The following is a 418,459-nucleotide window of genomic DNA, read 5'->3' as shown; positions in this document are numbered from 1 at the left end:
TCTATTCATATCCTTTGATCATTTATCAATAGGGGAATAACTTGTAACCTTATAAATTTGATGCAGTTCTCTATATATTTTAAAAATGAGACCTTTATTAGAATTCCTAGTTGTGAAGATTGTTTCCCAGCTTTCTGCTTTTCTTTTTGGAAGCATTGATTTTTATTACTGCAAAACCTTTTTAATTTAAATATAATCAAAATCATTCATTTTGCCATTTATAATGGACTCTAATTCTTGTTTGGTCATAAATTTCTCCCCTTTCCATAAATCTGAGTATTTCTTGGTCTACTAATTTATCGATGGTATCACCTTTTATGTCTAAATTCTATACCCATTGTGACCTTATTTTGGTATAGGGTGTGAGATGTGGGTCTTTGACTAGTTTTGCTATACTATTTTCCAGTTTTTCGCAGCAATTTTTGTCAAATAGTGAGTTCTTATCCCAAAAGCTGATGTCTTTGATTTTGACAAATAGTAGATTGCTGTAGGCATTTATTCTGGTTTCTTTTGAATCTATCCTAATGCACTGATCTATTACTCTATTTTTTAACTAGCATCTGGCAGCTTTGATGACTATTACTTTATGACACCAACATGGTGCTGAAACCTAAACCAGGAAGAACCAAAACAGCCAAAGAAAACTATAGACCAATCTCTGTAATAAATATTGATGCAAAAATCTTAAATAAAATTTTAGCAATGAGACTACAGCAAGTTATTATTAGGATAATACACCATGATCAGGTAGGATTGAAAGTTCAGGAATAAATGTTTTCCTTAAAGTAATAAATAGTGTTTATCTAAAACATCATCAAATATTATATGTAATGGGAACAAACTTGGAGTATTTCCAATAAAATCAGGGGTGAAACAAGTATCCATTATACCATCACTATTCTATATAGTATTAGAAATGCTATACAACATGGGGGTGATGATCAACCTTGATGGACTTGCTTATTCCATCAGTGCAATAATCAGGGACAATTTGGGGCTGTCTGCCATGTGGAGAATACCATCTGTATCCAGAGAAAGAACTATGGAGTCTGAACAAAGACCAAGGACTATTACCTTTAATTTAGGAAAAAAAACAACTGATATCTTATTGTCTGATCTTGCTATCTCTTTTACTTTATGTTTCTTCCTTAAGGATATGATTTCTCTCTCATCACATTCAATTTGGATCAATGCATAACATGGAAACAATGTAAAGATTGACAAATTACCTTCTGCGGGGGGGGGGGGGGGGGAGTAAGATTAGGGGAAAAATTGTAAAACCCAAAATAAATAAAATCTCTTAAAAAAGAAAATGCTAGTTGTAGCAATAAGAGAAGAAAAAAGAAATTGAAGGAAACAGAATTGGCAATGAGGAAGCAAACCTTTCACTCTTTGCAGATATGATGGTATACTTAGAGAAACTGAGAAAAATCATCTTAAAAACTCTTTGAAAGAACAAATTAAGCAAAGTAGCAGGATATAAAATAAATCATCAGCATTTTCATATGTGAACAAAGCCCAAGAACAAGAGATAGAAAGAGAAATTCCATTTAAAGTAACTATAAACAACATTAAATACTTGGGAATCTATCTCCCAAGACAAACCCAGAAACTGTATGAACACAGTTATAAAGCACTTCTTACCCAAATAAAATCAGATCTAAATAATTGGGAAAATGTCAATTGCTCATGGTTAGGTTGAACTAACATAATCAAAATGACAATTCTACTCAAATTTAAATTACCCATTTAGTGCCATTCAAATCAAACTACCAAATAGCAACTTTACCAAATAACTACCTTTACATCTGGAGCAACAAAAGGTCAAGAATAGCAAGGAAACTGATGGAAAAAATATGTAAAGGAAGGTGGCCTAGCTCTACTGTTCTAAAACCATAATATAAAGAAGTTGATTTTTTTTTAGAACTTTGCAAGGCAATGGAGATAAATGACTTGCCCGAGGCCACACGGCTAGGTAATTATTAAGTGTCTGAGGTCGAATTTGAACTCAGGTCCTCCTGACTCCAGGACCAGTGCTCTATTCACTGTGCCACTTAGCTGCCCCAAGAAGTTGATTTTTTTAAAGCAAAAAACAGACAATAGAGGAAATTATCAACCTGCTTTGTGACCTAACCATGAAAATTGCACATTATCTCTATCCAAACAGTTCTTCAAAGACTATCATTCTTGAACAATTTTTTCCTTTTTTTAAATTTTTGCAAGACAATAGGGTTAAGTGACTTGCTCAAGTTCACACAGCTAAATGTGTACTAAGTGTCTGAGGCTGGATTTTAACTCAGGGGTCCTGACTCTAGTGCTTTATCCACTCTGCCACCCAACTGTTCCCATCCTTCTACAATACTATCAGATCTCTTGTGGTCACTTCTGAGCAGGACAGTCTCTCAATGTCTTGATCATTGTCCTCCTAAGTTTGGTAATAAGCAATAGGTTAAAATACCTAGGAGTCTTTAACTTCTTACTAGTCTGGCAAGGTGAAATATGAAGACTGAGTACTCTCTAAAGAAATCAGTCTTGGGGCGGCTAGGTGGCGCAGTGGATAGAGCACCAGCCTTGGAGTCAGGAGTACCTGGGTTCAAATCCGACCTCAGACACTTAATAATTACCTAGCCGTGTGGCCTTGGGCAAGCCACTTAACCCCATTGCCTTGCAAAATCTAAAAAAGTAAGAAAAAGAAAGAAATCAGTCTTTCCAGGATTATAGCTTTGAGAAATGTGCAGAGATAGGAGGAAGGGAGGGGAGGGGAAGAAATCAGTAGGCCTTTGCTAGGAATTAAGGTCCCTTCAGATCACAAGGTATTGAATTCCTCCTCATCAAACTCTTGGAAATCCTATTGAAACGATTGGTCACTTAACCAAGTTGCCTGGAGAGTCAAGTCCTCACACGGAAATTAAGTTATGGTTTTACCCTAGTCTTTTCAGGTTTATCAATGAACGAGTTAGTCAAGTTTCAGGTAATGGCACTTAAAAGCGGGAGGCTCAGCTTTCAAAGGGAGGGAACTGGCTGGGGGAGGGGAGGGTAACACATTTCTCTCCCTCCTTCATCAGGCAAACCAGACTTTCCTGCATTTGAGTTTAGCCTTAAGTCCAGCAATGACTTCCTTTATGCCCTTGAGCTGGGTTTTAGTTCTGAAAGCTACTTCCCCAATTTTCGACATAAAATAACTCCAAATCGTTCAAACTTTGCACTGGTCTGGTATGTTTCTGTGTCTGTCTAGAAAAATTCTAGATTCTGATCGGGTGAAGGAAGGAAATAAGGAAAAAAGCAGAAATTTGCAGCAAAAGTCCAGGATGTCTCTGGAACACTGCAGAATCAATTCCAAACTGTCTATCTTCCCTTTGAAGTGCTTGGGGTTCTGTGGACATTAATAACTTCATACTTTCTGTCCAGGGCAACAGTTGCTCAATCCTCCTGATCACCCCTGTCTCTGAAACGAGGTCTTTTTCTCTTTGCCTCGTTTTACCCCCCTGGTCCTCAAACCTAAGAACAGGGCCCTTCTAGGGACTAGAATCTGGTCTTTTGGCCCCGGCTTCTGTTTCTTCAGCTAGGTAGGAGGTCTGGATTCTGGGAGAATTCTCTTCCTGAGTTCAAATGCTATCCCACCCTCACTAGGACTGGGCGAGCACACAGACCAGAGCCGCTGGCCTCAGTTCCACCCCTGTAAAGGAACCGGAGAGAGAGAAATGCGCGCTTCGGTGTTTTTGCCAAGAAAACCCCAAACGGGGTCACTGAGGCTTCGACAGAACTGAAGACTGAACAAGCACTGGTGCCCCTCTCTGCCCTCCCCACCACGTGCGTAGACAGGCAGAAAGGCACCTCACCTTCCCGGCTCCGGCCGGGGCCGCGACCCCGGACCCCCGACAAGTCCCGGGGCCTCCCTGGGCCTGCGGCCTCGGCTCCGCCGGCCCAGACCCGTCGCCCAGACTCCTTCCCCCTCCTCCCCCCGCACTTCTTGGCATTTGAGACAGGAAGCTCGGGCTTCGAGGAGTTTGAGGAAGGTAGCGACTGTTGGGGTGGTCAGAGGGAGTCCTGGGGGTGGCGGCGGGAAAGGGGGAGAGCGGGAAGAGTCCCCCAAGGAGGCGGCTGGAAAGGGAAGGAGGAGATAGCTGCTGAGGAGGCGGGAGGAGAGGAGCCTGGCCAAGCTGAGGAGGGAGCAAGAGGAACAGGTGAGCTGAGGAACTGGGGGGGGGGGGGGTGGCAGGGAAAGACCCTTCCTCGCCCTCTGGGAGTAAGGGGCGGGACGGACCCGAAGAGATCCCTGGAGCGCGGGAGGGGACCTGAGGGGCCCCGGGGCTCCCGGCGAGCGGGAAGGAATCTGGGAGGAGGACTGGGCTCTGCAGGGCCGACTGTGGGGCTGGGAGAACATGAGAAGTTCTGAGGGCCCTTTGGCTGGCGCCCGGGCAGAAAAGAGGGCTGGGGGGAGACGATCTCTGGAGGTGAGCGGCGCGGGCAGAGCTCCTGGGCCTGGGAACACTCACACGTATCCGAGGCTCTTTTGCACACACACACACACACACACACACACACGTGTAATTTCTTGCCCATAAGAGGAAGCTGAGGAGGCCTCTGTAGTTGGGAGACTCCGGAGAGCATGGGGACTGTAGACTATTCAGAAACCGCGGGGGGGCGGGGACAGACTGACACAGATGAAGACCGTGCCCCCAGGGCCCGAAGTCCTGTTGTTACTATTTAGCAGTGCATAGAGCACTTAACTTTCCCCCTAACACTTTCACCTGGAGCCTTTGTCCTAATTCTTGTCCTCCTAAGGAGCCCACTCCTGGGGGTTTGGAACCTGCCCTTGCTCCCTTCCTGGTTCCCTGCTATCCCAACTCAGCTGCACCCCAAGTTTTGCCAAGAGAACTAGGTGTGCAGCCGAAAGTGGTGCAAAGCAGCCAAGAGAGGAGAAAGGGCCCCTAGGTGACTGTATGAGCTACAAAAGCTGTTTTCACTACAACCCAGTGAGGAAGGAGTAATAAGTATTAGTCAAAAGTCAATGAACACTTATTAAGCCCCTACTATATACTAAACACTGTATTAATGGGGGCAAAGAGTCCTTGCTTTCAAGGAGCTCATAATCTAATACAAACAATTGTGTACAAGCAAGATATATAAAGGAACAATTGAGATAATCATTAGAAGGAGGGCGCTAGAATTAAGGAAGGTTAAGAAAGGGATCTCCTAGAAGGGAGAATTTTAGCTAGAACTTGAAGGAAACCAGGGATGTCAGGAGGCAGAGATACAGAAGAGCAATGGAGGCATGGGAGACTACCAGGAAAATGATGAATCTGGAAATGAAATATGGGGAATAGCTAGGAAATCTATATCACTAGAACCCAGAGCATGTGGGAGGTTTGTATAATTGTGTGTGTGTGTGTGCGTGCACACGTGTGTATGCATACGTGTGTATGCATGTGCATGTATAAGTATAAGATGTAAGAAGATTGGAAAGATAGGGTGGTGCTAAGCGCTAGGAAGGTCTTTGAAAGCCAAGTAGAAGGTTTTATATCTGGAGTTGATAGGGAGCCATTGGAGTTAATGATAGGAGGTCACCATGGTCACAGCTAAATGGAGAATAGTCTGGAATTGAAAGAGACTTGTGGAATGGAGATCTGGACTATTTAAATAGTCCAAGAGAGATATGATGCAGACCCGAACAGGGTGGTGGTGACAGAGTAGAGAGGGGAATATGTGAGAGATGTTACAAAGATAAAATTGACAGACATTGGCATCAGATTGAATGATATGGGTTGGGATAAGAGAATTAGGAGCCAAGCATGACATCTGTTATTATTTCTATACTGATCCTCCCATTGGCTAACTGGGGTAGTTAGGTGGGTGGCACAGTGTATAGATAGCCAGGCCTGGAATCAGGAACACCTGAGTGCAAATTTGGCCTCAAATACTTATTAGCTGTGTGACCTGGACAGGTCATTTGCCCCTGTTTGCCTCAGTTTCTTGAAAACCTTAAATGGAGTCATGAAAAGTCAGACATGTCCAAACAACTCCTATTCCCTTTTATTAGCTATTTCTCATTCTATGAGGAAGTTAAATTTTTGGAAAAAGACTGAATCCCTACTTTAATGATAAAGTAATTGATATTCAGGGAATGTAAATGATTTCCCCAAGTCCATACAGCTGGCATCATAAAGCAGTGTAGTGTAGTTAAAAATGCCAAATTTCATATTACAGGGCTTGGGTTTGAATTTCAGTCCTGCTCCTTACCTTGTATGACCATGGGGAGATATTTCGCCTCTCTGAAAAAAGAGTGCTCTATCTGGAATCATAACCTGGATTTGAAGCCCATTTTCATATTAAGCATTGTCATCGTGCTTCTTACAGTTTTGTGATGATGGGCAAGTTCCTTCCCCTCTGGGTATCTCTAAAATTGTAGTTAATCTGTTCCTGTCCTTTTAAGATTTAGATTTTATTATCTTGAACCTTGTTCCAAATGTAAACTCGGTGTAATATTTAACTTAATTCTTTAGTAAATTGTAGTGATTCCGAAGGTTCACGATATTGATTCCAATTTAAGTAGGAAAGATGGAAAACTCAAGGATTCAAGTATCTTGAGTGAATTTTTTGTCAGTACCTATGGTGGTCATGGATTTCTACATCAGAAATTATCAGGTTCTCCTAAATGCTCCTAAATTTGGGGATGGGGAGTCAGGCCATAAGCATTTCTTAAGTGTCTTGTGCAGGCACTGGTACTACAAAGAAAGGCCAAAGACATCCCTACTCTCAAGGAGCTCAACTTCTAATGAGGGTAGCTGCTCTTGTTCTAAGAGCATCTATTAAGGCTACTGTGATGTCTCATTTGATACAGAACCCGATTGAATCAGGTATACATTTCCCCAATAGTCTGATCTATAGACACTTAGATTGGATGTCACTTCCCAGAACACTGATTCTAACCTTGGTGAGTAGCTATAGAATGTTTGCTCACCAGCATGCACTACTAATCATGGCAGTCATTTGGTGTGAATGAGGTTGCAATTAGTAAGATAAATGTCACTCTTTGGGTCCTTGGGTACATTAAAATGTTTTCTCTTGTTCTCTAGGTGGAAAGCGGTGTTAATGATTACAAGTTAATGCTGAGCATAGTCATTAAGCAACAGGAGACTGCCCTGGCTAACTAGCCAGACTTCATCTGTTTTTCTCCATTCTGTCATCTGCTTATTGGAAGAGGATATTGTTGTAAGGTGTCTGTTCAAGACTTCTTTAGAATCTCTCTCTTTCCTTTATCACCTTTGTAGTGGGTGCCCATGTGCTGATGACAATGAGCCATAAGTATATATACAGTGTTAATTACTTTAAGGTTTGGAAACTGTTTAAATAAAAGCAGTTGCCCAGTTGCAAAACATCTGAGGAGAATAAGCCTCTCTAAGATGGAGATACCCAAGCTTAGAGCTGAAAGAAGCAGATAATTCTATGATGTAGAGGTGAGACACAGAAGGGTATGTCAAATTCAGGAAATAGCAAATGCTTAATTTGGCTATGACCGAGTTAGTATACATGAAGGAGAAGAACAATCTGGAAAAAAAATAGACTGGAATCAGACTTTGACCATCTTTAAATTCCAGTCTAGGGAGTTTGTATTTTTTCCTAAATACAGTAGGGAGCCATTGAAACTTCTTGAGCAGAGGCATGAAATGGTCAGTCCTGTGCTTTAGGTAGTCAATTTGAGCGGTTAAGTCAAAGGTAGATTATTCTATCCTACTCCATCTCCTGTTCCCCTTCTTGTATAAATATATTTTTTGGTGTTTTCTCATGTTGGTTCCCTTGCAGTTCCCTTGCAGTTGTTTGACTCATTTCACTGTTGGTTAGTTCAGGATAAAAAAAAATGGTAGTTCTGTTTGCCCTTTGACATAGATTTCTATGTCCAACTTGCTACAAGATTGACTCGGTTGCATTCCTTCCATTACTGACAATTTCATAAACCTAAGGGGAATTTAATTCATTGCCTGATCAACTGGGCCCAATCATATTGGTCCAGGCCAGAAATAGTTCTAATCAACTCCAATGACAATTAGTGATGCTTTACAATAAAATGGAAACATGGGAATAAGTGTTCTGTCCTCTGAGGATAAAACTGTCACATAAGGAAAGTATTTTAAATCTTTAGAGAAGAAAGGTGCCCTTTAAATAAAATAATGTAATTGATAGCAAAGAGCTCTGTTTCTTGCTATGCATTTTTGTAATACTCAGTAATCATAGGCATCAGTCCATATTCCATGACTGCATTCTTCATCAAGGATAGATTTTCTGGAGAAAGGGAGAGGAGGAGAGAAGGGTTGAGAACTGGATGTTCTACTTAACATAAACCCTGTCTGATTTTCTGTAAAGCCCCTCCCAATACAAAGATTCTGCAGTTGTAATTGCTGTAAGCTCCTGGGAAAGTTAGTCCTAGCACTATAAGCATTAGAGCTGAAAGGAGAAATACTTTGATCTTACTGATGAGAAAACTGAGGTTCACAAACATCTTAGAGTATTGGAAAGAGCCCCAGATTTGGAATCAAAGGATCCAGGTTCTTCTGCAAGCTACCTATGTGACCTTGAGAAAGTTAAGTCAACTCTCTGAAATTCAATTTCCTCATCCATAAAAATAAGAAATTGGATATGTTGTTATTTAAGCCTCTTTTGAGCCTGAAATCTTTGAGTCTGTGAGCCCAGGGTCACGTAGCTGGTTAGTGGATTTAAGGCAATGATTTTTATCTTGAACTCTTATACCTTGGCAGTTGTCCCATGGGGAAGAAGATGGAGCCAATTCTTTTGCCTCCTCACCACACCTCTACCCATAGATATGTAAATAGGTTCACAAAATAGTGGTATTTGCTATTCCTTCTGCAGGGACTCAGGACAGTGAGCTATATATTTCCAAGGGTTCTTATTCGGGGAGGCTTTAACTTCTTCATCTTTTTTTTCCCCTTTTTTTCCCCCCTCCACAGTCACTTGGGCCTGATCACCATTAATGAAATCACTTTTCAATTTTCATCTGCTCCAGCTAAGTTCATTACAGTTAAATCCCTTTCTGAAATCCTATCACTCAGTCATCAAGCAGCTCCAGTTCCCCCTCCCCTGAGCCTCTGTCAGTCTCACACTCACTCCTCAAGCAGGCAGGGTAATCCTAATCAGCCACAGATTAGTTATGGTTTTGTTGTCTGAGGTTCCTGTTGATAGCTCTTTTCTGTCCAACCCTTTTATAAATCCCTCCCAAGATAGTTTGCAAGTATTTTCTAATCTTTTCACATTTTCATTCTCTGAACCTTACTCCTCACAACTTAATAGATTTCCTTCGCAACTCTCCTACTCCCCCCCATCGCCCCAATTTTTTTCTCATTTATATCACAATCCAAATGAGCTGCCCTTAGCTGATGGTGTCATTACTTACAAGGGATGTGGTATGGTATCTTTCATGTGTCATCATCTCTCTCAGCCTTGCAGCATCCAATCTTCCCTAGCAATTTACTTTCCCCATCAACAGGCCAGATTTAGCTGAAGTGTATTGGGAAGGCCATTAAAGCTTTTTTGACCTCAAAGAGAACAAATGTTAATATTCTAATCTAGAATATTGACACTCTCTGACCTTTGAGCTGAGAATTCCAGACAGAGCTGTCACTCAGCAGCGATTGACTTCTCAGTGAGTCACCTTTTTTTCCCCCAAGAGCCTAAAATATAATCAATATAGCTAATTGTTAACTATTGCTAATAATGCAACTTGAGCTGTTCACTTATAATTAGATACTTAAGAACTCCTTCTATGCTACACAGTATTTATAGTTACTATACCAGTGGGAAGATCTCTGAGATAAATACATTTTATTTTTCCACCTTTTTTCCCCCTCTACAAAAAGACAATGACTCATAGATATTTTTTTTTGAATTCTGGAAACCAGGCTTAAGGAAAGAAAATAGAGTGACAAAAATCTAAAGTGGTTAACTAGGTTCACTTTCTTCTTGAAAAGGAAAAACCCATGTTATTCAGGGTTATTTTGTATTGAAGGACCAAGTCCACTGCTTTGCTACCTGACTGCTTTCTATGCATTTTCAATGGTAAAATCTAATTGCATTCCTGAGTATCTTTGGATATTCTGATAGTCAATCTTACTATGAGAACAACTGATTTCTGTGACAGCCCCTGTGGAGGAACCTCTTTGAATCCAGCAGGTGGTACTTGAGATGAATGATGATGAGAGTCTCATTTATGGAGAATACTTTTAAGATGTGTGAAACTTTTCTTTTTTGTTTAACCGCATTTTCTTGTGTCTGACTCTTCAGTTGTGTCTGACTCCATTTGGTGTTTTCTTGGCAGATACTGGAATGGTTTGCCATTTTCTTTTCCAGTTCATTTTGATGCAGAGAATTATGAATGTAGAAAATTTATAATTAGAAACAAATTCTGTAATCTTTAATGCTGTTAAATTTTGTTAATTGTGTCAGGTTGTTTGCTCCTCAGATGTAAACTGAGCCCTGTTGATTGTATCTGTCTCCCCTTGACCCCTGTTGTTTGTATCCTGTCTCCCCATTCCTTCTTCACCTAGCTTCCAGTTTCCAGTTACTTGATCTTGCCCATTGATGTTAGCATGAAAGGAAGTGACTTGTTGAACTTAGAAATCTTGCACCTTGGGACAGGAAGGACCAGCACATCGCTTCCCATTGGAGAATACCTTGGGCCAGGTGCTACACCACTCCCCAAGCTCCACCCCTTGTCCAACCTGCTACAGAAGTGTATTTAAAAGGAAGCACGGCCCCTTCTTACTTCTTGACTGTCTGCTAGGGCCCTGGTGGTTCACCATGGGTCCCCATGCCACATGGCCCAGACATACTCTCTCTTTCACTCTCACTCAAATTTCACCTAGCCTATCCTCAAAGTGCTTACTGCTTTTCTAGGAGTTTTAACCTGTTTACTTTATAACAATTTGCAATAGAATCCTGAGTAGTTTTTTTTGTTTTGTTTTGTTTTGTTTTGTTTTGTTTTTTGAGGTTTTTGCAAGGCAAATGGGGTTAAGTGGCTTGCCCAAGGACACACAGCTAGGTAATTATTAAGTGTCTGAGGTCGAATTTGAACTCAGGTACTCCTGACTCCTGGGCCAATGCTCTATCCACTGCGCCACCTAGCTACCCCCTGAGCAGTTTTAAAATCCCAGGGAGCGCACAAATTCCTTCGTCTTTCAGTAACCCTCTATTTCTATCTTTAATTGGCAACCCCAAATCCCATTGGTGACAAGTTTACAGATGAGAAAACTGAGGTTAAGTGACTTACCCAGGGTCAAACAACTAGTAAATGTCTGAACCTGGATCTGAACTTCAGAAAGAGGAATCTTCTTGACTCCAGACCCAGTGCTTTATCCATTGTACTACCCACAGCTATCTTATTTGCTTTTTACAATAACCCTTTTATGTAACTCCTATTGTTTACCCATTTTTCAGTTAAGTAAACTAAGGTGGGGGAAGGAATTTACACAGCCGCTAAAAGTCTGAGGTGAGATTTGAAATGAAGTTTTCCTCACTTCAGATCTTCCACTTTATTTATTAAGAAAACGGGGGGGGGGGGGGAATATAGTCACTTATCCCAGAGGTTTTAGGCATAGGCTCTGAAAGTGGTCCAGTGCCTAAGTCTTTGGGGATCACATGTGTGGGTAATAGGGTCACTATACATAGGTAAGGTGTACCAGGTCTAGCATTAGAAAGGCATATACCACCATCAGCTTATATGCCCCCTTCACCTTCCAGAGGTAACCTTGGGACAGAGACCTTATCTAAACTGTTCCAGCACCATGCTGAATGAATGAATTTTGTACCATGCATTTTGTGCAGAACATAACATTTGAAGTTGGGTTGCTCTAATTGTTGGGGGCCTAATAAATGGCAAAATGTTAGTTAATGCTACTGATCTAAACCATGATCACCTGTACTGAGACAACAAATGAAACACATATGCATCAAATAAAGGCTTTGTATACACACACACAAAATAAGGGGCATATAAAGCTCCCTCCCCTTTCCTACCTGCTGCTCAACCCCCAACCCTTTGGTTTTACTATGGCTACCTCTTCCTACAGTCCCTCCAAGGAAGGACCTCCTTTATCTTCAGTTTCTTTTGCATTCCCTCTTTTGTTTGGCAAGTCCATCCTCATGATGCTCCACATCTGGATGGTAAATAAAGACTGATAGAGGGTTGTGTTTACAACTTAGTTTGTCTTGAAGAGAACTGGGTTATTGTTTTTAGAGAATTAAAATAATAGAACTGAAATATCCTATTTAGAGATCATCAACCATTTTATAAATGAGGTACTCAAAGAAGTGAAATTTGGGTTGTAGGACAAGAAAACCATGAAAACCATAGTTGCAATTCTCACTCCACAACATATCTCCTATACCTCCCTTCTCCTAAACAACCCTAATTTAGATTTTCCTCACCCCTTGTCTAGACTATTGTATCAGCTTTCTATTTTAATATTTATTCTCATTTTGTACAAATAATGTTTTTTATATACATTAATAAAATATTCTTGTTTAAGAGTAAACGAAATACCCCCTCCCCCCCAGTAAATATAGACTCGTTTGAGCAATAAAGGGGAGAGAAAAAAAATTAAAATTAAAAAAATAATAGTAATAATTGTAGGTATGGCCAGGTGGCGCACCTGGATGGAGCACCAGCCCTGGAGCCATGAGCACCCAAGCCCAAATCCAGCCCTGTACACCTGAACCCCACTGCCCTGCAAAAACCAAAAAAAAAAAAAAAGAAAAGAAAAAAAAGACCCAAAATAAAATAAAATAGTAATAATAGTAGAGGTGGTTGGGTGGCAGACAGAGCATTGGCCCTTGAGCCAGGAGCACCCAGGTCCAAATCCGGCCTCAGACACCCAATGATCACCCTGCTATGCAGCCCCAGGCAGGCCACCCAGCCCCATTTGCCCTGTACCCCCCCCCAAAAAAAATAATACTACTAATAATAAATGTGCTTGAGTCTTTGTTCCAACACCAACAACTCTGTTGTGGGTGGATCACATTCTTTATGATAAGTCCATCACAAAAGTTACTTCCATATTTTTCTACCGTTGCCATTGCTGATCGCAACTCCCTCCTTTCATATTTCTCCACTACCATGTACTATATTTTCTCTCTCCTTTCACTCTTACTCTGCTGTAGGGTAGCTGAGTGGTGCAGCAGACAGATCCCTGGCCCTGGGGCCATAAGGCCCCAAACCCCCCACCCACCCCTTAGGCCCAGCATCCACCTGGCCCTATGGTCCCCAGACAGGCCTTCCAATCCCAGGCCCTTGCAAAAAGTAAAAAAGGAAATGTGTTATATCTGACCACTCTCCCACCATGGCCCATCCTCTCCTCCATCACTCACATTCCCCCCTCTTCCCTCTGTCCCCCCTCTCCTTCTTACTCCAGATGTCTATACCCCATTGAGTATATATGCTGTTTCCTCTCCTAGCCACCTCTGATGAGAGTAAAGATTCCCTCATTCCCCCTTGCCTTCCCCCTTCCATATCATTGCAATAGCTCATTGTAATAAAGAAAAATCTTATTATATGAAATATCTTGGCCTATTCCCCCTCTCCTTTTTCTTCCATCACATTCCCCTTTTTTCTATTTGCACCATTTTTACACCATATTTTATCTTCAAATTCAGCTTTCTCCTGTGCTTCATCTATAAAAGCTCCTTCTACCCACTCTGATAATTTAGAAGGTTCATATGAGTATTATCAGTGTCATTTTTCTATGCAGAAATACAAGCAGTTCATCATCAAGTCCCTCATATTTTCCCCCTCTCCTTCAATCTGCATGCTTCACCTGAGTCCTGTATCTGAAGATCAAACCTTCTGTTCAGCTCTGGCCATTCCAACGGGAACATTTGAAATTCCCCTGGTTCATTGAAAGTCCATCTTTTTCCCTGGAAGAGGACATTCAGCTTTGTCGGGTAGTTGATTCTCCATTGCATTCTAAGCTCTTTTGCCTTCCGGTATATTGTATTCCAAGCCCTACAAGCTTCCAATGTAGTTGCTGCTAAGTCCTGTGTGATCCTGACTGCAGCTCCACGATATTTGAACTGTGTCCTTCTGCCTGCTTGTAATATTTTCTCTTTGACTTTGGAGTTCTGGAATTTGGCTATAATATTCCTAGGGGTTGGTTTTTTGGGATCTCTTTCTCTAGGGGATTGGTGGATTCTCTCCATTTCTATTTTGCCCTCTGCTTCTAGGATATCAGGGCAATTTTCCTGTAGTAATTCTTTGAAAATCATGTCAAGGCTCTTTTCCTGATCATGACTTTCAGGTATTCCAATAATTTTTAAAGTATCTTTCCTAAGTCTGTTTTCCATATCAGTTGTTTTTTCAATGAGATGTTTCACATTTTCTTCTAATTTTTCATTTTTTTGGTTTTGAAGTATTGAGTCCTGGTTTCTCGTAAATTCATCAATCTCCTTGAGTTCTATTCTTTGTCTGAAGGATTTGTCTCCTCAGAGAGTTTTCTTATCTCTTTTTCCATCTGGCCAAGTTTGCTTTTTAAAGCATTCTTCTCCTCAATAACTTTTTGAACTATTTTATCCATTTGACCTAAGCTGATTTTTAGCATGCTATTTTCCTCAGCATTTTTTTTGGATTTCCTTGACTAGGCTGCTGACTTCATTTTCATGTTTTTCCTGCATCTCTCTCATTCTTTTCCCAGTTTTTCTTCTAACTCCTTCATTCAATTTTCAAAGTCTTTTTTGAGCTCTGTTATAGCCTGATCCCAGTTTCTGTTTTTCTTGGAGTCTTTAGATGCAGGAGCTTGTGCTTCCTCATCTTCAGACTGAGTATTTTGATCCTTCTTGGGCTCATATGCAAAATATTCTCAATGGTGTTCCTCTTGTTTCTCTGCTTGCCCATTTTCCCAGCCTGAGCCTGGTTTTGGGGTGCTTCCTGAGCTTTTGGGACACTCCCACAAGGGTCTCAGTGTGTAAGGATCTGTCCTCCCTCCTGGTCTGTGGATGACCATATGTGCCCCCCTCTGCCACGGGGCTGAGGTAGGGGCCCCTGCTGTTCTATGGGGGGGCCTAGACTGCGATCAGGCTCTGAATGTGGTCAGAACTCCAGAATCCTGTTCCGGGGCAGAGGACAGAGCTCGGCAGTCTCTCTCTCTTCACTCCCCTCCCTAGGTTCAATGGACTCATGCCCTGGGGGCTCCTGCTTACTGGCTCTGCCCTGAGGGCTGGACTTCACGTGCTTGCTCTGGCAGAGATCCCCCACTGTTCCCCCAATTTGTGCCCAGTGCTCCCTGGGGCATAGCTCAGGAAACTCCTCCGCTGCTGTGAGCCAAGGCTCCCAGCGCCCTGGGGCTGCCTCCAGGAGGCTGAAGTTCTTTCGCTCTGGCAGGCCACCCCTCTGGCAGGCTGCCCTTCCAACCCCGGGGAGCAGAGCCTTTCTGCTCTTTTCCAGGTTACCTTGAGTAGGAGAACTGCCTCACTGGGTCCCTCTGTGGGTTCTGTCTCTTGAAAATTTAGTTAAAGTCCTTAGTTTATAAGTTTTATGAGAGAGCGCCTAAGACAGGATCCATTCTTGTTGTCATCTTGGCTCTGCCCTCTGTAGCAGCTTTCTAATTGAGCTCCCTGCCTCAAGGATATCCCCACTCCAGTCTGTCCTAGAGGATTTTTCTATTTTATTTATTTGTTTGTTTTTGCAAAGTCACCTATTTAGTAAGTGTCTGAGATCAGATTCAACCCAGGTCCTCCTGACTCCAGGGCTGGGCTTGTTCTAAAGAATAGGTTTGACCATGTCACTCCTCTACTCAGTGACCACCAGTAGTTGCCTGTTACCTACAGGTTAGAATATAAAATCCTCTGTTTGGTTTTGAAAACTTTTCATAGCTTGGTCCTGTCCTACCCTCCCAGTCTTCTTACAAGCTTACTCCTCTGTCTGTCCATATAATCCACAATTCAGCTACACTGGTCTATTTGCCATTCAAACACCAACTTGAACCCAATTTCTTACTTTCATACCTTTGCATTCATTGCCTGTCCCACATTTCTGAAATGATTCTCTTCTGCCTCCTAGAATTCCCCAATTTCCTTCAAAGCTCAATACAAATCAAATCTCCTGCAGTCATGTTTTTTTTTCCAGGCCTCCCTTAGTGCCTTCCTCTTTTAGATTATCTTCTATTGTCTCTGTATTTAGCTTACTTGTACTTGGTTATTGCATGTTGTCTCTCCCACTAGAATGCCCACTCCTTGACTTTTAATTAGAATTTTATTTTGTTTTGATTAGGGGTATTGGTCTTTCTTTGTATCTCCAGAGCCTAGCACATTAGCAAGTGCTTTGGGTAAGTTAGGGTGGCACAGTGGATAGAGTTCTGGGTCTGGAATCTTTCTAAGTTCAAACCAGAGAAGAAAATGGCAAACCACTCCACTCTCTCTGCCAAGAAAACTCCAAATGAGATCACAAAGTGTCAGACATATTTAAAAAAGACTTAAAAACAACAAAAAACAAAAAAAAAAGGTTTTTTGAAAGACTGATTTCTCCCAGAAATATACCACTTCATTTTCAGTAAGCCATTGTCTTTTCCTCCTTTTATCCTCATATGCTCACAGGTTCCTCTCCTAATGCCATCCAGTGTTCCGGGATGTTTCCCCCCACTATTGGTTTGCCTTCTTATACTATTGACATAGTCCTGCATGCTAGTTCAAGCAGACTCCTGGATTGTCCTGATAATGATATTCCTGCTTTCCTAAAGCCTTACCTGACTCTGAAAATTAGGCATTCCTGTGATATTTTCAGGATCTCCTGTTGTTCTTTTTTGGTAATTCCTGTTGTTTTGGTTCATCCATCATCTCTCTGTATTTTTTAAGATGGAATACTTGGTAAAGAAAAAAATATTTAAGTTTTATATTCCTAAATAGCACTGAAACTAGCAGGGTTATTTCCTTTTTTAAAAAAAAAACTTTCCCAAATACATGTAAAGATAATTTTTAACAATCATTTTTTGTAAGATTTTGAGTTCCAAATTTTTCTCCCTCCCTCCCTTTTTCTCTCCTCCCTTTGACAGAGAGTAATCTAATATAAGATTATACATGTATAGTTATGCTAAACATATTTTCATATTCAGTATGTTGTGAAAGAAGATTCAGAACAAATAGAAAAAAAATGAGAAAAAAAGCTTAAAAGAAAATAAATTTGAAAATAGTAAGTTTTGGTCTGCATTCAGACTCTATTGTTCCATCTCTGGATGTGGATGATATTTTCCATCACAAGTCCTTTAGAATTATATTTGATTGGGGGAGGCTAGCTGGCACAGTGGATAGAGCACTGGCCCTGGAGTCAAGAGTGTCTGACTTCAAATCCAACCTCAGACACTTAATAATTACCTAGCTGTGTGGCCTTGGGCAAGCCACTTAACCCCATTGCCTTGCAAAAACTTAAAAAAAATTGTTTTTGATTATATAATACTGCTGAGAGGAACTGTGTCCATCATAACTGATCATCACACAATGTTTGCTGTTAATGTAGGCAATGTTCCTCTGGTTCTGCTCACTTCACTCAGCATCAGTTCATATAAGTCTTTCTAGGCTTTTCTGAAGTTCAACTGTTCATGATTCCCTATGGAACAATAGCACTTCATCACATTCATATATCACAATTTGTTCCGTCATGCCCCAGTTGATGGGTATCCCCTCAATTTCTAATCCTTTGCCTCTATAAAAAAGGGCTTCTATAAATATTTTTGAACAAATGAGGTTTTTTTTTATCTTTTCTTATGATATCTTTCGAAAAAAAGACCTAGAAATGATATTGCTGGATCAAAGGGTATTTTTATTGCCCTTTGGGAATAGTTCCAAATTGCTCTCTGGAATGATTGGATCAGTTCACAACTCCACCAATAATGCATTAATGTCTCAGTTTTTCCACATCTTCTCCAACGTTGATCATTTTCCTTTTTTGTCATATTGGCCAATCTGATAAGTGTGAGGTGGTATCTCAGTTTTCTATATATTTTATAAATGTGTCCTTTTTCAGAAACACAAGCTAAAAAATTGCTTCTCAACTCCTTTTCATCTTGATTGCATTGGTTTTATTTGTGCAAAAAATTTTAATTTAAAGAAATAAAAACTATCCCTGTTGCATTTTATAATATTCTTTATCTCTTATTTGATCATAAACTCTTCCCTTTTCCACAGATCTGACAAACTATGCCTTGTTTGCCTAACTTACTTTTGATATCATCTTTTATGTCTAAATCTCTTATCCATTTTAACCTTATCTTGGTATAGGGTGTGAGATGTTTGTCTATGCTTAATTTCTGCCATATAACTTTCCAGTTTTCCCAGGAATTTTTGTCAAATAGTGAGTCTTATCCCGGAATCTGGAATCTTGGAGTTTATCAAACACTAGATTACTATAGTAGTTTCTTTTGTACATAATTTATTCCACTGATCCACCACTCTATTTCTTAGCTTGTATCAAATGGTCTTGATGACTGATACTTTATAATATAATTTTAGATCTGGTGTAGCTAGGCCATACCCTTGCATTTTTTTCATTACTTCCCTTGATGTTCTTGGCTTTTTTGTTCCTCCAGATGAATTTTGTTACTATTTTTTTCCAACTCAATAAAATAATTTTTTGTGGTTTAATTGGTATGGAACTGAATAAGTAATTTTAATTAAGGTAGAATTGGCATTTTTATTATATTAAGTCAGACTTACCCATAAGCAGTTAACATTTGTCTAATTACTTAGATCTGATTTTATTTATGTAAAAAGTGTTTTGTAATTGTTTTCATATAGTTTCTGAATTTGTCTTGGAAGATAGACTCCTAAGTATTTTATGTTTTCTACAATTACTCTTTCTATCTCTGGCTAGCAGGATTATTTCTAAAACAATAATTCAATCTTCACCTGGGTCAGCCAATGGCTAATCATCCCTGTTCTCCTCCTTCCCTTACACTCCACATGCTTTTTTCCTTCTTATAAATTTTAACCTTTAGCTATTAAAACTGAAAGGATAGCAGATGACCCAGGTCTTGGAATAAGGAGCATATATTTTTTTCCTCTCATTTTATGTTTTTTCAATCACATGGAGGGAAGGAGGGACAAAGGAAGAACAATGGGAGAAAGGAAGGAAGCATTTATTAAGTGCCTGCTCTGGGCCAGGAACTGTACTGAGGGCTTTACAAATATTGTCTCATTTAATCGTCACAACAGCCCTAGGAGATGGGAGCTATCAATATACTCATTTTACAGTTGAGGACATTGAGGCAGACAGAAGTTAAGTGATTTTTGTCCAGGGTTACTGAGATAGGAAGTAAAACAAAGGACTTCCTTAAAGACTTTGTTACAACAAAATTTTCCCCCAAATACTACACAGAATCATCGATTTAGAGATAGGAAGGAACCTTAGAAGTCATCTAATCCAAATCCCTCATTCAACCAATGAGGAAACTAAGGCCTTGCCCACAATCATCTGGCAAAACTAGGATTCAAACTCAGGACTCGTGATTTCATGTTGGCCCTCCAGCTTCAGCATTCTCTTTACTGAAGGCTTCTCTTCAGAATCATTGACCTAACAGATATAAAACCAGAAATTATCCTGTTTAGAAAAAAATGCTCTGATCACAAACATCCTGCAAAGCATAAAATCTAGTTGTATGCTTGTCAGAAATATTTGCCATTGTGATAGAAAAGACCTATTGCAGAATCTAAATTGAAGGATCTTCACTCATGGTGAAATTCTTCAAATGCTTCCATTTGTGAATGATATTGTTACATCCAACCTCAGAGCAGTGCAGTACCATGCCTCCTGGAGATTTCGACAACCATTCCAAAAGAGTTTGGTCTAACCATCCACATGGGAAAGATCAAGTGGATAAAGAATGTTTATTGCTCAGCTATAATATACACCAGTATGTATAAGTGATCACTGAGTACAGCCCAGAAGGGCTGGACCACCACCCAGAAGGGATAGATTACTTTTGGGAAACTGTTAAACTCCTTTAATGACATAATAAAGAATGGGATAAGTGCAAAAGTAGTATATGAAATTTGAGGACTGCTAAGAAATCATTTAAACCTTGGTATCTAGTGGGGGGTGGGGGTGGTGCAGGGAGGATTGAGTTGAACATAGATGATGCCAAGTAAATTGGAGATTGATTGTGAAAGGCCTTGACCATCATTCAAGAGTTCACAAATATTTTAATTGAACCAAAGAGTTTAATTGTCTTTAAACAACCACCCATCAGTTTGACTGGGAAATAAAAAGAAAAGGAAGCTATTTCAGTACCAAATTTAACAAATATCATTTGAATAGGACCATTCACAGTGAGACAATGAGCTCTCTTGACTCATGGTCTTCATGGCTAAAAAAATCTTCTTATATGATCACCCACCTTTTCTTCTCTCCCTACAACCTTAAAATATGGTGACCTTTCCTCTTGCCAAAACTAATTTAATTACAGGGCTTATTGATAGCAAACAAATAACTGGTAGAATACTCACTCTTACAAAAAGAAATATGCATCTGTCTGCCTGCCAACCTGGGTTTCAGCTTTTGTCTGGCTCAGGAAAATGAAGCCTTATAGCCAGGAAATTGGCTCTATCCATTTAGTAGGCCAATTCCAGATGGTCTGTGGTTCGGACCTATGAGGTTTTCTATTGAGGAAATGAGATAACTTGCCCAATCTAGGGCAAACAAACTCCAGTACCTTTGAATAAATCAGTTATGAGCAGGTCAGATAAGGTTCAACACCGGAGTTATTAGAATTCCTTTGATGTTAAGTGGTTGCACTCATGGATATTCATCAGTCATTATAGCTGTCTCTATTTCCAGATCTCCCTTCTCCTTTGGGGGAAGGAGCCCAATCTAACCAGCTACATCAATTTCTCTCTACTGGCTCCTTTCCTTCTGCCTATAAAAATTCTCAACACTCACCCAAACATAGGAAAAAAAAATAACAGAAAAGAAGTGAAGTGGAAAAGAAATAAAAAAGAAAAAAATTCCCTTGACCACGCCCCTCCTTCAAATTATCATCCTATATGACTCTTCCTGTTTAATAAATTAGAAGATATTGTCAGTGTGTTAACTATTCGTTACTTCTCAAACCCTGGCAATGTAACCTCCATCCCTTCTACTCTCCTAAAACTACTCTTTAAGGTTAGGTGTAACTTCCTAACTATAACATTAAGTGACTTTTCTTAGCCCTCATCTTTGTCAACTATGCAACAGATATGGTGTTCTCCTCCAACTCTGTATGCTCTCTTCCCTCCTCTTTGTGATACTACTTTCTGTTGGTTCTCCTCCTTCTTTGACTAGCCAACCTCTCTATCTCCTCTGCTGTTCATCTTCTCTCTTATTAACTAAATTAGAGAGTATTTGAGCTCTTCTTTTCTTTTCTTCTTTCCTCCCCTCCCCTCTTCTCTCTCTCTCTCTTCCTCTTTACCTTCTTCTTCTCTCTTCTTTTCTGTCCATGTAACTCCCCAAACCAAAATATTTCCCCCGGCTAGTATTCTCATATATACATATATATATATATATATATATATATATATATATATATATATATATATATATATATATATTTCCCTGTTATAAGATAAGCTCATTTGAGTGCAGGTACTATGTCACTGTTGTATTTATATTTGGCACATAAACCTGAATAAATGCTTTTTTCTTTTATTCATTTATTCAAGGTTTTGCCTCAAGTCCTATCTTCTACATGATGACTTTCCCAAACCCCTTAAATGAAATAATTTTACTTGTATTTTTTGTTTACTCACATTTATATATAAGCAGTAATATAAGCAGAATGTAAGCAGTCTTGTGGCAGGGATTGTTTCACTTTTGTTCCTGTTTTTCCCAGTACCTGATACTTAGTAAGTATTTAATCAATGTTTATTGATTACCTTCCACATTATATGGAATGAGAAAAAGTCTGTAGATTTGAGTTTAATATGCCCATGAATCCTAATGAGAGCATCAGATAGTAAGGAAGAAAATGAACTTTGGGTTAGAAATTAAATAGAAGAATAGAGAACAACTCGGATCCATTTGTGCTTTATAGCACATTAGCTAGTTATTTATATGCAAAGATAATGCTAATGATGTGTGTGACTGTAAAGGCTGGGTAGGTGTTATGTACATTTTTTCTTTTGCTTTCATGAAAAGCATGCCCTTTGGTCCGTAGTTGGGGCTGTTATTTGTAGGACCTATTATCCTTGCTGCCACAGGCGTTTGATTTACCTAGACTCTTTGATGCTTTTCCACAAAATGAGCTTCCCTTCCCCGCTTCTCCACCCCCCCAACTTTGAATCTTGCCCACTAGAGTCTCTCTCTCTCTCTCTCTCTCTCTCTCTCTCTCTCTCTCTCTCTCTCTCTCTCTCTCTCTCTCTGCTATCAGCATTCTCTCACTATGCTCTGGTTAGCACTGGAGCATAGAACAAGTGAGGTCATTGCCATTGACCTCTACTGTCCAGCCTCCACACCTACCCCATTCAGTGGAAGAGAGCATCCAGCTTCAACATCTCAAATCTGATTGGGCTGTTGCTGGTATGCTAGAACTCAACACATCGCAGATGCCACCTTGTCATGGATCCCAATCAGATCATCATCATAAGACTTAGCATATGTGACCCAAGTTCTTGATGTATTGAATGTGAATTCATGAATGTTATTGAAACCAAGGCTGGACTTCCTTGACAATCAAGTTGGGGAAGTGTTCTAGTCAAGCCAGGCTTTTTTCCCTGTTTTGTTTTGTTTTGTTTTGTTTTTAATCTCAGGCTCCTGGACAAGAAGAGATGGAAACTTTGCTATAGAAAAGTCTGGTGCAAATCATATGTTACTCAACTCTGATACCTATTTCTACCCTCCAGCTTCCCTCTCTCTTGGAAAACCCTTCCCCAGCAGCAGCCATGTCCTGAGAAACCCCAGTGCCCATCTTTTGGTCTCCCACATTTGTCCTGACCTCCCAATACCAAATACTTCCTCCTCAAATCCCTGCTCATGACCTAAAAATCACTAGCATTTATATATAGTGCCTGCTATGGGCTAGGGACTGTGCCACACACTCTTCAAACTTCATATTTAATGGAGGACAGTGCTATTTTTATCTTCATTTTACAGATGAAATTAAAGCAAGCAGAGGTTAAGTTGCCCAAAGTCATTCAGATGGTGTCTTAGACTGGATTTGAACTCAGGTCTTCTGACTTCAGGATCAATGCTCTACCCATAATAGCCAGCAGCTATTAATCCAGTCCATTTGTTGTGAGGGACAGTTAGGGGAAGAAGTTTGGATGCAGTGGACAAAACAAGGGCTCTGAGGTCAAAGAACATTATTCTAGAACTGGGTTTATCACCTATTTTGTGTCTTGGGCTCCTTTGGCAGTCTAATGAAATCTATTCTGCCTTCTCAGAATAATGTTTTTAAATAAAGGCATCAAATAAAATTCATAGAATTACAAAAGAAGTTAGAGTTTTCAGAAAATAAGCACATAATTTGTTTTCCATCCAGGTTCTTGCTCTCCTGGAATTTCTCCCTTGCTCTAGAATCTAGATAATCTGAGAACATGGATTCAAATCATCCTCTTGGTATCACATGGGTTACTTGGACTTTTGTTTTCTCATCTGAAAAATAACATGAAGAGGTTGACCTCTGAAATTTCTTCCAACTAGGTCTCTGATCCTATGTTCTATCATCCAGTAGACTTCCCTGGCTTTTTGTGAAATTAGGTGTCAGATCTATTCACTATCTCACTTTGATAGAGAGAAAGAAAAGGATGATGATGATGAAGAGGAGGAGAGAAAAGGAGGAGGGGAGAGGGGAGAGGAGAGAGGGGAGAGAGAGAGAGAGAGAGAGAGAGAGAGAGAGAGAGAGAGAGGAAGAGACAGAAAGAAACTGAGAAATGGAGCATAATTTTTTAAACTAAACCTTGATATAAATGATGTAGGAACACCCTGAGGAAGAAACTCTCCCTACCAATGCAGATTTGCAATCATTGCAGTTTCTTTAAGTCAGGGATTCTTAAATCTTTTTGTGTGTCTTGGATCCCATTGGCAGCCTTAGGAAGCATATGGATGGCTTCTCAGAATGATGTTTTTAATTAAAGTAAAGTACATGGGATTATAAAGAAAATAAATTATATTAAAATATAGTTTTTTGTTTAAAAAAAGTTCTCAGACTACACATTAAGATCTCAGATTTAGAAACTTGCCTAGAGGCATTAATAAGTTAAGTAACTTGCCTAGTAACTTGCCCAATGTTAGCATGTGGGGAACAGCACATTTTACTGCAGCTAATCTAATGAAGTCTGATTCCTAAATGTAGGGTCTGTCTCCTTGTCACATGAGTCCTATTTTAGGTCTTTTTTTTTTTGGTCCTCTTCTTGCTGATGAAAGATGGGCTCACATAGATCAATAGAGGGCAGCAGCAGCTCACTCCAGCTTATAAAGTTGCTTCTTACCTTGGAGCACTTTGAGGGATAAGAGGATAGTCATAGTTCAAATAAATCAAACTAGAAATTTAATAGCATCTTCCTCCACTAAAATTTACCAAGCCTAACAAGAAATGACAATACTTGACATTTGGCCCAGCTTAGAAAACCTTCCTAGAATCCCATTACCCACAGGATAGACTGCTTAGTCTACTTCCTATGCTCTCCAGGCTAATCCAATATAATTTTTGAATTCTTTCCCTCCCACTGTGTCTTGACAAAAAATTATGTTTTGTTTGAGTCAAGCTAATCCAGACTATATAAACTCCTTTGAGATTTCCCTTTTTCTCACCTAGGCTCACTCTCCATATCTGGAATGTTCTCCACCTTCTTCTACACATGAAAATTCTATCTAATTTTCACCCTTTAGCTAAAGTCCTTCTTTCTCTAGGAATTTCTCCATCTTCTGCACATATAAAAATTCTACTTAAATTTTCACTGTTCAGTTAAAGTCTTTCTTTCTCTAGGAAGCTTTCAATGGAAAGATGGAATGAATGTCTCCCTTTTCTGAATGGCCAGAATGTTTATTTGTACTCTTTGTTTAGGACTTAAATATAATTCAATGGGTATTTAACAAGGTCAACCAAGTACACTGGACTTAAAAAGAAGAAAGAAAGAAGCAACCCCTGCCCTCTTGACACATTCTTCTTAGATTCTTGATTGGTTGACTCTTGTCCTTCCTTATTGAAGAAGACCAAAAGGACATCACTATGTATGAGACAAATTACAGTGTGTCTGACTGTGGCTCATCAGACCAATATGAGCTTGGAGTGCTCAACCACAGGTTGGGCACAAATAGTCCATGTGAACACCTGGGGTGAATACTCCAAACTTACATGTGTCATGTTTCCTTTGAACTGTTTCAATTCTGCCTTCCTCATAGAGTGCAGCACCCTCACTGATGAGGGCACACCATGCTGGGTTGTCTTGTGCCAGTGTCTCCCATGCTGTACAATCTATTCTAAAGTTCTTCATTGAGGCCTTCAGGGTGTCTTAGTATCACTTCTTCTGACCCCCTTGTGAGCATTTGCCCTGTGTGAGTTCCCCATAAAATAGTCTTTTGGGCATCCTACCTATGTCCAATCCATTGTAGTTGCGCTCTCTCTGTAGTAACATTTGAATGCTTGGCAGTTTAGCTTGAGAAAGGACCTCAGGGTTTGGTATCTTCTCCTGCCAGGTGATCTTCAAATTTTTCCCAAGACATTCTATTTATTTATTTATTTTTAGATATTTTTTTTTTGCAAGGCAAATGTTGTTAAGTGGCTTGCCCAAGGTCACACAGCTAGGTAATTGTTAAGTGTCTGAGGCCAGATTTGAACTCTGGTACTCCTGACTCCAGGGCTGGTGCTCTATCCACTGTACCACCTAGCTGTCCCCCTAAGACAATTTAAATGGAAGCGATTCACCCTCCTGAACAAGGCGCTGGTAGACTGTCCAGGTTTCATAAGAACAGTGGCTCTATAGACCTTCAGTTTGGTAGTCAATCTAATATTTCTTCTCTCCCACACTTTCTTTAGAAGCCTCTCAAATACTGAGCTAGCTCTAGCAATGTGTGTGTCAGCCCCATTGTCAATGTGAACCTCCCTGGAAAGGACAATGCCCGAATAAGTGAATTTGTCCATAGTATTCCAAACTTGTCCATTTGCTGTAATCGATGGTTCCACATATGGATGGTGTGGTGCTGGCTGATGGAGCATCTGTGTTTTCTTGATGTCAATTGTTGGACCAAAATCAGCACAAGCAGCAGAGAATTGATCCATACTTTGTGGCATCTCAGCTTCGGAGATTGCATTGATAGTCATTTGCAAACAGAAGATCCACAGAAGATCCTTCAGCTGGCTTCATGGTCATTGGAACAAATTGTTCTCCTCCACCCATTCCTCCAGTAGAAGACTTCACATGCTTGGGGTAGACACCCTCCCACTACTCACCAATGAGTCTGAGTCACCCTCAACCTGGTTTAGCCTTCCTGCCCAAGCAGCTTACTGGGGTGTGGCCAGTGTGTGTTGTGTGAATGCTACAGTTTCTTGGAGCCCCAAGTGAGAGGTAGGTGGCTCAGGTGGACATCAAAAGTGGCCACCCTCACACCAAGGTACTAGTCTTCCTTGAATACACCCTATACCCCTAGACTCTTGACATGTGAGAGTTCATTATATGGAGCTATTCCCAGGCCCACTGTGCTGCATCCCAGCATCTCTCTGCCATCCCACACCTTCCTCCAATGATTTTCTACTTTCCTGATTGCTACAGTTTCACCAAATGTAGGTACTCCCCAAATCTACCAGACATTTTCCTGCCATCCTGATAGGTATGTACTCCCCTTCCCATTTCCCACTTCTTCTATGGGAATATTAATCAAATCAGTGCCTCTTTAGAAAGGAACTGTCAGTGCTATGAACTCTGTGATTCCACTAACCCTAAGGGACCAAAACTCCCCTCCTTGGCTGTCAACTCTCTTATATTTTGTTGTTTTTCCCTATTAGAATGTAATCTTCTCTGCTGGTCAAGCATCTTCCTTTTCTTGGATTTATTTTCATAGAGCTTAGCACAATGGTTAGAAAATAATAATCTCTTAAATGCTTTTTTTTATTCATTCATTCTTATTTTGTTGTTGTTCAGTCATGCCTGACTCTTTGTGACCCCATTTGGCGTTTTCTTGGTAAAGATACTGAAATGGTTTTTTCATTTACTCCTCCAGCTCATCTTTTAGATGAAGAAACTGAGGGAAACAATTAAATGGCTTATCTATTGTCACACAGCTAGTAAGTATCTGAGAACAAATTTGAACTCAGATCTTCTTGACTGACCAAAGGACCACCTGCTGCCCTCATTCTTGTTTATATATACTGGTGCTATCATTAGCACTTTCTGTGATTGTATTTGTATATTATCTTTTCAATCTGACTCCAAGTTTCTGGATGTCTGAGATAATTTAAAAACACTTTTCTTTGTACTCCTCTCAATGAAGGGGCTGACCGATTGAGTCATTCATCTGTGGTTATCCTGATCTCTAAAAATGGAGAGAACAGCCTTTTGTCTCCTCTCCTATATTCTTTTTCCTGGCCCATTTTATCTCTCCTTGTAATTAATACTAATCATCTTATTTAACATGTCTGAAATGGTTTTTAAGAAGGAAGCACAGAGACAGATTTAAAATGCAGATGATATGGAACTGAAGAGCTGAATATCCAGCTCTTGAGGGAAATTGTTAGGAGATCTTTTAAGACTCTCTAGGAGAACAGGATTCATTTTAGATAATTACTGAGTAATACATTTAGGGGAAAATACTTTAAAATATGCTAAGGTACCCCCTAATTCACAAGTTGTACCCCCAAAGGATGACAACCACCACAAGTTTAGGTTGATCCATATTCCTGAAACTTTAGCTCATGAACTTCTACCAGGTATGCTTAACTTTAATTATCAGTCAAGAAGCACAGTTAACTCAAAAGAAAAAGCATTTACTAAAGATAGTATTATAAGAGGAGTGGCTGCAGAATATTTTCCTCATAAACTTGGATCACACTATGCTCCTGGTACCCACAATAGCAAGAAGAGTAGGTCCATAGATAGAAGACATTGGTAGTAAGGTATGTTGCTCTTCATAAAGCATTTGAGATTTTCTTGGCAAAGATACCAAGGTGATTTTCCATTTCCTTCTCCAGCTCATTCAGGATGTGTATAGATGTATTGGAGAAGGGGACAATTGAGTAGATTATGAAATTAGTTGTTGTTTAGTCATTTCCAACTCTTCCTGACCCCATTTGGCATTTTCTTGGCAAAGATATTGGAGTCATTTTGCCATTTCCATCTCTAGTTCATTTTACACATAAGGAAACTGAGGCAACAAGATTAAGTGACTTGCCCAGGGTCTCCCAGCTACTATGTATCTGAGTTCAAATTTGGACTCAGGACAATGAGTCTTCTTCATTCCAGGTCCTGTACTCTATTACCTTCACACCCAGTGGCCTAATGAAGTATAGATATTGGGAACACATGTGGCCAAAGCAGCTTTATACCACATTTCCCCATGTATAAGATGCACCCTTTTCTGATAAATTTGGGGTCTAAAAACTGTGAGCTCCTTATACGGTGATTGTAGATTTTTTACTTGCATTTCCTGCTTTTTTTGCTCTTGTCTTGCACTTATTGTTTCACATTTGTTACCGATATATTAGGCTATGTTTTGCCACGTTCTGCCCAGAAATGGCTCAGAAAAGATTTTCCTACAGTGCTGAATTCAAGTGCAAAGTGATCTGTTTTGCAAAAGTGAGTGGAAATCATGCTGCTGAACATAAGTTTGGTCCTCTTACAACTGAGAAAACAATTCGAGACTGGCTATAGGAAGAAGAAACCCAACTGAAAAACACTACGGCAGAGGGTCATGAGAGGCAGGTCAGTCAAATGACCTGAGTTAGAAAGGAAATTGAAGAGCTGGATTAAAGAGCAGAGGGCCATTGGGATTCTTGTGTCCACAAAGATGATTCAGCAGTAGGCAGGAAGAACTGCTAATGGAAAAGAAGTGACTGATTTCAAAGGAGGACACAGGTTCATGTTCATGAAATGGAAGACTAAACTTGTGGTGCACGCCCCAGATTTGCCCAAAGGATGCCTGAAAGCTATGAGCAGAAAGTCCTTGAATTTCATGATGAATAAAACTTGAATTCAATAACTATATATATATATATATATATATAATATATATACATATTTCAAATTTTGGGCCCCAAAATTAAGATGCACCTCATACATAGGCAAATATGGTAACTCTAGCTCTTAGGTGCTTTCTCTTCTCAGAGACACTTTATTACTGTTCTGCCCTCCACACACTCTCTGCCAGTATCTCTGCTGAGCAGGTCACTTGGGTGGGCTTCCCACATCTATTATTCTTTGTAGCCTGATTTCTGACTGCCTGAACTAATGCTCTCTTGATTCTATTACTTTCTTCTGTATTGCAAATTATTATTCTCATTGGAATTGTATTTTTCTCTCACTATCTTTAAGAAATAAGTCATTTTTATTTTTAAAGGTCACCAGGACTGTGAACCTTATCTTATCAGTCTTATAGCTAGCTGCTCTTAATTCTATCAGGTTCAATTTCTTGACACCTCATAAAGGGGTAACCATAAAGGTAAAATAACACCCCCCCTTTTTTCCTTCCACTTTAAGACACTAAGATCTTGTTTCTGTTCCTGCCTCTTCTGTGATTTCATCATTTGGAAGATGGGAGGAATAAAGGAATCAATTGATCAGAGGTAGACTGACTAACTCTCCCTTTCCAACATCCTCCCCCCTTCTCCATGCATGTAGATTTAAATGATGGGCTCTAAGATTTATGCAATGGTCCAGAAAATGGAACTGAGATTCATAGGAATCAGGGTTTTTGAGTTGGAAAATATATCATCGTCTGATATAAACTACTCATTTCATTTTGTTTTTTCCAGTATATTCTAAATAGTATCCATCAACAAAAATTACACTTAGATACATAAAAAAGAATAAATAATGTTAGTGCATACAACCATCAATTCTGCTATTTATAGATTTTTAAACAGTATATATTAACTTTGACAAGACACTAATAATCATGACATTTTTGGTCCTGATCACCTTCCTTCCAACATTTTCTGAGTATTTTTCTGGAATTTGTTAATTTTTTTTTGGTTTAATTCAGATATAAGCAATGTAAATATAATTCTGATTCTACTTTTTTTTTTGCATAGCTTCACATAACCTTCCCATATTGCTTTATATCCTTTATATTTGTCACTTCTTAAAGTCTAATAATGTGGGATTACATTCATTTCTCACATTTGTTTAGCCATTCCTAATTACTTAACATGGGTGATTGCCAGTTTTTTAGTGATGAAAAATATCTCTATGAATATTTCTGGTATGGATAAGTCTTTCCCCCCATTAATATTATCCTTGGGATATAAGTTATTGTTATAAGTTCTCTGAATCAAAAAATATTAACAGTTTTATAGTTCCTATAGCATAATACCATATTGTTTTCCAAAAAGATTATAGAAATTCCCAGTGGCAGTATAAATGTGTGCCTATTTCTTCACAGTTCCACCAGTATTGATTTTTTTTTGGTCTGTTTGCAAATGTAACACAACCTTCTTTCTTCCCTTCATTGGAGAGGTTAGGGACTGTTTGTGTATAATATTGCTTGTGTTATGGAGTTTTGACTGAAGGGTTGGTTGGTTCTGCTATTATTTTTCTTTCTTTTTTAATTTTTTTACTCTAAAAGAGGTAAAAGGAATGACAAAAGGGAGGACAAATGATCAGAAGCAAAGCAAACTTTTGAGGAGGGACAAGTAAAAAAAGAATAGATAAACAAAAGAAATTAGAATGGAGGGAAATAATACAGTTAAAAAGTATACCTGAATGCAAATGGGATGAGCTTACCCATAAAATAGAAGCAGATAGCAGAATGGATCAGAAGTCAGACTTCAACATTATGTTGCTTACAAGAGATATGCTTAAAACAGAAAGATATACACAGAATGTTAAAATAAGGGAATAACACTTCAGTTAAAGTAAAAAAAAGCCAGGGTAGGAATCATGATCTTAGACAAAGCAAGAGCTAATAGAGACTTAAAAGAGATAATCAGGAAAATTACATTCTGATAAAAGGCAATATATACAAAGTAATATCAAAATTTTTTCCAGCATATTTCTCTGATAAAGGCCTCTTTTGTCAAATATATAGAGAAAAAAAGTCTAATTTATATAAATATCCTCACTTGATAAATTGTCAAAGGATAGAAACAGGCAGTTCTCAGAAAAAAATAAAAGCTATCCATAATCATATAAAAATGCTCTAAATCACTATGGATTGGAGAAATGCACATTAAAATAGCTCTGAAGTACCATCTCTTGCCTATATATGCAAGCTAGAAGGGATGAGAGAAAATAGCTACCTGATAAACTCTTGTTAGAGTTGTGAACCATTCTGGAGAACAATTTGAAACTATACTTAAAGGGCTATAATACTGTGACGCTTTGACCCAGCAATAGCACTACTAGGTCTACATCCCAAAGAGATAAAAGGAAAAGGACCTATAAGAACAAAAATATTTCTTTTTTTTTTAAGGTTTTTGCAAGACAAATGGGGTTAAGTGGCTTGCCCAAGGCCACATGGCTAGGTAATTATTAAGTGTCTGAGGTCGGATTTGAACTCAGGTACTCCTGACTCCAGGGCTGGTGCTCTATCCACTGCGCCACCTAGCTGCCCCAACAAAAATATTTCTTGCAGCACTTTTTGTGGAGGCAAAGAATTGCAAATTGAGGGGATGCCCATCAATTAGTGGTATATAGTTGTGATGGAATACTATTGTGCTACAAGAAGTGGCAAGGGGTGTGGTTTGAGAAAAATATGGAAAGGCATATATGAACTGATGCAAAGTGAAATGAGCTGAACCAGGAGATCATTATACATTATTGTAGTGATGATTAATGGTGAAAGACATCTATTCTGATCAATCCAATGATCCAAGATAGTTCAAAAGAACTCAGAATAAAAAAAAGTATCCACTTTTAGAGAAGACCTGATATACTTTGAGAATAATGTAAAATGTAATTTTCTCACTTTATTTTTCTTGCTTTTTGTTTTTCAATATGACTAATAGATAAATGTTTTATATGATTTCACATGTATAATTGATATCACTTGCCTTTTTAGTGAGTTGGGTAAGAGACTGGAGTGAGGGAAAGAATTTGTAACTCAAAAAAAATTTTAATGCTGAAAATAAATAATAATTTTAAAAAATTTCTTTGTTCCAAAGATTGGCTCTCTGACTATGGGAGGAGCAGGATAGATCTTAAAATAAGTGATATAAAAACGAAATATATCAACAAAAATTTAGTGCAACTTTCACCCAAGGTAACAGTAATAGAAAATGGGAGAGTGAAAATTCAAACCTTAGTTATTAATCTCTAGTCTTGTGTTCTTTTCACTACAATTTGTTATAATTCTTCCATATAGATATCAGATATTCATCTGTGAGTAAAAAGGTCAACAAAATACAGGAAGATGAATAGAAACAAAATAAAAACCCATTATTCTATCCTTATTTAAACCTATAGAAAGGATGCACCTAGAAGATTAAATTTGTTTATAGAATATGAAACTCAAGAAGAACAAAATGGAATAGTAATTGTCGTTCAGTCATTTCAGTTTGACTCTTTGTGACCCCATTTGGGGTTTTCTTGGTAAACACAATACAGTGGTTTGCCATTTCCTTCTTCAGTGGATTAAGGCAAACAGAGGTTAAAGGACTTGCCCAGGGTCATATAACTAGTAGTCAATTTTTGAACTTCTGACTCCAGACCCAGTGCTCTATCCAGTCTCTCCAACTGCCTCTAATGGTGAAGACAACTTGCGTATATGAACTGTATACAGAAAAAAATAGGAAATAATTAAGAGATAAAAGGCAACACAGTTGAGAGATGTTGAGAAAGCCTTCTTGTAGATGGAATTTTAGTTAGAACTTAAAAAAAGTCAGGGAAATTAGGAGGAGAGATGTGGGACAGGCATGTGGGTCAGACAGAGAAAATGCCCAAAGAAATAAATTGTCTTGTTCATGGAATAGTTATGAAGCCAGTGCCACTAAATTGAAACATGAAGGTGGGGAGTAAAATAGAAGATATGGGGGAGGGCAGCTAGGTGGCACAGTGGACAGAGCACCAGCCCTGGAGTCAGGAGGACCTGAGTTCAAATTTGGCCTCAGACATTTAATAGTTGCCTAGCTGTGTGACCTTGGGTAAGTCACTTAAAACTATTGCCTTAAATAATTTTTTTTAAAAAGAAGAGGATATGGAAGATAAGATAGGGCTGGGTTATGAAGAATTTTGAATGCCAGAATTTTTTTGTATTTGATTCTGGAGGCAATAGGGAGCTGCTAGAATTTATCAACTAAGATGTTAACACGGTGCTTTAGGAAAATAGCTTTTGTTGGCCAAATGGAAGATGGGTTGGGGTGGGAAGAGACATGAGGTAGGCAGACCCACCCCTAGAGCTATTGCAATAGTCCAACCATGAGATGATGAGGGTCTTCACTAGAGGGGTGGCAGTATAAGAGAAGAGAATGAGGCATATTTGAAGAGATGTTACAAGATCTTGGCAATAGCTTGGATATGGGAGTGAGAAATAATGAGTTCAAGATCACTCCTAGATTGTGAGCCAAAGGGACTGGGAAGATGGCCTTGTCCTCTATGGTAACGGAGGGTAGGAGGGGGAAAAATTTTGGACATGTTTAATCAACATCCTATTCTATATAACTCATTCATTCTATTCTATAATAAGTTCCTTGAAATGACTCAGGGACAGAATAATGGGGCAGATACAGTTTGTTAAAAGTTAAGAAAAAAAACTACAGGATTGTCTCATTTACTGTCTTTTAGTATTGCTCTGTGTTATGCAGTTAGATAACCCATTTACAATGCACGGAGATCTCCCTTGCTGCCCTCTAGCTCTTGCTGAAGGCATATATATCGCTGTCATTATTTTTCACTCTCTTGAGTTTTAATCATTCTAGCAGTCTTATTTTTAGGTGAACCTCAAGTAAAATTATCCAGTGACACCATTTTTCTAATGAACTAAATTTCTGTTTCAACTAGAATTTTCATTCCTCAGTTCCAGCTAATTATCAGCTCAAAAGGCAATCATCAATAAACATCATCTGTTTAACTACAAGGCCTGACCATTGGCAACCAGGATAGAGCTCAAGATCCTTGGGCTGTGCCCAGAAGTCCATTATTATTATTATTTGATGAAGAGCAAACATTAAATTAACATAGTATAAGCCCCTGGTTCAGCCTAAGGGATTCATAGATTCATAGGCTAAACACAGGGCTTTCAGACTGAAGGGGGGAGGTAGAAATCGAGGGAGGGAATGAGGAAGAGAGGAGTGGGGGTGTTCAAAAAAACTCAGGATAAAAAAAGTATCCACTTTTAGAGAAGAACTGATTTACTCTGAGCATAATGTAAAATGTAATTTTCTCACTTTATTTTTCTTGCTTTTTGTTTTGTTTCTCAATATGACCAATATATAAATGTTTGACATGATTTCACATGTATAATTGATATCACTTGCCTTTTCAGTGAGTGGGTAAGGGACTGGAGAGAGGGAGGGAGGACTACCACATCCCATAACTCACCCCAGAGCTTCAGGCAGCAACTCGACTATCCAACCAATTAAGTCAGGAAAGGGAACCTTCTCAATTAATGGCAGGGAATAAAGCTAAATGAATTCTAACCCAGATGACAGAGATAGTGACCCTTTCCCCTCTAGTATCATTAACTTAATTAACAGTAGTTGGCAGAAGTATTGAAGTCTGCACTGATTGCACTTTTCTCCTATTTTTTTTTTTAGCATTCAATGCCCCAGATTGGAGTTAAACCAGTCTAACTAATCAGTATTAGAAATTCATCACATTGAATTTTCTTACCAGTCCTTCCTCCCCTAGGCAACATATATTTTTTATTTTTTAAATTTATTTTTATTAAAGATATTATTTGAGTTTTACAATTTTCCCCCCAATCTTGCTTCCCTCCCCCCCCCCCACAGAAAGTACTCTGTCAGTCTTTACTTTGTTTCCATGTTGTACCTTGATCCAAATTGGGTGTGATGAGAGAGAAAGCATATCCTTAAAGAAGAGAAGTCTAAGAGGTAACAAGATCAGACAATAAGATATCTGTTTTTTTCTAAATTAAAGGGAATAGTCCTTGCACTTTGTTCAGACTCCACAGCTCCTTATCTGGATACAGCTGGCACTCTCCTTTGCAAACAGCCCAAAACTGTTCCCAATTGTTGCACTGATGGAATGAGAGAGTCCTTCAAGGTTGAACATCACTCCCATGTTGCTGTTAGGGTGTACAGTGTTTTTCTGGCTCTGCCCATTTCACTCAGCATCAGTTCATGCAAATCCCTCCAGGCTTCCCTGAAATCCCGTTCCTCCTGGTTTCTAATAGAACAATAGTGTTCCATGACAATACATATACCACAGTTTGCTAAGCCATTCCCCAATTGAAGGACATTTACTTGATTTCCAATTCTTTGCCACTACAAACAGGGCTGCTATAAATATTTTTGTACAAGTGATGTTTTTACCCTTTTTCATCCTCTCTTCAGGGCATAGACCCAGTAGTGGTATTGCTGGGTCAAAGGGTATGCACATTTTTGTTGCCCTTTGGGCATAGTTCCAAATAGCTCTCCAGAAGGGTTGGATGAGTTCACAGCTCCACCAACAGTGTAATAGTGTCCCAGATTTCCCACAACCCTTCCAACAATGATCATTATCCTTCCTGGTCATACTGGACAATCTGAGAGGTGTGAGGTGGTACTTCAAACAAGCTTTAATTTGCATTTCTCTAATAATTAATGATTTAGAGCATTTTTTTCATATGGCTATGGATTACTTTGATCTCCTCATGTGTAAATTGCCTTTGCATATCCTTTGACCATTTGCCAATTGGGGAATGGCTTTTTGTTTTAAAAATATGACTCAGTTTTCTGTATATTTTAGAAATAAATCCTTTGTCAGAATCATTACTTGTAAAGATTGTTTCCCAATTTACTACATTTCTTTTGATCTTGGTTACAGTGGTTTTATCTGTGCAAAAGCTTTTTAATTTAATGTAATCGAAATCATCTAATTGGTTTTTGGTGATGTTCTCCAACTCTTCCTTAGTCATAAACTGCTCCCCTTTCCATAGATCTGACAGGTAAACTAGTCCTTGATCTTCTAATTTGCTTATAGTATTGTTTTTTATGTCTATGTCCTGTAACCATTTGGATCTTATCTTGGTAAAGGGTGTGAGGTGTTGGTCTAATCTAAGTTTCTTCCATACTAACTTCCAATTATCCCAGCAATTTTTATCAAAGAGGGAGTTTTTATCCCAATGGCCAGACTCTTTGGGTTTATCAACAGCAGATTACTATAATCATCTCCTGATTTTACACCTAGTCTATTCCACTGCTCCACCACTCTATTTCTTAGCCAATACCAAACAGTTTTGATGACTGATGCTAAGCCACCTTCGTTTGCACTTTTTTTCATTAAGCTCCTGGCAATTCTTGACTTTTTATTTCTCCATAGGAATTTACTTACAATTTTTTCTAACTCGTTAAAGTAATTTTTTGGAATTTTGATTGGTAGGGCCCTAAACAGATAGTTTAGTTTTGGTAGAATTGTCATTTTTATTATATTAGCTCTCCCTATCCATGAGCAGTTGATATTTGCCCAGTTATTTAAATCTGATTTAATTTGTGTGAGAAGTGTTTTATAATTGTTTTCAAAAAGATTCTGAGCCTGTCTTGGCAAATAGACTCCCAAATATTTATATTGTCTGAGGTTACTTTGAATGGGATTTCTCTTTCTAGCTCTTCCTGCTGTTTCTTGCTAGACATATATAGAAAAGTTGAGGATTTATGAGGGTTTATTTTATAACCTGCAACTTTGCTAAAATTGCTAATTGTAACATATATTCTTTCTATACCAGCAAGAATGATTACCCAGGAAACAATCAGATAATCATACCTGCATGTTAACTTGCATTTTTTTGGTGCTCATTTATGTACATGATGTCTCCTTTGGTAGAAGGTAAGCTCCTTGAGGGCAGGGCTTATTAATTTTTCTTTGTATTCCCAGTAACTTGTTTAGTGGTCAGTACATGGCAGGAATTTAATAAATGTTTGTTGGTTGACTGGATTGAGGTTGCTTTGCATCATCATTTAAGAATATGTTTATTGATGAATTCTTGCCCTTTTCCTCATTTTTCTGAAAGTACATTGACAATTGTCAAACATATAACACCGATTAGCATCTCCAATCTTCCTTTTCCCTTATCCTAAAAAGATAGGATTTTCTTTTTGATTTCTTCTTCTAACTCAGCATTCTTTGGTATGGTTCTTCCCTGACTCCCAAATTTCTATTTTGACAATGAGTACTTTGAGGACAGAACCTTTTCTTTCTCCCTTTTTGAAAAGTAAGTGTGTGTGTGTGTTTGGGGGCGGGGGCGGGGAATCCAAAACTTCACAAGGGTTTTTTTTTTATTTTTCTAATAAATTAAACTTTTCTTTCTTCAATTTATCTTCTGATTGGCCTCCCTCCCTTATGCATCTCTTCTTTCCAATTTGTTATTTACTCAACTGTAAAACTGGTTGTCTTAAATTAGTGGTCTGGCCATGTTACCATTCAGTCAACTCCAGTAGTCCTCCATCATCTCCAGGATCAAATGCAAAATCTTTTCTTTGGCATTCAAAACCCTTCATGACATGGCACTCCTGCCTTTCCAGTCTTCTCACATCTTACACTGCTCCAGCATACCAGCTTCCTTGTTATACATCATGTTAGTCATTTCTCTTCCAACTTTAGGCATTTTCAGTGGCAGTCTCCATGACTGGAATGTTGTTCCTTCTCTTCCCTGCTTCCTTGCTTCCCTGGGCTCCTTCAAATCCCAGCTAGAACTCCATCTTTTACAAGATGATGCTAATGCCTTCCTTCTGTTGATTGTCTTCGGTTTACTACGTTTGCATCTTGTTTGTGGTTCTTTTCCTGTTGTTTCCCCCTTTACACTGTGAACTCCTTGGAAACAGGTTGTATTTTTTTCCCCTTTCTTAGTATCCTTGGAACTTGCCACAGAGTAGTCACTTAATAAATGCTTTTTGATTAACAAATATCAAAAGATCTGTGAATTCATCATTTCCATCAAAATTTATCATCAGGAACCAAACTTGGAATAAAAAAAAAACTTTGGGAGGCAACTGTTCTCTTGCCATAGTCTCCATGATGAGTCAGAGCAGGAGTGGGATCAGGGTGGGACTGGAACATTATTTCATGTATTTATTTCTCAGAATATTAGTCTGTACTTTATCTTTTGAAGAAAATTTATGCTCAAATAATGCCATTTTAAAAATTGATTTGTCTCTCTCACTTTGTTTTCTAATTAATCAATTAATTACTTTTCCTTTCCATTGAGACAATTGGAGTTGATTCCCCATTTTTTACCTGTTTGTTAAGCCAGTTAGAAATTCAAATCAATTCCACAAATTAAGTATTTAGGGAGAGAAAAATTAAGAACATGTTAGTTCCTGCCCTCAAGGAGCTTGCAAATCCTTAATAGGATAAGAACTGTTTTACAAATAACTACAATAGATAGAGAGTAGAGTATGATTAGGACAAAAGAAGGATCTGAGCAAAGTACTTCAAAACCTAAGGAAGAAAATCTTAGTCCCAAAAAGCAATAATAGTTCCACTATAATCTTTGGGATTATGTTCAGTTCTTAGAACTCTTCATGAAGAACATCATCAAAAACAAGAATAAGTCCATAACAGAAGCATCTGGGCTTGGAGTCAGGAACTTTAGTTCAAATTTGACCTCAGAAACTTACTGAGTGACCATGGGCATCTTAGTTTCTACCTCTACTTACCTTAGTTTCCTTAGCTCTAAAACAGAGATAATATTTCTCATGGGTAGCATGGTGGCATTACAGAAAGGGTGTTGGATCTGGAGTCAGGAAGACCTGAGTTCAAATTCATCTTCAGACACTTACTGCCTGTGTGACCTTGGGTAAGTCATTTAAACCCTGTTTGCCTCAATTTACTTATCTACAAAATGAGCTAGAGAAGGAAACAGCAGACTACTTCAGTACCTTTGCCAAGAACCCCCAGAAGGGGTTTTACTTGTGGAATAGCACAGGACTGAAAACCAATTCATGAAAACCAACTCAATAATAGCTCTGAGGGTTGTTAGGATGATCTAATGAAGTAAAAATCTCAGCCTTGCTTAGGACAGATCCTGGTATGTAGTAGGTGCTTAATAATTGCTTGTTCCCTTCCCCTTCCAGAAGAAAGAACTAAGAGCAGTGAAGTTAAGGTACAAAAAGGCAGATTTCAGTTCAACATAAAGAAAACTTCTAAATCAGGTGGTTGTTCCTAATCAGACAAAGTGTGGGACCTTTAGATAAGGTGATGAAATTTCACAAGAATAAATGAAGATGATGGCAGAGCCAGCTGGTGCAGACTTGGGAGAGTCAAATGCTAAATTTTCAGTGTGAACATTTACGTCTCAGAAATCAGCAATTCAGGGCTTGATATATGGTTTTATTGATTGTCTTGACTTAAAGGGATAGACAAAATGTGAATAATGTGTATTAAATTTTTATAGAGTTGATTGGTAAACCCTTACCAGCAAACTCCTAAATATATGTAAACTCTCACAATTAAGTCCCAAAAAAAAGAATTTCACAGGTATAAAATGGGGAGACAAGGAAAGATAGAAATAGGTCTAAAAAAGGATCTGAGCATTTTAGCAGACCAGATTTGTGAAGTACTTTATCCAGTGTCTGACCCATTGTTAAACTCTATATAAATTCTTACTTCCTTTCTCTTTTCCTATTAGCTCCATATGAATCACTCGTATATGGTGACAGCCCCCAAAAGTTAATTCAATATCAGATTACTTTGGGAGAGATAGAGTTTCCAGGAATAGGAAGATGATAGTCCCATTGTTCTCTGCCCTTGTCAGACCTCACGTGAATCATTTTGTTCAGTTCTGAACGCTGTGATTTGATAAGCCAGAGAGTGGCCAAAGGAGGACTACCAGGATGACAAATCTATGACATATAAGGATTACTTGAAAGATTGGGCATGTTTAACCTGGAGAAAAGAAAACTCTTGGAGGACAGTGGAGCTGTCTTCAAATATTTGAAGAGCTCTTACATAGAACAGAAATTATTCTTGCTCTTTTTTTTTGGCCCCAGAAGGCAGAACCAGAAGAAATGGATAATTTCAGTGAAGTAGTGAAGATTAAGGACAGCTAGGCGGAACAGTGGATAAAGCATTGAACTCAGAGTCAGGAAGACCTGAGTTTAAATCTAGCTTCAGACACTTACTGTTGTAACCCTGAGCATGTCACTTAACTCTGCCTCAGTTTTCTCATCTGTAAAATGAGCTGGGGAAGGAAATGGCAAACCACTCCAGGATCTTTGCCAGGAAAACTCCAAATGGGGTCACAAAGAGTTGGATGCAACTAAACAAAAGGAGGAATGAAATGGTGAGGAAATTAGAATATAAAAACTTAAGGGGGAAATACATGGCAAGAAAGTTGGGCAAAATAGTAACTAGCATTTTATATATAGCATTTTGTTTTACGTTTTTGCAAGGCAAACAGGGTTAAGTGGCTTGCCCAAGGCCACACAGCCAGGTAATTATTAAGTGTCTGAGACCAGATTTGAACCCAGGTACTCCTGACTCCAGGGCTAGTGCTTTATCCACTATGTCACCTAGCCGCCCCTATATATAGCATTTTTACAGATTGCAATGTACTTTATAACCATCTCATTTGATAAAGTTGGCATCAGAACTAATTGAATTCAGTTCAACAAATACCCATTCTTTGTCTTCATTGTGCAAAATACTATGCTAGACACTGGGAATAAAAAGATGAAAATGAAATCATTTTTGTCCTCAAAGAACTTTCATTCAACCAAGGGTTTATGAGGGGAGGGAAGGGAGTCTCTTATTTATTCTGTCAATGGACCACCAGGCAGTACTAGAGACTCACCAGCTGCCCCCAGACAGAGTATTCTTTTTCACCTCCCTACCTCTTGCTCAAGAATTGATAATCAGATTAACCTTACCCTTGCTGTTTTGGAGGATATGATATTCATTATGAACTGTTAACACTTCAAGTTCTGTAATATCTATCCTTGTCCCTTGTCCCAGTCTGCCTTGCCCTGCTGTACCCTCTGTGATCATTATTCCTTTATTCACAAACTGTCCTTTATATTTGATGAGTCCCCCAGAAATTAAAATATTTTTATATCTAATTTTCTACGTCCATGTTATTTCCTCCTAGGAGGATACAAGTTTCTATGGGACAGAGGCTGTTGCATCTATGTTTGTATATTTCACACCAAGTACAGTGCCTGTAAATATTAGACCCTTAATATACACTAATAGAATTAAATTGAAATGTGATAATGAATGTCAAACACCTTGAAATATAGAAGTGCAATATAAAAATCAGCCATAATAATAATTATTATTATTAATAATAGTTATTAATTTCTAAAAAGCCATGGAAATACTCAGAACCTCAAAAAGAGATTGCAACCCATCCGTTTCTGCCTATCTTGTACAAATCTTATCCATACTTCCTTAAATCTTCCATGAATGGTTCATCCAACAAGCCAAGAACTTTCCACCAGTTCTCTTGATATTGTATGAGTTCTAATGGCATGCATAGCATAGCATTTGTTCCTCATTTTTGCTAATTGACTTTGTCCATTTTTTTTTCAGCTAGATGGCACAGTTTACTTGGCTGAGCTCAGAGACTGAAGGACATGAGTTCAAATTTGAACTTAGAATCTTTTTGTGTGACCCTAGACAAATCATATAACCTTTGTCAGTCCCCTATTGTAAAATAAAGATAATAATAGGGCCTATCTCTCAGGGTTACTGTGAAGATCAAATGAAAAAATATTCCTAAGGCTCTTAGTTTTCTTTTTATTGCTTATTCTTTCTCTCTCATAGATTTCTCTTTATTACTTTATTATTCTTTCTTTATGTCTGATTCAAACTTCATAATGTATTTTAGCCTGCCAATGACCATCTTGTATCTCTCCATTGCCTTTTGGGAATCCTTAACATCAATTCTTCAGATATTAACTGTCTGTGGTTCACAGCCATATAACATCACCAGAATAAGAAAAATGTTAAAAAATGGGACCTTATTTTAGGGAGAAGGTTAGAGTTATTAAAAGAACTATATGTTTTCCTCAAAGGCAATCTAGCCTGCTCTTATTTTTGATTCTGAGTCTAGCTCATTGACCATTGCTCTGTCTGTCCAAGATATACATAGCAATTGGCAAGCTTAATAGAAGAACTCTGTCTAGGGAGACCGGCAGTAATACAGCTCATAGTTGTAATTATTTATACCCCAAAATACAGAGTATGAACAATAAACAAAATGAACCAGAGATCTCAATTACAGGAGATAAATACAACCTTTAAGGCATTGCTGAGACTTGGGAGGATAGGACTCATGATCAGGCCATTTCAAAGGAAGGTGAGATCTTAGTATAACAGAGGAGTGGTGGTCTGAAAAGGAGATAGCCTTATATGAGGAAACCTGCAAAATAGAGGATGAAAATATAATGTAAAGCATTTAGGGTAAGGATCAATGGCAAGAAAAAAACAGAATCATATTGTAGCTATTTCTAACCAAATGAAACATATTACAAAGTTAGTTCTAGAAACTGGCACAAAAGTAGATTGTGGCTGTGATGGAGGAACTTAAAAACTATTTGGATGTTTATTAGAGGCTTGGAGATTAAAAGTAGTCCTGTTATTAATTTTTCCACTTGTTTTAATAACAACTTTGAGCTTATAGAAGTTGAAGGAAACTATCAGTGTACCTTGCTATTCTGAATTTGATTCTGATCAATATGGAGGACATGAATAATTTAATCAAAATGACAGGGATGCCTATCAATTAAGAATGGCTGAACAAGTTGTGATGGAATACTACTATGCTATAAGAAATGATGACCTCAATGATCTTAGAAAATCATGGGAAGACTTGCATGAAATAATGAAGAATAAAATGATTAGAACCAAGAAAGCATTCTATATAGTAATAGCAATGGGGTTTTTTTTTTTAGATTTTTCAAGGCATGGGGTTAAGTGGCTTGCCCAAGGCCACATAGCTAGGTAATTATTAAGTGTCTGACATCAGATTTGAACCCAGGTACTCCTGACTCCAGAGCCGGTGCTCTATCCACTGCGCCACCTAGCCGCCCCTAGAATGTATTATTAAAGGAAGATTTATTTGCCTTTAGAAAGAGAATCTATGATTACTAAGCACAGTATAGGTTCCTAGAGAAATGGGCATGGCATGCCAGATTAACTTCATTAACTTCTGTGATATTGGTATTTTGGCTAGTAGAAAATGGGAGTGTCATAGACATAGATTTCAGCAAAGCAAAGTCGCTCATACTACTTTTTTTTTTTTTTTAGAAAAGGTGAATGTTAGACAATAATTGAACAGCTAGGTGGGTAGCTTGGTGGCACCATAGTGGATAGAGTGCCAGACTTCGAGTTAAGAAGACTCATCTTCCTGAGTTCATATCTGACCTCAGACACAAACTGTGTGACCCTGGGCAAGTTAAGCCAGCACTACTTACCTCAGTTTCCTCATCTGTAAAATGAATTGGAGGAGGAAATGGTAAACCACTCCAATATCTTTGACAGGAAAACTCCAAATGGGATCACAGAGAGTCAGACACAAGTAAAACAACTTCACAAGAAGATGATAGTATAGTCAGATAGATCAGAAAGGGTTGAATGGCCAGACCCCAAAAGTAACCATAAATGGTTTCATCTTGGAGGGAGGTCTCTAGCCAAGTTCCACAGGGCATATCATGTTATCAATTTACCTTGTCCCTGGTATGTTTTTTTGTATTTATCAGCAATTCAAATAAACTAACATTTAGTAAGTACCTACTATGTGCCAGATTCTATGCTACCTCCTGGAAATACAAATCACTATGAAAACATAAGCCCCTGCCCCTAGTCCCTCTAATAGGGGAAGCACTATTTAAATAATTATGTACATACAGAATAGATGGGAATTAATTTTGGAAGGAAGGTCCTAGAAGCAATGTGACCAATAAATGAATTCTGCAAAAAAGCAGAACCTGAGCTGAATCATGAATGAAGCTAGGAAAGGTAAACAAAGGAAGTGAGGAGGGAGAGAATTCCAGGAATGGAAGAGAGGTCCAGAGCACAAGATGTGTTCTAAGAAAGATGGGAAGAAGCCAGACTAAAATTCTAATTAGTATATTTATTATATTATAGAAGCCACAAAACTAGGACAGATAACTAATCTCAGATGATAAAATCAGAATCCCCAAATAAAAAATACTCGGCTAGCTCTAGTAAGCTTAAATTTAATAGTGATAAATATGAAGCCCTCAGCTTGAGTTTTTTGTTTTGTTTTGCAAGGCAATGGGGTTAAGTGATTTGCCCAAGGTGAAGCTGGATTTGAACTTAGGTCCTCCTGACTCCAGGACCAGGGCTCTAAATACTACACCACCTAGTCGTCCCTCAGCTTGATTTAAAAAAAAAATCAAATTCCTAAATACAAAGTTTAGGCATAGCTGAATCACTCAATGTGAGTTAATGATGGCACAGGCAGACAAAAACTGCAGGGAATTTTGGGCATCATGAAAAAAACATGTTACTCAGAGCACAGGAAGTAACAATCTCAATGTACTTTGTTCTGGTCAGACCATATATTGAATATGATGCTCACATCTACAAAGGACATTAATAGGTTAAATGGTTATTGGCCTGGCATGAGTCTTAGAGATGATGTTCTAGGGGAATGGATTGAAGGAACTGGGAATGTTTAATGAAGATTTATTTAAAGATTTTTGTGTCAATAGGCACTAACTAAAGCTTAGTCACTCTCCATATGTTTGTACTTCCCGTAGCAGTCTCTTCCAATGTGAAAGGCTAATTGATTAGTCTTGTTCTTCATTATCAAAGAAGACCAAAATGAAATCACCATGTTTGTGACAAATTACAGGTGTCTGACTGGCTGATCAGACCAATACAAACCCAGAATGCTCTAACACAGGTCAGCACAAATAGTCCATGAGACCACCTGGGAAGTTTACTCTAAACTCATGTATCTCACGTTTCCTTTGAGTTGTTTCCATTCTGCCTTCCTCGTAGAGTACAGCACTCTCACTGATGAGGGCACACCTCACTGGGCGGTACTGTGCCAGTGTCTTCCATGTTGTACAATCTATTCTAAAGTTTTAAGAGAGACTTTCAGGGTGTCCTGGTATAATTTCTTGTGACCCCCTTGTGAGGGTCAAATACCTTCAGCTATCTTTCAAGGTACCACATCACCTTTGCCTCTTGATTTTCCCAGCTTCCTTAAGACTCAACTCCAGCTCCACCTTCTGTAGGAGACTATTCTGGGTCTTTGGGTAAGAGTGCTTTCCCTGCAAGATGACCTCCCATCAGATAATTTCATAAACAGGATACCCAAACCTGAAAATATTCTGCCAGGACCTCCTGACTCCAGTGCCAGTACTCTATCCATTGCACCACCTGGCTACCCCCGACCACACTCCTTAAAACAAAGTTCATCCTAATAGTCAACTCCAAATTTCTGAGAAGACATACTCAGAGATGCCCACAGTACTGTGTATGGATCTCTTCCTGACCTTGCCCTTGCACATTCCAGGGATCCACATCTAAACTCAACTCTAGTCACTCACAACTCTCTGTATTCTCTCACTCTCTTAGACCACTAGTCTTAATAACAACAGATCCCTCAAACCACAACATGAACATTCAGACCATAGTCCATTCTCCACACATTCCATTCCTGACACTCTCCTCCTATGCCACTGATTGCCATTGTCCAGAGAACCTCCTAATTGACCCTTTATAGGGAAGAAAGGAGAGTATTCAATAACTGTGAACAGCTGCAAATCCGCCTGGACCTCAGAACACAGCTGTTCCCCTTCCGCTCCCCCCCTCCAGAGTGTATCATTAGGGGGAATATGATACCTATCTTCAAGTATTTGAAGGGGGAGTGGGGATTTAGAAGAGATTAAATTTAGTCTGTTTGGCTCCAGAGGGCAGACTTCTTAACAATAGGTGGAAGATTCAGAGGGACAAATTTTGTCTTGATGAGAGGAAATTTCCTAATAACTAAGGCTATCTAAAAAGGGATTTGAACTGTCTTTGGGGTTAATGTCTTTCACCCCCACCTCCAAACTCCAACTAGAAGTCTTCAAATCAAGCTTGGATAATCACTTATTGGGAATGTCGAAGAAAAGTTTCCTTTTCAGGTATGCTGCATTGGTTTTTGAAGTGTCTCCTGTTTCTGAATCACAGTCCAAAGAGTGTAGATCAGTAGCCCAGATTTAAACAGATAAAATTTAATAGGAATAAAGGAGAAGGGAAGGGAATAAGCATTTATTAAATGCCTCCTATCATTGAGCTAAGTGCTTTACAAATATTTGGTCCTTACAATGTTGTGAGATGGGAGTGGATCATTATCCACATTATATAGTAAAGAAAACTGAGGCAGAGATTTAATGACTTACCCAGGGACAAACAGTTAATATCTGGGACCCAATTTGCATTCAAGTCTTCTTGATTGCAGTCCATAGCTATGCTCTATTTACTACACCACCTATTCTGCCTCTATCAAATTGTATATTCAGATTTTGAAAAATCAACAATTTCACAGTTTTAGTGTAAAGGAGATATAGATAGATAATAGTGGAAGAAAATTTGATTAGCACTGTGAGGGAAGCATGGTTGTGAATCAACGGTTTGACACTGCAGATGACTGGTATAATTAATCTTAGGCTACGTTTTTAATATCCATCACAAGGGAAGTTCTAATCTTTTGTGTTCTATAACTGTGATTACTCTGGCCCCCACTGCCTGGAGGCCCCTGCCTCAGGGTTTATGGGCAGCCTTAAGGGGATTCAGGGAGAGTCTGATATTGGCTCAAACTCATGTATGGAGATGCTTTGGAAGACAGTGGAGATCTAAGAGGTAGGAATTAGGACTGGAGTATATTGGAGAAATGAGAAATCAGTTGTGCCCAGAGTAAGAGGAAATAATAGAGGAAAGGTAGATGAACGAATGAATGGAAAAACATTCATTAATCATTTACTTAGATTTATATGAAGGACAGCTAAGTTGTGCAGCAGATAGAGTGGCAGACCTGGAGTCAGGAAGACCTAAGTTCAAATCCAGCCTCAGACACCTACTAGCTTTGTGTTTTTAGGCAAGTTATTTTTTTTGCAAGGCAAATGGGGTTAAGTGGCTTGCCCAAGGCCACACAGCTAGGTAATTATTAACTGTCTGAGATTGGATTTGAACTCAGGTACTCCTGACTCCAGGGCCGGTGCTCTATCCACTGAGCCACCTAGCCACCCCAAAGTTATTTAACCCTGTTTGCCTCAGTTGCCTTATCTATAAAATGAAGTGTGGAGGGAAATGGCAAATTAATCTAGTATTTTTGCTAAGTAAACTCCTCAAAAGGGATAACAAAGAGTTTGACAAAACTGAAATGACTGAACAGCAATAACAATGAACAAGAACCAGTCACCTTACTTCATTTTACCCAGTCATCTGAGTAAAGTGAACCTCTTTTATTATTCTTTCAATCAGGAGGAACTTACTAGGAGGTTGATATCCTGAAAAGAACACTAGGTTTTAATACCTGCTCTTCCACTCTCTATGTAACCCTGGGCAGGATATTTATTGTCTCTGGGACTTCAATTGCCTAATCTGCAAAATTAGGGCAATAAACCATATTATGTCTAAGAACTCTTTCCATTCCTGATTCTGTAATTCCAGGTTACACCATCCTCATCTTCAAGCCTTAATTATTACTATATACCAGACACCATGCTAATCAGTAGGAATACTAAGAAAGACAAAAACATAATTTTTGCCTTTAAGCTCATATTCTAATGAGAGACACAGCATGCAAACAACTATGTATGTACAAAATATATGCAGGTTAAATTGAAAGAATATTTAGTAGCTAATAGCAATAATCCATTTTTTTTTTGCAAGGCACATGGGGTTAAGTGGCTTGCCCAAGGCCACACAGCTAAGTAATTATTAAGTGTCTGAGAATGGATTTGAACCCAGGTACTCATGACTCCAAGGCCGGTGCTTTATCCACTATGCCACCTAGCCGCCCCAATAATCCATAATTTTTAATGTGTTCTCTTATGGTGATAGTACAGACAATTTCTGAGATTCTCAAATTCAGTGCTGCTGTATTCTGCTTTGCCTTCTTTGAGCACAAAGGGATCTTAGATATTTTTTGGTTAAAATTCATGAAACATATTTCTTGAAGGATGTTAGCTATTCCTGAATTGTTACTGACTTTGACAAATGACTCACTTTTTCTGGGCCTCAGTTTCTTTTTCTTAAAAAGAAATGGATATTGAATTAAAGTTTTGGTCCTTAAACATGGATCTGTGATCTTGCTTTTTTCCCTCCTTTTTTGATAACTGTATTTCAATTTGATTTCCCTTTTTACCCTACATTTTTACTTTATGCACTTAAAATATTCTGAAAAGGAGGCTGCACAGGCTTCACTAGACAGTCAACTGGGTCCATGACACAAAAAAGAGGTTAATGACCCCTGGAATACATGATTTCAAAGTGCTTTACTTAGGAACTAAAACTATCCATAGACAGAATGTCTTCCTTTTAAGATTAGGGGCTGCCCTTCACTGAAGGTCACAAACAGTGCTGGATCGCCTCTTAATTAGCTTGCTGTAAAAGGATTTTGTTTTTTTTTTCTCCAAGATTTGAGGTGAACTGGATGGTCAGTGACTGAGGCCTTTCTAATTCTAAAATTCTGTGACTCTCTAAGTGAATTTCAGACATAGGGATAGCCTGTGGGAAGGTGTGGAGGGCTGAGTTCTGGCCATGGCTAATAAGCCATTTCAGCTGTAACATAGAACAAAAGAGGAAGAATAATGTCAAATAAGACTCAAAAGGCAGGCAACCACATTGTGGAGTACAGTTTAGGCAACAAGAGAATTAATAAAGATTGCTGAGCCAAGAGTAACCTGATCTGATCTGCAATTTTGCAGTCTTAATTTCAATAGCCAAGTGGACAATGGATTAAGAAAAAAGGGAGTGACCAGAAGAAGGCAGACCAGGTGGCCACGTGAGAGGTAATAAGCCCTTGCCTTACAATGTTTTGTAAACAATAAAGAATTCTACAAATTGAGGTATTATGTTGTTTAGTCCTTCAGAGTCTAGAAAACAAATACCATTTGCTAAGATAGTGTGGATTGCAGGATTTCATTCTCTTTGTTAGACTCTTCCTGTAGGAGGCTCAGCTGGGAAATAAATATAATGAATCTTGAATGGGATTTGTGAATTCATATTTAATGTTGTGGGGTCTACAGGTGTTTGAGGAATGCTAGTACCTGGTGTGAGAGCTGAAGAGCCTTTTCAAGGCTGCTTTCCACCCATGCTATCTGTCTGATTCACCCAACTGGCACCTGTGACTCCAAGAAGTGCAGAAGATGCACAGTGGCCACACCCTGGTAAACATTTTAGGAAGACTGTCTAAACCAGGCTGAGGGTAGCTGAGGAATATCAAACCTATGGGTGAGTTAGTCTACCCTAAGCATGGAAAGACCTTGTTGAGTCCTCTTTCTGGACTCCCTTATCCTTTCCCCAGGCCAGCACTGGAGGGGTGGGAGACAAGGAAGACAACTTCTCCCGTTACTCTAAGGGCCCCATTTATTTATCAAAATACCATTGTTTAAATACCTCTCCAATCCCCAATCCACTCCCAATCCCGTGGCACTTAGTAAAATAAGGCTCTGGTGCTCAAGGACGCTAGGTGAAGATAATTTACTGTGCTCCCACAACAGTCCCTAATGGGACCTGCTCTGGTAAATGGGCAGATAAGAACAGTCTGTTCCAACAATTTTGAAGGTAACTGAAGCAGACACAATGGAAGGCTTAGAGCTTGGACTTTGAAGACACCAAGGTCATCTTCTGTATCCCAAGCCATCTGAAAGACAGAGTGAAGCCAATGACTTTGCAAAATTTTTTCCTCACTTAAATCCAATTTATGCACAAAACAAAGGGCACCATTCATACCATTTTATAACTTTCACCTTCCTCAAAGTCCTATGAGGACTAGGAAGTAAGGAAGCAACCAGGTACAGATATAGTAGGAACTGTGGCCACTCCCCTGCACACTGGAGTCCCAGGCCATAGGGTCTTCTCACTGGATTGAAGCAGCAGTGAGAGGATCCTCCTCCCCCAAGCTTGAGCAGGATCATACTGTTCACCTCCTGTCATAAAGAAGGGGCTAGACAAGGTGCCCTAAAAATTGTCTTTTTAACTTCACCTTGGTCTATTTACCATGGTGGATGGGGATGCCACTATGCAATTGAAATGCAAAAAACTGTCCACACTTATGGACGACACAAAATTCAGTAAATCTGAGATGAACAGCTCTTGTGAGAAAACTCAGCAGCTATCATAGAAGTCCTGAGTGAAACAAGGCTGGCAAATGAAGGCCGACTTACCAAAGTCAGAGCCAAATACACATTTTTTCAACACTAACTGCAATTAAGGGGAGTGTTGTGAAGTTGGTATTGGTTTTGTGATCAAAACTAATTCTTGTCAACAAGCTTGTATGCCTACCAAAAAGAGTGAACGTCAGCCTTATGACAATGTAATTGCCACCACCATCATCAGTGTCCATGCTCCCACCATGATGAATCTAGAGATCAAAGAAATATTTTACAAAGATCTAGAGAGTCTCACCATCAAAATGCTAAAAGAGGACAAGCTTATAATTCTGGGTGACTTTAATGTCAGAGTAAACTTGGACTGCCAGATATGGTAGGGAGTCCTTGGGAGGAAAGGAGTTAGAAACAGAGATTGTAAACATTACCTACTACTGAAGACTTGCACATCTCAAGAGCTTCTCATCACAAACACGGTCTTCCATTTATCTAAATCAATGAAACTTCATGGATACACCTTACAGCAAACAGATATTTACTAGTCTGTGTCATTGTAAGAAGAGACAGGCAGGATATGAGAGTAATGAAGGCAATCTGTAGCTGCAGAGGTTTGGATTGATCCTCTGCAAGTTAAATATTCAACAAAAACACAGACCCAAGCAAGATGGCTATCAGAAGACTTAAAGTCAAGGAATTAGACTAGCACTTCTCTATCTTGGTGGCAAAGCTGAGTCAACATACAGCTGGTGACAGTGGAATAGAAAAGGAGTGGGCAGTTTTCAGAGATTTGGCGTAAAGCACTGCATTTGCTCATCTGGGTCAGAACATTAAGACTGGTTTGACAAAAACCAACTCTCTGCTGCTTATGTTAATTTTGGCCTAATAACTAACACCAACCAGCACAATTTCATCCATCTGTGGAACCATCAGTTATAGCAAATAGAGAAAGTTTGAATGATGTGGAAAAGATCATTTACCTTGGCAGTATACTTTCTAGGAATGGCCATATAAATGATGTGGTTGATGGCAGGCATTGCCAGTTTGGAGGCTCCAAGAAAAGTTGAGAGAGTGAAAAGATATTAGACTGCCTAGCAAGTTGAAAGTCTATAGATCTATGGTGCTGTTGTAGACCTGTGAAATTTTACATAGTATACCTGTACCATGCCAGGAAACTGATTTGCTTCCATTTGAATTATCTTAGAAAAATTTTATAGATCATCTGGCAAGATAAGGCACAAGCCACTGAGTATTTTTCTCATGCTAACTGAGAAGCATTCCAAATTTTACTGTAGAGGGGTAGCCACATTGTTCAAATACCAAACACATTTGCCTAAAAGACTTAATTTACCAAGAATTCATAGAAGGCAGGTAATCTCATGGAGGTCAGAAGTGATATAAAGATATTGTCAATATCTCTCTGAAGAACTTTAGAATTGATTGAGATTTGGGATTTGCACAGGATTGTCCATACCAGTCAAGAAGGTGCAGTGCTTTCTGAGTAAAGAAGAATTGCAATGAGCCCAAAGGAAATATGAGCTGTACAAATTTAGACATATCTCCACTCCAAGTGTTCATATGGACTATTTGTACCTGATCGGTGGTCGAGCATTTGAACTTGTATTGATTTGATCAGCCACAGTTAGACATACTGTACCTCAAACACAAACATAGTAGCCCTCATTTTAGTCCTCCTTGAGAATGAAGAACTGCAGCCACTTATTGCATTACAGTTAAATCTCATGTTTGAAGATTATATTTGCCTTTTCTTCTTTTTCCAAGGCATTTAAACTTCTTTTTACTTAACAGAGATACTTAATCTTTTTTTTATGTGTCATTGAACCCTTCAGCAGTCTGATGATACCTATGAACCTCTTCTCAGACAATATTTTTTAATTTTTAAACATATTTTTATTTATTTTGTTGGGCAGCTAAGTGGCACAATGGATAGAGTGACAAGACCTGGAGTTAGGAAGACTCATCTTCTGGAGTTCAAATTTGGCCTCAGATATTTTTTAGTTGTGTAACCCTTATTTGTCTCAGTTCCTCTTCTGTAACATGAACTAGAAAAGGAAAAGGCAAACCACTCCAGCATTTTTACCAAGAAAATCCCAAATGGGTTCATGATTGAAATGACTGAACAACAATTTGTTTTGCTTAATATTTCTCAGTTACATTATTAAAAATTTTAAACATTCATTTTTTATTTTTGAGTTCCAAATTCTCTCTTTCTCTCCTGGTCCTCCCTTAGCCCTTGAAATGGCAAACAGTATAGCAGTTATATGTAAAGTCATGTAAAGAGTATTTCCATTTTGGTCATGTTGCAAAAAACACTCCAAAAATAGAAAGAAAAAGAAAGAAGTAAAAAAGCATGCTTCCTTATGCACTCAGAATGTTTCATTTTGTCTCTGGAAGTTGATAGTATTTCTGGAATTGTCTTGGATCTTTTTCCTTTTCAAAATAGTTGTCTTTCAGAGTTGATCATTGATACAATATTGCTATTACTGTGTACAGTGTTATCTGTTTCTGCTCACTTCACTTTGCATCATTTCAGATAAGACTTCCAGGGTTTTTCAGTTGTTTTTAAATGCATAAAATAGAATATATGGGATTGGAAAGGAAATCAATTATGGTGAAGTAAATATAAAAATAAACCAAGTTCAGTAGCCCCAAGCTGAGAATCACTGAAGAGAGTCAGAATTCCTCATCAAGTCTTAATTTCCAAAGTTTTCTGAGCCCCATTTTCCTTATCTGAAAAATGAAGGGATTGAACTAGATTCATAGTGGTATATATCTCAAATATGGCTTATTTCTTAATGTGGCATATCTCCTAAGAAAGCCCTAAGTTAACATTATCCATGTGGCATGTTTTATTTATTATTTATATGACCCAGATGTAAAGAGAGCTATTACATGAAAATTTGAAGAACATGGAACATTATTTATCAGAATTATGGCTAGGCAAGCAAGTTATGAAAAAACAGAAGAGAGGTGTAAAATGAGTAATTTCAATTACATTACATTAAAAAGTTTTTTGAATTAATAAAACAAATGTAGCCAAGATAAGAAGGAAAGCAGAAAATTGTGAGGGTGGGGTGGAATTTTATAGACAGTTGCTCAGATAAAGGTCTCTTATCTCAAATATATAACTCTGTAAAATCTTTAAGATGATTCATGCCCCCAGTTGATAAATGGTCAAAATATATAAATAAGTAGTTTTCTGATGAAAGCAAAACAATTTCTAGTCTATTAAAAATGCTCAAGGGGCAACTAGGTGGCACAGTAGATAGAGCACCAACCCTGGAGTTAGGAGGACCTGAGTTCAGATTCAGTCTCAGATACTTAATAATTACCCAGCTGTGTGACCTTGGGAACCTCACTTAATCCTATTGCCTTGCAAAAACAAAAACAAAAATAAAAAATGCTCTAAAAATAATCTAAATCATTACTGATTAGAGAAATATCATCTATCAAACTGGCTAAAATTATTGAAGAAAAAGTAACAAATGTTAGAGGGGATGTGGAAAAATTGGGACACTAATTCATTATTGGTGGAATTGCGAACTGATCCAACCATTTTGGAGAACAATCTGGAATTATGACAAAAGAGTTATTAAACTGCTTATAGCCTTTGATACAGCTATACCACTAGTGGGTCTACTTCCAAGGGTAAATTTGTTAGACATTTCCTAATTGCTTTTTAACCTGGCACCCTGGACATTCCTACAGGTTGGTTGTTTGGGCTATGAGTTTGATGTCTCTGGACCAGCTCTCTAAAGCCCTTCCACTCTGAACTTTGTTTTCTGAATCCTCTCTGAATTTAGAATATATATATCTCTGTTAAGACTATAGACATTCAGAACTTTGGGGACACTTTTTTTTAAAGGAGGAAAGGAAACTGAAACTCAGGGCATAACTCTGTGAAGCAGACATTCCTATCATTGATTCATCTACTTCCAAATTGAAAGGACCTTAATGACTTTCTAGTCAAATGCCCTAATTTTATATGAGGAAATTGAGACCAAGGATGTTCACTGACTTGGTCAAAGTCAAAGATAGCAAGTAGCAAGACTAGGACTTGAGCCAAGATTCACTGATTCCAAATCCATATCTATTCCATAGCACCACGTTAGATAGAGACATTATCCCATTTTATAGGATGGAAAATAAATTATATAGAAGTGAAGGAGTTTGTTCAGAGTTCCAAAGCTAATAGGTGTTGGAGACATCTATTAAGGTGAATTGTTTTCTCATAGCTGGGCATTATAGAAGGATGAGTTCAGGGTTCCTATTTATCTACTTCTTCTTGAATCTGTGTTAGGCTTGCTTTAAGGAGAAAAAGAAGATTTGTAGTAATGATTCATGATTCAATCTTGGTTCACAGTAATTCTTTAAATCTTAAAATTAAGTCTTACTTTACTTGCAGAGAGTCAATTATTATACAATCAGACTTTCCTTCCAGCTGTGATATGTCCTGTGCTTATTTTCCACTGATTTTCATTCTGTTTATTCCTCACAATTCTCTAGTCTACCAAAGTAATTTTGAATTTTGATTATATTAGGAGGAAACAATATATGGTGATTTTTAAATTTACATTATTTACTATACTATATTGTGTGTATGTATCTATATCTATATACAGATATATACAATTACTATATCTGAATAATATAGGCATCACAGTTTCCATAACATAGTATTTTTTTAATTTTTTTGGCAAGGAAATAGGGTTAAGTGACTTGTCCAAGTTCTCACAGCTAGGTAATAAGTGTCTGAGGCTGGATTTGAACTCAGTTCCTCCTGACTCCAGGGCTGGTGCTCTTTCTGCTTCACCACCTAGCTGCCCCCCCCCCCCAACCAGAGTATTTTTAAAAAAATTAATTTAAATTTACCTTACTGACCCTGCCAAACTGTTTACTATCCTTTTTCCTGAGTGTCAATCACAAACCAAAGGTCTCCAACACTGGAGGCATTATACCCTAGCTATACAAGTCCCAGCTGGTACACTTTATAGCTATGGTACATACTATATAGCTTTAGAAAAGTGACTGAACAAGTCACTTTACTGTCCCAATTCCTCAGTTTCCTCCTTTGAAAAAAGGAAGATAATAATTCTTGCCAACAGCATAAGTAGGAATTCTTGTGTCCAAGACTAATTCTCTGAAGGTGTGAGGAGAGTTCAGTGTGAAAGAGTCTGTCTTGGGTGTAGTTATGCCAGGAGCTTGAACAGCCCATCTTCCAGTGTGTCAAGTTTTGCCCCCATAGCCAGGGTTGACATCCCTCAATTACTAAGAAAAGGTAGAGTGTTAAGAAAGTCACAGGCAAAAGAGGGCACAGCTCTGGGAAAAGTTGGATCTGAGAGAGAAAGAGAGCTACAAAAAAAGGGCAGTAAGAGCTTGGGGATTGGGGTGGGGGGAGGTAAGGATGGAGGACTAAAGTTAAAGGCTTCAGTGAACAGAGAGGAAGAGAGGTGCATCCTGTTTCAGTGATCAAAACTCCAGGCACTTCTATGTTAGTTACTCTGACTACTTGTATTATTTTCCTCATAGGACTCTTGTGAGGAAAATTTTTTTGTAAACTTAAAATGTCATCTGCAGATAGAAGGTATTGTCACTGTCACCTAGTAGTGGCAAAGAGAGGACTAAAATTCAGACAGGCTGTCAATTCAATTTTTTTTAATTATGTGAATGTTGATTAGTATGTCTGTTATGATTTACTCTTTGCTACAACAATGGAACAATAAGGACTTGTAAAAATAAGTGGTAAGAGTAAGTTTTATTAAGAAAAACCTTGCTTGTTGAGGTATCCAGATGGCTGGGAAAAGTAATTTTTGTGTGGAAAGTTTTCCAAGATGAATGCAATTTTGCTATTTAAAACCAAAAGGTCCAGCTGCCTGGACCTTTGGGTTTTGGGATTTGAAAATATTTTTCCTTCTTTTGTAGCATGTTGGATTGTGGTTTATAATCAGGTGATCCTGAATATACCTGACCTTTGTCCTTTTTCTAGAGAATAATTTCAGAGTCTGGAGAGGTGATATGTCTTCCTTGTTCATTCCCTAACATTTAGCAGCAAATGGTCTCTAACTGGATGATTATGTGGCATATAACCACATATGAAAGTGTCTAATACATAACTTATGCACATAATTGGAGTTCATTGAAGGATATAGCAGAATCACTTGGTTTACAAAACAATGGAGAAAAGTTCTAAAATGAAACTACCTCCCAGACCTATGATGATTCATCGACACCTATGATGATTCACCCACCTCTGGCGGGGGGGCAGGTAACAGTAGATCCTCACCAACATGGGTCTTTAGTCACAGGGCAGCTTCAACAGAATGTAAATTAAGGTAAAATTGCTCTTGTTTATAAAAAAGAAAAGGCTTTTGTTATGGTATAGTTTATCAGGAGACAACTGGTGGTACAGTGGGTAGAGCACTGACCTTGGAGTCAGAAGGATAGGAGTTCGAATCCAATCTCAAACACTTGACACTTACTAACTGTGTGACCATGGGCAAGTCACTTAACTCTGCCCTGCATCCAGAGCCATCCCAGTCATTCTGATTCATATCTAGCCACTGGACCCAGATAGCTGTAGAAGAGAAAGTGAGACTGGTGACTTAGCACAGCTCCCCCTCATTCAAATCCAGTTCATGTGCTTGTCATGGCATCACCTCCCTGATGTCAAGGTCTTTTTTGAGAAAGGATGACAAAAACATCATCTTCTGAAAAGTTATTTCTCAGATAGCCTTAAAAGGTTTGGAGAGTTTATTTGGTCAGGGTACGTGCAAATGAATGAACTATAGACAAGTCTTTTCAGAACTCATAACTCCTTGTTAGGTTACTTTGAACTTTATACACCTTCAACACCATTAGCAGAAGCTACTATGACAGGGTGACCTATACAGGACAGTTTCTCACAATTAGTCAAAGGATGGTCCAAATTCAATAACCTTGGGAGGTGAGGCAGCATAGTTCAGGTACAGATAATTGTCCTGAGAATGACTAAAGAAGGAACCAACATACAGTAAGGGGTGTGCGTGTGTGTGTGTGTGTGTGTGTGTGTGTGTGTGTGTGTGAGTGAAAGCTGAAAAGAAGAAAACTATTAAGATTTTATTAGACCAGTTAAGAAGTTATAATCAGTCTTGGTTCACTTCAGAGGAATCTGTTAACTCATATACAAGCAGGAAGCTCTATTACTACATAACAAAGTGTTTCCCCCTACTAAGAAAGGGAATCTTACCAAAATGGTTTGGGGGAGTCAGTGGGGAGAATAAGAGTCAGTTCAACTCTACAATAAATAACACAAAGGTTTGGTCCCTCACTTATTCTTCTGCAAATAGAAATCTTTGGGATCTATGTGAGGTAGATCATGTAAAATCCTAGCCATTAAAGATGGCTTAGATGCTCTAGAATCTCACATCAGAAATCTCTTCTTAGAAACTAAACAGGGTTGTTCCTGGTTAGTCTTTGAAGGTATAACTTCCTAGAAATATTGGATATAACATTTTTAAAAGGTGGTAGGACAATGAAAAGAGCACTGGTTTTTGAATTAAGGGAACCTGGGTTCAAATCTTAACCTTGCATTTACAACCTATGAGACTTTATCCTTTCTAGTCATCAGTTTTATCATCTATCACATGAGAAGTTGTTCTGGGTGATGCTATCAAAATCCCTTTTTACTCTTAATTCCCATGATTCCAAAAGTGCCCTTTTTTGGTTGTTGTTATTAGAATGGCTTGGATAGAAAGAAAGAAGTTGGCAAGAAAGAAACTAATTCTTGGTTTTCAGTCTCAGCTATTATGCACGGCAAAAACACTTGCTCCAATCTTTCATGGATTCAAACAGTTGTTCAAAACATTCTTGAAAATTACCAGGTCATGCAAAGGATCTTTTGTCCTTCATTTTCCCCCATTAAAATAGTACTGAATTCATGTTTTTGCCATGATGCTCCTGGCATCTTATTTTATGTTGCAGAGGCAGCTCGATGTAGCATGAAAAAGGACCAAATAGAGACCTAGAAGACTTGAATTCTAATGTCTATTCTGCAACTGACTAGCTGAGTGACGTTGGGCAATTTATTCTACTTGTCTGACCCTATTTCCTCATTTCTAAAGTGAGAATAATAATATCTGTTTTGTTTTTGGAAATATAAAATATTATATACAGATTAAAAAGACAAAATCATGAAGAGATATCATCCTGTTGTCATTCCCAAACATATTGTTTATTGGACATCTGGAGAGTTGACCTTTGAGCTGAATAATGTTCATTCCTTCATTGACTTTTAAACAAGGTCATTATACTAGACCCCATAAGGATATCACTGCCACAATTTCATTTCTAGAAAGTTAGAATTTTATATATTCTGAGTTCTTCTTCTGTCCCAGATGTGGCATTTTGACTGATAACAAATCTCTGCTGAAGCTTCTGGCCTTGGGAAGTCACTGTTCCCATAAACTGAGAATTATATGTTGCTCTTTATTTGGAATATGCATATTAAATAGATGCTATCAGGAGAGAATTTCCAAGCTCTGTAGGAGAACATCACAAGAAATGTAATAGGTATCTGAATCATGCCCAGACTACCTGAGATGTCATGTTTCTCAAGTGAAGAGGCTGGGTCCCTTCTTCCAGGGTTGTAGAATCTCATGGTTATCCTAAAACTGACCCTGGTTGGCTAACCACCTGTTAAGTCAAAATGTTGACTTCAGCTATTTCGTCCTTGCTGTTCCTTTTTTCATTATCTTATGATGTACCCTGATGATTTATGATATGTCTTTTGAGAGACTATAATATAAAAGGAAAGACTCCAAGAAAGAAGCCTGGATTCTTGGATTTTAAATATCTGGTACAAGGAGTAGAGTCCAAAGAGCCTAGGCTATCTGTTGTAGCCAGGCCAGCATCAATGTCCCAAGGACCAAGGAATGATCTTTAGGAATGACCTTCAGGACTCAAATCAGTGGAAAGTTTCACCTGGCAGTGATGCCACATCTGGACATGAACTTGGTGGGAGCAATACTATACAGGAATTGATGGAAGTTTTTATCCTATTCTTCCCAACCAGAGGAATGTGATGGTATAAGAAGGACAAGGATTATGCCCCTGAGGCCTTAAGGGAAATATTTATATGTTTGTTTTTACTATATTTTTGAAATAATCATCCATTTGAGAAAGCTACCAATATTAAGTGGTTAAATAAATGTAGGGTATTTGTCACTGTCCCTCCCACAAATGGGGGAAACACAACCAGTGGGAATTTAAGCCAATGACAGAGAAAAATTAGCTCCAAACTCTTTGGAGTATTGAGAACTCTTAGAGGAATTTGTAGCCTTCTCAACCCTAGAAAGTAAGGACAGAGCATATGTATAATGCTAAAAAAAATTGCTGATACACACACACACACACACATACACACACACATATGTATGAAAGATTTCCTTTCACCAAAGATTAGCCATCTTTTTTACTGAAGTCCAAATATGAACTCACTTGAAAGATAATACTTCATATATTTGCCCAAAGAGATTTAGAAGTATCCTGAAATTATTCTCTTTTCCCCCCTCTCTCTCAATTTCTCCTTCTCTCCTCCCTCCTCCCCATCAAAAAAACAAAACAAACTATTAGAACAGAAACTACTTCCTGGCTATTATCTGTATGTCCCCCCTAAACTTACAATTCAAAATATTTGCATTTTAATTCAAGATTAGTAATGGAGGGGTATTTTTTTCCCCTCTGGCCATGGAAGCTTATTTGTAAGAAATCCAATTCTCCACTACCTTTCATAATATCTGAACAAGGGCAAGTAAAATAATTCAGGAGACCTTTTTCCTTGAATTTACTATATGATTGTTTCATTCCTGCAAAGGGGATTCCCTCTGACAGGATCTAAGCTTCTAGGAAAGGCATCAGTAAGAGAAGCTGGGGAAAATAGTAAAAGAAATGTTTTTGTTAATAGTCACATTCTCAGGAGCTCTATTTCTGGTCTGAAGAAGGTTCATTTCTCTTTCCAATGCTACCCTGATTTTCTTTCCTCATTCTTTAACATGACCAGTTTCCATTAGAGTCCACAACAATCATCCTGAGAAACAATGCCTGTGGCAAGTACAACTCACTGCTCCTATAAATGCTATAGCTCCTGAAGGTTCAGAAAAGTAAATTCTTGCCACCAAGTCCTTGGCTTCATCAAATGACTCAATATCAGAAACTGATATAATTATTACAGTGGCAATAACATTTAAGTAACATTAAGTAACATGCTTTGCCACTGCAACAGAAGGACCATTGGACCTTGACATCTGACTTGCTATTAAAACTTTCCATATGTGTTGTCTCCCCCCAGGAGAGCAGGGGCTAGCTTACATATTTCTTTGTAACCCCAGAATATAATAAGCACTTCAAGTCACTCATTGGTCTGCCTTTTCCCATTTAAATCACAGACTCATCATTATTCCTTTAGATTCACATATAATTTGCTCATCCATCCACTAATTAATGAGATCTGTGATTCTTTGAAACATCAACATCTCCTCCAAGTGTTGCATTGTACAGATGCTTCAGGTGTGCAGTGTTATTGCTAGCTCCAGACTGAATCTTTCAGTGCTCACAGCCATGAAGTTAAAGAGGCAAAAGCTTATTAGGAGTTGAGCACAGTACTTCCCACAAAAAGGCCTGGTCAGGTATGAGACTGTCCATCTATTTAAAGATAGTGGGGGCGGGGAGGGCAGTTAGGTGGTGTTGTGGATAGAGTACTGGCCCTGGAGTCAGGAGGACCTGAGTTCAAATGCAACCTCAAATACTTAATAATTTCCTAACTGTGTGACCTTGGGCAAGTCACTTAACCCCACTGCTTTGTAAAAGCTAAAAAATAAAATAAAATAAAAAAGATTGTGTAGGAAAAAGGCAACATGACTTGGTTGATAAGGATCAGGTTCAGAGTTTAAAAAAAACACTGAGTTCAAGTCATACCTGTCACATACTTGTGAACAAGTCCTTTAACCTCTTATTATAATAGTAAAACACTCTAAGACTATAAGCAAGAGGGCAGCTAGGTGGGGTAGTGGATAAAGCACCAGCCCTGGAGTCAGGAGTACCTGGGTTCAAATTTGGTCTCGGACACTTAATAATTACCTAGCCGTGTGGCCTTGGGCAAGCCACTTAACCCTATTTGCCTTGCCAAAAACAACAACAACAACAACGAAACCTAAAAAAAAATAAATAAAGTCCTCTGGAATCCTAGTTGGTCATTGTGCAAATCAGAGTTTTTCAGATTTAATTGTTTTTATAATATGGTTGTCATTGTATATTTTTTCCCTAATTCTACTCACCTCACTCTGCATCATTACATAAAAATATTTATTTCTTAACTTCTTATAGCATAAAACATTTTATTTTATTTTATTCTATTAATAATATTCTATTATATTAATATTTCATAACTTGTTCAGCCATTCACCAATTAATAGACGACTACTTAGGTTCTAATTTTTTCCAACTTTGAAAAGAACTGTTATAAATATTTTTATATGTATGAGTTATTTTCTTCATTCTTTGATCACTTTGGGAGACTTAGTCATAGTATCAGGAATTAAAGAGTATGGCCAGTTCAATATCTTTGGGGGCAGCAAAGGTTTTAATAAAGCCTTTCATACTACTGTTCTTGTGAAAAATATGGAAAGATATGGTTTAGAATAATTGATAATATAATCAAATCAATCAAGTCTGATGGCAAAACTGTACTCAAAGAGTAGTTGTTAAAGGTTCAATGTCAATGTGTCTAGAGGCCTTCAGTGGAGCCATTCCAGGAATTTGTGCTCAGTCTTATGTTGTTTAACATTATTATCAATTATTTGACAAAGGTTATAGATGACATCAAATTTTCCAATGCAGAGTAGGAAAGAATAGTTAATGTACTAAATTACAGATTAATATTCAAAATTATCTTCACAGGCTAAAGAAGATAAATCATGTCTCATGAGCCTATCTAGCCTACTGTCTGTTTTTGAATGGTGAGCTAAAAGTGATTTTTAAATTTTTAAATAGAATAAAGTTTTATTTACAAATGTGAAAACCATTCTTAACTTACATGCCATACAAAAACAGGCAGTTTTTTAGTCCCATATGCATAATTTGTAAATCTAATAAGATGAAATTCTTTAGGGACAAATGTAAAGTTTTATACTTGTATACAAATTAAAATAGGTGAATCATGGCAAGACAAAATATCTATGGGTAAGGGAAGAGCTTATAACCAAATAAAAGAGAGTATTATGGTAAGTATAGTGAATAATTTTGATTACATGAAATTAAAAAGGTTCTGGATAAACAAAACCAATGCAGCTAAACTTAGTGGGAAAGCAGAAAATTAGGGGAAAATATTTACTGCAAGTTTCTCTGGTAAAGTCCTAATTCTCAATATAAAGGGAACTGAGTCAAATTTATGAAAAAATAAGAACCATTTCTATATCAAATATATGAATAAGTAGTTTTCAGAAGAAGAAATCAAAGCTTGCAATAGTTAAATGGAAAAAATGCTATGTCATTAATTACAGAAATGAAAATTAAAATAATTCTGAGGTACTACCTCATATCTATCAGATCAGCTAATGTGACAGAAAAGAAAAATTACAAATGCTAGAGGAGATGAGGAAAAATTGGGAAACTTGTACCATTGGTGGACTGCTGAATTGATTATTCTGAAGAATAATTTGGAACTATGCTCAAAGGGCTATAAAACTATGCATACTCTTTGACCAAGCAAAAACCACTACTACTCTGTACCACAAAGAGATCAAAGAAGAAGGAAAAGAACCCATATGTACCAAGATATTTATAATGATTCTTTCCATAAGGTAGCAAGGAATCGGAAATTAAAGGAATTCTTACCAATTGGGGAATGGATGAGCAAGTTGTGGAATATGATTGTGATAGAATACTATGGTGCTAGAAGAAATGATGAGGGGGTGGTTGCAGACAATCAGGGAAAATCAATATGAATTAATTCGGAGTGAAGTAAACAGAATGAGATCATTGTATATAATAACAACAATGTGATGTTGATTAACTGTGAAAGACTTGGCTACTCTGATCAATACTTTCATCTAAGACAATTCCAAAGGACTCTTGATGAAAAAATGCTTTTCACTACCAGAGAGAGAACTATTGAACTCTGGGTACAAATTGAAGTAGTATTTTTTAATTTTAATTTCTTACTTTTTTGCCACATGGCTAATATGGAAATATTTTTCATAATTTCACATGCATATTTAATATCATATTCTTACCTTCTAAGTGGCTGAGAGAGGGATGGGGGAATAATTGGTAATTCAACATTTTTTAAAATGTTAAATAACATTTAAAAATGTTAAATAATATTTTTAAAATACAAAAACATATACTTAGGAGACCAAATAAACAAAATTTTGAAGGGCACATGGAAACAGAGGTTGTTTTTTTTTTATTAACTTGTGACTTCTTAATTCTTTCTTTGATCTCAGGACTTTTCTTTTTAAGTATTATTGATTATTTTAATGTTTACATCACAGAAATGTCTGAATATAATTTTCCCTGAAGAAGCCTCCCCTTCCACTAACACATGATGGATAAACACTTAAAAATTTCTATTCTTAACTCACCTTAATTTTTTTAGACTCCATATAGACCACCACCCTTCTGTTGGGGAAACATTTCCTCATGGTGAATATGTTACAATGAGTCAAATTATACTTTGTTTTATACTTCTTTTTCAATAGCTATTATTAAATTTTCAGAAGACTTACACAATCCCATAATATTTTGCAAACTACTTATATCTCATCAACAGATGATCTCTTAGATTAATGTTCTTTTTCCCGTGTATAGGTAGCAGTGCCGGTATGTCAATCTACTCTCGGCAGAACACATCACAGAGATAGCATCTCAATACCCAAAGGGCTGGACACAAGAGGTATGTCATTTAAAGGCTGTGGGTTCAGTTTTCAAGAATGAATTACCAAGCAAATATAACACAAAGACAAATGGGGTGTCTAAGGTTAGGAAAAACAAGTCCATAATGTGAAGGTAACAGGACTCAAAAAACAAACAAGAAATATGATCTAAAATCCAGAAACCCTTTGTCCAATTAGTCATGAGTGTGTATCAAGATTTGATGTGCACCCTGTGGCAAGAATGCCTGTATCTTTGTGAAGAGAGCCGCTCTAGAATGATGTACCATTCTAATAAAGCTTGAGGGGTGGGTGGAGAGCTCCTGGTTTCAGCTAGCATTTCTTATGTTGAAAATCATATTGGTTTGCTTCTTTTCATTAATTTTATTCTTATTTTATTAACTTACATTTTAGAAAGTGACTTTGTCCTCAAATTCTGGGGTGCTCTCTAAGTCTAATGTAAATCTTCTAGAGTGATCATATCATCTTTGTATTCTCTACCCTTCCTGTGATCTTAATACATAGTCAAGTATTTTTCCTCTATTTTCTTCTCTAGGATCACAATGGGCCAACTCCTTGCATTTCTTTGGGGACTGGTATTTGAAACCACTTTTGTGTTTGGAATTCCTTCTTGCTCAGCTGATGGACAACTTGCCCTCTATTATTTCTGCAACCTTACACAAATTCCCCAAGTGCCAAACACCACTATTAATCTGTTGCTAAGTTATAACTACGTCAGTGTGATTAATGCCACTTCATTCCCTCTATTGGAGAACCTTCAATTGCTAGAGCTAGGAAGTCAGAAGACTCCTCTGATCATTGGGAAAGAAGCTTTCAGAAATCTGCCCAATCTTAGAGTTTTGGATATGGGTTATAATCAAATTAAATTTTTACATACTGATGCTTTTCAAGGCTTGACCAACTTGACTGAATTACAACTATTTCATTGTGGTCTTTCAGATTTCATTCTAAAAGATGGTTATTTCAGAAATTTAAGTTCTTTAGCTGTATTGAACCTATCTAAAAATCAGATCCAAAGTCTCCACCTTCATCCTTCTTTTGGAGATCTGAAATCTTTGGAATCCATTGACTTGTCTCAAAACCTAATATCCCTTGTATGTGAAAGAGATCTTGAGATCTTCCAAGGGAAAAGATTCTCTTTGTTTAGCCTTGCTTATAATATCCTCTATAGCAGGGTCTCAGTCAACTGGGAAGAGTGCATGAATCCTTTCAAAAGTATGTTCCTTGAGATTCTGGATGTCTCGGGCAATGGTTGGACAGTAGATATCACGCGAGACTTTTGTCATGCTATTAATGGAACCAAAATTTCTTCCTTGCTTCTTGGCCACCATATAATGGGTGCTGGATTTGGTTTCCATAACATGAAAGAACCTGACCAAGACACATTTGCTGCCTTGGGCATGAGTTCAGTGCTAAATATGGATATTTCTTTTGGTTTTATCTTCTTCCTGGATTTTCATCTGTTCAAGATGCTCAAAAAGTTGAAAGTTCTAAACCTTTCCTATAACAAGATAAATAAGATTGCTAAAGAAGCATTTTATGGACTTGCCAATCTTCAGATTCTCAATCTGTCTTATAATCTGCTGGGAGAACTCTATGAATCTGATTTTTATGGAATGTCTAATGTTGCTTATATTGATCTGCAAAGAAATCATATTGGGGTGATTCAGAAGGACACATTTAATCATTTGAACAATTTAAAAACTTTGGATCTTCGTGATAATGCTATGAATACAGTTTCCTTTCTTCCAAATTTAGATAATGCCTACCTAAGTGGTAATAAATTGGTAAGTTTTCAAAACCTCCACATAAGGGCAGAATTCCTTGATTTAGCAGTAAACAGGTTGGAAAATCTGGGTGATCTCTATATTCTTCTCCAGATCTCAGGTCTGAAGTTACTCATTTTAAATCAAAATCGATTTTCCTATTGTCACCAAACCTATGTGTCTTCAAAGAACCATAGCTTAGAGCAGCTTTATCTTTCAGAAAATATGCTTCAGCTTGTTTGGCAAGCAGGATCATGTTTGGATGTGTTTAAGGGACTTTCCAATCTTAAACTCCTCTTCCTGAATAATAATTATCTTAATTTCCTTCCACCTGGTGTTTTCAGTGATTTGACTGCATTACAAATCCTCAGCCTGGATGGCAATAAACTGACATCTCTTTCTCCTGGTGATCTACCTGCCAATTTAAGAGTCTTGCTTTTGTCCCAGAACCACCTACTCTCCCCTGATCCTACCATATTTGCATCACTGAGCTACCTAGATATAACTCATAACAAATATATCTGTGAGTGTGAAACCAAAAATTTTATCATTTGGTTGAACCAAACCAATGTCACCATGCTTGGGTCATCTGAGGATGTCTACTGCACATACCCTGACTCATTCTTTGGGGTCTCACTCTTTTCAATTTCCACAGAGAGCTGTGATGAAGAGAAAACCATACAATTTATTAATTTTTCACTTTTCATCTTCTTTACCACCATCTTGACTCTGTTCCTCACAGCAGTTGTGATGTTCACAAAGTTCCGTGGGTTCTGCTTTTTCCTCTGGCATAAGATGGTCCAGAGACTGGTATTCAAAAACCATTCCCAGGGAGTCAAAGAGGATCAGTACAAATATGATGCATATTTGTGTTTCAGTAACAAAGACTTTAAATGGATCCAGAATGCATTCCTCAATCACTTGGATTCCAGGTACAATTCTGAAAATAGATTTAACCTGTGTTTTGAGGACAGGGACTTCCTCCCAGGAGAAGACCACATCAACAACATCCATGATGCCATTTGGAGAAGTAAAAAAACGATTTGCATCGTGACTAGGCATTTCCTCAAAGATGGCTGGTGCATCGAAGCCTTCAATTTGGCCCAGAGCAGATATTTCTCTGATCTTAAGGATGTCCTCATCATGGTGGTAGCTGGATCCCTCTCCCAGTATCAGTTGATGAAATACCCACCTATACGAATCTTTGTCCAGAGGCAACCATACCTGAGGTGGCCTGAGGACCTTCAGGATGTTGGCTGGTTCCTAAGTAAACTCTCTCAATGCATACTCACCAAAAAAGAAGAAAAGAAGAAATCCAACAACATCTCCTTGCAAACTGTAGCAACCATATCCTAGACAAAAAAGACATTCTCAACCTCAACTCCTGTTAGAAGTTCTTCTTCCCATCACATTTGCATTATATGTATGTCTGATTGTTTCCTTGTAAGAAGTCAATTACTAGAATGCTAGATTGAGAGTTAGAAAGATCTGAGTTCAGATCCAATCTCTGACTGATGGCTATGAGACTTTGGGCAAATTGTTTTACCTCTTCTGGATTCAGTTTCATCATCTGTCAAATGAATATGACATATGAAGCCTAACTCATAGGATTATTGTGAGAGTCAAATAAGGTAATTTCTATAAAACAATTTTCAAATCTTAAAGTTCTATATCAATGTTAATTCTCATTAGTATTCATTGAATTTTTCTAAGGAAAAGGAGAAAGCTTCTGTTCTTCATATTCATACAATAATTTACTTTGCTGACTTAAAAATGAAAATTAGTGATTTAAAAAATTGGAATTGACCCTAAGAACCAAATCAAGACTTCGAGTGCCCCTCACTCTCCAATTCTATCCTCTAGGACATTTTTATTAATGGCTTTGCATGAATTGTTGTTGGTATCACATAAGCTATGAAGAATATGCTAAGTATCAGGACCTCAGAAAAAGGAACAAATGAGTGATGCTCATTCATCAATATTCAGTTTTGTGGAATAAATGGCATTCATTCTTGTTGGGCTCCTAAGACAGCTTCACATCACATTGTGGGAAGGAAAGGGAAAAAAAAGAAGAGGAGAGAAGAGAGGGAAAGAGAAACAAGGGAAAGGAAAGAAAAGAAAGGGGAAGGGGAAGAAAAGAAAGGGAAAGGAAGAAAAGGAAAAAGGAGGAATGGAGGGGAGGGAAAGAAAGAAGGGAAGAGAGGGGAAGGAAAAGAAAAGGGGAAAGAGGAAGGAGGAGAGGAAGCAAAGTGAAAGAGATGGAGGAGCTAGAGAAGGAGAAGGGAGGTCAATGAGGAGGGAGAGGAGAAGGCAGGAGAAGAGAGGAAAGGATCTTCTTTCTTTACTTTCTGATTCTTTTTTTTGTTTCAGCAGAATGGTGCCATTGTTTGACATAGGTGTCGAGTATAGCATTGACTGAGATATCTCAGGCAAGATTGTAGATCTAAAAGGAGATGGGATGGAATAGTTAGGTGTTTAGATGGCCATATTTTATTCCTTACTACAATGGTACACTACAGATTTTTCTGGCACATTTCCTTCAAAGAAAAGATTGATTGTAAGACTCACTTGGGAAATCTGTCATGCATAGTCATTATTACCATCAACAGCAAGCCTTTTCAGAATACCATCTATATAGATTAGACACAGTTAATATAAAGAGATAGAAAAATACATGGTTGCTTTGGATATAGATGGGGGAAAACTATATGTACACACATACATATATATATATATATTTATGTATATAAATACATATAGACATATATACTTTTATATGTGGGTATATATAGATGCATGCACACATGTATACACACACACAAACAGACACACACACATATACACAAACATATATGAAGCCAATGCCAAGGAGTCAGAGATTGCCAAAGTGTTCAGAATAATAAAGAATCACTGAGGATTGTGGTGGTTTAAGAGAGGATTTTTTGAGGTGTTGGAACTGAAGCTAGATCTTGAAAAAAGGTTGGGAACTTAGACTGGTAGACATGACCAGAGAGGGAAAACAGTGTGAGTGAAGGTGGGAAGGTGGAAAAGGATGACTGTAATTCATTACAAAGGAGTCAGAGGATCAAGTCAAAATTTGCCTTTGACATTTATACCTGTATGAATTTGGGTGAGTCATTTAGCCTCTGAACCTGACTTTCCTTGTATAAAATCAGCCTGAGAGATTCCTTCCAGGTCTAAATCTATGCTCTTATAGAATCATGTTTTCCAAAAATTAATTTTCACCACACCTACAATCATTGCCCTCCATTGACAATTGGAACAACTGAATCAGGGAGATCTAGAACAATATGAATTAATTTTCAGAACTGTGCCTATGGTTGTATTTCCCAATCATATGTGGGCTTCACCTCTTATTTGCTCTCAGGTCAAGTTCTTTCCAAGAGCAATATAAAGTACGGTACTGGAAAGGTGCAATCGTGCTTATATCAATAAAATTAAAGGTCAAATATTGGACACTGCTTACAGAAGAACTTCCAAGGAAGATTTGAGAGAAATTAATCTAGAAAAAGAAAGATTTCATTTTCCTTTGAAATTACAAATTTTTATTCTGAGCTGAAATGTTAATTCACTGATAAGAATTGTATCTTTTGTGCTTCTTTCAGAAATCAGACTTGTGCCTATACTGAAGGTGTTAACTGATTGTATAATACTACAAAAAACAATTTTAGGGGCAGCTAGATGGTGCAGTGGATAGAGCACTGTCCTTGCAATCAGGAGGTCAGGGAGTTCCAATCCTCTCTCAGACACTTGACTCTTACTAACTGTGTGACCTTGGGCAAGTCACTTAACCCTGATTGCCTCACATCCAGGGCCATCTGCAGTCATCTTGATTCATAGTTGACCACTGAACCCAGACGGCTCTGGAGGAGAAAGTGAGACTGATGACTTAGCACAGTCTCCCCTCACTCAAAGTCAATTAATCTGCACGTCATGGCATCATCTCCCTGATGTTGTCGTCTTCTTTGAAAATGAAGGACAAACATTATTCTAAAAAACAATTTAAATTGTCAATAGTTCCTTGCATAATCATCCATTGCACAGTGTCAGATAAAACCTAAGTTCAAAACCTTTCTCAGCCACCTCCTAGCTCAGTATCCCTTGGCAAGTAATTGTACCTTCCTCTGTCTCCCTTTCCTAAAGGAGTGGATTGAACTCAGTCTCCTCTAAGATCACTTATAGTTTTAAATCTATTGTCTTAGGATGTGGATTATTTCTCAGGCCAGGCAATTATTCCAACTTTTCCCTTCCAAGTCAGAACCTCAACTGGAAGGGGGCCTCAGTCGACACCCAGCTCTCAAGAACAAGAATCCCCATCCTTCTGCATGAGGCTTTCCTTGATTTCCCCTGTATATCTATATTTTTTTATATTCTTCTATATATTTATAATCTACCTCTACATGAATTTTATATTTTTTTTGTTGTTCAGCCATTTTTTTTTTTTAGTTTTTGCAAGGCAAATTGGGTTAAGTGGCTTGCCCAAGTCCACACAGCTAGGTAATTATTAAGTGTCTGAGGCCGGATTTGAACTCAGGTACTCCTGACTCCAGGGCCAGTGCTCTATCCACTGCACCACCTAGCCACCCCTGTTCAGCCATTTTCAGTCAGTTGGTGTTCAATCATTTTCAGACTAAACAAGAGCATTCTTCATGACCTCACTTGAGAGATACTGGAATAATTGTCATTTCCTTCTCCAGCTCATGAGGAAACTGAGGCCAACCAGGTTAAGTGACTGGCCCAGGGTCACACAGTTGGAAGTGCCTGAGGCCAGATTTGAACTGGGGGAGATAAGTCTTCCTTACTCCAGGTCTGGTACTCTAACCACTTTACCCCCTAGATGCTGTATTTTTTGCATACCTATATTTATCCATGTAGTCTCTCCTATTATAATGTAATATATGCTTGAAGGCAAGGACAGTTTTACTCTTGTCTTTGTGTTTCCAGGCCTAGCACAATGCCTGGCTCAAGATAAGTAATTAAGCATCAGACCTGGTAAGACCTGAGTCCAAGTCATAAGGTAGATCTTCAGATACATAAACACTATGTGACCTCGGGCAAGACACATAACTTCTGTCTCAGTTTCCTCATCTATAATATGAAGCTAATAATAGCATGTACCTCTCAGGGCTAGTGTGAGGAGAAAGTGAGATAATATTTGTAAAGCTCTTTGCAAACCTTAAAATGAAATATAAATGCTAGCTGCTATTAATAGCAACAGTCAATGATTGATTGTTTGATTGATGGGTGGCCATCCAATTTTTGCTCAAAGCAAAACAATTCTGCTTTCCTCATATCCTGCACCTAGGGTCCTTGACAATCAGACTCCAGGCTACTTTTCTTATTTTATTATACTCCTCTTCACAAGCACCATACCGGCCAAACTGTATCACTAGCAGTTCTCCTACTCAATAGTTGATCCCCCATCCCTGTGTGATGGTTCAAGTCACCCCTCCTCCCCACTTATATTAGCACTTCTGTTCAAAAGACTGAAAGATCAAATGATCAGGGTTCAGTAACTCTATAGTAAAACTTAGGGCTCACCAAGTTCTTTGAAGTGTATCCTTTACTTTGCCCTTTAAGGCAACCCTGGTTTTGACTATATGGAGACAGGTCTTTGGTTAGAAGTCACAAGTGGCCCCTTTCCCTGACATAGTACCTTACATCTGCACTATGTCTCACGTTTCTCTGCACTGACATCATAGGTTACATCTGCAAATCATCTTAAACTCCCCAATCTAGCCTGCAGATTAATTGGAGATGTGGTCAACTGATTAACCCTAAAGAGTCATTAGAATTTCAACTGCTCCTTTGGTCCCCAACAGGGAAAAAGCCCTGGTTTGTACTATGGACCTTGAAGAATACTATTTCATTTTATTATCTGTCTCCCAGTTTTTCCTCAAGAAACCAGCTGCCCTTTCTTCCTTGGCATCTCCTCATATTCAGTGTGCATAGTTACAATAGATTTTCCATCTCTTTTACTCCCTTTCGCATCCCCAAGCAGTCATCAATTCCAAGTAGAAGGTGTTCAGGGGAAAACAGAGATGAATTAAATTCTGACTTTGGAATTACAAGTATTTTAGTTTCAAGGAATGACTTGGTAAAAAGAATACTCCTACCTCTTTCACAGAAATGTTGTGAAAAAAGAATGAGACAATAACCATCAAAGCCTTTGGGAAAATTTTTTTTAAAAAATTTACAGAGTAAAAAAGATAATTATTTCTAGTGCCATTATCTAAAGAAGAAAACTGACCTAGGAAAAATATGTCCTATGGGATGCTCTTTGCCATATCATTTCATTCATTCCATCACCTTTATAGAGCATTATTGCATTTAAAAGATGGGGAAAAAATAGAAAGGAATTGGCTGTGCTGGGAAGAAAACATATCACATGCTACAGCATCATAGGATCACAATTCTAGATTTAAAACTGGATTAGACCATGGAGTTCAATTACATTTTACAAAAGAAACTGAGGCCTGGAGAGATGAAGGGATTCAGAAAGGAGCAAAGTCAGTATTTGAAACTAGTTCCTTGGACTCCAAATCTAGTGCTGTGTTGTCCTCCTTGACTTCTGGACCTGCCATAACCATTCAATTTGATTTCTTAAGTAGTTCAGTTAACTTTGCCTCCAAACTAGTTCTCAGGGTTTATCAAGTGGATCCTCTGTACTGATGCCCAGGGCAACCCTGTGATGTTAGTAATTAATAGACAGAGGCAACTAAGTAGTGCCTAGATGGATAGAGAATCAACCTTATAGTCAAAATTCAACCTTAGACACTTGATATTTACTAGTTGTGTGATCTTAGGCAAGTCACTTAACCCCACAACCCCCCCCCAAAAAAAGAATAGTGGTTAAGCAATCTAATGGAAAGACAACACACTATTAAATGATTTCTGTAACTTGCTATATTCAAAACATGTCATTATCCTCCATCCAACCTGGTGGTGAGGGTTTTTCTCATAATGACTAGACAGATCCTCCAATTAAGCAGCATCTTCATTCATTGAACTGTGTAATAGAAGTGAGTTTGGAATTGGAAGTACAATATTTGCTTCTACTTCTGTACTGCTGAAAAAAAACTGAAGCAAACTGTCCATACTGACTGGGCACCTCAAAAAACTTTTGAGACAATTGGAGTTAAGTGCTTGCCCAGGGTCATATAGCCAATAAGTGTCTGAGACCAGATTTGAACTCAGGCCCTCAACTCCAGGAACAATGCACTGTTCACTTTGCCACTTAGCTGCCCTTTATGTTACATAATCTCAACAGGGTACTCACCATGACAAGGCAATCCATTTATACTTATCTCTATCCCATTCACCACAGTGGCTTTTCCAAAGTTTTTATCCTCAAACATCCCATGACTTTCTCTTTCCCTTCCTTCTCAACTGAGCACATATATCACCAAAACAAACAAGTAAAAAAAATTGAGGCCATTTGCTAAGAGCTCCCTCTTTCCCCTTCCACTTCACTAAGATCTCCTCTTTCACCTTGTCTCACATGAAGAGACAGTCCTTGTCAAGGTAAACTCTTCTTCATGTACAAAGTGATGCCATTCATTCCATCCCATCTTCTCCAACAGTTTGCCCCCTATTTCATCATATTCTCACTTATCTTCAATTTTCCTGTCTCCTGTCTTCTCTGCCTACAAACATGACCATATCTCTCTCCTTCAAAAGTCCTTTACTGGACCTACCCATCCCTCTAGCCATTATCATATATTTCTCTTCCCTGTCATGGTTAAATTCCTTGAAAAGTACTGTTTACAATTGGTGCCTCCATTTCCTTTCCTCCCACTCTTTTCTTAGCTCTCTGCCAATCTTACTTCACCATTCAACTGAAACTGCTCGTTCCAAAATTACCAGTGACTTTTTAAATGATCAAATCTAATGATCTTTCCTTAATTTCTGTGTTTCCTGACCTCTCTACAGCCTTTGACACCATTGTTCACTCTCTTCTCTCTAGATTTTCATGCACTATTCCCTCTGGGTTCTCATCCTATATCTCTAACTATTCTGTCTCCCTTGTTAGATCTTCATCCAGGTTTTTACCTGCTAACCATGGATGACCCAAGGCTCTGCCTGAGCTCTCTCCTTTTCTCCCTCTATACTATTTTGCAATAGTGATTACATCAATTCCCGTGGATTATATGAGGTGATTCTAAAATATATTTGTTCAATCTCTCTGCTGACCTCCAGTCTTGCATCTTACATATTTCATAGATGTCTTAAAATCAACATATCCAAAACTGAACTCATTTTCTCCTCCTCAAAAGCACCCCTTTTTCCTGAGAGGAAAGTTTGCAACATAACTGTCACCTTCAATTCCTCACCCTCCTACATCTCATACCCAATCAGTAGCCAAGTCCTATCTTGTCTCCCTTTATAACATCTCTCTCTTTCCTGGTGTAAACCTCAATTAGCTCATATCTGAACTAATTGCCTTCTGATTAGTCTGTCTACATCGTCTCTCCTCATTACAATTCATTCTCCACTCAACTGTAAAACTGATCTTCCAAAAGCATAGATCTGACCATGTCACTCTCCTACCATTCAAAAAGTTCCAGGGACCCCCTTTTACTTCAGTATCAAAAATATAGTCCTCTCTTTAGCTTTTGGGGCCCCCATAAGCTCTCTTGCCTCCTACTTTTTCAGTATTCTTGTATACACAGCCTTCCACACACTGCACAGCCAGTGACACTACCATCTTACTGTGTCTTGTACACCATCCTCCATCTCCAGGGATTTTCACTGACCATCTTCCTTCCTGAAATACTCTTCCTCCTCATCTCCACTTCTTGACTTCCCTGGATTCCTTCAAATCTCAGTTAAAACCCTAGCTTTTACAAGTATACATTCCAAGACTATCTTAATGAATTGATCTTCCTTCTGAGATTGTTTTCAATTTCTCCTGTATATATCTTGTTTGCATATAGTGGCACATAGTTGGTTATATATTGTCTCTTCTGTTGAGGGAAAGAAACGTGTTTTGATTTTCTTTTTATCTTCACCTTTTAGAAGAGTGTCTCGCACATAGTAGGCATTTTCTTTAATTAAAATAGGTAGTAAGTAGCAGTGCTGAGATTTGTTGGTACAATGGCTAGAGCACTGGACCTGGCCTGAGTTTAAATATGACCTCAGACACTATGTGTTCTTGGGCATGTCACTTAATTTCTGTCTCAATTTCCTCAACTATAAAATGGTTTAATAAAAGTACTTTCCTCCCAGGGATATTGTGAGGATAAAATGAGATGAAATTTATAAAGAACTGAACACACATAGTGGGCACTATATAAATGTTCACTATTACTAGTTTCTAAATCCCCTGCCATTTCTAAGTCTTTTCAACTTCAAATCATACTTAACATTCAATGCCAAATTTAATGATCTTTTCTAAATCTTCATTCTTATTGACCTCTCTATAGCCTTTGATACTGTTGATCATTCTTGTAAAATCAATGGTAACCTTATTCTGGAATGAAGACTATCTGTCAGAATTGAATTAATGGTTTCTGCAATAACCTGGGACTTTAAAGGTGCTAGTAATAGTTCATTCCCCGGCAGGCTGGAAGCCACCATGCTCTCATCTCCACCACTTATTGTATGATCATGAAAAAAATCACTTATAACTCTGAGCCTCAGTTTCCTTATCTGTAAAACAGTGCAAGAAATATTCATACTACTCACCTCATGGGTTATTGAAAGGAAGATAATTTATAAATTTTAAAATGCTAAATAAGCATCAGTTATTATCTAAGCAACTTCTGGATGATGAGCTTAAATGAGGCAACCACAGTCAGGGCAAAAGAAAAAAAATTGGAGACATTGAATCATAGTGGAAACCAAAGTGGTAAAAACCAAATTCAACCTATAGAAAATGGAGACAGTAGCAGGAATTTATGTTCATGAAAGCATAGATTTACAACTGGATTTATAGCTCAGAAGTTATCTAGTCTAACGTTACAGATGAGGAAACTGAGACCCAGGGACTTCTTCATGCTAATAAGTATCAGAGGCAAGATTTGAACCCAGATCTACAGACTACAAACCCAGCACTCTTTCCACTGTATCTTGATGCTAAAGCATCTTATTTCAGGAGCAGTATCATAACAGGAAGCCCAAGTGCTCTATTGTAAGCAACAGTTATAGTCATAAATCAAAAACTATTGTGTGGACACCCGGGAAAAGCAGGTTTGGTTATGGATCAGTATGCTTTCTCCTCCCCACTGCCCAGCAATCCCAGTCAGCAACAATGACTTCTACCTGTGACAACAATGCATCTATGAGAGTGACAGCTGATGTCTGTTAATAAAGTCTTGCAGTCACAGGATCCTTTGACAAATACATTTACTTAGGTGAGCAACTTCTGGGTTCTTTCCAGAGGCAGGAGCTCTGCCCATGCGCAATCCTTCTTGTCTGAGGTTGACCGTATACACCCAAGCTGATTAATCAGTAGTCTGTAACAGATTTGTGAATCAAACAAGCTGACAGTTAGCTACTGGTTCCTGTTGCTCACAATTAATTTTGAAAATAATTTTTAAAGAACTGGGCTACCCTGACTCCAAAGTAAGTTTCTTTGTGGTTTGAAGGATTTGCAATCCCTTCCCTAAGTACGGTGATCCAGGAAACAGATTCCCAAACATTGTTTTGAATGGAAATTTCTCCACCTGTGACTTTGAACTAGTTCCTTAATCCCTCTGAGCCTCAGTTTCCACATCTGTAAAGTAAGGAACAGTTAAACAAATTGGCCTCCATGGTCCCTTCTGAGAGAATGGATTATATATTTCCCCAGCATATCCATCTCCTTCCTATGCATCTCAATTCTTCCACTTATTAAAAGGGAATGATTCTTTATTGAGATGTGATTTAAAAAAATAAGTGAAATACAATTACAAAGATCCCAAGAGGCTTTCAGAAACCAGGTGTGTTAAAATTTGTCTAGAAGACTTTTCTTTCCTGGTTGACATGAATTATATGGTGGGGGGGGCACTCAAATAGCCCTCAGGGACAAGCATTTGAAGCCGGTTACCTATTTTTTTCCAATGACCTTACTTATTAATGACTCACTGCTCCCCTGCCCAGCTGCAGCTGTGCTAACTAAGCCACTTCAGCCTCTATGATGTGCCAGGCCTGGCTAAACTTAAAAAAAATTATTTATGGAGGATCACCAATAGAATTCTGTGCCTTACTATGTTTTTTTTACAGGACATCTGCATGGTAGAGAGACAGAGAAACTGCCAGCTAGTACCAATGTCCCTATTTGGGTGGTTTTGACACCTCAAACTGAGAATGGTGGCAGGGGAAATGAAAAAGCTCTCTCTTTGGAGCACCTATTGAAGGGAGTCCTCAAGTCTGTACCCATGTTCCACCAGCCCAATAAATACATTGTCCCTAGTGGGTGAGCTAGCTATTTTCTGGCTGGATATAGGACTTCAGTTTTGTGTCTTGTGGTCTTGTGAGCCACCATTCACTAAGAAAGCTATTCCTAGATGAATATTTTTTCTAGAAGATCTAAGTTGTCCCTTGGCCCCATGGGATTCTTGGCTTGATTATTCTGCCTCTATCATGAGGTATTGTCAAGGGAGATAATGAGGGTTCCCACTGGATTCAGAGGTATTCCTGTGGCTGGCACTACATGAAGCCTTTCTCCCTCAACTTTTGTTAGATAGACTCCTATAAGCTCTCTCTCTCTCTCTCTCTCTCTCTCTCTCTCTCTCTCTCTCTCTCTCTCTCTCTCTCTCTCTCTGTTATGCTCTCCCTCTGCCTCTTAGATTTCCTAGCTTCCTTTAAGACCCAGTTCAAATGCTACCTTCTCTGATTTTCCCAGATTCCCCCCCCCCCATGATAATGTCTTCCTTCCTACTCAAAGGTACCAAAATCTTCTGTGTTCATAGGTTGTTGCCTGGTGTCTCACACATTAGACTATGTGTTTCTTGAGACAGGGTCTCCTTGCCTCCCAGAACTTTGCAGTACCCGGCTCATTATAAGTGCTTTTAAAAATGGTCATTGATTGATTGATGATTGATTAATGATTTGATTTGATTGATTTGAGTTGATTGATCAATGATTTGAGGGGTTCCCATTTTCCTGATGGGAATTCAGTCTTTTTCTTGGACTTCTCAAGCATCTCAGCTCCCAGGGCTTGCAAGAACACATGGAATTGTGAGTGAAGGAGAGGCTGTGTCTTATGACCAAGAGTATTGGCTTTTCTTAGCAGGAAGACATTAAGTGTGGTCTTGTATTATCCTAGCAGCCCAGGATTCACAGCTAGAACAAAACTTAGAGGTCATCTGTTCCAACCCCCAGCATTTTTTAACTGACATATGTGAGACCTAGAAAGGGATAAGTGACTTTTCAAAAATCACCCTGTAACTTAAGTCAAGATTTACATCCAGTTCACTAACAATTGAAGTTAGGGAGAGACTTGATATCATCAAGGACCCAAACTGACTCCAAAAAGTCTTGAAATGGAAGGATTTGGATTTTAAGAAGAAGTAGTCTCTGAGATGTCCTTTCACTCAGCACTCATTGTTGGGTTAATAATAATAGCTAGCATGTAAATAAATTTATAAATATTATCTCATTTTATTCTTGGAATAACAACGTGAAAAGCCATTACCTTAAAGATGAGGAAATTTATGGGGCAGCTAGGTGGCACAGTGGATAGAGTGGCCCTGGAATCAGGAGCTCTTGAGTTCAAATCTGGCCTCATACACTTAATAATTGCCTAGCTGTGTGACCTTGGATAAGTCACTTAACCTCATTGCCTTAAATAAATAAAAAAAGATGAGGAAATTGAAGCAAAAAGAGTTAAGAGACTTGTCCAGGGTCACAGAGCTGGTAAGTATCTAAGTCAGGATTTGAACTCAGAGCTTCCTGACTCCATCCAGAGCTCTATCTACTGTGCCATCTAATTGCCTCAGACTCTTCTGCTAAGGTAGAAAGCACCCAGGGACTCAAAAGTTTCAGGGTTCCAGGGAAGAAAGCATGGGGGGTAGGGGCACAGAGACATCTTGAGAGGAGATACTGATGGAACCTAGAAATGGGCACCCTGAGGTCTGAGCATAATATCACCATAAATCAGAATAACTGGATCCAGTTTTGAGGAAGAAGCCTGGAATGGTTTTCTCCATCCATCTGACTTAATGCCTCTGCAGCATTTGTTGCTGTTGACCACTCTATCTCTGGATACACATGCTTTTCTTTCAGGGTTTTTGTAATAATGCTTTCTTTCTTGGTTCTCTTAACTGTCTTCTTGCTCCTTAGTTGCCTTTTGTGGATCACTCTCCCTCTCCTGCCCACTTCTTTCTTCTTCCTTCTCCTCCTTCTTTTTGTTTTTCTCTCTCTTCTCTCTCTTTGTCTCTCTCAGTTGAGAGATGAAAAGCCTTGTTCAAGTAGCAATGAAGAGATTATGTAGAAATGGAGTCAAATGTGATATTAATTGATTGCCTCACTACCACCCCACCACCCCTTCCTTATTCCCTTCTTGCTCTTAACTGGATGGAGAGGAGTTGTTTGGCAGCCTTTATCTGAGACATCATTACCTTCCATTCAAATCATAGAGTTGTCTATGAGTGAAAAGTCACTTAGATTACTGAATTTCTTCATACCTTCTCTTTGTCTGAGCCTCTTCATGAGATAAGCTTCTGAGCACAGGGCAAAGTCATTCCCTCTAGCTCTTGAAGTCAAACTGATGAACCAGATGCCCATTAGAAAATTTCACTTCTCAGATCTCAAGATGTTAAAACAGATTATCCTTACATTAGGGAAACTACAGCCCTGTACCCCAGGCTATTACATTTATTTTTTTTTCTTTTCAGGACCTTTCTCCTTTTTATGCTTGACCCCTGACCAGTGGTGTTGCATTTGCTAAAAAGTGCCTCTCAAACCTCCTAGTATCAACTCTGCCACTTAACTCTCCAATTACAACCACGCTATAGGACCACTGAAGAGGTCAATGTTTAAGATTAGATTTATCTGCCTAATTACATGCTTCCAGTCCTAAAGAATATGTTATTAACCTGAACTGAAATTTCTTTCCATTCTCCTTCATCCATATCAATTGATTTGACTATATGGATTTGGGACCTAGGCTTTCTTTTGTGTGACTGAATATCCAACTGAATTTACTCTAATATGAAGCCAATAGAAAACAAAAATGAATTCCCATTTTACATAGGATTTCTGTAAATATTTCTCTGTATGCTAAATAACAGCAAGAGTGACATTTCTAACATCTTATTATTAATAACAAAATAATAGTAGCAATGCAGTTTACAATACTCCTTATATGGGGTATCTTTTTTGATCATAAGAATAATTCAATGAGGTAGGTGTCCCATATTTTTTGGATGAGGAACCTGAGGCTGAAAGAAATTAAAAGATTTGATAAGATCACATAGGTTTCACTAGTTTATTCATTTAAGGTAGAACTCAACTTAGTTTTACCTGACTTCATGTGTAGCATACTATCCATTATCTTCACCAATCTAATAACAAAAGTTTGTATTGTATATATGCTCATTGTTATTTTTCTGATAAAACATTCCCAGTGGCTCTTTACCATTTATACAGTTCAAAGGAGTGTAGCTTTAGAACTTGGAAGAGTCCATTTTCCTCATTTTACATTAGGGGACATTGAGGCTCAGTAAAGTTAATTGCCTTAGGAAGGATCACACTCTGATTATCCAAGTTGGGATTTGAACTTATGCCTTCCTGACTCCAAGTTCAGGTCTATCCTCTATATCACACTTTCCTGCTATCTGAAAATCCAATTCCTCCATAGTCTGGTAAATCTAGTACCACACTGTTTTTTCAATCTCCTCTCATATTTTCCCTTTCCATGCACTATAAATTCCATTCAAAATGGATTTTTCCCTATCTACCCCCCCCAAATCATCATATTATATACTCTCAGAGTCCTTGATTTTGCTTATACTCAAATGTCCTTCTCCTTTCTTTTGTTGAGTCCATCATTCAAAGTCCACACCCCAGTCATTGGCATGAATTTGTTCCAGAATCCATTGAAATGCCTGGGTCTTTATTAATTTGAGAAGGGAAGAGGGTCCCTAACATTGATAACATTCTTATAGACAATACCCATCAGTAATTATCTCTTGAAGATACCCAAGAGGTATTTGATTTGACAAACACATTAAATACATACATGCATATTTTGATATTAAGGTACACTGGTATGTTTGTCTATAGAAGAATGTTGATGTCTAATGTATTTTCCATTTTCTTTGGAGAAAAGAATCTCCCTGACTACCTAGGCAGTAAATTATAACACCCTGTCCTTCTCCCCCTTCTCCCCCTTCCCCCCCCATTAAATCTTACTTTTCCCAAATATTGAAAGAAGAGATTTATTATTATAAATATATATATATATAGTTATGTCACTTGCAGTGGTAAAAAACTGGAAACAAATGATGTGGCAGTAATAAGGAACAGTTGAATAAATTGTGGCATATGAACATGATTTCATATTTATTCTGCATATACCTATATATGTAGATGCTCTACCACCATCCCTCCCCTCACCCAGAATATAAGGTAGAAAGGACTTTTTCATTTATTATATTTATTATATATTATATTATATTTCATTATTATATTCATACCCCTAGCACTTAGTACAATGCCTGATTCATAGAAAGTGCTTAAAAGTGCTTTTTTTGGTTGCAAGAGAATATCAACAATGACCAATTGATATGCCTATTCTCCCATCTGCCAAAAATATTTATGAAGGATATTTATATGCAAAATGAAAATTTTTTTCACCTTTTACAATAAAACTTAAGAGATGAAATGGATAAAACTGAGATGCCATTGTGTTTGCTGTTTATTGATTATTTTTAAAAGTATATATTGATTCCTTATAAATCTGGTGAAGCTATTGACATTCTCCTGTTGCAGATGACATTGTACTGATTGCATCAAGTCCCAAGACACTGCAGAACCTGTCAGAAAAGATCTGTAGAAACTCCAAGTAGTTTGGGCACAAAAAAGATCAAATGGATGAATAAAGACTATTGACCACATTTCAATAGGCATTTGAATGGACTTGTCAAGTAATATGTACATCCGGGAAAGGCAGTAGGTCCCAGACTTGAAGAGGAGGAAAGATGACTGAATTGCTTTCAGGAAATTGCAGTTATTTTGCTTCCCCCAAGCTTCCCATGAAAGCTGAAGTCTATCCTTTCAATATTAACATTTTACCAGTATTGCTATATGGAATACCATTGCCTCTGAAATACTAAAGATGAGTATCACATTGACAGAGTATAAAAAAGTATATGGTAGATATAAGCAGATTTTAATATAGAACCATCAAAGAACTTTGAAGAAAGGGGTCCTATGAAGAAATTAAATGAATGGAAGAGAAGAGGGACTGACCATGGGGTATGTGTGAGGGATGATAGATGGACAGCCAGAATACCTCATTGGGAGCCTCATGATGTCAGGAGGAAACGAGGAATTGATTGGGTGTTGGAACCCATTTGGCAAACTTTGGGGAGAATACAGATGAGAATCCCATAGGATGCACAGGCATGAATGGATTGTGTTCTGCATCCAGGAAGGGAAGTCCAATATCTATGCGATCACAAATACATTTGAGTATTTGAATAAACATACATACATATGCACATATGTATATAAATATATACATATGTAAGACATCAGTAAAATACTTTTTTAAAATAAGCTGACTTGCTGTTGACAAACAGTAAATTATAAAACTGTTTGGATGCATGAACAATAGGGCAATCACTCTTTTCTGTTGTTTTGCTTAACTGTTTTCAGGAAGTAGACTTTAGTTTTGTGTGTTTTATATTTGTTTTGTTCAAACAAAATTTATCCATGTAAAAAATAAATAAATCAGCAAGATGAATTAGCTAAAAATACCAAACACAGATGTGTAAGTATATAAACACATAAATCTAGACACAACTATACATGGCTCATGGCTTATGTATATTAGATTGAGATTTAATTAACATGAAGCCAAGACTGAAAAATTCTTTCTCCCGTAAGCTTTCTCCTTCTAATTGCATTTAACATTCATGGAAAAAATTACCTCAAAGAGTGTTCTGTGTCATGAGTCACTGCCATCATACTGAATCTTTTGAGGAAAGAATGAGCTAAAATTGCTTCAACTTTTTTTGAGCAATAAGATGTTGGAAAACACACACACACACACACACACACACACACACACACACACACACACACCACTCTTTCCTTCTTTAAAAAGAGAAGAAAAGAAAAAAAATACCTGACCTATTTTATGCTTGTATAACAGGGGAGCTATAAAGTCTAAACTTGGCAAGGTTGTGTCTGACATCTTTGAGGAGAAATAACCAGACAGCCCCAAAGAAAAAGGCTGCAAATGGGATGAAAGTTTAAAATACAGCATCTGAATCTATGAAGGGGAATGTTTTCTTCTCGGTGCTTGTTTCCACTATCTTCATTATATGAGCTTCACCAAAAAGCTCCAGAGATATTGTCAACTACAGCTGCTCTTCATTAACAAGAAGCCAGCTCAATGGAAAGTTGAATTCCTTCATCTTGTAGCCTCATGGCAGGAAATTTAGCTAATTTAGAAGCCTAGGATGTCAAACATAGAGGCTCCTACAGAAACATTAACTTACTCATGAGATGGAGGCACAAGATTTTTAGGTCCTTAAATAAATTTGAGAGTTTAGCTAGTGAAATGAGGTTCAGTAAATAGAAAATGGAATATTTGAAGAAGCTTCTTGATGTTCTTGTTGGTCTTCATTCTGGAAGATGCCAATGTACTGATTCCAATTCAAAATACAGCTGAGTCCCATTAAAATGTGACTTATTTTTTATGAATCTATATAATTAGTAAAGGAAACTCTTTTACTGAGAAAGACCCATTCTAATTTAGTAGATCGGCTTAGAGGACTTTTACTGAGTGTGTAGAGTGACTTTCCAGTGGTATAACAGTAAGTTCAGAGGTGAGATTTGAACCCAGGTCTTTCTGTCTGAAAATTTAGCACTTGATATAACACATCATTTAAATATATAACAGAATCAATAGCATTCCCCCCAGTTAAACATAGAATCATAAATGTAGATCTAGAAGGAACCCTTTGAGACCACTGAATCAAACTTTATATAAGGGGAAAATGAGGCACTAGGGAGATTAAGTGATTTGCCCAGGGTCAGAATCAGGATTCAAAAATATTCTTTAAAAAATCCTGAAAAAACTTGGCTACTCGAAAAGGTTGCCTTTGTTATTCTTTTTTTTAAGGTTTTTGCAAGGCAAATGGGGTTAAGTGGCTTGCCCAAGGCCACACTGCTGGGTAACTATTAAGTGTCTGAGGTTGGATTTGAACTCAGGCCCTCCTGACTCCAGAGCCTGTGCTCTATCCACTGCGCCACCTAGCCACCCCCGAAAAGGTTGCTTTTGAGCTGAGTCTTGAAAGATGACAATTTCAACACATAAAACATGGAGATGTAAGTGGTAAGCATTCTGAAAAGGGCAATGTCATTTCACAAACACAAAAAAGATAGGAAACTGGGCAGCTAGGTGGTGCAGTGGATAGAGCACTGGCCCTGGAGTCAGGAGGACCTGAGTTCAAATCCAACCTCAGACACTTAATTGTTACCTAGCTGTGTGGCCTTGGGCAAGCCATGTAACCCCATTGCCTTGCAAAAAAAAAAGATAGGAAACTCTGGAAAATATTTAGTATAATCCAGAGGAAAATAAGGATCTTTTCTACCAAAAGCTAAATAGATGACAAAGCCTGCATTAACATGAATGATATTTTTTTTAAGTGAAAGAAATGACTTGTTATTCTGGGCCTGGTTCTGACTAATTGATAAGGAGCAACTATTTGTTAAAATAGAAATGATGGATTGAAGTGACCACCACATCTTAGAAATCAAGAGATGCAATAACAGCTAGCATTTCTATAACACTTTGAGTTTGGCAAGAAATTTACAGATATTATTTCATTTTATCCTCACAACAATCCTAGGAGGTAGGTATTATTATCCTTATTTTATAGATGAAAAAACTGAAGTAGACAGAAATTAAGTAACTTCCTCAAGATCACACAGGTACTAAGTGTCTAAGATGGAGTGGCCAGATGGAAGGAGTACATTTCATAGACTTCCAAGAAAGGACACATGGAATCTAGTAGCCTAAAACTCTTAAGGGAAGTCAACCCAAGAGAGATGGGAAGCTCTCAAAATGAAATTCTGGCATAAATACAACTCAAGGCAGAAAACGGGAACAATAAGATGACTTCAAGGTAGAAGAACAATTAATCAAATCAATAAGGCCATTTAAACAACTGAGGATGAATATGAAAGTGTCATAGATATATAAAAATAGAATGACTTTTTGTGTCTGGTGATAAATTTTAAAGATAAAAAAAAATAAAATTCTTAACTAAGAAAGGGGTTAAGACAAAGATGAAAGGCCAGATTTGCTGCTGCTCAGGTTAGATAGGATGAGGATAAGGACTGCAGAGGGATGGCAGAACTACTCATTTCTTTTTTTAAAAAAATTATTTAAGGCAATGGGGTTAAGTGACTTGCCCAATGTCACACAGCTAGGAAATTATTAAGTGTCTGAAGTTGCATTTGAACTCAGGTCCTCCTGACTGCAGGGCTGGTGCCCTATCTACCACATTATCTAACTGCCCCCAGAACTACTCAATTCTAAAGTTAGCTCTATTTTCTCAACTGAGGAGAATGATTTTAAGACTAAGGATAGAATATGGTCAATAGATTGTTAAAAACCCAAATGTGTAAGATAGAGAGGAAACACTTGCTGTCATCAATTAATCCAAATTACCAGCAAGGAAAGATCTATCTCAGGAAATGGGGGGGGGATGATTGCTTGAGCTGCTGATTGGTAAATTTTGAAAAAAAAAATCACAGGAGAACCAGAGATTCTAGAAGACTATAGAAAGGTAGATAAAAATCTGTCTTGGCCTTGGCAACAGATTAAATATAGAGAATGAGAGAAAGAGAGGAGATGAGAATGACATCTACTTTGACTGATACAGGCCTGAAATCTCACAAAACTGGTTATCTCTCTGGTATCAAATTCTTCATCTGTGAAGTAAGGAGTACTGGATTATATAACTTCAAAGGTCCATTACAGTTTTAGATCTATGAGATTATGAACCTATGACCCATCTCCTGTAATGTGCAGGATCAAGTGGGAGTTCCAGGTCATTGCTAGCATCACCTCCCCTTGGGGGGGGGGGGCTGTCCTTTAGGGGCATGGCAAAAGACTGCCCCTCTGGGACTTTTGGTCCATTTGGCCCCAAGTCCCACTTAGCTAAATGTAGCTTAATCTCTCTGGATATCAATTTCCTTATCTATAAGAAGAAGGAGTTAGACCAAATGGACCATGAGGTTCATCCTCCCTCTAGTATTATTCTATGAACCAAGCTGAGGACTGTGTGTTTCCTGAATCTTCTCCAACCTTTCGGGTGGCATTAGAATAGATGACCTTTAAGGTCCCTTCCAAGTCCTGTGACTTTAGGATGGCTTTTAAGGCACAACTTCATTTCCTTCAGGCCTTAAGTGAGTAGACTATGTTTAATGGTCTAGGTGTTCTGCTACCATAGCACCACCTGGTGATCACTTCTTTCTTCAGTACCTGCCTTATGCAGGCTGGATTCAACAAATGCCATTATCTTAGGATCATAGGTTTCTAGAGCTAGAAGAGAACTCAGAAGTCCCGTAGTGTAAGTCCTTCATTTTACAGCTAAGGAAACTGAGACCTGGGGAGTTCAGTGACATATCCAAAACTTTATAGGTGATAAATGTCAGATAAATGTTCACCTAACCTCAGAGGGGATATTCTTTCCACCTTACAAAAAGGCATGCATCAATGAATTCAAGGGCCAAAGGAAAGTGTGTGAGAGAGAGAAAGAGATATTAGTCTGTCTACCAAACTGAAGATCTACAGAGTTGATGTGCTGATCTCATTGCTGTATGCCTGTGAAAACTGGATAGTTTACCAGCAACATGCCAGGATCACTTCTACTTAAATTGTCTTGGGAAAATTCTGAAGATCACCTTGGCAAGATAAGGTACTGGATACTGAGGTCCCTTCTTGAATTGAACTGATGAGCATTCAAACTCTCCTGCAGAGAGCACAACTCCAATGGACTAGACATGTTGTTTGAATGCCAAACATATATTTGCCTGAAATAATATATTTTACCAAAAACTCACACAAGGCAAGTGCTCATGACAGAAAAAGTGATACAAGGACACAATCAAGGTCTCTCTGAACAACTTTGAAATTGATTGTGAGACCATGGGAGACACTAGCACAGAGTGAAAGAAAGCTCCAGACTCTTATGAGCAACACAGAACTGTAGTAGTTCTAAAGAAACATGAGATGAGCTTATTTGGAAATTTCTCCATTCCAAATGTTTATATGGACTATTTGTACTGATCTGCATTAGAGCTTTCCGAGCTCAGGTTGCTCTGATAAGCCGCAATAAGACACACTGTACCTTGACCCCAAAATAGTGATGTCATTTGGGTGCTCTTTAAGCACAAAGGACAGCAACCAACTTTTCCCCTTTTCCAACATGGGCCCTCAACTCCAACCAGAAGAATTTCCTTATTATTATCTGATAGAAGCACATTCTCCCATTTCAATTAAGTTTAACTAATAGTTTTGAAGTTCTCTATTCAACCAACATTTATTAGGTTGTACTTGTTCTTTCAATTACCTGATTTTGTTTCATATAGCAATGAGTGCTCTTTTTTGACTAGTAAAGTATATTGAAAACAGAAAATACATTTAAAAAACATATATTCTGTGTTCATATCCTGCTATTGTCTTAACCCGAGTGACATTGAACAAGTCACCTAATCTTTTGGACCTATTTTCTTCTTTATCTACAAATGCCATCTACAACATTCCCAAATGTGCCCCAGAGCAGAATAAAATGTAATTGGGAAATATTTAATAAAAATGAATAAAAATACAATAAAACATAGGTGACATTGAAGTTTAAAACTAAGTCAATATGTGATCAGCAGGGATCCTAATGATATGTGCCCCCCATTTTTATTTGTTTCACATCCCTCAACTAGATGACCTGTAGTGGTCATTCCATCTCTAAAATTGTGTTCCCCTACATGCCCAGGGATGTTATATGGCTCAGTAATAATGTATATAAAGCAATTTTCAAACAGACAGAGACAAGGAGAGAGACAGAGAAAGAGAGAGACATATTGGTTTTGAGTGCATAAAAGGGAAAAGTAAAAGGGTAAAAGGAGGAATACATAAGTGAAGAATGGAGGAAGAAAGGGGTAGAACTTGCCATTTCTCATAACTGGTATGCATAAGAATATGCAAACAAAAAAGTGATGGAAGAGGTGGGATTCAGAAGAAATTCATTCTTATCTGAAACTAACAAAAGAGATTTGGGCATGTGCACATGCATGCACACACACACACACACAAAATGTCCATGCCCACACAAACATACATCCAAAATTGGTGCAGAAATGCATCAGACTTAAAAGGGAAACTAATGAGAAAAGGAGCAGAGGAGTTAAAAAGAGGATAATACTAGGAAGGAAATAATCACAAGCAGAACAAATTACCTGATCCTGAAGGGAAAATTAAAGAGTTTAAGGGGGAAAAAACTAGATATGAGGGGGTGCTTTAGATTGCCTCTTCAGAAAAAGGCTAAACAAATTGTGGCATCTGATGGAATGGAATTAATTGCACCATAAGAAATGAGATGATTTCAGAGAATCCTCAATAGGAAGAAGTGATATAGAATAAATTATCAGAATCAGAAAAATAATTTATACAAAAATAGTACTATTGTAAAGGAAAAAACAGGGCAGCTAGGTGGCACAATAGATAGAAGATGAGACCTGGAGTCAGGTTGACCTTAGTTCAAGTGCATCCTCACATGCTTACCAACTGTGTGATTCTGGGCAAATTACTTGACCCTGTTTGCCTCAGTTTTCTCATAAAAAAAATGAACTGGAAAAAGAAATGCAAATCAGTCCAGTATTTTTGTCAAGAAAAACCCCAACTAAGTCTTAAATATTAGGCATGACTGAAAAACCACTGAACAAAGAAAAAAAACGCTTCTAAAAGATGTAAAAAACAATAACCAAGATAGTATCCACAGGACTTTTTTAATGCATTCTACTCACCTCCTGACTGAGAGGTGATGGACATAAGATGGAGAAACAATGTTATTTTATGGAAATTATTTTGCTTGGTTCTGCATATTTATTACAAAAATCTTTTTCCTCTTTTCTTTTTCTTGTTAATCATGGGGAGGGTGGGGGTAATCAGATGGGGAAGAAAGTTAACCGTAATGATGAAAAGAAGAGGACCATTGTCACAGTTTTAAAACACAGGAAAAAAACAGGAAACATGTTCAGAAGGAAGAACAAACAGGACAGTTTTAAAAGTAAGATCTAGAATTTATTTAAAAATTTATTTTAAAAAAATCAAGAAATGTGATGTAGAGATTAATGGTTTTCATAAATAATCCTCTTTTTTGTATTCTGCTTTGTGTGTAGAAAAGCTCTTTTTTGGTGTTTAAGTACAAAATAATTTTTTAAAGTTAAATTATTTAAAAAGATGACAATTTAACTCAGGAGGAAAAGATGCAATAATAGAGAGGAAGATAGGAAATGCTTCTTCATCTTATTATTCCTGTCTCTACTTCACACAAGTCAACAAGTATTTATTATGCTTTTACTATTTATTAGTCACTATGTTAAATGCTGGATAGACAAATATATACAAGAAAAGGAAAGACAGCAGCTTCCCTCAAAGTGCTTACATTCTAATGACAACCCTTCTGTCTTTAGCGATATGTCCCATCTCTTCTTGATGTTCCTCAGCCTTAGATCAGAAGCCCAGGGTCATGACTCTTTTGTCCTGAGCAAGCTCCCCTTGGAGATTCTCACCTGAGAGGCTGCCAGTCAGGGTGGGGGATTTGCAGGCCTCCTTTTGTCCCTTTGGTCCCATGTCCAACACAGCTGAAAAATTTCCCCTGATATTCTCTGCATTAGCCCCCAGGTGGCACTAGAGGACTGACCACAGCCTCAGACACGCTCCTGTAGTCAATTATGCCCAAACCAGGGGCCCCTTTGAACAGAAACTATTTGTTTTCTGAATATAGTCTGAAAAACCTGGACAAAAGGCTACACTTTTAAACTTAGGTTTGACTTTCTGCCAGCACAAAGCCTTCCAAATGAAGGCACCCTTAATCTGGCCTTGCAACCTTTGGACACAAGAGATGGCATTGTCCACTTAGCTGGCCCTGCCTCACCCTGCACTCCCCCCAGTTCTCAGCTCTCTGATGATGATGTGGGGCTTTAAAGGCAGACAGTGTTCTGGATTGTGTCTCTTGGCATCTCCAACCTACTTTCCTCCCTTCCCTCTTCTCAGATACATATACAGAGTCCTTGGGGAGCTAACCCCAAGACAGGATGAGTGTCTCACCTTTATTCAAAGAAAAACTTCCCTAGCTTTTTCACAGCTTGATTCATATGGCAGACTTAGGCTCCACCCACATTCCACCTATGAACCCAAATTTGGGGTTACTCAGGGTTGCTCAAGGGGGTCAGCCTCTGAACACATTGTAGAGGCTTCAAAATGGTCTTGAGGCTTTATATTTGCACCAGTAATGCCAAACAGGGCTGAAACTTGCTTATTTCAACTTGGGAATGATGATTTTTCCTCATTGAAAGAATAAGAGACAAGGATTGCTAGTCCCATTGACCAGATGTGAAATGTGAGCCAAAAGAACTGGCAACAGAAAAGAACCTTGGACCAAGGGGTAAAAGGAGAGATATGAAGCTAGACAATCTAGGAAATCAGCCTTTCCAGAATTGTAGTAACTACATCTGGGGTGGCAGGAGTCTCTTCCAGTCATCACACCACAAAAAGACCTTCAATTTGTCTTTAGACCCCAGGATCCTTACCCTAGATAACATAATCCTATTGTAACAGAATTCTTCTAGAATTTATGTCTTTGCCTAAGGAAAATTTTAACAGTGGGAATTTCAGACACATAAAAGATGATTAGGAAAGATTTGGGGGGTTGGGTGGTACTTTAATCATATCATTCCATTCTCCCCATGTTGTCTGCACAAGGCCAACCTGACTTCTAAGATTCAGACCCTTTACAAGATTTTATGCTACCTATGTACAAGAACAATTTTTCAATAGATTTCAGAAAGAACATTAATTAGGGTCAGAGGATCTAAGTAACATTCAGTTTTGCCACTTATTAACACTTTGGTCTCTAATTCCATCTCTTAATCTTAGGATCTTTAACTGTAAAATTAAGGGGTTGGATTCCTAAGGGCCTGCCATCCTGGATTCCAAATTATCCAGATTATTGAATTGCTCCAATCTATGCCCATAGCTGTATCCAAACCTCTTTGCCTCTCCAAGTAAAGCTAAACAACCATTTTTCAGCAATGTTGTAATAGAAGATTCTGGCACTGCATGGGAGTTCAGATGAGATGACCTCTAGGGTCTCTTCCAACACTCTTAAGATTTTTATGGATCTAAATTTAGACAATCTGCCTTTGTTTTCTTTTGGAGAGTTAAAATATGTTCCCACCCACACATCCACCCTCAGCAATGAAATGCTTAACAAGAGAACCAGAAGGACTGACTGCCATGCTTTCTCTCTGATGCTCAGTTGTAGACCACTGTGGCTTGCTGCCAACTTTTCTGGAGTGGGAAGAACTAGAATCTTAAGCCTCCGGTCTGACTTTCTGACCTTCTCAAACCAAAAAGAAGGGAAATCTTATAAGGTGGACTGGTCCTGTGGTTACTCATAAACAAACCACAGGTGATGTTCTTTTGGCCATTGGTTCTAAGAAAGAAAGTCTCAGTTGGAACACCTACTTACAGATTCTAAAGCTGAAGTCGGACTAAGTCCCTGCTAAGATTTTTGGCTCCCCTTCATCTTTTCCTGAATACTAAGTAACTCCATGCTTGGGGCTACTGTTTTGTAGAGCATTAGGTACACTGGTTTCAACCCCCCAAATGTGGGAAGCTAGCAGTATTGGAAAGAGAGGACTTTACCCATTCTGATTCTAGCAGAGGTACTTGACAGAAAGAACCCTTCAGGTTTAAACAGAAATGAGAATAGCTTAAATTATTGGTCCCCAATTCATTCACTATCTGAATCTCTCCATCTTTGTTTCTGTCTAATTCTGTCTCACTGCTTTTCTCTGTCTCTGTTTCTGTCTTTATCTGACACACACACACACACACACACACACACACACACACACACACACACACACTTTCCCCCACTGCAGAAATGACCTTGGCAGCCAACATTCAATCTGGTGATTGTCTTTGATGAATTAAACCCATAGACTTCACCCAGCTCCCATAAATAAAAGGCAACTATCGATCCAATTCTCTCTTCTTCCCTCAGTCCATTTCAGCATAATTAGCATTTTATCTGGGCATTGCAATGTGGATGGAGGGGAGCAGGAGGGAAGAAGGTTGGCTTTCCAGCTGTCAGTAAGCTCTCCAGAACAGCTTGCAGCAGGTGACTTTGGCTTCTCATGGGGATGACCTAGGCTAGAAGCTGCAGAATCCTTAAGAACCCTAAGCCAGCCAGGGGAAGCTGATCACGGTGTCACTTTGCATTATCCCAGGTTCCCTCCTAGGAGACAGCACAGACATTACCTCATCTGCCCAAGTCATGGCTTTTTCCAAGATGGAAAGGGAAAACAACTTTTTTTTTCCTGGGGTCTTTCCCTGTCTCTCCCTGCCTCAAGATTAGAGAGAGCTTAAAAATCAAAAGACAGATTCTATTGACCCAAGGACGCAACAATGCCCAATCTTTGACTAAAACTCTTGAATCTAGGGCTTCTGATTCAGCTTAGATATATCAAGTCAAGTCACCATATATCCCCATTGAACCAATCAGCAAGCATTTATTAAGTTTCTACTATTTGTCAAGCACAATGTTAGAGACTCAAAGCACAAAAAACAAAAAACAGTCCCTATCCTACAATATTATATACAATTATATATATATACAATTATATACAATATTAAGATAGGGCAGTTAGGTGCTGCTTCAGCAGATAAGAGTGTCAGGCCTGGAGTCAGGAAGATCTAAGTTCAAATTCAGTCTCAGATATATTAGTTGTGTGACCCTGGGCAAGTCACTAACCCTGTTTGCCTCACTTTCCTTGTCTGTAAAATGAACTGGAGAAAAACATGGCAAACCATTCCAGAATCTTTGCCAAGTAAACTCCAAATAAGGTCATGAAAAGTCAGATAGGACTAAAGCCACTGAACAGCAATCATAGTCAAATCTACTACTCTGAAATTTCCACTTGTTATTTCTGTCCTCTGGGACCAGAAAGAATAAATCTAATCCCCTTTTCCAAGATGATAGACCTTCAAAAACTAAAATTCTTTTATCTTTGTTTTCTCCAGGTCTCCAAACCCTCAGTTTCTTCAACTGATTCTTACATAATTTCAAGACTCTACTCTGCCCTAGTCTCCCTCCTCTAGATAAGCTCCAGTCTATCAGCATCCTCCTAGAAACACAAGGCCAGAACTGAACACAAAATTCCAATCCAGAGGTGCTCTGACCAGATCAGTATTCGGCAGGATTATCACTTCTTACTCTTAGACACTGGGACAGCTAGCTGGCACAGTGAATAGAATGCTTTACCTAGAGTCAGGAAGACTGTAGTCAAATCCAACCCCAGCTGGGCGATCCTGGACAAGTTACTTAACCTTACTTTCCTCAGTTTCTTCACTTGTAAAATGAACTGGGGTAAAATTGACAAACCCCTCCAAAATCTTTGCCAAGAAAACCCTAAATGAGTCACAGAGTCGTATACAACTGAACAACAAAAAGTCCTGGACATCAAGAACCCTCATATTCTTATGCTCATCCCAGCTGAGGTCATCAGGAGGCCATGATTTCTCATTGCTAATGAAGTATGGTCTTAACTTCCCTCCCTCCCCACCCCCTCTTGCTAAGGACAAAAGAGAATTCTTGGAACTGAGCCTGACTATCTGGTCCCAGCAATGTCTGTTTGCTTTGGTATGTTGTGATTTCCCTTCCTTTCACAGGGACTATTGTTGGTCTTTGCCCTCATCTTCAAAAAAAAAAAGTTTTAAAAAAATGGTAAACCATAAGAAATGAAGAAGTTAAAAAAAACCTCTCTATAAACTAGACCCCTTCTGAAAGTGGCTTATCTCCAGACAGGAAAGTTGGGACTTTCCTGTTTAGACATCATGTCTGGTGAGAGGAAATCAAGATTTGAAATAACAATAATAATGACATAAACCTATGATATGTTCATATCATCAGCATCAGAATATGATTCTGTTTATGTGGGGTTTTCCAAACCAGACAAAGCTCTTTGAAAGATTTTTAAAAGGGGAGTAGAAGGCAAGCATTCTGTGACAATCTTTGGAAGTCGAGGATTAATCTCTGGGCTTGTCCAGTGATCCTCCAACTACCACATCACTAAAATTGGGCAAAAATAGGGTTATGGTGTTGCCAAATGTCCTATATTAGAACTGATTGGAGAGAAATATCTCTAACCCTGTTAGTTTCTGGAAAACTAAATTTTCAGTTTGCCTATGAGCTAAACTTCAGAATCACAAACTATCAAAGTTGGTAGGGACCTCAGGGTCATTAACAGGAATATTAATCAGGAAGACTCATCTTCCTGACTTCAAACCTGACCTCAGATGCTTACTAGCTGTGTGACCCTGGACAAGTCACTTAACCCTACTTGCCTCAGTTTTCTTAACTGTAAAATGGCCATCCATTCCAGTCCCTTTGTCAAGAAAACTCCAGATCACAGAGAGTTGGATACAAATGAAAAATGATTAACAAAATAACACAGTAGACAGTGCCATACTTGGCACTGAGTTCAAATCTAGCCTTAGAAACTTATTTACTGTGTAATCCACAAGTCATTTAACCTTTCTCAGCCTCAGATTTTTGTTTCATTTTTGTTGTTTCAACATTTTATCAATATGGTTCAGATTATGGATTCATTTGCCCTGTTATTGGGCTATAAACCTCACACTTGAATAATATATTATCCTTTCACATGTATGTATTCTTATGAACAGAGATTTTTAAGAAAAGGTGATATAGATCCTTACAACCCTATATTGGGAATAATTATTGTCCTCTTCTCATTCCCTACTCCATTTGATCAATTAAAAAAAAATCCTGAAGATAAAGTGATTTACCTCAAGCCCCCCCCCCCCCCCCCCGCAGGTAAAGAGTCAGACCTAGATTCAGATTTTTTAATCCAGGTCCAATCATTTTAGCCACTGCACCAAACTTGTCTTTTTTGGTGTCACCAGCTCTCTTCAAGTAAATTTTCCTTTGGGATTTTCCAAGCAATAATGTCTCTCTTGGATTATAAATCAACAGAGGACAGGTAATCGGATTTTTGTGGGTTTGTTAGCTCCCTTGATGTCACCCTTAACCTTTATGCAAGCAACTCCCAAATCAATCAAACCAGTCCTGATCTCTCTTCTGAACTACAGTCCCACATTACCAACAAGCTCACCATGTCCAAAATGGAACTCATCATCTTTCTCCCAAACCTAGTCCTCCTCTAAACGTCATTATTTGATTTGAGACTTCAGAAACATCTTTGACTCTTCCCATATCTCTCCCTTACTTTCCACATCTATTCAACTGCCAAGTTTTTTACATTCTAACCATCTCTCCCATCCATCCCATTCTTTCTATTTGTATGGAACAATGTCTAGTTTAGGCACTCATCCTCTCTTTTCTGGATTATTGCAACAGCCTTCTAAATGACCTTTTCTTTTAGTCTACTCCTCAGTCCTTCTTCCATAAGACTACTTCCTAAAGCAGAGATATAACCATATCACAATCTTTTTGCCTCAAGAAGACTTGACATTTAAAGACCTTTCTGGATTATTGTTCCAGACCTATCTCTTGTTTCTCCCCTTTATGTTCTCTCCATTGCAGTCAAACTGATCCACTCTGTCTTTCCTGAATATTACCATTGCACTCCTGTCTCTAGACCTTTGACAGGCTACCCTCCAATGGTGACCTCGGGTCTAATTGCACTCCCTTCTCACCTCCCTCTTTAAAAAAAAACTTCTTCCACTGATCCACTCAGGTGCTGCCTCCTTTGGGCTCCTGAGGAAAAAGTGAGGCTAGTGCCTTTGCACAGTCTTCCCTCACCTAAATCTAAGTAACTTGTGTGGCATCTCCCTGCTGTCATGGTCCTCTTTGATAACAAATAGCAACAATAGCAGAAGATGCTGCCTCCCCTGGGTAATGTTTCCTGATGCCTGTAGCTGTTAGCACTCTTCACCACCTCAAATTATTTTCTGTTTACTTATTAATATCCATGTTTATGTCCTCCAGAAGACTGTAAGCCCCTATGGGGCAAGTCTGTTAGTCATTTTGGCTTTTGCACAGCACCTGCACTTTAAGAGGCACTTTATAAATACTTGCTGAGCGATTCATTGATCAATCTTCTTCATTTGAATGTTTGCTGAATTCCATTGACCTGATTGCCATCTGACATCTTCCCAAACTCATGAAAAAGAGTTAAATCCTTGGTGCCAACAGCCATGCCCAGGCTAGAAGCTAGGGTGAAGAAGGGTGGGGTGTTTCTTGTGATGTGTGAGTCCGCCTGCAGAGTATGTTTACTCCGTGGCCATGGTCACCATCCCTAATGTAGTCCCTTTCCCCAGGGCCTTGGTGCTGAAGGGACTCATTCATTCCCAGTCACTCAGCCACAGCCCTCACACCCCCTCCTTCCCTCCTTCCCCCAATACACCCGTCTGTCTGTCTCCTTGGACCTCACAAGCCAACAGCTTCATTGCACACATCAGAGGGCCCTCCAGTCAGGAAGTTTGCGCTCCAGCAGCTTCTATTTTGGGAGCTTGGACTCAGCTCTGGAATTTTACAAGACTGAGAGGAATTGGCAGCACCGTGACACTTTCCTTTTGAAAGCCCCCAACTCCTTTCCCTCTTGGTCCCCAGGATGCAAGGGTGACCAGGACAAAGGAGACAGGGCACCTTAGAGCAACAGAGAAAAGAGAATGCTCTGCAGAAGACTGGCCAATGACGGAAGGTACTGGAGAGACTTCTAGCCAAAACAACCTTGAGCAGAGAGAAGACTCCACAGTATAGGAAAGAGCTAGAGAATTTTGTATCCATTGCAGTCAGAAGTTAAATTTCCCAGGTTCCAGATCTAGAACCTCCTTCTAATAGTATGTTAGCTATGAAATAAAGAAGCTTCCCCTTGAAGTGGGGTTAGGGACATTGTTCCATATCCACCATCTAATCCATGTATGTCCTTCCTTTCAAGGAGAAACTAGGTGGAGAGCAAGGACCTAAGGTTTTGGTCCAACCAACAACTAAACAAGTCAAAACCTAGGATCCCACTCTCCAGGATTACAGTCAAACGAAGCTTCTGGAGTACAAAGCTAGAGTTTTGATTTCATATTGAAGACATTCGTGTGTGTGTGTGTGTACATAGACATACATACTTATATTCATTTCCTGAAACTAAATAACTGCAGCAGGAAGGTTTCAGGTTAGACACTAGGTCAAACTTGTGATTTCTCTCTACTACAGCCGCTAACTTCAGGGAATGCTTCAAAGGGGAGATAGGATTTGAGTGAAGTTTTAGAGAATGAGTAGAATTTGGATCAGCAATGGAAGAGGGCCCAGCATTCCAGGAAGGATATAAAGGTTGGGGAGAGGGGAAGGAAGAAGGATTTGAGTGAGATGAGGTGTGCGGATACAAAAGATTGTGTGGAGCACCCACTGGCTAGAATAGAGAATCCATCTCCCTCCTGTGCTTTGTCTATATATGCTCTCCGGGGAGAGAGGGGGGATTGTGTTTACTTTTACAAGAAGATTATTGTAGTAATGGGAAAAATAAATAAATAGAAAGAGAATTCATATTGGACAACAGTGAAAAATAAAGTGAAAGCAGAAGTCTGGGGCTTGGGTGGGTCTGAAAACCCATTAGATACTCCCAAATGGAATCACTCTAAGAGGAGCACACTGTGATTGAACTCTGGAAGGCAAGTTTCCCCAAAGATAGCCAAGGGTGAAAGCAATATCCAAGGGTGAAAGCTCAAGGTGGTGTTACCTTTATGAGCCACAGATATTCTAAGTTATCTTAGAGTTGATTTCCTCTAGGGTTATGTAGGTAGCATTGAGCTAGATAAGAATAATTGAAAGAGCACCTGTGTTTTAATTCTGCCTCAAGGATTTGGACTAGCAGTGGGACCCTACCAAGTCACTTAACCTTGCTTAGCCTCAGTTTCTTCTTCTGTGAAATAAAGAGGTTTAGTCTCAATGTCTTCTAAATATATGATTCTCTGAATCATTTTTATTGAAGAAATATTTGCTGTTAGGAGGAAGAACTGTTTCAGTGACCCTATGAGGGTCATTTATAGGCAAATCTACAATTTTGGTTTTCCCAGGATCAGAATTTTTTGTCAAACCTTTGGTCACCAAAGATACCAGATATTCTAGGAGGAAGAGAGGGAGAGAGAGGGTTCTGAAGGGGCTCAAAGAGACTTTCTTTGATTCCTTTCAAGAGAAAACTCAAAATTCAAAAATCCATGTTTCTGAATCCCTAGGCCATTTCCTAGTTTGGGAACCCTCCTGTGTGGTTGTAGAAACTTCTCTCAAAATTTAGAAGCATCAGACAGACCCATAAATGCTCCAGGGAAACTGTGGTTGATCTGCATGTCTCTTCACTAAAAATCTCAGAGGCCTTGCCTTGGTACAGGCCAAACACTGGAAAGCCTGGCTAGCAGCCCATTATTTCTTACAGGAAGGGTTCCCTTTTCCCTCACTTACTTGGAGACACTTATGTATTTGTTCTCTCTCCTCTTCTACCACCCTGCAGTAAGAGTTTCCAGGGCAGTAGGAAAAATACACCTCATATTAGGGTACCTCTGTTCTCAAAAGACCTTGGGGTGGGGGGGAACAGCAACCAATCTATCCAAAGAGAGTAAAATCCCTGGAACTAAGCAAGGAGACAAGAAGCTCTCTTTCATGTCTCTCCAAGGCCATACTCTCCAACCCATCCTTTAGTCAAGGAAGAGAAGAGTACCACTAATATTGGCTATTGATTCTTCCATATTCCAGGTAAGCTCCTTCCTCTGATTCTTCTTGGATATGACTGGGGAAATCCCTTATTCCAGAGTCCAGTCACAGTGTGCTCTTATTCTCTACACGGAAGAAGAAAATGGGCTTTCTGGACTACTCCCAATATAGCCCAAATCTAGCTGCTTCTACTTTATCTCCTAATACAAAAACTCTCTTCTCCAGCCAATGTGGCCCTCTTGGGGGCCCCCACAGTCCTGGCATTTTTACACCTCTTCTTAATCAAGTTGTTCTTCCCTCCTTTCTCTTTTAAACTTTATACTCTTGCCTGAAATGCACTACCCTCCCCCACAGCTTGTCCAAATTCTATTCATTCTTCAAAGTTCACCCCAAACCCCACCTCCTCTTCAAAGCATTCTTTGAATACCCCAGTCAACATTTCTCTCTTTCCACTCCAGACTCTTAATAGTATTTCCTGTCTATTCCACTCAATTGACTCTTAGGACCAAGTGCCTTATATATGGTTTGAATTTTCCTGTGTTTAGGTCCCATCTCTCCAGTGAGATTGTAAGTTCCTTGAGAACAAATACTAGGATTCATATTTCTTTGTATTGATCTCTTCCCATCACAAACTGAAAAACATAGATCTTGTGTGTCACAGTCCTCACAGTGCCTTGCTCTTAGCAAACTTTCAAAAAAATGGTTGATTGATTCAGTCTCACCATCTCCTAGGAAATAACAATACCATCAAAGGTTCCGATGCTGGTTCATAATTAGAAGGAAATTTAGAGCCACAATCTCCACTCCCATTTTATAAATGAATAAACTGAGGTCCAGATAAGTGAAGTTATACATAAATGGCAGAACCAGGATTCAAAGCCTTTCTTCCAAGTACAAATCCAGTGCTCTTTCATGAGCATAAATGGATTACATTCGAGTCTGTATTGATGCACTTGGGCACTACATAAAAGTGAATTAATGGATGTTAGTGAATATAAATTGTAACAGTGGGGTTAACTAAAGAAAATGAATGCTTTTATTGAGCTAAAAACAGCAAGTTCAAAAATAATTAAATTTATTGTCTCACTTCTATTTGAACCGAATGAAAATGGTGCTGACTTATCTTAATTGTTTTAAACTCACCAGTGTTAACTTAATAAGATGGTTTGTTTTACAACATTACTGTAATTAAGTGGCTAATTTTATGGCTAAATTTCAAGACAGGTCTAGCTAATGTTAATTCTTATGAGAAGCAAATAGAGGGCATACTCATTAACTGGACTTTGAGCAATGTGGGCTCTGCCCCTATGTTCAATATGACAAGTACCAATATGGGATGGTGCTAATTTCACAATGATAATATTGAAATTTTTATTTGTTTTCTCATATTTAACCATGGCTGGTCTATGTTGATATTACCCAGAGTTTTCATAGAACTGTGTTTTGACATATGCCCATTTATCTGGTTAGACTTTAAGTTACTGGACTCATGAAAATTCTGTATAGTAATATTGTCCTTCTCTTCTTTTAACATTTATCAGTCGTTTCATTCTTTTTTGACACACACCCCACCAGCTCTTCCCCTTACTCTCTACTCAGCCTCAAGTCACTGCTTCCCTTAGGCACCTTCCCACATTTACCTGATAACTCCCTTGAATCCTAGACAATGATGTCTCAAAGGAGAAGCCAAGTTATATCCATAGCCTGTTTTCCCGAAGGCCACTAGAAGCATACTCCTGGTCTCAAGAGACCACCCAAGATTTGCTCCTTCACCTCAAAGCACCAAGTTTAGTGTGTTCCCCCCAGAAGAGGCTAGGAGGTAGCCTCAGCATTCTGTGGGTCTACCTAGGGCAGATCAGAAGCTATTGAATATCCTTTTTCACTTAAATAGCCTCTAAGGTCCCTTCATTCTCCCAGTCTATATAAACCCCTCAATAGAGAACAGGCAGTTATCCTTTTGTCCCCTACTGTGAGAGTTAACTGGAATGACATATTAATGATTCACTTAGCAATAATGAAGCATCCATTTATCCTAATCAGGAGAACACTAATTACCCAGGAAAGTGCTGAAGGACTTGGGATGTCACAGCCACAGTCACATGCACACAGACCCACAGATTCTTTTCAACAAGTTCCAAGTAGCCCAAGCTAAGCATGAGAAGTGCTCATCATTTCCTCTTGAACTCTTGAGACTTCAAGAAAAGTCATAAGGGCCATCTCCAACCATCTCAACAGTGGATACTGGAGACAAAACCATACAGAGTGAGGATTAGTCAAAGTATAAATATCATACTGGCTTGGCACAGAAAAAGTGAACCAGAAAGACCAAAGGTGACTGAGATAAGACTAGAAAAAAGGGGGTTCTCCAGAGGAAGCATGACTGGACAGAAAGAACATGGACTTAGAGTCAGGAAGACCTACGTTCTCACTTGCTAGCACATCCTGATCAGTATATGTGATTTGACTTCTCCATGTACTTAAAGGTGGCATGGCATAGAAAGGCAAAAATGTTGAGTTTGAAGTCAGGGCCCCGATTCCCACTTAAGACACTTACTTGCTATGTGACCATTTGATGGGGGGAGGGTTATTTGAGAGGGAGCTCAAATCATTTGTTTAGACATCATCAATTGTTTTGGACACTATGTAGACACAGACTGAGAGCACCAGCTTTTCTCCCTAGGGGAAAATAAACCACCCTAACCCTGGAACTCAGACACCCTGACTGAGCACCTCATATCCCAATGTACACCAGCCCCTCCTCCACCACATTTAATAACTAGTTTGTATATTAAGAACTGGAAACACATGGGCTTTTGTAAGTGGAGCAAGATGCCAGAGCTTAAAAATGTTTACCCTGCAGTCTTGGTCAGAGAACCAAATGGTGTGCAGAATGGGATGCTCATACACAGAAAATGTGAAGTCCCAGAAATAGGTCCGGATATCAAGAAAACCAACCCACTGCCTGCCATATAAGCAGAGAGGAGAAATCGAACCTGAAAGGGGGATTTATGGGGTCTTGGGGTGTTCTGGTTTTGTTTTTTAATGTCTGGTTATAAAAATCACCCTCCATTTGAAAATCCTCAAAAAGGAAAAACCAAGAGAAATATTTCATTTAAATTTTAATGAACTAAACTCATAACTTCCAAAACCTTCAATGAACTCCTTGATATCTTTTTTAAAGAAAGATTTTATTTATTTGAATTTTACAATTTCTCCCCTAATCTTGCTTCCCTCTCCCCACCCCCTACAGAAGACAGTCTGTTAGTCTTTACATTGTTTCCATGGTATACATTGATCTAAGTTGAATGTGATGAGAGAGACATCATATCCTTAAGGAAGAAACATAAAGTATAAGAGATAGCAAAATTACATAATAAGATAATGTTTTTTTTAAATTAAACTCTTTGGTCTTTGTTTAAACTCCACAATTCTTTCTCTGGATACAGATGGTGTTCTTCATCACAGATACCCCAAAATTGTGTCTTATTATTGCCATGATGGAATGAGCAAGTCCATTAAGGTTGACCATTACCCCCATATTGCTGTTAGGGTGTACAATGTTCTTCTGGTTCTGCTCATCTCACTCAGCATCAGTCCTTGCAAGTCCTTCCAGGCTTCCCTGAATTCCCATCCCCCCCTTGTTTCTAATAGAACAATAGTGTTCTATGACATACATATGCCACAGTTTGCTAAGCCATTCCCCAATTGAAGGACATTTACTTTATTTCCAATTCTTTGCCACCACAAACAGGGCTGCTATGAATATTTTTGTACGAGTGATGCTTTTACCCTTTTTCATCATCTCTTCAGGGTATAGACTCAATAGTGGTACTGCCAGATCAAAGGGTATGAACATTTTTGTTGCCCTTTAGCTCCTAAGATTTAGCAATCTCAAATTGCATCCCACCCATTCTGTCTATTCTGATGAGATGCACAGAAGTTCTGAGATAAAACCCACTCATTTGGAGGTGGGAGGGTGGCAGGAGGAGGAGGAGGGAGAAATAGGAGGGAAGGGCTTAAAGTTAAGGAACAGGAAGAGAAATGAAAAACCAAAGATTATTAGCAGAAAGGTGGCAGATAGAATTCTTGTTTGATTTGGCAGTAATTACCTGGCCATTGGCCCTGCCCAGAGCCTTTAAAAATAAAACTCTTAGCCCTTCGACTCTAGGAAAAGGACAAATGAGTGAAACTACATGCAAATAATTTAGAAAGGAAGATGTACCTACTGAAGAAGGCCTAGCCCAGGAGACAAACTGTCCCCAAACAGGAAACAGCCTCTGTCTTCTGGTCGACTCCTAGTCACCTCAGCACTTCTGCCGAGGCCCAAACACCAATAAGGGCAGTGAGACCTTCTTGGGTTTCTTGGTAAAAATAAAATGAGGTATCATTTCTCTTTTTCCAGTTACAGCAACATGATCCAATCCCCTCTCCTCAATCACCATAATTCAGAGATGTAAGTCTGAATTTTTAATGCCATATTGAACAGCTAGCTCTTCAGGGTATCTAGGGTATCCCACTGATTCCTAAGCTGCCAGGGGATTGCATCTTATGATTTTGGAGCTAGGAGGGACCTTAAAGAGTCCAACTGCCTCATTTCACAGAGGTGAGATATAAGAGGTGAAATGAAAAAGGTAAAGAGGTTAAAGTACATAATGGTAAATGTCTTTCCCAAGATCAAATACAAGGACTAAAGGATCAAATCCAGAGTGTGAACCTAAGTCCTCGGACTTCATAATAAGTATAGAATAGAAGTATCCTAGGAACTGGAAGGAATTTCATAGGTCATCAAGTTCAACCCACTCATTTTACAGATAAGGAAACTAAGGTACAGAGTGGTTAAGTGACTTGTCCAAAGTCACAAAGGTCAGCATTTAAATCTAAGTGCTCTTACACAGCAGGGCAGATAGGTAGCATAGTGGATTGAGTCCCAGGTCTGGATCAAAGAAAACCCTTCATGGGTTCAAATTCAATCTCAGACACTTACTGTGTGACTCTGGGTGAGTCATGTAACCCTATTTGCCTCAAGTTCCTCATCAAATGAGCTGGAGAAGAAAATGGCAAACCATTACAGTATCTTTGCCAAGAAAACCCCAAACAAGATCACAAAGAGTAGACACAATTGAAATGACTTAACAACAACATGCAACTGCAGACCAGTGTTCTTTCCACAAGGGGAAACTTGATGGTGGAAAAAAAGCAATGATTTTCTTGTGGTTCAAAAGTCAGTGATCCTAAACCCACCCTTGGATGAGACCCAGAGTGGATAAAGATAGAGCTTTGGTACGGAACTAGAAGGGAAACTGTCACAGCATGGGAAATATACACCCTCTGGAAGAGGTTGTCTTATCACAGGTGGAAACACATTTGAACCCATGTTCAGTTCTGTCAAACTGACATCCTACAAGATGACACGAGAGTGGAATTATCTTGTAAGAACAAGGTCAGGAACATTAAAAAGCTGAGACTGGCAAGGAATGGTAAGAATAACAAAAAGAGGGGTTTTTTGGTTTTTGTATTTTGTTTTTTAAGCAATTGGATAGATGGGGCAGAAAGGAGAATCAGATGGGGCAGAAAGGAGAATCAAGACTGATGCTCAGAGCAGATGGGACCATGATATATGATGATGGAGCTGAGGTTTTGCTTTTGTGATCTTCATTTTATTTGTTTATCTCTATGAAAACTATACAATAAATGCTTACTGATATCAGTCACTATACTAAGCACTAAGGATACAAATAAGAAAAAGAAAAACAGTTCTTGCCTTGAAGATGAGGAGTTTGCAATTTAGTGGAGATTAACAACACACAAAAGGAAACTGAAAGGAGGGGGGATGAACTAGAGAATGCCATAGCATAGGGGCATTCTAGAGGTGGTGGAACTGAACAAGCAGAGCCATTAAAGAGCTAGCTAGAATTCTGAGCCATAAAGGGAGGAGATGGGAGAAGGTTTTTGCTGTACCTTCTAGACCTCCATGGAGAAGGGCAGAAGCAACCAAGGGTATTGATGAAGTGTGAGTATTAAAGTGGAAGCAGTCTCCATGATGCTGTTTCCTGAGGATGAGCTTATCCTGGGCAGGACATGATGAAGACGATAGTGGAGCAGAAACCAAGTAGAGCAGCTGATATAGATTGTAGATGTACGATTGTGTTTAACATATTTCCATATTAGTCATATTGTGAAAGAAGAATTAGAACAAAGGGGGAAACCCTGAGAAAAAAATTAAAAGTAAAAGTTCTAAAAAGTGAACATAGTATGCTTTACTCTGCATTCAGACTCCATAGTTTTTTCTCTAAATGTGGATGTCATTTTCCATAACAAGTCTTCCAGAATTGTGCTTGATCACTGAAATGCTGAGAGGAGCTAAGTCCATCGTGGCTGATCAGAGGGGATGTAATTGTTGAATCATTCTCTAGAATGATTCTAGAGAACAAAGAGGTGCTGCAGAACTAGAAAAGCCCTTAATTGTCAAATCTGATGAGCTGTTCTTGGTACTTATCTTTCTTTTTCTCTTTGTAGAATCTCATACCCTTTCCTCTTAGATACTCTTTGCTCTCTGTTTTTTTATAACACTGGTCTCTCTTGCTCCTCCTACTTGTCTGATATATTGGTCATTTTCCTTTCCTGGTTCCTCATCTATATCACACTCCCTAACTGTGGATGTTCTCCAAAGTTCTATCTTGGGACCTCTTCTCTTCTTTTTCCTCCTGATCACCTCAGCTCTCATAGTTTAATGATCACCTCTATGTTGATGACTAGCTAGCTCTTTTTTCTCTTCATGAATTTTGGGCTACCTGATGGATATTTCAAAGTTGATATTTTGTAGGTACCTCAAATTCAACGTAATCACAATAAAATTCATCATCGTACTCCCTAAATGTGTCTCTTTTCCAAATTTCCATATTTCTGTCAAAGGCATTGTTACTTTCTCTAGTCTCTGAAGTGTACAACTTCATGGCCCCATATATTCAATCAGTTACCAGACCCTGTTATTTCTTCCTCCATAGCATCTCTCTTTCTTCTGACTCTCCCTGTTCACACAGTTCCTGAACTACTGAAAAAAGCTATCTAATTTGTCATCCTGTCTTGAAAATATGTCTATTCCATTTTATCCTTCACATAACCATCTGGGTTATCTTCTTAAAGTGAATGTCTGACCATGCCATTCCCTTTCTCAGAAAACTTTCTTTTCTCCCTATTTTCCCCTATTTAGTATTAAAAGCCCTCTACAAACTGGCCTCTTTCTACTATCCAGCCTTATCTACATTATTTTCCTTCCTGCATTCTATAGTGTATTCAAAATGGCCAGAACTTTAGACATGTTAAGACATCTTTCATCTCCCTGTCCTTGGACTGACAATGTCCCCCATGCCTGGACTGCACTCCTTTATCTCATTCATGCCTTAGAAGCCCAAGTTACTTCTAGGTTTAGCTCAATCAACAGTCTTCTAAAGAAGCCCTTCCTCATGACTAAATCTAACTACTCTCTCCTTGCTTGTCCACAAAGAGATTTTTAGAGAAGTAACATCATAAAAGTGCAAAGCATTGAATTTGGAGGGGTTCAAACTCCAATTCTGCTAGAACCTGAAAGGCAGACACCAAAGGTGTAGGTGAAATATTGGACACAGAGTGATGATGATGATGATGATGTTTTTTCTTTGTTCTTGAAGAAAATCATGACATTAGGGAGATAACGGCATGAATTGTCTTTGAGTGAGGGCATGCTGTGCTAAGTCAACAACCTCACTTTCTCCTCCAAAGCCATCTAGTTCAATGATATATATGAACCAGGATGACTGGAGATGAAATGTGACTTGTGTGATAGCTAGTATTAAGTATCTGAGATCATATTTGAACTCAGGTCCTCTGGACTCCAGCGCTAGTTATCTATCCACTGTACCACTGAGGATAAAGGATAGTGAAGTGATTGGAAACAACACAAAATAAGGAATTTCTGAAGGAGTTAAGGATGCTCATGTTGGCAAAGAGAAGACGTGGAGGTGGGACAAGATGGCTTTCTTTAAGTCTTAGAAAGGCTTAGAAAGTCATATGGAAAGAGGATTGACTTTGATTTTCTTGGTTTTAGAAGGCAGACCCAAAAGCAATGAATAAAAGCTGAAGAGGTAAATTTTCTAGTAATAACAATTGTCCAAAAGTGGGTTGTTGGGAAGTAGTAGGTTTTCCTTCCTCAGAGGTTTTCAAATGGAGACGTATGATCACCTGTTGAAGATGTTGCAGGAAGAGATTTTTCTTCAGCTATGGATTATGTTAGGGATGCTTTGAGTTTGAGTTTGCCTCTTGCTTTGAAATTCTGTGACCCTCTATCTACCTGTAAAGGTAGGAAGGATTCAGAGTCAAAATCTTACCAGGTCAAGGAAAACTAATAGCTACAGTTTCAACTGATAACTTTTGTACTAGTTGCTATTTATCATATTTCAGTATGTGGTATAAACTCAAAGGCCAGAGATCCAAGTTCCAAATCTGACTAGTTATAACTATAGTCAATCAACAGGGATATATATTAAGTATATGTTTTGTCTCAAGCACTGCATTAAGTGCTGAGGATACAAAACAAGACAAAAAGCCAATCACTGATCTCAAGAAGCTCCCAGTCTAATGGAGGAGATAACACATAAACAAGGAGGGCCATGTAAGATATACAGAGGAGATGGAAGGTAATCTCAGAGGGTAAGGCACTAGTAGCTGGAGGACCAAGAAAGACTTCCTGGAGAAATGCAGAATCTGGTACAATTTGTTGTTCAGTCATTTCAGTCATGTTCAACTTTTCATGAGTCTAATTCTATTGCTGTGGCTTGCTATTTCCTTCTCCAGCTTATTTGACAGATGAGAAAACTGAGGCAAATAGGATTAAGCGACTCATCACTTAGCTAGGTAAGTGTCTGAGATCAGATGTGAACTCAGGAAGAGGAGTCTTTCTGACTCTAAATCCACTGAGCCACCTAGCCTGTCTGGCACATAGTAGGCCCTTAATAAATGTTTATTGATTGATTGAAAATGAAATTTAAGATGAATCTTCAATGAAGCCAGGGAAATGTGGATGGAGGAGAATGAAGAATAATACCAGAAAAGAAGAAAGGGACCAAGATATCAAGAACTTTAAATTTTTAAGCAAAGGAATTCATATTTGATGTTGGAAGTAATAGGAAGCCCATGGAGTTCATTGGGTCAAACTTATACTTTAGAAAAATAACTTGGGCAACCATGAGGAGGAAAGATTGAAGCAGGAAATTATTTTGTTTTTTAAGGATAGAGGAAGCATGAGTGAGTTAGTAGGCAGCAATGAATGAGCCAATAGATAGGGAGATACTGAAAATAGAGAGAAAATGGGGATGATGTTTGGGCATGGGGATTTGGGAGAGTAAAAGGGAGGTATCTGTTAGAAAAGACAATGGCTATAGTTGTAAGTATGATAATATCTCTATCTTCTTTTTCCTTATCTTTAAAATGGGGATAATAATATCTCTTGAAAGGTAATATAGGAATGGCCTTAGAATCAGGAACATGTGGGTTCAAAAATATTCCTCTGACACAAATGATCATGACCAGGAAAATCACTTAACCTCATAGTAACCTAGACAATTCTAGAAGACTAGAAATTGTAGATTGGGTGACGATTTGCATAAACAGAGGGAGTTTTCTCATTGGGAGTTCATTACATTGGGGAAATCAGATCAAAACAATAGCAGCAAAGCCAATATACACTTGCTGGAATAATGGAGCATTCTTCTTACTGCTGTTGTTCAGTTGTTCAGTCATGTCCCATGGACCATACTGTACATGAGGTTTTCTTGGCAAAGATACTAGAATTACTTGCCATTTCGTTCTCCATGAATTAAGACAAACAGAGGTTCAATGACTTGTCCAAAGTCACACAACTGAGACCAAATTTGAACTTATCTTCCTTCAAATATGTCATTTAATATTCTATTTTTTCCATCAAAGAGGATCAATAAAGAGACAGAGAACATAAAAATGTACCATAGCACCAAATGTAATGCAGGGGACATGCTAGTTATTAATATTAATTGATTGACTAAAAAACTTACTGACTAAATGAATAAATAACTAGATAAATGAACAGTCTAGATTTGATTTCTGGTACCTAGAACCTGTGTGTGTAGAAAACACTTGTTCTATTACACAGGAAAGAAACTTGACATCCCACAATATTTTTGCAGTCTTTCACACAAAGACATAGTTTACAAGATTGAGCTGAGCTTCCCAAATGAACTAGACAGTCCTCAAGGGATTCATAATGAAGTTGACCAGATGTCATGTTCTGAGGAAAATGCTTCTAAATTCCAATTTCCTGTCTCCTTTGGCAGCAAGAATTCCCAAAATATCTTACTGGTGTCTTTTGTTCTTTCTTTCTTTCTTTCTTTCTTTCTTTCTTTCTTTCTTTCTTTCTTTCTTTCTTTCTTTCTTTCTTTCTTTCCCTCTTCTCTCTGACTTTCCTTCCTCCTTGTCAGTGAGTTATGTTTCCTTGCTAAATGACATTCCTTATATTTGTTATATCCTGGAGCCTCACTATTGTTGTTCACTTTAGATTAGAACAGCACATATCATATCTTGAGCTCCATTTAAAGTGACTTGGTTACTTAAGAACTGAATAAATCTCCTCATTCTATTCAATTCATAAAGCACTTATTAAATGCCTACCCTGATCTCCCTGACTCCCCAATTATCAGTTTTCCCCTGAAATTATATCTATGTGTACTGGGAGTCTGGTACATGCCCAGACTACCTAAGATGGCATCACTCAAATGGAAGACACTAGAGATACTAACAGGACACTGGAGTAGAGAAGCATGGATGGACAGTCTATACTGTCTATCAATTCTTTCCATTGACTGCATAGTGGGAACTGTCAACTGAGACAGCATCTGTCATGCTTTTGACTGGATTTGCATCTGAGTACCAGAGGTGACTCCTTCAGTGACAGTTAGTGAAATCGTGCAATAAAGAAGAGGGTCTTAGGGCTTCTTCTTCTCCCTTCCCCAAGATTATGTGGTTCTTGAGAAATGAGCCAAGATCTTAATAAAATTTTTCATTCTATTCAGAGAATGGAATCTCCCATATGTTCAGGAACCATGAGCCCCAGAGGCTGGGTGTTGCAGTCAAGCCAGCAGCGAGTGACTTACATGGCTTGGACACCATCCTAGCAGAAACTGGGGAAAATATCACCTTTGCATTTGAACTTGGTAGGATCAATACTGTGTAGTAACTGAATTCAACTGTGACCGTAATCCCACTCCTCCCACTCCCTGAAAAACCAAGGTGGTATGGAGGGAATTATATCTCCAAAGTGATCTGAAAAACGTTTCTATCTTTGTGCTAGCTATAGCAATGAAGTCAATATAACTTTATAGAAGCTTGTTGATACATATTTGTTTGAATATTGTCTTCTCAGTGGATTGAGAGCAGGGACCATGTTTTAGCCTTTTCCAGGGTTTAGACACACCTTAGGCTTTTAATAATGCTTCTTGACTGTTGATTGATTAAGTGGTTAAATGGAGCTGGGGCACTAGTTCCTAGGTCTTGAAAAATGAGAAGCTAGCTAGCAAGGGCTCAAATTTATGGAAGAGAAGTGATCCCACATTTCAAAGTCTGAGCTCCTTAGAGAGAGAAGGGCATTTTACCAGAAGGTACTATTTTGCTTATGTTTAGATTCTTTTCCTTCAATAGAATGTAAACTCCTTGAAGGCAGGGGTTGTTTCATATTGGTCTTTGTAACCCCAACTCTAAAAACAGTTCCTGTCACCTAGTAGGTGCTTAATAAATATTTGTTCAGTTGAATATGATATAGCAGACCTAGAGGGCAGAATAAGAGTGAGGTCCCAGTATATTTGTACAAAGTCCCAATACCTCTAATCTAGCTCATAATCAATCACTTCGGAATACCTCCTTTCATTTCCCTTCTGGTCACAGAAACAAGATGTGCCGGGTATGCCTGCCCCCTCTGTACTTCCCCCCCCCCCCATTGTTGTGCTTGATGTCTGGCCTCTGGATGTATACTTAAAACTGAAGAAAGGGCTTCCAACAATAGACTTATTTTGAAATGAAATGGCTCAAGAGCCATGGGTGCTGAGTGAATAGTTAAAGTAACTGATAATAATGACTTCCAAACCCTTCTTGCTCCACCCCACCCCTGGCTACTAAAGGTAGCTCATTATCATATGGAATAATATTTGTAAAGTGCTTAGGACAGTAGCACATAGTAGGCACTTCATAAAAGCTTGTTCCTCCACCTTCCCCAAACCATTTATATTTAATCTCTTTATATTGTAGATGTTCCTGCTGTTTCACTGATAAATCATATAATCTTGAGTCAATGACTATTAGCTTTCTGTCTTTGTAGTTCCAGTGCTTATCAAATAAGGTGCTTCATTAATTCTTCTTAATTGAGTGAATACTTGAATGATAGAAGAATACTTATTTCCACCAAAAAACAATGCCACATTTCTCTTTTAGAGTCAAAGATGCAAGACTGCTCCAGCGCTGGCCTGGAGCAGAAGAGTCTCAGCAGCTTCAACATTGCCTTTCATAGACTTTCAGGGGAGCAGTGACCCCCCAGGGAGCTCTTGTTACCTGTGCTAGAGATCTCACAACTCACAAGACAAAGGACCCTTAAAGTCCATTGAAGCACAGATAATAGCTGTCATTTAGACCTATCAAACTCACTTGAGCTTCAAAGAAATAAGAGAAACAGTCAAGTTATGTGAAGGGGGAGGCCAGGGCGCAATCCCCAGATACCCTGGAACATCAACCACCCCCCTCCCTCAATAGGCTGCTCATAGAGGCATGACATGACCAAGTGATTAGGGAGGACAATTGCAAGCAGCAAGAAAAGATTATAACAACCCTTGGATAAAATGCTGGCAATGAAAACTAGGGTGACAACCACTTTTATCAATAACTTCCCACCTCAGCATTGACCATCACCCCACAGCCCTGCCCCCAACAACCAAATATAAGACTTCTCAGCACACACACACACACACACACACACACACACACACACACACACACAAAGACACATGGCAATTCTCAACCAGATATCCAATAACTTGCTATTTCTTCCTTAGTAAACAGGAGGGTATGGTAGGAAAAGCCTTGCATGAGAAAGTTGGCTTCAAGTTCACTTCTCTGATCTGTAAAATGGGATAACAATATTTGCCTTACCCATCTAATAGAAGTTTGTCTCTCTTAGTCTCTACTGTGTCTGTCTTTCTGTCTCTCTCCAGCACCTCCCTTCCCCCAACTGCCCTGGTACTTCTATACTTCTCTCTCTCTCTCTCTCTCTCTCTCTCTCTCTCTCTCTCTCTCTCTCTCTCTCTCTCTCTCTCTCTCTCTCTCCACACTTGCTACCCCAGGTAGCATTTCCCAGACCCTCTGAGGGTCTAAGATCTTATCCTACTCTCTTTCATCAGAGGCCTTATGGCGCTGTGCCACTTCCTACAGTGTGTATTTGGCGGGGTTGGGGGGAAGGAGGGAGGGATGGGATACAAAATTTTTCCAAGACTTTATGACCTATATAGCAAGCACTCAAATTCTCATGGAGATCTAGATTCTATTCCAGGAAGTTTCAGGATCCAAGGATCATAGAGTTAGAGCCACATTTGCAACTCATCTAATTGAACCCCCTCATTTTACAGATGAGGGGATCACATCCCAAGGCAGGTAAGTGACCTCAGTTAGTTGCACAGATAGTGAGGGTCAGAGTCAAGATTTGAGTTAAGATCAAGAATTAAATCTAACTCCAAAGGACACATTCTTTATCCTTGGTAACTGTGGCCTCCTTTGCATTTTGGGATTTAGCCATCTCTTGAAGCATTTTGCCCCTGTGACAGAGGCCTCTTGAGGTTTACTGTGCCTCTGGGGACACGGAAAGTCACTATGTCTGTCGAAGCAATACCTTTCAAGGCCATTTCTGCCAGAACAGGATCACAGTGAGCATTGGTGGTGTTCCAAATCCATGCACAGATGCAGGCATGATACCTGCCTTCAAGGCAAAATTAACTCTGTGACCTTCTCGTGATTGATTGGCTGCCAGCTAAACAGCTTTAGAGATTCAGTTCCAAGCTGGCAGAGAAAGAACAGTGGCAAAATGTGGCCCCGGGGCAAGGTGCCTGCACCTTCTGCCTTTACTCACTAGTGACTTGTCTTTACTCATCAAAATGAAGGACAAGAGCAGGGGAGGAAATAATCACAGGCTTCTCTCTTTTACCCCTCCATCCCCCTTCTCCACTGAGGAAATGTTTGATTTATTTCTCTTTTTATCTTGAGGAGGAGTAAAAATATCAGCTAGATGGTGAAGTGCATAGAGTTTCAGGCCTGGAGTCAGGAAGACTTATCTTGTTGAGTTCAAATCCAGCCCCAGACACTTCCTAGTGTATGATCCTGGGCGAGTCACTTAATCCTGATGCCTCAGTTTCCTCATCTGTCAAACGAACTGGAGAAGGAAATGGCAAACCACTCCATTATCTTTGCCAAGAAAAACCAAATGGCATCACAAAGAGTTGAGCAAAATTGAAATGCTTAATTAACAGCAATTCTATCAGTACCCAAATAGTCCTGATTAATCCTATTTATGTGAAAAATTGGTTTGACTTGACTTTTAATCTGATCATGTGCCACAGGGCAAATCAATATCTCACCCCAGAAAATTGTACATTATTGATGTTGCATAAATGTTTCATGATTGCAAGAATATTCCAAAATAGACTTGGCCATTTAGAAATGGCCTAGTCAAAAGGAGCATCCTCAAATAAAGGAAAAAACAAGAAAAGAAAAACACAATCCTATGGATAGTGATGAAGAGGTCTTTCTAATCACTGAGTCTTTCCTTCTATGTCTTGAAGAAAGAATGGAAGGGAGTCCAAAGAGACACAGGGTATCTTAACAAATCATCATTCCTATTACTTTGGACTGCATCTGTATTAAGGCAAATATCAAATGAGATCACTCAGAAGAAATACAATGAGAATACAAAATTCTAAATAAATATAAGACATTACTACATTATCATCATATTTTATTCACTATTAGAAACAAAAATCTATATTTACTTGATATCTGCATTAGCAAAATGTCCCCATGTAGAAATATGCTAATTACTAGCATTCTCACATGAGCTTTGATGACAGTTTCCATAATAGTGAACCAGGTTCAAATAAAGTGTTATTGGAATAGACTTTCAGACCAAAAATGGATTCATAATATTACTCACCATAAAGTCCAACTGTTAAGAAGCAGATTTGTGGCAAACCTTAGTGCAAAACAATGAGAGTAAACCATGTAGTTGCTCTTGAATTTACTTAATTCTGCCATTTCAATGTGAAACTAGCCATGAACTAATAAGTATGGCTATGTTTCAATAAAACCTAATTTATGAATATTGAAATTTGAATTTCACAAAATTTTCACATCACAAAATATTATTCTTTTGATTTTTTTCAACCAAAAAAAGTGAAAAGCATTCTTAGGTCCTAAGCTGTTCAAAAACCAGGCAACAGGTCAAATTTGGCCTATAAGCCAAATCAACCACTGCTCTAACCAATCAAGATCCTCTGGGATACTGACTTTGTCTTCCAGTATATTTGTGATCCCTCTCAGCTTTGTGTCATCTGCAACTTTGATATCATCTATGCTTTTATCCAAGTCTTTGATTTAAAAAAATGTTAGAAAGCACAGGGCTAACTACAGTTCTATGGGGCTTTCTACTGGATACTTCCAACTAAGTTGACATTGAACTATTTTTTTTAATTTTAAGAAAGATTTTATTTATTTTGAATTTCACAATTTTCCCCCTAATTTTGCTTCCCTCCCCCAGACCCCATAGAGGGCAGTCTGTAAGTCTCTACATTGTTTCCATGATCTAAGTTGAATATGATGAGAGAGAAATCATATTAATAAATCCTCTTTCAATCATTAAACCCATTTTTATTCCATCTTAACGTTCTATCGTCTAGTCCATATCTCTGTATCTTTTCTAAAAGAACACTATGAAATATTTGAATACTTCCTTACTAGTTAAGTAATCTTAACCAAAAAAGGAAATAGATTCAGTCCTAGCTAACTTTTCCCTTGATGAACTCATGCTTTGCAAAACTGCTTCTTTTTTAGATGTAGACTAATCTTCTCTTTAAATGATCCTTTTGAATATTTTCCCAAGAATCAAAAATCAAGCTCCCAGGTATGTAGTTTACTGACTCTGATCTCTTCCATTAAAAAAAACAAACTTATCTAACCCCCGGGTTGTTTTTCAGCCATGTCTAATTCTTCATGACCCTATTTGGAGTTTTCTGGGCAAAGATACTGGACTGATTTGCCATTTTTCTTTTCCAGTTCATTTTACAGATGAAGAAACTGAGGTATAAAGAGTTAAATGAGTAGCCTAGGGTCACACAGTAATTGTCTGAGTCAGGATTTGAACTCAGGTCTCCCTGATTTCAGACTCACTGGGAAGTGAACAGTTTTGACTATGGGAAGAGAGAAGAGAGGAGCTTCATTTGGACCATCTCCTAGAGATGATGGAACTTGAAAAATAACCTTTGTAATATTTAATCAGCCCTATCCTCTGAATCATCTAGTTGCCATTAGATATCATTATACTATTCTACAAATAAGCTCCACAGCTTCTCCCACCTGGGGATTATACCAGTCTAGTTCAGTGCTCAAGTTCAGCAGGTCCCCCTTACATGTATACAGATATTTGAAGACAATTATTAATATTATTGCTGTTATTATTTATTTCATTAATCACAACAATATCCCCAAATAGCTCACAATTATATAGCTCTTTAAGGTTTGCGCAGCACTTTACTTATCTGATCTCTTTATTTTACTGGTAGCTTGGGTTTTAATGCTTGCAGTAAGCTACCTTGTATGCCAAACTACCTTAGTCTTCCCTGCCTCCTTGCCCTAGTCCCTCATGATCTGACCCAGTGTGATTCATCCCACTGCTGACCACTATTCAGCAGAGAAAACACACTGATTAAATATTTAAAAGGTCATTTTTCAAAGTTCCATCATCTGTAGGAGATGCTAGAATCCAAATGAAGCTCCTGCCTCTTCCCTCTTCCCATAGTCAAAACTGTTCACTTCCCAGATATGACATTTTTAAAAGCTCCTGCCTTCGTAAGAAAGTTGCAGCAAAGATACTTCTGCTCATAAAATATTTCTAGTTTCTCACCCAGAACTTCATAGTTCCTAGTTCTGATTCCTATGTTCATTCTGGCAGCATCTTTTGTGACCAGGGAAATTACCAGAAGTGGGCAGTGATCTTTTGATTTGACAAATGTAAGATAGTCACTCCCTGGATATTTGCTCCAGGAAGAAAATAGAACTCTTTTGATCATATAAAGCTGACAAAAGAGACAGAGCAGGTGGAATCATGGATAGAAAGCAAAGATATGAGTTCAAATACTATCTTTAACATACACACACATACACACACACACACACACACACACACACACACATATATATATATATATATATATATATATATATATATATATATATATATATACATACACACACATATAAAATGACTCTGTAATCCTGGTCATTCAGCTTCTCATACTCTAGTTGTAGAGAGAGGTTCAATTTGCATTGGTAGAGGTTGTTTCATTACCAGGAATTACCAATTCTCATTGACTCAACTTGTGCTCAGTCCCTGATGAGGTCAAATGATTAAATCCACCTTTCTTTTAGTTATATAACCAATAGCAGCCCATAGAATCTGTACAGTTGATTTACCAAGTTTTAAATATCAACCTTTAGAAACAGTCACATGCAAAATGAGTTGAGGTACTATGATTGCTTTGTATTCTCAGTCAGTACTCTTACTCAAACAAGTTCTCTCACTTTTATATCTTCCTTATAGCTTGTATGTCTCTTTTATTTTAACAGAAAAACATAACAAGCACATGGAATTTTATTAGTTTTTCAAGCACAAGAGTTCTTTTATCTTTTTTCTTTTTAGGTTTTTGCAAGGCAAACAGGATTAAGTGGCTTGCCCAAGGCCACACAGCTAGCTAATTATTAAGTGTCTGAGACCAGATTTGAACCCAGGTACTCCTGACTACAGGGCCAGTGCTTTATCCACTACGTCACCTAGCCGCCCTTGTTTCTTTTTTTCTTTTTCTTTTTTTTTTTTTTGCTGCCTTTCACAAACTGTCCAAGTATGAAATTTTTGGCTATTAAAAGTCATGAAACAAACAAACCAAAGTCTAATATGATCCTTAATCTTGGGTAATTCATTTTTAGTGACAATAGAAAAGTGGCAAAAAAAATGAGGTGGAGGGTGTTGAGTCACAGAATGAGCATTAGCTTAGTTATTGGCACTCTAAAAGAAAAATCTTTCTCCAGTTGACATCCTATTGGAGGTCATGAATTGTGCTTGATACTGTCACTATAACTGAAACATAAAAGGTATTGGATTGAAGCTGAATGGTAGGATGGCTCAGAAGTTGTCCTTGGAAAAGCAGATTAAGGAGTTGAGAGAGTTGATTTTAGCCTGTGACCACACTGGAGGCAATTCTAATATGATATATTTAAACAAATTATTGACATTAAAAATGGGAAATGGATAAAAGAACAAACCTCGACAAAGGCTACTACTATTTTTTAAGAAAGCTTAACTGCTGTAAATCAATCACCACTATAAGATCAAAAAAGTCTAGAAACTGCCCTAGCCAACAAACACTTGATCTTCCTGCCAAGAGAAGAGATTTGGCAGCCAAAGGCTATGTTAGTTTATAATAAACTCATTTATAAAATCTTATAGAGGATTATGGAAGGAGATTACAAGTAGTGTTACCTCATAAAACAGCTAGAAGCAGGGAAGGAGAAAACAAGTTTACCAAAAGTTTAGCAAGAAACTCAATTAAGCAAAATCATCCTACAGCCATTTAAAGATAAAATTGGAAGGAAAGAAAACATACAAAAAAAGAGGGTGGGTAGAACAATGTTAAGATATTTATAAAAACTTATTTTCTCCATCAGAGATAGTAGAACTATAAATATAGTTGAATTCTAACATCAGAGTCTTTGGTATGCTTCATGAAGAAATATAAATGGCACTAAAAGAAACAAAAAATTGGAAAAGCAGCATTACTAGACCAATTATAAACAAAGGAGGTCTGTGCTAGAAGTTGGATAGTTTTGAGTGTATTAAATGACAGATTCTTAAAGCAAAGTATCTGAAAATGAGAAGGTACTAAAAGTTCAGGGGAGAGGGAAGAATTTCAGTTTGTATTATTTCCCCTTTACCAAAAAAGTGATCAATAACTACTCAACCATGTGCCTACTTTCTTATGTCTTCAAAATTTTTATTTAGTAATCTATTCTCAGAGCTATTCTTACTGAAGTTTTGAGAAGGCAAAGGCAGGCTTTTGCTAATTATTTTCTATAACAAACCTTGTATTTATAATTGTACAAAAGATTGAAAGGTATAGCAAATGCAAGGTCACACCATGGTTAATGTTTGTTGACTATAAAAGGATTAAGTAAAGTAAAACACATTTAAAGTTCTTCTCCAAAATGGTATCTCCTATGCATGGATATGTCAAAAGTCTAAAAGATTCCTTGAAAGATGTAACTATAAAACAATTAGCAATTTTAGCAAAGTTGCAGGTTATAAAATAAACCCTCATAAATCCTCAACTTTTCTATATATGTCTAGCAAGATACAGCAGGAAGAGCTAGAAAGAGAAATCCCATTCCAAGTAACCTCAGACAATTTTATATACCTGGGAGTCTATTTGCCAAGACAGACTCAGAATCTTTTTGAAAACAATTATAAAACACTTCTCACACAAATTAAATCAGATTTAAATAACTGGGCAAATATCAACTGTTCATGGATAGGTAGAGCTAATATAATAAAAATGACAATTCTACCAAAACTAAACTATCTGTTTAGTGCCCTACTAATCAAAATTCCAAAAAAATTACTTTAACGAGTTAGAAAAAATTGTAAGTAAATTCCTATGGAGAAATAAAAAGTCAAGAATTGCCAGGAGCTTAATGAAAAAAAGTGCAAAAGAAGGTGGCTTAGCCCTACCTGATCTAAAATTATATTATAAAGCATTAGTCATCAAAACTGTTTGGTATTGGCTAAGAAATAGAGTGGTGGACCAGTGGAATAGACTAGGTGTAAAAGCAGGAGATGATTATAGTAATCTGCTGTTTGATAAACCCAAAGAGTCCAGCTATTGGGATAAAAACTCCCTCTTTGATAAAAACTGCTGGGATAATTGGAAGTTAGTATAGAAGAAACTTAGATTAGACCAACACCTAACACCCTTTACCAAGATAAGATCCAAATGGTTACAGGACTTAAACATAAAAAAACAATACTATAAGCAAATTAGAAGATCAAGGACTAGTTTACCTGTCAGATCTATGGAAAGGGGAGCAGTTTATGACTAAGGAAGAGTTGGAGAACATCACCAAAAACCAATTAGATGATTTCAATTACATTAAATTAAAAAGCTTTTGCACAGATAAAACCACTGTAACCAAGATCAAAAGAAATGTAGTAAATTGGGAAACAATCTTTACAAGTAATGATTCTGACAAAGGACTTATTTCTAAAATATACAGAAAACTGAGTCATATTTTTAAAACAAAAAGCCATTCCCCAATTGACAAATGGTCAAAGGATATGCAAAGGCAATCTACAGATGAGGAGATCAAAGCAATCCATAGTCATATGAAAAAATGCTCTAAATTATTAATTATTAGAGAAATGCAAATTAAAGCTTCTCTGAGGTACCACCTCACACCTCTCAGATTGGCTAATATGACCAGAAAGGATAATGATCATTGTTGGAAGGGTTGTGGGAAATCTGGGACACTATTACACTGTTGGTGGAGCTGTGAACTCATCCAACACTTCTGGAGAGATAATTGGAACTGTGCCCAAAGGGCAACAAAAATGTGCATACCCTTTGACCCAGAAATACCACTACTGGGTCTATATCCTGAAGAGATGATGAAAAAGGGTAAAAACATCACTTGTACAAAAATATTTATAGCAGCCCTGTTTGTGGTGGCAAAGAATTGGCAAGTAAATATCGTTCAGTTGGGGAATGGCTTAGCAAACTGTGGTATATGTATGTCATGGAACACTATTATTCTGTTAGAAATTAGGATGGATGGGATTTCAGGGAAGCCTGGAGGGATCTGCATGAGCTGATGCTGAATGATATGAGCAGAACCAGAAAAACAGTGTATACCCTAACAGCAACATGGAGGCAATGATCAACCTTGATGGACTCGCTCATTCCATCAGTGCAACAATTGGGAACAATTTTGGGCTGTCTGCAAGGGAGAGTGCCATCTGTATCCAGATAAAACCGTGGAGTTTGAACAAAGTTCAAGGACTATTCCCTTTAATTCAGAAAAAAACAGATATCTTATTGTCTGATCTTGTTACCTCTTAGACTTCTTGTCTCTTCTTTGGGGATATGATTTCTCTCTCATCACACTCAATTTGGATCAAGGTACAACATGGAAACAAAGTAAAGACTGACAGATTGCTTTCCGTGGGGGCGGGGTGGGGGAAGGAAGTAAGATTGGGGGAAAAATTGTAAAACTCAAATAATATCTTTAATAAAAATAAATTTAGAAAAAAGAGAAAGATGTAACTATAAAAGAAACTTTGTTTGAAGTTCCTTGATTATTAATATCAAACAAAGCATAATACAGGGAGATATGTGCTTCCTAAAAGTATATATTAATAAGATGGAAGATGGCAAAAAAGAGGGATTCCCTATAGATGGTGAAATTTTCATGTTATTATTTTAATAAGACATGCTGCTAATTGCCATGAGTCTCAGAACCATATGAAATTTCCTAAATGTGGTTCATAATTACTTAAAAGAATTTTGTTCCACTGTCCACAACAAGAGGATAAAGAAAACCTAGATCAGGTTATGCAGTTAAAGAAATCCAAAGATCTTGGCTAGACACAGAAAATGGGTCCTCTAATACTTTTAATAACTCCATGTTTTCCTAAAATAAAGACCAATCTTTTATTTTTATCAGAGTTTATTGATGTTTTTACCTCCCCCTGAACTTATTTCTTGTTCAGTTATTTTCCCATAACAAAAAATAAATAAAAATAAAAATCTGTTAGCAAAACTGAACAAAATTGTGTATAGCATATTGAAATATTCAATTTTAATAGTATAATGAAATATCCAGAACCCGTAGTTCTTATCTCTTAATTGTGAGAAACAAAGGTGCTTCATAGCTGTTCCCTTGGATCATAATTGATCACTGCAATTAATCTATTTGTGACTTTCTTTAGTGTTCTTTTTATTTATGGTAATCAATGTATGTTTTCTTGGTTTTGTTTTCTTTGTTCTTCCCAAATCTTCCATGGTTCTCTGAGTTCTTCTTATTTATTGTTTCTTACTGCATAATATTGTTCCATCACATTCATTTTCACAATTTGTTCAGCCCTTTCCCAATTGATGGACATCCATTTATTTCTATTTTTTGCTACAATATAAAGGGCTGGTATGAATACATTGGTATATATAAGACTTATCTTAGCCCTCCTTGAGGTATATGTCAGATAATGATATCAATGGTCAAAAGATATGAACAATTTAATGAATCTTCTCACATAATTCCAAACTGTTTTCCAAAATATTTGTATCAAATTACAGTTTTAGCTGCTGTATGGAAGTGAGGTCCATTATGTATTATAATGCCATATGCAACAATATTTTTATTGTATTGTCATATTAAGATCTGTATGAAACACCACAGCTGTCAATGATTAAAGGATAATGGAGTGTAGTATGGTGGATATGAGTAAACTGTCTCTCCCATGCCTGGAATGTTCTCCCTTCTTATCTCCACCTCTTGATTTCTTTGGCTTCCTTCAAGATCTAACTAAAATCCAACCTTCTACAAGAAGTTTTTCCCCAGTACCCTTAATTCTAGTGTTCTCCTTCTATTGACCATTTCAAATTTATCCTAATATGTTGTATCTGTACGTTGCGGCTTAAATTTCTCTTCCTCTCATTAGACTGAGAGATCCTTGATAGAAGGTTGGCTTTGTCCTTTCCTCTATTGGTTAGTTTCTTTTTGTTTTGCATTCAGCTTAATTCTTAGTTGTTCTCATGTCGTCTCCTCCATTAGATTGTAAGCTTCTTGAGGACAAGGAATGTGTCTTTTCTTTCTCTGTATCCCTGTATCTGTAGTGCTTAACAGAATGTCTGGAACATAGTAGATACAATTTTTTTTTACTAATTTGTTGAGATTGTCTGCAAAGACAGTCTCGAAAAAGACTATGTCATCAGGGAGATGATGCCATAACAAACAAGTGAATTGGATTTGAGTGAGTGGGTGCTGGGCTAAGTCACCAGCCTCACTTTCTCTTTCAGAGTCATCTGGGCCCAGAGGATCCAGGATAGATGTGGATCAGGAAAACTGGAGATGTCCCTGGATGAGCTAATCAGGGTTGATTGACTTAGCCAAGGTCACACAGCTAGTAAATGTCAAGTGTCTGAGGCCAGATTTAAACTAAGGTCCTCCAGGTTCCAGGGCTAGACTCTATCCACTGCACCATTCAGTATAGAGATGGAAAGAGGCAGTTTAAAAGAGATGTCATTGGAAAGCTAAGTAGAAAAGAAGATTTGGATGACTGATAACCAGTCTATTCCACTGATATCACTTTAATGATTAGAGATCTAGAGAAAGATCCCTACTAAGTTAAGTAAACCCTCATAGGAGGTTTACAAGAAGACATGAATGAGAATCACATAAAATGGGAATGTACGGATGGTATGAGATCTTCACTGTTGAAGGGCATGTTGACATCAATGAGATGGATCTATTGAAGAATCCAGAGAAGTGAGAAGATCAGATTCTATATTATATAGGCTGTAGGGGGTGCTGGGCTAATTTCTGAGTTCCCTATGGTTTCTGTATGGGAAAATAATGCTGAGTGATGGTAGTAGAAGGGGTCACCACAAGAGAAACTGCTGCAAAAGGTAAAAGTGAGTATAGTAGCCTAGCTAGGATGAAGCCATAAACTCCCAAAGAAGGGAAATGATTTGGGACAGTTGCTATTGGGTCAACTAAAGATAAATTAGATCACTGAGCACCATGATTTAATCTAAAAAATGGAACCAACTGGCATAATTTGTGGTTGATGATGCTATCAGCACTGTATAACTAGGGGAGAAGATAAATGATTGAGGTTATATGGTTGAAGGTCAATAACTTAGGTCTAAGGAGTAAAGAATTCTAGGATACTCAGAAAAATATAGTTGAAATGAATGATCACGAGATAAAGGCAGAATGAGCAAGTAAGTGAAAGAGGAAGAGGAGAAGGTGGGGGGTGGGGATTGAGGCACTTTAAACCTATAGAGGGAAGATCATAATAAGGGCAGAAAGTAACTTCAAAGAGTGAGGGAATACTTCTGAGTTTCGGATTCCTCATCTATAAAATTAAGGGACTACATATACAGTGAATCCAACAACATGAATAAGGAGAAAATCACAATATACTAGGGAATCAATGCTGAATAATTAAAATAAAACAATTAGGTGTTTTAACTTATGTGGTTAAAATTAAACATCACCAATAAAAGAAAAATTATAAGGAACATCTCCCTTATCATGCCAGAGAGAGAGAGAGAGAGAGAGAGAGAGAGAGAGAGAGAGAGAGAGAGAGAGAGAGAGAGAGAGAGAGAAAGCCTTCAGGCAGAGTGTTATATGGATTTTTAGAAGAAATTCTATTGGGTGTTTCCTGCTTCATATTTTCTTTGTCATAAGGGAGGGTTCAATTTATTTATTTTTTAAAATTTTTTATTCATTTAAGGCAATGGGGTTAAGTGACAAGGTCACACAGTTAGGCAGTTATTAAGTGTCTGAGGCCAGATTTGAACTTACTGACTCCAGGACCAGTGCTCCTAGTTGCCCTGGGAGGGTTCATTTAAATGGGGAAGACAAAGGGGAAGTATTTGCAGAAATGAATGTGATATGAAAACACAAAAACATAAAGCATCAATAATTTTTTTCAAATTAGGACAAAGGAGGTGCTCTCCAAAGTCCTTTTCATTTCCAAATTCTGATAAGTAAACTCATCTTATAATTTCATATTTCAATTTAAATCCATATTGTTTTATTTTTAAGGGAAAACTAGATAGGGCAGTGGATAGAGAACTGAACCTGCAGTCAAGAGGATCTGAGTTCAAATTTGACCTCAGACATTTATTAGTTTTATGACCCTGGGCAACTCACTTATGTTTGCTTTAGTTTTCCCATTTGCAAAATAAACTGGAGGAGATGACAAATCATACCAGTTTTCTGTCAAGAAAACCTAAACTAGGGTCATGAAGAGTCAAAAATGACTGAAACAACTGAACAAGAACACATTTTATCTTTTTTTTTATTTTATTCTTTCCTTCTCTTCTCATCCTCCACCATAAAATAAACTCTTTGGCATTTTATTTGTTTTCCAATTATATACAATAGTAATATGTACCTTTAATTTTTGTAAGGTTTTGAATTTTACAATCCCCCCCCACCACAGAAGACTGTCTGATAGTCTCTACATTGTAAAATAAATTCTTTAAAAACAAAGATCATGTTCTTTTTTACTTTTGTATCTCTTCACAGAGCCTAGACTAGGAATTCCTAATCATTTTTGTATCATTGATCCCTTTGGCAATCTTAGTTAGCTCCTACCTGGGGATATAATTAATCACCTAATAGCTGATAAAGTATGAAAAATAGACAAGAGCAAAACAAAGTGCCCTTCAGGTTCATATGCTTTTTCCCCTTTTTTCCAAGAAAAGGCCAGAGAACACAATTACTTGAATTCAAGTAATTTCCTCTCTCTGGGCCTCAGGTTCCTCATCTATAATATGGAATTTTTGAAAAGATGATCTGAACAGATGAGTTACTCTGTCTAAGATTCTGTCATGCAAGAATGACATTGGGCAAGATATTTGGAAGAAAGGGGCATCTTTCTGGTCCTTTTCAAATCATAGTACATGGACAACCATTTAATCTACCCGGGCACACACCTTTCTAGAGAGGGGAAATGAGAAGAGACAGATATTTCAAGTTTCCCGGGGAGCATCAAGGCCCAAACTCCCACTGTAATTCCTTCCTGACTATGGTTCTCATAGAATATGGCCAACAAATCTCAGACCCCTAGCACATGCAGATGTTGGTCATGGTCCCAAACATAGAAATTTCTTCAACAGGACATAGTTGGAAGGCTGAATAATTGTATACAGAGATAAAAGAAAAGAATCACTGAATAATTGAGCCTTTCTGAAAAGGAGAGAACTGCCAGACTTTTTTGACCTAAATTTAAAAGCCAATATTATAAGAAAAAAAGCAATCTAAAGGAGGAATCTATATATAGGAAGAGAAATTTTAACCAAATAAAGGATAGAGGTTATCAAAATTACCAAATGGATTACTTTTATTTCATAAAATTAAATGTCCTTTGCATGAAAAATTAATGCAACTAGAAAAAGAAGAAAAAATATTAAATGGGAATTTGTTGTCCCAAATATGACTGATAATTGACTGATGTCCAAGATAAATGAAGTGTTAACATAAATACATAATACCAAGAACCATTTTTCAATAGGTAAATGGCCCAAGTTGTAGCAAAGAACTGGAAACCATGTGGTGTTCATCAATTGGGCTGAACAAATTGTGGCATATGAATGTAATCTCATATTATTATGTCATAAGAAATGATGAATGTGAATATGAATGATTCTGAGTAATCAAGAAAACAATTTGAACAATGACTGCGATATAAAGGAAGACAACTTTGAAAGATTACAGAACTCTGATCAAATAAACCAATACTGATAAATTCAAAAACTTTGTGGTAAAGCAAGCTTCTTGACAAAGAGGGGATGGACTAGAAGAGCTATCTAGAAGACTAGTCTAGTCTGCAAAATTAGCGCAAAACTGAGACTCAAACTTTTCTGACAGCCAACAGACATGATCTACTTTGCTTATTTATTATTTCTGAAGGTTTCTAGTAATGGGATAAGTAAGGAGGTAGGGATGGAGATGCAAAAAGAAGCAAAAACTGGAACTGCAAAGTGTTTGAAAAAATCAGAAGAAAATAAATTCATAAATTCAAAGAAAAAGGACAGTTTTACTAATTTGTTACATTTAATAAACACAAAACAAATTGCACATAACAGAGGTTCTTAATTTCCTAGGTCATCTTCTTTTTTGTCCTTTCAATGTTGAAATGCTTACATTTGTTGATGATTAGACTCATAATAAATAAAACTTTTAAAAATAAGAGACCTCAAAATATGAACATTCTCTAAAGAAGACTTCAGCACCATATGGGGGGAAATGCTTCAAATCACTAACAATAAAAGTTCAACTTAAAACAACGCTGAGGTTTTACCTCATACCCAGAATATTGGCAAATATAACAAAAGATGGAAATAGTCAAACTAGGAGGGACTGCAGAAAGACACGCACACACTAATAATACTCTATTAGTAAAGCTGCGGTTTGTTCCCAACCATACTGGAAAATAATTTGGGATTATGTAAGAAAAATGACTAAGATGTTTATACTTTTTGACCTAGCAAAACCACTATTGGGTTGTAGGAGAGCCAAAGATGGAAAGAATCCTTATATACAAATGCAGCCTACTAGTATGTATTCATTTTTTCTCTGTAGAAATCTATTTCAATCAATATATAGCATGGAAAAATGTAAAGATTATCAGACTGCCTTCTGTGGTGGGTTGGGGAAAAACTGTAAAATTCTATGGAAATCTAAGGGGCTACAAAATTATTCCTCAGGGGAAACATGTTCTGTTCAGTTGATGTTTCAAGTCATGAAATCAGAGGCTTCCTGCTCTGTAAGGACCAGTGCCCCTATGCCACCAAAATCCTGCCTTAAAAAAACCCTTGAATATTTGTTTTCAACCTCAGCTGACTTTTTTGACCCTGCATACCATAGTATACAACTACTGTCTACAAAGATACTGGGGTTGTTTGCTATCTCTTTCTCTAGTGGATTATGACAAAATTTAAGTGATTTGCCACCACAGATCCCATTTCCAAATCCAGCATCAAGGGATACTTGAGAAGAATCTCCATTACCAACACTAGGACATCCCTTCATGTATTGATGATTTTCACAAGACAGATGAAGAGGCAGGTCAGTCTAACTGTCAAGAGAGACTCCCAGGCAACCCTTCCCCAATACCCCTTTACCAAACATGGATCATGAAGAGGCAATTGGAAATAGTTTTCAAGACCCAAAAAGTCACTGATCCCACATGCTGAATCAGTGACAGATTCAATCCAGAATAAGGGGAACCTGAAAACACCACACATGATCATACTCCACAGGAGAGCTATACCCCATCATACTATACCCAGAATCAAGGGAACTTTGAATGTCCACCCTCCATGTCCAAATATAATGTATCCATCCCTATCTCACTATCCATATAGACCCCTAAAATTTTTCCCCTTCTCCCTGTGTTTTTTTTGCCTAGCATCAATGTAAACTTACTTTAGGAACCTTCAAGAAAGACATCAATTCTTTTGACAACAGAATAAATAAACATTTTTGAATGTGAATAAAACTTCCCTGGTATAGAAAAAAACTGGAAGCATTTAATAGCATTTTTAAAAAGTGGATAAATATAAATTTAAAATAAATTTAAATTAAAACTAAAATAACCTTTTAAAAAGCACATAAATGTCAAAGTTCTCTGGTTTATTATTCCAAGTTTATTGACAATCTGTCAACCTCCTCCTTTAGCCAAAGCCTTACCTCTTCTTCCCAAAGACATCATACCACATCCTACCTGGGTGGGACTAACCAAAGCTGGGTTGGATACAGTTTAAAAGCAGGCAAAATTTAAAATCAAAAACAAAACAAACCATCAAAAAGATACCTAGCAACAATCCCATAAGAATGGGAGGTCAGTTAGGGCTTAGAGGATATCTAAAATCAGAAAGGCACATCCCCAGGGTTGAAACAGAGACCCTTTGTGGCTTCCTCAAAAGTCTGAATTTCCTAAGGAAGGGTGGACCCAGTTCCAGAGAGGAGAATGTACAGGAGAAAAAGGTTAAGCAGAGGCTAAGGGGTGGGAGAGTTGCAAGGGGGGGAGGGGGGGAATGGTAGAACTTGAGAAAGGAAGGGTAATACCGGGGGGAGAAAATCCTCTAATGGCCACAACATCTGATCAGAATATGTCTTGCTAATCCTAAATCACAACAATGTGAAACCCGAGCAAGTGTGAGAGCCTGAAGATCCAGCTGCTTTTCTCATCAAGCCCCAGTCCTGTCCTAAGTCTGAGGATGAAAAGCAGGTCCCAGATTCTGAGGGATGTAAAGGAGAAAGGATGATGTGATCATTTTCTAATTACTGTAAAATGAAAGTGGACCTTAGGAAGCTTAGAATCACACAGCCATTGTGGAGTCCACATGTGAGAAAGCTCATCTTTCCTTCCTCTCTTTCAGCTGTTGATGGAACTCTACTACCCACCCCATCCCTCTTCCTCTCACCTTTCATAGCAACCCTCATCTTCAATGTTTCCCCAGAGCCCTCTCTTAAAAAAACCAGACACCTGCCCAACTCTAGGAGAGTGGGAGCACAGAGCCATAGCTGACCAGGATGGCAGATTGGACCATGGCTGAGTCTCAGGAAGTACAAATCAGGAAAGAGTGTAACAAAATGGACAGGAGCAGCTGCCTCTGCCAGGAGAAGGGAGATGGTATGGGAGAAAAGAAATCATTGAAGAGCAACTGCAGGAAGTAAGACAAACCCCAGGATTGAGGCCAGGATTTAGCCACCGGGGATTCGTTTGGGACCAGCTCAGTTGCAAGAACTTGAATTAAGGGATGAAACTGAACAAAGGGAGATTCAAGGGGATTATCAAGCACAGAACTTTGAGTAGCCCGGAAATATCTCAGGAAAGAAATTACATGGCTCAAGTTTTCTGGGGAACTGGTTGTTGGCATCAGTGTTAGAGGGATGACTGGAGAAAATGGAGGTTGCTGTTGCATTTAGAAATGGGATGTGATGGGATACCATGTGAGTCCTCTCAGGGGGACCTGGATTTATCTGACCCACGATTTAGTGTTTTTTTTACCTAAAACAGAAGTTCTTTACCACCTTTACAAGGAGTCTTTGTCGTGGATAGGGGGGGGAAAAGTTAGATTTATTTCAAAATAATTGGTTTCCTTTTTTTATGGCATGCATTTTACTTTACTCTTTTCTGAGAAGGGATCCATAGAGCTTTCTTAAACTGTCAAAACCCATGCCCTGCCTAGGTGAGTCAATCAATTAATTAATAGTCATTTATTAAAGCATCTCCTATATACCAGTCTCCCACTGCATCCAGGGTCATCTCCAGTTGTCCTGATCTATATCTTGCCGCTGGACCCAGATGGCTCTAGGATAGAAAGTGAGACTGGTGACTTTGCCCAGCACCTCCTCACTTAAATCCAATTCACTTGCAAGTCAAGACATCTCCTTCCTGACATCAGTGATCTCTTCCAGAACAAAGGACAAACAATAATTTTATACAAGTCACTACTCTAAGCATAGGAATACAAATATGAAAAAAATCCCTGCCTCAATGAAGACAACACAAAAGGAAGCTGAAAAACATTAGGGAAAGGGAAAATACTCAGCCAAGGGCTTGATGGACAAATCTAGAGGCAGCTAAGTGGGATATGAAGACACAGTTGCCCTGTGTGTCTTCCTCAAATGGATGATCTGGTATGCTTGACCCTCATTTGGGGTTGCTTCTTGTGTATTTTGTTTTCCTGAATATCAGTGATTGAAAGTGTGCAGACATGGAGACCATCTTTGAGGTCAAGAAATTTAGAGACCAGGCTCCTCAGTCAATAATGGCTGTTCTTTAGAAATCCCCAGCCATTTTTCTAGAACTCTTGAAGAAAATGACCAGGCCAGGGTGGGTAGATAACAAGCCAAAGGTTATAAGAAAAAGGGAGCCTCACCCTTTTCCTAAGAACAAGCTTCCTTTGAGATTGAGCCAGGTCCAGACCTTGTATGTGAATCCAGAGCAGATGGACCCCTTAGGGGAAAGGGAATAAGTGCAAGACTCCAGCCCCACAGGCTCAGTTACACTTCTTTATGTAAGACTAATACAGTCACATGCTTTAGGGATTTAAATCTATCAAGGGGATCTATAAATACAAGAACAAAACCAAGGGAAATTTTGGAGTATCTTAAATTTTAAATTAAAAAATAGAGGAAATTAAATCTACTTCTAATAATGAAAAAAGTCATTAAAATAATTTTGATATGTACATAATTTCACATTTAATATTTTAACAAGAAAAATATCACTAGCATTAACTCTTTCTTACAGAAACCTGTTTCATAACACAGAACCCATGTATCCTTTGGCACACTCTTTGGTAAGTTCCTGGATCAGGGAACTGCCACAGCCTGGAGTTCTCTTTCAGCTTGAGGATTCTATGGCTTTCTGTGGCCCTGGTGACTCCAAGGCAATGAAAGCATCATTGCTAGCACTCAGAGGAATGCTTTCAAGATGATAAAACATGCCCCCACCCTTCTAACATTCAACAAGTCTTTCAGAACAGCAGGGAATAATCTAGCTTTGGCCCAGGGGGACAGGGCAATTGATCTGATTTAAATAGGGCTTTTTCCAGCTCCAATTTCCAAGGAAGATGGACTACATTATTTAAATCTGGAATGTGAGGGGTATCATAAGGTCAGACTGAGAAAAATGAGCAGTTGATAATTTACTGAAACTAGAAAGAGGGATTCAGCAGACAGGGCCACTACCTCTTGGCAGCAGACTCATATATTATATATGTTAAATAATCTTGGGTGGGGGGAGTCCCTTCCTGAAATTAGTTGTAACTTCTCCCCCTGCTCTCCACTCCATTCCCCAACTCATCCAATATGAATGGACAATCTGTTGAAATATGTTCCATCAGAACACGTATCTTAGATAGACAAATGGGCAATGAGCTAAACCCAGAATTGAATAGGAGGAAGACAAGCTGTATCAATTCTCCTTGAGAAATTACATAAAACTTCAAGATTCCAAGTTTCTGAAAACTTGACATTTAAGCAACATTTTCAAGCTACAAGGGATACTACAAGTCATATAATACCACATTTTTTGAAGATTTAAAATTAAGAATCATCCAAAAAGAAATGGAGAAGGGCAGGAAGGAGCAGGCTGTGCTACATCAAATGAAGAATTGTGTACTCATATAGGACATTAGGAAAAGAATGTATGACCAGAAGGGGGAAAAATGCCAGTCTCACAACAAGAGTAAGAGACAACTAATGGGTAGCTTTTTTATGTTCCATTGGTATTCATGCAATATGAAGAAACCTTGAGCATGAATTCCTAACTTGGGATCCACAGATTCCAAAAAATTGCATGGAAAGATTTTAGGAGGTCTATGTACTTGGATGGAGATGAGAGAGCTCCATCTTTATTTTCAATAATCTCTAATTGAAATGAACATTTCTTTTAATTACCTAAAAATAGGATTTTGAGAAAGGTTCCATAATCTTCACCAGGATGCCAAAGCCCCCAACCCCCACAACACAAAAATGACTGGATCTAGAACAAGATCCCCAGTACATTGGTGACACCTCTTCATGGAAAATTTATGAGAATCTCAATGAAAGTTGTATGGATAGATTGCACTCTATACGCTAGACTAAGGAAGCACATTAATGAGATCAGAGATGCCCAGAAATATTGATGTAGGGAAAAAATACAGAATGAGGATTATTCTAAAATAAATAAAAAGTTAAACAATAAATTAATAAAATTAATAATAAACTTAATACTGTTGTTTTTTTATTTTTAAAGAGAGACTGAGGCTGTAACAACATTTATCTGCTTTCTTCCTCTATATTCTTATTCTCTTTCCTCTGAGAGTAACCCAATTTATCCTCTCTATATTTTATTTGTATGCAATTGTTTGCATGCATATATAAATTTGATGACAGGGGCTATGTTTTGACTTTTTTTTTATCCTTAGTTCTTAGCACAGGATCTGACCCAGGATAGGTTCTTAATAAGTGCTTATTAACTTTCATATATATATATATATATATATATATATATATATATATATATACATATATATATATATGTGTGTGTGTGTATACATATACAGTTATATGTGTATATTATAATCTTTATGAGAACAGTATGTGCATGTTTGATAGATATCTTTGATTAAAAAAACATGAAAAGAAAATAGAGAAGCCTTCATAGGTGATTTCTATAGCAGATCACAACTTTCTAGCCACACAAGCTGACTAAAAGATGTAAAAATTATAAGATCCTATTCTATCTATTTTTATTGATTTTTTATAAAATCATTTAGTACCCAGGTCAAGCCAAACTGTTTACCCCCCCCCCCCCCCCATCAGCAGCTGCAACTCTTCAACTCTTCCTCTTCCTATTCCTCCTCATTTTCCTACCACTCCTCATTAGCCACTTGTCCTGGTCTTACCGTGCTACTTCTTCCATCAGCCACGTTTCCCTTCTTGCTAATGTAAAATGGGGGAAAGAGAAGTTTGTTGGGATAGAGTTGAATATTGATGAACCTTTCAAGAGATTTAGGGATCAGGTTTTTTTTGTACTGACTGGCGTCTAGCCTTCCCAACAGGAAATTATGGTGAAAGCAGATACTCTGAAAGATGATATATGGGGAAACAAGAAGATAGAGTGGAATTGCTCAGTTAATGATGGATCAGCAGATGCCCTTCCTAAGGAACCCATAGCTAGAACGGTTTTCATAGAGACACGGCAGAAGAACAGCAAACATCTGCTAAAGAATTACCATGTGGCTTGTTACATGGATGCTATAGTTGTTACATTTGTCTCATGAGGATAGCCACTCTATACCAAAAGTCAGAGATGCCATTCAAGTGTATGCTGACATTTTGCAAGCTCCACAGGAAATGGCTTCCACCAGGTACATTATTGTAGCCCTTAGAAATTTGTTTAATTCCGGAGTCAAAACGTCTTCCAGGATCCCCCCCTATTATTTTATTGCAGTTTTTGCACATGGATTTTCCAATAGTTTGCAGAGAAAGTTGATCAAGGATCTTATCTCCATCAGGATGCCAATGAATGTTGGCTGCTGTAACAAAAATTGTATACTTTGGAATAGGAATGTCCTGTATGGCAAAGAAACATTTTGTACATAAAATCTTCCAAGATTTGCTGGCTATCTACTTGCCCTGCTAGTTAGATTGGGTTTTTTAACTTTGTTTTATTTTCTTTTTATGAATAGAAGGAATATGTGAATGCTCAGGTACTTAAGGATGTTAAATTTCCTCTTATGTTGGATATATTGGAATTATACCTTCCAAAACTTCAATCAAAAAAAATCTCTTTTGTTGAAAATTCAAGGCTCTAGAAGACAAAAAAAATAAATTAATTAAGTCAAAGCAATTTAGCCAAAGCAATGGTTCACAGAAGGAAGATAAATAGAAACCATTTTCTTTCCCTGATGATAGAGCCTCTAATAAATATGGTTATTATGACTTAGAAGCATATATATCAGAACATCTAGTTCCTTAAGCCATAATGTATTATGGTTAAAAAAAAAAGAAACAAGGATGGCTAGGTTGCACAGTGGATAAAGCACCAGCCCTGGAGTCAGGAGTGCCTGGGTTCAAATCCAGTCTCAGACACTTACTAATTACCTAGCTGTGTGGCTTTGGGCAAGCCACTTAACCCCATCTGCCTTGCAAAAACCTAAAAAAAATAAATAAAACAAGAAGAATGGATTAAGCTTGATGATGATAAGGTCAGCATTGTTACACCAGAACATATGTATGGTGTATGCTGGAGACTGCCACAAAAGTTCTATTGTAGAGGCCTTGAAGAGTTGAAATAATTAGAAAAGTTTATAATAGCATTCATTTTAGCTATTTCTTGTCAGGTGTGGAATAAATGTTGTTTGATGATCATTTCTAAACTCCAGAGCTTTAGAAAATATTTGAAATGGTTCTCCACTATTTTCCCTTCATATGTGGTCAAAAGAGTGAAATAAGACTCGAAAAAAGAAGATTTATCTTTGAACTCTGCTGACGCTTTGTGAAAGAATTTGTGAAAGAATTCTTTGTGAAAGAATCAAGCATGGAGACTTTTTTAAAAGGCCTATTTCTCAAATGCCTTTCAATTACTACCTTCTGTCTTGCTATTTAATTTTTCTTTCTGTTTTTCCCAGACCAAGAGTCAGCAATCAAATATTTATTGAACACCTGCTATTCAATCATTTGTTGTTAGTCTTACATAGTTCAAACCACCATTCAAAATTGCCTTTCTTTTTGCTTTATATAATAAAGTTTTGGCAGCTAGGAGGTATTGTGTGTAGAGAACTGAGCCTGGAGTCACGAGTTCCTGAAGTCAAATATGACATCAGATTTGCATGACCCTGGGCAAGTCACCTAACCATTTGCCTCAATTTCATCATCTGTAAAATGAGCTGAAGAAAAACATGGCGAACCACTGCAGTATTACCGCCAAGAAAACTGCAAATTCAGTTACAAAGAGTCAGATATGACACTGTCACCACAACAAGAGTAACAACAAAGTTCTGTCAGAAGGTGGAAGGAAAAGTATTGCCCTTGTCATGTCATTACCGCCCATAGACTATGGAAACATGACTACAATCAAGTATTTGTCTGGCCTGCCTTACTGACTCAGTCTGTTCTTTTGCTGGCATTTTATGACTGCAAAATAAATTGTGATAAATAACTGTGAAAATTTTTGAAAATTTAATTTAAAAAATAATAAAAAGCATTTGGTAGCCAGATGTTGGGGTATGAGAATACGATCCCTGATCTGCTTACTTGGGAAGCTTAGACTGGTGGATTGTTTGAGCTCATGAGTATGCAACTACAATGAGCTAAAGCTGATCAATTGTCCTTAGTAGGTATAACACCATTGAACCTCCAAAAGGGGGGTTGGAAGGTGGGGACCATCAAGTTGCTTAAGGAAGGATGAGCTGTTGAGGTAGGAAGTAAAGCTGGTCAAAGCTCCTGTGTAGACCAATGATAGGATCAGGCCTGTGAGATAGGAGACACAGATAAAAATAAATAAAATAATAATTTTAAAGCATCTGACTCAATAGAATTAAATCAAATCTTGAACATGGTATCTCTTCTACATGAATTAAAATTATACGAGATGTGACAGATAGAGATAATTTCATTTAAAAATCCCCTGAATGATGACATGAAATGAGGTATAAAATAGAGGTAAATTCACTTAACATGATCACCAGTGATGGAAGACATCTGGTACAAAAGTAAAATAAAGGGATTCTTTCTTGGAGAAGAGGTTCTCTAAATGATACTGTTTGCAAGTAATATAGTATTAATGATTTAGAGCCCTGGCATTCTACAAAACTTCCTAGCTGGAAGGCAGTATGATTCAGTGGAGAGAGTGTTGAATTGGAGTCTGAAGACTAGAGGAAAATTTCTGTGTAGTGACTTGAGTAATTTACTTAACCTCTTTGAGTCTTAGCTTTCTCATTTGCAAGATGAAAGTTGAACAAAGGTTTTTTTGCAACTTTTTCTCTATAAATCTTTGAAATGTGAAAAAATGTTCTAATCACTCAGAATAGAAACACAAACAGGAAAAAAAAATTCATGTTGCCCAGATATTGCCATTCAATTCAATGGGCAGAATGCCAAATTAGTTCAAGAGATATAATATGTAAATGTGTTTGGGGGGCATTGGGGGGTGTATGTGATTATTGTAGTAGTAGTAGTAATAGTAATAGTAGTAGTAGTAGTAGTAGTAGTAGTAGTAGTAGTAGTGGTGGTGGTAGAAGTGGTAGTGGTAATGGTGGTAATGGTAGTAGTAATATTGAAGTAGAAGGCAGCAAGTTACTTAGATTAAGGCTTAGTTTTCTTATTTCTAAAATTCTTTAAGTGATAAATTTTATACCAACTTGAAGAGTTTTGCAGAAAATACTTTGTAATTTTCAAATATATATGATTGTTATTTCAGATTTGGAATTCCTGGTATGAAATTCCCTCCACTGACATAGATTGCAAAGCATTTAAGATTTAGTAGCTCCTAGAATCACAGAGGTAGAACTGGATGGATCTTCAGAGGCTACACCTCTCATTTTACAAACAAGTATCGGAGGCAAGATTTGAACCCAAGTCCATAATGTCTTTATATTGTACAAACCAATTTGCCTGGGTTCACAAATCAAGTATTCACACACAAGTCAAGACATCACCCCTGTAATGTCATTGCTCCTTCCCAAGAATGAAAAATGAGCAACAATAAGAAGTTTGAGAGACACCTTTGAACCTAGACTTCCCTGACTCCAAGCCTAGCATTTATCCCAGTGCCTTTGTTGCCTTAGTGTTTGGACACAAGTAGTGAATACTCCTCGCCTGTCAGACAAAGAAAAACACTTCTCTAGTTGAGGGCTTAAATAATTAATCTAATGATGCCATCTTTGAAGGAGGGAAGGGAAATAATTATAATCAAAAAGCTTCAAAAACTCCATGATTGTCTCAATTATAGGTGATCTCTAGACTATCAAGTCATGTATAAGCATTAGTGTTGTTTCTCATTCTTTTCCTTTTCATATTCATGGAGTTCAGATAAAATAATCCCAGAACAAAATCATTTTCCTATTATTGTTCTATGTTTAGTATTTGGCAAACTATTATGCAGGTGGATGATTGGGATAAGTTCTTTTCTGTAATTGAATGAAAATTCTGTACATTTTCTATAGATTCACTGGATGCATTTTTTGGTACAACTTCAATAATAGGATGGATGATATGTACTATTTCCTTTCCCACATGGTTTTGATTTCTCCTACTAGGTTGCTTTTATTTTGAGAGCTCTACATTCCACTAAGTTTGGAATTTATGAGTGTTCAGAATAGTAGCATCTGTTTAAAATGTTGTTAAAAGTCTGACTGAGTCTGTGGGCAGTAATTATGTCTGCAAGATACAACCATGCCAATACGGTTTATTTACTGAATTCCCAAGGATATTTGAGTGGTACATTTGTATCATGAGGATTTTTCATCTATTATTTTTATTAATTATTGATAATGGTGATCATTATCATTCCTACACTTAGTACTTTTGGCATCTTCAAGATAACCCTGAATTCTCAAAGGCTATTCAAGTACAGCACAAATTCTCAGCAGGTCTTATCAATATGGAAAGGTCTCCAATATGGAATCTGGTTACAAATGATGTGCCCACAATCCAAGACCCAGTCTAACTAACTTTGGAATAACTCATCATCAAAGAGGGTTTTGATCACCAACTAATGAAGTTTTTGAGCCAGAGCAACTCATAAAGTCTTCCTCTTAAAGCAGAATGTAAGCACCTTCAAGACAGGAACTGTCTTCATATCTGATAAAGTGCATTGTACATTGGGGGGTCAGGGGAGGGGTACAGATCTGTGATTTCATTGATATAGGGAGCTCTCGGTGTGGAAATTCCTTTCACCAGTGTAGATTGGCAATGGGACTGAAAATTGCAATCTTAGAGAGTTACCTGGGAAAGGAGGGACTTAGGGCTTGAATAATAATGCTAAGCTGGAGAGCATCCAGAAAAGGGCAACCTATATAATGAAGGAATGAAGAGACACATATTGAAGGAACCACAATGAACAGTGACACCACCAATACAGTTATTCCTTCCACATCTTGAGTTAGGAAAGTGATGCCCCTCCCTCCTTTTCCCCACCACCACCATCTCCACCCCCCCAGCAATCTGAAAAAAATCTGAATAAAATTTTTTGGGTTTCCCTTTGTACCAGAGAAAGTTTGAATTATTATGGTATTAAAAACATTTTATGCATTTCTGAGTTTCTAAACATTTTCTATGTATCTACTGGTCTTCATTCTGTAAAACTCCAAAAATATTTCCATTTAATTCCTTATGCTGGCCTGTAGTATATTGTAAGTGGAGAAAGTTGCAATGTGGAATGGATAATATTATATGTCAGAAAATATTATATGTCAGAAATAGGATTTGACCCCAATTGTTCTGACTGACTCCTGGTCCTCAGTCACTCTGCCAGGCTGCCTCATCATGCCATATACATAATAGTTTCTTAATTTTTTAAATGTTTATTAAATTAAATTGAACTGTAGGGATCATGATCTGTACAATTGAAAAGACACCAATACCAATAAAGCAATTGATCTCTTAAGGTAATGAAATTAATTATATTATTCCCACCACTGCTAATTCTGCTTTTTTAATTTTATTTATTAATTTATTATTTTATTCTTATTTTTGTACAAATGATGTTTTTTATACATTACTAAAATATTCTTGTTTAAGAGTAAACATAATACCCCCTCCCCCAAAAAAATACAGACCCACATGAGCAATAAAGTAAAGGAAAGAGAAAAAAAATTTTAAAAAATAATAATAATAATAGGGCCAGGTGGTGCAGTGGACAGAGCAACAACCCTGGAGCCAGGAGCATCCAAGCCCAAATCCAGCCCCAGACACCCAACAAGCACCCAGCTGTGTGACCCTGGGTAAGCCACCCCAACCCCATTGCCCTGCAAAAACAGAAAAAAGACCAAAAATAAAATAAAATAAAATGATAATAGTGATAATAATAATAGTAGTAGGGGCAGCCAGGTAGCACAGCAGACAGAGCACCAGCACTGGAGCCAGGCGCACCAGGGTCCAAATCCGGTCTCAGACACCCAACAATCACCCAGCTGTGCCGCCCCAGGCAGGCCACCCAGCTCCATTTGCCCTGCAACCCCCCAAATAACAATAATAATAATAATAAATATGTTTCAGTCTGTGTTCCAACACCTCCAGCTCTGTCACAGGTGGATCAGATTCTTTATGATAAGTCGATCACAAAAGCTGCTTCCATATTTTTCCACTGTTGCCATTGCTGAACGCAATTCCCTCCATTTGTACTTCCCCACTAATATATACTATATTTTCTCTCTTCTTTCACTCTGTCCCTCTTCTTAAATGTGCTGTAGGGCAGCTGAGTGGCACAGCAGACAGATCTCCAGCCCTGGGGCCAAGAGGCCCTGAGCTCACATACCACCCCTTAGGCCCAGCATCCACCCGGTCCTATGGTCCTGAACAAGCCATCCAATCCCAGCCCCTTGCAAGAAGTAAAAAATAAAATGTGTTATATCTGACCACTCTCTCCACAGTCCATCCTCTCCTCCATTACTTACATCTCCCCCTTCCCCTGTCCCCCTTCTCTCCTTCTTACTCCAGATGTCTATACCCCATTGATATACTATTTCCTCTCCTAGCCACCTCTGATGAGAGCAAAGGTTTCCTCATTCCCTCTTGCCTACCCCCTTCCATATCATTGCAATAGCTCATTATAATAAAAAAATCTTATTATATGAAATATTTTAGCCTATTCCATCTCTCCTTTCTCTTTCTCCCATTACATTTCCCTTTTAGCCATTGACTCAATTTTTACACTATATTATATCTTCAAATTCAGCTCTCTCCTGTGCTTCATCCATAAAAGCTCCTTCTACCTGCTCTATTAAATGAGAAGTTTCATAGGAGTATTGTCAATATCATTTTTCTATGCAGGAATACATGTAGTTCATCATCATTGAGTCCCTCATATTTTACCCTTCTCCTCTGCTCTCTATGCTTCACCTGAGTCCTATACCTGAAGATCAAACTTTCTGTTCAGCTCTGACTATTCCAACAGGAACATTTGAAATTCCCTCAGTTCATTGAAAGCCCATCTTTTTCCCTGGAAGAGGATGTTCAGTTTTACTGGGTAGTTGATTCTTGGTTGCATTCTGAGCTCTTTTCCCTTCTGGAATATTATATTCCAAGACCTACGAGCTTCCAATGTAGTTGCTGCTAAGTCCTGTGTGATCCTTACTGCAGCTTCATGATATTTGAATTGTGTCCTTCTGGCTGCTTGTAATATTTTCTCTTTGACTTGGGAGTTCTGGAACTTGGCTATAATATTCCTGGGGGTTGTATTTTTTGGATCTCTTTCCAGGGGAGATAGGTGGATTCTCTCAATTTCTATTTTGTCTCCTTCTTCTAGGTTATCTGGGCAATTTTCCTGTAGGAATTCTTTGAAAATGATGTCAAGGCTCTTTTCCTGATCATGACTTTCAGGTATTCCAATAATTTTTAAATTATCTTTCCTGAATCTGTTTTCCATATCAGCTGTTTTTTCAATGAGATGTTTCACGTTTTCTTCTAATTTTTCATTCTTTTGGTTTTGAAGTATTGTGTCTTGATTTCTCATAAAATCAACAGCTTCCCTCAGTTCCATTCTAGATCTGAAGGATTTGTTTTCTTCAGAGAGCTTTCTTACTTCTTTTTCCATCTGGCCAATTCTGTTTTTTAAAGCATTCTTCTCCTCAATAACTTTTTAAACTGTTTTATCCATTTGACCTATGCTGGTTTTTAACATGTTATTTTCTTCAGCATTTTTTTGGATCTCCTTGACCAAGCTGCTGACTTCTTTTTTGTGTTTTTCTTGCATCTCTCTCTCATTTCTTTTTCCAATTTTTCTTCTATCTCCCTCATTTGATTTTCAAAGTCTTTTTTGAGCTCTGTCATAGCCTGAGCCCAATTTCTGTTTTTATAAGATAAGCTATTTTAGCCCTGGACTAGAGGATTTGAGTTTGTCTGACAGGCATCACGAATATACAATACATAGGTATGCCAGCCTATCACCAGATCCAGAATAGACTTGGAGCAGTCAATGAAGGCCTCACAGATTAATGCCAGGATATCCCATCACTCCCACAATCAATTAAAAAAGAAAGAGTCTCATTCTGGAATCTCCCACTTGCATAATTGTTTATCTATCTCCACTAACCCCAAAGAGGATGGATGAGGAAATACAAGTTGTAATTTTTTCCCCTTCAATCTGACACATATTTCCTGTCAGAATTCTAGGTGATCCATTTCCAACTTATCTTGGGAGGTCTTGAAGGGTCCAAAGAGGAAGAGATGAAGCTCTTCCAGGATACAATTTATTTTTAGAGACAGCCTTGGACTGCCATTCTATCAGGCTGCTTCTTGCCTTATACTTAATAGTTTCTTAACTAACTATGGAAAGAAAGGCTGGGAAAGTAGCAAGGTGAATATAGACAAGGATGAGTTGGAGCCAGCCTATCACCCGAGCCATTTGAAATTTTCAGTGTTATTCACACTCAGAAATCTGCAAATGCTACAGACCAAGTTTATTATTTATTTAATACATAACTTTATTCATTTTATTAATATTGATAATAATATTATTGCTATTTATTTATTGTTCTGTTGACTGTCTAGACATAAGAAAGTGATGGAAAAAGATTTAATTGTATAGATTAAATGTAAAAGTATTTCACAATTACATTTTTTTAGAGACTTATTGGAATATCATTGATTCAAAAGGTCTTATGGTAGCACCTGATTTTAATATGACTTAGTTCACTTTGATCTTAGCACCTACCTCACCACCCTTACTATTCATTTCTCCCCTCCTTCCCTTTTTTGAGTCAACCAAATTGGCCTCTTGTGCCATTCCTCATAATGGCATTTCATTCCTCATCTCCATATCTTTGGATAGACTATCACCGCAACTGGAACACATTATGATATAGTGGATAGAGTTCTAGAGTTAGAACCAGAAAGACCTCAATTTGATTTCTACCTTAACTGTGGGACATGGATAAGTCCCCTCAATTCCCATGTCAGTACCTACCCCCCAAATTACTATGTATTTTTTCTGAATGTAGTTCTGGCAGAGATACAGTGAGGAAGGCAAGAAGATCTGGGTTCAAGTCCCATCTTGGACATATACTATCTTGTATGATGCTGGGAAAGTCACTTAGCTCTCAGTACTTCTGGGTAACTCTCTAAATTAAAAATTGAAGAGAAGATGGCATTGGCAAAATGAGTGTCCTCATCCTGGAGTTCCAGGGACCAATGAAATCCTATGTCTAATCTCTATCCTTCTTCATATTTTGTGTTTATTATCAAATTATTATTAAGTGAGCACATGTAGATTGTGTCATTCCCCCCCTCCCTCCAGTGCCTAAGTTGTTGGCACTCAGTAAGATTTTTGGGGTGGTGTAATTTTTTGAGGAGAAGGTCACACAGCTAGTAAGGGGCTTTGGGGCTTTGCTCTGTCCACTGCACCACCTAACTGTCCCATTTGGTAGATTTTCTATAAATAATTATTGGTTGGTTCATTGATTGGTATGAAAATGTAAAAGTCTGAAGCTTCCCTGGTGTAGTTAGTGGAAAGTCAGGGGATTTGGATTTGTGTTCCAGCTCTGTGCTGACAAAACCTCAATCACTATTTCCCTCTCTGGACCTCAGTTTCCTCTTCTCTAAAATAAGAGAGGGTTTGATTAGATAGCCTTTAAAGCTATTTCTACCTTGAATGTTTTATGGTTTCATGACACCTCACATCTGAGACTGTGTGATTATGGCTTTCTCCAGAAAGTCCAAACTTGAACACACTTTTATATGTTCACACACACACTTTTGTCTGACTTTCCATGACCCCATTTGGAGTGTTCTTAGAAAAGTTACTGGAGTGGTTTGCCATTTCCTTCTCCAGCTCATTTTATAGAAGAAACTGAGGCAGATAGGGTTAAGGGACTTTTCCAGGAATACCCAGCCATTAAGTATCTCAACTCAGATTTTAATTAAGGTCCTCCTGACTCCAGGTCTGGCACTCTATCCACTGTACCACCTAGCATCTCTAAATGAGCTTAAACCCCTTCATTTTATGGATGTGAAAACAGAGAACCCAAGAACATCACATATCTAGAAAATAAAGAGCAGGACAAGATCCCTGGTCATCTAACTACTTCTCCAGTACTTTTCTTCATAATGTCATAGCATCTTCTGATCCAGGAAGGAGTGGGAATGAATATCTTAGCAAACTAGACAAGATTTATGTATACCTATGCACACTTGATCCCAACCCAGAATTGGCAAAAATCCCACCCTCCCTCCAAGTCATAGAATCATGGATTTAGATCTGGAAGAGTATTTAGAAGTCACCTTGTTCAATTTCAGAGGAGAAAACTAAGATCCAGTTTCAAAAGATTACCTTCTAAGATACACAGGTGATAAATAGCAATGGTAGGATTTGAATCCTGGTTCTTGGAGAGGTAACACTTTACCATCCAACTTTTTAAGAAGGCACTTAGATTCTCATTTGTTCTCCACTAATTGAAGTATCTTAAAGGACAGGACAAAGAGCTATTGAAGTCAGCACACCATCTCCTCCAATTGGTCCCTGAGGGCACCAGCATTTTCCTTTCAGTCTTGATGTGGCAGTTCAGTTTGCCATCCCTTGCACCCCTTCCCCCTCACTCCCTGAGGGAACAGGCACCCAGGCTGCTCCTTTGATGAAAGGTACTTGTTCTGGTCCCGTCTCATCTTTCCTGCTCTGCTCTGACTTATTTTGTTTTTCCAGTTTTCCCTCGAAATCGATACCCTTAGAAAGATGCCAGAAGACTACTTACTGAATTCCCTTTCTGTAATAGGAAGACAACCTGCATTTTAACTGAGACATATGAGCCTTGCTGACTGTTTAAGAAGTCTGCTCAGCCCCTCAAGTCCCTAGCTCCCCTCTGCCTGCTGACAGACAGATGCCTTCTTGAGGCCTAGGAAGTGTTTGCTGCCCAAGGGACAGGCAGAGCTGAGTCCTCTGCTCCCAACTAGGAAGGAACCCAAATGCCCACCATTTCTAGATCTCCTTAAGAACACTTCTCAGTGAGCCCAGGTTGCCCTCCCCTTTAATCCCAATGGCAACTTGTTTGGAATTCCTGCTCTTCCAAGAACTTTAAATGGTTGTCCTAGGCTTACTGTGCCAGGCAGACTGGCCACATTGCACTTCAGAGAAAGTTGGCTGGTGGTCAGGGGAAGGGTTAAGAGGAGGACAATTCCTGGGTGGCTCTCAGGTTTTTTAAGATGACCCAATGTCCCAAAGCAGGAAGTAACTCTGTTTACATAGTAGCTAAGGGCTCTCTCTCCCATGGGAAGTAACTGCCTTCTGCCTGCTACAAAATACCAGCCTTGACATAGGGAGATCTGTCTCTGAAGATAAGTGATGATAGAGATAAAGCAAAAAAAAAAAGCAGAGAAATCTAACCCTCAGTCTTTTGATTCCAATTTTTTGAAATCAATTCCAGAGCTCTATTTCTGTCAGGAGCATCATTTGCAAATATAGAGAACTCAAAAATAAATGTATTTGGAAAAGGAACCTCCTTTTCCCTCCCCCTCCACCTAATTACCCAAAACAAAGAATTCATAAGACAAGTATAGCAGTCATTCCCTGATAAAGCCAGCAGACAGACTAAACCAAGTTGAGGATAACTGATAGGCCTCAAACTCATAGTTCATTTGGGGATGGTAGGGTGTCTACCCCAAGTATATGATGACTTCTGGGGGAATGGGGCAGATGAGAACAATTTTTTCCAAAAGTCATTAAGGAGGCTGAAGCAGACAATGTCAGGTGACTGGACCCATCAAGGACATGTACTGCAAGTCCAGGCCATCACCAGTCATCTTGATGTTTGATTTGCCACTGTACTTTGAAAACTGTGGAAGAAAAAGTGAGGGTGACCACTTTGTGCAGATTTGCCTCTCGTAAATTCAATTCATGCATGAGTCAAGACATCACCCCATGACATCACTGGTCTTCTTTAAAAATGAAAGCCAGGGCAGCTAGGTGGCGCAGTGGATAAAGCACCAGCCCTGGAGTCAGGAGTACCTGGGTTCAAATCTGAACTCAGACACTTAATAATTACCTAGCTGTGTGGCCTTGGGCAAGCCACTTAACCCCATTTGCCTTGCAAAAAAAAAAAAAAAAAATGAAAGCCAAACAACAAAGAACAAGATTATACAGCTAAATGGGTCCACAAAAGGTCCTAAAAACTTTGCTTTTAAAAGTGGAAGGCTTAGAAATTTAAAGTGGCAGATAAATAGAAAAGCTTCAGGTAACTGATTAACTTTTTTCAATAATATCTTAATAATCTAGTGCTTTAGAATTTACCATATTTGATTCTCTGTCCCTGAATATTTCCCCATTCTTCACTTTCCTATTATAAGTTTTGGTTTTTTTGGTTTGTTTTTAGGGGTTTTTTTGCAAGGCAAACAGGGTTAAGTGGCTTGCCCAAGGCCACACAGCTAGGTAATTATTAAGTGTCTGAGACCGGATTTGAACCCAGGTACTCCTGACTCCAAGGCCGGTGCTTTATCCACTATGCCACCTAGCCACCCCAATATTTGATTCTCACAACATTATTATTATCTGAAATTGACAACTCATAGAATCATTGATCTCAGCTAGAAGGGACCTCAGAGAGCATCTAGTCCAAATGCTTTATTTTACAGATGAAGAACCTGAAGTTCGAGGGGTTAAATGACTTTCTCAATCAGATAAATAATAAACATCAAAGATGGTATTTGAACCAAAATTCTCTGATTCTAGTTAGTGCTCTTTCCCATTGAAGATTTCTACTCCAAAAGGAGTTGTGTAATCCCTCTCCCTCCCTCTCCCTCTCTTTCTCTCCCTTGCCCCCTTCTCTCTCTCTCTTTATCTCTCTCTCTTTCTCACACACACACACACACACACACACACACACACACACACACACACACACACACTCTCCTACAGCCCCCAAGTCCCTATTTTCCCTTCTCATCACTTAATTCAAATTGAACAGTGAGGACCAGCTCTGTTGATAGTGTTCCTATCATATGGTGCCAGGTGTCAGTTTGGCAAGAGAGGTCAGAAGCTAGGAGAGAAAGTGGAGATATATAGAATCATGAAAGGAATAGTGTACCCTGTAATTTATTACTGCACTTTCACAGTTATGAAAAATCATGTACAGGAGCAGCTAGGTAGAGCAGTGGATAGAGCACCAGCCCTGGAGTCAGGAGTACATGAGTTCAAATCCGGTCTCAGACACTTAATAATTACCTAGCTGTGTGGCCTTGGGTAAGCCACTTAACCCCATCGCCTTGCATTTGCCTTGCAAAAAAACTAAAAAAAAAATAAACAATCATGTACACTGAATAGGTGTTGCAGAATCCCTGGAAAAAGAGGGTTTCAAAGCTCCTCTGTTTGCAGCCCAGTTATTTTCCTTCTAAGTATATGAAACCTGTCTTATACTCATGAGTGCTTACAGGAGAGTGAAGGACCTTTTAGGGAAGAGTAGACCTGAGTCAAATTCTAATGCTCCCAGAAAAATTCTGAGGTGGGGAAGAATTAGTCTGCCAATCAAGAGACCACTGACTTTTATCAAGTACTTACTAAATACTAGGCATCGTGCTAAATTCTGAAGACACAAAGAAAGGCAAAACTGTGGTTCCTGCCCCGCAAAAGTTCTTATATACATATATGGGAGACAACATGCAAACAGCTTTATACGAGTAAGGTAGAGTAGAAGGAACAGTAGAAGGAAGATAATCTTGGAGGGAAGGACCAGCAAAGGCTTTTTGTAAGAGGATGGGATTTGAACTGTCTTGAAAGAGATTAGGACATTGAGGTGATGAATACAGTGGATAGAGTGCTGGGCCTGAAGTCAGAAAGATGAGTTCAAATATGGCCTCAGATACTTGGTAGATATATGATCTTACACAAGTCACTTAACTCTATTTGCCTCAGTTTCCTCATCTATATAAAATGAGCTGGAGAAGGAAGTGGCAAACCACTCCAAGATCTTTGCCAAGAAAACTTTAAATGGGGTCAAAAAGAGTCAGTCAAAAACAGTTTGAAGGAGATCAGCTAAGCCAGGAGATGGAGGTAAGGAGGAAGAACATTCCAGAAATGGGGAATAAGTGAAAAGAAAGATGAAGTTCTTCTGTGCAAGGAACATCAAGAACACTAGGGTCTCTGTATTGTGGTATATGTAAAGAAGAATTTAGTGGCAGAAGCTGGAAAGACTTAAGGGGTCCAGGTAATGAAGGATTTTTAAAAGCCTGGAAGCTATGAAGATTATGGAGTAAATGATCTTTAAGAAAAGCTCTTTAGAGGGGCGGCTAGGATGATCTTTAAGAAAAACTCTTTAGAGGGGCGGCTAGGTGGTGCAGTGGATAAAGCACCGGCCCTGGAGTCAGGAGTACCTGGGTTCAAATCTGGTCTCAGACACTTAACAATTACCTAGCCCTGTGGCCTTGGGCAAGCCACTTAACCCCATTTGCCTTGCAAAAAAAGAAAAAAAAGGAAGAGCTCTTTAGGAAAATACATGGCAGCTGAATGGCATAGATTGAAATGAAGGGAAACTGAGGCAGCACAGCCAACCAGCCTTTTGTGGGGTTTTTTACTTAAAGATTTTATTTATTTTGAGTTTTACAATTTTTCCCCACTCTTATTTCCCTCCCCCCACCCCCACAAAAGGCAATTTGCCAGTCTTTACATTGTTTCCATGGTATACATGGATCCAAATTGAGAGTGATGAGATGGAAATCATATCCTTAAGGAAGAAACATAAAGTATAAGAGATGACAGGATCAGATAATAAGATATCAGTTTTTTCTAAATTAAAGGTAATAGTCCTTGGTCTTTGTTCAAACTTCACAGTCCTTTCTCTGGATACAGATGGTATTCTCCATCCCAGAGAGCCCAGAATTGTCCCTGATTGTTGCATCGATGGAATGTGCAAGTCCATTAGGAATGATCATCGCCCCCATGTTGCTGTTAGGGTGTTCAATGTTTTTCTGGTTCTGCTCATCTCACTCAGCATCAGTTCATGCAGATCCCTCCAGGTTTCCCTGAATTCCCATCCCTCATGGTTTCTAATAGAACAATAGTGTTCCATGACATACATATACCACAGTTTGCTAAGCCATTCCCCAATTGAAGGACATTCACTTATTTCCAATTCTTTGCCACCACAAGCAGGGCTGCTATGAATATCTTTGTACAAGTGATGTTTTAACCTTTTCTGCCCTCTCTTCAGGGTATAGACCCAGTAGGAGTATTACTGGATCAAAGGGTATGCACTTTTTTGTTGCCCTTTGGGTGTAGTTCCAAATTGCTCTCCAGAAAGTTAACCAGCCTTTTGTAATAGGAAGAGGGTTCCTGGCTCTAGCTTAATCTCTTGTTTCTCCTTACAGAAGATTTCAAAGCTTCTTGACTACTCTCATAACTCATATCAAAAGTGCTTGATAATCAGGGACTCATCTTTATTTGGTAAAATTCAAGAAATTCATCTTTCTGTCAGATATGAACCCAACAGTCCTTAGATAATCTTCCCTAAGTCCCTAACCATTATATGATTTTTAATTTAGTCAGCTAAAATTTCAAAATTCAATAAAAATAGTTATGTACAAATGAGTTTATGGACCACATACCCTACAGCCATTGTTAAATTCATCACTCTGCTTTCAAAGTGATCCTCTCAGGACATTCATCTAAAGGAAAATTCTCTAACTGGTCCTCAGAACAGTCTATGCCTCTCTCCTTGCCATTTTGTCACATTGTTGGTAAAATGCTACAGACAATTTATGATAACTGTTACTACTGTTGGCGCTGTTACATTATGATGATGATGATGATGATGATGATGATGATGATGATGATGATGATGATGATGATGAATTATGCTAAAGACAGTTCGGAATAAAAACATTTCCACTGACCCCTTTTCTTCTTTTGGGTCAGACTTATTAGTACTACTAGTTGGGTTATTGGGTGGTTCAGGGGATAGAATGCTGGCCCTAGAGTCAGGAAGACTCATTTTCCTGAGTTCAAATTGCATGACCTGAGGGAGTCACTTATCCCTATTTGCCTCAGTTTCCTCATCTATAAAATGAGCTGGAGAAAGAAATGGCAAAATCACTCCAGTATCATTGCCAAGAAAACCCAAAATGGTATTACAAAGTCATTGACCTGAACAACATCTCCTAGGTGAAAACTCCCTCTTTTTTTTTTTTAGGTTTTTGCAAAGCAAACAGGGTTAAGTGGCTTGTCCAAGGCCACACAGCTAGGTAATTATTAAGTGTCTGAGACCAGATTTGAACCCAGGTACTCCTGATTCCAGGTCCAGTGCTCTATCCACTGCACCACCTAGCCTCCCCCAAAACTCCCCCCTTTCAATAAAAAATGGGTCATTATTCTGCAATGTATGGTCTTTGAAAGTTTCCTGGGGGTCCTATGAAGCTTAGGGACTTGTCCAGGGTCAAACAGGTGATATGTATCATATGTATGCATTTTGAGTCACCTGCTATTGTAGTTCTTGAGATACCATAGTAATTCATGATTTTCTGTTATATAAGGAAGAGAATGGGCATTTATTAAGTGTCAACCATATGCTAGACACTTTTTACAAATATTATCTCATTTGATCCTCACAATAACCCTGCGGAGTAAAATACTATTATCCCATTTTACAACTGAGGTAACTTTGATTAAATGGCTTGCCCAAGGTCAAACAATTAGTCTAACTCAGATCTTCCTTACTCTGAGCCCAGTGCTTTATCCACTGCACCATCACTTGCCTCTGATATGTATCATCTATAAAGAAGAGACTAAATACAGATAAATAAAATAATAAAAAAACTTTAATCATGGTTCAGCAAGCAGAGATATTTTGTTCTTTTCTTTCTTAGGTATAATAATAATGACTATAATTACTGTTTTTCTTTGTGTCCTCTTTTTGATCTTTCTCCCAGTCCATCCTCCCAACCTTCTCCAAAAGCTTGTAACTACCTTTTATCTGAATAACTATATGTTTTCTGGAATTTCCCTCCATGTTCTCCTTCTCCATCATCTTTCAGTCTCAGTTGGCATCAGCCCAGGCCTAACGTAGGACATTAGGTATCTTCTAAGCACGACAGAATTAATGTATACCTCCAAGGGTCTTCCAGACTGGTAGTTTCCTATGGAAACTACACAGCCTCTGGGGAGAAATCCTTCTGAGACCAGTTTTTTGGCAGTTATCAGGGATATAAATTTGATAAGTACTTTACGAACTTTAATGTTCTACATAAATGCTAGCTATTACCATTATTATTGCTGTTATTATTTATTATTATCATGCCTGAGATGGTTCAAAATAAAAATGGTTCTTATTAGTGGAATGGAATCAGATTAAATTAAGCTTGCTTCCTTCTCACCTCTGCTTCTTGGAAACCTGGTCTACTTTTGGATTGTTTCTGAAAAAACTTTTCTCTGCTCCCCACTCCCCCAATTGTAAGTGCTTCTTTCCCACTAAGCCCCAACTTTGTAGTATCTGTTCGGTATATATCTACATAACTACATGTTATCTCCCCGATAGAGCATAAATCTAGTATTTAATACATGTTTGTTGGTTGATTGATGAGTAGAGCATGTAAAATCTGCCTAATTTCTGATTTATTGATAGGTACTTCACTGGAGTGTATTTCTAGTTTTACCGACTCTTACCCACCCTTTCCATCCATATTCTAACAAGACATACATAGTTTAGAATTCTATTTCAGAGGAGGAAAATGAGACTCAGTAAATTTTAACTGTTCTAGGTTCTATAGAGAGTCAATGATGAAACAAAAGTAAAACATTTCATTTAGAGCTTTCTATGAGCCTGACACAGAGTTAGCTTGTCAATACAAAAAAAAAAAAGTCAACAATCCCTTCCCTCAAAGAACACACACTATAATGAGGGAGATAAAATATACATGAGAATTGAATTGCTGAACAGATTAAAGACCTCATGTATCTTACAGTGCTTCAGTGAAGACCATGGCAGTACTCAGGGGTCCTTAGGTTGCACTGTTGGGAAGGGGAGATCATGGTAGGATCTATGCAGACCAAAGTTGAGATGAGACTGTTGAAGGATAAAGGTGTTACTTCAATAGGCAGGATATATATAAACCAATTTTCTTGCACTTAGAAGTTGGAAAGAATTAATTGTGGCATTGAGTTTGAGAGCGTGTGGTGTCTTGTCACTTTTGTCAGGGTATAAATATAATTCCATAAAGTCCCATCATGTCTGGGTAGTAGATGGAGTCAAAGTGAAAGGCCATTTTCTTTGGAAAACTCAAAGAACCATTAGTTCTAACTCATTCTAATAAGCTATCAAGAAAACAATTTTCTCTGACCCTGAAGTTAGTGTTAATAGTTGATAACAAGTTAAAAGAAAAGTTTACAGGAAGCTAGCTGGCACAGTGGATAGAGCACTGGCCCTGGAGTAAGGAGGGCCTGAGTTCAAATCCGACCTTAGACACTTAATGATTGCCTAGCTATGTGACCCTGGGCAAGTCACTTAACCCCATTGCCCCTTAAAAATAATAAAAAAAAATTCTAAGAAAAGTTTACCTCTTTTGTAGTACAGAATTCCTTCTTTTCCTCACAAATTTGAAGCTAATTCTTTTGCACTAAAATGTATAATTGAAACCTGTCTCCTCTCAATTCAATTAAAATACCATCTATTAGATGCCTCTTCTGTGAAGGCATTATTGATTCAAAGGCAAAAATAAAAGAGTCCCTGACTCCAATGTCCCAAAGACTCCAAAATGTTCAATTTAAACACAAATATTTAAATATAATGTAATTTGTCATTTGAAGGGGGAGGGGAAGAAGGAAGCCAAGTAGGAGAATGGAGAGACAAAGAAACAGAGAAAGAAAGAAACTGAGAGAGGAAAAGAAAGGATAAGGTGGGAGGGAGAAAAGAGAGAGTGATAGTGAGAGATCAAGACAGTGGGGGGGGAAGAGGGAGGGAGGGAGAGGGAGAGGGAGAGGGAGAGGGAGAGGGAGAGGGAGAGGGAGAGGGAGAGGGAGAGGGAGAGGGAGAGGGAGAGGGAGGGAAGGGGAGGGAGAGGGAGAGGGAAGGGAGAGGGAGAGGGAGAGGGAGAGGGAGAGGGAGAGGGAGAGGGAGAGGGAGAGGGAGAGGGAGAGGGAGAGGGAGAGGGAGAGGGAGAGGGAGAGGGAGAGGGAGAGGGAGAGGGAGAGGGAGAGGGAGGGAGGGAGGAAGGGGAGGGAGAGGGAGAGGGAGAGGGAGAGGGAGAGGGAGGAAGGGGAGGGAGAGGGAGGGAGGGAGGCAGGGAGAGAGAGAGAGAGAATCAGCAATAGTAAATCAGAGGCTCAAGGAAGGCTTCTGTAAACCAGAAAACCTAGGAAGACTCAATAGAAGACAAGGGCCTATTCTCAGCAACATTTAAAATCTTTTCTGAGTTACAGAAGAGAGTTCTTCCTATATCACCAATGCTTCAGAAGATGGGGAAGTCAAAGAATCTAAACCATATGAAAAATTAAGGTTGGTGAATGCCACTATTCAGTTGAAAGGATGGCCTTAGCTTTTGTTTTGCCTACTTTCCTAATCAAAAAGTCTGGAAAGGGTTTGAGGCTAAAGACAATATTATTTTGGAACTATGTATACGAAATTATTTCTAGCAGCTTATTTTTTGTGGTATAAAGGATTATAAATTGAGGCTATGGATACCTATAAATTAGAAAATGGCTGAACAAGTTGTGGTATATGATTGTAATCATATATATGATTGTGATGAAAGGAATAGTTTCAGAAAAACCTGGAAACTTGAGCTAGAAAAATAATAACAATATCACCTGAAACAACTAAAATTCAAGACTATCTAGGGAATCAATGGGAAAAAAATGTGAAGGAAGGTTTCCTTGAAGTACTAATCTCAAACAGTCTGACAAAGCAGCAATCATCAAAACAATCCAGAACTGGCTAAGAAGCAGAGAGAGAGGTCAGTGGAATAGAAGAGGTACAGAAGACACAGTAAATGATCATAGTATTTGTTAAACCAAAAGATCCAAGATTTGGGGACGTTATTTGACAAAAACTGCTGGGAAAACTGGATGGTAGTTTGACAGAAGCTACATAGAGGCTAATATCTCACATTATGACAAGATGGAGGTCAAAATGGGTACATGATTTAGACATTAAGAGTGATGTTAAGGGCATAGTGGATAAAGCACTGGCCCTGGAGTCAGGAGTACCTGGGTTCAAATCTGGTCTCAGACACTTAATAATTACCTAGCTGTGTAGCCTTGGGCAAGCCACTTAAGCCAGTTGCCTTGCAAAAAAAAAAAAATCTAAAAAAAAAGAGTGATGTCATAAGCAAATTAGAGAATAATGGAATATTTTACTCGTTGGATTTAAGTATAGGGAAAGATTTTATAATCAAACAAGAGATAAAGAGCATTATAGAATAAAAATGGGTAATTTTTATTATTTTAAATTAAAAGGGTTTTGCACAGACAAAACCAATGCAATTCAGATTAGAAGGAAAGCTGAAAACTGGGGAGGGGGGACAGGGGAGCATCGAATATACAGCAAATTAGTTCTAAACTGCTCCAACTGTTGTGGAGAACAATTTGAAACTATACCCAAAGAATTATATAACTGTGCATACATTTTGACCCAGAAATACTACTAGTGGATCTGTATCCAAAAAAAATTTTTTTTAAAAGGAAAAGGCTTTATATGTACAAAAAATATTTATAGCAGCTCTTTTTTTGTGGTGTCAAAGATTGATTGGGGAATGACTGAACAAATTGTGGTTGAAATGATTATAATTGAATATCATTGTGCTATCAGAAATAATGAGCAGGATGCTTTTGGAATAACCTGAAAAGACATAAAATTAAGCAAAGTGAAGTGAAACTAATGTACAATCACTATAATATTGTATGATGATCAACTGTGAATGTCTTAGCTATTCTCAGCAAAACAATGAGGACTTAAGGACTTTTGATGAAAAACACTATCCACCTCCAGACAAGTACTGATGGAATCTGAATGAAGATCAAAGAATATTTTTCTAACTTTTTTCTTGTTTTGGGGGGGATAAGGTGTCCTGTGTTTTCTTTCACAGTATGACTAATATGGAAATGTTTTTCATGACTGAACATGTATAATCTATATTAAATTGCTTGCCTTCTCAAGGAGGTGGTAGGGGAAGAAGGAAAGGAGAGAATTTGTAAATCAAATTTTTTTAAAAAACAAATGTTAAAAATTGTTTTTATGTGTAATTAGAATAAAATAAAATATATAAAAAAATTTAAAACCTGGGAAGAACTGTGTTAACTTATGTAAAGTGAAGTCAGTAGAACTAGGAGATCACTGTACACAGTTAAAACAATATGACAAAGGGTAGCTAGGTGGTGTAGTGGATAAAGCACCAACCCTGGAGTCAGGAGTACCTGGGTTCAAATCCAGTCTCAGACACTTAATAATTACCTAGCTGTGTGGCCTTGGCCAAGCCACTTAACCCCATTTGCCTTACAAAAAACCTAAAAAAAAATATGACAAAGGTTAATTATGAAAGCCTTTTATGGTCTGATCCATACAATGATTCAAGACAATTCTGAAGGGCTCATGTTGAAAAATGCTATCTACCTCCAGAGAAAGAAGTGATGAATGCTGGGTATAATTGAAGTATAATTTTCTCATTTTATTTTACTTTTTTTGTGATTTGGCTAATATGTTTTGCAAGATTTCACATCTATAATTGAAATCATATTGCTTGTCTTCTCAGTAGGTATGGGGATGGGAAGGAAGGAGAGAATTTGCAACATAAATTTTTTTAAATTTAAAAATGAATAAACTATTATTTCTTGATATTTTTAATTAAACTAAAAAGGAAGTCTTACTAGGCTTCCACTCTGGTTTAAAAGAGAGGTGAGGAGTGATTAAGGTATTCATCCTCTTGTCATCAACCTACTTCAGTGAAAGTCAATTGGTCATTGATTGACCTTACTTAGTGTGAAGAACACACAGTGATTTAGTTCCACCCATTTATTTAACTATGAAGAAACTGAATCCCCATGGAGGGGGAATGATTTGCTCAAGATGAATATTAGTAAGATTTAAATCCAAGTCTTTTAAATTCAATTTCAGTGACCTTTCAACTGTTTCATGCTGACATTTCTGTACCTTATTTTGCTTCTTGCATCTTCCATTCTTTTCTTCTAATTATGCCTCCTTAGTCTGATTAGATCTCAATTAATCCTTTCTCTATATGATAACCCTTTAAATACTTGTACCCTCTAAATTTTCTCTTCTCCAAGCTACCTTCACCCAGAGTATCACATGATAATAATTTGAAATCCTTCTCCATCCTAGTTACATACTCCTCAACTTACCAATTTCCTGGTTCCCAGTGTGAAACACAATGCTCCAGATGTGATTTATCATAGATAGAAAACACAGGGCTGTCATGTTACTATACATCTTGCCTTTCAATTTCATCAACTTTTTTGGCTTTCATTTATATCGGTCATTCATATTGACCTTTAAGTCCACCAAAATTCATAGATCTTTTTCCTATCCGATCATACTCCTCTCTTCTTGGTACTTGTTAGATTGAACTTTTGATACAAACTTTAAGACTGCCATTTATAATCTGCTGTTGTTTGGATATTTCAGTCATGTCCAACTCTTGGTGAGTTCATTTGGGGTTTTCTTGGCAAAGATACTAAATGTTCGCAGTTGCCTCCCCCCAACTTAGTTTAGAGATGAGGAAACAGACAAATAGGGTTAAAGTGTCTTGGCCAAGATCAAACAACTAGTAATTAACTAGGATCAGATTTGAACTCAAGAAGATCAGTCTGGCACTCTATCCATTATGCCACCCAGCTGCTCCTTTATTCAAAGAGAATCTTTCCAGACTTACCTCACATTGTTTTGTTTTATGAATTCTACATTCTAGCAAAATTAGCCTTCTTGCTAATCCCTAGATTTGATATTCCATCTCCCACTTCTACACCTTTGTGGAAGTTTTCACTCATGCATGGAAGGTATTCTCTTCTCCCCTTTCCCTCCTCTTTAGCATTCTTAATAAGGCTACTTGAGGCTTAACTCAGGGAAGACTTATTTCCCTAGCTATTTTTGCTCTCCTACCAGTCAAATGATCAAATTTACTTACCTGTATATAAATACCTAAAACTTCAGGAGACTATAATCCCTTTTGAAGGCTAGCCTTATTTTATATTTGACTTCTATTTCTCCAGTGTCTAGCACATACTGTACATAACAAATGCTTAATTTACAATTGCAGAATTGAACTGCGGTGAAGTGATTTTTGTCTCTACTATATTACATCTTACTAGATTCCGATCAATGTTCTAGCCTACCCAGATCTATTTGTGTGATGACTCTGTCATCCAGCATATTAACTATCCTTTTTGGCTTTACATCATTTGCAAATCTGGTAAGTGTGCCATCCCTTCCTTTATTCAAGTCATTGATAAGTGTTAAACTACATAAGATCAACCACAATCACCAAGATATTTTACATTTTGAAAGTGAACTGGTATACACTATTCTTTGTGTCTTGCCATTAAACCAGATCCCAATTCGTCTAATTCTACTAAATCTATCCCATATCACTCTATTTTACCCTTAAAATAACATGGCAGATTTTATCAAATGTTTTGATAAAATGTGGATAAAATCTAATGAAAATTTCCCCCCTGATTTACCAGTTGAATCATCCTATTAGAAAAGAAAACAAAGTTATTCCGATAAGTATTACAGATGAAGCCAATTCTATGATTACTACTTTCTTTTCCAGATGGTTACTAACTGTACTTTTAATAGTCATCTTTCTAGTATTTTTCCAGGGATTAATGATAAGTTCATTGTTCAATAGTTTGTGGACTTTTTTTCTCTAACGTTCTTTTAATCGATTGGGTCTGTTATTAAAATTTGTTTTAAAATTTTTTATTGATACTTTCTGTTATTATATCACACTCATTACAAAATATATTACTTCCTCTCAAAAAGCTGTCCTTTTAATCAAGAATAATGAAAAAGAGGGGGAAAATGTTCAGCAAAAGCAACCAACACATCCACCGTGTCTGTATATGCAATAATCTATACCCATTATCCCATTTCTAAAAAACAATGAAGAAATTGCATTTTCTTGTCTCCCTCCCAGCCATTATAATAACACATTATTAGTATTGGTTTTATATTCTTTTTTGTTTATTTTTAAAATCATTGAGTATGTGCTTTTCTTGTCCTTTTTTTTTATTTACCTCTACCTCAGATCATATTATTTTTCTGATGCTTCTCTTATATTCATGTACCATGATTTGTTTGTCTATACTTCAATCAATGGATACCTACTTCATTTCTTGGGTCAACAATGCATATTTTGGTATATTTGAGATCCTTTTTTTTTCTATCTTTGACCTCATTGACATATTTTCCTAATAGAGAGGTCTCTGAATACACACATCTTAGTCACTTTTCAAATTACTTTCTTCCATGAGCTTCTGTACCTCTTGTAGCATTTGTCCAATTCTGATTTTTTTAAGAAGTTGTTTTCTTCAGTATTTTTATATCACTTTTACTAAGATACTAATTCTCCCTTCATAATTTTCTTACATAGTACTTATTTCTTTTCCTAACTTTTCCTCCATCACATTTCCTGTAGATAGTGACTTCCATTTCAGCAGATGCTTTTGTTTATGAATGACATTGTACTGATTATATCAACTCCAAGAACATGGCGGATAAAATTCACCAAGTCTCAAAACAGATGGCCTAACTATCCATGAAGAATAACTATTGTCCAGGCAACTTATCAATTTATAGCTAGGTGGTGCAGTGAGTAGAGTACTGGTCCTGGAATCAGAAGGTCTTGAGTTCATATCATCCTCAGACACTTAATAGTTGTGTGACTCTGGACAAGTCACTCAGCCCTGATTGAAATATTGAATAAATGTTACAAATGGGCAATGGGTTGGACCTATAATTGAACAGAAGACAGAAAATGTGTCAGTTGCAGCAAGGTAGCATGATGAATAAAATGTTGGATTTGGAGCCAGTTCAATTTGAACTTGAGTTCAAATCCTGCTTCTAATGCTTATGAATTATGTAATCCTGGACAAGTGTCTCTCAGCCTTGGTTTCCTCTTTTGTAATATGGGGATAATGCCAGTAACTACCTGATAAAGTTATTGTGAGGATCAAATGAGATAACATGTAAAGCACTATTTACTCATCATTATTACTATAATTATTGCCTTTGGGAAACTGCAAAGTTCTTTGAATGAACTTTAGCTTCTCCTTGAAATAAATATTTATCTTTTTTAATAATACTGTTCTTGTGGCCCTGTTATATGTAAGAGTCTACTATTAAATATTAAACAATCAGCTCTAGGAGGTGGGGGGAAGAGAAGATGTACTTATGACACACTTTGGTTTTTAATCTACATTGCTAACATATTCTCCATCATTTTATTTAGTGCAGACAACCAAAAAAACAAAAAATCAAGCCTTGATTTGTTTCTGAGGTGCACATGTTCACACTGAAATTTTTTTTTGAAGAAATTTAGGTTAAGTGATTTGCCCAGGGTCACACAGCTAGTATCTGAGATCAGATTTGAACTTAGGTCCTCCTGACTTTAGGATTGCTACTCTATCTACTATGTTACCTTACTGACCCTCACATTGAAAATTTAACCCTTGGCTCTTGAGAGCCAATTTGAATTGGCTGCTGCACATCCCAGCTATGAGATATGGAACACTGTAGCCTCTGAAGTTGAGGATCACCCAAAGGGCAATGGAACAGCATTCCATATCATGGATATGAACAGGTTATGATATTTTACAAAAAAAAAGAGAAGCTCAAAAAAAGAAGAAAAACAAAAAATGTCATCAAAGAAATGTATGAGCAAAAAAAGCAAATGGTCTGGTCACAAATGCCAAAAGGAAGGTTATTGGAAAAGCTGTGTGCTCATCTGGTATCCTCATTTGTGATTCTCCACTTGTTGTATACAACCTCTGGATGAACTTTAGGTATATAAGACCCATCATACAGGATGGATATATACATACAGATATATATATATATATATATATATATATATATATATAGGTTGCTGTCTTCATCATTGGAAGGAAGAGCTACATTGATGAAATCAACCAAATAATCAATAAATATTTATTAAATGACTTTTATTGTGCTAGCACTGAGGAAAATATAAAAAAATGAGATAATCATGACTTTTAAGGAGTATATATATTCTATCACTCAGTTTAGAGAACCTTTTGAGTATTTTCTGGTAATCTTTCCCTCCTTCCCTCCAAATCCCATCATAATAAAACAGTAATCTTTTTAAAAATCACACTACTTTTACTAGAACATATTTTCTTATCTTAGGAGATGGATTTTTGTTACCAAGGGAGTCCATAAAATTTTATTTTCTACACATTGCAAGAAAAGGGTAAAGTACCTTCTTTCTGGAATGACTTAAGTACACTGCTGAGGGATCGGCAGTGAGTTGTATTAGATGACTTTTAGGGAATCCCTTCAAGGTTTAAGATTTTGAATTTATGATTTAGTTCAAACATATGTCCATGTCTTAAATTCTTACTGCAATGAAATGTATACCATCAGGAAATGAAATTTTTTATTTCAATGTTTCTGTTTCAAGGAACCATAGTAATGATTTTTTTTAAAAAATTGAGCACAACTAATTTAAAGTCAACTTCATACCAAGTCATTTTCTTTGATCTGAAAATCAAATGCAATTGTCCTATGAAAATAATAAAACCCTATAACTGAGATCAATTAAGGGAAGATCAATCTGCTTCAGTGAATCATAGAATTTTATGGACAGGAATGAATTTTTTACAAATATTACTGGCAAACATTTATTAGGTATTTCTTTTGTCTTTAGAGCATTTATCTCTGGTCTAATTCCTTATGGTAATAGCACTATTACTTTGCTTTTACTTTGACCTTTCATGATACTTTCCATCCTCCAGGCCTTTCCCTATACTATTCCTTATGCTTAGAACTTATACCTTTCTTTACCTGTTGAATTCCTACCTATCCTTTAAAGTTCCATTCAGATTCCAGATTTGCCAGGAAATTTTCTCTGATTGCAACTATTGCTTGTATAAGCATATCCAGGTAATGCACTCAGAAGTCCACCTTAGACTTTTGCATAGCATTCTCTCTATATAGTTCTCCATTTCAGAATGTGTCCCTTTCTCTCCACTCACAGAGCCATCATCCTACTTCAGGCTCTCATCACCTATAGCCCAGGACTAATATAATAGTCTCTTAATTGGTCTTCTTTTCTTAATCTCTACCCTCTCCTATCCATCTTCCACACAGCTGCCAAAGCTTCTATTAAAGATGTAACCTTAGGGTGCATGTAAATGTATATACCTCCTCCCTCACAACATAATTATCATAAATTCTGAATTAATGAGATTTTCTTGTGGTTTCTTTTCAGGTTAGAATAGAAGCTTCCATTTGGATCCAGAATCATCTTTTCCCCAATACCAGTGCTACTACAGTGAGACCACCCAGGAAATCAAAGGGAACATGTCATCTAAAAGGGTCCGGGCTACAAGTACTGGCACACTAAAATTCTAAACAGAATTACAGAACTTTCCACTAACCAGTCTTTGTTTGGTATTTCCCTACTCATGTAACAAAAATACCCCTCCAGCTCATTTCTCATCTTCCTCTTCATCTAATGTCTTCCATCTGGGTATGAACAGGTTACAAAGCTTTACAAAAAAGGGAAATTCAAAAGAGAAGTAAAGCAAAAAAATGTTATCAAAGAAATGTATGAGCAAAAAAGCAAATGATCTGGTCACAAATGCCAAGAGGGAGACTATTGGAAGATCTGTGTGCTCACCTGGTATCCTCATGTGAAGATACCCTAGGCACAATCCCCATGACACTCCTCCTGCTGTGCCCATCCTTATTCTAATTTCTAATTACTTCATCTCTGTCTTCCCTCCCCTGCCCAACCCCAGTCCATCTTCTGCTTATTCCACTACATTGTGCCCTTTAGAAATTTTACAATAAATTCTGAGTTTACTCGAAATCTTTCTCTTCACACTTCTCCCATTTCCTCAAAGATCCAGAAAAGAACGTTCTTGACATCAAATTCCTTGGTACTTTCAAATGGTTCAACTTCAGAAATACATGTATTTTTTTTAAATGGAAATGATACTAAATAAAATAGAACTCTCTTTCCCTTAAGAACTCCCAGATCTTTTCTTCTGCCCTGTAGCTGAATCACTCCATATGTGTTTGTCTTTCCTTAAATGTTTTTTCATCCATTCACTGAAGCTCTCTCACTGTCTTCCTATCTGTTGGTCTGTCTGCATCAGGACTCAGCAGTCCTAGCAGCTCCTTCAAATTTTGGCTTTTCTTCCCTGAATCCTTTCCCCACTCCCAACTATCTCCTGAGTCAGCATGTTCTTGCTCTGTTACTGCTGCAATCCCTCAACACCCTTTCCTCCTACCCTAGTTTTTTATCTTCCATCTGTCCTTTTCAGCCAGCAACCAAGTTCAGGCACTAATCTCTTCTTGTTTAGACTACTGCTACAGCCTCCTAATTGGTTTGTAATCTCTTCCCTCTGGCAAGATTGGGATTGGCTCCAGTTGCACCATCCTCTGCTGATCTTTGTCATTGAGTAATATGTTCACTTTCCTACCTTATCATCAACTTTGTAGGGCATTCATCATCTTTGTCTCAGCCCTTAGCCCTGCCTTTAGCCTAATAGACATTACTACTTAGATTGATGACTTTACTATTATTCTATTTTCATAATTTCTTCAATTAAGTCAATCTATAAACATTTGCCAAATAATTATGCACAAAGACATATCTGTACTAATATGGGTTCTAGGAATGCAAAAACACATTTGTATTGGAATTTCCCTTGCCTAACATAGGACCAAGCATGTCATCAGGTACTTGAGAAAGTCAGGTACTTGAAATGAAAATAAGATGAGTCTCATTCTTCCTTTGTAGTTCTGAAGGATCAAACCTAACCAGGCTATGGTACCAAATTGAATGGAAGAGGGAAGAATTATCTTTTCCTCTACTCTTGAAGTGTGTAGAAATGAAGAGTACTACCCTCATGTGGTTTGGAACAAGTAACCCACAGATTGCAGCCAACCCCAATCTTTGTACCCAGATTGGTTTTCTGAAACACCAGGACTAAGTGGGTTATTTACAGAAGAGTTCATATGAAGTCGAAGTTCATAATCTAACCATTCCTTTCATATATTGTGCAAAACCACTGTGTAATTTCCCACAATTGGCAAGTCCTACACTTCAGGGAATTTTAATCAACATATATCTGCCCAAAATGATGGGAAAGAATAGTTTTAGAGCAAGACAAAGAGATCCAAGTAGGGGAGGTCTATGGTATAGTCACATATTTGTAGAAAATTGGTGAATGAAGATGACTATACTATGCAAAGACACTAAAACTTAATTTTTTTAAAGAAGCACATGCCATAAAGAACAAATGGGCATTTAAGTTGTAGGCCCTACTGTACAAAAAAAACCAACAAAACAACAAACTTGTTTAGGCTTTACTTTGGGGAGGAGAAGGGGGAAGGGAGAAAGGAAGGTAGCTCTGTCAAAAGACTCATCTGCTTTGGAAACTTTTCCCCCAAAGTCTGTATACACAAAAATTTGGCCCAAAGGTAGCTGGGTGAGTTATGGTTTTATGCACCATCTCTGCTGTGGCAAAGGGATTAATGCCAGCTACTAATTGAATCTGAAACTTTTATTGTGGCCAGAGACCTTGCCAAAACTAACAGAGGGTTATCTATGTACCACAAAACCTCATTTATTTATAATAATTGGTAGGGGAGGGAGAAGGAGAGAAGGAAACCAGGATTTAGTAGAAGTCTGAATTTGTGAGAAGTCTGAATTGAAGAATATTTTAAAATAAATACCATCAAGGAGGTCACATTCAAGAACATTTGTTATGTTAAGCAAAAATTTGTGCCATCTTGAAGTCCTATTGGTCTTGTTTTAATGCATAAATTAGTTGTAATTTATACTGTATTATAGTAGAAAGAATACTGACCCTGAACTCAGAAGAAATGGATATGAATTCCATTTCTGACACTGTCTAGCAGTAGGACAAACTGGCAAGCTTTCTCTTAACTTCAGATTCTTCATCTAAGAAGATATCTTGATCCAGTTCAGGTTGACGTTAGATGTTCTATGAGTTATCTGCCAACCCTGTGAATCTGTGATTTAGATATATTAAACTGAGATGATATTCCTACATTGTTATGAGGAAGGTGATGTCCAGCCTAAAAAGGGTCTTACGATTAACTATTTGTTATTACAATTTTATTGAGAAACAACACTATTAACATTTTTAAAGTACTGAAAAAACATTTTCTTAGGGAAGGCTAGATATTTATATGAATTTGTGTGTGTGTGTGTGTGTGTGTGTGTGTGTGTGTGTGATATTTTTCCAACTTCATGCAATGGTGGTTTTTACCAATTTTTTTTGCAAGGTTTTGAGTTTTATAATTTTTTCCCTTCCTCTTTTCCCTCCCCTCTCCCACTGATAGAAAGCAATCTGATTATAGGTTCTACTTTTATAACCATGTTAAACAATAGAGTTGGATATTCTTTTTGAAAATTTATAATCTCTTGTTTTGCTATCCTTTGTCCCCTCTGATATAAAGATAAAATTCTACCTCTAATTTTTCCCAAATTCCTCATTAGCAGGGGCTAAGGCAGCCAGGTGAAATAGTGGATAGAGGGCTGGTTTGGGAAGCAGGAAGGTCTGACTTTGAAATTTGTCTTAAGTATTTATTAGCTGTGTGAATTGGGCATGTCACTTAAACTATTGCAGACAATCTTCTCATCTATAAAATGAGAATCTACTTCACTGAGTTGTTGTGAGGCTCAATTTAGATAATATATGTAAATTGTTTTGCAAATTTAAAAATGCCACATAATTATGAATTATTATTATTTTTAATGATTATACTTATCAACCCCTCCCCCAACTTTTTGATCAACTTCTACACACAAGAAAATGTCCTTACTTATGAGACCTTTCCAGAAGAGAGGACACATGTCTGTGGGTGTATAAACATGTCCAGGTAATGCACTCAGAAGTCCACCCACCACTGTTCTCCTGAGTTGTACTCGCAAACTATTATATTTGCCACCATCTGAGACACACCAGTTCAATAGAACTTGTTCATTTCTGCAAGCAGCTAGAGGTATCATACTATGCACTTTCTTTTCCCCACAAATCCCTAGTTTCCTTTTACATTTTGGCTTATACCATAGCCTCATCCATTCTTCCCATAACAAATGTTACCTATCCTCCAGGACCCTGATCAAATCATACCTTCTCTAGGGATCCTCCTCTGCTTCCCACCAGCCAGGTAGCCTCTCTCTCTCCTCTGAACATTGTTCACAGTTCTTTTTTTTTTTTTAGTTTTTTTTTGCAAGGCAAATGGGGTTAAGTGGCTTGCCCAAGGCCACACAGCTAAGTAATTATTAAGTGTCTGAGACCGGATTTGAACCCAGGTACTCCTGACTCCAGGGCCGATGCTTTATCCACTGCACCACCCAGCCGCCCCTGTTCACAGTTCTTTTATGGAATTTTCCACAGCCTGCCTGGTAGGGAGAAGGTAGAAGGACTAGATCTGAAATTTTGCTGCTATTGGGAACTCACTGGTGAGGAAATCCCAGTTGCCTAGGGACCCTGAGAAATTAAATCATTTTCTAATATATATATACACATACACACACACACAATCTGGATGTAGGGGAGGCAGGTCTAACACCTAGATCTTTCTGGCTCTGAGGCCAGTCCTCTATCTGTAACATCAAAGGTTATTCAACAGGCTAAATTTTTATCCATGACACTCTTGAGTATGGTCTCAACCAAATAAAATTCCTATCTGATTCTAATATGTGGATGTATTAATTTTAGAAAGATACATATATAAATATGTGTGACTTTCTAAGTCAATATTTGCCCTTTAGGGTCCTTATGTACAATTTAGTGACCATCCCCCTATTCCTATTTGATTTTGATAATACTGTATAATGCTACAGATTAGTTATTTGTGTACATGTCAACTTTCCTACCCTTTCCCTACTATTTCTCACCAGAGTGTAAGATTCTTGAAGGCAGGAATTGTATACTCATTTTTGAATTTGCCTCCTTGTTTCCCTTTTCATTCATCATCAAACAACATCTTTCAGACACACTGTATTGATAGATCCTTTATCTCATCCCATTTGATGTTACAGATCATTTAATTAATCATAGATTGAAAGCAAGAAGTACTCTTAAAGATCAGTGAGCTCAACTCCCTCGTTTTAAAATTTATAATTCATTCAGTATCATCTATTGGAAATATTGTTGGATTTGGAATCAGGTACCCAAATTTAAACCCTAGCTTTATTACTTAGAAGCTGTGTGACCATAGTCAAGTGCTTTGATTCAATAGTTTGCTCATTTGGAAAATTTTTTCATTTTGTTTTATTCTCCCCCCTCCCGTTACATGCAAAAAACAAGTTTCAACATTCACTTCCAAAACCTTGAGTTCCAAAATTCTCTCCCTACCTCCCACCCCATCCTCCCTCATTGAGAAAGCAAGTCACTTGATATAGGTTAAAAAATGTGTAGTTATGAAAAACATTACCACAATAGTCATCAAGCTATGATCTTTTGAGCCTAAATTCCTTTAACTCTCTGTGCCTCATTTTTCCGATGTATCAAATGAGGGATTTGTTCTAGATGATCTTTAAGTTCCATCCCATAAGTTTCAAATCTATAATCCAACAAACCTTACAAAAGTAATATTTCCTTAGAGACATTCATTGTGGTATTCAAATCAAGATAATAAATGACTATGGGATTAAATGGGATTAGAACCTACCTACTCTGACTCCAGAACCCTCTCAAATGCCTTAGGTTACCTTTGACTTGAAGTATAATACTTGTTCCTCTCAACTACATTGCTAACTAGGACTTTGCGAGTTGGAAAATATCCATAAGATGGCAACAACAATGGTGAAAGATTTCCAGAACATGCCATATGAGTGCAGTGGAACTAGCAATTGAGGGAAGAGGGAGATCAGCCCTTACAGCATATAAAGGGGGGTTTGCTGGCTGTCAAAACATGTTAGGAATTCAGTGAACCTGTTTCTGGAAGAACATGATGATATATAATGAAAGAGATCTGGTTTTGATTCAGAACAAGCATAGGAACTCCATGAATGTTGCCTATCTACTTACTATGTGATGAAGAAAAGTCTTAGTTGGTTTCTGAGCTAGAACCAAGAAAGTTTACAAAAAGCTCCAGTGGAGAAACTTGACCCCTTTCCTTCCTTTGGCTACAAGGTAGAAAGGGACAACTTTCTGAATTCTGGAAGGATCCATGGTGGGTTGCTCTTTCCTTTACTAGAGTAAGCAGTGAGGAGTACATGGACTTCTAGGTGAACTTGGTTGTAGGATGGATCTGCCTCTTCCTTGTGTTTTCTTTCCTTTGATATAGGATCTAATGAAATCTTAAAAGATTAGAAGAGCCATAAGAGATCTATCAGCAAGTCCCAGAAAGAAGCCAACTTTAAGAAGTAGCCTACTTTACCCATACAAACAGTGGATTGACCCAGAAACTGAGATTACCATCCCCTGTAAACAAGGATAACTTCAACTAATTGTAACATTTGGAAGTAAATTCATGAGATGAATTATTTGTAGCAACTACTTTAAATTGGGCCTAAGGTAATAGAGGGGAGAATATACTTCTGGTTTGCAGAATGTATCTATACTTCTGTTCTTGCTATATTTTTTTCAGTAAATATTCCTTATAAAAGATACTTGATGTTAATTACTAATTGATACCAAGTATCTATCAACTGATTCAATTGATATTGAAGTGTTATTATTGATAGTAATAGGAAGATAAGTGACTTCTGATTAGTTAAAGCAACATCTATTCCATGTGTAATATTTATTCTCCAAAAGAGTCAAAATGAAATAATTATGTTGTGGTTAAAGTACAATGTATCTGACTGGGGTTGATCAAACCAATATGAGCACAGCAGGCTCTACCACAGACCGGGTACAAATAGCCCATAAATGTTATATTTACAAGATTAGGGGGTTATCATTTAATTGTTAAACACTAAGGGTTAAGAGTCAGTCAAGATCATACACCCAATTTTGGCACAAGGAGAAAATAGAAGAGACTCAATTTAACAAATATTTATAAAGGGTTTATTTGAAATAGCTGACCAGATTGAAGAGTTGGTAAAAGAAAGAAGACATAAAAAGTTTAAAAGTCTAGTTTAAAATCCAAATTTGTGCTGATGGAAATGACTATTCAGTTCAACAAACTTTTATTAAGTATTTTTATTTGTGAGATGCTGTGCTAAGCTTGAATGATAGGCAAACAAAGGAAAACATTCTTCTGGAGGTAGAGTAAGGGAAGGGGCTGCAGAGATTAGACATGAATGCCTTATAACCATAATATAAGGTAGGGAGCTTGGGAATAATTCAGGCGATAGAGAATATTAACATCTAGGGATGAGGCTGGAATCAAGGAACTATCATATAAAATTGTATAATTTCTGAATAAGATTGGACCCCAGAAGTCATTGATATCAATATATATCTGAACAGAAAATTATCATTGAGTCTCCACTTGAGGATTTTTAATTATGGGGGACCAAAATCCTCTTGGGGTGGCCCATTCTATTGTTTTGATAACTCTGAATGCTATCAGGTTTTTCTTATCTGAAACAGAAATCTGCCTCTCTGCAGATTCTATGTTCTGTCCTCTGGGGTCAAAATGAACATGCCTAAACCTTCTTCTAAGAGGACCCTTCAAAAACAATTTTGTTCTTCCTAAGACTTGCTCAGGCTAAACATGTCCTTTTACATCAGTCAATTTTTGGATGACAAGTAGTCTTTTCATTGTTCTGACTGTCTCTCTCTCTCTCTGGATGTCCTTCAGTCCTTCAATGCCTTTCCTAAAATGTGGCATTCTGAATTAAAAGCAACAATATGGTTAGGATCTCTCCAGGGCAGTGAAAATACATAATAATGCATAATAAAAATACATAATAATAATGCATGAGAAGTATAGCAGAGAACTATGTGAGATGGGTCGAGTGGGAAGAAGGAAGAAGGACATTACAAATTATAGAGGAAATAAAATTAGGGAAGGTTTCAATGGAGAAAGATTTGACTTTTAATATATTTCTAATATAACCTTTGGCTGCTTCTCTTCCCCCCCCCACCCCAGTTATTTCTTCCTGGAGTTATAGTAGGAAAACTAGAGTGTGCTTGGGAGATGGGAAATTGCCCAGTTTTCCAGAACAATAAACTAAGTGGAAAGGAGTCATAAAACATAATACCAAATGGGTCAAAGTTGTAGAGGGGCTTGAATGCCAGGTTGAGGAGATTGAACTAGATATAGTAGAAAACAGGGAAGTACCACAGGGGTCTAAAAAGTCATGACAAAGCCACATCTATTCTATTTGTAAGAAGTTTAATCTAGCAATTGTAAGAATGAATTGGAGGTAGAGAAGAATTTATATATACTATCACAGTAGACCAAGTAGTCATTAATGAGGGATTAAAGAGGAAGGATAGAGGGGATAGAGTCTGCCTGGGTAAAATGACAAGCCTTAGTGATAAATCCAGAACTTAGAATAGACATTAGTAAATGTTTATTGAATGATTGCTTGACAGATATTGATTGGATATGAGAGGGAAGAGTCAAAGAAAAATCAGGCAAGGCTTCACACATGGGAAATGGGGTGAATGGTGGTGCTTCTTATAGAAAACAGTGACTTGAGGCTATTCTGGGGAGAAATATAATGCTCTAGAGAAAATGAGTGTGAGGTAGAAATGACATATAGGCACCTAGAGAAACTTGCCATTCTGATGTTTTAAAGATACATATCTCATGGGAGGGAGATAATAGAAAGAATGTTAAGATTTGGAGTCAAATCTAACAAATTGGGTGCATGACTTAAGTAGATCACATAACTTCTCTGGACCTCAGTTTCCTCACCTATAAAATGAGGAGCTTGGACTAGATGACTTCTAAGTTTCCTCCAGCTTTAGATCTATGCTTCCTTAAACCTCTGGTCTATTTTACAGTCCCTTTTGACAGTTAGGTTACTTACATCTGCTATGGTAAGGATGTTGATAGAACCAGTGTTTGCAATGCTAATGAGAATGCCAGTTAATTATGGTTTCTTTTTTTAATATTTATTTTTAATGAACAAAAATTCTATTTTTCTCCCTCCATGGGGAAAAGAAAAAAGAAAAACATGCATAATTATGCAAAACAAAGAAAAAAATCTTATTCTGCAATCTGAGTCCAACACTTTTTTGTTGGGAGGTAGGTGCTTTGGTCTTTTGGAATGGTGGTTGCTCAGTGAGTTGATGCAAGGTTTTAAGTCTTTCAGAATTGTTTGTCTTTACAGTTGTTCTTGGTTCTGAGTGGCAACTCCTTGACCTTGAGTGGGATAAAGTCTGAGATTTCTTCAGTAGAATATTATAGATTAAAAAATAGTTGAACTATGTGCCCCTCCTCCACTGACAAGCAATTTCTGGGTCATTGGTGAAGAGTTAACTGACCCATTTTATCTGTTGAAGTCTGGATTTCCATTCAATTCCTGGGGCTGAAGGGATAATCCTTTCTGTTTGAATTATATACTTTTTTCCCTTAGATTAATTTATGCATTTAGATTGTGAAGACCACATTCCTCATTAATGAGGATGGGTCTGTGTTTGTGTGTGTGTGTGTGTGGTGCAATCGCGTTAAGATATTTGTGACCCTTGGAGTCTTTCCCTTTGCCTCAGTCTCTGTAATTGATTGGGGCCTATTTCTTGAGAAATGAATAAAACTTTCTCTTCATTCTTTGAAAGATCTCTGAAATTTTTTTAACTAGCATTCATCCCACACAACCTCACAAAACTGAATGTAAAGTAGCATGGGGTTTCCTTTTATCCGTTGACAATTATTTATAACAAACATGTCACATGACAAGCCTCAAAAGCATGGACCCTACTCTCAAGGTGCTTCCATTCTCAAGGTAGAAACAGCATGAATGAAGTTAGAAGTGTACCAAGTAGAGAAAGTAAAAAATGGAAGGCAATCTTAAAGGAAAGAGACTTGGAATGTCTCTTGCAGCAGATATTATCTGAGCTGAGTCTTGAAGCCAGGGAAGCCAAGTCAGAGATGAGGAGAAAGAGTCTTCCAGGCATGGGAGACAGCCAGTACAAATACATGGACAAAGAAAATGTAGCATGTATGTATGTATGTATGCAGATGGACTGTAGAGTACATGGAGAGGAATGAATTGTAAGAAGATGGAAAAAGTTAGGAAAAGATCAAGTTCGGAAAAACTTTAAATGCCAACCAGAAAATTTTGTATTTGATCCTCAAAGAAACAGGGATTCACTGGAGTTTATTGAGGAGAAAATGATGTAGACAGATCTATTTTAGGAAAACTAGCTTGGCAGCTGAATGGGAAACAAATTAAAAAAGGCAGAGAATTGTGATGGGGAGACCAATTAAAAGCTATTACTGAAATCTGAGAGGAAAGTGAATGGTGGCTCTCCTGGTGGCTCTCCATAGCACTCATGTACTTTTACACTACATTATATACTGTAGCTATTTGTGTACAAGTCTTATTTTACTTGTATTAGAATGCAAGATCTTTGAAGGTAGAAAGCCCTGTTGTAGTTAATTTTGCATTCTGTACTCAAGGGAAGAGCACTGGAACCTTATGAATAGTTTTATAAATATCTATTGAACTGAATTCCTATCTCTTCTCTTTGTACTTTTTTAAATAGGATAACTAAACTGGGCTCAGAGATCCTAGAGCTCTTTATATTATTATTTTTCAATGGAAGATTCCTTACAGGTCATCCCACTTCCCCCACACTCCTGATCAAAAGGAAAAATACAAGGTCAGAATTCTATCTAAAAGTAGCATCTCAAGGCCCTGAGAAAACCAGACACGGCTCACCCTTGGGCATTGTCTTCTTGTTAAAGATTTCATTCTGTTTGACCAGATTTACTTAAGGAAAGATGGTCATAATTCTGACAAACTTTAAAAAGGACACCTATATAATATTCATCAATAATCAGTAAACTAGTAGAATACCATCTTTATTTTTAGTAACTATACACTTGGTAACAGTATGGTTTATTTGGACCTGCAGAAGTGATTATTATAATGCTAATGCTTGTTTTTAGTTTCATTACCCAGGATTTTTTTAAATCACTCTTTTGAGGGGCTGAGGCCATTAAAAAAGCATAAACATGAGACAGATAACAGAAATATTAACGGAGCCTAGCAGTCTTCTGCTACTGATGTTTTATTAATTGCAACTCCTGTATATGTTTTATCCCCTTACAAAACTGTAAACTCTATAGAAGAGACTCTATGCTTTGCATTTTTTTTCACTATCTAGCAGTTTTATGCATATGGTAGGTTCTTAATCATTGTTGAGTTAAATATGTGTAGCAAAGTGTATATGCTGAGCATATAAATGCAAATCCCAAAGATTTTTATATTCCCTGAGTTCTTACTTGGAATTCCTTTCACTGAAATGTTTCTATTCCTTTAAGCCCTATCTAGGCCCAGTCTCACAAAACAATCTTTTTTCTCTCTCCTCACATCCTATTTACTATATACCTTTTTGCCACATTTGATTTCTCCCCTATGCATTGATCATAGTATAAATAATATTATGGTTAATTGAATACAGGCTTCATTTCTCTAATAGAATGATTCTAAGCTCTCTATTGTTAGCAATTACATTATTTCAATTTTTGCATTCTTAGGGTCTAGCAGTATCTTATACTTAGCAGGCATCAATAGATACTTCGTTGTTGAATGACAATGAATAGCAGTGGCCAACCTTTGGAGCAGGCAGATATATCTGGGTCCTACTTATTTCTGGGAACATGTACTCTGACTTGAAAGATTTGGAATTTTGGAATGGGCAGTGAGTGGGACCATGGGAAACCCTTCTGCACCTCTTCCCCCAGCAGTGATTCCAAAGCTGTACTACCCTAAATACCAAGTCCTCTAGAACAAGAAGTGGCCAGGACAAGCAATATTCTGGCTTGACTCAAAAATCACTGATAATAAAGTTTGAATGCCAACTAAAAACATTTTACAAAAAGGTGAAGAAGTCTTAAGCAGATAATCTGAATGAGTAATAGTACTGCCATACATTTTGAATACAATTGAAATAAGTCCCTGTGGACTTACCAAATTTCCATATATATGATTATTTGTGAAAGCATTTAAAATTGAGCCTTTAGATTCAATTCTGGGCATAAACTCAAGTTCATGTTTCCATTTCAAACTAATTGCCTTTGTTAAATTCAACTAATTTAGCTAAATTAACAGCCTGAGTTTTCCCATTTCCCTTGAAAAAAAACAGAAAATTTAGGTATTTAATGCAGACAGAACATAAGAGCTGGTTTACATTTGGAACAATGTCCACTAGGAATGTTTCCTATCTTCTTTTCATACCACTTATATTTATAGAACTGCTATTCAGATTATTCATTTAAAAAAAGTTGTAATGACTGAGGCCTAGGCATGACAGATTATTGGAAATAATATTTAATAGCAGCTTAGCATAGTCTTAATGGCTCTGTCTTTAAGTATGTGTTTTTACAGTAATTACATACAGGAAATGAACAGACACATATGAAGACGTGTAGCTTACCTTTAAACAATACAGCTATTCTTCCCATCATCTTTGGGGAAGAAAGCTCATTGCTTTCAGAATAATCCATTTGTTCAACCAAGTAGAAATTAAGTTAAGTGGCTTGGCAGAAAATAATAGAGAACTAGTTTGGTAACATGGTCATACTCACCAAAGGAAAAGCCAGTTTAGGTAAATATGACATGCTATTTAGCAGAGATCTGAAAGGGTTTAAATGAGCGATGCATGCAAGACTTCTGGCTTGTCTTCTACAGAGAGACTTCCCATCTCTCTGCTTTTAGGAAGACAAACAGTATTTAAATATTTTCCCAAATCAGATACCTCCCAAGTGACAAGCATAGTTTTATCAGGAAGAAAAAGGGCACTCCTTCCAAAATGCAATGTAACCATTCATCTGCTGGTCAAGTCACTCCTAGAAGACAAATCTTAATTCCTTAGGGCCACTGAACTGGAAATAATGATGCCTTATCTCTGTGTGGCCCCACACACAAATTGAGTTCAAAAAAGCTTTCTAGGCATCAACCAACATAGGCTTATAAAAGAGTCCTGGAGGGAAAGAGAAAATAGTTCATATGGCCATTGTATGAGGGGGAAAAAATGACCAAAAGATTAAATGACATATTCAAGGTCACACCACAGATAAGTGGTAAGATGAAAATTATACTTGACTATTTAAATAATTTTTCTTCCACTGGTTCAGTCTCTCAAATCCTCTGAAAGACTAAAGAGAGAGGTATGATATGTGGACAATGAAAACCAAATTTTTTAAGTTGTACTTGGGGTCCAAACACCATAGCCTACCTTAACATCCACATATGGATGCCTCCCACATTCTTTTCAATTTAGGAAGTTAGGAAAAATAAAATCAAGTAATAATTAATATGCTGACTATGTAGTATAATAGAAGAACCATTGATTTTTTAACTTTGTTTTAAAAATATCCAGGTCAATAGAAACAAAAGAGCAATAGAAATGCTGAGTGTCCATGAAGTTTTATTCATTAGAATAAGATGTGTCAGAGAGAAAAATCTACCATCAGAACTGTGTTGCCTACTCTCTATTCTTATTAGTTTTGACTCACCATAAGTTGGTTTCAGGGATAGGTATGATGGGCACGACTAATTTGTATGCATTCTAGTGGAATTATTGATATTATGCTTGTTAAAAAATAAACTCTTTGTGGGAAGTATTCCAAAGATCAGAGAATTCAACTTGATACCCAAGTCTTTCATTTAAAAAGCAAAAAAAACAAAACAAAACAAAATACATACAAGAAAATAGAAGGCGGCTAAGATCTGTCTCCCTGTATGAGGTTATAATGCACTAAGTATCAGATGACATCCTGTTCTATGATGTGTTGTTTGAACTATTACCCAGGAGGCAGGCTCCAACAGCTCAATTCCTATACACTGATCCAACATTAGATATGCTAGTGTCAATTAAAATGCTGCCTGAAACCTCGCTTCACATTTCTTGGCAAGAAAGAGAACAATTCTAGATGCTTGCAGTATAATAGAACAATGTTCACAATGTCATCAAACACTGTATCAAATAACAAAAGAAACAAGTCACTGGAAAAATCTTCTCAGGCACAGAAGATAAAAATGGACCTTTCAAGAGAATGAAATACCCACACAAGGATACTTCAGAGACTCAATATACATTTTAAAATGATGAAAATAAGTGCCAGTGGACCTGCATCAATCTTTTATTCCTCTTGTGTAGTTTAATACTGGTTTGGATGAGTAAACCTTCCAACACAAAATTTTTCACTAATGTTCTTTGACTGATTAGACATACTATCTTTCTGGTGTTGAAATGATGGATCAATTTAATATTATTTGTGGTTTCTTTGCCAATCAATTTAATAACCAAATGAGAAAGTCAAATATGGATGCCAGCTAACACTGAGAAGATATCAATTTGAACTCAAACTTGTATTGAATATGGTAATATTCTCTGGATCTTCCTTTTCTTGCCTCCCTTGAGTAGCTGAGATTATCTATTAATCTTTGACTATGGCTTCAACAATAATATAGTGTTTTCCCATTGATCAGTTCCAAAAGGAATTGTGGAATTACTTTTGGGAACATCTCTAAATTGACTATTAAAACCAAAGTCACTCATACCTTTGTGCAAAGATAGGAGAAAACTTCCTTTGCTCAACTGATGTTGATTTTAAACAAAAGTTCAGGATCTGAACTGGAAAACATGACTGGCTAATAGAACAGAAACTATGGAATCTAGAATCCCTGAGGAAAGAGAGGCCCTTGCATTCTGGGTGAAAATGGTAGATAGGACATTTCTCTTTTATCCCTGGCTACAAATTGTAAAAACTACTTTATCAGAAATAATTTTATAACAGTCATAATATGAAATGGAAAAAAATGAACACAAAAATAAACTCTCAAAAAAAAGAAAAAACAACAAAACTCCACCCCATATCTATAAGATTTTGCTTTTTGGTTCAATGAGGTTTCCATTTGGTTCCATGTCTCAGTGATAATCAAACCTAGAATGTTCATTTCTGTGTTTTCGGGGCCCATTCTTAGATTCCACTTCAAAGAAAGATGGAGACATTTTCTCAACTTAATATTTATTATAGTGTTTTTATTAAACTTTCACTGGAAAGTTCTGAGTGTGTTAATACAGCAGGCACATTGGCTTCAATGTTTGGCATCTGATAGTCCCCAGAATGGCACTTCACCTTGACAACTCTGCCACAACATTGGGAAGTGCTAGGGTGAGATACATAACCACTCTCTCTCCTTAAACTGTTAAATATAAGTTTGGGTTCATTTTGGTTTAAATGTTCCGAGTTTACAATCAGACCAGTCTGTGGGGAACTTGGGTCTCCTTTAATCTCAGTTTTCTCAGTCTGATTCACTGAGCAAATGCTCTTGCGTTCATTTCCACTGACCTCAGAATTCCCTACTAGGTCACAAGTGTCTCTGTTCTGACAGAGTTCCCTTTGGTTTGGTAACACGGTGTTCTCAGGATCACAACATGACTTTGTGATGGAGCCTGTGCTTCTGCAGATAAATGATGAGGAGTCCACTGTCTTTGGAAGAGTCCTCAAGTTCTCTTCAATGCTCTGAAGACTATGAGCATTGGCACTGCTGATTTTCTCTTGGGACTGAATGTGTTGAACTGAATGGAGAAAAAAATTTCTTGGCAGAGAATTCTGCATTACAGGTTGTTTTATTCTTCCTTGTAAGCAGGGGCAGTGGTGAATATGTTGAATGGGATGCACAAACCCTTCAGGCACCTGCTGCCCAGTATTCGGGGGTGCCATGCTATTCTGGACCTGTACAAAGTTTCCTGCTGCAGGAGCACACTGGAAGCACAAACTATCACCCAGCTGCTGGCACGAATGAGGATTGTATCTCAAATGCTTATAGGCATGGGGGCAGCTGCACCTTCTGTTCAGAGAGAAGAGCTGGCACATGGTATGATGCTCCACAGATGACTGCAACAAAGCCGAACTGGGACCATTTGTGGTGCTCTTGTTGAGTTCACTGTTGTAGGCTGCATGGACAGGCACACCCAGGTTCTTTGCTTGGCCATTGAAAAATTCAGAGCAAATGTGGGTTTCTTCATATGTGGTCTTCTCTGAGGTGTTACAGTTATGGGATGCCAGAGGTTCTAACTCATAAAATTCATGTTCTAGCTCAGACTTTTGACCTCTGGGATCCAAATGATATGTATTCATGGTATGCGCTTTATTAGACCCCTTGTTGCCTGGACTTGGAGACAAAGCATGAGAGAAGGCACTGCATTGAAACTTTTTAGGTAAAGGGATCTGGCCAAAGGTGCCTTGGGGTCCAAGACACCGGCACATGCATTGGAAAAAGAAGGTTGCAAAAGCCCAACTGATGCACATGATAAGCATCATAAAAGTGCCAAGCTGTGTATAGGCTAAAACTGTGGAGGGCATCATCATGGCACCAGCAACAAAGGTGGTCAGGGCTGCCATTGCGATGGCAGAGCCCATGCGACTCAATGAGAAGATCACCTTTCCTTCACGGTCAGGGTCTGGTGCCAAGCGGTAAGCAACCCCATAGTGAACAGCAAAGTCAACTGACAGACCAACGGCTACTGAAATCGTGACAGATTCTAGGACATTCAATTCCCAGCCCAAGAGAACCAGGGAGCCCACAGTGACAAATATCGTTCCGGCTATTGAAACAATTGCGTAAAGGCTTATTATTATGTTCCAAGTTGTAAGGAGCATTACACTAAATGCAACGGCCACTGAAAGACCCATGGCGATGAGTGTGCCATCCGAGAGACTATCTTGGAGATCATAGAATTCCAAGTTGCTGACAAACCAACCATTACTAAGACCTTCAGGAGCAGAATTAAGCTCATTGGAAATCCATGAGTCTACCTCTTTATAGAACTGATGCATCTTTTCATAGGCCAACGTGAAGAGATATGTGCTCTGGAACTCTAACACCACAGCCCTGATGGTGTCATTGATGTCAAACCTTGGCCCTGGGGTCTTGCTGTCCAGATGGTACCCTGTGCTTCTTTCCAGCTCCATGATTGCTCTCTTGATACACAATTCAAAAATGTCCTGCTTGTAAGGAAAGCTCCAGTGGCTGCAGCATGGGTACAGGGCAGGCTCATCACAGTCCTGGTTCTCCATCCACTGCTTGAATGTCTCGATGAAGCAGCTGGTGAAATCTTGCTCATCAGTCTGATAAAAGAAAGTCTGATTCCTCAGCTTCTGGCAGAAGTGCAAAATCCAAAGCTGGGAAGCAGGACTGGTAATGTTGAAACTGGTATCCAGTTTCAACTTCCCTTTGCTGTGGGGGTTGAGTGGATTTCCATTGTCTTCAGGGGACACACCCCAGATGACCGTGATGGGCATGTGCAGCTCCTCGCCATGGTGAACACGCTCAAACATGAAGAGCTTCTTGTACTCCGCATCATAGCGTTCGAATGGGTGAGAGGACCTGAACACCTGGAATTCGGACAGCTCGAGAGAGGGCAGCTTCATCTTTGGATTAATACATACGATATATGCTCCACCTACAGTTAAGGCCACAAACCAGAAGAGCCACACGTATCGGAACTTGATGACAATGCATGGCAACACTTTTTCAAAGAAAATCCGAGAGGCTTCTGAAATGGCAAAAAGTACTTTGTGGCACTTCTGGCAAACAGTGGCTGTCCAGCAGCTTTTGTCGCTGTACATCTGCTGCTGAGGCTTCTTGAAGCAAGTGAATATATTGAGCAGATAGCGCTCATGAAGCACGACGACGGCTGGCAGCCAAGTGACCATGAGGACATAGTTCACTAGAATGGCAGTCCCAGCATAAACTCCAAAGCACCGGATGGCGGTGATGTTGCTGACATAATTAGCGTAAAAAGCAGCTGCCGTGGTGAAGCTGGTAACAAACATGGAGAGTGCTGCATGCTGCAGCGTGATGCTCACCGTCTCAGAAGTTTCAGCATGGGGCTTGTCAAATTTGGTGTAATTCCAAACATCGCAAAGTACAAAAGCGTCATCTGCTCCAATCCCAACCAAAATGATGAGTGCAGTAAGATTCATGAAGGGGAAAAACTCAAAGTTAAACACTACTCGATAAAGAAAATAGGATACAATCAGAGAACTAATTATGGCAAACATAGTCATCAGAGTGATAAATATGGACTTGGTGTAAATGCACATGACTAAGAGGACAATCACGATGGCAATGGCTGGATACACGGTATCCATTAAAAGATAATCCTGAAACAAACTGTGTTTGATACCAAACTCTATTCCTGTGATAGTGGTCACACCATCTGAAGAGTTCCAGTTCTCAAAGTTGTCTAGGTAAATGTTCATCATGCTTTCTCCTTTTTCAGTAGGTGAGAAGAGCATACTATACTTTAAGGCTGGCACCATATAGTCAATTGTCTTTGGGCTCAGAAAGTCTTTGTCTACCAGGTAGTGGAGGATCTGGTAAACGGCATTGTACTTGGTACATTTCCGAGGCACACTGGTACACTTGAGCTGGTCCTTCCTCCGGGACACTATGTCCCAGCAGTCTGGCCTCAGGGTGCCATTGTAGTAGTGCTTGGCACAGGTTCGAAGCAGCTTCAAGGTATGGGAAACATCTCTCTCCACAATTTTTTGACAGGATGACCTATTGTTAAGTATAGCGATGTAGTTTCCCAGGGTCCAGCTGGGGCAACAGGAAGCAGCTGTGGCCCTCTGGCAGAGATCACCAAACTGGGAATGGGATCTGATCTGTAAAGAGAGAAATTAAAAACAAACAAACAGCAGTAAGTACCTCAAATTACATCCTCCAAAAATATGAATCAAAATTTGAATGAGGCTATCTCATCTTCAATAATTTGGCTTTATACCATATAAATTTAGATTTAAGTACCATTCTTAGTAAGATTTTTTTTAAAGGCAAGGGAGCATTGTGATATATAATGAAAAGAACATGACTTGAGAGTCAGAGAACTGGATTCAAGGAACCATGCTATCCATAACTGTATAATTCTTGGTTTTCTACAAGATCTATCACAGGTAATGAAAGATGATCCCTAACATGTCAAGATTCAAATGCTGTAATTTAATAAAAAGTTAAGTTTGCATTATAGAACTTGGTAAAATAATAACAAAATTCATATGGAAAAATATCAAGGGAAATGATAAAAAAAAAAGTAGGACAAAAGTGAGATCCCTTCTGCACCTAAAATGATATTATAAAGTTGTGGTCCTCAAAAACATCTGACTTTGGTTAAAGATTAGAAAAATTGATCACTAGAAGAGGTTAGACAAGAGAGATTCAAAAATAATGAAACCCAAAGGAAAACAAAAACTATCTGGGGAAAAAAAATTTGAACTGATAAAATCTGCTAGGATAACTGGAAAGTAGTCTGAGAGAAATTAGGCTTCCTTAGACCAAGAGCTTACACCATACTCCATGACACATTCTAAATGGATATGTGACCTTAACATTAAAGATCATACTATGAAAAAAATTAGAAGAGAAGTAGATCATATACCTCTCAAAACTATGGTTAAGGGATGCATTCTTTTTTTATTTATTTAAACATCTATCTATCTATCTATCTATCTATATCTATCTATCTATCTATATATATCTATCTATCTATCTATCTATATATATCTATATATATATATATTTATTAGGGTTTTGCAAGGCAAATGAGGTTAAGTGGCTTGCCCAAGGCCACACAGCTAGGTAATTATTAAGTGTCTGAGACCAGATTTGAACCTAGGTACTCCTGACTCCAAGGCTGGTGCTTTATCCACTACGCCACTTAGCCATCCCTATTTTTTTTTTAAGAAAGATTTTATTTATTTTGAGTTTTGCAATTTTCCCCCCATTCTTGCTTCCCTCTCCCACCTACCCACAGATGGCATTCTGTTACTGTTTATTGGTTCCATGTTATACATTGATCTCAACTGAATGTGATGACAGAGAAATCATATCCTTAAGGAAGAAAAATAAAGTATGAGATAGTAAAATTACATAATAATATAACACTTTTTTCCCTTAATTTGATGGTAATAGTCTTTGGTCTTTGTTCAAAGTCTTTCTCTGGATACAGATGGTATTCTCCATTGCAGATAGCTCAAAATTGTCCCTGGTTGTTGCACTAAAGGGATGAGCAAGTCCATCAGGGTTGTTCATCACCCCCATGTTGCTGTTAGGGTGTACAATGTTTTGCTGGTTCTGCTCATCTCACTCAGCATTAGTTCATGCAAATCTTTCCAGGCTTCCCTGAATTCCCATCCCTCCCAGTTTCTAATAGAACAATAGTGTTCCATGACATACATATACCACAGTTTGTTAAACCATTCCCCAATTGAAGGATATGCATTCTTAACTAGACAAAGGACAGAGACAATTAGAAAAGATAAAGCAGATAACTTTGATTACTTGAAACTGAAAAGTTTCCATACAGACAATATTAATGCAACTAGGATAAGAAAGGAAGTATTTGAATGGGGAAAAAAAATCTTTATCAAATTTTTCTGATAAAAATTTGGTATCCAAGATATATATATGTGTGTGTGTGTGTGTGTGTGTGTGTGTGTGTGTATATGTTTTCATATCACTATATATCTAGCTAGCTAGCTAGTTATCTGATTAATAACCATTTCTCAATAGATAAATGATCAAAGAATATGAACAGTTCTAAAAAAATTGCAAAGTATTCACAACCACATAAAGAATGTTTCAAATAACTAATAATAAGAGAAATGCAAATCAAAACAATTTTAAGGTTTCACCTCACATCTTGAAAATTGACAAAAATAACAAAAAACGGCAACAGTCAATGTTGGAGGGATTGTGGAAGTATGGACCTGTTTATATTGTTGTTAATGTGAAATGGTATTTATAGCAACATATTTTATGATAGCTAAGAACTGGAAACATAGTAAATGTCTATTAATTAAGGTTTGACTAAATAAATTGTGGTGTATTGATGTAATGGAATTTTACCAGAAATTATGTGTGTGATGAATACATAAGTATGACTGATATAAAATGAAGAAAACAACATATCCAAATATATATATGTATATATATATATATATATATATATATATATACACACACATACATACATGTAAAATGGAAAGAACAACAATACACCAAAAAATCAAAAGCAAATGTAAAAAAAAAAAAAGCCCAAGCAAGTCTCAAAAGAAGAGATATGAGAAAATACCCTCAACCTATCCCTTCATTGAGGTAGGAGGTCCACAAATGTCAGACACCATATGTTTTTAGACTTTTTCAGTATATGTATGAGTAATGCTGATTCTTTTTTCCTCCATTAAAAAAAATACTATTTGTCATATGGGATGTCTATCTGGGAGAGGGATAAAGGAGATACCTAGAATAATACAGTGATATAAAAAACAAAAAATATCAATAAAAACTCTTAAAAAGGATTCAAAAGCCTATTCATCTGGAAAATTATACAGGGTTTTCAATGACTTCAGTCTGCTAACTAAAATAAAAACTTAATCTTTTGAATATGAATATTTATCCCAGTGTTGCTATATAGCTGTCAATCATAGACCATCAAAATCTCCAAAGACTCAAAATTGTAGGTAACTCAAAGGGCAATGGAAAGATATTCTGACAGTATAAACAGGCTAAAGAATATTACACATGACTTGTGTGCAAGAAATAGTATCAAAGATATAATGAAAGACATGTGCAATAGAAAATGGAAGTGGGTTGGAGAAAGGTATCTAGTATGTCTCTTCTATTGAGCAGTTATGGGAATATGTGGCTAAAAGTTCATATTACAAGATGAGAAAATGCAGATGGGTGGTGATGTGTGCCATTGAAGGGGGTATCCACAAAAATGAGTTCATAGATCCTTAGAAACCCTGAAGTATAATAGTCTGGTATTCCTCAAAAACAGGATAATTCATGTTTGATTGTTTCCAGATAAAAACATCCATACATGCCAACTCAGAAAAAACTGAGCTACCTCTTAAAAAAAGGAAGCCTTGAAAAAGGATATGCCTATTTTTCATGGCAATCATCCAAATTCAACCTAAAGGAAATAACATGCATCCCCTAGGATCACTCCAGAGAACTGGGAAGTTAAAGGACGATCAGAGCCTGATAATCAGTTTTAAGTTGAGAAAAGATGATTTTTTATCCCATTTTGCAGCCCACTTTGAATTATAAGGAATCTACAATTAGTTGCTAAAAATAACCAATACTAGAGGTAAAAGTAGTCAGGTTGCCAGCACAAATTTGGAAAATAAGAACAGTATTCCAACCTTGAATAACCTTTCTGAATAATAGTATTTTGTTTGACAAAAGAGTTGAAAAACCTGATGTGATAAACATAGACCAAATACTAATCTGATTTTGGCTATTCCAAATGAATGCTAGTAATCCACTATGGCTCCAGGCCTCATATTTAGAGGTAGGTGTGGCTGGCATGTATTCTTTAGTAAAATAGCCTTTGAAAGCCCCAACAGATAGGGTTTCTTCCAGTTTAGAAAATATCAGAATTTTTGAACTACCTAATCTGGATACATCTCTTTACATAGGAAGCTAAAAATTAATCATTTAGATTATTCACTGGTAAGGTCATCTCTGTTGACATTTTGTTACTAAAAAGAAAGGTGAAAGAAAACTGCATAGTTTTTTGGGTTAGGGGAGACATACAATATGCTTGGCAAACGGATCTATCTTTATAGGCTAGAACTATATATTGGGAAGACATTCAAAAGAATAATTTTAAAATCTTTGAAGCTTATAAAAATAAAAATGTGGTTAGTACAAATGACTTCTTGTAATTCATGTTAGGAATACCAAGACTTTTTAATTCTAAGTCATTCAAAAATAGGATATTTTAGGGAAGCCATTTGGTTTATGTGGTCATAACATGCTCAAGAAAGCTTCCCTAGTTAGATAGTAGCAGGGGTGGAGTTGACTTCAAATTGGGGGGTGAGGAAGAAGAGGATATGAAAAGAATGAAATAGAATTTCATATGGTATCTTGACTTTTAGATGTGGCAGCTGGTATAGGTCATAAGACAGTATGGAAGCATTTAAAAAGAGAGATTAAGAATAAAGGGAAGAAAGTTTAGCTACTGATCATGGGTTCTGTGTAGGAAGAAATAACTAGCCAAAGGCACTTCTTCACAGGGCAGTTTTAGCTAAGGTTAACAAAAATGATATTTCTAAAACTTGTCCATAAAATCATGCAAGTGTGACACTTGAGCTGGAACTGATAGTTTTGCCCTTAACACACACAAACTAAAGTCACAAAGGGTTGTAAGGGATTTCTAGGCTTAATTCTTACTCTTTCAATAGCATCTCTGACATGGTGTTCTGATTGGCAATCCTAAGAAGGAACTGGAACCATATAAACTTCTCTGGCCTGTATTTCCCTGAACAGTTCAAGACAAATCAAGGGAGAAAAGACAAAATCAGGATTGTAATTATTTACTTGCCACCAATCTTCCTCTGGTCATGGTTAGGAAATTATGTGTTTGAGGTTCTTCAAGACAGATACCTCTTGCTCCTCCCTGATTTGTAAACAATCTAATAACTGGTTCTGGAACAGAAGGTCTCAACCCGCTTAATCATTTCATTACCTAGAACTACAGTCTCTAAAATGCCCCCCAAAATAAGTAAAGGGAGGCAATACCCTCCTAATTAAAATAAAGGTCAGGCAAAAAACCACATTGGTAACTAAAATGCATCCAGCCAGTATCCTCTTTAGGGTATCAAAGAAGAGGTGGAGGCCATCAAATGAAACTCATTTTCAAAGTGTCTCAGAAAATGGGCATTCTCACTGAGATGGATTGTGAAACAGAGAAGCTATTCATTGTGGAAATCAATGTCTGTCTGCATTACAGATACAACTAGCATGTAATTTAAATGGAATCTGCTGGAGTTGGACTAAATGTGCCACAAATGCAGACAGGCAACAAATAAAACATCTGTTCCCATCAAGATATTACATTGATTACCAGACATTCCCCAGAGTCAAACAACTAGCAATTAAACTATTCCACTCTCTATAATTTTACAAGCATCATATCCAACTTGATACTTGATAATAATTAAGTGCATAAGTACAATTACTAAGATTTGAAGGAGGATAAAGAAAATAAAGAAAAAAGTCCTGCTAAATACTCATAGGCATTCAAATGTCTTCTCATCCCATATTTATGATCAACAAGCAAAAAAAGGCTGAGCTTCTTGGGGCCTGGTAGTAGGGGACAAGAAGGTATTAATCATTATCACCATCTGAAATCTGATTCTGCTAGCTATATTCTATTTTTCAGACATGCATGTCCTTTATGAAAAAAAGGCCTACTACTCTGGCATTGATCAAAGAATCTGAGATCAGAATGTAAACAACAGTATAACGGGACATTAGAAAAAAGACATTTGAAAATTGGTAAAGTTAGCATTTAACCTTGTTTACCTAGTAAAATAATATCTTTTTTTTTTAACACAAACACAATAACAAACATTTATTCGTTAGGTTACATTGTGCTGAGTGCTCATAGGCCATAGTCTTTTTCCTCAAGACTAAATGAAGGTTAAAGGATGGGTAGAAGTTCAAAAGGTCTGGAGGGAAAAGGAGGGCATCTCAGATACAGAAAACTGAAAGGCAAGAAGGCAAAAGAATGAAGAAGGGTTTGTTTAAAGGTTAGAGAATGATCCAATTTGGCTAAATTTTTATTGAGTGGAAGAGAGTAATTCAAAATGAAGCTGTAAGAGCAAGGTGTTAATAGAATAGAGAAGACTTTGAATACCAAGAGGAAGAATATGAACTTTAGTTGGAAAATAATGGAGAATCACTGAGGAATTTTGAGCAGAACAATGACACAGAATTTTGCAATTATACCTTTACTCTAGAAGTAATATACGAAGAAAATGGAGGTGGGAAGGAGGTAATTTCACTAATCCAGACAGATGGCTTGGGGTGAGGATCTTGGTTTGAGAGGTAATGACAGGACTAAAGAAGAATACAAGTGAGAATTCTCAAAAGTAGAAGATAATGGGTTTGATAATTGACTAGATGTGAAAAGTGTGAGAGAGGGGCCACAGTTGGTGACAAATCATGAGACATGGAAAAATGTAGTGCTATAAATAGAATTAGTAAAGTTTTGGGGAAGGAAGGTGAGTTTGGTTTTGAATATGTTGTTTGAGACACTGGTGGGATAAGCAGATGGAGATTATTACAGGAAGATGGAGATGCTATTCTGACTCAAGAAACAACAGGACTTGCAGTATATAGATTTGAGTACAGAGTTGGTAATTTATATTTGCAGGAATGAATGAGATAAAGGCTCACATTTAAATAGTTTACAGAGGTTGTCAAAGTGCTTTCATCACAATAAAGCTGTTAAGTAACTTAAGTAGTTTCAAGTGACTTGAAATCAGGTTATAAATTCAGATTTTTTTTTCTGTTTCCAAATCCATCATTTCCAGCAGACCAGGCTAAATGGGACTTCCTCCAGACTTTGCCAAGAAACTGAAGGTAGAAGAAGAGAAGAAGATAGGCCAGGATAGAATCTTGGGAAACCCCCACGTAGGTGGGCAAAACCATTGGGAAGAAGATGGGGAGCCAGTGAAGTAAACAAGAATAAATCATTAGAAAGGTAGGAAAAGAAGCAAGAGAAATGTAGTGTCTCTGAAACTAAAAGAATTTTTAATATGGTTTCAGAAACTGTAGAGAACTCAAGGAAGATAATGGTGTTTTTTTTTTCCAATTATCATCTTCCTTGAGAACAACTTTTTTCAGTAAATGAAGGGGAGATGAGAGATAAGAGATGATGTGAGGTATATTTATGGCCACTTAGTGGCCAAATTAGAAAACCTATTCTCAGATTAACACTTACAAAGAACTCTATTTCTTATTTCAGATGTTGAGATACAAAATAACTTTAGGGAGGGTATTCAATTAAAGTGTTACAGTGATAGTGATGTTGAGAATTATGGGCATAGGAAATATTGTAATTGAAAACAAATTTTGTAATCTTTTTTCCACTATAAAATCCTGTAATCTTACTAATCCTTTTAACCTCTGTACTGTTAAAACACTTCCTCTTGACTTTCACTTTGACTTTGGCTATTCTCTCACTGGTGGGTCAAGCTGGATACTAGATTACACAGACAACAATCATCTTAAGCCACAGGAAATGACATGTTGGATTTAAAAGACATGCCTTTGGGATAGGAAAGACTAAGTGCATCCATGCCTGCCCCAAGTACAATGAGTACTGTCTTGGCCACTCTTTGGAGGGCCATCACTGTGGTGTGCATATTGGAGAGTACTTGGAACCAGGTGCTATACTATAGAGAATGAGAATTAGGGTCCCTAAGGCTGCTGGAGAACTATGGTCTCTATTCCTTACTCCCTTACTCTCAGGCAGTCTCACCTAAAATTTTGTTGTTCAGCATGTTCTCAAGCTTAAGATCTCCTCTCCATGGCCAGGGTCTCAGTCTAGTCAGGTTTTCTGGCTGCTTTCCTTGTACTCTTTCCCTCAGGCACCTCATCTAGTCCTTTGTTTTAATCTGTGAATTTTGCAGGTTTATGAAATAACTCCAGAGCTATTTCAACTCCAGGGCTTGTAGAGAATTCTTTTACTTTCACAAGAGCTCTCAATTTTTATTGGTGGAGCCAATTTCTCTGGCAATCATAAGATGAAAAGGACATCTTTGTTTATTGAATTCAATGTTTTATTTCTTCTAAGGGGGCAACCAGAACAACAGAACAAAGAAACAACATAGGAACCCAGTGTCCAAATGAACCAGATTCATAAGAGGTGGGACAGAAGAAGAATAAAGCTGGGTTTTTCACTGTTTGTGGAATCCTTTCCAGTGAACTGTCATCACGTGCATATGATACCAAATGTAACATGTTCTAATATTCTCTGTAAGAATGAGTGAATATAGAAAAGGAGCAATGAGAACATCCAAATACTAATCAATGGCTATGTTTAATATTAAGATGGGCTGTAGGATTATTCTGCTCCAAGTTGAATAGATAGCAGATGCTCTTCATAGAAAATCATGAATAAATGCCATGGATCAGAAATAGATCTGGTTGTTAGTGTAGTTGTCCATTGATTTAGTTGAATCTGACTCTTTGTGACTACATATAGGGTTTTCTTGGCAAAGATATGGGAGTGGTTTGCCATTTCCTTCTCTAGTTCATTTTACAGATGTGGAACTGAGAGAAACAGTATTAAGTGACTTGTCCAGGGTCACACAGGTAGTAAGTGTCTGAGGCTAGATTTGAACTCAGGAAGAAAAATCTTCTTGACTTTAGGCCCAACACTCTAACTACTTTGCAGCCTCTAATAGTTCTGGACAAAGTCCTATTTCTAACTGGCTGCATGACTTGAGGCAGATCACTTAACTGTATTTCAGTCTTTTTTTGTAAACTAATGGATTGAATTAGGTCATTGCTTAAGGTCCCTTTCAGCATTTAAATTCTACCAAATAAGTCCCATTATAGGGTAACAACTTCATTAATGTCTTATCTAAGAGCAAACTATTTTTTCCCAACTAATAACTCAAGAGTTTAGAATTACAAAATGAATATAATGAATTCATTTTCTATTCAGACATTGTATATTATAATATTTATTAGTTGACATCAGACAACAATTTTCATCAGAAAAAAATTACTTCTGAATAAAATGCTTCTGAATAATGAAACTAGCAATTATTCCAATCCCTGAAGTTGACTTTATGCTTTCAATTGTTGTTGTCTTTTTGGCTCTAAGGAAGATAAAGTCAGAGAGGAAGTATCTTGTACTAGCACCCTTCTGCTTGCCAAAGGAACAACAACTGCAAGCTCAGCACAATCTGGATTGGATTACTTTGGCCATTTATATCGAAACTCTATGTCCTTTGATGTTCCCCATTTCCCAACCTACACCCTAAATTTCCCTTTGAGGTCACAAGCCTAAATAATCTATTGATTCCAAGAGAGTCTAACACTTAACAGTAATATTAAGATGTTGACAAACTGCCTTGGGGGGGGGGAATATTGAGAACAATGAAGAAAACCAATTCCTTTTTCCAGAGAAAAATGAAAGAAAAAATCAACAAAAGTTTAAAAAAAATTTTAACCACAGGTTATTATCTTGGAAGGAAATATGCTGTGAAAGAATAAAATTGATCCATCAAAAGAATGAGTTGGTAAAAAGGGAGGATTTTTTTTTTTTGTTATTGCTTTTGTTGTTGCTTAAAAGAAGAGATAATAAGTTTTTGAAGGTGGATGAATACAGAGACACTTTGATCCTGGATCAGAAAGAATGCAAAGCTGTTAGTGAGCCAGTGCTGGCCTGCTAGTGTTTAGACCACAGTAGGTAAGCCATTTAAGTACTTTCATCTTATTAGACATTAGGGTCAGCAGTACAAGGAATTTCAAATATATAACAATCTGTGTTAATAAGATTTTATTTTACCTACCCTCAAATTATCCACACTGCACATTGATTTAATTGCATGTAAGTTCCATAAAGTCTCTCCTTCAGTAGAGGTAAATACCACTCTGGAATATCGGTCACCTGATGACAGGAAAAGAAAAAAGTTTGAGTTATTCATCTCTTTTTGTAAAGCATAGGTACAGTAAATGGAAAAACCAAAGATTATGCACAATAATGACACTTTTCTTTCCAAAAAAATGTATTTAAGGAAAGCAAGATTTTTAAGTTGTATGAGAATTTCAACCACATCAAAAACTGTAGATTGAAAAAAAATCCAATTTCATTCCAATCACTTTTTCAATGCATGTGTAGATTGTTCAAAAAACTCTCCAATTAATTTGAAAAAAAGTCTAATTTCTTTGCAATTAGGTAGCAAAGCTGAAGGAACTTTTAGATGGAAATTAATTGAAAACTCTATTTTCCAATTTCATGGCATCACACAGTAATGGAGCATTAAATCAAAGGATATTACACTTGGGAACATCAAGAAAAAAATTACAAGAACATTCCCACCCATGATTCTAAATGGAAGATGGTAACATTTAAAATCAACTAGAAGAAAATGGTCAGTTTAAATATCTAGAAAAATTTAGTTTTTAAGAAGATGACATTTAAATCTCATTGACATATCATTCACTAACACAGCACTGGTTTTAATAAGAGCCAAATAAGATAATTAACATTAACTTTATATAAAATAAAGACAACCCACATAAGCTGGAAAATGAAGGATAATTAGCAAACTCACATATTACTATTTTCTAACTTAGTATCTTAGTTTTGCTAGACTTTATTATAGGGATTGTTGCGTAGCAGGTAACTAAAAGACATTTGTTAACAATAACAACAACAAAAGGGGTCAGAGTGGGAACCTAAAAACTAGCAATCATATCTGAATCAGAAGTATTATTAACATATGCTATAAGAAGTTTAGCTTTCAAGTAGGGGAATAAAACTTATCCAAATTCTGACATTTTAATTTATTTATGACCAGTAATAACCATAATCCAAGTAGATTCTGTTAATTAAGAAGTTTAAAGAACTGATTTAACTACAGAAGAATAAAGAAAACAATTAATGAACTTGTCTCTTCCCTATGAGGATATTATTTGTCCTTTAGCACATGGATTTTTTAGGTACTGTACTTTTGTGAGGTAAAAAAAGTCAATAAAACCCAAGAAAAATTAGGAACATAAACTTCTAGGATATATCTTGGAGGCAGTACAAATCATTATATATCTGCATATTTGCACACAAACATATTCATAAATATACTCAGAGATATAATATGTATATATAATATAAACAGATATGTAGGATGGGTAGAAATTATTTGGTTATATGCTATATTTAAATATAAATTATATATTCATATGTATATAAAATTCATTATAAGGATATTTCTCAATTATGTATATTATAGCTATATCTTGGTGTCCTTGTTTTTACTGAAATATATGAAAATATGTATAATCATTGTACAAAATTAACCCATGGTTTTCCAGTTTAAATTGTTTCCCTTACTAAAAATATTATACATGTATAATTCATATATAGATATAAATATATGACCAAATAATATCCTCACAAAAAAGATTCAAGCTTTTTAGTTGGATAACCATGTTGTCCTCATTTTGCTTTTGTAGGCAAAGCAATTTTTTTAACCTTTTCAAATGTATATACACATATTTAACCAGTCAATGAATGAAACTATGAGAAAGATACATAAGATTCCATGAGATTTATTATACTGATATATACATATTGATATAAAGAAGGAAAAAGTATATTTTAGAAATATTTCAAAGAAATATAAGAAAAGTTTCATTGTCAAATGTTAATTTATGAAAAATTCAATGAGACAAAACAGTTTGTAATTAATCATTCTAATTAATCAATTAAATATGTGCACATTTATTACAATGCTATGTAAAAAGTTCCCACTCTGATGTTCCAACATAGTTTGGAAGTAGGTCTGGGTTATCAAAGATTAAATTCTGGAAGAACCCATCAATATGCAAAAGCTTCAATTACAGTTCAATTCTTTAAGAAGAACATGGTTAAATTCAGAGAGACTTATTACCAGAAGGCTGACTCTCAGGTAAATGAACTTTTTCAGTAAAACAATTTATAAAGACTATCTATCTAAGGTATTTCTGATGGGTTGTGATATGGATTAGGGCAGTACCCATAAGGATGAATTTATATATGCTTCAAAAAAATGGGTAAAACTTTTCAAGTGTGTTACATATACCTACCTACCCCTCCCTCCCTCCCTCCCTCCCTTTCTCTCTCTCTCTCTCTCTCTCTCTCTCTCTCTCTCTCTCTCTCTCTCTCTCTCTCTCTCTCTCTCTCCCTCCCTCCCTCCCTCCCTCCCTCCATCTTTCTCTCACACTTCCTGCTTAATGAATGCTTACAAAACTTGATGTCAGAGTAATCAAAAGGGAGGATACAGTTGGTCTTCACATCTCATGGGGAAGGTGCTAAGGAAATAAAAACTTTATACTAGATTATTTAAGTTTGTATAATATGCTAACCATATAAAATATATTCAATATAGTCAATATATTCTTATTTATTTACAAAATCTGAAAAAAAATCTGTTCTCATGGAAAATCAGTGGATTATTTTCAAATTCAAAATAATGTATTGAGTTAACAAATCTGTGAAAAAAAGTCTTGGAAATAGACATTAAAAATAGACATTAAATACTGAAAAACATCTGACAATAAGGTAAAGAACTGTATTAGATTTATATCTTCCTTGGGAGATTAATTAACAAATACTTATTAAAGGTTTATCATGTGCCAGGCACTATGACTGGGTACATTTTTAATCAGTTAGAATATGACTGATTCAAATACTGAAATATGAAGTATTAATTAAGTTAAAAGCCACCTCAAGCATAACAGGAATATAGAGGCAGTATTTGATGGCTAAACCCCTCACTCATATTGGTTTAAGATTGATGAGTACAGGCATAATTAAAACTAGGAAACTGCCAAGTGGCTTGCTGTTCATACACTATGAGACTCACTTGGAATATCACAGAAAAAGCTGTCTTTGTGGAAATTCCATTCAGCTTGTCTCTTTTCTCTTTCATAATGATTGTCTGACCGTCTGTCGTCACGATGGCTGGAATAGAAGCAAAAACTTTTATCTTTAAATAACCACATCTATTTGAAATTTGCTTTGATAGATCTACGGAACGGAACAGAAGCTTATTATTGGTCTTCTAAACACCAGGATTACTTAAAAAGAAACCTATATCTTATTGCCTTATCTCTTAAGAAAGGAAAAAAAAAAGCAAATCCTAAGAGAAAATGTTAGAATACAACATCACTTATAAAACTCTGAAGCAAAATATAGTAAGCTTCTAAATTTCAAAATTAGCCTTTATTCTTGATGATGATGATGATGATGATGATTATTATTATGGCAATTTATTTTCACAATTATTTTATAAAATAACTGAAATTTACCATTTTCAGAGGCTTTGCTTATAATAATTTTGTGAGGTATTATTACCATAAGTATAATGGTTTTCATTTTACATATCAGATATCTGAGGTTCCAAAGATTAAATGACTTGCCTATGGTCAATAGGGCAAGGAAGCAGGAAAGTCAAGCTTCCTAAGATTTTTCTATTAAACCACACTACTGGGTAAGGCCTAAAGGAATGCTACCTTTAGGAAAGTATGAGCCTGAAAGTCATGGGAATATGAAACTATTACCTTTTGACTTGCTCCTCTGCATATTTAAAAGGATAATTTGCTAGTGTTGCTCTGTATCCTGTATTTTTCACCATGTTATTCCATGTGACCAGTCTCTGGCCTATGGCAGTCCCTCTTGGTTCAAAACCCTTAAGGCAAAACAGTATAAATCTTCATTAGTGTATTTCATTTCAGGTTAAGTATAGCTTTAATAACATCTTGGGAAATTTCATGTCAGAGTGATACAGAGTTTTCTTTAGAAAGCAGAGTTATTCTTTACATTGACTGAGAAAGGTGAAATGCTTTACAGAATAAAATGATCTATGGAAAAATGATGGACTGCATTTACATGACAGTATTTGAGGATTACTGGGAATCTTTTGCATGCCTCATATGAAACATATGCATTCATCAGGAGCTTATTTTTCTAAATCTTCACAAATTCTTTAGCAAAACTATTTCCTGGAATAAATTGAATGATGATGAAATAGAATTAATTGTTGTCATTAAATATTAAAATATTCTATAATTAAATGCAAATTAATTGAACCTGTTGGTTTAAATATTATACATTCCTCTTCTTCCTCCAAAAAATCCTTTTTAAATTAAAATTTGATTGTCAAATGCTAAACATACTAAAATTGATATAGCTTTCTCAGAAACAAAAAAAAAATCACCTTGCCCCAATAGATTTATAAAAACTTTATGAAACATTCTGATTTTTCCATGAGGTTTCTTATATTATGCCAACACCCCCCCCCCCATTAAGGACTTCTATTCATTACCCACATGATATAAATATGGCCTTTTGGCTGGAATACAACACCAAAAAGCAGGAACTCTATTTTTAATGGCGACTAAGGTTCCTTGGTCTCTTAAGACTCATAAATAAAGGAAATACATTTCCCAACCTTTTTTAGAGATGAGATTAAATGAAAGGATAAAATACAGGTCAAGTCTCCAATGCTTAACAAGACCATAAACAAAGAAGGGGAGCTATGCACAACCCTGCTGTATTGGTATTTTTCCTTACCAGCAAGGGGTCAGAGAAGTCAGGAAGATGGGGCACCAATATTCCAACCAGAGCACAGACTACAATGAGCACAGTGCACAAGCCCAGAACCACTACAGGCCAATCAGCTATCAAGGCTGCATAACTATAAAAAAAAACAGAAGGAGGGGATTTTAGAAGCAAGAAATCAAAGATTTTACTTCATAAGAAAGAAATATGCTTTTATGTATATAGTATATATTACACACATATTACATATATATGTAGTCTAGTAACACTAGATGTTCAGATAGTTGTAACAGCTAGTTAAATGGTAAAATAGTTATTAATGCAAATAAACTGATTCGTTTTTCAGTGACACTATTTTGGGGTTTGTTTGTTTTTTTTAGGTTTTTGCAAGGCAAATGGGGTTAAGTGGCTTGCCCAAGGCCACACAGCTAGGTAATTATTAAGTGTCTGAGACCGGATTTGAACTCAGGTACTCCTGACTCCAAGGCCGGTGCTTTATCCACTACGCCACCTAGCCGCCCCCAACACCACCTAGCTGCCCCCTTGGGTTTTCTTGACAAAGATACCAGAATGGTTAGCTAATTCTCCTCCAATTCATTTTACAGATGAGGAACTGAGGCAAAGAGGATTAAGTGACTTGCCCAGGGTCACCCAACTAGTAAGTGTCTGAGGCCAGATTTGAATTCATATTGCCCTGACTCCTGGGCTGACACTCTATCCTAGCTGCCCCATGATACAGTTTTCTTGAAGGCTATCTCTCTAAATACATCCTCAATAGCATTGTTTGAATGACATATACTTTGTAAATCTTTAGAGGAGAGATAACATACTACAGATTATATAATAATAGTGGGCAGTACTTTCTAGTGTCCAGAGTGCTTGTAGAAATGTTAACTCATTTAATCTTCCCACAACAATGCTGTGATATAAGGTGCCACTATTATCTCCATTTTAGAAGAGGTTAAGAGACATGCCAGATAATAAGTGCAGCATTTGAACTCAAGTCTTCTTGACTCTAAGCCTAGCACTCTACTATGCCACCTGTCTGCCTCAATAGATTGGGAATTAATATGGGGCAGCATGTTTTGGTGGAAACCAGATTTGGGTTCGAATTCTATTGCTAATTACTTATCTGTGTAATCTTGGGCAAATCTCCCAATTATTTCTTCTATATAATAAGGGTGCTGGACTAGAAAGCCTCTTAAGTTCCTTCCAACTATAAACCAATGATGCCATGATGTTTTCCCCACTTTTACTAGAAATTCTGAGAGGATCTAACTACTTAATAAAGGGAACAAAAAAAATTAAATTAACAGAGAGAATTTTAAGAACCTCCCTCATTTCTGGCAGGTGCAGCTTCCGTGAATCTTAGGAAAACTTTGGTTTTTGAACATTACTCTTCAAAACTCATAAGATTTGTTCATAATTTAAGATTATTTGCTGCTTTATAATTTAAGACTACTGACTCATTTGAAAATAATTATGAGTTACTTTTTCAAAAACCACACTGGCAGCTATGAATATAGTTCTGAAAAAGCTATTCTATGTGCCTATGAAGAGATAATTATTTTTTAAATATTAATATCTTTTATATTTATAAGGATCTTCACTCAAAACTACATCCTCAGTTGAGGAAATTAAAATATAATGTGTTTCTTTTTTTAAAGTATAAAGCTCTTAGAATCAAAACTTATATGAAGACATTTTTCAAAACTATTGTTTCATGGCAATCATCCTAGACAGAAGTTAAGAGATATAAACCTCAATTCTCATATAAAATGAGATATAAGCATTAGGTCAGCAAGGTGAAGCTGGAGTAAGGGAATCTCAGCTAGAATGTCAGTGTGTATATTTATTACCTATGTGACCTTGGGCAAGTCCTTCGACTTTCCCAGGCTTCTGTTTCCTCTTCTGTAAAAGGAGGGAATTTGCCTAGATGGTTGTTTCTGAAGCTCCTTCCAGTAGTAAAACTCTGACTGTAACTCTGCATCACAAAGCTCAATCTATCCATGGGCTCCAGACTGGTGTGGGAAGGAGCATTTTATCAATTACTAATTTTAAAGAGGAAGCAACAGAGAAGTTAAATGACTAGCTAGACCCAAAGCTTAAGTGATAGTGGAGCCAGGGTTAGAACTGAGGTCTTATGGTTCTTTGAATCCAACAGGACTCTTTCCTATTAATTACACTGTTAAATACTATAATGCTGAAAATAAAAACATTGTAAAAAATTCTTTTGAACTCATTGATAGTTCTTTATTCACATAAAATCTCCCTCAATCCTCTGATACCAAGGATTCTGTTTTTGTTTTAAATAGAAAATGAAAGAAATGGAGTATGTAATTTAAATTTACTATCTCCAATATAATTCTAGAAAGCAAATTCTGGAACACACAGACACATACAGATACACACAGATACAGACATACAAACACACACACATACACACATTGCAGAAAAGCTGGTCTGTCTAATCTGGTAAATGAAATACAGAAAACAAATTCTTAAATGCTTTTAAGAAAACACATAAATCAAAATTTGCTGATTGTGGTTGTTCAAATGTAAATACCAAATGGTCAGCAGCTTTCAAATTTCTACAACACACCCAACACAGAAAGAAATTCTCCATATTTGACTTCCTCCTCCACCCAACACAAACGAAGATCAAAGTTACTTGTTTTGAAGCGAAAGGACTGTTGGTTTAAATAACTAGACTTAGCTTTCCTATTTTGAGACCCTTACTCTTCACTGATATCAAGGTTTTGGAGGAGCTTTTTTTCCTTGGTTTTCGTTTTAAACAGAAAATGAAAGAAATAACGGTTTTGGTTAATTACTTCCAATATAATTCATTGAAAAGCAAGTTCTGGAAACACACACACACACACACACACACACACACACACACAGACAAACTCTGCTCTGTTTCTGTTTCTTCATAGAATGAGATGTGCTTGTCTTACAGTTTGAAAATCTCATTTGAAATGGAAACAGCCTCAGACTTACACAACTATAGATTTTACTTTATCAATAGATTAGTTTTCTTTAGCTTGGATAAAATCTTTATCCTCTTCACCAAAACAGAAGTCACCTATCTAATTTTAATCCAGGGTAACAAACTGCTAAGTTATACTATGATGGCTCAATTAGCCAGATAACCATTTTATTGTGTTTTGTTTCTGTAAGGCTGTCACAACTCAGCAAATAATTGAAGAGAATCAATTGTAATATTACTTTCTTCCCTTTCAAAGCATTTGGTTTTGATTTGACAGCCCAGGTCCATGCCATAGATATGTGCTAACTACAGATGGAAACTTTTATACCATTACTGATTTCAGCACATTTCTCCTGAACTCTTTTCATCTTGCTAAATGACAATCTAACTTCCTTATCCAGTAGATATTTCATAGGTTGACCTTGCTTAGAGAAACTGTCACAATTCAGGAATGGGATCAGATCCCTTAGCAGACATAGCAAACCCCAATAGCAAATTACACTCATTTTTTGATCATATTCAAGGAATTTGCCACTTCTTCCAAACATTGTAAAACTCTTGCATATACTTCTATTTCTTCTTCTGCCTACACAATATCCTGAAGCTAAAGTAACTTTGCAAGTATTTCATGTATGTTACTAAGTATGGATAAGAATATAATATCAAGGAAAGAATCTAATAAAGTAGGAAACTGGAAAAGTTAAGGAAATTAAAATGACCTATAAACCCTGTTTTGATCTCTCTTGAGAAAACTGTTCCTTTCCTCGGGTATCCAGGGTTATAATGAGGAATTTGAACAATATTCTTTTGTTCTTTGAAAAGAAAACTAAGATCACTGGAATTCTCAAGAGAACTAGTTCCTTGAATACATTATCATTTTACACTTCACTTCTCTTTTTTCTAATTTTCCTTCCCTTTCTTCTTATTCTTTTCATCTTTTTCTTCCTCTTTCTCCTCCTCTCCCTCTCCTTCCTCTCCTTGCCTTCCTTTCTGAATTTAAGGACTATCTCTCTGTCCAGGCTAATTAATGTCCTGGTGACAGGTTTCCTTGGTGCCTGGTTGCTATGTTTGCTACTCATCTAGGCTATAAGCCTCAGGGCACTACCTGCTAATTATATAATGGCTTATTCATTCACTGAACAAATTTTCAGAGAGTTCTACTATGAACAAATTTAATCACACTACACCTTTAAGCTCCAAAGGTAAATTTATTCCTCTCTGACATTTTTTTAAAAAGAGGCTGATAATTCTGAAGTTAAGAAATAAATACAATATGGTATCATCATAGCAAATAAACTGGTGATTTAAGATAAAACACATCTCTGTCTGATTCCTTAGTTAAGTAATAGTGTAGTAGAAAGAACATGGGTATAGGAGGCACGATACCTAGGTGCCAGTTTTGGGACTGCCACTAACTCATTGTGCGATGATAAAACATTCTGTCCTCCTGAGTTTTTTTAAAAATGTTATTGCTTATAAAACATGAGTTTTTTTAAAAATGTTATTGCTTATAAAACATGGAGGTTGAACTAGATAATCTCTAAGGTCTCTTGCAGTTATAAAATTATATGATTCTATTCTATTTTTTATAGTTCTCACAACTAAGGTAAATCTTATTATTAATATAAAGCAAAATAATTAGTATAATATAGTAATACAATTAATATACTCAAATTAATCTTTGTTTACCCATTTGTTCTGGAAATGGATCAGTGAGAACAGTTAAAGATAGACAACTGGTTCAATTAATTAAAGTTAATAATTTAATTAATTAATTAATTTATAATAAAGTCAAGCCAAGCTGAATCTATTGGAGGTCTATTTAAAATGAACTATCCATATCATAACAACAGTACTCTGTACTTTTATTTTTTTAGTTTTTGCTGGGCAATGGGGTTAAGTGGCTTGCCCAAGGACACACAGCTAGGTAATTATTAAGTGTCTGAGGCTGGATTTGAACTCAGGTACTCCTGACTCCAGGGCCGGTGCTCTGTCCACTGTGCCACCTAGCCACCCCCGTGCTTTTTTTGAAAGATAGTATTCCTAGTTTCCATTGAGTTTTCAATTGGGAAATATTATTCTCTATGTTTCTGAAATTCTAAAGTGGCTACTTTACCCAAGTTGAGAACTTTCTCCTGCTAAATATATTAGACTATAAGGTCATTATGATCAGTCTAGCATAATGCTTTGACAGAAAGATTTAATAAATATCCATTGCTGATTAATATTCCTGGATCTAGGATATATAATGTTGGTTTGACATAGTTGAACATTCAAAAAATTTCATTTTCCTTTGGACTGAAAATAGGTTTTTGTGAATGTCTTCATTATCACTGTATTTTCATCTGAATCCATGTAAATTGACTTTTCTTTGACAAAGTTGAAGTGTGCCTCAGTGGTTAAAAACTGAAACAAGAAACTAGGATCTGATTATTTTTTCTAGTTCTTCAGTTTAATTCAAAACCCATAGACATGCCATAACACTTCCTTAATTCCTTGTGTTTCTCACTGAATATCTAAATACTCATTTCTAAGGTTTCTTATTGAGTACTAGGAAACTAGACTTAGGTCTAGTCTTAATGATCATAAAAATGATATGATTTTTAAAAATAGATAGTTTTTATGTAACACTTTTAATTCTGCAAAGCACTTTACAAATAAAATTTCATTTGATTCTCACAACAACCTTGGATGCCATTATAACCTCTATTTTACAAATAAGGAAATTTAGAGACATCAAGTGAATTAATTGCTCCAGGTCACTGCCAGTAAAGACTTCCACTTCCAGATCAAACACTCTATCCACAGTGCCACCTAATGCAGCAACTAATTGTGTGACCCTGGGCAAATAATTTAACATCTCTGTGTCTCACTTCAACCATCTGTTAATATTTTAAAACTCCAATGCATTTAGGATCTCGTGAGTATGGTTATTTGTTCCACTGCAGACAGAAACCTATTCATGCCTTCTATCCTGTGTGACTCTCATCCATATCTTTCCTCTTTGTTTGCCATAGGGGAAGAGGAGAGTATGTGCCAGGAGCCTTCATTGTGCTCTTATGATAGAGCACACAATGTATGTATTGTACATCCCTTGCTCCTGAGGCATGGGTTTAATTTTTGATTATACATTGCTTTGATGACAAAATTTACACTGTTTCTCTTGCGTAATCCCTGATTTGTAATTAGTTTGCAGACTGCTCATGCCCAGTATACTCTTCTTCATTGACCTTTGGGGGATCCTTAAACAAAGGTATAGGCAAAATCTTGAATTATACTAAAAAAATCAACAACCAACCAAATGTCTACTTTATCTTCAGAAAAATTTAAATTCTCTATACACAAGAAAGACATCCTTGATAAGGGATTAGATGAGGAAAAGCAGACTTTCTTGTGAGATTTTTCAACAAGAGAACATTCTTTTAACCATCATATAATTAATTGAAAGCTGTAGTAAACATAAGATGTTTCTGTGCTTATTGGCTTACTGACGATAATGGATTTTAATTTAGTAGAGCAAAATATTGCTTTATATCCTGATCCCAAACAAAGTGTCTTTTATACATGTATCAATATTATACCATGTGTGAGTGAGATGGGTGAGATAATACTTTCTGTGTCTTAATGGGCTATGAGGATTAAGAGAAGATAAAAAGATGTGAGACTGCTTAGGAAATGAATAAGCCATAAAGGTAAAACATGTACCATTAGCCATTTCTCTAAGGAATGATCATTTGCAACCTACAGGTTATACTTTTTTAGCATTATTCATCTCTCCATTATTTCTCCTTTCTTTCTTTCCTTTTTCTCCATTTCTTCTCCAAGCTCAGCTATATGTTGCATGCTCAAGTTATTACTAAACCCTAAAAAAAGAAAGTGAGGGGCCCTTGGTAATCCATGTGAAATGATGAGCACAGTTGCACCCGCTGTTGAAAATGCCTACAAATGAGAAACATCCCAAAAGCCTTAGGACTCAGCATACATCCATACTCTGATGTCTGTCCCCTAGACAGTTGTGGTTAATAATCTATGCTTTTTCTAATGCTATGCAAAAAACAAGGAGTGTTGCCATAAGCTAAAGAGGTATCCAGAAACTACTTTATCATCTGTTACTGAACTTAAAATAATGAAGGTACTGTCCACAACTTAAGAAATTTCTCAGGAGATAAAAGAGCTATATAGATTCTTTCTTGTGTTACTCTTACAATAAACTGAGAAAGTATATTTGTATGCCAGAGGTAATAAGACCAGATTGGGACTTTTTCCTCAAAATACATTGAAAATTATACTCCATTTGGGAAAACCAAAAATAAAAACCTTATAAATCTTGTCCAAAGGTAAAACTCCTATTTATTTAGAAGACTGGTATCATTTCTAGGAAAACAAATTCATTTTCTCAATAATGTAACGTTATTTATTTGTATAATTTCCTGGTTTTTTCCCTTTTTTTTTATTTTTACCACAAAAGAGGGTGAGTAGCTGAAAATGGTGACTTATCCAGTCATATTACTTCAAAGAGATGATAATTTCCCTCAGCAAGCTCTATCACTATCAGCATTTGAGTCCCTTAGTTAATAAGGATTTCAAAAGTCACTTAGAGCCTGGGTAAATATAATTGATTTAATAACCAAACTTGCTCAGGGTGGGGGTGTTCTGACTGGTTTAGACTTGGATCAGAAACGTCAAGGTTTTATTTTCTTTTGTTTTCATGCCAAAGAAAAGAGAAAATCCAATTTAGTGTAATGGAAAAGGGACTGAATTTGAAGTCAGAGGAAATGAGTCTGAATCCTGGCATGGTCACTTTTTTTTTTTTAACCAGGGAAACCTGTGTCTTCACCTAAGTATGAGTTTTCTCATGTATAAAAGGTAGATGTTGAAATAGATGAACTTTTTTTCCAGATGCATTAGCCAAAACTTATATTTCAAGATTTTTTTTTTTTTTTGGTGGGGGAGAGTACCAAGCCCAGAGTAGGGACTGTTGAACTGAACTGAGATTTTCTCAGTTTGTCTCAACATATGATCATCATTGCCATAAATCTGACCCAAGGTCTGGAAAACTAGCAGAATATTTCTCTACGTTCAATTAAAAGCAAAAAAACCCCAATTTATTACAAATAAGAACAGAAATTAAGGCAACTAAGTGGTACATTGGATAGAGGGTGGAATATGGAATCAGGGAGATTAGAATCAAATCTAGTCTTAGATAATTAATTAACCCTGTGACTCTGGGCAAGTCACTTAACTTCTGCTTGCTTCAGTTTACTCAAATGGAGATAATAATAGCAATTACTTCACAGGATTAAGGGGATAAAATGAGAAACAATATGTTAAACCTTTGTAACTTAAGAGTTATAAGTGCTAGTTGTTAAGACTATTACAGTATTCCAGTATTATTAAGATGAGTATAGCTAATTTGCCAGAATAGGGGCAGCTAGGTGATGCATGGATAGAGCACCAGTCCTGGTGCCAGGAGGACCTGAGTTCAAATCCAACCTCAGACACTTAATGATTGCCTAGCTGTGTGACCTTGGGCAAGTCACTTAACCCATTGCCTTAAGTAAAAAAAAAATACATAAATAAATAATTTGCCAGAATGTAAAGGGCAATTCCTTCATAGAGTCAGGACTATTGCTATAGCCTTAGGAACAAAATTATGTCCCCAAAAATCATCTTTTAATTACTATGAGAGTAAAAAGGTACTTGTTTTTACCTTTTTGGTAACTTGAAAGGTCTGGATGGTCTGAAAAAGAAAGCAAAGGAAAAAGTCACATTAATTATTAATTATAAACAAACTACTATATATTAAAAGTCATACGAAATTATTATATATGTACCTAAAAAGAGTGCATTGGCACAATAAGGATCACTCACATTCAGAAAGACATAGATTTATGTTCTATCTCTAATGCATATTACTTCAGCTTGGGCAAGTTGCTTAATTTCTCAGTGTTCTCAAACTCTTTAGGACTCTTAGTACAGAAGAACAGTACCATTAAGTAACATTGATGAAATTCTCTCTCTCTCTCTCTCTCTCTCCTTTCCTTCCTATCTCCTCCAAAGCACCCCCACCCTCATGCCCTGCTCAAGATATAAATCCCTTATTATAATGTGGAAGTGAATCTATGTTCTTGGAGGCCACACAGAGTACAAGCTCTGACCTGTTTTGCCAAACTGAAAAGATTTCAGGTATGGTCCCAGCAATAGACTATGTTCTTTCCAAGGACCACCCTAGTTAAGTATGGAGACCGTCATCATCATTAGGCTGATCACTTAGTGAAAAATCATTTAACCATAGCAACCATGAAACAAAGAAAAATACCAAATGGTCTCAGTTACCTGCAGCTCCTTTATACTTTCCTCTGTGACAACTCAGGTGAATGAATGTAGGCTCATTCCTACTGGTATGTTAGCTAACTCCTTGAAAGAAGGAACTGTTTCTTTCTATCTCCAGTCCTTTGCTTACATGCAACAGATACTTAAAATGTTTGCTGAATAAATAATTAGCAAAATGGGGCCAACGATATTAAGACTCACACAGTTTGGGACCCAGATAAAACTTAATTTAGCTGCTGGAAGTCTAAATGTGTCATTCTTGTCCAATAAGCAACAAGCAGATCCATTATTGTAAGAAATGAATTTTAACACATAACATAACATTCTTACTATAAATGAATGCAAAAGATAAAAGGAAGTTGCTGCTAAATGAGAATATAGTTCACCAACTCTCCTTGGAGAAGCAAATAAAGGAGTGGGCAGAATTGTTTTTTTTATCATGAGTCCAAAGACCATTTTACGGAACACTAGTTACCCTGAATAGCAGTATATTCATGATAAAACAAGACCACCAGGAAAATATTGTGGTTTACACTGTGTTATGGGGGGGGGGGAATAAAGAGTCCCTCAAAAAATCAATAAAACTCTCCATAACAAATAAATTTTATTGCTATCTTTTGTTTTTATATCACCTACATTTCCCAGTGAATCCTATCATCTCCTTCTCCTCTCAGAAAATCATCCTAGAATCTAAAGAATTTAAGAGTTGGGAACAAGATGGGGGAGTTCAGCTAATCAACATATCAAAAATCTAATATTCTATCTCACTGATTTGTCCTTGTATGCCTAGGATCTAATATAGTTCCTAGTACAATATAGGTGTTAAAAAAGAATTCTTATTGAGTGATTGAAAGGTATTTTATATGTAAGAATGGTGAAAAAAAATGTTGGAAAATATGTGAGAAGTGAGAAAGGCCAATGACTTATGGACTAAACAATCTCACACCTAGTTATGAATTCTTTCTTCAAAAAAAAAAGAATAATTTTTTTTAAAAAAGCTGCTAAGCACAATGTGGAAGCATATTAAAAACTGTCATAAAACTGAAAATATTAGGAAATACTATTCCTCTCTAGATTTTTCCCTTTAGGAAAATGGGTAGAACAAAACCTAAGACCTTTCTTAGGGAAATGGTTTAAGGGTGAAACTATTCCTCTCTAGATTTTTCCCTTTAGGAAAATAGGTAGAACAAAACCTAAGACCTTTCTTAGGGAAATGGTTTAAGGGTGATAAGCAAATTTAATGTCTAGATTAGATTTAGGCCTTCCTCAACCCTGAAGTGGCTGGTGCTAGGACTCCCAAGAGAAGTACCTTCTTTATCACTAAAAGGAAAATTCTGATACAGAAAAGACACTTCTGTTTCAGATAGAATCTTGAACTAGATCTCAGGAGAGTCACACAGGTCTCAGAGAAGAGTGGAATGGATGGAATGGGATGGTAACTTGCTTACTCAACAAATCAGGAATAAACCCAAACTTTATTTTTATGCATTGTCATCTTTTTCTTGTTTCATTTCATTGTTATTTTCCAAAAAGAGAAACAGTTAAACAAAATCAACCCAAATAATGGTCTTTATCCTAGTGAAAGGGAACTTCTGATTCAAAAAGGATCTAGATCTCAGGTTAGAGTCTCATAGATCCAAAAGGATATTGGCATATGGCAGTGTATGCAACACTCTGACCCTCTCTACAAAAAAGAGAAAGGTGCACTTCCAATCTCTTCTCTGGGGTCAAGATTGGACATTAAGAATTATTCAACAATAAGCTTAATTTTAGTGTTTTCATTTTATTCACTATAATAATTTGTGTATATTGGTTTTCTGTCATCTGATATGTTTAAATAAGTTACTGAAGCACGAAAATATGGGAAATAGATGAAGGAAAAGACAATGAATTTCACAACTCATTTAATTGATATAAATCACTTGCCTTAAGAGCTGTCATCCTGACGGAACACTAAACTACTTATGTAAAAAAGAGATTAACATCAATATCAGTTTTGAATATAGAATTTGCCTTATGCAGAAATATGGTGGATGACTATAGTAGTGCTAATTCATAAATAATAAGAAATAATAATGATAATAATGGAAAGGCATAGAAAATGTGGCATCAGATTCAACTAAGACATTTAATGGTGAAAGTATAAGGACAACAAATAGGCAAAAATGGAAAAGAGCTCTAAATGATTTTTTTAAATAAGAAATGATTTTCACTATTAAGGACAGTGAATCCACCTTACATGGACTCTAATACCCTACCACCCAAAGTAGTTAATGAGGAAGAAGAAATTGCACTAAGGAAAGGAAAGCTGAATAAATTCTATATAAAGGTGCTCCACTCTTATCATGAATAAATCACTTTAACCTTTGTAGTTCACATTTTCTTTACCTACAAAATAATACTACCATAACATTACCAAATTTATAAGGATATCATGCAAAATATGTGTTATTAAACTTAAAGACTTTTATAAATTTAATTCATTTTTATTAATATGAAAGGAGGATGATAATACATATACTAAATGCTATGTAAATGTGAGTTATCATCCTCTGCAAAATGAGGGGTTTGGAGAAGATAATTTCTCTGATTCTTCTAAATTTTATCTAATATTTTGGGATTACCACAATTTCACATTTCTGTTCTTTTTTTTTTCCTGCCCTGGAAGCTTCAACCAGGTTATCCTACTCTTTTTAAAAAAGAATAAGCAGCCTCTACAACCTCTATTTCAAATACCATAATTTCTTCTAACATTAAGATGTTCAGGTTTACCTTTTCTCAGAGAATTTTATACTTTCATCTCTAATAATTCTTTCATAACTTATATGAACAAGATGAATATTGAAATATATGCATTTTTTCTAACCTTTATTGTGATGTAAAATATTTAGATATGTGTTAAATCTTGTATTTTAACTATATCCAGTAAAAAGATTCTTATGAGAGCAAAAGATCATTCAAAGACCCATAAAATTAGTTTCTAATATAAGGAAATAAAATGGATCTGCAAGTTGAGGGTTCTGTTGTTGAGTATCACTCTAACTGATTACGTTACTAATATATCCTTGGATCTTGGCTTATTCCTCTCTAAAATGAGGGAAAAGAAAAGTCCCATATGTATAAACATATTCACATCAGCAAAATATAAAATATATTAATGGTAGTAAGGTGAGTGCTCATTAATAGGGAAATAGCTAGACAAATCATGGAACATGAATGTAATGAATTATTGTATCATACAAAATGACAAATATGAAGGATTCAGAGAAATATGAGAAAGATTTCTATGAAAGATGAAAGAGTAAAGCAAACAGAAATAAATGTAACAATAATTACAATAATGTAAGTGGAGAGAATAATGAAGTGCAACTGAAAGTCCTGACCAAGCTCAGCCATGAGAACAGATATGAAAATGAACTTCCTTTTTTTCCTTGAAAAGATAGAAGATAATAGGTACATGATTTTCTATATCCTTGTTAGATATGGTCAATGTATACATTGATTTTGTGTTACTTAAAAATTTTTGTTAAAAGAGAAACCTAAGGGCAGCTAGATGGTGCAGTGGATAGAATGCTGGCTCTGGAGTCAGAAGGACCCGAGTTCAAATCCAGCCTCCATCACTTAATAATTACCTAGCTGTGTGACCTTGGGCAAGTCACTTAACCCCATGGCCCTATAAAAATAAAAATAAAAAAAAGAAATCTAAGCTAGATAGCCAAGAGGACAAGCATAGTTGGAAATGAATGTGATACAAAAATGAAAGGTACAAATAAAACTTTTTTGTTAAATGGGAGAACTGCACTAGATAATTTCTATCCTTTCTTTTAACTCTAACAGATTTTGAGGTTATGAAAACCATGTGAATTTTGGCAAGGTGCCAAACTCAACAAAAGTCCTTTTGATTTGACTAATTGTCCAGAAGACAAAAACAATCAGCCAAATAAACCAATTGAGCATAGAAGTATCACCACAAATATAAAAGAGTACACTAATTTAATAAGCGTTGATGTACACTAGCCAGGGCACAATTATATATAAACTATGGAAATGACCTACATAGAATCTTAAATCTATATACTCTACCAAAAAGTTCATGTCCTGGAAAGTACTTCCCCCCCCCCCAAAAAAAGTGGAAAAATAATTAACCTAGAGTTTGATAAATTCAAATATTCTAGTTATAGGAATAAGAACTCAATATATGACTAAAAAGACTGTCAGGAAAATTGCAAAGAAATCTGGCAAAAATCAAGTAAATCCCAAGAGCTCATACTGCATACCTGTAAAGCAATTGAATTATGCCCCAAAGTTTATTAACCTGGAAAAATGTATTATACTTCAACCCAACAATACCAGTATCAAGTATATATTCTAAAGAAATCAAGTATATAACCCCAAAAGATCCTTATGAATAATACTATTTACAGAAATTTTTGTTGTAGTAAAGAAATGCCACTAAGGGAGTGTCCATCAATTTAGGAGTGAGTGAATAAATTATAGTATATAAGTATAGTATACAAATGTGATGAAATAGTATTGTTCTATAAGAAAGAATGAAGGGACACTTCAGAGAAACCTGGGAAGACTTGGATGGACAGATGCAGAGTGAAATAAGCAGAATCAGGAGAATAATTTATACATCATTTAAAGACAAACAACTTTGAAAGAATATGAAATTCTGGACAATGCAATGACTAACTAAAATTCCAGAGTACTCATAAATAAATATGCTACTCGCCTCCTGATCAAGAGTGATAGATTCAGAATGCAGACTGAGAAATATTTTTTAGACATGATAAGTGAGGGAACTTAGTTTTGTTTTATTACACATGTTTATAATAGGGGTCTTGTATTTCTTTTTCAGTGAAGGGAGGGGAAGGGAGAAAAAGGCAAATTTTTGTTGTTTGAAAAAATTTAATTAAGAAAAGAAGGAAAAAATATAAAGCTCTATACAGTCCTTTTCATGTTGCCTAGTTTCTGGCAGAAGAAGCAATTCCAAAGAAATAAAATTTCTGCTATGTATAATTTGGGTTAGCACAATATATAAATGCTCTTTCCTCCCCCTCCCCTACCTTCCTCCAAGTCTGCCCCTTAGAGAATGTTACAACCATAAATGCAATAAAAGTCACTGCATTCTTTCTGCCTTTAGTAACAAGTTCATTCTATGTTAATCAAAGCAATAAGCAGAAGTCTATTCTGAAAAACAGATAATTGGGGTAACCACAGAGATGCCTCCTGGGAAAATATAATAACCCTCTGAAGTTGCTATCCAAACAGATGTTCTGAAAAACCTACAGCATAACTAGAGGTAAAACATGATCACTAAGGTATATTAGGATTTCTGTCTTTAATCCTACCACTGCTGCTTTTTGCAGTCAGAAAATAACAGAGGAAGTGAACAGCAAGCCTGCAAAGGTGTCATGTACAGAAGCTCCTTTTTATAGGATTCTATCTACTTTTTCCCCCCTTACATCTACCAGGTTTCCTTTTTTATTTTTTTAACATAATGATAAAATCTTCAGCATGAATTTTCAAGACAAAATCTGGTGAAGTGACTGCTTATAAGAGGCTAAACTGCACTCAACAGAAGTAAAATCATTGGCTAAACATGGGGAAAAAATCTGTAAGTATTTGCAGGACCCTATGATATTCTGCCAACTACTCTAAGTACTTAGTCATTATCTTTCAGGGGAACACATAAATGAGGCTATGATGAGGATGAGAAAGGGAGAAATTAAAGGCATAGTAAAATGGATGGAGGGTTGCTTTATTGGAAAACCAGGGGAAGTAACCAGAGGTTGCAAAGAAAAAGAAATGAATGAGAAATCTGTATCAAAAAAATTAGAAAGAACTACAGAGAAGATGTGTTAAAGTGAGGAGACAATAAGAAGAAATGCTGAATCACAGAATCTAATAGCTTAGAGGGATCATAGAAGTCCTCTGGTTCCCTTGTCAGCCAAAGTGATCATCCAGCATATTTGTACTATTTCTGCTTAAAAAAACAAAACAAAACAAAAAACACTTCCCTTTTAGCAGTTAATGCAGGGGTGGGGAGCCTTTTTTTTTGGCTATAGGTCATCTGGATATTTAAAACATCATTCGCTTGTTATGTCTGATCAACCATTTAATTGATCCACACCTAAAAACTCCTAGATTTACTGAATTTCAAGTACCACCTGTGGTTGCCATGGCAGTACCAGATCAAACTGCTGAGCTAAAATATCAATATTGTCCAAATCAATCAATCAATAAACATCAATTACGTGTCTATGATATTCTAGGCACAGTAGGCTAGATTCTATTCCAAATTAAAAATTCAATGATATTGTGACAAGTTACAGAAAGTTAATTATGTTCAAAGAGTCTAGAAAAAGTTCTTTCTTGTAATAGTAATAAGCAATCAATAATGAGAAAACTAACTAAAAACCAAAATTCAAAGGTTTTTAAGATATCGGAAATGCCTGGTCAGTTATATTTCTGAACCTCTGAAATGCTTGTAAGGGAATTTGGACTTTGAACTTTACTGTGAAGTAAACAAAAAAGCAACCAAAATATCTGCAAAAAGTATTCAGAAGGCCAATTTCAGACTCAATGAAAATCTAATTAAGCACAATATGATGAAGTCAGAGAGTTCGCTACTTTAAAAAAAAAGCTTTAAATTGCATCTATTAAAATCAAGTTGGTATGCTATTTTAGAAAAGAGTGAACTCAAGAGATCCACACGTTTATGTCTTCCAACAAAAACAAAAACGAAGTCATTTTTCATCATTAACTATTACCATGAATCACCACTGGCACACTTGGATTCAGCTGTGAAGATGAAATAGATAAAGTGCAGACAAGTTAAGCTGAGCTTCTAATCCATCTTTCATGCATCAGGGCTAAATGTTTATGGTCTATGTCAAGTGATTTGAAGGATAACAATAAACATAACACTTGTGCAGGGCATTTCCTGTATGTGTAAAAGATAAGTACTCAGGAATATTGGTCATTTTGATGATCTGGCACTCACGGTAAAAATGGAAAAGAGTAAGTTAATCCTTAAAAAGGGGGAGTTTGGAGAATGTTTTAAAAATTAATTCTATCAGCCAATATAGCTAGTCTATTTTAGCCTCCCAAGTCCAGAAAATGGCACTTATGCATTTACAATAGTTAAGTATGACAAAAGGATAGTGGGAAATATCCAGTGCATCAGCATTAGCTGAAATTAGCTTTACCGAAAGACTTTTTGTATTGGTGAAACCATTCAGCATGGCAGAGTAGGCGATTTAACTATACTAGTACTTAAAAGGAAAAATAAAACATAAGGAAAAATAAAACATTCACACTGTTAGGTGTGAATAAAAAAACTACAAATGTTTTTTTGGGGGTTTTTGCAAGGCAAATGGGGTTAAGTGGCTTGCCCAAGGCCACACAGCTAGGTAATTATTAAGTGTCTGAGACCAGATTTGAACCCAGGTACTCCTGACTTCAAGGCCAGTGCTTTATCCACTACGCCACCTAGCCGCCCCTACAAATGTGTTTTTAATCTAACCTATAAAGTATATTCTATCTTGTGTTAGTTATTTACCCTCACTAGATTAGAAGTTCTTTTGTTTTGTTTTGTTTTGTTTTGGCAAGGCAATGGGGTTAAGTGACTTGCCCTAGGTCACACAACTAGGTAATCATTAAGTGTTTGAGATCACATTTGAACTCAGATCCTCCTGACTCCAGGGCCGATGCTCGGTGCTCTATTTACTGCGCCACCTAGCTACCCTGATTAGAAGTTCTTTGATGGAAATGGTATGTCCTCCATCTTTTTAATCAATGACCTACTCCAGCTTCCACCCAAGCCTAGCACCACAATGTCTCACACAAAATAGTCAGTGCCCAATAAAAGTTGATTTATTGAAATACTTTAAGCAACACCATTTATAAAAAGAGCAACTGTGTGTGTGTGTGTGTATGTGTGTGTGTGTATGTGTGTGTGTGTATATATATATATATAGAGATAGATACATTTTATAAGCACAATAAAAATTTCCATTTATACAGAATAGTTGGAGAAGGGATAATCAAATATTTGGATTAAGTAATAGTTACTTTAACTACCACAAATCAATCACCAATTATCTATGTATGTGTGTATACATAAAAACTAAAACTAGGGGGTGGCTAGGTGGCAGCTAGGTGGCACAGCAGATAAAGCACCGGCCTTGAAGTCAGGAGTACCTGGGTTCAAATCTTGTCTCAGACACTTAATAATTACCTAGGTGTGTGGCCTTGGGCAAGCCACTTAACCCCATTTGCCTTGCAAAAACCTAAAAAAAAAAAAACCCACTAAAACTATATATATAATTCAACCTATTTTATGTCAATTCAACTCAAATATTAACTATTATTTGACTAAACTATGATAGGCACTCAGAAATTTAGAGAAATAAGACCTATGTACATGAAACAATAAGAAAATAATAAAAGAAACTAAATAGTGTCTAAATGCATACATCAGTAACCTGAGAGAATGTAGAAAGTGATAGACTGGGAGTGATTAATTTTTTAGGTAAAACGTGGGCAATGGTTTCAAGGATATAATGAACAGAAGACATCAAGGAAAAGGGAAGTCACAGAGGCAGAAATGAACCTGATGTATTTGGAAGCAGTGGGAAAAAAATGGGGAGTGGGAAAGAACCATACTTAATACTTACATAGTATGTTAGGACTTGCAAGTTCTTTACAACTATTATTTAATTTGACCTTCATAATAACTGTGGGAAATAGGTCCTTATAATTATCCTCCTTTCACAGGTAGGGAATGAGGTAGACAGAAATTAGATGACTTGCCCAAGATAATATAGTTAGTAAGTAGCTGGAGTTCAAATCCTTCCTCAGACACTGGATATGTGACTCCAAGCAAGGCTCTTGGGGTGGCTAGGTGGCATAGTGGATAAAGCACGGGCCTTGGAGTCAGGAGTACTTGGGTTCAAATCAGGTCTCAGACAACTTAATAGTTATCTAGCTGTGTAGCCTTGGGCAAGCCACTTAACCGCATTTGCCTTGCAAAAATCTAAAAAAAAAAACAAGCAAGGCTCTTAAACCTCCTTTGCTTGATTTCCTCTTCTGTAAAATGAGAAAGCTGGACTAGAAAGACTCTCAAGTTCCTTCCAACTCAAAAACTATGAATCTATGAATTCATAACCTGAAATTTCTTTATAATTCCAAATGTTGGAAATTTTGGAGGGACCTCAATCAGCCAAGTAGTCTAAGACCTACATGTTATAGATAAGGGCTTCAATGTTTTGAAAAGTTAAATGATTTATCTACTGGTCTCAGAATTCACTGATACTGGAGGTTTAGTTATAATGATCCCAAAATTATGGGGCTTTTACTGTTATATCACAATTCCTCTCTAAATACTTCAGTATATTCTTTGCATCCATAGTAAATGATGAAATATATCTGAATGGAGCATTTTTTTAAGTATTACAGATAATATGAACATTCTTGTGAGGAAGTATTACAGGGATCTTTATAATATTGTTAATATGATCTTGAATCTCTGTTTTTAAGAAACTGCTATGGGGTCTAAGCAATGGCAATGATTTGGTGATTTAAAATTTTACACATAATTAGAATAACACCTTAAAACTTTTGCACATGATTGAAGATATATCTGATTACTATCTAAAAGGTACCCAAAGTAAAATGAAGCAGAGGGTAGAGTGGTGAGAATACTAAATTTGAAGATAGCCTGTGTTCACCTGCTTTCTGGCTTACTGTCTCTATGATCTTGGATAAGTCATTTAATTTCCTTGGTTTTGTTTACTCATCTATAAAATAGAATATTATATCTTGCATTATCTACTTCATATGGTCATTTTACAGAAAGATTATTTTCAGCAAAAAAATAGGTATGTAGGAATTATCAATTTTCATCTTCAAAGTTACACAAAAACTGCCAAGTGGCCATAATTGAGGATTATTTTGCATTTCCATTATGAACATTTAACTGTCTATTTAATGTGCATAATATATGATTACATATATTATGATATCTAAACTATATCAGAAAATTTTGTAACTATGTACTATGCTAGCTTATAAGTCATAAAGCTATTTAAAGAAGAAATGCTTTTATTCTAGACATTAGTTAGTAAAAGTGTATGCAAGTATATTTTAATTCAATAAATTTTATGCATGACTCCAGGGATAAAGGGTTATCATAAATTTTACCCTTTAACAGTTCTAATTAAGGACCTAGAAATGATAAGCTTTGGGTTTTTTTTTTTTTTAGGATTTTACAAGGCAAATGGGGTTAAGTGGGAAATGATAAGTTTTAAGAATATATAAATACATGAAATAAAAATTCATTAATGTGAGACTTTTTCCTTCCTCTCTATATTAATAGGTATTGACCTAGTAGTTGTAACAAATATGTGTGTGTGTGTGTGTGTGTGTGTGTGTGTGTGTGTGTGTGTTTAGCCACATTTGGCATTTTTACCATAAAAGTTCACTTTATTAAAATCCTGTCTTATAAAAATAGTTTCCTAACCTTTGTAAAACAAGTCTTTCACACATTTTTGGTCTCATTCTTGCTGCAAAGCATATTTAATATTATATTAGAAATGCTGATGATTAAGTTTTCTGCTTTGGAAGGTTAAAAGTCACACCTGCTATCACATTTTGAAGGGCTGGGAAAATTGCATAAAAAAAATCCATGTGTATCAAAATGAATTCCAGCAGTGTAACCAATACCTTGCAGCTGTTCTGATGTCTTTATTATACTGGTCAGTAGGAAAAGCTATTTCTATGAAAAATTCTTTAGTTATGCTCTGAAGAACCAAAAATACATAACAGAATTGACTTTAATTTTTCATTTTCACGTTTAGCTTTCTCATGATTTAAAATAAGTGAATACAAAAATGATTTTTGAAATTCTAATGAAGAATAAGGGAAAGTTTTTTAATAGTCTTTGAAATTTGGGTGTTAAAAAAAAAGTCAATAATAAAATATTTGGACATAGAATTGGAGCCAAAGGAAATCAGATCAAGCTTAAAATGAAGCAAGTTAACAGAAAATAATAAAAATGAACAAGCCCTACTTATAGGTTATGCCTTTGGATTTCTAGTCCTCAGCATGTAAACAGGATAACACCCTATATACCAGTTTAATTCTCAACATTCTTCATGTTCTTAATTCATAATTCTAAGTAGTTCTAATAAATTAGTTAGATATACTGATGCCTAATTACTATATGAAAAAATTTTTAAATCTCATTCTCATTGTGAAGGACCTTACTTAGAGTCAACCCTAAGTTTCCACTCTAGGCTTTGCCATTAACTTTCTGATGTTAGGTAATCATCTCTGCACCCAGGCAACCTATATAACGAGAAGACTGAAGTAGATGATAAAGTTTACATTTCAGTTTTGAAACTCTTTTGTCATCTATTCCCTTCTTTTGTGGAATTTGAGATCATCAAGTCTCTACACAGAAATGAGAGAATCATAGAATTGGAGAGTTCGAAAGTATCTCAAAGTTATCTAGTCCAAACCATTCATAAAAGGAATTCTCACGCTGAAGTCTCCAACAAGTATAATTCACCTACTTCTACTTGAAGACCTCTAAAGAGGAGGAATCCACCACCTCTCCAGAAGGTAACCCTGTTCCACAAGATAGCTCCTTTGTAAATCTAAAAAAATGGGAAAATCAAATTCAAACTAATAAAAAAATGTTCAAAATCATTAAATAAAAGAAATGAAAACATAAACAACTCTGAGGTATTTTATTCATCAAATGACAAATATGGCAAAAGGTGAAAATATTAAGTGTTGGAGGGAAAATAGCCACACTAACTCTTTAGAGGAAGCTGTGAATTGGTCTCAATGTTTTAAAAAATAATATACATAAAAGCTACAAAAACATTCATATCCTATTGCCCAATGATTCCACCATTGAGTTTTCAAGGAGGTTAAGTAAATCAAGAAGAGGTTCATTTATATAAAGATATTTATTGCTGTATTACTTATTATACCAAATAGTTGAAAACAGTATTAGCTATAAGTGGAGAATGAGTGAATAAATTTTGGTATGCTCATGTGACTGAATATTGCAATTAGGATGATGATGATGATGATGATGATGATGATGATGATGATGATGATGTGTATCCTTCATTTTCAAAGGCCAAGATATCAAGGAGGTGATACCATGACAAACATGTGACTTGGATTAAAGTAAAGGGGCACTGTGCTAAGACACCAGTCTCACTTTCTTCTTCAGAGCCATCCAGGTCTAGAGACCAGATATGGATTGGGATGAATGGAGATGGCCCAGAATATGAGGTAATCAAGGTTAAGTGACTTACCCTAGGCCACACAGTCAGTAAGAGTCAAGTGTCTAAGGTCATATTTAAACTAAGGTCCTCCTGACTCCAGGACTGGTGCTCTATCTACTGTGCCACTGACATATCAATATAAAGGCTACAAAGAAATATAGGCAGATGTATATGAAGTATTGCAGAAAAAAGGAAGCAGAACCTAAAGAATGATAGGTTCTAGGGATGCACTCTAGGGATGTGCTCATCTTCCATCAGAAGCTCAAGTGGCACCAGGAGATATGAGTAAGAGTTAGAGACACTATCACTTCCTGCCATTAATCTTTCCTATAGGACTGAAACCAAAACCATATACTGAATTGACCAACTATAGCCTCTCCCTTGTGCTATGATTCATATATGACTTGGAGAATGTATGTGTGAAACCACTCTCGTATAGAATATTCTAAGACTCATAACCCTTTATGTATAAATAAAAGATGATCTCCCCAATGATCTGTATTTTACTCTCCAGGGCATAATACTTCTACCCCACCTTTTCCTATCTCTCCCCCTTTTCCTCTTCTCCCTGCTTCTATTACCCAGTCCTCTCCTTACTCCTTGCATTGGGGACTATTCTCAAGCCTCCAGTCAACATGGTGCCAATTAAAATATGCCTTAAGATCACCTCTCTTCTGATATGATTCTTACTGATATCCTTGACCCATAGGCTACCTATACTCCTAGCTATAAATTGGACACTTAAGCCCTTGGTATTTAGTTGATTGCCAAAGTATCCGGTGAGCTAGTGCTAGAATGCTGGCCAGAGAACCCTGAACTCCTCTGGGAGATTTTCTTTATCAAACTAAGGCACCAGCAATTGCCCCATGGGGAAATGTGTTTTCGATATGAAGAAAGCAAGGGTTGGTGTTCAAACTATGTACCTCCTGGACAAGAATATCTACAGGGGAAATCAGGGACCCAGAACAGTTGATGTCTACAACTATGCAACTGAAGATACAAAGAAAAAACAAAAAACTATCAGTTCAAATACAGTTGATAAGGGAGCTAACTCACTTGTTAAAAAACAAATATTTCTTTTTTGTAAATGCTGTTAGACTACAAAAATGTAAGGTTACCTGCACTAACAATTGCAATCACTTTCCTATTACATTTTGTGAATAGTTTTTAAGCCTTTTGATTTATTGTTTGGATAATTTCTTGATTTGTTCATATTTGTCTATCATGATAAAACAGAATTTGTCAAGACAAAAAAAAAAAGCCAAATCCTGTCATGAAATAGTCTTTCTCACATTTCTATCAATGCCAAGAAAAAAGAATAATTTTCTATATTGTAAGAGTTTGTATTAATAAATACTTGTAAGGTACTTTTAAAAGAGCATGTTGAGGGGGTGGAGCCAAGATGGTGGCATGAGGGCAGCATTTCCTGGGAACTCCTTCTACAAAAAACTCAAAAAGCCATCAAATTATGACCCTAGCTAAAATTTAGAGGGGCAGAAGCCACAGAAAGACTTGAGTGATACATTTTCCCAGTACAAGATAACTTAGAAATTCCCTGGAAAGGTGTGTTTCACTAAGACCAGGAACTGGAAAAAGCCCTGGTCACAGTGCAGCCCAGGAATAGCTTGAAGGAGCAGGGAGAGAATTCTGCTACACCAGAATGAGTGTGGAGTGAGAAGCACCAGCCACAGAACCTGAGTGAGAATCTGGAGAAAGCAGCCTGCACCCCCAGAGCACAGCGCACAGATGGTAAAGGAGTCAGGGGAGACTGCAGAAATTTCTCTGCTCTCCCTGGGGGCAGGACTGTTTGCCCACACCCAGATCCAGGTTGCAGTTTGGGCTTCCATACTAAGATAGCCCAGCAGGGCTCCTCCTTACAGCTCCAGGGCAGGGGGGAATGCTGTGGTCATCTACATATCAAAGCATAGGCAACAGGGCATAAGACCTTGGAGGAATAAAGGTCCCAGTGGGGTGTCCCCCCCCCAAAATTCCAAAGCCTTGAAAGTGCTGTAAATTAGTCTTGGGCTGAGGAAGATGGAAGAACAAAACAAATACTCAGATGATGACAAAATCGAAGCTTCCATATCCAAAACCTCCAAGAGAAATAGAAAATGGGTTCAAACTATGGATGAGCTCAAAAAAGACTTTGAAAAGTAATTAAGGGAGGTGGAGGAAAAATTGGGAGGAGAAAAGAGCACTATATAGAAAAATCATGAAAACCAAATCAACAGCTTGGTGAAAGAAATACAAAAAAATACTGAAGAAAATACATTAAAAACCAGATTAGGTCTAATGGAAAAAGCAAAAAAAAAAAAAAAAGGCAAATGAGAAGAATGCCTTAAAAAGCAGAACTGGTCAGCTGGAAAAAGAGATAAAAAAATTCTCTGAAGAAAATAACTCCTTCAAATGCAGAATGGAACTAAAGGAAGCTGATGACTTTGCAAGAAATCAGTAAGAAATAAAACTCTTCCAAAAAAGCCAAAAATTAGAAGAAAATGTAAAATATATCATTGGAAAAACAACTGACCTTGAAAACACATCCAGAAGAAATAATCTGAAAATTATTGGATTCTCTGAAAGTCATGAGCGGGAAAAGAGCCTAGACTTCATTTTTCAAGAAATAATACAGCAAAATTACCCTGAGAACCTAGAAGCAGAGGGTAAAATAGAAATTGAGGGAATTCATTGGTCACCTCATGAAAGAGATTCCAAAAGAAAAACTTCCAGGAATATTACAGCCAAATTCCAAAACTCCCAAATCAAAGAGAAAATTCTAAAAGCTGCCAGAAACAAACAATTCAACTACCAAGACTCCATAGTCAGTATTACACAGGATCTGGCAGCACCTACATTAAGGGCTCATAGGGATTGGAATATGATATTCTGGAAGGCAAAAGATCTTGGTTTACAACCAAGAATCAAGTACCCAGCAAAACTGAACAACTTCTTTCAGGGGAAAAGATGGACTTTCAATGAAACAGGGAACTTTCAAACTTTCCTACTGAAACAACCAGAGCTGAACAGGAAGTTTGATCTCCAAATGCAGGACTCTGGTGAACCATAGAGGGGATGGATGAGAAGGACTAACTATGAGGAACTTAATGATATTGAACTATTTATATTCCAGCATGGGAAGAAGATATTGAAAACTCAGATGAACTTTCTCATTTAAAAGAGCTGTTAGGGGCGGCTAGGTGGCACAGTGGATAAGCACTGGCCCTGGAGTCAAGAGTACCTGGGTTCAAATCTGGTCTCAGACACTTAATAATTACCTAGCTGTGTGGCCTTGGGCAAGCCACTTAACCCCATTTGCCTTACAAAAACCTAAAAAAAAAAGAGCTGTTAGAGGAGCATATATAGACAGGGCACAGGAAGGAGCAGAATATAATAATATAATATAGTAAAAAGATGGAGTCAATGGGTGATAAAGGAAAGTACTGGGAGGAAGGGAAAGAAGATGAAGAAGAATCTAAGAAATTTCACATAAGAGTCAAGAAAAAGCTTTTTTTTCAATTGAATGGAAAGGGGGAAGGTAAGGGGCAATGAGTGAACCTTCATTCTCATCAGAAATGGCTCAGAGATGAAATAATATACACACTTAATAGGGTACAGAAATCTATCTTACCCTAGAGAAAAATGAGAAGAAAGGGATGGGACAAGGGGGAATGGGGGGAGGGACAGGGGGAATAGGTGATAGAAGAGAGGGAAGATTGTGGGAAAGGGTACTCAGATACAATACACTTCTGAACAGGGCCAGGATGAAAGGAAAAAGAGAATAGAATAAATCTAAGTGGGGAGGAATAGAGTGGAGGGAAATATAGCTAGTAATAACAACTGTGGGGAAAATATTGAAGTAACTTCTCTGGTGACTTATGATAAAGAAAGCAACTTAACACAGAGGCAGAGTCATTGGAATCTGAACACAGACTGAAGTACATTTTTTTCTCTCTCACTATTCTTGAGGTTTCTCATCTTTCTGGGTGGGGGAGGGGAGTTTATGTTTATCCTTATAATAAAATTATTGTAATAATATAAAATAAATAAATCTAGATCCTTAAAAAGGGCATGTTAATTCTTTATATGAATATCCAGATTGATTGAGGGTTATGTTTTTTAATAGTTAAGTAATTAGTTAGTTTAGTGGTTCTAGGGGTATATTGGGATAAGTTTTCAAAGAAGGCCTCCTCATCAGGGAAGATTAACATATTAACAAAAAAGTGTATGAAAGAGTCAAGATTGAAGAGAGGGAGGGAAAGCAGTGAAGGGGAGAGAGAGAGAGAGAGAGAGAGAGAGAGAGAGAGAGAGAGAGAGAATTTTTAAAAAAAGAAAGAACAAAATTGGACAGAGAAGAAGGTGAAATAGGAGTCTACTTTAGATCCCTTGTGTTCTGAAAATTATTGCCCCGTAATATCAGTTATTTTGTTCTTGTAGACAGGAGATACCTCCTTCCCTATGATCTTCTGGCATGTACATGGAGACTAAACTTCATGATAGCGTGGGTATCAGGGACATGCCTGTGCGAAGGTGAATTAGCGCTGCCAGAATACAATGCCTAGTAATCAAGGTCATGCATGGTTAGAAAGAAATCTTCAGGAATTTTGGTTCAATGATTTAATGGGGTTTTTTTTTTTGGTAAGTCTTCTCAAATTAAAAGAGGTTGTCTTGGGGGAGGGGCAAGGGGGGGGCGGGTTAATTCCAAAATCCTTTTTCCTTGGTCCTCAAACTACCTGTCAAGTTGATTTTTTTAAAAGTTTAATCCTTGACAAAATGGCAGGAAGTCTTTCACTGCCCTCTGATGACCTGTCAGGACTTATTTAACTATGGATTGGACATGCTCTTGTAATTTGGGAAAGCCTTTACAACATGTACCTTCCTACCTTCAAATAATAGCCAAAACTTGAAGAAAAGAGTTTAGAAATTGGTAACTTCCCTAAGGTTTAAAGAATTTGTCTAGTAAAGGTAACTGGAGCAAAAGCAGGAACAAAATAACTGATATTATGGGGCAATAATTTTCAGAACACAAGGGATCTAAAGTAGACTCCTATTTCACCTTCTTCTCTGTCCAATTTTGTTCTTTCTTTTTTAAAAACTAACACTCTCTCTCTCTCTCTCTCTCTCTCCTTCACTGCTTTCCCTCCCTCTCTTCAATCTTGACTCTTTCATACACTTTTTTTTTTACGATTTTACAAGGCAATGCAGTTAAGTGGCTTGCCCAAGGCTACATATCCAGGTAATTGTTAAGTGTCTGAGGCTGGATTTGAACTCAGGTACTTCTGACTCCACGGCTGGTGCTCTATCCACTGCGCCACCTAGCTACCCCCTCTTTCATATACTTTTAAAGAATTGGTAACCCTTCCTTTGTGCTACCTCTTTTCCAGGTTGCAGTATTTATTAAATACCAATATATATTCAACATTGTAATAAAAAGACTGAGGATGATATCTAACATTTATTTATCACTTTTAAGTTTTGTGAAGTGTTTTACGGGTATTATCTCATTTGATCCTCAAAATAACTTTATGAAGTCAGTCTATTATCATCCTCATTTAATGGATGGGTAAAATGAGAATGAGGTTTAAAAGTTAAGTGACTAGGTACTACAAGAGATACCAAAATAACAAAAGATAATAAGTCTTTGCCACTGAGAACCTAAAAGGGATAAAACAAAACAAAAAGCAAAATAACCCACTAACAACAAATAAACCCATCATCCCTTCCACTCCCATATACAGAGAACATAAATAGGGGGAAAATACAAGACAACAATGCAAGCAATTTGTTATGAATTATATTCTTTTTGTTTGTTTGTTTGTTTGCAAAGCAATGGGATTAAGTGACTTGCCCAAGGTCACACAGCTAGGTAATCAGTAAATGTCTGAGGCCAGATTTGAACTCAGGTCCTCCTAACTCCAGGGTCTGTTCTCTATCCAATGTGCTATCTAGCAGCCCAATTATATTCTTTTTGAACAGGAAACACAGTAGCACAGAAACCAGTGGAGTATCAGGAGTATCAAGGGAGGCTTCTTGGAGAAGCGAATGCAGCTAGACCAAGAGCACTGACAGGGTCCAAAGACCAGTTTGCTTGACAGGTCAAGCTTTTTCCCAAGCACATTCAGTATTTAGAAGATGTTTTTCTTTTCAGTTTTCTCAATCTATTTGAAATGTGGCACTTAGAAATGGATGTATCATCCTAGTACTAGGAATGTGATAAGTGAGATAATTTAATCTTCCAAGAAGGTCAAAGAAAAACTATATACAGCATATGCCAACCAGGCATTTCCAAGTTCAAAGTAATTCATAAAAATTGGGCTCATTGTAAACAATGCTATTCAACTGTTAAATGGGATACTTAGATGTTGAAAACTAGAAATAAACAGGCATATAATAAATGTAATTGGACTTCTCTTAAAGTTTTATAATAACTTCTAAATTATTTGCAATGAGGTGTTTACAAAACTGTTAAAAATAAATATTAAGATTTGGTGGACATTCTACAAAACTTAGTGATAGAGATAGTTAAGATTAAGTTTCAATGGTCAGATTTTTTAAAAAGTCACACACTTCCTCTTCTTTGGTCTAAAGTTCAGAATCTCTCTATGTTAAATTACAATGAATTAGTTCTGCTTAACTAAAGTTAAGTGTAAAAATGTCTTCAGTTTGGGAATTATGAACTCTGACACTATAGTGTACCCAGGAAGAATCTTACTTTATTTGAAGCTCTAACTGAAAATGATGATAAAAACAATTTTTGATCATTTTTTGCATTCATTAATAGATAAAATTTCTTCAGGATGGAACTGGATTCATATCATATCTAGGACTCGCCTTACCAAATTTCTGACAAGTAAAGCATCTTGAGTATTTCTCCTTTTAAGGACTAAACTCCCCAACCATCTTAACTTGTTCTCAGCTACCAATAAGTTCTCATAAAGGTTATAACAGATAATGGCTTCTAGATCCTTCTAGATCATACCATCTTTAAAAGAACTAGAGAAGCTGAGTCAAGGCAAAGAGAGCTATGAGCTCATGACAAGAGTGTCTGAGAAGCAGAACTGTTAAGAATATTCTCTTTGAACCCCGAGAGCAAGACTCAGAACAATGGGCAGAAATGATGGACAGGCAGACTCCAAGTCAATATAAAGAAGAACTTCTTCAAAATTAGAGCTAGTCCCCCAATTTAACATGCCACTTTCCCCATCACACAAAAGGCAGAAACTGGATCATTCACTATCTGGAAAAAATTACATACTTTGAGAAAGGCTGGATCAGATGACCTCTATCTAACAACTCTTCTAATGCTAACATTCCTTGAAATACAATATATAATTCATGAAAATCACCTTCAAGATAAAAAGGAAGGAATTGTTAGCAATATTGGTATAGTGTTTTCCTGGCTTTTCCACTTCTGAATATAATTTTTAACACTAAGAAGGATCAGTATTTAAGAATATCTTGCAAAAATTAGACCAAGCTATATTAACAGAATGCATTTGTAAACCCATAAAAGCCAAAAAACAGAAATATCAGGAAAAAATTTCATTTCAAAATAAAATTCTATTTTTTTTTACTTCCAATGACATACTTTGTCCTTCTAGTGCTAAAATCATTTTATGAAGTGAAATCTGAACTGGGTTTTAAAGGTTGAGGATTTGGATGGATAGAGGATTGAGGAAAGCGTGCTTTTCAGGTAGAGGTAACAACATGAGTAATCTGAGACATAGAGGTAGGAAAAAACATGTTGAGGGAAGGAGAAAAGAGGAGAGAACTCAGAAGACAAGTCCAATATTGTTTGTATGTTAGCAGTGAGATATAGCAGGAAGAGCAACTAGATATGAATCCTGGTTGCTATTTTTTTATTTTAGGTTTTTTTTTTAGTTTTTACAAGGCAGTGGGGTTAAGTAACTTGCCCAAGGTCACACAACTAGGTAATTATTATGTGTCTGAGACTGAATTGAACTCAGGTCCTCCTGACTTCAGGGCTGGTGGAAACTGGATGCTATTTACAAGTGAGGACATTTAAGCAAATAACCTTTAAAATCACTACCATTTGAATATACCATGAGCCTTTATAGACCTTATAGAAAATTTAGGATGTTCTGGAACGATTATTATAGGCAATATATTAGGGGATCAATAAGAAATTTTTTGAAGGGATGACAAGCAACAATTGTGGACTGCCTAGATGAAGTTGATCAGTATAAATCTGTCTTAGGGAAGGCCTGGCTGATTCTTCATCTATCTCCAGTAGGGTTTTACGTTCTATAATAGGGAGCAGAATCAGCAGGTGATAGGAGCAAATCCAAATTGTATAATGATGTTGGAGGGGATAATAGAATAATAGAACATGGCGTTTAGGGAGACTAAGAGGGTGGTATAACCAAAAGGAATGAATAGAGTAGCCCTTGTTTTGCCTCATGATCAGATTGTGCCCTTGGCTTTGAGCTCAAATTTTTGGCTTACAGAAAAAAGACATGACTAAGCCAAGGTACAACTAGAACAGTAATATTGACACACTTCTGTTGGCTAAGATTTCCTACCCTTTCTCCTGATCCTCAGTAAGTGGTATGCTAAGAATTTGACAAAATGAGTTACATACTCACAATTCTCAAGAGTTTACTCATTTTGACACTGTACTATGAAACAAAAAGCAATAAAAAACTGAAAAAAATTTAAAGAATATTTATAGATAAATAAGTACACATTTTTTTTTCAGGATAGTCTAGACCTGCAATTTAATTTTGTAGGGAACTCCCAGTGAGAAAACTCAAAATTTCTTTCTCCCCAGAACTGAGAAATAGGTCTCAGTCAATATACTCTTACATATGGGACAAACTAAACTTTTTTCTGACCAGTCAGTTTTTTATCCACTGACAAAACTGCCTCTCATAAGAAAAAAAATATGCACAAAATAAATGTGAAGCAATTTAAGTGAGGTAGAGTGGAGTGAGGGAACTAGTAACTAGGTCAGTTAGATCTGTGCTTTGGGGATATTGCTTTGGTAGTTGAAAGAGGGGGAAAAAAGAGAGGCCAGGAAAATAGTTCAAGAGGCTACTGATGGGGCAGCTAGGTGGTGCAGTAGATAGAGCACTGTTCCTGGAGTCAGGAGTACCTGAGTTCAAATCCGACCTCAGGCACTTAATAATTACCTAGCTGTGTGGCCTTGGGCAAGCCATTTAACCCCACTGCCTTGCAAAAACAAAAAACAAAGAACAAAAAAAAGAGGCTACTGGAATAGTTAAAGAAAAAGTTGGTAAAAGCCTGAAAACCAGACTTGTAGACATGTGGTTAGAGAGGAAAGGATAAGTACCAAAGGTAGTATGAGGGCAGAATTGAGTAACAATTCACAACCGAATGTATATGGATGATGAAGACTTGAGAAGAATGGTTTACCAGTAAAAGAAATAGGAATCTGTTTAAACCAGTATGGTTTGAGATGCCTGTGTAATATCTAATTGGAAATATCTGATAGGCCTGGAAAGATAGGAAGGGGTCAACTTCTGAAAAGACTTAAAAAGACAACTAAAGGATTTTATGTTTAACCCCAGAGATAATAAGGAGTCACTGAAGTTTAGTGAAAAGAGAGGTTGTAGGGGCAGCTAGGTGGCGCAGTAGATAAAGCACCAACCCTGGGTTCAAATACGGTCTCAGACACTTAATAATTACCTAGCTGTGTGGCCTTGGGCAAACCACTTAACCCCATTTGCCTTGCAAAAAAACCCAAAGAGAGAGAGAGAGAGAGAGAGAGAGAGAGAGAGAGAGAGAGAGAGAGAGGTTGTATGGTCAGACCTGTGCTTTAGGAAAATCAATTTGACAATGGATTAGGAGATTACCTGAAATGAAGAGAAAAAGAAATGTGTAAAACGAGGAAACTACCATCCACTGAGACATAGTATGTTGGACAATGAAATCCAACTCTGCATTTCCACTACTTTATTCCTTCAACAAGTATTTATTGAACATCTGTTATGTCCGTAGCATTGTGGGAGATAGATCTCAAATTTACCTATAGATCATGAAATGTTTCATGAGTTCATAATTCAAATATAACAAATGATTCCTCTCCCCCTCTTTTTCCCATTCTCAGAAATTTGTATTATCAAGCAACACACTGCCTTTCATCCTTATGAATGATAGGATTTTAAGGAAATCAAAAGTAGGTCCTTTGGGATTAGATAAAGCTCTGCCTGCTTTGATCCCATATTTTAAATAATGATCAAACATATGATAAGTGTATGAGAGAATACAAAGTACTATCAGATAAGATAGGTAGCATTGCCAAAAAAGGCTATAGTTCATAGGGCCAAATTTATCCTTTCTAGTTAGCCAAGAATTAGGACTTGTGTTTGCATATATGTAGTTACTGGTAATGTAAAAAAAAGACAACTGAATATGAAAAAATAGTTTATAATAAAAGGACTTGAGAAATTCTAGGCCATTCATAGTAGTTACTATGATGCTAATAATAGCAGGTTATTTAATTATAGCATTTTTAAAGCTTAAAAAGGGTTTCACATGATTTTTCTCCTTTTTAATTCATACTCTGAATTAGTATTAGCGATGGTAATTGTGAGGTAGATGAATACATTTTTCTGTTAGAATTTTTCAAGATGATCAGGAATTCTATATTTTGCCCCCCTCTGGGTTATTACATAGTTTTAGGAGAAGTTATTAGAAGTACCCCCTTACATCTTGACAAACTGGACAGTCAAGAAAATTCAGAATCTTAAACTACATTTTTTTTTCCAATGGCTGTCACTTAAAATAAGGGCACAGATTTCAATGTTAATACAGGATTCCCTGCCACACTGACCCAACAGAATGATAAGAAGACCAACCATACCATGGTCAATTCTACTACCTTGTCAGAAAATATGTCACTATCTTTGTTAGAGAAAATATACTACAACAGCAATGCTTTTCTGAAAGAAGTAGTTTAGGACTTAGGGCTAGACTTTTTATCATATGACCACTGGTAAATCATTTAATTTCCCTGATCTGTAAAATGGTTTTAATCTGTAGTACTTTCTGTTTGAAATTAACACTGTCATAATTACCATGCATTCTGGAAAACTAGGATGTTTTGGATCTTCTAAATAGGATATAAAATTACTCAAGTGTTTGTTCAAACTTAATGTCTTTAGATTATTTTAATATAATTGGATGGACTGCCCAATGACCTAGCTCATTTATTTTGGACAGATGCTGAAGATGGACAATGACTTGGATACAGTAATGAACAGAAGGATGAGAATAGGTTAGAGTGCAGTTGGCACACTAAGCAGAGCTTTCAATGACTCCAAGTTTCTAGCTGAAATAAAATTTCACCTTTTTAATATCAATATATTTTTCAATGATATATGACCACAAATCATGGAATAATATATACAGAATTAATAGTCCATTCAGAGAGCAAGGAGAAGAGCAGGTGGTGGGTTAACAGTGTGTAATATTCATGACTAAAAAGAACATGGGTGGATTATGTAGAGAAGGTAAAAGATAATGGGAGGAAGGCACCTTAAGCAAATTATGAAGATGCCCTAGAAAGGGTTAAAGAAAAGAAAGCATATAAAAAAGAGAAGAAGGTGTAGATGGGTATTAATCCTCATCACTGGAAGAATTATATTGATAAGAGTATGAATCCAGGAAAGTATCATCGTCATCATCATCATCATCGTTGTTGTTAAAAATATCAAATCTAAAAAATTAATACCAGAAACTGTAGTAGTGGAACCGATTTTTAAGCTATGGAAATTCTAATGATTACTGGACAATAAACACTAAGTGCCATTCTAACAAATTAGAATCAAAAGGAACTGGGAAGATTCAGGCAATAAAAGAGAAGAAAGGCCCAGAGCAAGGTCCTTTAATGGGTATAAGCTGATTCCATTTAGTAGAAATATTTTATATTGGAATACCACTACAAATTACACATATACAAAGAATTAGGCTAAACTGAAACTATAGTTCTTGACTAATTTGATGGCATTTAACAAACATTTTACAAGGTGTCTACTATATGCACCGTGCTAAGATGTAAAGAGAAATATAAAGATAAATAAGACACAGTACCTGCCATCAAATAACATGCCAGCTAAAGAAGGGAGATTAACAAGTAACTGTAATATAAATTGGAATGTAAATGCATAAAGAGAAGTATAAAGTGCAATGAAATCAGATGAGAGTCTTAAAAATTTAGATGAAATTCACGAATTTGGCACATTATACTTAAAAATGTTCTTCCTTTCTTTTATTCGTTGATTCTGAATGAACAAGATATCCAGTTTTCTTGAACTATTTCCTTGGGTAATCCAGTACAGCATTCAACATGCCTTAGCTTAGAAAGTTTTCTTAAATATGATCTAAATCTCAAATATCTTTACTTGAATATGGTGTGTACAATGTTTGTTGAATAGAATTTCCGTCTTCAAATAATGTAAAAGGTAACAGCTATTAAATAGTAATTGAGCTTTTGTTATGCTTGAAGACAGTTGTTAATTTAGCTATATATTTTTGATTCAAAATTACAATCTGTGAACATCTGTGGTACAGATCAAATCTGCCATTGCAACTTTCAGGGAACAACAATATTGCTATAAGGCAAAGTTCCAAGAAGAGATCCTTATGCAATAAAAAGTTGGATAGTGAAACTATGCAGGAAAAAAGGTTAATATTGAATTAATCAGGAGATCTCACCTTCACACTAAAGGTTGCATATATTTCTACCTCAGAAATTTTCAAAATTAGTTAGCTTTTCATATAGAAAGCAATCTGAAAACTGATTTCAACAGAAATAAGGGAATGTACTCTAGTCTAATAAAGAGTATACTTTTTAGCAAATATTTCTTTACTGCAGTGATCAAATACTCTACTCTTTATATGGTCAAACTTTGCTAATATACATTATATGTAATTTGAATCTGACCACCTTAATTCAACCTAATGAGATTTTTCTTTTAAATCACAGATTTTGTTGATTATTTTCATTAGAATTTGATAGCTATTATAAATGATTATTTTTGAAAACATTAATTTGTCTTTCTATATCGAGACTTATGATAAATTTGACATTTCTTTAATCAAATTGAAATGACTAAAATATTTTTTACTCCAAACAATGAAACCTAACACTTTAAAAACAACGATGCCTTCCAAATTAAAGTTACTAAGGAAACTTCTAAAATGTTTGTAGCTTTGGACAGTTTTATTTTTTCCTCTCTTACTTGCCATAAACATTCAAACCCACTTTTACTGTTCACTTGCTACTGATTAGCTGGAGGGGAAAAAACACCCTAGTCTTCCAGCTGCTTACAACTTGCTATCACTGCACATCAGACATTGACAAAGAAGGTTACAGAGGGAAGATGATAAAAGACTGTTGGGAGGGTGAGAGAAACATTCCTTATACATAATTTACACATTTCTAAATTCCCAGGCCAACCCAAACAAAAATCACTAGTGAAAGATAAATAGTTATCACCTAGGAATGTCAGTTGATGGGTATGCTAGAGACAAAAATGGTATATTTAACTGTCTGATTATTTGAAAGCTATCTGAATTAGCTATTAATACTTGTAACTAATCAGCCATTATAACCTACTAATTGGTGTCCTAGTCTCTCTACTTTCCAATCTGTCTTACACAAAGCTGTTAAAATAATCTTTCTAAGGGAAAGGTCTGATAATGTCACATCACCTCTCTATTCAAAAATTTCCTCCCCAAGCTCCTCATTTACTCCTAGGATAAAATACAAATCTTGTCAGCCTGCCTTTTAAGGTCTCCCAAGTCTGGTTCTAATTTACCTTTGCTACCTAATTTTATAAATACAAATATGTAGTCCAAATGGACCACAAACTGTTAACTGAATAGGACATTCCATTTTCCAGCTCTCACACAAGCTGCTCCTCCCCTTGTATGGAAGGCACTTCAATTCTTATTTCCATCTTTTCTTAATTTCCTACAAAACTGGCATCTTTTCCAGAGAGCTTTTTCTGAGCTATGGAATTGTTATTAATATCGTTTACTGTGTGTGCCTACTGCTCCTTGCCCACTTCCCCAAACTCCTTGAGGATAAGGACTACTTAATGGGGGTTTTTTTTTGGTAATCTTAGGATCTAAGCACTTAAAAGAGACTTAAACTTGTTGAATTGAATTTTTTTTCAAAATTAAAAAACTAAACTTTTTATATAATCTAAATTCCTTCCAAATTTTTTTAAGCCTCAAACAAAATAAATAAGCCTACCAATACTATATTTTCAATTGGTTTACATGAAACTTAAAAACCAGTTCTTTGTTAATCTGGCAGGATCAAAAAAGAAAATGGCCTTCACGCCACTTTCCCAGTCATTTCAGTAAACAAGAAAGGGATTCTGTGATGTAGAACTGGGTTTTGGTGAAGAGTTTGGGATGGCATTTCCCCTTATATCATCTGCTAATTATTTCTTCTCAAGACTACAGAATTCAAAGGCCCATAGCAGATCACTAGTTAAAGAGAAGCTTTGCTCCTGCCCTCTCAAAGGTGAGGGAAGTAGGGTATGGGAAATTCATGTTCAAACACATTTTGTTTTTTTCCATTTATAAGGATGGGAAGAAGTGGTTCTAGAGATCAAAGTGCCACAGGGTTCCAAGTCCCGAGTAGCTCACATACCAAAACATGAATCCCAGAATGTCCTCTACCATCATAAGACACACATGCACACACGCACACGCACACACACACACACACACACACAGAGCTAGCTACAGCTCTATATGTGTACATATATACATATATATCATAATATTATTCCTCAGTTCATATAGCAATCATATTGTTTGATTAGACACCATAAGCAATATCTTATATTCCAAAGTTACTAAGCATGAATTAAATGACTTGTTTTTGCACTGATATCTTTACAGACCAACCTACTGCCTTAAGTCATGTAGAAAACCTGTTTAATAAGATCATATATTATTTTCTTAAGAGGTGAAAAAGGATCATTAATAAGAGTTCCAAGAAAAGTTAATAAGAAAATTTAACAAAAATCTCTTTAAATTAAAGTAAATGAAGAGCATGGACTGCTGGATCTAAATACAAAACTCCCCATCAAAACACTCAATTGTCAGCTTTGGGAGTGGGGTGGAAGGGAATAAGGAGGTGAAGAAATGAACATTAAAGCCAATCTGGGGTGGAACATAGGATTTTATGATCTTGACAGTTAAAAACTGGGAACATTAAGAATTTTAAAATCAAGTAGTGCATCTGATGATACTTTCTTAGGGATATATGTTATAAATAGTTTAAGCTTAAAGTTATATTTGTTTGAATCAGTAAATTATTTTTAAGAAGTCTGTTGGACTTTGTAGTTGGGTTGAACAATTAATAAAAATCTAAGACTCATAAAAATTTTAACTGGGAAGAACTTTGTAGATATTTTAGTTCATTTTCCTTGCCGAGGAAGGCTGAGAAACTAAGGTCCTTTAAGGTCCTGCCCCCATACAGTGAGAACAGCTGAGGCCCTTCTGCTCTCTTTATTTTCTTTTCCTAAGTATTTATAAAAGGGGGAGTAACCTGGAGACTGAAAGTAGAAAGAACACCTTCTTGGGACGATTTATATCAGAATATTAAATCTATCTTACAAGTGAGGAAAATGACATATGGGACTGTGAAATGATGATTTACCAAGGTCTTAACTGGGTAGTGCAGAGTTGGATCTGCAATCCATGAAAACTATGATGATGATGACAACAACAACAATTTCATACAGCTCTGTTAAGATATCAAAATGACAGGTATAGTATTTCATTTGAGTTTTACAACTCTGTGAGAAAGGTCCATTATCACTCTACTACATGCTCTATTCTACTGCTTTGCTTTGGCTCACTTGGAGCTGATTAGTTGAAGTCAAGAGTTCCATGGGACATTCAGCAAGCATCAATTACAAATAACAAGGTTAAGTAAGATCCTTTAATCATCACTATTAGTAACTACTGCCAAGGTCCCTGCCAGGGATAAAAGATATGTGATATTCAAATGACATTCATAAACATTACAATTTGCTGAAGGCAAAATATTTTACCTAAATGCAACAAATGAATGATGAATTCAATGATCTCCCCAGGTTCTTTCCAAGTTTGAATCCTATAATCTATAAAATAGGGAGTCTATTGACTTCCTGGGGTAGGTAACTCATATTTAATTGAGAACCTCTCAAGACTTGTTAAATCTGATAAACATTATTATCACTTCTGGTAATTCACATGGCCATAAATGATTACTATCCTTCAACCTCCAGAAACCAGAAATGATCTTCAACTCCTTCCCTATCTAGGTTTGCCATTCCAGGTTCTCTACTCCAAAACCCAGCTGCCTTGAATCTGTTGCTGGATCTCAAAGGCAACTGCTAATAATGTTGCCAAATCTATAACACAAGTCAACATTCTGTGTTGGAAACAGTGACTCAGGACCAACACCATTCTTCTGTTCCCTCTTCTCTTGAGGCTACAATTTGAAAAGTTAAGAAAAGTTAAGTAAGAACTGTTTTGGGGACAAGAGAATAAAGGGTTGTGGGAGTAAGAGTTATAATTGAAAGGGAAAGGGTTCCATAAGGAAACATCAAACAATAAACATTAAAAAAAAAACTAATAATTACCCCAAATCTTTTCTAAATATATCTTTATGTTTGGAAAACACTTGACTAATTGATCATACTAATATGTTAATAGCTTTTTATTTTCAAATTTTCATACTCTAAGTATGGTGCTTTCCATTAACTATTGTGGTTTCCAAACACACTTCAGGGGCTCATGACCTTACAAAGAATAGGGTCACATAAATACTCTATCCAGTATTTGATAAATGTTTTTTGGTGATATTTATGAAAACACTCCATCTGTTCAAAAGTTAATGAAGAACAGTTTCTGAAGGACATAATTTTTCTATACCACTAATTTTTGTATATCTTCCTCCAAAGGCCTAGCAACATATAAAGTAAAAACTAGCAGGCACTGAATATGAATTGGCCATGTTGAGGAACATGCACAGAAAACTCACCCATTATCAAGAATTTAGTAAGTATTTATTATTTACTGTGATGTCTGTGGTGATAAACAGAATGATGTTAAAAAACATAGTCCCCGGGGTGGCTAGGTGGTGCAGTGGATAAAACACCAGCCCTGGAGTCAGGAGTACCTGGGTTCAAATCCAGTCTCAGACACTTAATAATCACCTAACTGTGTGGCCTTGGGCAAGCCACTTAACCCCATTTGCCTTGCTAAAAAAAAAAAAAAAAATAGTCCCTGCCTTCATGGCCTTCATAGTTTACTAGATGTGAGTAAATAGATAAACAAGTGATATCTACAAGCTTTATTCTAGACACACATATATGTATATGTACACAGTTGTTCATTATGTGCAAAGACAACAGTATTATGGACAAACTCAGTTGTGTGAATTATGAACAAAAGGAAAGTGCAGTTTTTAAAAGTTCTGTTGGAGAACCATAAATTCAGAAACAGGAAATGGCTTAGAGATCATTTTATTGTTCAAGCTCCATCATTTCACTGAAGAGGAAATCAAGGTCTAGAGAAATGAAATGGTTTTTCCAAGGTCACACAATAACAAAAACTAGCTGTAAACCCAAGTTCTCTGATGCCAAATACGTGGCTACAGTCTGGCAAACCTACTGGTTGACAGGATTTAAACCATGCCTTCTGACTGCAAATCAATTCAATTCAGCAAACATTTCTGTTCAGGAAACTACCTGAAGCCCTAGGAATAAAAAGACCAAACCAAAAGAGTTTCTGCCCCCAAGAAGTTTATATTCTCCAAAGCTTTTTCCACTAGTTACTCATGTTTAAATATGTGACTTCTGTAAAAAACAAAAACTGCTTCTATATGGCTGCCTTAACAGCAAGAAAATACCTCCTTCAAATGTTGTTTTATTTCCTTCTCTATACATATACTGAGCAATTCAGTTAAGCTCTAGAGATAGAGAGGGGAGAGTACAGTTGATAACAATTATTCTTTTCCTGGAATCAGAGATGGAACTGTTCCATAACAGTGATTTGTCTTTATGCCTCACTCTTTGGCAGATACTCCCACTCCTCCTTAAAAGTGTTTAAAAAAAAAACCCTTGAACTTTTCAAAATTTCTTCCTCATTCTTAGACAACTGCCAAGTAACTTGCAGTAAAATGGAAAGGGAAGAAGGATAGCTAAAGTGTATCATCTGTCTACAGTTCACAAAGTTTCAATCACTCAGTTTTATGAAGCAGTTTTGGGTTTGGGGTTTTTCTTGAGAACTAGACTTGTGATTAAGGTCAAAGCCAATTAAACTCAGTATTCCGAAAATATATTATTACTGTGCAACACATTCTGAGATTCAGCAGACTCTTGAATCTACTAATTTATGGTTGTGAGAGAAAAGACTCTAAGAGAACATTAATGATAAAAATATATACATTTCAGTTGACTGTCGACTGATTTGCCTTGGCAAGTAAAGCCTGACATAGTTTTTGAGAGTTTACAAACATTATCACTTTTTATTAATTTTGTCTGTTTTTAAGGTCTATAAAAAAAATAAATCTAGTTTCATTGAAATAAAGACTATACAATAATTCTCCTAAAATGAACCACATTGGATATTTGTCCAAAAATAGTGCTACAGAAAATCCATAGAAGAATTTTTAGAGTCCCTTAGACAGCAAGATCAAATTAGCCAATACCTCAAGAAATCAATTCAGGCTTTTCACTGGAAGGTCAAATACTTAAGTTAGAGTTTAAATACTATGGCCCTTTTGACCTGATATTGAGAAAGATTGAAGGCAAAAGGAAAAGAGGATGGCAGAAGATGAGATGGATAAATTGTATCATGGAAGCAATGAATGTGAGCTTGGACAGACTTTGAGAGATAGTGGAGGATAGAAGGGCCTAGTGCTGTAGTCCATAGGATCATGACTGAAAAACCGAATAACAAAAATTCAACTATATTATCCTGCATGCCTAAGTTCCTCAAAGAAAATGTATAGCCACTTAACTTTTTATTTTTGGCAATTTATGGAGAAGCTGAAAGAGAGGGCTACCAATAGTTGAGACCATTCTAGAAGCCAGAAGACATGAGTTTAAGTCCTGCCTCTGACGGAAGTGGCTGAGTGAACAAGGACAAGTCACTTAACCCTCAAATACTCAAGACCAACTTTGTAAGAGTATACATTACAGAGAAGGCTGACTGACCTGCATTGGTAGAGGGAGCATTCTTCCCTGAGAGTTACCCTTTCCCTCCCTGAGCTTTTCCCAAGTACTAAAGGGGAAAAAGAAAGGAAAAAAAACTAAAGCACAACTCCTCTTGTTTTCCTCTAGGGGGTAAAGCAATTTGCATAAGGATATTAAAAAAATCACAAAGGATATAAATAAATACAATCACATAATTATTAAACCAAAATTAAGCAATGCTTTAAAGGTACTGCTGGGTCACAGCATTGAAGAAGTAGGAAAGTAAATAAAAATATAAGAAAACAAAGGTAGGAAAGAAAAAGAATTCAAAGAGAAAAAAAATAGTGTGGCCAAATATCCTTCTAATGCTTTAGGTTCATTTTTTCTAGGTTTATGTTGAAATATTTTTCTCCCTCTAGCTATAATTTACTCCAAAATTATTGCTGGTCTGATTATTGGGGAGTAGGAAGGTGGAGGAAAGGAAAGAGGGAGAATTTCCAGCTGATCCCAATAAGACTCTGACCAGGAAAATAGTTTCTATGTGATCCAACATGTTAAAGGAAGTTCTTTTTCAGCATGAATAAGACTACTTCAACCCAAAAGCCTTAAATGTAAGTGCTCCAAGAGCTGTGTTTTGGTAAACATCTGAACTAGAACAGATCCATTTCTTCCTACATTTCTTTTAAAAATCTGATTTGTTTAGAGAGTTCTCTGTGTGGCCACATTAATTTCTTTACATAGCTCCCTCTTTCCTCCCTGTCTCTTCTACTATTTAAAAGTGATATATTAGCACACTGTGAAAACTCAAATAGTTGTGGCAATGATGTTGATAAGAAATGTGCTTACTGTAAGTTCTATTCTCAATGTTAGAATTAGGAACTTCAGTTCTTTATAAATAATCTTAACATCAGAACAGTCTGTATTATGCCTTACGGATTGGGGGGAAAAACAGACCTTATGGTCTTTATGAAAATGCTGATGTTCATGTCCAGACAACTAGTAAAAACTCAAACATGGTTTTTGTTTAATCAAATTCTATGGTGAAATAAAATAATAATAATATAGATTTTAGGGCAACCGGAAAGATAAGATTGTGATCTACTGCTTAGGAGGATGAAGAAAAGTGAAATAACACAAAGTGAAGATGTTGAACTGTACATTCCTAGAAGAAGTCTTAAGCTTTGTTAGCATTTCATGCCTGAATTTTATATTAAAGGACAGGATTCCTAAATAGTAACAATTTTTCCTTTAAAAATAAACCAAAAGATTCTTACTTCTGACTTTTTAAAAGGAAAAAAAGCCCAGCCAAAAGATCAACTAACTGATGAAAAGGGAATGCTTAGGAATACTCTGAAATTAATATAGCAATAAAAAAGTGAAAGTGATCAAAAACAGGTTGAAAAGAACCATAGCAATAAATATGGTCACAGTGTACAGAAAGGCAGCAGGGGAATAGGTACTAGCTGAGCTAGGACTAGAGTCCTTTGTGTCTCTAACCAAAGCATACTTAAAACTTTATAAAGCTCCAATTCTGCTTGTGTGCCACAGGAGGCATCCCAGGTAACCATCTGTCTATGAAATCACATTTCAAGAAAAGTGTCTTTGGCAAGTACCCAAAAATATCACAGGTTTCCTAGCATGATAATGAGTTAGTTACATTACCAGGTACCATTTATGGGAAAGGTAAGAGTGCTGCAATCAAGACTATTTGCAACACCAAATTAAAAGGTAAGTGTAGTTTGGGTCAGAAAACTTTAATGCTATTTTTGGATGGAAACTGCCATAATAATTTGAACAATAATACTATTACCTCTTCACCTTAATACAGTAATAAGAAAACCATGATTGGATAATTTATAACTTATTCAGCAAAGCCAAAGGCAATATGACTGGTTCCAGAAAAATATTTTCTAGCTCATTGTAAGAATAAAGAATAAGGCCATGTAGTTTTAGGGTTAAACCTCTGCCAAACTTTTCTCATATTTGTCCTCTAGATGCTTACTCTCATCTTCCTTCACTTATACAGTATCTTCCTCATGATCTCTCTGCCTAATCCCATCTCAAGTTCCATTTCCTTTTCTTTAAACTACCAAACCACTGTTATTATACTTTGTCTTTCTTTCTCTGTCTCTCAGCCCGTCTTTATAGCTATCTGTCTCTATCTGTCTCTCTCACTCTTTTGTTCTGACTCTCAAGACTCTCTCTGTCTCTCTGTTTCTATCTCTGTCTCTCTCCCTTCTTTATGGGGTCATAGTGTCAGAAACAATTGAACAACGACAACACCAGCAAAGGCACAGTAAATAGTCCTGGAGTTAGAATCAGGAGTATCTTGGTTTCAAATCAGATTCAAATTCCTGTCCAAGTCATTTAACCTTTCTGAGGTGAATGGCAATAATGATATCCATCTCACAAGGCTTCTGAAAGACTCAAATGAGATATGTATGTAAAGCATTTTGTCTCAAATGGTTCTATAAAATGTCAGTTATTAGTATTACTATTACAGTAACTCTATCATCTCTCCCACTTCTCTAATACTCAAGACCTTTTTGAGTACTCCAAAACCTGTTTTCCCTTGGCTTGGCATTCTACTTCTCTTGGAGATAGTCATCCTTTTTTGTGTTTACATAAAAGGTCCCCAAAACTTTAGTAGCTTAAAACTGTACTAAGATTTTGGGGACACGTGTATATGTGTGTCCCAAAAGTTTTCTTTTAACACTATCACATATATACAAAATGAGTACATATAACAAATTCTGATAATATCTTCATTTTGGGTTTTTTTTTTGTTTTGGGGTTTGTTTGTTTTTTAAGGCAATAGGGTTAAGTGATTTGCCCAAGGTCCAGCTAGGTTAAGTATTAAGTGTCTGAAGCCACATTTGAACTCAGTTCCTTCTGATTCCAATGCAAGTACTCTATCCATTGTGCCATCTAGCTGCCCCCTGATAATATTTTTAAAATAGAGGTGATAATATAATTTTTTCTGATGCACATATTTTATCCAAAAGCCCAAATTCTAAGGCTATGGAAAAATTGTCCCAACATTTTACTCCCCATGGTTTATTGAGACTTTGCTTGTATAAATGTGGCATTTTTCAATCTCTCTTTAAAAATACCAGTAAACTTAAAAGCTTATGTCAGGTTTTCATTCCTTTAAAATTAGATCATTGACAAATGCTAGGCCTATGTCAGGTTCTCATTCCTTTAAAATTAGATCATTGACAAATACTCAGCCTAAGGTTGGAAAAATTTGACACAACTCACTATACTGAAAGACCTAGTGACTGGCCCAAAGATTTAAGATGTTATATTCAAAGTTCTCTAATATGATACTACATCTTTTTTTTAAACAAATTCCAGTTTACTTTTGGTTCTAACAATGGCATCTAAAATAGAACAAGTGAAAAGCTGTAAAAAAAAAAACCTAGGAAGAAACTGCAATAGTTTTATAAACTGTATAATTACAATATTTCCAAATCATATAAGGTAAATGGATCTGAGAGATTAGTATCTCCTGTTAGTTTTTCAAATCTCAATCTCTTCACGAATTTGCATGTCATCCTTGTGCAGGGGCCATGCTAATCTTCTCTGTATCATTCCAATTTTAGTATATGTGCTGCCGAAGCGAGCACTCAAATCTCAATCTCAATCTCTCTCTCTCTCTCTCTCTCTCTCTCTCTCTCTCTCTCTGTGTGTGTGTGTGTGTGTGTGTGCGCGCCTTTACAAAGTACCTGGGTCTTTGCAAAAAAAAAAAAAAAAAGGTGTTTTCTTAGCTCAGAAGTATCCCATATCACCTACACATAAAGAAATCACTTCAAACAATCAAACACACACCCAGAAAACAGAAATAAATTAAGGGTCTCCCCATACAGTCACATATTTAAACCTTACAGATCTGGAAATGCTCTATAGTCTAGACTATATCATTATTTCTATTTAGAATTTGCAAACACACAGCTTTATGTATGTATCAGTTATAAAAGCAATAGTTCAACTCTATATAAAAAGATTATCTATGATAAGGTAAAATTCCTTGATGAGAAATAGAAAAACAAATATGACAGGGTCATTTCTATTTTACGCTCACTTTTTATTAAGGGTGTACACTATTAATAATGACAGGAGCCTTAAATCTAAATGAAAGAATCACTTGTAAGGAATCTCTCCTCACAAAAAATCTAAATAATAAATATGAAGAATATTTCATGTAAACGAATGGCAAAAAGTTATCTAAATGAAAATAAGTATGCCAAGATCAAGATGTACATATTTTATATCAAATTTCTCCTACCAAGGTGTTATAAAAATATAATTTTCCACAAATAGCTAATTCTGAACAGAAAAGGAATACAATATCCAATATAAATTTGAAATGAAGTCATTTTGTTTAATAATTTGAATGGATACTAAGCAGGAAGTCATAAGACTGTGTGAAGTCCATAAAAATAAGCATCATTAATAAACTAGTACTAGTTTGTATGTGGTTAGCACCTTTTTTCCAAATCATTTTTACAGTTCAAAGTTCTTTCATCTAATATCCTTGTGTCCTGATCATTTTCTTGATTGCCCCAACTTAAAGGTCCCAATCTCTCTCAGAACCCTTGATGATCTCTCAACTTTAGTTGATGGTGAGAATGGAGGACTATTGACTGAAACTGTAGTTCAGACAACATGCTAAGTAGTCTCTAGTTACAAGTTATTTGAAGTAAAAGGGGACTTCTACCCTAAATAATTTTGACAGCTTAAAAAATTATTGGAAAGAAATACATTTCTTCCAATTACACTAAACAACTGCCAAAGACAAAGACTGTGATTTGGAGGAAAAAAAAGACAAATTAAATCCAACTGCATAAATCTTCCTTACAATGAGTTTTAAACAAAATAGACATTCTCATGATCAGTTAAAAACAAAACTAAGTTCAAAGAATAAAAAGTAAAATTTCATGTTTTGCCTTCTCTTTATAAATTTAACATTTACCATGCCAAACCTGCAGAAACAATTGTTTTGCAGCCGTTTTTCTTTCAATACTTTTTTCTTATCTTGTTGAGAAGTAAGCACAAGCAGGAGACACACACACACACACACACACACACACACACACATACACACTCTTAATTGAATATCACAAGATCATCAAAACATTCACAACACTCACCTGAGGTTGGTTATATGCTGTTGCACTGGCTGATGTTGAAAATGGTCAGGCCACTGATGATGCAGGCAGAATGATGGAGAGGGTTGAAGACAGCAGGCAGTCTGATATACAGGTGAATGGTTTTGACATAGAGATGCAGAATATTCTGAGTGTGGCTGCATGCAACATGAGGCCACAGGAGATGGTGCTGTGGGACCAACTTGGGAATGGCACTCTTGGTGACTGCTATGGTTATTCAAAGAGTGATGGTATGGGCAAAGATGGCAGCATTGTGGTAACAGCTGGGGGGTTCTTTGGTTGTCTAAAGGTAGAAAAGAAGGTTTAATTGTGCCATTAACTTGGAGGCATCCATTTGGACTCACTTTTGTTCTGGGTGCTTCTTTGGATGGGTGCTGTTGGATTGCAATGTCTCCATCACAAGATGTAAGGGTATTGGAGCTGGGCATAATGTCGCCATTGCTCAGAATCATAAAATCATTGTTTCCACTGCTCATAGCCATGCTCCAACTTCTTTGCTATGAAAAAAAAAGTAAAATGAGTCCTTGTTCAGATATATGTATACTGGAAAGAAAGGCAGAAATTTAAATTCATTAGGGACATAAAACAACAAATGCAAAAGAACTGATTCAATCAACAGACATTGGCTGAGTAAGCTTTCTATGCAAGGCACTGTTCTGGGTTCTGAGGCAGATATAAAAATAAATAAAATATAGTCCTTACCTTCAAGGACACCATAATCTAGTTTAAAATAAGCACAATTAATTGTCTAGGAAGACATATATTTTAAAATAGTTAATATTGTAGAAATTAAAGACACTCCAAAGCAGTAATAGGAAACAGATGTCAAGTTAAGCATACCTCATTAATAAATTCCTTTACCAGTCTGACCAAAATCACCAGTAATTCATGTCCTTGAGGTAAACTACTTGTTCTGCATGATCTTATTTGTTCCCTCCTCAACTTCTCTTCTCTCATTGCTTTCTCCCTTCTCCTTAATCCTAATCTTTACTACATCTAGCTCAGATGGATACCTTAATATTTCTGAAAAAAAATGAGTGTTTTATGGCTGAAGGGTAATTTTGTTGCATGTGTTCATCCTGGAATTAATCAATCATCATGCATTTATTAAGTACTTGTGATGAGTAGGCAATGTGCTGTCTTCTGGAAGTGTGTGTGCTGTGTCTGTGGGTCTAGAAGGCCAGATATTTTAGAAAACATCTTAAAATTTGAGTCTGCTTCTAAGCCAAAGAAATACTGAAAATAGGGCTTTTTGTGAAAGTAATATGGCAAATGACCCACCAGGTACAATAGGGTTGGGGATAGAGAGGAGTGGAGGTAGGGTAGATTAAAAATTCATATTTGAAATCTAAAAAAAAAAATCTGGGAAAAAAAAAACTGAGGACTATAACTCTGAAAAAGCAGAGACATGCCATGTCAGCATTAGTCAGCCACAAATCATTTTATTTTCTAAGAAATATAAAATGCACAAAGTATAATGATGTAAGAGAAAAAATCAATTTGCAAAATTTTAAGCAAATTTGTTATTTTTAAATTCTACTGTTAATAGAAGTCTTTAAATAGTTAACAGAATTCTTAGTGGTATATTCAAACTTAGTAAGTCACTGTAATACTAAGTAGAAACTATAGTAAAAAAGGGGAAAGTGTGTCTTTGGTCTCCTGATCCAAATCTGAAGGCTAAAGAAAGAAATTAAATCAAATAATAGTAATAGCTTCACTGACTTTCTTCTAATTGACAGAGACTCGGTTTTCAGAATAACACTTTCTGAACTCTCCAGCTTAGAAACTAGAATTGAACTTTTCTCAATTTCATTTTAATGTGTATGGGGGGGGCAGGAATGGGAAATACTGAAAGATATTTCTTCTTTTCAGGCTACATATACAATAATTTGAACAACTATGGCCTTCCCATAGAGAAGACTTTATTTCAAACTTTACCCATCTGTAGACTACATAAGTCAAAAGCTTCTGAGTATCAGATGCCAGCAAGCATTCTAGCAAATATGCTTCCAGAATAAGCCATTGAAAAACTCTAAAACTGAATGTGGATACTTAGAAGAGGACATATAATCATTTATTAAAATGGGATTTTGTTTCAATACCTTTTTCTTTGAACTGTTTTATTCATGCCTTTTTTTTACTTATATTACCATAGTTTTCCCCAGTATATTTTCCCCACCTCTCCCAGAGAGTTGTCTCATAGCAAACTATATTTTTTTAATTTAAAAAAAGAAAAAGGGGAAAAATCAATACAACCAATCAATACATTGAAAAAGTTCGAAATTATAGGCAATGTGCAACATTACACATGTATCTCCTACAGTGGTTTATGGGTGATTTGTTGGAAGCTTCCTCCCATCTCTTTTCTCAGCTGATCTTTTTTCTTTGTAATTTCGCAACATTCCTTCTTTTTTTTGTGCATGGCCATATATATTATTGTAGTTGTATATAGTTTTCTTTACCGTTTATTTAAATTCTGCATCAATTCATGTAGATCTTTCCATGTATCTCTGTATCATCACATTAATTTCTTACAGCACAGTAATTAATGTTCCATTATATCCATATTCTCAAATTTATTTAGTCATTCCATAATAAATCGATATCTACTTTGTTTCCAATTCTTTGCTATAACAAAAAAAGTGGTGACATAGTTTGATGAATGTGGAGTCTTAATTCTTACTCTAGGCCTCATTAGGATGTTAGGCAGTAATGTAATCTCAAGGTCAAAAACCATGGGCATTTTAGTCACTTTTTTTGCATAATTCTAAAATGCTTTCCAAAATGGTTGTACTATCACATTCCCAAAACAATATGTGCTTATTGGCCCTATCTTCCCACAATCCTTCCAAAACTGACTATTCCCATTTTTTTGTCATCTTTGTTAAATTAAGTAGGGTGAGAAGAAACTCTAGAGTTATTTTGATTTGAATTTCCCTTATCATTACTGATTTGGAACATTCTTTCATTTGGTCGTTAATAGTCTGCAATTGTTTTGAGAACTGTTTATATCTTTTATTTATTGTAATTAATAATAATAATAGCATTTATATCACACCTTAAGGTTTGCAAAGGGCTTTCTAAATTTATCTTTTTTTAATCTACACAATAGCCTCAAAAGGTGAGTGCTATTATTATCCTTTCTTTACACATGAAGAAACTGAGGCAAACAGGGTTAAGTGACTTGTCCAGGGTCATACAACTAGTAAGTATCTAAAGCTGTGAAAAGTTGAAGAAGTCTTGACTCTAGGTCCAATGCACTGTGCCACCAAGTTGTCATTAAACTCTGATACTGAATAGAGATACTTAACAAAAGAGTTCACAAGATCATTGTACTAAAAGATGAATTTAATATAAACTATAGTTAACCAACTATGAGATATATTTTTTTACTTAAAGATTTTATTTGAGTTTTACAATTTTCCCCCTAATCTTACTTTCCTCCTCCCACCCCCCCCCACAGAAGGCAATTTGCCAGTCTTTACATTGTTTCCATGGTATACATTATCCAAATTGAATGTGATGAGAAAGAAATCATATCCTTAAGGAAGAAACATAAAGTATAAGAGATAACAAGATCAGACAATAAGATAACAGTGTTTTTTTCTAAATTAAAGCTAATAGTCCTTACTCAAACTCCACAGCTCTTTATCTGGATACAGATAGTATTCTCCATTGTAGACAGCTCCAAATTGTCCCTGATTGTTGCACTGATGGAATGAGCGAGTCCATCAAGGTTGATCATCACCCCCATGTTTCTGTTAGGGTGTACATTGTTTTTCTGGTTCTGCTCATCTCGCTCATCATCAGTTCATGCAAATCCCTCCAGGCTTCCCTGAATTCCCACCCTTCCTGGTTTCTAATAGAACAATAGTGTTCCATGACATACATATACCACAGTTTGCTAAGTCATTCCCCAATTGAAGGACATTTACTTGATTTCCAATTCTTTGTCACCACAAACAGGGCTGCTACGAATATTTTTGTACAAGTGATGTTTTTACCCTTTTTTCATCATCTCTTCAGGGTATAGACCCAGTAGTGGTATTGCTGGATCAAAGGGTATGCACATTTTTGTTGCTCTTTGGGCGTAGTTCCAAATTGCTCTCCAGAAAGATTAGATGAGTTCACAGCTCCACCAACAATGTAATAGTGTCCCAGATTTCTCACAACCCTTCCAACACTGATCATTATCCTTTCCGGTCATATTGGTCAGTCTGAGAGCAATTTTTCATATGACTATGGATTGCTTTGATCTCCTCATCTGTAAATTGCCTTTGCATATCCTTTGACCATTTGTCAATTGGGGAATGGCTTTTTTTAAAATTTGACTCAATTCTCTGTATATTTTAGAAATGAGTCCTTTGTCAGAAACTTTAGTTGTAAAGATTGTTTCCCAGTTTACTACATTTCTTTTCATCTTGGTTACAGTGGTTTTGTCTGTGCAAAAGCTTTTTAATTTAATGTAATCAAAATCATCTAGCTTGTTTTTAGTGATGCTCTCCATCTTTGAGATATAATTTACATTGGTTTACTCTAAAGACCTGATAATTAATCCCTCCAAATATCCCAGGTGGGAAGGATTCATTCATTCATTCAATGAATTCATCCAATTCAACTAATCAATACTAACTGATTAGTATTAGATCTAGCACATTCATGGGGTCCAAGACAAAAAAGGGGAAAAAAATTCCCTGCTCTGAAGGAGCTTGAATGGGTCTGTATATGTATATGTATATATATATATATATATAATAATATATATGTATATAATATATACATATATATTATATATATATATATATATATTACTAAATACAAACTACATACCAAATAAATAATAAGTCATATGGGAGAAAGTAGGATGATCAGTTAGGTCCTCATTGAGGATAACTTCCTTAATTGAACCTTGAAGGAAATCAGGGAGTCTGAGATGCAGAGTGGAGGATGAATCAATTGTTAGAATTTTAAAGTAATTTAAAGTTTGTCTATTTTTTTTTTAACAAATATGATTTCCATTGATTCTCACAATCAGTTGTTCCATGATCAGTTCTAACTATTGCTTTTTTGACCCAGGAGACAGGTAAGATTATCTGTTGGTACCATCTCTGATAATTTGCCCCAATTTGTTGATGCACACTGTCAAAGGCTTTAATGTAGTCCATGAAGCAGTAGATGAACTTTATTGTTTCCCCAAACTCCCTTGCTTTTTTATAGTTTAGAAACTTAAGTATAACCTTGCTGGAGTGTGAAAAGAGCACAGTTGCTTGGTAAATAGATTAATGCCTTGTATTACTGTGCTAGTGATTAACAGTTTGCCTTGGATTAAGATTCTATCATTTTTGAGATTATACCCCAGAATTGTTTCATCCTTTTCATTACTTTGAGAGCTACTCCATTTCTTCCAAGGAATTTTTTTGATGAGGGGAAGGCAAGTGGGGTTAAGTGCCCAAGGTCACATAGCTAGTAGGTATCTAAATTGAGATTTAATTCAGGTTCCCTTAACTCCAGGGCTGGTCTGTTATCTCCTGGGTCACCTAGATGTCCTCTTCTAAAGAATTCTTGACCCCGATATTAAATGCAAAGATCACCTGAATTAAATTCATACACTTCCATCCATTTAACTGACATACAAGATACACATATCCAGCATACTTTAGTTACAGATCTTACATTCTAGGTTCCTTTAAAACTTCAGAAAATGTTGTTTTTCACTAAACATAATTTAAGAGGCCTCTCTTACAACTGGAGCACATTTGCGCTCAACTCAACAAGTGGAAAACAAGACTTATCAACCAAATAAGAATTCTAAAGCTAGAAAGGATCTTAGAAGATATTTTATCTAAAAACTTTGGTTAAATAAATTAAGACTGATTCTATCCTTTAATGAAGTTCAATTTGTGATATACTAGTTTTGCACAGATTCTGGGGTGACTCTCCTATCTCTATTAAGATAGGCAGGTTGAGTTCCTAAAGGGTAGCTGGCTATTCCTCCCTTCAGGATTCTAAGAGTAACTCTAAGGAGCTTATAGTTTGGTTTCCAATGCTACTGCTCAAAAGGTCATGCTGGTATGCTTCCACATTGTTGGATGGCTAGAAGGAAGGAAGCAAACAAAGAAGGAGGGAAGAAGAGAAAGAGGGAAGAAAAAGGGGAAGGAAGAAGGGAAGACTTACCAAGCACCTACAAGTGCTAGGGCTAAATGCTTTACATATATATCAGCTCATTTGATCCTCACAACCCATTTTACAGTTGAGGAAACTGAGGCCAAATGAAGTTAGATGACTTATCCAAACTTACACAGAAAGAGATGAAGAGTTTGAATTCAGTTCTTCTTGCCTTCTCACCCAGCCCTCTATTCAGTGTTGTTATCAACTGGCCAGCTGAACAATTTTAAGACAGGAATTTATGAAGGGAGAATGATAGGAATAGTTGAAATAGAACTTCTCACCAACAGTCAGGGAGACATGCTCCCCAAAACACACATAGTTCAAGAGAGAGAGCAGGCTCAAGCTTAGAGATCAGATATAACCAAGAGGTAACTCCCAGATCTGAGTTGAATGGAATTTTTTTTTCTCCTTTAATGGAATCCTTATTGATTTTCCCTTAGAACTCCCTTAGAAGTTCTCAAGCTGCCTTTCTTCAGTGGATCTATTTTGTCCACAAAGCAATATGTAGACAATGGTGTCCAAGAACCACTGCTGTTCCAAGAAACTGCTAGGTCATATGTGGGCAGTCCAAAATGTTCCAGTCTTTTAGAAATTCACAAGGTAATCCTGTGAGCAGAAGAGACAGAGGTTTTCTCTTCCCCTACTCCTCAAGCAATTCTCTCACAGGTTTGGCTGGAGAATGTGTACCTGAGTATGTCCCACCATTGGAACAATCAGGTTTCAAAAGCTAGTTTCTTGTGTTTTTTTCCTTTGCCCCCCCCAAAATGAATGAGTATCTTCAACCCATCCCAATGAAGATGATGATTTAGTTCTTGAAGAGGGTCATGGCATCAGATAGGTGATGTTTTGACAAATACATGAACTGGATTTGAGTGAGGGGGGTACCGTGCTAAGTCATCAGTCTCACTCTCTTCTCTGGAGTCATCTGGGTCCAGAGGCCAGATATGGATCAGATAACTAGAGATGGCTCTGAATGAAAGCAATCAGATCAGAGTTGAGTGACTTGCCCAAGGTCATGCAGCTAGTGTCAAGTGTCTGAAGTCACATTCAAACTCCCATCCTCCTGACTCCAAAGCCAGTGCTCTATCCACTGTGTCATCTAGCTGTCCTTCCCATCCCAAAACACCTCCTGGGTAGTATCATTTCATTTCATTTCATCCAGTGGTTTTCATTTCATTGTTTGGAACAATAGAGCTGCTCTCACCTGATTTAGGTTGGTACTTTAAATGGGGGAGGTAATTAATTGATTGAAGAAACCTTTACCCTAATGATAAAATGTGTTAGACTAATTACAACCTGGGTTATAGTTCTGTCTTCTCAAATAGATATTGGGCAAGTGGAGTTGAAAGACTGCTGGCTGTAGAGTCAAAAACTAGGAGTTCCCACCATGGTGTGTTTCTAGCTCTAAATATGAACCTTGCCAACAAACTCTCTACTTCCACTCCATTCCCTGGAATTATCCCATATATCTATACTCACTGCCTCCATATCCCTTTTCTCACTCCTCAACTCTATACAATCTGTTTGCTGAAATAATCAACAAAAACCTTTGTATCCCACATTATCAGTAATAGCTTAGAATCACCAAGTCCACAGGTCTTTTCTGAATGTTTATCCTTTGATTCACTCTGTTAATTGTACCTTCTTGAATAATCTCCTCTCTAGGTTTTCATTGCTTTTTCCTTACTCTTCCCTTACCAATGTAGCTGCTCCTCAGTTTCCTCTGCTAGATAATCATCTATGCCTTGTTCCCTAACTATTCCCTAACTTTAAGTATGACTGTCCTAAGACATCTTTACTTTTCTCTCTATATCTTCTCATAGTGATCTTATAAGGTCCCCATAGGTCAAGTTACCATCACTTTGCAGAAATTACCAGATTCATATATCAAGCCCTAGTTTCTTTCCCAAGTTCTAGTCCCACCTTACCAATTGCCTACTGGATGAAAGTTGATATGATATGACATGATTAAATATAAATATGGAATCTTGAGAATGTTAATATCAAAGCAAGACAATAATAGTTGGGCAGCATGTATGGACTAAATGAGGATTTTTAATATGCTAATAGATACAAGGCAGATATGGAATCTCTGTCATACAGGTAGGCTGTTGATACTAAGAAGATGGTCATAAAGAAATTGGGATTTATTAAGAAATTTGGGCTTATGAGTAAGATAATGTAATGCTGCAGAGAACCCAGGATGAACTACTTAAGACTGCAGAGTTGTGAAAGTCAGTTAATCTAAAAGCTAACAAGAAAAGAAGAAAGGTAGACTCAGGGAATTTCTGTAGATAAGGTCCAGAATATTCATCTGAGTTGGGGGTTCTGATGGCTTAAATGACAGCAAGATTCATCTTCCATGAGAACATTTAGAATCAGTTTGAGTTTGAGGATAGAATGAATTTGTATGAAAATAACCAAAGCAAAGGACTAATGAATCAGCCAAATGACCTGGAGTAGAAGTAAGGTTATAAGAGGAGAGTCCAGGAAGGGAGGGATGGGTGGGGAAAAGGAGCACATAGAGTCAACCAGTTAATGATTTAAACGTACCAAAAACATGCCTGTAATTTACATAATCTGTCCACAATTTGTTAGCTTAAAAAAAGTTTTGCTCTTTAAAATGGTTAACCACATATACTGCAATGCAGTGGGCAGGAAAGAAGTATGTATGCCAAAGAAAAGGAAAAATATAGGCTATGAAAAAGTAACAAAATAACACTAGCTAGCAGTTATACACTGCTTTAGGGTTTGCAAAGTGCTTCACAAATATTATCTCATATGATGCTCACAACACTTCTAGGTGTGTGCTACTATCATCCTCATTTTACCAAGGAGGAAACTGAGGCAGACAGAGGTTAAGGGACTTGCCCAGAATCACACAACTAGCCAGTATACAAGGTCAGAATTGAAATGTCAGCAAATACTACTACTAGATAGTGGGAAGGAATTTAAAATGAATTTGGAAAAGAACATGAATAGTTTTTTTTTTTTAAATCTGTGTTTAAATGACTTGTTTTCCCCAGGATATATAACTTGCCAAAAGAAATCTCTTCTTTAAGTTTTGGTTTGAGTTATTATAAGTCCCCAAAGAAAGTTATTTTAGTGAATTTCCTGCCTTTCATAAATATATGCCAATATCAATATATCAAAAGTCAATAAACTCAAATTTCACTTTCTGAGCTAGCATTTTTATCTCCCAAGTGTTTTGACAGTTCTGAAGTAATCAGTCAGAATGAAAATAACAATAATAATAATACAGAAAAATGTTGCCTAATACCAACCAAAGAACTTATAATATTAAATTGAGGATTTTTTATACTTCTCAGATGTAATGCAACCATTTCAAACAGGATTTGCTTGCTTTTTTGAGTAATGATTAATCAAACTAATACTGAATCTTTTTAGTCAAAAATTAGCTGCTCAACAAATATAACGAAGTTAACATTTTGTCTGTCCTATATACCCAATCTGGGAGGGGAAAACACAGGGTTTCGAGCCAAAACAGAAACAATTCATATTTATACTCACTCTGAGTCATCAAAACCCAAACAATGACCAAGTGAGACTTGGGCTGAAACCCACTGTAGGACACTAATGAATGAGTTGGATTTAAGGCACAATTTTTAAAAATAAGAGAGAGAAAAAATAAGTAGGGAAGAGAAAAAAAGCAATGTAGTCCGTAAACCCCAAGATCAGTTTGAACTATAAACAACAATGTAAAAGATGCTAAGATACTACATATTAACATTATAAGTAAACTAATAAGCTGATGTGACAAAAAAAAAATACAGAGAGGGAAGAGAAGTTTTATGACATCATCAAAACCTTAAGAAGCCTCAGGAGAGAAAACAAAGGGCTCAATTAGTATGCAAGACTGATTTGTCATTTGTATGTCTAATTAATAAGAGCTCTGAAATTCCAGGGGATAAACTGTAAAAACTAAGAAGAGATCAGTGGAAATTTCTTTGATCCAAATGACTAAATCTAGTGTTTGGCTTTGTATCCAAATGACTATAACAATATTAAAAAAAAATGATGGTGTTTAATGATTAAAAAAATCATGAATTAGCTAATTGGACAGTTATTGAGAAGTAATCTAGATTTTCTTTTGTATCCCCCATTTCTTTTTTTAAATTTTTTTTGCTTAAGAAGCATTAAAATACTTTCCTTCTTCCTCCCCCACACCCATAAAAATGAAAAAATAAAATAAAACAAAACCCCTATAACAAATTAAGTTAGCCAATATAAATTCCCACAATGGCTATGTACAATTTAGTCCATCATCCTTCTATCAAAAGGAAAGGTAACATTCTTTACTTAGTCCTCTGGAAATATAATTTGTTCATTTCTTTGACCAACTATTTTCATTTCATTTCTTAAGTCTTTTAAATTCTTTCTTTTCAAGTTGTTTCTATTGTAAATTGTTCTAAATTCTTTCAAATTCATGTTCTTTTTTATTTTTTATTTATACATTATTAAAATATTCTCAAGAGTAAACATAATAACCCCTCCCCCACAAAAATATATATAAACCCTCATGAGAAATAAAGTAAAGGAAAGAGGAAAAAAATGTGTTTCAGTCTATGTTCTGATATCTTCAGCTCTGTTTCAGGTGGATCACACTATCATATAAGTTACTTCCATATTTTTCCACAGTTGCTGTTGCTGACTGTAATTCTCTCCATCCATTCCTCCCCACTACCATCTGTTATGTTTTCTCTTTCCTTTCATTCTTTCTTTCTTCAAAAATGTGCTGTGGGGCAGCTGAGTGGCACAGCAAACAGAGCACCAGCCCTAGGGTCAAGAGGCCCCAAGCCCACATCCCACCCCAGGGACCAAGCAACCACTTGTCCAGTGGTCCCAGACAGGCCACCCAATCCCAGCACTTTGTAAAAAGTAAAAAAGAAAATGTGTTATATGTGACTATCCTCTCCTATGATCTACCCTCTCCTCTATCACCCCCATCCCCCACTTCCCTCTGTCCTCCTTCTATCCTTTTTCCTCTAGATGTCTATACCCTATTGAATGTGTATGCTGTTTCCTCTCTGAGCTATTTCTGATGAGAATGAAGGTTTCCTCATTCCCCCTCGCCTTACCCCCCTTCCATACCATTGCAAAAGCTACATGAAATATCTTATCCTATTCTACCTCTCCTTTCTATTACTCCCAGTACATTTCCCTTTCACCCACTGACTCCATTTTTACAATATATTATATCTTCAAATTCAGCTCTCTCCTGTGCTTCATCTATAAAAGTTTCTTCTACTTGCTATATTAAATGAGAAGGTTCATAGAAGTATTATGAGTATCATCTTTCCATGCAGGAATACATGCAGTTCATCATCATTAAGTCTCTCATAATTTATCTTTCTCCTCCACTCTCTATGATTCACCTGAGTCCTGTACTTGAAAGTCAAACTTTCTGTTCAGTTCTGGTCATTTTAACAGTAACATTTGAAATTCTCCTGGTTCATTGAAAGTCCATCTTTTCCCCAGAAGAGGATGTTCAGTTTTGATGGGTAGTTGAATCTGGGCTGCATTCCAAGATCTTTTGCCTTCCACAATATTATATTCCAAGTCCTATGAGGCCTTAATGTAGTTGGTGCTAAGTCTTGTGTGTTCCTGACTGCAGCTCCACAATATTTGAATTGTGTCCTTTTGGCTGCTTGTAATATTTTCTCTTTGACTTGGGAGTTTGGGAACTTGGCTACAATATTCCTTGGAGGGGTGGGGTTTTTTTTGGATCTCTTTCCGGGGAGATTGGTGGATTTTCTCAATTTCCATTTTACCCTCTGCTTCTAGGATATCAGGGCAATTTTCCTGTAGGAATTCTTTTAAAATGAGGTCAAGGCTCTTTTCCTAATCATGACTTTCAGGTATCCCAATAATTTTTAAATTATCTTTCCTAAATCTGTTTTCCAGATCAGTTTTTTTCAATATTTCACATTTTCTTCTAATTTTTCATTCTTTTGGTGTTGAACTGTTGTGTTTTGATTTCTCATGAAGCCATCAACTTCCTTTAGCTCCATTCTACATCTGAAGGATTTGTTTTCCTCAGAGAGCTTTCTTATCTCCTTTTCCATCTGGCCAATTTTTCTCCTCAATAACATTTTGAACTGTTTTATCCACTTGACCTAAGCTGGTTTTTAACATGTTATTTTCTTCAGCATTTTTTTGGATCTCCTTGACTAAGCTGCTGACTTCGTTTTCATGTTTTTTCTTGCATCTCTCTCATTTCTTTTCCCAATTTTCCCTTCTATCTCTCTTACTTGACTTTCAAAATCTTTTTTTGAGCTCTGTCATTACCTAAGCCTAACTTCTATATTTCTTGGTCTTTAGATGCAGAAGCTTGGACTTTCTCATCTCCAGATTGAGTATTTTGGTCCTCCATGGGACCAAAGTAATTGTCTATGGTCAGATTCCTTTTTTTGTTTGTTTGTTTACTCATTTCCCCAGCCTGTGCCTGGTTTGGGGTGCTTTCTGAGCTTTTGGACCTCAGTGTGTGAGGCTCTGACTGCTCTCCTGGTCTGTGAACTACCAGAAGCTTACCCCTCTTGCCACGGGGCTATGGGGGGGGGGATCTCTGCCATATGGGGGCTCTAGACTGTGACCAAGGTCTGTATGTGGTCAGAGCCCCAGAGTCCTGTTCCAGGGACAAAGGAGAGACCTTGGCAGTCTCCCTCCACTTCCTTACCTTCGGTGGGCTGAGCACTCAGGGCTCAGCTACCTGGAAGCTCCTGCTGGGTGACTCCATGAACCTGCTTCCCTTTCCTGGATCTGGGCTGCCATGGTTGGGTGACCTCGCTGAGGTGCCACAGCCGTACTGAGGGCCTGGGCTTCATGCTCGTCCTGGAAGAGGTCTCCCTGCTGATCTTCCAAGTTGTGCTTGGTGCTCCCTGGGGTGCAGGTCAGGAAACTGCTTTTGCTGCCAGGAGTTGCTCTTCTCAGGTACCCCGGGGCTATTCCTGGGAGGCTCAAGTTCCTTTGCTCTTGCATGGCCACCCCTCCAACTCTGTGGAAGAGAGATTTTTCCCTATTTTCCAGGTTACCTTGAGCTGGAGAATTGCCTCACTGTATCTTTCTGTGGGTTCTGTCTCTCAAAAATTTAGTTAGAGAATAATTTTAATGTTTTTGAAATATTTTGGAGAGAGCACCTAAGATAAGAGGGCTGCTGCCATCTTGGTTCTGCCCCCACCCCATGTTGTTTCATTTGTAAATTGTTCTCCTAGTTCTACTGACTTCATTCTGCATTAGTTCAGACAATTTTTCCTAGGTTTTTCTGAAACTGTCTCCTCTGTTGTTTCTTAAAGCACAATAGAATTCTGTTACATTCACATCACATAATTTGTTCAGTCATTCCTCAAATGAAAGATATTATTATCTTAGTTTTAGGTTTCTGCCAGCACAAAAAGAGATGCTAGATATATGTATATATAAGTCCTTTTTCTCTTTCTCGACCTCTGTGGAGTATAGACCTAATAATGGTAATGGTGAATCTAAGAATATGTGCAGTTTAGTAATAGTGGGGGGGGGGTTAAATTGCTTTAATAAATGGCTGGATAAATTCATAGAAAAATTTCTGAGGGCACAAGAAGCTGTTTCTTCCTCAGAAGGTACAACTTCTACCAGAAGAAAAGAATTTCATTACTATTAATTGGTCCTTTTCTACTCCCTGCTTCTTTGATCCTTTCTTCAACCTTCTAACCTCCTGCCACAGGTTGGGATCCCCTTGCTTTTTCAGATTCCTTCTTTTCCACTTTATGTTCTCTTTGAAGCACTTCTATTCTTTCAGGGATGCTTCAGTCTGATAATCTAGAGGAACAGAAGGCATTTTCTAGTCCATTCACAATCTCTGCTAATAGAGATGCTCCATTTTGTGTGTTTCCATGGAATAGACAGAAACACAAACATACTACACTTGCCCTCCCTATTTGCAAAGACTAAGCTCTGAAGCACCTGTTACAAAAGAAAGTTAACCACCTGATATAGCAGAGAAGGGGGCAGCCTCTAGTGTCAGGGGCTCTTCAGTGAAACTTTATCTTTAGTGAGTTTGTCTTCCTATCATTATATCTGTTGTTGTTTTACCTTTTTCTTGCCATCTGAAGCTATCTTAGGAGATTTCTAGCAAAATCTAAAAGCTTAGTACTTCCCCCCAACCTTATTATCTCAAAAACATTTTCTATAAAAATAGATTTAAGAAGAAATCCACAGTCTTCATTTCTTTATGCAATCAGAGATTTAGAGCTGGGAGAGGTTCTTCTATCCAAACAACTCATTTCACAGAGAAATGAGTGAGAACGAATACATGACCAGTCCAAAGTCACAGATAACAAGCATCCAAAAGTAGTATTTGAATCCAGATCATTTTATCCAAATCCACTCAATCTTTCCACTAGATCATATTGCCTCTGAGAAAAACTCTTTTCAGTTATACTGTAAACTCATTTGTTTTCTTTGAGAAAACAAATATTTATTGATCTGCTATGGAAACACTACTCATTTGCACCATTTATTGGTACCATTTATTATTTTTCATAGAAGATGGAAAAATTTTCATTTTCATTAAAAGCTTTAATTTGATTTTAAAGACTGTTGAAGAGTTATGTGGTGATTTTTTTTTTTTTGGTTTGACTTGGAAGTTCTGAAATTCCGTATGCTATTCATATTAAATATCTACCCTGTAGCATCCAGGGGGTACATGCATTGTTCAAAGCATCCTAGACTACAAAAGATTACATAATATCAAATTCACTTCTCTTCTTACTGGTTTTATTCAAAAGAAAAGAACAAGGATTCACTTGAAACAATTTTATTTCAATACATAATAATGCCACAATGAAACAATGTTTTCTGTTAAAAATTATTACAGTTTTATAAGGGTGACAATGAGTTGTGGGATAAATTTTACTTACATAGATGTTGATAACAACAAAAGTTCTAGGGAATCATTAAAGGAAGTATTATCATTATTTATCATTATCATGAGAATTTATTAGTCCCCCCTTTGCCAAGTCCATGAAAAAATAGATAAGAATAACTCTAATCTGGATACACTGACTAACCAACACCACTAAACAATCAAATCTTTTAAAATTTTCTCCAAAGTTTTTAAAAGTATTGCTTTTACAAATATCCATAAAAACATTTTTATATTCAAGTTTCATCAGTATTCTTTAAAAAGTCATATTTACATAAATCTCAACTTATAATATATACTTATGTTTGTGTATATATGTAGATATATATGTATATACATATAAAGATGTATGTATGTATGTATGTATATATATATATATATAGACACACATACATTGTGTGTTTGTGTGTGTGTGTGTGTGTATTTGTCTGGATTTCATTAATATAGGTACTTCTAGTGATTAACTTGAATTGGTACAGATTAACATCTCCAGAACCTCAGTCTTAGAGAGTAGCCTAAAGCACTTGCCTAGGGGTCATTCACTCAGTGTAGCTGTCCCCTACCCCTTCACAACACTAACAACATAGCAGAAGGAAAAAAAAAAACAAGAAGGCAAATGAGTTTATTTTAGTCAGATGAAAAGTTCAGAAGAAATTCATCTAAGTAAGATATTTCAATACATTTTTCTTCCATCATCATGTTTTAGCCATTGCAATCTGAAGATAATAGTAAATCAAAGTATATAGACCAAATGGAAATTAGGTAGGCAGCTATAAATTCATAATAAATGTATTTATCTCATATTAGCAAACAATAGTCACATATTCTCACATGTTCAGTAGTGCAGAAATGCAATAGAGCATAAACTCTCAAAATGGTAAAGTTTCAAGGTAATACTGATATTTTTACATATATATATACACATATATACATATATATATATAAATTTTCTCATTTTGTTTTTATTTTACCGTCTCCAAAAACAATAAGCTATTAGGGAAGAGAAATTTTGGTTCAAAATTAAGTGGGTGCTTCCAAATCTAGAATAATTGATAGGCAGAGTGGCTTGTTGAAGTCAGTTGAGGAGTTAACTTTAATTTTTTAGTGTGAGCATATGTACTCAGAAATTGGTAAATGTTACAATTCAAAGTTTGATTTATTTTTTTGGAATTGATGTAGTGGATGCAACAGCCACACCACAGTAAAAACCAACTGGCTAAAACCAGGTGGAGAGTAAACAACAGACCTCAAACTCATTAGTGAGTTGTGAAGGTGGGGGAGACATCCCTCAATGGAATGGGTAGATAGATAAGAACAATTTGTTCCAATGGCTATTAAGATGGCTGAAGCAGGTGTTGCAGGATAGTCAGACATCCAAGACACGGACACCAAGGTCATGCACTGCATCCCTGACCATTCATCTTGACTTTTGTCTTGTCACTGGATTTTGATGACCCTAGAAAAGAGAATGAGGCTTCCGATTTTGTGTAATTCCATCTGACTTAAATCCAATTCTTTTGTTTGTTTGGATTTTTTTAGGTTTTTTTGCAAGGCAAATGGGGTTAAGTGGCTTGCCCAAGGCTGCACGGCTAGGTAATTATTAAGTGTCTAAGACTGGATTTGAACCCAGGTACTCCTGACTCCAGGGCCGGTGCTTTATCCACTACACCACCTAGCCGCCCCTTAAATCCAATTGTTAACCAAGTCAAGACATCACCCTTGAGATGCCATTGATCCTTTTTAAAAACAAAGCACCAACCATAATAACAACAGACTTAAGCAAGTGATGGAGAAAATGTTTCTAATGCTGATCAAAGTGTATCCTCTTCACTTTTTTTTTCTGAAAAGCCAATTGTTAAACATTTATCAGCACACACCTAGTTAGGCAATTGCATCTCTCTCTCTCTCTCTCAAAATTAATAGAAACATGCCCTAAAGGAATTTTTCAAGGGCAATATTAATAGTGCAATCTTGGTTTTTTTAAAAAACCATCTCATTTTAAATTATGAGGCCTTATAATTCTTGCCACTTATCAATACTATACTAGGCAATGTACCTAATTAAATATTAATATGCTGAAGAAAAAAAGTGAGTCTTCTGCTTTTATTAGTATTCCCATACTTCCAAGTCTGAGTTCTGATAAGTCAGCTAATTTTTTGAGACCTAAGTCTCTGAGAGCTTATATTAAATTGTATATAGCTGATATAGCGCACACCTTAAAAAATATCTAAATATAGCTACAATTCCAATTAAAAGATAGTTTTTTCTCTTGAGTATTTCAAATATTGCTAAATAAAAACTATAAAGTGGCAAGCTAGGTGGCAAAGTGGATAAAATGCTTGGCCTGGACAAATATGGCCTTAGTCAGAAATTTGTGTAACCCGTGGCAAGTCACTTCACTCTGTTTGCCTCAGTTTCCTCATTTGTAACATGAGGTGGAGAAGAAAATGGCAAAGTACTTCAGTATCTCTGCCAAGAAAACTCCAAATAGGGTCACAAAGAGTCAGACAAAACTGAACAAAACCAACAGTATAATTTGAATAGATATTTCTTTTGAAGATATTCTTTAAAGCCTTTTTAATGGTTCCTGAAAAGACTATTATTTAAAAAAAAAATCATGGGAGCAGCTAGGTGGCGCAGAGGATAGAGCACTGGCCCTGGAGTCAGGAGTACCTGAGTTCAAATCCAGCCTCAGACACTTAATTACCTAGCTGTGTAGCCTTGGGCAAGTCACTTAACCCCACTGCCTTGAAAAAAAAACCTAAAAAAAAAGGCATGCCACTAAAAAAAGAAAAGAGTGTGGGGGTGGGGTAAACAATCTACAATTTCTACAATTAATGTTGAACAGTTTACACTAAGCTAGTAACTGCCACCTCAAATTTTAAGCATTCCAGAAATAATGCCTGAAAGAGGAAGATTGCAGCATGTTAGTGAATGACTTGGATTTGGTTCCTCAAGTTGGATGTATCTTAGCATTTAGATTAACTTCACCTGTTTCTTTGGCTGCAAGTGAAAGATGTTGCCTATGATGTAAAGTTGGGGTGGGGGATGAGTGTGTATGTGAGAGAGAGAGAGAGAGACAGAGACAGAGACAGAGACAGAGACAGACAGAAAGACACACAGAAAGAAACAGACAGAGAGACAGAGAAAGCTAAAGCTCAAGAAAGACCTTGTGGTCAAATATGTGTGGTCAGATTGACAACAGAGCAGAATTCATTTGAGGTGATGTCGTAGAAATTTGGGAGAAACTGTCACATACTCTCAATTATTTATAAAAGTTTTGAAAAGAGTTTAGGAAACAGCTAATTTGACTAATCAGTTTATGTAACCACTTATGAAAAATTATATCCCTAGCCCTAATCAAATGGGATGTCTGAAAGCACTTTCATAAATACATGTTCTCCCAAGTTTAATACCAGAAAAAAAATTGAAACTCCTAATTGTATTTTAATACATTTTAAACCTTTTAATCCTAAGGTCATAGACAGCTTCCAGACACCCAGACCATTATCTTCCCTCAGATCTCTGACAAATAAAGGCCACTTGATGCTTTGGTTATAAACAGCCCCCTCAAAAAGTGACAGTTCTCTCTCCAGGTCATAAGTTTTCATTTGAAGCTATTTTCCCTTGACCAGAATTGTAAAAGGGGTAAATTTTACAGTTAAGTAACATATCTGTCACCCCATCTCTCTTCTCCAGGAGAAGCATTAGTATCACATTACTTGGTTTCACTAATGTTGTTGAACAGATCACAAGCATCACCATTTCTCCAGATTCGAAATACCTCAAACATCACAAAGACTCAATAATTAGTGACTCAAAGAAAAGAGCACTGTGGGAGGGGAAGAGTACAAATCAAACTTAAGAAAATTCTATTCCCACATATTGGCAGGCAATCAATGGGATGTGAAGGAATTTTTAAAATGTTTTCTCTAAAGCCCAAAACTGAGATCAATCACCATAAAGCACTTAAAAGCTGTTTGACTTTGATGGTGGTGTGTTGTTTTTAAATACCACATTAAGAATTATCTAGGCTTTTCCCACAAACGCCAAGCATCAAATACCAGGCACTTACTCCCTGCTGTTTTGTGAAGTTTTAGAAATAACAAATGCAATTTCGCTAGTGCAACTCCCCTGATGGGCTATGCCCTGCTGCCCAAAGACCAACAAATAAATCTTCAAGTGTATCACTTTTTTTTTTAAGTCTAGCTTGGGGAAAATGTAGGTGTTTGTAGGCAACCCAACAAAGGCCATCCTTATTAATTTGACAAATTTAATAAACTTTTTATATCAACTGCTCAAATTACCTACATCCCATCCTAAGGCTCATTCATTAGACGAACTTTATGTTTCTTATTTATGTGTGGTAGTTGTTGGCTCACAAAGCTGAACAAATTGCATTTTTTTCTAATTAATTAGATGAATATTTTTGCATTCAGTAAGTATTCTTCAGTAAGTATTCACTGTGTACCAAGCTAGTAAGCAGGTTTCTAGAATCAAAATGTGCAAGCCAGAATAACAGTTTGGTTAAAATGATAAATTTTAAAAATAGAGATTTAAATTTAGTAAACAAAGGAGTTTTTCTTTCTTCCTTTTACCTTTCCTTAATGTCCTCAGCAAATATAAGTTACTTTTCTTTTTTCTCTTCCAAAATGTTGACATGTTAAGAATCTGATTTTGCCTTAGAGTCCATGACTTATTATTTCCTGCACTGGGCTGTGGTACAGAAGGTATGCATTTCTGAGATCCACTCCCACATGGTCCTTGTGTCAAAACCTAGCTCCCTCTCTAAGTTGAATCTCCCCTAAAATGATTTGTCACTACCTTCAAATAAGCATAACCAAAAGAAAATAAGATATCACTATATATGAACAGGATTTATCTGACTTAAAAAATTTCATGTGGGGCTTTCAAAGATAAAATACTTTAAAAAAAATTCTTGGTCTACATTAGATTATATTATGGGATAAATACATTTGTTAAAAAGAATAATAATCATAGTATCCTATAGCAAATCAGTAAAATTTGTTACAGAAACATTTTCTGAGTGGTTCCAAATTGAGTTTTTAAAGTGCATAATTACATTTTATAATATAATTTATTATAACATTTTATATGCTACATATAATAAATGTCAATATTTTACTGCTTACGGCTCTGTAGTGAGTGATAGGGTTCCCCTTTTAGACCAAGGATCAGATATGCAAGATACAAAAAAACACCCTGACTTGTTTTCATATGACTTAACAAACAGTTAAAAATGAAAGGTTATAACTGAGCAAGCAGGATTTGGGGCCATTCAAGTAGTCTTGAACTAAAAAATAAACAGGGGAAAAGAAAGTCATTACATAAACTTTTAAAAGTAGAAATAACTCTGTAGACTTAAGAGCATGGAAAATGGTAAAAATCCACTGCCTACAAGCAAAGCACTGTCATAACTTTAAAGCTTATTTACATAGTTTAGTGACTTTCCATTACCATCCATCAAAGGTAACTGAAGTTTTCATAATTACAAGTTCCATGATCTAAAATAATGCTACTTTATGCAAAAAAAAGGGGAGGGGGGAGAAATACATTTTATGCTATTTCTTTCAACACTAATACTACTCATATTATATTTAGAAGGATTTTCAAAAAATTGTAAAAGTGGATTTTGGAGATGGGCAGATTCACTGAGAGTTGCTAAAGAGATTGTCAGACTGGTATGTAATAGATTAATTTTAAAAAGTTTCAGTTTCCTTTCATTAACCTTTATCAGTAGTGTCTCTTTTTTTCCCCCAAATCCTTACATTCCTATTACTAAAGCAAGGGGGAAAAAATCTCATATGTTAATCAAATCTGAAAATTTTTCTGACACTTGAATTAACTATATATTTTTAAAGTTTACATATAATTTTAACTTATTTTCATTTGTAAAATAAATATGAAAATTTATACCAATTGTTTCTCTTTTAATTCAAGGAATAATCTAGTTTTGCTCTAGAAATAGTGTTATCAAAATTTCATTACCAAATTACAACAGAGTTAACATTTAATCAATTTAAAAAGAACTCACAAACCAAGCAGTGTATTTGGCCTATTGGAATGCACTTAATGGAATTAAAAGCTTGCTGTCTGAGCAGCTCCCAAGAAGGTATCTGAACCAAGATATCATCTTTATACATTGAAAAAGATATACATATACATGTATAATGTACCTATATAAATTCACTACATATTTAACAAATATGGACACACAAATTGGTTGTCTTCTCTAATTTTCCAGTTTCATTTCTTTATTGAATAGTCAAGAGAACATTAACAAGGTAAACAAAGTATAAAAAAAATTTAGACTACTTTACATATTACTATGAGAATTGCTAAGTTCCTCTTATACTATCCCCAGCTTCACGAATATAGAACTTTATTACCAGCCAAAAAATCTGCTTACATTACCTTCCAACCTAAGACTGTAATTCAAATAAACTTAACATGATTTAAATGTATTCATTCAAAGTTTACATTGGTAAATGTGTGGGCTCCCGTAGTTTGAAATGCAGAATTACCATCACAAGCACAAAGAACAAAGCTAGATATTAAATTATCCTTACCAAAATAAGAAATGCACATATTTAAAAACAAGAATAAATGTACTTACTACCTTTCAGCTTAAGGAAGAGGCTTCACTTGGGGATCTCTATAAGGCTTCCTTCCCCAGGCTGTCTGATTTGCAAAAGACTGCAGGAGCAACCTCAGTAGCGGCAAGAACAGCAGCCACACAACAGAAAGGAAAAGTTGGCCAGAGCTGCCCCTACAATGCCTGGAGACAAGGCTGAATGACAAGCACATGCAGATTGCCTTGAATTAGGCATGTTAGGGGGCTGGAACTTCCAGTGTTTGCTCTCCTATAGGACAGGAGAGTTTTTCTCCTACTTAACCCCTAGGGGCAAGGTCTTAATAATGGTAACAGCTGGCATACAGAGGGGCTTGATCCTAGCACAAGGTCAGCAAGTCAGGATATGAAGGTGACATGTAATTTCTAGCCTCTTCCTGCTTCTACAGGGAAGCTGCACAAAGTGCTGTTTTTAGTTATAACCTCCTTTGATCTTTTGGATTTAAAGTTGCTTAGCTGAATAAAGCTATAGTAGATGATCTTACTCTTTGCTTGCTTAGACAGACTTTAAGTGTTACATACTGGATTTTCTGGGCACTTAAGGCACTACATTTGCACCTTTTAAATTAGTTGTTTATTTCCATACTTCAGGGATGCTTGTATTACAAAATAATTTATATTCATAATTTCAGAGTGGAACATTTACAAACACAATACACTATCTTTAAATTAATAGTTAAGGGAGGTACTGGACAAACAAGCTATAATTACTTTCTTTTATAGAAAATAATGTTAAATTAATCTTCCATTGATTAATCTGGAAATTTAGATCCCTGTTAATTCCAGAATTACTAAAAATCCTATAATTGTATTATTTTTAAAAATTCTTTAATAACCCAAACACTACTGCTCTGAACTTAGAAGTGACATCAATAGCAAATGGGCAAAAATAATGCTCAAAAACATTAAGAAATATAATTAGCTTAATAAAAATTACTAGGAAAATTAGATGGCTATATGCAAAATACAAAATATTGGCTCCACATCTCATATCATATAAACTTCAACTGAATCAGCATTTAAGCATTTTTAAAATTATTTTGGAAAATTGGAAGAAAAAAATAATGGAGGAACAAATGTTTTAGGAATAATATGTAAATAATAGTCAAAAAAATGTATCAGACTTTTGACCAAGTGAATTCAATCCTGACTATCACAAAAATCTCATGAAAGGAGGAAAAGACTTCTGTATACAAAAATATTAGTAGCTACTTTATAATTTTCCAAAAAGTTGGAAAAAACTTATCTGTTATGAATATTACAGTGCCAAAAAGAAAAAATATGAAATATACAAGAAAATGCTTTTCAAGAAAAGACAAGTAGATACAGTGTTGAAAGCAACATCAACAGAATTGTATCCATATTAACTATAATCCAAAGAAAATGAAGACAGGGACAAAGTTTGAAGAATTTAAGTGAGACCTGGAACATGACATCGAACATAAGAAATTTTATTTGGTTATCTCTTGTTTTTCTTGAGCTTTTTTGGTTTAGACTTGTCAAAAGCTGGGGGGACTTAGGTAAGATTTTACTTTGTTTAATGTGTTTATATGAGTGTTTTATTGAGATATAATTTTATAACAAAAATTAAATGTCATAATTAAAACTAGAAAATTTAACCAACTGCTACTGGATAATATATGAAGATCTAAAAAGTATGTAAATTTTAATTATTATTGTGAAATTATGAAAATAACTTTGCAGGCTGTTTTTTATATCTGCAAAAAATAAAGTATAAGTAGATATTTATCATGGTGGGGGGCAAAACTTATCATTTTAATTTCAGATTTCTAAGTCTTTAAAATAACCCTGCAAACATGCAAAATTCCTAGCACAAAACGTTTTAGTTCAAAGTCTTCCTCCAACAGTTTATGTCATCTTGGGCAAGTAACTTCTCCTCAATCCCACCTCCACCCTTTCCCCCTCTGAAAAATATGGGACTGGATGATCTTCAAGTTGCCTTTGAGTTCCAAAACCTATCAATTATTAGATGACATCTCAGGTACCTTCCAACACTGAGGCACCAGAATTCTCAAATCAAAATGAGGCTATTTATTCACCTTTGGCTATTTCTTCAGTACTCTGGTTTATAATAGTTATTATTTCCAACCCCATGTACATGTTAACACTACAAAGATATGTAATGTGAATTTTTCTGAAGTTATTGATTCAAATCTTTGAAAATAATTTAAATCAATTAAAAAATCCAAACTTTTCACTTCATATCAATTACTCTACTAACTTAAAGATTCCTTCACAGATGACAAAAAAAATTATGATAAACTCTTGGACATATAAAAAAAATTTTAAACTGTACTTTTGGTTTTCTGATATATTATACATTGCTATCTATAAATAACAAACTAGTCTGCTAATCAGTCTAATAGTCAACATTTTTTCTCTTTTAAAATTTACAGACTAAATCTCTTATTTATTATTCATAGAATGCTATGGTCAAACTTACTCTCTAAGGTTATTTAAAAAAATACCACCCACTTTTTTTCAGGTTCTTTTATACCTACTTTTTCCCCCTGGGCTATAGTAGGAGAACAAGTGGCACTATCACTGGAGAAGAAAGGTCTGGATTCGAATATTGACTTTACCATTACTTGGGACTTTGAACAAATTACTTCATTTGTCTGAGATTGCTCCTTTATCTGTAAAATGTAGGGTGGACTACATAATTCTTGAGATTCCTTCCAAGAGCCAGCACTGTATGATTATATGATCATTGAAGAGGTTAGAGATAGGGTGATGTTATAACCTACTCTGTTAATTCTAACATACTGTATATATTTTGTTTGCATTTGTCTCCTTTAAGTTCCTTGAGAGCAAAAACTATTTTTTTGCCTTTCTTTATATCTCTAGCACAGTTCCTGGTACATAAATAATTTACAAGGCATCATACTAAATAAACAAAAATGAAAGAAGGGCTACATAACCAACTAGTCCTTTTATTGCTGGTGGGGTCAATTCAAAATTATTTTCTACATTATTATTAACACAACATAAATGATATTAACTTTTAAGAAAATATTTAGCTATCTTGTTATACTCAACTGCTAAATGGGTTGTCAATATCTACTTATTAATGATTTACTATTTCTCCTATTAACTAAGTGGAGTTTTTGTTTAATTATAAATTTGAACCCAAGTTTCCTGGCAAAGAAAATTTAGTCTGTGTTAATGTTACTGAAGAAAGTTTTTTCCAGTTTGCTTTTTAAAAAAATATGCATTGAGAGTTTAAGGTCAATAGTTGCATATCAAAACATTTGAATTTCTGAAGCATGTATTTTCATAACCTTGAATTATATTTAAAACTTGTAATTTAATAATAATAAGCTTTGAGTTTGGCATATTTCAAAGTGATTAAAGAACTCACTAGATAACCACTAACCTGCCAAAGAGAATCAAAATAAATGACCTGGTTTGTACATTTTTTTTCAAACAATAATTCTGATTGAGTTTTTCATGAATGGAATGTCAACATTAATAGATGAAAATAAATCCAGATTTCACTTGGCTACATCTGGATTATTTCAGAAAAGCACATGCAAAAATTTCAGCTGAAAATCTTAAAGGAAAAAAAGATACCAAACTAAAGAATGGAGAAAAAAATGAAAACTCTTTTTAGAAAGCATTATCCCTGACAAAATCATATATATTTCTTTCATCTAACAATTTAAGAATCAACTGCTATACATCTGTGTGAAACTGGTTATAACACTTCTTTCTACCATTCAAAGTAATTATACACATTAGCACACTGTGAAATCTAAGAACTAAGCAGACCATACAAGCTGGGACACTAAGTTTAGGAAGCCAATTCAACAGGGAGTCAGAAAAACTGCAGAATCTGGCCAAATGTAATTGTACTCCAAGTTCATTTTTAAGTGGAAGGAAAAGATGTCATGGGGGGGGGGGGGTTAAACTATGCAAGTGGGAGCTCAGCCAGTAAAATGCAAAACAGAACAAAACCTCTGGTGCTTGGAAATATCACTAGAAATACACAACACAGATAAAAGGCGTGAGAATCCATAATGTTGACATCATCTTACTACAAGACTAGGCCAAATACATACTATTTCATGAAAGGCCGTAAATTAAGTTAAAGGAAATTTCTGTTCTCTATCATTCTAATCTTGAAACATCTCTGTTCTGTCAGTAAGTCCCGTATCTGCTCCTATCACCTATATTGGCTGCAGATATGGCCAATTTTCATTTTGATCTAGAAGCCAAGAAAAATGTGTGCATAATTACTATAAGTCATGATAGCCAATCCAGTTTGCTTAAATGGGGGAGAAGGAAGAAAGAAGTAAGGAGGGAGGGAAGGGTATATGGGGAAAAAGAGAAACATAAAAATAGGAAGAATAACTTAGAATTCTTCATAAAGCATTTCCTGTACTGCACATAATGATTTGGGGTTTAGGGCCCTCTTTAGATTTAACTATAGAATGCTAGCAATTAAAAGACCCTAAAGTTTATTTATTTTAAACTAGATGATTAGAAGTCATTTAGTCCAACCATTTGATAGCTACAGAAATTAGAATTCAGATGGATGAGATGATTCACCCACAGTTAAAAAGAACAATGGTTGGCAGAATCAGAATTTGAACCCAGTCTTCAGAGTTCTTTTTCTACTATATCATGTTGATGATTACTCATTTACACATAAATGACCTCATATTTTCACAGCTTACTCAACTCCAGTGATTTTGATATCTACTCCCCTCTAGTATTCCCTGAGAAGCCATCCATATTCTGAATAGTTCTGCCTCTGTCCTTCCTTTTTCTAACCATCACTTCCTTTCTTTTTGCTGCCCCCTCCTACAAGTCTACTGAACCTGGTCTTTAGGTGAAATCCAGTGCTGCTTTTTCACCATATTCTTACAGTCAAATAGCCTCTTCTTTTGGTTTCATTTGCCTGACTACCCATTATGGATCCCAAGATCAAAAATTTTAATGATGCTTTTGTTAGTCCTCTATTCTCAGACCTTTGGCTTGCTTAAAGCCCTAAGCTGGAGAAAATTAAAATATTTCACTGACTGGGTCTATTACAATGTTATCTAATTCCAAGTATATATAACTTGATTGTTCAGCAATCATTTTACTCATCTCTTGCTAACTCCCCATCTAATTCCTCCCAAATAGCTGTATGATTAAGGGTATATTCCAGGGGTATACTGATAAATATTTAATAATTACCTTGGGGCAGGGGGGAAGAGGCATTACTTATACTTTAATTTTTAATGTGCATTTTTTATATTTTCTCTCTTACCTCCTTAAGTCTAGATAACTAACAAAATAACAAATCAAACCCTGATGTGTAACTCACACTGAAATTTTAACATTCAATTCTCTTGATCCAATATGAACTAGCTGTAGCATATCCCTTGTATCTTTGGGTCATATTGAAATGGTGCTATAGCCACTTGTTTTATATTGTCTTTGAGGTTGTCTATATTTCACTGTTTGAGGAAGATAAAGTTATCAGGTGAGTGAAATAGAAGCTAGAACACCTAAAAAGCAAAAAATTCAAACAAGGGTCTTTCTGATTGGCCCAGGCTAGCCAATGTCAAATCAGTGAGGGCTGAAATGACACTGTAATTACAGCTGTGAAACATTCCTCAAGGTGGGCAGGATCCTATGGCACAAATGCAACCTCAGCCTAGGAAAGTCTTATGAAATTTACTATTCAGATTGTTCCTCCGGGCAAGAATGATGCTGACCCTTCTCACAGATATGCCCCTGTGGCATAGTTATCTGTTCCAGGGATAGTGGCCACACAGCACAAAAGTACCCTATTCAAAGAATATTCAACTTTAAATCAGTGAAGATTTGGGATGGAGTCACCCTCTAACTCAATGTAAATTTGTACCAATAGTTACAGTGTAACTTTGGTGAAGTCACTATGAAAATGAGGATAATAGGATATATAGTCCAAAATGAAGTAAAAAACATTTTGTACACCTTAAGGTGGTAGATATAATACCACAAATTCCACCTGAGCCTACAGTATGACATGGTAGATAAAAAATTAACACACTACTAGGTGACTTTAATAAAAGCATAATGTCCTAAAGGAGAGAAGTGATCATCCCATTGCACTTCTACTTGGTTATATAATATTGAGAATATTATGTTCTGTTTTGAAAATACACTTTAGGAAAGACACAGACAAGTGAGTTCACATCCAAAGAAGGTCAATCAGAATTACAATGGGATGCAAAAACTATGTAAAAACAAGCCTTAGTTGGAGGGACTAGGGATGTTTAAGTCATCAAACAGAAGTCTTAGTGGACACGATTTAAAGAACTATCATATGGAAGATCATTATTCTAAATCCTGGAGAGAAAAATTTAGAGCCATGGGTCATGTTGCAAAGATATAGACTTAAGTTCAGTTCTAGGAGTAACTTCCTAATGATTTAAGCTATATAAAAATAGAAAGGACTTCCTTGAGAAGTAAAGAATTTACTGGAGGCTAAAGACCATTTATTGAGGAGCATGTTTCATAGAATCCTGTTACTGAACTAGATAATTTCTGCAATTCTTCCTAACTCTGTGATGCTGTAATCTATATAATAATTATTTCTGTATGTTGCATGTTATTTTAATATATATGTTTCAGGAGGTCAAGTATCAGGTTTTTCCTAAACTTTGCGTGTCAACTTCCATTTCACTTTCCATGCATAGAGTACCATACAAAGTAAGTGCTTAATAAATATTTTTGCTGAATTGAGCCTCTTCTATTTTCTCCTATTGACTAAAATGGAGTCAGATTCACCTAACATTTTAAAGCTGCAGTGATACCTTTAATAGGAGTTGTTAAATAAGAATTCTTGCACAAAAGAGGAAGTACTGCTTGCTTAATTTGGTACAGTTCCACTAGTTCTGAATTTGATGGAACCTCAGAAGTTCTCAAAAGAATACAACTAGTGTTCCTTGGGCACTAAGTGGCAATGGGGAAAGGTGAGCCTAGGATGGGAGATAGGGAGCAAAAGCCATGGGGTCCTGGAGGCAGGCCACCAGTCTAAGGCTGGAAAGAGGAGGGAACAGCTCCAATGGAATACTAGATGACACAAGGATAGATGGGAGAACATGGATAGAGAAAAAAATTCACCTAGATATTGATTCCCTGAGAAAAAAGTTTTAGTCTCATTGTCTAGTTATAGCTCTGATTCAGATCTTGTGAAATCACAAATGAACAGATATTTAATAAATTTATAAATAATTTATTTATAAATAATACATTTAATAAATTAATAAAAATAATTACATAATTGAAAATCATTCTCTATTTTTTGCAGCTTTCTCTAAAGTAACTTTTTATACAACTCTATATAGATAATCTTCAACCTGTTTTTACTAGGCAATACCATACTTAAATTCTCTCTGAAAATACTGCTTTGGAAGAACAAATTTTAATGTGAGGGAAATAATGACTATAATAAAATGTCATTAACTCAGACCCAGATAATTAGGAATTTGTGAGAAATAAAAGACTAGATTGAAATTTTTGTATCATGTAAGAAGGAAAGCATTTACCAAACAAACTCAGAGTACATGCAGGATTACATAGAATATACTACCTTAAAAAATAAACTTTTCCAGAATTCTCAAAGTTATTTTAATAGTAATGCATTTTAAGTCATCATCACCAACAAAAAAACTTACCAGAACTAATTACCTCACCACAAACATAGGGGTGGAGGGGGGGGAAGATAATCTAAATTCTATTATTAACAAATTATAGATAAAAAAAAAACAGAGCCGTAGGCATAGAGATATGAAACACTTGCCCAGGGCCAACATGTAATAAGTGATAAAGGCAGAATTTGTTCATAATCTAGGTATATGTATGTATTTTTTCATATATATGAATGTATTATATATGTATTTATTTATGTATATATGTATGTATTATTTTCATCCATATGCAGATGCATATTTCTGAGGTTCCCTCAAATTCCAAAATTCTTTAATTTTAGAAAATCACAGTGCTTGAAGTTTCCTTGAACTCTTATAAAATCTACACTACAAGCCTGCTTTCATTGGGGAAGATCAAATAACATAATTTAAGTAAAACCCTTTGAAAACTTAAAAGATCAGTTATTATTATTATTATTATTATTATTGTTGTTGTTGTTGTTGTTGTTATAAGGAAAAGATATACTCCTGAAAAGTTATACTTAAAGTGCTAGAACCCCATTTTCCAACTGAATTAAAAAAATTAGAATACCATTAAGATCACCAAATATTATTGTTAGTATTTATGATGGTGGCAACAGTGGAATGATTAAGGGAATAAGGAAAAAATTTCAAAATTCCAAAAGCTAAATTTTCTGCTTGAAACTTGTTCCCCGGCTTTCCATATATTGGATTCATTTGTCTCAAAGGATATCTTACAACAGGTTCTCTGCCCTTTCCCACACCAGTAGAGGTCACTCAAGCAGCCAATATACAGAATTCTTCTTAGGTTAAACAAATAAACAAAACAAACAAAAATCTAACCAACATTTTTCTTGACATTAATAGAAATAATCTACAACTTGAAATTAACATAAAAGGAAAAGCTATGTGGCAAATCCTTGCAAAATAATGGAGTAATAGTTTATAGGCAACATAATCCTTAGTTTTCCTACTTAATAATAAAGTTTCAATGTCTTAGGAAATTAGGTAGACATCTTCATCAATATAATAATTAAATCATAGTTTTGGCTGCTAAGTGGCACAGTGGATAGAGTGCCAGATCTGGAGTCGGGAAGACCTAAATTCAAATCCAGTCTCATACACTTATAAGTTGTGACCCTGGCAAGCCAATTAACTCTGTTTGCCTCAGTTTTCTCATCTGTAAAATGAGCTGGAAAAGGAAATGGCAAATATCTTTGCCAAGAAAACCCAAAAGAGTTTACAGAGAGTCAGACACTACTAAAAACAACAACCTTTTATCTTGATTTGGGAAAGAACTAGAAATCTTATACTATTTACTGGTCACTAAGAAAGAATTTACCATTCAAAAATAAAATTTATTTAACTAAAACCCCTAAGAATTACTAATCATATATTATGCCCAGAGTTTGATGCTAAGGAGGTAATATTTTGATATGGTGCTGGGGTTACCAGAAAACTATCTCTATTAAGGATAATTCAAGAATAAATATAAACTAGAGTGGGTATTTTGAAGTTAAAAAAAAAAAACACCTCCCTTTTAGCAGTTCAGAGAGCTAGGCCAACTGTATTGGACCAGCTATGGACTTCCTCCCTTCCAGAGGAAGAAAAATAAAATAAAACACACAAAGAAACAACCTTTCAGAATCTGATGAACACTTTATAAAATTATCTCTTATGTATCTCTTTCCCTTAATCCTAATTCCTCATACTGAAAATAACTAATCTGAAAATGTTTATCAAATTATGTATGTACCATATAACCTGACTGCCTTTGAGAGGACGGGAGTGGGAAGGGAGGGTGGAAGAAAATTTTGTAACTTAAAAATATGCACCTGCATAGGGATGAAAATAATACATACATATATATAATACATTCACTTATGAAAATAATACATACATACATATATGCATATGTGTATATATATATAAAGAGAAAAAATGTCTCCAATTTTGAGAAGGTGGAAGATATTCTGAAGGAATACTTTGAAGTAAAGAGATACTTTGAAGCAAAAAAGATAAGAGATGTAACATTGATGAAGAACCACAGATATAAGCGGATGACAGAAGCAAAGAAAATTGGGGGGGGGGGGAATACATCCTAACTGAAAAACAACTATAAAAAAAGAAATCTAATCCAAAAATGGGAAAACCAAAAGACTGGGCATTTGAATTCTTCTAATATTTAATTTTTCCCAAAGTAGCAAAGACAGAATCAGAGCAATTCCCTCATTTCCTCTCCCTTGAAGTATAAAGGATCCATTATATTTTCTGAGTATAGGAGAGGAGAGGCACAACACTTCACATTTTATAGTCTAGTATCAAAACACATTGTCATATTTGAAATAACTTCAAATACTAGAGCCAAGGAAAGGCTATCAAACATTTTCTTGAGATGTGCCATGATTTAGAAGCAAAGCTTAAATACACCCATAGGCTCTGGAGCTCTTCCAAAGCCTCCTTTCAGTTTGCACTACAAGATTTCAAAATAAGATATTGTACCTTCACTGTAAAATTTCCTGGCACTGGCTAGCTCTTAACTGAGAAACTCTCTGCTTTGACTCTAATGTCTACTAGAATTCTTTTTTAAACTTCCCAGAAATTTTTTTTTAGAAATCATAGTAATTTAAATCAATATTCAGAGATTAGAGTTAATTAAAATTCTTGATAGACAAGTTACTCCTGTGTTTACCTCAAGACATTATATTCATAGACTTTTCTCCTGCTATCACATAGTGATGACTTACCATGAAGTAAAACTTTAGACAGCAATAATCTAGGGGCTCACTCAAAGATACCCTCCTATCATCTTTACCAAGTCATTAAATTGAGATAAACTATATAACATAACTTCTCTTATAAATATGGAATAAAGTTCTAAGAAGGAGAGTCAAAAAAAAGTACTAATCCAGTTATGTTGCTGAGTATTAAAGATTTAGAGATTGAAGACAGAAGATTTAAGGCCACTGAAAAGATGAAAGAATTCGCCATTCTCTGGGATGTAAAAACTGCTCAGGATTTTATTCTGACAAAATATTGTTATAAGGTACAAAGGTCAAAATCAGGAAGAAAATCAGTAAGCACCACGAGGCGATGCCAGGTGAAGTTGAGAGAGGCAGGCTTGGTTTAACTAGGCCACATGTACTCCATATGGATTAAGAGTCACAGAAACCCCCATCCTTCTGAATGGGAGACTGGAAGAAGCAAGAGAGCTCAAAGGTGTTGCTTCCCGTTATATACCCTTCTATGGTGGGCTGGAGAAAAGGTTGTGCTTGGGGAGTGGTCTTACACCTTGGACCAGGTAGCTTCCAATGGCAAGCCACATACTGATCCCTCCTGTCCCAAGGTGCCTGAATCTTCAAGTTCAACACATCATTTCCTGTTACAACAGCTTCCAGGTAAGGTTAAATGAAAGGGAAAACAGGGACAAGATAAAAACAACAGTGTCCAGAGGAGGCAGGATCTCAAGAGTGGAAACCCTTTACCCATTTAACAGATTTTGTTTCTGCTACATTCACAATTCACTTCAACAGTTATTTATCTATTTCATAAAGTATAATAATCTTGCTTCTACAATATGAGAGATTTACACTAGCCAAACTTAAAAGTTTGAGATAAAAGACACTAAAATTAAGTATTTCATACATATATCTCTATATACCAGGAGGAGTCTTATGATACGCTGAAAACACAATCATTAGCCTGTTCTGTTTAAAGTTCAAACAGTTCAAAAATTAAGGAACTCATGTTATGCCTGGTTTCAGAAATTTATTTAGACAAAGTAAAATTCTCTCTGAGGTTGCTCAAAGAAAGCAAGGAATAAGGGAAATAATAAAATGGAAGTAAGCAGTGGGACATTTATAACAGACCATAAGGATTCAAGAAATAATTCTATTAGACTCATTCAGGGCTCTAAAAACTTTTATCTACAATTGCACTGTTATTATTTTTATTTCTTTATTTCAAGCATACATATTTTATATGTGCCTGAGTAAAATGTGATTTTATGTGTTGCACTTAGAAACATGGAAAGTAAACAGATATTTCCCCATTTTTAAAGGACTCGTGACATCAAGTTCAGTAAATTCCACTTGGGAATCATGAGAGTAAAAATAGCAAGATGAAAAAGTGTGCTCTGCATCTGGTGGCTGAATACTGATGTATATTCAGGTATACTCATCCTATGAAATCTTGAGGCCAGGGCAATTCTTGATGACCTTTGACTATCCTGAGGGTTTGGATAGATAATGAGATAGGAAGGAAGGAAGGAAGGGAGGGAGGGAGGGAGGGAGGGAGGAAGGGAGGGAGGAGACAAATGTTGAGTATTCCCAGAAGACTTTTGGAGCAACAAAAACAAAGTTTACGTAATTTTAGTGAATAGAAAATAATGTCTGAAATATGTAATGGCATGTAGAAAAAAGGTGTTGTCATTTGCTATTATGAACAGCTTTATCAAAAAGAGGCCCAAAATATGCTGCAAGATTATTACCATGAAAAATGACCTTTGCTTTTTAAAGGAGAGGAAAAAATGATCACATCTATCAATGACTTGCTTCAATATCCAGCATTTAGACAATATTCTTTCAGCAAAAGACCTCAAAGAAATTCCTACTTTAGAGAGTAATGACTAATAAGTCCTCTGCAGGATCTGAAACAAAGAAGCAGTGTTATAATCATTTCAAGGAAGAGTTTAAAAAGGCAGCTAACTATGTACCATCAAATCCATGAGAAGCACAGAAAAATAACATTGGAATTCTGATTTTCAATTTTGTTCCTTTTTTAAAAAAAAATTACATATCTATATATACACATACATATATACATACATACATACATACATATATACATATATATATATATGTATGTATGAGGGGAAAATACATTTGAGGTAAAGGAAGAGAAATAAGCAAATTCCTTGTTTCATTCAAAGTTAATCCATCTGCTTTATTCGGTCATTCAACAAGATTTTTCCTCCCTCCACTTCCCTTATTGGTTTCAGATGCCCTGAGTCGATTACCAAAAATTCCTATCCATATACTCCACTTAACATCTTCAGGTCACATCTACTTACACATTACATTTCTGACACTAGCCCTTAACCATGTCTATAAGACATTATGCACTCTCTCTCTTCTTATCCCTATGGGATATTAGGCAACACAGTATTCATTTTTCCCAATGCCAAACTGCTATCTTAGTAATACATATCCACACCCTGCTTGCTTTGGAAAAAGTAAAACCCAGTATCTAGTATCCAGAGATTGAACTTGGAGTCCCTAGATGAGAGTAAATAAAACTATCATTAAGATTTTAAAATGATGTCCAATCTTGAATTGTGTGAGAATGTATCTTTTACTCAGATAGTAAAAGATGGCTCTATTTTCTTACACACACACACACACACACACACACACACACACACACACACACACAAACCTGCCCCCTCCCAACTTGGACAGTTGTAGTAATGGAGGAGATTTAGTGTGGGGTGCTAATAATTAACTGGTAATCCTACTATACATGTATAACCTGTATCAAACTACTTGTTTTAGGGAGGGAAGGGGGGTGAGGAGGAGGGATAGAATTTGGAACTCTAAATTTAAAAAGAAACAAATGTTAAAAATCGTTTTTTCCATGTAATTAGAAAAAAATATATTAAAACTGGTAATCCTAAAAAGAATGCCTAGGATAGCAAAAGCTATCCATTATCCCCCATAAATCTATGATAACCAGAGCCATTGCCTCCATCATATGTGCATCCTACTTTTCATCTTAGAGAAATAAAATAAATTGAATGCCTCTCAATTATTGCCATTATGACCACAACCCTTCCTAGCTCATAAAACTTTAAGGGCAAAGATATTTAAGACCCCTTTTGGAAGGATATAGTTGGGTTTGTCATAATAAATTTTAGAAAACTGTGTTTAGAAAATTCCTACAAATATGTCCCTAAGCTTCATCATTTGTGATAAATCAAGTACAATAAGGTAAGGTGGGAAGATTGATGAAATTGTTCAAGGTCCAGTGCTCAAGATGCTTTCCCTTTTAAGGAAAACATGCCTTAGTTGCTCTAAAGAAAAATTGCAATTCAGATTTATAATTAACATGCACATAACATCTCAAGAAAAATGCAATTCAATTTCAAAGCACATAAGTAATATGCCTTTGGTTTAATGAATTTTGAATAGAAACTTAATTTGTATATAGTAATAGATTCATGCTGTTGTATTCCACTGTGATTCAAAGTTCAATTGTGCTCTCTACTCCTTACTCTAAAAGAAGTTTTAATAAAAAAAAAATTCCTTTTTAAGAAAGTTAAATCCTGGTCCTTTTGATCTAGGCTAACTTCAAATAGAGGAACAGAGAATTTTATAACAACCCATAGTGACTTTAATGATTTCCACCAGATCACCTGGAATCCCCATAAGCTTACACCCACTAGATTAGGAAAGCTACATAGCAATATTAGGTATACAAAGGAGATCAAAGTGTTTTTATTTAAAATCTGAGCTTACCCCCCCCCAAAAAAAAGGTCTTTAAAAGGAGAAATTTTATTCTAAGACCAGTAAATCACTTGGGTTCAGAATATAATATTTAAAATGGAATTAGAAGATGATAAATTTCCATTTCCTACAAAAGCTCCTATTTTATGAGCAAAAAATAAAGATAAATTATAAGTGCTCAATAAAAATGAGGATAATGATGCAACTTCCTTTTAATTATATTACATCTCAGTTTATTCATATTCCTTTTATTTGGAAATGTCTTCTTCTAGATCATCATAATTATCCCAAGATGATAATGTTCTCCTTTCCTATTTTACCCCACTAGAGAATATATCCATACAATCTCTTATATCCATATTTGTACTGAAATTGTATTTGGAAGAAAATAACATATTCTATAAAATCTAAAACTTAGTACATTCCCAGTATTTAGTAAAGGTTTAACAATAATAGTCATCATACCATAGGAATCAATTTTACTAGGGATGAAGAAATACTATAAATTAGAACAAACACCCCATAACCACTTGGGTCAATAGGCCCTACTGAATGACATTTATGTTAATGTGAGTATTACCTTGAAATCTTTAGTTAATATATCTCCCCTAAAAGTACCCACTGGAAATTAATGTAATATGTTGTGTAAAGAAGTTATCCTTTCAAAGAAAGGAAAACAGTATGAAACAAAATCTCATTCCTAAGGCAAGAACCAAATAGAGTTGTTACACTTAAAAGGATATTAAATCAGATGATTTTAATATCCCAGTGAACTGATGTAACTTACTTTTTAAATTAGCCACCAAACAAAAGCCTATAGAGATTTCACCACTGGGCAAGAAGCCAGGTTTTCAGCTTTGAACAACATAGACCTAATGTTCTCCTGCCAAATCCTACATTTTTACATGATGTGCGGGTTCAGTGCAAGCTAATCATCATCATTATCCAAGAAAGATAAGACCGTGTTCATTAATTTGTATGACTACTTAATATTTCTGAGAAGAATTTGGTCTAATTTTTTTCATGATCATTTTATACTTAGGGTTTTGGAGACCTGGCTAGCTCTACGATGAAAAAAAAAATCCCACACTTTCCTAACTTCAAAAGAAATCCTTTTAATTTATGCTGTCTTGGTTTCAATCACTTTTATGATCTACATCATAATCACATTCAAAAGGTCTTTTTCAAAAATTGAGCGAGTTTTTGTAGCATTTTTATTAGCAGAATCAAGGCATAAATTGAGGGGTTAGACAAAATTAAAAATATATGCTCTAGGGGAGGCTAGGTGGAGCAGTGGATAAAGCACCGAACCTGGAGTCAGGTGTACCTGGGTTCAAATCCAGTCTCAGACACTTCATAATTACCTAGCTGGGTGGCCTTAGGCAAGCCACTTAACCCCATTTGCCTTGCAAAAAACCTAAAAAAAATATATGCTCTATCTGCCTTCCCTGTGGTTAGGAGACAGAATACCATCCTACATTTTTATTATCACCACTATATTTTATGCCAGTGCCAAAAGCATTTCCCTTTAGCAAAATCACATTTTCTAGTTTGTATATAACATTCTGGAATGGTTAAACAGAATCTTCAAAGAGTCATAGAAATGATCTAAAGTTCAACATCCAAAAACATATTATTTTATTGATTCACATGACCCTATGTGCCAGGGATCTTTGAATCAGCAAAAGGCATCTATTATCTGCCTACTAAATATCAAGCATTGTGCTAAGTATTTTACAAATTTATCTCCTCTGATCCTCCTAATAATCCTGCAAGGTAGATGCTATTATTATTCCCCATTTTAAGATTAAGGAAACTAAGGCAAACAGAGACTAATTGACTTGTTCAAGGTTACACAGCTAGTAAGGGTCTGAGGCCTTATTTGAATCCAAGTCTTTCTGGTTCCCTAGTACCAGTTTACGGAAAACATTCTGCAACAAGTTGCTATATACCACAGTGGATAGAGCACTAATTCTGAAGTCAGGAGGCTCTGAGTTCAAATATGACTTCAGATACTTATTACCTAGGTGACCTTGGGCAATTCCTTCCATAGGGAAAACAATCTATGAAATATTATACATTTAAATAATAGAGAGCTTTAATATTTGCAAGGCACTTTAAATATATATATATATATATATATTATCTTATATGATGGGTGAAGGGAAAGGGGGGGGAGACTCTCTGGTCTTTAAAAGTTCCTTCTCATAAGTAGATGCTATTAATATCTTTGACAGATGGCTAAACTGAGACAGAGAACTTCAATGCCTCACCTAGACACAGCTGGTGTCTGAGATGGGATTTAAACTCAGGTCTTCCTAACTCCAAGTTCAACTCTATTGAGTTTAATAAGAAGAATTTCTTCTGAAGACCTCAAGCAGAGATTGGCAAAGCTCTTATCCATATGTGCCAAAACCAGATTATAGACCAAGCACCACCAGCACCAGAATCCCTTACTAAGCTAGTTGAAGTTATTGTAAATATCTCCCTTCAAAGGCCACAATTTCCTCCCCTTTCCTTCTTCCTCCATGAGTTATCACAGCAATTGGTCTGTGTGATAGAACAAAAATCAAGCCTTTGGCAATCCATCTTTCCATTTTTTAACAGTTACTGATCCTTGGGGGGGGGAGTTTGGTTTGTTTTTAATGTTATGGCAACCTAGGATGTCTTAAACTATTATTACCTAAAATATTCTTTAAAATCCAATTTAAATGCCAGCTCTTCCATGAAACTTCTTTCATCTCTTGCTTATTTAACACTTCCTCTTATAGCCAGTTTCAATAGCCCTTGTTTCCCCTAGAATCTTAATGACCACTCTGATTTACAACTTTTTAATGTATTTAACATGTAATGTTGTGCATTATAATCATCTATGCTAATATCTTAGTCACTTACTAGACCAGGAGTTTTTAACCCGGAGGCAGTGAACTTTTTTAAAAAATGTTTTGATGATTGAATTTCAATATAATTGGTTTCCTTTGTAATCCCATGGATTTTCTTTTATGGAAAAGCTTTACCAGACTAACACAGACGGCCAGGACCAAAAGTAGTTAACAACCCCTGAAGTAGACTGTAAGTTCTGTGAAGTTATGGATGATGTTATATCTAAACTTCACATATCCTCGAGTTCCCTTTGGAAGCTCAACAAATGTTTGCTGGATTGAAAAATACTGAACCCTCCTGGGAATGTGATATTCCTGATTCTTCTTAAATTTTGAGTTATTTTATGAAACTTCTTAGCTTTCCAGTTAAGTGAAGGAAGGATAATGTCAGCATTAAATTAGATAATTATCCTCCAGACAACAGAAAAAGAAAAAAAAAACTTTGATTTGGGGATATTTTCTCTGGAGTCACAATACCTTTTTGAATTAATGAACAGAAGACCATTTATTTAGCAGATGGATCATACAGTACAGATCTAATTTAATCCTCACAATAATTCTTTGAGATAAGCAGGGAAAGGATCCATATCCAAGGTTTTGTTTGCTTTAAAAGATGATGCTCAGTGAGGTTGTATGACCTGCTCTTGGTTACAGAGCCAGTAAACTGACATTGCTGGACCAAAACCTAAGATTTAGTCTTCCAAGCAATGCTCTTTCCACTATTCAGGGATGCATCCTGACTTTATAGTACAGAACGTTGTGTCCTTTTCCAAAACTCTTACTGTTAAATGAGCTGCTATCCTAAGGATTAATTAGGTGACAAAGTGACAAACAGGTCTCAACCAAGAGCTGAAGCAAAACATAGCTAGATCCTTTCAAACTGTCTATTTCCTCACCAACAAAAATGGAGACTTAAAAGCAGTTTGTGATGATAGCAAATACTTACGTGAGAATGAAAACACAGATGTAAATTATTCTTAAATTTTATGAGAAAAGTATATAACTCACTCATACCATCCCTAGCCTCTGACAAAAGAAAATTATTGGATCTTTCCCTGGAAAAAAAAATGAGCTAAAAACTATGCTTTTCCATTTCTCTTAAAAGTCAGAGAACTTGCAACAGACTCCCACTGCTTCAGGATAAGTCCAAATCCCTTGGACAACATTCAAGGCTCTCCCAGGATCTTGTCTCGGTTTATCTTTCTACCCTTATCTACCACTAGTGCCCTCCTCAAATTCTACTGTACTCAAACTAATCTCTTTATTGTCCCCAAAACATGCTTCCTATGGGAGTTTTATACATAATATGTGTTTAATAAGTAGAAACCAAGTAATATTTTATTTGAATAAACTGTATATGTGTATGTGAGATAATTACTACCATTTACATAGTATTTTATCTTCCAAAGAGCTCTTTGACTATATTATCATAGTTAAGCCTTGGAACAACATGGGAAATCAGCACTGTAGATATTATTATCATTTTACAGATGAGGAATCTGAGACTCTGAGAGGTTTACAACACTTGTTTAAAATATTCAGCTATCAAAAATATTTGAGGTCAAATTAGAACTCAGGTCTTCCTGATTCCAAACTGACTATTACAGCCAGAACAATAAAACACTTCAAGTTGCCATAAAGATAATGTTTATGTTTCTCTTATTTGCTTCCAATTACAAGAGGTCACAAGAGATTCTAAAGACTTTCTTTTGCCTAATCTTTCCAGAGAAGTAGTTCAAGTCAACAAAATATTAACCCTATACCTGCTGCTATCTTGAGGTCAACAGAACATGTTCCACATAAGCTCCAGATGTGGAGCTCCCTTTACTCAAATATACAAAATTGTCATGAAATGCCTTCAAAACCATGTATCTTTAATACTATAAGATGCACACATGTCCCTATTGGATGTCCGTGCTCAGTAATGCACACCAAACTGATGGCAGTCCAACACCATGATCCATCTCCAATTTGCAGTACCCATTTTAAATGCTTACCTGCCAAAGCAATGCACTTCAATTCAATTTAGCAAGTATGTATTGATCACCTATGATATGCACAAGCACAACTAGACATTGAAGATCCCAAGAAAAAGCAAAGAGCCAATATTTAATCTCTATTGAGATACACACATTCTATGCATCTGATACCTCTTGATTCACAGTCTTAAGACTCATTAGATCTTCAGTCTAACATCATCAACCTTTTCTCTTCCTTTTCCAATGTCTTCCAAATAGGAAGAGATCATTTAAATTACACTGACAACTCTAAGTAGTTCATTCTACTTATCACTTTTTCCAAGGTCTAGGGAAATACAGAAATCCTCTGAATTTATAACTCAAATTTGTTAAAAAAAAATATTGAAAAAGAAAATACTTTTTTTTCCCCTTAATCCTTCAGGTAAGAGGGTCCTACCATCCTGACACTATGCAGGTCCAGCATTGAAAATCATTGGCTGCCTAGCAGTCACACCAAGATATCCTGAACTCATGGTGTGATGTACTGATCCACCTTAGTTCTCATATCAAAGTTCAATGGGCCACAATCATCAGACTTTTCAATCTTCAGTACTATGGCTATGAGTAAGGCATAGGAATTGTGGATCTTCATAATGAATGATGACAGTAACTATCAGCCCCTTTGGATCCTCCTGAGAGGCTCTTTGTAATCAGAAGAAGCCATTTTCAAAGACTGCTCTTGAAAAGGTTGGGAATAAAGTAGATTGGGAACAACCCACATCCCACTCATGAAGTCACAGTGTCCTTTCTCAGATTTATCAGAAACTAGAAACTTTACAGTCAAACTTCTCTGGATCTGTCTATGCTTGAGATTTCAGAACTTCTTTGTTGTTGCCTACTAGCACTGTCCTCAATTTTCCTGCTGATTTCATACTGGTGGCATTAAATAACAGAGTATTTAGGGAATCCCAGTTAGCTTGTTGCCTACAAGACTATTAATAGTCTGAATAAACTAAAGTTGGTTCCTATCGATGCTATAATTTCAGATATGTTTCCTATAGTGTTCACTTTTTCACGGATAGCTACAACTTGCCTAGGGAATTTCAAATATACTCAGACATAATCCCAAAATGAAGTTCATGTTTTGCCCAACCTTCTTTCTCTCTATGCCTCTCTTTTCTTCTAGGATCCAATGAATCAATTTTGACTAGCTAGCTTTCCAGAAGTAGGGGAGGGGAGGCTATTACTGTAATTCACTGTGGACTTGAGATAGTATAATAGGGAGCAAGAGACTCTGGAGCAGTTCTCCAAACTTAGAAGAAAATTGGAGACTTTCTCTCCCTACAGTTGTCAATTTTGGAAAGCACAAAGGAACTTCATATTAAGTGCTCTAGCCAAGCTAATCTCTCAATCAAGAGAAGAGACTAATTGTTCCTACTTCCCTCCACCCACCCACCCCCAACTGTATTGCTTGAATGACAACTTGTCCCAATTCTAAGCCAATGCTTATATTGCTAATGAATCAGTGCCAGAGAGGAAGGGTGTTAGCACTAGATCTCCTGTTGGAGAGACTATCTCTTCTTTTAGCAGACCTTTTATATAATCATTAGGTCATTCAGTTCTCATCCCAAGAGCTTTTAATTCACCCATCAATTCCTTATAGAAGAGGAAAGATGGGTGGGTAGCAGAAGAATGTGTACTTTGGAGTTAATAATTTCCAAATATACCCCTTGTTATGTATCTCCCTGCGATTTTGGAATTCTGTTTCAGGTAACACAAACAATAATTATCTCATTTTCCTTCTTGCATGCTTTGCTCATTATTTTATTTCCTCTTCCTAAGCGCCTACTATGTATCAAGCACTTACTATGGGAAATGGGGAGAGAAAACTGGGAGGCAGAAAAATGTGGAACTCAAAAACTTACAAACAATACTGAAAACTATCTTTACGTGTAATTGGAAAAAAAATAACTTTTTTTTTTAGGTTTTTGCAAGGCAAATGGGGTTAAGTGGCTTGCCCAAGGCCACACAGCTAGGTAATTATTAAGTGTCTGAGGGCAGATTGGAACTCAGGTACTCCTGACTTCACGGCTAATACTCTATCCATTGCACCACCTAGCTGCCCCTGAAAAAAATAATTTTTTAAAAAAAGACTAGAAAAGGAGCAAGGCTGGTTTTGATGGACTTAGAGAATTTATGTTTATCTTGGAGGTGTCAGGGAGCCACTAGAAATTACTGAGTAAGGGGAGGTCAAAGACCTTTGTTTAAGATCACTTTAACAGTTGAGTGGCTATTAAACTAGAGTCAGGAGAGACTAATGGCAGGCAGAACAAGGGCAAAGTTCCATCACTGAGCACCAGTGGTCTTACAGTAGAATAGCTATGATGCCCATTGTTCTAGGTGGCAAGCATCTAGTTTTATTTCAACACATATAATTATAGGAAATCAAATTTGCTTGGATCATTACAGCAAGGTAACTAAAAATATAACATTAAATTAGCAAATGAGAGCATTTTTTAAATTGCTGTATTATAATCCCAAACTTTAATATTGCCTACACTAAATTGTCAGTGATAGTAACTCAAGACAACCATAATATAAGCAAAGTATACTTCAGATCCACAATCCATTCTGGATCAAACTCCAAAATGTTACATCCTCATAGACGAGTTCCTATTTGTATGGTTTAAATGCTATGTGAAATTACAGATCCTCTACTGTTAATTAAAATAAACTAAATATTCAGTTACTATAGTTCTGTCAGAAACATTTTAAAGATGACATTTAATTTATTTCTGTTTTATTTTTCTATTAATACTCAGCATTCATTCTCCCAAAGAGGACGTATTTAGATCTCTCTCTCTTTCTCTCTCTCTCTCTCTCTCTCTCTCTCTCTCTCTCTCTCTCTCTCTCTCTCCCTCCCTCCCTCCCTCCCTCCCTCTCCCCCCACTCCATCCAACCCAGTCAAGTGAGGAAAATATTAAAATATTATAATATCAGGTCTGTCTTGAACAACCATAACTCAAAGCTCTTGGTGTACAACTCTCTGGAGATAAAAAGTCCTGTAGTTTTTGTTCACCTTTGCCTACTTTAACCAGCAATGGTTTTACCTGTCGATTTATTTCTAGTTGATTTCTCTTGACTCAAATTCCCTTGCTTTCAACTCCTTATAAATCTACTTAAATCTCCTTCTCAAACTCAGACATCGTTTTATGCTCCTGATACAATCATCCTGCACTGTAAGCACAATCCCTGGGGAACTTAAACTCTGGGAAACCTCTACCAGAGTGGTTCAGGCAACACAGGAAATTCAGTCTGCTCTTCATCTTGGCCATGCTAGCTGTGTTTCAAAACAGCAGCATTGTCAAGGTTTAGTGTATGTCTGTTACTTCAAAGGACTATGAGTAACCATTTACAAGAACTGAAACATTTCATATTTAGCCAAAACCTTGAATTTTTTCTCTCTACAACTTTTGTTCTTTGAGGTTAACAGTAAGGGGATACAAACCCGCAGATAGGACATACGCTCTGCTAGGAAATTAATGTGAAACTGAAGGTAAAGAATAAATGGGAGAGAGTCATTATATTTAGAAATCATCCAGCATTATCCAACCTAAAAGATTATTTATCAATGTGTTACAGATAATTTAAAATTATGCTAAATTCATGATTAAAATGATCAGACCTATAAAAGACAGAAAAGTATAACTTATTCCATAATATTCATATCAGCACTTTTTTTGTAGTAGAAAAGAACCAGTAATGAAATAGATGTCTACTGATTAGGGAATTGACTAAAGCAGGGTGTTATATGAATTTGAACATTGTACTTTATGAAATAATAACAAGAAAGAATTCTGAAATTCATAAGAATATTTATGCAAAATTAGAACCAGAAAAGAAGATACACAATTATCCAGTCAACAAATATTTATTAAGTGTACACACACACACACACACACACATATATATATATATATATATATGTGTATATATATATATATATATATATATATATATATATATATATATATATATATATATGAATGAATGAAAGCCAGGTACTATGCTGGTGATGATATATACAAGTACCAACAATCTCACCTCACAAGATGCTTAATGGGGAGACAAGTTCATGATTAGTCTTCCTGACTTCAGACTCAGTACTCTACCTATTTGTGTCACTTGGCTGCCCTCCACACGACAGTAGAAGCAGATAAATCACCAAAGGTGCCACAGTTTGATGGAAATTTTCCTTAAAACACCTAACTCAATCTGAATTCTTTCTCTGTACACATTTTATTTCTTTCCCACAAAAAAAAAATGTAATGTCCTTGAGGATAGACTTTTTTCTATCATGACTGACTTCTGCAAAAATAAATAAATAAAATATGTACAATTACGAAGGAAAATACTGAAATACAAATTAAAACAAGTTTACAGACCCAAGGTAAAGAACCTCTGATTAACAAGAAAGAAGGGTATAACTTCATTTATTTTTGAAAAATATGATTGGTCAGTGCAGTTAATCTAAGTTTTGTGGTTTTATATAGTAGTACTGTTTTCATTTATATTACTATAGTCATTGTGTATATTATTCTCCTGGTATACTTACTTTACCGTAAATAAATTTATCTTCTCGCGTTTCTCTAAATCTGTCATATTCTTTGTTTCTTATAGAACAATAATGTTCCATTACATTTATAATTTATTCACCTATTGACCAATCTCAGCTGAGGACCTATCTACTCCGTTCACTTTTTTACTACTACAAAATGCTGCTTTGAATATATCATTTTTTTAAGGGTTTTTTTTTTTTTTGGCAAGGCAATGGGGTGAAGTGGCTTGCCCAAGGCCACACAGCTAGGTAATTATTAAGTGTCTGAGGCCAGATTTGAACTCAGGTACTCCTGACTCCAGGGCCGGTGCTCTATCCACTGTGCCACCTAGCCACCCTTGAATATATCATTTTACAAAGGACTACTCTGTCTTTGATTTCTTTGTGAATTATGTCCAATAATGAGATCCCTGGGTCAAAGGATATAATTAATTGAAGGATCCTTCTCACATAATTCCAAATTATTTTTCAAGATAGAATAATTCATAGTTCCAACCATGTATTAATGTGCCTGTCAAAAGCAGTAACTCTTATAACAGTGGCTATTTATGTCTTTCATGATCCTCAACAATGAGTATGAGATAAAATCTCAGAATTACTTTAATTTGCATTTCTCTTATCAGTGATTTTGAACATGCTTTATTATCATTATTAATACTTCATACTTCTTCTTTTGAAAACTTTCTCACAATCTTTGACTTTTTATCTACCAGGAAATGGCCATTGTGTAAATTCTCCATATGTTTCAGATAAGAGACTAAAATATTTGATGCAAAGATTTCCCCCCCCACTTAATCTAGTTGCACTGATTTTGTGCCAAAACTTTAAATTTTATATAAGCAAAACTGCTTCTTCTGTCTAGTAATCTCTAACTCTTTTTTGGTTACAAATCCTTAACCTATAGTAATGAAGCTTCTCTGATGTTTTAATGATTATTCTTATTATATGATTTTTGATGACTACATTAGCTTTTATGAAAAATTATTTATTTATTCATTCAAAACTTATTTTGCTATAGGTGTGCAATGCCTATATTAAATCACAAATAAAGCTAGCTCTTTTATGTTTATATATGTATAATATATAATATATAAACATATTATGCACACATATACATGGATGTACATATATGGACATACATAAACATATAAAATCATGTTAAAGAACATAAATTTTATGTTATATTTTTAGATAGTACCATATTTTTCAAAGATTTTTCTACTGATATCAAAATATCATTTAAGTTGTTTTGAGATTCATGATCCTAATTATTTTCCTAATGTTGATCCATGCTATAAATCCAAGTTGGTGAAAAGTATTTGCATTATCACAAACTGGTGAAATCAACTCTATAGTTTTTCTTCTCTACTTTATCCTTCTCAAATAGCTAAATAAGGAATATATTTATCTCATTAGAGGAATTTGGTACATTTTCTTTCATATGCTGAACTGAAAAGAAATGCTTATAATTCAAATTGAATTTTGGTGCTTTAAGTAGAGGGAAACTACTAATGTTAACTTTCTGAAGAACAGCTAGTCATTTTCCTTCTTTGATCCTAATCTCTCAATTGTAAAATAAGGAGTCTTAACTAGAACTAGCATTCTAAATTCTCTGATCTAATCTTTATATAGAAAGAAATATAGGTAATTCCTATTTAATTTGAATTTGAAACTAACTAGTTATAATCATCACTAAGAAAAACTCCAAGGTTTATTTTCTTATTCTCAAATTTGTCCTTACTCAACCTTTTAAAAACAAGTTTCCATAAATTAATGATTCTTAATGATCTCATTCACATTATCTAATACTAATAATGCCAAGGAATAAATATAATTTACTAATGAAAAGGATGCTTTCAGAGACCAAATTAGATTAATGAATAATAATTTACCAGGTGTATGACAAATGATTCTCTACAAGTGCTATAAAATTTTATGTAAATGCTACTAAATTGTAGGTATTTTAAGCAATTAAAAATATAATTTATAAAAAGAAAGATTTTTGCAAAAAGTCTGGAGTATTTCAGAAATAAGGCAACATAATTTCTATTAAGTTCATACATTAACTTTTGAAGCTGATGTCTAGAATGATGCTATATGTTATTTATATAGTCTGGAATTAGAAAGTAAAATTATTATTTAATTAGCTACTTCCAAGCCAAAGTTAACAGTTGTTTGGAAATGAGGCTCATTACATGATTTCATAAATGCACACTGTAATGAGGCACATTACGATGCAGCTGTAAAAACATATTTACTAGACACATTCTTTTACTACAGGTGAACATTTTCCATTATAGCCAATACTACTATATGCATCTCCAATCAAACTGTTTTGAAAATTAATAGAAAGGACAAAATTTTTTTAAGTTTCAGCTTTATATTTTAAAATAAAATTTACTGAATTGACTGTTTTTCCTATAAGTTTGTTTTAAAAATATCTTCATGTAAAAAATAATACAAGTAAAGTTTACAGTAAAGACATAAAGCTATTTGATTAGCATTTCTCATCAAATACATAATTTTTCTTAGCATAAGAAGAGCTTTGTAGGATCTCTGGATCTACATCAAGAGAAATCTAAGAGGTGTACTACTTATTTAAAATATGGTCCTTATCATTTTTAGTTGTGCCCAATTCTCTGTGAACATATTTGGGATTTTCTTGGCAAAGATGTTGGAGTGGTTTGCCATTTCCTTCTTTAGCTGACTATTCAAATAAGGAAACTGAGGTAAAAAGGGTTAAGTGACTTGCTCAGGGTCACAAAGCTAGGAAGTTTCTGAGGTCAGGTTTGAACTTAGAAATATGAATCTTCCCAACTCCAGCTCTGACACTCTATTCATTGCACCATCTAACTGAACTAATGGAACCATGTCTTTAGCAACCACAGTTCCTAAAGGATCCAAAAGTTTCTCTTTTCCTGAGATTGCCCTTATTATTAAAATAAATATTTTTTCAAATTATCATTCTGGGAATATCCTGATGACAAAAATATCAAATGCCATTTAAGAAGTTGGCACATACCCAAAAGTTCTGAACTGATTATTTTGCTACTCATGAAGGTAAGTGGTTGAAGACAAAAATAGCAATTAAAAATAAAAACTTGGAAAGTTAACAAATAAACCTTCTGCCAAGAAAATAGTTTCTATGCAACTTGGGAGGTTGTTGGTTAATTTGGGGGTTAAAAAAGAAAGAGGAGGAGGAAAAATGAGCTAACATTCTATGATTCTACAATCTGATACAAAGGCAAATACTTTAATCCTTTCTGGGGTTTTTTTCAAAAGATTTCTAAAAGTAATGCACATAAGAGCATTTTTCGTCTTTTGTCTGGCACTTATACTTCCACCTTTTCTGATTAGGAAAATGAAATTGGCAGACTACTTTTCTACTGCACAAAAGGGGCTCCGGGGGGTTTGAGTTAATGGACACTGCTATAGCTCATACAGAAGGTTTTATTTGATCTCAACATTGCTGACACCCTAATGAAGGCTGAATTATACAAGGCAAAAGAAAACTGTATTTGAGCACAAATTTAATGTTTATTCACTGCACTGTCTTCTTTTGAGGGACTGCCCAAACACAACTCTCCCAGTACAGAGGAGTCAATCTTTTTTGAATGGTTGTTAGCAAACAGATGGGAGCCTGAGAATTTCTCCTATACTCAGATAAATCAAGAACTTGGGCTGCTAACCTTCAATATCATTAGAAGGAGATGTCAAATTTCTCTGGGACTCTCTGATTTCACATAGTTTATAGATGAATCTCAAACGATTGCCTTTCTAAAAAAGCAGGGACTCAGGAAACATGCATTTAAAGAAAACAAATTCCAAAAAAAAAATCTATGAACAATGTTGCTTTTTTACTCATCCAATAGGAAAGGAAATGCATGGACAATGGGAACAATTTATTTCATTAATCTAATTCAATTCAAAACTACAAGGATTTATTAAGTGCCTAGGAAGTTCAAGGTACTGAATTAAACCTCACAGTAACAGATTTATATTTTATAAACTTGGGTGATAGAATAAAACAAAAAGTGGAATAATGGAAAGAGTTTGAATCCCATTACCAGTTATGTGACCCTTGACAAGTCAATTAATTGCCCTCTCATAAGTTCAGCTTCATCATTGGTAAAATGGAATAATAATAACAGTGCTTATTTCATAAGTTTATTGTGAGAATCAAATAAAATAATAGTTGTATGTGAGAGTTAACATATTAGTTAGGAAGATGAAAATGAGAATGAGGATGATGATGATGACAATATTTGGTGGAAAGAGATGTGGTTGTTTGTCTTTCACTTTTGAAAAGAACTAATGAAATCATGGGGTAATATTTTCACTTGTGAGTAAACTGGATTTAAGTGGGGCAGAGTTGCACCAAGTCGTAAGCTTCACCCTATCTTCCAGAGTTATCAAAGCCCGATAACAAAAGTAAGGATGACTGACGATGACAACAGGATGCAATGGGTGACCTTGGCATCTTAAATGTCTGACCAAGCTTTAAGCATTCCACAGCACCTGCATCAGCCACCTTCATGGGGACTGGAATATAATGTTCTTATCTGCCCATTCTACTGAGGGAAATCTTGACATGCTTAGTTTAGTCAGCTTCCTCACTCATAGATGGGTTTGAGGTCCATTAGTTACCCTCAACCTGGGTTAACAGATCTGCTCAGGTAGTTAACTGGGCATACTACACTTCTTGGAGCCAAGTGACAGTCAGGTACCAGCAGACACCAAAGATGGGATAAGCAGTCCTGAAAAGGGTTCAGGCAAGTCCTCACACCAGTGGTGCTAGTCTTCTTTGAACACCCCATAAAACCTCAGGAGGAAAGAGCACTAAGGGAAGGCAGGAAAGGCTTTCCATAGAGATAGTGTGACTAAGTTATCTTAAAGAAAGCTAAGGAGGCTGAATATAAGGACCCCTCCTCTTCACCAGGAAAAACTGTTGATATTTCCCATGAGTTCCTTCTCCCCTTTTCCTGAAATAAAATCATTCTGGCATCAACTCCCCCTACTTCTTTCTTCATTCCAATTTCTGTTGGAGAAGTGTCTTCTCCTTGCTAAGGTCAACCCTTCTATTTCCACCCTTAATCTCATCCCTTCCTGTCTTCCCCAGAAGACTGCTCCCAATATTATCCTCTCTCTCTCCTTGCAGCCTACAAAAAAAAAAAACCCTCAGGTCTCCCTACCCTCAAAAAACTTCCACTTAGTCCTACCATCCCTGCTAGCTATCTTCCTGTATCTCTACTTCCCTCTCTGACAAACCTCCTAAAAGTTTTGCCTAGTCTGTTTCTACTTCCCTTTCTTCTCATTCTTTTCTGAACTCTCTGCAATCTGAATTCCAACTTCATTCAACTAAAATTGTATTTTTCCAAAGGTACCAGTTATCTCTGAATTTCAAAATCAAAAGGCTTATTTTTTATCCTCATACTTGACTCTCTCTGTTGCATCTTGACAGTGTTGATCACCTTATCTTACTGATTACTGCCTTCTCTCTAGATTGTTGTGACATTGCTCTCTGAATTCCCCTCTAACTGTACAACCACTTCTCAATCTCTTTTACTGGATCTTCATCCATGCATACTTATTAACTGTGGTTGTCCTCCAAGACTCAATCTTGGGACCTCTTCTTTTTCTCTCTCTATACTTGATCATCTCCTCAGCATTTGTGAATTCAATGATCATCTCTTTGCAGATGATTCTCAGGATCTATATATTTAAACCCTAGTCTCATATTGCCAACATTGTGTCAACAAATGTCCAACACAGAACATTTCCAACAAGATGTACTATGGATGTCTCAAACTTAATATATCCCAAACTAAATTTATAATCTCTCACCACCATCCCTTTTATACATTTTCCTACACTACAACCTCTCAGTCACTAGGTTTATCTTTCTGGTTTCTCTTTCTTATTTATACCACATATTCAGCCAATTGCCAAATCTTATTTTTTCTTACTTCACAACAGCTCTTAAATATGTCTACTCTATATACTCACATAGCAACAATCCTACTTCAAGCCTTGATCACCTTTAATCTGAACTAATGTAAAAGTCTTATCATTGGTCTCCCTGACTCAAGTTTTTAAACAGCTATCAAAATAATTTTTCTAAAGCATAGGTTCAGTCATATTATGTCCACCACTCCATTTCCTACTTACTCAATAAAGATCAGTGATTATCCATTGCTTACAAGAACAAATATAAAATATTATTTGGTATTTGAAGCTGATCACAAACTGGCCCCTTCCTACCATTCTACTCTTCTTAAACTTTTTTCCTTCTTATATATACAATTCAGGTATATTGACCTAACTGTTGTTCCTCCTAATTTCAACTCCCAAGTTCATAGCTTTGCACTGATTGGTTATCATACCTGGAAGCTTCTCCTATCATCTTTCTCTTGACATCCTGACTTGATTCAAGACAGTCCAAACTCCATCCTTTGCAGAAGGTTCTTCCCAGGTCTTCCAGTACTTGACTTCTAGGAACTTCTAAGCATAGTGTGTATACTGTGTTGGGTCAGAATGCAGGAAGAGCTTAGCTCAAATCCAACTAACTGTGTGACCATCAGCAAGACATTTAATCACTGTTTGCCTCTGTTTCCTCAACTGTAAGATGGATCAAATGAGATAATATTTGTTAAATGTTTAGTACAGTGTCTGGCCAATAAAACATACTAAATAAATGTGTATTCATGTCCCTTTGTCTTTTTAATGTTACCTTCTTTCTATTTTTTATGTGTCCTGAATATGCTTTTATATTTATATATTGTTTTCCTCTTTAGAATGCCAATTCCTAGATGAAAACGATTATTTTTGTGGGGGGGGGGGTTCTTTTTTTTTTTGTACTCCTGATGCTTAGCAAAATGCCTGACACATACTAAATGCTAAATAAATACTTGTTAATTGAGCTATTGCTACTGTGGGAAGGGAATTAACTTGGAACTGGAAGATCTGCCTTCAAGTCCCAATTTTGTAACTTCCTACCAATCTGTGTGACTTTGGGCAGATTCTTTAACCTTTTCTGGGTCTTGTTTTCCTCTTCTGTAAAATGAACAGATATTCTTTAAGGTTTCTTCTAGCTCTAAATCTATGGAAGCTAGTTTAGGCACTTTTAGCTATAAATATGTATCTAATTAGATAAAAATTAATATAGTACAGTAAATTTCATTGCTGTAAATTTAAGTATTACTCATTCTATCTTACAGATATTAGACTATTTAGAAGACAGCAAAGAAAAGAGCACAGAGCCCAGTTTTGTAAGTTTAATTTCTGTCATCTCAAGGAAATTTTTAAATGAAAATAAAAATTTTTCTGATAATTTAAAAATTATCTCCTATTAAGATAAACTTCTTGCTTTAAAGGATCTATATACAGCTATATATATAACTAAGGTAAAAGGGAGACCTTCTATTTCTCAAGTTAATTTCAACTGCCCTTCAAAAAATTACCAAGAACTAATAGCCCCATTTATACAGAACTTTGGTTAGATGTCTTTTTTTAACAGAGTTTTCTGAAAAGGCTACAAAATGAGAATATTATTCCTTGGAGGTCAATCTCAATAATTTCATTTTCTCTTTCTGTCTCTCTCTCTCTCCAACCTTGTGTATCTCTCAGCATCTCCTAGGTGGCACAGTAGATAAAGCACTGACCTTGGATTCAGAAGTATGGGAATTCAAATCCAGCCTCAGATATTTGCCACTTACTAGCTGTGTGACCTTGGGCAAGTCACCTAATCCTGACTGTTCCATATCCAGGGTCATCTCCATTAGTCCTGATTCATATCTGGCCACTGGACCCAGATAGATCTAGAAGAGAAAGCGAGGCTGTTGACTTAGCACAGCAGCCCTCGCTCAAATCCAAATCAGGTGCTTGTCATGGCATCACCTTTCTGAAGTTATGGTCTTCTTCGAAAATGAAGGACAAACATTACTGCTTTGTGAACTCTCATTTTTGCAAGTTACAGGTATCTGTATATCTAACTCCTTAGCTTCTCCCTTTGGACTTTTTTCCCCCTATTTTTTTTCCTTTCACCTTGCCTATCTTCCTTAACTCATATGAGATAGAATTGAAGTTCACTTTTTTATTATTTGTTATATTTACTGAAGAGAATTTCCATTCCTCGTTCTTAGGCAATCTAGTGAAATAAAGAGAGTCAGTCTTGGAATCAGAAGACTAAAGTCCAAATACCTCTCTGACATATAGTCTAGATTAGTGACTTTAGGAAAATCACTTAACCTCTCCCTGACACAAGCAAGTCTCTAAGACTATAAGTCTTGCATGGCAACTAATGACATGTATTAATATGAATTTTTCAACTATCCAGTAAATAGGTGGTTAAATGATTTGTACAAATAGTTTTTTTTTTTAAAAAAGCAAAGTTACTATGAAGTTTTTGTCTCACACTCAGCAAATTGGCAAAGATAACTGGAAAGAATCAATACTAATAGGATTACATAAAAGTAGGCATAATACTGCATTACTAATAAAGATATGAACTTTCTAGAAAGAAAGGTATAACCAGTCTAGAAAGAAATTTGGAAATGTACAAAGTAAATAGCTAAACAAATTTTAGCAGATGAATGTTATAGAATATTAATGGAAAAAACAATGAATACAGAGAAGTATATGAGAACAAAAGCAAAATGAAATAAATAGAATTAGAAAAACAATAGACAGAATGACTGTAAAGAACTACAACAAAACAAAAAAAGAATGACAAGAAATTATAAAGAACAAACATAAGAACTCCTTCATATGACTTTACAAGGTACAGGTGTCCCCACTAGCACTAAAAATTAATTAACTACAGATTTTTTTATTCTTTTGATTGATTCTTTTCCTTTTCACCCTTTTTTTTTTTTTAAGTCTTTGTTATAAAGAAAAGCTCTCCGGAAGGGGTCAAGGGGATGGATATGAGGGGAAAACTAAGTAATGTGTAAACAAAAGATGTCAATAAAAATCTATTTTTTAAAAAATGACTAAGGGCAGGCTGGGAAAGGTGAGTTATTAGAGTCTCAAATCATAGTTCCTATGAAAAAATTCTTAGACTAAAAAGTAGACTGCTTATAATTGTCATAAAAAAAATCCACACCGGAAAGGCTCTGCTCCCCAGGGTTGGAGGGGCAGCTGCCAGAGCCAAAGAACTTCAGCCTCCCGGAGGCAGCCCCAGGGCACTGGGAACCCCAGGTCAAAGCAGCGGGGGAGTCTCCGGAACTACACCCCAGGGGAGCACCAGGCACAAAGTGGGGGAATAGCTGGGGGACCTCTGCCAGAGCGAGACCGTGGATCCCAGCCCTCAGGGCACACAGCTAGCAATGTGGTCTTTCAGCAGCCCAGATCCAGAAACAGAAGCAGGTGGAGCCCATAAGCAGGAGCCTCCAGGGCATGAGCCCATTGAGCTGAGGGACAGGAGTGAAGAGAGACTGCAGAGCTCTGTCCTCTGCCTCTGGAACAGGACTCTGGGACTCTGACCACATTCAGAACCTGATCGCAGTCTAGGCCCCACCATAGAACAGCAGGGGTCCCCCACCTCAGCCCAGTGGCAGAGGGGGGCGCTTATGGTCATTCACAGACCAGGAGGGAGGACAGAGCCTCACATACTGAGACCTTTGTGGGAGTGTCCCAAAAGCTCAGGAAGCACCCCAAAAACAGGCTCAGGCTGGGAAAATGAGCAAGAAGAGAAACAAGAGGAACACCATTGAGAAATATTTTGCAAATGAGCCCAAGAAGGATCAAAACACTCAGTCTGAAGATGAGGAAGCACAAGATCCTGCATCTAAAGACTCCAAGAAAAACAGAAATTGGGCTCAGGCTATGACAGAGCTCAAAAAAGACTTTGAAAATCAAATGAGGGAGTTAGAAGAAAAACTGGGGGGAAAAATGAGAGAGATGCAGGAAAAACATGAAAATGAAGTCAGCAGCTTAGTCAAGGAAATCCAAAAAAATGCTGAAGAAAATAGCATGCTAAAAACCAGCTTAGGTCAAATGGATAAAATAGTTCAAAAAGTTATTGAGGAGAAGAATGCTTTAAAAAGCAAAATTGGCCAGATGGAAAAAGAGGTAAGAAAACTCTCTGAGGAGAACAAATCCTTCAGACAAAGAATAGAATTCAGGGAGATTGGTAAATTTACCAGAAATCAGGAATCAATACTTCAAAACCAAAAAAATGAAAAATTAGAAGAAAATGTGAAATATCTCATTGAAAAAACAACTGATATGGAAAACAGAATTAGGAAAGATAATTTAAAAATTATTGGAATACCTGAAAGTCATGATCAGGAAAAGAGCCTTGACATCATTTTCAAAGAATTACTACAGGAAAATTGCCCTGATATTCTAGAAGCAGAGGGCAAAATAGAAATGGAGAGAATCCACTGATCCCCCTGAGAAAGAGATCCCAAAAAACCAACCCCTAGGAATATTATAGCCAAGTTCCAGAACTCCCAAGTCAAAGAGAAAATATTACAAGCAGCCAGAAAGACACAGTTCAAATATCATGGAGCTGCAGTCAGGATCACACAGGACTTAGCAGCAACTACACTGGAAACTCATAGGGCTTGGAATGCAATATACCGGAAGGCAAAAGAGCTTAGAATGCAGCCAAGAATGAACTACCCAGCAAGGCTGAGTGTCCTCTTCCAGGGAAAAAGATGGACTTTCAATGAATCAGGGGAATTTCAAATGTTCCTTTTGGAATGGCCAGAGCTGAACAGAAGGTTTGATCTTCAGATACAGGACTCAGGTGAAGCATAGAGAGTGGAGGAGAAGGGGAAAATATGAGGGACTTAATGATGATGAACTACATGTATTCCTGTATAGAAAAATGACACTGATAATACTCATATGAACCTTCTCAGTTAATAGAGCAGGTAGAGGGAGCTTTTATAGTTGAAGCACAGGAGAAAGCTGAATTCGAAGATAAAATATGGTGTAAAAATGGAATCAATAGAAAAAAGGGGAAATGTAATGGGAGAAAGAAAATGGAGAGGGGGAATAGGCCAAGATATTTCATATAATAAGATTTTTCTTTATTACAATGAGCTATTGCAATGATATGGAAGGGGGGAGGCAAGGGGGAATGAGGGAACCTTTGCTCTCATCAGAGGTGGCTAGGAGAGGAAACAGTATATATACTCAATGGGGTATAGACATCTGGAGTAAGAAGGAGCGGGGAGCAGGGGGAAGGAGTGGGGATGTGAATAAAGGAGGAAAGGCTGGACCATGGGGGGAGAGTGGTCAGATATAACACATTTTCTTTTTTACTTCTTGCAAGGGGCTGGGATTGGAAGGCCTGTCCAGGATCATAGGGCCAGGTGGAGGCTAGGCCTAAGGGGTAGTAGGGGGCCTTGGGGCCTCTTGGCCCCAAACCCAGGGATCTGTCTGCTGCGCCACTCAGCGACCCTACAGCAGAGTCAGAGTGAAAGGAGAGAGAAAATAGAGTACATGGTAATGGAGAAATAAGAAAGGAGGGAGTTGTGATCAGCAATGGCAACGTTGGAAAAATATGGAAGTAACTTTTGTGATGGACTTATCATAAAGAATGTGATCCACCTGTGACAGAGTTGTTGGTGTTGGAACAAAGACTAAAGCACTTTTTTTTGTTATTATTATTTGGGGGAGGGTGCAGGGCAAATGGGGCTGGGTGGCCTGCCTGGAGACACATAGCAGGGTGATCGGTGGTTGTCTGAGGCCAGATTTGAACCCGGGTGTTCCTGGCTCAAGGGCCAATGCTCTGTCCGCCACCCAGCCACCCCTACTATTATTACTATTTTATTTTATTTTGGGTCTTTTTCTTCTTCTTTTTGGTTTTTGCAGGGCAGTGGGGATCAGGTGGCTTGCATGTCACACTGCTGGGTGAATGTTGGGTCTACGGGGCTGGATGGGTGCTCGTGGCTCCAGGGATGGTGCTTCATCCATTGCGTCACCTGGCCATACCTACAATTATTACTATTATTTTTTTAATTTTAATTTTTTTTCTCTCCCCTTTACTTTATCGCTCAAGCAAGTCTATATTTATGGGGGAGGGGTATTTCATTTACTCAAACAAGAATATTATATTAATGTAAAAAAAACCTTTGTACAAAATGAGAATAAAAAAATAAAACTAAAAAAAATCTAAAAAAAAATCCACACCAATACTAAACTTAACTTTCTGTTAAGGATCTCCCATTGAAAAATGTTCCCCCCACTTCCCTACTTATACTCTAAGAAAAAGATGAACTTTAAATGATGTTAAGCAGTAGAAGATTCACTTAACAGTAATACAAAAGCAGAAAACCTTTAGGGAAGTTGAATTGGGTAATTACACATGACCTCTGTAATCCAGTTATAAATCCAATTAGCCATCATCTTCTGTTTCTGTCCCAAGCTACAGCAATATATCAATTATTCAATCACATGTGGCTTAATGAAGGATATGGGATTTAAAATGAGAAGTTTAAATTCAAATCCTGCTTTGCAACTTTCAACCTGGGTGACCTTTAGCAAATCATTTCACTTTGGGAGTTTCTGTTTTCTAATCTAAGATAAAGGTGTTAGACTCCATGATTCCTAAGATCCTTCCCATCTGCAAATCCTTTGAACCTATGACCATGAATAAGACACTTAATCTCTCTGAGCCTCTTTCTCCCCCATTTGTAAAATAATATTCAGACTACCTCTTTGGGTGTAAAGTCTTTTTTAAAAATCAGTTATTACCTTATTGTATATAGAATAATCATGGAAAGAAATACTGATTAATTTATAATACTTTCACACTACATAAAAACATGAAAAGAATACATTTTTCAAATTAAGCCAAATTAAAGTGAAATAAAATTGGAATCAGAAGACTGAAACTATATTAAGAATTTTGCTCAACCTCTCTTTAGATAACAAGACTCATTCTAGAGCATCACAAAATTAATCTTGATTTAGTATTACTAGACATCACATGAGATAAATAATGAAAAAGATTATGATTCAAATAGGGGTCATTCACAAATCTATGTTCCTTCCAACAAAATCCTTTAACACCATGTAGATTGAATCAAAAAAATTTTTTTAAATGAAAAACAGTGGGAACTTCTATTGACAAGAGAGGTACAACCAAAAGATTTGAAAGATCAATAAATAGAATAAGTATTTTGAGAAGGTCATGGACTTTATTACAGTCCATTTGAGTTTTTAAAAGTATCACATATCCCATAGTTAATCTAAAAGATCACAGGAAAATCTTAGAAGGCAAATAAATGTTATAAAATAATGAAAATATTCCCATCATAGTTCATAATAGAGCCACAGTAACATTTCATCAATCTAGGACTCACCTATATGGCAGTCACAACTATCAGGACACAGCAAAGAACCTGAAAGTAAGCAAAAACCCATCTGAGCAGGCATAAAGTTCACATACTAAAAGCTCATAAATTTTACTCATTGGAGCAACTAGGTGGCACAATGAATAGAGGACTACCCTGGAAAGAGAAATACGGGAGTTCATCCTTAGGCAAATCACTTAACCCTGATTGACTCTCATCCAGAGCTATCTCCAGTTCTCCTAATTCATTTCTGGCCACTGGATCCAGATGACTCTAGAAGAGAAAGAGACTGGTGACTTAACAATAAGTCTCCCTCGCTCAAATTCAATTCATGTGCTTGTCATGGCATCACTTCCCTGATGTGGTCTTCTTCAAGAATGAAAAGACAAACATCACCCCTCAGGCTTTTGCTCAAAGCCTATTTATTCTTATTTTCCCCACTCAATTTTTGCCAACTTAGCCATACAATTCCCAGGCCACAGTAAGTGTAAGTACAAGCCAGATAAAGAAACTAAAATCATAGCAACTTAAATCTTTTTTTGTACTGTTGCAAACAGCTCTACAAATTTCAACAGACCCCAAGAGCATCAATGTATCACAATATATTATAATAATGTGAGTTCAAAGTGCTGGTGCTGCTGTTGTTATGATAGCCAAAGCCACGAAAAAGGGTTAAATCATGATCAGTAAAGTTAAATAAACTACACCCTGTGGACCAAAGCCAGTTACCCGTTTGTGTCCAAAAGCTAAGAATGGTTTTCCTGTTTTCAAATAAATTTTTATCATATTTAAAAACGATTCTTAGTTCTCCAGTGTAAAAAAACAGATTTGGCCCTAAAGTGTTAGTTTGCTAATCCTTGTGTAGTTGGTTTAACAAGGGAGGAAAGTTGGGAAAATGTCAAAGTAAAATTTGGAAATTAAAAAAAGTACTGTTGTCTAAAAAGGAAATCCCTCATATATCTAAAAACCTTTGCAATTTATTTAACTCGCTACTGGAAATGTTAGCCAGGTAAGGTATGGCATACTTTGATAAAATTGGATTTATCCAAATAGCATTTAGATGTTGGTAGTACACAGGACTCACTCTTTTCCTCTTATTGCTTATATTTCTCTTTTTGTAGTAATATAATTATTCCTTTCCCATAAAAAGTAGTGCTGCTATTATTTTAATAAGCAGAATCCCTTTATAAATCTTAAGTTAATTATCAGATTAGCAAGAAGTAAATTATCTAGTTAGAAGTTTAAAGATTACCTGCTCTATCTAGCTTCCAATTCCAGAATTACTTCACTGCTTATTAACACCTCCAATAGGAAATGTAATGAAATATAAACAATTTGATAAATGATAAATGAAGTTAAAATCACTAACTAAAGAGTTTGCATGTCATGTTTTTTCTCTATTATATGGGTACAGATCATCTAAATTGGATGCTGAGATATAAATATAACAGACCACTTTTACCATTTAAAAAGAACCCCAGAAGAATGCAAAGGTAAAATTCTATTAGATTTTAAAATAATTTAATTTCGAGAATTTAAAATGTCACTAATCTAAGTAGTTTGTATAGCAGACTTTTTGATCTTTACTCACCAATAGAGTATAATTACCTGATATTTTAAACAAAAATATTTGAAGGATGTTAAAAACAAGAGAATTGCCATTTGCAAAGACTTATTAATACAAAAGCTCTGTTTAGTCTACAGAACCCAACACTAAATTTCCCAATGTTCCTGCCAGATACTTATACTTTAAAGCAGGGTAAGTACTGACCTTGCATAGAGGATATAATTTCAAAATGTTATCTTGCTCTCTTATTTATCAGGAGAACACAAGTTTAAAGGTTTCTGTTTGATTTTTGGTGGAAGGGGGGAATAATTTCATCATTGTGGGGAATTCTCAGAGAAATGAAAACTTCATCTACTACTTGAGATCATACAGATTAGATATACTGATCTATATTATCTGAGTGCCTCACCTGGGTCACTGAATATTTAAATGAATTGCCCAGGGTCACAAAGCCAGGATATAGGAGAAGTAAGACCTAAATATGCTGACCTTCATAAGTCTTCCTAAATCCAAAACTAGAATCCATCTGCTATTCCACCCTTCTTTTGGAGTCTACGGTCATAATTAAAACACACATTTCTTTAGTGTTTCCATACACTGGGACAAAGTCCAAGACAATTCATTAACTCAGGCAAGCACATTCTAATTGCTTCTTAAAGGGCTATTGGAAACAGATAATTTTTTAAACTCTTGTTTAAATTCTTCCCAGCATTAGATTTTAAAATTTACCATTCTGTTCTTTTTTTTGTCTTTTTCTCTCCCATAATCAAGATTAAATATTCCAATCACGAGCAGTTTATAAAAGTACTTATAAATATTTTCAGGGAGAAAATTTAATTTGTTTTCAAGTTTTGTGTATATATATATATATATATATATATATATACACATATATATACATATATACATATACATATATATACACACATATACACCTATACATATATATATATATATATATATATATATATATATACACACACACACACACACACACACACATATATATAAAATGTTTCTTAAACTGGCTCTAAAAACAGTCAAAAAAATTTTAAGACATGACCATAGTACCTATCAATAACAGTTTATACCTAAAGCTAATGTTTTCTTCTTTGAGGCCCCAAGAGGTTGCACTCCCAGTACAAATTTTCAGTCTTCTCTTAGAATCATAGACCTTATTAGACTTTCAAATGAAAGATGCCAGACACATTTATGAACTTAATGGAAAATAAACAGAAGATCTAAGCTATTTCCAGTCAATCAACAGCATTATGTGTTGGGCAGCTAGATGGTACAGGGGATAGAACACCAGTCCTGTAGTCAGGAGGACTTGAGTTCAAATCTAACCCCGGATACTTATTACCTAGCTATGTGACTTTGGGCAAGTAACTTAACCTCACTGCCTTGCAAAAAAAAAAAAAAAGGCATCATGTGCTAGGTACCCCTTTAAGCAAAGAAAAGTGTTTACTCTCAAGGAATTTACAATCCAACAGATAAGTGAGTATCTATATCTATCTATCTATCTATCTATATACATTATATAAATGTATATAATGTACATAATATATACAAAATGAATATAAGGTAAATTAAGATGGTAGTATACTGAGGAAGAGAAAAAAAGTAGAAAAGTTTCCTAGAGCACTTGTCTTTTATTATTATTTATTTTTTATTTTAATCATTTTTTATTTTTGTACAAATGATTTTTTTATACATTACTAAAATATTCTTGTTTAAGAGTAAACATAATAGAGTGGCTAGGTGGTGCAGTGGATAGAGAGCACCAACCCTGAAATCAGAAGTACTTGAGTTCAAATGAGACCTCCAACACTTAATAATTACCTAGCTGTGAGGCCTTAGACAAGTCACTTGAGCCCATTTGCCTTGCAAAAAAACCCCAAAATCTAAAAAAAAAGAGTAAACATAATACCCCTCCCCCCAAAAATATAGACCCTCATGAGTAATAAAGGAAAGAGGAAAAACTTTAAATTAAAATAAAAAAAATAATAATAGGGACAGCTAGGTGGCACAGTGGACAGAGCACTGGCCCTGGAGTCAGGAGAACCCGGATCCAAATCCAGCCTCAGACATCCAACAATCACCCAGCTGTGTGGCCCTGGGCAAGCCACCCAACCCCATCTGCCCCACAAACCCCTCCCCCAAAATAATAATAATAATAAATGGAGCACTTAAGTCTTAAAAGAAAAGGGGGATTCTAAGACATAGAGGTAAGGAGAGAATATTTTATGGGATTGGGAGTGAAAAGTCAGTTAGATGGGAGGGTGTGTGTGTGTGTGTGTGTGTGTGTGTGTATAACATTAAGCATCAAAGCTCTACTGCACAGTGCATAGAGGAAAATCACATGAAAGAAGACTAGGGTCAAGTTATGATGAGATTAAGAAGAATTTATACATGAAATCTGAGTTAATGTGAGTCAGTGGAATTTATTGAATAGTACTGAGGGCAGGGGACAGGTTAGAAATTACATATTAGGAAAATCACTCTGATGGTTGTGTGGATTATATTTGGGTAAGGATAAGCATGAGGTACTGAGAGCCAAAAAGAAAATTATTATAATCGTCTACTAGAAATAAAATAACAAGTTTTGGCAACTGGATGTATGGGGATATTTGGGGAGAGTAAGGGTGAAAGAATATGTTAAAATTGCAATCTTGGGCTACTGAGATGATGGCAGTATCCTAAAGTGAGTTTAGAAGAAAAAATCATAAGTTATGTTTTGAAGATGTTGAGTTTGAGATGCCTATGACTCTACTTTATCATCTGTGCTTTGGCAATAATTCAACCTACAGAATCTGATAAAGTCACCAAGTGAGATAATGAGAAAAGAGAAGAAAGGTGAGCTCAAAGCCTTGGAAATATATTCAGAGTTTGTGGGAATGACAAGGATGAATCCTTGAAAGAGAGGTCACGGGGCGGCTAGGTGGCTTAGTGGATAAAGCACCGGCCTTGGAGTCAGGAGTACCTGGGTTCAAATCTGACCTCAAACACTTAATAATTACCTAGTCCTGTGGCCTTGGGCAAGCCACTTAACTCCATTTGCCTTGCAAAAACCTTAAAAAAAAAAGAGAGAGGTCAGACAGGAAGGAAGAGAACAAGTAAGAGATCAGTGAGTACCTAGGAGGAGGAGATGGTTAATAACATCCAATGCTGAATATATCAAAAAGGATGAGATTGAGAAGAAGAAATTCAGAGATCCCTGGTAGGTAACTTTAGAGAAAGGAGTTTCAATTTCGTGGACAAGATTGTCAACTAAATTGCAAAGGATTGAGATGAGAGTGGTAGAAGTGAAGGCATCCAGCAAAAAAATGTGGCTGAGAAAGGCAGAAGAGATATTGCTAAATAGCAAAGATGTTAGATCTAGTAAGGATTTTGGCTTGTTTGTTTAAAAAATGGGGGGGGGGGTATCTGGATATGTTTATAGCAAAGAAGAAACAATGAAGAGAGAGAGAGAGAGAGAGAGAGAGAGAGAGAGAGAGAGAGAGAGAGAGAGAGAGAGAGAAACTAATAGGAACAGGAAGATGGCTGTGGGACCAATTTACTGGAAGATAAAACGGGAAAAGACAATAGAGTATTCTGGGAAGATAGCAGAATGAGGCAGAAAATTACCCAATTTTCCCAAATTTTCCCACAAATAATATAAAATAATACCCCATAGTGAACTTTAAAGCTACAGAAACAATTAAAAGTTTGAGTAAAGCAATGTTCAGTCTAAGACAATTGGGAAGGATATTAGGAAAGACCTGCTCTCCCAAGGTGGTGGTATGAACCAACTGAATTAGATGACTTGGGGTAGATAAGACTGAATCAGCAAACAAAAACCTATGGACAGCTGTGTCAGGCAACAGCTTCAGCTTTAAGAACTGTTGCCCCACAGACAAAGTGGGGGCTCAGACAATTGGTCAGGGTAAGATTGGAGGGCCCTCTGTTAGTGTTGGATGCAATCCTGGACTGTGGCTGTGGTTAAGGAGGAGTGAGAACACGCTGTTGAGTGGAGCTGCAGAGGGGCAGGGATCCTGTTGGTTGTGGTCACAGGAAGGAGAGTAGATTCCATGGTTTCTATTTCAGGGTAGAGAGGTGAGCAGAAGCATGCAGCCTTTGGAAGGACACAGAGTAAGGGCATTTGTGGTGACAGCATTGCTGGGGGCCCTGGTCTTGGCTCAAAGGCAAAGAGGAGTATGTGAGATCAGGCCCTCAGATAAAGCTCAGAAAAAAAAAAAAGGCACAAAAAACCTGAAGCCTGAGATCTTATCCACCACACCTTGGAACTAGAGCATAACATAAAGTTAAGCAAAAAAATAAGCCCCTAAACAAGAGTAAGCAAAGGAGAAAGAACCAGATCATCAGCAGCTGCTATGATGATGGAAAAGATCTGAGTTCAAACTTAGAAGACAAAACATTTACTTCTAAAGCTCCAGAGAAAAATTTAAAGAGTCCTAAATTGTAAAACAGTTCTTAGAAGGACTTTAAAAACCAAATAAGACAGGTTTGAGGAAAAAATAGTGAAAAAAGTAAGAGTAATGCAAGAAAACCAAGAAAAATATGAAAAAAAGTCAACCAATTAGAAAAACTGATCCAAAAACTTATGAAAGAAAAAACTCCCTTAAGAATAAAATTGGGCAAGGGGGAGCTAATGATTTCATAAGACACGGAGAAATAATAAAATTAAATCAAAAGAATGAAAAAATAGAAGATAATGTGAAATGTCTAATTAGGAAAAACAACTGATGTGGAAAAGAGATCAAAAAGAGCCAATATAAAAATTGTCATACCCCCTGAAAGTTATGATTTTTGAAAAAAAAGAAGTCTACACTATTACTTCAAGAACTTGATAATGAAAATTGCTCTGAAGTTTTAGAACTTGAGAGTAAAATAGAAATAAAAAAAATTCACCAATCACTACCAGAAAGAGATCCAAAGATGAAAAAATCACAGAACATTATAGCTAAGTTTTGAACTTCCCAGGTCAAGGAAAAAATACTACAAACAGTTAGAAGGAAATAATTTAAATATTGTGGAGCTAGAGTCAGAATAACAAAACATTCAGCAACTTTCTAACATTAAAATACTAAAGAGCATGAAACACAATATTCTAAAGAGCAAAAGAGCTAGGCCTGCAACTAAGAATAACTTACCCAATCAAGCTGAGTATAATCCTGTGAAGGGGGGAAAAAATAGATATTTAATAAAATAAAACATTTTCAGGTATTCTTGGAGAAAAGACCAGAACTGGAACAGAGAATCTGATCTATAAGGATCACGAGAAATATAAGAAAGTAAACATAAAAAACCAATTATAAGGATTAATAAGGTTAAACTGTTTACTTCTTATATGAGAAAATGTTATCTGTAACTCTTTAAGAATAAAGAGCATAGGGGCAGCTAGGTGGCACAGTGGATAGAGCACTGGCCCTGGAGTCAGTAGTACCTGAGTTCAAATCTTGCCTCAGACACTTAATAATTACCTAGCTGTGTGGCCTTGGGCAAGCCACTTAACCCCATTTGCCCTGCAAAAACCTAAAAAAAAAAAAAAAAACCAAGAATAAAGAGCATAGAAGTAGCTAGGTGGTGCAGTGGATAGAGCACCAGAGCACCAGCCCTGGAGTCAGGAGTACCTGGGTTCAAATCTGGCCTCAGACACTTAATAATTACCTAGCTGTGTGGCCTTGGGTAAGCCACTTTAACCCTATTTGCCTTGCAAAAACCTAAAAAAATTAAAAAATTAAAAAAAATAAAGAGCATAAAGAAACAGCTTAGCTTGGAGTTGAGTATAATGGGATGATTCTTAAAAAATTAAAATTGGGTAGAAAGAGGTAAAATGGAGCAATTATCTCATACAAATGAGTCACGAATGGAAAAAAGGTAATAGGAGGAAATGAAGGGCTAGTAGATGTCTAAGGAGGGAAAGAATAAAAAGAGAGGGAAAGAAGGATAAACAGAGAAAAGGGGGCGGTTAGGTGGCACAGTGGATAAAGCACAGGCCCTGGAGTCAGGAGTACCTGGGTTCAAATCCGGTCTCAGACAGACACTTAATAATTACCTAGCTGTGTGGCCTTGGGCAAGCCACTTAACCCCATTTCCCTTGCAAAAAACCTAAAAAAATTTTTAAAAACAGTGAGAAAAGGAGTAAAGGTGAAAATACTGGAGGTCCATATCAAGGGGCTAAGTGGAACAAGGGAGAGGGAGATTTCAGTTAATAAGCTCCATTTTCTCAGTAGAGTATAAGGAGTGGATCTCAGGGAAGAAAGTGATGTGAAAAAATGCCCTTAACCCTGGCAGGGTTAAGGATTTAAAAAAAAAGATTTAGAATAGCTTCTGTGAGGAACAAAATAGAAAAGAACAAATGAACTGTCATGCTGCAGTAGGTACCCTACTGTAATTGAAAACCCAGTCAGTTTTATTCAGCAGTAAATAGCAATAATAGAAATAATAATAATAGCTACCATTTATATAATAATTTATCTTATTTTACCCTTATAATAATCCTGAGAGATAATTGCTGTTACTAGTCTCTTTTTACAAATGAGGAAACTGAGGCATACAGAAATTAATAGTTGTCTGAGGCTGTATTTAATTTAGATTTTAATTACTGGTTCCAAGTTCTATCCCATATGCCACCTAGCTTCCTAAAACTGAGAAAGTGAATGGTAGAAGTCTTCTAGGGCTGGGATTTAAAAAGGGTTGAAGTATAAAAGAACAAAAGTTTGAGGGATTCAATAGTAGAAAACTGTGGAGCTGAATTGGCTAAACTATAGAGACTAAGAAAAGAAAAGAAAAAAAAAGAGAACAAGGACAAAAACTTAAAGAAGCACTAACAGGTGGAGAGCTTTGGAGGTCAAGAGGAGGGCAGAAAGAATAGGTTTTAGAAGAGTGAGGCATAGGAAAGATAGATTATTGATGGAAGTCAGATAAAGGAGTGTCAGACATTTTTTTTAAAAATCAGTTCCATCATGAAAATGTCTAAACCTGATATGTTTTTCCAAATAAACTCTTCTTTGAACAGGTATAATGTGCCACTTTCAACAAGGGCACAGAAGAAATTAAGCAGCATAAACTGAGAGTGGACCCAGGCTGCAGTACTTCCTTCAAATCTGCACAATAACAAATGAGTAAGAGTAGAGGAGGTAGGTAAAAAATCAAGGAAAAGCAGAGCAGAGAGGTTAAAGTTAAGGGGGTTGAAATTGGGAAGGGAGGAGTTTGCCAGAACCAGAGTGTTGCCTAACAAAGTACTGAGGGCTGGAAAGATTGCAGGTCATGGTGAGGTCAATGAAGGAATAGAAACAGAAAAGCTAAGCTTTAAATGGTTTGGAAGCTGAATAATGGGTCTGTGATTGCAGCAGGCAAGTGGCTGCTCTTTGCCCTGCCTTTTTGTGAAAGGGCAGAGGGAGAGAAGGATGTGCTGTAGAAGGCAAAGATTACCAGAATGAAGTGGGCTGGAGGCACCTATTCCCCTCCACTCCCACTGCAAAAAAAGTCAGAAATGCTTTTTAAAAAAAATGTCAAAAATGTTAAGGGGTGGGGGGAGTAATGCTAAGAAAAAGAACAAGAAAGAAATTTGGGGAAGGAAAAGCTGCCTCTCAGCAAGATGTAGGACTTCTGAGACAAACCAGAAAATACGAGGGTCAGGCTCCAATGAGAGTGAATAGGTAGAACCCTTGGCAGAAAGCATGCAGCACCAATACTTGCTGTGTAATACATAAGATCCCCGTGAATTAAGGCTTCTGAATCTTTCCCAAGATTTATTCTACTGGTGGCCTAAGGTTCCACATTTGAGACAAAATCATTATTGGGCAGAGGGTTATGAAATGGTACTTATGTGGAGATGAATTGCATGTCCTACTGCTACTCTTGGAGGATAGACTTCTAACTTTATGTTCATTACTGTTCTGAATATTCTCTATTTAAATATTGATTAGAAACCAAGAATTGTTTCCAGGTACAAAATCTAAAACCCTTGACTGAGAGAGTAAATAAAGCCAGATGATTTTCCCAGAAAAAGCCTCTGAGTAGGGGCAAAAGTCATGAAGTTGTTACAGATGCCTCCAAAAGTAAAGCCAGACCACCTATATTCTCAATCAATATATGGACTACATCACTAAGTATTACAAAAGAAATATATATTAAAATTGTATCTGTTCCAAAGGATAAACATGGCTCAACTGTAGGGAGATTTATATAGCAAGATAATATTAATAAAAATATAAATATTAGTACTAGAAACAACTTTAAAGTGTGCAAAAAACTATAAATGTTATTTAAAGTATCTCAACAGTATGGCTAGGAGCACAGTGGATAGAATGCCAGGTTTGGAATCAGGAAGATTCATTTTCTTGAGTTCAAAGCTGACATCAAATCTAGTACTTACTAGCTGTGTGACTCAGGGCAAGTCATGCAACCCTGTTTGCCTCAGTTTCCTCATCCTTAAAATGAGCTGGAGAAGGAAAAAATGGTAAACCATTCCAGTATCTTTGCCAACAAAACTGCAAATGCAACCATCAAGAGTCAGACAAGACTGAACAAGTATCTGAACAACTCAGTGAGGTAGTGTTACAGTCATTTCATAGATGAGAAAATTGAGACTTATAAGAAGTCATGATGGGGGCAGTTAGGTGGCACAGTGGATAGGGCACCAGCCCTGGAGTCAGGAATACCTGGGTTCAAATCTGGTCTCAGACACTTAATAATTACCTAACCGCCTTGGGCAAGCCACTTAATCCCATTTGCCTTGCAAAAACCTTAAAAAAAAAGTCATGACCTCTTCCCTAAAGATTATTGATTATAGATGTTCATAGACATGAATCGTAACAATAATCAATCAAGTAATAGTGACTGGCTAGCAGATCTTGAAGCCAAGGAGACCTCAGTTCAAGACCTGCCTTTGACACATAATGATCTGTGACCTGGGGAAGTCAACTTCCTATTCTCTAGGCAACTCTTTTAAGATTATAAGGGCCAGAGGAGGTGTCGACCTATATTCAGATAGGGGACTTTACTCACATGGGATTTTCCTATCAAATGATATAATATTTGTAAAGCACTTAATACAGTGACTGAGGACACATAGAAGTTACTAAATAAATGCTTATTGTCTCCACCCTTATCCCTTCTCCCTGCTACTGAAATAAGTGGTCCAGTCCCTATGTCTATGAATCTTGAAATATATAAACTCAGGTAATGTGGCATAAAAGCCAGAACAATGAATTATGAGTCAAAAGATTCAGGTTCTAGTCTGGTCATGTGAGCTTAGGAATGTCTCCTTGGGCTTCACTCATTTTGTTTAAGTTCATAATCATACTTGTCTACCCTGTCTCACTGAGTTATTTGGAAACCAAATGATAAAATGTAAAGTAATATACTTTGTACTACTGTTACTATTAGATTCCAGTATGAAAATTTCCAGAAGTTATAGCTATATAAAAAATTCATTTTTGTTTTTCAACATATCAGATAAATTCTTGTTGCTTGCTCAGTAATGTCCAACTCTTAGTGACCCCATTTGGGGTTTTCTTGGCAATGACACTGGCATGGTTCCTTTTTCAAATTACAGTTGTGGAAAGTGAGGTAAACAGGATTGTTGACTTGCTCAAGTTCACACAATTAGTAAGTATCTGAGACCAGATTTGAAGTCAGGAAAATGAGTCTGCCTGATTCCAAGCCCAGACATTCTATCCACTGCACCACCTAGATAAGTTCCAGACTGAATACCCTCTAGTTAAATTCTACTTTTCTGTTAATGAGTCCAGCTCCCTATATGCCAATGAAAACAAAATTCTCACAAATTTGTCCTCTCCCTCACTGCTGGCTTTTTGATCCCAATTATGGGAAGAAAAGAAGGAAGGAAAGAAGGAATGAACAAAGGAATACATGAACCAAGGAAATATTTGGAGCCTGGAAAACATTTCTGAAATGAGCTTGAGATTTGCTAACAAAATTGGGCTGTTTCCACCTTAAATATGTAATTTATATTCTTAAATTTTTAGAGCTCCTCTAACAGTTATAAGGTATAATCTCAGAGAAAATGACCAGGTCTTTTAAAATAACAGGGTTTAATAAGAAGGGCTTATGTTTTTCCTCAAAGACTATAGCTAGTGAATATCAAATGTCAACAGCTGGTCTGTAAGATATCAAGACAAAAAGGAGAAACAAAGATGACAGTACAAATGCACTACTGATGGTAAAGGCTGATGAGTTTAAGATTTAAATGGAAGATGTGTTTCTAGATCCATATTTCATAGGATACAAATCTTAAAACACTGATCCAGAATGCTTCTAACTTGTGTTTTTATTTTGTCCAAAATTCCAAACCCTTCAATGTCAAAGATAGAGAAATTAAATATATTCAAAGTATGGTGGAGTTTTTGACCACAAAAATATATTCTGAAAGTTTAAGTTATAGATGCTTTTTAAAAAACGTCTTCCCTAAAGGAATTGGTTTCACCTCATAACTTCTGGATTCTACCAACTCTATTAAGTACAGAATGAAATTATTAATGACAGGTTCATTAGATTACCTTCTACAAGCTACTAAACTATATTAAACTAGAACTATAAAGCAGTCATTATAAATGTAATAATGTCAAGTTACTTTTTATTACATAAATTAATAACAAGATTAAAAGTTATTTTACAAACAATCTGATGATATTCATTATTAAAGATAAGTTGTACATTATCCTTGCTTTGGATAAAAGTAATGCTATCTAAAATAATTCCTGCCATATTTGTAATACAGAGGAAAGAAGTAGTAATTAATAAGCATTTCTGTTGTTCTTCATTAAAAAATAACAAGTAAATCTTTATATTCATAAATATAAACCAGTCTTCCACAAAAGAAACATTTAACTATTTATCTTGGCACTAATTTATTTGAATTAATCTAGTTCCAACAAGAAAGTACTGATAGTAAGGTTGTCATTTAGTATCACACAATAGTATTCCATTACATTCATATAACACAACTGGTTCAGCAATTCCCCAATTGATGGTCATCCCCTCAATTTTCAATAAATATTTTTCCATATGTAGGCCATTTACCCTTTTTTAAATGATCTCTTTGGGATACAAATCTAATAGAGGTACTGCTGAATCAAAGGGTATGCACAATTTTGTTGCCCTTTGAGCATAGTTACAAATTGCTCACTAGAATATTTAGATTAATTGACAACTCCACTATTGATGCATTAGTATCCCCTTATCCTCTCCAACACTAAACAGATATTTTAATTCCTCATTTCAGTTAGTATTTAAAGAATTTAACCAGGAAACCCTGAATGTCTGATTTTAACTAACAAGAACTAGATTTTAAAATTTTTTTAAATTTCAATTAACAAGCTTTTGTTTTTCTCTCCTTTCTACTTCACTACCTAATGAAAAACAAAATAAAATAAAATCCATCTAACAGAACTCCAAGTCTGGAGTCAGCAAGACCAGAGTTCAAATCTGGCTCAGACACTTAAACTGTGTGACCCTGGACAAGTTAACCTGTTTGCCTCAGTTTCATAAAAGGACCTGGATAAAAAAAAAAATGGCATATCACTCCAGTATCTTTGCCAAGAAAGCCCAAAATGGGATCACAAAGAGTCAGATTCGACTCAAACTATTGAACAACAACAACCAAAACAACTGTGCAAAGTCAAGTAAAACAAAACTCTACACTATGTCCAATCTTCCACATCAATATTCTGGAGTTATTAATACTTCTGGCATTAAAAAAGTTCTAAAGTCCTCAAAGTCCTTTTGTTTTTACTATTGTATTATTTGTTCTCCTAACTTCATTTCACATCAATTCATGTCTTCTCAGATTCCTCTGAAATTGTTCCTTCCATCCATCATTTTTAACAGAATATACTATTCTAATGCAATCATATACCATAATTTGTTCACCTATTCCCCAATTTTAGTTTGAAGCTCTTTTGCCTCCACAAAAGAGCTGCCATAAATACTTTTGTACATGAGTCCTTTTCCTTTTTTTAAAAATCTCTTTGGGAAATAGAAGCCTAGCGGTAGGATTGCTGGATCAAAGGGTACAATAGTTCAGTAACCTCTTGAGTTTAGTTCCAGATTGCTTTCCAGAATGACTAAACAAAGTCACAATTCCATCAATGCTGCATTAATGTGTTGCCTCCACACAGCCTCTTCAGTATTTGTCATCTTCCTTTTTTTTTATCTTTGACAATGTGATGGTGTAAAGTGGAATCTCAAAAATGCTTTGCTCTACATATCTCTAATCATTAATGATTTTAAGTATTTTTTCATATAGTTCTTGATATACAACTTATCTCCCTTTAAGAACTGCCTGTTCATATCCTTTGACCACTTATGACCCAGTTTTAAAATGATATTTCAGGTGGCTAGGTGGTGCAGTGGATAGAGCACCAGCCCTGGAGTCAGGAAGTCCCTGAGTTTAAATCCGACCTCAGACACTTAATAATTACCTAGCTGTGTGACCTCGGGCAAGCAACTTAACCCCATTTGCCTTGCAAATACATAAAAAAATGATATTTAAATAATTGGGACAAGAAAATGAAATTTTTGATCTTTAACAAACTGAAGTTCACTTCTCAAAAACAGAAAAATTTTAAATATTTAAAAATAATTACTTAGGGGCCTGTTCTCAGGAAGACACAAGTAGAAATGACAGTATGTGCTAAAATGTTCCCAACTACTCAGAAGTCAAATGGCACAAAGTGAAACTCTTCTTTCCTCTGTAAGCAGTATCTATATGAGATATGATCACTCCCAAATTCTGAATATGATTTTAGAGAACAAAGACCAAAGGATTCCTAAAACATACTACCTTGAAAACTATTCATCTTAAAGCATCTCTCCTGGAGCTACCTAATTAGAGAATTAATCATGACAATGGTTATCCCATTTCTTGGTTATTTTTGTACTAATACCCTTTCAATAGATTCTAACCAAAAAACTTCCAATGTGTATTCCAAGGAATCAAAACTCTAAATAAGGTAATCAGAGTCACCAATCTAGCACCAATTACCAACAGTGCAAGAAACAAATCCACTTAAAATCAGTTGAGATTCTGAATAATGTAAGAATAATAGAGAAAATACTTTGGCAGGCTTCTCTCAATTGGAAGAGTATAAAAAAGTTCCAGAAGATCTGGATATGATCAGAAGAACAGCAGTCAAGGAAGATAATAGAGAAGTAAGAAAATAATGGCTTATACTTCAAGCAGTCTCACAAATATTTCAGAAATGTGATTGCCTTAACAGGCAATATTTTAAGCTATAAGAGAATAACATGCACAAGCTTTTAGTCTGCAACGCCCTTTTAACCTGACATCTAGGTAGAAATCTGATAGTTTGGTATGTCTAAGCCTGAGTCTTTATAAATTTTTTCTTTCCACTCAATCCATTTTACCTTGCTTATCTATTCTAATCAAATTCTGTGTTTGTATAATATTCAACTTATAATGTCGTGTATTTATCATTACATTGACCTTTATCAAGGCTGTACATCAGTCAAAAGCATAAGTGCCCTCTGAAACTTTGGGCAAATTCCATCAACTGGGATAGCAATTCATCTGCCTCTTAGCAAACCAAATTAACCCTTAAAAATTCTCTTGTCTCAGTCTCTCTGTTTCTCTGTCTCTCTCTGTTTCTGTCTCTGTCTCTCCTTCCCCCACCATTCATTCCTCCCTCCCTCAATCTATTAAAGCACATATGACAGCTCAAATCACTTTTAAGTATCTTCAACCCCCTTCTGGCAATGGATTTTCTGTCTAAACTTCTAGGTCAAAAGACTTCCCCTATGTAAGCAGAGATTGCCTTGAATCACTCTGCTTCAAAGAAGGTTCAAACCAAGACAGATTGAACTAGCACTACTCTGACAATAAACCTCTTCCCAGCTTCCTGCATCTTTGGAGTAGAGGGTAGGTTAGTTAATACAAGCAGAGAAACTTCAAAGAGTTGGCACAAGGCCACATTTATACTCAGGTGACTTTGGTACTAAAGCAATCCTTCTTAAGGAAATTTAGCTACTATTTCCAAGGGAGAGCTATTCTTTATCTTCATATAATTATCTATTTATTATAATTTTCAGAATTCACACTTGGATTTTATTCTTTTGACAATGGTAGAAACCTCAGACTATTTCAAAAGTTACCATAGGGAGTATAGAGCTGGGGGGGGGGGGCAGTAGTAAGCATTAATTGCCTACTATATGCCAGTCACTGTACTGAGTGTTTTACAACCATCATCTCTTTTGAGAATGTGAGTGAGAATAGAATTTAAGTTCTTTGAAGATAGGGATTCGGGGATTTGCTTTACATCCTCAGCATCTCTCTCAGTCCTTACATAAAGCAGGTTCTTAAAAAAATGTGTTAGATTGAAATGATAATAAAATAATAGAATTAGTGTTGGAAGGGAAACTTGAGGAATATATTATGCAAAGTCATTGTTGTTTTAATTAATATTTTAAATATATCTTATTGATGCATCATAATATTTACAATCAAACCTGACCTCCAAACTAAACCTTCCTAATGAAAAAGAAAAACAATCAAGCAAAAAAAAATAAGACTTGATTTGGCCTCACCTGCCAAAGTATATAATATTATATTCTCATGGTTCTTTGATACCATTGATCTCAATCAAAGGGCTATGGAAAGTTTTGTCACTTCTCTTACATAATTTTCAACTGAAACCAAGGATAGCTAGATCATCACATAGGTCCATTAAGAATATAGCAAAGGGAGCAACTAGGTGACACAGTGGATAGAGCACCGGCCCTGAAGTTCAGGAGGACCTGAGTTCAAATCCGGCCTCAGAGACTTAATAATTCCCTAGCTGTGCGACTTTGGGCAAGTCATTTAAACCCAATGCCTTAAATAAAAATTTTAAAAATGTCTACCCACTAACACTAGGATATTTTATCATTTTTGTTATCATGAGATGAAATCTTATACTTATTTTCATTTGTCACTTTTACTATTCATGATTTGACTCATGTTTTTATGATATAATGTTCAATTCTTTTGAAAATCTTTTGTTCATACCCTTTGATCTCTTATCTGCTGTGCAATGGCTCTTGGCATTGCATATTTATGTCAATTCCCCATATATTTTGGATATTAACTTTTACCAATGATGTGATACATTCATTATTTTCTAAATTCTATGTTTATTTATATCAATCATGAAAAAAGTGGTTTTTTTTATTTTAGGTATTCAAAACTGTCTCCTTTTCTCTTTTATTATCTCTATTCCTCTTTTACTAAGATATCTTCCCTCAAGCACAACTATGAAAGGCAAATGAATTCATTCTACTCATTATATAATATATTCAAATTGGGTATCCACTGAGTTTATTATGATGTCCATTCACAATCCTTGACACTTTAGAAACAAACACTCCCTTACACTGTCACTACTTCTCTTTTCATGATATTTCCCCTACTGAGATGGATGCTTGTTGAAAGCAGGAATTGTCTCATTCTTGTATCTGTAGCCCAGACCTAACCACAGTGTTCTTTTACACTAGATAATAAATGCATTTCCATTGATTTACTCATAGTCTACATCACAGAATTACTTTCCTGTTTTTTGACATTGCTGATGAATAATATATTATCAATAGTTTGAGGACTGGTACTGCAATAATCTCTTAATTTGTACTTTTGTCACGATTTCCTTTGAGATTCTGGAACTTCTCTTCTCACAAATGAATTTGTCTTATTATTTTGACTAGTTCTATGAAGTATGGCATTAGTTATTTGACTATCATAATACTAAATCTATATATTAATTCAGGTAGTACTGTCATATTTATTATAACATAGTTAAATCATAAATAATTAATATTTCTCCAATTATTTAAGTGTCCCTCTGTTTCAGTCTTTAATTTTTTCCCCCTTAATCTATCACCTTTGTGAACAGATATGATCTTCAACTCTCCCTATTCTTTAAAAAAAAAAAAGGAACAGGAAAAAAAAATTTGATCCTCTTATCTCCCCCCAATCAAGCTATCCCCTTTTATCTTCTCCTTCATTTCTAAACTTAAAAAGAATAATTTACACTCTCTTACTCAGCCCCCTACAGTATAGTATTTATTATCAGTATTTGAAGCAATATTTATGAAATGTCAATTATGTATGTAATTTTAACAAAAGTAATAATCTTCTACTTCTAATCAGATTTTTATATAGTCATTCTCATGTCAAGGATTTGCTCAACTCAAAGTTTATCACTTCCAGGGAACTTTTTTTGTTATCTCTAGCAAATGAAAATGACTTTCCCTCCTCAGATTCCATAGACTTGTTTGTACTTCTATTTATGTTTCTGTACATGATTATTTCAATATTATCATTTCTATTCTAGCAAAAAAAATTATCCCTAAACCAGAAAAGTTAATACAAAAAAAATAGCTAATGAGGTACTGAAATCTCAAACCAGTAAGAATATACATATACGACTTGGTGGACCTAAATTGAGGTCAAAGAAATTGGCTCCAGGAATGTAAATGCCAAGATCTATAAGAATTTTCTAATGCCATTGGCAATTTATGAAAAATCCACGCAAAACAGATGCCATAGAACTTGAGATGGTCAAATCCTTTACTAAGTTCCTAATTTTCAATCAGGAGAAGTGGAAGGATTTTACAGTAAATTAGACTTTGATTTCTGCTAAAATTCTAGAAGTATTTAAGACAAAGTTTCATGCTGCCTGGCTTGGCACATTTGCAGTCTAGAACATATACCCTCCTTAGCTCTGCCCATTAAAATCTCTCTTCCTCAAGGCCCAACTTAGGTACCATGTCCTCCATGATACCTTTCCCAATCCCCTTAGTCATAATTTGTTTTCTACTCTGGATCTCATATGGCATCATGTTTCACTCCTTATGAATTATTTTTCATTACATGTATTTGGGTATGTATCATAAGCTTCACTAATGCCATTTTGATCTTATTTTATTCCTGTATCTCTCCAGTACTGTATCTTTAATAAATGTTTGACCACTGTCATCACTGCTAACACCCCTGAACAACTTTCCAAAACCATGGAAAGTGAATTTACTTATAAGTTTCAAAAAAATCAATTATTGTTATTATTCATGCTACTGTGAGTCATCTGCAAAACCTTGGGAATTATATAGCATTGAATGGCTAAGGGCAGCTAAGTGACACTGGATTCAACATCAACCTAGAATCAGGAAGACTCATCTTCCTGAACTCAAGTCTGATGTCAGACACTTACTAACTGTATAATCTTGGGCAAGTCATCTGTTTGACTCAGTTTTCTCACATGGAAAATGAGCTGGAGAAGAAAATGGAGAACTACTCCAAGATCTTCGCCAAAAAAAAAAAGCAAACTACAAATAGGGTCATGAAGAGTTGAACACCAAATAAATAGTTAACTAAATGAGAGTCCAACCCTCTCATTAAAATATCTACTTGATAGGAAAGTGGGGGGGGGGGGAGAAGAAGAATTCTGATATAAATTATGGGACTTTCTAATGACATAAAAATAGGAGGTAGTAATTATATTTTAGTAGAGAAATAACTGAGACAACTAGATCATTCTAGGAATAGAGTGATAGGCCTAGAATCAGAAAAGGCTAAGTTTAAATGTTACCAGAGACAATGCAGTATCTTTGCCAAGAAAATACCATAAACAATATGCTCCATGGGATCAAAAGAATCTGATATAACTGAACAAGAAAAATATTTACCAAATTATAAATGTCCCCAAGATAAAATATTAAAAATACCTTTTTTGTCAAGTAATAAAAATTTATTTTTCCTACCTCAAATGTAAATTTTACTTAATTACAATTTCTTATACATTTTAATACTTATTATCTCCTTATCTCTTTCCCAGAATTAGACTACCACATAATTAGTAGTCATACAGACTATAGCAAAGAGATTTTTTATAAAAGACTGAGATTCAAATAACATGATTACAAAATGTTTTTCTAGTTTGAGCAAGTTCCTTGGAGAACAGGGTTGGAAAAATGGAAAATAATAAAACAATATAGCAAGATTCAAAGTTGTTTGAAAGGAAAAAACCAAGGGGAAAAAATGTAGTCATGTTATAAAAGTAAGTTTTCCTCAAATCATTCATGAAGAAAAAAATTCAATCCACACTCAATCAACCTGTAAATTTGCAGCATTTTTTCTCCCCTTTCTGATAAAGGCAAATGCTTTAAGCTCAAGGCATTCTTAAAAAAAGATCCCACCAAACTTTAATTTCCTTCTCCTACAGCTATTGTAATGAAGTTCTTCCAAATATTTACCCTTCCCAGATGACTAAAATAGGATGAGAAGCAGTTTCTTTGTAGTGCAGATGATTGGTGCAAACCCCTCTAGTAGTAAGGAGAAATTCTCACGGCCAACAGGGAGTGGAAATGAATTTAGAAGTAGAGGTTCAGAGGATGAAACAAAGTAAATCATTAAATAAAGTCATCATAAAAATATTCACATGGAAAGATAACATGGTTATTCTTTATAATATAAAATTCTATTCCTCGGTCTTTAGGGAATTATTTTGTACTAATGGGCTATAATGAAAAATATAGAAAATGTCAGGCTTTCATGTTTCTGTTTTAGTTGCAAATCAAATCAAATAATTTACTACATAAAAATCACTAGCAAGAAATTTTTCTTTTAAAATTTGGATACTGTTCAAATTATGTAGCATAACATAAATAAATTTAATAATGACTAAAATTCAACCAGGATCTATACCATAAAACTTCCACCTGAAGATGAGTATCAGTCCTATAATTTGAATTGAGGACATGATAGCCAAAATTCCTTGCCAATACGGGAACATAGGATCCATACATACATACAAAAATTCTGTCAAACCGAACAAGCACTGTTTTTTTTTCAGTCCAGGACTTTTGCATATCCAAAACTAAAAGAGAACAATTTTAAAATATCAAAACAAAAATGAACTATGGAAGGTGTAAACTATGATTAACTGTCTATACAATCAGTACATAGTCTCCATTCCAATGCCAGCAAGCCTTGCCAGCAGATCCATTAAAGAAAGTGTAAAGGAAAATCAGTCTTCTCTTTTTTCAAGGTTACAACAAAAATAGCAGCGGGGAAGACACTGTTTCAAAAATCACTTATCTGTACATCCTGCCCATGTATTTGAAATTAATCCCAGTGAATATATGCTTGAAATAGAAGGTCCTGAAGAAGCAGCACCTCTAATATGCAATTGATATGTCCAATTTCAATAGAATAAAATGACCCAGGATACTGTTAGCCTCCAAAATTTTTCAAAGTGAAATTAAAACTAAAATTAAATTTACTAAATATATAATTTTCTAGTTCTCTTTTCTGTGTGTTCTGCAAGAAATAGATGAACGGAGAAGGGAAAATGCATTTTGAGATGATATATGAAAATTTGTTCCTAACACCTTGGATAGAGCAATACTTAAAGAATTAAAACCAGTAGGATCCGTTAACTCTGAAAAGGATAAAAACATTGAAGTCATTTGAAACAATGGATCTCTACTGCCATAGTAGTCAACTGGAAAAAGCAACCAGTCAAAGGAATCACGTGAAGCACTCTTCAATAGATCATTGAGTAAAATATCTTCTCCTTAAGTGTTCCTTTCTCTGAAAATATTAGTAAACTTTAATATTTCCAGAGAATCTCTGGTCTTGGTTAGGACAGGTCACATCCTATTCATATGTCATGTGACTGGTCTATTTCTTTTTCTGGTCAGATCACAGGATCACAGATTAAAAACTAGAAGGCATTTTAGTGGTCATCTATCCAATCCTTCATTTCACAAATGATTATGTGACTTCATTTCACAGAGATTATGTGACTTGTCCAGTAAGTAAACTAATAAGTGGCAAAACCAGACTTCAAACAAGGCTAGCTATTCATGATTCATATATACATAGTATATATCCACTTTTCCATGTTGATTCATCATTCTGGATAAGATCCCTTACATTACACTTCCCATACATAGGTTATAACTTAAAATTTATTTGACAGCCTACTTGAACCCATCATATACATATATATATGTATGTGTATATATATATATATATATATATATATGTATATATGTATATATATCTCCATTGCCCTTGTGGTCACATACAATTTTGATCCTTCAGAGATTACAGTATCCAGGTCTCCCCACAGTTAATAGTGTTACCCAAATAGTGGCGGCTTTTTTGTTTGTTTGTTTTTGTAGTTCGATGATCTCAATCTGCTCCCTGAACTACTGGCAGATTGACTGATAGAAAGATAGACAGACAGATACATATACCCATGTATGCACATACACATGTACATATATGGGATAAGCTAGATAGTGTTATAGATAGAGCACCAGGTCTAGTTAGGAATACACATCAGTTTCAGACATTTACTAATTATGTATAATTTTACTAATTAATTAACCTCTGTTTGCCTCAGCTCTTCATTTACAAAAAAAGCATTTAATACACTTTATACACTATATATAGTAATAAATACTACATATTAATAAACATTATATAAATGTTAGCTGCTATTATCATTATTGCTGTATACACATACATGCACAGACACATCTATACACACACATATACACACATACCGTCTCCAAAGTTCTTAATGTAGTTTTAAGATTTAATGACGTAAAAAAGCTTTTGAGATGTCCTAAAGAAATAGATAGGCAGATATAGCTGTACACAGATACAGGAGAGAGAGAGAGAGAGAGAGAGAGAGAGAATATACAAATATAGATACACACATATTATATGTAACCCTTGTATTGGGTTAAGTCCTCAACCTTTACACAATTCCCTTGCTGAATATTACGTATATCCTCTATATAGCAATGCCATTTCCTTTTTAACTTCTAACCTTCACCAATAATTCAAATAGGAATTAAAACTGATTAATGCTGTGCTTAAAATCATTTTAATTTAAACCCCTATTGCCAATGAAAGAAGAAAGTAAAATATTTAAACTCAGTCTTTAATAATTATGTTGACTTGGCTTATCAAATTGTGGTATATGTATGTCATGGAACACTATTGTTCTATTAGAAACCAGGAGGGACGGGAATTCAGGAAAGTTTGGAGGGATTTGCATGAACTGATGCTGAGTGAGATGAGCAGAACCAGAAAAACATTGTATACCCTAACAGCAACATGGGGGGTCATGATCAACCTTGATGGATTTGCTCATTCCAACAGTGCAACAATCAGGGACAATTTGAGACTCTGTATCCAGAGAAAGAACTGTGGAGTTTGAACAAAGACCAAGGACTATTAACTTTAATTTAGAAAAAAAAATTAGTATCCTATTGTCTGATCTTGCTATCTCTTATACTTTGTTTCTTCCTTAAGGATATGATTTCTCTCTCATCACATTCAACTGAGATCAATGTATACCATGGAAACAATGTAAAGACTAACAGACTGCCTTCTGTGGGGGGGGGGGAAGCAAAAATGAGGGAAAAACTGTAAAATTCAAAATAAATAAAATCTTTCTAATAAAAAAATAATTATGCTGACTGCTTCATTTTCACAGGGCAAACTGCCTTTTGATACAGTTGAGATAGCAACTATATCTATTTTAAAACAATAAATCAACAAGCAGACTCCTAGAAGATCATCCTCTGTAGACTAACTGAAGTAATAAACTCTTACAGCTTCTTATCTCGGATGGCTGGAGTTCTTAACTCACAAGACCAAAACAAAACAAACAAAAATCCCATTAAGCTGACAAATAAACATCATCCACTAATTAAAGTACTTCCTTTGTTTAAACTTCCTGAAAAGCAAATTTTTAATCCCTTCATATATGAAAATTTAATAACATTAATACTGGTGAGTGGAACTGACTTCTAAAGAAATTCACAATTTCATAAATTCAGTTTTTTATTTCTTCTGAAATACCCTCTTTAGAATGAGGCCTCTATTCTTAGGATTAAAAAAGTATAATTTGAAGTTCTTACTTTTCTGTTGTTTTTGTTTTTTGGTTTTTTTTTTTGCAAGGCAATGGGGTAAAGTGGCTTGTCCAAGGCCACACAGCTAGGTTATTATTAAGTGTCTGAGGCCACATTTGAACTCAAGTACTCCTGACTCCAGGGCTGGTCCTCCACCCACTACAACACCTAGCCTCCCCTGAAGTTCTTACTTTTCAAATGAAATACAAAGCAAATGAAACAAAATGTATCTATGAGGATAAGCATATTCTATCTAAATGATCCCTGCTTTGGGTATTAATCTGTCAAATCAAAATTAGAATAAAAATTTTTGCCTACGCCCATTCTTTCTTCAACTCATCAACTGAGTCAACAGAAAATAATGACAAAATATCCATGTATGCTCTAAATATTGCAAAATCCTGCTGGTTGATCTTCTTGCCTCAAGTCTCTCCTTACTTCAATCCATCCATCTCCACCTAACTGTCAAAGTGATTTATCAAAGGCATGTCATCATCTCCCTATTCAAACTCAGTTCAGTGGTTTTCCAATTGTATCTATTTGTGGCCTTTTTTGAAGTATTCTTGGCAAAGATACCAGAGTGGTTTGCCATTTCCTTCACTAACTCATTTTATAGATGAGGAAACTGAGGTAAACAAGGTTAAGTGACTTACCCAGGGTTACATAACTGTTAAGCTCTGAGACTGGATTTAACCTCAGGTCTTCCTGACTCTAGGCTAAGCACTCTATCCGCTGGGCTACCTAGCTGCCTCAAACTAGAAATCGAGAGCCTCCCCATTACCTTCCAGATCAAATAAAAATCTTCTTTGGGGCTTTTCAAACCTTTTACTATCTGGATTCTTCCTATCTTTCAGATCTTATATGTTACTCACTTACATGTAACTCTACAATCCAAACACAGAGGTTCTTTCTGTTCTTCTCATCCCAGACTCCACTTACTCCCTCTACCTTTTCAGCAGCTGTACCCCAAGCCTGGAATGCTCTCCGTCCTCATCTCTGCCTCTTGGCTTCCTTCAATAGTTAAGTTCAAGTTTCACTTTTTCCCAAGAGGCCTTTCCTGATCCCTGTAGAACTACTATGGTATCTTACCTATGAGATGACCTTCCCTTCACACTGTGTGCATCTTGTATATACACAGTTGCTTAAATTGTCTTACACATTAGAATGTGAACTCCAGAGGCTGGGGACCATGTTTTTTGCCCTTTGTATTCCTTACTCGTATAAAGTGTTGGCCATTATAAACATTTAATAAAATAAGCATAATATGCTTAAATGCATATTGTTGTTGGTGATGAGATGGGAGTACCAGCCCCCCCCCATACACATCATTAGTCATTTCTTGAAGCTGATTCAGAAACCTCAACATGGATATGTAGCAGGCAGAGATGTACATGCTCCAAGATCCAGTCAGTCCCCTCCAATATTTTGGTAACCCATTATAATATCCAGTATTTATTTGTAAGTATTCTTCTTTATATTTATTCTTTATATGTTATTTGTTCTTTTTTCTCTCCCTTATTAGAATATAAGCTCCTACGGGTTATTTGATTTGTTTTATTTGAATCTCTATTATATCTTGCATATAATAGACTCATGATAAGTATTCATTTATTATAACATTGACTATTTCCCACTTAAACAGTTTTACTTATTCAGTGTCATACCAAATTACCAAGTATTATTTTATAGAGCTAAAAACAATAACAAAATTTATCTAAAAGATCTAAAAGTCAAGAATATCAAGAAATCAATAAAAAAAATATGAAAAAAGGCAGCCAAGCAATACTAGATTTCAAATCATAGTAACCATAGAAATAATCTGGTACTGGCTAAGAAATAGAGGAGTGGATCAGTGGAACAGATTAAGTGCATAGTACTTAGATGACCAAAGTAATTTAGTACTTGATTAAGGAACAAGAATTTGCCATTTGATCAAAAACAGCTGAGAAAACTGAAAAGCAGTTTGGCAAAAATTTGGCATAGAGCAACATCTCACACAATATACCAAAGTCAAAATGAGTACATGATTTAGACATAAAAGGTGATAGCATAAGTAAATTAAGGGAGCATGGGGAAATTTACTCATGAGTTTTATGCATAAGGTAAAATTGTTATGAATAAACAAAAAAGAGGATCATAGTTATAAAAATAAATTATTAAAATTTTGCACAAACAAAACCAATGTAGCCAAGATTAAAAGGAAAGTAGGAAATTGGGAGATAATGGAATTTACAGCAAGTTTTTTATGATAGAGTCCTCACTTTTCAAATCTATAGGGAACTGAGAAAATTATAAAAGTCATTCCTCATTTGATAAATGATAAAAGGATGAATAGTAATTTTCATAAGGAAAAATAAAAGCTATCTATTATTCTATGAAAAACATGTCTAAATCATTAATAATTAGAGAAACGTAACAACTCTGAGGTACCACCTCACATCTATCAGATTGGTTAACATGATAGAAAAGGAAAATTATAAATGCTAGGGGGCATATGGGAAAATAAGAACTCTAATGTACTACTGGTAGAATTGTGATCTAGTTGAATCATTCTAAAGAACCATTTGGAATTCTGCCCAAAGTACTAAAAAATTATTCATACCCTTAGCCCAGAAAAATCACAACTAAGTCTGTATTCCAAAGAGATCAAAGGAAAAGAACCATATGTACAAAACTATTTTAAAAGATCTTTTTCTTGCAAAGAATTGGAAATTGGGAAGATGTCTGTCAATTAGGGAATGGCTGAACAAATTCTGACATATTACTGTGATGGAATAGTATTGTACCATAAGAAATGGTGAGGGCGGCTAGGTGGCGTAGTGGATAAAGCACTGGTCCTGGAGTCAGGAGTACCTGGGTTCAAATCCGGTCTCAGACACTTAATAATTACCTAGCTGTGTGGCCTTGAGCAAGCCACTTAACCTCGTTTGCCTTCAAAAAACCTAAGGAAAAAAAAAAGAAAAGAAATGATGAGCAGGATGGGTTCAGAAAAACCTGAGAAAACTTACATGAACTGATACAATCTGAAGTGAGTAGAACCAGGAAAATATTATTCATAATAAAAGCATATGGTCCAGAATTGAACAGAATATTGTTCAACTGTAAAACTGTCTCTCATTCAATATTTACATTAAACATCTCTGAATATATATAGTGAGTACAAAAAAGGAGAGCAATTTATAAGACAAACAACCTTGAAAGACTTTAAGAACCCTGATCAGAACAAAGGATCTATGATGAAACATGCTATTCATCTCTTCTCAGAGATATGAATTTAGGGTGGAGATTGAAATTTATTTTTTATATAATCAATGCAAAAATTAGTTTGTTTTATAAATATTTGTTATAAGAGTTTTATTTTTTTATATTTTATGAAGAGACAAAACTATAAATTTTTATCTTGTTCATTATAAAATTAATTTATTAAATTTTCAAGAAAAACAAATGTCTAATATAGAAAAGGCCATATTTAATAGTAGGTCTCAATATTTTGCTCCTCTCTTCTAATATATTTAATGACCCCTAAGCTGTAACATTTTCTAGTACTCATGCATTTTGCAACACTAAAACTGTAGACTGAAGAACTTTCTTCTAAGAATTGTGAACAATTTAATAATTAACTTACCACATACAAGATCATAAGCTACCAATTTTTGTCATTTACCATACAAAACTTTCTTCCCTAGCTCCCAGATAAATTTGTGCTTTCTTTTGACATACAACTCTCTAATTTCCAGTTAAAGTCATGATAAATTATAGTAGGTTAAAACGTTAATGACCAGATTTCTACATCATTCAAAAATACTTTAACAGTCTCCCTATAGGAACAACCATCTAAAATTCAGTTGTATTCAACCTGAATCTCCAACCTAATGTCAGATACAAGATGAGAGTATTCTATTTTGTATCTGTTACATATATTTGGGAGTGAGAGATAAAGAAGTAACAGGAAAGATAATTCATAGAAAAAACCAATTAGACCTTAAAGTGATTGTAAAGTTTTACATCAGATGCTCAATCTTGTGCAAGCTTTGGTAACAATTCAGAAAGAATAACTTTGGTAACTATTTGGTTATTTTTAATCTGAGTCTTAGTTTTATACCTAATATAAGAATAAATAAATGCCTGTAGGGGGGAAAGGAGTTTATTGACTCTTGAATATTAAAATAAAAGCATAAATAAAATGGCAGAAAACCACTAAATAAATTAAAAATCTTGAAGATATTTCAGTCCACATGTGTGTCTGGTTTACATATACAAGGACATTTTAACTGATTTCTTCGTGCAGTTATTTTTTTTCTAGTTTTAAGATTGTGTGTGGAGAACAGCTGTGTTCATGGTTACATTAACCGTGGATAAGAAAATGCTGGTAAATTTTATTTTGAGAAAAATTTCCTTTGATCAGTTTCCATGGTAAAAAGTTTCTAACACCTGAGGCATCACATTAACATTAGATAGTTACAAAGGTATCACATGTAACTATTTGGAATCTTATATGCTTTTATGATTTATGAAAAGTCATATAAATTCCAGGAGGCTATTCAGATCCACACCCCTAAGCAAAACCCTAAGCAAAAACTTTAAATGCATTGAAAATAATTGATGTTTTGGCAAAAAAAGAAATGTAAGATGGATATTAATTAAATCAAGGGCATTATGAAGATTTATTAGCTTGTCTTAAGTTTGGAACCAAATTTAATCTTTCTTTGGCAAAAATATCAATGTTTATGACCTTATTGCTAAATAGGATATTTTCTAAAGTCAAATAGGGATGCAAGGTGCTTACATCTCTGAAGTACTATAAATCAAGAATCTGGTCACTGTAACTTTGAGGGTGGAGAGAAGGGATTATAAATCACCTATACAGGCACAGTTCATGATAACTATATTCAAGAATCTGCCCACTGTAATTCATTGCTCTGGAGTTACACCATAATGGAATTGGTCAACAGTCAGATCTTTGAACACATTGTTATAGTGGAAACTATTTTAACTAACTTTATCCTTTACTGAGTTCACCCAAATTACAAGTCAGTTAGAATAATAAGGGGGGGGGGTGGCTTCTAAGAGACTCTGTGATTTAACTCCCAAAGTGCTTCATCTCATGGGATTTTGAGATGAAGTAAAATGTAACAAATATGGTCTTTGTAGTCACAAACAGAAAGTTTGATTCAATATTTCCCTATAGTTGTTGAAGATGAAGAAACAAGAAAATGGAAACACAGGGATTCCTTGCATAGCATTTGTCTTGAAGAAGGTTAAAAGCTTGAAGATGACTATCCTTAGGTGGCAGTAAAAGGTGATTTTATTTAGATAAATATATTAGAGCAGAGTCAATTCACACCTTATATCCTAATTTCTTCTAATATTCTTTGCCTTTGTGGAGATTATAGACTAGTGGTGGAAATGAATTGTAGACACAAATAAATATATGGTACCATTCAAAGAGGAAACATGTAAAAATCCATACTTGGTTCAGAGAAAAGAAAATCGATTAAGCTGAGGAAATGATCCCTCAACCCTAATAAAATTAAATTCTATAATGGGAGGAAACACCAAATAAAATGGAATGGTGGACAGGAGTGTAGGGGACTGAAGTCTGTAAAGTTACGGGTATGGTGAATTGAACAACAGGGTAGCTGAAGAAAGGATAGTCCCTTTCCAGAAGCAATAGTAACAGTATTTATTTAATTTCTGTGCTTGAAGCAAGCGATGAAAAGAAGGAAAGGGGAGCCTTTGTGCCAAGTCTAATGGCAAGATAGCTAGAGTGGGCAATTGAATGGGATGTGGAGCATGAACAGGTCAGGGGCCAACTAGACAGGAAGGACTACATAAATTTCTACTCACTTTCTTACCAATCATTACCCTAGGGTAATTCCAAAGCTGAATAAATTAACTTCACCAAGGATAGAGACCCATTCTGGAGGTCTGGGTTCAGAGGGTACTATTCCAGGTGAGAAGGAGAAGGGCTGTGAAAGAGCTGACAGAAATACGGTCAGCACAGATGCTAGATGAGAGGTGAAGTATGCTGTTGAGGAAAGTGAGTAGGTCACAAGAATTTACACTGACTGCATCATTAATGAGGAAAGCTAATTTCCACAGCAGAAATTCAAAAGGTAAATTGATTCACTTCTCCAGAGACTGGGAGCATGTTTTCAGGAGGTCTGGTCTAGTGGATACTGTAACAGGTAGGAAGAGTCATTACAGCAAGGCTGATGGCAAATGGCAAATGGAAAGAATTCAAGAATTCTGGTGGTCTGAGTTAGACTGGACTCAGATCAATTCCCTGGAAGTTTAGGTCCAATAGTAGAACAAAATTAGATACTTCTAGTTCATTCAACAGTTAAGAAAATGAGATTTACTTAGCAGGAACAGAAGTAACTAATTCCTAAGTAATTTGAGCTACATAAAAACAATTGCCATAATAAGGAGGCAAAAAAGAGTATAGAAACCACCCTAGCCAGCAATCATTCAATCTCATTGCCAAGCAGAAACACATGGTAGCAAAGGGCAACAATGATTTTAAAATATTAAGCTCATTTTAAAATTTTTAATGGGGGAAAATGGTAGAAAATTAAATAACCTCATAAAATTTCCAAAAGGAATATAAAACAAGTTTACAAAAGTTATGACAAGAGACTACTAAGCAAAATTATCTGAGGTACTCAAAAGATAAGACTGCAAAGAGGGAAATAAATGGGTAACAAACAGAAAATATTTGTGAAGATCAATACAGCAAACTATTTTCTCCATCGATGATAGCAGAGTCACTACTAATATCATAGACCTAAATATGGTATATGGGGAAATAGAAATAAAACAGGAAAAAAAACAGACTAGACTATGTGCACACAGAGATTTTGTATTGGAAGTGACACAATTTTAAAGGCATTGAAAAATAAACTAGTAAGTTATCTGAAAGAATTTAAGATACCTATTAGATTTAGAAGAAAATCTCTGAACATGTTCCAAAAAAAAGTAACAGAGATGGTCAAAAGGCAACTCATAAGTTTGCTTTTCTAGTTTAAAAAAAAATCCTAACTCCAGATCCAAGCAAATTAGACCAGTTTTTCCTTAAAATAAGATACAAGAACCATCCTTGAGACTAGATGGACTAAGGGGACTAAATATAGCATCTCTAGTCACTTGAGAACAAAAGAGGTATGAAGATTCAAGGCATTTTCTCTGATTCTTAGGTAGCAAACAAACACAAAAAAACCAATGGGCAGCTAAAAAGAACTCAAGCTGTCCTTAACACATATCCTTTTCTTGCTATGACTAAGTAAATCTTTTGTTGCTAACTTTTAAGTCTCTTATTTTATTCTAATATCAAAGATAAACTCCCAGGGGACTGGCCAAATACATAATATACTTCTACAATTTTTAATGAGACTACTCTGCACATACACAGAAGGAATCCTTTATGACAGTATCAGCCAAAAAGATAGGTTTTTGCAAGTGTTATTCTATAGCAGGTCTTATCTTTATAGTCATGCAATTGACTGAAATGTGTAGTGAACAGAAAACCACACTTATGCTTACTATTTATTAGCTATAAGAAAATCATCTGACTAGAACAAAATGCCACCTTAATAGCTTTTCCTCTTATTGAGGAAAATGTTTAACAAGCACATGCCAAAAATCATATCATTCCTTGATATGTTTATCAAAGATTTTTTTCTATTTAACAAAGACTGTTAATCTGATTATTAGAATCCATTAAAGACATTAAAAAAGATATATCTTCACTGAAGATACCCATTTCTGTCATGGAAATCTAATACAGAGTCCAGAGGAAAAAGATTCTGATACAGTCCTCCAGATGTTTCTGTTTGCAGATGAGATTGTACAGATTATATCATGTATTAGTTATAGGAAAACTTCAAAAATGAGATATATAATCTTTCAAAGAATTTACCCTTAACTTCCAAGAAAAAAAATCAAGTAGCTGGGGAGAAGGGGGGATGGGGAATGTTAATTCAGACTAGGACGAGCTAAACTCATCAACTTGACCCATCCACACATGTTTCTTGAACACTATGAATGGACTAGGGAACTGGGCTCAGAACTGAGTAAAAGAACAAGCTAGCCTGACAAACCTTTAGGAAATTGCACAGTGCTTCTAATGACCAGTAGCTTTTCTCTGAAACAAAAAGCCATGTTTTAGATAATAATGATGATGATGATGATGATGATAATAATAATAATAATATACAAAATTAAAATCACTCTACAATTATCTTTTTATCTTCACAACTACCCTGAGAGGTAGGTGTAATTATTATCCTCATTTTTCAGATGGTGGAATTGAGGCAGTTAAAGGTTAAGGGTCACACAACTAGTGGAGTTACCCGATTCCAGATCCAGAGCTCTATCCACTTTGACACCAAGCTGATTCAATAACAATAATAAACAATGTTTTATGGCTACAAGTCATGGAATTAGTCTCCAGAAGACAGTGGTATGATTAGGCTGCAGCACTGTTACAAGCCAAGGACTGTGCAAAAGAAGGTTGGCTTCAGAAAGAAACATAATCAGTCCGGTAACAAGAATAAGGGATAGTCTATAGACAGCTCAAATGTCCTATTGGCAACCACACCAAGTTAAGTAAACCAGAAGACCCCTAGCATTTTGGGTAGATCCACATGGAGGATTTCTGGGAAGTCATGGATAAGAGAAGCACAGGATGACTATTCATGAATAGATTCCAATCTGCATTGTAGAAGAGAATACTCACATCAGTGAGACCCCAGATTAACAAAATCTGGAAGAATATTACAGAGCACTGCAAAAACATCAGAATAATTGAGGAGAGGGTTAAAGTGAAAGATAAAAATGGAAGCAATAATTTGTAAAGATTAAAACAGTTTATTAATCTTGGTTCTTGGAACCCACTTTTGTTGTTGTTCACCTCTTCATGACCTTATTTGGGGTTTTCTTGGCAAGGATACTAGAATGTTTTGCTATTTCTTTCTCCAGCTCATTTTACAAATGAGGAAAGTGAGGCAAACAAGGACAAAGCAAGTGTTTGAAGTTAGCTTTGAACTCAAGATGAGTCTTCCTGACTTCAGGTCCAGCACTCTATCTACCATACTATCTAGCTTGCCCCTTGTGTTCATCAAAGGTATGCTTAATATTCAGTGTGATAAACTTGTGGTTTTATGTCAAAGAATTACAGAACATATTTTAAAATTATGTAAACTGCCATTTCATGAAAAATAAGTGAATACAGCATAATGAGGGCATATTCTATATTGTTTTTAGTAGAAGTACTGTATAGGTCAATTCAATTATAGTTTTCTATGCTCTAATTTACACACACACACACACACACACACACACCCATTTGTACATAAGAAAAGGGGTTCTAATATATCAATCTATATCCTAGGTCCATTCTATAAATAAAGGAAGGATGTCAGAAGAATGATTGGTAGGGGAAGGGGTACAGAAAGGAAATGAGAGGAAATAGATCAGCCAAGAGACCAACAGCTGGAGAGGAGAGAGCTTAGCTGGCTATAAGAGTTCCCACGATCTTTGCTTGCCTCTTCCCACTCTCTTCCTTTATTTACAAAGGGATAGAGAGAAGGCAGAGGTTGACATATGCCTACTGAGGTAAATGCTAGACCTTGATGACCTTGTGATGGCCTGGTGTTTGCCTTGATGACTTTTGCTAGCTTTCTACTTCTATGATTAGTTGGGGTTCCTCAACGAGGTGCTACATTAATAACAGATTACAATGAGGTAGTTTGGACTAAAGAATGCAAGAGAATACAGTATAAAGATGTGACTAAAATAGTAACACATTCCTGCAACTCATCAGGAATATCTATCTGTAATTGTGCTAAAGAATTTAGCTAGAAAAAGGGGTATAGCAAGGTTTAATTAATGCTAGGGACAATTTCTTTTTTTACATTTAGTACTAAATTTTTTTTAATGCTTTGAAGACCAAAAAAAGGGAATTATAAAGTAAATGCAAAGCCAGTTACTAAATAAGGACACAATAACTAAGAAAGTATATCTTAGTAAGCAAGTATTCCTGACTTTTGGCTAAACATCTGTACAAATTGTTAATACTAAGTATATTGGGCAAATTTCCTCAATCTTAAGAAAAATGTTCTTTAAGAAAAATTTCTATTTGCTTTCACTAAAATGGAAAATCTTCTGAATTAATGTTTTCAGTAGGTTTCTACTAATCAATTTTGGAAGAGTCTATTCTATTGGTTCTCTCTTACAAAATTAAAAAAAAACCAAAAAGTAACATTCTACAGTATTTGAGAAGCTACATGTGAAGAAAACTTTCTCAAATGCAAAAGGTGATAAATTTTGAGCTTTTTGTTAAGATATTAACTTCAATAAATCTAAACCAACGCCCTCTACCTTTTTCTAGTCTCCCTTGTCTAATAATATGACTCATGACAAACAGTTAAATGAATTCTCTACTAGAAGTCACACTGTATATGTTCTATTTATTATATTTTCACTGAGGGAAGAGGAATAGAAAAACTCTATTTTAAAGAGGTTTCAAGAAGTTAAATAAAGAATACAACCAGGAGAGTTATTAGTTTAATTACATCAGAAAAAATTAAAAATACATTTTTGAGGGTTTTTGAAATTATACTTCAAGAAGTATTGTTTCTAATAGCTATACTAAATTATAACATTTATAACCTTTGGGGTCAAAGGTGAATGAAATCCTACTGATTTTCCCCAGGTTATTCATATATCAAGTTAATAAGATGATTTGGAAGTCCATTTATGGTAATCAGAAATTTCTAACCGTTACCTTCCAAAATTCCTTTTCAACATACTTAATGATCAGCAGCAGTCAAGTGGAAATCCTTTCTTTCAGAACAGCAGGATATGGTAGAGGGAAAAAACTTGGATGAAGCACAAATTTATATGGCAGGCAAATTACTAAAGTTTAAGTATTTAGAAATACTGAAAATTTTTTCACTTTTGTTTGATTTAAAGAAAATCAAAGAAACTTTTATTTTTTAATACTCCTTGTAATATTCTTCCTCTCAATCTATTCAAATAGTGATAACTGCTTTATCCCTTTAATAAATCTGTACCTCTTAATTAAAAAATAACTCATGGGAAAATATGCAGATTTGCTCAATGACTAACTACATGGGAATGGAGCTAATTTTCCAATCATACTAGAAATTTACTGCATGAAATATTGTTTAAAATAAGTAACCACCTAAAGTTGAGGAACACATTTTGGCTATTATAATCATGTTGTTAATATAAGGATTATTAAGCATTTTTCTATGTCACTTTGGTGACTCTAAGTGCCAAGTAAATAATTGTTCTTTAAAATGGCATAGGAAAGATAGCATGTGATGACTAAAAATAGTGAAGGAAGAATTATTTTAACACAAGCTCACACATGCTGCTTTTGATGTCTTGATACAGCAGAAGGTGATGATGGTGAAGGTAAAGAAGTGGCACAGATATAGAGTGACAGGGAAAAAGCAGATCCTACAGTCATAAACATACACTAATTATTTCTAACCATTTTAAAAAAGGAATAAAAGGAAATCTCACTCCATGAGCCAATCAGAAAAATAGCCTTTTCAAAGGCTGATCAAATTGGTGAAAGCACTTACCACAAAAAAAAAAAAAAAAAAAGTTACCTGCTATTAAAAATAGACTAGTTAGGGGTTTGGGAGTGGAAAGAAAAAGGCAGCAAAATAGAGAAATGAAAAGAAAGAATAAATATCACTTTTAGAATTACTTTTTAATATAATTGCTTAAAAGGGAAAAAAAGGGCTAAAACAGTTAAGAATTTAGTAATTAATATCCTAAGAAAAGTCCACTAAAAGGTCTTTGGGTATAAGAGGCTAATTGTTTTGACGAATAATAAATGTTGGGTTAAATCTTTGTTTCTTCTACATGTAACCAAAAAAAATAAAAGCTTTAACCTAGGAATTAATATGAGACTAAACTGGTAATCCATCTAACTCAACAGTCTCTGACAGTGATATCAAGGGGTACTGGACAATTGTCCCCTGATAACATTCAAAGATTAGGGAAAGACCCTGAAAATAACCCCAATTTTCTATAATAATCTATGGTAATAACAATAATAACAATAATAATAATAATAATAATAATAATAAATAACATTTATATAATGCTTTGATGTTTGCAAAATGTTAAATGAATACTATTTAACCCTGTGAAGTTATTATTATTATTATCCCATTTTACAGAGAAGACTGTTTGAGATTACATGACTTGCTCCAGTCACCTACTAGTCCTCCTGATTTCAAATTCAGTGCTCTATCCACCACCCCATTTGGCTACCTCAATATGACTGTCAACAAGCTCTCCAAATAACTCTAATAAGAGGATCTGGGTTCAGTTTCTAGATCTGCTATCTGTGAGCATCGAGAAAATCACTTCACCTCAATTGCCTTGATTTCCACATTTTTAAAATGCAAGGGTTGGAGTTGATGATTGCTATAATCCTTCATTTGGCTCAAGACAAAGCTCAGTTGTATCCAGTCAAAAAGGCCCATTGCCTAGAGTTTCTGGAATTTCAGACATATTATCATTTGCCTCTCGGGGGAAAAAAGCAAACACTGCTTTTAAGTTCAGAAAAAGAAAATTAAAAGCAGTAAGCAGCCATACCTGGATCTGTAATGAATGACAGCAACACAGCCTGTAACTATTTAGTCTCATCTGAGCCGGAAGGAATCTCAGTGAAGGAATTTTTGGCTGGTCTCTGCCATTTGAAAATTAAACACTGACCCAATGAAAGTGTAATGTATCTATGTAGATCATGGTAATGTAGAGGCTTCTTTGGTCAAATGTTTAAATGAGATTCAATAAAAGCTGGCAAGTAGGAATAAAATTTTCAATCACTTAAACAGTATCAAAAATAAGTGACAGTGACTGAGCTAAAAATACTCTCAACCCCAAAGTTAAAATACACTTTTAAACTGAAGATCCTTTTCCCTCAATAGTCATTTTTTCAAAATATTAGAAGTTTTGTTGGAAGCAACCACATTCCTTTTTTGAAACTAAAAAATGATCAACTTGCCTCAGTCACGTATAAGGAGAAAAATTTCATTCTTATTGGATAGTAAATGTTCATTCTAGTCATTAATGCTATATAGTTTTCACCCAATATATTAGGAAATAGTATTTTCATTCCATCACTCAAAAGTTATCAAAAAATATTCTTCAAGAGTGAAGTAATGCTGGGGCAGCCAGGTGGTACAGTGGATAGAGTACCTGCCCTAGAGTCAGAAGTACCTGAGTTCAAATCTAACCTCAGACACTTAATAATTACCTAGCTGTGTGGTCTTGGGCAAGCCACTTAACCCCATTGCCTTACAAAAAAAAAAAAACCTAAAGAAATAAAATATTTTTTTTTAAAACAGAAATGTTAGTCTCTCTTTAAATTTTGTTAATATTAAGGCATCTAAGTACTAACTATAAAAACTGAAAACTCTTAACATAATCAGATGTAGAGTCCTATAAAAAGGTACTTTGATGCTGATTACTCTGTTTCATAGCCATTATTTCAAGATATTTCAAAAAAATAAGACTCTTTACTGGATAAATTAATGTTTTCTAAATCAAATTCAGCTTGATCTTCATTGGCTATTGAAGTATACCATATTCTTTTCCAAATGCCTGCTTTAGAATACTTTAAAGACACTACAGTATATCTTCCCATTGAATCAGAGATCTATGAACATAATTTAAGCATTACTGAGTGCCATATGTACAAGCAAGAAAACTAGGGGAAAAAATCTAAAAGAATTACTGCAATCTCTCCAAACCCCCAAATGATGGCAAATTATTTGTATATTTATGTGTAATATGTATATATACATGTATACACGTACATATATGCATTTATCTCATATATATAAACATACATGCATATAAACAAATGTACTAAAAATACTAACCTAGAGTTAATAAAAAGTAAGTCCCACTGTAAATATGCCAAAAGAAGCAGATATGTCAGCCTCTACTAATGTGCTACCCATTCCAGACCTCCCAATATTGTCTCAAAATCACTACTGCCTTCTTCAACTAATTCCAAGATCAGAGGACACTATGAGCTGTGGTGCATCTAAACCACTTTTTTCCTTGTGGTGGAATCTATCTAAATGATGATGGGTTAATGGCAAGTTAATGAATCTTTTATCAATTCATTGCTGACTGATTAATGCAATTTTAAAAAATAACTGAAGAATTTTGTGTGATTAAGGAATTAAGCACATAACTACAAGCTAAAGAGCAAGCTAAAAATCTACTTTGATTCTATCAAAGGAAGCAGAAATCAATATCCGAGCATTCATATCTCAGTCAGTGAAAATGGTATTTGTGTGAAACACTAAGTTGCTGGGAAACAAATGGTGACTCAAAACTATCCTCAAGTACTGATGAATGACTCAACTATAAAAGAAAAAATATCACTGCCAAGAATCAGAATCTGAGCAGGCCTTTTATACCAAACCTGAGATCAGGAACAGGTTACTAGCAGATAGATCAAGAAGAGAGCAAGGAAATAAAAACTTTACAGGATGAAAAGAGAAAACAGAATAACATTCAAAGGAACCGTGAGCAAAATCTATTTAATCCTTGTATGAAAAGGATACAATGAAATGAGGTCCTTTGAAAAAGTTAACAAATTTTTAAAAGTAACAGTATTTGAGGGGTGATATTGAAGACAATACTGGTATCAGAAACATGTGCAAAACACCTATGACTACTTTTTTTCTTTGCTTTTTGCAAGGCATTGGGGTTAAGTCGCTTGCCCAAGGTCACACAACTAAGTAATTATTAAGTGTCTGAGGCCGGATTTGAGTTTAGGTCTTCCCTTGGCGCTCTATTCACTGTGTCACCAAGCTGCACCCTATTTTTCAATTAAACTGCACACTATGCTTGAACTAAGGTATATAAACATATAAATGATAAGATCATTTTGCAAATCTATGTCCTTCATTGTTTCCAAATTAGAATTATTCTTTCTAATCACATTAATCTCATTTCCATTAACATTAAAGAACTCTCTCAGCACTCAATTAAAATAACACATTTTCCCCTACTTCCCTCTTGCCCAAACAAGAGAAACTAATAATAGAGAGGATGGAGGAAGGAGGAGAGGTCAGGGAAAAGTGGCTACAAGAAGTCTCAATAGGGGTAGCCAAGAGGGACATCATTACTATTCTTCTAGATAAGTTTTCTCTAAGTCTTTACTATTTCTCCCAAGCAACTGAGTAGCATCTCTATTTTTCTCCTTCATATTGAGAGTTTCTCAGAGGTATTATAGTTGTCCTTTCCACAATATGGGGGTTAAAGATGTACCCCCCCAATCTGGAAAACTCTTGTAAAATTTTGGCCCTCCCTTCATATCAGAGAAGTCTGAATTATTATTGGACTGCAGGAATTATTATTAGGATCAAATATGTTGATATTATATTAAATGTATATTTTATGGATTTCTGAGTTTCTAAATTTTTTCTGTATTATCTGAGGTTTCTCCAAAACTCTCAAAAAATTCTAACTTAATTTCTTACACATTTATTAAAACCACAATAAGAAAAGTCATGATATGGAGGGGATAACTATATTTATAAAGTTCATTAATTTATGGCTCAGAAGGCTACAGAGTGAAGGTGAAGAATGGATCTCTCCTGAGTTTGAGTAGTAAGTGTTAAAAATTCAGCAAGTATTTCTTGAATGGTCATGATGTATCAGACACTGTGCTAGATACCACAGAGAATACCAAAATAAATGTCACAAGAACATGACCTGTTTATAATTTAGTAGAAGAGAGAAATTCGTATGTGAAAATATAGCAAAGCAGAATGAAAAATATAAAACAAAGTTCTGGAAAACGTTCTAAGGAACCTTTTTGCTAAGGAAAGAAAGATCACTTTTGGCTAAGAGAATCAAGGAAGGATTCATGAAGATAGTATATGAGCCAAAAGGTTGAGGAGAATTTCAATCAATCGACCAAAAAGGCAACACGCACACACACACAAACACATACACACACACACACACACACACACACACGCACATGCACATACATACATGCACTCAAGCATGCATACCAACTATGTGCAAAGGCGAATCAGGACATTTCAGGCAAAGGAATGAGATAGATAGTCACAAGGGCACAGAAAAAGGTGAGAAATCATGAACAAGCAAAAGCAGATTTGACTAGAGTGTAGGGAATATGAATTGTATGAGGCAAGAGTTGGAAAGTTAGTCAGTTTGTGGAGAACCATGAATGCTAAGCTTAGGAAATTGGACTTGAAACAGGAGATGATGAAGAATCAATAAAAGTGTGATAACAGGAATGATGTGATCAGAGGTATGCATTAGGAAGACTACTCTGGCAATAATATATAAAATAAGGAAGAGCAAAGACAAATTGGGGACAGAGAAACCATTTGCAAGTTCCCTAGGCTCCTACATATCTATACCACTTATCCAAATAAAAGCTGTTCCAAATTCTTAAAATTATTTCATAACACACATATAATATATACATAAGCATGCATGTATGCCTTTACATACATAAAATTATTTCATAACACATATATAAGCATGCATGTATGCCTTTACATACATACATGTATTATGCATGCACAGTTATTTTAAAATGGGAGAGTTGAGAACAGGGAGAAACTGTCCCAGCAAGGGGGACTGACAGGTTAGGTCCTTAGACCTGCAATGATTGTAGCAAAGAAGAAATAATACTATTAAATTATTTATATTTTAGCTTTAAAAAAAGACAAAATGGTCCCATCTGTGTTTAAATGGAAGAGGCTAAAAGTTTGCTTTTTTTCTTCTTCAAGTTCATTAATAAGTTATACTTAGTGCAACCTTCAAATAATTTTCTACCAATGAGGAAAGTCTTATGCAAATGACTTGAAGTCCATGTTAGATCAGATTTAGATTTAGGAGCAAGGAGGTAGGGAGTAGGAACCATGCCATAGTAAAGCAATGTGGTACTTCCAAAAGCAAAAGCATTTTCAGCTAACAAAAGAAGGCCACCTTGAGGACTTTTGATTCTGCAATTCTGAATATAGCTACAAAAAGCAAACTGAAAAATCTCTTTTAAAGACCTAAATATAAATAGTGGGTCTGGGGTGTGTATGTGTATGTGTGTTTGTATGTATATGAAGCATCATTATAAATACTTCAGGATAATCCAATAGTCAATAACATCAGTAGTCATTTTTAAAATTAATCTAATCTCATCTCTTGCCTAAAAGATAAAGGCCCCTTAAGTATAAGTACATATTTGAGGTCAAAGTTAGATCAATGAATTTAAAGGATAATATCTATTTCCAAAGGAATTCCTCTTTCCCTAGGTTTTTAATAAAATAGGATAGAAGAATGAACTATATTTTAATATCTTCTTTTCTTCTATAAGTTCTCAATTTTACAGACTGTCATGTTGAATCATCTGGGTAAATAGGTTACAGAGTAACTTTGGATCTTTGACCAACTAGGGTAAAACAGATTTAGTCCCTGGGGATGGAAAAGAATGAAAGAAATTGTGAATAAGTTGTTTTATGGATAAGAGAGAAAACAAAGGAGGAGGAGAAAATTATCGTCTTAATTACCTGAGATAAACTGTGGTAATGAAAAAATTTATCTGAAACAAAAAATCAGATTACATGGTCTGACAAAGGAAGGCACAATTTTTTCCTCTTGAAATTACATCTCAGAAATCACAGAATTTAAGATATTCAAGAAAATTATGAAGACATAATAATACTCAAAATCATTCTCAAATAGACAAATGGTTAAAGAATCTTTACAGTTTTCAAAAGAATGCAAACAATCAAAAACCATACAAAATAATTACCAAATCTCTACTAGGAAAAATGAAAGTTGAAATAACTCTGCTATATCACCTCACATCAAGCATTGGCAAACATGACCAAGAAATAAAATCAATCATATTTGGAAGGAGAAAGACATACAAATGTTAATGGATTAATTCAACCATTCTACAAAATCACTTTAAAACAGACTAGAAAAGTTATTAAAATGCCACCCTTTCATCATGGGAGAAGATGCTTCAGGCAAAGTTCACCCAGCAGATTATTGTAAAGGGATGAAACCAGAAGAACCAGTGCCATAGGGAAAAAGACATAGATTCAAGAGGTATTATAAAGGTAATATTGTCAAGATTTGACAACTAATTGGATAAGGGAGGAGGGGTAAAAAAAGTTCGTTAAAATGTATACAGAATCTTGATAAGTACTTAAAGGAAGAGGACAATAATTTGTGATTTCCCATATGCTGAAATTAACTAGCTGAAATATAAATGGTTATATTTCTGTTCGATGTTAATATTTCATTAAAAAATTTAAGGCAGTTAAACTCATATTAATGCTCAATCATTGTCCTAGAAAAATGTAATAAAACATACTACCTTCTTCTGTGTGTAAAGGTGAAGATGTAAAAGGCTATGTTAATTAATTTACTTTACACTTTCTCACAATACAGAGTTCTGGTGCTGTGAGGGTAGTGGAGTTTATATCAGCAAATTACAGATATAAATTCTGCCACCCCCACAGCAATAGTATAACTGGTGTAACTGGTATAATAGTATAGGCATATCTCAGAGATATTGTGGGTTTAGATGAGATGCCATAACAAAGCAAATATCAAAATAAAGCAAGTCACTGCTTTCCCAATGCATATAAAAGTTATGTTTTCACTCTACTGTAACCTAAATGTGTGCAAAAGTATTATGACTTTTAAAATGCAAATGCCATAATTAAAAAATACTTTTTGCTTAAAAAATGCTAAACATCATCTGACCCTTCAATGAGTCATAATCTTTTTACTTAACTTGATGTTGATGGCTGCTGACTGATCAGAGTAGTGGTTGCTAAAGGCTGAGGGGTGGCTTAAAATAAGACAATGAGGGGCGGCTAGGTGGCGCAGTGGATAAAGCATTAGCCCTGGAGTCAGGAGCACCTGAGTTCAAATTCGGTCTCAAACACTTAATAATTACCTAGCTATGTGGCCTTGGACAAGCCACTTAACCCCATTTGCCTTGCAAAAACCTAAAAAAAAAAATTAAGACAATGAAATTTGCCACATCAAATGACTCTTCCACAAAAGATATCTCTGTAGCATGTGATGCTGTTTGATGCATTTTACCCATGGCATAACTTTCAAAATTGGAGTTAATCTTTCCAAATCCTACCACTACTTTATCAATATTATTCAATATTATTGTGTCTCAGGGAATATGAAGGCCCAAAGGGAGGGGGGGAATAGTTGATCAGCAATTAGAACACATACACCACTTATCAATTAAGTTCTCTATTTTAAATGAATGCATAAAGCTCCAAAACAATTATAACATAACATTAAAGATCACTGATGACAGATCATGATAACAAATATAATAACAATGAAAAAGTCTGAAATATTGTAATAATTACCAAAATGTGACACAGAAACCTAATGTAAGCACATACCACTTGGAAAATGACTCCAAGAGACTTGCTCAACACAGGGTTGCCACAAACCTTCAATCTATAAAATAAAAGGGAACTGCAATATCTGCAAAGAATAATAAAGCTTAACCACAGTAAAATGAGGTTTGCCTTACAAAAGGTGCTGATAGATCTTTTAAAAGTAAACACGATATTCATCTATTCAATTGTCAAAGTATTGTGTAAGAATTTAAATATCAAATGTGTACATAGAAACATAACATATAAGCCAACTAATATTGGCTCTGAACATGCATCTAGGCATTTTCAGTTGAATAGTTTCCAGTCATGTTCCACATTTGTTGCATTGGCTGCCAGCTGTTTCACTTTAGTTACTTTTAACAATAGTGTTTTGTTTAAGCTGCCTTTTCTAACCATGGATAAATTTTTTTTTAGTTACATTGATCTTGAAAGTTTTATGGTATACAGATTTGGTCTATTGCAACCCAGCATGGTTTTGATTTAGGAAGCCTTTTTTTCAATGTCCATGTTCATAAGTAACTGCATCCTTCTCAAATTTCCAGTAATTGGGATTTTTCACATGGTTGTCAAGCAGAAAAGTGTAGAAGAATGTCTGCTTCAAAGCCATGCACTCTTGACATGGTGTTGTTCTATGACTGAATGGCTGAAATCATCATATCACAGGTGTGAACTATATAAAAACCAGATGCTTGGTTAGTTTTCAAATGCATTAACTTGTGTTTCTAAAAATTCAAATTAATTACAAGTATCATGTCATAGAATCTGAAGACTTATGTATATAAATAAGATAAGAAAATAGAACCAAAATGATATTTGATCTGTTAATATAAAATAGATATTACACTGTCATCATGATTATACATATATTACATAAGAGGTTATAAAATGAAACATATATACATATATATACATATATATGTATATATATATGTATATATATATACATATATATATATGTATGTATGTATGTATCCCTTGGAACACTATTGTTCTATTAGAAACCAGGAGGGATGGGAATTCAGGGAAGCCTGGAAGGATTTGCATGAGCTGATGCTTTATTTTTTTTTCCTTAAGGTATTCATCACATTCACCTTAGATCAATGTATACCATGGAATCAATGTAAAGACTAACAGATTGCCTTCTGTGGAGGGGGGGGGATCAAGATTAGGGGGAAAATTGTAAAACTCAAAATCTTTCTAAAATAAAACAAAACAAAACAAAATATATATATATATATATATATATATCCTTAAAGAAAGAAATTATGTTCTTAAGGATATTTTTTAAAAGCAATAGTAACAAAGATATGTTCCCTGAGGGGATGCCCATCAGTTGGGGAATGACTAAATAAATTGTGATATATGAACATGATGGAGTACCAATGTTCTGTAAGAAATCTTGAGTGGTTCAGAAAAGCCTGGAAGACTTGCATGAACTGATGCTGAGTGAAGTGAGCAGAATCAGAAGAACATTGTACACATTAACAGCAACATTGTGTGAGATGATCAACTATGATGGATGCAGCTCCTCTCAGCAGTTCAGTAATCAAGGACAATCCTAAAACAGCTGTGATGGAATTTGCCATCCACATCCAGGAAAAAAAAAAACAAACTGTGGAGTCTGAATACAGAGCAAAGCAAACTATGTACACTTTTTAAAAATTATGTTTTTTCTTTCTTTCTCATGTTTTTCCCCCTTTAATTCTAATTTTTCCTTTCTCAACATGACATATGGAAATAAGTAAAATTTGACTGTATATGTACAACCTGTATCAGATTGCTTACTACCATTGGGAGAGAGAGAGAGAGGAAAAGTAGAGTGGTAGAAAAATGTAGAACTCAAAAACAGAATTAAAAACTATTTTTGCATGTAATAAAATTAAATTAAAGACAAAGATATTCCAAAAAAAAAAAAGTGGTTTCATCTTCTTTATAGCAGATATAACATTAGTTTAAAAGGAAGGGAAAGAAAAGAAAAAAATTAGTAAAACATAGTAAATTAGACAGCAAGGTGATACAATAGGAAGGCTTATCTTCATGAGTTCAAATCTGGCCTCAAACACTTACTAGTTGTGTGGCCCTGGCAAATGACTTAACCCTATTTGCCTCAGCTACTCATCTAAAAAAATGAAGAGGACCAGGAAATAGCAAATTATTGCAGTTATCTTTAAAAACCCCATTGGGGGCAGCTAGGTGGCACAGTGGATAGAGCACTGGCCCTGGAGTCAGGAGGACCTGAGTTCAAATCCAGCCTCAGACACGTAATAATTGCCTAGTTGTGTGACCTTAAGCAAGTCACTTAAACCCATTGCCTTAAATAATAAAAAATTTTAAAAATCAAAAATATTAAAAAATATTTAAAACCCCATAAAAGGGTCATGAAGAGTCAGACATGAATGAAAACAAATAAACAACAATAGTAAATTGGGAGCTAGCTTAAAAACATGAAGTTATTTCCTAAGTTTTATGGGTTTAATTATTTGCCAATTCATCTCTGTGTTGGGGAATGCCTCAAAGAATATGTTTTAATGTCTTTTCTTTTCTTTACCTTTTTAAGATAACAGACATGGAACAGGCCATATAATCTAACTGTGATGATAGATATCAAGTATACAGGCATTTGTTGGGAGCTTTCTCTCTATCCACAGTTAAGATTTCTTGATTTGCCTTTATGATAATTTCATTCTTCAGCATGAAAAGAAATGAACAAGGATTAATTCTACTCAGGATCTAATTCTCACCAAAAGGGAGGAAAATGCCATAGGAGTGAAATGATGGACATTTTTAGGGGGAAGTAACAACTATTTCTTGAGGTTTATGAGAAAGAACAGTGAGTAGAGCAGGCTGACACAGATGCACAGTAGATTTTGGAAGAGCCAATGATGAAGGGTTAGAATAAGCAAGATCACATGAGCTTTAATTTTACAGGGAAAGTCAAGTGGTTTGGAAATTCTTAATACATCAATCATAAGCATTTTCTAAGTCAGGTACTATACTAACTTCAGGGATTAAAAATATGTAAAGTGATTCAGCCCTTGCCCTCAAGGTAACTTACTTTCTCCAGATAACAAAATATACAAAGGGAAGCCATTCTGATGGAGAAGAAAAATTGGAGTTTTCTAAAGAGTAATGGAGAATACTAGAGAATCAGTTAATTTACATTTAAGAAACTTCAAATCAATCAACAAATATTAAGTACCCACTACGTATGTAAAGAACACTCTGCTGGGCATGCAAAAGCAAAAATGAACCCCACCACCAAGGCACTCACATTCAACCATCAGAGACAAGGTCATTTTGGAAGAAAGGACCTGAGGATTTGGAGGTAACAGGAAGTTTTGTGAAGAAGGTGAACTTTGAGCTGAATCTTGACAGTGGATTGACAAGGATTCCTCAAGGAGAAGGGAGGAAGATAGACAGTGATAAAAAGACAAAGAAACAGAAGATGTAGTATCCTATGGGAGAACAGCAAAAAAAAAAAAGGCCAGTTTGGTTGAACATAAACATTTTGGGAAAGAGAACAAAATATAATGAGATGAGGAAGACAGATTGTATAAGGTTTCAAAAACCAAAGAGAGTATATATGTAATTCCAAAGATAATGAGAAGCAGCAAGAGGTATTAAGTACAGAGCTAGGAGACAGAAAAAGAAGAGTTAATGTTCCAATTCTTGACACATATTTACCATATGCCTCTCCCCAAAGGCAATAAGGAGCCACTGAAATGGGGGTGGGGAAAGGTGGAGGGAGAGGAGAAAGAAGGTAACAAGTTCAGATCTGTGCTTAAGGAAAATCCCTTTGGTAGCAGCATAGAAAATGAATTATACTGGGAAGAGAATGTATTTTAAAAGATTATCCCAATAAAAAGGTGAGATATACCTAAGGTATTGAATTTGTGGGTAGTGAAAAAGAAAATATATTGTGGAGGCAAAAATTATGGAATCTGGAAACATAATGAAGATGTGAAGTGAATGAAGAATCAAGGATGGGGGCAGCTAGGTGGCGCAGTGGATAGAGCACCGGCTCTGGAGTCAGGAGGACCTAAATTCAAATCCGACCTCAACACTTAATAATTACCTAGGTGTGTGGCCTTGGGCAAGCCACTTAGCCCCCTTTGCCTTGCAAAAAAAAAAAAAATTAAGGATGACACCAAGATTGCAAAACTAGTTGACTGAATGATAGGCTCTCCATAGTAAAGGAAAAGAAAAAAAAATGGAAAACAAGATTTTGGCAACTCTTTCCTTCTGAATATAGATATACGTGTATATCTGAATATAGATATACATGTATATATATCTATATTACATACATTTAACCATCATCTAAATTGCCATAAAAATAACTGCAATTTATACACCAATATCTAATGCAAAGGAAAGAGAGAAATCCTGTAAGAACTAAGTTTATCCAAATGAACTCAGCATATACTTTAATATTTAACCTTTAGAGACTTTGATACAGAAGTAGGCATTGTCAGAGCATCATTTGGCAAAAGAATTGCCAAAGGGAGTTGGGAAGTATTAGACATGGTGAGCAAAATTTCAAAATAAAATTGATCATATATTAATAGGCAGAAAATAACAAGTGACTAATGTGGGAATCACTTTCTTTTTAAAATCTATTTTATTTTTAATTTGTGGAATAAAAAAGCTTTACCATAAGATAGTATAATTAAAAAAAGATGATTGCACATGGAACTGCAAATCTATTATATAAAATTTGCTAAGCCTTTTAAATATATAATAAAATTATCATGTAAATTTCTTTTTTCTTGCTTTCTTTTTTCATTCCTCCTCCTTCATAGAGATGGCTGCCATTAGACAAAAACAGATATAGATAGATAGATAGATAGATAGATAGATAGATAGATAGATAGATAGATATAGATATATATGTATATAAAATTATTCTAACATGCTTCTATTGATTGATTCTTTCATTGAGTCACTTTCCAAAAGAGTAGTCTATATAATCAGACCCCGAAATTGTCACAGGAAAGTTCAATCAAATTAGAAGAATAAAAATACTAGGTGTGGCATCTATATTATTTAAAACAAGGTGATGACACTTAAAAAAAAGATAGACACATTAGACTAAACTACCACCATTTTCTTTTTTTAGTTTTTAAATTAACAAGCATTTATTCTTTCTCTAATCTCATTTCAACAGTAATTTTCCTTCCCTCCTCACCCCTCAAAGAAAACTTTACAATAATTATAGCCAAGCGAAGAATATTCCCTCATTGTCCAAGTACAAAAATGCAAATCTTATTCTTCATTTTGAGTCCATCATCTCTCTATCAGGAGATGGGCAACATGCTTACTTTGGTTTATCTTTGAACTGAATAGAGTTCTAAAATCTTTCAAAACTATTTTCCTTTATAATATTGTTGCTTTCCTGGTTCTGCTCACTTTATTTGACATCAGTTTATGCAGTTCTTCCTGGCTTTCTAGGAAACTATTCATTTTATCATTTTAATAACACAGTAACATTTTATTAACAATCATATCATAATTTGTTTAGCCAACTTCAAATATGTGGGTAACTTTTTTAGTTTCTGGTGTTTCACTATTATGAAAGGAATTGATGTAATTATTTTATACATATTGGTCCTTTTCTTCTTTCTTTGAGTATATACCTAGAAGTGGTTATAGGGAGCCAAAGGGCATTCTCAACGCAATGACTTTTGAATATAATTCAAAATTCCTCTCTAGAATCACTATACTAATTCACAATTCCACCAATAATGCATTAATAATAACAGTAGTAGTTTTTATGTAGTAGCTACTATATCAAACACTGTACCAAGTATACTTCACAAATATTATCTCATTAGATCCTTGCAACAATCCTAGAAGGTAGGTGCTATTATTTCACAGGAGTCCATTTCATAGTTGAAGAAACTGAAGCAAAGAAAGCTGAAATGACTTGCTAAAGACAGATTTGAATTTAGGTCTTCCTGCTTCCACTCCCAGTACTCTATCTGCAGTGCCACCTGGCTGCATTTTAGTGTGCCTGTTTTTCCACAGTCCCTCCCACATTTGTCATTTTCATTTTTTGTCACCATTGCCAATTTTATGGACATGAAGTAGAATTTGGGTTGCATTAAGTTGCATTTTTCTAATTATTGGTGACAGCATTTTTTTAAGGTTCATAGTCGCCGATAGCTTGGATTTCTTCCTTTCAGAACTGCCTGTTCCTTTTCTTTGACTCCTGCTACTTTCTAAGAAATTTATTGCTATAAGTTAGTTGACAGTTTAGCACAGTGCCTGGCTCATGGCAGGAACTTAGCAAATGTTTATTGACTTGTTGACACAACCAAGAGACCAAAAAAAGTCTAGGAATCATTTCAGCCAGCAAACACTTAACTTCCTCGCCAAGTTTGGAAAAATATCTTCCAAGAGCAACAGATTTAAAATGTAAACTCATTTGTAAAATCTTACAGACAAGAAATGGAAGATGATTATGATTAGTAGTTGTCTTATAAAACATCAAAAAAAGTTAAGGACAAATTAGTTTAAAAAAAGCTTGGCAAGAGGCTCATAAGTCAGGTCATTTCTAGGGCATTCAAAAATGAAACAAAAAGGAAGAAAATAAACAGATAAAAAAATAAAAATATTCCTATTTAAAAAACACTTTTTCTCCATCAATGACATTAAAGCAAATTTATTTTAATACTAACATAAAAGAGGAAGAAGGGGCAGTTAGGTGATGCAGTGGATAGAGCACAGGCCTTGGAGTCAGGAGGTCAGGGATTCAAATCCACTTCACACTAACTAGTAGTGTGACCTTGCGCAAGTTATTTAATCCTGATTACCTCACATCCAGGGCCATCTCCAGTTGTCCTAATTCATATCTGGTCACTGGACCCAGATGGTTCTGGAGGAGAAAGTGAAGCTTAGCACAGCCCCATGTCACTCAAATCCAATTCATGTGCTTGTCAAGGCATCACCTCCCTGATGTCATGGCCTTCTTCGAGACCAAAGGACAAACATCATCATCATATGAGGAAGTAGAAATGGCACTGAGAAAAACAAGAGAAAAAGAAAAGTTGGACTAGATTAAGAATACAGAGATTTAGAGGTGAGCATTTCAAGGAATCAATTCTGAAGCTATATGAAAGAGGGGAGGTATCAAATAGGGGAAAATATTACTATCAAGAAAAGGCAAAAAAAATATGAATAACAACAGACACATACATCACAAAATCTTTTTGAGAATAAGCTATGTACATATTAAAAACATTTTTGTTAAAAGTATGAAAAAAGAACAGAGAATTTGTTTTACAAATATTTTCTGTTTTTGTTGTTGTTCAATCATTTCAAATTTCCATGATCCCATTTTCTTGGACATCCTGGAGAGGTTTGCCATTCCCTTCTCCAACACATTTTATAAAGAAGGAACTGAGATAAAACAGGTTTAAGTTGACTTGCTCAGGGTCATAAAACTAGTAAGTGAGGCTGGATTTGAATGCAGTTGAGTCTGCCGATTTCAAGCCCAGGGCTCTATCCACTGCACCATCCAAGTGTCCCCAAATATATTCCACACCAGAAGTAGTAGCGCGATATAGTGGACAGATTGCTGGTCTTAGAAGCAGAATGCATTAATAAAAAAATATTTATTTTTTTTGGAATGAAAAATTATTATTCACTTAGTATGCAACATGCATTCTGCTAAGCACAGAAATAAAATACAAGAATGAAAAGGGTCCCTGCTTTCAAGGAACTTAAAAGGAAACACTACATAAAGTTGAGTGGTGATCAGGGAGGAATATTCTGATTCAAAAGTAACAGGCATAGTGAATAAAACAATAGGAGAGTAGATTCTAGTAGCAACAGCAGCAATGATTCAATTATAGGTCCAGAACCAGATTATCAGGAAGTAGGATAATGAGACAAGGCAACTGGTAAGAAGATGGATTAGAATACAGATGAAGCTAACCTGGACTGATAGGGAAAGTCATAAGGAGCACTCATCAACTAGGAAATTTGGGGATAGGGAGGAAATGTTATATGACAAAAGTTCAAAAGGAAGTTCTTTCAGGGCATGATCTTTAAGTCAGGGCAACAAGAAAGCTAGTAAGAAGATGTCTAGGAGTAAAAGAGGACCTGGGTCCTCCAAGTCTCACTTTTGACCCATACTAGCTGTGAGAACCTTTCTAGAGTTTGTAACAGGGAAAAAAGGAAGAAAAGCTAGCATTATCTGAAATAAAATTTGGATATTGAAAAATCAGATTTCAAATGATTATAGGGAAGGTCAAATAATAATCCATGTACTAAAATTCTACAAGGAAAGTTGGTCCAATAAAAATAAGAAACTCATGAAAGTCAAAGGCTGAAGATGAAAAAAGGGATATTATTCTCACAAGAAAAAAAGTAAGAATGCAGAAGGAACTCACCAATCCAATTTAGATATTTAAGAAGAAAAAAAAAACATCACATGCACCTTCCCAACTATCATTGACAGTACCATCAAACTCCAGGCGTCACAAGCTCACACACAAGCTCTGAATCCCCAATATCTCTCCCCACCCCTATAACCAATCTGTTGATAAGGCCTTCTAAAACTGCCACCACTCTGGTATAAAGTTTCATCATCTCACATTTAGGCTATTGCAGTAGCCTGCTGATATATCTCCCCATTCCAAATTATACTCCATTCAGCCACCAATATGATTTTCCTAAAATGCAGATATATCCAATCACCTCCCTAAATCAATAAATTCCAGTGGCTTCCTATTATCTCCAAGATAGAGGTTTGAATTTCAAAGTCCTTCATAAGATAGACTTACCTTTTTAATCTTCTTACACCTTACTCTTCCATTCAGTGACACTGGCTTCTTGGTTGTTGCATAAATAAGATGCTCCATCTCTCAGCTTCAGGCACTTTCCATGACTGGAATGTTCTTCCTCGTCATTTCCACCCCCTAGCTTTCCTAGTTTTATTTATTCCAAATAAAATCCTTCCCAATTAAAAGGAAGTCTTTCCCAACTCCTCTTAATTCTACTAACTTCCCATTTTGAACTATTTCCTATTTATCCTGCATATAGCTTATTTGTATATATTTATTGCTTGTCTCTTTTACTTATGAGCTCCTGGAGGGTAGGAATTGTCTTTTGCTTCTTTTTGTATTTCCAGTACTTAGCACAGTGTCTGATACACAGTAGGTGCTAAATAAATGTTTATTGGATAACTTTTAGTTACTAAAAGGGAATGGTTTCATGGAAATTGGGATATGAAAGAAGAAACTATGTCAATAGATAGAGATGGTAACTGTTTTAAGCAAAAGGAAGAACTCATAAATTAAGGTAAGATGAAAAAGCAGGGAAGTTGGAGGAAAAATAATAACTGGAACAGAGATCATAAAATCATCTAGCCCAACCCATGACAAAGAAAACAAAATCCTACAAGATTAAGACACACAGGTATTATAAAAGAATGAGCTTGGGGCGGCTAGGTGGTGTAGTGGATAAAGCACCGGCTCTGGAGTCAGGAGTACCTGGGTTCAAATCTGGTCTCAGACACTTAATAATTAACTAGCTGTGTGGCCTTGGGCAAGCCACTTAACCCCGTTTGCCTTGAAAAACCTAAAAAATTAAAAAAATTAAAAAATAAAAATAAAAGAATGAACTTCAAAAGCATTTTTAAATGCTTAATAGGTATCAAAAGCCATGCTAAATCTGAGAATCAAATTCAAACTCAGGTCTACAGAGTTAGTGTTCCTTTCACCACTCACATCTTCCCTGGTGGAAGAGACTAAATAAAATCTGGAAAAATATGGTAACACAGTTTGGCTGGAATATAGGCTATGAGATTTTGAGAAGGAAAGGAATGTTAAATATGGCTAGAAAAATTAAAGACATTCTAGAAGGCCTTAAAATACAAAGCTAAGAAGTTGTATTTTGTTCTACAAACAGTGAGCTCACAATGATGCGATCAGAGCTGAACATTAAGATTATTTTGGCAGCTGTGTAATAAGTTCAAGTCATTTTGCTGGTCACATAAGGAGCAATTAAAGCATGGGGCACAGTTTTATTAATGTTTAAATTATATGACCAATCACTACAATCTACATAATGCTTCAAATTATCTTGAAAATAGTTCTACATCACTTGTACAAAAATAATCATAGCAGCCCTCTTTGTGGTGGCAAAGAATTGGAAATTAAATGAATGTCCTTCAATTGGGGAATGTCTTAACAAATTGTGGTATATGTATGTGATGGAACACTATTGTTCTATTAGAAACCAGAAGGGAATGGGAATTCAGGGAAGCCTGGAAGGATTTATATGAACTGATGCTGAGTGAGATGAGAACCAGAAGAACATTGTACACCCTAACAGCAACGTGGAGTGATGATTAACCTTGAGGGACTTGCTCATTCCATCAGTACAACAACCGGGGACAATTTTGGGCTGTCTGCAATGGAGAATATTCAGAGAAAGAATTATGGAATTTGAACAAAGACCAAAGACTATTACCTTCAATTTAGGAGAAAAAAAAACCCATCATCTTATTATGCAATTTTGCTTTTATACTTTATTTTTCTTCCTTAAGGATATGATTTCTCTCTCATCACACTCAATATGGATCAATGTATACCATGGAAACAATGTAAAGACTAACAGAATGCCTGCTGTGGAGGTGGGGGCAAGAAGGAAGAATGGGGGAAAAATTATAAAACTCAAAAATAAATAAAATTTTTCTTAAAAAAAGAAAAGTTCTAAAGATTACAACTTTTTTTTAATCTGGTCTGTTAATCAGCAGTTATATAAATTATTTTTCAACAAAAGATTTATACAGAAAGTCCAATAGCTTTTGAGAACAAGAGTGACAACTGTTAAATGTCAAAGCAAACATAAAAAAATAATTATTGAACTGTACTTAATTGTTCGCAATATATTGGGTCTTTCATTATTTTTGTTTTAGAGTGCCAAGGAACAAAATGTAGAACCAACTTCTATTTTAATACTTAATCATAAATTTCTAGAACACATTTCATAAGCAAATTAAATCAGTTTGTAAGCATTATTTTGAAGAAAAACTATTTTACTAAACTCAGGACTACAAAAATAATTAGCAACATGTGGCCTTAAAAGGAGTTTTTGGTTTTTGTTTTAATTGCTAAGATTTAGTATTTTACTATTAGATAAATCATTTAACAATTTTCCTTGAAAAGAGGGTCAAGAAGGTCAAGCATTCTCTTTTCATTTAATTCTATTTAGCTCAGTTGGTTGAATTATAAGCAATTATTCTTAAAATTCAAGTATTCTAAAGCAACTCCCATCTCCTTACAATCAATGATCTATAATTAAAATTAAGTAACTGTTGAACATTATTGAGAAGTTAGTCTAAAATATGACTTTCAATAATTTGAACTATTTACTTAACATTACATTTATCAAGGCAAATCCCATTGTAATTGTTTTCTTCTGTTTCCTCAACCATATGGCATCATGCCATGTAATGTACTTTTTTTGCACTTTAGAAAGCTCAATATCTTACTTAGAAACAGCTTTGAAAATTGGCACAAGGCCTATTTGCAACTGATACTAAAGCTTAAATACCTTCCCAACAAAGTTACACTAACTTCAAAATATTCTAGGCTGAACCATTAAAATGTTTTTGTTTCGGTTACAACACTAATGAATACCAAATGTTAGAATTTGTTTTAGCTGGTCTAATGCATTAGGGATTTCACTTAAAAGAAAAGGTTGGATCAGCTTCCTATTATATAACTGAGAGCAGATCTGTCCATATGATACTATGCACTAATATATATAATGTTTGAAAGATTTAATATTTAAGTCTAAATTCAAGCATAAAAAAGTTAAATTCAGAAAGCCTACTCAAATAATTGTCATATTTTTTTCCCTGAAGAAAAACAGCAAAATCTTGGTTTCTATTCTCCACATGGAGACTCTTTCTTCTTGAACTTGGATAAGCACAACCTTCACCTTGATTGCTCTATTCCCTTAAGGTAGGGTGAGAATACTTTAATTCCTTTCAAGTGTAAAAAGAATACATAATGTCTAATAGAGGGGAAAAAAACAAAGAAAAACAGTCTTCAAAGTATTTATTAGGGGGCAGCTAGGTGGCGCAGTAGATAGAGCACCGGCCCTGGAATCAGGAGAACCTGAGTTCAAATTCGACCTCAGACACATAATAATTACCTAGCTGTGTGGCCTTGGGCAAACCACTTAACCCCATTGTCTTGCAAAAACATAAAAAAGCAAACAAAGTATTTATTAAGTCCATTAAGGCTTAGCAAACAGCACCAATTTGACAGGACTTTCAGGCATGAATTTATCAAATTCTCTTATCCATTTACTAGAAAAACGACTCATTGTGAATAAGATATGAGAATTTCATATTCAAATACTGGGTCTTCAGGAGGCTGTAGAGGTATATGTGAACCTCTCTCCATACTTTTTGATTGAACAGAAAAAGACTATTCTTAAGATAGAAAACTAAGTAATGACTGGCTATCACATAAAATCTCAGGGGACTGGGGTGGGGAGGGGGGAACGGCATAGCATGTCCAAAGACAGATATAAATATAATTAGTGAATAGGAAAATATTCCATAAGAAAATCATTCTGAATTCTGTACCCACATATCTACCCAATTTTTGAAGAGTTATTATTATCTGGAATGTTGTACTTTCATGGAGTGAAAATCACCCTCTATAACTTCCAACCACTATTCCTAGAAGTTTAAGCCTGCTTTCACATGATAAATCTTTAAATACTTGAAGACAGCTCTCATGTCCCCCTTAAGTCTTCTCTCCAGATGAAATATACTAAGTTTATTTTAACATTTTGATAATGGCATTTCAATGATTTCATTTCCTTTGTAATTATTTATTTTATTTTACACATTTAGAAACATTCTGAGAAGGGATTCACAGGCTTTACCAGACTGTCAGATGAGTCTATTACACTAAAAAAGGTTATTCCCTTTCATATTAGGTCTTACTTCTCAAGTCTCTCTCTATCAACACTCTACATAGATGCAACTCAAAGGGATTTTAACTGATAGAAGAAATGTAAGCTAGACATATTTCTGTTTATCCATTTCTTTAATCCATAATACTGATTAAGCTCTATTCCACTGTCCTATTCAATAGGTACCTCCACTTTCTTCCTTTCATTCTCTAACTCCTTACAATCCAGCTTCTAACATACCATTTCACTGAAACTGCTCTCCCTGAAGTTACTAATGATTTTTTAGCTGCCAAATCCAAAGGACTTTTTTCTTAATGCTCATTTTCCTTGACCTCTCTTTAGCCTTTCACACTGCTGATCACTATCTTCTCTCAAGTTTTCAGGACATCACTCTCTCCTGCTTCATAACCTCTCTGGCCATTCTTTCTGTATCTCCTTTGCTGAGTTGTTGCAATCACATCCCATAACCCTCTAACAGTGTTTGCTCCTCTCTTCTTCCCCTATACTACCTTGCTTGGTGATCTCATCAGCATTCACAGGATTAATTACCAACTCTATGCTTCTGATTCTCAGATTTACTTATCCTGGCTCAAACTCTTTGCTGACCTCCAATCTGGCAGCTCCAAGTGCCTTTCAAACATATCAAATTGGATGTTTAGGAGACATCTAAAACTCAACTCAGTATGTCCAAAATGGAACTCTATCTTTCCTCTTAAACCTTCCCCATCTCCTGCCTTTGTTATTACTGTAGAGGGCCACACCAACTTCCCAGGCCCTCAGTCTTTTTTGTTTGTTTATTTTTGTTTTTTAGGTTTTTGCAAGGCAAATGAGGTTAAGTGGCTTGCCCAAGGCCACACAGCTAGGTAATTATTAAGTGTCTGAAACCAGATTTGAACCCAAGGACTCCAGACTCCAAGGCCAGTGCTTTATCCACTGCGCCACCTAGCTGCCCCCCAGTCTTAAAAGTCATCATTGACTCTTCATTATCTCTCACTTTATATTCAATCTGTTGCCAAGTCCTGCTATTTTCACCTTTGTAAAATTTCTCTAATTCATCCCTCCCTCTCTCTCCTCTGAAATCACCACCTCTCTAATGTAGGCCTTAATTACCTCAATTCCTTCCCTGATCTAATTCAATTTCAGCCACTAAAATGATTTTCCTAAAATATAGGTTCAATTGTGTCACACTACCATACTAGTGGCTCCCTGTTGCCTCCAAGATCAAATACAACATGCTCTGTTTGGATTCAAAGCTCTTACTCCTGGACAAGTACTCTTTGGCCAGTGACATTCCCAGTCTCCTGGCTACTCCACACATACATAAAGACCTTCTATCTCTCCACTCTGGCATTTTCTGACTGTGCCCCACTTCTGAAACAATATCCCTTCTTCACTCTGATTTCATTTAAATCCCATCTAAAAATCTCATCTTTTACTGGATTTTTTTCCCTAACTCCTCTTAATTCCAGTATCTTCCCTTTGTTAATTATTTCCAATTTATCTTGCATATAATTTGCTTCATATAATGTGTTTGCATATTGGTTTCCCCCATTAGACTGTAAACTTCTTGTGGACAGGGACTATGGTTTGTCTCTTTTTGTATCATTAGCAATTAACACAGTCTTGGTCCTTAGTAGGTTCTTAATAAATGTTTATCAACTGATCAATTCATTGAATAAATTCATTATTTCCTATTAACTTCTAGGATCAAATACAAACTGCCCCAAAATGCTACCCCCTCTTTGCCATTGCCTCCTAGATATTTTTTCCTTTAAAGTTTGACATAATCCAGTTTTATTTCTCCACCCCACCAGCTGCTAGAGCCTCCTTCTACCAAATTATCTTGTATGAAATAGCTATATTATAAACACATATACTTTTATATATATGTACATAGCTATTGCATGGAGGTTTATTTAAGATAAAGTTATTTCTCTTTCCCTACTTCTATTTGTCCTCAGGAGTACTAGTAGGTCCCATTAATGCAAATAATGAAACCCCCTGAAGTGGTACAAATATTCCAATTTGCAGTACTACATATTTCCACATTGAACTGAGACCAATGAACATGAATTCATCATTTGTACTAATCAGGACTTCACTACAGGACTTCACAAAATTACTTCCAACATTTTGTCAACAACCAAGAAGCACAAACCAAAAAAAAAAAAGTTTTAAAAAACATTAACTTTTGATTGGAAATTGAGGGGATGCCAATCAACAGGAAAATGGCTGGACAAATTATGGTATATTAATACGATGGAGTGCTATTGTTCTGACAGACAGCAAGAGTGAGCAGACTTCAGGAGAATCTAGAAAGACTTGCATGAACTGATGCTGAGTGAAGGGAGCAGAACCAGGAGCACAGCATACAAATTAATAGCAACATTGTGAGATGATCAACTCTGATGGACTTAGCTCCTCTCAGCAGTTCAGTGATCAAGGATAATTCTAAAAGACTTATGATAGAAAATGCCATCCACATGCAGAGAAAAAATTATGGAGTCTAAATGCAAAGCAAAGCAGACTATGTTCACATTTTAAAGCTTCTTTTATGTTTTTTTATTTCTTTCTCATGTCTTTTTTTTTCATTTTAGTTCTGATTCTTCTTTCACAACATGACTAACATGGAAATATATTAAACACAATTGTAAATTTCAACTTATATCAGATTGCTCAAAGTCATGGAGAAGGGAGACGTTAGGGACTACGGTAGAAAAATATGGAATTCTAAAGCTTACAAAAAGATGAATGTTGAAAACTATCTTTGCATGCAAATGGAAAAAATTAAAATAAAATAACATCTTAAAAAAGACAACAGTAAAAAAAAATTTCTGAGAGATAAATCCAATTTTATGAATACCCAACCCAAGACATTAAAACTCTTTCTGAATGCTTATACACAATATATTCACTAATTTAATAACTCTCCTTAAGAATCTTACTACTGGGGGCGGCTAGGTGATGCAGTGGACAGAGCACCAGCCCTGAAGTCAGGAGAACCTGAATTCAAATATGACCTCAGACACTTAATAATTACCTAGCTGTGTGGCCTTGAGCAAGCCACTTAAACCCATTGCCGAGCAAAAACTAAAATAAAAAAAGAATCTTACTACTAAAAGAATAGGAACTTGTGAATCTTGTTAAAGGATTTCTAATAATAGAAATCATATGTTTATACTCTCGGGGATTAAAAAATAGTAGTTTCACATTGTCCCATTTCATCATCGCAAGAGTATCATGAAGTAGACAGTATAAATGTTATTATCATTTAAATTATGAGAAAACTGAAGCTCAGAGAATATAAGTGACTTACCTAAAGTTATATAATCAGAAAGTGTGAAAGTTCACTTCTAGTTAAGCAAAATTCATTATAAGCACTAAGAACCAAAGCAAGAATATTAGGGACTAAATCCTGAGCAAATAAAATAGTTTCCTTACTTGGAATTATTATCTACAAAGATAACTTTCAGAAGAAAGGAATAAAACTTTCTTTAAAAAAAAAGTAAGTAAAGTATTATTCTCTGCTATAGAATATTCTATAAGTTGTATTTATCTTTGTCTTTGTGGGGAGGAAGGAGATAGCAATGTGACCTATGACTTTACTGGTATAGGAACTACCAATAGGGAAAAATCAATCAGTATAAATGTGTGCAAAATGCTATCCAGAAAAAGAACTATTGAATCTGAATATAGACCAAAATATACTATTTACACTTTTTAAAATTTTTTGTATTTTATTTAATGAGGTTTTTCCTGTTTTGTTCTGATTTTTTTTCGCAACATGACTAATATGAAAGAAGAAAGAAATAATTTTTTTTCTTTAGTTTTTTCAAGGCAATGGGGTTAAAGTGGCTTGCCCAAGGCCACAAGGCTAGGTAATTCTTAAGTAAATGTCTGAGGTCGGATTTGAACCCAGGTACTCCTGACTCCAAGGTCGGTGTTCTATTCATTGTGCCACCCAGCCGCCCCACAACATGACTAATATGGAAATACATTTAACATGATTGCAAATGTATAACTATATCAGATTACTTGCACTTAGGATGGGAGAAGGATAGGAGGGGAAAAAAATGAATGCTGAAAAATTATCTTTACATATAATTGGAAAAATAACTATTTTAAAAAAAGAAAAAAGTTAGCAAATCCAAAAGAACTGCATAATGAATGGTTTTGCTGAACTGCTATTGGAGTAGAGACTGTCTTGATTGTATTTGCATCCCCAACATTACACATTTTAAGCATTGTCACATTTTAAGCATTTAATAAATATTTTTTTCATTCATTCATCATGAAGAACAAAAGAGAGAAAATGTCTTGCTTTTTAGAAAATGGTAGAGGATAAGGTTTACAAATTTTAGGCCAGTGAGTTTGAATTAATTCTGGCAGTATTCTAAATTTTATCTATTGCCTCAATTTTCTCATTTTTTTATGGTAGTTCAGACAGAAATTATTTCAGGAAAACAACTACCTTATAATCTTTTATACTTAATATTTTATAGGCTAATACACATATGGATAAAATAATTCTTTTTGGAGTTGAATAAAAGTATATGATGGAAGCTCATTTTCTGTAGATTCAGTTGACAGCAACTCTAATAGCACATAGAGTGAGAACCTATATGATTTTTATTTCTTCTGATAAGTATCTTGATACATTTTGAAAGAATTTCATTCCACATAGGTTGGAGATTATGAATATTTTGGACAAAAACATCTATTAAAAACTTTTATTGTTTTTGTGTATCATTGGTATAATGAATGATATATATGTGTATACACACACACACACACACACACACACACACACATCATTCAGGGTAAATGTGGCAGTTGCAGAACAGTTAGAGCTGCAAAGTTTCCAAGTATATTTTTAAAGCCTATATCTGAAACATAGTAATTAGTCATCTGTCTGCCTCTAAACAATACTAAATTTCTTCTTTTTTTGGGGGGGGGGGCATGGTGGGATTAAGTGACTTGCCCAAGGTTACACAGTTAAGTAATTATCAAGTGTCTGAGGTTAAATTTGAACTCAAGTCCTCCTGACTCCAGGGCCAGGGCTCTATTCACTGCACTACCTAGCTGCCCCAATACTAAATTTCTAATGTATAATTCTAGTCACCAGGTCATAACTTACTAAATATTCAGTACAGAATAAATTTTTGCATCCTGCAGACACAGACACACAGATACACAGACACAGGCACACAGACAGACACACATGCACGCACACAGAGACACATAGGCATACACAGAGCCACACAGATACACACACACACACAGATATAGACACACACAGTCACACAGACATATGCACAGACACACACACACACAGACACACACACAGAAACACAGACACACATACAAACACACATTCAAACTGGATCCCTATTTTGTTAGATGAAGTCTATTTGTTCCAAAATTATTTCTGTAGCTTTTTTAAACCCATATATCAATTGCTCTGGGAATGTTTATCAAGTCTCATTCTACTTTACTCATTTTTCTATAAGCTACCTTAGAGTGATGAGCCATTTATTCCATTAAAGTTACACATGTTTTTGTTAGGTTATTTAACAATAATATTTATTTATATAGTATTATGTGATATTATATATAAGAATGTGTGTTTATATATTATAAATAATATTTATATATAATAAATAATATTAATATAGTACTTTAAAGCTTACAAAGCATATTTCATTTAATCTTCAAAACAGCCTTATGAGGTAGGTAGTTTTAATGAATCACTGCTGAAATGGGCTAGAGGTCACACAGCCATGCTGACCAAGTCCACAAGAAATGTGTTGTGCCCTCAATAGCATTTAGCAATTTCTTTATTCCTCTCTGATTGACTCTTTATCTCACCTACCCCACAGAAGTTGGTCAAAATCTCCTCTCTTGTTCTCAAACCTCAGACACCATTATCTCTCCCTTCTTACTTCTCACTCAGCAGAGACTCTTACTTCCTACTCATCTAAGAAAATCAAGGACATCCATCATCAAATTCCCTCTCCTTAGTTACCATAATACTGCAGAAACAACCCCCCCCAAAAAAAGCTCTCAATAAAGCTATGTTGGCTCTTCCTTTGTTCCAGTTTCTAAATGGAAAAGATGATTCTTCTCCTTGCCAAGCCCAATCCTTCTATAAATAAAATTCCATCTCCTGCCACCTCAAGCCTTGCTGATGCTATTTCCACAAAGGGCAGCTAGGTGACTCAGTGAATAGAGTATTGCACTTGGAGTCAGGAGGATGGGAATTCAAATCTAGCCTCAGACACTTGACAGCTGTATGAAATTGGGCAAGTCACTTAACCCTGATTGCCTCCCAGCCTCTCAGATGGCTCCAGATGAGAAAGTGAGGCTGGTGACTTAGCACAACACTTCCTCACTCAAATTCTATTCACATGCCTGTCATGACATCACCTCCCTGATGTTGTGGTCTTCTTCACAAATGATGGGCAAAAACATTATTTCCACATCTACCATTTCCACCACTCCCACTCCTTCAGCCATCTCTTGATTTCCCACCCAGCCGAATTCATTTTGAGTTTCTTTTGACTTCTCCACCAGGGTCCACTGCCCAACTTTCTTTTGTATGCTGTCTTGCTCCATTGGATAATAATCTCCTTGAGGCAGTAACTGTCTTCTTCATATCTGTATCCTCAGTTTAGCATAATAGATAGCAGACAATAAATGTTTATTGGCTATTCTTTATTTGTCACAATAGCTATCTTAGTTCAAATCACTGTCAGCCCTCCTTGCATCCAGTCTCTCATTACTTCAATCCATTCCTCACAGAGATGTCAAACTGATATTAACTATAGTTTTGATAAAGTAATTCCCTATTATCACTTGGGATATCACTCCTCCATTTGACATTTAAAGGAACATCTGACTCCAGACGATCTTTCCAGGCTGATTTCATATGACTCCCCTTCACATACGCTAATGTTCCAAGGGAACTGTCTCCTGACTGTTTTCCCTAAGTAACACTCCACTTCTGCCTGCTTCCAGGTCTTGGTACAGGCTGACTCCCATGTCTGCAATGCTCTCTTGACCTCTTAGAACCCTTAGCTCCAAGATTCAGTTTAAGGGCCATCTCCTAGAAGACGCCTTTTCTGGTCTGTCAGGCTTCTAAACACAGGTGATGATGACAAAGAAGGAATGCCTTGGAAGTGAAATAAATCAGAATATTCCTTAAATTCAGATTTCTAAAATAAAGAGGCAGTAAATTTTACAGAGATTTGAATACTCTGAGCCTCCATTCTTTTTAATCTAGTTACTCATTCAAACAAAATTAGTAAACTAATTGCAACTGTTTTCAAATCACATGTAACATTATTTGGACTTTTCAAAAGTGATTTATATTGGGCAGCTAAGGTGGCATAGTGGATAAAGCACCGGCCCTGGAGTCAGGAGTACCTGGGTTCAAATCAGATCTCAGACACTTAATAATTACCTAGCTGTGTGACCTTGGGCAAGCCACTTAACCCCATTTGCCTTACGAAAACCTAAAAAAAAAAGTGATTTAGAAAAGATTTAGATTTCCCAGTTACATAATATGTGAGTGTAAAATGTGTATATATGCATATGAGTGTGCTTTTGTATATAAAGAAAATACAAAAAGGCAGGCATTGCTATTTATACAGATCCCCTTAAAAAGTATATTATATTTTTGAAGCAGTGAAATGATGCACAATCTACAATATACAACCTATTCATTTGAAGTGTCATGAAATTTTATTCTACACTTGTTACAATGACTATTAAGTCATTTTGAAACAATATTGTATCATAATAGAAATCTAATAGAAACCACCAATCATATTTTCTCCCAGCAAATAGTTTTAAAAGTTCTGTTGCATACAACATAAAGATTTTAAGGCTTAAACTGGTAATTAATTTTTCATGACATGTTCAAACATTTTTATTGACTAAGGTTCATATTGCAAAGACAAGAGAATATAAAACACCTGTGTCCTACAAATGTTTAAAGTTTCTCAATCATACAGTCAATGACAGTTGCTTAAGGATCAAAAATATCAAGGAAAAGCATGACTATCAAATGTTGTACAATACTGTGAATAAGTAAAAACCTTACTTATCAGGAAAAAAGGCCTTCTTAACAAAGGCAACATTCCTTAAACACAAGCAAAGATGGAATATTATTTGTTTTACCTTTCAGTACATAATGAATTATCCACAGTACAGTAATCCTAAAAGGTCATGTATCTGTTGCAACAACCAGATCCTTAACAAAAGAGGGATATTGTATAACTAGTATTAACCTATTCACATTAATGTTATTCATTAACATTGAAGCTAGATACATTGTAGAACTGGGTCTTAGAATATCTTTCAAGAGTAATTCATTAAATAAGTAGACTCAGGAAATAATCTTTATAGATAAGGCTTTTAATTCAATGACATGAAATATTTTATCTCTATAATTAGTATAAGAACCCAGTATGTAAAAGAATATAATGATTGGAAGATGCTTTTCTTACAGTCATGTGCCTTGCTTTATACCATAGGTAGGGAAAGGGAAAGGAAATCATCTTTTAAATGTATAAAAGAAGATCACTACAAAAGTCCTATCCCAACATTTCTTCATGGCATGGAGATGACCAGGATTTTTGAAGACTATTCCAGAGGAGTACAAGTTCTGAAAGATTCTACCAAGCTAAGAAGACTCAAATACATCTCCAGGAACAAGTTACATGTCACTTTCACAAGGTCAAGCTAACTAAAGATAGAGAAGTTCATCATTAAATGAGTTGGCTACTGCCATGAGTTCCTTGGCCAGGAGAACCCAACAAACCCAAGATAGCCCTCAAAACTACAGTTCTGAAAATGGTAATAAGAGTGACAGGAAAAGGGCATAGGCTGCTAAAAAATTATAGTTTTTAGAATTAATAATATAAATATTTGAGAGGCAGGATGGCTTAGGGAATAGAAAGCTGATCTAAAAGCCTGAACCCCTGGGTTCAAATTACACCTTTGACACTGGCTCTGTAACATACTCTAAGATAGAAGGAAGGCATCAGTTTGCATAGGTAGGAGCATCTTCATCTTCCCCTATCTTCTAGAAACAATGAACTCAGTTGGGATATTGGAAGGAATGAACAGCATCAATACTGACATTCTCAGTTTAAGTGAAACCAAAAGTAGACAGAAAAGCTAGCTAAATGCTAAGAGAGTTAATAGGATCTCCTTGGAAAGATGAATGCAAGAAATAACAGAATTAAGTTTCATCTAGCAATCAAAGGTAATAAGATAAAACATTTTACAGAATCACAAAATCACAGACTCAACTCAGGTGCTTCCTCCTATGACAAAATTTTCCTCATGTTAGTGCTCCCTCATCCTCCTCAATTATCTTGGATCTACTGAACTATGTATAAGCTATAACCACTTAGCATGAGGGCTCTTAATCTTTTCTTGTGTCCTATGCTCTCTTGGCAGGCTGAGAGAGCCCATGGTCTACTATAAGGCATAAAATAAAATACAAATGAATACAACAGAAACCAGTTTTAATGAAATACAGAAAATATTAAAATGTCCAAGTTCATAGATACTCATATGTAGTACTTGGACTTTGATTAAGAATCCCACTGTTAAATTTGATTATGAGAATTTAAACCTCAGAATTCTGCTCTTGATCTATAGTTTGGTTGATCATCTAGATTAAAGAGAGTATCAGCAATGTACATTAAACTTAAAAGTGTTTAGGGTGCATTTGTATTTCCCCCCCCCCCAGAGAATTGGGAAAAAATATTTTTCTTCCCTGCAGAAAACTCACATTGCTCTACAAACACTGCCAGAGCTCAGGCGGAAAGTTCAGGCAAGGAAGCCTCAGAAGATGGAGGCGTGGAAACTACAGCTGCTAACAACAATAACAACTAACCCTTAGATAGAGAACTTGATGCCTCACAAAGGGCTTTTTATATCCATTTGAACTTCATCCCTGGACAATAAGGTATAAAGGGCAAAGTTCTGAGCTTGGAGATCTTGGCCCAAATGGGAGCACAAGTAATTCCTTAATACTTATCATCTATGTTTAGGCAGGTTTTGATCTGTTTTGGAGGAAGGAATTCCCATACCAACAAAATCACAGATCCTTGACTGTTACTTATTAATGTACCAGGAATGCCTACTACTTAGAGCAGAAGTACGTTGTAGAGAATAACTTAATAAATGTTTGCTGTGTTGATGGACTGAGTCAATAAGCACTTATTTAAAACCTACAAGTCAAGCAATAAATAATCCAAACTCTCAGGAGCTCACAATTAATGGGGGAGAAAATAGTAAATAACTATAAACAAATGAGCTACAGATGAGATAAACTAGAGATAGTCAAAGAAGGTTTTAGCACTGTGGACTGGGAAGGATTTTATCTGAGACTTGAAAGAAGACAGAGAAAGTGGGAGGCAGAGATGAGGAGGGAAGGGGGACAACAATGGGGGAACCGCAATCAAAATTGTGAAGTTAGGTTATGGAGTGTCTTAGGTAAAACAGCTGGTGGCTCAGTGGATAGGAGTGGATAGTTGGATTTGGAGTCCAGAAGACCTGAGTTCAAATTATCCCAGGACACTTAGGTGTGACTCAAATATTGTTGGAAGGCTCAAAAGAGAAAGTTCAGCAAGGAAGCCATCACCAGATGGGAGGCTTGGAGACTACAGGCAGCTAACAACAACTAGCACTTAGATATAGAACTTTATCACAGTGCCTACCTAGCCAGTGGCAGGGGCTATAGAAACACTTATTCACTCCACACCTCATGTACAAGCAACAAGTGTCACTGGATCTTGGAAGGGACCAAAGTGTAAAAGGCCTGGAAAGTTGGGAATGGACTAGGTGATGAAGGGGTTTTTAGACCTAATAGGATTTTATATCAGAGATTCTTATGGTGGGAGCAAAAACAAAATACTCATAATCTCCTATCCCTAGTCAGAAGAAATTTGAGAATGTTCCACATTCTGATCCAATACTATTCAATCATATACTATATTAGACGCTAATCTGAAAAGCATACTGAAACAGCTTTGAAAATAAGTATAACTTTACAGATCACAGAAGTTTCCAGGACATCATCTCCCTGCCTACTATACTCCCTTTTCCCTCTTCTCAGAATAAATGCAGCAAAAATAGTTATTATCTCTATTCCAATTAAATAAACTTTAATTTACCTTGGATGCTACAAATATTTACAGTAGTTTTAACCATTATACTATATTTTCCATCATCTTGCATTACTTGTCATGCTTCTATAATTTTCTAAATGATCTCTTTGTTGACATATGAATCAGCATATAATCTAGCAGAAGATTAGTGAAAATTGACTATCTCCAGATTCACCAAGAATAACAAGATTGAAGCTAGGAATGATCTTAGTGGTCTTGTATTCCACACCTTCATTTTACAGACGAAAAATCCAATGCTCAAAAAGATTAAATGACTTGCCTAAAGAAACAAGAGTATTGAGTAACAGGAACATGTGTTCTCTTTCAACTTATAAGGGATAAGGCCTGAACCTGAAAAGTCAATGATATAGGGAACTGTTGGATGAGAAAACTACCTCTACCCTTGTAGGCCAACACCTTTCTGCAAGTTAAAGTCTTAAAACCAAGAAGTGTAAGAGTAGAACTTGAACCTAGGTCTTCCTGGTTCCAAAGTGAACTCTTTAACCATTATTTTTGTTTATAATTATTATAAAAGTTGCTATGTTAGACTTTGCATCATAATATATTAGAAAAATGGTGAATGAACTTCAAAGTCACCAGAAAAGAATATTTCCTTTAGTTTCATAGAATAGATTGTTCTAGTTACAGTGATGCTACTCAGGAGGTAGGTATTCTGGTGCCAAAAAAAAAAAAAGTAACTGGAGTGAAAAATTGAGTCCAGGGAAGAGAAAAATTAAAAACCTCTTGTTCTTCATGTTGACACCACAAAAGCTTTTTACTTATATAGCACAGGAATGGTACCTTTGAATACAGATTCTATTATTCCTTTACCCAAAGAAAAAGGCTTAGAGTACAAACACAGTTCTCACATGCATGATGAGAAACAGATAATTAACATCAGAAATTATGAAACAAAAATTTTAAACCCCTTAATATGCCATCTGAGATTATAAAGGTAGAAAGAAAAAAATGCCTGAGAAGCCTTTCCAACACCATCCTTATGATTTCCATAAACACACACCATGTAATTCAATTTAGGCAGAAGAGGTCCATTAAATTATCAGTACTAAACATCACAACCACAGATCTAGTTAAAACAAAAATGAAAAATAGACTTTTCAACATTCAGCATTACCTTTTTCTTCAGTGTAGTATCATTGCTTGGCACTGAAATATGTCCTGATCCAAAAGGTCCCAAATTCAACGTCAAGATGAAGGCCACTTTTACAGGAATCTATGGAAAGGGAAAAACAACCAACATGTACTCAGTGTAATGATAAAATAATGAATAAATAAGAAATGATAATAATCTGAAAGCACTGCAGTAATGGGACCACTTTATTGATAGTTACATGGCATGTAAATACCTTCACATTCCATATCTTATGCTCAGATTTCTAATCTAGATAGGCAATAAAAAAATTTTAAAAACCCCCACCAAAAAGAAACTTTTCATTTTCAAATAAAAATTTTTGAATGGATATGACTAGTCTGCTAAAATTAATTATTAAGAGTAATTTTTAATAGAGTGTGATAATTGATTTCTAATACACTAAGGCTAGATTGATTCATTTTACTAAAAGGCAATTAAGTTCTTTGGCATTTGAGAGAGTCATTGATCTTTTATTAAAAATGCTGGCATTTATTAAAATAACCTAATTACTCAGAAAAAAGTAATAAGAGAGTACTTAGGAGATTTAGTCTCTGAAATTACCAAGAATAATTCATTGCAATTCAACAAACATTTATTAAGTGCTTATTATGTAAGAGCTATTAGGCTAGAAGACTAAAGAGAGAGGGGAAAAGTTCATACCTTTGAGGCGATTGCAATCTAAATGATTAACTCTACTACAACTTTTAAGTACATTGAAGAGGTAGGTCAAAGGGCAGTATGAGACATTTGAAGGAACTGAGATCACTTTTGGCTGAGAAAAGGAGGTGACATCTGGGATGAGTCTCAAAAGGAAACAATTTCGACAGGCAGAGTTCTATGGGAAGTTCACTGCTGGCAATCTTTTCAGGGTGTGAAAATTGCATGCCAATAAAAGAAGGCAGGACAAGATCAAGGGAAGGTGAGTCATATGGTTTGGCTAGCATTTAAGTGTATGAGTGAAGAGGATAAGATACAGATAAGCATATAAAGTTTATAGGCATATAAAGCTTTCTGGCTTAGGGAGACTTTCAATATCAAGGTCTCTGCTCCTCTTGCCAAGCGGGTTTTCTTCCCTTCTGTGGCCCTGTCTCCTAGCTTTTCTTAGGCTCTCAAGCAGCATTTCCCAAATTAACTTGGCCATGGAACTCTTAGACTTGAAATATATTGATAGAATTGATAAATGTGTTTTATTAGCATATGGCACCTCCTTAACTTGTTATAACTGCTGGTCTGTGCTACAAAACTTCAGGGCTGGAATCCTCCTGATTTCTGATTGCCTTTTTTCTTAGATAAAATGTGTTGAGGGTCTATGTACAGTTCAATTTGAGCCTAGTTATTAACTTATAACTACCTTGAATAACAGTGATCCCAGAGTTAAGAAAACAGAACAACCAAAAAGAAAACAAGATGTCATATCCTGCTCTGTCATATTCCTTTAGAAAGATGAGAAAGAAATTAGAAAATGTTAAGAGTTTTTAATATTGGAAAAATGCATATAATTACAGAAAATTTAAAACTCAACAAGAAAATAGTATAATTATTCATCATTCCCAGATTCATGTCTGAGAACTACTGCAATTTGTTGTCACATTTATTTATAATTGTATTTCTCAACTTCTGTAATTCCCAAATTTGTTCCATTAAACATTAGAGCTCTATATAGAATAACTTGATGTTCATTAAGAAAAATTTCATGAGATTTATCTGGGTATCAAAAATATCTCTTAAATATGGTAATTTTTGGTATTAAAATAGGTCTCATATTCTTTATTTTTGCTCCAAAATTTTCTCAATAACTTTTTAAACTCAGAAGTGTTCCACATTGGCAAAGAATTGGAAATCAAGTAAATGTCCTTCAATTGGGGAATGGCTTAGCAAACTGTGGTATATGTATGCCATGGAACACTATTGTTCTACTAGAAACAAGGAGGGAGAGGAATTCAGGGAAGCCTGGAGGGATTTGCATGAACTGATGCTCAGTGAGATAAGCAGAACCAGAAAAACCACTGTACACCCTAACAGCAACATAGGGGTGATGTTCAACCTTGAAGGACTCACTCATTGCAACAACCAGGGACAATTGGGGGCTGTCTGCATCTGTATCCAGAGAAAGAACTGTGGAGTTTGAACAAAGTTCAAGGACTATTCCCTTTAATTTAGGGGAAAAAAAACTGATATCTTATTGTCTGATCTTGTTATCTCTTATACTTTATATGTTTCTTCCTTAAGGGTGTGATTTCTCTCTCATCACATTCAATTTGGATCAATGTACAACATGGAAACAATGTAAAGGGGCCACTAGGTGGCATAGTGGATAAAGCATGAGCCTTGGGAGTCAGGAGTACCTGGGTTCAAATCCAACCACAAACACTTAATTACCTGTGTGGCCTTGGGCAAGCCACTTAACCCCATTGCCTTGAAAAATCTTAAAAAAAGAAACAATGTAAAGACTGACAGATTGCTTTCTGTGCGGGGGTAGGGGGAGGGAAGTAAGATTGGGGGAAAAAAATTGTAAAACTCAAAATAAATAAAATTTTTAATTAAAAAAAAAGAAGCATTCCATAACTCAATAAAACATTTATCTATTTCATCAATATATTTCAAGTCTAAGAGTTCCATGGCCAAGTTAATTTGGGAAATGCTGCTTGAGAGCCTGACTAATGAAAGGGAAAGGAGGGGTTGGTCAGAGTAATATAATTTGTCAATTAATTCACTGAGGGATTGGGGGATGGGGATGAGAAATAAAGACTGGATAAGGATTCGTGTCCCAAATACTTTCTTCTATATTAATAAAAGATTCTGTATTTAGGCCGCCTTGGATAAGAGTCAAAGAATGATGTAATTATTTTGCTCAGATTTCAGTATTTCACCAAAGGGTATCCTGACTGAACATCAAAGTGTTAAAAGGTTAATAACACCCTTATACCTAATAAGTGTTCACTTTATTCCACAGAGAAATAAAGGCAGGTGTGCATAATGGCTGTAATATTTCTTATTTATGGATAATCTACAAAGAAGGATCTATTTTCATTTGTAAAATTCTGTAATATATAAATTATAAAACTCCTAGAAGGCAGGAGTCTTCTATATTTGTTTTCCTTTGTTGGACTTCAGATAGTATCATATATCTATATAAATTCTCAATTTCTGCTTTCTTCAAAACATATAAAAACTTCTCTATATATTCTGGGAGGAAAAACTATGTAAATGAAGAATGCTTATTATTTTGTGCAGTTAGACAACAAAAGGGCTAATTCATCAGTATATCTTGGACAGACACCACCATTAGATAATGAATTGGTTCCCCAAATTAAACAGAAGGACTATAAGATGGATTGCCTTCAGAAAATTGGAAAGGTCCTTTAATAAGCCTAGAAACAAAAAACTCATTTTTATACCAATATTCTAATGATAGTGTTGTTTGGTTATAAGTCATGGAACATTACAGTCTCCAAGTAATTAAATGAGTTTCAATCAACCGACAATGGAGAGGTCAGTGTGAAAAGATTGCAACACACAACAAATAAGAAATTATGAAAGATACCAGAGTAAAGATTGCTAACAAAAAAAGTATGAGGTAAAAAAATGAAGTAAGTCATATGGAAAGAAGAAAGTGATAACCCACAGGAAGTTTGCATGTTCCATTGATTTCTTCCTGAAGTCAAGAGAAATCAGGAAAGGATCCAGTATATTGAGTGGAACTTCTGAGAAGACATATACAAGACCGGCACAGGATAAGCAAGCATGAAAGGATTGAAATCAGCATCTTTGGAGGGAAACCCAAATAAATGAAATCACAGGACCATTTGGGTACATGAGAGCATCCTATGGTCTTCTTAGACTAGCCAGGTCTTCAAGCACTATTCTTGCAAGAAGTATGGCAAGCACAGAGGCAGACCTAAACTAGCTAAAACAAGGCTAATGTGACAGAAAAGGAAAATGATAAATGGTAGAGATGATGGAGCTGTGAACTGATCCAACTGTTCGATAGAACAATTTAGAACAATGCCCAAAGGGCTATAAAATTGTGCTTATACTTTGATTCAGCAATATCACTACTATGTCTGTATCCCAAAGATATCATAAAAAAGGGGAAAAGACCCACAAGCACAAAAAATATTTATAGCAGTTCTTTTTGTAGTGGCAAATAAAAGGAAATGTAGGGGATGCTCATCAATGGAGGAATGGTTGAACAAGTTGTGGTATATGAATATAATGAAATACAATTTGCTATAAGAAAAAAATGAACCAGTAGATTTTAGAAAAACTTGGAAAGATTTACATGAATTGATGCTGAATGAAGTAAACAGAAACAGGAGAACATTGTATACATTTAACAGCAACATTTTACAATGATCAACTATGATAGACTGGCTCTTCTCAGCAATACAATGATCCAAGACAATTCTAAAAGACACAGATAAAAACTGTTATTCACATCCAGAGAAAGAACCATGGAGATTAAAGCATACTTTTAGTATACTAAATTTGTTTTTTGTTTTTTTTCAGTTTTTCCCTTTTCTTCTGATTCTTCCTTCACAACATGACTAAAGTTTAAATATGTTTAACATGATTGTACATATGTAATTTATATCAGATTGATGTCTTTGGGAAGGGGGAAAAGAGGGAAGGGAGAAAAATCTGGAACTCAAAATCTTATAAAATGAATATTGAAAACATTCTTAACATATAATTGGAAAAAATAAAAAAACTATAAAATGGGGGGCAGGGAGAGGAGGAAGGAAAGAAAAAGACAGACAGAGCTGAACAGTCTATTTCTAGCAGTTACCCAAATGAGAATTATAATCTTGAGATTATCATTCTAGATCATGAGACTTTTATGACTAAAAGTAAAGCAATAAGAAATTTAGCCAGCTTTCATGTGTCACTGAGGAATTTGAAATTAGGAGCAAAGCCCTTACATTTGGGCTCTGAAGAGTCTCTGATTGGCCTCTGATCTTCAAGGTCCATGATCTCTCCCAGAGTCACAGTCTAGTCAATCAATCAATCAATAAACATTTATTAAGCACCTACTCATTGCCAGATATCAGGAAGACAAAGAATTTCAGAGTACAATTCAACTCCACAAGACGCCCTTCCTAATTCTTCAATTGTGAGTGCTCTCCTTCCCTGATCACCTTATATTTCTTTGTATCTATTCTCTTTATGGTCATATTTATATAAATATTCTCCCATTAGAATGTAAACAAGCTCCATGAAAGTAGGGATCATTTCATTCTCTGAATCTGTAATTCCAGCACCTAGTACAGTACCTGATAATAGTAGAATGGGGGGGGGGGGGGGTTTAGGTTTGGGTTTTTTTGCAAGGCAAATGGGGTTAAGTGGCTTGCCCAAGGCCACACAGCTAGGTAATTATTAAGTGTCTGAGACCGGATTTGAACCCGGGTACTCCTGACTCCAAGGCCGGTGCTTTATCCACTACACCACCTAGCCCCCCCAATAAATTTCTTTTTTTGTTTTAGGTTTTTTTTGCAAGGCAAATGGAGTTAAGTGGCTTGCCGAAGGCCACACAGCTAGGTAATTATTAAGTGTCTGAGACCACATTTGAACCCAGGTACTCCTGACTCCAGGGCCAGTGCTTTATCCACTGCACCACCTAGCTGTCCCTCTGATAATAGTAGATTAATAGATCCCTGTTGATTAACTAGATCCATAAACAAGATCCAAGTCCAAAGTATTCTCTTATTTACAACTATAACCAATCTCTGAGAGTTTCAGCAGTGACTTCCATCCTCAGTCAAGCAAAGGCAAAAACTAGTCTCAGGGAGTACCTAGAGACGCTATGATGAAGGCACAGGTAGAAAGTGAGCAAGAAGATGGACAGGATCAGGTGATGGAGGTCATAGAAATTAGAGAAAATCTGGAGCCCAACCCTTTATTCTTAGCTTCATTCTTTTTTTTTTTTTGCAAGGCAAATGGGGTTGAGTGACTTGCCCAAGGCCACACAGCTAGGTAATCATTAAATGTCTGAGGCTGGATTTGAACCCAGGTACTCCTGACTCCAGGGCCGGTGCTCTATTCACTGACCCTCAGCTTCATTCTTAAGATTCAAATGCCACTTTTTGCAAATCACAGTTTCTTAGCAATGATCTCTAGATTGCACATTTCTTGGACCATTATTCTGTTTCCAGTTTTTGCCATTTCCAAAGTTGGCCTCAATCTAATATTTATGGCCTTTTCCCAACTCCTGGTAAAAAACAAAATAAAACAGAACAAAACAACCCTACCTATAAAGTCTGCTCAGGAAGTCAATATTCTCAGAAAACTGACTTACTTCCTCTTGCATCTTTCTAGACTGTGTTCTTAGGCCCAACAGGTTGTGTTCCTTCCACCCCTTATATTCTATCCCATAGTCTCTATCCAGCCTTCTCTTTGGACTTTTCCCATCTGTCTTAAACTTTTCACAATTCTTTTTAAACCTATCATGAATCCCCTTGAGTTTTTGTTTGACTTTTAAAAAGCATTTAGGATAAAATGCTTCATTTCAGGCTCTCCTTCAACAAGGTAACTCCTATACATATATTTAAGCCATGTAAGATTACTTGGTTGCAAGTGAGATAACAAGACAATCCTCTAATCAGTAACAATCAAGGCAAGAAACTGGGAGATGTGCTCAGTATAAGTGTCCAATGCACAATTCACAAGGAAGAATTTCCTACAGATGATGAGGTTCTCCAGATATTCTGTTTATGATGATATTGTGCTGATTGCATCAAACCTTGAAACACTGCAGAGCCTCAGTAATAAGTTCCAAATTCACTCATAGTTTGACCTAACCAGCCACAAAACCAAACAAAAAAGTAGATGAAGATTGTCCAGACTCTCTTTGTGGTTGGATGGAAAAACCTATTGAAGTCATGGATCAGTACACAGAGCATGACCAAACACTGAAGATGTTTGTTCAAATAGTGAAATGAGTCCAGAATTGAATCAAAAGAAGAAAGTAGGTTCAATTGCATTTCTCAATACAAAGAGTCATCTTTTTAATACCTATATTCATCTAGTAATGCCAAACGACTGTGAATCATGGACTATTCCAGCCAATGCAAATATATATGATCTCAATGTTCCCTGTAGATTGCAAGCTTTCTATATCTTCAGGGTATATACAACTGTACAACTCTATGTCCTTTAAAAATTTGGAGGTGGGGAAAGGGGGACAGCACAAGATGTCAATTAAAAGTACTGATGGATTCCAAAGATTTGAAGCCAGTATTAGGAGCCTTAGGCTACCAGCAGTATGCTAGGCAGAAATCACAGCAGTAGACAAAGGCAATGTAGTAACCTCTGGTAGCCCCCAGTAGCAGGAGTCACTAAAACAGGCCTGAAACTGGTGCCCCAATCAAAGCCCCTGAAAAAGGCAAATTCAACAGAAGTACTGGGCAGTCCTGGCCTTGCAGGAGAGCTGTGACTGGCACCATCTATTGACACTCAGGTCCTATCAGAACCAGCAAACAACATGGCTAACACTTAAGTGAAGTGTTTAAGAAGTAGACAGAGAACAGTTAGGACCCAAACCCATATTGGGCCACCAGAAGACCCAAAAGCCAGGCCCTGGGGTCTACTCAAACCAGAACTACAGTATTATTGGCATCCAGACCAAAGAAAATATAAGATCAAGCAGGGATAAATAATTATAAAGTACTTAATTATTAATATGATAGAAGAGACAATTGTCCCCTTAGAATCCCATGTTTTTCTAAAAGGGAGTAAAGCAAGGGGTGAAAAAAGTAAGGAAAGACAAAGACAGAGTCTCAGAGTAATTTCAAATTATCAGTTTTTTAAAAAACAAAGAAAAAGGAGGGAAAAAAATAGCTCAGTGTACAAGTATATATAAACCCAGAAGAGGGAGGGAGGGAAAGGGCACCTTATGAACTTCACTACTTTTTGAACTGAGCAAAAACACATATAAAAAGGTCTAGTGTACCTAACAGCAATATAGGGGCGATGATCAACCTTGAAGGACTCGGCTCATTTCATCAGTGCAACAACCAGGGACAATTTGGTGCTATCTGCAATGGAGAATACCATCTGTATCCAGAGAAAGAATTATGTACTTTGAACAAAGACCAAAGACCATTATCTTCAAAGTAGAATATATAGATATAGATAGAGATGATATAGATATAAATATATAGATATATAGATATAGATATAAGTACTTTTACTATCTCATACTTTATTTTTCACCCTTAAGGATATGATTTCTCTCTCATCACATTCAGCTGAGATCAATGTATAACATGAAACCAATGTAAAAACTAACAGAATGCCTTCTGTGGGGGGGGGGAGCAAGAATGGGGAGAAAATTGTAAAACAAAAATAAATAAAATCTTTCTAAAAAAAAGTCTAGTGTAGAAATACATTGAAACCCATAGGAAAATGCAAAGAAAGGGAGTGTGAGACTTGACAGGGAGAGAATATTCACAAACTAAACAAAATTTAACTTCAGAGGGGTAGATCACACTGGGAAGAAATCAAAAGGAAACAAAAAGCCTAAGAAACAGACAGATTTTGCAAGACTGCTTCAATGATAGATTTTCTGGTATTGACATTTTATTTTTTTTACTTCCTTCTGGGGGACAAAAAAAAGAATGAAAAATTAAAAGAATATTTGATAAAAACAAACAAGAAATTAATTATCTTAACTATGAAGGTGGATGGGGTATAAAATGAATCAGAAAGCAGAATTCAATATTATAGCATTTACAACAAACACACGTGAAAGAAAAATCGCTTCATTCTTTGTATTGGTATTGCCAGAAGCTAGCCCAGAACCTAAAGCATAGTAGACACTTATTAAATGCTTGCTGAAGGATAAAAGTGCACAGATTTAAAATAAGACATCAAAGTAGAATTTATTATGCATCAAGTGATTCAAAAAGAGAAAGAGTAACATCAAAATTTCAGACAAAGTAATGATAAAAACGGTGATAAGGACCAGATCTATGATTTCACTGGCTAAATGGAACTCCCAAAGGAGAAAATTCCCTCTACCAATACAAGTCAGCATCATAGTCTTAGAAAATTGTCTGTAGCAGTGAGAAGTTAAAGGACTTTCTAAGGGTCCAACAGTCAGGTGTGTGATGGAGACAGGAATTGAACTCAGGGTGCTTCCTGGCTTCAGGATTAGATTTTACCCACCACACCATATTGTCTACCAATAAAAATCGACAGATTTGAAAGAGATTGGCAGAAAAACTATATTATTCTTGAAGCACCATAGATAATGAAATATCAATATTTGTGATGTCATATTTAGGCACCAAATCGAATAAAAAAATCTTAGAACTTAAAGTAAATGTTTATCAAACTATAGGGAAGAAAGATACCAAAACTAGTGTGACAGCTTAGTGGCACAGTGGATGGAGCACCAACCCTGCAGTCAAGAGGGCCTGAGTGCAAATCTGGATTCAGACATTTAATACTAGCTGCGTGACCTTAGGCAAGTCACTTAACCACAATGCCAAAAAAAAACTAAAATAGGGAAACTCAAACTCAATATGCCTCCTCTCAAACTTAGACAAAGGCCTATAACAAAATTAAATACCTGTATAGAATTTTTTAAAAGTTAACCATTTCCAAAGAGAGGGGAGTATTTTGCTCTAGAAAAAACAATTTATTAAACTATTCCAATTTTAAGCACTTGTTTAGAAAAGAAAATACAAATAGGCAGAATTTGTCTCTATATCTTTGGAAATCTCTCTCTCTGACCCAAATTTTGGAGTTACAACTTATAGTAAACCCCCATATAAAGGACATTTCTATAAGATAAAAAAAGTTAAAAGAAAAAATACAGTATGACTCATTAGACAGAAAAGCAACACTTAAAATGTCCGAATTTAGAGAATAATTTTCCTAAAATATTCAATCCCTCCTTCACCACTCCTTCTAAGAAGTCTGCTTCAATCTGACAAAAGTTGAACCCAAGAGATACTATTATTGAATGAGTTAATCAGTCTTCTTACTTCTCTTTGTTTTATCATTGCCTTAATATGGTTTGGGGAAGGGAAAGTATAGCTTAATCAATGGTTCTCCAGTCCATGTTCAATTTATCTCTCTAACTCTAAGATCCCTAAGAATTCTTAGTTTTAGAAATAGGGTTTGGCCTTTGAAAGGGATAGCTATGGGGGCAGCTAAGTGGCACAGTGCACAGAGCACCAGACCTGGAGTCAGGAGGACCTAAGTTCAAATTTGATCTCAGACACTTAATAATTGCCTAGCTGTGTGACCTTGGGCAAGTCACCTGTTGCCTTGCAAAAACCAAAAAATAAATAAAGCAAAAATAAATAAACCGAAAGGGATAGCTATGTTACTGTAGAATTTTTATTAAGTACTAATAAGGGTTTTTTCATTCAAGTAAATCTGTAAAGAATTTCAAACTGAAAAAATATTTCTTATTATTTCTAAAACAGGGAGTTAGGGGAGAACTACACATATAAATCTCTGGCAATTACTGAATAGGAATAGAAAGGAATATATATGTACTTCCCAGCTCTGCATGACAGGCACCTTTCCAAAAGTTAGACATGTGCTCAGGCATTAAAAACTTTGTAAACAAATGCAGAAAAACAAAAATATTATACATTTTTATTGACCACAATGTATTTTAAAAAACTATGATCAAGGGGGCGGCTAGGTGGCACAGTGGATAAAGCACCGGCTCTGGAGTTAGGAGTACCTGGGTTCAAATCCAGTCTCAGACACTTAATAATGACCTAGCTGTGTGGCCTTTGGGAAAGCCACTTAACCCCACTGCCTAGCAAAAACTTAAATTAAAAAAAAAAAAAACTATGATCAATAAAAAGAACTTAATAAATGGATTCAAAAAAATGAAAATTAATCTAAACCTAATGAGAATTGGTGAATCAATGAAAAAGTCACAGAAATAATAGACAGTTTTATCAAAGAAAATTATAATAAGACAATTTTTTAAATTTCTGAAATTAAAGAAGCCCTCAAAGGAAAATTTATAATTCTAAACATTTTCATTAACAAAAGAGAAATAATAAATCAGTAAACTGGGCATGCAACCAAAATTTTTTTAAAAAGCTAGAAAAGCAACAAATCAAAAAACAATTAAACATAAAAACTGAAAAAGAAAGAAGAGATAAAGTTTGCATATAATCTCCCTTCTGAGAATGTGAGATCCTTGAGGGCAGTGATCATATTTTTGTCTTTCTTTTTTAATCTCAATGCTTAGCAAAATGCCTGATACACAGAAAACAGTTAATAAAAATGCTCACTCAGTGACATTGATAAGACTGGAAACCAAAAAAAAAAAAAAAAACTAGTTGAATTATTTTAAAAACAAATATATAGGGGCAGCTAGATGGCATAGTGGATAAAGCACCGGCCCTGGAGTCAGGAGTAGCTGAGTTCAAATCTGGTCTCAGACACTTAATAATTACCTAGCTGTGTGGCCTTGGGCAAGTCACTTAACCCCATTTGCTTGCAAAAACCTAAAAAAAAAAAACCAAATATATAGATTGTTAGCAATCTGATAAATATTAAAATTGCCAAGGAAGAATTTTAGAAACTTTTACTAACTTATAAGCTAAACAAAGTGATAACTTAAATGAAATGAACAATGTTAAAAATATGAAATACACAAATAATCAGGATAAAAAATTTTAATAACCAAATTATAAAAAATTTTAATAAGCTACAAATCTCAAAATTTAAAAACTTAGGATCAGATAATTTAGAAGTGAAATGCATCATCCATCCAAAAAAAATTGACTACAATATTATATAAGTGGGTTGCAAAAATAGTATTCTACCAAACTCGTTCTAAGAGACAACTATGGTTCTGATACCTAAACCAAGGAAGTAAAAAAAAAGAAATAAATAAAATAAAGATCATCATGGTAACAGATGCAAAAGTATTGAATATTAACAAAAAGCATAAATAATATATTAAAAAGATTTTATACTATGATCAGGCTGAACCAGTGCCAAAAATGCAGGGATGATTCAATATAAGGAAAATCATAAACATAATGGACTATGTTAATCATAAAATAATAAAAACCATATGACTATCAATAAATGTAGAAAAAGCTTTTGATAAAAAAACTACAGCCCTTTTTTTAATAAAAGGGTGAAAAAGCATAGGAATAGAACTTTTCTCTAAAGTGAAACTATCTAAAATGAAAAGTGAAAATCATTTATAATGAAGAAATACTTGAGGCCTTTCCCAGTGTTCCATGATGTTTCTTGTTGCTTTTGGACACAAAACCAACAATCTCAACTCTCCTTAAGGAAAACAAATGAGTCATATCCCATTTAGCTGAAATCTACTTATTTATTTGGATTTTATTCATAATAAAAATGTAAAGATTGATAAAATTTAATTTTTTCAATAGTTATACCTCAACACTGAAACAAAAATTTAACTTCAAAGAACAAATTAATAAGTGGAAGTTTATAGACTGTCTAAAAATTGCGGAGTTCTTAGTATTCTGTATTCAACTTTTCTATTCAACTTAATATTTCTGTATTCAACTACCCTATATTTTCAAAAGTGAAAGGAGGGTTACATAGGGCTAAGAATCATTTTGTAATTTTCTTTGCTTCCTATGGCTTTCTGTTGCCATAGTCAAAGAGTTCACCAAGTGTTAGTCTTTCAATAATGAACCACTATAATTTTTAGCTAGGTTGGCCTTTGGAAAGAAGACCCAAACCTATAGCTAAAAATACACTGTCTTTCCATATTAGAAAAATCCTCCAGCACTTATGCTCAGCTAGAATTGCCTTTAAGTACAAAGTCACAGAAAGGAAGTAGAAGAACTGAAGGGAAAGGGAAAGGTTCAAACTTAAAAGAAAATATTGGCAATAGATGAAGCAAGGTTCCATTGGGACTGAAGACATCAAGAGAAATATCAGCCTTGGAGAGAAAGATCACTTCTCTTTCTGAGAAAGAAGAAAAGAGATGAATGAAACCAAGAAAAGTTGAAGTAGAAAAGTTCAGAGAACTCTCATGCTAGATAGCCTCAAAAAGTGACCTGCATTGATAATCTCCCAAGCAAAGAAGTGGACATAAAACAATATGGTAGTCATGCTGATGGTCTCCTATGTTCCCTCCAACTCTAGCCTATGATCCTACCAAGGATGGCTATTAACAAATTCTCAGTTGGTACAATCTAGCTTTTGGAAAGAACCATTTGAAGAAACACCAGTGCTGAACAACACAAAATAAGGACTATACATCTGCTTCAAAGGCAGTGCTATAGCCTATGTGTTGAGCCTGAGAAAACAAAGAATGGAACCAGGGACAAATTTTAATAGTCAATAAATGTGGAAAGCACTACAGGTTTCCAATCCCCAAAGATGCATTAGTTTCATCATACATCATCCATACGACTTGGGTAAGTTCTTTTGAACATTAAGTAATTAAAGTTATAATTCTACTGGGATTGGCCTTCTGCCCCTCTATTCCAAAAGCAAATAGATCAAGAAATAACTCTAAATAGAATGCTGAAGTTTCACTCTCACAGATGCTCAATTATTCACACATATCTGAAAAATAGCCAAATACCAAGTACAGTACCTGATTTTAAAAAATTTAATGGCCTGTTAGCAAAAACACACATGGAATCTAGCTAACTTTGCTGCTGTTGGGTAAAAAGGGATCCCCATAAAAAGTACTCAGGAAATTTTTGGATTGAAACTCATTTTTAGAAGGCAGTCAAAAAAAAAAGAGAAAGAAAAGAAAAGGCACATATATACATACATGTACTTACACATTCTTTACCCTGTAGTGACAAAAAATAAAAAATTCAATTTGCAAAGAGTCTTTTGAAACAGCTGCTTGATTTCATGGTCAAGCTATTTGGTTTGTAAGACTCAATATTCAAGCCAAGGATAAACACCAAATCACATGACCCACTTGTGGAAAAGGCATGGAAAAATCTCTGTGTTTGGAGTTTATGTTGGCTGTGCAAATGAATGTACTTAGTCATTACTCAACATCACCACTTACAAAGAAAGCAATTGTTTCCTTCAACTGTACATCATCTCTTTCAGTCTAACTGAAAACAAATTTGCCAGAGTAGTGAATCTAACACTGCCTACTAGAAAAACAATAACCTTTACTGCACCCAACATTAAACTCAACCCAATTTTTTTAATGTAGGCTAAGTATCTTTTCACTTAAAAATTTATTATTTTTAACAATGTTTGTTGAATTTAGTGAGCATAGGAAAACATATCCATCCCCTGTGGGTAAGAATAGCTCAAAATTACTTGGAATAAATTAAAATATAGTAAACTATACTCAGGAATTTTTTAAATCTTGGCTCTCTAAGACCCATTACCAACATAAGAAAGACAAAGGTAAAATAAAGCAATTATATTTACAGAAATACAGATAGGATTTGGATAAATAAAAATTCATACAAAGAAATCCAAGATTTCCCAGACTGATAATTAACAAGCATTTATTAAGTTTCTACTATGTGCTAGCCATCATGCTAGACACCAGGACTATAAAAACAAAAATGTAATAGTCCCTGTCCTCAAGGGCCTTATAATCTAAAGGATATAGAACAGCATACAATTAAACAGACCCTGAAACAAAAAGAACTTTAATTACATTTGATTAGAAGAGGCATGTCTATTAAGTTCTAAAAAGTTACTTACTGACCTCAATTCTTCTCTAGAATGTATTATTTAAAGGGGATGTCGTATGTGCATATTTTTAGAAAAGTAATTCAAAAACTGTAACTGGAAAATACATAGTTTTCAAAAGAAGAACTACAAACTATAATGAACATTTGTGCCAACTAAGATCTATTGAAATCTTTTTGAATTTTGACTCTGTCATGGTCCAAATCACCAGAAGAGAAATACAAATTAAAACATCTAAGGTTTCACTTCACACCCTATAAAATGGTAAAGATGACAAAAATGAAAGCAGTCAGTATTGGAGGGGCTTTGGGATAATGGGCACATTTGTGTACTGTTGATATGTGACTCCAGCATTCTAAACTTAAATCTGGAATTACTAAAAAAAAAATATACCTCAAGGAAATAAAAAATACAAAGGTACAATTTATATCAAAATATTCATTGCAGCATCTTTGCAATTTGGGAACAAATTAGGAAACAATCCATCAATTAGGGAATGGCTTAAAAAACATAATATATTAATGTAATATAATATTGATGTATAGTAAGAAATGAAAACAATGAGAAATTCATAGGAACATGTGATTTATTTGAAATAATACAGAGCAAAAGAATAATATGTATAACAACAGAAAAACTTCATTAAAAGGAAAATGAACACAAAGTAGGTTTAAAAAAACAAACCAGACTATTCCAGAAAACAGATGATGAGACATACCTCCCCCTTTATTGCAACAAAATATATTGAGAGACATGTTCACAATATCAGATGTTTTTACTTTAAGTGTTTTTCTTTGTCACAAAAGAGGCTTCAATACAGAGGAAGATGGTTGGACTGAAAAGATCATGACATAAGGACAAAAAAAGTCAATCGTTTTTTAAAAAGAAACAGTTATCACAAAGTAGTTTTTTTTTCCATCAAAGATAGCTAATAGCAAACAAATTTATTTTCTTTTTTTTTGGCAAGTTGATTAAAGTGCTCTGGATATAATTTATCTAGATTTTAAGCAAAATATTTGACCAAGTGTTCATCTTAAGAACACAATAGAGAGATGTGAACTGGACAAAAGTACAATTATGATTTGGAAATGACTGAATAGCTGTACCCAAAGAATACACAATAGGATAAATGTCCATTTGGGGGAAGTTTTTGGTAGAATATTCCAGGGGTCTGTTTTTAGTCCTATGTTATTTAACACTTTTAAATAATAATTCAGAAAACAGCAGAAATGACATAAATATCAAATCTACAGATGACACAAAGATAAAAGATATATCTAATACCTGCAAAGCAGAGTCAAGATTCAAAGAGATCTCAATAGCTCTTAGTTGGCACAAACTAAGAAGAAAATCAATAAAGATAAACATAAAGGCTAAGCTTAGATTTAAATCACCCTGAAAACCACAAGATGAGGAAAGAACGATTTTAGATACAAGTATAAAAGTCCTGTTTGGCATTTAAAGCTCTTGATAACTTGGCCCCTTTTTCCCTCCCTAATTTTCTTAAGCCTTCTTCTCCCTAGTTCCCTGTTCTAACTAAATGAGTCTGCCTATTGTCAGTCTACCTGTTGTTGTTTGCACTGCCTTTGCCTAGAATGTTCTGCATCCTTACCTCTACCTCTGAGCTTCCATCAAGCTTCAGTTTAATCTCACCTTGTAAAGGAAGCTTTTCCTGGTCCTTCTCTCAGATATTAAAGTCTTTCAGATTACTTTCACTTACTCTCCATAAAATTTATATGAACCAAGTTGACTCCCTAATTCTGATCCCTCTATGAAGCTTATGGATTTACCTCTTATTTCTGATGTATGAACTTTGGCAGTTAGGGTATAGAGAACTCTGGGCTCAGAGTCAGGAAGATCAACCTTAGACACTAGCTAGCAGCTCTGGATAAATCAATTAAATTCTGTTTACCTCAGTTTCCTCAACTCACAGCGTTGTTGTGGGGAACCAAATGAGATATTTGTAGTGTTTAGCATAACTACTTATTTCCTTCTCCCTACCCACCTCTTTGAGGTCTGAAGCTGCTTTTTTGTCATCCTTTGTATCCCCAAGGTTCAACAAAATGGCTAGCTCATAGCAATTGCTTATTAAATGTTTTTTGACTGACATCAAAACAATGGGGGGAAAAAATAGCAAGATTTCTTAGTGGAGCAAAGACTCAATGAGTCAACAATCTATGGCAAACAAGAAAGTTAAAACTATCTTAGGTTTCATCAAGAGAGGCAAAGAGCTCCGGTCTAGGGAAACTGTAAGTCCATTGTCCTGGTCAGACTACATCAAATCTGAAAGTATGAATCCAACACACTACTGGGGAAAAGCAGTAGGCAACTATACAAGTAGCTCCAGTACTAATAAAGTAGTTGGCCCAAAGTCAAAAGTAAGTTCAGTTGTGGATACATCTGATAATGAAAGGAAAGTCTAATGCTACAAAAGTCAATATTACATAGGTCTATGAATTAAGGAAATCTGAATGTAGTCAAACAGATGTTGGAAAGATTATGCATCAACAAGTTGGATACATTGAAATATAATGGATGGGGGAGGCTAGGTGGTGCAGTGGATAGAGCATGGGCCCTGGAGTCAGGAGTACCTGAGTTCAAATCTGACCTCAGACACTTAATAATGACCTAGCTGTGTGGCCTTGGGCAAGCCACTTAACCCCATTGCCTTGCAAAAACTAAATATATATATATATATGAATTTAATTCAAGTGGTCATTTTATATTACTATCAGCAAGAATCCTTTAGAAGATGGATCAGTCCTCATAGTCAACAAAAGGGTGAAAAAAAGAGGGGGGGGGAATAATCAAACCATTCAACACCACAGTATTACAAGCTTTTGCTCCAACCACTGATGTTTAAAGAAGCCAATGTTCATTGAGTCTATGAATATTTACAAGGTCTTCTAGAAAAAACACCAAAAAAAAAGATGTCATAAGGGATTAGAATGCTAAACTAGTGAATTAAAAAAATAATTGGAATAATAGGCACATTTGGTCTTGGAATACAAAATGAAGCAGGTCAGAGGCAAATTTTGTCAAAATAACTCACTGGCCCAAGCACTCTTTTTTCAAAAACTCAAAAGTTAGATCATATACACCTTGACATAACCAGATGGTCAACATAGCAATAAAATTAATTACATAACTTGCTGCCAGAGGTGAAGATGTTCTATACAGTCATTTAAAATAAGACTTGAAGCAGATTGTGGCACAGATCACAAGTGTAAAATTCAGACTCAACTTGAAAAAAAGGAAGAAAAAATATCAGACCATATAGGTATGATGTAATAATATCCCTTATAAATATGAAGTGGAGATTATGAATGGATTTATGGGATTATATCAGGTATACAGAGAGCCTACAGAACTATAGAAGAACATAATATTGTATAAGAGACAGCAACAAAGAACATCCCCCAAAAATGAAGAGCAAGAAAACAAAATAGCTGCCTGGTTTTACAAATAGCTGAGGAAAGTAGTAAAGTAAAAAGTAACAAGAAAGGAAACTATATATATATATATAATATATATATATATATATACATATATGGATATGGATATGAATATGGATATGGATATCAATATGTATGCAATTGAAGGCAGAATTCCAGATAAGAGAGACAAGAAGGTTTTCCTTAAAGGAGCAATGGAAAGAAATGGAAGAAAACAACAGATTGGGAAAAACAAGAGAGTGCTTCAAGAAAATTAGAGATATCAAGGGAAAATTTCTTGCAAAAAATGGGCATGTTAAAAGATAAAAATGGTAGGAACTTAGAAGTAGAAAAGATTAAGAGGGAACAAGAAAATACAGAAGAACCATACAAGAAAGATCTAACATCACTGATAATAACAGTGATTACTGATCTAGAGCTAAACAGCTTACTGAATGAAGTGAGTCTTAGGAAACACTACTGGGGGCAGCTAGGTGAGGCAGTGGATAGAGCACTGGCCCTGGAGTCAGGAGTACCTGAGTTCAAATCCAGCCTCAGACACTTAATAATTACCTGGTTGCCTGATCTTGGACAAGTCACTTAACCTCATTGCCTTAAATGAATAAAATTAAAAAAAAAAAAACATGAGGAGGGGTGGCTAGGTGGCACAGTGGATAAAGCACCAGCCCTGGAGTCAGGAGTACCTGGATTCAAAACCGGTCTCAAACACTTAATAATTACCTAGTTGTGTAGCCTTGGGCAAGCCACTTAACCTCATTTGCCTTGCAAAAACCTTAAAAAAAAAAACATGAGGAAGCATTGCTAACAATATGGCTAGTGGAGGTGATGGAATTCCAGCTATCTGGAATGATGATGATGTGCAAGTGCTACACTCAGTATGCCAACAAATTTGGAAAACTTAACAGTGACTACCAGATTGGAAAAGATCAGTTACATCCCATTCCCTAAAGAAGGGCAATGCAAAGTTAAGTTCAAATTACTGAACAACTTTGCCTCACTTCACATGCCTGCAAGGCTAGATTTAAGATGCTGTAAGCTAGGCCTCAACAATATATGAACTGGGAATTACCAGAAGAGCAGGCTGGTTTTCAAAGAGGCAGAGGAAGTAGAGAGCAAATTGCCAACATTCTTTTCTGAATGGATAATGAATATATGGATAATAATTCTGGATTATGGAGAAAGCAAGAGAGTTTAAGATTGGAAAAGCAATATGACATGGTTGAATATTGTCACCTTATTTACTTAACTTATATGAAGAGTACATCATATGAAGTGCCAGACTGGGTATACCAAAAAGAATGAAATAAGGTTGTTCAGAGAAATATCATCAATCTTAGATAAGTAGACAATACCATTCTAATGGCAGAAAGTAAAGAAGAAAGTAAAAGAGGAGAGTAGAAAAGTTGGCTTGAAGTTTAACACTGTTTGACAACTTGTCCCTTCATTTCCTGGGAAACCAAGAGAGAAGAAATGGAAGTTGTATCAGATTTTAAATTCTTAGACTCAGAGCAGTACAGATGGGGACTGCAGACATGAAATTAAAGGACATTTATTCCTTGGAAGGAAAATGATGGCAAATCTGGATTGCATACTAAAAGGCAGAAATATCAACTTGCCAACAAACATCCATATAGTCAAAACTATGGTTTTTCTAGTATGAATGTATGACTATAAGAGTTGGACTATAAGGAAAACTGCTACAAAGTTGACAGTTACAGCTAGGAGATCAAATCAGTCAATACTTTAAAAAAATTAACTTATAGACTATTCACTTGTAGGTCAAATAATGAAGCTAAAACTTCATAATGAAAAGACCTCATAATGAGAAGACAGGATTCATTGGAAAATACTCTGATGTTGAAAAAAGATTAAAGGCTAAAGAAGAAGGGGACAATGGAGGATTAGATGGACAGTGTCATGGAAACAGCAGTCATGAGTTTTGGGAGATGGTGGAGGACAGAAAGTCTATGGGGTCATGAAGAGACAGACATGACTGAACAACTGAACAACATTTAGAAAAGAAATGAAAGTGTTCTGTTTGGGCTCAGAAGGCAGAACCAGAGTATAGGAAGAAGTTTCAGATACAAATTTAGGTTTAATGCAAGGGAAAAAACCTAACACTTAGAGTTACATAAATTGGAAGGAATTACCTCAGGGGCTAGTAGATTCATTGGGTTTCTCTTCACTGGATGCTTTCAAAAAAAGATTGATCATTTGTCCAGTACATTGTAGAGAAAATTCTTGTTCATTTAAAGGTTGTACTAAATGGCATCTAAGTTCACTTCCAATCCTGAAATGGGACACTTTTATTTATTAAGGTCTCAGAGTTGTGCCATTAGAGAATCCCAGGACAAATAGATCTTGCTATGATCAGAGCAATTTCAGTTTTATATTACATATTTGATAAGTATTTGCTTCCCCATGAGCTTTACAACACAATATCATGCTCAGAACAAGTTATTTCTTGAATCATTTTTGAATTAAAGTGTAAAGGTAAACAAATACTAAAGAATCCCCCAAATGGAAGTTAGAATAATTTACTTTCTTAATGGTGAGATCTAACCATTTATTTAACAAGTATTACATAAGTACCCATAATGAGCAAGATATCACACAAAATTAAAAATCTACAACTTAGGAGAGAAGATGGGGAAAAAATTCAAGATTTCAAAAACCATGTTTTCTTGTTCTAAGGAAAATCATTCCATCTATTTCCCATGACAGTTTCTAATGGGATATTCTGAGCATCATTTTACCTTCTAGACAAGCTGTTCCTTCAAGGTGCAAAGAAATCACAAGTGCCATCTCCAAAATAAACTCCCAATCCCCTCCCCCCTTTTGACAAGCATGTAATAATATGAAGAAGACAAAAAGTAATTTTAAAATGTAATGTTACAGACAAATTGGCAAAGTTGAGAGGTAGAGGTTCACTAAATAGTGAAAGAATATTTATAAAAGCAAATATAGGTCATTAAATTTGGGCCACTAGGCTAAGACTAAGAAAGAGAATTTTTCTCTTGTTTATTTTTTCTTATCTTATTACTCAAGTAATTCAATGTGTATTTTTAAAATCTGAAATAGCATTACTTCAGTATACTATACTGTCATATTTATCTTCTGTCTTTTCCATATTTTTCTTCCCAAAAAAGTGTTTTTTATAAGTTTCCAAATAAAACAGATTGTTTAGACTAAATGAAATGTTTCAACAATTATTGCTTTTCTCAAAAGTAAACACAAATGTGTTTGGGGCCTCACAAGCAGGATAAAGTCCAATTTTTAAGAGTTTTTTTTCCTTTCTCTTCTGAACCATAAAGCCAAGAATGTAAAATGCTACAGCCAAATTAAAATATCCCAGATGCTGCTTTACTACAGATCTACTTCCTTTTTGTTAAGAAAATGAAAAAGATAAAGATAATTATATCACAGCACTAAAATAACTGTTCCCAAATAATTTTTAAAATAACATACTTTATCAATAAAGAAAATTGTTATAATAAATGTTTGTTATTATTTTTTGTGACAGGCAAGCATGTTTTCATAAGGATTTTGACATAACAGGTCTCCCCAAAACTTATGCTGAGTCATAACCTAAAAGGCATATTGTCATAAGACTAATTTAACTGTACATTTATGAAGAATAAAATTAACTACCAATTAACAACTTCTGGTCTATCCATAACAAATTAAATCCTGGGAAGATTTTCTCCTTTTTCCAAATTCTTTTACCTATATATTCAGAAAATGAGAATTAATATTAATATTGATTTAGCAAGCTACAAAGAAAGTTAAACCTGCATCTAGTTAGAAGAAAAGGGGGGTAATTATATTATTTATTTCCAAGTTAATATAAATATTATAGCTTTTTACTTTCATTAGTATAGATAATTAAGAGTAGATAACCATGTTCCAAGTATACATACTAGGGAGAGTAGGCAAATCAAGTAAATACACTTAATTAACTAAGAGGGGGGAAAGTTATAATAGAGGTAAAACTTAAGACTCCATATTTTTCAAGGGACCAGCTAGTAAGTGCTAATATTAACAGGAAAACATTTCTTACTTTGGAAATGGAAAATCCTACACTTATACACAGAACCTAAAAAAGTAAATGCCAAATAGAAAAATTTTATAAGTGGAAACTCTTAGAGACAGCTTTAATATTAAATACAAAAAAAAAGGTATAAATCTGGCCTACAAGACATTTCAGAACAATGTAAGATTTCATATATCAGAAACAGACTCAAAAGATCAAATATCTTCAGCTATAAGTTGAACAAAAGAGTTTAAAATTTCTACTTTAGAGGCTCAGTTTCTGTGTTTAGTAGTCAAGTCTGATATTGATTTTTTTTTTAAAATCAACTAACCTTAATCCATCCCACCCTGGGGAAGTGATTATAACAAAACAAACTTGAATTTCTTGTAGCACTTTTCACCTCTCCTAAGATACATATCCTAATCTGTGTGTGCTATTTATATTCTTGATCTCCCTATTAAACCATCATCTGTGATTAGGGCTTGTGAATGACTTAGTCACTCTTTCTGAAATGTAGAGAGCCAGAAGCAGGAGATACCTGATCTAGCCAATACCTTGACCACAAGTCTTATCACCAAAAAGCTGGTAAAAAATACAGTGTGGTCCAGTAAGATTAGCATTGGCTGAGAAGCCAACATTTATTCATTCAATAGACGCACATGAAATACCTACTAAGTTCCAGACAACTTCCCTTCTGACACGGGTTCTGCCCCTCCCCAGGTGGGTCTGCAGCCTCAACACTTCACTCCTTCTGACACCAGCTTCCTCAAGAGGAATGAGGAGGCTGCCCAAGATGATGGACACTGCCTGGTGACAAAGAAGGAAGTTGACTGAAAGGGATATCACAGCAGGGAGGTGTCTTGAAGAAGCTGGGGACCATTGACTGATACTCTGCAACAGGCTCAGGTAGGCTAACCACATGTTGAAGGGAAGGCCCTCTCACTATTTGTGGAAGCCTTCAAGAGACCCCTCAGCTGCCTCATTTGATTCTGGAAGAATCCCTGAGAATCTCACTCCTGTCATCTCATGAAGTCAAGGCTCCTGCCTGGGGAGATCTGGAGACCAGCCACAGGAATGTGGGGAGTCCTAGCCCAGACCAGTGTTGCAGCCAGCTGGGCACTGATATCCTAAGCAATTAGGAGACTTCTCCAAGAGGATTTTTTTTTTCTTGCTACATCTCTGTATTCCAAAGAGGGACCTTGAGAGTTGGGGAGTTTCTTTCTCTATTTCATCTACTTGAGCCTTCTTCAACTGACTAATTCAAATTTGTTGAGGGGAGATGGTGGCTCTAACTAGAATCCCAGTATCCTTTAATCAATTAACATTAATTATCAAGCTTGGTCTCTTTCCCCCACCCTCTTAGTCTAGGGAGGAAAAGAGGGGAAAAAGAATTAGGTTAAGGGAAAGAATTAGCATAAGTCCCACCAACTTCACATCCAGGAGTGGCATCTCTGCCTTAGGAGCTGTCTCCACCTCTGGTCAGGGAAGAACCTAAAAGGAACTCCTGAAGATAAAGAAAGAAGAAATCATTGAGATCCCTCAGAAGTAAAAGGGGCAAAGAGAACTGCAACTGAAGCTGATCAGGCTTTTTAAATGTTTTTGTAAACCAAGTATCAAATTCACAGCCCTCTAGAGGCTGGCAAAATACCCGTGTGGCCAGAACCAGAACAAAATGAAATTGGGAAATGTTTCACAAAATAAACAAAAATATAACACAAATTGGTCTTCTAAGTCAATATAAACTCATTCTATTTGAGTTTGACACCACTACAATAGACAATCAACCTCTTCAACATTGGTTTGTCAACTGGGACCACTAACAGAATAGCTATTCATGCTCCTCAGTTCCAAGGCACTTCTCTCAGATGTCATCATGATTCTTCTTGTAACAGGTTCTCCATGTAGAGTCAGCCATCCCAAGTGTTCTGCATATGTCAGCCCCCATTACATAAGAATAAAATGGCATTTCAATCCCATCATTATCTGACTCCAACACAACTTTGCAGACTGATTTTATCTTATACCCTGGAGTATATTCTCCACTCCAACCAACTATTACAGATACAAGGCATGCTATATCCAGGTCCGTTCCTTTACATACTGCCCTCTATGACTAGGCCTTCTTCATCAAGTGTCACTTCCTACACAAAATCTAGCAGAACAAAACCTCCATCAATCCAATTATTATTATTATTTCCAATCACTGAAAATTTTCCAGTTAGACATTTTGTATTTATTTTAACTGTGTATCACTGATCCCCCTTGCCCACCTCCAAAATGAAAGTTGCCCAAAGGTCAAGACTATTTTGTTTTTGCCTTGGTATCCCCAGTGCCTAATACTAAAGCAGGCACTTTTTAAAAAAGCTTGCTTAATTGAATTGACATTAGAAACTCAATGTGACTTTAGTTCATTCTGTTCCCAAAGAACAAATAAATATAACCAACCACTGCCTCAATCAGTGGTATCCAATGCTAATAATGCTAGAATTTCCATTTTTGTTTGACCTTAACCCTCAGACCAAGAAAATAAGTGCAGTCTCTGGGCAATAGAATCAGATAGGTAAAAAAAATACCTTTAGGAGATGAAGAAAATGCGAGGACTCCAAAGAATGCTTGAGATTATATGCCACACCCAGAGGAGCTATTTGAGACTGAGTTATACTTGGCAAAATCTCATCCTCAGAGTTAGTTTCTTGGTCAAGGATCTGATGATTACTTATTAAGTAGCTACTAACTGTCCCTTCACTTCCATATCAGTCTTTTACCTGGATTGAAAAGAATGAAATTCTCAAAAATAGTTCCTGCAGAGAAGGAAATATCTTCCCTATTTACCTAAATATTCTTTTCAGCCCAGGGTAATCCTATACTGAAAAATAAGCAAAAAGGTCTCAGAGTGATTATCATCAAAGCTTAAATTCCTGCCCTGCAGCATTCTGTAATCAGAGAAATGTTCTGGCCTTACATTCCAGGTGAAATGAATTTTTATGTGAACTGCTCCCAGTGCTTAATCTGCCACCTATCCTCATTATTTCATTCATTCAACAAATATTTATTGAGGACTAGTGTGTAAGGCACCAATATAACCATGTTTGCATCACATCTTCAAATAAAAATTTAAATTAGTCATAAACTGACTTCACTAAAGAGCATTTTAAAGGAATAGGTAAACAAACTTCCTCTAATGGATCATGGGAATACCAAAAATACTTAGCTAAAATTAACATACTCAGAACTTTTTTTTAGTGCTCTAAGAATAGTCAAGAAAACATAAAGAATGATTTGGTAGTGTTTCTTTGGAAAAAGAGTTCCCCTAGAAATGAAAGCTTTTCATTTTTCAGGAGAATAAGAGAACATTTTAGATTTGAGAGTGTATTTCATTTCTCTAGAAGGAAAAAATTATGTAAATTTTCTCATTATTATTGTTTTGAAAAAAATCAAGTTATTCTTCCTTAAGGATAATCATATTTTCTCTCATCACATTCAACTTAGATCAATGCATACTGTGAGAATGATGTAAAGACTAACAAACTGCCTTTCTGTGAGGGGTGGGGGGAGGGAAGCAAGATTGGGGGGGGGGGAATTGTAAAACTCAAAATAAATAAAACCTTTCTAAAATTTAAAAAAAAATAAAAATAAAGATAGCCCCACATTGAAAGATATTAAAAGCAGACTTTATAGACAGATTTCAAAAAGTCATTTCCTATAAACAGAAACAGGACTACAGAAGTTTAGAAATGAAAGAACAACGGAGTGTGGTTTTAACAGAAATAAAGCATTTCACATGTTGAAAAAAATCAAGTTACAGGAAAGATTAGATAATCAATGAAGTCCAAAGATGCCTCAAAATTGTAATAAAAAACATTAAGTTAATGGAAATTTGGGGGAAATTTCCATTAACCAAGCTTGCTTTATATCTTAAATACAAATTATATATATATATATATATATATATATATATATATACACACATATATACATATGATATATGATGCATATGCATAGATATATGATGTATATACATACATATATGTAACAAAATTAGTAGTTTTTACTCATAAATCAGAAAGGAAGCAAAGGCAAAGGCAAAAGGTGTAATACAGGGACAAGATGGTAAAACAAGAAATAGGAAATGTTCCCAGATTCTCTATCTACTTTGAAAATTTGCCCAAGACATTAGTTACCACTTCTTCCCTATCTCCTCTAAAAGAAATTAAAAATTACCTAACTTTCCAAAATAAAGTCCAAGAGAAGAGAACCACTACCGTAGCATCCTGGAGAGAAACCAAAGTGAGGTGAGGGTAATAGTTTGCCAAATACAGATGAATTTGTTACCCAGTCCTTTTCTAAATGGAAATATCATCAGCTGGGGAGTGAAGGGAGTAACAAGTCTACCAATCTTTTCCCTCTTATTTCAATCAGCTAATCCCCTCTCTTACCATACACATACAGGAACAGAAATTTTTATAAGAGGGAAGAAGAATAAGTAATTTTGGCACATAAGTTGAAAGCAGACAGGTTAAATATGATTTGGCAATGGTGGGTTCTGGACAGCCAGAGGACTGTATTAAGTGCAATTAGATTCCAGAAAAAGGCAAATGGGGATTCCCAAGAGTTCCAAGAAAATGGGTGCATAAAGAAAAATGGAAAGCTACCAATAACAATTTTATTCTTCAAATTTTTCTTGGGACTCTGGTGTCAACAACTATCCATGTATACCAGTGAAAATTTAGTTACTCTAAGTTTTGGAGATCTGAGTTACTATATAATTGTGAGGAGGATATCTTGTGACATTAAGTTACATGACATATAAAGCATATATAGATATTTGCTAACATTTATGTGAAGGTATGTGAAATATTTTCTTTTGTCTCATTTATTTGATCCTTCTTTGAGATAGGCACTATTATTATTTCTCTTTTACAGATGGGGAAAGTTAAAGCCAAGAAAGGTTAAGAGATTTGCCCAATGTCACACAACTAACAAAAAGTCCAAGACAGGATTTGAATGCCAATCCTCCTGCTTTCTAGTCACCAACCTAACACTGAAGAAAAGAGGTCACCCATTTCTCCCCTGCCACTTTGACAAAGAATGACAGTGGGGAAAAAAGAAGCTTTGTTTCCAGAGGAGTTGTTAATATATTAGAATGAAAATATTCAAGTAGAATTATGAGAGTACTAAGTAGGGAAGCAAAAATGAAGGGAAAGAACCAATTTCTTTCTACTTTACCTTAATATTTTTTGGCCTGATGTGACTCAATTGCCTCCAAAGTTCTGAAGTGATTACTTCTGATACTAAGCTGCTTTACCCGCTTAGTGTGTGTATTTACAGAATCATTTCTGCCCCTTTCCCTCTAAAAAATCTCGTTTTACAAGATTTGGCATTGAGGTCACAAGATTTTGACATCTATTCCTTAATTTGTCATTCTAAAACCCCACATCTTATTGGATATTTAGCATATCTTGACAAACAGTCCATTCTTCCCAGTCTAGAGTTGGTTACAGCCCAAATGTTTTCAATGGCATTTAAGTCAAGCAACCTACCAGGCCACAGAAGCATGTTTATCCCCATCTGAACATTCTGCCATGGTGTCACACAAGACTCAGTTCAAGCACCACTTTCTCCATGAAGCCTATCCTAAAACAGTTGGCTGCTAGGGTTCTCCCCTCAGTCAATTATATTTATTTTGTAAACACCTACATATGAGGAAACAGCTTGCCAGAGGAGCTAGAATGAGAGAGCACCGTGGGAAGAGATGCTTTTAGTTGTAGAACTTTGGCAAATCAATTCACTTTCCTAAGCAGCAGTTTCCTCACCTGTAAAATGAGGGGGCTAGACTCTGAGCTCAGCTCTGGACCTCTGATCTTGTATGGTTCCCTTGAACAGAATAGAATGCTCCTTGAAGATTAGGACTATTTCGTTTTTATATTTCGTCTTTATATCCTCAGTATTTAACACCATATCTGGCACTTAATGAATGCTTACAAATGGACTAATTTGTTTTAGCAAGCATCCTTTCTCATTTCAAATAAACATTCCTGAAAGACAACACATTTCCTGACTAGTCAAGTCAACTCTAATATGGTCATCTTCATAACTATCATAATGATAAGGTATCTCTTCCCACTGGAAGCAATAATAGGTTTCCTCAGATATCATTATAGATCTCCTCTAACACTCTGTGGAACACAGTATGTTTTTTCCTCAGAAGATATAAACCCACACACTTTGTATAGGAAGAGATTCATATCTTATTTGGTTCCACTGATTCTGTTTTTCTCCTTCCCTTTCACTTCCCAATGTCCACCCCAATTCACTAAATGCTCAATTCTAGTTTTGAATCCCCCAGATCACCTGAATCTTTATTTCCTGACTTTTTTTCTAATGGATCATTTTTTCCCATCTTGGGAAAGAAACTCTTCACCTTCCCTCAGAAAAAAGCAGAGCAATAAACATTCTTCAACCCCTTTCACCTCCTGCTCAAGTAAGCAGACCACTCTGTCTTTCACAAAGACAGTGGTGATTTCCTTCAATAGGAAGACAAATTAATAGCATCTCACTGAAAGGGTTCCCTTAGATTTATTATCTATTAATATAAATTTTTTAAAATTATTATTGTACTTGTACTATTTCTTAAAAATTCCCACCTCAAAGCTGACTATCTTACTTTTTTGTTAGTATGTCCAGGCTATTGCCTTTATTGTTGCAAGGATGCAATTTCTATAAAGCCGGTTATTCATGCCTTTCTCAGAGTATAGTGACCCAAGTATGGTAACTATGTGCATGTCTATATGCTCCCTCAAGCTTCCTAAAGATGCAAATACTCATCAGAAAATCTGGACACAAAAGACCAATGGTTAAAATATTCAAAAGTCACTAACCTCCTCTCAATATGTTCACTGGCACCACTGAAGCTGCTGGGCCTTCAAGATAACAAGTCCTGTGATTTTAGGCAATTTTTTTCAACCCTTTTTCAGAGCTGCTTTTTCCACAGCTAAAGTTTGGAGATTGAGGGTCCCTGACAGTTCTGAAATTCCATGGATCTACAAATTTAAGTATTTACTATACAAAAACAATGATACCGTATCTACTAAGTAAAGATATATGTAACAGAAAGGAAAAATCAACATTAATGTACATTTTGAGATATCATTAATAAGCAAATTTAAAAAGTCATAAATCAGACCGTAAATTTCATATCGCTAATACACAGTAAAATTCAAAAAAGCACATAATAAAAGAATTGAACTTTTTAAAAATGAAAAATACAAAACAAATTTAGAGTGCATTTTCTACTTCCTATTTTACAACAATAAAGACGGTCCTGAAAATTTTTAAGAACTATTTGGGGAAGCTGCTAGGTGGCGCAGTGGATAGAGCACTGGCCCTGGAGTCAGGAGGACCTGAATTCAAATCAGACCTCAGACACTTAATGATTGCCTAACTGTGTGATCTTGGGCAAGTCACTTAACCCCCACTGCCTTAAATAACTTTTTTTAATTTAAAAAAAAGAACTATTTGGGAAAAAAATAACTATATCTCTTTTTACCAACATTGTATGATATTTTATAGGCTACTATTTCTATAATACATCAAAAGTATTCAAAATATCAACATTAAAAACCCTAAAATGCAATATTAAAATAATAGTTAACAGATGTCCTCATTCTGTAACTTTTAAAAAATACATTGAAGCATTTTAATATGTGGTTAGAATATTAATTATTTGAACATTAGATTTTTAAAGTGGTGGTAAGAATGCTGTTATATCTTAGTGTTTTTCTTTAGACATTGCTAAGAGAAAGGACAAGCAATTTTTCAAAAACTACCAAAAGTCTGCTAAAAGTATCTGTTTCATTGTTATTAAATTTCATAACTCCCTGATGTTTTAGTAGGCACTCTCTTTCTATAGGGTAACAACCTATTTTTCCATTAAAGATAATTGGAGAGAAATAGGTTTCACAAAACTTTTTACTCCTTGGCAACAGCAGTCAATTCAATCTAACAAACATTTCTTGAATACTTACTAAATGCAAGGCATTAGGCTAGACTGAGAATTAAAGGGAGGTGAGAATATACTTCCCAATTCCCTATCCCTACTGTCAGGTCATCTATCACTGAAAATTATTTTGGAACCATTATGTGGTCCTACCAAAACATACACTAGGGAAATAAGACAAACATACTTAGTAGCATTAACTTACACTCCTATTTCTATCCAAGAATGTGTCTTCTCACTGAAGAAAGCCATGTAGGTCATCTAGTCCAACCTCTCCCTCAAGGCAGACATCCCTTCTACCTAAATCCTTTACAGATAATTATCTATCATCAGTTGCAGTAATTCCAGCAACAGATAAGACTACCACTTTATGAAGCAATCCACTTCACTGCTAACCAGATAAGTTCTTCCTAATATGTAACCAAACTATTTTTTGTTAATGTATGTTATTAAAATAGCACTACCCAGATCACTCAGTATTTTTCCTCCTTTGTTAGATCAAATGTAAACATTGATCACACCAAATTTACTATATTTTTAAGAAAAAAATTCACTTCAAAAGAATTCCTCAAATTAAAAAGCTTTTGCACAGATAAAACCAATGTAACCAAGATCAAAAGAAATGCAGTAAATTGGGAAACAATCTTTACAACTAATGATTCTGACAAAGGACTCATTTCTAAAATATAAACAGAGAACTGAGTCATATTTTTAAAACAAAAAGCCGTTCCCCAATTGACAAATGGCCAAAGGATAAGCAAAGGCAATTTACAAATGAGATCAAAACAATCCATAGCCATATGAAAAAATGCTCTAAATCGTTATTAGAGAAATGCAAATTAAAGGTCTCTGAGGTACCACCTCACACCTCTCAGATTGGTCAATATGACCAGAAAGGATAATGATCATTGTTGGAAGGGTTGTGGGAAATCTGGGACACTATTACACTGTTGGTGGAGCTGTGAACTCATCCAACCTTTCTGGAGAGCTATTTGGAACTACGCCCAAAGGGCCACAAAAATGTGCATACCCTTTGACCCAGCAATACCACTACTGGGTCCATACCCTGAAGAGATGATGAAAAAGGGTAAAAACATTACTTGTACAAAAATATTTATAGCAGCCCTGTTTGTGGTGGCAAAGAATTGGAAATCAAGTAAATGTCCTTCAATTGGGGAATGGCTTAGCAAACCATGGTATATGTATGTCATGGAACACTACTCTCCTATTAGAAACCAGGAGGGACAGGATTTCAGGGAAGCCTGGAGGGATTTGCATGAACTGATGCTGAGTGAGATGAGCAGAACCAGAAAAACACTGTACACCCTAACAGCAACATGGGAGTGATGTTTAACCTTGAACGACTCGCTCGTTCCATCAGTGCAACAATCGGGAACAATTTGGGGCTGTCTGCAAAGGAGAGTGCCATCTGTATCCAGATAAGTAGCTGTGGAGTTTGAACAAAGTTCTATTCCCTTTAATTTAGAAAAAAACAGATATATTTTTGTCTGATCTTGTTACCTCTTAGACTTCTCTTCTCTTCTTTAAGGATATGATTTCTCTCTCATCACACCCAATTTGGATCAAGGTACAACATGAAAACAAAGTAAAGACTGACAGATTGCTTTCTGTGGGGGGGTGGGAGGAGGGAAGTAAGAATGGGGGGAAAATTGTAAAACTCAAATACTATCTTTAATAAAAATTAATTAAAAAAAGAATTCCTCTACAAATTTACCTGGCTAATCATAAATTATCTTTTTAGGCACACACAAAAAAAGGTTTGTCATTTGTAAATTGATTTTACAAAGTCTTTTTCTCCATGGTTTAAAAACAGAGAAGTAAAGTCATAGCCCAAGAATCCACTATTTCTTGATAATTCTTGAGCCTCTTTTCTCTGTGATGATTATAGGTAATCAAGGATAACAAAAGCATCTTTGTCTACTGACTGGTTTGTAGGGTCTTCTGGCAAGAGCAGAATGGAAAGTAATTAGTAGTTATAAACCACACATCAGAATTACCATTTCAGGAACTGAGTCAGGTTCCAAAAGCAAACAAACAAAATACGTTAAATGTCTTTTTTTCAATTTAAACAATCTAAGTATGTTTTAATAACAAGTAATATTAAAAATATGCTAATTCATTGCTCTATATAAAATAATTACTCAGCATGTTCATTCATTACCAGCAGAGGGCATCAAGTAAGGCCTTGGACACTTGAATAAGGCTTTAAAGCATGGGTAAGAATTCAACTGTCAAAGAGGGAGGGGAAGGCATTCCAATAGGAAATGTTGGAAACCAATACTCCAAGGTGGTAAAGTGCAGTTTTTACTTAAAGTACAGAGGGTAGTACAATTTGATTAAAACATAGAGTATTTAAATAAAATAGATACTAGTTGTGTGATTCTAGACAAGTCACTTAATTCTGTTTTCCTCAATTTCTTCATCTGCAAAAATGAGTTGGAGTAGGAAATAGCAAACTACTCTAGTATCTTTGTCAAGACAACCATAGATGGGGTCATGAAGAGCCAGACACGAGTAAAACAACTAAACAACTATAAGAATAGAATAAGGATGGAAAGGGACAGGGTACCAGATTGTAGAAGACCTTCAATGACTGATAAAGAAATCTGACCTTTACTCAAAAGACAACACAGAAGCCAAACAAGATTTTTTGAGCCATGAAACAAAGGACCCAGAGAAATGTGTGAGATTTGTTTAGTAATAATATGAAGGAAAGATTCTTGGTAGGGGAAGGTTTTTTTGGTTTATTTTTTGGTCCTTCCATTTTGGAAGAAGATCATGACATCAGGGAGGTGATGCCACGACAAGCATGTGATTTGGATTTGAGGGAAGGGGGGGGGCTGCACTAAGTCACCAACCTCCTATTCTCCTCCAGAGTCATTTGGGTCCAGAGATCTGATATGAATCAGGATGACTGGAGATGGTCCTGGATGTGAGGCAATCAGGATTAAGTGACTTATCCAAGGACACACAGCTAGTAAGTCTGAGGCTAGATCCAAACTACTGTCCTCCTGACTCCAGGGCCAGTGCTCTATCCATTGCACCACCTAGCTGCCCTTGGTGGGCGAAGTAAGTAAAATCGAAGACTTAAAGGGAGGGAATGAGGCAAGAATGAGGATCTGTACTGGGTAAGGCAATAACAGTCAAAGGAAAGCAGGGGGCAAATTCTAGAATTAGAGATCTATAACTGACAAGATATGATAACCAATTAGATATGAGATACTGAGGAAGAAGACAAATTTAATGCTAAAGTTTCAGACTTCAGAAATTGGTTGAATGATAATGCTACTGATATAAAATAGTGAAATCAGGAGGAAGAACAAGTTTTGCGGGAAAGACAATATGCTCAATTTAGGATATTCAGGGGTTGAAGAGCCAATAACACATTCAAGTGGTAATATCTAATAAACAGTTGGAGGTAAGATGTCAGATACAGGTACAAAACAGAGATCAAGACTAGAGTCATGATTTTGGGGAATCAGTCACCTAGAGCTGGTAAAAGAAGAACAAGAGTCAAAGGCTGAGGGTTTTTATAGTTTACCTTACAAATAACAGGGAACTAGTGAAGATTTTTTCAGCAGAGAAATAACACAGTCACAGTCATAAAGTGGAATAGTATTTTAGCTGCTGTGGAGAGGTTGGGGGAGTACAGAAAAACTAGAAGTTGAAACCCCAATAATGATATTACTGCAACACTCTAGATGAGAGGTTATAAGGTCCTGAACTAGGGTAGCATTATATGAATGAAGGGAACAGATGCAAGAGGTATTATAGAGATTAAACTGATAACATTGGTACCTAATGAGATATGTAGTATTGCCATTTTATTTTTATTTTTTTGTTTCTTTAATAGTTATTTCTTCCCCAGTTAGGATTTGATCTATTTTAGGTGAGAGGTAGTAAAAGGGAAGAGAGAGTCAAGAATGAATTTGAGATTCCAAACTGGGGTGAATGAAAGAATGGTACTGTCTTCAAAAATAGAGAAATTAGAAGGAATTCTTTCACAACATGACTAATGTAGAAATACATTTTACATGACCACACATGTATAAGCTTGCCATCTTGGGGAGGGGGGAGAAGGAAAAGAGGGAGAGAGGGGAAAAAAGTCTAGAATTCAAAATCTTATTAAAAGTGAAAGTTAAAAATTGTCTTTACATGTAATTGAAAAAAATTAGATACTATCTAAAATGTATTAAAAAAAGATAATGAATTGGTTTTTAGACATGCTGAACTTGAGATACCTAAGGGACATCCAAGTGAAGATGGCTAGCAGGCAGGAGATATGGGATTAAAGTTCAACAGAGATTAGAGCTGAAAATATAGAATTGGTCGTCAACTCCATATTATTCATGGGAACTAATAAGATTACCAAGAGAAAAGAGGACAACCAAGAGAAAAGAGGACAGAACTCTAGGAGCTGGGAAATGGAGAGTAGCTGAGCAAAGACTGAGAAATGGACAGAAAGATAGGAGGAACATGAGGAAAAAGTGGTGCCACAAAAATCCAAGTGGAAAGGGAAGTGGAAGAGAAGAAAAGGAAAGTCAGCATCAAAATCTACCCCCCCCAAATCAAGATAAATAATGATAGAGTGAAAATCATCAGAAAAAAAGAGCTAAAAGATTGTTGTTAACCTTAAGATGTTTTAATGAAATGATGAGGGAAGAAGCTAGATTTCTTGAAAAGTGAGTACTTGGTGAAGAGGTAAAGGCAATGAAAATAAGTAACTTTAAAGGGGGAAAAATTGTATAGGATGATTAGTTCGAAGAAATCACAAGATCAAAAACTTAGGAGACCTGGGCCCTGTAGAGGAGAAAGTAAGATCAGGAGACTAAAAATGGGAGGCAGGGGAAATGATTGGAGGGGCAAACTAATGAGAAGCAATGAGAGGATAAGATTCAGGGTACAAACAGAGAAGCTAACCTAGGCAAGGAAAAGGAACTCTTCTTCCTCTGAAACTGGAGCAAAAAAAAAAAATAAGAATAGAATATGATGAGTAGGGTTTTGAGATATGAAAACAGGGAGAAGGGGAAATTTATGGTGGATGGCCTCAATTTTCTCAATTAAATAGGAAGCAAGGACCTTTGCTAAAAGGAAGAAGGCAAAGGGCTTAAAAAGAAGAGATTTGAAATAGTAACTTCAAAAAGAAAAATAAGGAGAATCACAACGGCTCCACAGTGAGAGTTCACATGTAATAAGATTGCATAAATCCACAAAGAACTACTGCTGCCTTTAGCAGCATAGGAACAGAAAAGACAGTGTCTGGGAAAAATCAGGGAAGGGTTTACCCTTAAAGTCCAATCAGCATAAGGATACTGAAGCAAGAGAATTTAAGGATTAGGGACAATGCACAGGTGAACTGTTCAGTCACAGGGTAAGAGACTCTAAAAGAAAGGAATGTGCAATAAACTAAAAGACAAAAGAGGATGAAGAAAGAGGGGCTAGAGATCATGATGAAGGAAAATAGATTTAGTTGAGACAATAGATTAAGGCAGTACAGATGGTTGGTTGTGAGCAGAGAGGAGAATTTCAGAGTTCATTATCATGGAGGTGGCATGTCATGGATAATGCTAAGATCTAAGTTATTACCATCCCTATGATGGATGAAATAGTCATTAAAGGTTTTTGAAGGAGAAAATAGTACATCTTTTAAAACTTCTAAGTATAAGGGCAAGGGTTGGAGTGGAGAAAAAAATCTAATCATATTTTAGTTGTATAAGTAAGGCCTTTACTCTTATCAGCTCTCCCTGTTGCAGGGAGCTGGACTATATGCTCCAAAGCTCCTTCCAATGCTGAGACTATGATTCTAAAACATAGGAAAAAAAATCATAAGACCACACAAAGAATATGGGCCAACAAATATTTTTTAAAGCAAATTTTGTGGGAGAAGAGCCAACACAAATGGAAGCTCTAATTTAAAAAAAAAAAAAGTCTGCATGTAACAGCCTAGAAGTAGTATTTCCTCTCTATTTATCAGTTTTGATCACTACTTCAAAAATGATGAGAAGAAACCAAAGGGCTTGGGAAAATTGATTAAGACAAGCATTCAAAAAATCTTTGCTGAATGAACAATAAAAAGAAGGGATGTAAAATAGGTCTTTTGAGGACCATTTAAAGGAATTGAGTTGTTTTGCCCAAAGAAGAGAAAGCTACAAAGAAACTCACAAAGGAGTTTTTATCAAGGAAAATAGTTTTCTGATCAGAAGAGAACTAAATATGAAAAAATGAACTTAAAGAATGAGGGATGAGGAAAAATTTCTCCAACAGAGTAAGAAGATAATGAAACAGGTTATAGGATTGTTTACTCCAAATGGTTTAGAGAGCAATATGAATAAATAGGGCTGAAATGAAAAATCTTTGGAAGTTTCAGTTCCTAAAGTTCAAAAAATTAGAACAAAAGAATAAAAACAGACTATAATTGATTAGGAGTGATTCATCAGACAGTTATATATTTTACAGTTGTACAAAACTACTGAGTAAATACTTTTCCTCATTGAACCACAGTGTACAAAAGATGAACTGAAACCTAGAGGTAAATATCTTTTTTTTAGGGGTTTTTTTAGTGTTTTTTTTTTTTTTGTAAGGCAAATGGAGTTAAGTGGCTTGCCCAAGGCCACACAGCTAGGTCATTATTAAGTGTCTGAGACCGGATTTGAACCCAGGTATTCCTGACTCCAAGGCCGGTGCTTTATCCACTACGCCACCTAGCCACCCCTAATATCTTTATAAAGAAAGAATTCCTTCATCATTTGAATAAACACTCCTAATTTAGCTGTTACAAATTCAGATTTTTCACTTATGGGGGAAATCCTTTCAAAAATGATTAAATAACTGATGGCTATGACAATATTAAAGAAACTGTCCAATACACAAAAAATTCATTCAATATGTTAAAATTCATTGAGCATTCATTTACTATATGAATAGCACTGTGGGGAATACAAGATAAGAAGGCACAGTTGTGTCTGGCCCTCAAGGGTCATCTAGTTGAGAATATGCATAACTTAAAACCTCAACTTGAAAGTAGGCATTGAGTCATTTTTTTCCTCTGTATCTCCCACTGTATCTTAAAGATAGCAGGAAATAAAGATATAGTTGTTGAATACAGAAAGATTATTCAAGAAATCTAGATTAAGAAAATTATCCTTCACTGGTTCCTTATCATATTGTTTGTATCACTACAAGCAAACAATAGAATGAATTTCCTCCTTCAGTTGACAAACATTTATGGGAGAGACTCAACTTGTGGTAGCAATAATCAGGAAAATTGAAGGAAAAAACTAGACAGCAACCTTTCGAGTCCAAGATCGCACATTTGACCTATGGACAAGTAACCTGGGCAGGAAATATGAAACAAGAGTCATAGATTCAGATCCAGAGTTCCAAGCTAGGCCAGCAACATAGAATGTCTAAACCTGTCAAGGACTCAAGTCCTTGGCCCAGGTCAATAGAAAAGAGTCAACCAAAGGGACACCAGAGCTCTAATTTAGACTAGTTTGAACCCAAAAGTGAATCAGTCCCTAGTTTAGGGCAGCAGCTAGAGCTCAACATGGAAAACTTTAGCAAGACTCAACATGGAAAACTCAAAAACATCCATCTAGGGGAACTTAGGGCTGATTTCAGCCCCATGGCCAGGCTGGTGGTCAAGGGCTGGATGCCCAGGACTCTGTACCCAGGGCAGGGGTGGCCTAGAGCAAATTCAGGATTGCCTTTAGTGCAGTCCCCCCAGGAAATCGGAGGAGGGGAGGGGAGGAGGTGGTGTCAGAGGGGTAAAGATCACAGACAGCACCAAAAGAGCTACGGGTTTGGCTAGACATGCTAATTCCAGACTACTGGAAGTATGACAAAACACAGAGAAGTTATAAGACTGAGGATGCCCAAGAGAGTACCTACAAAATACTTAGAAGCAAAGTGTCAAAGAAAAACATAATCTATCCACATGATCAATTCAAGAAGAAATGATGCAAGAATTTAAAAAATGAGTTTTACAATGTACACAGTAACACCAATACTATATGATGATAAAGGACTTAGCTATTCTTAGAAATACAATGATCCACAACAGTTACAAAGAATTCATGATGAAAAATGCTATCCCCCATCAGAAAAGAGTTGATGGTGTCTGAATCAAAACATACTACTTTTCACTTTCTGTATTTTTTTCATTTTTTTTTGGAGCTGTGTCTTCTTTCACAATATGACTTATGGTAATATGTTTTACATGATTGAACATGTATAAGTTATATCAAATTGCTTAGTATCTCAGGACAGAAGAAGGTGAGGATAGCAGCTAATTTGAAACTCAATTTTTAAAACAATGAATGTTAAAAATTGTCTTTACATGTAACTGGAAAAAATAAAATATTTTTAAAATGAGTTTTTAAATGAAATGAGGGAAATAGAAGGTAATAGTGGAAAAAAAGAAATGAGAATTAAGAGATTTGCAAAGAAAATTACAAATAGGCACAAAAGGTACAAACAAACTTTCTGAAAAATCAGCATGGATTTAAGAGTAGCTAATGACTCAATGAGAAAATAAGAAAAAATAAAGATGAAAAACTGAAAAAAATAAAAGAAAATATGATACCTCAAATTAAAAACTGACCTAGAAAAACAGATCAAGAAGAAATACTTTAAAAGTTCTTTCAAAATTTGAAAGCTATGACCAAAGGGGAGAAAAAAGCTCAGACAGCCTATTTTCATGAAAATCATGAGAGAAAATTGCCTAGCTCTCTTAGAACAAGAAGACAAAGTGAAATAGAAAGATTCCACTGGTTAGCTCCTAATAAAAAACTCAAAATAAAAACTAGGAATGTCAAAGCCAAAATCCAGAGCTTTCAGGTGAAAGGAAATATATTGCAAGCAGTCACTATTTCAGAGCAGAGAATTTGGAATATTATAGAAGGCAAAGAATATATGTCTATATTGAAGAATAACTTTTTCAGCAAAATATATATAATCTTAAAGGGGTAACAGTAAACCATTAATGAAATAGAGGACTTCCAAGTATTCTAATGAAAAGATTGGAGCTTAATAGAAGCTTTGAAATACAAATACAGGTATAAAGTGAAAAATTTTTTAAAAAGTAAATATAAGCAAGCAAGCTTATAAGATAAGCTTATCAGATAAGCTTTCATAAGAAGTCTCTGCCTTCTAATTGGGGGGGGGGGGGGGAAGAGAAGGAATTAATTCAAGAATCCCCTAACAACCAAGATCAAGATGTCCAAAGGAGTCATAAAGGGATCTTTCAAACAAGAGCCTGGGAATGATTTCTGTTATATTTTGTTGATCTTAAAAAGAGGGAAAAAAGGAAGAGGATGATGAGAGATATACTAGGAATAAAAGAGGAGAAATGGGCTGGAGAAGAGATTTAACTCACATAATCAGGGAGGTACATGCAGAACATACATAGGAGCAGTAGGGGAAACTTGTTATAGCTTAAAACTCATGATCTCTTAAAACTCTCAGAAGTTGAGGAGTCCCACCCTCAAAGAGCTTTTGTTTGTGTGGCTTATAACTATCTATATTTACAAACCTGGAAATAAAAACATCTTAATATATTTATTAAAATAATTTTGACCTCAAGGTCTCATTGATGTAGAGCAGTGGTGTCAAATTCAAATAGAAACAGATCCCTGAAGCCACATGACTTACCACAAATTAACATTATCTATGCTGTACGGATTTTTTAATTTATTTTGTTAAAAAATTTCCAATTGTATTTTAATCTGATTCTGGACACACTGGGAAGTTTTGTGGCTAAGCAGTGGACTTTGAAAACCATTCTTCTATAAGACAGAAGGAATTACTGAAACTGCCTTTGGGAAGGTAGGGTAAAATATGCATGCCTTTTCCTCAGGAATATCAATCGACCTAGAATATTACTGTATCAAGCTCCAAAAATTCTTAGTTAAATATCCTAATTCCACTTATATTATGCTTCAGATAGCCTGCCTTGATTATTGATGACCTCACTTTGTACTGTTTTTTAGATATAAAGCACAATTTTGCACTTCAAAATAATTTACCAATCCCTCTAATGGTCATAGTTTTTTTTTTTTAGCCTATTTCCTACCATACAGGAAATGTAAGCCTTTGTCTATAGCAATGATTCATTTTCAGTCTTTTCACTAATCTTTTTTCTTCTTTCTGACTGCATTTTAGAATAATTCTTAATCTTTTTGTGTTCCCAACCCCTATAGCAGTCCAATTGATGAAGCCCTTCTCAAAAAAAAAAATTTTTTTTAGGGTTTTTGCAAGGCAAACCGGTAAAGGTGGCTTGCCCAAGGCCACACAGCTTGGTAATTATTAAGTGTCTGAGGCCAGATTTGAACTCAGGTACTCCTGACTCCAGGGCCAGTGCTCTATCCACTGCCCCACCCAGCCACCCCCCAAAATTTTTTAACTAAAGAAATGCTAAATTTTAAATAGAGGTTAATAAAACTATAGGACCTAAGTTCATGAACTCCCTGAAATACATGTACCTTTTCACTCATTAATGATCCTTGGTCTTAAAGTCTTTATTATCTAATCCATTCAACATGGGTTCCTCTCCAAACTTCCCTATTTTCTTCCCATTAGGCTTGAAACCTCAAAATACTTTCTCTTATGCCCACAAGCCTCACCCTCAAAAAAAGTTTCTCCTCAGATCTGTTCCTTTCTACTCCGTTACTCATCTAGAAACTCAACACTGGCTGCCTAGACTACTGACACTATTACCTAATTGGTTTCCCTGCTTTCCAGCTCTTAAATCTATTCTGCCCAATGGAAGAAAAATATCTTCATAAAACTGCTTTGTCATATTTTTTGCCAGCTCAAGTCTTCAATGTCTTCTGTGTCTGTAGGAGTATTTTCAAATTAAGTTCTTCAAAAACCTAGTTTATATGTGATGAATGTAAAGATTCCCTAAGAAAATTGATGCTAATGATAAAATGTAAACATGAAAGTAATATATCATATGGCTCTCAATGTAGGCCATCCTCTCCCCCAATATCTAGTTCATATAAGCACCTGAACGCAATCTGTAGTTGTATTCTTATTACAGATTGAATGGCAATGAAAATAACCACGAAAAAGAGAAACTATTTTAAAATGAATATCTTTATTTGAATTGGGGAAAAAATTTTTTTGCAATATATTTTGTATGAAAATATGTGCCCATTCAAGTCAGCTGGGAACTAGGTCTGTAATGTGGGGGATTATGAGTACAGGAATTCCCTTTTTTTCTCTGCAACTTTATAACTTAAGATTAATGAATCCTAGGATGTTGCTGGAGGAACATAGAGTTTATGTCTCACATGGCCCAGAACCACTCATCTAATATATTAAAAACCAGATTTTAGTCCAAAGTTCTCCTGACTTCAAGTCCAGTATTCCATCCCCTACTCTAAGCTACCGCTAAAAGTCTATGTATTTTTTCTCATTTTAGAGGTGTAGGCAATATTCACTGATTTAGTATCAAAACTATTTACATGGGGCAATTAGTATATATAGTTTCTTCTATTTTCTCAAAATGTTTATTAATATCCTTTTATCCTAGGAGTAATTGAACGCCTCCATAAGGCCTACATTTAGATGTCTTATATGATCCAAACCCAAGTATTCTGTAGTCAAATTAATTTGATATTCAGTTCCCTTTTATAATTCTACCATACCTCTAATCTTCTACTCCTCTACAAGAATCATTTGTTCAAAATAAATTACTCTATTTACTGTTCCTTGAATACAGTGTTCATTCTTTCATGTGCAGCTCTAGGATAGTGTCCTTCACTAACTAGCTTTTGATACAAACCCCACCATTTCAAAAGTCCATATTTTAATCAGTGTGGGCACTCCAGCTACCAAAAATTCCCCTCTAACTTAGAAGTCCTTCAAAGTTGCTGTGGCCACAAGCATCATCATACTGTGGCCAATTTGACAACAGATATCTTAGCTTATCAAGACTGTTCCTCAGACAACAGGTGTGCAAGCTATGCATGGTTTTGGCCTTAGAATCTTTCCAACTTGGTGGGACCTGCCAGAGCTTGTACTCCAATGGGATAGCCTTCAAGAACCCTGGGCCACTTCCATGCCAGAAGGAGGCATCAAAGACTTTAATGAAGGTAACATTTCAACCCTTCTCTTGTTCATTTCACAAAGGAAAATGTTCTCACTAGCTTGTTGCTCTATTTTCTCACCAAAATATTTGTGCCACCACAACTTGCCTTTACTATTGTTGTGTTCATGTCATTCCTTCTCAAAGCCTCCACTGAATCAGTTAACCCATTAATGCCAGGTCTTGCCATCACATCCTTTCAGAGCTTTCCTTTAATCACTATTTTGATCCATCAAACAAGCCTTGCTCTCAATCTCTTTTTATCTGTGCTACTCTAAAATCACAATTTGGTCCTAAAATTTCAAATATCATTCTCAATCTTAAATGCTATAGTTCTTCAGCATTCAGAATCTTCCTCAAGTTTGATCAAGTTTGAAGTCTCCAACCAAAACTAGCTAAACTGAATACTACTTCCTACAAAATTTCAATCAGAAATTCTTTCTGAAGTTATCAGCATTAAGTCTGTTAAATATGACAAATGGGCAACTAATTTTTTTAAATGAACACTATGCTTGATCAGTTTACTATCTATATTTGCAAATATAATCCATCTACTATGTGCCATTTCAAAATCAAGCCTACATAAGTAATAGGTATACCATAAGCCCATTATTATTCAATAAAGAATTTATGTAAATGTAAATAATACCACTTTACATAATCTGGCTATTTTAATGTTTTGTTACTTAAATTAATAAAATCCAATACTCACATAGCACTTCAGAGTGCCCCTGGACATGGGACATTACTTGTCTTGGTACATGTTTCATTTGTAAATTGAGGGAGTGGGACTACATGACCTCTATATAGTTTGAAATCTATGAGATGATATACATTCATTCAACTAATCCTCAAAAGACCACTGGGGAACTGGTATTTTAAAACCCAGTTTTACTAGCTCAGAAAGGTAACTTGCCCTTAGTCACAAAGAGTCAGAAGCAGAATTTGAAGCTAGTCCTCTAATGATTCCCAATTCAACATTCTTACTGCTAGACCACACCAATTCCCTGATTTGGGTCCACTAATCTACCCCAAAGTAGGGAAATCTGCTGGGAATTACAGAGTTTGACCCCAACACAGCAAGGCTAAACAACTTCAACCATCAGGAGATAATGACTCTGGGATTCTCCAGATGAGTAGGTGTCAAAGCTTACCTCTAAGCATAGCCCTAGTACAAACAAAATGGATTGATGGGCTACCTAAAAGCCAGAACACCACCCTCCCAAGTAGTAAGGTTTTCTACACTCAGTGGTTACGCTCAACTAGCTAGGCTGGGACCAAGGAAATTAAAGTCATTTTCTCCCAAACTGTATGGTAGCTAGCTGATGATGAGAAAACTAATCCCGGCCTCTCTCTAGCAAGTTGTTTTTTTTTTTTTACTTTGGCAACCCAAGGATAGAGGACTGTGTGCTGGCTCATGGAAAACCCCTTTTCCCAAGGTGTACAAATTTATAGTGACTATTTATAATAAAATTAATGTTCAGAGACAATATGTGTAAAACCAGAAATCAATATATCCAGAGACGGGTAAGAAAGCTTTAAATTTATTCTGTGATTATAACAGAGGATAAAGAATCTTAATCATTCAGAAGGCAGGGTAATTGAAATACATTACTAGAAACTGTTACACCAGAAGAAGATGTTCTTGTGTTTCTGCTCCGAGAACTTCCTTCCAAGCATGAACTAAAATTTGAAGATGTGAATGCTTTCTCAAGTGCTTTTCTCCCAGAAACGAAGGGAAAATGGGCTGGGTAAATTTTTTAATCTAAACTGTATGGAAAAATAAAATCAAGCCTTGATTATCAGATGAACAGATCAAATCAAGGCCTATCTACTTGAGAAGGGACCCATTAAAATTAAGAGCTATCTAAGAATGAATATGGTAGTTAATGTAAACACTTTAGAGAACTGCTGGATTTTTCATCTATTCACCCCATCCCCTGAAAGAAAGAAGGAAAGAAAGAAAGGACAAAGGGGGGGGGGGGAGCATTCTATGTACTAAGTCTATATTCTGTGGCAGTGGTTTATGCCAATGTTTTGTTCTATGTCTAAATCAGGATCAGGTACACTCTTAAATCTCACTCAGACATAAATCTTCAGGGCCACCCTAGAGATGTGTTTTGAGGTAATTACAATGGTGGCAAGGCACTTCACTGTTAACTACAAATAGCTCTCTACTTAACATGTAAAGGTTAAGAGTCAGGCTATTGAATCAAACTAAAAACCACCTACAGAGTAAAAGAGGCAAATACTTGAAAAGCCAAACACTTGAAGCAAGCAAAATTGCTGCCAATCTTCAAATACCAATTTGTACTATTAACAGAAATACTGACTCTTTCTAGCTAAAATTGGCAAATTTCTGAGCAAATTAATAGCTACTCAATCGCCAGAGTCTGATTTCACAATTATATTTAAGTGAGTATATATTTATGGAATATATGTATATCTACACATATATATATGTGTTTACATGTGTGTATGTATGTATGTACAATTCAGACTTATAATTACAGTGGTATAGAGAATTGCCTATGAGGAAACTCCTCCTTCCAGGTACAGATCAATACCTATTCAACAACATAGAGGTCTTAGACAATATCTAAGATATCGAGAGTTTAAGTGACTGGCCCAACTTATAACTCCAGTGTCAGAAGCAATATTTGAATTCAGGTCTGCCTCTCTCTATAAATATGCAGATAAATAAATAAGATTAGAAATAAATTACAAAAAAAGGAATGCAACAAGACTGAAATTTAATTAAAATAAAACCCTCGAATATAGATATGAGGCTAGAAATATGGTTCTGACGTCAAATTTTAAAACCATCTAGGGGAGGCTAGGTGGCGCAGGAATCAGGAGTACCTGAGTTCAAATCCAGCCTCAGACACTTCATGATGACCTAGCTGTGTGGCCTTGGGGACAGATCGCTTAACCCCAATGCCTTGCAAAAAAAACCTAAAACAATGTACCATGACTACAAGGGTCGGACTCACTTTCTTAATTTCTTTGCGAAGACACTTTCGTTAAGCAACAACAAAACAAAACCACAACAAATCGCGTGGGAATCTGGGTGCCGACTGAAGGGGATTTTGCATGGAATGGGTCTGGGTGCGGGCGGCGGCGGAAGTAGTTCTATTAATTAGACCCGGCGGAGAAGAGTTCAAAAGTCTTCAGTGGGTTTGGAAAATCTGTCCCTGGAATTCACACAGAAAAACACCCGTATCAATAAACAGCGTCAACGGCCCGGGAGGCGGCCGGGGGTGGGCGCCCGGGCCAGGCCCCGCGGCCGCGGCGGCGGAGGTGGCGGCGGCCTCGGGGGCTCCCCGAGGGAACTCCGCCTGGCGCCCCCCTCGCCCCGTGCCCGCCCTCCCGGGCTGCTCTCCGCGATGCCTCCCTCCAGCCCGGCCCCGGCCCGGCCCGCCCTCCCGGGGATTCCCCGAGCCCCCGCTCCTCTCCCTCCCCGGGAGCCCCGGCCCCCCAGACCCCGGCATCTCCCCAGCGCCTCACCTCCGACCCCCCGGGCCCTCCCGCGTCACCGGGCCGGCGGTCTGGCCGAGCGCCCCTGTCTCGGGAGACAGCCGCTCCGGCTCCTCCGGGGAGGGACCGCGCTCCGGGCAGCTCACCGGCTCTTCCCAGCCGCCCGGGGGCCCCAAACACCCGCGGGGACCCGCGCTTCCGGCTCCAGGCGGAAAGTGCCGCCGCGTGGGACAGGAAGTCCCGCCTCCGCCGCCTCCCCGGCCCGCGGCCCCATTCCCAGAGGGCACGTTACGTCACCGCCGCCACTAGCCGGCTCTCGGCATCCTCCGGGAGCCCCGGACGCGCCCTCTCGGGGGGCGGGGCGGGGCGGGGCGCGAGCCCGAGGAAGACCGGGAGGGGGCGGAGTCAGGACTCAGCCCGAAAGCCACAAACAATGGGACTCTTTCCTTCCTCCGCTCCCCGCCCCCCCGCAACCTTAGACCGCGGAGGGCCCGGGCGAGGCCTCCAGCACCTGCGCCGGCCGCTTCACCTCAGCCGCATCCTCCGCTGCCCGGCCTTTGAGGCCCGGGGGAAGAGAGGAGGCGGGCGGCTGCCCGGCTCTGGTAGCGCTTTGGAGGCGCCCACGGCGATGCTCTTATAGCAGAGGTGCGCCACAGGGAAATGAGGTCATTGCCTAGATTATGTTTTAAATGTATTATGATATATTTACATACATGAAAATCAAGATGTATTAAAGGCATCTGTGAGATAGTATATAGTATATAGTACAAGACAATATATATGTACTCTATTATAAAACACTATACTTTCCTATTATATAACTAATGTACTGTATATTGCTATATAACAGTATAGGTTAGATCTCAATTATCTCAAATAGGCATATATACAGCCAATAGAGTAATATAGATATTAGTTACATCACAGTTATTATGTCATTATGTATGTTATATATATTATATTCTTTATACTACTTCCACTCATTTTTCTCTAAATCTGACCTCTGGGGCAAAGAGAGACGTCTAGTAGTACTGCTCCAGAGCAACAGCCCTTTAAATACGTGAAGACAGTTAACATCCTTCCCCAGAAATAAATTATATACTTAAACTATAATTTAGTATCTTTATTTTGTATGCTATATATGTAATGTGTATGTAAATATGTAAAGTAATATAGATTTAATATATGTAATATATTTAAGACATGTGTAATCTAATATGTAATATATTAAAGGAACTGAGGATGAGGTGGTTAGGAATGATAACCACTTTCAAGTATTTGAAGAGCTATTACTTGACAGAGATATTAGACTTGCTTTGCTTCGACCCAGAGGTCAGGGTTGGGAGCAATTGGTGGAAAATTCAGGCTTGATTTGTAGAAGTAATAATAAGTACCCTATATAACTTATCTATATTAAAGATAATATATCCCATTATATTATTATATATCATATTGTATGCCTACAGTTTATATAATCTATTATATCCCATATTAATATATTTATGTTAGTGATATAATACTATATTATAAAATACTATACTTTCATATTATATAACTAATATTGTATATAATAGTATATATTAGATCTAGATTATCTCAAATATACATATAAAATATTACATTATATTTAATATATTAATTACATCAAATATAGATGATAGATAAATAATATAGATAGTACTCATGTCAAAATAATTATTTATGATTATTATTTCCATATATCAAGCCAGTCTTTCACCATGTGCTCCCAATCCTGACCACCAGGATCAAGCAAAACAAGTCTAGTACCTCTCTAAAGAATAGCCCTTTAAATACTTGAAGAGGATTGTCATACCTGCCCACCCACACCCCAGTTCTCCTTTCTCCATTAACCTCAGTATCTTCAACCATTCTTCTATGGCCTAGACAGGAGGCCCTTTTCTGTCCTGGTTGCCCTCCTCCAGATGTTTTCTAGATTATCAGTAGCCTTCCCCAAATGTGGTAGCACCAAGTTTAGAAAGGTACTTTGGTATATTAGAATGCATGGGGGGCAGCTGGGTTGGCAGTGGATAGAGTACCAGCCCTCTAATCAGGTGGACACAAGTTCAAATCCAACGAGTTCAAATCCATAATCACCTAGCTGTGTGACCTTGAGCATGTCATTTAATCCCATTGCCCTAAATTAAAAAAAAAATACATGGATTAAGGGGAGGAAAAAAAATAGATTTCTGAATGTTTTTTAAATAGAGAGATATGAAAGGTTTCATGCACTTCTGATCAATTATAATTCTTTAAGAACCTATGGGAGCCAGACATTGAGCTAAGAGCTGGGGAAATTTTAAAAAAAGGTAAGAGACAATGCTTGCCTTCATGGAGCTAACAGTCTAATGAGGGAGACAATCTACAAACTCGGTACCAATAAGACTTACATAGAATAAATGAGGGAACAATCTCATAGGGGAGGCATTAACACTGAGGATTCTTAGAGAATGTAGGATTTTAGCAGAGATTCTAAGGAAGATAGAGAAGTTAGGAGACCTAAATGAGGGGGGGGGAGTGTTCTAGGCAGAGGAGACAGCAAGTGAAAATGTCAGCAGCTGTCCTTTAGGTTTGCTTCTCTCTCTTTTGCTTCATCCTTTACAAGTCTCCTCTACCAGAGTTTCACTCCCTTTCTGTCAATCCCAGCCTCTTCTTTCTTTTCCTATCCCTCCAGGGGAATTCACATGCTTTCTCATTGCTCTCCTTCCCATCATCACCTTCACTGTACTGTTAGTCACTGTTATTAATTTTAATATCATCATTCATTATAATTATTAGTTTTGTTAATTTTACTTAAAGTAGGCAGATGGTGCAGTGGATGGAGCACTGGACTTAGAATCAGGAAACTAAGAATTTCAAGAGGGGAAGAATATTCTGACAATCTGTGCAGTCACTGAGGCAAGGAGATGGAAAAGTAAATATTGTCTCTTTAAAATATCACTTCAGGGGGCGGCTAGGTGGCGAAGTAGATAGAGCACCGGCCCTGGAATCAGGAGTACCTGAGTTCAAATGTGACCTCAGACACTTAATAATTACCTGGCTGTGTGGCCTTGGGTAAGCCATTTAACCCTTGCCTTGCAAAAAAAACCTAAAAAAGAAATCACTTTAGTAAGCTATGTACCTATTCCCATGATGTGTCATAACTCAAAAAGGGAATGCCTTCAGGGCCTTGCAACACATTCTTTTGAATATCCTAGTTGGCTTCATTATTTGAAGACATATTCAAATTTGGGACAGTAGCCAAAAATTGTTTATGGTCACTGATTAATATAAATGAGCACCATATGACAAATCCATTTTCTCGCCCTATCAAAAGATGAATAAGACCAATGTCCTAATTTTGTGAACTAACTCTCAAAGTTGTTTTAAATGAGCATTTCCAAAAATGATTTTAAAATGGAATAACCATTCTAGCTATCCTCATAGTATTGTTGTAAGAATCCAATAAGAAAATTCATTCAATAAACTTGTTAAAAGTGCCTTCCATGTGCAAGACAGTGTGCTAGATGTTAGCAAAAAAAAAAAGTGAAATGTAGTCCCTTCAAAGATCTAGGGCTAGTGGGGTAGAGGTGGGGGGGGGGGGGGGACTAAAGGTAGAGAGTGGAGAAGAGGAGAGAGAATGAGAACGGAATAGATCTGAGAAACATTGAGAAAGTAGAATTGACAAGTCTTGGCCACTTATTGGATGTGGCAATCAGGGTAAGTGAGAGTGAAGAGTGGAAGATAGATATGAGGTTGCAAACCTGAGTTTGCAAGAATGGTGATGACACAACAGAAATAGAGAAGTTTAGAGGATGAGTTATAAGAAAGAAAATTGTTGTTTGAGCATACCTGTAGATATCAAGGTGGAGATGTCCAATGGCATTTTATTGGTACATGACTGGAATTCAGTATGAGATTAGAGCTGGATTTGAAAATTTGGGAATCATCTACAAAGAAGTAGTAATTAAACCCATGGGAGTTGATGAGCTTCCAGAAGACCCAGAACCTCTAGAGTCTTAGGGAACACACAGAATCATAAATATCAGCTATTATTACTAGAAACTGAGCACAGTATTTCAACTCTGGCCAGACAAAAGCACAGTACAGTGGAATTATTATTTCCCTCATATTGGTCACTGTGCAGCCAAGGATGAAATTGTTGTTGGGATTTTTTTTGCTATCATGTCCTGTTGTTGATTTATACTATTATACTTCAAATCACCACTACCACCAACCAGTCTTTTCAGATGAACTGTTATTTAGTTATTCTTCTCCAGTTTTGTGCTTAAAACACACACACACACACACACACACACACACACACACACACACACACACACAGACACACACACACAAAGTTTTTACAAAAGAATATTCACTTCAAAAGGTTAATCATGAACATATAAACTTACTCCACCCCAACAACACATGGAAAGTATAATCCTTTTCTTCTTTGCCCCACCTCAAGCCCACAGTTAAGTTCAATTCCTCTAGAGCACAAGTCCATTTCAACATCCACACACCCTTTCAGCCTCCAGTCCCCTCATTCTGGCTTCTCTGGACTTTCAGGCTGGCCTGAACAGCTGCAGCCCCATGCCATCATCCTGCCTGGTATCTCCCTGCCTCAAACATCTGGTCAGCAGGGATCATCTCAGGCACCTGAAACTTAAAAAAAAAGAACACAAAGCAGAAAGAAACACCACGGTGACCACGTCTCTGAGCCAGGAAAAAGAGAGCAGCAGTCTTCCTTTCATCAGTTCATAGACTTCACATTAGGAGTCAAAGCAGAGAGAAGGTAGGAAAAAGGCCCAGCAGCTCTGTCTTGCCAGTTTTAAAGATGTAAGCAGCCAATCTAAGGAAGATTCAAAGCAAAAAAAAAAAACAAAAAACAAAAAAAAAAACTAAGAATGCTCCAAAGGCTAACCCAGTTCACACTTACATGTAGAGGAGCCCCTCCCACCATTCGTGTTGGGGTCCCCATGTAGTTAGGGTTGTCCCTGCATGGAGCGAAGAAGCTTGGGTTGCTTAAAGGGAGGCAGAAGAATCATCTCTAACTTCTCTTTCCTACACCTTTCTCTAAAGGAAAGTTTAATCCCTGACAGAGAGGCAAAACAGAAGGTAATAGCCAGAGGCTCCTTAGAGAGAGGCTAAAATTATATCTATCAGATATAATCAGATCCAAATTAACTTGTGATTGCTTTTCATTACTGGGAAGAAACAGGATTGCAAGTTCTAAAACCCAAACCAGTTTCACAATGAACACACATAGCACTTGGCCAAGAAAAGGCATTTATCCAAATTGGTAGCAAAACAGAAATCAGAAAACACACACACACACACACACACACACACACACACACACACACACACACACACACACACACACACCCCTCCACCCCACCCCCGAGAATTCTAGATCTCAACCCATAGTCTCTACAATCTCACATTGGGGAGAGGATGTGATAGAGACCACCAGCTCTTCTCATATCTTATCACAGCCTTTATCTTCAGCAACCTGAAGTGGGATTGGCATTTTCTACCTTCCCTCTTGAAGCTGGAAACTCAAAACTCAACCTGAAGAAAGCTTGAAGCAGGAAAGGGAGAGAGTGAAACACTTCAACTCTTCCTGGCTCTTCAAGGAGACTAATTTATCTCTACCATTGAGGAAAGAATTCTACCCCCAGTGGGCTTTGAGACTAAGATTACAAAGAACATCATTTGAACCAGACTTTATATTTATTAATCCAATTTCATTTTAATAGATTTAGGATATTAGCATCTCTAAATCACAAATTTAAAAGTGAAAGTGGAACTTAGAAGCCATCTAAGGGCAACCTCCCCATTTTTCTGATGAGAAAACAGGCTCAGAAAGATTCAGTGACTTCATAGGTATTAAGTCCCAAAGGTGGGATTTGAAGAGAGATTAAGATTCATCTTCTTCAAATCAAATCTGGCCTCAGAAACTAGCTGTGCAATCTTGGGCAAGTCATTTCACCCTGTTTCCCTCAGTTTCCTCATCTGTAAAATGAGCTGGAGAAAGAAGTGACAAATCAATATCTTAGCCAAAAAAAAAAATCCCAAATAGGGTCACAAAGAATA

The 418,459-nt window shown here is 36.2% G+C and overlaps 2 protein-coding genes, 1 non-coding gene and 1 pseudogene across 29 annotated transcripts; 2 read left to right on the top strand and 2 right to left on the bottom strand.

Moving 5' to 3' along the window:
* Window positions 1-4,042: 4,042 nt before the first annotated feature.
* On the top strand, window positions 4,043-74,561 carry TLR5 (toll like receptor 5). Of its 2 annotated transcripts, XM_074222764.1 has the most exons (4): window positions 4,043-4,184; window positions 7,077-7,217; window positions 64,416-64,500; window positions 65,034-74,561. In XM_074222764.1, exon 4 carries the CDS (start codon window positions 65,041-65,043, stop codon window positions 67,618-67,620), a length of 2,580 nt encoding a protein of 859 aa, XP_074078865.1. In that variant the 5' UTR covers window positions 4,043-4,184; window positions 7,077-7,217; window positions 64,416-64,500; window positions 65,034-65,040; the 3' UTR covers window positions 67,621-74,561. The 2 variants fall into 2 exon arrangements, with proteins under 2 accessions (XP_074078865.1, XP_074078864.1); XM_074222763.1 differs by lacking the exon at window positions 7,077-7,217.
* A 54,546-nt stretch (window positions 74,562-129,107) lies between these two features.
* LOC141511951 (ubiquitin carboxyl-terminal hydrolase 14 pseudogene) lies at window positions 129,108-133,615 on the top strand (annotated as a pseudogene).
* Window positions 133,616-170,214: 36,599 nt separating this feature from the next.
* DISP1 (dispatched RND transporter family member 1) lies at window positions 170,215-412,590 on the bottom strand. 26 transcript variants are annotated; one of them, XM_074222750.1, is made up of 13 exons: window positions 412,391-412,477; window positions 411,877-412,077; window positions 366,618-366,716; window positions 348,167-348,373; window positions 298,347-298,385; window positions 291,411-291,645; window positions 239,639-240,153; window positions 202,362-202,391; window positions 193,675-193,798; window positions 192,663-192,790; window positions 191,966-192,063; window positions 188,912-189,009; window positions 170,215-179,197 (listed from the first exon to the last, which is right to left on the bottom strand). In XM_074222750.1, exons 7-13 carry the CDS (start codon window positions 240,136-240,138, stop codon window positions 175,553-175,555), a joined length of 4,623 nt encoding a protein of 1,540 aa, XP_074078851.1. In that variant the 5' UTR covers window positions 240,139-240,153; window positions 291,411-291,645; window positions 298,347-298,385; window positions 348,167-348,373; window positions 366,618-366,716; window positions 411,877-412,077; window positions 412,391-412,477; the 3' UTR covers window positions 170,215-175,552. The 26 variants fall into 26 exon arrangements, with proteins under 26 accessions (XP_074078851.1, XP_074078838.1, XP_074078849.1 ...); XM_074222737.1 differs by lacking the exons at window positions 291,411-291,645; window positions 298,347-298,385 and adding an exon at window positions 324,645-324,800; XM_074222748.1 differs by lacking the exons at window positions 291,411-291,645; window positions 298,347-298,385 and adding an exon at window positions 324,749-324,800.
* On the bottom strand, window positions 238,008-238,114 carry LOC141515638 (U6 spliceosomal RNA). Its single transcript, XR_012476400.1, has one exon. It is a non-coding gene; the product is annotated as a U6 spliceosomal RNA (small nuclear RNA).
* Window positions 412,591-418,459: the final 5,869 nt, after the last annotated feature.

This window comes from Macrotis lagotis, chromosome 2 (assembly GCF_037893015.1).
Source record: "Macrotis lagotis isolate mMagLag1 chromosome 2, bilby.v1.9.chrom.fasta, whole genome shotgun sequence".
NCBI lineage: Eukaryota > Metazoa > Chordata > Mammalia > Peramelemorphia > Peramelidae > Macrotis > Macrotis lagotis.
The sequence above is the reverse complement of the archived record's forward strand: the minus strand, read 5'-3'. Positions and strand labels throughout refer to the sequence as shown.

What these genes read in the sequence shown, in the direction of transcription:
- TLR5 (XM_074222763.1), top strand. Translation starts at nt 65,041, where the DNA reads ATGGGCCAACTCCTTGCATTTCTTTGGGGACTGGTATTTGAAACCACT.
- DISP1 (XM_074222737.1), bottom strand. An exon ending in CCTTTCAAGTTACCAAAAAG is followed by an intron (nt 193,799 to 202,361) that starts GTAAAAACAAGT and finishes TTTTTTTTATAG; the next exon opens with TTATGCAGCCTTGATAGCTG. An exon ending in ACTTCTCTGACCCCTTGCTG is followed by an intron (nt 192,791 to 193,674) that starts GTAAGGAAAAAT and finishes TTTTGCCTTAAG; the next exon opens with GGTTTTGAACCAAGAGGGAC.